The 576,716-nt window shown below is 38.9% G+C and overlaps 3 protein-coding genes and 1 long non-coding RNA gene across 9 annotated transcripts in view; 3 read left to right on the forward strand and 1 right to left on the reverse strand.

Moving 5' to 3' along the window:
• The first annotated feature begins 2,548 nt into the window (after positions 1–2,548).
• E2F3 (E2F transcription factor 3) lies at positions 2,549–44,306 on the forward strand. 3 transcript variants are annotated; one of them, XM_040065816.1, is made up of 7 exons: positions 2,549–2,866; positions 32,865–32,976; positions 35,389–35,608; positions 36,158–36,316; positions 38,759–38,873; positions 41,149–41,287; positions 42,000–44,306. In XM_040065816.1, the coding sequence occupies exons 1-7, from the start codon at positions 2,549–2,551 to the stop codon at positions 42,263–42,265; spliced, it is 1,329 nt and encodes a 442-aa protein (XP_039921750.1). In that variant the 3' UTR covers positions 42,266–44,306. The 3 variants fall into 3 exon arrangements, with proteins under 3 accessions (XP_039921750.1, XP_039921760.1, XP_039921770.1); XM_040065826.1 differs by lacking the exon at positions 2,549–2,866 and adding an exon at positions 3,309–3,388; XM_040065836.1 differs by lacking the exon at positions 2,549–2,866 and adding an exon at positions 3,309–3,388 and having other exon boundaries at positions 41,152–41,287.
• Positions 44,307–48,667: 4,361 nt separating this feature from the next.
• Positions 48,668–445,074, forward strand: CDKAL1 (CDK5 regulatory subunit associated protein 1 like 1). Of its 4 annotated transcripts, none has more exons than XM_040062012.1 (17): positions 48,713–48,742; positions 49,597–49,691; positions 50,438–50,475; positions 52,009–52,272; positions 55,183–55,295; positions 117,926–118,010; positions 169,011–169,107; positions 178,405–178,453; positions 192,986–193,106; positions 223,318–223,421; positions 288,270–288,436; positions 302,962–303,107; positions 330,926–331,106; positions 355,542–355,604; positions 416,264–416,347; positions 420,356–420,520; positions 444,094–445,074. In XM_040062012.1, exons 4-17 carry the CDS (start codon positions 52,040–52,042, stop codon positions 444,298–444,300), a joined length of 1,815 nt encoding a protein of 604 aa, XP_039917946.1. In that variant the 5' UTR covers positions 48,713–48,742; positions 49,597–49,691; positions 50,438–50,475; positions 52,009–52,039; the 3' UTR covers positions 444,301–445,074. The 4 variants fall into 4 exon arrangements, with proteins under 4 accessions (XP_039917965.1, XP_039917940.1, XP_039917946.1 ...); XM_058420098.1 differs by lacking the exon at positions 48,713–48,742 and adding an exon at positions 49,491–49,506 and having other exon boundaries at positions 52,106–52,272; XM_040062031.2 differs by lacking the exon at positions 49,597–49,691 and having other exon boundaries at positions 48,668–48,742; positions 52,106–52,272.
• A 75,697-nt stretch (positions 445,075–520,771) lies between these two features.
• LOC120755719 (uncharacterized) lies at positions 520,772–549,716 on the reverse strand. The gene is made up of 5 exons (XR_005701868.2): positions 543,699–549,716; positions 542,618–542,649; positions 541,384–541,432; positions 531,357–531,448; positions 520,772–521,183 (listed from the first exon to the last, which is right to left on the reverse strand). It is a non-coding gene; the product is annotated as an uncharacterized LOC120755719 (long non-coding RNA).
• A 26,136-nt stretch (positions 549,717–575,852) lies between these two features.
• Positions 575,853–576,716, forward strand: part of SOX4 (SRY-box transcription factor 4) — a 3,969-nt gene continuing 3,105 nt past the window's right edge. Inside the window, exon 1 of the mRNA XM_040085406.2 lies at positions 575,853–576,716. This exon is cut by the window's right edge and continues 3,105 nt beyond it. Within this exon, the coding sequence (XP_039941340.1) occupies positions 575,853–576,716 (864 nt within the window).

Here is a 576,716-nt window from a genome sequence, read left to right on the forward strand (position 1 = left end):
GGGGCTTTAAAGTTTTCAATTAAATCTCAGTTACATCAGTCTACAATTTTGATTAGAATTAGCATTCTCCCCAACAACACTAAGATGCTACAAAGAACAGTTAATTTCTCCATTATTTACCTTAGAAAAGTCCAGTTTAAAATGTCCACTTCTATCCTATTCTAATATTATTAGTTCTTTCACTTCTAACCTGACTTCATTCAGTGTCTGCTCCACATGTACTTTCTGTTTTCTTTCTTCTTTCTCTCAAGGAAGAGTTGTGCTTTAAAAGTTCCATGTTGCTAAGAAAGTGTTAAATCCACCCGGGCCTGCAAGGGTCAAATGCAGACCCGGGCTGCAGGAGACTGAAGGAAATGCAAAGCTGTGCTGATGGAGGAAGTTGGTAGATGTCCTTTTTTCCACCCCTCAGTCTCATCCAGGGCAGCTCAGTTTAAAGTTGTTATTAAGCTGCAGGCTTTCCCTCTCTGCTGCCAGCAGTGATTAGGCTGGGCCATGTTTTGGCCCCTTCTGCCGCAGTCCCAAGCACGTGGCCAGCACTGCCGAGCTGCTGCCGCCCCTCTCCCTGCCAGCAGCAGGAGAAAGGGGCTCAGCCGGCCCAGGCTGCTCCCTGTGCTGGCAGCGGCCCTCAGAGGCCCGGCTGGGCCCAGCCCGGGCACCCAGAGGGGCAGCAGGGCCCGACCCGGGCCAGCCCGCCACCCACGATGTTACCTCACGGCTGATTCCAAATCGAGAGAGGGCGGTCAGCAGCAGATTAGTTTTAAATATCCCCTCCAAAGTCGCATCGACATTTTCCATTGGTCAACTTAGCTGCCAATGTCCCGGCCAGCTTTTTGATAGGTCCCCTCCCCTCAAACCACTGCACGGTCAAGGCAGGGAAAAACATCTCACATTTCTCTATAACCGGAAAACAAAATTGTGCCAACCCATGATACATTCCCAGAATGGAAGATACCCTTATTTAGCATGCAATAGTATGGCACCTTAGCCATCTACTCTGATTGAGTAGGGGTCAGACCAGGGGCACCTTTAGGCAGGGCTGGGATTTCATAGAGCCGCTTGTTCACGTGCCGGCTAGAGATGGAAACGCGGAAAGTTCCCAGGGAAAAGGATTCTTATCTGCCTGACTCAGCAGTGTCAGCCTGGGCACGCTGACTGCTAGAGCACTGGTTGAGGGAAAGGTGTGTCTAGAAATGAAACGTGAGAAAACGGGGTATGGCTGGTGGGTGCTGTGCAGGGTGGGGAATTTAATAAATTAAGGGTCCATGTTGGCAATGCAGCTTAAATTCAGGGGTCAGAGTAGTGCTCGGCCGAATGTTGGACCGAATTATCTTGGAGGTCTTTTCCAAACTTAGCGATTCTACAGGGCACTTAGTAAGTGAAGCCACTACAGGAAATTGGGAAGAGCTAGTGGGCATACTTCCACTGTTTCACCTCTTCGAGATAAGGCAGACCGTAATGGAAGAGAATATTTTGCTAAACGCTCACATATTGCAGAAAAACGTAAGTTAAATGCCTCGGGTGAGCTGATTGGAAAATCTGTAGATGCAGGCGTGTGAAGAACGCGGAAAAGCCGTTCTCCACTTACCGGAGGTGACATCCCGTGCCGGGAGGCCTTTAAGACTCCCTGAGAACTTGCCCGCTAGCGCAGGCCGGTGCCTCGCCGAGCAAACCGGGGCGAGAACTCCGGTGACCCCTTCCGAGCCGCAGAGCTGCCGCGCGGGAACCGGCACCTCCTGGCAGCTCCGGAGCGGGGGCAGCGGCAAGGATCGCGCCCAGGCGGCCGGGCGGGCGAGCGAGCGAGAGCTTTCCGTGGGCTGCGGAGCGGCGCTCGCCGCACGGCGTCCGGGCCGAGGGGAGCCCGACGGTGTCGGAGGCGGTGTCGGAGGTGGTGTCGGAGGCGGTGTCGGAGGCGGTGTCGGGGCAGTGCCCGGGGCGGGCCGGGCGCTCCGTGCGGGAGCAGCTGTCACTGTCAGTGAGCCAGCGAACCGGGATCCCGGCTGCGCGCAGGGGGAATCCCCCAGCCTCGCCCCCACAGCCAATCGCCGCGCCGCATGCAAATAGCGGCCGCGCCCCGGCCAATGGGAAGGCGGACGGGCGGGGAGGCTGCCCCCCTCCGTTGGACGGCGCGGAGGGCCGCGGGGGCCAATGAGGCGGTGAGGCGGGCGGGGCGCGCCCCGCGGGCGGGGACATGCAAATTTCGTTTGAAAAGAGGGCGGGAAATCCGAGTTTCGCGGGAGGCCCTTGGCGCGTAACCCGTCTCCTTTCCCTTCATTCATTGTCAGCAGCCGCCGCTTCCTGGAGCCATTTTCCAGCCGGCCCCACACAGCGGGAGCGGCCCCGCTCCATCCGCCGCATCTGCCCGCCCCGCCGCCTCCGTCCCCCCCCGGCGCCCCGCATCCTGCAGCCGGGGCCCCCCCAGCACCCGCAGCCCCCAGTATTTTGCGCGGGGCCTCGGCATCGAGGAGGAAAGGAGCTGGGAAGGCCGGGGGGGGAGGAGGGACGGGGGGGAGGAGGAGACGCGGCTGCGGGGACAGACCCGGAGGGAAGGATGAGAAGGGGACTCCAGCCTTCGGCCCCGGCAGCGGCGCCGCCGCCCGCGCCGTCCACGGACTCCAGAACAGCCCCCGCCGGCTTCCCGGCCCGCTTTGCCGCCGGCACCTTCATCCAGATCCGCAGCACCGGCGCGGTGGCGGGGGCGCCCTGTGTTGTCTCCTCCTCCGCCGCCGCCGCTTCCCAGGCTCCCGGTGCCTTTGCCCCGGCGGCGGATGGGGGCCAGCCCGCTGGCAGCTCGCTGTACTGCACCCCCCACGGACCCGCCGGCAGGACGGCGCTGCTGCAGCCCGCTCTCGGCGGAGGCCGCCCCCCGGTAATTTTGTGTTTTCCCCCCGTCCCCGCGGGAAGGGTGAAGGGGACGGGGGGGGATCCGCTGCCGGCCGGACCCGGGGGGCGGTGGGGGGAGGGCAGGAAAGGCGGAGGCAGCGCTTTGTTGCAATAAACTTTCCTGCCTCCTTCCCAACCCCCGCTGCCGGGTCTTATTGAAAAGGAGAGGGAAAAAAAAAAAAAGGAGGGGGGGAAATAATAATCCCCCGCCACGTCTCGCCACACGGGTGCAAAGAGCGAGCAGCCGGCGGCGGGGAAGGATCCCGGTTCCCCCGGGGCGGGGGGCCGGGCCGGGCCGTGCCCCGCCGGTGTCTCCGCTTCACCCCCGGAGCCGCCGGTGACGTCTGGCACACGTGCGCGGAGGCCGCGGCTGTGACTGGGAGCCGGGGCGGGCGGGGAGGGGGACGCCGCTTCCTCCTCCTCCTCCTCCTCCCTCTGGCCTGGGACAGCCCGACCGCCGGCCGGCTGCCCCCGGCCCCCGCCGCTCTCCGAAATGCCCCTGCAGCAGGTCAGTGATTCGTGGGGCGGCGGCGAGCACCAACCCTTCTCTGCCCCCGCTTTAGAATTTACGACCCCTCCTTAAAATTTACGCCCCCCCCCCCCCCAAAAAAAAAAAAAATCCGCCTCCCCCACTCGTGGGGTTTTCTTTGTCCTCGCCGGTTTCGGGTGCGCGCTTGGCCCTCGTGGGCTCCGCCGAGTTGGAGAGGGGGGTAGGGCGCGGGGCATCCCCGCCGCGCGGTGGTCGGGGCCGGCGGGAGGGACTCACCTGCCCCCCCGGCTCCACGACCCCCGCCCGGCGGCGTGGGATTGTTAAACTCCCTCCCATCTCTCCTCCTCTCGGCCCGGTGCGCCCCTGCCAGGGCAAAAGCGGGTTTAACACCCCTTCCTCCCGCGCCCTTTTCCTCTTCCCTGCCTCCAGTCGGTGGTGGTGCAGGTATGGGATGGTGCTGTAATTCTGAAATACTTCTGGAAGAGCTTTGGGAGCATCTGGGAGGCCGGCGAGGATGGCATGAGATACCTCTTGTATGGGTTTTTGCAGGTGTTGGTTGCTGAGCTCGTGGTGGAAGTTTCAACACTCATCAAATCCTATCAAAAGCTTTTGTTTTTCAAATTACTATTATTTTTTACTTTTTAAATAAGCATCTTTCCTGTAAAATAGAATTGGGTTTGGGGTTTTTTTTTTTTTTTTATTTTTTTGGTGCTCTTGGTCTTCGTCATATCCTAATGGCACTCAGTGTCAAGCAGGCTACTTCAGGCCACTTGGTAAATATTTTGCTGTCCTATGTGAAGGCTGATTCCTAGAAGGTGGTGGTAAGTGATTTAAAGAGGAGCATATGTTACATGAAGATTCTGGGAGAAAAATTATACAGGCTTTTTTGGCTTTGTGGGAGGGATGTTGATGTCATAGGAACTCCTAACATTTCTCATTAATGGGTCCTGTAAGACCTTCATGTATGATTTTAGTGCTGCTTTTTTTTTTTTTTTTTTTTTGGCTGCTGCTCACCTCTCGAATGGGAGGAAGTCCTGGCCTTAAAAACCTAGGAAGGCTTATTTCCACCTTAAAGGTTTGTAAGTGGGGAAGATGATTTTGGCCCCTGCCTGCAAAAAAGTCCTCACACAACTTGTGAGTTTGTTGTACACCCTGAGCTCTTGTATTAAATGTGGGGAGAGATGTGGGATGGGGGAGGAAGAGTATGGTCAGGCCAGCAGTATCTACAGCCTCTGGCTGGCACCCTCCCAGGGCGATAAGCCATCCATGGCACACACCAGGAAAGGGGCTGTGCATCCTGCTCTGCCCTGACGGCTGTGCTCATGTAAATGCCCTTGTTGGAGCTGTGCTGGCTTCCCGCAGACCCATCTTTTGGGAAGTCCGGCTGAAGCGCCCTAGTGCTCTGCGTTGTCTTTCTGTACCGCAAACCGCTGGGCAGGGCCGCTATCCCGCCCTTTCAGGTCTGCAGCTTCCAGGTAGCATTCCTTCTCAAGTCATGGAGGATCTTCGGGGACTGGGAGGTGAGGGTGGTCTGCCCTTGGCTCCTAGCAGAGCATTTTTGACGAACTAATCTTAGGGACTGGTGAAAGGAGTGAGAAAACGCTGGGTAGCTGAGGCAGTGAGCTCAGGCAAGTAGCACCAATGTAAATTTAGCTCTTGATTATTGAATTTCAAGTAGTGGATGGAGTCTGAGACCCCCATCTGAAAACAAGACCTTGCTATGCAAAAGACTAGAGATAAGTCTAAAATTTGGCCAGCACACCTGCAGCGGTTAGGATTATGAAAATACTCTTGCCTTGCAGATGCAACCCATCCATTGCTTCCAAATATAAACTATGGTATGACTGGAAAAGATTCGGTACAGCAATATAGTCAGGCTGTGCACAGAGGTGCTCAACTACACGAGCAAATGAAAAAAGTTTTTAGGCCCAAGTAAGATGCTTCCCCTTGGGAATTTGATAGTTATTTTATCTGTGGTTATATGTGTGTAACACTGCTGGATAAGCCTTGAAAAGTGGCCTAGTCCACCATAACAACAGGCCTCCCCGGCCCCACACTGAGAATTTGCACACTCTTCCATGTCCCAGGCAAGTGTCTCCATAGTGTCCAAAGCCAGTTCCTTGCTGTGTTGCTGCCTGTCGTGGCAGCTCCTGTGGCTGAGGGTTGCTAACAGGGGCCTTGTACCCTGGAGAGCTCTGGCTCTGGGGAGCTGTGATCCAGCCTGCCTGCCCTTTCAATTTGAGGGGGTTTTGCAGGATTCCTGTGGAGTTAATAGAAAGTGTTACCAATGTATATGAACCCTGCTGTGGCTTAAACACCAACAGTAATGAAGAATTAACCCTTGCAAAACAGCTATCAGCTTGCACCCCTAGGGAGAGCCTGAGCCTCTGGAGACAGGGCCAGTGGTCCTCCATCTTCCTGTGTTCTCCTGCACCCTGCTAGGGGCTGGTGCCTTTTCCCTTCTGGAACCTCAGGCTTCCCAGGATGGAAAATTAACCATGACCTAAATAAATAAAGGTTTTTCTGCTGGGCAAGCAGGTTGAACCAGCTAATGGCAGGCCTGGGAAATGCCGGGGACCATCAAGGGAAAGTGGTGGCCAGGGATATGGCACAGGAGTTGTGACACCATGCTGTTTCAGTGAGTTTGTGAATCAACTTGGATCCTCATGAGAATGCAGGAGAAATTACTGTTTGATGAGGTACCCCAACAGCATTCTCGCTGGTGTTGTCTTCTCACTTGATGTGAGAAAGTCACTACCATTTGCAATACCCTGTACTCAGAAATGGGGCTGCTGTAAAAACAAGCTTCTCACAATGTTTCTAATTCAAATAGTAGAGAATTTCTTACTGTCTTTGGGTTATAAAGATAAGCCTTTAAGAAGAGGGCCATTTTCTTAGCCATGAGAAAATGCTTAAATGGAGACACCACCCACATGTTAAGTCCTTTTTAAAAGGGGCTAAATCCTCTTAACAACAATATCTTTAGAGAACTCCTGTGGCCTTTAGATGACATGAGCTGTGGAGAGGCTAGTTCGGCATACTTCAGAAGGGGGCAGGAGGATTTGCATTTCCAAACTGATTACTTAGTACCTCTCTCATTTTTCTGCTGGTTTAGAAAGTACCTCTTCCTTCCTCCCTGCTTCTCAGGAAGATGCAGCTGGAAAGGGAGAAAAAGGGGATAACACACAGTCTTTCTCCTAGGTGTTATGTAAAGGAGCAAGCCAAATAGGATGTAAATAATGAACAAGGATTTAAGGTGTGGAAGAAGAACATGTAAGTCCCATAAAAGAAGGAGGCAGTTAACTTAGCTTTTCTTTATTTTGCAGCAATGAAAAGGTTTGTATGTGAAGACACAGTTATTTTCCTATTCAGACCTGTTTTCTTTGCCTGATAGTTTCTGCTAATAGAAATGAATGTTAGTATGAGTGTGAGACCTTTGCTTTTTGAATAACATTTAAGGGATTTTCTTTGGTTTGAATGCCTCTCCTCCAGCCACACACTGTTTCTGAGCCCAAGGGGGTACCACATGGTCCTTTGGGTGCAGCCGTCTGAGGTGAGCTCAAAGAAGTATAAAATCTATAAAATCCTGATTGCCCTAACCACACCAACAAACATTTTGTGAAAAGTGGGCATCCTAATAGCACCCTCCAGGAATAAGCTGTAGCTTGCTGGTGGCTTTGCTATCCTCGTGCAGAGTCCACCTGTGCTGGTGTGGCTCCATCTGCACCAGAACTCCTGAGTATGGTAGTCCCACGATGATAAGGGCTTTTGGCAGGGTTCCATGAACAGCTGAGAAGCTCAAAGGCTTTATTGGTGCTGGAAGGAGTAGGCCTGCTTGACCCTCACTGTCTCCTCTATATCATCTCCTTTGCTCTGCCTATGGCCAGACAGGATTCTTCCACTACTACTGTGCCTGGGGAGCATCTGGCTGTGCTGATGGGTTGGTTTTTTTGCTCCTGTAGCAAGGTAAAAGAGCTGGGTGCAAGCACTAGGTCTGGCAGGCATCTTGGGCCCAAGATGGGCTGAGTGAGAAGAAGGAAAGCGAACAGTAACTTGACCATGCGGAGCTGTTAAATTGTCCCATCGAGCCTCCATTTTATGATGTTGGCCTTACTTGTTCTTTCTCTGAATGTATTTTCCTTGTAACACCAGTCTGCTTACCAAAACCCAGGTAAGGGTCACTTGATGGCCTGTTTATTCTTCTGTAGAGGATGTTCCACCTGGTTGAGCAAATACAGGCATTTTGTTTCCCCCCATTTTATGCCAGATATGTTGGTGCTGTTCTGTTAATTTTTACTGTGAGTATGTGCAAGCATTTACAAGGAAAATAGTCTTTGAATTTAGGAACAGCTGTACATTTTGCAAGATGAAGGGATCCCCCACTACTTCTCTGGCTATGACTGTGGCAAGTGTTGCAGGAAAGAACACAGGGAGGGAGGCTTGCACAGGAAAGCCCTTTGTGCATCAAAGGAGCACTTTCTTGGTCAGGGATTACAATGGGTTTTGTAGCTACCAGTGGCCAGTGATTTTTGTGATCTCTATTTGAATCTAGTTGTAGTTCAGATCTTGGGTAGCAACAAATTCTAGCTGTGATTTAGCTATTTTGTATGAAAGGAAAAAAAATTTTCTTTGTTTCTTGCCTTGCTTTTTTTTATTTTTTTTTTTTTTTTTCAGTTTGAACTTGCTGTCTATAGTGTTCTTGGGTGATCCTAGATATTTTGGTAGGGAAAAATTATTTTCTGATATATGTTTCTCTGCACAGTTTATGACAAATTATCTTCTGTCCTCAGATGTCTTCTCCAAGCTGAAGAGTGTCAGACAAGTAATTTCTCCTGAAATGAAAGCCATTAATGTAAAGATAAAGGTGTCATTTTATAAAGGAACCACATGGGTGTGAAAACAAGTGTGTCTGTAATTGTTTTTACTTGTGAAACTTCTGTGGACTGCCAGCTTTGAAAGATATTTGGAACACATGGCAGACTCACTTTGCAGAGACCCTTTCAGACCCAGCGTGTTTCATGAGGTCTGGCCCTGGGGAGGGGAATGGGAGGTGTGGGACAGAGTGAGTAGGCACGGCTGCTATGGGAATAGCTCATTAAGGGATGCAGCTTGCAAAAAGGAAAGTGAAGTAGCACTGTTCCTCCTTGGAGCCCAGTCCTGTGCTGGCCAGTGGGCCTGGTGTGGTTGTGAGAGGGAAATTCAGCCCATCCCTCCTGTTCAGAGCCCCAAGAATGAGATTGGTGCATGTGAAATGAAGATAGTGGCTTTTCTTGGTAGCTTTCAAGTGTGGTATCTTTCAGGCTTCACTTCTGAAGGTGTCTACTTGGCTGATGGCCATGGCTGTGGTGGCAGGGCTGGTCCTGGTGCTGGTGTACAGGGGTGGGAAGATGGCTCAGGCTTTCATCCTGGTTTGTGGAGGAACTAACTGCCTGCTAAGGATGAGTTGGAGACTCTTGACTTTAGTTCCAGTAGGTTTCTTGTTCCAGTGGTGGTAACTAAGATCCAGCCTGGCCCAGTGTGGAGCTTCAGCAGACAGATATCTCTTGGAGTAACTAAATCTCCGGGTTTTATAGTCTCTGCAAATAATCTCATTTACAGCTGGCAGTGATGAGTGTGTATATATGGAGGTAACTCATCCTTGCAAATGACTAAACTGGACTTCAGGCTTTTGTTTTGGCTGACAGAGTTAATCACTTCCTGCATTATTTTTCAAGACCAGGATTGTGTTTGTAGTTCTGGGGAGAAGAAACTCCCATCCATGTTCCCTGGGGGCAGTGGTGTGCAGGAGGGAGGCTGCCAATGCCTCTGGGATGGGGCTGCTGCAGTGCTAGAGGTGCTGCTGGTGAGGTATTTGGATTCTGTTTCAATTTCAGTTCTGTTTGAAGACAGGCTTGGCAAAATTGCCCAATGTATCACATCTTTAAAAAGGAACTATTTAACTGCTGTTTTCCTCAAGTAAGTTGGTCCAAAACCACACTTGGAAGTGCTATGCCTGGCATGGGTGTCTCTTGAAAAGTACTATGCTGTCTGCATGGATGCTGCTGCTGTTTGCGGGATCTAGTGGCATTCATGGAGTTCTTAATGCATTGTGAGCTCAACATGAGCTGTGGTAAATATTTGCATCTGCAAGCCCTGTAAAGGGAGAAGGCAGGAGCTTGACTAGGTGTTGATTAAACCAGAGCTTAATGAAAATGGCCCCTGTTGTGTGGTAAGAGAGTACTACTTCATGGATTGTAGCATCTGAATGCATAGCAAATGTGCTCGTAGCTATTTACAAACTGAACTTCCCTAGGGTTAATGGCATGTGTCATGAGTCTCCTGTCCCACTTATGAATGTGGACAATTGTTGACCTGACCTGTGACTGTGTGGAAATTAACATACTAACCCTGTCACTGATGCATGTGCATACCCTGCAGCTCTCAGGTGTTTTGTGCCCAAGCCCTTTGGCCCAGGACTAAGCTAGGAAGGCAAAGTGGAGCATTAAAGATCACCTTCTCAAAACCATCAGCTGGCATCTCTTCTGTGGGTGTGCTAAGTTACGTGGGCAAATACAGCTTTCTTTTATTCCTGCCTCTAAAGGTAAAACCAGTATCCTGTTTAATTGCTTTCTTTGAGTAGGAGACTTAATTTGATCACCTCCAGCTACTTTCAAGATTCTTCCAACCTCTATGTGGCTGCATTTAGGCCCAGAAGTGTCCAGATGCCTCACTTCAAGGGTCTAGAACCTGATTTTTCAGAAGGTAGGAGGTATTTTCTGTGATGTGCACTTGCAGTATTGCAGATGTTGAGTCCTTGGTATCTAGAGCTTTATATGGACAAATCACTGTTAAAAGCAGAGGGTGCTGTTATTTTGGCTTTCATTTCTTTATTTTTACAATGAAATTTTACGGTCCTGTCACATAGACCTTGTTAGCCACTAGTTGTTTTGCAGAAATTTATGAAAACTTTTAGAAAATACATAAAGAACTATTTTTGGTATAAGTAAATTGTATTGGGAGTCTGGACAACAAGAGATGTTTGCTTAGCCTTGGATCCTTCAGCTCCAGCATTCCTGCCCCCAGTTGTACATCTGTTGGTTATGTATGCATAAATTCTAAAGGTAATTTTCATTAATGAACTTCTTGAAAGACATTCTTGTCTTAACCATGCTATTCTGGTTTGGGGGTTTTTGCTTGCTGTACAGCTGTTGGTTCAAAGGTTGTTGCATATTGCATAACTTAGTGCTAGGAAAGGGGGGGTGGGGGAAGGAACTCTTTGGCAAACTTCCTTCCTTGTTAATTAAGGTGACATTAAAAGTCTCTGTTTTAGGACCCAGTGGTGCACACCATGCACTGCAAGAGTCTAATTCTTATATATCGTGTCTGGCTCATTGGTCCACTCTACTAGTTCTTTCTGAATATAACTTTGTCTTAATTTTGGTTCTGCCCGTTAGTTATAAAATCATACTAAAATTAGAGTGCAGTAACAGATACTTTTTTTTTTTTGCAAGCCACTGAATATGCACTGTAGGATTTTATATTTTTTACACATTTTAAAGTACAGATGTAATTTTAGAGTGAAGTACTTCTCCATGGGATGAGTGTACTATGCTGTCTAAAAACTTAGCTTTCAAATTTGCCTTTCAGAAAATTTGTTTTTCAGAAACAAACTGACATGTAGACTTGTTTGCATCCCTCCTTCCTAGACGTTCAGTTTAGGAGGTGTCATCTGGCAAAATTCAGGTCTGGAAGTAAAAACCTTATCTCTTGGCCTGGCAATTATATTGGTGCAGTCCATTGAGGTTGACAATAGGCTTCTGACTTTTCGGGTGCTACCCAAGTGTAAGCAAATAAGTATGTAAAAAGTACAGAACTAGGCACAGAAAAGGTTTAATCTTGTACCATAGGTGGAATGGTGGTTTGTGTGTCCTACCATGGCTTAGGCTGGGTATTAGGAAAATGGTCTTCACCTAGAGGGTGGTTGGGCCCTGGAACAGACTCCTCAGGGAGGTGGTCACAGCACCAAGCCTGACAGAGTTCAGGAAGCTTTGGGACAATGCTCTCAGGCACACGGTGTGATTATCAGGGCTGTCCTCTGCAGGGCCACGAGTTGGACTCAACTGTCCAACTCAGGTTATTCTATGATTATTAACAGGTAATGGTTCTATACTAAAAGTATCTGGATTTATACTAGATATAAGATGGTTTTTCCAATGAAACTTTGGAACAGGTTGCTCAGACAGGGGGTAGGTACTCATTCCTGGAAACATTCAAGGCTGGGTTGGATGGAGCTCTGGGCAACCTGATCTTAGATGTCAGTGCTCATTGCAGCGGGGTTGGACTAGATGACCTTTAAAGATCTCTTTCAACCCAAGCTATTCCATGATTCTGTAGGAAAATACATGCCCAAAGGAGCAGATCTGAAGGGTTTGCTGCATTCTCTGGGTGCTTCTGTAATGGAAACTGGGCTTTCTTTCACCTTCTGCTTGGGTGTTTTTAACATCTGCTGTTTTTAAAGTAATTTTCCTTCCAGGGACATTAGAAATGGAATTATATGGAATTATAATGTCTTGAGTGATGCTAGTAACCTAATAGTGCCTTCAGTACTTGTTCTCTTGTGCTGCTAATTCTGGAATTAAATGGCAATTACCATATATGTATGCTGGTGCTATTTTGCCTTGCCAGCGTTGTGTTTTTAGACAGCGTTGGTCCCACACATTGACAGTCAGTTTTTTGTCCCCATACAGTAAGCTAGTTCACACTTTGTCTAATGTCTTCACATAGTGGGAATTGATGTTGGTTACAGCTCTCACAGAAGGCTTTTGTGTGGTGATATCTGAAAGCTGTCTTGTTGGAGCTTTTATCAAGGCTATTGCAATGAAGCCATTATCCCTGCCTGTGGAAAACATAGATATTCGCAGAAATTTTTATAGCAATGCTTGGTAAGTGTCATGCTGGGACAGAGCGACAACGCTGCAGCGCTACAGAAATAATACCCGAGGTGGCAGCCGTGCCGTGGTGGGGAGTTATCTGTCCTTGCAGACTTGGGGACAGGGTGGGAAGGGAACCCCACACGGGGCAGACGGAGGGTGGTGATCAGGGCTATCGCAGGCACGAATAATCCTGGCTGCCAGCTCAACGGAATAAAGTTTTACTTTTCATGGTAAGAGTTTTATTGAGTGGCTCCAAGTAACCCAGATCTGAATTGCTGTATAATGCTTCTGCACCTCGTACTTTTTTGGTGGGTTGTTTTTTTTGCTTTCAGCTGCGCCATATCTGTGACCAGAAAGTGTCTCTGGGGAGTTATGTAAAACTGCAAGTTGGCTGAGAGGAAGCTGAAACTTCACAACCTGGTTGTAGTACCATTAAACACAAAATTCTTTAAGCAAGTAAAAAAGACAACTTACTACTTGAGGTGGGTGCAGGGAGGGCTTTAAAAATTATAATAGCATTTTCACTGGCTTCTTTGTCTCGGCAATGGGTATTTCACTGGGTTTATTCTTTCTTTTCCTCAGGAATTAGGGGTTAAAAAAAGCTTTTTTTTCCTCTCTTTTTGTAAAATACAGCATCCTGAAAGCATAAGCAAGTTGCTCATTTTCTTTCTCTGGTTCTTAATCATAAGAGCTGCCTTGATGATTTTTTCCCACCTCAAATTAGCAGTTTATTTATAACATGCTAATGTTCTGCATGCCCGTCGGTATTACTGTTCTGTCATGCTGAGCTGAGAATTATTCTCTCGAAAACTGACACTGCAAAGATGACATAAAAGAACATGAGAAATTGCCTATGATAGAGAAACATTCAGGTGGCTTTTGGTATGACTTTGATTCACGCTTTCTATAAAATCATTTACATTTCCTTCCTGATTTCGATTGCTAGTCACATTCGTGCTGCTTGGTTTTATTTTTGCTTACCAAAAATAAAGAAAAATGCAGACCGGTGGCTTTTGGCATCCTCGTTACCCTTTTGTCCCTGATGGCAAACTTCTCTGTGATCGTCTTCCACACAGTGTCACCAGCTGCATTCTTGGATTACAGGCAGGGGAATGAGGAACTTCAGGGAGTGTTTCCCCCTTCCTGCAGGGTGCCTGTAGGAAGCCTCTTCCAGATCTAGGGGTTGGCAGCATGCTTCCCAGTGGTCCTTGGCTTCAGCTGCTCTGCAGAAAGACGGGAACATTCGAAGCCCACACTGTGAAACGTGGGGTGTCTTGTGCATGGAAAAGCAAAGGGCAAAATAAAAACACATCTCATGAGTTTCTGTACTTGGAGCCATGTGCTTTGTAGGTGTTTACAAGAGAGATGGCAAAGAAAGATGCAAGATCATTTGGCAGCCTCCTGCATCGTTACGACCTGTTCATCTTTAAAGATGCTCTTCATGTTGCTGCTGGTCTTGGTGCACTGAAGTCCTTCCCTATTCTCGTCTTGGTAGCATCATGTTTGCTGAATATGTGGGAAGTGAGTGTAGCAGTAGTGAGCAGGTTGTGTGCAGTTGGCTAGATATTAAACTTAGGTACAGCCTTCTGTGGGCAGAATGAAGTTAGTAGTTACAAAGGAATTTTTTTGGTGGTATTTGTGTTTTAGGGGGGACAGAAACCCCGTTTGCTGTGAAAGGGAATGCGTAGGGAATTCCAGAGACTGGCATATTTCATTTAGCGGAGGAAAAAAAAGAGTGAGAAGAGAAAAGGAGGGAAATTCCCCTTATTAAGAGCCATATGTTCAAGATATTATCCTTAGTAAGATTTATTTGCTTCAGAATTAGGAAAGAGGGTTGCTAGGAAAAGTAAGATGCATTCACTTCTTTTACCTAAAAGAATTTTATAAGGGTGATTGCAGTCTCCCTCCTTTCTTCCTCTTTCCTAGTCCTGGAGAATAATCAATTTTACGATAAGTCAGAGCAAGCAAAAGTGTGATTGTTCACGTCTGCAATGCAGAGACTAAGATGGGCTCCTTTCTCTGAGGCCAAAATCATGCCTTTCTGTTTTGAAGTGAATCAAGAGTTATCATTATGGTTTCAGTAAGAAAAGATCAGAATTTCAGTCTTTTTCTTTTCCCTTAAGATCTGTGCAGTTTTGAGGGTTCTTTTCTACTCTTTTGATCGCCTCAATGCCAGTTTCAAACCACTTCCCTACTTCCTCCAAGGTGGGGAAGCAGCACCAGTTGTACTAGACAGGGATTATATCTGTTCTAAGTACTTCATTTGAAGTGGAGAAATGTGGCTTTCCCAGCTGTTTAAAAAGCTCAGTTGCCTCAGCATGTGAAGAACAGGTCCCAAACTCTGCCAACCAGCAGCAGAGGAGGGGGTAATTGTCTTCAGACCTTGCAGGGAGAAAATTTGAGGCATCTGAGATGCTATAGTATATCTAGCTAAAAATATCAGATACTTGAGCTTGCCTTATTGACTTGTTGGATGGCAATACTTTGTTGAAATGGAAAAAGCCAACAGATCTGGAACTTTGTGTAACAGTGCAATGGTGTAAGAGGGGCAGCCTAAAGATCCCAGCAAAGGTGCTTGCCCACCAGAGCTACCCTGGCTTTCCCACTGAAAGCACAAGTGTGGCATGCCTAGAAGATTAGGAATAGCCTGCCTGCCTGTAATCGTCCTGGAAGGTTTGCTTTCCTCCTGAAAAGCTGATGTCAGATTCTTCGTCCAGATTCAGCCCAGACTCTTTGTTTAGTGTTGATCAAATATGAAAATGTATTTTTTTCGTACTCTGGTGCAGAGTAATTCTGAATACCTTCTACAAGTACTTCACCTCTCCCTGGGAGATGGTGCTTTTTGTCCTCATTGTTGCTCCGATTTGTCTTTGAGTGCCTCTCTGTGACTACACGGGCACGAGCCCCAGCATGGAGCAGGTGCAGTGATCTTCCCAGCCAGAACTTTGAATTTAAAGTGTTGTCTTAATGGGAATTTTTAACTGGCTATGTGCATCTCCTGTAGCGTGATGAAATTACATCAGTATTTTCACTAAGTATTTTTATCTGGAATATCAATTTCAACAAAGTATTATTTTTAAGTTCACTGTTAAGATCTTTAATCTTAGCAGACCAGTGAGGTGATTCAGGTAAAGAACCTTTTAGAGTCACAATATGGAATTTTTTCACCCTAAGGGAAGGTGGCGGTTTGAGCACGTGCCAGTTTGCCTTTCCAGAGCTGTGATACAGCTGAACCACAGTGGAAATCTGGAACCGTAACAACACTGCTTATAGGAAGTTTGACTCCCTGCATTTAACCACAAATGTGGTCAATGTTAGGAGAAGCAGTAGCAGAGGGGAAGAAAGGTGGTAGTATTTGATTAGCTTTTTTCTTCTTGTTTTCTGCTGTAAGGAAAGAGTGATAATATTATTAACTGATGGTTCCAGTTTCTTCCTTGATATACTTTGAGGATACTCTTTTAGGGTAGATAGGATAAGACTTGCTTCCAGCATTTTCAGTTCAATAGTCACATGCTGTTAAGCAGTTGTGCCATTTGGTAAACTGTTGGGTATTTCTGAAGAAAATGATGTGGAGAAGAGGATTAAATACCATGTCAAGGTCCTTCAGGTGGTCACTAGCTTCATGCAGGGATTGAAATGCAAACCAATTCAGTCATGATGGGTTTCTGCAGGAGGTTATTGAGGGATAGATGTCTTCCCATTGGTCAGTGCTGTAGGCCAACATGCTGTATTCATTCAGTGCAGCAGCACGAGAATGGCTGTCCGTCTTGGACACTAAAATATCCTGCTGTTTCCTATCTGCACGTTCTTGGAAATGAAGTGTAATCCTCTCATAGGCAGAGTAGCCTTAATTGCCTCATGGGATAGGAAGGAAAGGATGATTTGGGAACCAGGTCTGTTCTACTAGAAGTGCTTCCTGTGACAGAGGAGATTTCCTGGAACCATCCTGGGAGACCCTTTGGGGATGTGGTTTCACAGCCAACTTGCAGCGACCCAAGTTGGTGCCACCACAAATAGGGTCATGCTGCCCTCCTTCTCTCCCTGCTTTAGCTGCTGCCCTCATACCTCTCTGTGCTTGTCAGACCAGGGACTGCTCCAGCTGAAAGCTAACAAAGGCCGAGTGATTAGTTTTCAGCACAGGAGCTCCCTGGCCCAGCTGTCCACGTGGTTAGCGTGGAGATAGGTGGCAGAGGAGGCTGCCCCTGGCCATGCCCTCTCCCCACACACAGGACACTTGCTTGGAGTGGCAGCAGACCAGGAGCCTTGCTGTGTGTGTGGCCTCAGCACCTCCTAGAAGCCACTGGAGTTGTGTGGAACTAAACCCTAACAGATAACTCCCAAAGAAATAGGCAGCTTTTGTGCTGCTACTCACTGCTTGGGTTACCGAGGGCTTGCAGCTGCCGCAGCCCGGCCAGCAGTGCCCAAGAGCCGGGGGGAACCGCACGCTCTCCCCAACTCCAGTTTTGAAGGGCTTGGAGGCAGTATAGCAGGTTTGTGAGCATGTGGAGGAGTAACTATGGCTGAGAACATCTGCAGTCCACGGAGGGATGCCATATTTACTTTAACTGGGAATCTGCTCAGAGCTGTTTGCACCTTGCCTCGTGTGCTTGTCTTCTAGCCCCTGACCGAGGCTCCCAGGCTACGTGTAATTTAATTACACCTACTGGAGTAGGTGAAGATGTAAATGTAATTTGTGCCTAGAAGTTACGTATGTAGTGAGCTTGCAATACTGGAGGCGTTCTCAGCAATCACTGCTATCAGGGTATACCTCCAGAGGAAAGACTGGCTGTGCTGCTCTGGCAGGTACAGTCTGACAGGTACAGCTCTATACAGGGCTTTAGTGTGACTGATTATTAATAGGTGAAAGTAACAGAGTTGTGGTCTTGCATGAAAGACCACAGAGTCCTTGGAGATGGCAACTGGGATGGCTTTTACAATTAAGAGCTGCAGCAGCCGCCGAGGGTCATGTTGTGTAGCTTGTGAAGGTGGGAAGGGTCACAGGGCTTCTGCTCAGATAGGTGGTAATGAATGCCAGTCACGTGCAGAGTTGGCTGAGGAAGGTTGAGTTTCATAACTGCACTCATAGCAAAGTCTCCTTTCTGCCCCTCAAATGGTGAGGTGGAGGCAGCCTGCCTGGCAGCGAGAGCACCCAGGGCCCTGCTTATTCCTTGCTACAGCAGAATTCTGCCTTTGTGACCAGAATATACTGCTGAATTTCAGCTTTGGCTTAAAAGAAGGTGTATCATTGTTACTGTAAATAAACCTCTACTACAAACTCAACTAGTGCGGAACTAACTCTGGAGACAGCCTATAACTCACAGGGCTGTGAAATAAGAGTTTCACTTTAATCTGTTGTCTGATTTCAAACATAACTATTTTGTTATTGATTACTTGTGAAAAAGATCTGATGTGTTTATCTCGCAATCCTTACACATGCTGCCCACTGCCAGTAGCCTCAGTTTTCCCCTCAGCAGCTGACAAAATTTCCATCTTTCTCCCAACACTTTCTTTAGCACCATTGTGCATTGAAATGCTTGCAGGATAGCAATATGCGAAAGCTGTGTAGCATTCCTGTTTATCTTGGAAGTCAATGTTTTACACAAGGAGAACTGTAACTCTGCCATATTTACTTTCTTGTATTTAATTCAATAAAATGTATTTACCTGAAGTGGACACGAAATTTCCAGTTTTCGGTGGAAAGCATAGGACTAGGCTGCAGAACTCTTTCCAAGCCAGGACAGAGTGCATGAGGGCTCCTTGCCATTGCAAAGCGTGAGAGGAAATTCAGGAGTAAGACAACTCTTGCTGCTGTCATCAGTAGGCGCCTGTTGAAAAGGTAGGAGTTATAGATGTCAAGGCAAGACAACAGGTTTTTGCGTTTTCTTCAATTTTAGACTTCCCAAGACAAACCGGTGACTGGCAAAGCAGGTTTCATCCAAGACTGTCTTTGCTTTAGCTTGGATAAGAACTTGCAGTCTCAGATAGTGAGATATAGTCAAGTTTTCTTACTTCACAGTTTGATTGTAGTTTGGAATTAGGGCTGGGAAAACAATTAGTGTAGAAAATGAGGGTTTCTATGGGAATCTATCACTCTTGAGGATTTTTAGCAATCTAGCAAGCCTGTGGGCTGGCGGGAGCTTCCCACAGCTACCTCAAGTTACCTTACTTTTTCTCCTGCTTCTAAGATAACAAGGCAGTCCTCCTTCCTATCCATATATTGTTGAGAGAGGACATCATCCACAGGCTATTTTTATTCCTATTCCTTTCCATAATTATATGTAGCTTTTATAAATCTGTCTGAATGGAAATCTCTTGTGTACTTTTGAAGGGCTTATTTGATCTAAATTTAAGGGTGTCTCATGTCCAGTTGTGAAACTTGCTATTTTAGTTTGCCCTACCTACAGCTTTTACTAAAACAAGAGGAAAAGGATGAAGAGGAGAGACTGAAAAGTGTGTGTGTGAGAGGAGGGAAAGATGACTCATAAGTGGGATTGCATTTGAAAATTAAAAGGATCAAGGTGTACTGATCATAAGAGAAAAAGTTATGGCTTCTATGAAGAAGGCACAATTAAACCATATAGTCATTTGTCGTCCGAACAGATTAAGGTACGTTTGGGGCAGAATCCATGGGCCTGAATTGAGTACATAGATTTTTTTCTCTCTTCAAAGTTATTTAAAGAAAGGAATTTTTAGTGCAGCCTTTAATAGGTGATATTTTAGTGCTAGATTCCACTGGAAGACTTCCCCAGGATTGCCTACGGATAGTTCTAATAGCTGCATGGTTATGCAGCAGGACAGGTAGCAGAAAGGGAATGAAGGGGAAAGCCGCAGTACAAAATGCCAACTGGACTTTCTCTGAATTTTAGGCTACAATGAGTAAAAATTAAAGCTCATGAATAGAAGCACAAATTTCTGCTTTCAATCCAGGTGTTGTCTCTTCTACCCCTCTGCTGATGTTCTTCTCTTCCAGCCTTGTGCCAACGTCCAAAAACTTCTAGAATACTTGGGATGGCCAATAGTCTTGAAATAAACCTTTCTGTAAGGGTTTTTGTAGTGTGCAGTTATGAGGATGGAGTTCTTCTGTATACAGCACTGCAAAGAGTGCTTGTGGTGCTTCCAAAAGTATTTTCCAGCAGTTTCCCACAGCCAGCTTTTCCTACCTTCACCTGTCTGCTGAAAGCTAGAAGTTAACAGAGATACAGCTGTCTGATGTGTGAATGAGGCTGATAGAAAATATGTTTAATTTTGTAAAGCATTTTGATTAACAAAAATAACTGTCAATATGAAATTGGTTTAAAAAATTGGCTAGGTGGTTGGGAAAGAGTCCTTTTGATTGATTCCAATGAGTATTTGCACTAATCCCAGTACTATGGAGTGCTTTCATCATTATTGCAGAAGTAAACAAAAAACCTGTTACTGATCGTAATTGCCAGTAGAATAGTAAATGATAATGGAGCTCTCACAACTTGCTCTGTAGGCACATTCAGGCACACTGTGTCTTTGACATGGCAAAAGGCAAAGTTGTATGCCGGAGCACAGGGAATGCAAGCCATGCCTTATGAAAGGGGACCTGTATCCTGGAAAGCACTTCTGGGAAGTCTGTAGTGAACAAGCAACTGCACACCAGCTTCCAGCACAACGCTGGGAGGCGATGGCACTGAGGCTTGCATCCTGGCATGTATAAAAAAATCGAACAAGAGTGGGGATACTTTTGTCTCAGTCAGCAGTTTCGGTGTGACTGATACCTAAAATAACATGTGATTTGATACTAATGTTTGTAAGGTAAAGATCTTGAAATTAGAAGATGCTGTTAAACAGGGCAGCATGAATTATTTGAGGTCTGAAGAAAATGCCCTTCAGTGCAACTTAAGCAATATTTTGCTTATGAAATTAATATTGAGGAGTGACTTGACTGATAGGAGATACAGAATTGTAGCTCTGTAAGGTGGTAGTTGATACAGCTGATGGTTACACTACTATCCAGAGGGACTTTGACAGGATTGAGGAAGGGGCTGACAGGAGCCTTATGAAGTTCAGCAGAAGGAAGTGCAAAGTCCTGCCTCTGCAGAGGAATAATTCCAGGGATCAGAACGGGCTGGGACAAACCTGCTGTAAAGCAGCTCTGCAGAGTGAGATGATCTTTCCCTCCCCTCAGCCCTGGTGAGGCACAGCTGACATGCTGGGTCCAGTTCTGGGGTCCGCATTATGAGAGGATGTGGACATGCTGGAGCAGGTCCAGTGAGGGGCTATGAAGGTGGTTAAAGCCTCAGAGCGTCTCATATAGAAGAAGAGGCTGAGAGAGCTGGGACTGTTGAGCCTGGAGGTGTTTAAACACATGATGGGAGGAAGAAAATGGAGCCAGGCTATTCTCAGTGGTGGCCAGTGACAGGATAAAAGGCAGTAGAAATGAAGAAAAACCCTTTAAACAGAAGATTATACAGCAAAGGTGTGCTGGAACAGGTCCCTTAGGTTGTGGAGTTGCATTCGCTGGCCATATTAAGAACCCAACTCAATCCAGCCCTGAGCATCCTGTTGTAGTTGCCTTCTCTTTTAGCAGTGGCAGGTGGACTAGATGACCGCCAGAGGTGCTTTCCCACCTCAGCCACTCCCTGAGATGGTTCTGGTGTTGAAGGACTCTTTAAGTTGTTGAACTTGAGCACGTGGAAAATTTAATATTGAAAGCTTAAACAATGCGAACTCAAAGTGGAAATTAGATTTTGTTAAGGGAGGGGAAAATAATGAGTTTATGCCTTCAAGTTTTGACACAATGACTGTTTTGCTGTAATTTCTCTTTAGAATTATGCTCTGTAATTTCAACTCTGAACGACTCTGAGGTTAGCAAATCCTTCTACTTGCTTTTTGGTGGGAGTAACTGTGTTTATGGTACTTCCTGAGAGGTGCTTGTTCATCTCATTTTCATAACAAAGATTATAAAATTGCATTCTTATCCTTGGCTACAATAGCACAGCAGCTAGGGTCTGTGATATGTAGGAGGTCATATTACAAAGTCAGATTCTTTTCTTTCTTCAAAGTGTAGATTAGAGAGAAAAATACAAATTCACTTCATTTTAAAATTTGAGTCTTCAGTGTGCTACTAATTTTTCTGGAGAAGTCATCTCAAGGTATTTAGTTTAGGAAATACATTGCAAAGAAGACAAAGTAGAAGGGACAGATTGTGTCTGGCGTGGGTCAGTTTTCACATAGGTTCAAGTCCTTGTTTGACTTTATGATTGAAAATTTCTGCTTCACTGAAGCTGGAAGGGATAACTTTTTGAAAATATCCTATATAATCTGAAAGAGCAGCAACTTTAACTTCTTTCTCCCTAGAAATTCATTACCTGTGATTTCCTGGAAAGCCATCTGTTTTGGTTGTTGTCTTGTAAATTAGGCTGTCACATCAGTTGTTTTAGATTGTCCTGTGCATGACAGAATTTTTCTAAATGTGAAAAAGAAAATTATTTAGTCTACCAACACTCATTCACTTCACTTAAGTCCTGTTGCCATCTTGTCTTTTTTTTTTTTTTTTTTTTTTTTTTTTTTTTTTTTTTTTTTAATTCCCTCTCTGTCAATGAGAATAAGTAAAACTTCCTATTTGAAATCAGTTTGTTGTCATTTTACCAGCACTCTCAGGTTGTTCTGCTCCATGGTTTGGCTGATGGATTGATAAAATACTGCCAAGGTAGAATGTGCATCACAGTGAAAGCTCAGTGGATTAGTTGTTCTTTGTGACATTACACAGCATTTAAAACATCACGAACTTGGCTGTCTCTGTGCCATGTCAGCCATGTAAGCTGTCGCCAAACTGACCTGCGCAATAAAAGTAAATGCAGCAGCTGTCTACCTTGATGTGGGGAGGCAGGAAGTCATCAGTTTCTCTGGTTTAGCAACCCAGGTTAGGTAGAATCCACGTCCAGCTTGTAGTCAAAGGAATGTGCTGTGAAGAGAAATCTTCTGATGGCCGTACCAGCTCCAGATCTAGGGTGGAGGCTGTCAGCCATAACTGGGGTCTTTAGGTCCCTGCTATCTGTGATTCTCTCCCTTGCTCTCTTCTTGTAATCTTTTATCTATTTCTGTGACTTTCTGCTAATCTGGAGCCTCCTTTCCGACTGCTTCTAGGAATAGCTGCTTTTGGATATGTAAACTGTGTTTTCCTGTTTCTTGGGCAGTTACTTATTTTTGTTGCTCTGAAGTCTGGTATGTGGAAGAGGTTATTGTATTAACTTCATCAAGGTTATGTAAGGATTTTTTTTTTATGCAATGCTGGTAATTCAATTTTTGAAACTATACTTAATTAACTTGTGAATGATAAATTGATCTCTTATGCAAAGTCAGCATTATAGTTACTTGTAGGTGCAGAAATAACTTATCAGGGTTAATCTGTTTGAACAATGTTGAGACTTCCCTAAAGTGAACTAGTACTCTCACGGTTTATATAATGTACAGAACTATCCTGTATTACAGTAAATGCTTAGGACCCCATGTTATTTCTCGCTGATTTTGTAAATAGAAATCATTGCATCTTGCCTGGGTCTTCTGAATGTTTTTTGTCAACTTTCACAATGACCTTTGAAAACCAGATAATATTTTTATCACCCTAAATGGATTCAAAGTCCTTTTATTACTTTTGGGGAATCCTGCTATATGCTTTTATACCCGGGGGAACTGGGTTAAGAAAGTACTTAAAAATAAAAGGTTTTGCTGCTTCAGATCTGAATTCTCATTACTAATCACATGAATTGAAAAAGTAGATAGATGTAAGACCCATCATACCTCAGGCAGTGAATTAAAAATATGGAGTCAAGATTGGTGTTAACCTTTCTTAAGGAAGGATTCACCTCCTTTGGGGATATGAGTACCCAACTCTAATGCTCATGAGCACCTGAGTATTTAAAACTTTCTACCTCCTAGTTTGTAGCTCTCTGCTGTAGTTTCTGAACTGTTTACATACATATTCTTTTTGTCATTAATTTTTGTTAGAATGTACAAGTTTGTTGGTTCCCTGTGAATCACCTATCAGTGAGTGAAGTGATGCAGTCCCTTGGCACTGCTCTGGTATAACTTGATATGGGTATTTTGTATGGAGTACGGGAAGGTTTGGGGTGACAGTGTGGGACATGGCGAACCGCAGACACGAATAGACATGAGAAGCTTGCGCTCCAGAAACTTCATTTGTGAAATTCCACAGACGTCATCCTTTCTTGTATGTATCCTGTATTCAAGGAAAACAAAGCTCAAGATGCTGTGGCTTAGGCAGGCAGTTTAGTGAGCGAACTTTGTGAAGCAAGCCCAATCTTGCACCATTACAGAGCGCCTACACTGAGATGGCACTCGTGTACCTTTGGAGGTGCTCCTCTTTCTCTTCACTTTTCACTTTGTGTGTATCCAGTCTTTTTAATTACATATTCCTAGAGAGGTTTATTGCTGTATTCTGTGCATTTTTTAAGTGAGGAATAACACTTTTCCTCATTCCTATGTCAATATATGTACTTGGAATGCTGCTGCTAACTTTTAACCTGTTTATCTAATGCTCTGTGGCATTTACTGGAACTTCCTATGCGGAAGTTCATACTATTATATTCTCGAGCTCTCAGTGTCCTTCCTCCCCCAATCTCAGGGCTTGTTTGTTTAACAGACAATTTGGCAGACAAGTGACAGTGTTTGAAAGTTTCTTTTTTAAGTAGCTGCGCTAATTTCTACACATAGAGGGGAAGCCACTCAGTGAATGGCTGAGTGCAATCTTATTTTGAAGTTAATGACTTTTAAAATTAAAAAAAAAATCCTTAAATACAAAAGACAAAAATATCTCTAGGATGTATTTTGAGACTGATTTGCTTTGCAATGATTTTTTTCGGGGGATTGACCGTAAAATGATAGGAAAAATTTCTTTCTCTTGGTCCAATTCAACTTTAGCCTTGCTAGTCAGGAGGCTGAAAGTCTCCTGAAGGGCTGAAACACTGCAAGCAGCTCTGAAACTACATGGAGATGTCGCACTATCATGCACCATGTGAATTGAACTATCACTTCCTTATTTGGTTTACTTTGATCTCAATGGGTAACATAAAAATTAGACCCGCGTTGGTGGAACTGTTACGTAAAAATGCAATACAAAGAAATGGCACCAAGAAGTCTCTTATGTGGCTGGTCTGCTGTCACACCCTGTCCCCTCTCTGTTTGTGTCCCCTCATGTTCCCCACCCCCACCGAGCTGCTTGCCATGAGTTTGCAAGTTCAGCATCAGGCCTGTTCTGCGACAATCTTGTTTTCTTCAAAGGATGTGCGCGGTGAGAAATCACTGATGCGAACCACAACTGAAAATCCCCAAGCTCTGCTCTGGAGGCAGCGCCTTGCTGAGGTGGTGTCTTTGGGAATGGGGGTGGGCAAATGGGCTGGTAGCTTTGACACCAGTTTGTAGGACGAGGCTAGCGTTAGAGCCTGCTAGTGACAGGTCCGGCCTTACCGCCATGGCCCAGGCCATGCCTCCCAGGGAACGGGAGGGAAACGATCCTGCTGCATCCAGACACACCTCCAAAAATCTGTGGTCAGGATTCCACACCCCAGATGCTGGTGTTAGTCTGGCCGCTCTTTTGCGTGCATGTGTTAGCCGTTTGTCATTACGTTTTATGGAAGTTTTGTCTCCGCAGCTCCCACCTCAACCAAGCAGGTGCAGCTCAGCCCCTGGCAGCTGGTGGGATGAGGGGTTGAATGGAGATGTTTCGGGACTGCCCAGAGAGCCGCACACTCCTCACCTTGGGCAGTGTAGCAGTTGAGACGAAAACAGGGTGCAGTTTCCTGAAAACAACTTTTCATATTTCAACATGAAGTGGTAACTGGAGCTTTCAGCCTTAGTACAGTGCGAAGCCATTGCTTCCAGTAAGAAGTAATTGTTTCGTATTTGGTGGAAAAATTGCAATGAGAAAGATCTCAGATGATTCATTTCCGACGCAGCATAGGTGTAATTCTCTTGGTTTGAGGCTTATGCTTTAGCTTAAGTCTTGTACAACCGTTGTAATGTCCTTCCTCTTTTAGTGCAAAGAAAATACTGCAGCAGAGGAGGAAAACAAGATAAGCTGCACGTTTTGCCACTGGCTACTATACTGAGTGCAATTCTGGCAGGGTGTGGGGCTGATCCCATGGGTTCCAGTAGATCTAAGAGCGTTAGGTAGAGCCTAAATGACAAACAGGGTTGTCCACTTACCTTGGTGTCAGAATTTTCTTAGCGTTGGTGACTGTGAGAAAATCTGACCAGAGGGCAGGCCAGGTCACATGAGATATCAGGAGAAAAATCAAAGGTAATTAGTACATTAAGATTATAATCCTGCTTCAGTAAAAATGAGCTGCTGTGCAGATGTAGGGAGAAACCACCATTTTTCATTGCTACATTTCAGTCCTTTCTTGATTTGGTTCACGCCATTGTGTTTCCTTTAAAAGCAGTTTAAAGTGTTCTTCTGTTCAGCCAGGCTGGAGATGAGAGCGTGAAGTGCCTCATTGGGGTGGCATCGATGCGCAGCGCCACTAACACAGAGCGAGCTACCCCTGCTCAAATTGCTGGGCATGCCTGCAAGCTGATGTATTCCTTTCTGTGGGTGCTAGAAATGGCTTTGTGGGATGTTCTGCAGCAATGTCTGGGAGGCACTCGTGGCACTTGCACTGCTTCTTCCTGCACATTCACCTTGAGAAGGGAAAGCTGCCGCTCAGTTCCTCTCTCTTGGGTCCCACTTTCAAACAAGAATGTGCTGCTGAAAGTTGGCCACCCACATTTTAACTTTTTGGAGCTAAATGAAAGTTGTGTGGTTTCATCTTTAAGTGTTTACCGTTCATGGCTTCCTTGACCCTTAGATGCTTCCAAGGGAATCATGAAAATGGAAAATCGATAGAAATAGGATGATTTAATTAGGCCTTGAAAGAAACTTCACCAGAGTAGCATATCAGCCTTCAGCCCCCAGTGTCAAATACCTAATGGGGAGGGGCTGCATATGATCAGAATGTCATTTAATTTGGTAATTGTGACTTGCCTCTTATTGAATTATAAACCAAATTAAGACATATAAAAGGGTTTTTCTTTCAATATTCATCTACATCAAAAACAAAAAATTTGACTGTATTGAATTAACAATTTCAATATAAGAACTATAATTAAAAAACTCAGTCAAAACTGTAATAAGCTGAAAAATAAGGTGATAACTTAGGAAACAGAAATTGCTATAATAGAACTTTTCAGTCCTTTAAACAGTTGCTGTTTTATGAGAAGACAGTTTGGGGCTTTTGTGTTGGATTAGAATGATCAGGATGATTTCTGTAAACTGTTTTCATTTGCTTTAAAAAGACTCTTTAAATTTTACTTGTAATACAAGCTGCTTGTCACTCAACTAATAACCCTGATGAATAAGTAGCTATTATTTCATACTCCTTTTCTGCCTTATGTTGATTTTACAATGTGTTCAGTTTTAAAGGAACTATTTTTTATATATGTTTTTATCTTTATATATCTTTTACCTCAGTCTTACGAACATCTATGAGTAAAACTGAATTTTGAGGTCATGTTTTCATTAAAAGTGCCATTCCTGGTCTTGTTCCTCTGTATGGGAGTGCCCGCTTTTCACAGGGAAGTAATACTTTGGGAAGACTTGAGAGAACTTACAGAACTTTCCTTTTAAGGATGTGCTTTGTTGTCTTTTATGTACAAATAGTTTCCTTCCCAGCTATTTCTTTATTTTCTTATTCTTCCCTTAAACCTTCTCTTAAATGTTTTACACTGTCAGAGTTGACTTACTGAAACTAAGGGTAGTATGGTACAAATTGCTGATGTCTGTGTGTAGACCACTGAGCTAAATATTTCTTCATGGAAGGTGGAAATCCGTCTCCCTATCATGAGTTGGAACTGCAAATTTTATTTCTGTTGAGAAATGAGGCAGTGGGTATGAAATGTGTTGTCAGTAGGAGTTTGAAGGCAAGAGCTCTGGAACTCCTCTTGCATCTTTTTGCTGACCTTGGGTGTTTGTTTGCTTGTGAGCTGACCAGCAGAGCTGAGCCCCTTCCTTACTTGAGAGCTCCTCTGCTTTCCTCTCTCCACCTCTCCCTGTTTTCTGATCTTCCTGAATGTTTGCTGTGCCCTCAGCTGGGTGCAGCCCTCTGGCAGACACTCATGGCTCTCCTCATACCAGGGTTTGTTCATTTGAGTGTGTTCTAAATGCTCAGCCTGTATCCCTTCATTCAATGGAGACTTTTCTTACGTGTGTGAATATTTCCCTGCATTCACCCCAAGGTGTCTTTTTTTCCTTTGCTTCCTCTCGTCTATTCCTTCCTCATCAAGCTCCAGTTTAATTTACCCTTTCATGTAATGTATTTGCTTTCTTCTCTATAGCTCCTGACCTCTTGAACAGCTTTCTCGAGTTCATGCCTCCAGAGCCTCAGCTTTGAAACTGTATTTTTAAGTGGCTGCATAATTTAGAAAATGTAGAAGAAAGCCTGTGCAAAGTGTGTGGGGATTGGTAAAGAACTTATGCTATGGCTTCTTTGCTGCAGTCAAAATTTATCTGTGCTTGTTGGAAAGGCTTGCATCCCCTCCCCGGTAATATCAGCACTGTGGTGACATTACAGAAAAGCTGCCATTTTATCTGTCCCTAGCAATTGTAATATCTTCTAGAGACTACACCAGGCTTAGTCATCATCCCTTGCTGAACTTGCCCATCTTACTCCTAGCTCTGAGACACCCACAGCTGAGCTCTCAGACACATCTCTGACTGGCTGCTTAATTCACTGTCAGTTATCACTTAATACAATTTATTCCTTACCATGCTTGGTTGTTTCCAGTCTTCTTGTTTTTCCAGCCCAGTCGACCATAAAGCGGAGTTTCTTTTTACCTCCTCATCCCATTGTTTTTTGGAATAAGTTTTTATCTTCTATCCCCATCTCAGCAGGCTTTGTCCCAGATTACTTTTATTCTCATTCTGAGGTCAACTTTTGTCCTTTTGTATTTAAATTAGACTGCTGCTCCTGAAATACACCTCCAATGCTTGCTAGGGGAGCAAGGGATGTTGGTAGGTCTCAAGACCTCCCAGGAGATGTGAGGTGAAGAGCCTGGGAGGTCCAAGAGCTGTGACAGGAGTTTGAAGTGGAATTTGGTGCTTCACACTTCCAATGAAAGTGCGCTTCCTTCACTTTTCCAAATGACTTTAAATTTAAGGTTTTGGGATAGTAGAATACGCCCAACTCAGATAATTCTTCTGGCAAGTTTTATATGCTTGCTGAAGCCTAACGGGTGCAGCAATATTTCAGACATAAAATTTTGAGAAGGTAGCACAGATAATGTAATTTTTCTTAGGTCTGTCTCTTGCAAACAGCACAACTAACTTGCGTCCAAGTAATAAAGCTGAGAGACACATCTAGCAGGACAAATTTTAGTGTGCATAATTTGGCAAAGTTATTCTCCATGATTTTATCACTAGAAAGAATTAGAGTGTTTTACTGCTTCTTCCCTCAAACTTAAAAAGATAATTCTCAGAGAAACTAAGACTTTGGTTGGATATGATGCAGTCATCAAAAACTGATGTCTGCCCTACCTGGGCACTGTGTTCTGCTGTCTTGACAAAACTCTGTGCTGGCTCTTACCCAATGCTTACCACTTACTTGTCTGTTACAAGGTAACACTCTGAAATTTTTTCTTTATTTCTGATTGTTGCCAGTTTCTTTCCCCCAAGAACTGCAATTGATTGCTGTGTGACAGTGAAGCTGCTCAAAGATCAATCTGATGCTCCAAGGGGCGTGTGTGGAGTGGGTGCCACACCACTTCTCAGCAGCTCTCAGTGCAGGCTCATCACCCACAAGGGATAACCTGGCAGAAAAATCATTTCTGTTTTGGAGTTAGGACTAAGTTACTGCTGGTGGGGACCTCTTGAATCAGCTTTTTGTGAGGGCTGAGGACATACCCATCAGGTGCTGCCTGCACCAGGAGAGCAGGGATGGGAGGAGGATTGCAGAAGACGTGGTGTCAGCAACCTGATAGACCCAGGTAGCCATGAAATCAAACCAGCCCGTTAAAGGGAATGGGCTATAATTTCCTATTTGCACCTTTTCCACCCCATTTTTCAATTAATTAATACTACACTTGCTCCTTTTCTTCTCTTCTTTAAGCATAAACTGCCTTCAACCTCATCTTGAAAATTTAATCCATGAGACTGAGTATTGTGAAGTGAATTGCATGAGGTCCTGTGTACTTGAAAATACTTAGCTTATCCTATGTGTTTTTAAGCTATTTTCCTCTAGAGACAAGTGTTCTTATGAAAGATCCTTGTGGGTTTGCCTCTGATGTTGACTGTGGTAGCTAGATCTGGGTTTCTTTTTTTTTCACTCCCCACCCCCCAACCGCAAAAAAAAAAAAAAAAAAAAAAAAAAGGATTGAAGTTAAAAGGGCAAACCTACATAGGACTCAAGATGGCACCAGGCTTTAGTGGTCTGCACTGAACAGTGGTCTATAGTTGTATCTATATCAGGGATTGCTTAAAGTATTGGAAGAGAAACTTGAGTTAAAACAGTTGATGCCACAATTTTTACATCTGGACCAAGGGGTTAGGTAGGTATCTGGCTGAGCTTAATGGCATGCTTTCCTGTTACTTTTATGTCTCTTGCTGGAATTTATGAGTTTGTGTCTTACCTGTCTCATAGTTCCATGTATTTTGTGCTCCTTTCACTGTCCCCCTAAAGAATCTGGCTTCTCATTTCTTGCACTCAGATTTCATGTCACTGAGAAATTTTTTATCCCTTTGCTTCCTATCTGGCCCTGTCATTTGGGATGCTCTGTGCTGGTGTCCTTTGGCTTGTTACTTCTTAGGGGGTCCCTATACCAAGTCAGATGGTTGTGCATGCTATCATTGATCAAGCAGTGCGATAAGGACAGATAATGCTGATTTGTATAAATAGTGCAAATAATGAATATAGCGCTGCAGCAAAAATAAGTGACACAGATCAAGATTTTTTAAAAAAGGCTCACTGATTCTGCTGATCACAGATCTTGAGATTTCTGATAAGAAGCCAGATATCGGAAGGCGCTATGAATAATTTTGGAGATGGGAGAGAAACTGTGAGTCACCAAGGATCTCTAGTGCTAACAAAACAGCACTAGAAAATCTTTAGTCTGTAATTAATGAAAGAAGAAATTGAGAGAATACCACTTGAGTCCTACATCTTATCAGTTATGAAATTTGTAAAACAGGAAGGGGAAGCAAGCACTTGCTGAGTGACGTGTAACATCTGGCCTGAAATTAAACATTCCTTAGGGTTTCCTAAAAATGCCTGTCAGTAATCAGGATCTTTTAAACTCCACTAAAATATTTTGCTCTATATATCTCTCAGGTTTCCTGTATGCTTTGTACCCTAAAAACCAGCCGACCTGTAGAGCTCCCTCTGTCATGTGGTATTTTTTTCAGTTGCCCTACACTGTCTGTCGGTGCGCTGTGCTGGTGAGCCTGACAAGAGTGGGTTGTTTGTACCAGCCCCAGTGCATGCAGGCAGGCTTTTGCTGCTCTGTGCAGCCAAAGGATGCTGTCTGTGTTCTCTGATTATTTGAAGTTCACGGGAACAACTTATATAAGTCATTAACCACAAAAGCAGAGGCAAAATACTGTTGTTTGTGTCTTGCAAACAAGTTGAGACAAAAAGTTTTGATGCATAATCCAAACCTAAGTTTCTCTTCGGATGGGGAGAGCTGCAAATCTCTGGATTTTACGTACTAAGCATTGCTTCTCCTTCTCACACCTGGTTTTGAGATTCTCTTTTATCTTTAATTGTATCCCTTTGACCTACTCTTCCCACGCCCTGAATTGTTCCCTTTTCACCCCTCCTTCCTTTGCTCTTAGTGTTCTCAGGGTGGAAAAACACTTACATAAAAAAGTGTGAAATGTATTTCTCCCTGTGGAATGGCTGTAATCTTAATTTAATCCAATTACGTTGGCTAAACATATTAGCTGGATGCTTTTGTTAACACTTGACCTTTCAGAAATCTGTGTCCTTGGATTTACAGAGCTGAAGGGAGCAGAGGTGTTTCATGCCATTAGAAGCTGCCAGCAGTGGTCTGCTTGGAGTGTGGTGCCTTTGTTGGTTAGAAGGATGCAGTTCAGTTTTGCCCTGTTGCCAGTGAATTTTATGCCCCTTCACACAAAATGTGGAGAAGAGTGGTTTGAGTGCTCTGCATGTGCTGATACACCATGGGCTTGTATGAGTTCCATGTGCTTTAACTTGCCTTTTAATATGTTTGAGGTTTGCAAGCAGAGTCCCAACAGAAAGATGTTTGTTAGCTATCCATAAATAAATCCATATAGATTAATTTATTTAGAACCTGTTTTTGGTCACAGACCCTAAGTAAAGTGCATAAGACAAATCCACAATCCAGAAATACCTGTCTATAACTCTACAGCAGAGTGTATTGTTTTGTCTTGGTTCACTGAGGAGCAAGACATTATCCAGCCCTGTGGGGTGAATCTCAAAAAATAAGCAAATTATGTACTCTGAATTACTCTACCTAACTGAATAAACAACATTCTTCAGAAACAGTTATTTGTCTAGACTTGATTAGACATGAAACTTCTTTTTCCTGTGTCTTCCAGGTAATGTGCTTTCTATTGTTAGGATAACAAGTATCCCCCAGATTTAATTTCAGTAACCTGAGTGGCAGGGAAGGGTATAGAATTGTTTCCAAAGATAGTATATTGTGTTTCTGTCTAGGAACAGAATTCATATTGGTGGTGGTTTTCATTGCAGTTTGTCTGTGTGTTGCAAAGCTTAGCGGTTTTATTCACTGTTTTCATTATTCAAGATGTACACAGCTTTCCTTTGAGCTGAAAGCAACATTTAGTTGATTTTCAGGCATGGTCTAGCAATACTTTTGCTCCACCATACTTTTATTTAGGCAGCACATGTGCTAGTTAATGTTAAATAAATGTAGTGGTTGTGCTTCCAATGAGGACAAGTTTTTGAGAGGCAGAGGAGAAGACTTGTCCGATGCTGCTCTTGGTGTCATGATATGTATCTCACTGATGGGAAGTTCACAGTAGTGAAAATTTTTGGTCCCCTTCAAAGCCATCCTCTCAGATAGCAAAGGGAAGAATATAACTTGCACTAGCACTACTTTTGCACAAACTTAGATGGATATAAAGAGTTTTTCAAATGAAATGTACCTTTGTGGGTTCATACATGCGGGTGTCTGAGAGGCTATCTTTGTTTTTCTTAAATGAAATGTTCTCAACTCAAGTAAGGGCTGAAATCTTTCATACCTATTCAAGAAGGTCCAGACTAGACTGAAATATACCATGCAATTGTGACTCAGTTTTTCAAATCTAAAAAAATTTGCTAAATTTTCAAATAAAAACCTCATCAGCTTAGCCTTTGAGTGATATTTAAGTCTGCCGCAGGATTCCAGTAAATATTTGGATTCCATAGTGATGCCTATGGGCTATGAACCTGTACTGATACCTTGCTGTGAAAAGTCCACCGCTCTCTGCCTTTCCTATAGTCCCAACACTGTGTTTGATAAAGTGAAATATACTTCTTAGCAATCCATCAATTAAAAAAAAAAAATCTTTTTTTTAACAGGCAAAACGAAGGCTGGAGCTAGGAGAAAGTGGCCACCAGTATCTTGCAGAAGGACTAAAGACTCCTAAGGGGAAAGGAAGAGCTGCAACAAGAAGTCCAGATAGTCCAAAAAGTAAGGAAACTTGTAACATGCTGTCATCAGTCTGCGTTACCTATCTTAGAGCGTGTTTATTGCTGTCTTCGCCTAGGTGTGTATGCAACAAACTCATCCCCCCAGCTGAACAATGGTCAGCAGGTCTGCAGCATGCAGGAGTGGCTGCAGAGCTGCTGAGAGGCTGCAGAGGCTCCTGGCTGCCAGGTGTGTCCCTCTGCCTGCTGGGGAGCCTTCAGTCTTTCTGTCCAGGGCCTCCCTTCAGCCAAGGACATGATGCTGGGATGCTTAGAGAGGTGGATGCTGAGGAGTGAAGGTAGCGTCATGGGATCGAATGCACAGTTATTAGGCAAGGCTCACCAGGCCAGCCTCCTCCTTTGCTGCTGGAGTTTCAGCAGCTGGCTGCCAGGCTTCTTTCCCTGGGCAGGGATTTGCAAAGAGTGCTAGCTGTGCCTCAGCAGTGCTGCACCATGAATGCTCTATGTGGCAGCTGAGTTGCCTTCAGTCCCTGCAGTGTGACTCTGGGTACTGCCATTGCTGGTTGCTCTAAGTACTATTTTTTGCATATCTGCATTGCCTTGGGCAGTGGACTTCTTGCAACTGAAGTTGGGGGATGCAGCCTTTCTCTCTTGTTTGGGGGGTTTCAGCAGGAGATTTAGGCTGGCAGAGGGAGCCAGATGGGGCAAGGAGAGGACTGGGGCAGCAGTGGTAGTGATGTCAGAGCAAGAAATGCCAAGGGGCCCTTCCTCACCAGTCTGCTGGTTTCTATTGAGGCAGGTAGGAAAACCGAAATTAGTTGAAGATACAGACTTAAAACATAGGAGTTAAACCACCGCAGTTGATTTAATTAAACTAAACTCCATTAAGCTAAATGAAGGCTATTTTAAATTGAAGTGGACTCTTGTAGGAATTCAGTACTATTTGGTGTACAGGATGCTGCTGCAGTATTGATAAGCAAAGAGTTTGGTGCATGATGAGGAGCAGAAGCTATTTCTGATGGGAGTCCAGTCACTTCTTACCGTTATCAGTCTGATCCTCTTACTCTTTTCTAAACCCCAGACAAAACCCAGACAAACCAACCACTTGCTCTAAATCCACAAGGTCATGTTAGTGATGTGAATGAGGTTTGGATGAGATATTTGGAAGAAATTCTTCCCTCACAGAGTGGTGAAGCACTGGAACAGGTTGCCCAGAGAAGCTGTGGATGCCTCATCCCTGAAAGTGTTTCAAGGCCAGGTTGGATGGGGCTCTGAGCAATCTGGTCTAGTGGGAGGTGTCCCTATCCATGGCAGGGAGGGTAGAACTAGATGATCTCTAAGTTCCACTTCCAACCCAAGCCTTTCTATGAATATTCTTCCATTTCCTAGAGCAGGCAAGCCCTAAATCTACCCAAAGAAATACAGCTTCGCTGGTTCTCTTTGCAAAGATGCAACATCTTGGTTTTCATGGAAGAGCCATTGTATTCTTCAAAATATTTCAGGGTAATCTAAAGGTTCACTCATAGGTGGGACTTTCAGTTTTGACTGACTTCTACAGTTTAATGTATGACCTGACTCTTGAAAACATTGAAAAGACCACCAAATCAGCCCGTTTCATCCTACATAATACTGGAAGCAAATGAATGGTTTGAGATGTACCAGCCCAGCAGACTTGTAATAATGGCTGGCTCATTTCCCTTGACAGAAAGGCCTTGAACATTTAGAATTAGAAGTCATTCTGATCCAAGTATTTAAACTCTTAAAAGCCCATCTGTTAAGTATATAGATTTGTGCGTGGAAACCATTAATGGGTCCAAGCCTTTTACTGACTTCTAATTTAGAAGATGTGGGTACTCTCCCCCAGTTTGAGCATTGCTTGGTTATAGAGCAATGATGATTATAAGTTGTATTTTACAGCAATCTCCTCTAATTCACTTGAGTTTTCTCAAGCTGTGGAGTCTGGCACTGATGGAATCTGTCATTGTGTTCACCCACTGAAGTACACCTAAGTCCTGCTTAATTGCATATGAAACACTTACCTCACATGAGGGGAAAATTAAACCCTGATGAAAGCTGGCTATCAGTCTGATGAAGGAGAATCACCGGGGATTTTTTGGGTTTGCTGCCAGGATAAATAGATACTAAAAATGCTATTATGAATTCACATAGTAAAAGCCTAAGCAGTATATTGCTATATGTATCTGTCAGACTACTGGAAATATTTGTATTTTAAAAAACATATATATTTGCTCATGTACCTGTGACTTTTGGAAAAGTACATCTTGAAATACAAATATGTAGTGGTAAGTTGTGTCTTAATGCAGAGGTATGAGAAATTTCTGTAGTAAAAATGAAAGAAGTAAGTGTAATGTATAAAATATCATTTTTGGTTGCTGCTTTCAGAACCAAAATGAGAAAAAACTGATTTAACTTTATTTTTCCTTTTCTTTCCAAGCTCCAAAATCTCCTTCAGAAAAGACTCGGTATGATACATCCCTTGGCCTTCTTACAAAGAAGTTCATTCAGTTGCTGAGCCAATCTCCTGATGGGGTCCTAGATTTGAACAGAGCAGCAGAGGTTCTCAAGGTGCAAAAAAGGAGGATTTACGATATCACCAATGTACTGGAAGGCATCCATCTCATTAAGAAAAAATCCAAAAACAACATTCAGTGGATGTAAGTATTCACTTTCCTTTTCCATCCCTGCTGGCTGATTTCACTATCACAGGGCAGCAGTGTTTTTCTCCTCCCACCTTTCATTCTAGCACTTTGCCCCAAGTAATCATCCAAAATGCCTTCCAACAGGATAAAGTCCTATTTTTCTGTTAAGAAAAGTTTATTAAAAGCATTTGTCAGAGAAAGTAGAAACCAGCATTTTGTTTGGAAACTGGATTAATTAATTCACTTCTGCATGTGGAGTAAGTTTTAGGTATGTGTCTCTACCTACTGCTTTCCTTGGGTTTTTTTAAGCTGTGGTTAAAAACAAGATTTTGGAAATAGAAATATTCAACTCTTACATCTCGGTGACAGTTTCAAAAGGTGTTGTTGGGATAAAAAGGTGCTTTTTCTGGAAAGCATAGTTTACATTGACGCCCTAGGGGTGGGTTTAGGGAGAAAGGACTAAGAACTTGATCTGCAGCTTAAAATCCTGTCTCTCCCCTTTACCATGGTGTAGGGTCAAATTTTCAGAAGCTGACCAGATGTCTTCCTTCTCTGTGCCTGCAGGGGCTGCAGTCTGTCAGAGGACGGTGGGATGCTGGCGCAGCGCCAGGGCCTCACCAAGGAGGTGACCGAACTGACTCAGGAAGAGAAGAAACTGGATGAGCTAATCCAAAGCTGCACCCTGGACCTCAAGCTGCTAACGGAGGACTCAGAGAATCAGAGATATCCTTTTTTCCAGAACCTCAAAGGTGCTCAGCCTCCTTGCTGTGCCCTGTAATACTAGGAGACTTCCTCTATGTGATGTCGTAGAAAGAGAGCATCAGGAGCTTCAAGAAGTTGAAAAGGTTTTTATGTAGTTCGATATAAAAGCTACTTAAGCAGCTTGAACCTGCAATGCTTCTGGAATGTGAAAGGAAAAGATAGAAAAGGTGATAGATGAAGGAGACTGTTAACATTTGTGTTCATATAGAGTAGAACCAAGAACCTCTGCTGATTAATGAGTGACAATATCCAATAGCCCAGCTTTTTTTTCAAGCCTAGAGTAAACTACAGTTTTATGTGTTCAGAAATCATAAAGGCATGAAGAGAAAGTCTGATAAGGTAACAGACCTGTTTAGTCATTACTTTTTTCAATTTATTTCACTTTAAACTGATATGTTTATCAATTACAGGCACAGAGAGGAAAATAAAGTTAGGATTTGGTTTAGTCTGAAACTTGCAACAAAGTTTCAGATTACTTTGGTTAGCGAATCTATAATAAAATATAGATAGAACTTTTATGAGCTCTCAAAATACCTTAGGCTGAATTATTTAATGTAATAGTAATACTAGATTGCATAAGGTTCATATGGCTTATTTTGGCTGTTAATGTGCTTCGTAATTAACCAATAGTCATTTTCCTTAGATTTCCCACCTATTAGCAACAGAAGAAAGCATTTTATTAAATGCTGATGTGAAAACTTATTATTATATGTAACAAGTAGTGTTTAAATAGCATCTAATAAAATGGATTTATTCTCTCTTCTGAAGGACAGGAAATAATTATGTGAGTACCAGTAAAAAGTACTTGAACTGTGTGAGCATTTTCTTTTGACTGGATTCCATAGACATTTGATGTAACCAAAGATCACGAAGTGGCATGGGGATTAGCATCAGCACTGCCTTCAGCTAAGAGCATAATCCATGAAGAGACATAAGCAAGACAAAACTGAACATGACAATTCTTGATTTTTGTAGCACCGAATCCTGTGGGGACGAACTCTGCCTTTGCAAACCTTACTTAACAAGTGATAAAAGCCTTGATAAAAGTCATTTGGGTGAAGATGATGACCTGTCACTTTGTCTCTTGACCTGTTTGATCCAAGATAAATGAAAGATGTATAGGAGCTTGGGCAGTCTGTCTTGCTGTACTGGTCAGTAACAGCATGCATTCACACTACCAAAAAGTATAATAAGTCAGGCTTTTTATTTCTCTGGCATAAACATTATGCTGGGTACCTCACAGATGACAAAACTAAAAAGCTGGAACTGTATGCATGTAACCATGGCCATTTCCCAGTTCTTTTCACAGCCAAAACCACTTTGACACCTCAGTTACATGGATCAGTACCTGAGGCTTCAACATGTAGTAACCCCCAAAACACTGGCATTTTGACAAATACATGTTGAACCGCAAAATATTCATATTTTTTTCTGTGCTTATGCAGAAGTTGACATTCTGCACTCTAGGGGTTTAAAGTAGCTGCTTAAACAGGCTTTAAAATAGTTTTATATGACATAAAATAATATATGAATGTTGCGTAAATGTTTATATGTTTAAATATATTTTTTCTATGTATTATATATTTATGTTTGCAAAGCCCCTCAAGTTTAAACTGTAATTAGGATTTGTGTCAGCTTGGAGAAGACTCCAGGAGACTCTATAGCACCCTCTAGTACCTAAAGGGAGTCTATGGGAGGGCTGGAGACGGAGTTTTTATAAGGACTTGTAGTGACAGAACAAGGGGAAATGGCTTTAAATTGAAAGAAGGTGAGTTTAGATGAAGTATTAGGCAGAAATTCTTCCCTCACAGAGTGGTGAAGCACTGGAACAGGTTGCCCAGAGAAGCTGTGGATGCCTCATCCCTGGAGTTGCTCCAGGCCAGATTGGATGGGGGTCTGAGCATCCTGGTCTAGTGAAAGGTGTCCCTGCCCATGTCAGAGCTGGTTGGAATGAAATGATCTTTTAGGGTCCTTTCCAGTCCAAAGGAATTCAGTGACACTGTGTATGCTCTTCTGTAGCATGCATCTATAAATTCCTACACAGTTTTTCAGTGATTTTCAGCTCTGCGTTTTGATAGCAAGTGCATAAAAAATTTTGCTTCATGGAGTCTGAAAGTAATTTCAAGTTGTTGAACCTTAGCTTATGCAGTTTCCTGCCTGTGGAGGAGGAGAGAAGCACTCAGCACAGAGAACTCCTTTTGTTCACTGAGTAGTGTCCCCAGCTGTTACATCAAAGGGAAGTTCTCACAGGCCTTCGTGGCAATTGAGGTATAGAGAACAGAAAACCTTGGGCTAAGAGCTGTGTTGCATGAGAAAATGGAAAAATAATTCAAAGACTTCTGCCTCTTCAAGTAGTCTGAGTGTATGGTAACCTGGGATGGAAAATTCCTTAACCGTGATTACATTAGCTTATGTGACGTACCAAGATATTCGAAAAATTAGTGGCCTTAAAGACCAAACTGTAATAGTTGTGAAAGCTCCTCCAGAAACAAGACTTGAAGTGCCTGACCCAGTGGAGGTAAGGAGAACCTGGCATTTTCTGCCAGGTTATATGTAATTCTTTTACAGATTCAGCATCTCCTGAGCCTTACTGTAATATGTGCCCAGGTACACGGTCCTATATTCTTACAAATTTTAGGGATGTTTCTCAACAAAAAGAAGGGGAAACTTTTAAAATCAATTTACACAGAGCAATTGTTTTTTGTTCCTTTTCACTCACTTTTAGATTTCTTCAGAGTAATCCACACTATTTTGCTATGCTTTATGTAAAGGAAAACCCTTTCTTCACAATTGAAACTTCCTTGGTTTGTAGCAACGTAAAATCTTTCACAAGAAATTCAGCATTCTTATTTTAGTTAAAAAAAATAATGGATATTTCAACGTCTTAATCATCTTGACAGCTCATATAACTGATATCCTAGTTTATTGTAATGTTTTCATGTAGGAATTATTTTCTAAAGTATTAAAGTTATTGTAGAAACTTATGTTTTAGTCCTAGAACACATTCTTGCCCTTCCTTCTTTCACCACCGTCTTTGCTTCATCGGCACTTTAATTCTCACTTGTGAAGAGAGACCCAAATATGTTGGGCAAATGGGAATAATTGACAGGAACTGGTTTTAGAGATTCAAAAAATGTACCTAATTTTTTCACTCATGCAGCAACTAGAGATGGGGCTAATGCCACAAACACTGCTAATGTTTTGTTCATACCTGTGCATTAATCCTTCATCCCTACACTGGGCCAGTGAGCTCAGCCGTACTTGCTGCCTGTGGGTGGGAACAAACTTTGGATTCCTTGTCACTTTTTTTTTTTCCTAAGATTATTCTTCACTTGCGTAGACCCATTAAGGTTTCCATCCTTCTTTTTTTCTTTGCCTTTGTCCTTACTTTCCCCTTGGAACCTTGTTGCAGGTTTTGGCAGGAAGAATAAACCATTTTGCTGCAAAAGGCTACCTTTTATCAGTATTCATAAATATATACTGTTATTGTTGTTTGCTTCCCTGTTTCTTTCCCCTGGGCATTATGCTTTTATTTTTAATTCAGCAAAATCAGGCAGGCAGGCAGAGATGCACACAGTCAATAAAATTCGTGCTTAGACCTCCCTTATCCTCTATACCAACCTTATTTAATTTTCAGTTTCAGGCAGTAAGGTCCTATTTCTTCCTGTCACATGCAATTACATTTGAGTGGGGTTTTCTTGCATACTTCAGTCGCTCAGTAGTACCTTCCTTCTTCAACTCCTACTCTTCCCATTTCCTTTTTTTTTCTAGTTGTCTGTAGCATTGCCCTAAGTACTCTTCACTGTTTTCTCTTCCCTGGCAAACCCCCTTTCAGTTGCTGTTCTCTGTATTTGTAAATGCTGTCTATTATGTTATGTAACTGTCAGAACCCAAAGTAATAAGAGGAACATTTTGTCAAAGGGCACAAAAGGAAGTGTTTTGAATAAGTCTGCAAAGAGGTACCTAATGCCTATATTTATGCTTTTTAGAAAACTATTGATGCAATGCAGCAGCAGCGATTTTATTTATAACCAGAGTAATTTATGATTTTTCCATCATAACGCAAAGATCAGCTTTACAGGTTTTCTGTGCCTGGGTCATGTCGGTTTATTGCATCACTGTGTGAAAGTTAGGAAAAAATGTAACTTCTTGCAACAAATTAGCAGTTCCTATTCAGAACCACCATCAAAATCACTGCCTTGAGGGGGAGAAGGACTTACATAAGTAGTTTGGGTGAAGAAAATGGCATCTGGTTTGGGTTTTTTTGTTATTTGGAAATGTTGCCTGATAAATAGGTAAACTTACATATAGATACTTGAGTTCAGTTGAGTAGGTGCTGAAGGTTTTTGGGAGAGTGGGAAAGATGTTTTGACATCTTTTTAAAGTGAAAACATTTATACAAATTCATTCAATATTATTGTTATGAATAATAATAAAACCTGTGACTTGCATCCTACAGTTCCATTCCATCAGAATGCTCCAGGCTATTGTGGTTATAAGAAAATGTTCAGAGTTTAATCCTTTATGCCTTCCTCCTTATGATATGACACACAAGAATGGTAGGATTTTGAGATTTGTGCCCTACAGTGGGAAAAGTTTTTATGTTCTAGTCTGAAAGATACATCAGCCAAACCTTTCACATCTTGGAAAAAAAAAGCTTGGTGTTCTTTTCAGCTTCTTTTGATTAGTGACACTGTACACAAACACTCACAACCTAGTAAGAATTTACTCAGTATCATCAAAATTCTGTTGTGTTCTTTGGTGTAACACCATTCTGATGTTTGTTTTGTTAGCAGAGTGCATTGATACATTTATCTAGTACTCAAGGACCTATTGAAGTTTATCTGTGCCCGGAGGAAAACGATGCCCTCAGTCCAATGAAAACCTATAGTCAGGACCACAATGGAAATATTTCCAAAACCCTTTCCAAAGGTAAAATTATTTCTTTGCAGCACTAATGACCTTTCTTCAAGCTCTCATTCAAGGTTTCAGTTTGAACTTTGGATTTCCAGCTATTTTTCTTTGGCTTTATTTTTCTAAGAAGTGAAAAGCTAAGGTATCAGTTTTTCACTATGCATTTCTGGTTTATATAGTCGGAAAGAAGTTTTCCTTTGTATCATTTGTTTAAAGTACGTTTCCTATTTGCATCTCATATGTAATCAAAGTGTATGTAATACTGAAGAAAGAAACAATTTTGTTTCTTTTAAGTTTTCAAATAAGACAGTAGCAGTAAAGATCCATCACAACACAAGAGGCAGAAATCTCTGTGTATGGGTATATGTGAAGCTACATTACTTTACTGATGACATCTGGTACATAGAAAATTCTCAATTTTGACTGTGAACTCCACTGAAAAATGAGCATCTCACTATGTTTGATTTATTTCCCCCCGTGGTTGTTTAAATCTTGTAAGATAACTTTTTAATAGAAAAGTCAGAGATGATAGCAACATGATCATTTTTGAGAAGCCCTTTGTAGCATGTCAAAAACAAGCTAGAAATTATATGGAGGCCATTTTTTTACTATTGAAATTATGCTTTATGAAAGGCCCTTTATGCAGTGGTTACTCTGTTTGATGTGTGTCTGATAGTTCTACCGAGATTAAATGTGGCATCTTTTATTTTTTCTCTCCCTCCTGTCACAGAAGTGGCTTCTGCTAACTCAGGACAAGGTGACTGCTCAGTAAATATGGCAACAATCTCTCCGTTGGCTTCTCCAGCCAACCTTCTACAGCAGACGGAGGACCAAATTCCCTCAAACTTTGAAGGACCATTTGTGAATTTGCTGCCTCCTCTGCTTCAGGAAGATTATTTGCTGAGCCTTGGGGATGAGGAAGGCATCAGTGACCTCTTCGATGCTTATGATTTAGAGAAACTTCCTTCACTGATGGATGAATTTATATACAGCTGATTGTCTTAAGTGCTGTCCATATCTAAACTATATTTTTAATGGAATCAAAAAACCTGCCATGATTCAGAGTTGTCCTCTACTTACCATAAAATAGCATTATTGAATATACTAGGCTCCTGAGCAGCGCTGATATTTTAATTGAATACTCCCTATATAACTATAAGAAACAAGGGAAGGCTTTTCCAGCAGAGCCTTCTCCTTGACCCCAAGCTCCAGTGCCTTGCGAGTCAGCAGGTGCAAGCAGGTGACCGTAGAAGTTTTGTCTTCACACTCCCCCAGTCTCTGCTTACCGTGACAAGTGGGCTTACGGAGAAGGGCTCCATGAACTGCTTTAGTCCTAAATAACAATTTTGTAATAGTATTTCAGGTCGTGCCTTCTGCAGAGAATGCATGTCTTTTGAGTGTCACAACATGGATTGTACATGCAGTGAACGTAAATATGAAGTAATGCGAAAGAGTGGAATGGGATTCTTCAGCTACTTGTGGGAATGTTTAAATTGCTGTCATAATGCTCATTTTGAGCTGTGTATATGTCTCATTATGAGGTCAAATACTTATGTCCTTAAAAGCTTTTAATGAAAAGAAAATACACTGTAAATGTGGTGTATATTGCAGATATTGAAAAGTATAAAGTTCTGCCACTTCTCGTAGTAATTGCAGATTTTTAAAAATGCTTGTGTGTGTGTGTGTGTGTGAAAGTAATTTTTGTTGGTTGTTTTTTTTTTTTTTAAACTAGAACGAAGATGCACAGTTCAATTTTACTGCCCCCAGTGTGCATTAGAACTGGTACAAGAATTTTTGTGGTACTAAGTGGGGCTTCATGTTAAGTGCCTACTAGAGATGCACTGTGGGTTTTTTCCCTCTATGGAAAACACTTTTGCCAAGCTTTGTTTGTTCAATATATCATATTTATCTCAGTGGGTTAGCTTCCTCTGCTTACAGCTTTTTATAATTCTCTTCGCCAGCAAAATGGAACTAATTTTTTTCCAAAGTACATAACTGTAAGTACCACATCAACTGAATTGCATTTATTTTTTGAAGATCTTTGCTAGTATAGTATAGTACCGATATTTATTTTTTTGAACGTCAGAGGAATTCTAAGAAGTCTTAAATAATTTTTTTTCTTGAGTGTAAAATATTTTGCCATGGGCTAAATTAATGTAATGTTGATTAGATGATGCCCGTATAATCTTTTTGTTTGCATTACTGTTGTGCTTATCTGACATACTCAGAAAATTAGTACTATTTGTACTGTAGTAGAATATTATGTATGCAGGTTTTCTGGTACCACTGAGTTGCTGCTATGAAAGCTCACGCACGAAAAGGCAAGAAGTCACAGTACTAATAAGGAAACTGTATGACTGTGTGGGTTTTGGAATATAACAAATGTATAAAGGGCAACACATAAAGAACTGTTAAACAGTGTTAAGTGTGTGTTTATATGTACAAATGTTTGCATAGATCATTCAGCAGTTGTATTTAATTTGATATATGTTCTCAACTCACACTTTAGTTATCTAGCAGTTTTGTACAATAGAATTAATTTCTAAACACTGCCAGAATATTTTCTATCTGGTTTGTAATTTTTTAAGAGTTTTTTTAGATGTGGATCTGTAAATAAAATTGTAGTATTTAAAGTTTTCGTCTTGTGGAAGAGGAAAGTAAAAGCTGTGTGAGCATGAAGTTTTGCAAGACAAAGGGGCACTTTTGCGAGGGAAGAGAAAATGAAGACTAATGTAGACCATCTTTTTTTTTTTTTGTACAAATTAAACACTTGTCCCAATGTGTGTGGGCAAAATACTAATCTAACTTAGCTTTGCATTGTATGCTAGTTAAAAAAAAGAAACAAAACAAACCTCTGTAAAATACTGTAAAAAAAAAAAAAGGAAAAAAAACAGCAAAAAAAGCTTTTATGGTGAGTTTTGTAAATAGATTTATTAAAGGCTGACATGTTCTCTAGCTGTGATCTTACCACTTCAAATGGATGTAATTTGAATAAATTTTGTATGGTAATGAATCAATAAAAAAGAAATTTTTTAAAGACTTTAGATTTGTGTACATCTATTTAAATTTTTGTTATTCCTGGTGCCTGTCAACCTGTTTCAAGAAATCTGTTACTGTTTTCATTATTAGTGCAAACACTCTCATTTGACACCAGATAGTTTCAATCCCATTTTTTTATGATGCCAACACTAAGTTCAGTGGGGTTTTTTAAGCTAGAGTTGAAACAAGAATAAAAGACACATGTCAAGAGACACAGCAGGTGATACAGAGGTTGGGATAATACAAGTTTATTTTTATTTATTCTCTCTCCTCTCATATGGATTAAGAACAGACTTCTTGCAAATTTCATAGAAATGGTGTTATAGTAGGACTAAATCACATAAAGGCTGTTGTTGAAGATCTGCTTAACCTGCCTACTGATAATTCTCCAGAAGTTTCCTAATAGTAGCTTTGAAAACAAGTTGTGTTTTCTTGAGTCACTTCCAACAGCCCCTTGCGCCAGACCTACATTTGCAAACTTTTACTTCTTTCCTGGTATTGGTGCTGCACCTTTTTAGATGGCCATCTATCAACTGCAAAAAAAGGAAAAAAAAAATAAGGATAGTAAAATCACAGTAATATGGTTGGTTGATTAAATGTTGTACCTCTGAGCAAGTCGTTTGTGTCTTCTCAACTTCGTGCACACTAGGAGAAGGCTATTACTTTCTCTGTGCACCTCTACATATGCAAACATCTGCACACAGCAGTACTGAAAGGAAGATTACAAGGGTCCTCTCTATATTATTAATAAATAATAAAGGAGAGCTAGATGGCTGTGTTCTCTGATCTCCCTTTGAAGCTGAAGTGGCAATAAATATCTGCTCTACCTCCCTGGCCTGTTCTCAGTGTCTCTATTCTCCAGTTACCATAAGCACTTTTTTATTTGCCCCTAGAATCAGAATCTGCTACCCCTTACAAGTTTTCATGTCATTTTCCCCTCTCCTTCCTTCTACTTTCTGTATCTGCTTTGCATACTTGGGACATGCTGAAGTGCAGGATAAAAAAAAAAAATTCAACCAGTTGAAATACTTAGTCCTGCTCCTCTGGGCTAACATGGTGTACCTCAACATTATTCAGCATGCAAGTTTTAGTTCCAGGGAGGTTTTATTGGGGCCTGCATGTGCTGCATTCCTTGGCTGCCAGCAGATGGAAAGGGGTTTGGAAAAATCCGTCAGCACGGCCTGAATGATAGGCAACTATTTATTCCTTTACACACAGGATAGGTGTTTTGGAAAAAACAAAACCAAACACACACACACACACAAAAAAACCCAACCACACACACACAAAAAACAAACAAACAAACAAACCACCCCATGCTTTTGAACCTACAGTAAGAACTCATCCACCTACAAATGACAAGAAACAGTCACTATATTCCTTTTGACTTATACCTGAAAGAATAAATTGCACCTTGATCTTGATGCCGACATGAATATTTTTGTTGTAGAAAAAATGAAAGATAATGTGAAGTACTTGCTGTAGCAAGTGAAACAGCTGTATGTTTAAAAGCACCAAATTTAGTATATTTCTGTTTTTCCCCCCTGTGTGAAACATAGTTAATGCACAATGCTACTAGTGTTCCTGCAGCCGACAATTCTCAACACTAAGTGAACCATGAGCCTGGATAGCAAAGTGGAGTGATATTAACCAAAGCATCAACAAGTAGAATTCATCTCCCCATTCTGCTTTTCTTGCTGCAGTAAGATCTGCCTGGATATTACTCTACAGCTAAGCAATGATCAGAAGAATGCTTTGCCTTTTTTATGTATAGGGGTTTCTTTAATCATTATTTTCTTTCTAAAACTTGACAGGAAGAAAGTGTTATATATAACAGAAAAAAATGGGTTGTTACCTGTTCTGAGTCGTGCTGAAAGCTGCTCACAAATGACCAGCCAGAGTCTCTTAAATTTCAGGAGCAGAGGAAAAAAAGATCTAATTTCCTGTATCTCTTTTAGGATTCCTCATTTTTTTCTGAATACCTTCCCACCCATTTCCACCCAGATCTGATGTTAGTTATCAGAGAATAAAGTTGCCTTATAGAAGTTGAGGCCTTACCTCCCTGGCTGTTTTCCTTCCCTACGGATGCTCGTTGAGATGCTCAAAATGTACGCTAAGGGTGTATCTTCTACTAACCAGGACCTGAAATTGAGATTTAGATTTTATTTTCCCAATAGTTTTTGTATTTTTCTAACTACTACTCCTGCAAAACCTATGACTTCAGTTGGTAACCCAGCCTGAGGCTGAAGTCTTTGAGTCTAGCAGCCCTGAAGAGTAGGGAGTAAGGTCTGCAGGCAACTTGGAAAGGATGTAATCTTAAATTCTTCTTTGGAAGCTCAAGGAACTGGAGCATGCATGCTGCCAGCCCAGAGAAGGCCAGCACTAGAAGTTGTACTCCCTGCCACTGTCACACAAAAAGCAGTTTTCCCAGGCAGATAAGGATAAACTTTCTTCCTGTGATCAGGAGGTGGTAGGGAATTTTCTGCTCCCTTCTCCCTGCTGTGTTACCTGCTGTCTGCACGCAGCTTCATTTATTACTATGAATATGTTACGAAGCAATTTAGGTTTGTGAGCTTCCAAAGCACTGGGAGAGTGCCTTCCAATTTGTGGCTACGTCCTAAGACTCAACAGGACTGCTGGCACAAGGGCTGCTTGATACTACAAATTCTTGGCAGCTGGACAAAGTAAAGGCTCTGCCGGATCATGCTGGAACTGATCAGTGTGGCCTATTTATGTCACTAGGTATGGGACTCATGGGTTATTCCTGCCTGGGAGCTGCTCTTGAAGATCACTGACTCCCCTTAATGAGTAGTACTTGTCAGTGTTGGCCATTTGGAGATTTTTGGTTATGTCTTGCAGGCTGTGCTTTCCTCTTTCAGTCAGCTGTAAACCAGCACTTGTGCACCCAGTTGGGTTTAACCAGAACAGAAACTCTGGGCAGCTGGGGAGAGCTGTGAAGGAGTGCAGTGCAGTGCAGTGCTCCCAGAACAGAGAAGATGAGTTCAAGTTCTCTGTGTGAAATACTCTGAACATGGGACGCTGAAAAGAAAGAAGGAAAAGAAATGTTAACCTTATCAGGCAGCAGTTAAAATGCTGACTGGGGATATAGATACAATTACGACTGAGCTAGTAAAGGCTTTTTACTCCACAGGAGGAGGTCTGAAAGAGATCAGCGTGGCCATCCATTTTGAAATATTTTCCTCCATTCTCCCCTGGGCTAAAAATGCCACAAAGGTAACAAATTACACATCACAGAGTGTCTCACTGAGAGCGTCTCTGGAAAGTACTTGTGTGCTTAAACAAAGACCAAACAGGAAGACCAACAGATCTTCAACTGCAACAATGACCCTATCATGAGACATGGGTGATATTAATAGTGCTCAGTCCTGCTCAGAAGGGTTTGTTCTTAAAGACTGATTTAAGTGAAGTGCTTATTTCTTTCTGTCTCAGTTCTCTTCTGTAAATCTCTCCTGTTCCTTTATCCACATTTTCTTTTTTTTTCCCCTCTTTTTTTTTTTCCCTTCCTGTGAATATTGTCAGATAAGCATTATATAAAATAAGCATGAGTTTGTAAGAAAAAGGAGAGGGAGATGATATTTGTAATTAGAAGTTGCCACATTTTTTCTGTGAGTGGGCAGACAGACCTATTATGGAACACACCCAGGGTTTTCATTCACTTTCCCTCCAGTTCCAGGGAGACTATAATCTGCTTTTTAAAGAACAAACTGATTCCAAAGGCTTCTTTTAAGGAGAGAAACCTAATGTTTGAAATGCAACTACAGGAAATGATGACTTCTACATTCCAAAGCTGGCTGCCTCAAAATAGAATACATTAAAGATACAATATAAATAATCATTTTAGGTTAACTGTGTATATTAAAGCCAAAGCAATTATCATATGCTCACTCTCTACAACACTTTGATCACCAAGGACACTGCATGCTTAATCTGCTCAGAGCTTTAGCTTCAGCCATCCAATAACCACACTGGTGTTTTACTAAATAACACTCGGAAGAGTTTGAAGGAAAACAGTGCCAGAAACTTCAGCCATCTGATGCTAAATATTTTGACCAATATAGTTCATAGTATTCAGCAAAGTTGCTACCAGCATTGTATTTTGAGAAAATTAACGATGAAAAATAATAATAAAGAAAGCGCGTTGTGGCCAAAAGAGGATCGAGTAGCTCGGCACCCATTTGGATCAGATACATCGGCACCGCAAGCGCTTTAACTGGATAGGTGTTGCTGGGATTGCTAATTTCCAATTAAAACGGAGGTGGGGCGCCCGGGCTCTGGGAGGCCGCGCTCTGAGTGGCGAAGCGACGGCGCCGCGCCCTCTGCGCTGTTCTGGCCTCCGCCGGCCGCCGTCCTGGCGCCGCTGCGCGCGCGGGGCCTCGGGGCGGGGCGCGATGGCGGAGCCCGGGTGACGCGCGGGTGAGTGTCGGGGTGGCGGTGGGCCCCGGGCCCCTTCTTCTCCCTCCGCTCCCTTCCTTTCCTGCCCCATCCTTCCCTCCCCTGCCTGGCTCTGGCGGTCTGGCCGAGTTCCCCTTCTCCTGCCGCGCGATGTTCCCGTCCCCTGTTGGGCCTGCCCAGGGCTGCGCGTTAACGTCGGGAGGAGGAGACGAACGTCCTGGCGGGAATCTCCGGAGGGGTCGGCGGCCGGGAGGCGGCTCGGAGATGGGGTACCCTCTGCGGGCTGGAGGCCGGGTAGAGGGGCCGAGCCCAGCCGGGCTCTGGGATGTGCGTGGTCCGGGCGGCGGCCCGGCTGCCCCTCGCCCCTGGGCCGTGCTTGTGTTTGTATATGCATTGTTTACGTACTTATGTATATGAGGAGAGACTGCGGGAACCGGGTCTGTTTGGTCTGGAGAGCAGAATACTGAGAGGGAGTCTCATTAATGCGTATAAATATCTCAGAGTCGGGTACTAGACTCTTCAGGTGCCCAGTGACAGGACGAGAAGCAGTGGCCAAAAGCTAAAACGCAGGAAGTTTCACTTTAACAGGAAGAATAACTTTACACTGAGGGTGGCAGAGCACTGGAACAGGCTGCCCAGGGAGGTTGTGGCGTCTTCGTCTCTGGAGACATTTAAAACCCACGTGGACACATTCCCTTGTAACCTGCTCCAGGTGGCCCTGCCTTGGCAGGGCTGGATGATCTCTGGAGGTCCCTTCCCAACGCTAACAATTCCTTCGTTCTGCGGTATGTGCATACACACACACACGTATACCTATACTTCAAACTCGGTCTCACTGTGTATTAACGCTGCACTTTTCTTCTGCTCTGCGTGAGGCTGGGGATAAAATCACGGGGCTTTACCGGAGACACCTGTTGATAAATAGCTGAAAAGGCCGGTCCTCTAACGCCTGGATGGAAGTCCTCCATTGGTACGTGCCAGGAGATTGAGGAGGGCTGACCAAACCAGACTGGCACAAGGGAAGTTTTGTTTGTGACAAGATGTTAAAACAACACCAGTCTTTTATTTGCCTGCTAACTTTTTTTTTTTTTTTTTTAAGAAAAATGTTGAGTTCTGTAGGTGTAGCTTGGCTGTATGAGAAGAATACATTAACTTCTAATTTTGTTATTGCTTCTTATTTGAGTCAATCTACCAGAATAGCTGCAGGAATCCATCTTTCTTTTTTTTTCCTTGTGAAGGAGGTTTCGTGCATGCATATGGAATTAATGCAGGTGTCAAGTAATCTGTTTTAAAATAATTTCACAGTGTTTTAATTAAAAAAGAAATTGTGAATGACTTGAACTAAAATTTACTGTTAATCTTTCTCCCTTCTTTCATTCAAAATTTTAAACTGATTGGAGACAGAATCTGGAGGGTCTGAGATAACTTAAATACATCTGACTTTGAGGAAAAAAAAAAAGCTCTATAGAAGAAGGATAAAAAGGTCAGTGCCCCAGCTCAGGAGACAGGGATGACATGGAAACTCTTCCACCTTGCCAGCCAGCCTGTGTACCGAGTCCACGTGAGGTCAAACTGAGCAAGGAACATGATTCTGCAAAGGGAGGATGAGTGCTTGTTGGACAGTAGCATGAATTCATGGTTTTCTGTCTGCTCATTCATGCCATGTCTTTTTTCCTTTTCCTCCTCCTCCTCACCCCCCGCCCCCCCACCCCCCAGGTTTACTGTCCAAGAGGATTTAGACCTTGCTTGAAAAGGTAGGAACTTTTGTTTGGCTGTATTCTTTCTTCCATGGGTCACTAAAATAAGCTGAGCTTATTTGTTTTTCCAGCTACTCCATTACATTGGATATTTTTCTGTAAGAGAGAAAAAAACAACATATCAAAACTTTTTATTCCCTTCCTGATATCAAATTGATAACTTTACCTATTTACATATTCTCAGTGGTATAAATTAGTTAAGAGATGTCACCTTTCCCTCATGTTTTTTATTTCTATATAAGTCTATATCTAGATTTTTCACAAATGCTTTTATTCACCTTTTGCTGCATAATTGTATAGATCCTGTTGGGTTTTTTTTAATTTAGAAGAATGCTAATTGCCTAAGTAGCTAGGGCAGATGCATCCTCTTTGTGACATAATTCAATTCCTTTTTAAGTTAAATGCAGATGTGTGATGGTTCAGCTTGCATGAAGTTTTATTTTGAAGTATGTTTTGCAAGATTGACTGAAAGACATGCTAGGAATATGCAGAGGTGTTTAACTTCTTATGTTCTTCAATAATTCGTTTGCAGCATCTGGAAGTGTTTTTATGCCAGTAGCAAATCTCTAGTTCCTGAAATCTAATTTTAAAAGAATTAAAGCCTTGGTTTTTTGTTCTTCGTTGTCAGTTAGGGAAGTGTTGTATTTTCCCTGTAAACTGTGAAATACCCTTGTATGATTTCCTTAGTAAACTGTTGGTTTACATAAAACACCTGAGTTTCCTATGGTACTTCAGACTTTTTTCTAAGTAGGAGTTACAGCACAGTGTGGCGTGTAATTAACAAAGTAACTCTTTTTATAGACTTTTCTGGCAAATGGCTTCTTTTTTTTTTTTTTTTTTTTTTGATTCCTGAAAACTAATCTGGATTTTCACATCTGCGGGGAGATACATATGCATGTATATTTAGTTTCTTGTGGAAAATATAATTACATATTAGCAATCTTTTAATATATTATTCTAGTCAGATTATGGTATATTTATTTTTTATTAGTTAGGTCCAGTTGTTTAACATTCTGCACCTGAGAACAAAAATTTTTATTTTACTGTCCCAGTGAATGGACTAATTCAGATGAAAGGCCTGTGGGATCAGGGATTCTAGGAATAGTTTGTTTTCAAAAGGACTGTGAAAACATTTGCATAGTGTCCACACACAAATAAGAGAGCCAGAATGGCCTCTGAAGCAGTCACTTGTATTCTGTGTCTTTCATTCTTCTTCTGTGATGTGGGTGGAAGTACATCCATCATACAACATGAGCTCGCTATTTTATTATGATGCTGACATGATTAAAAATACCTGTATCTTGGATGTGTCATGTCAGAAGAGATGAAGGGGTTTTGAATTAGGAGATGACAAAGTACAGATGATTTATAAATAAGCCCTTAAGAATCTGTACGGTTCGTGACTTTCTCCCTGCCTGCGTTTGAGGTATGGGGGGAAGAGGGCATTCAGGAAATGTTTCTGGTAGTGGGTTGTTTTTATGTGCTCAGTATCCCTCATGTGTGTGATGCATTGCACACGTGCTTTTACAGATTTACTGACTTTATGAGAAATGTGCAGTAGATGCGAGGCCTTGGTGTTGTATTCAAACGCTTTCCTAATGCCAGTCTTCTCCAACGCTTCTTGAAGATGCCTGCTGCCTGTGAGTCAGTGCTTGAGGATATCGAAGACATTGTGTCGGCAGAAGGTTTGAAGCCACATGATCGGCAGTTTGTGAGAGGGAATGTTTTTCCCAAAGTGCGAAAACGCAACTCCCAAAAAAACGTTCAGACAGATGATGAGCCCCCAAGTGACAGGTAAAGTCTTACATCGACCCTGTGTTGGTACTTTTCTTATATCTCCTATGCGCTTGTTAGCTTTCAGAAATAAGGTGAAAGTCTGTGTTATATCTTAATGTAAAATCTGTATACAAGATAAAAAATTAGTAAAATAATCCTTAGAGAATATAAAGAGAATAAATAATAAATCCTAAGCAAATTTCTTTTCCTAGACAGATCTTCTGTAGAAATCAGTTGTCGCTGAGATGTTGATGAATGGAATAATCATGCTGGAAAAATGGGTTCTCTTATACTTTTGTGTGTAAAAGATTTCTGAAAAAATTACCTAAATACAATCTGAGCTCTTCAAAATGCAGTTCTGGAGTAGCCTTTTGACATCTGAAATGAGAAATAGGAAGAAGATCCTGAGAGTTGCAAAAGGTTTGGGGTTGGAAGGTCATCTTTACCAAACCCACTGCATGAGCACTGTCATAAAGAGCCAGTTGGCAGGACTCTGACTAGTTAGTTTTTGAATATCTCCAGGAGAGGGAGATGCTACAGTCGCCCCGAGTAACCTGTGTCAGTTCTTGGTCATTCTTAGAGTGAAAAAGGTGTTTCCTGGTGCTCAGAGGGAACCTCCCATGTTTCAGTTTGTGCCTGTTGCCTCTGGTCCTGTTGCTGGGCACCACTGAAAAAAATCCTGTCTCTGCCTTCTTTGCACTCTCCCTTCAGGTATTTATATACTTCGATGAGATCACCCTGAGCCTTCTCTTCTTCAGGCAGAAGAGTCCCAGCACTTTGAACCGTTTCTGTTATGAGGCATGTGCAGTCCCTTCGTGATCTTTATGGCCCTTTGCTGGACTGTCTCCAGTACCTCCCCGTCTCTCCTGTGGGTGCATCCTGTCAGGACCCAGGGACTTGTGTATGCTCAGTGTGCTGAACTGTTTATTCCCTGACCCAGTCTCCTTTCGTGAAGGGTACATCATCCTTGCTTCAGTCTTTCAACCTGTTTTCTACATCCTGGGATTTGCAAAGGCTGTACTTCTTGTGTGTTACATCCTGCAAGTGACATGGTGAAGCTTCTTTTAAACTTTCTATTTTATTTCAGTGGAAATGGTATGCAATAAGCACAAAATGCATCTTTGCATTTTTCTTACTTGTGTTTTCCACAGGAATGGAATCGGCTTTCTGCTGCAGTGGGGTTGATTTAGAGTATAGGTCAACTCAGTTATTGATTATAGTTTCTACTACAGGTCTGAGATCTGTTTTTTTTCTTTTTTTTTTTTCCCTTTTTCACACATTAGTTTCAATTTGGTGGATACAATTTTCCTAGATGATAAAGATGAAAATAAATTGTGTATGGGAATTTAATTTCCTGCGGAGAAATAAAATTCTGGGTTTTCACTGGCGTTCAAAAGAGATTTTATGAACATAACAATGCGTCTTTATCCACATGCCCCTAAGAGTGCATTGGCCTCAGTCTGCCAGGGACAGACTGTGTGGGCAGCTGAACTGGGGCTCTGTAGGTACTCCACACAAGTACTTTGTGCCCCAAAGCGTTCAGGTACTATATATTCTCTAGCAGGCTGTGTTTTAGTGTTTTGTACCCAAGAAAGCGCATTGAACATGTGTTGTTTAGACAGCAGGAGGTCTAAATACCCTGTGTTTACAGTTAATGATCATTAATGTTCCATCAACAAAATTCTATTTTTAGCTAAGGGAAGTGTCTGTTAAAAAAGAAGCGGGGAGGGGAAGAAAAAGGCTGTAGGCAGGGCGCAGTATTGTGTTCCAGGATGTGTGGTGTTCTTGTACTGGCATCTTTAGCTCATTGGCAGTTATCCCAGGAATTTCAACGAGAGCTTCTTACAGAACTTTTTGTTGATTTTTGGAGCCTTGTATGTGCAAGCTCCACGTTGTTTGTCTGCCGTGCTGCTTCTGTAGCCCGCAAAGGTTGGGATGGGGGCTTTCCGCTGTTGGTGCGGCTTTTGGCCACCAAGTTAATTTATACAGCTGGCTTGTGTGGAGGGAGCTACAGTCAATGCGTGCCGTGATATCAGAGGTTGCAGCTTGTTTGCTGGTGGCCTCATTTCACTGCTGTCACTTGAGGTTACTTGTTACATGACGCAATGACTTGACAACGTTTGGGAGTTTAAGGTTGCGATTTTTTTTTTTTTTTTTTTTTTTGTGTTGTTGTGTTTATGTGTTTTGTTGGGATTTTTGTTGGTACTTTAGCATAACTGAAATGTACTGGATCTGTTGTTATCCTGCAGCTCCTGCATCTTCTCCATGCTAAAACTCTTTTCTCTTTTCTTGCTAGTTGTGGTGGATTGACTCTACCACAAGGGAGAGAACTGGAAAAGTAAAAGTGAGAAAACTTGTGGGTTGAGATGAAGACAGAGAAAGTGAAGGAAGGAGCAGGGAAAAACCCCAAGTGATGCAAAAGCAGCCATTCGCCACCTCCCACAAGCAGACTGGTACCCAACCAGTCTCAGAACAATGGTTATTTTGGAAAGACCAAACCCGCAGCTTTTATTGCTGAACATGATGTCATCTGGAATGAACTATCCTGTTGGACATCTATTCTGTTTGTGTCCCTCCCAACCTGTTGTCTATCTGCAGCCTGCTTGTGGTGGGATGGAGCACAGTGAGAAACAAGCAAGCACTGTTCAATGACAGCTGAAACATCGATGTGTTAACATTGTTGCAGTCTCAAATGCAAGACAGAGCCCTGTATGGGTTTCTGTTACTCTATCCCAGCAAGATCTAATACCTATTATATTAAAATCACATAATTAGTGCTTTTCCTCAGCTGTTTTGGAGTTGTTACTGTTTGTGTTGCTTATTTTATGTTTGAAGAATTACAGTTCCTTTAATCAGTTCAGTGGTGGGCTTAAAGGGGATGCTTGTTCATCATTTAATTTGCATTTCTCATTTGTTTTTACTTGACAGCATTATTCCTGGTGTTCAGAAAATCTGGATTCGTACATGGGGATGCTCTCACAATAATTCGGATGGTGAATACATGGCTGGACAGCTGGCTGCATATGGATACAAAATTACAGGTAGCAGTATGAGTGAGCCCTGTATTCAGTTTTTCCTAGGGTGAATGTTCAGAGCTGTCAAACTGTCATCAAATATTTTCAGTCTTAATTATGCTTTTAAAAATCCTCTTCTGATCCCTTTCTTATCTGAAGGTGAGGAAGTAAAGTGTTTTCCTGGCATTAAGCAGAATGATTACAGGACTAATGCTTTCAGAATGGTTAGATTTTCTTGACAGGGCAGACATCAGATAGACGTCATTTAGTGCCTTTTTTGGACATTTTACTTACTTCACTGAATTGAAAAGCTTTCATAAGAGTGGACAGGAATTACATTAATTTTTGAGTTTTACTGTAATTGGTGAAACCTAAGGGGAAGAGGAAGAGAGGCAGTGTGTTTTCACATTGTGATGTCTGTGTCTGCACTGGAGCAGAGGTGGTTGACATCAGGTGAATGATCTTTTGTTTCAGGAGAGGTGATCAGTAGGATGGAAGTGGGATGATACAGGATTGTACCTTGTAGGTTCCAAAGAGCTGAGAATGCTATTTCTCCTTCCCTTCCAAATACTTCAAAAATCTCCTCATCATCTTGTTCTGCCTCTCCAATCCTAAAAATACCCCAAACTTGTGGTTATGTGACCACATTTAATCTCCTTAATGCAAAATATGCTGACGAAAAAGTTGAAAAGTTGGATTAATACCGTGCTTCAATAGACAAGTATTATCTGAATACTTATGTGTAGCTTTTGACTAGTCAAAACAGAAACTTAAATTTTAATAATTAATTCAAGTTCAGGTGTGTCTTGCACCTAAACTTGTATACTGAAAGACTACAAAGTTTTCTGTCCTGACATTTTTGTAAAAACAATCCTGATTTCACAGGATGGCTGTTTCTTTTCTTGAGCATGTCATGATACTAATAAACAGTTGCATCTCATTTTTCCTTATTGCTGTTGATCTTTCTTACATAGAAATAAGACGCTGAATTATTCAAGTGCTAAACTACTTTAGGGAACCTTGGTGATTATTAAATTAGCAGTACAGCTCTGGAGTACGTGTGCTCTTTCCACAGGCAAATGGAGTGCTGGTCCAAAAAACCTTATTTGTGGCATCTGTTTGTATAAGATTGCAAATATGTTCTCATTATAGCTTTCTTAAATTTAGTTCCTCTTTACCTTAGTTGTTCTAATGCATATTATTCCAGAAGCTACTTTTGACTTGTCAAGATTCAGGTGGCTGTTCTGTGCTCTTGGAATTTTACTGGGAGAGATGTAGGAAAGATGGGAGTGCAGTGGAGGAAGGAACTACGTTAAATTTTTGATACCTTTTTAGAAAATTAATGGTTTATAACATTAGAATAGCAATAAGTCTACATCTAGAATCTGAATCTGAGAACTAAAAGCCTCTTAAAAGTTGCAGTTCCTGGGAGAAGAGTCCCAGAGTAATTTTGGTAGTCATACATGAAATTGACCTCCAGTTTCTAGTAATTATTAAATCTAAGTCTTGGTTTAGTTTATGTTAATGTATGTACATACATTAAATGGAACAAACAAAAAAGCCTCAATGCTGGATGATAGGCAGAAATTATGCAGTGTAGTTTCTTCTTCTTGAAATTAACTAATTCTTGTCAGTCTGTTCTTAAGAAGACATGGTGGTGGTCTTTTTTTTTTTTTTAATTAAGTCATCTGGGAAATTCAGATAGAATGTCAAGTAGGGATGTAATCTTTTTGTCCTATCCAGTGAAGCAGCTACTTAGTAATAGGAACTGTTGCTTAACATGATCCAAATGTCAAACATTTCTTGAAATAAAACTTAATATTATTTATGGTATGCAAAAAATAAGAAGAAAATGTTTTGTAAGAGCTATTTTGTAAATCAGTCCCTGTGTTGCTAGAATTTGCTGGTTTTATGGGGAAAAGATAGAAATTCTCGCTACAAGTATCTGTTGTCACAGTGTCTTGGACAGCTATTACTTAAATAAAAGTTTTTGGATTAATCTATTTCTACATATTCCTAAGCTTTTGAGACAACACTTATTGAAAAGATACTGAAATAAAATTCTGGCTTTAGAAAATTAGATGTGAGCTTTACTTGCAGTTATTGCTCCATTATGAAGGAGTCAAGCACTTTTTCTAGGGTCCTCTGTCTAATTGCAGCATTGGAAAGAAAACATAGAAGGAAGAAAAGCAGGATCAGACAGACTCCTGTTGCTAACTGGAAGTTGTAACAATGCAGCCTGCCTTACAAGTCAACTTATCTAACACTGAGCATCAATATAACGTCCTCCTTGCTTTTCACGTATTTCAAGAATGTTCTTTCTGTACAAGCACCCTTTGTTTCTTCCAGGAGTATCTATCCAAAGGTGAAAACGGGAGCTGTGCTTTTCATGGCCAAGATTGCCTCTGTCTGGGGAGAGAGCAGAGTGTAAATCAGCAATATACAGATACTGCAATAACAGCAATGGTGATTAAAAGTCAGGGTCTGCATCAACTTAAAAGCAGGCAAAGGGAAACCAGCAGAAGAGCTGAACCTACTTTTGTATCTGCTTTTAGAGTGTGAAGGTGGGCAGCATTCTGAACAAATCGTGCATACCATCCTGTGGGAACACAAAGCTCCTTTGTGAGCCTGAGCCACACATAAATGTGTGGACCAGCTGCTATCAGTGTAAGGCTGTACCATGGGTACTCGTTCGTATTTGGAAAACGGTGTAGCTGATGGTGGCTTTACTGGTTCTAAAACTGGTTTTGGTTTCTTGGCAGCATGACTTGCTATATAGTTTAGACATGCCTGCAGACCTGCTGAAGTGCTCCCTGTGAGATACGCCCTGGAGGAAGAAACTCTCATGGTACAGACGAGTAATGCCTGCTGTGAAAAACAGGAAGTGGGCGAGCTGGAAGCTTTCAAATATTGTGAGCAAGATTTTTGTTTGGGAAGGGAGTTCAGTGTGTTTGCCATGTAGCTGTACTTTCTGAAGAATGGAACTGCGCTTGTATAGTCAGACATAGAATGCTTTTGACTTCTGAAGTGGGTAGTTGTATTCACATATGTTGACATCTCTTTTTCTAGTTCTGTGGAATTAATGGGTTTTGACCCAGCTTTGAATGCATTTTGATGGATTAAGACATTTAAGTGTGCTTGTTATTTTGTACTGATTGCTTCTGGCTCAGGACTGTTCAGGTCCAAAGCATTCCCTCCTCAGCCATTTTAAAACATGCTGGAGGCAGGAAAGGCATTGCAGGTAACTTAGAAACATCAGAAAAATGAGCACTAACTTTTTCTTTTATGAAAATGAAGGAAAAACTGTTACTAAACATTCAGTGAGGCTAAAACCAGTCACAGTGTATCTGCACTACACTTTCGTGGATTTTAGAAATAAATGCTAGCACATACTCCTCCTCTAGCATGCGATTCTACAAATAAGAATTGTTTCTGCTAATTCAGTGGGCTTGGCTTTGATGTAGCACTTAGAAACTGGGTTATGTTGCAGGCCTTTAGCTTTACTTGTGCAATTTTAGACCAGTCTAAAATTACTTCAGGCATCCTATTCACTGTCTAAGAAATTTCTTCTGTAAGTGGGTTGGATGGAAAGTTGCTGGGTAGAACTCACTCCATTATTGTGTTTAGTTGACAGGACTTGTCAGTCAGACTTGCCAATTCTTAAAGAATCTTAGTGTTTATAGTCCAAGTTACATGTCTTAAAGCTCTGTAGCTCCCTGTGCAGAGAATTTATGTATTTCTATAAAGCGAATACCAAATAATATTTTGAAATCATCTGGGTTTTTTGTTAAAGAAATCATCTGGGTTTTTTGTCTCTTCTGCCTGTTAATTTTCTAAACGCTTGTCAGTTTTGCTTACCAGTGGATATTTCTGAGTTACCATTAAGACTCTCCATCTGCTTAAACAACACATTTGAGTAGAAGAAAGAAGGAAGAAGATGAGGAAGAAAAAATGATCTCCTTAAGACCTCATATTGAAAAGAAGACAGATGTAAAAGGAAAGAGTCTGCTGTTGAAAAGCAGATGGGGTGCTACAATCTAAAATGGACTTCAGTGTTCAAAGGCATTGTCTCGTGTTCATTGTGTTGCATAAGCCATGCTTGTGTAGACTTTGGCCATCCCCATACAGACACAGCAAAGCATGCTGCAGCATGAGTTTTATTCATCCAAGTGCAAAATAAAGAAAATTACTTCATGGGTTGTGAATCACTTCAGAATCGAGTCCTTTGTTTCAAGTGCTGTTTTAAAAATACTTTTGTAATACAAAATAAAATTTTAATACTAGATTTTATTTTATTGTTTCAAAGTAGAGAACTCTTTAATAGGTTACTGTATTAGCTCTCTGCAGCCTACATAGTGGTTGATGAAGTATTTTGACTAAGATCTCTGCTGGTTTCCAGTGTATGCTTTTAGTTGCTCAGAATCAGCAGTTGGTCTTTCCATTTTTTGCTCTCCACCCTGCTGATAATGCATATCTGTTCCTTCATAAGTATCATGTAAAATGGTAGCGACTACTGTGTAATTTTTGGGGTGGGGCATCCTTATTGTGAGGTATTTTTAATGTTCTTAAGCTACAAGACAGATCGTTAGTAGCTGCTCATTAAGTGCCTTATCAGTCAGAGAATTTGTGTCCTTGTGTTTGGATTTGTACTTTTCAAATGGTTGTGATTGCAGTTCCAATTTAGGAAAAAAAGATGATTTACAATCCTTTTTTTGGGGCAGGGTATGCATGGTGTGTGCCTAAATATGCACAGTACCCCACACTACTTTTCTGTTGATGAGAAGTGTTTCTGTTTTCTCTACAACAGTGCAGTCATGAAACTGTCTCTGAAGCAGCTGTGCAATGGAGAAAAGTGAACAAGAGATGTAAATTCTGGTGTTTGGTACCCTTGCTGAAGAATTCCCCCATTGTCTATCACTTGTAGGGTCACAGCCCTGTATGATTTTTGCGTTGCTTGATAACCTTACCAGCATACCTGTTCTGCCACAGATTTCTCTTTTCAGATTCAAGCTGACTCTTTATCTGAGTGCAAAAGCTTTTGGATGTCGATACTGAGCGAGGCAGTAAAGTAACTTACTTTTGTACCAGTTGTCTTGGGATAATTGCCTTACAGTTCTGGTGATGCAGATTCCTGCTATTAGAAGATTGGATGTTGCTGCTTGTAATAAGTTTGTTTTGTGCGCTGATTCTTAGTGCAGAGGGTTGAAAAGTGTGCTCTGACATGCAGTTAATATGGGAATACTTGGGATTTGGAGGATTTTACAAAGAAAAATCTGAAACATTTATGGTGAGATGATTAGGAGGACGAGGAGAGAGGGTGAAATGGGACATAGTGGGGAAGAAAACAGGTGAGGCTTATGTGATGTAGCAAATGGAGTTGCACAATTGTAGACAATCAAGATTTCACAGTTCTTCAGAAGGAATAGATATTGGCAGTGAATCCAGAAGTGTCCTGTAAGCCAGTGAGTGGGACAGTGAGTCTGGATATTGTTGGGATGGTTTCTTGCAGTGTAGAGTTCATACAGCATCGTTTTGTGAGTCATCTGCAGCACTACTTGTTCCCTGAGTCTCTGTAAACTAACGTATAATTGTGGTTTTGGCAGCTGTGTATTACTGCTCCAGTGTTCCCTGTAAAACTTCCTAACCAGTGTGTGGCTAGACTTCTGTTACTTATCACTTTTGACTTGTAGCACAGTGCAAGATCTATGACCTCTTTGTGGTGAGTTTTTCCTTCCTTGGCTTCCTCAGCATCAACTCTTATTTCTGTTGGGCAGCTTTCTGTTAAGTGGGGAGTCCAGCTTTGAGGATGTTTTCTCCGTTACAGGATAGAACTCAGAGTTCTCCAACTGGGAAATGAGCCCCCTGTTTATGGGGGAACTAGATAAGAACTAGAGTCTGTTTTCTCCTCATAATTGCATCACTGCCATTACCACTTGATAATGCAAGTGTGTACTGTCTTTTCTTTATCCTCTTTAAAATTGTCTGTTAATCTGTGAGTGGCTTTTTTGTTTGTTTTCTTTCAGTGTTTTTATTTCACAATCATAGGGCAGGCAACTGAAAGTTAGGAGCACACTGAAGAACCTAGTAATTCCTATCTGTACACAATCTTTAGAGACCTTAGAGAGCTCACATAGGTAAATTTAAGCATGTGTGACATTTTTAGGGTTAATTCTAGTGATAAAGCATTGGCTGCATGCTCTGGTGGTTGTGCAATGGAGTTTAGTTCTGGCGATACTGAATTTCATGTAATCCAGTAGAATGAATTTGAAAAGGATTGAACCATGAAAGGTAAATTTCAACTCCTGGTGATACCCCTCCTCCTGTGTGGAATATGTCCCTGTAGTAGCTGGTTAAGCAATTAGCAAGTGAAGCATAAATAGCAGTGATGAAATGAGTTTAGCATAAACACCCAGATGATGAGGAGCTTTGTAAGGTGTTCTACAGAGACACTAGTTTTGCATGTCACAGGGTTCTTCATGCTTAAGGAAAATTTACAATAGAGTTATAAAAGATAATGGGAGAACAGACCATTCTTTTAAAAGCCGAAGAGATTTCTTTGACCATGTAGTCTCAGATGTCGGAGCAGGGTTATATTTTGATCAGGAGCACTTGTAGGAGCACTTTAAAAGGACGTGCTTGTTATCCTGGACGACTGGGGAATAGTGGTAGAGGGTTGATGTTCACTGCTGGCTCTTGCTTCAGTTTGACTACAATTTCATTTGCTAGAAAGGATGAAGTTTAGCTGCCAGTGAGGACAGAGTTCTCTGAACTTGCCATGGTTTCAGCTTTTCATTAAGATTCTTTTAATATATCTTGGGAATGCTTTTTCGTCAGTTGCAGTACGGATGCCTCTGTATGTGAATTGCTGTAAGTTCCTCTGGAGAGCAAGGCGAGCATGGGTTAGTTGCTTTTTGGCTTGGTGCTTTTAAGAATTTCAAATGTAGTACAGCTCTAACTGTTCTGTGTCTCCAAATACAGAACGATCATCTGTGTTGTTCTCCTTCTGTTATGCCTGAGGGCATACTATGAGGAAAGACTGCCGTGTGATTATGGAGGCTGGCTGGAGACAGTAGAAATGCACTAAAACAGATAATAGATACAAATTGGTTTTGGTGCTTTTCCTCCTTGATGGGAACAGATAAAGACAAGGGGGGAAAAAAAAGAGAAAAGGACTATCAGACTGAGTGTAATTTTTTTTTTTTTCCCCTTCTTCATAGCTGGGTTTGCTTATGTTCATAGGAGTGATTCTGTGGCTCTAAGGTGTTAAAACAGGTCCTGTCACTGAGTGAACAAGTAATGAAACGTAGCAATTTTTTATCTCTCCTTGATTCCCTTCCCATCCCTGGAGTGTGTCTGCTGCTGTCTTAACTCATCTGTGCTTTTAATTTATGCCTTTTTTTTTTTTTTTTTTTTTTTTTCCTAATGATACAGCTCTTTGTCTCCCTAGGCCCACTTGGCTGTACGAGCGAGTTTGGCCATTACCCTTCTGTTTTCTTTCTAAAAGAATGTTTATACAGTGGTCACACACTCAGAATCGGGATAAAGTAATGTAAGGAATAGTTCGGGCCCTTTTCAGCTGGGGGAGGTTTGAAAGGTCGGAGCCCCGCGCTGCGCGGTGGTGCCGTGCCGGGAGCAGCCGAGAGGGAGCAGCCGTGCCTAAGGAGTGGGCGCGTGCCGGGCTGCGGCGCGCTCCCGGCCGCCGGGAGGGCCCCGGAGCCGCCCCGCTGCCGGGCTCGCGGCCGCTGGGCGGACGGGCCTGCAGCGGGAGGCGCCTTTCGAGTACCGTCACACGCAGTTGAGTAAACCTGCTTTGATTTAAGCTGTTTGCTGGCCGCCTGATCGCATGCTGGTTTAGTTGGCAGCTTTGCTGTTGGTTAGGAGCGTTTCGTATGTTTTGTACTTCTGTTTTGTCCTGGGAGTTACTGCTTTTTAGCTTCAGCCGTGTTTTGTGTTGGACTCAATTTCCCTTTTAGAGAGTTTCTGTTGCGGAGATGAGATTCATGAAGTGTAATTTCCTAAATGCACCTTTTTGAAGAACTGTTCCATTTGAAATCACTTTCTGCTTTATATTTGCTGGTCTGGGTAGGTTGGGTTACTTTTATATACAGACTTCTCTTTGAAACATTATTTGAGGAGTTTGCCTATAAAGATCAACAAATTGTTTTCTTTGAGGAATGATTAAAAATTGTTTAATTTTAATAACCTTATGTACACTGTCTTATCACGTGTATTTCACCAAAACACAAAAAACTGTAAGGACTCCTGAACAAACGCTACTTGTTGAAATGCATAACTGCAGCCTAAATAAAACCGTGAGTGTAAAGGCAGGTGATGTTCTGGTTGCACCAAAGTATTTAATTGTTTGGGTTCCGAGCAGCTTGTTAGGGCCAGCATGTGGTAACTGTTGTCACTGGTGTGGTGCTATCCTAAGTTTCCAAAGTTAGCTTTTTCGTTTGTTCAGGCAAATTCTAAACAATACACATGATGTGATTTAATGTGTGTTTAGAGGGAAAACGCCACCTGCTGTGAATTAACATCCTAAGTTGATTGTGGGTAGGGCCTAGCTAAGGCCTAGCATACTTAGCTTGCGTATTTTGTGTGCTTAACCTAAGGCATGTGGAAGTACTTTTTTTTTTAAATTTGTTCGTGTTGACTACATATAATTTTTTTGAGTTTATCTTCAGGGACCTGAGTTGTATAATTTTCTTGCCTTTTCCATCTAATTATTTTAAGTTTAGTTTTGTAAAATCTTTTATTGTGAATGATGTTTGAAGTAGTGGAGACAAACAAGGTACCAAAGGACAGTCTGTCTGTTGTAGCTCTTGGGACAGTAGAACTGTGCCCTGGGGAGGTCCTTAGGTTAGCAGGGAAGGAACTCTGTGATAGTGAAATGACATTGTGCTGCCATCTGAAGCAAAGCTGGAGCAGACTCCCATGTGACCTGTATCTTCCTCATGGTGCTCATGGAATTCAATCCTGCTCTTTTCTGCCATTGCTGTAGTCCAAAGTCTAATTTGAAATCAAGCAAGTTATGCACAGGCTCATATTATTTCACAGAAACTGAGTAATTATTTGGTCTCAGCAATACTAGATAGATAGCGAGTCCTTTCACTCTGAGAGAAGTGGTAAGGCTGCTCTGCATCTCAGAATGTGCAGAGAAATTACCTTCTTGCATCACAAAACTGTGTGTTAGAATGTTTTATATTGTCATAACCTATTTCTGCTGTTCATAGGAAACTTTGGCCTCGTCCTGTCCAGTTTTTGTGATTTTTTTGTGTTATTTTCAATCACTTGGGGAAAGCGGGATAGCTGTCATGGCCACACAGCACCCATGGGGATTTTAAGTTGACTGAGCTGGTGCAGTCTTTCTAACACTCATGCTTTGCCAGGGCATGATGGGCCTACAGTAATGCATCTCCATCAATCTTGAATTCGCTGCTGTGAATCCTGTAGTTTTGTGTGCTACCAGTTGGAGTTAGCAGATTAAGTGCTGGGGCTGAGGAACCGGCTATTTAAGCAGAAGACATTAGCTTTTGTCTCATCTCAAAACCCTGGCTTTGGAATTTGCTTACAGGAGGAAGCTAAGCAGGAACTTTGTCTTGGATAACTATAAATAGACTTTGAGTTTATTGTGCCAAAACTGAATTGCTGTTGATTTGTACAAGGCACTGGTGTATAGAGAAGTGATTTTTTTGGCTTGCAGTTTAATAGAATACAGAGCACTTGACTGCAGATTTTATTAGGCATTTTGGACCCTCAGCTTTTGTTGGCTAGGTTTAAAGGTAGAAGTGTGCTTGTTTGTAATTGATTCCCTAAGTGATAGTTGACTTTTGAGATGCTGTTGTTTGTTCATAGGTCACCACTTTTCTGCTTGTCTTTATCATGCTTTGAAAAATTATTTTCCCTTTGGAAATGTTAAATTTCCTTTGTGATTGTAAGGATGTAGAGCATCAGATTATGGTAAATTTGAGCATCCAGTAGTTATTTAACTAGAAGTTTGAGTCTTGTAATTGGTAGAGAGGGAAGGAGAATATCGAGTGAATATGGTTTAAGAATCTTACTAGAAAACAAAAAAAATAACAGTAAGACTTTTATAAATTGCTGATGGTTGCAGATATTCTTTGTAACACTAGAGTAGAATAAGAAAAGCACTACCAGAATTTTCTGTTACAGGAGAAAAATTTAATTGTTAAAGGTGGTTTTTTTTTGTCTTAATTGTCATAAAACCCCAAACTCCAGGAAACTTATGAAAGGAAGAAAATTTTCTTCACAAACTCTTTTGCCATGACACTTGTCCTTTTGCTAAAAATGGCTTGTTGGAAAACTTATGTGTTCAGAAATGTCTTTGAGTCTGTTAATGATTTTCCAAATTAAAAAAACACAGCAGAGCAAGAAAGTGTCGTCTTCTGTCGGTGACTGCCAGCTCTTTTGCAGTTGCAGCTTTTCAGTGTTGTCAGTGGTTCCTCTCTTTACTGAGAGAGAATTACATTTAAATGGAGAGGGCTGTGAACTTTGCTCTTTGGTGGTTTGAGGAGGAATTCTCATAGTTTATTAGCGCCTTAGTCTGATGCTGCTCACCTGCTGCAGGCAGTCCTGCAGATTCCCAGGTGCAGGAAGAGGGGTTTAGTTCTGGGGCGTAGACTGATGCAGAGGAGGACTGGGAGAGGAATTTAAAGTGGAACTGTTTTCCCTTACCACCTGCAGGGTGTCAGTTGTAAGTTTTGTGTTCATGACCGACAGAGCCTCCTCTTAGACTGGTGCATTCTGTCAAAGATCATAGGCCAAAAGGTACCTGGTGGGGTGAACTCTCCTTCCCAAGGCTGGGCCATTCAGCAGCTTTTGTTTTAGCTGGGTGTTGTAAACATACAGTAATGGAGACTTCATAACCTCGTCTGGATGATTAACTACCTTTCTGGTTGAAAAGTGTTCCCAAGTGTGTGACCTATACCTTTTAACACTGTTAAGCCTTTAGCTACCTGTATGTTCTTTAGTGGGTATGAAGAACATCTGATTCTTTTCTTCTGCATAGTAACCTCTCACATATTTTAATGTTGTTATGCCTTCTCCCTATAGACATCTTGTGTTTAGGCTAAATAGATCTAATTCCTAAAAGCTTCTCTCATAAGTTGTGTTCTCTAGAGCTCTGACCTTTCTTGTTCCATTCCTCTGGACGTTATCCAGTTTATTTATTTGCATCAATCATCAAGTTCATTAGTGTGTTTATCTAGCATGTCCAATTTTGATAAATGTGGAGGAGGGAGTTTTTTTTGTTGCCTTACTCAAAATACAATTTATGAAACATTCAAATTTAGGTCCCAGCACAGCTGAAATCTTGATCAAACTCTGTTAGAGAATAACTCTGTCATAATTGACTTAATGTTTCTTGTATAAGATGGGAAATACTGAAATACACTTCCATAGAAAAATACTTACAGGAAATAATTTTTGGAATAAAACTGTTGGAGGTGGGGAGGTTGAAGTCTTGGTGCTGGCTTATCTACTGTCCTAGTCAGAATGGCTTGCTTCTCTGCTTCTGTTTTTTAATGTGTCTGAAGTGAATGCTGCTAATTTATAGAGATTCGCAGTGCGTTGTTTTAAGGATTTGCTTTCACAGCTCATTTAGGGCCACCACTTGGTCATAATAACTGTTCTTAGTAATACTAACTCTGAATTGCTAAGCCGAGGATTTTTATTACACTTCTTTTATTTGCTTTTATTTTTCCCCATTGTAGTTTCAAAAATACTCTGGCACCTTTTGGTTTTATTTTTAGTCATTTTAGTGTAAAATAATATTAGTTCCTTGGTTTGATTCAGTGCAAATCTTTTTAAGTGTCTATGCATATGCCTTGAGACATTGAGAAAGAAAGAAGGCAGATCATTACCTGGACTGAGTGAGCAAGAGATGGCTTGTCTTCCATTTAGCACTGAGGCTTCCATGTGCTGTGTTAAAGTACACGCTTGTGAAACTACAGCTTTAGACTTGGAATGCTTTGTTTTAGTGTTTTGTGCCATGATAGATTTCTGCACGTATTTTGAGCAACTTGATCTGGTAAAGAATCCATCTTGATGACATTTGCTGGGGCCTTAAAAGATCCTCCCCCCACACCCAGTATATTAGAAACCTTGAGTTTATTGACCTGCGTAACTTGAGATGTTTCAACTGTATTAGTCCTGACAAGCAGAGAAATATTGGCCACTTAAAATAAATGAAGGTAACATGTCAGACATACGTTAGATCAGAGTTTGATATCAGACTTGCAGTAAGAACTTGACTTACAGGACTACATTACAGTAAGAGTTCTACCATTGCTTACTTAGCTTTTTCAGATAATTTTTAGAAAGATTTTTGCAGAAGTAGTAAGCTATCAAAGATGTTTTTAACACCACCTCATTTTTATGAGGCCAGAGTTTGGTCAGTGGGAAGAGAATTGCAGTGGTTGGCATAGATTCAGTCTGTAAAGCTTCAGCTTTAGGTTTGCCTATAGTATTGTACGGGTCACTTCCCTGGTTTCTTTGTATTTCTTTAAATGAGTGAGGACTTTGCAAACTTATTTATGGAAGTGTCAAACTCTGTCACAGTAGCTGCCTTACTGTGCGTCACTGCTAGATGGCGCTGTGTGACCGCGCTGGCACCGAGATTGGTGCTGAAACCTCTTCTTGAAAACAGCTTAAGTTAACATTTATGTTAAAAATGCCGTTTTGTTGAGTTCTATTTTCAATTTAGTCACTTAATTGATTCCCACTACAAATGATCTCCTGGCTCAGGGCCTTGCTTTGCATTGCTTGAAAAGACTCAAAAGTTCAGAGGGAACCCTAGCAAGCAAGGTAAAATTTTCATTCGTTTCCCACAGAAATTATTAATAATGCAGGAGGAATGCATACATTAGGCTTGTGTAAATATCCTAGAAGATTATTCCAAAAAAATGTAATCCACTGTCCCTTCTGGTATGGTTGCAAAGGAAATGAATCAGTGATTAGTATGAAAATCTGTAGAGATTAGAGGATTTGTATGATTTTTATTAATTGGTCATCATCCATGTATGTTCATGCTAGTTTATGAAGTTTATTTTCTTTATTTTTCAGAATCTTAGCTGGGAAAGTTTAAAATTGTTTTAACTTTTTTCCTAGCGTAAAATTGGACTTTTGGTTTCAAAGTGTGCTATATAATTGTAAGCAAGTAGTTGCTTATTCATGGAAAAGATCACATCCAAATAAAGCTTTCTGGGTGTGGTACTAAGACGCTTGCAACGTGATGCAGCCAGGGTTTTGTGTGTCCAATCAGGATGGCGTGAGGTTTTTTCATAATGATCTGCGTTAGCAAGAGGTTTTCACTGTGTGGGAGGTACAATGTGCTAAGCAGTCCGTTTCCTTTACTGTCGTGCTTAAAAACATTTTAGAAATTTTGGCAAGGCAGATTTTCATGGGTCTCAGGTACGTACACGAGGAAGGTTTGCATCTCTGAAAGATGTGGATTCTTCCAGCAGAAGAAGGAAGTTTGCTTCAGCTGCAGCTTGTTATATCTATCATTAAAAAACCCCCACCAAACTCCAAAGGGTCTGTGAAGTGCAAAAATGGCATTTATATTACCAGACTGCATGTTTTCTGTGTGCATGTATGAATTTTTTTTTCCCATTGTTAAGTGTGTTTTACTTGGTTTTTTTTTTTTGGGACGGGGGAACAGATAAAGGTGGTGAATGCTGTAGTTGTTTCTTACAGTAATGATTACATGGATTTATTTGTTAGAGTATATTTTTCATTTACTTCCTGAGATCTTGTGGGTTGCTGTCCTGGATCACACCTCTACTGGTGTATCAATGATTATTTGGATTGTGTATATACAACATTTCTAGTCTAACTCACCTTCCTGGCACTAATTGAAATAATTTGATAACTATGTACTTGAAGTTCCAGGTGTGCTACCTAGCACATACTAAAGAGCAAATGTGAGATATGGCATAACACTTAGGTTTTTGAAGGAAAAAAAAAAAAAATACCAGAACAACTTCTCTTATAGAAAGATTCTGAGGAAATACTGAGCAGCAAAAGTATTTTGCTTTGCTTTAGCAGCAAAAACCTTATTAGAACCATTTTGTTTTCAGTTTTTGGAGAAAGCTCATTTGTATTGAGGAAGTGGTTTTAGGAATACTGTGTACCATAATGAAATGAAAAGTAGTTTCTAACCTTAGATAACTCAAGACATTGAAGTCATGGTGATCTGGTTTGGTTTGCAATATGTGGTTGGATGGCAGAAGTTAGAAGTTTGTATCTTTAAATGATGGAACACCAAAGAAGATCCGTTGTCTTAGGTGAAAGTTTCCTCAGTTTAGAAAGCACTGCATAACTCCAGGAGATATATCCATAGTTGCTGATCCCTGATCATGATGCAGTGCTTCTCAGGTAGTTCAGTTTCAGTCTAAAATGTGTAAGAATTAGTTTAACATAATTCTCTTTCTTATTTTGCAGGTTTTCACAGCCTTTGGTTTGAAGCAGCAAGGCAGTTTCTAGGATGAATTAACACATAGTTGATTCCAGTTGAGATCTTTCCTACTGTATTTCAGTTAATTTGGTTCTGCAGGAAAATTATTTTATAAGGAAAATAATGTTCTTGTATGAACTGATTTATACATTGTTACTACTTTACAAGAACAACCTGTTGAAGGACCATTATTTATTGTTTTTTTCTAGAGACCAATGCCGAAATTGAGATTCAAGAAGGTAATTGAAGGGGTCTGTGTTTTTCAAACTTATTGTTGGTGGACACACAAAAGAGGAAAATTAATGCAAACATTTTTCTAAATTTTGGTACATATACAAAGGAAAAAAAATTGAAAATCCCTGTAGACTAGGGTTGGGTGTGTTGTTCTAATGAGACCTGAGACACAGAAATGCCTGTTGATCAGCCTGTCACCCCTGCAAAACCTTGTTCTAAGCTTCCATAGCCGTATTTTTATTTTTTTTTTCATTAATACAGTCTAGCTTTTTGTAAAAGCAATTCCACTCCCGTTAACATGTACTTCAGGTATCAGGAACTAAATCAAGAATAACTTTGATGTGTGGAGAGCATGGAACTAGTTAATGTCTTGCTAACATCAAGGATCATGCGACTTGCGAAACAAACTGCGGTATTTGATACTGACTTGTACCCAGTTACTTTAGACACGTTCCAGTATTGGAAACACATGTGCCATCTATGTTGCAAAGCGTATCCTCCAGAAATGGATTCCTAAAGTGAAGGATTTAAAGCTTGATGAATGAGGTGGATTTAAGATGTGTTTTAAATGGAACTACTCGTATGGCTTTCTATATACTAAAACAAGTTTTTTTAACCTCTACAGAGTCTGCTGATTTTTAGCAGTGATTTCTATAGCATTGTTTCACAAATGTTTTCATAGTTACACCTTGAAAATACAATTGTGTCTTTGAGAATTTCAGTTTGGAATAAACAATGAAAAGCAAAAAGCCCCCAAGCAAAAAACTGTTGAAATGGGACTTTCTGTCCTTGTTTAAATGTATGTTTTAGCTGCTACATTAAAGTGATGATAAAAAAAGCACTACCTTGGGAATGCTCAAATATTTATCAAAATAGGTCTTCAAGAATTTGTTTTTACCATACATCCCATAGTTTAGCTTTCTAAGTTGGGTCTGATTAGCCAAGTGAAAATATACTTGCTTTCCTGAAGCACCCCTTGGAGGTAAGGAATTCAAGTGTGTTGGCTTTTTTCCTTTGATTGTATGGGGAGTTCTGGTCCTAACTCAGGCAAGACACTTAAGAGAGATATACAGTTTGAAATTGTATGAATACTTAGTTATAAATGCAGTAAGACCAAGTATTTTGTTTTAACCTTATTTTCTCTCAAATTGCATAAATCCTTTTTGTGTTTAGTCAGCCTTACAGTTCTGCAGAGATTTTGCATGTAGAGGTAAGCATGTGAAATGTGTTAATAAGCTACCATGAAAGTAATGTGGTCAGGCTGACAGTACAATTTCAAGTTCAGTTCAACTTTCAAGTTTTTTGTTTCTTGTTAGATGATATTTTATTATTTGGGAGGGGCTCAAGGTTTTGTATTTCAAGTTCAGAACTTCTACAACATGCTTAGTTAGCCATGAATAGGTTGATAAAAATGATCCTTGTTCTAGTTCTGCTTTGGCAAGTGTAATTGCTGTGCCTTTCTGATGTGCCTTATTTGTGGATCCATACGTCACCATTAAAGCAGAGAAGCAGGCACACAGTTCCTCTACGTGTCCTGTAAACAGCTGCAGGTCTGTCTGTGTGTCTAACAATAGGCAGTATCTGCTTATTGGACTGTCTTGCTACCTGCTCTTAAAATGCTATTTCTGTCTGAAAAGAAACAGATTCAGTCCAGTTCTGTATATATAACTTACATTTATATACACTGAGCACTATCCTACAGGCTAAAAGAAACAAAACAGAGGGTGGAGGAACCACTCGGTTCAATGACACCAGTCTAACATTTTATGATAGAGCTGTGAACGTGTTTGTCTGGTAAACCAGCACTGTGTTTTGCTGAATTCTATCTATGATGTCAAAATTCACACATGATTTCTTTTTGTGTCTGTGGAAAAAATAAGACTATTAAGTTTTTCCTTAATATGATGTGTTAAATATTCTTAGTATGTCCTTGTATGTAAGGGGTTACGTGGTGGTTTTGTTTTGTAAATAAGTAGTCAAACTGAAAAGTGCTGTTTTGTAGTAAAAGTTGAATGCAACATTAGTAGTTAACTATTATATGTAGCTGCTTACACTTGCAGAGACCCATTTCTATGAGTGCTGAAAACTTCACAGGCATCTAATGATGACCAGCTATTGTAGAAGAAGCTTAAGCTTGTGTTGCTGTTGTTTATAATGTTTGAATTTATAGATCTGAAGTGGCACCTGTTATCCAGGTGCCATCCAATATTGTTTGACTGGCACCTACAACTCAAACTTGAATGACTTCCACATAGGAGTCTCATTAAATACAGTAAATTGTGTGGGATACAACATTATTTAAATTTGTCCTTGGCTACAATGTGTATCAATTTGATCTCATTGCGGGTGAAGAGGTGAAGGAGGTGTAAGGGTGGTTTTCAAGAGAGAAGGGATTAGGCCACACTTTGTCTCAATTTGTGGGACATCAGTATGAGTGCAGAAAAACAAGTGGTTTCTGAAAGAAAAAGAGAATACTTTTGGAATTGTCATCATCTTGATGCTCCCTGTGGAAGGTTTAGTCCCTCTATGGGAATGATAATTAAAAAGATTCTGGTTTTACTATCAGTAGTAGAATAGTTTTTCACTTTATCCTTAGTCGCTTTCAAATCTGAAGAAGAAAAAGGGCCTTTTTGTCTTCCAAGTTCGAAGACCGATACCGCTCTTTTCCTGGAAGGCATTTATGATGCAATTATCAGTTACACTTGAGGAACAAACTTTGGTTTACGTGTTCCATTTCTGGTCTTTTTGGTATTTCCCTATCCGGTTAATTTGCTGTGGTTGCCATAAAATTCCAAGTACTTGCATTTAGCCCTATGGTGGTCATACCATCACCTAATTCAGCAGCAGAAGTGAGGTACAAGGATTGAGTGGACTGTGTGTGTTATGTGCGGTTAGTGCTCTATATTGTTTGTAAGAAGCACGGTGACTGAAGAACTTTGAGCGCTGTTAAATGTCAGGATATTTCTGGGCTTCAGGATAGTATATATTGACTACAAACCAAAACCCTCCACCCTGAAAGTGTAACATAAAAATGTTAACTTTTGAAAAAACCCAAACCCCAAACAGGTAGATATTTACTCTAAAACTGTGACTAAATAGTTTTTTTACCAGGTTGAGATTGCCTTGATATTGTTTACACTGTTCTCAAATGTATTGCTTGTCAAGGGCAATAATTTTCTGAAGTGGTCAGAGACAGATATCTAATGGGGAATGAGCTTTGTTTGTCACTTTTTCATTGCTTTGATATCTAAATGTGAGATTATTTTGGAGAAATGTTTTGGTACCTTTCTTAGTATCTTAAATTGCTGCTGAAATCTTTAGTGGACTGCCTTGAAAAATGTGTTGGTAGGTTGAAAAAGTAGGAATTGTTCAGAAAGGTGGTTTATGTGAGTGGCAGTTCAGATTCTGAGGGAAGGTAGTCTAAGTCCTTCAGCTGCAGTGATGTTTCTCTTTGGGAGCTATTCAGAGTAGGTAGCCCATTGTGAACTTTTTAATACAGGTTTTAATTAGAGTGCTGTTCCTACCACCTGCTGAAGTAGAGTTGGAATGTCTGCTGACCTGAAATGAGTGCACGTGTTCAGTACTAATACTGCATGTCTGGATCCAGACAGCAATCTTTCATTTTGACATGCATGTAGTCAAAGTAAATTAATGTTTGAAATCTGAATACTTGAAGTTCAGCCAGAGTGCATTCATAATTATCTTCAGGCAAATTTAAATGGAAATGCATGTGCTATTTTTATTCTTTATTTACAGTATGTACAGGTAAAATTTGTGATAATACTGTGTAAGTGAATTTTGTTAACTTGTTTTTTTTCCTGTTTGTGAACAGTATTTATTAAAAGATTTTAAGACACTTTGGTTACAGCATTCAGGTTGTGCATGGTTCAGTGTGTACTCTGTGGGGTTTTTTAATGTATCTTGAAAAATTTGTTTTCTAGTTGCCTATACACATGCCATTAGTCTTAGAAATTACTATTTTGTTTTGGGAAGGTCTAAATCCTTGTACATTTTGTGGTCACACAACAAACTTCTATCTCAGAAGAAGCATTCTCCAGTGGAACAGCATTGTGGCCTTTCAGAGATTTGATTGTGACCACAGCATCCCCTCCCTTGATATGTGTATTCTTAAACCTCCCAGAAGAAGGTAATTAGTCTAAATGTTGCCATTCATTCTATCCCTGATCACACTACAGCAAAATTATTTTAACTCCTATATTTTAAAGAGAGCTGCAGCTCTGACAACACAAACATTTTGATACTAATTTTTGTTTGATTGTAAGTCAAGTAAAGTTCAAGCACTTAGTACTTCTCAGTCAGCGCAAAACTTTATAATGTTGCAAAACTGAGGTTCATGCATGTGTCTGCAGAAATGACAATTTTTGGCAAGAAAACTCATCAATGTACTGCTGCATCAATTGCTTTTTACAGTAACGTGACAGCGGGAAATCTTTCCAGTGATTCTTTTCTTTTTGTTTGTTAAAAATTTATAAATAACGCTGATGATTACTGGAGGTCATTTTCAAAAACCTATTTGTACGTTATCTATTTTACTTCTTTTGGGACTATAATGAACATAGGTCCAAAGCTGTTACCTATAGAGCAGTGTTCAGCTCTAAGTAGTTCAGAGAATCAGACAGGGTTTTAAAATCTGAAACTTACCAAGAAGATAAATTTGTGAAAATTGGTCAAACAAAACAGACCATCCCATCCCCCCAAAAACACTCCAATTCATTTTGAATTATTAAGAAATATAAAAATGTTTGTGTTAATGTAACTGCATCTGCACACGGATTATCTTTGAGTCTGAAGGAGGTGTTATCCTGATACTGGTTTTTGTTGGTAAGTGTGATCTCAGTAGATTCACAGGAGAAATGTAAATGCTAATGACCTATAATAAGTGAGCTCTGAATGGGAAGTTTTGCTGCTGGCCAATGAAGGTTCTTTCTTCTTCTTTTGAACTCATGATTGATAACTGCTAGCTGAACAAAGAATGAGCAAACAGATTTTTTGGTACTTAATTTTTCTTTCATTAGATAACTTTTTAGCTTGTATTAAAGTTTTACTGTCTAATTATAGATTTTCTTGAGTGTGGAGATTTATTGGTTAAATTTTTGGTTCCAGTCTTTTGTGTGTCCTATTTACAGTGTTTATGGGTTCACCCAATACCTTGCTTCCAGGAAGATTCATCTGCAGTGAGTCTTATGGCAATTTTTCCTGTTTCCTAGTTGACTGTGAATCTGTTTCTAAGCTATCTGCGTGGCAAAAAGAGATTCCTCACTTCTTGTCTTACTGGTCTCTGGAAAGAAAAATACACTGTTTTATGTGCTTTATTTTACAGCAGGAGATGCATATGTGTGATTGTAGAGCCATGTGTTTTTGAGTAATGTTGGTTCCATTGTATTATGCCTTGAAATACTAATTCTTTAGCTGTGTAAGTTTTTGATCTTCAGGTGAAAAGTGACTGCATTTCTAATCTGCTGACTCTTTTATTTGTCAGGAATTTTTCTTAAATTCTTATATTTTGGGGTTTTTTTCTGTTTTTTTTTCCCTGTGTTTCTTGTGTGAGTTAAAAAAGCCAACAAAACCCAGCCAGGGATCTGGCTTTTGGTGTATGTACTTCCATTATGCTATCTCATGTTCTTATATCTGTATCCGCATCTTAAGTTATTATACAGTCTTCTTCTGTGGGATTCTCTTCTAACAAAATATAGGGTACCAGAACCACACACTGAAAACATCAATCAAGGAAAGAGAGCACTGCACATATCAAGAGTAATAATTCTCAACGTTTTAATGATGTCATTTTAGTAGTTAGGTAATTTAAGTCTTCATCTTAATATGACATAAATCAGCAAAAATTACTTTTTCTAAACCCCCTTTTGGCCTACTTCTTCGCTGGTATCCCAATCCCTCGTGTAAAACAAACATTGGATTTCGACAGAAATTTTTCTTCTTTGTTACCACTTTATGAAGAGAGAAGCATGTAAAGTGTGAAATGTTATAAGGAATGCTTTATGACTCTTACTCTTAAATTCAGTACAGCTGTTGAATTTATGCAGATTTTCCTTCTTGTTCCTCTTAAACATTAGATAGTGATCATTGCAAATATGTAACTAATAATGTCTGCCTACAAAATAGTGCAATAATAACTCGGGGTTCTCTTCAGCAAATGTTACTGTGTCTTTTGCTATGGTCTGACAGGCATGACCTACATTTTAAGAAAGCCCTCTGGGTCTGTCTGGTTCATTACTGTCTACTTGCAGATGCTTCTTCATAGTTGGTTAGTTGAGATGCTCTTGCAGACCTCCAGTTTTGTGGGTTTTTTTGCAACATTTTGCTACAGTGGTTTTGCAAATTCATGTTCTCCAGTAGTAAGAGCCTGGCTTGTTCAACAGGATTTATGTGGAACTTAGATTTAAACATCTTTCTCTCTTTTTAGTAGCAATATTGAGAGCATTTTCATTTTTGTGTCAGTGAGCTTCAGGTTGTTCTTTGCTGTTAGATGAAAGTAAATACAAATGAAAAATCCAGTCTCTATTCTAAATTTTGCTTGAGAGCCTGTTTTCAGTAGACTGTTAGAAATGGTTTTGCACATAATTTCAAGGCATTTCCAAACCAGTGGATTTTAACAGTAAAGGAGACTGCCTGGTATTTTCTCCCTTACTAATAGTAGGCTGCTTGTTGTATCTGGCATGACTTATAAAGTTATGTAGTAATGATCTTTAAATTCATTAATGTTGCTTGTGTTTGAAATGCTAATCCAGCCGACTGTATGGTTTGTACAATTATTAATACTCTTTGTGTTGCTTAGTAGTTAAGAGGTTAAGCAGTTCATGGGGGGTGGTGGGGGCGAACAAAAGCAGTTTGCATTTTGTCAATTTTCAACTTCAGATATCAGTAAATCATTGCAGCAGCCTTCCTTATCAGTTGTTTGCACAAAAAAATAAGTGGAATGGGGGAGTGGAGAAAACCTGTTAGAGTTGTGTCTGAGGGGACCATCTGCTGCAGTTCCCAGTGTTGGCAGTGTGATAAGGGATAAGCTGTGTAAACAGAGGTACCACAAAAAAAAGGCAGGCCCAGTTCAGGGAGGCATATTTATGATTTGGATTTGGGTTGATAAGAGCCTTAGAAAGTCAGGGATCTTAGAGTAAAAGTCTGTTAAGCAGAGAAGTGATGTATTTAATCTAAAACTCCAGATGTAGCTTATTAGTATGAGTTTGCTTTTGGACTAACTTCTGTAGCTTTCTTCTGATTTATTGGGACTTCTGTAAACAGAAATTATGAAGGAGTTGCATGGTTAATCCAAATATTAGTACAAAATGCTGACACTTTTGTGTTTTGGAAAAGTTCACTAGTGGTTTGTATTAGTGCTTAATCAGCAAAAATAGATAAAGATTTGAAGAATGACCAGCGATATTAATAAAGTGTTTGATTTTTGGGAAAGAGATAGCCAGGTGGCAGAATAAACATGCCCATATGAACAGTCAGAGGATAAGCTGATGGGTGACTACTCACCTGGCCACAGGTGTCTCTCGTGTATCTCAGTTTGATGTCTACATCTTAGACCTTTGAAAATATGTGATATAGAAAGAGACGGCCTCAGGAAGTAGGGAGGGGATTTCCTGAGCCTCGTGTTAGTCACACAGGGATTGCTTCTTACAGCAGGGTGGGGTGCAGGTGGCTGCCAGTCCACCTGCAGTGTGGACGGTGCTGCATGGATCAAAGAGCCTTAGCTCTGTTTGGACTATGGCATCTGTTACTAAGGCCTCTCTAAGTGGCTAGTTCCAGTTTAAATTTCTGTATTGGGGGTCACTCATGTGTCTGGTTCTATGGGGAGTGGTTTTGCATTAAAAATACAAAAAGTTAAACTTTTCACTTGTCAGTTTTGATCTACTTACCACAGCGTTTAGGGGAAGCATGCACAATTTGGAAATTTTTAGGTTAATGTGAGGCTTCTGCTACTCAGATTCCTTCAGTCATGTGTAAGACCTAGTGGGGATGAACTCTGGGAAAACCACACATAGAATAATGTTCTGAGGAAAGGAGAATATGATGAGCTGCTTACTACTTGTCCAGGACTGTATCCCTTTCCATCACACAAACTCTCCTCTCCGGTAGCTACATTGAGAAGGTAATGATTTTTTTGTCGGTGATGATGTGTGAAAACTGAAAAGGTGCCAATACCTTTGCCTTGCTAACTGCTGGAATGGGATATGCCACATTTGGGGAGACTTAGCTTGAGTGGATGTTGGCCAGTGGGTATGTGGTATTACTCCTTTGGGGTGGAGTAGCTGCTCTGAACTATTACCCTCCGTCAGGAGTTCAAGCCTGGAATTTGAAGTGCAGAGGTTTGGAACAGACTGGAACCTGGAGTCTGTCCCAAACCTTTATGAGAAAGAAGAAAATTTTCAAACCTAGGAGAAGTTTGAGCACGGCTGACCTGCAGGTCCATTTACTTTCTGGCGACTATATAATTTCTGAAGATTTCTATTGCCTATAATTGATCCAGTAACAGCATAAATGTTTTACTTTCCTAACTGTGGGATCTGGCAGCAGGTTTATAATAGCCCTGTTTAAATATACCTGCTGCTTTCTCTGATGAATGCTACCAGACTTTTCTGTGCAGGGTTTGACTGATGTCCCTGCTGCATGTGCAAGTAAGTGGTGCCCAGCTCTGCTAAGGTTTGCATCTGTGGTGTCCAGGGGCGGGACAAAAGGCAATGTGCATGAACTGAAAAACGAAATTCCATTTAAACATCCGAAAAGACTTCTTTTTTTATAGTGATTTTGATCAAATTCTGTAACATGTCTCTTGAGATATAGTCTCCATCCATTAATACATTTAAAGCCCAACTGACCACAGCCCTGAGCAACCTGCTCCAGTTGCTCCTGTGGCTGAGGATGGAGGTTGGACTGGAGGATATCCATAGGTCCCTTTGTGATTCTACAAAATACTGTAAGCTTCAGAAGCTTCTAGATAAGGAAGAAGATGTTGGTGAGGGGAAAAGACTTTTTTTTTCCTTTTTATATGAAGTCTTCTGAGTTGTGAGTCCTTGGTGTTTATATTTTCAATCTGTGGGTCTGCACTTGGGTTACTAGGATATCATGAGGTGTCTTCATCTCTCACGGAGGAGGGAGGCTAGTTTTCTTGTGCTTTTGGGAAGCGAGGGAAGACCAGAAGAATTTTACATGACTTTCCTTTTTCTCATGGAAAGTGTTTTCTAACTTATCTTCAGGTAGTTTTTATGAAGTTGAATTCTGTACTAACCTAGCTGCTACTATCTTTATCACTTTTTAAATGAAACTGCCCAAGTCTCAGTAAGGAGAAATGTGATTCTGCTACCATTTCCTTTGATCAAAGTATGATCAAAACTTTAGAATTGATGTGCTGTTTGGAAGAGTGGCTTTATTTTTTTTTTCCCCTCTCAGTTCAGGCTCAGTTATTGATTATGTGTGAAATACTTTTGAGGGATGAGAAAGAACTCAAAGTGAGCATAAAGTACTTCTTAAAAATAAATGTTCAAGGCTGAATGCAGCACTTTGTCTTTATTAAACCAATTGATGCTTCTTTTATGCTCTTTTTAGTTTGTGAAGGTTTTCTTCTTTTCTTCCTGACAGCCTTTTACCTTCATGCTTTGGAGACCTTCACCTTTTATTGCTAGGGCTTAGTTATACTTTCATTGATTCTCATCTTGGTAGAATATTATACCTCTTAGCAAGAGTTTCATATGTAAGGCTTTTTACACAGAACTTTGACTGAAATTAATGGGACACTTGCTAGGTGGTAGAAGTTTCTGGTTTTTCTTGGATCTTGCAAGAAGAAGATGATGATATTAAGAGCTTGTCTTTTGTTGTAGGGGATGTATAGGAAATAGCTTACTGGTGGTTTATCTCTGTCGAAAGTAAACTTTTATCAGAGGCAGAAAATGTGACCTGGAGAATTTAAGTGGGTGCCTGTTTGTCATCCAAACAAGATAAATTATGTGGGTGTATTTTTACATGTTGCTTAAAATGCCGATTTAATGTATTTTCTTTCTTGTCAGCAAACATTTGGTATGCTACAAATAACCTACTCTCCTTAGGATATATAAAAAAAGTCTAAGTGCTTTAAATTATTGAGATTATGCTTAACTACATGTGCATAATTGTGAATAAATTTGTGGTTTAATTAATGACACTTTAATAATTCTTTTACAATTAGATTGAGCGATAGAAAGCAATTGCAAGCTGAACTAACTGTGGAGTTATTTTGTACATTGTTCTTGTGTCATCTACAGCATATGTTTATTAATACTTTCTTCTGCTATAATTTCATCTGGGCTTACTGCAAACTCCATGCATTACAAAACAAAGGATTCTCTTTCATATAACCATGAGAAAAAATATTTCAACTCTGTCCTTATTTCTGGTCTGCTGCATTAGAAAGATTACCAGAGGAGAACACTGTGGGGCAGATGCAGCATTTTATTTTTCTTTATTCTGATCTGCTGTGGACTTCTAAGTTGTTGTAGTGGTTTTGAAAGTCTGTCTTACCTGCAACAGCATATGTTAGATGCTTGTTTCTTTGTAAACACATCTGTCCTAATGATGTTATATTTTTTTATGTTTTGAAGCCAAATATTGGAAGCTATGTAGATAAAACCTTCACTCAAGCTTCTGCCTGGTTTTTCTTACTTGAAGAAATAAAGTTAACCTTTCCAGGCATTATTTAATGTGCTGGAGACCTTTAAATAGTTTCAACATTGAGTTCAGCTTTCTGTTTGCTCTTTTCCAGTTTCTGCAGTTGTTCTGAGATTTGCTGCTTCAACTAATAAAACTAATTAGAACTTGAAGAGTGTGGTTTTTGCTTTTACAACAGAGTAATTTATTTTCCATTGGAAGTAATTGCCAAATGAGTGGAGTCTGTCAACCTGCTCTATACCTGCAATATTCTGACAATGTAAGCTGTCTAAAAGATGAATTGTGTGTGGGGAAGGACCACATGTCCTCCCCTGGCTTGTGCAGTGGAGATGTAGACTAATAGACAGGAACGCAGACTGATGGAGAAATAATATTTTGGATAGCTTTTCTTTTTCATATTCTTTCCTCTTTCAAATCATCTTTTATTTGTGCCGGCTTTAAAAGTCATTGTATGAAAGATAACACAAAAATGTAATTCATTGGTTTCTTTAATAAGACTAAAGGAGCCTTTATAGACGGAAAAAAATTTAAAAGCAGTAATCATTATCAAAATGAAAAGTTCTCTTGTCTTGAATTGCGATCAGTTTCAAAATTGGTTTTGGTTGCTCGATTACTGTATGCTGACATAAGTAGTGTGTTGAGAGCTTTGGTAAGAGAAGCAACAAAGATGATCAAAAAACAAAAACATGCAGTCAGACACCTTCCTTTGCTGCTGTTCCAAATCGTGGCCACCTGATTTCTGCTGCTGGTGGCTGGGAAGCAGGAGGTGATGGGCACACAGGTCCCTTCCTTGAGGTAACACATCTCTGGTGTCCTGTGCAAGTGGGAGGGGGGTGTGGGCTGCTGGTGGGAGCATTCAGGGGACCAGGAAGCTCACAGCCACTGCCCATTGCTGGGGCTGGGTATCAGCTGTGGGATGTTGCTCCCAGCTGGTGCTGCACTTTGCTGCTCTCCATTCTTACAGGCCACCCATCTGTGTGTCAGACACTGGAAAGCTAGGAAGGATTACTTATTTTTACGCATTGGTCCTGTATCTTCAGCCTTCTTGGAATACAAAGAAAATACCTTGCAATTGCATTTTTGTTCTAGAAAATAGGTCTCTGCTTCTGTATTCTCTGAGACAGATAGATCAGCAGGGCACGTAAGTTCTCATGAGCTTCATAAAAACTCATGGAAGCAGTTTTGCTCTTCATTTTAAGTGTGAAGCAGCTTTTCCTATTTGCTTGTATTTAACTTGGGAATTATAGAAGAGCTGTGGAACACATTGCAGGTAATCTGCAAAACATTTGTCTTTGTGTGTGTGTGTGTATGTGTTTTTTGGTGCATTTTAAATAGCAGTATGGATAACACAATCCTTTATTCACAGTGTACCACAGTGGGAAGTTCCCTAAAATAAAATTTAGCAATGTTTGACTAGACTTTTTTTTTTTTTTTTAATGTGTACAAGAAAAGTTCCTTCTGCAGGATCAGGAGGGTGAGTTTGGTAGCTGCTGTTCGGAGTTGAAAATAGGGGCAGCTCTGTACTGGGGGTCAGTTGTTGGTAGACTGTTTAGAGGGGCTTTGTGGGGAGGAGAGCTACCACCATGTAGGAGGAGAGGCAGCCAGACCCTGTATGTGGGCAGTGCATGTATCTCAATTACAGAACAGAATGAAGCAGTGGGAATGGGAGTGGCTGCCATTAGGGAATTGGGAGAGCAGGACCTGATGTCTGGTTTGTGTAGCTCGGAGTGCCCCAGTGCTCAGTCTCACCGGCTCTTGCACCAGCACAGTTCTGCCAGAGTACAAGAATCTTAAACTGTGAGCTGCATGATGCCAAAAGCTGTAGCTTTGATACTGCTGTTTCAGAATGTACCAATTCTGAAAAAGTGTGGCATAATTAATTTGTTCACATTTTGAATGATACAGGACTTTAACAGCAGTGACAGCATTGTGGTCTGGTTCCTTCATTTCATGCCATATGTCACACTTGTAATTTAATTCTGAAAAGTGCTTGCATAATGATTTAAAAGTGCTTTAAGTACTTGACAGTACATCATCAGTGGGGGAGAAGTCAGTTTGATTCTGTGTGAATTCCCTTCTAGTCCTTTTTACTAGATTATTCAGCACCTTGTTTTTAAGACAGATGACATGCAAGTGTCTTTTGAAAGTCAATTGTATAACTTGAAATTAGAAAGTAGTGCTGAAGTGTTAATGATAGCACCAGACAGAATATTGTGATGCACGACACAGCATGACAGACTTGTGCCTCCTACTCACTCACCTTGCCACAGGGCCTTTGTGGTGTCACAACTCCAAGGTTTAATATCCATCAGACATCCAGTCTCACAACCTATAACCCCTGTAGCCTCTGCTGAACTCCTAAGGCAAACACATTTAAAGCTGAATGAGTTTTTGGGTATTGAACTCTCCTGAGCTTACCAGCCATGCTGGCAAGGCAGAGGTGGTAACAACTGTAATTAAATGTCTTTTCATTAACACCCTAAATGCTAAATAAAGGGCAGAAAAAACCCCAGTATTTTAGCAATCTAATGAGGATTTTTCTTTTGGTCATGAGGCTGTAGATTGCAGGGACCTACTTAACATGTTTTGAAAAATAAGGTATATGTATGTCTTGCACATTTTAATTCTAGCTCTTGAAGACATCTGCTTCAGTTTTTTTTTTTATTTCTTTTGTAGAGTATGAGCTCAGATTTAAAGCAGACAAAGAAAAAGCTACCCAAACTTGCTCTTAGTGGAATCTGTGTTGATAGTCTGGGATTTGAGCTCTTCCTAGGACTGGTAATTTATTTTTAAGAGCTGAACACTGGTTAAGTGAGGAAACCTCAGTTTTAGAGGGTTTACTTTTGTATTTGTGTATAATATATGACAAGTGTATTTTGGAATTGCACATTTCTTATCATTTATGCACCACACCTTAGATTACGCCGCAGGATTTGCTTCTTTTCAGTTAATGAGTTCAGCAGCCCAGTGGGGAGTCTGTCTTTAGGAGTGCCATGCAAAGAATTTAATGTATTTTTTTTATAAATGTATAATAAATTAACTTCCCTATTTCCAAAATGTGATTACTTAGATGATGAAGCAGCATGGGGGCAATTTGCTACTTTGGAGAGTTTATTTTTAGCACATGTTGTCTGAAATTTGTTTTTTGAAGAGCTAAACAATGAATGGCTCTAAAATCAGATGATGATTGTTGTTGCGAAAATTCCATTCTCATAGTTTCCAGTTCTGAAAGCATTTGCTATTTATTTTGTTTGAGTTTTGAACACATTTTCTAATGTTTAATCAAATAAATCTTAATAAATTACTGAAAGTCTGTTTGCTAATGGACTAATGGTTTTGGGTTTTATGTGAAGTAAAATAATAGAGGCTTTCATTGCTAAGTAGGTAATAGTCTCAGAAATTTTGAACGTTAGCTGTAGACAGTTGGAATTTTACTGTGAGATGTTCTCTGTCCAGAATTGGCATAAAGCAGTTTTATTTTTCTATATTAAATCAGTGAAATTCTAAACCAATTACTTTTGTGTATCTTTAAAAAAAAAATCACTTTTTATTCTGTTTTAAAGAGATGTTCTTTGTTTGCTATTATTCACCAGTTCTTTTGTTAGTAGACAGAACTGTTATTTTAAATCTGCAAGATTTCTCCTGGAAGTTCTAAGTGCAACTGAATTTTCCTTGATTTGTTTTCTTTTGGATTGATAAGCCCTGAGGTAACAGTAAAATATGTCTCCTCTTCATAGTTAAGGCATCCAAATACAAAGTAGTAATAACAAGAGGATAGTTGGCCCCCCTGTCTGCCATCTGTGATGGCCAGCTGCTGGATTGCGCTGCTTTGTATTGGAGGAGAGGCACACGCCAGAGTTGCTGTGAGATAAAAAGCTGGCGTTGGGAGCACTGCTCCCCAGGAACATGCAGCCTGCCTTGGGCTACTTCTCTGGGGCAGATATCTCTCAATCCCTTGCATTCAGTTAGATATGTGGTGTTTGCACTGAGCAGCAGAGAGGGGTTGTGTGGCATCCAAACTGGCTGCAATGAGCGGTGGTTTAGCCTTAGTAGCTTATGTGGAAGGCTTCAGCCTGTGGCCATGGGAGGTGGGATGCTGAAAGGATGGAAGTTAGTATGCTAATAGAATCATTCCATAATAGGCCATGTTTCTGGTTCTAGTTCTCTGTTGGTTCAAGACCTGTCACATACAAGGTCACGTTCCTGTTCTGTGTTCAGGATTGGATCGCTGTCCTCAGATCCCCCTATATATTGTTAACTTTGCCACACCCTTAGTCTTTGGATGTTGGCCCTCAGATCATGGGGTCTGTGTTTGTTATTTTCACTATTAAAGTTCTTTGTTTTTCGGGCAACTCCATCATTCCCGTCCCTCTATATCACTGCGCTCCCCCAGCTGGACCGGACTCGGGGTCGCAGCCGTGTGTGGTGGGGTTAGGCTGCCTGAGAATACTGAGGAAACAGCACTTCCTGCTTGTATTCCCTTGGTTCTGTGTTCAGAGGGCCAAGGGGGGTGGCACTCATGTGCCTGTAAAGGCTTTCCTGTGTGTGTTGGCCTGTGCAGACCAGCTTGAATTCTCACCTCTTTGAGCAAAGTGGCCTTCAGGACCGTCCACCTGAGCTGCTGCCTTGCCCAAGGAGAGCCTCTATGTCCCTGCCAGAGCACTGGAATAATCATCCACCAAATGTGGCTTAGATGTCATTACTTCACAAGGTGTGGAGTAAAAAGGAAAGAAGAGAGGGGGAAAAATAATAAATAATCAGATGTGATCCATTGGATTTCTGTGAACACTGAGATTCCCTGCAGAGATTCAGCAAGGAATAGCTGTATGCAGCAATATTACTAAATTTATTCTAGATAAAGTCTCAGGAGACTAAATTTCTAGTTTTGTTTTTTTTGTTTGGTTTTTTTTTTGAAACGACTCTTTGTCTCAATGGATTTTTTTTAAATTTATTCAGGCAGAAGTTGCATGTGCAACACGTTAGGGCTTGCTTTCAAGAAACTTATGGGGAAGCATTGAAAGTTGTTGGTGAGACACAGAGGGAAGAGATGGGGGGAGCAAGCTGAAGCTTTGCTCTGATCAAGAATCTGAAAATCCTTGGTTTTGTGTTGAAAATACCTGTTTTGAAAGATAATGAAAGAAAAAGAGCACAGCTGTCTTGAAAGTTGGGGGTTATTTTTCCTGCTAGTGCCAAAAGGACCAGGATTGCTAAAGCTAACAAGCTAGTTTTTCCTTCTCTTTAAAAAGGATAATAGTAAAAAAAAAAACAAAAAACCAAAAAACCCAACAAAACACCAACCCCCCAAAAAACCCCAAACAAACAAACAAAGAAAAAATCAGTACTCTCAGTATGGTGATTTATCTGTAGTCATTTTAATTTTCAGTTTGATTGAACTATGCCCTTCTCTGTTACGGCACGTGGCTCACTCTTGGTGAGAAATGACCAATTCTTTTGTGTTGCTTTTGTGGTTCTATGAATGCTTTTTTTTCCTTGATTTAAAGCAGTGCCTATGATTGAAGTGCTATGAGCAGTGTTTTCTGAGTTACTGGACAGACACAGCTAATTAAGGGAGCTGTGAAAATAAGGTTTGATGTAGAGAATGATCAGTGAGAAAATGCGCAAAAATGAGAGTTTCAGCTCGTACTAGGTGAGAAACATTGGAAGGGATATGACTTGTTACATTACTGTGTTGCTACTGTTATGACAGGCAGCTAAGCTAAGACCACAAAAAGCTAAATTTTAAAATACAGTGCTTTTGTATGTGCTGTATGCTTAGCTCCTGAAATTCATTACTGCAAGTATCTTCAGGGCCAAAGACTGAGAAATGAATTCATACCTCATAAATTTGGTGAGGTATCATTACCTGTGGGACTAGAAGCAGCTTCTTTCATAACTCACTTGCTCTTAAGTTTCTGACACCTTCTTGTGTGCTCTTCTGCCAGACTGCTAGACTAAGAGACTGGCCAGCGTGTCAGCAGTGAGGAAATTGTTAAGCAAAATGCACTTACCCTATGCTACTATTATTTTGCATCAGCTAACTGTCCAAAGAGTATGTGGAAGATGTAAGGAATATTCAGATAATATTCTTGTAATTTGTGCAGCTTCCAGTGCAGGGAACAAAAAACATGCTTATTTTATGAAATCACTGGGTTTTTACAAACAGCAATCATATTAAGTAAGTGTGAAAATTCTTAAGAAAATTTATTTTCTTCATGAAGAGTAAGTACTTGCACAGTGTCAGAAGGATTTTTGTGACTTTCATAAATGTAGCTGGCATTTGCCTGTCAGGAAGATGTTAAAGCTCTTCATAATATTTAACATTAGCAATCTCTACACAAAGCTTTGTTTCATACTGCACTTCTTTTTCTGTCTTCATTCATCACATGGGTGTTGGACTAAACTTCTTGGCTTTTGTATTCCTAAAACCTGTGACTGCGTGTGAGACAGAGATGTATGTTGCCATTGCCTGATCCCAAAGCCTGCTAGAGAAAGGGATTTACGTATCTCTCTCATGGTATCCTTTGTATCTGTGCCTATAGCTCTTTGAATGAAAGTATTATAAAGTAAAATTTAAAGTAGTATTCTCCTAAGTGCAATCTCTGTTTGGTACAGAAGTGATTTCAAAATGGCACATAGTCTAGTGTAGAGAAATGGAACAGTGCTATCTAGCACAAAACCCCTCATGTTGTGTAGAGTTTCTAAATGTTTTATAGGTTAAGTTCTTAACAGTGGGCTAAAAGCTTAAGCAATAAAAGATGGTGACATCAACTGAGCAGATTCTTCTCTTAAAACTGCTCGGGTGAACGGAGGAAGAAGTGGAGACTTTTCCATGCTTGCTGTTGAGTTTTTGAGTCCTTTGGTTTGCGTCCAAAATACAGATTTACATAAATGGCAAAGGAAAAGTTAACCATTAACTAATTGGTAAAGAAAAATAGCCATTATTCTTAACATGTGAAAATGTGAAGTTTTAGAGTCTGTAAAAGTCTGTCTTAAAGTTGCACAACTGCTTAAGTATAGAGAGAAGTATACTTTGTGGTTAGCAAAGGGTTTTGTTAGAGGTTATGACTTAGAGACTGGGATTCAGAGCATGCTATTATTTTATGACATGAGTTTGAAGTTAAAATTGTGCTTCTTGACTACAGTAAAATAGAAAGCAAGTAGCTTTACATAACTATGCTTAACCTTGAAGCCTTGCTGTCTTATTTTTCAAACCTAGCTGATATTCAAAGCTGCTTCAAAGCAGCAAAGTCCTCCTAAAGATAACATTTAATCTTTGCAAGTGTTGAAGTGGTGACATGTTTTGTGGCTAGCGTTGTTGAAAGACTGTAATGGTTAAGGATTTGCTACTATTCATGTGGTGGCATCAACTTCAACATGTTACTTTATATTACTTTGTCAGAAGCTACTGTTTATGATTAAAATTGTTTAAAGAAAAACAGATTTAATTTTTAGCATTTTTTGTTCTGACTGAAATGTTCCATTGTGTCAAATGTTAGAATTTGGTTGAACAAAAAGGCAAGCTTTCAGGAGACAGAGGAGGAAAATATCTGTTCTTCTTCTATGAAGTGTTAATTTAAGTTTTTAATGTATTTTGGGCCATATTTCAGCTTCAGCAAGCTGCTAGTCCAAAATGACTAGAACACTAAGATTGAAATGAGAGACAGTAAGCTTCATAGTTCCAGTAAGGAATGATGCAGAAAAATTGTATCTTTCTCTAAAATAAAATAGTAACTTGAAACATTTTCACTGACATTTAATGAGAATTTTTTAAACATTTAACATTGATTCATATATAAAAGGGGAAAAAAAAGTTCTATTTGAAAGCCATTAAAGATATAGTTTGTAACACTGTAAGGATCTTTTCCACTTTTTTTGTGAACTGATATTTAATGAAATTTTAAGTGTTTTATTTCCTGTATTTTTTCAAATGGAAGATAGATTTTTCTGTTGACCTCCGTATTGATATGTTTGAAATATGTTACCACTGAATTTCGAAATCAAACAATTTGAAACCTAAATAGATTTCTTCTTTTAAGTAGAGGAAGATTAAGCTTATAGTGCCATGAGGTAAACAATTTGCTGGTGCACACTCGATAGAAATGAATTTAGCAGCTTATCCTGCCAGCCCATCGACAAGGTGGTTCTTGTGCTCAAAAGTCTGCTGGAGTTACTGGGAGTTGGTGTAATGGCATTGGAAACTGAGGTACAGTAATGTGCCTGCAGATTTTCCTGCAGCAAACATTTAAAACACTGCCTTAAACTGTGATGGCACACTGGCTGTTGATGTATAACTTTCCTGCCAATCATCTACTTTTGTATATAAGCTCTTCTTTGTAAATAGCATTGAGGATGAGATGGTACCTTCAATAAATCAGTTATTATGGAAGAGGGCACGTAGTAAGTTTGAAAAGTTTCAAGTGCAGTTTGAGATTGCCTTTTGACGTTAAGTTACAACAGATGTTGGTTTTATTCCAAATCCTTAATAAGAGATACGGGTTATAGTTTCCACTTGGCAAGTCACTAGCCTAAAGGAGAAGGCTTCTATTCGTGCTGTTATAATGGAAACTATTCTCTTTACCTTAGTCTTTCACAAATGCAGCCCATTTAGTGGATAAAAATATCTCCTCATATTCATAGATTTCAGTCTCCTAGCTAGGCTGGTTTGTTGCTGTTTCAGAGGTCTTGGGCAATACAGGCAGCTCTGTGCAATAGTGAGAAAGCCTCCTTTGAAGCTTGACTGATACTTGCTTGTAAAGTAAAAGGAGCTGAAGAGAAGTCTGGTAGTGGGCTTAGTGAGTCACTTGTCCTTCAAGGAGGAGTTCCAACTTAACCTTAACGGCATCACCTGCTGTACTTGGCTAGCAGGAATGGCTCTTGTGCCAGTGTTCGGATTCTGGGCTGCTCACTTTGTGCAAGGAGGCCAGGTTACTGGAATGGTAAGAAGAGCAAGACATATTGTTCCTTTTGGCAAAATAATCATTGACCAGAATAATTTTTAATTCTGTGTGTCTGTTTTTCAGAGGAAAGCCCTCTGAGGGCTAAACTAAGCTTGCTTGATGCATCACCTCAATGCATTACAGTATTGATGGAGATTCAAAGCTATTGCTACGATGTGAATAGAATAGCAGGCAGAGATGTAGATGTTCTTGAAAATTGTTTTGCTTTGTACATCTTACGCCTGTTCCCCAATCAGAAAAGCATTCAGATACAGCCTTCTAACAATAGCACTTGAGCAAAATTTAGTGAAGGCCAGCACAGAAAGCAGGAGAGTTTTGAGCCATTGGTTACAGGACAGCTAAATAGCAGCTTTTATTTCAAACCTTAGAGTCCAGTGCACTTGTGCAGGGCTGATATTAGTTTGAGCCCTGAAACTTCACACTTCTATAGCTGACCCTCGCTTTCATGATCTTTACACCAAGTGACTAAAAGAGGGTCATAATTTTAAGAACAATGATACACTTCCAGCCCACATTATCACTGCATCATGTTGCCTGCACAGCACATTGTGGCAAAACAAAAGTCAGCAATGGCAGATGTGTAATGGAACAAGCCAAACGTGAAGGGAATTTGAAATATGTAAGAAACACTTAATAGAAAATGCATGACTTCAGTATTAATCTGTAAAAACTGGTCTAAATGATTCATATGCAAACTGTTTTGTTTTAAAGTTTTCGTCGCTTCACACATTTTAAGCTTTATTCAGTCTGTTTGGCTTGTTCTATTAGATGTCTGTGACGTGTGCTGACTTGCATATGTTGTCTTAATGACTTTTTAATAACACTGGTCGCCATTTGCATTATTCCTCTGAGGTAGAGGATGAAAATGGGGAACAGCAAGACTAAGGAAAAAATAGTAAATTCCAAGTCTGTAATTCTAATTCAAAATTCTTTTTTCTTTTACTGAAAGCTAGTTAATAAAAGTCCCTAATTTCAAAACTCTGCTTTCTTAATCTTATGGTGATTATTTCTGGTTTGGCCAGACTATATTACTGTATGTTGAGGTTCATTACATTTCCTCTTCAGTATTATTCCAGACTTCTTTTTCAGTATTTGCTAGAGAAGTCTCAGTAACAAATTCATAATTCCCTAAAACAGAAACATCCTTTTCATATTTGTTAACATATGGGGACTCTGGTGCTACTGCCTAATAAAAAACTATAAATAATTTACCTAAAAAAATCATGGCATTTGAGAAAATTAGTTATTATGATATCTCAGTAAATCTGCAGTACTATCTGAAGTCTCCTAATTTCAGGTTCACATGGCATTTTAGGAATATTTTTATTCTTGCACTGTTTTATACTGATTTATTTCTTACTGCACTGGGTACCCAAGTTGCATTGTTTAGAAGGAGGTGGCACTACATGTGCTTCATTTGGAGAAAAATTGTGTTCATTGAAAACAGTCAAACAAATGTCTCTTAATCCAGCATTAGTATGTCCTCATGGAGGAGGCATCCTTGCTGAATGTTTCAGTTTGACCCAACCCGTGCAAACTTGTGTTCATATGCAAACAGTCTGTGTGTTATATAAATATGACCTCCTTTATTGTTTGATGTTTCTCAAAGTGGTTTCTTTTGGAATTTGCCTAATCACTTGACTTGGTATTTTGTATTATCAGGAGTGCGGATGTTGTGGTTATGAAAAATATTACAATGTGCACAAAACACAGAAAGGTAGTGTGACAGGGAGCATTCCCAGGTTAAAATCTTTCATAGGTATTTGCATGCATTTTGAATATTGAATATTCCCGGGTTAAAAACTTTTGCAGGTATTTGCATGGATTTTGCACAGTGAAGAATTCATGTGCTTATTAGCCCCACACTATAGTTGCAGTTAGGAAATTTGCATATGATTTGCTTTTTGTTGAGTGAAATAAGCTTTACAGAGAATTCAGGGCATTAACTCTTTTTATGCATGACCTATTACTGGGTGGAAGGCGCTTGAAAAAAAAAGAAATCTGTTACTACTTAGCATTTTGTAACAAACACAAGGTTTAAAAGGGCAACAAGAGTATGAAGTGTTTCTATCAGTAATACCTTTCAGGGGCACACGCGCGCGCTGGGTGGCACGTTTCCAGATTTAATTGCAAGCGTACCTTACCAAGGACACAAATTTGAAGCTTGTTCTTCATAGAAGATGCAGAAAAATAGATATAGGGGATTGTTTGTGTGTGTGTTTTGTTGTAGTTTTCTTTTTTCCCCCTTAGTTCTTCCATTCATTTGTTGCAGAAGCACTGATTCATTGCCATGTTCATGATTGATAGCATGAGCTCTTGATTTGTTGTGTTCTTGACAGTAAATTGCCATTTGTGTTCAGAATATTTCCTAGTTAATTTTGGCTTCCTTTTGAAGCATAATCAATATTCATTGTTCTTTCAGATCTACAGGCTTGAGCTGATATTACTCAAATCTTTGAAAACTTACGAAAATCCTACACTTTCTCAAACACTGGTGGAAAATAATTGTACTTGAAGCCTGACCCGTCAAGTCATTAACAAATTTTCCTGTGGTGCTCTGTAGTTCCACAGATATGGATGTAAAAATCCTACCTCTGCATGTCAAAATAATCCATGCCATGGGTGTGTGACTAGTTCTTTTTGAGCTTGATTTGCTTTCAGCAAATTCTAAATTGTTGTAACTTTATTACTTCGGTAATATCAAGTATGCTTCCTAAACAGGAACTAATTTGCCTATTAGTGTATTCATGTAGGACAGTCAACTGTTCAAAATATTTTCGTAGGTTCCAGTGCGGGTACCTGCATCTTCCTTGCTTTGGAAAGTGATTTCCCCTCTTTTGGCTGCATGTCTCTTGCTGTAGGCAGCAATACCAGTGTGAGCAGCTGCTGTTGTGTGTCCCTGCCTGTCCAGCTGGGCCTGTGCAGATGTGCTGCATCCCACACTTCACTACCAACAGAGACTCTCCTTTGGCCTGGTGCATTTTTTTTGTCCTAGGTCAAATATCCAGCTAATCTTTATAGTTGTATCATTCCCGTGAAAGCGTGGTATGGGAAAGAGGAAAGCTGCTAGAAGGGAAGCTTTGTAGAGCTGTGCCCCAATTCTGTTCAGTGTGTAAATTAAATGTAAATTGTGGGGGGGGGGGCCAGAACTGGCCTGTCAGTAGAAGAGAGGACCAAAGAACTTCTGTAAGGAATGAAGTGGCTGGTTTTACACAATGATTTGCTGCTGTTGCTGATGGCTGCCTGTTTCTTTAGCTTTACACACTGCACTAGGCAGAACAATAAGCTGTGTTTGAAAGCCTGAGCTTTGCCTGTTTTTTGTCTTTGAATACTTGGAGTTCATAAGACTAAGTTCAAAGAAAATAACTTTTCTTTTTTTCACATGCTCATACTGTTCTTGAAATATTAATTTATTTTCCCTATTTAAGTGATTAACAGGAAAAAATAATAACTTCTTCATTACATTGGTTGATATCAACACTGTGTGAACATCAGAAATTCAAAGCAGATCTGATTATGCAGGAGAAAGTATATTATGTAGTCTATCAGTGTACCTTGAAGAGGAAATGTGTTTTGAGACTTATTACAAAACAGATAAATATGCATTTTCTCCAAGAAATGTTCTTTAACTTTTGTATCTGAAAGTCACTGTTAGTGATTCCAGAAATAATTTTCATATCTGTAGTAAAAATGCTTTTTTTTTTTTTAACTACCGAGATTTAAGAATTGCTTTTATACAGATCGATTGCTGTTTTTAGTGAACGGGTAGCAGTGTTTATGGGCACATGAACAGAGTATGTGTAAAAAGGGCGTTTAAAAATGTTTCATTATCTCGATTGTACTAAAAATAGTAACAGCAGTGAATGAGAAAGCTGACCAAAAATCATCAGAGCCGTATTCATTTCTGTTTCTGCTGATTTTTTCAACTGATTCCTGTTAGTAACTGTGACCAGGCTGCTTTGCTTTGCCATTCTGTGAGCATGGGAGGAGTGCTGCAACCAAAAGAGCTGGGTTCTAGGCACTTGATTGAATTATTTGAGTAGTTTGTGGCAGTTACATTTACACAGTATATTTAAATAGAGACATGTAGAATGGTGTCAGAGGAGATGAAATTTGGTAACAGTAGGATTATGGTAAGCACAAAACTCTGTCTTTTATAGGGAGGGTGTTCTTTGGGCTAGACCTTGGTTTAAATTCCTTCTCCTCAGATGCCTAAACACTTTGTGTTTAAAGCGCTGGACGTCACACCTGTAGTCAGGGAGTGTTTTGGGAGCTGGTTTCTGCTTTGTTTCATGTGCTGTCATCTTGGTGTTTTTGAGCTCATTCTCCAGTGCTGCAAAGTGTCAGCAGAAGGTCATGGATAAAGACCCTGTTCCAATCTGCCTCATATTCTTTCTTGTCTGAATACTGTCCTACAAATCAAAAATCATCATCTGACTTTTTAGAAGGTGTTACTGCTTGTTTTTGTCCTCTGCACTGTGTAAAATTTTACATCTTCTGGAAGAGAAGCTGAGCAGGGTTTTTAAATTTATCACCATGTAGGCCAAACCTGTATCATATATTTTAGCATTACAGATCATCTTTCCTGGAGAGTGAAAAAGAGAAAATTAGTTGTCTCCTGTTACCTGCTGTGGTTGAATGTGGCTTTGTGAGCATTGGAAATAGCTCACTTAAGGGTATCTGTTTTTTTACTGAGGACTCTGGTGCCAGAGAAGGGACAACTTATGTTGCACTTTGTTTAGCTAATGGCCTGCCTGGGATCTGTTTTACGAACAAAGTGGATATCCAGACTGTAGGAAGAGGGTAACAGTACCCTTGAAAGCTGTCTCAGTAGAAGTTACCTCTTTCAGTCAGAGCTCTGTAACTGAGATTACATTTTCTGAGGTGTTTATCATCTGCTTCTTGGGACTAAGTAGCAGTTCCATTTATCACTATAGGTATATGATTGCAACTGTATTTTAATTATAGCTTTTAAGTTTTTTTTTTTTTTTTTTTTTTTTTTTTTACGCTGTAGATATGTAATTGAAAGAATTGTCTAAGTAATGAGCCTGATTTCAAAATGTGTAGCTTCTTAAGTGGATCCTCCCCAGCACTGGTGAGGCTACACTTGGAGTGCTGTGTGGAGTTCTGGACTCTCCAGCAGAGAGATGTGGACATAATGGAGTCAGTCCAGTGAAGGACCGTGAAGATGATTAAGGGACTGGAGCATCTCTGCTATGAGGAGAAGCTGAGAGAGCTGGGATTATTCAACATGGGGAAGAGAAGGCTCGGAGGAATCTCATCAGTGTGTATTAAATACCTTAAGGAAGGGTGCAATGAGACTGGAGCCAGCCTCTCTCCAGTGGTGCCCAGTGACAGGCCAGGAGCCAGTGGGCATGCAGTGACACAGCAAGCTCCTTCTGAGCACCAGGAGACACTTCTTTTACTGTGAAGGTTAACAGGTTGGCCAGGGTGGTGGTGGAATCTCCATCTCCATGCTTGCAGGTATTTAAGAGCCATCTGGATGTTGTCCTGAGCAGTTGGCTGTGGGTGGCCCTTCTGGATCAAAGGATTTGGACCAGATGACCTCCAGAGGTCCTTTTCAAACCCATCTTTTTGTTGATTTTCAGCTATGGGAGAAACTCCTGTGTTGTGTCTTCCATGCATTGCTTCCTTATACAGAACTCAAATTGAAGGATGTGTTTCTGCTGCGTTAAGGTAACAACCTTCACCCTGCCCAAGTATTGTGTGTATTTGTGTACTTTTTCCCACAAAAAAACTACCAGTCAGCGGGGAGGCTCTTAACTACCTGCTGTATTTTTTAATGTATTTTTAGTGTCATAAGCCTATCTTGGGATTTTTGGTAAGGGTCTAAAGCAGGAATGCACTTGTGTATATGATTAATATGGGAAAGAAAGGAAGAAGACTGATGAGTATTTATCTGGTTACTTGAATTTTAGTATTCAATATACTTCTGCTTAAAATCAGTTTTTGTAGTTTACTGTAGAGTTGCTGTGTGTTTATGTGACAAAGTCAGTATATGTGATTTAGAAATCTTTTTATTTAAACCCAAGAATGCATTAATTGTCTTGTGTCCATCAGCTCTTGAGTTTGTTGGGGGCAGAACGGGATTGTTTTAGCATTCAAGAATCAATTTATGTTGTCAGAAGCAATATCCGGTTGAATCGTAGAGTGTTTCGGAGCTTGTGGGTACTTGACTTGTGATATAATCTTCCACGATGTGTTATAAACTAATGTAATGTCAGATATTTGGAAGGCAGGAGATTATATGGAGCAAATACCAACCTGTTTTTGGCATTTGTGAACTGGTTCATTAATTATCAGAACTACTACTCAAAGCTCAGCAACATTCTAGAATCTCATAATACTAATTTCATATGACAGAAAACCATGGGAGAATAGGAATACGGTTTTAACATTGTGTCTGAGAGAATTCATTGTTTTCAGGTAACAGTAGCTAAAGACTGGTTTTAACCTAATTATAGTCTGTAAATTTTTAAAGGCCACCGTATCTTTCTGGGGTGCTTTATGATTTGGTGAATGTCCCACCAGATTGTACTACATCTTTTGTGAGGAGACTTGGTGGCTGTTCCTGTTTTTATTTTCATTCTGAGGTGGTTAATTACCTTTGAAAATGCTAACACAAGATCTGGAATAGAAACCCCTTAAAATCTTTTATAATTTGTACAACATTTATAGGTAAGGCTGATTCTGTTTTATTACATAAGAATTGAGGAGGTAGATGTGTTTTTGCATACACAGACATGAGGTCTGAAATAAAAACAACTGACTTCAAAGGTAGATTAGGGTTGAGAATGGCTGCCCAGTCACATATCCCTGAAAAAAAAAAGACAATGGAATTTATAGTGGAGCCAATGATAAGGGACGATAAAAGGGCTCTTTGGGGGAAGAAGAAAGTTTAGCTTATTTCTGATAAAAGCTGATTTGAAGTTCTCTTGTGGGGAGGCACAGAGGCTTGCTTTTCTGTGGGATGTGTGGTAGCTGATCTGGCTTCCAAAGCTGATGGAATTGTCTCACTTGGGTGAATACAAGGTGTAACATGGTGGCTGGTTTGGCTTTTCAGGTGCGTGCAAGGAAGATATTAGGTAGGCATTGCTGGTCAGTGTCTTCCTGTTAAATGTCTGGAAATACTGCTGTATGCTGGGTAGCTCAGGGTGCTGACGAAATAAAGTTGTAGGCATTATTGGATGAGTCTGCTAGTACTTTGGGTTGCTAAGAGCCCTTAGTTCTTAAAGATTTGTCAGAAACTTGATTTCTTCCTGAGGGAAGTAATTCATACTTTGTCATTTCTCTATGAAATATTCCCTCTAGTAATGTGGTACTTACATTTGTGAAATTTATATGCTTTATATTAGTTTGTGTTAATTTCCTGAGAGGCCTGGTGGGCAACAAATCAGTTTCCCATTTTCTTGTAGACCTTACTATACCCTGAATGGCACCACCATTTTTGTAAATAAACATTTATTTGTCTATCTTTCAGGTCAAATTCACTGCTAGTCTGGTATAATTTAAATGCTACCTTTTTCAATTTTTCATCATTAGTTCTTGATCGCAGTGAGAATACATCTCTTGCAAGACTTCTATAGTTGCCCAAATACTTGTTGTAGCTCTGCAAAGTATTTCGGGTACTGCTTTGTGTTGTGAGGCTGGGGACACTGAACTTGTCATGGCATGTTTGGATGCATTTTGAGCAAAACCAGTTGTCCTGGTTTGGGACAAATGTGGGAGAAAACCCCTGTATAGGGTCCCTCTAAGGAAGCAAAACAAGATCTCTGTCCTGCAGTCTCTCCAAGCCTCCGCCGAACACGCTGTCCGCAGAAGAACGTGGAGGAGTCAGGCAGTTTTCTCAAAACAAACTCCGCGCTTCTCCTTGCTCTTAGAACCAGTCTTAAAGGCACAGGACTCAATATACAGCACAAACAGAACAGACGATTGGGGATACAAGCATCATAAAGTTACCCTAGGACACCAGTGTATTGAAAAACAGAAGATACATGTGTATTCAGACTTTTTTTAATGGACCAGAAAATAATACAAAATGCACTGAAGACAGTATTCTGGCTAATGACTGTCTCTTGTGGTAATAAATGCATAAAAATAAAGGATTAAAAATTAAGGATCATAGAGAATTTTTCTTTTAAATGCAAAGGCATTTCTTTGATGGGATTAAAAAACTTGAGCAAACTTATAGCTCATATTGTACTTTACTTCTAGACTGACATGTGTGATTATTTGCACATATATTGGTTTTTTTTTTTCATGTGTGTGCAATAAATATAATTACTGGCTAGGATTATTTCTGCTAGTAAGATTCCTTTAGTATTTTCATGAATGGTAAAAAAGACACTGGATGTTTACAATTAACAAACAAGGAAACTAAAGCAACTCGAAGACTTCATTACCACATTATTTGCAGTGTATTATTAAAATGAAGTAAAATAACTTCTATGAATAGTGACTTTTTAGAGGAATAATGCTCACTTTTTCAGAGGTGGTGGTGTTAAATATACACCTGCTTGAAACAGGTGTAGTAAGTTTTCCTCTTTGAGGCAGTCATCCTAATAGTGTATATCAAATTTGCTTCTGTAGTACAACAGAGACCTCTTAAATGCTTATGTTGAAACTGAAATCTTCCTGTGAAATCAAGGGTGGAATATATAGAATATCTGCATTTGACAGAGATTTTATGAGTTTGTTTTCTAGCAAATTCTCAGTTCTTCATACTTCTCAGAATACTCCTGTGAGCCAGTGGAACGGGAATGTTTTGTGTGGCTTTTACATTGGCTTTTACTTGCTTTCATAAATGGTTTTAAGCAATTAAATTCTACCACTTAATTATTTATTTCACTAATCATCTGTTTCAAATGGATGGGTCAGTAAACATACCTGTTTATATATGCTACTGGCACTTTTTCCAGTCGTTAATTTTGTATGGGTTTTGTTGTGGAGATGTTGAAAAAATGTACCCTTCAGTGATTTTACTGTGTGCTTCCTAAACATGGTCTTAACCTGAGTCTATTTCCTTCCTAGTCTCAGCAGCCCTGTGAAAATTCAGAAGCTGCTGGTGTCACTTTTCATGTATTTGTGATGCACAGTTATTGCCCCTACTTAATTTAAATCTTCAACCTGAGCTTAATGATGACTGATCTGTACCTTTTTAGTGTGTGCCTTAACATTTTGAATAGTTTAAGCCTTGCAAGAATTTATGGAAATTACACCCTGCTTGAAACAATAGAGATCTTCATTAAATGTCCTCGGTTAGGACTTCAACAAATGCTGAAACAAATCAGGAAGTGTAAGAAAAGTGAGGTAGCTGTTTATTTTATGACACTTAAGTAAGGCTTTACCTTTAATATTAATTTTTATTCTTAAGGGAAAAAAGTTAACTATATATTGATACTGTAAAAAGATAGTGGGGAACAGAAAGATAAGTCACTCGAAGTTTTGAAAAGGGGCTAATCTATTTGTCATGAGTGGTGAATGAATATTGCTTTTGAAATTAAATGTAATTCTGGATCTCAAGTAACCTCAGCAAAAAATGAGGAACTTACAAGAGCCCTAATGGTGTTAGAAGCTGCAAACATTTGATTTTATTTTTTTTTTTTACAGTGTTCAAAAAATACTTTCTTCAATCCATCTGCTGTAGATCGATCTTGTTTCTACTAAAAAACACTGCCTAAGTTGTGAATAATTAATGTCCTTTTGTGCAGGACATTTTTGAAGAAATTACACCTGTTATCTTGATAGTTTGCTTTGATCTGAGGATTTAATTGTGCTTTGTGTGTAAGAGTTCACATTTGTTGGGGATTTTGAACTATGTGTACAGTTTAAAATCAAATACAGCGATTGTAATAATTATTTTGATGTCCCCATACCAATTGTGAACTTAAGTATTACACAGAATGTGACAAAAATACATTACTTAGCATCAGGAGTACCTGTCTGTGCAGGGCTTCTGGATTTGAGTGGATCTGGTGGTTTTACCTGCTGCTTGGGGGTACAGGCAGGGCAGGGTGCAGCGGGCTGGAGAGTCCAGAAGAACTGAAGTCACCCTCTTTGGGGCAGTCTGAGAGCTACAAAGGTTTGAGGCTTATTTCAGGGCTCTTGTGGAGCTTGGACAAAAGTTGTCAAAGTCTGCTGATGTTTTTGGAGCTGAAAGGTGGTTTTTGTACTGCGAGATGATGGGAGTCCTGGCATGGATGGGTTGTTGGGGGTGTGGACACTGAAAACAGCTGGGTTGCGGGTGAGGGGCCTGATAAAGGAGCTTTGGGGTGTGGCAAGTGCAAGAAGCTCTGCAATAAAGTGGATGCTTTGTCGGTTTTACAACTAGAAAGTATTGGCAAAATACATCTGTTCAAAGCCACTTCCAACATTGTGTATTAAGTGCCAGATGATTAATGGAAAATACACTCTGTGTGCTTGCAGGACCCAGTGATGATTAATAGCTGCTAAAAGCTTGTAACAAATAAAGCCTGTAAACAAATAAAGGATGAGGAGAAGGCTGAGGTACTTAATGCATTCTTTTCTTAGTCTTTGACAGTCAGGCCAGTTGATCATAGTGTACCCACCTCCTGAGAGGGAAAATAGGGACAGAGAGCAGAATGAAGCCCCCATAATCCAAGGGGAAATGGTCAGTGACCTGCTATGCCGTGTAGATATAAGTCTGTTGGGTTGGGTGGGATCCATCTGAGGGTATCAAAGGAGCTGTGAGAGGTACGCACCTCTGACCTAGTGACCCCCTTAGAGGGTGAGGGAAAAGCTGTGGATGTTATATTTCTGGACTGCAGTAAAGCCTTGGATACTGTCTGCCATATCATGCTCCTGGAGAAGCTGGCTGCTCATGCTTTAGATGAATGCGCTGTTTGCTGGATTAAAAGCTCTCTGCCCAGAGTGTGGTAGTGAAGGGATCCTGCTGTGGTCACAAGTGCTGTTCCCCAGGGCTAAGTGTTGGGGCCAATCCTGTTAAGTACCTTTATCAGTGATTTAAACAAGTGGATCAAGTTCATCCTCAGTCAGCTTGAGGATCAAGCTGTGCAGAGGTGTCAACCTGCTGGAGGGTAGGAAGGCTCTGGTGAGGCATCTGGACAGGCTGGATCGATGGGCTGAGGCAAGTTGTATGAAGTTCAACAAGCAAAGCGTCAGGTCCCGTACTTCAGTCAAAACAACCCTAGGTAGTGCTACAGGCTGGGGACAGAGTGCCTGGAAAGCTGCACAGCAGAAAAGGACCTGGGGTGCTGGTCAGCAGTGGCTGAACATGAGCCAGTGTGTGCCCTGGTGGCCAAAAAGCCATCGGGTATCCTGGCCTGGATCAGCAGTAGTATTGCCAGCAGGGCAGTGATTGTCCCCATGTACTCGGCACTGGGAAGGCTGTGCCTCAAGTCGTGTGTCCAGTTTTGTGTTCCTCACCACAAGAAAGACATTGAGGTGCTGTAAGGTGTCCAGAGAAGGGGAATGAAGCTGGGGAAGGGTCTGGAGCATAAGTCTGATGGAGTGGCTGAATGAGCTGGGGGTGTTTAGCCTGGAGAAAAGGAGGATCAGAAGGGACCTTTGCAATCTCTACAGCTGCCTGAAAAGAGAGTGTAGGGAGCTGGGGGGTCAGTCTCTTCTCCCATGCAAGCAGCAACAGGACTAGACAAAATGGTCTCAAGTTGCACCAGGGGAGGGTTGGGTTAGGTTAGATAGGTAGGAAAAAATTCTTCACAGAAAGGGCTGTAAAGCACAGGACCAGGCTGCCCAGGGAAGTGATTGAGAAGTGATGGAGGCACTTGAAAGGCTGGTAGGTGTGGCATTAAGGGACATGGTTTAGTGATGGACTCGGCAGTACTAAGACCTCTAAGATCTTAGAGGTCTTTTCCAATCTGAATAATCTTATGAAAGGGCTGTGGCATTTGTTTTCCAAATATATTAATGTAAGTTTGATATTTTCCTTTTTTTTTTTTTTTTTTCTTTTTCTTTCTCTTTTTTTAAAATCCAGACTTGGTGGAAACAACAAACAAACTTTACTATTTTTTTAATTTTTTTTTTTTAAATTTTTTTATTTTGTGATAAAATGTCTGTCATTTTTAACAAGCAAATTGGCAGATTGTATCCAGGATGTAACAAATACTTTGCTTTCAAACGTGAAAAAATACAGTTGGAAATTGTCCTGGAGTGGTAGCGTTTTTAGTGTTTTTATTTCCTGATTTTTTCTATCAGTCTGTATACTGCCTTTGTTCCCTCTCCACTACAGTTGCCTCTTCACCACGACCATTACACGTAAAAACCCTCTCTCCCCCTCATAGCATCATTTTTAACTGTGCAGGTCAGTGCTAATGCTGTTTGGTTTGTGAAATAAATTATTAAAAATGACTGTTAACATCTCTTGATGGAAGATTGTGCTTGACACTTTCAAGCTACCATTAGACCACTTCTTTTTATGTGAGTATTAGCCAATTGTCCATACACTGCATGTAGCTCACAGCTGGCCCCTGTGATTCCTCATCCAGGAGAGGAGAAATGTTCTTTTAACATTTTCTCTGTATCTGTTGGAAAGCATCACAGTATTTCCTGGAGTCAGATGGAATGTGACAGTAACTGAGGAGGATTTTCACATGACAGTATTCTTATGAATCTGATTTAAATCAAACTAAAGGATGTTGTATTCTTATCTCTGGCATTTGGAAGACATTTAATTTTAATTTTTGTGTGCATCAAGCATATACCTTTTGTTCTCTACACTTAACCTTTAAAAGAATGTACTGCCTTTTTCTTTTCCACAGTTACAAGCAGTTGCTGTAAAGTACTTGTTACTTTATGGCAATTATTGATTTTTAGTAAGGGAGGGCCCTTGGAGCAGTAGGCAAGGTGCTGTGTACTGTCTTATGTACTAAACATTAAAGTAACTTAGCTCTATAGAGCTTAAGTATATGGAGCTTGAATTCAATCTAAATTGCAGCCTTGTTGGCTGAATACCTATTTTGACAGAACTTTAAAGGGTTTCTAGCAGTGAGCTGGTGAGACTGAGGAAGAAGACAACCTGAAAAATGTGAATTTAGCGTAGTTGTCTCAGGGTATCTTTATTTTCCTGGTTTTAGAACAATAGTAAATACTTTTATCAGAGTTCAGTTTTAGTTGGAAGACCTTAGAGCGGGATCTTTACTAAAGTGCAAAGGGTTAAGCACTTTGTGGCAGCTAAGTTCTGTACTTTATAAAGGTTGGATGTGTGGATGAACCCGAAATGGAGATGAAGTGATTTCAAAGACAGGAAGCCATCTGCTCTGCCTGTTCTTGTGGGAGACCTTGATGATTCCATGTTGTCTATTGCTGGGACTCTGCTGTGTGAGCCATGCTGTGTTCATAGGCTGGAATACCGGCTGTATTTCCACTTAGATCCTACCCAGCTGTGCTGATGACCCTAAAGCTGAGCTAATACTTGCGTTCCTCTGTTTTGCTGGATGAATCCTGACAGGGTGGCGCTCACAAATAACTTTTTTAAAACCTTCCTTACTTGAAGGGGTCTGTTAATGCACTTAGAGGTGGCACTGTTTTTCAGGGCTAGGGTTTCAAGGCCAGTTACAAACCAATACCATTGGCTATAGATCAGTAATTTTATGGACTGAAGGTAGGTAGTCTAGGCTTTCCATGTAGTCATAGGCCTCCTGGTACTTTCTGTTCTTCTGTTGCTGCTGTACCACTTCCCTTTCATCTAGCAACTTCTGAATAATTACTGTTGGACTTTTCTCTTCTAAAATGTTTAAAAGACTAAAGGTGAAGGACAAGAAACACCTAATGTCTTTTCCTGCTGGAAGTGAGCATAATCCTTTAGCCAAGAGAGTTTATGACCATAAGCATTCTTACTTCTGCAAAGTATATATTAAATAAAAAGTAGTTTCCTTTTGTTTTTTTGACTTTTCTTTTAAGCTTTGTCACTAGAGTTCACCAAAAGCTTTCAAAAAAATAATGTCAGTATCAAGCACATGGGCAGATAATGTGCCAGAGTGGGATGGGTTATGTGATTTGTAGGAACTTGTAACATTCATCTTTGAAGGCAAGGAAAAGGTGAAGTTCTAAGGTACAAATATGCAAAGAAAGACAGTGAGAATGGGAGACACCAGATTAAACTTCAGGCACTGACAAAGAAAAAATAGAAGTTTGCATAACGATCCCTCTCACATAAGAAAATATAAATTAAATTGTGGATAACTACAGGCCTTGAAGTCTTAAAGGTAAGGAAGTGAAGTATCTTCAATTTTTGGAAAGGAGAAGGGTCAAAATGGCTTCTTCAATACCTTGAGCTTTGAATGAAATGAAGGTTTTCTGTTGTTACTCTTTACCTTGCCTTCAAAGTAGGAAAGACAGAAGTAAATCCAGCTAAAGGAAGATACTCCCAGTGTGGAGCCTGGGGTAGGAAGAAGATAACCCCAAAAAATTTGGCTCCTTCTGTCACTGACCTGTGGAGCTCTTCCAGCGAATCTTCTGCCTTTTCCTTGAACTTTTCCTGTGCACTCTAAAAGTGCAGCTATCCCTGCTGTAGTACACCAACATAATTCCTTGTGACAGTCCTTGAAATCTTGAGATGTGGCTTCCAAATACGAAGAGAAAACAGATCTTCACCCAGCTTCTCTTGTTTGTCAAAATGTTCTTTTTATTTTTGGGAGCTGCTGTTACATCAAATAATATATGTCTCAAACTAATGCTTGAATTGGTTTGTGCTGGATGAAATTGAACTGCTCTGAGGCCATAAAGCTATGTTTCTCTATGCAGAGCTGGCATGTTTTAACTTCTGGCACTTGTAAGTGCTGCTGAAAATTTCAAAATTGGCTTGTCTTACTGCATGCAGCCTTATTAGTACTGCAAGAATATTTTCTGTTGCTTTTCTTGGTACAAATGATAGTAATCTAACAAAACTGTCTCTAACAAGGATATCAAACCTGCAGTCAAGATTGACAGGAGACGCAGTAGAGAAATAATGTGTGAGGCTATAATGGGTATCTCATTATTGGTGGAGACCTCTTCAACCTCTTTCAGACATGGCTCTGTAGCAGCTGCATGGGCTGGTGTGTCTGCTCTGCATGAGTCAGGGCATGGAGAAAGGGCAGGAGGGCCTGGGATACACCTTTGCACACCTGCCTATGCTGTCTTTGCTTTTTTTTCCCAGCGCATTTTTACTCCTCTGCCATGAATGGACTTCCTTGCTATTTTGGTTCAGTGGACATAGAAGTAGATCTGCTGTTTTATCCTAAATGTTTCCAGATGAAGCTTATTCCAAACTTGGTGGGGTTTTTTGAAGAAGCTTGCACTGCTGATTGCTGTGCTGCAGTTCCTGGTTGTGTGTGTAAAGAGTGAGCTTTAATTTCTGCTGTGCTTAGTCTGGAGCTTTTCCAAGCACTAAATTTTGCTGAGAGTCTGAACTGGGGATGATGGTTGGGAATTAGCCACAGCAGAGGCTTATCTGGCTGCTGGGTATGGTACCTTAAGCCCATATCTCCTGCTTTTCAGAAAACTGATAAAGTAGAAAATAGATGAGGTGTGAAGGTGGTTCTGAAAAAGTCAATGAGTAGCCGGAAGCTACAATTTAATAAGTGTTTAGACATACTTGGCTCAAAGAGCTTATAATTTTAACTCTTTTAAAAGTGGTAGATAAAACCTAAATCCATATTCCCTGTGGCATTAGGTATCACGGGAAATAAGTGGAAGCAAGGCATTTGAAATCAATAAATGGCTTCTAGGTACAACTTAATGCAGACAGAATTTAGAGAAAAAAGGCTGTGAAACAGATACAGGAATAAAAAAATTAAGGTTTATTTTGCCAAGTATAGCAAAGTTCTAATCCTGGCTGTTGTGAAAATGAATGGAGATTACAAAGTTGAGGAGATGTGGAAGTTCAGTGCCATGGGCTGACTTGTACAGAATTAGATATACTGAAAAAGTAAGAAATCTGTGGAGTAAAGCTGCTCTCTTTATGCCTTAAATGAATAATGTTAATTACCTAAGATCCATTTTGTATTACACTGGAAGTGAAGCAAAGATTTTTTTTTTCCCATTTCCTTGGGAATTGTATTGTGTTTGAGAATCTTCTACTTCACTGCTTTGAGTTTCCTGTTGTTGGATTTACTTGTGGCTTATAGGGAGGCTCCTTTGGGTAGGAAATTCGAGTAATGGAAGTGCATTTTATAACAGCCCTTGGTTTCTCTTTTCTGTCCCTAGCCCAACAGGTTGTACTTCGGTGTATTATGGGACTGAATAATCTTCAATTTACATTTTCTTTGGTCTGTCCTCTATGATGAGGAAGAGCCATTGTCATGGTATGGCAAAGTTTAGTTTTTAGTTAGGGAGGAATGTCGAGTGTTTTTTTTCCCTGTCAGGACCTGAGATTTGCTTTAGAAAGTGCAGGGACCTATCAGAAGGCTAGCTTGGGATATTGGCATCTGTTTTGACCACCGAGAATGTCAAATGAGACTTTGGGAAGTACTCATATAAACCCTGATTCCCTGCAGGTCGCTCTCTTGCTTTTGGGTCAGTCACCAGGTAACATGGTGGGTGGCAGAGGAGAGCCCGGCTCAGGCCCCGTTGTTCTTGGGCGGCCGAGCCAGGCCCGACCGGGCCTCCGGGAGCTGCTGCCCACAAGGGGAGCGGTCCGAGCCGGCTGAGCCCCCTTTCCCCCGGCTGAGCCCCCCTTTCCCCCGGCTGAGCCCCCTTTCCCCTGGCTCAGCCCCTTTCCCCCGGCTGAGCCCCTTTCCCCCTGGCTCAGCCCCCTTTCCCCCGGCTGAGCCCCCTTTCCCCCGGCTGAGGCCCCTTTCCCCCGGCTGAGGCCCCTTTCCCCCGGCTGAGGCCCCTTTCCCCCGGCTGAGGCCCCTTTCCCCCGGCTGAGCCCCCTTTCCCCCCGGCTGAGCCCCCTTTCCCCCGGCTGAGCCCCCTTTCCCCCGGCTGAGCCCCCTTTCCCCCGGCTCAGCCCCTTTCCCCCGGCTCAGCCCCCTTTCCCCCGGCTCAGCCCCTTTCCCCCGGCTGAGCCCCCTTTCCCCCGGCTCAGCCCCCTTTCCCCCGGCTCAGCCCCTTTCCCCCGGCTCAGCCCCCTTTCCCCCGGCTCAGCCCCCTTTCCCCTGGCTGATCCCCTTTCCCCCAGCTCAGCCCCTTTCCCCCGGCTCAGCCCCCTTTCCCCCGGCTCAGCCCCCTTTCCCCCGGCTCAGCCCCCTTTCCCCCGGCTGAGCCCCCTTTCCCCCGGCTGAGCCCCCTTTCCCCCGGCTCAGCCCCTTTCCCCCGGCTGCCAGCGGGACAGAGGGGTGCCTGCTGCTCGGCAGTGCTGGCCACGTGCCTGGGGCCACGGCAAAGGGAACCAAGCCATGGCCTGGCTTAATAGCCACTGGCAGCAGAGAAAGAAAGCCTGCAGCTCTGTAACAACTCTGAGTTGAGCCACCCTAAATGAGACCAAGGGGTGGAAAGGAGGACATCTACCAGCCTCCCTCATCAGCACAGCTTTGCATCTCTGCAGCCTGGGGCAGAGAGCACATGGCCACTGCAGGCCTGGGCAGATTTAACCCTTTCCTGGCAACATGAAGCTTCCAAGGCCTAACCCTTCCCTGAGAGAGAGAGAAGAAAGAGACAGAGTGGACACAGGAAAGACATTGCATGAAGTCAGTAGATCAGAAGTGAAAGAACTGATAATGTTATTGAACAGAGGGATCGAGGAAGTGGACATTTTTAACTGGACTTCTCTGGAGTGAACTATGGAGTAATGGACTGTTCTTTGTAACATCTTAATGTTGTTTGAGGGAATGCTGGTTCTAATCAAAATTGGGGACTGATATAATTGAGATTTAAGTGAGAATCTTAAAGCCCACTTGCTCCTGGGTTAAAAGGACATCTCAGTCTTTGAGACAAAGGTGATTTTAGAGGGAAAGTGATTTGAAACCCTCGGCTCCTGGGATAAAATGAGGTCTTTATTTCTTTTGGGATAGAGAAAATTTTAGAGCTAAAGGAAGAGAATCCTTGTTTTGTACTAGAAGAAGCATTCTTAAACAGTACCCTAAATACACTGAGGCCCAAGAATAGCCAGGGGAAAGGCTGCTAATGGGTGGAACAGCACAATCTGCAGAAATTCTGGGTCGTTGCAGATTTGAGACATTGGGAGCCACTAGACTGTTGTAGTCTTGTGGCGAATGTCTCCATGGTACTCTAGAGAGACTCCTCTCCCAAAGTGATGGAGGATTATGTTTAAATGGTGAAACTGACTGAAAATCACAGGTCTCTCTATGTTGTTTTGTAAGAAAGTTAACACTTTGAAGGAGGAGGAAAGAGTGTTCTGGAGTTTCATTCTGTTTTGGTTTAGGTTTTTTTTCCCAACTTTCTTTTTTTCCCATTCTCTTAGTGTGTGTTAATAAAACCATTTGTTTTTAAGCTTGAGCCTGCTTTGCTTTTTCTCCTAATCTTTCTCCCACAAAAAGAGAATAAACCCTAATACCACTATACTAAATTTGGCAACCAAAATGTAGCGAACATGAAACCACTACATTAATTGGTGTTTCTACCCAGTTAATATTGAATTAAAATCATTACAGTCATTAATGTTTCATTAATTCTGTAGATAGAAGTGTTTATATAAGTGAGATTTGTCAGAGTGTTCCACCTCAAGGAGATTAAAATTATATTCCTGTGGCAGGTTCCAGTCAGTCCTTCATGATTCTGAACTACTTATTGCTGTTTACAGCAAATACATATGGAATCATATGATGCATATTGGAAAACATAGACTTTTCATTTTTCATTTACCCATGTCTTTGCTATCATCATATGAAATACCTGCTTATGCTTGACTGCAGTGGGTTTTTTTGTACCTTAAACATCACAATATGTGATATTTTCAAATCAGTAGTTTAGATGACATTTCTGACTTGCATTTTGTACCTTGCCAGTCTCAATATCAGCAGTTTCATTTAAATTTCAGCCATTTTTTAGAAACTCCGATCTGCAAAAGAACTGAATCCTCTTTAATAATTTTTACCAGGTAAGTCTAATTCTGAGACTACCGATAAAGCAAGTGGAGATTTCTGAAGTGTATCAGAAATGAGAATGCAGTTGTTTTTCAGTGAGCCCTGTGAAACCTGGAGATTCTTTTGGAGCTCACCCATCAGCTGCCATCCTTCTAAAGCCATAGTTAGACTTCAATAGATGCTCTGAAATAGTTGGTAACATTTGCAAGAGCTATGCTTGAGCACACATGGGGAGTTAGAGCTATTGTAATCTGTTTGGGTTCGTTTTTTTTGAGGGGGAGAGAGGGATTTTTAATTTTTTTTTTTTAACCTTATCCCATAGAAAGGGGTCAATTTGATTTGCTGTTCACTGTTTTCTGTTGATTTGCTGTGCAACCCAAATAGTGAAAGGTTAGGTTTTGTGATTGCCTTTAAACTTGTCAAAGATTTCTTGGATATCACCTATCTAAAGGATGTAGACTAAAATAGTTTGTGCATATAAATCTAGGCTTTGTTTTCAGAGACGGGCCTGAAGGCAGGGACAACTTGGCTAGGATCTTGGCTTGTTTGCATAGACATCCTGTGTGGCTCAGTCAAGTCAGGGAAACTCTGAAATGACTTGTCTGCATTTACAAGATGAAAATGAACTGGTGTAGGGAAGGGTGCATATTTAATATGTGGCTGTTGAAGGTAAATCAGTTAGTATTTGCAGCATGCTTTGAAACTTCAGTTGCACAGTGTTGTGCAAGATGTTTTGTTCGTGGTTGGCTTTGGATTTTGAGTGACTAAGACAGGAGCAATCAGTCTGTATTTGCTCATTTGAATAACTCGTGTTTTGCGTATGAAGCTGTATGTAGGGACAGAAAAGCACCGAGTCGTACTGTGTGTGCTATTTCTAGAATATCAAGCAGGCTTAAGACTCAGAGGTGGAGGAGTTTCTGGGATTTTTCCAAATTCTGTCAACAAAACAAATTCTACCCCTATTAATCATCAGAACGAGTTGGACTTATTTGTGTATTGTTGTAGCATAGCCTGGCTGAAACAGGCTACTTGACCTTGTTCCTAATGTAATGGGACTTTTCCCAAGAGACTGATAAATCACTCATCACTACTTTGCATATTGAAATTATTTACACTGATCATTAAATCTTCAGTGAAGTGAAAGGAGCAGTTGACTCTTGGAATGCCTCAAGATTTTGCCTGTGCTCAAGAGCAGGGTGAAATGCCCACCTTAGAGCACCGTGCTATGACACCTGCATCTGCTGCTGCCCAGACAAATTTGGGTACCTTAACATGAGGTGTTACTGTCATGAGCAGCCATTGGCAGTGCTTAGGCTTTCTGCCAACACACCTCTTAGCTAGCAGTGAGGTGTGTTATCCTCTCTTGTTTTAAGGTCTTGTTTTGTTCAAGAAATAATTGCATGACCCTCTTTTTTCAAAGTAGTGAAGTCTTTATTTTGAAGGAATGAGATAAAAATTCAGCTTAAATTTTCCACCTTTGGAATGTAATACCATGTGCAGAGTGAACTTTGACTATTTTACATCAAAAAAGAGCCATGAGAAAAGAGAAACCCATTAAGGTCCTGTCATGTTGGAATAAGCTTCTTTAGAACATGGCCATGGTTGTATACTTGTAAGAGGGGTACCTTTCCTTTAAAATGTCTGTCTGGGAGCTGTTTGACAAGACAACTGGAACATTTATCAGGAATGTAGACTAAAATGCAGGAGATTATGGCACGGAAGACTGTACCCAGAGTTGAACTGAAGTGTGTATTTTTTCCCTGATCAACAAAGACAGCAAGCAGGTGAGATGTAGAAATGATCAGTCCCTTACTTGATTGGAACAAGTAAGAGTCATTCAGTGGCTATGGGCTTGGGAAAGTTCTCATTCATATGGGGGAATTATTGAAATATCTTACAGGTACTGCAGTTTTAGAGTGTTAAAGTTCAAAAGGAAACCTGCTGCTTTTCAAAAGAAACACTTCTAGGTTTAGCCTTTTTAAACATAAATAATTTTGCAACTTCAGGTTACCCTCAGGTGCCTTGATGCATGGAAAATCTAGTGAATTAGGCTAAAATGAACAAAATACCAAAGTAATTTGTCAATTCATGTTGTCTGTACTGGGTGCAGAGGCAGAAAAACCAGCTGGACCTTGCAGAAGGAATGAAAATACAAGTTGCAACCTAATTGGATTTTTTACATTGTTAAAAGATAAGTTAAATTATGTTTAAAGTATGTACTTTAAAGTACGTTTCACTCTCCTGTTCTTTACTTTGTGGAGCTTAGGTGTTGCTAAGGGGGTGGATGGGCTGAAGCCTCCCTACCCAGCTCTGTGTCTGGGTGCTGCAGTGCAGGCCCTGGGCTGCAGCAAGCAGTGTAGCTGGGGTATCCTGCTCTTCTGACACAAGTGAGTAGAAAGTGGGAGAAAAAGGTGGCTTACTCTAAGGATCATCTCAGACCCAGACTGTAACCTGTGTGGTGTCTAGAGCAGAGATGAAAAGTACTTAGAGAATGGATTACTCACTTCAAAATCCCAATATAAATAAGACTAAGTTCTACTGATGACTGCAGAGTAGAAGTGGTAAGTAAAGTTTATCATTGTCAATATTTTGAAGCTAAATTTATTCTGTGTTGTCTGGTGTTCAGTACCCCAATGCCAGGCCTGAAGTACTCTGTTGATGGGCATGCTCTGAAATACAGATTGTTTTGTCTGCACTATTAATAAATGCATTCATGTTAGTTCAGGTGTTTGCCTATTGTAATTTTTCAAGTTCCAGTTTCATGTTCTCAGTGATCTCAAGGTCAGTGTTCTGATGGCCTTGGTAAATTTCAGCAAACTAAATATATTTTGAAGGAGTTTGTTGTTGGGGAGGAGTGGTAAGGCAAAGTTCCAGATTACAAACAGATTGAATGGGCATCAGCTGATAGCTTATTAGTTTGTCCCAGTAACTGCACGATACCCTCTAAACAGCTGAAAAGAGGTGTATATGCTTCTTTTTTTTGGCAATGGGTTTTCCAAGGAGACTGGAAATAAACCAATATTCTTTTAGAAAACTTTTAGTTCTGAAAGTAGGCATGAGTACATAAAATTGAATTATTTGCCTTTTATACTGAAATGAGGAGAAGCAATGATTTAACATGTCATAATTTTGCATCCAGTAGTGCATTACTGGGTTTTAACTGGATAGATCTTGTGTTTTTAAGCATGCTCAGTTCCTATTTATTTGATGTGTTCAGTGGAAAAGTCCCTGTGCACCTTTGTTTTGGTCCTGGACAGTGAGAAATATCCTTTGATAGCAGACACAGCTTCCTGATGTGGAAGGCTTTATAAAACCAGTTTATAGTCCAGCAGTAGCTGCTGTTGAGATGTCTGCATGCTCAAGAAAATATGCCAAAAATACTCAATTTCTTAAAAAACAGAAAACCTAAGAAAGCTTACTTGCACTGTTAGCTCAATAATGAAAATGTTAATGGAGAATAAAAATAGCAAATTTGCATATTTGTAGTTTAAATCATGGCAAGAGGCATGATGGGAGATTTTTTTTTTCATTAATGTCTGCATTACCTGATTTGATAAGCAGCCTGGCTTTCCTTTTGCAACTTTAGATAACATATATGCAGGGTGAACAAAATAGTTGTGTTTTCACTAGTTGTGAATGAAGTATTTGGTTATGTCCAGAATATCTCAGAAATTTAATGAGAAAAGAGAAGGCATGTTGCAATCAAGCTGATCCTTTTATATTTTACATCCTGATACTGTTGATAAGACATGAGTGGGATTGTTTTGAAAGACATTTGCAATCTGCAAAGTTGGTATTTTCAGCATGCCTTTGAGTGTTTCGTATCATTGGCAAATGCATGGTACATTTTCAGAGGTGGGAACTGATAATGTGTCCCTGAGATTTCAAACAAGTACCATCTGGAAACTGATGATAACTTGTGATTTTGATTTGTAGTTGCTGTCAGGGGAGCAGACACAAGGAAAAGAGCTTGTTAGCTTAGGATCTTTTCTGTAGGACAGGTTACATAAAAGTTGATACTTACACTATATCTGATACAATATTGAGATCTAGCAAATGGTAGCTCTGTATTTTGTGTGCCAAGGAAATAAATAAACCCCAAACTTTTTCTTGTCATTCTCAACCTTGTTGAGCTTTTTTCTTCTGCCAAGCAAGGCCTATTGTATGTAAACAAATAACCAAACTCCATGTCCCCAGAGGAAGATGTACCTTTCTCCTGCACTGATGATTCACAGCATTTCTGAAGTAGTATGTATGAGGAGATTCTTTCCCAATACTTGTTGAGGTCTCTGAATGCGCAGTGGTCCAAGAAATCATTAGATTAACTGGCACCTAATTCCAGTAACCTGATTTGAGTTAGTAACACAGTGGGTTTCTGTGACACGGGGATGTTGAAAGAAAAGAATTGGTTTGGCAACCTTGTTCCAGTCAAGATCCTCCATGACTTCTGTCACTGACTGTGAGGTGTCCTCATGCTTTGATATTTGTGTCTTTTGGGGGCAGATAATTCCCATGGAATACAGTTGTGGGCACACATTCCAAATACTTTGGATGTTACTGGATCTGGCTCTAGAGCATGAAATGGCAACCAGGGTATCAAGGGAGGGAGCAGGGTTGTTTTGGAAGAATGCACAGGACAAAGTGTTTAATGGGGAGGTCCATAAATGGGAACAGAGGCTAGAATACAGCACCTGGAAACAGAGAAACTGGAGGTGTATTTGTTGTGTAAGAGAGTTAGAAGTAAGAAAATCAGAAAAAGTGAGAAGGAAGACTCGCAGAGTGATTAGGAACGGGATAAGGACAGCTGGAGGGAAAGGCCTTGGAAAAGCTTTCAGTGATTACAGAAAAGCTCTGCTTTCAGACTGAATTTCTCAGATTGATGTACAGTATTTAAAAGTATGTCATACTAGTTATGAGTCATGTTTTTTGAGCAAAATGTGCTGAGCAAATCTGGTAGTGGTTTCAGTGCAGAGATAGGAGTAATGTGCTGAAGAAAATAAAGAAAGGCTGTTCTTTTAGGGCTTCAGTAACTGTGTTTCTTCTAATGTTTTTTGCTTTGTGAGTGTTTTGATATTTAAGGAGATGTAGTTTGGGGGGAGGTTGGAAGAAAACAAAGTTTTGGAAAAAGAATTGAAAGAAAAAAGACTAAAAGCTAAGAGACCAGGCAAACCCCCAAGTCAGTTGTTTATTTTCAGCTGATAGTATTACTACAGTCTTCTTAAGAAATTCTGCTGATTTATGATTTCTGTAATGATAACAAACCTGACACTGCTAGTTAGAAAAGAATTGTAAATATTATTATCCTCTGTAGGTATACTGATGTTTCAGACTCTTGCCATTTTATCATCTTAGTATTGCATAATGCAGCCAATTCATGTTTTCCAGAGTTTCCCAATTAACTTAAGTGTTCAGAAGTTTCCATGACCTTTAGGTTCCTTTGTACTCTATGTTGTTTTTCAGAGAGTATGACAGACTTTGTGGTTTACTTCCAGTGTAGCCTTTTTTTAATGGAAAAGATGTCACAATGCAAAAAGACCATGGTTTTGAGTTGTGTTTTTGAGCACTTAATACAAGGCTGATTTGACATATCCTTTCTTTTTTCCTAAAAATGTCTTAACACAGAGGAAATTTAACACAGAGTTTAAATAGCTCATAAAAAAGTCAGCAGCAAAATAGCACAATTTTAAAAGTATCATTAGGTTGAATATATGGCAAAAATAAGTTGAAGAAGATTCCCTTAGAGAAGATTGTTGCAGGGTGTATGCACCTATATGATATTCACTACCCTAATTGATGTTCACTGTACTTACGGTTCTTGCTTCAGTTTTGCCCGTCAGTCTCTATGACTTGCTGGAAAACCTTCTGTGGAGTTTAGATTGTCCTATTCACTCACATCTGTGTGAGCTCCCAAACACAGGCAAACAACATCTCTGTTTTTCCCTGAGAAGTTTGAGGTTTCTCAAAAACCCTATGGAACTGTACAAGGTGGCAGATGGAGACCTTCCAAGGAAGGGTGCAGCGCCACAGTCATGTGGTGCTTCCCACCTAGGCCTGAATGCTTCATCTGTCTGCCTGGAGTATAAACAGGGAATCCTCAGGGCTGAATGCCCCTGGCCTTCAGGGCATTGATTTGGAAGCCTGAGCTTATTTGTCAGAGCTATTTGGCTCTTTATTTGCAGACAGCACTGAACAGTATCACCTGCTCATGACAGAACACTTACAGATGTGTCTGTATACACACACACACACACATATATCCCTATATATATAGGTAGCCAGTTTCTTTAGTCTCTGTGCCCCGAATAATGAATTGTTACCACGGTGTTGCTTAATATTTAGCAATTATGAAGCCAGAAGATGTTTATACATGCCAAGACCAGTCTGCTGTTTTGGTCCATGTTTGTTTCCACACATCCATCAAGGCCTTGCAAAGCAAAATGTGACCGCTGACAAGTTATTCCCACAATGTTGCAAATATTCAGATCTTCCTGCAACCTGATACAAAAAGGCTCTATTGGCAATTTTTTTCTTTTTAAATTAAATTTTCTTGAGAAAATGCAGTAGACTGTGGTGAGTTTACACCAGTGCATGCAATTATTTTAAGTATCAATAGGGCAGTAAAGTACTAAGAAAATTCAGCTATTATTTTGAAGAGTTGCGATATGGACTCTTACTTAATGAATGAATATAACTCCTAAGTTTGTGCCTATCTGTTTATATAAATGCATAATCAAAACTTGTATGTACCTATTTTCATATGAGAATCATGAGAATTAATTAGGAAAAAAAAAAAAGGCAGAAATAGAACAACTAAATGTGATAAAATAATACTATTGCTGTAAAAGGAGGACAAACCTCAGCTACTTTTATTTTCCTTAAATGATTTTTAGATGTGTACATGAATGAGAGTCCTTTTCCCAAAACTGCTCAGGAGATTTTATTCTGTAAAAGTCTTTGATTTTCATCTTCTGTTCTGCAGAGGCTGAAACCTGTTAAGGAATGAATTTACATGTATTTGGGAGACTTTTTTATATGTTTAAAATATATAAAGTGTTGCAGTTGTCCCTCAGTCAAGGAGTCAATATACTAATAGCCTGGAAACCAAACTTCTGTATGAAATTAGTTCTGTTGGCTTAGTATGTAAGGGTTTTCTAAACTTAAATATGTTACTTTTTCCAAGGCTGTTTTGAAGAGAGGGTTTTGATTTTGGCTTTAGAGGAGAAGCATTGCTTCAGGTGTTGTCTCTTCCTGCACACCTGGAAACCACAGTGCAAGGAGGAACTGAAGGCAAGCCCAGAACTGGTTTTCTCTGGCTCAAGGCATCTCTCCTCTGAATAGACATCTCTTGAAGGCGTTGTGCTTTGCAGTGGTGAATGAGTGCTACTGTAGCTTTTGTCTGTTAAATGTAATATCTCACTTGAATATTGGCCTCTTGCTATTTTGTGTGTGTGTGTGTCCAGACCTCATTCTCAGCTGGATGTGTGGCTGAATTTATAAACATTTTATGCTGCTGAAAAGAATAAGAAATACAAGGTTTTGTCAGTGTGACTGGAAAACTACTTTTAAAATGTGTTTGTTTTCATACTTGGTACATCTGACTAGGCCAAGAGGTCGCTTTTTCTGATATTGAAACTCTGTTTCTTTGCTTTTCTGTACATAATTCCTAATAATTTTTTTTTACCTTTGATTATCTTTCTAATAGTAAATGAGTCTGTTCATTAGTCTAAAAACATAGTTTTCATGCAACCTGGGTTGGAGGAGGGGTTCTTTGTCTTGCTCCATTTTTATTTTGACTTCTCTGTTGGATAAAAAACTGAGTACTCTTTCCTAACCTGACAGGGACAGATATTTGTTTTGCTTAAAGTAGCTAAAGATCTGAATGTTGTTTTGATGACTGCTCTGTGGCCTTTCTCTGTTGTGAAAGGAAGTTGTGTTTTAGCCAAATTAATAGTGTAGTCTTGGTCAACAATGATTAGAACCCCCCTGAATGTTTTCTCTTCTTTAGCATTATTTGTATGTTATGTATTATTTTCAATTTACCTGCTTCATAGGTTAAGTGACCAGTAGTTAATTGTAAATGATGATTTCTTTGAAGAAAATTTCAATGAGACAGAAAGCTTTTTCAATTTGAGCATTTCATCCTAAGTATGTGAGCATGGAGGAGAAGGATATTCATGCCTATATGGGTACATTCACAATAAGTACATATGTAAATATGCCTAAGTCTTGGCAGGCTTTCTCCTGCTTTACAAGGATGTCGGCTTGAGTACGGCATCCTAAAAATTACGTTTTACCTGTATTCATTGCTCATTGGCCTATGTTATTTAAAGATACATCAGTCAATACTGCAATGCTCAATGTACTGAATAGTAGTGAGTGACATGAATTTTCTTATCCAAACTGATACAAGCTATTCTAATGAATGCTAAAGCACTAAACTATTTGAGATAGATTATCTTTATTCTTTTGTTTGAAAAGAAAGCTCTAACTTCATAAGGATAATCACTATGGTAGTAATTCTGTACTATTGGCCATGTTTTACAGGATTAGAGTTTATATATGTGCTTCTGCAGATAATTCTGGGATTCAGTTCTGTTAATGAATTTAGATATCAATAGGCTCTGAACGTATAGAAAGATTTGGACCCTGAAAAAAATAGTATCCTTATCTGAATGGAGGCAGATATTGGTTGCATGAATATCTTTTGTCTGAAAATTGCTGAGCTATAATTACACCATAACCAAGATATAATCAAAACTAAAAATATGTGTGTTCCTTTCCAAATCAGCTACACTGACTTTTCTCTTTAGGAGAGGTTCCCATCTTATAAATTGTGATTTGTATTTTTGTAATATTAATTTTCAGTGGAACTGAAACAGGGATTTTGTTTCCTTAGTGAAACCTGCTTTTGTGTACCCCTTAATTTTGCTTTTGTCTAGGCAAGATCTTTCCTGGAGTATGCATTTCTGGGAGTTATGACCATTCTTTTTAGCTTTGTTTTCCATGATGTGCAACCTAATGGCACCTCAGCTGGTAAATGAGATAACGGTTCATTCCCTATTGGCAAAAAAAAAAAATTAAAACGAAATTACAATGGATATGCTCATTTGCCTCTTTTTTTTTTTTTTATTTTTTTTTCTAAAACACAAAACAAAGAACAACAACAAAAAACCCTTCCAAGAGTGTAATTGAGTATAAAATAATCTTGTAAATAGCCAACTTATTATTAATGGCTCAGTTTGGTATTTTTTTTTCTATATAAGTTAGGAGTTGACAGGTTAAATAATTCTTAACACAGGTTTGTTTCTTTCTGTTTTGTAGACAACTCTGCTGAAGCAGATTTATGGTTGCTGAATAGTTGTACAGTAAAAAATCCTGCTGAGGATCACTTCAGAAACTCAATCAAGTAAGTTGTTTCCTTACAAAGATACTTAACTATCAATGACTATTGCTTGTCTTAAAGCTTTGTGTTTTCAATCTAGAATTAATTTTGTGTTTTAGAGCAATAAATGTTCTGAGTTTGAGTGTTACAATGGTGAATTCTCTAGAGTGGAATTGTAAGGTAGAGTGGATTTTTTTTTTTAGGCAGCATAACTTGCAAGTGATTATCACTACATTTACTTAGGAGAACTGCTGACCCATTTAGATAGGGACTTTTATATCACTTTTGAAGACAATGTTGTAATATTCTTCTGAAGAGCTGACTGTGCTTTTGGTTGGTTTGTTTTTTTTTTTGTTTTTTTTTTAAATATGTGAATTGTTTGGTTGTTTTGTTTTTATCTGCTTAAATATGACCGAACAGGGACCTTCTTTTCAGTGGTGTGAGCAATGGCCATAAATTAAATTACAAGAAGTACCTTAACATGAGAAAGAACTTGTTTATGTTGAAGACGTCAGAGCACTGTAACAGGCTGCCCATGGGGTCGTGGAGTCTCCCTCTCTGGAGACTTTCCAAACCCAGCTGGACATGTCCCTGTGTCACCTGGTCTGGGTTACGCTGCCTTGGCAGGGGGGTTGGACAAGATGATGTCCAGAAGTCCCTTCCAACCATACCAGTTCTGTAATTATTTGAAAAAGCTATCAGGTATAAACTTAAAACCAGCTATTTCACTATACATTTTCTTGAAAGATTAGCTGATTAGCTTATAATAGAAGTCTTGTGAAGAATGTGTTTTATTACTCAGTACCATTCCATTCATGTCAAACAAAATCACATGGTAGTGGCTTTTGTCTCCAGTTTCTGCAGAAGTGTAGTTGTGATGAGAGTAACTAGAAAACCTGTACAATATAAAGAAATACTGTGGTGTGTGTCTTGTAGATTTTTTCTTTTGTAAATAAGTTTGGCAATTTGTGTGGTCATTTATTTAGTGTGGTGCACTGGGGATGGACTGGCTGTTGAAATCCATTTTGGTTTGAAAGACGTAGATCTTGGGGAGGGAGGGAGGAGACATCAGCTGGATATAAGCTACCTGCTTGAAATGCTGGGGTTACTAGCAGATTCTCAGGACTGTAACCTGGAACAGAAGCTACTTGCTTGCTGTAGGTGGCACAGCCGAAATTTCCTCCACCTCTGAGAGTACTTTGCTTCCTGGCTGCTGGTGTTGCACTTGGTGATCAGAATGGCTTACGCCCTTTTTTCTTCGTTGCCAAAAAAAAGAAAAAAAAAAGGCGAACTATTCCCAGAATACTTCCAGCAGTTAGTGTGTGTTGGCCAACAGAACTGATGACAAGATAGTTTCCAGTTCAGTTGTGGCCATCCTTCTATTTTACTAATCCTGTGCCAGAAATGATGTGGTATGGTGTGTCCCCTAGCCAGCAGAATAGAGCTGGTTAAGAAAGAGGGTCTAACTGAAAGCAAATGACCAAAAATATTTCTTTGAAGAACATGTTTCTGTTGCTGCTCTGTTCATGAACCTGATGTTACTTGTACCCTTTTTATTATTTTATTCTTTATTTATTCTTTTTTATCCTTGTATCTCTTCATGCTTGTTCTTTTCCTGTAGCATGCATCATTCATTCTCTAATCTCAGATCCTGGCAGTTCCCAGCCATGAGGAATGACAACTTCTGTATTTGTTTCTGAGTTTTCATAAGATACATTAAACACAGGGCAAACACATCTCTCTAAAGATCACAACTTCTCCCAAATAGTTCTTAATTTCTTACATCAAAACCCCAATGCATGAAGTTTGGGTGATATAAAATGAACTGCCATTATATCCTGTCACAGCAGCTTGTTGGTAACTATGGAGATCTTTGTTTTTTTCAATTGAGTAACAAAATAAACATGTACTATGTTTGTGTTGTCAAAGCAAACATGCTTGGAGTAGAAAAATTAATACTCAGTCCTGTAAAATTCTTCTTTTAAAAAAATAAAATCAGTCTGAAAGTGTTACATAGTATTATGCATGTTCTGTGAGAAAAGTATTTATTATTCTCTGCCCACTGCAACAATTCCTACATTGCTTGCATTATATGACTTTAAAATGCACGAATTCACATCAGTGGTAGTGTGTTCGCACTGACGGTTGAATAATGACTGTGAAAAGCCGATCCCTCACTAATACTATGAGCCAAAGGATGTGCCAGAACCCAACAAGTCCTGTAGGTTCAACCATTTTTTGGTCTGATTTTCTTCTAAAAAAGGAACAAAACCACTCTCAGACACTCTGAACTTTTGCAGTTGTGTATACAGCTGATATAAAATGACTGACAGTATAATCTTTATGCTAGTTTTTTTTTTTTTTTTTTTTTTTTTTTTTTTTTTTCCTACAGCTCTTAGGGATAGTGTCCTGTTTTTCAGTATCAATAGAATTGAACTTGCTGAACCAGGCTAATGGTATGGAAGGCAAAGAGTTATTTAAAGATGTTAGCTTATTGGATGGGAATTGAGAGAGTTTCCTGGGCAAATTTTATTCTCAGTTGGTTAATCTTAAAATAAGATTAAAGTAGAGTTGGGCAATAGTAAAGAATTCCCACTATACTTACATGGGTGGAGTTTAAAAACATAATTATTAAGGCTTGTATTTTGATTACTGATTGATTTACCTCTTGTGCTTTAGTAGAGCAGTTGCTGGGCATTCCAGGAAATTAGCAGCTTTTGGAAAGTTCTGTTTTTTGAAGTTGACTTTATTTTGCCTTAGAATTTAAAATGAAATGTTACTTAAAAATTAATCTAGGTATTTAAAAGTCAGTCACATCCTTTTTTTGCTGATAATTTTTCAGTATGATATATTTGCTTTGGACCTGATCATCTGTCAGTGTGACCAACTTGGATGAGTTAAATATATATGTATAAATGTGCTTTTAAAACAGTATAAATAATAAAAAATAAGTAAAATATCATTAAAATTCTTCCAGAGAGAAGTCGGGCAATGTTGGGTGGGTTTTTTGGTGGTTTGTTTATGTGCCTCTGCTTATTGTGCGTGTTCTGTTGTTGTTTGTGGTGTGTGTGTGTTTTTTGGTTTTTTTTTCTCTCACTTGCAGAAGATAATCAGGTAACATTTTGTGCTATCATTTATTTTACTCAAAAGTAGCTTTCTTAAAACTTAGCTGTTAGTAATAGCAAGAATAAACATTCAAGAAGTAAATTACTAACCTTAACTTGTTTAAACCACAGTAAATCTAGTAAGACTGTTTGATGAAGAGTGTGTGCTGGAGGAGCTCACTTCCTTTAAAATAAAGTTTTTTTGCTCTTCACTTTCATGCTCCATTAATTTCTGTGTGCTCTGATACTCTTTTCTTGATTCTTAATCTCAGATATGTAACCCAGTTTTCCTGATGACGTCTGAAGATTCAGAGACTCTTGAGTGTTTCTAGCTAGCATCCCTTGCTTGATTCTTTCCTGAATATAAGCTGGTATGAGTTACTCATGTGTTCAGGGACATTGGCTTTTTCTTTAAGGAGTTCTGCTGGTTGAAGTATTATGGATAGGAATTTAGTGTCTGTCTTATCAAAGCAGCCAAAATGATGTTGTCTGGGAGGAAAAATGTGGTTATGCTGTTGATGTGTTCATGGCTTGCCTCATGGTATAAAATAAGTCTGAAATAATAAATAATCATCTTTGTTACTATGTATAATTAACATGTAGCATTAGCACACATTCTCTGATGTATTTGTTGCTGCATTCACTTTAAGGCATGCTCCATTGTGAGTTCAGCCCTTTTTTTTCTGATAGCTATGAGTTGCGACAGAGATGTGAGGGCTTTTAGCACTGAAGTAGCACCGTGTGGCTTCCACTTCTGTCCTTGCTTCAGTTTTGACCAATTCATGAATAAACACTGTGTGTGGGATCTCACTTTCATGCTAAAAGGAGCATCAAAAACTATAGAATTTGTGGAAATGTTAGTTTAAGAGGACCGTGATTGTAGACCATGCAAGTTGTTTAAAGCTCTTGGTGGATTAAATTGAAGATTAAAGGAATGACTGCCTTTGGATGCTACAGGATTTCTGTTAACCAAATGCAATTGTGTTGATGTTAAGTACAGAAGGAGGTTATTCTTTAACAAATGCGAAAGCTTGTTCAGCGATAAGAATAATTTTCTGCTACTTGAAATCTTTGCACATAAAAATAACCCTGGAAGAAGGTTTGGGTTTTTTTTCAGCATTTAAGAATGCAATTTATATTACATATTTTCATTTTGCAAGTTGAGCAAAATGAAAAATTGCACACTATGCGGGGTTATCACTTTCTTTAATGCAGCATTAATCCTTTTGCTGTTTGTAATACATTTCCAGTGTAGAAGTAGACTGTGATTTAAAGTTGTTTATACCCTTCATGCAATAAAATCTAAGCTGTGATGTACTTCCAGGAGAGGAAACATAAGTATTTCAAAACTCTTTATTTTATACATCCTATTAGCATAAGAAGATCATTTCCACCAGGTGTAAGTTTCTGAGTTGAGTGTCATAGCCTGGGTGTTGCATTTTACAGAAAGAGCGTGTTGCTATGACTTTCAGTGTTTGTGTCAGAGTATTTAAGCTTAACAGGGCAGTACTGAGAATTGTTCATAGGGGTACTGCTGTTTTCTGCTTGGATTGAAGGCATCTGAGGAAGGCCTGAATTTGCTGAAGTAAAAATGCCTGCAAAACAAACTTCATTGTGTGGGAGGAAGTTTGACACTGGATTTCTTTTTCCCCTAAGACTGTTGCCAATTGTTGCCTCCTTGCTCTAAACTAGTCTAGATAATGTTGGTGAAAACCTTGCCTTTTGCCAGGATGAAAGCCTCACACACTTACAGGCTGATGAAGTGCTTGTATTCAAGATTTATGCCTTACGCACTGTGTGCGGAACTCCTTCCCCAGAGAATAGGAGTTACTTGGTTTTGAGTGGAGGCTGTAAGTCAAGAAGCTAGAATTTAAAATCACAATTATTTTTTAATAACAACCTGAGGAGCTTAGGTAACTGCTGAAGTTGCTTCATCAGAACCTTGATTGGAGTAGATTTAGGCACAACATTTACGTGTTTACAGATGTAGGAGATCTGTTAAGATCTCAGCAATCACACACCATTAACCAAAATTAATTTAAAAATTAGTTTTGGAGCTGATTCTGTTTTGTAAAGAAATAATATATATTTTTAGGAAGTGCTCTAATCTTTTATGTAGTATGTACAAATTAATTAGTTTAAAACACTGAATTTCTCTTATGTTCACTAGATTTTTTTTTTAAATTTTTTTTTTTTTTTTTTTTTTAGCTTCTGGGTTTTCTTGGCAAAAATTTCCAGAAGGGTTTTCTACTTTAACATTTGAGAGGGGTTTTTTTTTGGTACAGCTATGTCCATCCATATTACAAAACAATGATTTTTTTAAAATGTTCATTCTACTAGTTAACGTTTCTCAGCTTAAGCAATACCAACTTCACAGTTATATATTTGGGCAAGCTTTACCAAGGAGCACAGCTGACTCCAAATGCTCTATGGCTTCCAAATGCTGCAGAAGGATTTTATAGGCTTTGAACAAAAATGTTCTTAAACTGAAGTCTTTATTTAAAACCTTACCAATCTAGTAAGTATTTCTTTCTTCTTTTTACACTTATTGTATATTGTCATCCATGCTTTTAGAGTCTTAAGCTGATGGAAGACATAGATGTTGGTGAAGAATTCTGTGATTTAAATGATGTTTGTTAGTGGCAGGTTTTTTTAGCTGCATTGAGTGTGTTATTTTTCTTGCACTCATCTCTGCTGTAAAAAAGAATGTTAAAAGCTGGTTGACGTGATGCTATAAAACGCAGAGAAAAAGCACACCATATAGAACTGAGTGCTTTCCATTGCGTGGTATTTGGAAGATAAAAGGATTATGGACTGCTTGTGATTGTATGTGTTACATGGCCACGTTTTGCAGAGATTTGCAAAAGCCTGGATTATAAACTTGTGTGTATTTTAGTTTAAAATTTTAAAAGGTTTAACAGCAGTGCAAGAACAGAACCTGTTAAAATCTAAATGTGAAAATCTAGGAATCTTTTCTATTCTGATAGGAACACATTTGTGACTGCTTTAAGTACTACATGATATTGATGCTTTGAGATATTAGTGCACTGCTGATTAAGCCTCAGATGGTTTAGTGGGATAATTAGCTTTTAGATACTCCATATGTCTTGAACCAGATCATTAGGGACAAATGTACATTTGATCACAATTTTTGAGAAGAAAATATGACCAGGACATGAGAGGCCAGCTCTCCTTCATGACTTCGTCTATATGTATTTTAACTCTTTGATGAGGCACAGGTCCCCAGTTATTTAGACTCCAGGAGCACTGGTGCTTACAGGCAGTGTTTACGGACATTGAAAATCAGTTAAGTTCTTTGCTGAACATTTAAGATACGCTTTACTTTGCAAACAGATGCGATCAACTATTATACCTCAGTGATATGGGTAAACAAGGAAGACTTCTGATTTACAAAAGTATAGCTCTCCTGGTAGATGATGGAGTAATGCTTTCACCTTTCTCCTTCTCAAGCAAATTGAGGACTCAGGTATCATAGAACTATAGAATATCCAGAGCTGAAATGGACCCATAAGAATCATCAAGTCCTGGCCCTGCACAGGACATGCCAAGTGTCACACCATGTGCTTGAGAGCTTTGTCCAAATGTTTCTTGAACTCTGCCAGGCTTGGTGCTGTGACCACTTTTCTGGGGAGCCTGTGCCAGTGCCCAACCACCCTCTGGGTGAAGAACCTTTTATGAAGGTTTACTATCCATCCTAACCTTTCCTGACACAGCTTCCTGCCATTGCCTTGGGTCCTGTCCCTTGGTCTTTTATCAGTATTTAGAACAGGAACTTGCAGGTATGTATAACCATCTGAAACCTGTTTTAAGAAAACGAGCAACACTGAAAAGGATATCCAATTCTCTTTGGGCTGCATTGCTGATGTTATCTTTAGTTGAAAACCAAAACAGTTCTTTCCCCATCTCTTAGACTTGGTCAAAATGCATAATTTTAGGAAACCTCTCCAGAGTTAATAAAATTAACAAAAGTAAGTATTGGGCTTTTCTAGTGTTTCTCATGCTGTTCTGCCACATGCTTGCCTTGGGAATGGGGTGTTCTCTTGGGCCCTTAGTGCTGGTGACCCCCCCTTTGCTCAGACCAAGGACAGATGTAGTAGAAGTGGTCAAGAAGATGGAGGCACTATTTTGGGCCAGAAGTTTCAGGTTTGTTTTGTTACTTAATCAAGGGCTTTAAAGAAGAGGCTTTTTGAGGGATTTGAGACATTTGAGCAAAACTCTGCTTAGTTTCTTATTATAGGCATGTGCATAAAAAACATGTTGCAATCTATTTGAAATGTCTTGCCTCTTTTAACAGGATGGGGACAATGATTTCTCATGACCAAGTTTCTTCCTTGATTTAACTCACACTTCAGATTAGCACCTTAACCTCTAGTTTGTCCTTAGTGGATTGGAGGGTTTTCTGTTCACTGTTTGAAAAACAGGCTGCTAAATAAAGACTTTAAAGTCTAGTTTGGGTTGTGGTGTACAAAAGAATAAAATTCACCACTGTGTACATGAATTTACGGAATGTGAATGGAATCAGAATATTAACAGTTTGTAAGTCAGCATGCCTTCAGGTCAAAATGCGCCTATGGAGTTTGCCAAAGCAAAGAACTGGTGACAGTTCCTGAGGAGCTTGTGATTCAAACAGTGGTGAGATAGCAGACAACTGCTGGACACAGCAGCAGTCTGAGACACTGTAGTGTGTTTTCTTATTACTTCAGACAGTAGGCTGTGTATATTTTCTTGTCCTTGGAACAATATTTATGACTTATCTAGGCAGGCTGTGCCCAGTAGTGGACTACTGAAGCTGAACTTTGTGTTGTGATTAATTTGGGATGTGCAGTTGGAGTTCTTGCTGCTTCTGCCATGTGACATTCACCTCCCATCTGTTGTAGAATTTCTTGTTTCTTTCTCTTACTGAGAGGTAACCAAACTACTTGCTCCAGGCCTAAAAAGTGCAGGAGATACTAAGAGATTTTAGATTTGCCTCAAATGAGCAATAGCATTACTGAGAGAGGATGTAATATTAATTGATGCCCATTGAAATAACGTGGCACAGGATGAGGATAGAGTTCTGCATGGTTTGGTTTGCCTGCATACAGAAAGTACAGTCATAAGAGGTGAAAAAGAATGGACTGTTTTATTGGTTTTGTTTGTTTTCCTTTTTCCCCTTGCTCTTTTGAGGTTTTAACTAGTAGACCAGAATATATGAAATATGGTAGAATGGTGGAAGGGTGATTCAGTAATACAAACTGTTAGCTGTTTTTTGGATGGGTTATATGGGCTTTACAGAATCAGTGTTTCACATATTATGTGTTTCCCTGTCTTAACAGATGTTTTGTTTTACCATCTCAGACAGATGAATTGAGCAGAAAAGGTTAATGCTTTGAGAGTAGAAGCAGGTTGTTGGTAGCTTTGACTGTTCATCTAATTAGCTGCATGTTGGCTGCTGTCCTAGCAGGCCTGACTTTTCCTAGGGAGGGAGCATAGGAAAACATGCAGAAACTTGATGTAGCAGGACTAATGCAAAAATCAACAAGGTCTAAACTTGTCCTTAGCGACAAGTACGATTTTGTTTGGTTTTGATTCAAAAGATTATCTACTAATACTTTATGGGTGTTTGTCCTAAAACAGAGAATGCTTGCTTGTTCAGGTGAGCTTGAGTGTCAAAAGCATTTTCTCTCATACTTCTGAAACCATTTTTCTTGTGGTTGTTAGATGCTAACCCACAAAGAGCAGAAATAGTGTTGGCGATTTTTCTCTTTTGTCTGTATTCAATAAAGCTCTTGTTTTTTACACTGAGTTCCATTGTAATTCCTGTCTCTCCTTAACATGCATCTGCAAAGATTGGTGGTATACTGAGGTTTTATTGTGGCTTATCTAGTCAAGGCAAGTTGGAATACTACCAGTGTAGTATACCGTTTTCACATTTGGCATTGTACACCTCAGTTGCTGACTTGACCCTTGGTACATCACTCTTGGGAGAGACATGAGCATAGACAACTGTTCCTTTTGAATTTAACTTTTTATCCAGATTTTTTTCTCTACTTGTCAAAATTTCTTTTTAGCTTTCAATGAAAAAAAAGGCAGACACACAGGCCAACACCAAGACACAGTTGACTACAGAATTGTTTCATTCCAAGTATGTGTTTGAATTTGAAACTTTCCAAAGAGATAATGTCTGGTAACTACTTTTAACAGGATAAATAATCAACTTTTTTCATGTATTGGTTTTACAACTCCAAGCACAATGGAAATTGATGCTTGTTAGTGCCTCCAGCTACCAACATAACACAAATACTCACCAAGAAACTTTATATGTGTTTACTCCAAGTAGGAAAAAACCTGTTTTGCCCGAGTCCATTATATTTTATTAGCTTAACCTCAAGGGAAACTCAGTAGTGAAGAGCCAGAGGCTCTTTTTTTACAAAAGTACAATGTTAAATAAAATTGTCTAAAATACAGCAAAACTCATTATAGAAGCAATCTGTGATTACCTCAATCCAATTGGGTAGCACAGTTTTTTTTTTTTTCCTAAATACTTCATATACCTCCAGTTTTTATTTTGTCTCTCCCTGTGCTTTTTAAATCTAGCTAATTTCCATAATAAATGTCTAGTTTGTATGCTTTTCCTTATACTAGTCATTAAATAGGAACGTTTACTTTGTGGAGCTGTCAAATTGATACCTGCAACTCCAAAAAATTAAGATGAATAAAAAATGTTATTTAGAGATGGAAAAGATGTAGCAATGGATGTATCCTAAATACAATGGAGAATTTTCTTTCACATTCTTTCAGAAAAGAGTATCACATTAAATTAGAATCCTGAATTCAGATTATCAAACTTCTTATGCAAGGAAAGCTGCAGGAAATGGGATTTTTACTTCAAGTTGCTCTTAGCTTTATATACTGCCTTTTTAATATATAATATCTGAACTTGAAATTGTTCTTTCAGATTATTTCTTCTTTTCATATTGTTTTTCTTGCTACTAGTTGGAGCTCTCTTGTTTAGCCAGCACTGGACACATTTGCTAGCTGAGTTATATCAACTGTGCTGGACTGAACCAGCAAAGACATTTAAGCTGTTCAAAGGGCAAGACCAAAAATGGAAGGATTTTTGAAATGGACGAACTTTTACCCGAGAAATGGAAGCTGTGGTTCTTTTGTTTTTATACATATGAAATTTATGTGGCCTCCTTTGGTCCTGTAGCTTGTAATTACATTTATAACCTGTGAATTTAACTGTTTATGCATACATGGCTGTAACACACATATACTCAAGCATTATAGAAAACAGGTCAAATGTGTTTTTGCACAGGCTTTGTTTTGACCTTCCCTCTATGGCTCAGCAGAGTTGCTTCTAATTTAGTCCTGAACTAATATAAATTCAATGTATGGTAAACCTGGAGCTTCAGGATGTGGTAACTTTGTAGGGTTCACTATTGCAGAATCACAGAATAGTCTGGGTTGGAAGGGACCTTTAAAGGTTACCTCACCTGACCTCCTGCAATGAACAGGAACGTCTTAAACTAGATCAGAATCCTGTCCAGCCTGGCCTTTAATGTTTCCAGGGATGGATCATCCACCACCTCTCTAGACAACCTCTTTAGTTTAAAACCATTACCGTGGGTCCTATTGCAGCAGGTACTATTACTATCCCTGTCTTTCCTATAAGCTCTCGTTACGTACCGAAAGTCCTCCTTGGAGCCACCTTCTCTCCAGGCTGAACAAGCCCAACTCTCTCAGCCTTTCCTCATAGGAGGGGTGCTCCATCCCTCTGATCATCTTTGTTGCCTCCTCTGAACTTGCTCCAACAGGTCCATGTCCTTCCTGTGCTGGGACCCCAGAGCTGATGCAGCACTGCAGGTGGGGTCTCAGCAGAGCAGAGGGGCAGAATCCCCTCCCTGGCCCTGCTGTCCACACTGCTTTGGATGCAGCCCAGGATACAACTGGCTTTCTGGGCTGCAAGAGCGCACTGATGGCTGAACTTCAGTATTTCATCCTGCAGCACCCCTAAATCCCTCTTGGCTTCCTCCCTTGAGGAAAGGGATTATTTGCTTCGTATTTGAAATACATTGGTTTTCAGTGTTAATGGCATAATGCGATGTTAAAATATCTCTTGAGCAACATGTTTTTTAAGTCAACAGTTCACAGTTTTTACATCAAGCAGTGCATGCTCTTGGTTTTGTGGTTTCCATTTGTATTTCACAAAATACACCAGTTAAGCATGCTTGTTGCAAAATTTTTAAGTTAAGCCGTTGTGAAATGCTACTTAACATATTATAATTATTGTAGGAAGGACATTTAATGAGAATAAGCCAGATATTGCGCACTCTGTTGTTGTGATTCTTTACTGGCGCTGTGGTTGAGATACAGTGAGCTGATCTTGAATTTCTTGTGACTATTGCTCAGAAACCACATGCTAAGATGACGTTGTCATGTTCTAAGAAAATAGTCAGGGAGTATGTTTGGATTGAGGAGAATGGGCTGTAACTGACTTCCTTTAACATCCTAAATGATATTGCTTACATAACAAGGTTCCCAGCCAGGAATCACTGCTTGGTGCAATATTTCCATGCAAAGGGAACACAGAATTGCCCCATTTCTTTCTCTTTCCCCTGCTCCCTGCTGGAGCTGTTGTGGTGATGCAGCTGCTACCAGCTTTACCACGTGCCAAAGATGTGGCTTTGCTTTGTGGCCTCATGGGCAGATGGCAGGTAGCAGGATGGGGAGAGAGGGAGCAGCTTTATTTTGTCTTCCCAAAATATGCTTCAAGTAGCTTTAGTTGTCACGATGCTACATGTTCCTTTGCCAGATTTGTCTTTCCTGACAGGGACATGCGCCTGTTTGCAACCTTGGTGCTCTTTTGTTAGCTTTTGCCTACTGTCCTGAGGATTTGAGGTGTGAAATAGGGTTAGAAAATCATTAAATCACTGTTTGAGGTTTTTCTTTTTTTACTTCTTCAGTGCTGATTTGTAATGTTTTTCTTCTATGTTTCTAATTTTGATATGTTTTTAATAGGAAGAGGCAAACCTTTTCAGTATGAATATTTTTCTTTACTTTGGCTTGAATGATAATGAGAAGCTTGCAGTATGTTTTAACAAGGTTATGCTTTTCTCAGTATTGAGATCTGAAGTGTGTAATTAGAGGTTTTGTTACTGACCCACAGTAAATTTGGATTGTGTTGTTGTTGTTTTTCCTTTGGTTGGCTTTATTTTTTATTTTAAGGACAGTTACCTATTGCAATGATGTGGACACACTGAAGCATTAGCCCCAACCATCATTTATTCAACTGCATGGGGATTCAGTTTGCATTTCTGAGGAAAAATATATGTTGCTATGTGAATGCATGCAAAAGGTGAGCATGGCTAGTAGCTATTACAAGCTGATTTGTTAGAGTTGTGGCATATGTCTCTATGTGTTTGCTTTTAAGAGACAGAGAAGACTCTGAATTGGAACCTGAAATGCAAGTTGAGTCTATTTGCAGAACCTCTTATTAGATAAGTGATTTCACTTCATCTTTGACTAATAGACTGGATCCCACATAGGAATTAATGGCACAGTGATGTCAGTAATAGTGCAACAAATCCTGATGAAAGATCTTGGGAAAGTGTTCATATTTTGGAAAAACTGTTTCGTAGCTGTATACAAACAAGTAGGGCTGTTTTCCAGGATATCCCTGTGCGGGGGGCGGGGAGGGGCGGGGAAGTTGTATTATTAGCTGGGGTTGGTGAACTTGAGTTCCACCAGCAGTAAAAATTATTTTGCTTGTATTTGTGTATCTCAGTTAACTGTCCAAGAACTTTGAGACAGGTGTGGAAATAGAACAGTCATCTTCAGTTAGGACAGCTCTCTATGCCCTCAGATGAACAGCTCTGCTTCTGGACCTCTCCTTACTGAGCCTACAAGGCCACTGCCCTCTGTCATCCTGTATAACCTGTCCTTAAGATTGAAAGGAGACCTGAGAACGTAGGTAGTTCAAAGGCAGCTGTGCCTTTGTCAGTACCTTAACATTGTTTCTGATACTTTGTCTCCTAGGAATCCCAAGGCTTTACAAAATGAACCCAGGTATCTGGAAGGCTTAGGTTAAATCTAGGTTGTAAGGAGTTTGTGTCATACATGGAGAACAAAAAAATACGCAAAAATATCATGGGACTATAGCTTTCTCTAGTGTGTTTAAATAAACTGCTTTAATTAAATTCCTGAACCTGTCTAAATATTTCTTTAAAATTAACTTAAGCCAAAAATGTTTGTTTATAGTTTTTGATCTCTGAAATACTTATGTTGAATTATTTTGTGCAGGGATATTAGCATCCATGAAGGTTGAGAAGTTAAATAAGTACAACTGGAACATACAAGTATGTAGGATCAGTAATTCCTAAGGTCTCTCGTCTGTTTTCCTTATCAGAGTTGATTGTGTTCTGAGCAGTCCCTCATAGCCAGAACAGTGGCTAACTCAATCCCTCTTCACTGTTGTAGGTTATCCAACTTTCTTGTTACTATTGTGTGTGCAAAAAATAATAGTTCTTCATGTAATTTAAGTAGGTGTTATTTGTTGCTGTACTGTCTCTGCACATAAGTGCGGGCTGGTTGTGCTGAATTGTGCATTCATAATGTCCATTGTTGTCTGCAGAGAAATACAGTGTTATAGGGTGAAGAACCCAGAAAAACCCCAAACCCAAATAAACTAGAACCAGCAAACCAACCACTCCCATCTTAGAATGAATCACAAATGGCCTGGGTTGGAAGGGACCTTCAAGATCACCTAGTTCCAATCCTCAGGTTTTTCTGTACTTGTAGTACTGCAATTAGAATAAACACTGCTACATCAAGCACTGCAAGCATAGCACTTAAAAAGTGGTTTACTATGGAATTTAAAAAAAAAAAAAGTCTGTGTGTGTGTATATATATATATATATATATATATATCTGTAAAAGTTCCTGGTTATGTGCTAGCTTTATATCACCTAAGGATATTGTTATATGTCTCTTTGGGAGCAAAATATTACTTTTTTCTCAAAAGTAGTATCATTGAGAAGGATTAAGGCATTACATTCTTAAGCAGAGTGGTTGTGTCTGGCTTCTACTTCCTTATAGATGCAGAGCAAGCTTTATTCTGGGGAAGTTATGTGACTGACTCTAAGGAGTTACTATTAAAGAGACCAAGGACCTTCCCACTGCACCTTCCAGACTTACCTGTTGGCCTTGCCAAAGGAGATATTGTGATGGTAAGAGACACAGCAGTAGGAAACATGGGTAGCTTTGTCAGCAGTTACAATTAGCATTTTGTTATGGCAATTTCCAGAGAAGTCATGTGTGAAACAAAAATTGCAGGTCAAATTCATACTCAAAATATTTTCCCATACACAGATACATGATTTTTGTTATTAGGGGTTACTGCCTTGGGAGCCATTATGAAATCTGCATCCTTGTTTAACTCTCTATTGAAAATATATTCAGAATATGAAGGGGAAGGAATACTTACAAGGTGTATACAAAACTCCACTAGGAAGCACTACACCTATGCCCTAATGTTGAATTGAAGTTATTATTCTGTATTGATCTAATGTTTGATGTTAATGAAACTTCCTGGCACTGAGCTGTTCCATCCTGTTTGCTCACTTATGCAAAGGAATCCCACATAGCTTACAGATGTTACTTCATAAAGACTGGAAGCAAGACTGAAAAATCCCCATTCAGTCACTTCTAGAGAGGCCTGGTATGTTTGATACAGCTTTATTTTCTGACATACAGCGATCTCAGGGTAAATTGCTGATGTACTTAACAACTCCATTTCTGGTCTCAAGGTAGAATTTCCTCAAAAGATGCAGACTTAACAAACCTGCTCCTTAACTCATAAGTTCCTGTGACTGTAATTCAGAAACATAGACAAAATTAGCCTTAAACTGTCCTGTTAAATTAAAAGCAGAATATTTTTGTTGCTTTGTGGAAGGTGAAGCAGGCACCCTGGTTCATCAGTGTTTATCTCATGCCAAGGTGATGGAAGTCAGGTGATTCCAGGAAGATATTTACTTGAAAAATGTCCAGTCTCCATTGTCTGCAGTGTTCTTTACTGACACATTTTATGTAAATGGCAACCGTGAAATGTGTTTTAACAGAGATACTAAGGAGATTGTGATAGTTTCTTCTATGGTTCCAATTATTTAGGAAAGTTTTTGATTTACTTACTAATCTCATGTCATTTGCTCTGTCATGTTAGTAATTGCACAGGGTTTTTTTGTTTGTTTGTTTGTTTGTTTTTTAATGTATGGTGGGCTTAGAGAAGGACGGCTTTTGCTTTACGTGGAATATGGTCAATCTGTCAACTTCTATGCATTCTTTGAGGATAAGTTTCTTCAAACATGATGGATATCAGAATAAGAACTGGGTTTTACTTTAGATGTATTGGTAAAAGATATTTTTTTTGTGTATGTATGTGTTTATGTGACCATAAATGCTTCTAGTTGTGAGCAGATGATTTTCCTTGTAACTCTTCCCATAAAATGCATTAAGGCAGACTTTTACTAGATCTTTATTATGAAAATTATCTAATATCTAAATATCTAACAGTTTTTTAAAAATCAAGTATGGACAAATATTTTAATAGAAGTGTTTCTTTTCTCTTTGTATTTCGTGTCTTCTGTTACTTCATAGGGGAGGTATGCTAACATAAAACTCAGCAGGTAAAAATACAGAAAAACAAGGGAGTAAATTTGAAATAGGAGTGTGAATGGCTGCTTTGTTAGACACAGATTGACTTAGGGAGAGAGAAAAAACCCAAACCAAAGTAACTGTGTTTTACTGTGGTACCACCCTTTTGCCTGGAGTCTGTTGAGCTGAAAATTACCCTGCCCCTGGCTCAACGAAAACATTTCTGATGGTTTAAGACCTGTTACTGCACCTTCATCAGACTTAGCAGAGAAAAAATCTGTAGTCAATTTTCTTCCATTCTTTCAAGCAGTTCTTTAGGCTTCTATAAAACACATTAAAGGGCATGAAAGTCTATAAAGTGAAGGACTGAGGTCAGTCTGTAGGTGTCATAACTAGAAATCTGTTTTATAATTTCAGACCTAAAGCCTTGGTCAGTAGCTATCTCTGCAGCCTTCAGTCTGTATTGATGACAATTCCTTTTTCTCACAGCTGCAGCTGTACAGCTATAAAGTATATTACTGAATTTCCAGAATCAAGCACTCAGTAATGAAGATCAGTATGAAGAACAGCTATGCAACCTTGTTTTTGTATCTCGTGACAGTTCTTACTTGGTGATTGCTTGCTGCTGTTTTCTAAAGGTTCCTTCCATTTTCAGTGCTGTGATGCAACTTTCATGGCACATTCTCAGGTGCTATTTACTGGTATCTAATTCTTTTAAAACTTGAAAACTCTTGCAGAGGGCATGATTTTTAATGTTCTTGTGTTTTTTCCTTATTTTCCATCCCTGTAATATGTAAGTGCTTTACACAAATGGTTTAATTTATTTTCACACTATTCTCTGTGGTCAGAGCTTCACGGTATTCCTTGTTTCTTAGTGTTTGGCAACTTAGCAAGTGGGAATAGGGTCAAATGTATTCCCAAGCTTAGTCATCTGATATGTGACTCCCACAGGTTTCATGCTGTTGAACCCTAAGCTGTAGCTGTGACCTTCCATGCTTGATGCCTCTTGGTGAAAGCTGCTTGTGCAAGTCAGGCTCCACTCAGGGTAGTGTTCTAAAAAGAATATAGGTACAATTTGCAAGTATAAATGAATTTTGGAGCAGGAATACCCTTCAAAACTGGGTTGTGGGTGGGTTTCTGGTTTTGTTGTTGTTTTTATTTTGGGGTGTGTGGGTTTTTTTGAGGATAATCAGGGCTCTTCACTAAGACACCATGTTTTCTCCTTCTGGAGGCCACTCAATCATGTTTGCCAGTACTGTTAAAAAGATCTCAGAAAGTACAGTTGCCCTCATTACACAAACAGTGTAAATCGATCTTATCCAGCAGTGTTATGAGATGGGAGTCTGGGGGAAATTTACGAGCCCGTGTAAATAATTGTGTTACAGAGGCACCAGGAGGAAGTATTAATGTGTGGGAACAGCCTCATTCTGGCATTTTTACATTTTGAGTCTTTGGCTTTGCAACCCAAATAGTGTGTTTTGCCCATAGTTCTGTGTGCATTGCTTTGTCAGTCAGAGAAAAACACAACAGCAATTTGTTACATAATGCTGCGCTCCATGCATCACTGGAATGTCTTTTCCAGGCTGCCAAGCTGGCTGCTGTTCCCCCCAATACCGCTCCATGGTTCATCTCTGTGCTGCATTGGTGCTATGCAGTTCAGCTATTGCTTGAACAGTTTGGAATCCCTGGAAGCAGAGGCAGCAGAGGCTCACTGCTTGCTGACTGGGCGGTTGGGATGCAGCCTGCTGAATCCTGCAGTTGTGTTTGGAGGGAAAGCTGTCCTACCTGGCTGTACTCGGTGCAGTCAGCCTCTGCTGTCCTAGTCTTCAGTCTTAGTTTTGAAAGAGAACCGTGATTTCACAGTTCTGAGAATTAGGATTTCATGCTGGAGTTTCCGGAACTAATTAGATACTTTAGAAATTACAGTCTGCTGGAGAGGAGGGAATTTGAGGTGAAAAATAAGGTATTGGTGAGCTGTTTGTAAGGAATCTGAAAAATACAGCACTAGTACTTGATTTGAGTTTGGTAATCCTAAAATTGTTTTTAAATGACCTCTAATAGAATAATTATATTTTTACAAGGAAGAAGGCCAAGAGGTGCAGAGATGTCAGAGCCTCTCTGGCCTCTCCTGCTCTGCATCCACACCCCAGTGACCTGTGGACCCAAAGGTTTGACAGGTGGTGGAGGGAGATGGTGGGGGTTGTATGTGTTCTTGCAGATGGGGTGTAGTTAACAGATGCACTTTGTTTACCAAATGTTAATGGTTTCTTGAGGAAATAACTCTGTGCCTTCTGGGGCAGTTTCATAACTGAGTGGAATAGTTAAAGCTCTACAAATGGCATTTTAAAATGGTGTTTCATTATACCTTATGTATAGGCTGGCCAACTGATATTGCTCAGGAACAGCTATAGCCACAGTTGCTTGAAGTGTGTCTGTAAAGCTAGTTTTTTTGGTTCTTAAAGATTATAAAATGATTAAAGAATGTGCAATGGATTCTGGGTGTTCCTTGAACTTTTACGACTATCACATTATTTTTTAAGGATGAAATTGAGCAACACCCCCAGTCATTCATCACTGCCACTTTGCAAATGGAGATGATGGTAATGGCTTAGCTTTAATCAGAAAAAATAACTACTGCTTGATACACTTACCTCAGTAGTTGTAAGGACAACATTTAATATGTTTTGGGCATTTTCTGCCTCAGTTGCGTGTCGACTGTGGAAGGCTCACTGAGCTTGAACAATGAAAGAAAAATCTGTCTCATCTTTCACAAGTTAAAGTTTAAACAGTGGAGGTTAACTATCTACAGACCAGGAGAAACAAAGGCCTTTTTTTAGCTTTGCACCTGTCAAATGCTGGAAATAATTGCTGTTCTAAAGCAAGAAACCCTAAACACAAGCTGTACAGCAGCTGCCAAGCCCAGATGTGTGGGTATATGCAGGTGTATACCTGGACTAAGCGGGTTGCGGAAGCAAAGCTTTTGGTACGCAGAATTGAGAAGTGTTTTGTTGTGTGGAAACCATGGGATACAGGTGTGGTGTTTGCACAGGAGAGAAGAGCCCAAGTAGTCAGGAAGGGAGTTTGCACTCAGGTGGGAGGTAGGGAAAGCCTGGCTGTAACTTGAGTTGAGCATGGCTCAAAGCGTTTTTCCAAGCATCTTGTAACAGGCAAGAAGCCTCTCCCCTCATGGACTCTCCCTCAGTTGTGTCTTCAACTTGGAGGTGTAGCCACTCTCCATGCTCATGAGCCACATTAGGAAACCTTTTCTCCACTCCCATGCAACAGGATTGAGAGAATTACACCCTAACACTTCTTTGCATGCATGAATTGTTGCCCTTGTTTTGCTGAAATTAATGATCCATGTGGCTCTTCTATTACTAGAAATCCATTACTGAGCACTTCAAAATCTGGAGGGGATAAAAATGGTGCAGACACTGGAATTTGAATGCTGCTCATGATTTAACTCAACCCTAATTGATGAGGTTTTTAAAGATAGTAAGGCACTTTTTTTGTGATTTCCAGATGTTTCTGTGTCATTGGAGTAACCCATTAGTACCAAGAGAAAATCTAAAACTTAAAATGGTGAGACCGGTAATAATTTACAGGTGATGGGATGAAAGCTAAATTACCTCCAGGATTCCTTAGTCAAGGCATGTGTTTGTGGCAGCTTTAGCTTTATCCTAATAAATTTTGATAGTAAGTTACTTGCGTAACTCATTTCCTTGCTCAGTATAGGTAATTCGATGATGCTTGTACCTTTCATTGTTTAGGGAAACAAAAAAGGGAAATTGTCTGATAAATCTGTTGTACTTGCTTATTCTAAACAAGACAGTAGTAACCTGCATCAAGGTTTAGCATGGAAATAAGCTGTTAGCCCTCGTTCCTCCATAGGGCTTGTTTTCTTTTTTCCTTTCCTATGTAAAATTGCAGTACTTTAGGCAGCAATGAAACATGATTTATTTATGTAGTCTGAGAACACCTGGATCCCTAAAGTGAGGGGGGCCAGTAAATATTGGCTCTCCATGTGGAGTTTCTTGCTGTGTCTTATAAAGCCTGACTTCTAGGATGGACAAAACCAAAGAAACTGGGTTTCAACTTTTGTCACAGGAGGTGAGAAAAAGGGGCAGCTGTGCTCTCTAAAGGGTTTTTAGCTGCAACTGACCCAGCTATATGTTATTTGGGAACAAGACAAATGTTCAAGCTTGTGAAATTACAAGTATTCTGGTGCCTGGCTGTAGCTTTGTTTGATAGGCTTCTTGGGGCATCTTGCATGGAATAGTTGATCTCTGAAGCTAGCATGAGTTTTAGGGATGAGGACCCTGAGATCTTGACACGTAGTATCTCGAGAAAGGAGACTGTATTTATGTACTTAATTGCATTTTGCATAATCAGCATCTAACAAATATTAATGTAATTAATCTGCTATGTGCGGAAGGGAAGTATGATGAGTTTTGTTTTAAGAGAATGAAGGCATTAGAAGAACTGACAAGGTTCCCATAGGAGGCTGGTAGCAGAGGTAGGAACTCAAATTGGTTTACTAGAGTCCCACTGCAATTCATTATGCAATAACATTAAGGTTTTTCTGCTCTTGTGTATGCCAGAGCTTTCAGCCAAATCCAGTCATGTTTTTAAAACTGAATTGTATTGTTTACTCTTATTTTAAAAGAAAAACAAAAAACACATGAGACATTTCTTTGTCTTTGCTAACCTGTATTGAAGAATCTTGAATTTGCGTCATGCTAACAAAAAGCCAGTGTCTTTTTACCGCAGGTAAAAGGCTTGCTTGCCTAGAGTTTGTTTTTGTGCTAATCTTGCGTGTCTTGTTAAACTTGGAGTTGAAGAGATAAAAAAGCTCTAGGTACACTTACAGAGGAGCACAGAAGCTTGTGCTCCTGCTGTTCTGTGCAGCCACGTGCCTCTGTTTCTTCATGCTGTTTTAAGTCAGATCACTGGCTTTTCTTCACCTGTAGGATGGGGATGCTGTGTTTCAATATGTTCATGCAATTCAAGGATGCTGCAGTGCTGCTCTGCATTGCTGCTGTTGCTCAGTGCCTCAATGCAATGAAGCGAGGTGTCAAGTCCCAGTATTCCTCATCTCATTATTCTTGGTTGACTTTTACTGTTGTGTTAAAAAACTCAAAGGTGGGCCAAAACTGTGCCCCTTTACCAAAGATTTAGTATTTCAGTACCAAGTTTATCTGGGTCTAGGACCATACTTTTACCCAGTAGATACAGGTGAGGCTTTTTTCTCTCCACATTCCTTTTCTTTGGATTGTGTGGCCTGTGTGCACCATTTTTGTGTCAGAGTAGTAAGAAGCAGCCTTGCCTGTACACTGGCAATTTCACTGCACCAAGTCAAAATTTTTTGGTATACAGATAAAAAATAGCAGTTGATTATTGATTTTGAATTTATGATATTAAACACTTCATGTTTGGCTGTTTTCTACTTGTTTTTCACACAGAGAATTTATCATGATAGTCAACTAGTTTTAATCTCTCATACCTGTAACAGTGTAGGACCTTCCAACTCTGTGTGTGTAGACAAAGATATACCTTGTACTGCTAAATGTATTTGGTTTGCTCATGTTTTACTTAACAGTGACAGCCTGGACACACTAAATGATTCTTGGAAGGTGCATGCTCATAGTGCATGTATCAATGGGGTTTCTTGGATGTTCATCCTGCTCAGTGCTCTTTTCATTGATGTGGATGATGGGATGAAGCTCATCCTTACCAGGTCTGTGGATGACACCAAAGGGAGGAGAGTGATGGCACAGCAGCCTGTGGTTAGGTGGGACCTCAACAAGCAGGAGGAATGGTCAAACAGAGCCTCTTAAGGTTCAGTGAAGACACGTGTGCCTTGATTAGAACTGCCTCCACATGACAGTGTGGGCTAGGAGCAGCTTCATCCGTGGGATGTGTTTGTTGTTGATTTGAGGTTTTTTTTTTGGGGGGGGGGTGGGGGGTGGTTTGTGTGTGTTTTGGTTTTGTTTGGTTTTGTTGTTTTTTTAAAGAAAATTAAACTTGTGGACACTAGGCTGAGTCAGCTCTATGCCCTTGTAATGCTAAAGGCCAAGGTCTTGGCTGCATCAGCAAGAACGTAGCCAGCAAACTGGTGAAAGGGATTACTCTTGTTTACCACTTGGGAGAATGGAGCTGGAAAACTGCTCAGCACAGGACTTGTGAAGATAAAATGGGTATCAATGGCATGGAGATAAGATCTCATTGCTGTTTTCAACTGCCTGATTCGTAGCTACAGAGAAAGTAGAACCTGAATTTTCTCAGAGGAGCCCTGTGATAGGACTGGAAGCAGTGCTCTTACTGGAAGACCTTTGTATAGTAATGGGAACAACAGGAGTAATGATTTTATTGTAATTCTAACTGGTTACAAAGAAAAAAAATGTTCATGGCAAGAAGGGAATAAAGTAGAAGGAACAGTTTGCCTGGAGAGGCTCGTGTCCTCCTTTGGGAGTCTCTATTCTGAGACCATAGAATGGGACCATCTCTATCAGGCGGGTCATCCTGTTTGACTGAGCACACAGCTTTGGGAGGGATGTTCCTGGAGTGTTGATCTATCACATCAGATATGCTCAGAGCTCAGCTGGGCAATTTTGGGTTTCATTACTGAACTCTGGAATTACCCCTGTTTTAAGCAGGTGTCAGAACTAGATGGGAAGCTAAAGGGGACTCTAGAGATCCCATCTAACCATAGTTTTTCTATGGTCCTATACGGCTCTGTTGTTGATTAAGGTTTTAAAAGACAACTTTCTATATCATTATATTAACCTGTCTTATGCAAGGCACAAGTAACAGAACCTTGATTTTTGAGGCCAGAAGACTGTGCCAGTTTAGCTCAGGAGTGTGTGTATGTGTAAGTCATTTCAAGTGATTTTTTTTTTTTTTTTTGGAAAGAGCTTAATTAACTGTGAACGGGGTGGGGGTGTTTTCACAACAACATTAGTGTCAAAGAGCAGAGCCAAAAAGAGCTGCAAAACAATATTCTTACAAATAAAAATTCTCTCAGTGACAGACTAGTTGTTTGCTTACGCAGCTAGTCTGGAGTACTGCTGTTCCCTTGTTTTTGTTCAAAAGTCCAGATATTTGTGAATACAGTCGTTATGCTTTTACTAAGAAAAGAGGGTAGCAAGATAGGAGCATATACACTTTCAAATGGGCTCATTATTGAGTAAGGCCAGAGTACCATGCTTGTAATGCTGGCTAGGAGTCAAGACCGAAAAATGTAAAAGAGTAAACAAGATAACTGTTAACTGTTAACAGACATTGTCTTCTTAAAAGTGCAGTGTCTAGAATGAAATTGCTTAATCCTTAAAGCAGGAATTTCAGAGAATAATCTTTCAATTTACTGATTTAGGATTTCTGCACCTTGAATGTGTAGTTCTTGCCATCCTGATTTTGAGAGGAGGTAGTGGCAGGTCCAGAGGAGGGCAGTTGGACTAGATGACATTGGACATTGCAGGTCCCTTCCAACTGAGCTATTCTAAAATACTCAATACATCTTTAACTTCTTGTAAACTTGTTTCTGCCTCTGTGGCTAGGGAATTTGTTTCCTGAAATGTTAGCAGAAATGAATCCTCATAGCCCATGAAGTTGGTGCATTTTATGATAGCCATTTGCTTCTCTTTTCTGAGTCAAGGATTGTGGCATCCTGTCTTTCGTCTCAAGGGAAGATGCTGTGTGCTGGGAATATTGGTGTTGAATCCTTTATTATGGATTAATGTCTGACTAGGGACTTACACAAGAACAGCTTAGATTTTTGTCTGTTCCTTTGCCATTTTTTGGTGCTTAAAAATATGTTTTAAACAGAGAAAGTTGTTGTATCCAGCCCACAAGGACAGGTGGCTGATCTGAACTGATATGCACTTGATGATTTAAAAGTCCTGTGAGTCTTGACCTGAGGCTCAAAACTGAAAGGTAGGCTCCCATCTCCATTTCCTTGTAAGCACCATCAGCCTGCAGCTTTGGAGTGAGCAGGTACGTAATTAGCTACACATACACCTCTCTGAGAGATGCAGAGATACGAGTCACTTGACAAGAGTAGAGAGCATGTAAGATGGACTCTTGCTTTTTTTCTGTCTGGACTAATGCTGTTAAAAGTAGGACCATATTTCCCACTTACCCTCTCCATATCTTAGCACATGACAATGCTTTGGTGTAGTGTCCCTGGGCCTTTGTATCACTTATTAAAATATATCTGCAGTGTACAGTTAAAAATGACTCTTCAGTATCAAAGAAGGATATTTGCATGCACCTCAAACTACAATCTAGACAATCAGTTTTAAGCCCTGTGTCATGTAAGCAAGCATCCTCCTGCTTTTTGTCAAACTAATGCCTGTCTGGCCTAACAGCTGCAGGTGATAAAAGGCAGCGTTGGGCCGAAGCTGCACAGGTGTGCAAACACAATGTTTGCTTACTCTGTTTGCTGCAATCTGAATCCTTCACTACTCAAAGTATTTGTTTTCCTTGGAAAACTACATTGTAGTGTAGCATGTATAACACCACATTAAATACCATATAATAGGTAGGCTGGCTGGTCACTGGGAGCAAAAGGACTGAATTTTTTGGCCAGGGAAACTATCTAGCTAATGAACTGCAAAACCACCCCACTTCAATATAGGACTGAAAAAAACTACATGGAATAAACACTAATGCATATGCAGTTTCCACTGGAATTTTGTCTTGTTTTCATACTTTGACTAGTGACCCTGGGGAAGAATGACCCTTGATATGGCTTAATAAGTGCAAGAATTACATCATTGGCCCCCTGCAGCAAAGGTTTAATAAATGCTGTATATATATTTTTAAGCACTCAAACCAGTGAGGAATTGAAGAATATAATCTGGTTTAGTAGGCTGATTTGTTATTCTAACAGTATTCATGTATTATACACTTCTATTTATTAAATATCAAGGAGATTATGCAAGTGTTTTTAATTCTCCTGAGCTGATGCCTCCTCAACTGAGAATGGGTGACTACTACAGTAAGCAGAATGGAATTTAATAGTATTGCAAGAGGAAAGCCACAGACTGAAGACATCAAAACTAATGCAAAATATGAGTAGCAATGTTCTTTTTCACATGACATGTAGTTGTGTGTAATTTTAGTGCTTCTGCATGTAGCATAAGTTTCATTCAGTCTCAGCCTACTAAATTTATTTTTGGAAAAAAAGCACCAACAAACCCCTAATGTATTTTTAGTGGTGTAAAAAGTGATTTTCTATCCTTTAGCCCTTTCTCCTAGGCTATAAACTTTTAGTTCATAACCTTTTCACTTCTGCAAGTAGTAGTGTCCTTTATTTAAAAATAAATTAGTAAATAAATAAATGAGATCAAGAAAACAAAATCCCAGAGCAGGCAGTACTGAGGGTTGAAATTATTTTTAGGCATATCTTACTTCTGTCACATCAGTTTAGCAGTGTTATATCACTAAAAATACTACAAACATATGATTAACCTTTGCCAAATAAATGCAAATGGTATTTCAGATTTCAAGATAATGCCAGCATGAGACTGGCAGATGTTTTTCCCATGTCTGAGAAATCCTGGAGGGAGAAGGGGGCATGTGAAGTGTAGTAGTGCCTAGAGGGGTGGCTTCTGTGCTGTCCCCATCCCCCTTGAATGACTAGAGAGGGAGTATTACAGTATGCATTTCAGGTACAAACTTACTGGAATTAAGTTACCAGTGAGAAATTATTTGAATTAATAGAGTATTCAGTGCTGCTTATGTTCTCCCGTTCTGTTTAATCAGACTGACATAATTTAACATCGGAATGTTTTTCTTCACTTCAGGTGAACTAAGTAACCTTCCTTTATGTTGCACAGCAAAGTGTGGAAGGCAGTAAATTCCTTTCCTATTTAAGGCTGAAAGTAGCTGCTCACAACTTCTTTGGATGCAGGCAGATAAGACAATGAGCAAGTCAAAACAGTTGGGAAATAATACCTTTTAACATGAGAAATAATGCATTTTAATGTGAGAGTCACAGGCTGCACTTTGTGGCTTTTCTCTAGGACCAGTGTTGCCCAAGTTTCTTGTCTGAGATGGCAAGCACTGGGTTTTCTTCGGCACCCAGTGTGGGCTCCTGCTGCGGTGTCACCTGAGCAGCAGGCTGGGAGGCTCCCACAGCCCTGGCTGCTTCCAGGGGGCCCCTGGTGCAGGTGAGCAGCTGCTCCAGCTCCCCGGGTGAGTTGCTGCTGTTACATAAAGAAGTAACTGAAAGATGGGCTGACGGGCAATAGTCCCGTGTCCGTTTGTCATAAAATGTTTGAGCCATCTGTTGCTAGAAAAACTACCCCAGTCTACCACCTGGTGTTTCACTGAGCCTCGGGATTTAGCCCAGATAAGCACTGGTTTACGTAATAAATATTGAAAGGGAAAAAAATGGAGAAAGGACGGGGGAAAGATGCCATAGTTGTTCTCTGTTTTATTGAGTGCTGAATGAGACCATTTGGATCATTGTCTCCTGCCATGGTTCGTGTGTCATTAAAACCCATTTTCTTTTGATTTTGAAAATTGAGGATGAAGAATAACATTAAACAGATACAACACTACACAGGGATTGGTATAAAGTTCTGAGCAGCATGTGATTTAATTTGGAGTTGTGAATGGCCACCTGCTGTACTTCTGTTCTTGTGGCAATCTGGCAAGTGGCTGCACTATTTTGGTGCTCTTATTTGTCGAGCATGTTAGGATTCATCCAGGAGAGCTGCAGACTGACTGGGCTGGCACAGGCTGGGGGACTGCTTGCCCTCTGGCCCCTTGAATGCAAACAGAACCCCAAACTGCTAAAGTTGCTTTCAGTGATCACAAAATGCATCACTGTGTTTCTGTCGCATACAGGTAAATTATAACTTCATCATAGGTTAACTTATTTCCTTTTGCTAATCATTAAAGTAAAAAGGACTGCACTACTCTCAGGTAATACAATTCCCAGTGCTGTCGCAACACCTGCTGCTTATGCCCTCATGGAAGCAGGGAGGTTCCAGTTCACCAGGGAGGTGCTGGAGTAGTTTGCTTCTTTTGGGAGTGGGCTCAGCTCAAGGCAAGACACAGCTCTTGACAGGAGGTTTGTTGTTTTTTGTTTAGTCAGGGTATTGCTTTTGTTTCTTTGGTTTTTGGTTTGTTAATTTCTTTTTTTCAACTTGAGTATTTATGACCTGTCCTTCAGAGAAAGCACGTAACACCGTTCACCATCAAACCATTTGGATAAAAACCCCCAGCCTAGATTTGGCAGCTGTGGTCTGGTGGTGTAACCCTCAGTTTCCTCTCATTTGATTCTTTCACAGGGATGTTTTGGTGCTCCCAGTAATTTGGGAAATGAACATGGTAATTATTTATATACTAATAGGTGTGTAATTTTTTTACCATAACATTCTGGTGATGTTTTAAGTTTGTATACTGATTAGGAAGCCAAAGGACTAGAATCACCTGTTTCTGTAATTTGTTGAAAACTTAACCATAAAGCACTGCATGTATATTTGGAGATTTTTTTGTTTGTTATGTTCAAATTTATATAAGAATGGAAAAAGTACGTACTGCAAAATAAGCTCTAAAGGAAAAGCATAGACACCTGAAATCTTATAAATGCAATAACACAATTAGTTTCTACCTACTGTTTTTGTTTTGAAATAATTGGCAGTATTTTGTATCCTGTACTTAGATCCTGATAATTTTAAGTGAGTTGTCTTCATGTACTTGTTTCTTTAGACTACAGAAACAATGTAATGTGGTTTTTGGTTATGAAGGCTAGTATTCTTTTCCGAGGAAGTGCAGTCAGAAACAATGAAGAAGACAGTACAATACATATTCTTGTAGCTATTTGAAAACTTTGCATTTGCCTGTTGTGATTTTTAAAGGAGCATTATTGGCAGATATCTGTAATTTTAATATCAGCAGAAAGCTAGTGTATTGTGCTTTTTTGTTTGTTTGTTTGTTTTTGTTTTTGTTTTCCCCTAGTTTTGGGGGCTTGGTTTGTTTTTTCGTGGGGTTTTCTTTGTTGTTTTTTAAAAGTTCTTGCTTACAGAGACCCGAATTAAATGCTTACAAAAACCCAAATTAAACAATCATGTGTTGAGTAACTATCACAAATGCATTCCTGTGTCAGCTTGTTAACTGACGAACGCTGGCCTCTTGTATTCTTGCTTCCAACATTATTTGACACATCCTGGAAGCTGCTTTACTTGAGTCAGTTCTGTCTGCACCAAACCAGTAGGCATTTAAATAGCTTTCAGCTCTCATGTGGATACGGATTATATAAACAAACAATGTTTTAGGCTTGGACTGGATGTCAAGGCATTTCATAAATTGCCTTGTTTAGAAGTATCACATTTGTTAGCTAGATCAGATCTTGTCCCTTTCCTGTGTTCCTGCTGTGAACCCCACTTTGTAGCTTTGGGAAGCTTCAGTGCTGGCAGTGTTACAGCTATTTCTCTGGTAGAAATACTGTACCTTGAATCACAACAGCTTATCAGCTGCTAACTCAGTCACTCTGTAGGGCCATTCTTCAGAACATAAGGTAGTGTAGCCAGTGGTACCTCAGCTTGTTTTAAAGGAAATCGACTTGCAAACTGGAAGGAATCAGCTGCAGCAAAATCCTGATTGAATTATCCTCAAAATAATTCAGCATATGTGGAGTGTATTGATGGTATGTCTGGGGGGCTGCTTCCAGTACTTGCTGCAGACCCTTCAAAGCTACATCACCTTGTTTCTTCTAGCCAGTCAGATAGCATGGCCTCTGCAGCCTCTCTGCTTTGAAGGACAAGGAGTTTCACAATAGGAACTTGAGTTCCAAAGGCAGCTAAACATTGTTGTGGAAATAAATACCAGCTGAACTTCCTTTCTCGTAGCCTGAAAACATCAGGTTTCCTTCAAGAGAAAATGTTCAAACAAGAAAAAAAATTGTGTGGTAGTGGTTCTGTTTTGTTTTTGTAAACCATGAGTATGGTTAGTTACAGCAGAAGTATAGTAGGGGCAACATTTTAAGATGTGGGCAGCTAACATTTCTGTTGACAGAAAAAGTGATAATTTTCTTGAAGTACTTGTTGAAAAAAACACCCCTGTGTACCAACCATTATTTTGTTGGTAACACAAAAATTGCTAACAATTTTATAACAAAAAGGCCCATACCACAGTTCTCTAGTGCTGAACTGTAACTCTAGTTTAAAAATGTCATGCTGATTATTTTGAGGAAAAAGAAACAATTCTGAAAATTCTTCCTTTTGATTGATACTGACATCTTGGAAATGCTTGTTTGCAGTTAAATCCGCAGTCTTCACTGTAGCAGTGTATGTATGAAGTCTGGATGCTTGATATGTGCTCGTTGTCTGTCAGGACAGTTTGCCATGGAGAGCCCATTGCCAATTTATCTAAAATACATGGACTAGCACAGGAAATGTGGCTGGGCTCAGCTAAACTGTTTTGATGTGTAAACACTGTGAATAAGCTCCATGGGGTTGTTGCCAAGCATGGGCTTGGGAAGGGGTGCATACCTGTCTGATTTTTGGGTGCATCCTTGAATTATTTCTCAGGTGGTTGTGAACTCTTCGTCTCAGAAGCAGTGGGTTGAGCCCGAGGTCTGACCTTGGGGTTATAAGTTTGCCACCTGGCTGGAGCCAGACAATTAACAACTCCTCATTTGGCCTCTTATGCATTTTTTGGTATTTTTTCTGGAAAAGAGCATGTCCCTGACACGGTCTTATTTCCTAAGATTTCTTTGATTTAACCTTGTAAAGTTAAATCAGTCATGCGAGGTAGGTAAAATGAAGTCCGAGTTACTCAAACTCACTCTCTTGTAATCACAAAAGGTTTTGTTTGTCCCTCTTGCCATATCAGAAATGGCATATTGAAGGAGATGGGTTTACTCGTCACTTTGAACGTGTGCCAGTCGTCTTTCTGAGATGCAGGCTTTGTGCAACACTTGGGCAGTGAAAGTCTGAATGTGGTTCATTCTGTGTTAGGCAGTTTTTTGGCTCCACTGGCTCCGATGTTGTAACACACTTAAAGGGAAAGCTTTGTCCACTGAACTGGAAAAAGTAGCAGCCAGTCTGTCTCTTGTTTCACACCAGTCGAGGCTGGCTGAATTTTTGACAACAAGATGATGGTCTGGATTTTGGAACATGGTTTTGGTTTTGCTGCTTGAGTGACTTTGAACAAGTCGGTCTTTACTTTTCAGGGTTGTAAAATTGTGATAAAGGATATCCACCTTATGGATATGGGGTTAGAAAAATGGTTCTTGACAGAGAAAGTAGTTCTGATCCTCAGATGAAAGCTGATACATAAAATGCAAAGCAGCACCATTCTGAGCTGTTGGTGGTTGTGTGGTTTTTTTTTTTTTTTTTTTTTTTTGTTTTTGTTTTTGTTTTTGTTTTTTTTTGTTTGTTTGTTTTTTGTTTGTTTGTTTGTTTTTAATAACAAGATTATTCTAGTATGCAATGGGATAGTCAGCTCTAGCATATCATGACATGCTGAAATATCTGTCTGCTATGTATGGTTACCAAGCAAGCTTCCATGAATTCATAGTGATGTTAAAGTTGAGCCTTTTGGTAGGAGTCTTAGTGAGCCAGAGGGCTACCAGGTTATTCCTAGATATTACATCTTTTTAAGGGATGTTTCAAGAGATATTTATTTATAACAGGGAATGAATTAACTCTTACTGTGATGCGACTAACTATTTTGCAAACAGTGAAATTCATTAGACTTAACAGCCTGCTGTAGGTAGAGCAAATTTTCTTCATAAGGTGGGCTTTATAGGCACTGATTTGATTATATTTGCACTTCCCTCTGGCATGGTTTCTAGCAGATTTATCTTTTTTTATTATCATGCCAGAAAACAGCCTTTGAAATATGCAATTTTATGTAAGCGTAGAAGTTTCCCCATCTGTCCCACTGTTCAAACTGGAATTTTTTTACTTCCAAAATAAAGTGTTCATAGCTTCCATTAGTATAGCTGTATTCTCGAATGCTGAACTATCAAACCAGGCAGAGAAAGTAAGGATTATTGTATCAAAATTAGCTATATGTGTTCTCTGTGTGTGTGTGGGTAGATCTGGTGAAAATTTCAGCTCCCAGAAGAGTGCCCACAACAAAGATGGAGCAGGACTACTTACAAGAGCATGTCATGGGCTCAGGACAAGGGGAAAAATGGCCTCAAACTGAAATAGAGTAAGTTTGGATTAGGAAGTAATTCTCGACTGTGAGGGTGGTGAAGCACTGGAACAGGTTGCCCAGAGAAGCTGTGGATGCCCCATCCCTGGAAGTGTTCAAGGCCAGGTTGGATGGGGCTTTCAGCAACCTGGGCTCACGGGAGGTGTCCCTGCCCATGGCAGAGGGGTTGAGATCATTAAGAACCCTAACCATTCTATGGTTCTATGATTTACATTGCAAACAATTATATCAATTTAAAATAAGTATGGTTATTGTGCTTTTTTTCCTCACTAATACTTCTAACATTTTGCAGGACTTCTAGCTAGAACTTCAGACAAACTTACAGATAAGAGCAGATTCCTTTTGAACTGATTTTAAGGTTTCGGCTTGGCTGTTCCTGCTTAATGCAAATGCATCCAAAAATGACCCATCCCTGCATAGCTGGACCTGTGAGCCGACCAGTGATCTGTTGGTCACCCTTCCATTTTGCAAGCCAGAATTGCTTTTGGTCAAGAAATGCATTCTTTCTTGTTCCACCTAGGTCCCCTCTTCATCTCATCTGTGTTGCTTGGTGTATTTTATCATAATAACTCATTCAACTGATCACTGGGAAGGAAAGATAAAGGCCGTGCTTTCTAGAAGTAATCTGAAAGATCACTTTTTCTGTCAATCTGCCTTCTCCTCTAATGATCACCAACAAACGAGCAATACAGTTCCCTAGAGGCTGACTTTTCAAACCTGTATGACCAAATTTAAGCGCTTAAAATTCCCCTTTAGGCGCAGGTTTTCACGTTGATGAAATGTAGAGAACTTGTTATTCTGAGTCTCTCATTCTGAGAACTCCATCCACTCCGAGGTGGGGGCTTACTTAAGTGCAGCTTATTACATAGCAGTCTAAATGAATGCGTGAGATACAGCCTTCATCAGAGGATGACTGCCCTGCTCTCCAGGAAATATTGTTACACTACTTGTTGCATTTTTCACTTATTTTACACATAATGTAAATGTCACATAAGCTAAATGTCACAGTGGTAGTAAATCCACAATAATCCAATTATTTACCTGTAGTGTTTTAATATGTCTGTAGGTGATTTTTTGTACTACTGTTGAAATATGTTGTTTCCCCAAATATTTTACTTCAGGTGAAGACTTGTGATATTTCTGCCTTTTTTTTTTTTTTTTTTTATTTTTTTATTTAAAAAAAACAAAACAAAAACAAAAAACAAACCAAAAAACCAAAAAACTGCTTGTTGTGGATTTTGGTGTTAGGCTAAAAGCTTATGATGGTACTCTGCAAAGGTGGAAAGCATCTTCAAGCTCTTTTGGGAGAGCATTTAGAAACTCAGCCTGTACAACATTGTAATTGAGTTACCTTGAGTCATTCCAGATTGTCAGCCTGGAGGGAATGGATTCCAGTAGCACTTGTGAAACTTGAAAGCAGGATGACAGTTCTCATTAGGCATTGGTAAATCACTGAACATTTCCTGTAATATACTGAATCCCTTGTATCTTGTCTTCTTGACTATCCTTCTTTGTATCCCTGCTGCTCTACCCATCCCTGTATAACCTGCTCTTTGTACCTGGCACACTGACAGCAAGAGTGTTTGATGAGCCTTCTAGCTATGCCAAGCAATTCATAATTGAGAGTGAAATGGCGAGCTTCCGGGAAAAGTATCTGAGCTAGTCTTCAAAGTGTTCTTTGGAAATGCTCATGCAATCTCTTCTGTTGGTAATGGGGAACATAGAGGGGAGACAACCCCGAATGAGTGATTTTAAACGCTCATGTCTTTTTAAATATGGAGTTTTGATGAAAAATGGTTGAATGAGAGGTCTTCTCTGAATTAAGCTTTCATTTAATCTAGTAGACTCTTACTTTTTGCTCAGCAGTTACCTCATCTTTGTTGAAATCAGCATAACAAATAACTTTGGAGTATAAAATGGGATACTTGAGATGGTCTTTCACCCAACTGCCAGCGCATGTTTCTGTGTGCTGAAATGATGTATTTTGTATTGATGTTTTGTATTCTGTCAGTAATCCTTGATTAATTTAGAGCAATAATTTTCTTGGATGGAAGTTTGAGGTTTCTTTCCCTCTACTCTTCCTTCATTGTAAAAGTGGATGAAATGTTTCAAGAGTTGGAATGGAGATCAGGTGTGTTAACAGAGAATGCTGTTGATACAGGATTCACAGTAAAGACTTCAGGTATAATAATTCTTCTTTTGCTGTCCTTTCAGCCCACTTCAGTCTTTGTGTAGATATGTGCCACCATAAGAAGTGGGTAATAACTAACCAGATAGGTATGAAGAGTATTAAATTAATATTTAAAAGAGCACTTGAAGATTTAAGTGAAAGATACTGTGTATTAGACACTCTGTATTACCACTGGAAAAGGAGTATTTTAATGGTCCTAGTGTTTGTCCACTCTTCCATTTTTTTATGATGTTGAGGTTATAAAATACACTGTTGCAGAAGGTCCTTGGTAGCTGTGCTACCAGATAGTTTCTGTACAGAATTACAAAGCTCTTCATTCGTGCTGTTTGCTTACTGAGGGTTTTTTGTCAGTTCCAAGATCTTATTTTTTAATGGGAAGGAGATCATGTGAGAACCAACACAAGTCAAATAAATAGGGTGCCCTCAGTTAGTGCAAGAGGAGTTCAAGGTCTCTTTAATTTGTCTAATAAAGTGAAGATAATAAATCTTAAGTATGTTTAACAACATATTAAACATGCAAGTACAAACTGACATGACCTTTTGTTTTACCAGGTGAGGTTGATCTCAGAATTTTTTCCCTGAGGCTCCCTCTTGTATCCAGTATTGTTGAGAGAGTGTCTAAGGGATGGTGGTTTTGTTTTCATGTAAGATTTTACAAATTACTCTTCTGCTTCACATGATAGCTTTATTCTTGGTTTATCTGTCATCTGATAAAAGGGTTCCTAAATTCACTGTGAGTTTCAAATGTAAACACTGCCAGGTCTGAGCTGGAAAGCAACATTCCAGTTGCTGTCCACCCCTGTAGCCAAGGTATGAGATTGCCCACCTTCATCTTGCTACTTTAAATTGCCAAATTTTTTAACATGGACAGTCCACCTTGCTGTGAGACAAGGAATTCTGACTTGAGTTAGGTGAACTATTCAGCTGAGACCTCATCAGTCAGAGACCACAGATGGCTTCACCTTTTGAGAGAGACCTCGGTTCTAAACCAAATTGACATAAAATAGTTTCTACAACAGTACAATCTTAATGTATCCCAGGTCTTAGGAAAAAAAGAACACAAATGTTGAGATTTTGCATTCAGAATAATAAAAATATTGCTTGCTGGTTGTTTACAAGATCTTTCCGGCAAACTGGAAATTCTTAATTCAGCTTCTGCATTTGTGTTGTGGTATTACTCAGGTACTTGGCATACTGTATTTTTTTTTAGAATTGGATAATAATGTTCACATGAAGAAGTTATTTTCCCCCCTCACTTTATCACTGTTTACACTGACAAAAGTATGTGTGCACGTAATAAATACTGCAAAAGGAAGATTTCTTTTGTCTGGCATCTTTTGTACAGGGAAGATGCAGAGACACCATCTGTAAGGGCATTCCTACAAGACATGGGGGAATGGCTTCGAACTGAGAGTGGATTTAGATCAGACATTAAGAAGAAATTCTTTACTGTGAGGGTGGTGAGGCGCTGGCACAGGTTGCCCAGAGAAGCTGTGGATGCCCCATCCCTGGAAGTGTTCAAGGCCAGGCTGGATGGGACTTTAAGCAACCTGGGCTAGTGGAAGGTGTCCCTGCGCATGACAGGGGTTTGGAACTAGATGTTCTTCAAGCTTCCTTCCAACCCAAGCCATTCCATAACTAAAATTTTAGTTATGTCATGAATTGTTCTTTGGTGTAGTAATATCCTCATGTTTTACTAGAATTCTCAGAATTCAGTTTAATTCTTATTTAGTGAGCAATACTTGTGACTGAATGTCAGTTGTTTTGGTACTTGGGGGCTTTTGTTTTGCTAATGATGTCTTCTAATGGCATAGTTCAAGATCAGATGTTGACCTTTCATAACTATATATCAAAATCATCTGGTATCTGTCACAAGTCTACAGCCTATTCAGCACTTTAATTTTATTGTAAATACTGCTTTGCTAGAAATAAGACCAAATTTTCCAGAGGCTCACATGTGCAAGAGTTAGATTTCTTTGTTTTGTGTCAACTGGCTTTGTAGCTTTTATTTCTCCTGGTTGAGAAAAGTTCATTCTGTCCAAAATGCTTTTGAAAGTAATGGTGTCTGAGATCCTGCATCAGTAACCACAGGCTTCTGAGAGGAATAAAATGAGCTTAAAATGATCAGACAGTTGATGGTTGGTAATTGCCCTCCTTTAGGAGAGGCTTGTTGATTATGTAGAATATGGAGTAATAAATGTGTTAACCATTCAAGTATGTTAAATTCTTAATCAAAACTGTGGTTTGGGATAACAGATGTAACAAAAAGATGAACTTTTTCTATTAGGGCTTACTTACCCATGATAATTTCAAGTGTCGTGTGGTTTTTGTTACAGCAGGTAATTAGAAACTGCTGCTCTGCTGCTTCTCTTTGCTGCAGGTGGTGCTTAAAAATACTTGATACCATGCAGTGGTGTTGGTATTTCTTCTCAAATAATTTACTGTCTTTGGAATATTTTCCAAGCAGCATTTCTTGGATATGTATTGGAAGAAGTTCGGAGGATTTAACCAGTCAGCTTCTCAGGCACATAATTTTTAAGGCAAAAATCAGATTTTTCTTGAAAGCAAATGACTTGTTATATAGTGGAAAACAGCTACGTGACTATCAGTCTATAATTCTGTTAGTTTTGTTATTTACCAAGAGTACTTTTCTTTTTTTTAAACCTTGGACAAACAAGGTTCCTGAAGAGAGAGGTTTTTTTCTGTCCCCAAGTAAAACTATGATGATGGGAATTTCTGAAATTCATACTATAGACCCATACAATTTTACTTTGAGGTTGTTGTTTTACTGAATTTCCTAAGATCTTCACTGTTTTCACCCTGTTATCATAGCTAACTGGGTGATTTTCAATAAAACTGGGAAGCTCTCTTTCCCTCCTGCTACCACTTCCAAGGAGTCCTTGACAATAATAACTTGTATGTCACCCTTCCAGGAAGTCTGTTTGTAAGCAAAGATGTGTCTTGCTCCCCCGCGATGATTAGCTTTTACTGGGAATGCGAACAAACTGGTTTTGCTATTTTTATACGCAACAGATGGGTAACTTCTTCGGGAGCGAGATTTGCTTGACAAATAGAAGTTCAGTGTTACAAGGTATCTTCCAGCGCAGCTATTTGTCCCTCTGACCTGTTTGGACTATTCATCTGGTTCCTGAACTGAATAGTGGTTTTCAGAAAACTTAAAACATCACATTTAATTATGCCTGTATTTTTACCACAAACACTTTTCTACCTAGAAGAAGGTGATAGCTATATTTGAACTGTGTCAGGTGAAGATGAAATCATAAATGGATTTCAAATGGATGGATTGAGAAGGATTAGGGATTTTACGAAGTTGATTATCTTTAGTGGGATTATCTCAGTGAATAATGTGTTTGTCATTTGGAAAGAAATAAAGATGGCAGTAAAACAGTCAGAGAAGAAAAATTTAGACTACAGTGAGATGTATGTGAGAACTGTTCCTTAGGTAGTCCACAATTCTGTAATCAAGAAGAGTAAGGAATGTGGAATAGAGGTCTTATTGGGTGACGTTAAGGCAGCTTTTTTAGATACTCACAAGAAAGTGGAAAAAAGTTACAAGATGAAGGGTAAAAAACATAGAATTTTGGCAGAGACACTAATGTTTTTAAGGGAATATATATGGTGGAGAGCTCTAGGAATAAGTGAAAGGCTATGTGCATTAGAGCTAAGAAGAGAGAGCCTACCAATTTTGAAGTGGCATTAAAGGATGTATATTTATTATATATCTTTAGTATTTCTTGTACAAATTTATACAAAGCATGTAAGTACTACCTTTTAAAAATGCCATTGGCTGTGGTAATAATTGATGGATGTGAAATTGAATAAGTGTCACAATGCTGAGAAAGTTCCATTAGACCAGGGCCATGCTAATATTGGAATAATAATAAAAGAAACAATAACAACAGGAAGGCAAGATGCTCCACACTGTTGATGTACTCATAAGCTCTTTTTGTCCTAGAGAGATCTGTAAGCTAAGCAAAAGATAGGAGAACATTATTTATAGACCATAGAGAAAACTATTGTTGATAACCATGGAAGAAGCATCTGATGTTGCTTGGGCTTGCACAGGACTGCCAGTCTCGTATTTGTGCTCTTTCTGGGATATTGGCTGATGATCATGGGGCAAGTGGAGTGCTGCATTTATAGAAGGAAGGGTGTGTGCAGCTGAAGAGTCTGAGAAGAACAGGAGAGAAAAGCCTGGTTTTCCAACAGCTCCCAAGAACTTTCTGTGGTAAAACTAGGAATTGAAGTGTGTGTTTTATAACACACGCTTGGATAAATTCTGGAAGATGATAGCTGGATAGACACTGACTGTAGTGTAGTAGACTATAACCTCAGCAGTGGTTTCTCTAAATTAGCATTCTTTGACTTCTTTTTGTAGTAACAGTCAGCAAATACGGTTTTCAGGAAAACATTGAAAACATTGGCACCTTGAACTGTTCCTTTCAATTTATGCATCCATTTTATTATGTCCAGTTTTGCAATAAATAAATAAATAAATATATAGGGCAGTATTAAATGAAGTAAATGTGTTGCAGATTCTCTAATACCAGGATGCAGAATACCAAGAGGGAGAATGGTTGGTAACATATTAATTAAACTGTATGTAAGTTGAAAATATGGAGAGTATCATTGTCCATTCTGATATCAAAAGTCAAGTGCCCATTTTTTGAATACAGAACATGAAATTAAGGAGTTGGCTTGTTAAAACTTTGGACTTTTGAGAGTTATGAGCAAACTTTCAGAGCTTGAGCAGTCCTGTTGAATGTTGTAACTCATTGTGCACACCACACGTGCTCTGGTTTTGTGCCTTAAAATTGATAAAGCCAATGTATGAATATTTAAAAATATTTATCTGTGCTTTCTCCTGGGTTACTTTTTAAAGCAGAAGTTGTTAGAGGCATGGTTTGAGAGAAGTTTGCTGCAGCAAATAATTCTTGGTGTCTGCGTTTTCTAATTCGGTATCTCTATTATTGACAGTGTGATTTTCTGGTACTGATGACATTTCGAACTGGATGATTACACAGTTTATCCATCTCAGTGTTATTTAAAATCAACTTTTTCCATAGAGCAGGATAAATATAGTCATACTATATCTCTTTCAGCTAACCTTGCTTTATTTGAAGGGTCTTTTCTGGGCCTGCCTAATTCCCATCAGAGGGAAGACACTCTTGCATGGAACATCTGGTAGCTTTTTCAGAAAGTGGCAAATATTGGCAGAAATAAATTGATATATATTGTGAATGGAGGCGGAAAGTAAGAGCAATTTTTGGCACGCTCATGGGAGTAGGGAGGGAGAATGTAGCTGTAACAACATTTTAAGGAGAGTGCATGGGGAATGAGTGTAGGCTCTCAAGTCTTCTGAAAGTCATCAGAGTGGATCTGGCCTTCACTTGACCCATGATCAGGACACAAAACAGGGTAGAAGCTTTAATTTGAGGAAAAGAACAAAACAAAAGACAAGTGAGCAGTTCAGCACTGTTTAACTCTATGTAGAGGGCATTATTAAACCAGGTTAGGAGCCTAAGATATTTGCTTCTTGCTGTTTTACATTGTTAAATCTAAGAAACCATAAAAAAATCAGGTTCAGCTGCTGTTATAATAGCAATGTAGAACTTACCTTTTTACTTCTGTAATTCTGTAGTGTATTTTGATGTACAAGTGTGCTGTAAGCTCATGTGTCCTGTCCCTCACTCAAGAATTAAGCTGCCTTCTGCTGATACAGGCAGGCCTATATCTTTCACATATGGCCTTTTCTATCATCTTAAATAAGGTTAACACACACTTCACTCCCCTGAGTTCTAGGGAAACCTGGAGTGTGTTGTCTGATCCAAGAGATGTGAAAAGTCGATGAATGGGGCACAGACTTTAAAAAGTGTTTCAGGGAGTGCAGTGCTCAATTTCCTAATCTGAGTTTTATTCAAAAGTTCTGCCTTCCTCTGGCACCTGTTTTGAAGATGAACTTCTGCTTGCTGACAGGTGAAGGTCTTGTGTGCAGACTATTCAGAAAAAAAGGCTCAAGTGCCTATTTAATACTTGGAATCTTTGTATAGAGGCTGTGGTAGAAAAAAAAATCATTATGTTTATTAATGAAGTAGTATTTCAAAGAAAAAATACTATACGCTTAGTGCCATCAGAGTCTGAAAAATATCCTTGAGTTGCTAGAAAAATTTGGAAGAAAGACATGAGAAATCTTTTAGAGCAAATTTCAAAGGCATAAGTTGTGCAGTTAGCATTTCTTCCACCCTCTCAAATTCTGCAGTGTTTGGGAGCCCTAGAACAGAATTTCTTTGAAATTGCTGGTGGGAGCAGAGGGATTTCTTTTCTGGAGTTTCAGAACAGGATGACAATTTCCAGTGAGATTCAGTAGAATTTTGAGCTAAGTGAGCTTGATGCAGAGTCCTGCATTATTTAGTATCATTTCCTGGTGTGAGATGTCTTGAAGTCTTCAGAGGTGCATGTTGTGTAAAAAATAGAAATTAATTAAAAATATGAAGTGGTTGCATAGGAAATGTTGCTTAAGCAATTCACATTTCTTGGAGGTATTTAAAGGTTGATATAATCATTGTTATGAACAGTTTATATGTTACAGAGAAAGTTGAATGTTACAACTTTAATATGAATTTACTGTGTGTCTGAAGTCCAGGGAAGGAGCTTTAATGAGGAGGGCCTTTTCCAGTAGAGCTTTAATACAAAGATGAATCCATTGCACAAGGACAGTCTGTGAGCCCCACAAACATGCAGCTGGAGTCTGCCTGCATTTCCCATTCTCAGCTGTGGGTGATCATGCATCAGACACAAGACCAAGGAAAAGGCTAGAGATGGTTGCAGAAGCTTTGTAAAGCACCTAGCTCATTTTGCCTAGGACTTGCAAAGTAACCTTTAAAAATTACTCATTACTCTTCTGATCGATTATTAGCTCTGAAGTGATCAATAACACACTGTATTGAGGCCTTTGTCCTGACCTTCCTGATTACTGGGATGGGTGACAAAGCTGTGAAATCCTGGTGAAGTGTTAGATGTGATTTACTGTGCTCAGAGAGTTACTGCTGCTGGTTATATACTGTATACGTAGTGCTGTGCAGGGTTAGAGTCTGTTTATTCTTCAAAAATAGAATATTCCATCTACTTGCAGGTCAAGGAGCACTGTAAAGATGGTGGTATGAATCTGATAGAATTAAATTTTGTGGAAAATTTAGAGAAGGGGGAAAAAGGAAACCGAGCTTTGAGAATAAAGTAGCTGTTGTCACATGCAAATATTTATGTTCACTCACACACAGGGAATGACGCAGATTATGCTGAGTTGGAAGAGACCCATAAGGATCATCAAATCCAGCTCCCAGCCCTGCACAGCACCATCCCCAAGAATCACACCATGTGTCCAAGAATATTGTCCAAATGCTCCTTGAACTCTTTCAGGCTTGGTGCTGTATTCAATCCACATTGGATTGCTGTCTGTTAGAAATTAAAAGTTTTGTTTCTAGAATTCTTGCAGTGTTCTGACCTTTTGGATATGCATGTGACATAAAACTTACATGAACCCATACATTTATTACTATACCTATAAAATGCCTGGTGGTGTATTAATCTTCCAGAAGATCATCTATTGTGAAAACTACTAGAATGATATCTTGGTTATTTTAGGAAACATTCTTAGGCAAGCTAATATGCTTAGAGAAATTATCCCTTCAGCTCTGACAGAAGTTACAATTTTTAGCTCTCTAAATAATACATTTTGAACTAGATTGAGATGTCTAAACTGGTGGTTTCTCAGAGATATTTCTAGGACTTGTCTTTTTCTCTTCTTCCTCTCAGCAACCACCCAGGAAATGTTTTCCCAGCCACAGACATCAAAAAGCCTAAACCAGAATGGAAGGAGACATGCTGCATAAATTGTAAGCAAGGAGCAGATGTAGCTACTCTGATCAGTCCCACCTCACAGTGGGAGTCCACTAAACCCATCTTACGCTGCTTGGTGCACTTTTGAGCTTCCACCTTTCTAACAGCATCTTCTCCCCTTAAGCATCAGTGACAACAACTGAGTGGAGATTTTTTCCCAGCTATATAGGAAAAGTAAAGTGCAGTTGTCATTCCAGTCACCCTTGATATTGTAGTTAAAAATGCCTGAATAAAAAGAGACAAAACATTTTTTTTCAGAAGCAGGATTACACTTTTGAATCTATATATGTAACCACAGACTCAAAGCTTCAGTCTCTGAAGGAAATAAAATAGTAATATCTCTTCCATTTGTATTGTAGTGTGTGGTGCAAAGCCCTTCTAAAGCATAAAGTTAAAACAGTGTAGAAGTCTGTTGCTTTCAGGGATTGTGATTAATTTCTGTGAGTACAGAAACCACTAAGATGTTTTAGCAATACGAAAACCATACAAATAAATTGTGTGTCAAAATGTAGTCCATGGAGAATTGTTTGGATCTTTACCGTTCTTTCAGGTGTGCTGTGAAACAATGAGAAGTTAGAGATATCAGTGAAGTTGACACCTCTTCAAAATTTACTGAGATAAGGCTGGTGGCTAAGTGGCCTGTTGCAAAGCATGTGGGATGTATGGTGAAGACCCAGAAACATGAACCAACTCTCATGAGTCATTCTCAGTTGTGAATAAGTAAAACATGCAGGATATTGAGAGGAGGCATTATTGCTCTTTACTTGGTGGGACTTCCCCTGGATTGCTGTGTCTTGAGTGTAGCAGAGGCAGCTGAGGGGTATAAGAAGACTGGAGCAGGTCCATTGGAGAACTGCTAAAATGATCAGGCTGTCATGAGTCAGGCATGTAGGAGGCTAGTGGATAATTTCTGTTGCTGTTAGGTGCTGTGATCAGTTCTTATCTATTTTGATTAGGAAGAGCTCGCTGGGCTTTATTGGAAGAATTTAAGGCAAACAAAAATCCAAAGGTTAATCAAAATGTGATACAGTGCAGTTTGGTCAGAATGAAGGTTCCAGTGTTGAGGAGTGAAATCTCTCAAATCTCTCTTAAGTTTTCTGCTCTGTTCTTTGTTGCCTTTTTTTTTTCCCCTGTTTTATCATACTGTATTATAGTCCTTATCTGTTTCATAATTCCTCACAAAAACTAGCCAGGTGGGGCCGCTTGTGTAGCATTTCTGTGAGGGAAAAAGAACATGCAGCTTACTGTTCTGAAAAATTAGTTCATTGAATTTTGTTTCATTTTCTTTGTTGGGTAACTTCTGACAGTCTTCTGTGCACATAAGATGAAAACTACATTTAGTGGCTCCCAAGAAGTTATTTTTGTTTCTTTCATGTAGTAGTTATAGCCACCTGATTTTGTGGGGGGGGGGGGTGGGGAAAGCCTGGATGTTCAGAATTTTGGCTGCTTTTTAGGTCTGTGGTTTTCTTCCTCAGCTGCCCTGGAGGAGTCCAAGAAAAAATGAGTTGGCTGTTAGTTTCTTTGTTATCTTCGATTTTTTTATCAGAATATTTCATGTCAGACACACCTATGGAATTGTGCAGAGGTTTTGTTCTGATGACTTGGTAAAACACTGTTGGTATCATGTACTGCTTGCTCTGTGTGTTTAGTCTATGTAAATTCTGCTTTATTTTTCTGGATTTTCACCATCCTTACCCTATGAAAGAAGATTCCTGTTGTGTTACACTTTGCAAAAGAATCTGGAGAAATACTCATAACAGCTTCTAGAACAAATCTTTAAAAAATTCTGTTAGTGAGAAGCATGCTATACCTCTGGGCAGCAGGGGGGAATGGATTATTTAATTTTCATTCAACACTAATTTCATTTTTTAGTCATTGTATCAGCAGGGTTTTCTATTACAACCACTGGCCATGCATACATGTAACTTGAAGCTTGCCTGTCCTTTGAACCTGAGAGGCAGTGTAGTATTTCACACATTAATTACAATCATTATTCTGTGCCCTAAACCGCACTTCTTTTTTAAGAGATGAATAGAACTAAGAGGGGGGGTAAGATTGGGAAGGTGAAATAGAATAAATTGTCAGTTAACTAACTATAAAGGAGAGATATGCTATAAATACTATGATAGAATATTCTCATTCCTACAGGAATATATGTTAAAAGAACAGAGGAATAGCATAAAAATAGTGTGGTTGATATTAAAGTTCACTATTATGATTTTGATTTTCATTTCTTTAATCTGTCAGAAGTTTAGTGTCACTTTCCAAGTGAATTTATATGATTACCTTTCACTGTTTTTGAGACACGTGTACCTTTTAACATGTAGATACGCAAAAATAAATTCATAACAGGATTAAGTTTTCTCATTTGAAGGGGGAGCATGAAGTCTTCCTTTTTTGAAACAGTAGAAGGAAGTGAAAAGAATTGCACTTAAAGGAGGAAAGAAATGTCAGAAGGCTAAGAGAAAGGACAGAATTAATGCTAGAGCTTTGGAGCTTTTCCTGCTTCTGAAAACTCTCACCATTGTTGCTTAGATTCTTGCTGAAGAAAGGCTAGCATGCAACTGGAGATGTAGAAAGATAGTGAAATATTTTTATAGCCCTACTACAACTTGTCATCTGTGTGCTAAAGGACATGAAGATTCAAGGATGTTCAGAAACTGCTGATTTTTTTTAAAGGCAATTCCAGATTTTGCCACCTGCAGCAGTTCCCTGGTGACCTGGCTTCCAGCAGCCTCTGCTTTTGCAAGACTGAGTGGGCAGAACTTCAGTGTATCTGGTACTCTGTGCCTCAGAGAAGTTGAGGACACACGTGCTGTCAGCAGAGAGCTGAAGATGAGTGCAGAAAGCAGGGAGGAAGAAAAGGAGCTGAGGGGCATAGTAGTGTATCCTACCAACAATGTGCTTGAAACCGAAGCACGTAAACCCCAGATTCGTAGAGTAGCAAAGGCAAATACTTGACTGTTTCATCTCAAGAATGGTGGGAGCCTAAACACTTGGAAAATACTGCAGAAAGAAATTTTCTCACAACGTCCTAGCGAATACCCTCTACAAAGCATGGATGTCACCTGTGTCAGGCAGTGAAGGTTTGTCAGTGTCTAACAAGTCCTGGCAGACTGTGCTGTTCACTTGACAAGAGCTGGGGAAGGTTTGAACCAGCGAGTGGGTGTCTTTGCACCCCCTGAGCAGATTGCCAGGCCCCAGTCTGCTCAACAGGCTTGGGACGACAAATGCTATTTCTAGTATTTTCTGTTACATGACAAGGTCCCTCAGTCTTTTCAATAAACAGAAAAAGGGGAAAAAAAAACCCACAACACCCCCCCCTCCACCCCCCCCAAAAACCACAAACACACCCACACCACCACCACCAAAATAAAAAAAAAAACCACACAAAAACACCCCAAAACCAACAAACCAACAACTTTGCAATTACAAGAAAAAGAAAAAAAAATATATATATCTGTTTTTTAACCAATAAGTAAAAATCTGTCTGCCAGCAGCCAAGATGAAACTTTTTAAGGAGCAGATTGTCATTAATTACACTTTCCTTTTAGGAACAGTTGTAAGGCTGGTAACTTCTAATTATGGGTTTTGCAGATTTGCTTTAAAGTTATGGTATATTGATTTTTAAAAATCTGTTTTCTTAATCATCTGAAGGGCCAGGAACTGGCATGTAACCATTTTTGCCTAGCCTGACCAAAAGATATTCTGGAAGTTTCTCTCTCATGTTGATCAACACAGCCTTGCTTGGGGCTACAAAAATTACTAGCCAGGGCCAAGGTGAGATTGGGGATTTGTTCCTTCATCCCATTCTCCTTCTGAATACATTCTGGTCTGATTTTTCAGTTTGATGAAGTCTTTGAACTATTAATTTGAAAGCCTTTGCGGGAATCAAAAAAACATCATTACCACTAAAATGCTATATTTGTGTGAGTAATGACTAGCCAGGGATAGCTGTTGCATCTTTAATTGCTGCCTATAAAGTCACATTTACAGAAAATTTGAGTAAAACTCAGGCACCGATTTGACTGGGTCTAGAGTTTCAATTCAGATTGCCTTTTGCAGATGAAGCTGCAGTCACTTCACTTGCATTCCAGGTAGTTGGGTGAAAACAAGTTTCCGTTCATTTCAGAAACTTGGGGAGTCATTTGGTACATAGCATGTGAGTCTTGGGGTTATTCTCAGAGCTGACATTTCACTGGCTATAAAAGACTCTCTTAGGGAAGGGTATTTTAATGCTTTTATTTATTAATTTGTGCTTGGAGCATGTCTTTACAACCTCAGTTTGGAGTTTGATGGAGCAAGCATTTTTATCTTTTTGAAATATTTTTAGAGAAGACATGCTTGCTTTTGTCAGGAGGAGGACATGCCACTTATTTTTGTGCTGGAATGTTTGCATGTTACCTGATGGTATTTGCCACAGGAAATGCAATTTGACAAGTTTGGCAGATGCAGCCTGGTTGTGAGACCAGTGACTTGCTAGAGACTGGTCCTCCAAAAGCAGTTCAGTGAACTCCAATAATCAGCATAAGCATCCTCAAATGAACTTTGCATCTTCCCATGCCTCCCGCATAAATTAGGATATTTCTTTGGAGGCTATGGAAGTGCACAAGGAAGCTGACACTAAGCAGACTCTTGAGTAGTTCTGCTCTGATTAATAATGTTGACAGGCTTTCATTAGGTTTTCCACAAGCCCTTGTCTATGGGGCTGTCCCTGACTTTGAAAGCAGAACACTTACAAGTTTCTAATATCCTTTTTACTCCTTACTCACCCACTCTCTGCTCAGCATATTGTGACCTCAAAGGTTTCATGAGACTTGTTAAGCTCACCAGAGATAAAACAAGGAGTTCCCGTGTCCTTCTCTTTTTTTGTTTCCTTCCCAAGAGCTTTCGTTTTCCCTGTGTTTTGGTTCTGCTGCATTCCTAACTGAGCTAATTTAATGGAACAAAATGGTTAACCAACCCCCCCCCCCCAATAAATTTCTCCTATATTGGTGAGTTAAATGGGGCTGTGGAGCAGAGGGGGAGTGATACCAGATGGCCAGAAGTGAGAAAGAGGGGGCGTTGAAGCTGGAGAAAGGTAAGAGCAACAACAGCAGACAAAGTGGATGGGAAGCGAGCCTTTGGGTACTAATGAGATATTATGTTAGCTTGAAGCGTGTAAAGCCATGGTTCAATTTACTATTTGTAATTTTTCAAACAGAAAATAGCTGTGATTTTGTGGATTTTCAGGAATGTATTCCAAATGCTATATAGGCGCCATCTTTTCATTCCATGGATGTTGTGCTCTCTTTAAAACTTGTGGCTTTCAGCTGATTAGTTCAGCAGATGACAGAGTTGGAAGATCTTTCACATATCTGCATCTTCAGCCAAATAGTGTTTCTTTTTCCCCAGAGACATCACAACACCATGTCTACAGCCTGGGAAGCAGTATCTCCTGAATTTTACTTTTTACAGCCATTGGCAGCCTGATCTCATCATATACCAGCTGATACTGTATTTAGCTAGAGCTGCTGTAGCAGAACATTTTCATGTATACTAACATTTCTTTGGGCACTTCAAGGCACAGAGCTCCCATTTGTTTATGGCTTCACACCTTTCTAAAACACCTGATAGGGACTGTTGTGGATTTTGTGTAATAGGAGACGATGAGAATGGTATGAATAGACTACAATGATGCACTGCACAATTCAGCTTAAGTATACACATCTTATGGGGAAATTGGCACATTTGTTCAGGTACAACAATGAGGAGGTGAGTGCTGCATTTGGTGGAATAGCTCATGGATGGTCAGTTGTCATCTGCCTAGTAGGATTCGGGTTGAAATAATTACTTTTTCATGTCAGATAACAAAGTTCCTTCTTTTGTACTTTAGCTGTAGAAATAGTTCTTATTGTATGAACATTTTGCAAGTGCTATTGATTAAAAGCTGAAGAAGCTCACTGTAAAGCACCTTCCCCCTTAATTTCTTGCTTTTGTTTAAAAATTCCTCTCTTGCTTCTTCTCTTACTTGTATTTGACTGTTACTTGGTCCTGCTTCAGGCAACCTGCTCATTGTTTATACACGTCTTCATTATTTAATTCCACCAACAACAGGTTTTGGAGGAAAAAATGTGGGGTTTGCAGGAAAAATGCTTGGTTTCACAGATCTGGTACTAGAGCAGTCTGTTACAAATTGCATGTTTCATGCTGACAAGTCTGTAGTTTATCAGCTTTCCTCCCTGCAGACCAGACTGCTTTTTATTTCAGAGGCCTGTTAAGCCTTCCTGTGCAGCTGGGATCCCTTGGTGGGGCGTAGTGGTGGCTCCCTGAAAGCCAGGAGTTCCTTAAGAGTTCACAGCTTACAAAAATCCAGTGGGCAGCTCTGCTTATGGAAAGGGAAATGAGCAGGCAAGCAGTGGTGATCTGGCTTCTCTTGTCTCAAGCAAAGAGCAAGTCAGCAATTACTTTCAATATCACAGTTTGTCTTCTGTTGAATGTGGCCCATCCTCTCTGCTTTCACTTTTTTGTTGCCTTCCTTAGATTTGAACCACAGGAAAATGTCCTTTACTTTCTTCTTTTGGTGGTTCCACCCGAGTATCTGTGTGAGTCATGAAAAAGTAGAACAGCTTCCTGTGCTGGCTGCCATGGTATCCAACAGTGTTGCTATACACACAGCGCTGATAAAGCAGATGCTTATGGGGAGCTTTTTTGGAGGCTGGAAGGTGCTTCTTTGTCTTTGTTGTATTACTGACTAAATTTTCTTGGAGCTTAAACAAAAAAAAAAATTGGAGGAACCGTGCAAGAAATTATATAGAATTGTAAGAAAAGGTTTGGGAAAGTTCCTAACATAAATAAAAGTGCACATGAGCAAGGCAGAAATTCTCCAGTTACATTCTCAAATTTGCTTTTTAAAGGCAGAATACATGGAACATATTTCATTATCTCTGCAACAGAGTGTAAGTCTTGTGATCTTGTATGAGTCCTCTGCTGTATGCAGCACTTCATGCCCCCGTTGTTTCCAATGTGTTTTTTGTTCCTCACCCATTTGTTTCAGTAGGAAGTAGCTTGAATAATTCCTTTCTAAAAAAAAAAAAAAAAAAAAAAAAAAAAAAAAAAAAAATGCTCTAATTAAATTCCTATTCAGATGTATATCTTACAAGTAACTTTTAGTAAAGAGTAGTTCTAGAAGATGTTTCATGAGTCAATTAAATTGAAAGTTCAAGGTAAAGTTCAGGTAACTTAATAATATAAAGGGTTCTAAAAGAGAAGATGTATTTATTCATGCCACCTACTAGATTCCATGAGGTATTATTCTCCTTACTATTCATGTTTTTGAAGAATAAAGGCTCTTCTAGTACAGTTCTCATGCTAACTAGATTTCTGAAGAATAATTTTTGCAGTCTTTTGTTAATATGAGTAGGGCTCATTAAACAATATTAAAAGGAGGTGACAATATAGTGCTGCAATGCATATTTTATTAAGTGGTTTCTTGAAAACAAGTCAAAAAAACCCCTTACAATGGCTTTTCATTTATGGTGGGTTTTATGTATTGTGTGGTATATTATGAAGGTGATGAAAATTGGCTAAAATTTAGTTCTGGCATTTCCACTTAATTGCATTTTAAAGAAAAAAAATCTCAGTGTACAAAATTCTTTACTCTGTAGAGACCTGTACAACTTCTTAAAAGTGAAATGAAGACAATGCTTATTATGAGGAATATTCATTTTAAATTTTTCTCCCCTAGCTCTAGTTATAGTCCCAGAAGATATGGCAAAATGTTAAAGCTGTGAAATAACATTAAAATGCCATTTAATGTGTCAAGGGAAACTTTGTTTATTTTTTTTTCTCAGATAAAAAGATGTGAATAAAAGCTTTTTCTTCTGTAGTGCTCACAGGTTTTCAAGTAGATGGAGCGGGCTGTTGCTTGCAGCAGATTATACCAGATGCCTGGTTGCCTAGGGATGTGTGCTTTGTTTGCTGGAGACAGGGTTTATTGTCTTGCCTCCAGGCATTAGGTTGAGTCTGTTAGATTATATAAGAAGTGATTTTTATCCTTTGAGTTAGTGGAGTGTCACATGGTGCTGTGTGACATTTTTAAGTAATGCATGAACTATGATTTTTAGTTTCTTATTTTTTCTTGGCTGTGTAGTAGGTAGCCTCTCTTGAAATTTTGCAAAACCCTTAAATACCACTGTAAGAAAAGAGGGATTGCAGGTTTTGGAGACATGTTTCTATGTTCTGTGCCTAAGAAATATACTAAATTAGCATTTTATCATAGTTCTGTACACACAGAAATATTATCAAGGAAGAGATTAAAAGATTTACGTTTATATTATACACTTAGTGTGCAAGTAGAGGACCAACAAGGTTCTGTATGATGAATGTCTGAACATTTCCTGAAAGTCCCACAAAAAAAAAATATTTTATAGACATTTGCTGCATTTATATTGGATATGAAGTAACAGTCATAATCTATTTTCTTGTTATTTCTCACTTGAGCTTGTTTCCTTCCTTTAAAATGCCTCGTTTTAATGCAGCAGCCAACTCAACGTATTTGGCAAAATGGCCTGTGATCACCTTTATTATTACAATTTGTGTGTTATTATGAGCTTTCATTTAAGCTGTAAATTGTAAGTAGATTTGTCTGTATTACAAGTGTGAGGTGAAAATTCTGAGCAGGGAAACTGTCTGTGGTACTACTCTGGGTTGGTTTGGGGTTTTTTGTTAAAATTGTCCTTGCTGGAGATCGACAGATGCTCATTGGGCATCCATGTGCTTGTTGAACATCACTTCCTTTAGTGCGTTCATCTTGGAGACAGCTCAAGCAAGCTGAAGAGTATAAAATTGTCTAAGTACCTGTATATTGTGGATATTTTTCCTGAAAAGTGTTGTGACATGTCTTAGCCTATTCCAACATAACACTACATAAACACTACATCAATTCATACATTGCTGGAGAAAAGATTCCAGGTTCCAGTTTGACAGAAGCTTTCCAGGAGGTCGTGATACAACATGCAACTATAAAAGATCATTCTTGGAGCAACCTATAATATGTTAGACCCAGCAAATCTCCTAAAATTATTGAGCACTTCCCTTCTTTCATGTTTGGCACATTGTAATGCAGTTGTTGTGTTGGGTTAATGTACTAATGGATGATCTACAAAGTTTAATGAACATTGGCAGGTTTTTCATCTCACTGTGTTGCGTGCAGCCACTCGTTCTGCGCAGGCCTTCCATTAGTTCTGAGACTTGGTGCTGGCTTGATACTCACTGTTCAAAGTGAGTAAAAATGTTACTAATTAAATGAACAGTGTTAACCATTTAATCTTACTGTTTTGATTTCCTGCTTGATGCTAAGGTAGCATTAAAGCTAAGGAATTATGTAAGGTAATATCCAGACAAATGTTTTTCTGCCAGAGGCAAGTACTTAAATCTTCAAAGTGCTCAATGGGCTTTAATACTTCAACATTTTAAAGTAACTGCATGTTTCAAGGTAAATAAATGTTTTAAGTAAAGATCAGAAGAGTAATGTAACTGGTCAGTTCTGACTGGTACTACATAAATGTGTCTGTCCTGAGCTAGGGGTTCCTGCCTGCATCCTGTCCTCTGTCCCTTGCATTCTGTGTAACTTCTTGTATTGAGGTTAATTACTCTGTCCCATCTTTCTTGACCAGTTTCTCTTCTACTGTTTTGGCAAATAAAGTTAAGTGGACTTCATTAGGGCTTTCAAGGTTGTGTTTCTGTCCAAGATAAGAAGTGGTCATGGTCTCTGTACATACTCCCCAAACAGAACCAGGTGTGCTGTAACTTCATATGGGGTTCTTTTTGGTGTGTTGTTTTGTCTGGTTTTTGAGGTTCAAACACACACAAGTTGCTTCTGATTTGGCGAGGTTTTCATTGTGATTGCTTTCTGTTGTCACATGCAAGATATGATATTGTTGAAGTTGAAAATGATAATTAAAAAAAAAAAATATTGACACACTGTTTGTCCTTCTTTAGGAAAGCCCAAGAAGGGAAGAAGAAAGTTGTTCTAGCAGGCTGTGTACCACAAGCCCAACCTCGGCAGGAGTACCTGAAAGGCTTGAGTATTATAGGGGTATGTATGTTTAGATATCAAAGGTTTTCATAAATGTTTTCAATAGGTCAGTGTCAATATCTAGACTCTGTTGCCTTTGTCTTGGAAAAAACAGCAGAGAAGCTTTCTGCCATGTCCCCCTTTTGTTCATATTTTTTGCATTATACAACACTAAAAGCTTCCTTCTGTCAAGGGTGATTTGATTTGGCTGTGGCATGAGGGGAGAAAGAAAAGGATGCTGTTGCTGGAGCTGATTTCTGGTGCTCTTTGAAGCCTGAAAATTTACAGGTTTGATCTAGGATGAAGGCATCAGTTACCATATTCTTAAAAACATCACTGTTTATTTGCTCTAAGGCAAGTCTAAAGACCTTTGTTAAAATCAGTAGAGGAAGTGTAGGGGACTAGAGTGTATGAATTACCCAAACACAGCTGAGGGTTTGGTGGTTGTTTTTTTACTTCACGCTATTAAGCAGAATGGAAAATGTTAATGATTTTTTTGTTTGTAAATTTGAGGCAGTCTGAAGAGTTAAATCCACTTGTGACTGACTTGTTAAAAGTTACCAAGCTTTACCTTGAAAATGAAACCACAGAGCCTTGACTTGAGTAATGAAGTGCTTTCAGTATTCTTTGGGATGTGGTACTACTGTATAAATGAATCACCTCTGGAAAAGAAAAAAAGTAAAATGAGTAAATGGATTTCCTCTTTGCTCAGAGGCCACATAGTTATTGATCCATAATTGGTTGTTATAACAAGTATAATAATACCTACACATATGTAGACAGGGGGCAAAAAAAATGAGCAAGTCACTATCCTTTGACCAAGACTGTAATTTGATGTTTCAGTTTTGAGGAATTTAACATATTAAAATTGGGAAGTTTGATTTTTTTTTTTTCAACATTTTCCCCCCCTATTTAAAAAAAAAATTCTTTTAGTTTATGTATAGTTTCTGAAAATTAACCTCTTCTCATCATCTTCATTTCAGTGCTTAGAATCAATGTTTAATGAAAAATATTAATAGTTTTGAATTTTTTACAGAAATATTTCTTTCAGGAGATGAATTAGGTGTTGATGCAGTGTTCCCAAGTACTTTGTAACTGGACCTGAAAATACTGAGATGTAGTCCCTGCAATAAGGGCACTGTGCTCTAGTTGTCATTGCTATGGTAAAATTTACTGTGCTTTAAATAAGAGATCCCTCAGCTCAGAAAGGTCTTAAACTTGAGGCAAAGCTATTAACAAAAAGCTAAGAGCACATATTGTCCATGTTTTCTGTTTGTATGTTTAAGATTTTCTTCCCATTTTACAAAGAATGTGTGTGAGAGGGTGACTGTATTTGAAGGACAAGACTTGTTATCTTACTATTGCAAAATATTTTTGAAAGGCAGTTTTTGCAGAATTGAGAAATAGAAAATGTTCTGTTGGCAATAGGATATTGATTTTACTTAAAATTTTAATCATTAAGGGTACAGTTTTGGAAAACTTTCTCTAATACCAGGCTGTTCTTGTCTTCAACTTGGCTGAGAGACACAGTTGATTTATTGTTGCTTATATAATTTCTGCTATTTTCTCCCCCCCTCCGCCTCTTTTTCAATATTTATTTAAAAGGACCGTGTTGTCTGAGGATGTGTTTATTTACCAGCCATTATAACTCCCTTGGAGTGGTTTTCTAAAGGCAGTGTGTCAGAGGCTCTTCTGCTCCTCTTGTTAGGATGGAGGAGGAAGTTGTGTTATAACTACCAGAGAAATTCTAGTATATCAGAGCTTGTTTTGATCTGCATTTGAAAAATACAGGACTGAACTTCCACTGTTCTTTATTTATTGCCTGATTTGGGAAGAAGGAAAGGAAGGACAACTTCATATCCTTCTTACCATTTGTGACGTTACTGTGCTTTTGTGTTCCTTTAAAGTAATTGCTACTTTATAAACATCATGTGGGTTGAGGCGTTTCCACAGGCTGCGTGTAAGGCAAACCATAATGTCACATGGCAAGGTGAAGGAGCTCTTTTCTGGAACAGGAAGATTCTTGGCAGTAATAAACCTGCCAAGGGTGTAAAGTATGAGGCACATAATGATGCATTACAGAGGTTCACAGCCAGTTACCCTCAGGTGGTTTCCAAAACTTGCTCCTTTGTGTTTGTGGTGTACTCACTTCAAACTCAAGTGCATGTACAGTGCCCAAAGAAACATCAGCTCTCCTATGTAGGGTCATCCTTCACTTCTCATTTTTAGTTGCCAAAAAGTAGCATGTGTGACTGTGCCGATTGTTTTGAGAGGATTATAGGGGAAGGAGAAGGAGGCACAAGGGGGAATGAAAGATTTAGCTGGCAGGTTATGTTGTGGGACTCCTGAATGGATGTAGGTAATTGTAGTGTTTCCTCACTTCCTGAGCTGCATACAAGAACATGCAAACCCCTTGTTCCCAGTGATAGTTCAGCCACTGGAAAGGGATATTTTATTTCATTCACATTTTCTGGAGTTTTAAGGTGCTTGATCTCCAAATGATGCTATGTGTTGGAACCCCTGGTCAGGTTGCTGAGGGTTTATAGCTTGTGGGAGTCTTTGCAAGGCCCATGTATCTGTACTTTGAAATCATCAGACTTTAAGTATGGGGCCTAATCCACATATGTATTCCATTAAAGGCATAGAAGAGCTCTGCAGGTGCGTGAATCCTGAATAAGAACTCCAGTTCTCCTTCCTTCTCTGTCTTTCCCAGTGTAACATCTAGCATCAGAAACCTCTCGCCTTCTGCCATACACCCATCACCAGGGGAAGAGTTTCAGCCTATTTTTTCATCTGCAGAAACACACACAACCGATCCAGTGTTGCTGCTCTAGATGGCTGTAACCCCCCCTCTTCCTGCTGCTCCCTGAGTCAGAAGGTGCAGGACCTGTGCATGGTAGGGTACTGCAGGCTCTTTGGCCAAGGTGAGCCTGAAGCCACTGCTTCCAGGAGAAATATATAGCCATGAAAAGCCCTCTGCTAAGGCTCTTTGCATTCTCCTGACTTCCAACTAACCCTTTCCCCTGGCTGTTCTACTGTGTAAGGCAAGCTTTAGGTAATTGTCTTTTCATATCCAGTTTGAAACTGTGGAATGTGATTAGTGGGAGTGCTGAATACTCCCAGCAGCAGCACGTAACACTAGGAGCACTGCTATAAAATAGGTGGTGCAGCATAAAAATGATAAGTGCATTGCAAAAACCAGGCACTTTATTTCTCAAGCTCTACATCTGTAATTGTATACACTTTTAAGTTTAATGTACCTTATTCCTTCATTTGTAAAATGCTCCAGTGAGTGGAGCTTTAGCAGTGCCATTGTAAAGGGAAATCACTGGAACTGCACCAAGATGCCAAGTGTCCCTACATCCCTACTGCATTGGCCTCATAAGTGAGGAAGGTATGTTGTATGGTATTTTGGTGGTTCAGTTAATAAAAGTTTCAATGATGTCTGCAAAACAGCGATAGTGATACTTGCCTACCTTGCAGTGTTTATAGGGCCAGACTTCATTCAAGATTGAGAGCCTGTTTCTGCGCTTAAAACAGAGCCTTGCATAAATGCAAATATCCAATATGTACTTCATGAAAATCAAATTTGATCCAATTTTACTCTGAATTATTTGAATTAGCAGAACTTCTTGGGAAGCATGCTAAAAACCTGGGAACAGGTGGACACTGTTCTTCTGTAACTTATGGCTAAGAATTATTTCATGTAAGTCTTAGCTGGTTGGCGTTGGCTTTTGAATTCTCATGTTGATATTCAGATAGGACACTTAAACCTGGAAAGACAGAAATGAGTGTCAGTTAAATTCCTGCTTTTAAACTGAAAATTGGATGTGCAAATAAAAAATGTTCATTTCTACAGCAGTGATGTACTATAAATCAAAGGGTGTAGCAATTAATTTAGATAAGAATTACCCTTCAGCTGTGTTAGTGTTTAGCAATGAAAATCAGTTGTGCTTCTCTGGGATAGTCGCCTTCCCCTTAAAGTATGTGTAGATCTTCCTCTCAGAATACATTCCCAACCCAGAGTAATGCCCATTACCATGGTCAGTATTGTCAGCAAAGGTTTTAAACAGAGATGTTATCCCTCTGAAGCCAGGGTGGCTAGTCACATGCCTTTTGAAGTTATGTATTAAGCCCTAGATTTATCTTGCCTGAGTGCTGTAATTTGAGAGTCTGTTTTTCTCAGCTCTTTTTATGGTCAATGAAGATAATTATCTCTAAAATAATTTAGATTTTTAGAAGACCTGAAGTGCCTTTTGAAGCCATGTATTTCCCTTTTACTGGCTTTAGAGAGGGGATAGGCTGAGTAGTCTTCTAAATCCAGAATTTGGCAGAGATCCCTAAACAAGGTTAGATGAAACTAAGAGTGGTGGAGTTAAAATCTTCAGGATTATAAATAGCATGTTCTAATTACCTAATTTAGATTATTTTACCTATGTTATGACCATTTTGTTTCTTAACAATGTCAATGAGAATCAATGTGTAGGGTTTTTCCTAGATGAGAAAAAAGATTGTTTTATTTCATGTATAGATATAAATATGTATGCTCACTCCCAGGGTGTTCATATTGGATCTTAGGAAAATTTTCTTTATGTAAATGGTGGTCATGCATTGGACCAGACTACTCAAGGAAATGGTTGAGTCACCATCCCTGGAGTTAATTAAAAGTCATGTAGATGTGGTGCTCAGGGATATGGTTTAGTGGGGGGCTTGGCAGTGCCGGGTTGTTATAGATACAAATGATTGCTGAGCTGTACTTATGCCTAGCTCTGATCCCACCAGGAAGGAGCAAAGATTTTTCCTGGCCTTTGTTTCAACTCAGCCTTCATGCTTTGAAAAAACTCTTTATCCGTGTGTTTTCATCAGTTTCCTACTTTGGCTATTCTTACGTGGGTTCATGAGCCTTGCCTGTGTTCTTGTCCCATACCAATCTCAGCCCAGATTTCTGCATCAGCCCTCTCTTGTGGCGGTTGGGTGGGTTTTTTTCTGGATTTTTTTTCTGTTTTTGGGTTGGGGTTTTTTTTTGCATAGTTCTACTCAGCTGTCAACTCCATTCTATCTGTAGCTCTTGTTCTGTTCACATCCTAATGGAGAACCACTTGAAGTGGACATTAATTTCAAAATGCACTTAACTATGCTGCAAACAAAGTTCCACAATATCTATGGAGCCAAGTGGGGTGCACTAACCACACCCAGCAGTGATGTCCTGCTGTCCTGGGGGGGTTGTCTTTTTTGAGACACACTGCAAAGAAATGTTGAGGAATGGTGTAATTTCTCTTCACACACCACTAGGATGTCTCTGTGCTTTATGGACTTCTTGATGCCTGATGGAGACATTATTGGAGCTCTGCTCTGAAGGTTTACATGTGTCTTTGATACCACTCCAGAGCAGAATTATTCATAAGGTTAGTGAGATGTGAGGAAAAGAATCCAGCAAACCTTTATATACACAAGAAAATGTCATTACTACTACTATGACTTATTATTTTTTTGCTTTTTCATTCCCTCCCCCCCCCCCCCTTTTTTTTTTTTTCTCTTTTTTTCTCCAAATAAGAATCTTCTAAACCTTTCCCTCTTCTCACTTCAGATTCACCTCACGTTTTCAAAGACACTTTTATCTTCATAAATGCAGACTGGAAGCATTCCACATTTTCTTCTTGAGCACTTGGCGCTTTAGCCAAATAATTTCCAATAATTTCAAAAGAAAAATATTTAATGTTGGAATAACATGTAAGGCAGAACAAATATCCATTTCTAGGTGCAGATCTCATTATCTTTCACACCTATAATTTTAATTACTTACATGAGCCATCTTCTTCACAGACACGTTGAGAATAATTTAATTTATCCAATGAAATGAAGATGCAATATAATGGTTTGTGGGTTTTTTCTATTTTTATTCAACAGGGGATTTGGAGCAATGCAATAATTCCCCACATAAACAGTGCAGAAAGTAATTGGTGGCTCAGGTTACGAACCACCCAGATTTCTCACATTTTAAATTATTAAAATGGTTATGAACTTAAGCAGTCTAGGACTGAGACATATAGCAGTAGTGTTTTAGGCAATATAACACAGACTTTACACTTCTATTTTCAAGTGGAATTTTTCTATTTATTTTTTAAACATTTAGTAGAAAGTATATGTTTGTACGTGAAGTATCTTGGGTCATAATTTTTAAAACTATATCCAAAATGGACAGAAATATGTAAATATGCTTATGTGCTTTCTTTACAAGGTGATTGCTAGATATGTCAGTATGTCTGTTGTAGTGGTTTCACATTCGCCAAATTCTGGTTGCCAAATTTAGTGTTTTTTCTTTTTCTCCGGGAGAGAGATTAGGAGAAAAGCAAAGCAGGCTCAAGCTTAAAAATGAACAAATAGTTTTATTAACACACACTAAAAGAATGGAAAAAGAAAGTTGGGAAAAAAACCCCAAACGTAAAACAAAACAGAATGAAACTCCAAAAACACTATTCCCTCCCCTTACAAACTATTAACTTTCCTACGAAACAACATAAAGAGACAAAACCTGTAATTTTCAGTCAGTTTCACCATTTAGAAATAATCTTTCATCAAATCTTTAGGAGAAGAGTCTCTCTTAGAGTCACAGATCCCACTGACAACTTAGAACAGTTCTCTTGTAGGTTTTAAACTGTCACAGAAACAACCACCTGGAGAAACCTGCCTTTGTGACCCCTCCCATTAGCAGGTTCCCAAGCTGCTTATGGGTCATGGGTTTAGACTTTTGCATTTTTAAAGGCAAAGGATTCTTCATCTCAAGGTACAGAGATATCTTCTCACTTCTTCACTGATGCAGAGAGCTTCTCATCTCTATCTCTGTTCAAGCATCTTATAGGATTACTTAGTCCATCACAAATACCTTTGCTCAAATCCACACGCAAATCCAAACAATCATCTCCCCAAATGCATATCTTTCCTATGATTTAAAGGGATAATCTAATTATAAAGTTCATTTCTATGGCTCAATAAGGATGGAATGACAAGCTCCTCAACCCCCTGTCCCAATAGTCTTTTCACTCTCGCTCCACTGACTTCATGCTCTTTCTTCTTTATGTTCACTCTGTCCCTTTTTTTCTCTCTATAAGGGAGGGGTTAGGCTTTGGAAGCTTTATTTTGCCAGGAAAGTGTTAAATCTGACCAGAGTCTTCTCTCAGCTCATGGTGTTAAGATTTTCAAGGCCTCGCGTGTGGGGGGACAGGGGGGACAGGGCAGGGGGAAGAAGGGGGAAAGAAATCACGCAGAAACATCAGAGATCAGAGCACCTGGGCAATCCTGAATCCAAAAAAACCCAGGCAGGATCATAAATGCCTTTTTGGCCCACCCCTTGGTGTAAATCGGGGCGGCCTCGGCCTGAACGGGGCCCATAGCTCTTATCAGGGGCCTGGCTGCCCCCCCTCGGCACAGCCCGGCCAGGGCCGCTCCTCTGGGCCCAGGGCAGCCCAGCCCCAATGGCCCGGCCAGGGCGGCGGGGCCCGGCCGACCCCTGGCTGCCGTACGATGTTACCTTTCTCTCTCTGACCAAAGGGAAAAGAAGCTGACCTGCAGGAAATCAAGGGTTTTTTATATGTATACTCCCGAAGTCGCAACTGACAGTTTTAGCGGTCAAACTAGATGCCAACATTCTAACTAACCTGATAGATCCCTGTCTTTTCTAAAGCAGTTCACAGGTCCTGACCTGGAAATACATTCCACATTTCTCCATAAGTAGAAACAAAACCGTGCCAACCCATGACAGTCTGTTACGTGAATGTTTGTGATTCAGAAAATTATTTAAACATACTTCTTTTTCAATAAAATTAATAAAATACAGATATTAGTAATACTATAACTTATTTTCTAGAAATCATAACTGTTACACTGTATTCAAAAATCTGGAATGGTGGACATCCCTATTTTAAAAGGCTGTATTTCAAAAGGTTTTTTTTTAAAAAAAAAAGAAAGGCAAAAGACTTTTACATGGACTTGATCCGACACCCAGACAAGGAAAGGAACTGACTCCCGCTGACTTCAGCTGGGAATTTAAAATAGACTCCCGACTATAGGTGAGCTTTTTTTAAACTTTTGTTAGATTGGAAAAATGAATGTGAAGTAGACAAGATTGTGCAGGAAATTAGAAACTCGGTGGTTTAAGGCACAGAGCCTTAATGGCTTTGATACAAGGGATGCAAGTTCCAGGCTCCTTGTTGCAGACCAGGTTCTTCTCTTGAAGCCTTTGCAACTTGTGCTTTTCTGCTTGTTTTGGGAACAAGCTGGAGAAGAAACTCCAAGGAAAATATTGCTAAAATCACACTAAATCTTGTTCATTTAATGTACATCTTAGAGAAGCAGTGTTTAAAAAGGAATATTATGGAAAAGTTACAAACTAACCCTAAGTGTGAGAAGTTGGCTTTCCTGCACTGTATGTAAATATCTATAGTAGAATTACACAGAATAGGTGGCTTGGATGAAAGCTCTGGAAAGAATCTCCGCTTCTAGAATTTCCAAGTGTTTAATTTTGCAGTGTTAATATTGATTCCTTCTATTTTATATACCAAAATCTCTACAGTGTGTGGGCCACTGACTTTAAATAAAGACTAATATGTCTATTAAGAAATAATTGAACTATTTATCTTATTGGTGAATTTTGGTGAAAATATAACAAACATAAATTTGTTGGTTTTGTTGCAGACGTTATATAATGGTCATTAAATATTCTTCTGTGTTGTAAAAGCATGAGGGCTTTTCTCTCCATTTCCAAATACAGCCTGCATTAAGTTCAGAAGAATGTCTTGTTCTCTTAAACTTCACAACAGTATTTTTTAATTTCTTCCTATGTTCCAGTGTCTTTCCCCTCCAGTACCTCGTTAAGTTTCTCCCCTGTATTCTGCCCTGACAATATCCTCAGGTTTTTGTTGTGTTCTCTACCATCCACTGTTTTGCTGTGGAGACTGGGGTGAGGGAGCACTTTGGCTGTTTGGGCCACACAGATGCTGAGTGCCTGGTTCACCTTTGCCTGTTACAGACCATGAACAGCACTTAAGGCCTGAACTCTTTTCTAACTATTGGGTGATTTTTCCAAACTTATGGAAGCTTGCCATATTTGAGGACAAAATTTGGTTTAAATTGGGTGGTGAATTTTAAAGTTACTTTTGGCAGATTGACCAAGAGCCACAGAAAATAAAAACTAGCTAAAAACATAGCCTGAAATTCTTCACTCCCTCTTAATCCAGAAGAGGACACTCTTGAAAGACTAGTTAATATGAAAGTATGTCCAGTTGTTGACTACTTAGGTATTTACCTTCTGACTTTTTTTAGGTTCAGCAGATAGATCGTGTAGTAGAAGTTGTGGAGGAAACTATTAAAGGTAAGCATCACACTTGAACTAATTGCAGCTAGTCTGAAACATGTAAGCATTACCAGAAGTGCTGCTGGTGTGTTCTTTTTCAACCTAACACGTGTTTTGTGCTCTAACTGAATGCTTGGGCAGTGCTATACTTTGTCATGTATGCTTTGTGTAAGTGATAATTTCAGAGGTGTTTTCTATCAGGAGCTCTGTGGGCTGTTGATTTCATAGCTAAATGATCAAGAGGAGACTTAAAGAAATCATTTCATCAGTGTAGGTTGGTGTAGAGTACTGTATGAAGCTCCTGTGCTATCTTGAGTGTTACTCCTCTGCTTCCTTTTGTTTATTTCTCTGGTGTTTTCTTCTTTTCCCATGTTTTGGCTTACTTCCCTTAACTCTTCTCAGCAGGACAGATAAATTATCTTCTGGTTTAATGTTCTTTCATAGCTGTGTTCCTTGTTCTCTCTGGCTTTGTTCGTGTGTGTACTCTTAGTACTTTGCAGTGAAGGAGGGAAAAAACCCAGCATTGTTTCTGCTGCCTGACCAGTAAATATTTGCTGTTAAATAAATATCTTTGTCTGGGTCTTTCTGGGTTACCTAAGTTTGTCTCCATTACTTATCAGGCCATAAAAATTACTGTTCCATGAAGCTTTAAATTATAAGGTTTAGTTTAATTGGCTGTCCTTTCAATATAAACAAGTGTCTAGTCCACAAGACATTGTCAGTAATTTTAATGCTGGAATATGATTTTTTTTTTTTTGAACTACAGCATGAAAGTTTAAAGCAGTGAAAATTTTTAAAAGGAAAAAAAGCTTCTATCACGAAATTGTGTAATGTGGTGTAAGGCTTCTAGAGCTTGTGGTTTGAAGGCTTTAAGATTTCATGTTGCTCTGAATGCTTTCAGGAGTGAAACCTGTACTTTTATGTACTCCCAACCAAAATTTTTCCCAGATTGTCCTTAGCTTATGGCATCTGTTTTTGGGGGGTACAGCCTACTTTACCATATAAACAAAGAAGAAATACATTCAGTACATATTTTTTATTTAATAAGCCAAACAGTTTTCCCAGAAACATCATGGTGTCCATGACAATATGTTGGAGATGACGATGCTTGATGATTTTTACGACGGTATTTCAGATCCCTATCTGCTTCTTCCTGAATTTTATTTGTTCTTAAGGGACTAAGATGATAACCTGGGTCAGCATGCCCTCCCTTTACAAAAATGGGCTTTGTAATATTTATACTGACTCCAGATACTCCTGCTTTTTTGATAACATAATTACTCAGATTGTGGTGACTGAATGTTATATGACTAGAAAGAGTACAAGTAATCTAGTAGCAGATGTTAAAATAATGATTTTCACTGAATGGATTTTTAGATTTTATTTTAAACATTGATATAATGCTGGAAAATAATGTTCATAGAAATGTTAATGAACATTTACACTTTAAAAAAATTTAATAAACATTAAGCTTCAAAAAGTGTGAATTTTTGGAAAGATTTTTGTTTCTTTCTAGCTTATTTAAAATGATTTGAATTAGGAGGAGAAAGTGAGCTGCTGAATTCCGTACACCGTGCCAATTCCATCAGGGATTTCCCGAAAGATAATGTAATGCAGGATTTTTAAAGTTGTATTGGAAAAAAAAATGAACAAAAAACAGCTCTCCATTTTGAGAGAGACATTGACATACTGGAGAGAGTCAAATAGAGATGGTTAAGAGACTGTGACTGGATCATTTCTCCTCACAGGAGAGTCTGAGAAGGCTCAGGGAGGGTGATCACATCAAAGTATATAAATACGTGAAGAGAGGGTGCAACGAGAAGTGACTCTTTTCAGTGGTGCCCGAAGACAGAACCAGAGGCAATGGGCACAGAAAAGCGCAGGAAGTTCCCTCTGAACACCATGAAGCACATTTTGATTGAGGATGACCAAGCACTGGCTCAGGTTACTGAGGGAGTTGGTAGAGACTCTGTCCCTGGCTGTATTCAAATACGGTGGACATGGTCCCGGGGAATTGGCTCTCAGTGGCTGTCCTTGAGTGTGAGGGTTGGACAGAGTGGTCTCCAGAGGTCCTTTCCAACTGTAACCCATCTGTGACAATAAAAGTACAATTGGAAGAAGAATCAAGTTGGCAGAGATCATAGCATATGATAATGGCTTACTTCTGTAAAAGCCAGCCATAAAAAAAAGAAAATTTACTTATATTTCTTTCATTTACTTAAAGAAGCTGCATTATTTTATGTATTTTGGAATAACCTACTAATGGAGAAGAATCTGAAGCTCTTTGTGTGTTTTATGAATAGTCTAACTGAACTTCCATTATCCAAGTGAATTAAAATACTGTAGATAACAGGACTGTTGATTAGAATATTTTATTATATAAAATAGATACATGGTAGAAGATTAAATTAGTATAAGATCAAATGAAGTATAGCCCTTTGTTTTTGTGAGTCTACATTATTGGTAACAACTTCTGAAGCTGCTAATGCTTTCAGGAGATGGAGGTGTTGTGGGACAGGGAGTTAAATATGAATTCTGAATTCAGAGCCAGCTTACACAAAGTGACTTTTAGGTTGGATATCTGTCGTAGCTGAACGACACAATTTTTTTTCACCTTTTTTTCTAAAGAAAAGCTAAAGGTTGCATGTAGTGTGGTTGTGTATATATTGAAAGCTTAAAAATATTATATATTGAACATTTTAAAAATGTTTGACTGAATATGTGGAACTTCATAGTCTGCGCTCTGTAGGACAGCTCTGTAGATTGGTCAGCCTGACTGAGTTGTCTGGATTTTCTGTCCAAATTCCAAGGTGGAAACAGGTTACCCTGATGCTAGTTTTAAGTCTAAAAGTCTAGCTTTCTCTGACTTGCCATTTCTTAAGTGGTACCTTAGTTTTTTCTTGGATGCTTGAATTTTGTAGTACATAGTTTACAGAAAGGGGAAGTTTGTAGAAAGAATTTTTTTTCCTTACCATTTTTTTTCCCTAAGAGTAATCTTTTCAATTTTTCATGAAAATGGCTTCCTTGTTGGATTTGGTTGAAAGCTTGCTGTACTCCCAAAGAAAATTGATTTCTTGGAATTCTTTAGAACTCTTTGTATGAAATATGACGGGGTTTCTTCTAGAATTTTTTTTCTCAATCAAAGGTCAGGAAGACCTTTTCAGAACAATTCCATTCTGCTGGATCAAGAGATGGTAGTTTCAAGGAATATATCTTTGTGGTGGTCTTTACCACATAATGTGTGAAGATAGTGTAATTGTTAGTTCCCAGCCTTCCATTGAGATAATTCTCATAAACACTTTTTATGTGACTTAATCTTTTTATTCTGCTTCATCAGAAAATGGAAAATAAGGATGTGCACATTTGTTGTTGCACTGACAGCTAAAAGAGAGAGACTTTTAAGAGGCTCAGATTTCTCATTTTAATGCCATCTTAACTTTTATCACAAGTGTTGAATTGAATCTTTGAAATTTCCTAATTAGCAGGTAAATTAGCAGGTAAATTGTCACTTCCAGAAGCAATCTTCAGTAGCAGTGCAGTATTTGTATGCAGGTCATATCTAATTAATATTTATACTTTGTCCCAAGATATATTTTAACTAGAGACATCTTCATATACTTTTCATATGATATAGTAATTTATAATCTGAAACCTCTATACTGCCTGTGAGAAACTAGACAAAATAATTCATTCACAGTCTCAGCAATGAGTCTCTCAAAGTGAAGGCCACCGTTGTGTAGCCACTGTGTCTCTCAGTGTTTCTGATAAACAAAATAGTTTTGTCATGCAGGGTTCTGATTTAACAGTTTAGTAAACCTTGCTTCATCTGCACATCACCCAAATTTTCAGTCTGGATTACAGCAATTTTTACAACATTAAGGTACCATTTCCACTCATGCTTAGTTTTCCAGTAAGGTGTTATGATAACATAGAATGTTAGGAAAGTATTGGTAAGGAGTTGTGGTGTCTGTGAGCTAGGTGAAAACAGATTTATAACTGATGTGTGTTCCATCTATTAGTAAAATTTCTATATAGAATATAAAAGTTATTTGGGATGATCAGTTTCTATAGTATGCTTCAATAAGATGAAGATTTGTTTTTGGTGGGAACTGCAGAATGTCTTTATGGTGACTGCTCAAGTCAGCATTTTATGAATCACTCTAAAATCTGTCTTTAAAAAAAGCCTTTGTGTGTATACAAGCTTGGCTATGAACAGTTTACACTGGGAAAGAGAATACATTTGTTCTGTATTTTTAAGGAGAAATGTTAACTGCTTAATGGAGAAATTCCTCTTTTCTGGCTTTGAATTTAGGTCTTCAAGGATTTAGGTCTTCTCCCCTTCCTTTCTAGATATGCTCTCAAATCCTATGTTATTAAGCATTTGTTGGGGTGGGAGGCGGGGGACCAGAGTATTTCTGTACAGTCTGCTTTTAGCTTAGGCCTTAGGGAGATGAGGGACATAGGTTGAATTGAGTTCAGTCCATATTGTGTCTGTCTAATGCTTTCACAAAACATAGTTTTACAATGGGTCATTAGACCTGATTATAAAAAACAACCAAAGGAAATTACTTCAGGGTTGAGCTCCTTATACTTAACATAACCTTTCTCAGTTTCAGTCACGTTGACCTGTCTGGTGAAGTTACCCATCCATTCCCAGTTTAAACATTGACCATTATTTGCTAAACTGTTTAATTGTACACATGTGGTTAGCAGTTATGGATTTGTGATAGTTGCAGTGTCTGTTTGAAAATGAGGTAAACTGTAGAATTTATACTGGATTGTCCACTTGAGAGTGAGTGTGTTTATGTGTACATATATATATATATGTACATATATGAATGCCAGAATGTTAAATAGTATTTGTATGTTCTGCTTGATTTCACTATAATCTGCTGGTAATGGTAGATAAAATAGTCTCTCTTGAACTTCTGTGATTGTGGGAAGAGTAGCTTTGACTTAAGAAGCTGATGACAGGCCAAATGAAGAATAAAAATTGGCGGAGTCAGGAGTTCCTATTTGAGGAAAAGTATCTTTTGGCTCCCAGTCGGGAAACTGTGCCAACGTACAGCTTAAGGAGGGTCAGAGGGAGGGTGCTGGCCTCATCAAGTCCCTGTTTCTGTTTCTATTCCCTTTGAAAGGACATAGAAAGGGGGGGGTGAGGGGGGCAGTTTTGGGTGGGTTGCTTTATTTATTTCACTGTATGGTGGGTTGACCTTGTCTGGCTGCCAGACCCGCACCCAGCTGCTTTCTTGCTCCCATTCCTCATGAGGGCAGTGGAGAAAAGAAGATGGGATAACTCTTGGGTCATGGTAAGGACAGGAAGATGACTTACTAGTTACCATCATGGGGAAAACAGACTTGACTTGGGGGAAATTAATTTAATTTATTGCCAATTAAAAATAGAATAGAGTGGTGAGTTACCTTCCTTCCAGCTACCTTCCCCCACCCCTCTTCTTCCCATGCTCAGCTTCAGTCTCTCATCCCAGACTTCTCCATCTCCTCCCCCTGAGTGGTGCAGAGAGATGGGGAGTGGAGGCTGTGGTCAGCCCAATACAGCTGTGCTGATTCTGCTTCTCCACACTGTCCTCCTGCTCCAACCTGGGGCATTCCTGTGGGCTCTGGGGATCCAAGAACTGCTCCAGCACGGGTCCTCTGCATGGGTGCAGTCCTTCAGGCACAGTCTGCTCTGGTGTAGGTCCCCCAGAGACTTTGTGCAGTCCCTGCCAGCACCCCTGCTCTAGGCTCCTGCTCTGATGCAGGCTGCAGGGGATCTTCTGCTTCGCTCTGCTCCTGCTCCTGCTCCTCCTGCTCCTCCTCCTCCTCTTCCTCCTGCTCCTCCTCCTCTTCCTCCTCCTCCTCCTCCTCCCAGAGGCCCCTGCAGCTCCATCCACACACTCTGGGAGCAGTGCCACATCCCTAATGCTTTTTCTAGGAGGGAGAATTGTCTTTTAAACTGAGATTGTGGAAAAGTAAAGGCACTAACTGGAAAAACTGTGTTCGAGGCAGGTTGGATAAGGCCTTGAGCAGCCTGGTCTAGTACCTGCCCATGGCACAGGAGTTGGGACTGAATGATCTTTAAGGTCCTTTCCAACCCCTTAACTAAGAATTCTGTGATTCTATGAACACAGCCAGAGGCTGTGTTTGACAGACTTAAGAAAGTTGGGTGGGATTGAAATCATATTTTCAGTGGGTAATACCCAGAATACAGTGAGTCAGTAGCTTGTGGTCATGACTGGTGAAGATTCACCCATCGCTCATTTGTATGTATCAATCACTGTGGTTAATGGCATAATGTGGTTCATGTCACCTGCCTCTGTTTTGTGTGCCCTTGATTGGACATTTTGGAGATCCTCCTATTTAAACAAAATGAATTTTTTTTTGTTGCCATCAAAGCATTGTGGGTAGAAAGAGTGTCGTTACTCAAACAAGTAGCATTTTTTCTTTTCTTTCTGTTATTTAAGAACTACTTTGACAACAAGCTTTGGCTTATAAAGAACCTGGCTGGAAGGTGTCCCACAGTATGGTTTTTAAATGAAGTTTTTTTCATGCAGCCTGATGCTTCAGTGAGAGCACCAGGTTGCATTTTGATTGCCCTTTTGTGACTGCTTACTGAAAGTGTGATGTACTGAAGGGTACTGATGAGTTCCAAATAGTAACACCATGATCTGTGCCATTATCAGTTCAGAGAGTTTAACTTTGTAGACTGTAATTGAAATAAAAATGTAGAGCATGATAAGGAATATGTAGTAATTGTGGAGGAACTGTTTCTGCAAAGGCAGATTTTAATTGCTTTTGTAAAACATCATTAGTGATGTGGCTCAACATTAAAATCGTCCCTGCTGGGGCAAAAGATTTCTTTACCATCAACTGATTTTTGCTCTTAAAAGAAAGTTTATTGCTGTTTTTGCTGTGTCTGTTCAAATGCTTTTGGGCATGCAGGGACTATTACATGTGTGAGATAATCCAGGACTTTAGACAGGTTTTGTAATTATTTTTCTCAGTGTAGATATTTCACTGATTCAGTTTATAAATTTGATAGAACTGACTATACTTGTCACAGTGTCCACTGTGCGCGTGGAAGTGCTGGCCCACAGGCTAGCTCAGTCCCACACCGCGGCACATGCGCTTTAGGTCAGAGTCGCTAGTTCAACTAGCTCCCTCCTCCCTGTGGGATCTTGGTTCCCCACACCCTGCGACGGACTTGATGGTAGTCACGACCACGGTGACAGAGAAGGGCGACTCTCTGAGCAGGGTTAACAGGGTTTTATTGAGGGGGAGACCAAATGGGAGCTCCACACCTGACCACTGCTGCTCAGGAGAGCCTCCGAACAATGGTTGTGCAGTAACTTTTAAGGGGGGAGGACCAAGAGGTGGTAACAACAGATTAACCAACCAGGCTAGCTCAGGGTGGAACTAGGGGTGTGAACATTCAACAGGAGAACCACTCCACAGTGGGGGAAAGGGGATTCCCTGGGCACCAGCCTATCACTTGACACCCTCCCTGGAACTTTCCATAATCTGAGGAAGGGTCCCAAAGTGACAGACAGGGTGCCCAAGGAGAGAGAGAGGGGATTGACAGCAATATATAACAAGCATAAGGGGTAAGAACCATTGGGAAGAACTGGGGTACAGAGAATGAACCATTTTTCAAAACTTCTTATAAAAATCTGTAAATTAATTCTATAAAACACTTAAAACCTAATAGAATAATTTTTGCACCACCACATATACTTATAACTGTCACTGTTAGGACTTTATTTTGTAAGTAGCTCACAGAAACTGAATGGGAGATAAATAGTGCCACAGAGGAAGAAAACAAATAATTGGGGGGAAACAGATTGAAAATCTCAGTAGCACAATTGTGAGCGCTCATTGTTAAATGAGCCTGTGATGTGCACGGAAAAGGTGCCTTTTCTTCCAGACCCGTATGTGCTCTTTTCCACGCCTTGAGTGAATGACTGTCTTACAGCATCCCTGTTTTTCTAGCCTATTCACATTGATTAGACTCACCTGGATAGACAATCCTCGTGGCTGGTAAATGTAAAGAGTATCTCATGATTTTGCATGCAGTGGGAAGTTCAGCTCAGCGTTTCACTCTAAGGCTAAATTCATTCTGTTCAGCCTGCATACCCCAAAACAGGCAAGTTACTTGTGCTGCTGCAGCTGGCTCTGACAATCCTGCTTTCAGCACTTCCCTGCCTCATAATGTAGCCTGTTTTATCTGATTCAAAATATCGTTTCCCTTGGAAGTTTCTCTCCAGGATCTCCTGAGGTTTTGAGCAGAATCTATGATCCTAATCAAATGCGTTTCTTCACAGAGAGGTGAGGACAGAGGGTCAGGGGAGCTCTTCCTGTAGTCAATTCTTAGTATTGTCCTTCTGAGCTATGGAATTGTCGCTGGCATTTTGAGCTCACAGAAGATTTAATGTTCAGGCACTTTTTCAGAAAGACAGTAACATTGCATGATCTCAGAATAAGTAGGGTGAAACTATTGAATCCTGGAAAAAAAGCAATAGTGCCTTAATAGGGCATTTCAAGTGCTTTTGCTGTGAGAGAGGAAAGGACTATGGATGTGTCAGAAATGTTCTTGAATGCTTATATTCTGAATTTAACGTGGTGAAATTTTTACATGGACAATAATTCCTTGTTAATAGTTATCTCTCTTTTTGTATGACTTCTTATACAGTACAGTTTTAGTGCTTACAGATATTGTTATGATTGAGTCATACACTGGAGACATACTGAGAATAAAGTGGTATTGCATGTTTAAGGGAGAGAAAGTGGTGTGTGAATTTAGCAATATGGGACACCTGAAGACCTTTTCTACTGAATACCTTGTTTTTGAAATTACATTAAATGAATTTTACAAAGCTCCTGTCTTCACCCGTGTGACACTCACATTCCAGAGTCTTCCAAAGCAGTATTATTGCACTAATTCCAAGTGCAACATTTAGTAGTTCTCTGTATTTCAAGCTAGTTACAAACATACTATATGCTTAGTAATGCCTGCACATTTCTATGGAGCTTTTTGATTTGGTATAGGGTGGAAAGTAATCTTTTTATGAAAGAGTTTTGAATGCAGAGACTGGGTCAAACATACTACTTGCTATCAGCATCCTAATGGGACTGGATGCCTGGCCCAAGGCATGGTGCCAGGACACACAAGGAAAGATAGAAACTCTGACATCATTAGTCTGAATTATTCCCCTTTCCTGCCTACACCAGATGAAGGAGTTTAACTGTTACAGAACATTCCCATCTTCACTGATCTAGAAGAGGAATAATTTATATTAATTACTTGGTCAGGAAGAGAGCATATACCTTTCAGTTAGGTTTGGCTTTCCTTTGTTCCCTGAATTTACTTAAGACAGGAAATGCCACTGATGACATTCTGGGGTGCCAATGTGCTGCTGGCCCCCTGGGATTGGTTTGGGTGGGAGCATCCACACAGCAGAATCCTAAACCAATTAGTGTCCTTGTTTTTGCACTTGCGTGTGTCTGACAGCATGTGATTGCTCTGGGGAGCTTGGGAATTCCTTTGAAATCAGTCATGTCTGCTGTGGGACAGCATGTTTGTGCTGCAGGGCAGGGAGAAAAGATGGAAGAGGAGCTTATGGTCTGCCCTTGCTTGATATTCTTTCAGTCTATTACTGCTTTTGGTTCTTCTTTACACTTCTTCCTTTAATTTTTCTTTGAAGAAATGTATTACTTTGTTTTCCCTTCATACGCTTTTACCTTCCTTTCCTTAGCTACACCGCTCCTATGTGCTATTTTTTCCAGTGCTAACCTTGAGGAAAGGAAACTCTCTATTCATTAAGAACCAAACAGTGGTGGAAGGAAATGTGTGCAAGAGTACATGAAATAGTACTTAATCGTGTTCCCTAAAGATGCTGGAGAAGATCAGACAGGTTGGTGAGAGACATCTGAGAAGTGCAGAACAGTGCATTGGCAGCTGTGCTGTGAGGAAAAAAGTGTCTTTCAGGAAATGGTGAATAACCTCTAAGCATAATGATGTAACTGGGAAAGGGAAAGAGTGGGTAACAGAAAACAGAAAACAATAGAAATTGTTGCTGCCAAGGCTGGGGTTTCCTGCATCTTTGAAGATTTTCTGTAAAATAGTGGGTTTGAGCTGCTTGAGATATCTACACTGAACTTGGAAGCTAATAGCTAAGAAGTCTGTGTCTGGCTGGGAGCTGTGTTTCAGAGTCTCACTATATAGCTCCAGTGGGGTGTGCAGGCATGGGGAGGGACCCTCAGTGGGTGCCCTCTTCCATTTTTCAAGCAGATACAATTTCCCAGCAGTTCTTGAGGGGTGCCAGCCTATGGACAGAGTGAACCTGACTATTATAATGTAGATCTACCAGTATCTGATATGATGCTGATAGCCAGGTTTAGTTTACTAAAATTTACTAAGCCAGGCTACTCCCCCCTAGTTAACAATAATTTTTTTTTCCTTGCAATAAACTAGGAAAGTACCAGTCCCATTTAAATCTGTTTGCTCCAGTAGCATTAGCATGCTTCTGTGGTTCTAGGTCACAGGGATCTAAGGGTAGCCTGAGGGTCACAGGACATTTCATGCTATAATACTATGACAAAGAAATTCCATTACCTATTCCCTTCATATATTTGTATTTCAAGCCTTCTACATCAATCCTGAAGCACATACATTTATGATTAAAGGTATATGTACATGCAATTAAAACTGTGCTACTTCCTTGTGTCCTTTTTAACAAGTGAAAATAAATACCTTTAAAATATTTTAATTTTCCATCCTGAATTATCATAGTAGACACATTTAAATGCCCTCTTTTAGACTAACAATAGGATTTAATATCCTGATTAATTCATTCCAACCTCATCCTTCTTGCAGATAAGCCAAGTAATGTGAATTGCATCTACTGACTTCTATGTAAAAATGGGTTTAATATTAAACAGTTCTGAAAACTAGAGAGCTCTGATTCATTTTAAATTGTTCCTAGCTTGATTTCATTTGCACTTGCCGTGAGTGATTCTGCTCTGCAAGTGTCCTTGCTGGACTTGGTTAGTATTTCTGTTATCTTGCAATCTGTATTAATTATCTACTAATTAGTGAAAACCTGCTCTGAAGCATGACCTAAACCACTAATTAACTTTTTCAGGTTTTGTTTTGTTTTTTCTTATTGGAAGTTTATCTACTACTAGACTATGTGGAAGTAGAAAAGTTATTTTTATAGCAGAAGCAGTTAATAGGCCTAGATCGTTTAGGCTTTCCTGTCTAACCTGACTAGATCTGTTTGTCTTTCAGCTGTGTTTCAAAGATTGCATTACAGAATGAGCCCTCAAAAAAGGAGAGGCATTTGTTTGATATTTGAGATGGAGCACTTGTCATTATGGTAGTAGACTTGTAATTAACTCAGTTTTCAAAAACGTTGTGCAAAACTTAAAAAAAAAGAAAAACAAACCAAAACCCAAAAACAAACATGAAAAGAAAGACTCCTTTTAGGTTTGGGACCTGCTTTGCTTAGGTAAGTTATGCAGCCTGTAAAGTCAGAGAGTAGGTAACTTAATCAGATAAAATGCTTTAGAAGTAAAACTTAATTGCAGTGTTTTGTTCCATTCTAAGCTTTGATAGGAGGTTATGAATGAGATTTAAAGTCACTACTTTTTCTGTTAAACTTGCTGTTGGTTTGGGTTTAATAGTCCTGGTTAGACAATCTGAAAAAAAGTTATTTAGCCTTTTCCTAGTTGAAGATTGCAAAGTATTTATTTTTAAGTTTTCTTGAAATAAGTAGGAAGAAAAAAAAGATTTACAGCATGTGAAAAAGTATGATTCAGTGTTTATCAAGTTATGTTTTATTAATAGTAACAATTCTGTAAACAGATGCTTTAGTGGTTACTTAAAATGAAACAAAATAGTCCTTGTATGGAGTAGGGGAAAAAGGATTTAAGGTCATGAATACTGTAATTGAGGGGGTTTTCTTCTTAAGAAAAACAATTAACTGTGCCTGCCACACAAGTCACTGTAGTCAGAGTAGTCAGATGTGCATATGCTGCTTGCTTGCTGGAAGCATTAAACTCTCTGTTAAAAACTAGAGGCAATTTTTAGCCTCTGGTGTCTGGACTGAAAAGTACAGGGATGTTGTTATTCTTGAGTACCCCAGAGGTCTTACAAGCCTCATATTAATTCAAAACTCAGTGTCATTCAGGAGGAATATGGGAAGTGTATTTTATGTGAGAATAAGTTGCAGTATTTGCCAGGCCACAGATTTCCTGAGCTCAGGGTTGGGGTGGGTGTTAGCATTCAGTGGAGCATGTGGGAGATGGTTACAGAGCTGGGGTTTCTTTCCTGAATAAAGGAAGTCTCTGACGATAGAAGAACCTCAGTCTTGTTCTCCCTCTAAGTTATATTCTATCTGGAGAATGGCCCAATCTTGTGGGGTGTTTTTGGGGGTGGTTGCCTGTTTCAGTAATGCTCTTAGTATGAGAAAGGGAGAGCATGAGCTAAGTTCCTGTTAGAGAGCAGTAACTCACGCGGCTTCTCATTGTGAGGGTCCGTGTTCTGTGGAGATGAGGCCTCCCTGATTCTGCACTCTTGAGACAGTTCCTGGGGAGGGGGGCAAGTTGATTTTGTGGTTTGTTGTTTTAATTTTGATTTTTAAACTTAAGGATGGCGGTTTCTGATTCTAAGTGTGTGAATTTTAAAGTTTGGGTAACTTGTTGTTAAGCCTGATTGTTTTAAGACAACTGTGAATTGTTCCACTGTATTTTCAGCCGTAAATCCAAATACACCTTTAATATGGCAATGTGGCTAAATATTTAAAAAATGGATAAACTGGTTTATTCCAAATAAACCACAGTATTAAGAAATACAAAAAGGAATGTTCTGTTTCTGGTTTAAGGGACTCACTTTTGTTATACAGGTAAATAACGTGGTGCCATGCTTGCAGCTTCTCAATGAAGCATTAGATTAGGAAATAACTGGTGGTATTGTGAGACATGGGTATTGCTGTTATTCTTAGAAAAAGGTTGAAGTGAGTAATTTAGCAAATGCTAGCAGCACAAGCACCATATTACTAAATTCACCGCAGGATATAATGAAATTTTTGTCAAATGCAATTGCAGAAGTAATGCCTTTTGTTTCCTGTCGACATTATGATGCCTTCTATCACTATTAAACATTATGTCTCCTATTGGTATTAACCTTTATGCTATCGGGTCAGTCCTGCTCACTTGTTCATTAGATCACTTTTTTGGTTTAGAATTTTTATGTATCTTTAAAAAACTTGAGGAAGTTACTGCATTTTTTTTCCAGGCTGTTGTTGCCATATCAAGGAAATAAATTAAGAGCATGAATGCCCACATTATTCAAAAATTAGTTTTGACTCCTCAGAACAGGCGGTGAAGAAAGGCTTTGACTGATGAAGGAATTAATTTTGTGATTAGTTGTTGGTAACATAAGTTAGGAGTTTTAGTGTAACACAGCTTTTAATTGATTTGAATTGGTCGCAGGCTTTTCTGTGCTGAATGTAGCTCAACTTGTACTTTATAGTTTCATGCATTCCTCTTGCCTCCCTCCTATTTTTGTTTTTTCTTTCCTGAAATATTTGGCAGATTGAAGCTGTAGAGTTTACTATCAGGGAGCTTTCCAAGTTCAACAGACACATGCTTTCTCTCATACCAATTTGAGTTGCTGTTTTCCCGCTCAATTCAGGTATCTACCATTAGCTTTCCCTTGCTGTCTCTCACCTGCCTATTCTAGGCTTTGTGGTGTAAATAAGACAAGTCTTACACTTACAGCTTGGTAACACTTAAGACTACCTCATGCAATAATACACACCATTGTTTTGATTCCTTACTGTTAGTTATTGCTTCAAAATATCAGTGAACCCTGTCATTTTTGCTCTTTAAATATAGGACTTGCGGTATGACTGATGTTGTAGACAGTTGGTAAATTTATTTGTAGTTTACTCTCTGAATATTAATGGCTTCAGGAGGGTAGTCGTGAGTCAGTTTTCTGACCTGCTGTTGCCCTGGTGTGGGAGGAATATGTGCGAATCTTGGTAGTCAGCTTAGCCATGGATGTGTGAGTATATGCTTCACATCACTTTCACACTTACACAGTCAGGTAACCTTGAAATGTGTTGGTTCTCTATATAATAAGCTAAAAAAGTATTTAGTTGTTTATTACCTACTAATTTAGGTTTGAATTAAATTTTTGGGAACAATCTTTTGATCCTGCCGTACAACTCATTTAAATATAACTGATATGTTGTTATTTGCTAGAGAATCTGAAAATGAGACTGCTTAGATAATTTTAATCATATAAAACCGAAAATGCAAGTGTGAAAAGATAATTGGATGAAATAATTTGCTCATTTTAAGATGATTTATTTTACCTGTCAGTGTCTCTTTTTAAATGCACCAGCTGGTGGAAGTCTATTATTACATCTCATTCTCATTTTCAGTCTTTGAAATATAAACACTACTTCCGAGGAAGAGCAAAACAAAACAACTGTGATGAGACTTGTTCTTTATAATGACTGCATTTTTTTGTTGTTGTTTAATTTGAAGGTCATTCTGTGAGACTGCTGGGTCAGAAAAAGGATAATGGAAAACGTTTGGGTGGAGCACGACTGGATTTGCCAAAGATTAGGAAGAATCCATTGATAGAAATAATTTCCATCAATACAGGGTAAGATTATTCCAAACTTACAAAACATTCAGTACTGCAGAGAAATTAATTTTATTTCTTCTGCGGGTTTAGTGTACTATTCCTAAGCTACACAGAAGAAGTCATCCTGCCTTCTTTTAAGTAGTTTATGGTGTTAAATTACATTCATTTTGGAAAAGAAATCCTTACTTATTTGGTTATGAGAAGAAAAGAGCATTGGTAGGATTTTTTTCCCTCCATGGTTTTTTTTTTGATTTCTGAGATGGTAGTTCCAGAATATTGTTAGTATCTTATTATGATCTGTAAACATCTTTAAGATCTGTCTGATGTGATTGTTAGGCTAGATGTATTAATGGCTAAATTAGATATAGTTACTTCTGTCTTGCTCCTCTAACCTGTTTGTAAAGAGTCATCATGTATATATATTTCATTCTTATATTCGTTTGCACGAGCTACTCTCTCCTGTCAATAAGCTCCGGATGCCCATTTCCCCAAAGACTACAAGCATTTTTCTGTTCTGTACTCCTACTTTTAGTAATTCTATTTTAATCTTCCTTCCCTTGCTGCTTTCCTTCTATCAACGCCAGTTGGTATCCTTCCATTTTGTCAATTGATTAAAAACAAGAGACAAAGCAGCAACAACAAAAATCACACAAGCCCTCTTCTGATTTTCCCATCTTCTCCAACTTATGTAGCAATTTCCCTGGTGGTTAAATTTAAATGCATTGCTCTGGGCATCCCAGGTAGGTGTGAAGTTACTGCCTAGAATGAAAAAAAATAAGTGGTGTATCTCTCAGTTCTGAGTTTGGATAAGCACGTTCATAAACACTTCACAGAGGAGTTTTGATACTCTCTTCTTTCTTTCTTCATTGTCTTTTAGTAATGTGGCCTTCAAAATTGTTGTGAAACCTAGTGTGCTCTTTGGGTCAGAGTATCAGTTCAAGGCTTAGTGTGGTTATTTTTTCTTCCTCTGATTTCTCATAAATATATGGGTGACATTTTGTCATATTGCTGAATTGTAATACAGTTTTAAACTACATTTTTGTTCATGGATTTTGAAGTCTGGATATAAGATATTCAGTGCAGTTGTTTCAAGTGTTCTAAATTCTTCATTTTCCTTCTAGTGAACATCTTGTTTATGCCCATCTAAATCCTTTTCATGATTAAAACCATTTTTTTTACATTTGGCTGTGTCGGACTTTCAGATAGTAAAAATTTTCCTTTTCCATTAATATTTATCACAGTGTAATGTTATAATATCTTTCTAGTTGTAATTGTTGTCAAGGTTTTAAGCTAATTGAACTATGGTCTTGTTCATGTCTTTTGATATACAGTAATGGATTTAAGATAAGAAAATTAGAAATACTATTATTTCAAATATCAGATTATTACTAGTTTAATTACAGAGGTTAATACAAAGGTACTGTAGAGTATGTACACTTAGCATTAAGTGACTGATGAAGGTAGCCACCATTTGAAACTTTTGTTTAATATATTTTGAACAGATGTATTTTTTAGTGGGTTTTGAAAAAACAATTGCTTCCCAAATCGATCAAGCTGCAGAGTGCTAACATGTCCTAAGAAGTTACTCTCAGAAACCCTTTCCTTTAGAACCTGATAGTTTACAAACAAAAATAACATTGTGTAGTAGTTCTTGCTGTTAACAGGTCAATTAAATACCTATTTCCTACCATAAGAAAATACTAAAAAATATTGGAAACCACAGAAACATATCTATTTCATGGAGGAGAATATGAGTTGATAAGGTCAAAGCATTCTTAAAGCCTCAAACAAACAAGTTAGTTGTATAAGACACGTAAATTAACTACTATCTCAATCTATGTCATATTGCCTGCTTTCCTCTCCAGAAATACAGATTCTTGGGTTTTCCTGTCTTTCTCTTTCCCTTCTCAGCCTCTCCAGCTGTGTATCATAGGTGACTTTTTTGCATATTGGTCTGGGTTTGAAAAACAAATCATAGCTTTAAAAGGCAGCAGTGCTCAGCAGTTTCTGAAAATATAAAAATGTTATGAACGAAGAACAAGACAACACAATGTATTAGTCACTGTGATTGACTGTGCTTATTTTATCAGCTTTGCCTTAGTAGTCTGGTTATGTCAGTTTTTAGTACCAACACCACACTGGACCTCAGTTTTTCTGTGTAGAGACTGGAGAAAACTTTGAAGACTCTATTTTGGTACAGTGCTCTTTATTTAGAGATGAGTTTGGAACAGACTAGGTAGTCTTAAAATAGTGAAAAAATCCTTTTTAAAAATAGTGATTTCCTCTTTTGCAATGTTTTTTGTCTGATACAGTTAAGCAATAGCACTTGGGAGCAGCATGAGCAGGGCTTCTCCATGAGGGAGGCCATGAAGGGCTGTGAGGGTGCCGCCAGCATAGGCAGTGCCCACACCATCAGGACACCTGGTGCCATGGGGCCTGAGCAGTGCTGCAAAGCTGGGGGCTGGTAGTAGAACCCATGAGCAGTCTCAGACATGGAAAATTCCATAATCACAGAATGTGCTGCATTGGAAGGGACCCACAAGGATCACAGAGTCCAACTGTTAGCCCTGCACAGGACGGCCCCAAGAGTCACACCATGTGCCTAGGTGATGAAATGATCAACCCACAGCCTGGGTCTGTCTGGGCCCTCCAGTGTGAATCAAAAGGATATGAGATGGTGACAGGCCTGGGGAGAAGAGTACGAATAACACAGGTCTGACGAGAGGAGTGCAGGACTGGAGGCTGGCATGGTGCTTTAAGCTTAAGCCAGGTCTGGGAGCAGAAGCCTGAGCTTCACTGGGGCTCCTGGTGCAGAGAGGTCTGTGGAGGCAGCACCTGAGGCTGGGCAGGTCAGCGAGGGCCTGGGGGTGCGCACGGGGCTGTGACAGGTGGTGCTGAATTACGATTTCCAGCTGGGGTTTTAATGAAACCTTGGCCTGTTCTGTAATTCTGTGGGGGAAGAAAAGGCTTATTGGAGCATGTATATTCCCTCCTCCCCAAAGCACTGGAGTCTTCGATGGCTCACGTTAACCCCCTTCCCTCTCCAGTAGGATGAATTTCTTTATGTACATGGACATCTGCCAGCTGAAATTATTTTTCTGAGGGTTCAGAAGGACCACTTAATTTTTGAGAGTCTCCAGAAATGACAATTGTTAAGACGTCTCTCATACCCATATATCTGTGTCTTAGTTTCTTAACACAAGATGGTGTCAAATTTGGTAATTTTGACTTGAGACTTCTTTTATTGATTCCCTCTTCTCTCAGAAATAGAGGAAAAATATTCCTGACCCAAAGACTTCTGTCATGGTATAGTAGCTATGAACTTTCTCTATACTTGTCCAAGCACAAATGCATGCCTGCATATGCACACGTACCCGTGTTTGTTTTACCCCGACTGCTGCTGTACATGAATGTCCTCAGCATAAATCATATGTCCTACCAAGGGACAGACATGTTGTGTCTCCACTAGACTGTGCAGTCTGGAATAATAATAGTAATTAAAAATAAGTTAAAACTGAACCCCACTAGATCTGGAGTATCTGTGAAGATCAGTTGCTACTTTGGTCAGTTGTGAGCCAGCTCAGAGGTTTTACCCAGCGGTGTGTTTGTCCCTAAAAAGTTGTTGCTCTGCCTTTACAGGGACCTGTGTCTTGTGCAGTGTTTGGCACTTTTTAATTTAGTTTTTGGGGTTTTTTAAAGTAATGGACAGTCTTTTTCCTACTAATTTTGATTGTCCTGAGGGTTGTTGTTTTCTCATTGAGAAATCCAACCTATTTGTTAGATTTACTGTGACAGTTGGTGGTTTATGTCAACAGACTGTGACTCTAGAGAAAAACTCTCATCCTAGGAGTGACATGTTTCAGAATTTCCAAGTATGTTTGTAGAGACTAATAGTGAGTTACCGGAATGGAGGCACAAGAGATTTACCACACTTCTCTGACACACAAAGATGTGCTAGTGACTCTTCATTTTTCCATGTGCAGGCACATAAGAAGCCCTTACCATCCCAGTATCCCATACAAGCTGTAGATTGGCCTCTGTAATTTTGTCATAAGAAATAAGTGAGCTTCCCTCCTGTATTGTTTGCTTTTTCTGTTATTGTTTAGAAAACACCTTGCAATATTTTTCAAATCAATTTTTTTTTTTCTATAAAATAGGCAGTTAAATACCAGGAGTGGTCACAATGCCCAGATAGCTGTCTTAATCTTAGCATATTAGTAGACCCGAACCTAGAAAAAGTTATTTGTTTCTGTACTCTAGAATTATTTTCTGCTTTAAATCAAGGGCATTTGGTTAAATCTCTTCCACTTTTATTTATGTCATAAGTATATATTGTACAGCTCATCATCTTACTGGAACAAGCCAGGTAATAGTAGTAGAAAAGCATGTTAAATGCTGTTTGGAGAAAAGGCATACATTTTTAAACTAATCTCCTAGTGTGATTATTCTGTTAGTTTGAAGTAAGAAAGAGAAATGTCCTCAAATTCATTTTGTATTACAGCTTCATTTAGGTCTAGGGAAAAATCTTTTTCTCCTTGTGGTCTCATCTTTGTTAGTGCCAGTTTCATAACCCATGTAGCCACCTAGACAGCTCTGTTTAATGGGATCTGAACCTTGTTTTTCCACATTAATTAATCCTGTATCTGTTTTATAGCTTGGACTGTTACTTTGTTGGACAGCTTGGACTGTGTCTTTGTTGTTGGTATGAGTTGAACTCGCTTATTACCACTCACATACATTCAAATATGACTTTATTTGTTCTCTTTCTGGATGTCTGGGGAAGCATGAGAAGAGTGTAATATAACCTGAATATGAATCCACACTAGAATGTACTGGTGGGCAGATTTGCACATAGGTCTGCTGAGGTGCTTTTTGTATTCTGATTGAAGTTTCTACCTCTCCTAATGGAGCAAGCAAGTTACTACACTGCTCATGTGACTGTCTAGAGAAAAATTAAAATACACTGAACAGGGAATTCAAAACCAGAAGGAACATAGCAATGTACATGCATGTATCAGACTAGCTTATTCTTGCAGTGCTGCAGCATCTTAAAGAAGACCAACATGTTAATTTACCTCAAAAAGATTTTCAGATCTGCTTTTGTGCCTTAAGTGCTAATTAAAGCATAACACATCAAGCTTAGTACTCTGTGTTGATGAGCTGCAACTGTTTTCCTCATTGATCAGCCCTTGCTAGCAACGTTTGAGAGTGAGCATACGCAGTAGTGCTTAGAAGCATGATGCATCCTGCTAGTTTTGTAGGGGTTCTTTAAATCACGTTATCTAGTGGTAGTCGTTCAAATTGTTTCCAACCTGGCAAAGGGTCCGAATCTAGCAAAATAAAAAAAGAAAGTAGTTTAACATAGAGAACTCAGTTTGTTTCATGAATCAGGTGACCAAAAATTCAGCATTGAAAAGAAGCTAAAGAGTTACTATTGCCAATCTTGATTTTCCCAAGCAGGAATATTTCCCTGGTTAGGTATTGTGAAAGCTTAAAATTCTATTTCTTCATAATTTTCTGTTGTAAGCAGATTTTTCAATTTTGTATACTGGAGAGTATGAGAATTGAATTTTCTCCAAGAGCAGCATTTTAATTTACATGAGATCACGTATTAATTTTTCACTATATTTAATTTCAGCATTTGCTTAGGTTTGAATATATAAAATACTCTGGAATTGTATGTCCATGAAAGTGTAGGTAATTTGGGTTTGGGGTTTTTTTTTTGTTTTTTTTTTTTCCAGTTGTGCCAAAAAAAAGACTAGGTCATAAATGCAATGCTTTAAACTCTCTATTTTTTAATGTGTTTATGTGAAATATTTTATTAACTTTTGTCAGATTTAAACTTCACAGCATTAGCTGGTTTTCTCCTTCCTTCTGATGTTTATTGACTAGGTATCTGTGACTTGTTAGGTTGTGGAAAAACAGGTAAAATAACTCTGATAAGAGGTCTGGAAAGTTTTTGGTGGTATGCATATATTCATTTTGCTACAGGTAGTCTTCATTGAATCAACACCTATTTCAGGCTGCTTTTGGCATTAAGAGGAGATAATAGTCCATCTCTTTGCTGCACTTGGGTGAGGTGTCTGAAGAAAAGAAATACCAGTAGGCTTCCCCAGCCAGCAGTATGTAATGAGGGCAGTGACATAATCCCAATAATGAGGAGAATGTCAACAGAGATTGAAAAGAGAAGCACAGGGCTCTGTTTGCCTGCTCTGATGGAGGGACAATTTCTGCTTCTGATTTGATTCCAGTACACTGACAGATGCGTAGAGGCCAGTCGGAACAGTATTTATTCATTTGCCAGCATAAGACAGTCCACTGAGAGATACTGAAGTCCTTGGGAACACTTCAGGATGTTACTGTGGGTTTTTGTCAGTGAAATATGCATCTAATTATGCCTGAATATGGTCTCGCCAGTCTAAAGAGTGATTTAAAATCAATATTTAACAAAGTAGTACAGACATCTACTAGCATCCAGTAGAATATTTTTCTAATTACAGTAACAAATTGCTTTTTGTTAAACAAAAAGAGGCCTTAACTGTGACTGTTAAACCCCTGAGCTCTTGCAGTGACCTGTGTTGCCAGTGCAGATTTTTGGCTAGTTGAACTGTCTGAGATAGATTTCTACCTTTTTGTGGCATTCAGCAAACATCACCTACACCTGTGGGCTCACCTTTGAAAATGGCTTGTCTGTTCACATCACCTCTGATTTCTTGTAACAGGGATGAATTTTCTGGAGTCACCATATTGAAACCATATCAAAATATCTTTGATTTCTTGAATAAGGATGTTGTGGCTGAAGTGTGAGAGGATGTGAAGCCAGTGCCTTTCTGTGCTGAAATTTGTGGGTTATTTCAGTAATAATCGTATCAGTTTAGCAGAACAGCTATTTCTTCGGCTTTCTGTGTTTACTCTTGTGAACTGAAATCTATTCTTTAGTACTAAGTTATATCTAGATAAAAATATATATAGAGAAAATAGAGATGGAAAATGAAAATCTTTCTGCTATCTGAAAAATTGGATCACCTACTGTTTGACAGTGATAGACTTGTTTTTTTGGCAATTACTTGTATTTTTTTGTCTATCCAGCTATGACACAATGTTTTCAAGTTGCCCTCTAAAATATTGCTCTCCCCATTTTGAATGAGTAGTGAGTCTGAATTACAAATCTGCTCACATTTTGCAAAAATCTTTGACTGAGTACTTACAAGGATGAATTCCACATCTTCAATTTACCTGATTTAGCTTGTTTATTAATAGCATACACATTTTCCATATTTTAATGTTTTATATTTGAAGGTACTCATGCAAGTGATGCTGAAGTCAAAAGAAGATTTTGATTTTTAGAATGAAAAATGAAATTATATTTTGATTTTCATTCATTATTATGCTTGGAGAGACCAAATAGTATTTCTTTGGATTACAATAATACAGTTGGTATATAATTACATATTACATGGACACATATTATATTTACTTCTAGTGGAGTTCAAGGTAAACACTTAAAGTGACCTCCCTGGGAAATAGGAAGCTCTATAGAATTACTTTGGCCCTACCTTACCTTATAATATTTAAATAGGCACTTTTCATAACTGTTTAGCTCAAACACTGATGACTTGCTATAGCCTATCATGTCACCCTCGGAAACAGGCAAACATGTAACATAGTTGTGTGTATCTAAGCATTTTAATGATAAAATTTAAAAAGCTAGTAGTCCAAAATTTGCAGAAACCACGTTGCTGTAACTGTGGGAAAAGGAAAACTTGTTACAACAGAAAGTCTTAACAATCTCCTTTTTTGCCCAAGGTCTCTTTCCACTGCATCTTACTGGAACTCACATCTAAGGTCATTATTTCTTAATTAGATATTTAAATAGCATGTTGATGACACTTTCTGAAAGATTTCTCTCTTTTTATTACTAATTTATTGCAATTACTACAATTACATTTGTAGAAGGAATATAAAATTATATGTAATAGTCTGCTACAAAAATCTCTAGGTGCTTCATGGTTGCAATTTCACTGAAAACTTGGGAAAATTGTATTGTTTATCATAAAGAGGTGATCTATCAGTGTGGCTTGCATTCTGATCTTACCAGCTGTTGTGCTTGTCGTCATTTCTGTTCTGTGTGTCTGTCTTGTTCCTGTGTCCCCAGTGCTGAGAATGTCCCTGCTCACCTGTGCTTCCTCATGCAGAAGAGTGGTGTTTTACAAGGTAGTTTCCTTCAGCAGCTTAAGCAGACAGGTCATTTAAGAAAGCAGGAAAGAAAGGAAGTGGATTGGGCCAGGAGAGGACTGTTTCCTCCCTCCTTGAACAGCTTGGTTTTTGGCTTCTGCAGCTCATTTTGGGGGGTAGACTTGTACCTCCTTCAGTGCCAAAATCTCCATCTTCTGGTGCAACTTACGGGGGTTAATTGTTAATGGAAATCAACAGCTGAAGGCAGGAGGAGGAGGTTCCCCTTTCACTCTCTCGGTGGAGGTAGTTGTGGTCCTACTCATTGCACAGAAATATCAGGCCTGGTCATCTTTGTGGGATTGTCTGGAGTTTAGTATGATAAATTCCTTGCTGCTGCTGGGAAGGTGGAAGGTGTTGGTATCTTTAATTTCTCCTCCTGTTGCCCATGGTATTTCTGCCATTTGTGTTGATCTGTATTATGCAAAATTGTTTCGATGAATAGTGAATATGATGTAGATGTTTTGCAGATCTCTCTAGGGTAAATGTCTGCCACCATGCTAACCCGGAAAGGATGATGGTCTTGAATTCAAGATAATCCCTCACAAAAAGGAAGATGTTTATACACAAAAAAATTTGTTGCATACATGTATTAAATGTGTACTTAGCATATAAACTTTTCACTAAGTATTTGCCTGTAAGAAATAATTTTTTCTCTTATGCTATAAGACTGTTTTTCAGCTTTGTACATACCTTCATGATTTCTGCCACCATTACTCTCTTTACGATACTACCTCTTTCTCGTTTTTAGTCTTCATTGCTTGAACTCACTTCTTTGAATTTCAGTTCTATTGCTGGGATTTCAAGTACGGCACTTGTGAAATGCTTTAGCTGTAGGATCTGAACTTCTCTGATGTCATGCTATCTTTTTCAATGACAAAGTAATCCTGAACTGGGCTTCCTTACTTTCCCTGTATGGATTAGAGCATGATCCTCTGCTAAGAGTAATTTTGAGAGAAAAAATAATGCAGAGTTCAAAGAGTCTTTAAATCAAATACCTGCAGTTGTGATATCATTTGTGGTATGACCCAAAATCTTGTATTCCTTTCTCATCTTATATTTTTCGTTGCTCTTGTTTAATGTTGTTAAAATGGTTCTAGGAGAAGCATGTATTCAGTGAACAGCATGCATCTCGTCCTTTCCAAGAAATGCTCGGCCAGTCTTTCATTAAGTTTGCTGACATATGACGCCTAAGCGTTATTCTGGTAAATAGTTGTTTCTTTGGCTTTATTCTGCTATTCAGAATGATATACACTGGAAATTTCATACTATATTCTAAGTCTGTCTGTATAGGAATGTAATGGAACACATATTTTTAATTTCTCTGTTGTTATGTTGGTGGATTTTGTGCCTGTTGCTCCAGTGGTGCTATTTGATGATGTCAAAGTAAACTGACATCTAAATCTGCATTGTCTACTTGCCTCTTCTCATAATTCTTTCATATGCAGTTCTCATGCTCTGAGTTTTTTCAGTGAAGTCAGGAAGTACATGTTGGTAAAGTTCTTTGCTATAGGCAAAAATAATTATGACATTGTTTGTACACACTGAGCACTACTGGCGTGGAAATCTTTGTGTTCAGTGTTTTGTGTTCACGCTACTTTGTGAGCTCTCAGTTTTTGAAAAATGCTGGTTGAGTACATGTAAATTCTACAGCTATTTTTTCTGGGTCATGAAAACTTCCATCTTTCAAGTCTGCTGAATTACTTCTGCATTGAGTTAGAATAAAATAGTTTTGATTGTTTCCATTTTTGCCCATTTGCCTCCCTTAGGTTATTTCTTTCCAGCCTCACAAATTTGAACTTTTTCTGCATAGTGCCACCCTGAGTTAAAAATTGGCATCAGACCGTACCCTTACAGATTTTGATATCATTCCTTTTGCTCTTGTACGTCTCATCTTGAGAAAATTTGCTATTTCAGAGTTCATTTACAAGACTTGGTAAGACTCATAAAACTTGCCAGAAATCACCATGCAATTCTCTAAACTCTAGTATACCACACAACTTGAAAGTCAGTGGGAACAACAGCGGTAATCCTAGGCTCCAACTGCGTCATCTCGTTAAAACTTTGGGCAGCTCCAGGCATATTTGTGCTCCTCCGTCACTAGGTGGCTTCCCACACTGTGCAGCCCTGTGACTCTGTTAACCCAAGAGAAAGATCACCAGAATTTAACACCATCCCCAGTTTTCAACTTAAACTACTTGGGGGAAAAGCTAAGAGTGGGGAACCAAGCTTGATTTTGCTTTGTGTAACTATGATGTGTAGTTTCCTGCACTTTTATCTCATTCCCTTTAGTGCCACATTCCCGATTATTTTGAAGGCTGATTCAGATGAGACAGCTTTAACATCCTGGAACCTGATTACAGGTTAGCACAAGAGTTTCGTAAGGCGATTTCCTGCCTGCCTCTCTGGCAGATGCTTACTTGCAGAAGTGGTTTTGGACCACACAACAAGCTGCATTTTGTAGTCTGTCTGAGAAGAGATCATTGAGAAGTTGTTTGCAATTTCATATATCCGTAATTCTGACATCAGAACTCTCTCTGAGGTTGGGTATATATTCCTCCCTGCTGAGCAGAGCGTTCATCTGCATCCATTCTCTTAACACCCACATACATATTTTCTTAGGGAAATCTGGAAAAAATACTTTTTTTTAAAGAGAAACACTTTATTAATTTCTCAGATTACATTAAAGACTGAGAAATAAGCTCCTGTGTCAAACTTAAAATTGATATTGTCTTGCCTTTAGTCCCAACTTTTCACATAAAAAAACCCCAAACTAGAAAAACAAGACAAGCCCTAGAGAATCCATTGTTTTCCAAAATTACTGTCTTGCTGAATGTTACGTATGAGAAATGCCTGGGCTTTTATGTACTCATAGTTCTGGGTGGTTTAGTGGCCTGTTTTTTAAAGTGTTATACAACCTAAGTGTTTAAAGCTAGGTGCTCATGCCTTCACTGCTCATCAGCAGAACCAGGTAACTTTTAGTTGCCTAATAATACAACCAACTTATTTTGCTGGCATCAATATGATGTCTTGTCACCAAAAAAAAAAAAATTTGTCAAAGGGTCTGACTAAAGTGTCTCTTGTGCTCTTTCAGGTCAGGGTGGAATATTTTTTGGAGATCTGAGATGGAAATGTGTTAAGGGAGGTATAAAAACAAGGACCAGATTTGGGAAACGTCTTCTGCTTGAATTTGTTCTTAGACTTTACTTAGAGGGAGTTTTATTGGAAAAAGAGTTTTCCATGAACAAGATGTATGGGCTTCAAAAAAAATACATATATTTTGTATTACCTATCAAGTATGCAAGGCATGTGTTTATGATAATCTCATTTACATATATGAATTTGTAAGATTTGAAAAGTAGGGAGGAACTGGGCATTTAAACTGTGATCATCAATATGAAACATAGGAGCAAAATCACTGAAGAAAAGGAACCTTTAAAAAAAATCCTGGCAAATACTTAATGGAAAGTTGAATATTAAGACCATGCTTGGAAGATAATAGATGGCATTAAAGCCAATGTAACATGTTCTGAGATTATTAATATTATTTTGAATGTTTTGTGTGGGATAGTATCTTTCTTTATATGGCTTATTTATAAGGGGAAAAAAAAAGCTCTTTAATTCTGATATTTATGCTAAAGTTCAAATAAGCTGTGAGTTTTTAACCTGTTAGCTTATAAGACTTCTATTTTTTAGGTAATTTACATTATCTCTGTTATTTCTTTATCTGTTGATGTTATTGAAGAGTCTCAAAAATTGGATATTTTCTGTATTATTCTTCTGTACTGTCATTCTTGAAAAGATCAAATTCCCAATTGCAAAAACAAGTTACATTGAATTGAGTAATAGTTTTATTTGTGCTTCAGATACTAAAAAAAATATAAGATGCTTAGAGCAGATTTCTGTGTTCCTCCTCCTTTTGTTTTACTACAAGATGCATATTAGAAGAGTTAGTGTTTATACCAAGAATAAATAAGTTTAAAAGAGGCACTTGGAGGGTCCCCTGTCACCAGCTGTGCAATTTTAGGCAATACATGGTAAATTTTTGTGGACGCACAAAAATTTTTTCCGACAAGAGTCTTAACAAAAACCTGTTGAAATATTTGCTTTAAATTTTCTTTTGACTAGTTGTGTTAGGTTTTTTCCCACTGTACCAAGATGAGTCTTATCTGATAAATCACATGTGTTTTTTCACTAAACGTCTACTAGTACAAATGAGATTGAATTCCTGAGGTTGAGGTCCCTTCAGGATCATCTATTTCTGGGCAAGTTGCTGCTTTAGAAACTGAGGGTACTCAGCAGATCACAAAAAATGCTGAGATACTTCTGGACTCCTTTGCTGCAGAGCTCTTTGCAACAGTACTGTGCTAATTTGGGGGGACTTGCAAAGTCAGGGCGCACAAAAGCTAATTACTTTCTCAACTGTATACCTATTATGGGAGGGTGTGGAAAACCATTCTGTTTTGGGTTTTTACCTAAAAGACGTTTGAGGTTTTTTTCCAAGTAGAGAAATACAAATGCAGAAGTGAAGATTTGTGAAGTGCCTAGAGTTGGTTCCACCTCAACTATTAATAGTTGTGTTTGGGATTAACTGAACTGGGTAATTCCTTGACTAGAGATCTTCACACGCTCCTTCTCTTTTTACAGAGATCACCCATTAGTTCCCTTGTTCAAGTGGTCATCCTTGTTTTTCTTAAGTCCAGACTCAATTGAGAGGAAGAAAAAAAGGTGGTAAAAAAAAATCTTAGATACATATTTAGACTATAACAAAAGGTAGTTTCATAACTTCTTTCTACACGCTAGTTCTGCTGAGGAGTGTGGAGCGAGGCTTGTACAAGCGTTTGGTATTCCCTTCTGCTCTGATGTATGGCAAGATGTACAGGAGACTTCAGTCAAGTGCTCATCGACTACTGAGTCTAGAAAATTAGGCTCAGATGTTTCTCTCTGTTCCTATGAAGTGTGTTGGTAGATAAAACTCCCCAAAGTAACAGTTTACATCAGTATGTCAGGTGTCCAGTGGAGCTCCTGACTTGTGTTTGCACAAACCATCTTTCCAGACATGAAAGGTCTATATGGAATGAGCCTAAATTTGACAGTTATAGTTAGCAGTGTAGCATTAAGTCATGTATATCATCATGTGAAGGAGACAGGTCTTTAGACCTCTGTTTAATCTGTTCTTTTTCCTTTGGCTTATTTACATCTTCAGGGACTTGTCTTGTATAGCAAGAATGTGAATCCAAAAGAAATAGTCCTGGCATGATGAAAGTAGGACTTTGTGTGTGATTCTTGTTAGTGTCCTTTCTTGCAGACACAATTGCAAGTCTGAAAGCTGCTGCTTTCCTGTTTGCATATCATTCCCAGGGAGTCAAGAAACCAGAGTGCCTGTTGGGATTGTCAGTGTTACTTAAAACAGGCTTTACCCCCTGCAAATGGAGTTTAGTTGTCTGACTTTTTTGAAGCAGTGAGAAATTTCCTCTGATATTGCCATATTTGGTTTTGACTTCAGGATAAGGACTGATTGCTCTTGGAGGGTTGGTGGTAAATGAAAATTCAGTTTTTAAATTTTTTGCCTCTTTTGATGAATAATTGTAGTGATTAATTCCTCTTTTCAGAATTATTGTTGGTTGCCCATTTTTAGGAGGATTCTTAGTCTACATCAGGAGTGGTTAGGGACTCTTAAGTCTTGAATACATTAAATGAAAGTAAAGGAAGATGCCTAAAATTATGTTTTGTGCTACTAGGAACGTGGTTAACAGTTTTGTTTCTGAAAGCTTTGCTTAGTATCACCACTGACACCATCATATATATTTACGTAAAACAAAAAACTAGGTTTAGGCCTAAAATATGAAACTCTGTGCCATACATTTCCTTACCTTCAGTTTTAAAATGGGCAAACCACAATTTTAAGGCTTCTTTTCACAAAAATAAGTACTTGATAAGTATGAGCCAGCAAATGTGGCCAGCAGCTTCCCAGGCTGCACTGAGCAGAGCATCTCCAGAGGTGAAGGGAGATGATCCTTTTGCTTTGCTCAGCCCTGGTCAAGGCTGGAGCTCTCTGATAAGAGAGAGATAAGGAGAGACTTGAGTAGGCCCGGTGGAAGGGCTGTGAAGGTGAGCTTTTCAGTGTGTGCGTGTATGTGCCTAACAGGGCTAGGCTGTTCTCAGTACTCTCCAGGGACAGAACAAGAGGTAGGGGGCACAAATTGAAATATAAGAGATTTTATTTAAATGTAAGAAAAAACTTCTTTTAGAGTGGAGCTGAAGGGCTTGCACTAGATGATCTCCAGAGGTCCTTTCCCACCTCAACCACTCTGTGATTCTGGGTTCTTTTAAATAAACGTAAACAGCAACAGAAAAACTCATGAGGATTTAAATACAAACATTATGGATAATAATGGACTTGCCTAATGCTGGTGGAAACCCTTACTCCAGAGGTAAATGTTGTGGTTTCACACTTTATAAAGTAATACCCTAAAGTAAGGGTTTCTTGTCCCATGCAGAATGCATCCTCATTTCTTGACTTAAAAGAATTTCCTGTGCAATCCTGTAGGCCTGGTCAGCCTCAGGAAAGAGGAACTCTTATTTCCAAATTCCTTGCCTGTTAGGCAGAGTGAAATATTCCCAGTGGAAATATACACCCCAAGCTTCTGTCTCTGTAACTTAACATGTTGAATTTCATCAACTTGATTTACAATAAGACCTGAATGCTTTTTAAAGAAAAAAAAAAAAATAATTTTTCCTTCAAAACATATGTTTTTTATTTTTCTATGTAGAATCTTGGTTTTAGGGTTTATTTTCAACACGCTGCATGAGATGTGAGGTTCTGCTTTTGCTTTTTTTTTATTTTTATTTTTTTAAATTTTTTTGTTTTGTTTTGGTTTTGTTTTGTTTTTTTTAGGAGTTTTGTTGACGTCTGTGTGGACTTTTTGAAAAGGAGCTATTAAAGCAAAGGTCAAGTACAAAATTGTCACTCATCACATGCTTATCTAGCTTATTTTTAAACTAATACACAAGTGTCTAAGTATCACATGGTCTTTCTTGCATTGCAGACTGGTGCCAGTCCTGGTGTCTTTTTTTTTTTAAAAGAGATAAATGTCTAGTGGTTTTTTTTGTTTGTTTGCAGTGACTATAGTTTGTGAGTCATATATGTCATATCATGTTGCTTTGCTTCTGAAGTTTAATCGCTTTGCAGAAGGTAGAAAGAGTCTCCACATTTTAACTTGGTATTAGGCTGAAAACTGCAGCTGGGGGATGTTTACTGAAGGGTTTGTTTTCACATTCCTCTGTTCTAACAGTTTGGTTTAGATCATTTCTTAAAGAGCTTAAAGAGGAACTCCCCTTATTATTGGTGCAGATGGGATTTTTTCTGCAAGTTATGTTTTTTAGCTGATTTTCTAAAATTAATTTTTCCTTTCCAAAACTACCTATCAGTTACTTTTTAAATTTTTAAGTATGGTTAAAATAGTGTAGTGATTTATAACTAGTTAAATACATACTGGAAATTTCCTCTTTTGCTTTAGGTATACTATAATTCTTCAGTAAAATAAAATGCAATAACTTTTGAGATACTGTTTTTAATTTACCATTTAGGAATAGTCTAAAAGACAGTTTTGTGCAATAGAGAGAAGATATTAGTAGAGGTTTAACTATTTATGTAGGTATCAACATCTTTAAGAAAGCTCAGCTTGTCTGTTCACCAAGCGCACTGTAAGCATGCAAATAACCTTTGATTCCGACTGAAGGGTTAGAAGTGATGTCTTCTCTAGGCTTGGCCATTTTGCTTGAACACAAGGAGTATGATAATGTTGTGCTTGGCTTGGGTCTGCAGTTTGTAGGTTTGCAGGGTGTCTTGCTATATCTTCAGCTGGTCTCAAAAGTGTTTCCTAGAAATGTTAAAATCCTAATCCAGCAGTTTTTTTGGTGGGAACAGGGAATGTATTCCAAGTTTAGAGGTTTATGTATGTGAAAGCACCAAAGAAGCTTGTACAAGCTTGTTTGTTATAGCTCCTTTCTCCTGTAAATGTTTCACTCACACACTCAGTATACAACTCCTGCATCTGTGCTGCAAGTCAGGCTGCTGCAGACGCTTTTAAAGCAGCTAATATGTAACACAGTCATTCTTTGTGGTTCAGACAGTTGTTGAACGTACTGCAGAGACTATAATAGGAATTGTCATCCTTAAACTAGACCCTCTTCATGTGCTGCTGGTTCATTCCAGCAGCTTATGTATTTTTGAGTGTTGTTTCCTTGAGTGTAGTGTTAAAGTCAAGTATAAGAGTGAAGGCATATCTCTTAATGAAACAAAAGTCAGTTAAACAAAACAGTTACAATCACAGAATGGTTTGGGTTGGAAGGGACCTTAAGGATCATCTCGATCCAACCCTCCTGCCATCCTCAGGGACACCTTCCACTAGACCAGGTTGCTCAAAGGCCCGTCCAACCTGGCCTCAAACACTTCAGGGTGTGGGGCATCTAGGACTTCCCTGGGAGCCTGTTTGAGTCCACCACCACCCTCACAGTGAAGAATTTTATCCTCTTATCTAATATAAAACCTACTTTCTTTCAGTTTGATTCATGTATATTGTTTTAAATGACACTTACTGCTAGTTAGGTCTCAAATGTAATATTGCTCTACCTATATCCACTTAAAACTCTGGTTTCTGCTGGCCTCCTACTCTTCCTTCTTTAGGAGTTTAGCATTTATGATGTGCCTTATGTATATGTGGAATATTTTATGAATGTTGTTGAATATTGTATGCGTAATTATTTTCTTATGCAAACAGTATGTGAGGGAAAGTAAAGTTCTCTTTCGAAGTGAAATTATGAGAGTAATACCCTAAATACTCAATAAATACAGTGGCTTTTTATTTTTAGTCTAGGGGAGCTGAATGTCTTTATTTTCCAAAGGGATGCTCTGGGAAGCAAAGCTTAGAGACCTATCTCCATCAAATCTGTGAGACTGGAAAGATTGAATCTACAGTTTGCATAAACTTCCTTAGACATGAGCACACACAACAGCTTACTGCACATCTGCTCATTGGGGGGCTTTTCTTTGTTGTTTATGCAATACATCCAGGTCCATTCACCCACCCTCTCTCCTACCCATCCTTTTCTTTTACATGTTGTAAAAGATGTGTTTGCAGAAGAGAGCTTAGGATTTTAGAATTCAAGTTGAGTGAATCAGAATTTGTGAATTCAGAAGTTAAAATATGGCCGTATGTATCTCACAACAAAACGGATACATTTAACATTTTGTTTTACTTTTGGTAAGACTTGTTTACATTTTGGGTTGATTTGAACATTTCAAAGGAATGTGGAGAGGCACAAATATACTCCTCCATTCAGGGAACTAAATTATGGGCATACATCTGCTCACACTCATACGTGTGGACACAAACATAAACCAGGAGCGGCAAAAGTCCTAGGTCTGTAGGATGGAATAGCTTCCAGGGTCTCAAAGAGATGAGATCGGTTGTGCTGCATTTTGTTCCAGTACTTGATGGTTGTTGTGGTAAAATACTTCCTTTGGTCTAATGGTATTTTCCTGTTTTATGACTCATGTCTATTGCTTCTAATCCTGAAACCTTGAACCTCCGACAACAGCCTGGCTGTGCCTTTATTGTGTGCTCCCATCATCTGTTTGTAGACAGCAGTAGGAGTCCTCATCCCCACAAGGAACAAGCCGGTTTTCTTCACAGGGTTCCTGTTAGCCCATTTCTCCAGGCTACTGATGTCCCTCTGAATAGCAAACCCACCTTCCCGCATATGAAGTAATCCTCCCCCCTTCCACTTTTAGATTTGCTGCAGATATATTACATCCCTTCACCTATATTGCTAATAAAGTTGAGAGATTGGAGTGTCCCCAGCATCAGTCAGTTCCTGAAGAACACCAATACTAACCAGCCACCAGTTAAACTTTATACTGCTCACCACATTCCAATAGTCCAGCCCATTTTTAATCCACTCTCTTGAACCATTATTCAATCCATATCACAGAAGTTTGACTTTACATGTTCTGGAGGAGCTTTGCAAGTCAGAAATGACAAAACCCCCCCCCCCCAAACCAAAAAACCAAACCAAACAAACAAAAACCCCAAAAAACCCCCAAGACATACAACATCCCCCGTCTTCCCCAACCTGCAGGGTCAGTCACCACCTCTGTAGAAAGCAAGGTCCGTTCATGTCTTTCTTCTGACAACGCAGCCTCTCAAGGAAAATGTCTATTTAACCCATGTCTATAAAAGCCCATAAACATCTTGTGGTACGATGTCATCAACCATATTTGTGAAAGCATTCCTGCAGGGAAGTAACTGGTTTGTGTTCCCTGCTGCATTGGCTTGTTGGGTCTGTTCAACAGCCCACAGGCACATCCTGCAAAACCCCCCAGTATCCAAAATGCTGGATCTTTTAAAGAACTTGGTTGAAGCTGAAAAAATAGTTCAAGTCAGCCATTGCAAAGATAATGTTATAGCCAGATGGAGATGTGGAAATACGAAAAAAACTTCCATTTGAGTATTGACTAAGGCCTGTAAACAACTGAATTGCTGAGCTACTTTGTGTTTTGTCTGTCCATTCCTTTTTATTGTTAAGTCTTGCTTTGGATGACTAGGGCTGCCTCTTGTGTATTTTCCAGCCTGTAATGTCTGGAAGGCTGTTTAGATCCTGAATCCCCAAGAGGTACTGTGGCCTGTTTTTAATACTCTGATTTATGCATTAAGTGCTTCAGTAACAGTCTTTCTGATTTTCTTTTAAATGACTGACCATAGCTATCTGAGTTGCAATGGAGGTGACAAGGCAAAAAAACAAACAAACAAACAAAAAAGTCATCTTAAGTCTAAAGCCAGGTGTCCATCTTAGTGCTTTACAGAAAAAAAAAAAAAAAAAAAAAAAAAAAAAAAAAGGCTAGCAAATTATGGTTTCTATTGAACTGGAAAAGTTTCAGGCTCACCACAGACTTGAGTAGGTAAAAAGGAAATCAAAGCATACGAACAATGGCCAACTAGCTTGGAAGAATGTCAAACCATTCCAGTCACTGGGGCATGAGGATACTGCAGTAGAGTTGCAAGCATGCAGGTCACCAAATGCAAGAGAAGAGGAACAAGTTAAGAAAATAGCAGGGAAAAAAACACCATAAAGTAGAATAAAAGATGTGAGGAATCATCAGAATTGGAGAATTTTAGAGAAGTAAAACAGATGGATAAGTTTATGATCATTAGTAATGGAAAACTACAGTTTCATGTTTTTCTGCACTGTCACTACTTTTAAATTCTGCAAAACATAGTTAAATACATTCAAACAATAGCATTACAAAATAATGAAAATAAAATAATTCATAACTGTTTGTTAAATAAGAAAGTTTTGTCCATGGTGTGACGGACTCAGCTCTGTAACTGTGCAAAAAGGGGATTAATTTGCTTCTGAAAATCCCTTTGGACACTCTTAAAGGCAAACATAAGGGCCCTGGTTTAAATTTCTGTTTTTAAAAGAAATCAATCCATGCATCTTATAAGAAAAACTGTTTAAATCAGTCCATTAAATTGCTTGGGAAATCTGAGATTTAGGACTGGGCAATTAGTGTTTAAATGTGTGGCCTTTTTTCATTTTACATTGACAAAGAAATACATAGGGAAGGATATGTATTTGAAGCATGTATGTATCTACTGCTGCATAGACACTTTATTTCCCAGCAAGACTAACAATTTTATTTCAAGACAGAAATGACATTCAGGAGCAACAGCACAGTATTAATTGCTTAGGATCCTTGTCTACGTTGGAGTTTCTAGCAGTCCTACTGCTACCACAACCGGTAGGACATTTTGGGGTGGAAAGCTTTGTGTGGATGCAATCATTGGGAAGGGATTCTTTCTAGTGATGCTGGAAAGATAGGCCGGAAATAAAACACTATAGACCAATGTCTATAGAGCAGGTATTTGTTTATTGCATCGCTGGTGGTCAGAGGGATATCTCCACCTAACTCACGCACTTTTGTCAAGTGCTGTGGTATATTTATACACTAAGTATTGCTCAGTATCGCTATGTCACTACAACATCATCGCATATGTGCCAGAACAGACTTACACCGTATGATCTCATGGTTATTAGGGAGTTCTTTTGCACTGCGCTTGTGTCTCTCCAATTCAGGGGTCGTTGGGGGTCTTTGATGAAGTCTTCCAAGGTCTTCTTTGCATCTGGCCTTTTCAATTTTGTCTTCAGAACACGCACAATTATGGTGTTCCTTGGTCTGTCTGGTCTTAACTGGTCTAGATTCTTTATTTTGTGACCAATTGGCTTACTGTTTTCTCATTAGTACTATACGTATCTCTCTCTAAAGCTATCCACCTGGTGAGTTTTTTATTTTTTCTTGTCTATTCAGCATTAAGCAACTAGTTAAATATATACTAGCCATTACATTGTATAAAAAGATATTTATATCAGGTTATATAGGCATAAAAGGCTATGATTCAGATTATATTGATACCAGGTTATATAGATATATCAGGTTATATTGATATCTTGTAACTCGAGCTATATAAGCACCTTGTAACTTTGACTTAAATTATATAGGCATCACTAGATTATAAGCGGTGAGTTTGTTTTTATTGTGCAGTTATTTCCATTATTTTACCCAGACAATTCAGATCCACTTTCCCACAGACGTTTTACAAATACTTTTTTGGAAACTGATCTGATGGCAATCTCAGATAAAGTCTAAATTAAGCCTGGTAGTTTTAGTGCTGCTGAAATGTAACTTTTTTTTACACCAGGATGTTTTGACCAGTACATAAACAATACTTTTTATCCCAAGAATCTGTATGTTACAGAATTAACTGCAGCCTAATGTTTCCTGTGAGATTTCACCACTGTAAAAGGGTCTGTCCAAAAAGCCATTCTGGAAGTAAAAGCAATAACTCTTATCACAGGCAGTGGTCTAGTTTTCAACCATGTTTTCTGTAGAGGTGATTCAGGAGCTGCTAACGTTGTGAAGATGCATGGTAAATGAAGTGGATTGGTTATAGAAGGACACTTGACTCCCTTTAGCCTTCTTCCAGACATAGAAATCTGCTGAAATTCTCCGTTCCTGAAACAGAACTTCAAATGTGCTCATTATACACAGCCCTGTCCCTAAAAAAAATCACAATTTTAATTTAAATAGTAGTATTTAATTAAAAACTTTGAAAGCTCTATTTTTAAAAGCTTTTGAAATTGTTCATTACTAACCCAGTTGTGTTTTGCAGCATATTCTGTGTAAATTTTGTTAAGTCATCTGCCCCCAGTAGAATATTTTAAATACAATTATATTATTTCTTGCTTTAAATACTAAGGCAGTTGTCAAGGTTACAGCCCTCTGTAACTTTATGAATTAAAGCAAGTCTCCAAGAATCCTGTCCTCAAGAGTTCATTTTCCAGCCACTGCTGTTCATTAAGATGGATCTGAGAGTAACAGTTCCTTATGCATGGTGATAAATTGATGTTGGGTTGTTCTGCCATAGCATCTCTGGGAATAGCTGTGAGCAGATTTCTGAGAAATTATCTTTTTTATCTGAGATTTTTCTGCCATAGCTCTTCATTTCTACCCCCTTCATTACCACTATTTGACTGAAACCAGGAGTCATCATCTTCTAAATATTGGTGCTGTTTATGAAATGCTGAAAGAATTAGTGGCTTGTAATTACAAAGCCATGGCATTTTCTGCTCAGTGCAACCACAGAAGCTCATTTGTCTACCTGTGCTGTTTTAGCTGAGTTGCTTTCCTGATATTAGTGCCTGTCTTGATCTGCCCCCAAAGCTGAGTTCTACGTAGCCACGCAGCTATTTGGAAGTACTTCTAAAATAACTTATGTCTCTGTGAATCATAGGGCTTTAGTTTGAATTATAGAGAAAAAAAAAATTGCAGCTTCCAGTAAGCATTGGGTTAGGATGGGGAACACAGATATGTGCACCTTAGAAATGGGATGTTTTATCTTGTACTATCAATTTAGAATGCCTTAATATATTAATTCAGTTACAAAACTGTGTGACCAGAGTAATTAATCAAGAAGTTCTTTCGACAAACATTGAAAAGTGCCATTGATGCACTTGATGTTAAATCATTGGCCTTGAAGTGAGCAAGGTGAATGTAGATGATATAACTACACAGCTGTGACCTTTGAATCAACTGCACTTCACTGTAGGAATTCAGTTTCGGAAAATGCAAATATTTAAAGTGTGAAATGAAATCATATTGTGGCTTATCAAACTAATGGAGCTGCCTTCTCTCCAAATTCCTTTTGATTAATAACAAGTGAGACATTACCAAGTAAAACACTGGCTTCAAAGATCTTTAGAAGAACAAGATTTAATGCACTTTCTTGCTGTTTTGCTGATCCTGACATGAGTAACAGAATTAAAAAACAGCATCTCATGGTTGTATCCTCCTTTGAGAAAAATGTGTGCAGTGTCCTCCCGTGTATTGTATAGTATTGCTTGAAGGGTCATGCCATTTTCTGCTAAAACTCTTTTGAGAGACTTTTTAAGCTGGAATTGCACTTTCAGAGAACTTTTATCACAGCATATCTCTAAAATACTTGGCTACAAAGATAAGTTCAGACAAGACCGCTTCTTATCATATGAAAAATGTTGTAACCTCAAGTGCATGTGTGTAGGTACCTATGGCTGGTGTCCAAGCTCAGTCCAAACAAGCTGGGATACCAGAAACAGTATTTCTGTAATAATGTGGTTCGCTGCTTAGACTAATTAGCCTTTATGAGAAATTGCTTGACGCTGCTTCAAAAGTATTTTAAGTCCTGAATACTTCTAGAGTGAAAACAACCTCCCATGCACCAAATATTTGTCAGGAAATTATATTCCCTGTCATTGTTGGTTGAAAAGCTTTATTGTAAGATATTCAAACTTCAAGCAATAAGAACAATTTCCTGAAAACAAGTCAGGCATATTAAGCATGCTTTTTTTTTTTTTTTTTTTTTAAATATTCCTGTGAACAACTTTGGATTTTTGTTTCTTTTTTTCCCTGATCCATTACAGGTATACTTGAGGGAATTTAGATATTTTGGAAATAAGACGGTAGACTTCATAGAGTAGAATGCTAAGAAGTTTTACTGGCATTTAATTCTATAATATAGTATATTTAACTATAAGTATAGAGTAAGTGTTGTTAGGTTTTCAAACCATGGTATTCTAAGCAGAAAAACATTTGTTGAATTCTAGTAGCTTTTGATGAATAACTTGTGATTAGTATCTACCTTTTCACTCACTGGGAGTAGGTATTTTGGATATTTCTTTTGCTCAGTCAAGCCTGCAAAGGGAGTTTTCTCTGTAGTCACACTGCAGAGCATTTTTGTCAAAATTATATTTGATAGAAACTGTAAAAGTATCTTATAAAAGCATAAATCTTCTCTAACCTGTATTTTGAAGCAAGCAAATGGTGTTTCCCTTTCAGGAAAGCCATAGTTTTAATACAAAATATTTTTGGCCTGGAGCTATTGAGACCACCTGAGGAAGTGTGGTGATAGGTGCGGAGAAATGGTGGAAATGGTGTGGGAGACAGTGATGAGCAATCTTTCCATGTTTGTACTGATGTAATGTGCTAGGGGTGTCAGTGGAACTGCAATACTAGCAGATTTTTTTTCTTTTTAAGGGTGAACTTCATAAAATCTGGAATATGTATAGCTAGTCAGATATCGTAAAGGCAAATACTAGTTTTTAGTCTGAATTGTGATTAATGATTTAATGCAAATTTCCAATTTGGAAACCACCTTGGGAACAAGCAGGAGTTTACTGGATTATTGCAAATATTAGGGGAACACTTCCCCAAGACTAACCACCCGCAGAGTAGCAGAGGTCTTCTATCGTATGACATCATTGCAGCATTCAACTCTCCCATCTTGCTCACAGATGTATGGTCTTGATCAGTCACATTCGATTTGAGTGACATGTGCACTAATGGCTCATCACACGCTGTAATTGAGCTGTTTTCTGATCCTTGAATGAAAGACATTTTATACTCTTCATATCTGAGGGTGGAATCTTGTCTTGACTAAACTTAGTGACATAAGTTCCATTAAGAGGAACCAGGATTTTGTCCCTTATGTCTGCACTCTCATGCCTGTCTGCTGCTGAAATCCTCTGATTAGTCCCACTGAAGGAAAGCCTTTATTGTCTGCCGTGTCATAAGCATTCTGCCTCATAATTAGTTCCATCTGTAAGGGGGAACCTTTCATGTTAAATGTGTGTTTTGAAAATGAAGAGTCTGGTTAGTATAATGCACAACATGACCACATACTAGCTAAACATTGTGAAGACCACTGTTACCTGTGTCTACAAGAAAATTTTAGGCACTTTACCAAAATGTTGATGATGCTCAATTTGGTAACATGTTTGAAAGGTTTTTTAATTAGCCACATGGTAGTAATTTATCTGTGGATAATATTTTATCTTGCTGTGAATAGTTCTGTGTATTGGGCACATAGCTGATTAATGGTTAATAATTCAAAGCAAAAGGTTAATAATTCAAAGTACCTTAATCAGTTTAGTATGTTGGAAAACCAGGACTCAGTGTTTTTTGTTCTGGAATCACTGTAAAATTTAGCCAAAACATATTGGAAATTACAAACACAATTATCATTAATTGTTGTTTTTTTATAGATGTCTGTGATTTCTTTGTGGAAAAAAAAAAAAAAAAGCTTTGACCTTCATTAATACAAACTAACATTTACAAACCAGCTATAAATGCTTGAAGAAGGCTCCCAGTTTAACACAAAGCAAATACTCTTTTGCGACTACTGGCTTCTTGGCTGTTTAGTCCTATGTATTTGAGCTACAGCTGTGGTAAAGGCTGGTTTTTAAGGCTGGGTTTAGGCGATCCACTTGGTAGATTTTCAGAGTTCCGAAAAGCCTTTTCCCACTTGATTGTCTATGGTCTGAGTATGTGGCAGCATGGCCATATGAGTAATTTGTTGTGCTGGAAACTTGGAGTGGAGGCTGGTTTACTAGGGAAGAAACCACTACAGATCCTTTATTATACTTACGGTTTGGTTTAAATTTCTATTTTCAAGAATTGGTACTTCTTATGTCTGTGAAAAGTGGTTAGTTCAGCATTTTTACAAGTAGTTTAAATCTGCATCTTTTTGTTGGTCAGCTGTAGCCCAGAAGATTATTTCCTTTTCCAAGTTGGTATTAACAAATATGGTACAAAGAGGATATAGAAGTTTTGTCTCCTTTGGTTTGCTTTCTAAAACTGATCCTTTCTTTATGTTGCATCTAAGTCTGTCTCTTTCTGGTTTTGTTATAAAATCTCTTTAAGTACAAAAAAAAGTGAAAAACTAAATTATTTAGACATGCCCAATACTTCTTTTTTATAGTAGGAATAAGTTAATTACCAAGGCAAAACTTGGAAAAAAGTCTGCCTCCAAGTTCCAGCTTTCAGCTCCTACACCAAAATAAATCAACAAACCCCATGAAATTGTACTTAAAGACCATAGTAATAATTGTCCTGGAAACAATACCACATAATACTGTGAATATTTGGAAAATATCTTCCTCTTCTGTATTTGTGCTTTTTTCTTCACATTTCCATGCTCTCTTTGTGATGGAGTTTACTGAAGTACCGTAGAAGAGGTGCTGTTACTGCATTTTTCAGGTAGCGCAGTCTTGTAGGACAGGAGCATTGGTTGAAGATGTGAAAATTGTGCTCTAGGTTTGGATTAATAATTTCAGTATTTGGCACTGTTGCACAGTTCTTAACACTCCTAGTGTTTACTATTTTTGCTGTAAAGCTTTTCAAATACTGCTACCCAAATACAGAGCAAAATACATAGTAAGAAATGTATATAATTTATGCCTAAATTGTAAGAAGAAAGAGGTAACATTGTGTATCTACATGCATGTAGATGCACTATACATGATAAAGTAATGAAAAAATTCTATGTATAGAGCATAAATTATCCTTTTTACTGTACATCAGCACCAGTTTAGATTTTAGATCTAGTACACGGGAGTAAGTTTAGAAGATTTTAAAAAAAACCTTACTAATATTACAGTTTTTATCAATCTTCGGATTAATTGACACACCTGAAGGTCTGCAAAGAGCATTGTTTTCATTTAAGGTTACAGTTCAAGGCAGCAAAAAAATTGTGATAAAGTTTTTGTTGGAACTCTTAGGGCAGAATTTGCAAATTTAATGGAATTATAAAAGCTGTTGCTGGATTTTTTTTTTTTTTCCTCTCTTTCTCAAATCTGAGCCTAAATTTGAGTCCAAAAAATTTACTTTATCCCAGGAGATAAAAATATTGATGAATCCCTTTGTAACTGATGGCTGACAGAATTCTCTTCTGCGAGTGAAAAAGCCAGTGTTAAAGCAACCTGCTGTTGAAGTGGCAGGATTGTTGTAGTAAAATATTTTCTTGACCTGAGAAGTTTGACAAAATGGCTGATAATTTTATTTTCTTGGAGAAAACAAAAGTTAGTATAGTGCAAAGGTTAGTGTATAATATCATACCTTTTGTGTTTTGGTTCCAAAAGGGCAGACATATTTGTTCTGAAACTGATTTTGTGTTTCCTTGACTATCTGTAATATTTTTTCTCTGTGTAGCTGTGTGGAAAAAGGCTGGTTTAACTGAATGAACGATGTAGAGAGACAGGAGTGTGACAGTGGCATGTCAGCATGGGAGCCTGCTTTAAAATGAAGTGCTGGGTTGAATGGAGAGTTGTACTTTAAAAAAAAAACTAACAAAAAGAAAATCCAGAAAAGTCAAAACAGGAAGGAGACATGCTTTATATAAGGACAGCATGGAGACAAAGAAGTCTTTTGAGGAAAAGCTGTTCATGGCAAACGTTAGATGACACTGAGTTAGAAGAAAAACATTTTCATTTAGTGCATATGTTACACAGACAAAGTATAAACCGATTATCTGCTTACACTTTCTTGGTTTCAAGTATTACCTTTAACACATGGTTCAGATCCTGTGCAGAAGAAAGGCGAGATACATCTGATGAATAAATTGTGTTTGGGTGACAATGAATCACCTATTTGGAACAGGTTGTAAAGATTCAGATGTAGGGATTTTTTTATGTTGTTTTTAATTGCCAGTTGAATATTTTACTGGCAACCTTTCTCATATATATATTTTAATTAATAGAGCAGTCTGATTGCTGCTGTTAAGCAATATATTTTAGTTTTCTGATCTGAAGTGGATGCTAAAATCTGATGTTTTGGTCTTCTAGGCACAACAAATTATATACATATTCAGTCTAGCAGAGAGAATCACAACCTACCTAGATGTTCTCTTGCAGAACTTAAGACTGTGTTGAATGGAGAAGGTCTCAGGGCTGAAGGAATGTGCAGTGGCAGGAGGGCACCTGAGCAAATGTTCTGGGCAGTGTTCTGCCCTTCCTGATCCTCTGCTTATGCAAATTAAACAGAACTGACATGTGAGAAGAGTCTTTGTGAGATAAAACCTTTGGCGTTGTCAAAGCAGTAATCACCTAGTCATGGAGATGACAGACATCATGATACAAGACAAGATATATCCAAGTAGTAAACACAGTCTTGTAGATGGTGACTTCATCAGCTATCTCCATTGCTATCTTTGCCTTTTCAGTATTTTTTTGAAAGTTGTGCGGTATTAGTTCCAGCTGTGCTGTAGTTGGAACATTTGCTTATTCTAGTACCCAAATGTTTTCTTGTCCTGTTTAATATCTTTATTGATGGTCTGAATGAGAGGATCAAGAGCATCCTCAGTAAGTGCAGACGACACTAAAGTTGGGCTGGGGTGTAGATCTGTTGCAGGGTAGGATGGGTCTGCAGAGGGAGCTGAACAGGCTGGGTTGATGGGTCAAGGTCTGTTGCTGTGTATTATTTGGTTTCATATTGTATGTCATTTTTATATTGGGTTTTATAATGCTTTGTTCTATACCCCCTGTTCCCCTGGAAAATGTACTATCCCAAAGTTTGTCCCTGCCCATCTCCCACATTGTTCCCTTTCTGGAATGTAATCCAACCCTGTTCCACTCCCACCTTCTCCCTGACTGGGTATTGTCTTGTCCCCGCGTTTAGCCCCTTCCCTGGGTATAAGACAAAGCGACGTGTGGTCCGGCCTCTTGGCTCAGGGAGTGGGACAGGGCTGCTGGGGCAGGACCACAGAAGAAAGACTGAATAAAGCCCTGGTTTCACCCTTGGATCAAGTGCAGACCTTCCTTTGCTATCGACGGGGTCTCACTCTCTCTGCTAAGGGAAAGGTTCTCAGCCACTCCTGGGTTTTTGGACCCTGAGGAAATCCTTCCAACTGCAGTTTGTCTCTCGAGCTAGCTGGGACGAGAACGGAACCAGAGAGCTCCAAGAGAGCTGCAAGCTCCAAGAGAGACAAGCTGCAAAGGTCAACCATATGAATTTCAGAAAGGCAAAATGCAAGGTCCTACACTTGGATCACAACAACCTGCATTGCTGCAGGCTGGGAGAAGACTGGACAGAACAGTGTGGTGGAAAGCATTTGGGGATGCTGGTTCACAGTGGCTGAAAATGAGCCAGTGTGTGTGCCCAGGTGGCCAGGGAGGCCGATGGCATCCTGGCCTGTGTCAGCATAGTGTAGCCAGCAGGACAAGGGCAGTGACTGTCCCCCTGTACTCAACACTGGGGAGGCTGAGTGTGCCCTGAATCCTGTGTTCAGTTGTGGGCCTCTCGCTTAGAGAAGGTCATTGAGGGGCTGTAGGGTGTCGAGAGGAGGGCAGTGGAGCTGGTGAAGGGTCTGGAGCACAAGTCTAATGAGAAGCAGCTGTGGGAGCTGTGAGTGTTTAGCTTGGAGAAAAAGAGGTTCAGGGATGACTTTATCACCCTCTGCAGCTGCCTGAAAGGAGGCTGTAGCCAGGTGGGAGTTGGTCTCTTCTCCCAGACAACCAGCAAGAGAGCAAGAGAAAATGGCCTAAAGCTGTGCCAGGGGAAGTTTAACATGGACATCAGGAAGAACTTCTTTACTTAAAGTCTGGCTAGGCATTGAAACAGGCTGCCCTGGAAAGTGGTAGAGTCACCATTCTCGGAAGTGTTCAAGAAATGAACGTCACACTTAGTGCTTATTTGACAAGGTGGTGATTGGTCCAGCATTGGACTTGATGACCTTGGAGGTCTTTTCCAGCTTTAAAAATTCTATGATCTTATGAAACTGGGGCCTTTTTATTATGAAAATGGTCAGAATTTATGGTATTCTAGTAAGCGTGAACAATAGAAATATTTATAATGAGTTTTTTGGGGTCTGTAGGGTTTTTAGAGCTTAGGTTTAAATGCTTTAATCTATAAAAAGCTAGATCAATATCAGCCTTAAAAATGGGAGAAGGGAAAGAAGGCTCAACAAGCTTACAATGAGAGGTAGTTTTTGTTTTGGTCTTTCCATCCTTATACTCTGAATTAGTCTGCCTTTAGTATATTGTCAGGTAAACTGAAAACAAGAACATTATTCCTTCATTTTCTTGTAGAAGTTTTCATTAATTCCCCAATCTTTTGTGCCAAATTGTCTTGCTAGTTGCTGATTCTGTTGGTGATTATTTGTTCTATTTATTCAAGCCAAAGGAAAGTAGGAAAAACTAATTGAAATGTCTTTTCAAGAATACACACTTTTAAAAATCTACTTTCAGCCTTTCAGGGATTTTTTCTTGTATTTTTGTGTTCTGATTGGTTTTTTTATGTAATAGACGGATCAGAAACCTGGAAATTCATCTTCAGTAATGAACAATTATTAACCCTATTACACCTTTCTAAAAAACTCTCACTCTTAGGTTTCGTATGTGGTTCCCACTGATTGTTTTTTCAACCTTTCATATAGATGTGAAAGACATTTTAAGAAGTTAGGACAGCAAAACCTTTTTCAAATGATTCCATTGATTTTAAAGTGGAATACTACTATTTTCTGGTCGTAGATATAAAAACTCGTTTTTCTGGATGTACTTTAAAAATACAGCTGTGCGTATAAAGGCTTTCCTGGCTAGAAACTGAGTATTTTCATCTTCTGAACAGGTGTCTCAATGCATGTACCTACTGTAAAACTAAGCATGCCAGAGGAGATCTAGCAAGTTATCCTATTGAAGAACTGGTGGACAGAGCCAAACAGTCTTTTCAAGGTAAGGAGTTTTATCCCTACAATAAAAGTCAGCCACTGAAGCGTTTCTGGGCTTACCTTCACACGTAATGATTGGGGTACAATATGACTCTGTTGTTATCAGTAGTCATAGCTGTGTTTCATGGTGCCTTTGTGATAGAAAGACTACTTTTGTTATGGTGTGCACCACTATTTACAAAATGTAGGCCTTAAGGAGTGTTCTATTTTGATTTTAAGATTGTTCAAGTGATGTTTTATGCATTCATCTTTTCAGATTTTAAGTTCAGGAAGATATTTGTAATGTCACATGGATTCAATCAAATATTAAGTTTTTCCTGCAGTGCACTATCTGGGGCCAGTATCTGCCTAAAGCTCTTGTATGTCTGGTAGTTATGATAGCTTTCTTTTATATTAGTATTTGTTCTTTATATCTAAATTTTATCTGTGTTTCAAAAATACAGATTTCCAAAATATGCCAGTATTCATTGTTAAGACACAGGTGGTGTTTGTTCTGTTTGTGTACCATTTTGAAGGATCAAAATGTACATTAAAAATACTGAGGTAATTCTGGTGTAGCAGCTCCTTCCATCTTTGTATGAAATATTTTGAATCAAAAGCAATAAATGTAACATTTGATGTCATGTCCTCTGTGGATATATAGACAGTACATCCATTAGGCTTCACTTTTCATTCCAAGAGTTGAAACTCTTCTAGTAAGAAATCTCCAATGATTAAAAGTATTTTTAAATCTATCCATGTTTCGGGGTCTATAATGAACCTTATTTAAGCCAGTGATGAACTTTTGTCTATCCCTATCAGTAGTACACAAGGAAGAGCCTATTTCCTAATCAAAGCCCATGTTCACAAATTCTGTGTTCTACACTTTGCACACAGAAGGTTCTCACTTAAGGTTGCAAATGCCCTTTTCTTTCACCTTTGTTAAGGGCCAAGCACCTTGTCTTGGTTTTGAAAGACAGTTGTCTGCCAGGGAAAGCTAGAGCCTCCCTTGGAATGGAGAATGTAAACCCCCTTCCCTCCAAATTATTATAATTTTGCAATTAGGGGCTCTCAGGCAAAGATATGGGAAATAGGAGTAACAGTTCTTTGCTAGGAATATTAAAAATAAAAAGGAAAATACAAGTGTAAAAACAAAACACCAAAACCCCCTCCCTGCAAAAAAACAGCCAACCAAACAAAAAAACAAGCAAGGAAGCAAACAAAAATCCTGGAAAATCCCTGACAGGATATGACCTGGCACCCTGTTGGTCAGGGCGTTGGAAGCAGTCCAAATAAGTCCTCCTGGAGTGACAGATGTGGTTCTGTGGAGTAGAGATAGTCCTGTAGAAAATCCAGTGGTGGCAAGATGGGTCCAGTCTTCCTCTGGGAATCCAGTGGGAAACCAGGAGACCTTGTGTCCTTCAGTCCCAGTTTTTATCTAGCTGGGAACAGTTGGCTCCTCCCCCACTGTGTGGAGCATTTCACGACAGGATGATGTAATGTGTCATGTTGTTGGTGGGCCCTAATGGCCCATTATCAGAAGATGTCCCCCTGGAGGATGGAGGGGTGGTGAAAGAGATTAAGAAACACTGCCCCACCTGGTTTTAATGGCTGAGCCATTATCAGAAGGCATCCTCCTCCTTCCCCCCCTGGAGGGGCAAGAGAAGGACAAAACATCTCCCCCCCCCAAAAAAACCAAACAAAAAACCAGCCTTCAACAGATGAAATAGAATACATATTTCTAGGTTACATAATCCAATAGGCACCTCTCTTCTTCTGTGAAGCTCATCTGTGATTGCCACTAAATTTCTCCTATTTCTTAGGTGTGTTGAGTTAATGCTGGCATTGCTGTGGATTGGATTGTCTTTGCATACTTGTTATTTTGGTGGAGAAGCAGTTCAGGAAACATGTTTCAGAAAGCTAGAAGTTTTCAGTAATATAAGACAGGTGGTTTTGAAATTGGCAAGTAGCTACTGAATGGGAGAAAAACAGCCATTTATAAGTAGCATAAGAATTGTTACTCAGCACTGTATAGCTGTTCTACAGAAAATTTGGACTATGCTTCAAGGAAGTATGATAAAGAGAATATGGGTAATAAGTCAGGATTATTACCTTGCTTAAGTTAACCATCTTATTTAGATTTATGGGATGTATGGAAAGAAAAAAACTAGACTTGTCTGTTGTAGGAGAAGGGAATACAGGTGACCTCACCCCTGAGAAGTAACAGCTTTGCTAATTAACCAATACAGCCTCACCCCTGATGAGTAACAGCTATATCCAGTAAAGATCAGTGTGATAAAAGGGAGTAGGTTAGCTGGTGAGGAGGATGATGAAGAAGGCTGCTTTTGGGGAGAGAGAATTACTGCTGTGAGGTCAGTCTGGGTCTGCAGTTAGCGCCTGTTGTTGGAATCTGCAGCCATAGTCTAGCTTGGTGAAAGGCTGCAGTCAGAGTCTTCAGACTGATACATGCAGTCATAGTTTAGCAGGAAATAACCAGCAATCAGAGGCTGCAAGGGAAACCTACAGCAGGAGCTTGCTGCCGGAGTCAGTGAATAGTTGGAGTCAGGATGGCTGAGCTGTAAAGAGGAATAAACCAGGACCCTTTTCATGCTGTGATAAACAAGAAGTCTGTGTCTTAGCTCACTTCTACTCTCTCACGAGAGGGCTGCCGCAACAGTCTGTCTTGTTATAATTGTACTTACATCAATTTTCACATATTAGTATAAAGATGTATTTATTTGGCATAACAGGAAAGAAAACTCAAGTTTTGTTTGTCTTTGCAGAAAATGAATGTGAAATTTTGGAAAGTATTTTGTATTTAAGTATTGTACATTTGGATTGAAAAATCAGTAATTCAATTCATCTGTTGTACTGTGGCCTTTATTATAAATATCAACTCTTTCAAAATAATTTAATTTCTAATGGAAAAAGTTGCCCTTAAGCTATTGTTTTGAAATTTCTTGGAGAAATGCTATGACGTTTCTCACAGCAGGCATCTCAAGAGAGTTCTATTCTTGTTTGGTCTTACACTACTACCTCTGTTAGAGGACTGTGCTGGGCATAAAGAAAGAAGCAAGTATTTATTGTAAAATGTCTTTGCCTTCAGCTTTCATATACTTAGAAATAGATGAAATAGTCAGATACTTAGTTTGCAGTGCATGGAGAATTTATTACTGCCAGCTTGCTGAGCTGTGGGCTGCAGAAACTTCATCAATCCAGTGAAAGGCTTTAGCAATTCAAAGCTATTATTCAATTTCTTGCTGAGTTACTGAGCCACAATCTCTTCAACAATCACTTTTGTTTTTGCAGATGTATTGCTGAAGCTCTAGTTAAAAACACTCAGAGTCCAGATGTGCCGTGAAAAGTCGTTCCACTTTTAAAACTGATTAAAAAGAGATGTCTGAACTTGCCATGATTTAAAAAATATCAGCCTAATTCTTGTGCTTTTCCAACCTCTGAAATAAGTGGTTTTTCTTTTTTAGAATTATTTTAATATCTTGAGTTTAATATAACGTGCACAAAAACTGTCATAGATTTCTAGCACGTGCAGCATATTTTCATAATGCCTTGGACTAAGTGTTAAGGTGTACTGAAATTAAGGGGGATTTCATAGTTTGTTTCCTCTCTGACCTCTGTAATAGTTTTGAAGTCACAAGCTACATGAACTTAAATATTTCACAAAATAATCTATCTCAAGTTGAAAGTGGTTGAATAGTTTCATTTTTTAGCTTTAGACTTCAACTGTTATTAAGTAGTTTATTTTTTTTTTTTTTTACATGGGCAGCCATGTCAAATCAGAATATATAGCATCTGTAAGAAAGCTAGTAAAAGAAAAAGCATTGTGAAGTACAGTAAAGTGGTCTTTGAGTGTAGAACAAATGTCTACTGTAAGGTTGTTTATGCAGAGTTTTTCTGCAGCTGATTGTACAGCGCTTTCTTTGTGTCATCAATTTATTAGTAAGTCTTTTTTCAAAACGTGCTGAGTCATGTTCAGTGCTCTATTTTAGAGGATTGCATTTACAGTTATGAGAGAGTTCTTTCTTTCCTGCCCGAAGCAACTTTATGTATAACAATGTGGTTTTGCTTAATATATGAAGTGGAAGGCTCTAGGAGCTACGATTGGTTGAACAGTGTTCCAGGGAGACTCGAAAGTTAAACAAGCCTGAGTTTTGAATGTTGTGTGGAGTGGTGTCCTGGGATGGCTTTGGCTAAATCGAGGGACTTGAAATTTATTTTTTTTCTTTGAAGTGGGACTTTCATTATCATGAAAACGCTACATATTGTGGGAGACTTTCTGAGCAAAGACAATATTTTATATTGCAAGCGATTTTGGCTCATTCAGCAAACTAAGTTAAAAATATAAATATTTTAATGGAGTTCAGTATTATTTCATTCTAGTTTAGAATGAAAATCTTCTCTATGTACCACTGCAAAACTATACTTCTTAAGCATTGCATGTCTGTTGCAGACAGCAGGGAATATACTGCTATTAAAATATACACTGTATAAGTAACTACTACATTAGCTTACTTTATGGTAGCAGTTAAGTTGCTCAGATGAAAGTCTATCTTGTTGGAAACACTGTTCCTCAAACTGTGAAATTATTGCTTCTGTATGGATAATTGTAGTGGCAAAACATCACTTATTTTTCTTCTATTATTAGCATGATGGTTCACTGGCATGCATGGTGTTGAGTTCTGAATAGCATTTCTGTTAGGAAATCTTGGACTACATGTAATATTACAAAGCAGGGGTGTACCAAAACTAAGATTCTGAATCTTGAGTTTTATTAATTGTCCTTAGCAATTACCCCTAATCTGGTAGACTTTAGAGTGTTGTGAGTTTAAAGGAGATTAGTGTTAAATATTCTTCTCTCCACAAGTTTGCCATGAACAGGTGTTTATGGGTGATGATAAGGATTGATTTGATATAATGTGACTGGTTTCCAGAGTTTTTCAGATGACTGTGAGCTTTGCTGAGGATCTCTGATTTTAGTGGTTCTGATGAAGTACTGTCCAGACATTCTGCCTATTCCTAGTAGCTGTTTTGCTCCTGCACAGCTACCAGTAAATTCTCTGTATGATTTCAGGGCAGCTGGCAGTCATGAAAGGACAGATGTGAAGTATTGGCAATGTTTTCGTTTCCCATTGATGAGCAGAAGCAGTACCAAACCAGGCTGCTTGGGCCACGCTCTCAGTAGTGGGTTCGGTGTCTGAACATGCTGACAGAGAATGGGTGCCCAGTTATCCAGATGGAACCTGGGCTGTGTACTCAGGGTTCTTCCAGAGCTGAAACTAACACTGTAAAGAAAGCGGTTATATCTGCAGATTTGATGAAGAGAGATGGAAGAAGGAGGAGAATGGTGACTGTTTATCTATGGCAAATCTTTTCTGTCAGCCTTTTTACTGACTTGTAGGAGATGTAGAGTTTATTCTAATATTGTTCCTGAAGTATAATTTGAAATTGCGTTCCAGGGAGCTTGGGCTGTATTTGAGATGCTTTGATAAAAAAACCTCTTTGTTTTGATGTGCTTTTTGGGTAAAGCTGTAGAGCTAGGGATTTTTTCATTGTTGTTCTTAAGTTTATTAAAATTCTTTCTGTATCTTTTTTGTGTCTTATGAATGTTTCAAGTTTTTTTACTGATGACTTTGCTAATGCACAGAATACTTAGGCCAAGATAAATATTTTTGTATCAGCCTGTCATTTCATAGTTAGATGGGATAGCATAATGAATTAGTTTTTATTGTCCACATGTTCTTTTTAATTTTTTTTTTAAAAAATAGTTATGATCCATCAGTAGTAAGTAGAAACAGCATCTCCAAGGATGTGAGAACTACTGTGTTAACATATATAAACACATATAACAAATGTCATATGGTAAAAAGATTATTTAAGAGATAAAAATGTCTTTTCAGTAGTAAATTGCAACATTGGCCATATTTTCAAGCTTCTTTTGAGTGAGCAAATTAATTTCGTGAACTCTCTCTCTGGCTCTGAAGGAAATTCTCTGTTGTGTTCTTGGTATGCTTTTTTACACAGTCAAATTGTCCACTCTGTTATTGTTATTTCTGTAGGTCCTGTAGCATAAAATACTTCTTTGCATTATTTAAAATTTTACTTCAGAAATATAGTCTAATTACATTAAATTATTGGTGACTAGGTTATTTTCCTCAGGGCTCTCTCCAGCTTTTTGAGAAGGAAAGGGGGAGAGAGGAGTACTGATCCATTTTCTATGGCATCTAGTCTCAGGACACATGGGAATGGCTCAAAGATGCATCCCTCAGGAAAGGTTTGGACTTCACATGAGGAAATGTTTCTTTACTGAGAGGGCATTCAAACCCTGGAAGAGGGTTCCTACGGTGGTGGTCAATGCCATGAACTGGTCAGTGTTGAAGAGGCATTTGGACTACACCCTTATAAACATGTTTTAAATAAATTCCTCCATTAATTTTATTATGACAATTAAGTAGTGAAAGTGTATCTGTGTGGGTTTTATGCTAATCCTTTTTTTAATTAAAAATTGCAGCATTTAATAATATAAATTTTCTCTGCATGTTTTTTCCTTTGCTTTGCATGTTTTTACTTGGCCTTTTGCAGTTAGCATTGAAGTCTCCTTCTGAGATGGCCAGATGTGAGCTGACTTTGAGCCAAAAGCCATGTAGCCATTCTTGTGCATTTTTAGTGTGTGCAGTCAGTCCACTGCTGTCAGAATACTTCAAACCTATTGCACATGCTGGGTGATAGACTCATGCGGAATAAATTCAGTGTTTCCAAGATCTGTTGCCAAAGGCTGATTACTCTGCAGTGCACTTGCAGTATGTTTGATGTTGTCATCAAAATATTAAACATACTGATCATCTCTATGCCCTCTGGCCGCAAAGGATTCTGGGATTCACAACATGCCACTGTTTTTCACAGAAACACTAAGAATCAGCAGAAGGCTCGTATTTAGTTTAATATGTTGTTAATATTTTCATTCGGGGTGTAGAACATGTCATCTTCTAATTTTATAGTTGCCAGGAACTTTCAGTAATATAATCTTGCTTCCATTTCCTTATAAGTCTGTCAAACTTTAATTGATATGTCTCGTTAAGACCATCAAATTATTTGCAAGAATTATGTTTGGGAAAACACATTGTTCCTGACAAGTTTAGAAACTAGAAAATCTTACTAAAAATTGTGGAGGTCTTCATGCCTTAGAGTGGAAGATCAGATACCTTGCCCCAGGTCACTTTTTGTTTGTTTGTTTGTTAAATTTTATTCTTGGTTCAAATGGGTTTTGTGGAGACTCACTTTATTTTGCCCATCAGATTTTGAAGGCATGCTCCATATCTCAGCTTGGTTTTATGCATTATGTTGTTTTCCCTTGCTGCCAAATCTACTGTGATACTAGGCATCAGAAGTGAGGAAGGGAAACCTATTTCTTGTTTGATCCATGCATCAGTGCCTTCCTTCACTGATCATATAGGATTTAGTCCTGTCAAACAGCCTTGTAGAGCAATCATGCCATAACAGTTTGCCAAAAAATCATGCCCATGCCTCAGTTAAGACACAGATGAATCACAACAGCTTTTGCAAGTATGCTGCATAACATACAGAACTGTAATGGGGCTGTTTACTTTACAGAAAAAACACTTTGTCACTCATTGCCTTTTGTGTAATTGTTATTTTATTGTGTAAGTATTGTGTTACCTGTTAAAAAAAAGGTGGCCCCAAAGAGCTTGTAATATGGCAGTGTGAACAACTGAAGCAGAATAATACATGATTTTCTTCAGGATAATAAGTGGTTGATCACTATATTTACTATCATAGCATTGTCTCAGGTCTTGTATGGGATGACTGAGGAAAGTCTGTTGTTTGAAGAAGTCTGGAGGCAAGATAATGTGGTAACAAGGAGTGGTCATTCATTTAACGAGGAACTGTCACCCTGGAATTGGCAAAAAATCATGCTTGCATAAAGATTTTCATCAGAAGTCAAAGTCTCCATGTGCTGCCTTGTGTTTCTGAAAGTAGTATTTTCTCCTCTATGGGGATTATTATAAGCTTGAATAGGTTTAAATGGATTCCTTGTATGCCTTAAAATGTTGTTCATAGCATGGTTGTCTGTTTCAAAACACAAAGCATATTAGTGTTCTAACATGAAATAAGAGGCATATATTTTGAAAATCTGGACAACTACTGCTTTAGGATGCTGTCTATGTTGCCAGAGGTAGATAGGTATTGTCCAGAAGTTAACTTGCCAGATAAATTGAAGCTGTTGCCAAAATGTCTGTTAGCATGACCAGATAGCCTTTTTGTCTCTATCAAACCTATTATAGTAATGCTCCCTTTTTACAGTCTTTTTGACTTTGCATTGGTTGCTGTAGCTTACAGTGTTGGAAATAAGGATAATAAATTGAATACATGAATGCTTACTTTGCATGACTTAGAACCCTAGAGACAATAAGACTCCACTAATCTCTTAACTTTGGCAGTTTCAAGAAGCAGAAAAGTCTATCTAACAAAGGTTGTATTTTTTTCTTCAGCAGAAAGAAAACCCCAGTTTTTGGTCACATTTGCTCTATGTAATTCAGCCTTCTCATTCCTTTTTATTTTCCTACTCAACTATTTGCATTTGTGCTGTTAAAGTCTTTGAATGAAAGCCAGCCTCTTTAATTTTGCATAGTTATGAAAAAAGGTGCGTTTTATTTATGTTTGAAATAAAAATTAAATAGAAAAGAGCCAAAGCAGAGATGTATGCAATTCAAATTACTACTTGATCTTCAGCCTTAGGTTGTAGTTTCAGCTATACTTTCAGTAACCACTACAAGTAGAAGGAGCATTTCGTGGCCATCTCTTCCCTCTTTCTCCTCCTCCATCCATCCTCCCCATTCTCCCTGTTGCCTCCTTTTTTTTTTTTTTTCATCCATTCTTCAGGCCACCTGATTTTTTTGGCTGGGAGAATGTTCCTCATGTGAATCAGGCTGGGGGACTGATCTGGGGTAAAACTGTGTTTTTAGGAACCTCACATGGTGACATTAGTAAGTGATAAAAGTTGAATCATCCCAGATGCTGACGTTATAGTGATACCACTATTCTGCAGTGTCCTAATGGAACCTGCCTTTGGAGCAAAGGACTGGAGGGATGTCTGGGAAATTCAATGTAGTAATCTGCCTGAGCTTCTCTGTCTCATTAAAGAGCTGCTCTTTACTAGGCCAGTTTAGCTGGCTTTTGGGGTGAAAAATGGTCGTACAAAACTTCTGGTAATAGAGGACACACTGGGGTATCTTCTCTCATCTTCCAAGGACAGGAGATACCTATTCCAGCTTAACTGGGGAAGGGGAAATGAGCAGGTTGAAACACACTCTTGTCTTCATGGTTTTTAACGGGATGTTTGCCTCATTTGTGGTTTCTTCAAAAGAGCTCATCAATCTGATGTTTGCTTGAAATTTTTTTGTTTCTTTTTTTGGAAAATTTGTTTGTATTATACAAGATTAGTATGTATTATATTCTTCCTATGTTTATTTAGTGGAACAGCAGCAGAAAAAAGCTGGATAGCTTTACTTGCTTGTTAATTTTATTTATAAATTTATTTTTGCTAAGTTTGCATTATTTGAAGTGGAGTGTAAAAGACAAGGTTCAGCAATGCCAAACCCCGTAGTTAACTCTTTACCAGGCAGCTTATGTTGTTTTTCTGTGTATTTAGTCTTGAATTTAAAAAGAGTTAGAATTGAAGCATGATGTAGCTTTTAAATAAATATGATTTTCAGAAGGGAAAGGTTTTTATCACTAATTTTGTTTGAAAGTGGAAGTTTGGTTTATATGGCTTCTTAACCATGGAGATATTGGAATTTCTTCATTCCTTGTAAATGTTTGTTTAGCTATAGGAACTTGTACTTATTTGATAATACATATTTTATTCATGTATTCACTGCTGGTTTTGTAAAACCTGCATTAGAAATATTTCCAAAAATGTTACAAGAGTATTCTCAGGGTCAGCTTTGCATATTATGCTGCAATCAGCTGGCTGAAGTTTTCTATAGCTCCTGTGAAAATATCATGAGCAATTTCTATTGTTGAACAGATTTGGTGACCAGAATCCAAATCATTAATTTAACAAATTCAATGCACAATGTTGTACCATGCACCTACCAAGTTGAGGTCGTCTTTAATGTGTCCAACAGAAATTTATCAGAATGCAGCAATGACTCCTTTTATCATCTGGTAAGTAGTTTCCCGCTGGACAGCTTGGCCTTGTGTAGGAACAAGCCTTGACTGTTCTGTGCCACTGAAACCTCCTACTCACGAGATTACTCAAGATGATATCTTCCACTATCTTATTTTTCTTTGCTGTGGGGATGTGAAGGAGAGATTTTTTTTTTCTGAGAATAGGTGTTGTGACAGAACTAGGATCTCTTGGCATAAAGTTTGCCCACCTTCTTTCTGTGTTTTTGTTTATGGGCTAAATGAGTCATGCATGCCCTTCTAGTGCAAGGTAGCCAACATGCTGACTACTTCTTTAAATGAACAGCAGTGCTGGATATCTCAACCCACATCAGCTTCCAAGGCATTAAATGAAGCTAGCAAAGGCCAGGTTCAGAACAAATTGCAGTGAGATTCTTAATCTTGTAGTGCAGGTAAAGCTGAAGAACATCCTAGCATGGGACATAGTTGGAAGTTTGAGCATTTGGAAGAAATAGGACAGAGCCATGGAAAGAAGAATCCATTTTCTTTAAATAATAACAAATCTTATGTTGAGTGTTACAATTTTCTGGTTATTCATCAAATCATTTATGCTGCCTCTGTTTATGCTCTCAACTAAGCATCCTGTGGGAGAAGACTTGGCTAAGCTGACTAAAGGTCTTGTGGCTATTCTTAAATTGTATTCCAGCAAGTCAGTCATTTCCCCCATTGTACTTTATATGAAGTGTGCCTTATGCTTCTAGTATTGCTCTCAATCACCTTTTGTAATGAGGGCTCACCTTCCATGTGGGAGTTGGGTTTTGTGGTGATCCTCTTGGCATGTTGTGCAATACCACTGTGACTCAAGACCATGCCATCTCCGTATTGAATGCTAATATAAGGTAGCAACTTTCAAGATTAATTTAATAGGAAACTAAGAGCTGTTTTTTTATATGAGATAAAGGTCTTTCTTTCAGACCTTTAAAAGTGTTATGTGACTAAATGATAAAGGTGCAATTTACAGAAGCAAGAGACTTCAACATCAAGCAACTCAACTCACAGCATATCTCAAGTGTTAAGTGTAAGTTATAAAAAGAAATTGTCTAATCTTTCCTACTGTAGTCAATGAAGTCATAGAGTAAAATTCTGGGAGCTGATGAGCCCAGTTGTGACAGGGAGAGAATGCTGAGAGAGTACTAAATGTATCTTATAAAAAAGAAATTTGCCGGCTTGGTCCCAGAGATTAGATGAATCTCTCTCATGGTTAACAGTTGTCCCTGCTTTTTTCTAAACTTCCCTCGAGTGCCTCCTTCTATGCTAAGATAAAAGGCAATGTGTTAAAATATTTTGATGCCAGCTTTAGACATAATGCTACAGTGATTGTGATTGTTCATGACGTAACAGGACAGGACTAGGTAGAAGAAAACACTGCTTGTGTGCAGCCTTGTCATTATTCATACCATGCAATACTGATTGAGCAACATTCTTTTAAACAAAATTTATTCAGCAGCTTTAGCAGCTTTCTGAAGGAAGAGAGTTATATTGTATTTGGATGCATTAGGGACATTTTTCATTAGACAAGACATGGCTGCAGTTTTTCTTGTCTTAAAACCCCCTCAAGTGCAAGTGTCTGCATTCAAAAACTGATGTTCTTATTACATGCTACAGAAGTGACAATTTAGGTGCATTTTGCACTGGTACATTTTAGGGAGCTCTGTGGCCTCTCTAGTCTAAATCCAAAGTAAATAGACCTTAAAACACACATAAGTTTTGTACGATTTGGTAAGCTCAGCTATTAGGAAGATGGCTTTTATGCACAGTTTGGTTGTATGTGGAAATAAATTAGGAGCAATCATGATGAATGACACAAATTTCTTTTTTCTACAATATTGCTCCATGAAAATAAAAGCTATGATTTGTACAGATATGTGGGACTCCTGATGTGCACACCAGGGTGTCTTGATAGCTTTAATACATATGTTTTTAATGCTGTTTACATTGTGCAAAAGTACTGAAATCTGAAATTCAAATATTGCATGTCAGCTAGGTGTAAGAGCTGTCAGTGAGAATACTTGAGAACCTCTAGGAAGGCACCTGTGAGAACATGTTGTTTCTGGACAAATTGCATCTGCTTTAATTTAGGATAACTGTATTTGTGACCTGTTCATGGTTTGTTTTCATATATGGGCCCAATGCCCTTAAGAAAAAAAAAAAAGAAAAATAACGCTCTTGTTCTAGCTTATTTGTAAACCAGGTCAGATACCCTTGATTAGCTCTCAGCTGGAGCATAATTTAAATCCTGACAGATTGAACCTAAACAGCAGGCCTTTTTCAGATCAGCCAAAAGATTGGGGGAGAAAAATAAAAGCTATTTTCAGTTCACAAGCAGTACAACAGTGCTGAATAAATGTGCAACTGTTAATGAATAGCTATTTCAAATATTTACAAGAGGCAAAAGAAAAGAAGATTGGCATCCAAGGCAGCTGTGCCCGCAGAGAGTTATTAAAAATAAACGTGATAAATGATGTTCAAGTGCTCGTAGAGCTGTCAAATATCAGAGGTACTCAAAGTGGAAAGTGTTTATACTCTATGGCCATGCTGCTATGCGTTCTGGACAGGGATATTTTTTCCAAACATTTTTGCAAAACTGATTTAGCAGATCAAAAGGGGAGAGAGGATCTATTGCAAAACACTCCAGAACCTTTAAATTTTTGCTACATTAAAATACACAAATGCTTATTTGCTCTGTAGGTGAGAAGTGAAATTCTTTTATACACTGAATTATTTCCACACAGAACCTATTTCTTTAGTCTTGATTTGTAATAAAAGAATGTTATGAGAATTTATGCTTGTAACAAAATCCATTACTTATTTTTATGACTCTTTCAGTCTTCTGTATTAGTGGATGATAATGATGAGGGTATGTGAGTGTTGCCCTGATTTTGAACACAACTTGAAAAAGTGTATATACGTAGTAAACGATGAACTTCACGTGCTTTTGTACACAGAGACTTTTTCTCAGGTAGTGTAGAAGGTATTTTTATATCAATTTTTAGTTCTGAGTTTAATGTATGTCAGTTGACTGGAAACTTTTTAGCAGAGGCATTTTAGTTTTTTACTTCACTGTGAAAATAGTTTATCAGGAGCTGTCAGGCTGGTGACAAAAACTTGATGCCATGTATGCTGGAGATACATCAAGTGCAAAGGACATGAAAAGCATGTCATTACTTAGAGGATACTCTAGTACAAATCACATTTTTTGTGCATGGATATTGCTTTCTTTCCTCTTGTAATTTATTTTTCCCTTTTCAAAAATTAATTACAAAAAGTAATGGCAAAATACTAATCCATCTTGTGTTAGAAATAAATTCTGATCCTGTGTTTGAGAGTAAGCAAATATGGAGTACATGGAACTAACTTATCTGTACTGGAACACTGTAGCAGGCCCATGTGTTACAGTGACATGGATCGCTATCTTGCATGTGCATAAACTCCTGTCCTTTAGCACTGAAATTCACTGTGGAATGAATATTGTCTCACCTGTATGAATCCATTGTGGAGAACAGGCAAAATGGTGTCAGTTTTATATTTGGTGTCTAGAGCTTTGGAAGTGTTTGTTAGATTAAGTGTCTGCTATTGTCACAATGAAGAGGAAGAAGAAATTTGAAAACATCTCATTCCACATCTCATTCCTTAACCTGAAGACATTTTCATTGTAATGAAAATGGCTTCACGTTTTCCTCAGAAATAAGTTTTAGAAAAACCTACTTGATCTACTTCTTATCAAACAGTGGTAAGCAATGCAATGATAGTGGAAAAAAATGGGACTTGCCTAAGCATGGAAGCTTTCCTCTTTTTTCAGGTTTTATCCTTCCATGCAATAGCAGATGTAATATACAGTTTTAACATACCCCTGCATGACAGCAGAATTTCCTAAAACAATCAAAGGAAACAGCCAACTCTGGATCAGTTTCCTTCATAAGGAGGCATCGTAGATCATTGGCCATTGATTTGAAGGTTAACACAGTGTTAGATATTGAAATGATTGCAGCTGTCATGGCTCAGCTTCCTTTCAGTCACCTATAGTTAAGCATGTCTGTTGCCTGATCTCCTAAATGGATCTCCTGCTAGTTAAGCTACTTTTATTGTTTCAAGCCTATAATGCTGTGCTCCATGGAGGGCAACCATGTGTCACTTTAGGACACTAATGTGTAAGTATCTCATGTGAAATTTTGTGGTTGTACCATTTAAAGCAGACCTGAGAAATGTGTGAGACGTTTCTTGTAAATTTTAAAGGTGAAATCTCAGTTGTCTTTGTCCCCTTTGAAAAGCCTATGTGGTTTGAGTAAGCAGTTCTCATCTACCTAAATAATACTGACCTGCTAGGAGCATGAAGTGATATTTGGGAGTAGAACAAGGTGTTCTCTCTTAACTAGATTTTTTTGAAGGTTTGCTTTGCATAATCTAGACTTCTGTATGTGGTAAAACCTCAAAAATTTCCAAATTACATAAGGAGAGGAATAGGTAATGGTTAAGGAAATGAAGCTGTTTGAAGGATTTGATAGACATGTATATCAAAATAAAATTTGTTGTATATAGATAAAACATATATATAATTTTTAATCTGTATGAATACTCTACAAGGCAGGAAAATCCAGTTTATCCCGGCGCCTTTTTTTTTCCAATACCTTTTGGCTGCACAGTAGGAATCCTATTCATTACAGAGTAGGCCTTTTCATTGCCTTTGGATAAACAGTAAGCTGACGTACTTTTTGAACAAGAGTTGAATATTAGTAGTAGCACGTTTTAAAAAAAATAATAATTTTTAACCTTCAGAGTCTTACTGAAAGAAAGTGACGGATACTCATGAAAGAAAGTGACGGATACTCATAGCAGTCATTTAACAGAGGTCTGTCTAATGCAAGTACTATGTAATACTTGTCAAATAGTAAAGATTACCTTTACGTATTTAAACTAAAATTTGTGTGGGCTGCATTATTGATACAAGCTAATGTTGTATTAGTATGTGACTCTCCCTCAGCTGTGCTCAATATTGTTATTTAAACACAGATAACATGAACAGAATTTTGTTAGACCACATTTTATCGTAGCAAAGCTTAATATATGGAGCTTCTAGTTGTTGGGGAACATAAAAGAGGAAGGGTTAATAAAAAGTTCAGGGAAGTTCAGTTTCATTACCAGTAGTGAAGACATTTTTGCTCAGAAACTCTGGGGTTTTTAAAGACCTTGTGGTTAATCCATGGAGGTATATTTCATAGATTTCTCTGCAAATACATGTCCTTGCAGACTGCTTCAATAATTACTGGCAATAAATGTAAATACCAAGTGCATTCAAACCCTGTAAGGGTGTAGCAGACTTATTTTTTATTCTTTAGTACTTTCCAGTTTTTGTACACAGAGTAATTATTCTGTCTTCTGTACAGGAAGCTTCGTATCATTCTTGGGTGTAGAAAGGAGAGAGATTCAAATGGTGTGTCTGGACAAAATTTACAACATCATGGGAGTGACTTATTTGGGCATGTCTGCTGCAGCTCCCTGTACCATACCCCCTACTGAAAACAGCAAACATCTAGGGTAGTGTGTCATATCTGACATGGGCAGATCCAGCTGACTTCAGTAAAACTACCCAGAGCACTTGTGTAAAAGTAATTATTGTTGCCCTGCACCAGATTTTCTGCTGTGACGAATACTCTATATTATTTTTATCACTGTTTCTTTTTCCTTCTTTGTGAATATGCTAGTAGCTGCATCTGGCTATATTTTTCCCAGGCTGAAGCAGTGAGACAGAATAGTGGTGTTGCAGAAAACCCTTAGTATCCTGAGCAGAGGCAGAGAAGGAAATAAAACTAGCATTAATTTCTCTTCTGCTGTCCTTTCCAAAATCGGAGGAGTAGTAGCTGGATGGCCTTGAAGATGCAGGGAGGTGAAACTTCAGCTACTCAGCTTCCACTGATGGGCGGAAAGTTTTTTGCAAACAGAAGGATAGAAACTTCATTGGAGGTTTAATCAGCCAGATACCATGAGAGTTTCAATAAGGAGGCGTAAGCAAGTGGATTTTTTCCCTAATGCTTTGTTAGAACACAATATGAAGTTCTTTTCTGAAGAAGGAGAAATAAAACATAATATATTAAGTATGTTTGGTCCTTTACGTATTCCAAGTAGTAAAGGTGTCATAAAACAAATAACATTTTTAAATTTCTAGTCCACTGTGGCAAAATATCTCTTCACAGCAAATAATAAAATTAAACTTCTCTAAGGATATTAAAGTCCTTTTCATGCTTGGTTATTGCAAACTGTAGTATCGTCCACTGTAATTAAATTTTTAAAGTACCTAAGTCGGTATTACGGTGTTAAGACATGGATAATATTAAAGGTTACAGGAATTTTATTTAGATGTAAGAAAGTTAGAGCTGTGAAGATTTTTTTTTTTTGCCAGCCCTGTCCTCACTGCAAATCTTGCTTTATAAAACTCTATGCTCCACTCTTGCATATGTTTTAATGCATTTTTAAAAAATATTTAATTATTTTAATTTGCATATTGGGCTTACATAGTCTCCTTAAGTTAATTGTTTCATTTCTCCAGCTGTTCCTAAATAGCCTTTGTGCTGATCAAGCACTTACTTCAGTATGTCCTTGATAAAATTAATGAAAGCATCTGTAGAAGCCGCAACAGCAGCTGCAGTGCCTTATGGAAGCCAACTTCTGCTTAACATTCTGATAAAATAAATAGTTTTGTACTTGTGCTGGATACTAATGCTGGCTGGCTTATTTACAGCATAAAAAAAGTTGCACCTGCCACAGCTAGACCAAGCACTGAGACTCACTGATTACATGTTCTTGTTAGTGTCATTGTTATTGGTAAAATGGGAGTGATGTCATCCTTATCAAACCCTACTGGCACCCTACAGAGTGACAAATAATTTGCCCACTGCTGTTTATCAGCATGGGCCTTGTTTTAGAAGTGACGAGAGTGCTGAATTTTCACAGTTGAATGCTGTACAACTGCAGAGGTGTATGAAAATGAAATGGATTGATACTTGTAATCAGTGCACATAGTGATGGTTAAGGTGTAATGAAACATAAGTGCACATTTAGGGTAATTATATGTCTACCAGGTGGGGCTCTGGGGCTTTGCTTGTGTAGAAACCACTTGAGGTGGCAGATATGCAGGGAGAAATACTGCAGCACCATCTGCTTTTTTTCTCATTTCCTCATTAATTCTTCTATCCCCCAAGCCTGGGCTGCGCGGACTTGGAGCAGCCCTTAATCTGTTCAGTATCACATCCCCTTCTAGTTGGGTATAGACCCAAACACTGGAGTGGATGTGATGCAAAACAGCAGCTCTTTTGAGTAGAGTATTAATACAGCCTTCTGGAGCTTGCTGAGACGTGTTGCATTCTTCTTAAACCTTCTCTCAAAATGGCTTGTAGGAGAATGTTCTCTTGTTATATTTTGTCAGTAGCTAATACTTGAAGGCATTGTGCATGTATGGGTTGTCTGTACCAAAATGTATGTGTCTTAAATGGGTGATGAGAAATACTAAGAATTCCTCCATACAGGCATCTGTGTGTTCTGTTCATTGGAGTAGAAGTCTGTAAGCCTTACATTACTTGCATTGCTCTTAAGTAAGTAATTGGAATAAATGGTTGTTAGTTGAAAACACTACAAGTGTCTTTTGCCCCTTGGAATCACTGTGCAGACTAAGAAATGAGAACTGCCATTCATTTGTGGTAATTACTAAGGGAAATGGGGATATGTATTTGCAAATTTAAAAAGGGGAAAGGAGCCTGATGCCTTCGAAGGCACCGTTCACATGTGAACACCAAGTGTTCCAAAAGTGGTAGATATGCCACAGGTGCAGTTTGGCTGCAGTCTCAGATAGTTAAGGTTTAATGTATCTCAGATGCTGTGTATTCATCTACACTTGGTAACTGATTTGTACTTTTACTTGTCTGAGAGTGTGCAGTGTTTTCAAAGCAGTTACTAGGCTGAGGGGCATAGTCAGACTGTATTATTGTGAAATGTTTTGTACTTGATACAGCTTTTCTGTTTTAATGCATCTTTTATACATCTTTGACATTTTGATTAATCTCACTTTCCCTCGCTGAATATAGGTCATTATATAATTCTGTGCTGTTTGTTCTCTAATAAAAAAAAGAATATTGCTGGATCTGACTTTAAAAAAATTTTATTAGTGTGCCCTAGGGTCAGGCTCATATTTGATGTAACTGCAGGGAAGTCAGTGGAGTAATACCTTGGATGAGTTTCACCCAGCTTTTGCTAAAGCATCCAGCCTTTAACTGGAGCATGACCTTTTACAGTACTAAAAAAAAATAAAAATAATTGTCTTTCTAGATATAAAAACAATTCCATATGTCTGAGGTAACTCCTGATAGCTATTTAGCTTAAGTAAGCAAACAAACCCAGATTTTGGACCTTCATGCTGATCTGTGCAAGCTAATGCTGATTTATGAGGTAAATACAAAAAAAAAAAAAAAAGCCCATACAAACAACAAAACAAGACAAAGAAAAAACTCAACAAAGCATTTCTTAAACCCATTACTCTAGTGAGAGAAACTATGGAAATTTTAAATATAGATATGTATAGAAGCAGAATGATAATCTATGCTGCAGATACAGAGAACATAAAAGTTTAATCACTGTAAACTTTGAATAAAAAGAAGTATTTGTGGATGGCAGAGACATTCAAATTTATCAGCTTTACAGAAGCCAGTCACTTCTGTACATTACTAAGCCCTTTATGTCACTTCTGGGAACCCCTGCAGAATGAAAGCATGAGTGATCCATTTTTTTAGAATTAACTTGGTGGCAGTCCTTTATCAGAGGAATGCATCAACATCTCATGGCCTGGTGGATAAATTACTTCTGCAGCTTGTGACCTGAGAGGCTGTACAGCTCTTGGATGTGCAGCTCTTAGTATACTTAAAATAGTTCTTTTGATTAGAGTACCGGAGTATTGTGTTTATCCCATTGATCTTACTAAGATAGAACATTTTGTAACACTCAAGGGAAACAAGGAAGGTTCAGGGATTTTTTTTTTTTGTTCTGCTACCAAACATATTATTTTCTTCTCTCTCTCTTCAGGGTATGGGGTCCACAATGATTCTTTTGATCTTCTCTAACATCAACTGCAAGACAGATACCCTGTTTACATGAATTAATCTTTTTAAACAGCCATTGAAGTTTGTGATACTTCAATGTACAGGTGTCTGCCACATATGCTTGCAGAAACTCTGGAGTCCATTTACCCACTTACCTTGTCTACATTGTTGTGCTGTTGACGATCATAACCTCAGAGACCAAGAACAATGTTGGCTTTTTAACTGTCCCCATAAGCTAATCTCAGAATTTAATTTTAATGCCTCACATGGACTTGGTGTTCAGTTAGCTTTTCCTTCTTTCTTCTACCTGTGTCATACATTATGAGAAAGGCATAAGTGTATTCAGTTTGGGGACTTCAAGCAAGAAGTATTTGATTTGGGGGTTGGGGGTGAGATTTTAAATCAGCATTTAAAATGTAAAAGGTTTTGACTTGTTTTGTATTTTGAGGTGGTGTTTTTTTTTTTTTTTAAAAAAAAAAAAAGCTTGGCTGGTGAAGTGCTTACCTCTAGGCAAGAAATATCTAAAGTGTTTTTGTCCTAAATTATGTATGGGAAGTTCTGTTTTGGACAGAGAGGGGGGAAAATAGCAGCCTGCTTTTTTCAGACAAGTCCTTAGTTTGCAAGATTTTAGTATATGTATTGTTTGTCGTTTAAATGCAGTTTCTACCTCAATCCTTTTTGTCATTCTTACCTAGACAGACACATCTCTCCCTTGAGAAAAAGGGCTTATTTTGTCCTTGAAGGCATAAGCCTCTGGAACTGTTTCTGTTGGCCTTGGTTTGTGATATGAGGTGGCAACCGTCAGTAGCAATGGCATTTCCAAGTTAAATGGAAGTACCAGCTCTTGAACTCTGGGGATCTCTCTTCTCCTTCTCCATTCTCCAAAGTATACATGCTGTGTTTTTTAAAGATCGAGATGAAGCCTTTAGTTCTATAGCAGCTGATGAAAGAGCCAAGAAAAACAAGGAAACAAACAAACTGAAACAAAGCATGGCTTCAAAACATAGTTGATTCTGGCAAACTTCTAGATTGGACTATAGTGGCTTTAACTCATATTATTTGTATTCTTAGGACGAAAATAGCTGTTACATTGAAGACTTTCAGCATAAGAAAGTTAACTTTTATACAACATGAGAAAGGAGAGTTATTCTTGCCTATAATATGTTGGGTCATCATGAGTAAAATATCCATTATTGTGCAGCTTCTGTGACTAACAGCGCAGTTGCTATAAATACGTGGTGCCGTTATTGAAAAACTTAAAATAAATTTATTTATAATTGTTTGGCAATATATTTAGTTTTTTCTGTCTTCAGTAGAGTAATTATTTGAGAAGTGCAAAGAAAGCTCATGAAATGATCAGAATAAGAAGTGAAACCATTGCCACCCACTAATGCAGAGAAAAAAGAACTGCAAAGATTATGTTAAATGTGAAACTCTTGATTTTGAGTTGGACACAAAACCCTGATGAACTGTTGGTGTGTGCTGTCCTTTAAGCCTGCTCTGAGCATCAGCAAATGGTGAGAGAAGTTAAGATGCCAAGTTAGTGGGAGGAAAGGTATGTATGGGAGCAAGGAGGGGAATGGACAATGCTACATGCATCATGAAGATAGAACATGCTGTGTTTATCCAGCCCTTGAGTTATGTGTTGGCATAACCTTGTACTCACCATTTTTATTCTGGAATTCCGTTTGATATTTTGGCAAGAAAGAAGGGTAGATGTTATTTATGCCTGCCTGGTTTTTTGGATCTTGGCAATATGAAAAGTGCTTATTTCACAATAAAACACACAATAAACTCTTTTAATTAAGAATTACTGGTTTTATATAGATTTGCATTTGCTGGATATATTTCTGTAATGGAACAAGTAAAAGCCCTGTGCCTGAATAGATGGCAAAATATGATTCTGTCTTCTCCTTATACTTCTTTTGAATAAGCATTTTCAAATTCTTCTGTTGGCTTTCTGTTTTCCTGATAACCTTAAGCTGACACCTGTCACGATGTCAAAGCTGACTCCTATACTTTAGAGTAACTGTTAATTTTTAAAAATTATACTAGCAATCAATTTTAATAATAGGTTTTAATTCACAACTCTCAAATTATAATATTTAAAGGTGTATGGGACTCTTAGCATGCCATAATTGCTTGTGTGTTAGATGAAATTAATTTAATTCTGAACATGTTCCATGTAAATGTAATGTATTTAGTTGAGATGGATTAGTTAGTACATGAAGTATGGAGAAGGAGCATTTTTAAACCAGAAGAGGGCAGCAATGATATAAAAAAATATTTTTGGCTCAATTACCTTCCTTTTTCTTTTTTGCCAGTAAGTCACATGCATGTGCTCTGCTAATTTCTTGGACACACTATAAGATTAAAGCAGCTTGAAAAAAAAGTCTGTTAATGCCATTGCAGTGGTTATTATTTCAGTTTTATTTCTTTGAACAGCTTCATCCTGCCAAAAGGTATTAACTTGAAGAGTACATTTAGAGGACCTGCTGACTTCTGTTCTCTAACAGATATTTCTAATATGAAATTTTAATTTATCATGTTTCTGTGGTGATTTCTGATTTTACTGTGTCTGCCCTTAGATGATTTAGAATAAAATCTTTCATTTTCTACATGTTGCAATCATATTAATTTTAGGGAATGTCGATTTAATTGCTGCATGCTTTTTGATCTATGTGTTATAAGCAGTAAGATATGCTGGCCAAATATGTTGTGTGGTACTTTCACAACTTTACTGTAATCAGAATGTGACTGTATTGCAGAAGTGTATCAGAGTATATAAAACAGTATTAGGTGTCCGTGTGTAGAGTGGGGCCACATTAAATGTGAGGTACTTCCTAGGTATGAAGGACTAAAGTTTACTTCATTATTTCTGATGATACCTTGGTTGTAGGAAAAAAATTTTGCCTTCTTTTTGGAGTATGATCTAAGAGGTAGTGTAAGGAGAGAGGAATAGTTTCGATTTGTGTTCCATACATACAGGAAAGTAGGTCTGTTGAGGAAGGTGATGTACTACATATTCTAATTATAGAGCAGAGCTACTCCTCATTGCTCAAAGGTGCTGATACAGTTTTGTGACTGAGGGTGAAGAAATAGACAAACGAGTCTGCATTGCTTATTTTGGTGCTGAGAGAACATCTAAAGAATAAATGGAGCTATATTTTGTGGCATTAGCAATGTGTGGGTACTAATAGTTATGGAAAGCACATCTTGTGGACAATTATTGATAGTTGGAAATGTAAGGTTTGAACTTCCTTTTTTTCCCAGAGCTCATCCAGATGGGAAAGAATAACAAAAAACTCTTCAAGGGTCCACACTGTAATCTGAGAGAAGAAACTCAAATGTTCACATGCTACAAAAGAACTGGAATTCACAGAGAGTGTTGCTTCACTGTCAGGGGAAAAAATAGCATTTCATTTGTATTAGCTGCTTCTGTTCTGGTTTTAGAAGCTGACTCATTGTCTGAACACACTAGAGGGCTTCTCCTAATACGTTAATTTTAAAACTAGTCTGTGTGGTGATTAGTATCCTTAATAGTTTCCTGAGTGTGGCACACATTGCATGCTAACTTGACATCATTAAATTGTACTGTGCCTCCAGGTTGCTGTTGGGTATGCCCACTGGAAAAAGAAGTACAAACTTACTCTTCCATTGTTTTGGTACATGAAATTATCTAAGCTGCTTCCTGGCTAGACTGTCTTAGTCCTGTGTCAGCCTTGACTAAGACATGATGAAGAGGAAATTTAGAAATCAAGAAATCTTTGAAGATGTTATGATGACATTGTTTAAGAATACCTGACCTGTGTTACTTGCCACAGTCATTCTTGTGATTACTTCTGGGGAATTTCTGGTTCCAGATTTCTTATGCAGACAAGGCTGTAGATGGCAGAAATATGTGCTAGTATGGCACAAAAACTCCTCCCAGTGAGCAGTCCTCCCCTCAGGTACACACTAAAGATGGAAGAATTTAATATTAACCATAATGTATGCCCAGTAAGACAACCTGGGCACTAGTACAAGGAACTATTGAGTGGCTGAAGTCTTATATATTACTACATGCCGAAGGCATGAATTCTTTTTAAAAGACTTATCCATAAGTATGTCTTGCAGCTTTTAATTAAATCCTGGAAAATAGCTGCAAGTCTTAAATGTTTCCACTGTTCTCTGAATCCTGCTCTTCCACTTTTAAGTTGTGGTTTGTTTGTTTTTTTTTTTTTTTATTTTTTTTATTTTCAGCACAGAGATGCAATTTGAATTTTCTTGCCATTAAATGAATGTGTAAAGGAAAGATAATGTTGGTAGACTTCATCTGATGCTGTGGATTTCAGTCTTAAAGTTGCATTTATTTGACTTCATTGTGTAATTGAGCTTGTTTGGATTGATGTGCATAAGTCTGTATCTTGCAGAGTTCTTCAGGCTTTTTGTCTAACTGACAGAAAATGGCACAAGAAAGCAGTGAAAGTTATTTACTGTGGTTTCATTTTTAAAAATGCCATAGTTTGTTCCAAGAGAATTGATTCCTGGCTTCTCTTAGTATGCTGTGCACTTAAGTTACCTACCCAAGATGTATAGGAATTAAGACCTAAAACCTAGTCTTCATTGACTATAAAGGTAAATTGCATTCTTATTTAGACATCTAAATGAGACACTTAAAATCAATGTGAATCCATCTGTTTTCCCCAAAGTATTCAGAAGATTGCCTTGCAGAATTTATAGATGAAAATAAACATGACACTACCTTCATAGCATCTTGCTAGACTTCAAATAACACCTGAGGTGATGTCATATTTTCCTATATGGAAGCCGGGATAATTTTATTTCCTAGTATCACTGCGGGGTTGAGGCTGAAGGCACCTCTGGATATTCTCTGGTCCCCACCTCCTGCTCAGGCAGGGTCTGATTTTTGAAGGTCTTTCCGTGAAGGGATCTTTTCATCATCAACTGGTTTAATCTAAGGGGTGCTGTAGCTTTTTACGTGCAGCGCAGGTAAAGAGTGCATGTTAACTTGTGCAGTCAGAAGAGATATACCTCCCATACTTCTGGCCAATTTACTACTAGGAATGTATAAATTACAGTTAATTTGATATTATAAAGTGAGAGGAGTTTCTTTATACTGTATCATAAGGAAAGAATCTACATTACTACTATGTAAATGCATAAATGTAAACCAAATTTACACAATCTGATTTTTAGAAACTTCCTTTTTTCTAATTGGATTACTGATTGCAATAATTCAGGTTTAATTGCAAGATTATTTTGGATTTCTTTTCAAGTATTGTATTTCTTGTTTTCATAGTTTCCATATGAAATATTGCTGGACACTTGGAGCATCTTTTCCTGTTTTCACTGCAGTAATGGCTAAATTTAAATTTAAAGTACTCTGTGACAATGATATTCTTGTCCTGTCAGTTGCTTTTGGTTACTTAGCCATTCAGAATTGTTCATGTAATTGTTGGAACCACACTGCAATGGATATACATAATATAAGTGCTGAACCTTATATTAAATGCTTCAAAAAGTTGGCTTGCTGATTTTGTATTATTACTGATTACACTGTTTGGACTAAGGTACGTGCTTGAACAAGGTAAATTTCATATCTTTAACACCATGATGTAGAAGCTCTCTCCTTGGGATCTTAGTGGTTTTGTATAAGGTTTGATTCTTCTAGCAGTAAAAGTCTTTCCATGTGTTTAAGTGGGGTTTATTTACTTTTTAGTGATTTTGTTTCCAATGTTTTTTCTCTTTTTTCTTTTAATAGCATCTAGAGGTTTTTTTGGATTTTTTTGTCCCTCTGGGTGTATTAGTTACAGAGTGATGTACTTGTGTCATTTGTGCCAGGGACTAGTTGAAATGGGTGCGGTTTTTAATTAATAGATCTGGGAATTTGGTCAAATGCACTGTGGTGTCGGCTGGGTTTACCATCTCTCCTTACCACTTTGAACAAATGTTTTTCAGATAATGTGTGCTGCTCAACCTCCAGGTATAAGCAGTTACTGCTCCCTCTTCTTTGTAGAACTCATAGTGTTAAGGGCAAATGCCTGACTTTTTTGATTTAAACCCATCAGCTTTTTTCTTTGTTTCTCTTTTTTTTTTTCCCCTCTCGTGATGGAAGTAAGAGATACTAGGTCAGAGGACCTTGGGTTCTCTTTCTTAATCTGGAGATACTTGCTCTGTGATTCCGCTGTAGAAAAACAGAGGGCTTTGTTCAGTTACCTACCCCAAAAAAATGCCTCATGGACTTTTAGGCAAACAAAATCGGTCAGAGCTGTATGTGAAATAATTTTAGTTCATTAAATGACATTCATGAAAACAGCATCCCATGGAGCTGTATCAAAGTAGCACCTGTGGCCATCATGTCTGGTTTGGATTTTTGTTGTTGGTTTTGGTTTTTTGTTTTCTTTTCTCCTCTCCTTTCTATGTTGCCTTTGTCCTGCACCTTTGTAGTGTTTAGGCCTGGTCGTTAATGTCTCAGTTTTGACACGTCCTCCACATTTCTGGTTTACCTGTGAAAGAGGAAGACAATCTTTCAGCTCTGTTCAGCAAGGACTCTTGCCTGTGGCTGGCTGGAAAATGTTTAAAAGGATTGTTGGCTGTAACATACCCTTGCCAGTAATACTTCATGTAGCAAGAACTGCATGTGACAGACAGTGCATTACAGGGGCACCAAAATGAGCACAACACATTGATGATTACACAGCTGGCTTGGAACGAGGAGTGGTGACATCTCCAGCCCTCTGTCTGTTGCACCTAAATTATTATTATTATTTTTCCTTGAGAACTTGTTCCAAAAATTGTGCTCACTGTGCAATTTGGGCATAGTAAAGCGAAAAACCTTCTGTGGTTTTTAAGATCAAGCCAAAGGAAATGTTTGAGCACCAGCAGCTGGCTTTTCCTTCCCACAAGCCAGAGTGGTGATTCTCTGAGCGTGTTTTGGAGGAGGCACTCAGAGGGCTATGATGGGCCGCTAGCTCCCGCGTGCTGATGTCTGGTGAGGAGCAGCCTCCTTCAGCTGTGTTACGGGCTCTTCCCCAGCCGCCCCAGTGAGCCAAGGGCAGGGTGGTGGGCCATGCTCCCTAGGAGCTGCTGCCAGGAACCTGGGAGGTGCTGGGTGCTGCCTGCTGGCCTGGGCAGGGGTGGAGGCAGGCAGGTGCTGCAGGCCTCTGTGGCCCTTTTGTCCCGCACCTGCCGCACATCAGGTAAGTATAAACAGCTGTCGGATGTGAACCGGGATTATCTGGTAGGTGACCCTGGCCCAAATATCTGCTTTTTTTGCACCCCCCACCCCATGTGCAGCTTGGTTTTATTGGCTGTTTTGAACTACAGTTCACAGAGCATTGAGGCAGTGGGGGAGAAGGGGCTGGCAGCACCCGCTTGGGCTGGGAATATTGCCTCTGAGGCACACGCCAGGACTTGGAGCTGGAGCTCGCGTGCTCTGCAGGGTTGCCAGGCACTGTGCTCGCCCTCAGATAGCTGGAAGTTGCACCACCACGTTTAAGTTTTCAGATAAGCAGACAGCCGGTTGTTTAACTTAGAAAACATTAACTTCTTTGTGTGGCTTGTGGCAGTGTAGCAATAGGTGGAAGGGGAAAGAGAATAGAAAAGAAAGCAATACTGCTTTATTGTTTCTATAAAGGACTGTGATTGCTTTGTTATCAATACTGAACGATGAAAAGAGACTCTCTCGCTGTTACCCTTCCCTTATGAAACAGAAGTACATTAATGTTAACACTTACAGTGGAAAAATATATCGCTGCACTATGTGTACTAAGCATAGGAAATACCACTGTAGGTCAGTACCGTGGCATAGTAAATGTTTACTTTTGAAAGGCATCCACTTCTTACAAGTTCTTTCTTAACGCATAGTTGTGTAAAAATGTTTGTATATTAATAGTACTGTTTAGGAAACAGTCAAATGTAGACAGCTGATAAACTGCAGGAGAATTCATTATGTTTCAGCATTATGAACTTTATGATTTTAATTTCTTTGTCATTGGGACTTCGTAGTTGTTGTATGTTGAAATATGGTTGAAACTTAGTGAAAATTTGATTTGGTAGCACAGTATCTATTTAATTGCTCAACAAGTTGGAGAAGAGTGCTGTAGTTACTCTCAAACTTGATAGTGTCATTTGTAGGCCTATTTAGAAATAGAACTGAAATATCAGTATTGAGTAAAAATGATTTAGGACATTGGATGAATTCACATAGATAAAAGAAGCAGCTGTTCTTACCTTGAATTTTAGTCTAGGGGACAGTCATGGTGGAGAAAGTCCCTACAGGACCTAAAAAACCCCAAAAAACAAACAAACAAGAAAGGGAGGAAAAAGGGAATTAAACTTCCCATTTGGGGTTGTCAGTCTAAGTGAAAAAGGAAGGAGGTTCAGCTGATATTTTAAGCTGGTTCAGCTTAAAATTGATTTTTATTAGCATAAAGGCAGGTGTGTGCCTTGATAGGGTGCACTATCCGAGAGAAATAAAAAAGAGGCCAATGCCAAAAAGCTACATATAATAAACAGATTCTAAGGTAGTAAAAATTGCTTCTTAGGAAATTCATTAAACAGCTTTTAAAAGCAAAACAAAGCAAAAATCCATTATTGGATATTCCCAAGAAGTATCAGAATAGCAGTTGCAGGCTGATGTCTCTCCTGAAGTGTGAATTTAGTATGACAAGAGGCAGACTATTTCTGGCCTGATCATGCCTTTCTCTCTTTACTCGCAAGGGCCATCTAGAAATAGACAGGATAGTTCAGTCTCTTGACCTGTTCAGTTCTTAGTCATTGACTAGAACTACTGGCCCAGTGCTAGATCATTTAATCAACACTTTTAGATGTACTTCAGATCCCTTTAACATTGAGGCTTTGGTCACAGGTTCTAAATGCCTTATTTAGAAGTCCTCAAGTTCTGGTACTCAGAAGAAAGTGAAACTTTATTAAAGGGCAGTAGTTGTGCGGAGTACTGTCCTGTAACCTTTTGGTCTGTTTCTGTGTAAAAGAAAAGTGTGCTAATAAGTGCAGCTCTTGAGAAAATAACTTAAGCTTTTGTTTCAGAATTTCTGCTTAAGGGATATCTGTTTTACTTAACACAGTTAAATGATCCAGTTTTTGTTTGGTTTACATTTGCAAGGAAGGACCTTAATTTTCCTGACACTTATTTATGAAGAAATGCACTTTGACTCTGTCTGGGTTTATTGGTTCCTCAAAATGAATTGAACCAAAATGTTCTGTAACAATGGATGTTTCACATATTCAGAGTATATAAACAAGCAATTGTCTGGCAATATAAGGTAGCAGAAGCATCTAAAATGAAAGTCAAGTTGTTTTATTACACCTCATTTTGTTTACATTATTGGCATTAAAGTTTGAAAATTAAAATGCATTTTAGGCAACTCCCTGTGCCATGTAAATTGACAGGTTTTATTGTGACTGGGCTTGTGACTTGTTCATAATTTTTTGTGATCGCTTGTGTCCTGTTGCTTTAAAAGAACCGTACATTGAAATGTAGACGTGTAATACATTCAAGCACTTGCAGGTGCAATAAATACATGTGATGCCAAAAGCAAGTAACTTGTATATTTGAGAGGAAGACAGTTGCTTTCAAATACAGTAGTAAGACTGATTATAGTGCCATGTGCTTACTTGAATTGTTTCTTTTCACGCATCTGCTCCCTTACTGAAAATGTATTTTTGAACACCTGCAGAGCACAACCATTTCCCACTTCCTTCCCACATAATGGAGTTGTATTTGCTAATGGTTTAGAATCCAGCACACCCCCAGGGAGAAGGGGAAGGCACGTTTTGTTTTTTATCACAGTGAGCTCTGCTGTGTCAAGGAGCCTACTGTGGTAATCTCCCTGTGCAAATGCTAAAACTCATTGCATGGTGTTTGTTAGGGGTAGCTTGCACGGCTTAGCATCTAAAACAATCCATTTGTAGGTGCCAATTTATTTTATCCAAACTTTAAAATTTATTAAAGCTACCCAAGGATCGTGCACGCTGTCTATCATAAACCACAGGGAATTGTTTGAACGTATGCTGGAGTATCCATATGTCCTAAAACCTGAAGAAGTAAATAAGCTCTGTGGTAGAAAGTATAGCTGACTCTACAGTTGAATTTTGTAACTGCTGGAAAATGTATGGAAAAGCAACTCTTTTCCTATATGTCTTAGCAGATATGTAGGTGGGTTTTACTGCTCATAGAGTAGTATGGATAGCTGGTGTTGGTCAGGTGGCAGAAAATTTGGGTTGTAGCATGCTGGCATTTAAATTATTGGTGGTTCAGGGTGCTACAGAGCTATTAGCATAGGTTTTGATGGTTTGTTGTTTTGTTTTTCTTGTTCACTATCCTTGAACCTTAAATTTAATAGTGTGGTTTCACTGGAAGTTGTTTGGGGTTGTTTTCTGTTGGTCTTGACAGGCTATCCTGTTGTTATGTCCTCAGGTTGTCATATGACAAGGTGTTTATTAATACTGTTTACTGGCAACTAATGGTTTTGAACAAGAGAACATAGAAGCAAGTGTGTAGGACTTCTGTTGGTCATCTGTTTTGTATCATAGAGTAGGCTTTGTAATGGCTAATAGTTTTTCAGTGTACTAGTTCAAATCTTTAGAGACAATCTGTCCTTACCTGCATTTTAGTTTTAAAGGTTTAATTGTGTCCTTTGGGCTGCTGTTACAAGTCCTTGTCAGGCCCATGCTCGCATGGTTGAAAACAAACAAAAGACCTTACATATCTTTGGGTACACCAAAACCCCTAAACCTGTCAATGCAAACATACAAATGTAATTTTAATAGAAACAGCAATTAAAATTTACAGCCACTTTTCAGGAACCTAGCTCTATTACTTTTTGAAATTTAAAAAGCTTCAGTATAAACCACTCAGTTCTGCATGTTCCTCTTAGGAGTGTCTGACTCCAGTGTATTTATTAGAGTAAATCATAATTGTATCATTATTACCTTGAAATATTTAATTGTACCTAACATAAGACCTAATAAGAAAACAAAAAGCACACTATATGTAATATATAGCTCTTTCCTTTTTTCAGGATTTTAAACTTCATGAAATTCATGTTAGGCTTTAATATTAAATTTATTGATTTAACATTTCTGTTTCCATAAGAAGGGCTTTTCACAGCTATAACTGAGGTGTTGATCTACACATTACTATCTTTGTGTTGGTTCTTTATAAATATGTTAGCTTTGCATGTGTGAGAAATGTTAGAGCTTCACTACAGCATATGCAGATACAGGATTCAGACTGTCCTGTTGCAGATGAACCTAAATTGAATTAACTTGACTCTGCCTTGGACTGACTTCTCACAAATGAAAATTACATCTTTCGAAGTAACTGGTATTTGTCCAAGTCCTGGCAGGACACATACACTTTTGACTGTATGTACATTTATACTGCATAGATAGATGAGTTTCTTTGCGTTTTATTGATTCTGCTTTCTGAATTTTAATTAGTAATTTCTATAGGAGGTATATATTGATGATTTGTAAACTCTTAGACTTGGAAATAATGTAGCATTTAGTACATCCAGCATTCCCTCCTGGATCAAAGTGGTAGAATCTTTGGTTTGGGGAAGCAACTAGTATTTTGGTAAGAACATCTGCTGCTATTTTTTGGCAATAAACTGCTCAGAAAGGTCTCTGACTGCTTATTGCAGGATTTTTTTTTCATATGTATTAGGTTCTTCTTAGTAGGCAAGAGTTTCACAAGCCCACCTCTTTCTTTTAATTTTTCTGTGCAGTTTTCTAGAACTTTTTCAGCTGTACATAATGCATGGTAGTTGAACTGCTGTCCAGCTTGTTATTGCACTTTAAATGTGCAATTTTCACAAGCATTTTCATTCTAAATTTTCCTCTTCAGGTAGATTTTCTGAGTAGCAAAAGAAGGGATTATGCTGGGGTCCAGTGAGTCTGCTGAGGATTCTTTGGCTCAGGAGTACATCTACTGCCCCTTCTGAATTCTACTGGGTTTTTTAAGTTTGAAGAACTTAATCAGGAGCTTATGAGATTGTACTGCTGGCTGTAGATCTCTCTGAGTAGTTTTGAGGGCTTCTCCTTCAAGCATAAAGGACTTACTAAAATTTGTCTATTTTTTTTTCTTTTTCTGTACTTTTCTGTTTCCATCTACGTAAAATGTCTTATGTGGAGCTGATAATTATCTACCTACCTAGAATCAAAAATACTTGATGGATAATATATAAGGCTTCTTCACACAGATCTGCTGAGCTGTTAGATTTTCTGAAACAAACTTTTCTATAGTCCTTCCATATTTGCATTTGTAAACTGTATCGGTTTTATCTCATTCAGTAAGAACGTTCTTTAACACTAGATACTGACATGCTACTTTTAATATTGTTTCTGCCACTCATGTTGTTCATAATTCCTTTAATTGTTGAACAATATATCCTATTGCTGTGTTGGGTTTGCAGTTTCAAAGGACTCTGTAAAAAACAAACAAACAAACAAAAAAAACATGGTGAGGCAAATATTTTGATTGTATAGGGGATTTCTTTCTCCTTGCTGAACCTGAGCATTTGCCCTCAGCCTTGTGGGCCTGTGTTTTCTCCATCAGAATGGAAGAGAAAATCAATAAAATTAGATGTTCTTGTCCGTATTCACTATCATTTGAGCTTTAAACTAGCAGTTTGTATCTTGGTTTGGATAGGCAAGGAAAAAATATGTCATTGGATCTGTAACTACACCAACATTTTTAGTTACCTTTCAGGCCTCTGTTATTTACTTACACCATTTATACACTTTCAGTGAAATCAGCCTAGCTCTGTGTGTCTAGTAACAAGCAAATATTTAAGTATGTGACCTGCAAAGGCATTTAGGTTGCTATTTACATGCAATTGCTTTTTAATTTCATTGAAGATTATGTGATTGAATGCATTTATAGATCAGTTATTGCACAGGAATGACAGGCTTTTTAAATAGTCACACAATAAAAGTCTTTTCCATATAGAAAAAAAATATTTATGCTAATATCAATTCTTGTCAAAATATTGTTTCAAAATGCATTTAATACCAGTATATTTAGACTTCAATGGCCATATATTTCAAGTAGTGAAATTTTATTCAATATTGAATCATTAACCCTTTCCTGTTTTACTTAACTTGGATTTTTATTTTCCAAAGCTTGGAACAGGAAAGAAACTTTCATCATTAAACTGTTTCATTTATCTTTTTGTATAACAAGAAATACTTATGTATATCTGTCTGAATCCCAGTATTAGGAAAATGAACTTTTGTAAATTCAAGAGTTAATTCCATTTCTCAATTTGTTTTTCTGAGACGGGGAGTGTCTTATGAGGTGCTGTAAATACTTGACAGGCAATAGTAGAGCTAACAGAAATTTTTGAAAAGTGGCTTCTACATGAACTCACTTTTTACTCTTCTGGTCTATTACCCAGTTACTTCAATGCCTTCAATATGATACAGATATAGAGACAATAATTGGATTTCTAGCTCTTTCTCAATATTCAGATATTACATAGACTTACACACTGAAGTTTGGTCTCCCTTTTCACTGTAGGCGTACAAAGATTCAGAACCAGTTTTCTTAGATTTGACTTCTTGCTCTAAAATTCTGCTAATCACCTAATTTGTGTGAAAACCTTCAGGGAAAGCCTTGACTTTTGTTAAGAGATTCAGCCTTTGCCCATCACTCCCAGGCCCTGTGCATCTGACTTGTATTTCTGATCAGTTGTTTTTAAAGGTCAGTTGTGTATTTCAGAAGTGAGTGCTGACATTCCAGGTGTCTCCTCAACAAAGTTGTCCCTCTTTAGAAGACTGTAGCCAGCTTCTTACTAAAATGTAGCAGTTGTATTCTCATGCTGCTACGAAATTGCTTTGTTATATTCTGCTTTTCAGCTTAGAAAAAAAAAAAAAACTTTCAGGAGAAATCTGTTTTCTGTGTAGACCATAGAGACTTATTTAAATTATATATTGAAAGAATGTGTGTTTTATTTTTTTTTTCCTGAGTGAAATGGTCACTTAATCCCAGAAGACTTTTTTTCTTGGGAAGTAATTAATTACCAAAGGCAAAATCTTAAAATAGAAGCTCTTTTGAAATCTTAATTATAGTGTTGATTCTATTCTATTTACAGGCTTCTGGACATGACAAAATGAAGTCTATAGGTTTTTTAGACACTGAAAATTAGATGTATAATTAGTCTATTAGTGTCATTATTAGTTCCTTTTTCTTATTGATCAACAATAAAAGCAGAATCTTCTTCTTTCAAATGAAATTATGATTATAATATTTCTGATCCAGCATTTTTAATGTTAATTTTTCAGTGTCACTGGAAAGAAATATTTTCATTGGAGATTATTTTCTGGACTGGACTGGAAAGTGTGGCTTTGTGCTTTATTTTTTTATAGGGTGGAGAAGTTTCCCTAGTCTGTTTCTGAAAGAGGAAAAAAAAAAAAAAAAAAAAAAAAAAAAAAAAAAAAAAAAAAAAAAAGATCAAAGTGAAATGCTCTGACATTTTTCCTGAGAAAAGACCACCTTACACTTTGATAGGTTGTATGTTTTTCACTTGCTTGATGATTGATTCTTCTGTGGTACACTGACATGTGTCTTGAGAGCATGAAAGTGAGGGGAGGATGGTGATAACATTAGATATCATTTAAAAGACCTGTGTGATCATTTCAATGCATTTTATTTTTCTCTCCATTGTTTATCGTATTTTTCTGAAGCCAGGAAAGCTCTTGTGTTCCACTTGGTGAATCTTTTTCCCGAATGTTTCTCAGTGATTTGAAACAATTTGTGCAGTTCGTTACTCATCTATCACTCTAAAGGATTTAGTTTTTGCTACAGCAGTGGTTTCTGCTCCATGCTGCCATGATTCCACAAGGAATCTATTTTAAGTGTCTCTTCCATGTAAGAAACTATTTGTATGTGTTAGGAACAGTAAATTATTTTAATATAATCAAGTTAAGTAAAAAGAGAAGTTGGATAAAGGTTTCAAAACCATCTGTAATGACTTCACATCTTAGACCATTAATAGTTAAAAAGTGGAAGTACCAGAATGACTATTGAAATGTTACCCTGTGTCCTTGGAAACTATGGCTTCATGCTTTTGGAGTTCAAAAAACATGAGATGTTGTTGGCAATATTCTCCATATAAAAATAGTGATGAAAAAAAACAACTGCTACAAGGACACAACCACAAAACCGTCCAGATAAAGATACATGAAATGTAGCAAATTTGAGAGTTACATGCACTCTTTGCTGGTGTTATTTTTGGTAGGAGCAGGTTTTCAGTGCTAGCTGAGATTTATGTTTTGCGTTTCTCCTCCTGTGCATGTGCCCTTATATTCTGTCAGCAAACAGGTTGACATCCTTCAGAAATTTGAGGGCTGGTGTTGGCTCATTCACATCTCTTCTTCATGCCGTGTCAGTAAAACCTTCACATTCTGTTGTCGATCATGGGAACATGGGAGCGCTGGCAATTCTGGTTTGTAAATCCCAGTGATGCACATTCATCAGCAGACAACTGTAGTAATACCGATGTGTGGAAGGAAATACTTCAGAGACCATTAATGTTTGCAGTATGGACTGTCTGTTTTTGTAATCCCGGTAGTTCCCTCTCTCAGAAAACTGGTGGGTTTTCATGGGTATGGCTGAAGGAATGGCCAGAGGAAAAGAGGGAGAGAAATTCTGAAGAACACTCAGTAGGGACAGAGAGGGAAGGAAAGTTGACAAATTCAATTTAATTGTGTTGGTTTAGCTCTAGTAAAAGAAGGAGATGAAAATAGTTGAAACTTAAAACTCTGTTTTGCTTTAGAGCAAGGCAAGAAAAATCTCGTTACTACAATTGCATTTAAGTAGAAAATGAAACCACCAGAGGGAGATGCAGGGTAAAAGCAAGGTCACTTATCTAAGTGAATGGTAAGTTGAAAACAAGAATTAAAAAGGGTTGGGGGATGGGAGACTGCCCAGAACTAGTTTAAAAAGTTTCAGGGAGAAACGAACAAGTTATTCATTGGCAACTTTTATTAATACAGTATTTTATTATTTTTCTGAAGTTCATTTGTTTCAATTGCTTTTATTGTGATTATCACCAAATCTCTTGGGAAATTTATACTATTAGCATCACTTTCTTTTTCAAAATACATCATTTTAAGGTACTGAGTATTGTGAATTTATAGGCCTGTTGAGGATCTCTACTGTTCCACAAATCAGATAAAATACTTCTGTTCTGGATGTTGACCTGGTGGGAAAAGATGGACTTTGATTCGTAAGTCAGCAAATTTTCATACACACCTGATATTATTCAGGCAAGAATAGTTTTCAGAATATATGTTTTTCCAGTTGCTCTGATGTAAATATTCTCAACATTTTGGATGCTACAGCAAATGCTTTTGTCTTTGGTATTTGCTGTATTGGACTCTCTTAGTCTTCATCATCACTTTTAATTTTCATCAGTGTTGGTGTTTTTACATAAATAAGCATGTATTTGAGATTTGTTGACTTTTTTTTTTTGAGTTCTTGGCTTCTTGGAAGACAGCTGCACCATCTTCAGCATAGCATTACCCAGCCTGGTGTTCTCTGTCCTCTGATTCAGCACTGATTTTTCTTTTTCAATTTTCTTAGAAAGGGGAGAATTGAGGCTTTACAGTCTATAACATCATGTTTGTAAATTCCTTGGACTGGCAGGATCATGTAAGCATGCATTCATCGTATCTGCTCAATTATGTGCCTGTCCCTTTGATAGAAATAGTGTCCAGATATTTTATTCTAATTTGGCATAAACGTAACTGTAACTTAGCACTTAAGCATTGCTTTTTCTGTAAATTGTTGTCTACAGTTACTCCTTATTTAAAACAGGAATTATTGAGCACCCCTTCTTTAACTGGCCTGTGCTGCCAGCCATGAGGGTGCCAAAATTTGTGACACTGCTGTCAGTCTTCATCTCCCTCAAGGCAAAGAATTCTACTGGCACCAGAAGAAACCTAGTTTTCAGATTATACATTTGGGAGCATTGTTTGGGGTTTCTGATAATTTTTTCAAGTGATACAATGACTTAATTCTCCAAAATTATGTTTTTACATTTCACTTGCAAAGTAGGAAAAGTTAATAAGCATTTTGGGAATTTAACATTATAAAAGCCCTCATAGTTTGATTGCTTCTGGCACTTAAAGTTATTAACTGTTTTACAAATACCTCGAAAAGGAAATAACATATAAGTGATATTCCTTGACATTAAAAACTTGTGTGTTTTTTGAGTGCCAGTGCATTGGTAGTTGTAGCTAGATGCTTAGTTATTAGGTCTTACAGGAAACTCATTCCAAATGAAAGTAGTTAAATGGTTTTGTTGGACCAGATCATTAGGTTTAAATGAGAGAGAAGCAAGACTCTTCTTCCAAAAAGAAGACACAAAGCAGAAAAAAAAGTTAACAAGGTAATGAAATAAGGAGTTGTATCTGTTGCAAAATTAATGAGTTTTCTGCGTTTTCTTGTCAGCAATGCAAATTAAGCCACTGCTATCTAATGTTTTAATCTGTTCTTGAAAGCAGTAATTTCCTAGTTCATGGACTTCTTTAAATATTTTGAATTAATTGTAGTGAAGATGATAAAGAGCAGTTGCCCTTATAAGTAGGAGCATCTCTATAGATCTTAATTTTTATGATCTGCTTGATGGGTCTGAACAACCGGAGAACATTTTTACTCCAGAGTCAACAGTAAATTCAGATTTAGTGCTCTGAGCACTAGGAAACACCAGATTCATGACCTCTGTTACTCTGTGACTTTTGCATTCCTCCTACTCTGCCTCCTCTCAGATTTTCTGCATGGTCAGGGTTACTGCGGATTTTTATTCCCCTTCTTCCAAACGTTACAATGTTTCCCTCCCTCTCTTTTCTGTTTTATTTGTGTTCTTTTGGTTTGGTGTGGTTGTGGGGTTTTTTGTTTTGTTTTGTTTGTTTGGCTTTTTTGGTTTTTTTTGGGTTTTTTTTGACCAGCAACCCCTCAATATATGCTTGTGACTAAAACTGAGAAAACCAGACGTTTCCCATCATTTCATATTGCTCTGTATTTTATTAGAATCTAATGCTGCTTCAGGCCGAACTGAAACTTGTTAAGGGATTTGAAGTGCTATCTTGATTATCATCTTGGGTCCTGTCACACATTCTTCTGTCTCCCAGAAACTGCTTTCTGTTAAAGATACATGTCGTCACACATCTGTGTATGTGCTTGTAGGTTATATATAGTAATGGCTGGTAAGAGAATCAGGAATCATTTTCAGAGGGTGTATAATAGGATTGTTTTTGTTTGTTTGGTTTTGTGTCCTTGAATGAAGAATTATTAGAAACCTTATTTAGTGGATGATCTACCTAGATTCCAAGACTCTGGTGTTTGCGTATGGTACAGAAAATATATTTGGTATGATAATTTCAGTGAGTCAGCTATTTTAGAAGTAAGTGTATCCAGAGAGAGAAAGAAAGAGTAAATGTTTGTGATTTTTTTTGAGAAAAATAAATGTAATGAGATTTAGAACTATATAAAGTATAATGTTATAATTAGTTACAGTTTAAAGGATTTAGATCTTGACAGTTGGATTGGAAAGACTTGACTTGGGCAATGGGTCAATTTGATCTGTAACTTTGCTTTTAAGTAAAATTTGGTCAAATTTAGTTTTGAGTTTTAAAAATGAGAAAAGGAGCCTCTTCTGATACTGTAGGTATCAGGAGGAATAATACAAAAGCAGGAATAATCAAAAAATACAACTGATAGAACAATTTGTTTGCCTAAAATTAATGTGCTTTAAAATTAATTTCATTTATTTCAAAAGACATAAAAGGTTACTATAAAAATTAGGACTTGTAACTACAATGGTTTACTACTTTATGTATGTTTCTATTGGTGCTTTCACAGAATTATGAGGTTCTGGATTTGAGAAATCTGCAGAACTACTAATGTATATACATGCCATATAAACAGATTTATAGGGGGGTGTGTGTGTATACATAGAAGTAATGTTAGGACTGGTTTCTTCAATGAATCCCTCTCATACACAAATAATGTTAGGGTTGTTTTCCTCAGTGAATTCCTGTATTTGTGTTATATATGGAGTTGAGCCTTATGTAGATACATGTCTCCATGCAGGATTGAGCATTATTTTCATACTTGTCCTGGATTGTTATTTTTTTCTTTTCTACCAAGAGCAAGATATTTTCTAGAAAAGAGCTGTTTTTCTTACAGAAGCAATACTCACTTCTTATTTACTGATAAAGCAATGCTGTAGGTTTGAGTGGAAAAGTACATTGTGATGTTATGTACCAGAGATGTATTTCAAAATATTTAAGAGGTGTAATTTTGAGTTGCAAACATACAAATATTTTTAGTATTTATGCTTGTATAATTAGATGCTTCAGCTATTATAAGGAGTGGATGTGGTGGGGTAAAAACAAATTTGTATCTTCTCCTGTATGTATATATGTGTATATGTATCTGTATGTAAATATCAAATGCAGGCACACAGAGCAGGCAGCATACATTGCTAAGCTCCTTGTGAATGTTAAAATTTGCGAATTTTGTAAATTGCATACAACTGCTTTTCCAGAAAGTGCAAATGTGTGAAAAAACTGCCAGGATGTGCTTTGTTGACAGATTTGCTAATGCAGTTGTCTCAGTGATTTGATTGAGGCTGTATGTCAGGCAAATGCAAAGCATTTGCTGTGGGTTTAGTGTCATATGATGTCTAGTGTTTTTCAAAATTGTGTCGTTTAATTATTCAACCTTTTAAGCCCCAACTTAAAATCTTGGACAGAGCTTTGTCTTCTCAGCTTTGTCATTGTAGGGCTTTGAAGAGGCTGAGGAGGAAGGCTTTTTCTGCTTTGCAAAGAAGCGATGCAGGAGGAAAAAAAAAAAAGAAAATATTCTGTCTATGTCTTCTCTCCAGCTGACAGGCAAGTGTCTGTTGTGTGCCTGTGCACACATGAGATTAGGGACGTGCTCTGTATTAAGGCTGTTGTGCAAGGCTTGCTATATCTTTAATAAGGGTGTCATGAAATTTGCCTTCACGTTCCTTTCTGATTCATTTAGTTGAAGAGCAGAAGGAAAGTGTGTGGCTCTGCCTATGGTTTCTCTACCATTGTTTACTGTGTATTATATCTTGTAATCCGTCAGCCAGTTTTAATTTCACAAGCTACTCATTGTGTTTAAACAGTGCATTTCTTATATTAAATATTTATGGAAGTCTTTGGGAAGAATACATTAAAATGGCAGATGGAGGTCGTTTCAAGCATTCTCTTGATTGAAGGCTGGGGACCCCTGTGAATTTGAAGTCTGCTTTCAAAGAAAGTTCACAATGTCTGATTATAACCCAGGCAGGCAAGAATTCCACCAATTCCCTCTACTGTGATTTCAAAAAGCAATGGCTGCCTATAATCTTCATGCTTCAGCACCTTTCGTTTTGAAATCATTTGCAAGTGCACTGAAGAATGGTGAACAAAAGCATTTACAGTTGTATTGCTTATTAATAATTCAACAGACCTGCAACTTTTGCACATTAAGATTACTCATTGATTTTTAACTACCAAAGCTACGAGGAAAATCTGGCTTTTGATGAGAGAGCTGAGGTGTGCATTTTCAGACTTGCACCAATAACTGGGGATGTTTATGGGTCAAGTGTGAAAGGAGCCCAGCAGAGGGGCTGATGTTATGTCAGGCAGGTGAGGTGTCCCATGTCCTCAAAGGTTGCAGCTGAGGTTTGCTACTCCTCAGCCAGCCGAACTTGCAGCTTCGCATTGCTGCTTCTCTAAAAGATGCCATGAGCGTCCCTGCTTGTGTGCAAGGGCTGATTTTGCTTTTTTTCTTGCTAGAAGATTTTACTCCAACACCTTTTCCTTTGCTCCAGTGGAAATATTTTCAATACCTATATGAGAAAGCTGGTGTGTTTTCTAGAAATAAAAATATAGTATAGGAGATGCAGTCTTTTATACATACTTGAATTAATAAGACTAAAGGCATATCCTGGAACTGCCTTTTTTAATAACTTTACATTAAAAAAAAAAAAATAAACATTTAAGAAAGCACACAGTAAGGTAGCATCTCATAGACAATTTTTAATGTTTTTGTTCTTCATTAAGCATATGCAAATGTGACATGAAATGGATGGTATCTCAAGAAATAATGTGAAAGAGAAATTACAGAAATGCTGGCATAAAGAGACAAAAAGGGTCCACTAGGATATATTAATAATATTTTTTTAAAAAAAATCAAAAAGCACAGCAACCCCAAAACAAAACAAACCCTCATTAGAGAAAGCATTGCTTCTATCAAGCTTCAGGGTAGTAGCCATGTAGGAAAGTTTCTTTGAGAAAAGTATAATAACTAATGTGTTAGCCGCTAGAGGAACCTACCTTTTGCTCTTGTTATTTGCTAGAATAACTCTAGTGCTTTCTCAGTGTAAATTATATTAATTTTTGTTAATTGACTTTTTGACATTTGCCACATAAACCATATTTACGCTTTTGCTAGTCATAAATTCTGAAAAGTTCAATTGTGAAAAAAATCAGTTTTGTCATTGCACATTACTTTATAAAAATGTTTGCAATGTGTAATAGTTATTTATTTCATGTTGGGAATATTGTACCCATCAATTTGATGGAAGGATGAAGTTCTTCCTGCAAAGAGTCAGTTGTCAGAGCAAACAACAAGTAACCACAGCAGAAGTCACTATATCCACAATGCAGGCGAATGAATTGACCCTTCTGGGTTCTGTGTAGACAAATCAGACATTCTTACTACGTCTGCAACTACAAATTTGGTTTCATTTTTTGTAATTATTCTCTGTCCATCTGAATCATTATGGCAGCTGTGTACTCTGTGCAGGTTGAGTGACTTAATCATATCTCTTGACCTTGACTAATACTGACCCCAAGGAAGACATGCTAATGATAGAAGATGTTGCCAATAACAGGGAAGTTTTGGAGTCAGTTTTACTCCATCAGCAGGTCTTACATCTTAAGATTTTATTCAAATTCAGAAATTTCATGCATTTATCTGAGAAGTTATGTGTATATTTAGGTTAACAATTTTGCCTGTCAACTATTTTTTGAATTGATGTGAGTGTACTGCATTTTTGTTGTTGTTTTTCCTTTTACTTAACTTGTGGTTTTTCTTTGAATTTCTTTTAAACAATATATGGGATGTTTTCAAGCTTTCTGAACACGTGGATAATAAAGTTAGGTATGAATTCACATCTAAGAAAATAAGTTCCATAGAAAATTGAGGGAGAAATTTCTTATGCATGAAATTTAAACTGTAATTCTAGCATTGTTTGGCCATGTTGCTATAATATATTCATTCACTGTAAAAACTAGAAGCTGTGTAAATAAGTGAGTGGCAGTTGCCCCAGGCAGAAAATTTTACTGATTCAATGAGATAAAAGTAATTAAGAAACATGTAGACTGATGGGTAATTAAATCCATGGGAAGCGTTTTGTAACTAATTACTACATTCTAATCACAGATTGCTTTCTATTTGTCAAGGTAAGTGTATATAATTACACAGTTCCATTTTCTTTCATCTAAAATCATCTTCACTTGGATGAGTATTTTTCAAGCAAGCCCAGACCTCTTCATTTTTGGCAGTTGTTTTCCATGGAATAAAAGAGAGTGGTGGTCATCTTATTGCCTGGATGCAGGTGGCACAGTTATTTGCGCTTAGCACTGATGCTCTCTGCCATGCTTGCATCACATCCTGCTCTGTGACACCTCATTCTCATTGCTCTTGGTGTTCCTACTCTGGTCAGATGCCTAGTGACATTCTGGTACACATCACTAGACTGAATTGAAACTCCGGCATTTAGGCATCTGAATTGCATGTCATTGTCTCTGCTTTTCAAGTGCAAATGTTTTAATACTTCAAATAAAAATGTTTCCGTCTGTTAAGAAGAGCAATTTGGTTTAGATAAAGCTTTGTAAGTAAGTGCTTATGCAGAACTCAGCTGCCTATTTTCCTAATGTGGCATTTCAGTTTCTCTTTCAGTTGGTTTATGTTTTCAGCTTGACAAGGTGTTTGAGGAAAATATAACTCCATATCTGTACTTGATTTTGCCTTAGAATATGGGATTCCCCTGTATGTCTCACCAAAGCCCACATTTCCCTTGAATTTAGACCAAAGCCTGGAATAGAGAGGATGTAAAAATTGTATCAATCTTTGGAATCTCTGTTCAGTATGCTGTCTTTTATTATAAAATCATGGCTTCATCTGTAGTCAGTTATTTTGGCATTTTCTCCTGCCTTGTTTACACCGTGACAGGTGACTGAGGTAGGTATCATGAGGAAGTGTTGCTCTGTTGTGTCATGGAACTGCCAAGAATACTCAGTAAGCTTGTTCTGGTTTTATCCAGTGGTAGTCAGTACTGGATGATTTGGGAACAGTGAAAGAAGTGAGGCAGCTTGAGGTGAGGCTCAACTTAAGCCTTGCATGGCCTCCCAGCACCATGGCCCTCCCATGTCAGAGATTACAGTCTGAAAATCATGTTTAATAGTCTCTTCATAAATTTTCTTGTGGACTCTTAGAGTTCCAGTGTCTGCAGCAGCCCATCGCAATGAGTTTCATACTTTCTGTTTTCAATAGTCACCTTTTTTTTTTACTTAAAGCTTTTACCCAAGACACACATTGGTTCTATTAAGTTATGGAATCTGAAATACTGAAAGTAAGTGCATCATTATTTTCCTGATGATCTTCTTGGCAAGGTCATGTGTGGTTCTTCTGAGAGACCCAGACGACCGTCAATGGCAAAAGGCACAGAGCCTGCTCTCTCGCCGGGGGGATATCACGGCTTTATTCTGGGGTCCTGCCCCCACTGGCCAGAGCTCTTACTTAGCTCCTTTCCCGTCCCCGCCGGTGCCAGAGAACCCCCAGCCCCGCCCATCCCAGGGCTTTTTCCCTGGGAGGCAGGGCCTAGAGGCAGGGACAAGCCACTACCCAATCAGGGATAAGGTGGGAGAGGAACAGAGTTGGGTTACATTCCTATGTGGGGGATGGGTGTGGCTGAGCAGGGACAAACCATGTGATACAGTTTCCACGAGGGACAGGGGATACAATAGAAAAACATTGCAAACCCCAATATAAAAATGAAACACAATGTAAACGCAATTAATGCACTACAACAGTCATGGTTTTGTAGATCTTTGTTGTATTCTCCTTTACCTCTGTCATTCTCAAACTGAGTTGTGGATTACTTGATCTATTTTATTGTGTCTGCTTTATTACAGTCATCTTTATGATAACTTCTGTGATGAAATGCCATGATAGAATTCAGAATTTTGAAATACCAAGGGAGTGTGATAAGGCATAGCATTAGCTTCCTGTTAGTTTTGTATTGTCTTTTTATTCAGTGTTTACATTCTGCCAACTTTTTTTTGATTGTTGTTAATTAATTAGATAATGTATTAAAAAAAATCTAGAGAAAAAAATTATCTTCCTTATTCATGCTGTACTACATAATTTTGAGCCCATTTTTCAGGGTTTCATTTAATTTTTTTTGGTGGTGTATTATTTTGTGTTTATCTGCGCAGGCTTTCATTGGCTGTGTTATTATTATTACCCCTTCGTTCATTATAATCTCTGCAAGCTGTTACAACAAATTTAGTTTTGACTTCCTGTTCATCATTTTATGTCATCAGAAATTTTTTTGTGTGTTCCTATTCACAATATTTTCAGGTTGTTTGCCTCTTGACCACACCAGTCCTCATACAAATATGGTAATTTCTGTCTATTGTAAAAGCTGGCAAATTATTTCTAACAGTTGCCTCCTATCTGTAGTAAGGCAATCCACAAGAGGCATCAGTCCTTCTATCCTGGGAGATATTACTTTCTCTGCAAGTTATTGGTGAAGGACATTTGAGAGCTGTTTGGAAATCCATATGCAGTTTTGTCTATATGTTAACAATTATGGAAAAAGTGTAATAAACATATGAATTCACATATGCATAAGGATTAATATTGGCATAAATACAAGTTGCCCTTAATGTGGCAGGGAGTTCCATTAAGAATTTAGAAAGAATGGTACCAGAATAAAATGTTATACTCACCTTCATATAACATGCAGTTTGGAGCTCAAAGGTATTTAATCTCTTATGCTTTAAATTCTTCATAGTACTTTTAATACTTAATTTTAAATGTTTAGTTTAAATACTTAATAGATGCATTCTTTATGCAAAATGTTTTTGCAGCATGTCAATTATTAAAACAAGCCACAGTGAAACTTGGCAGGCCTTGCTTTCTTGCATCAGGAATGGAGAAGTTAAGTATCACTTATGTGCTTTTGTATAGTGCAGGTCTGATTTGATTTGCACCATCCTAGGCTTGAACTTGGAATTGTAGCTATTACAAAGCTTTTTCTAGATTCACGTTATCAAATTTGTATGTATAATAACAAACACTTTGCAGCACCTGTGACAGCTGAAATTTTGGAGCCTGTAAGTTGTGCACAGTAACTGTTTCTGTAGAAGTTGAAAAGTTACTGAGCTGGTCTTGAGAAATGACAAGTTAATTTGAGGGGAAAGAAGCCCAAATATGAACAGGCGAATGGGTGAAGTTTTACTTTCAAAGCTAACAGAAGCTTGCAAGAGCTCCCAGAGATGCTTCAGTCTCCTCTCTTGGCCCTTTGTGCTGGCTCCTGTACCGCCATCTCCCCTAGGATGGATCATGCACTGGATGGCTGCTCTGCCAACATCTGGAGAGCTAGACTGGACTGCAATAGCCTTATGGGAATGCAGACAGATTAGGTTTAGTCATTGTTAGGCAATTAATTTCTCTCTCCTTTCACTGCAGGATGGAAGAGAAGAGAAATAGGTGGCTGGAGAGAAGTTGTGACTATTTAAGATGCCATGCCATTCTTCTTTGTTTTGTTTTCATTATTTTTTACCCCTGGATACATTTTTTCATTCTTTCTAAGCAGCAGTTTACATTGGTCAGTGTCAAGACTGTCCACTGTCAAATGTTTTTCTTTCCAAATACTTTTTCTGATTACATTGCTTATGTTACTGAGGAGCCATACAGGAGGCCATGTAATAAAGCTCTTTCTCAGCAGAGAACTTAGCAATTAAAAAAGAAGGATGGGGGGTTGGGTGGCGGAAGCTTGTCTCCTCAGCTTGCTGTTTGATTTTGTGCAAAGCTAAGTAGGGGGCATCAACCTGCAGCATACGGGAGTGTGAGACCACTGTAGATCCAATAGAGATCCTTTTAAGATTCTTGTAGGATGTGACCCTTAGAAGAAAAACTAGGGCTTGAAAGAAGCAGAACAGATTTGGCAAGGCAAGTAGACTTGGTTGTCAAGCAGTCTGCAAAGAAGTGCTCATGTTTGATGAAGAAGTGTCTACTGAGACTTTTAGTCTGTAGCAGTGCTGAAACTGATGTGTCAATTTCAGTCTATAGAGGTGGCTTAGAAGGGAGGAGGGAAGGAAAAATGGTTTCCTGAAATAAATGCTTCAGACAAGTGTGACTTCTGAGAGCTAACATGTATATGCTTTTCACTTCCAGTATCCAAACTGATATTGGTGATATAAGAGCATGGTTCCTAGAAAACATGCATTGAGTCGATGTTTATAGAGTACCTGGCACTGGTTAGAGCCATATGTATTCCTGCCATCTTAGAACTAATTATGGTAAGAAGAAAACTTATCTACTAACTTTTTAGTTATAGAAAGATAAATGAGATGAAGGGCACTCTTTCAAAAAGCACTTTTTTTTCTTATTCCTAACATGCATTAATTATTTGAAATAAAATCTCATCTCCATTGGGTGACATAGCCATGAAGTGTTTTCAGTTTAAAAGAGAGCTGATTAAGTGCTTTTTGTAGGATAAGATGAATTTTATTTACTGAGATAATTCAAGCGTGAACAAATAGTGCTAACATTACAGAGTGTGATATCATTTCTTTTAAAGAACCATTTTCAAATAAATTAAATTAAATACGACCAGACTACAGGCACAAGCTGCAGCATAAGCATACAATCTAGCTTGAAATAAGCCACTTTTCTGTTTTTCTCCTAGTAGTTTAAGTTCAGCCCATCATATTATTTTTGGAGGTTCTCTAGTAGATTTGTTTTCCTTCAAATAAGTGTCTGGAATAGCTGCTGCAAGCTAGGTCATTTGGATGTGTCCAGACAAAAACAGTAATGCAGGATGTATGCACTGCTTTGTACTATTCCTTTAAATTAGCATTTTGTTTAGAACTTCATACAGGCAGCAAATTGGTGATATATAAGCCATCAAAGACCTTTCAGGTTTCTAGTCTCCTATAAATTGGATTGTATTCAAGTTAATCTGAGACAAAATGCATTATAGCCTTTACATGGAGTCGTCCAGTCCTTCATGTTTCATAAATCTGAGGACAAAAAATTAATCAAGTCCTTGCAACTACAGTGAAGTTGTTTATATTTTCTCCCACTGACTTAAACAATGTTAATTTCCTCATGCTGACTCCGGTGAACTCACAGAGAAATAACAGTGTTTTGATTTATATTACAGAAATTTTTTTTAATTAATAAGGTTGGAATGCTTTGGATTAGAAACTAGTGAATGGCCCTGAAGATCAGATGCTTAGGTGAACTACCTCTTTCCTATGGAACAGATAGGCAGATGCTGATAATTTGAGGTGAACTCCCCAGAATGTCAGTAGAGTTCCTTTAGTGTAGAAATAACCTCAGCTGTTCTTTCAATGTATTTATTCTCTGGATAGATGAGTTCAATCCTTACAAACCATGTAAATTTACTGTTCTGTAGTGATGTTTCTTTGGAAACTTTGTGCTTTGCTTTATTTTTGCAATGCTGGTATGTTGAACTGTGTTTTTTAGGATATGTCTTTATTAGGAAACATAACTTTGAACAAAAGCGAAGATCCTTTTGTTTCTCCTTATGGTTCAAGGTGGGCTAAATAACAAGACACTTGTCTTAGTTCTTTTTCTGACAGATATTTAGGTGGTCCTGTATCTTCCTATTAAATAATTGGAACTGCAAAAAATTCTTTACTGGCAGTCTGCACCTTGGCTAATTGGAGCTGAGGATGTCACTAGTGAGATCCAAGGACCTCCTGCTGCTCGTTTCCCAAGTTACAAATCAGAATTAGCTGCTGACAGCCAGCCAAATAACTTCAGCAAATACTTAGGACAATGGGCACTGAAAGGCACCAAGTCTGTGAAGTAAGTCAGTGGTTTATAGACACTGAAGCATTCCTGAGGATCTCTTAAGCTGAGCCACATGGTGCTCAGCTAGGAAGTTGATTGATGGTTTTACAAAGAAAAAAATGTTTATGAAAGAATGCTTTTCTTACAGATTATCCTGCATTAATATATATCTGATGTGCCTGGCAATGTTTCAGCAATTGGATGTTTGCCAAGCCTTGACACTTCTGCAAGACACAATGGAGTTTGTCTAGCAGCACAGAGCTTTTTGTTTTATGATCCTGTTTTTAATGAGCAGACACTTTCATAAGAATTATCCTCCTCTAAATCAGTAACACTTGTACGTTGTGATCCTTACACGTTAAATTGTTTATCTGGGCTAAAGTGGAGTCCATTTTGCAAATTTTTGCATCTTATCCAGGATTTCTCTCTTACTATGTCATTCTGTTTCAGTGGTTGGATTAAACAAAAAAGATAGCAGAAGGTCTCATGTGAAGTTGAAGAAGAATTATAGACTGCATACAAAATTTTCTAGCAAGGTTCACTGTTCATATATCCCAAAAATATGCTCAGAGGTGTTTAAATGCCTTTGTAAAGACCAGTGCTCAAGAATAGCAATGGGAGCTGGGAGACTGAATGTATTTGTAGATCTGTCTTTAATAATTTCACAGAACTAGACAAAAGTTTGGTATTAAATGTCTATATTGGACTTATTTACAAGTGAATTTCTTTTGTGTAATTTGTGCTGTTAAATTTTTGTATTTTGTGTGCTGTTTTATAGAGGGAGGAAAAAAGGCGTCGATGTGCAGTGGGAAGAATTATTAAATCCTTCCTCTCGATCTGGGAAGGCAGCAGAGCTTAGTAATTCTGAAACTGCAGCACAAAAATTGGTCAGGCTACGGTTCCCTTATGTTAAATTTATAATTAAGGCCTGGAACAAATAAATAAATTATTTTACTTTGAAATTTACTTACATCTAGCCTCCCTAATGTCACTAGTGAATGTTTTTTTTAAGCCAAAATGATTTTGTATGATTCAAAATGATTGAAAAGATATGTATGCTTTCTTTTATGAGAGAAGCTTTAACAAACCATCATTGAGGCTGAATTATTTCTCATTACTAGCAGAAAGTGGTTCATTTAAATTGCATTTAAGGTCATTGACAGGGCAGGTTGAAGAAGAGGAGAGAGAGGAGATATGCATTGTGGTTAAATGCATTGGAACAGACCTGCAAAATAAAATAGAGACTGTCAGATAGTCTCAATATTTGTTCTGTCATGCATAGAAACATACACAGAGAGAATATGCAGAGAAACTATTGCTCCAGTGGCTTGCATTCAAGCATATGGTTTGATGAATTGCTTGGAGCCCTGGTGATAAAGAATATTAACAACCTGAAGACAGCAAATCATTAAACTGCCCCATACTATTGATTATTGTCACATACTATTCTTTAGGTTTAAGTAGAAGTAAACTAATGTATTTGCACAAGTAATTATAATTACAAGTTGCAAATTCTCATGAATCTGTACTTTTATTTATGCAGTGGTTTTGATATATTTTTGAAGACCAGTTTTTTTATCATGTAATACAGCCTGTTTTCTAAAGTTTGGTGCCCTGTGATGATGATAGACTTCTGCACCAGTAAGAACCCCACTTTTTTCATTGTGTGATATTCCAGGCTGTTGGCTATACCCAAATAAACTAAGAGGCAGTTGTGGCTGCTTTCCCTTGTAGTAGGACACATGCTTGGGGAATGCTTCTCTGGCTGGTTACTGTTGCTCATTAAACTTCTGGGAGCTTACTGTTGGTGAGAACTCTATTTTTTTGCCAAGCTTCATAGAAATTGGTCAATGAATTCATAAGTCACTGGAATAGAATGATACATGCACAACATGATCATGGAAGCTGTAGTGGTTTCACATTCACTGAATTCTGGTCTTAGTACTCTATTTCTTTGGGAGAGAGGTTAGGAGAAAAACAAAGCAGGCTCAACCTTAAAAATGAACAAAGAGTTTTATTAACACACATTAAAAGAACAGAAAAAGGAAGATGGGGAAAAAAACCTAAAACAAAACAGAATGAAACTCCAAAAACACTATTCCCTCTCTTTACAAACTGTTAACTTTCCTACAAAACAACATAAAGAGACAAAACTTGTAATTTTCAGTCAGTTTCACCATCTGACAATAGTCTTTCATCAATACTTTAAGAGTCTCTCTTAGAGTCATGGATCCCACTGACAACCTAGAACAGTTCTCTTTTACAAAAACAGCCGCCCAGAGAAACCTGCCTTTGTGCCTTCTCCCATTAGCAGTTTCCCAAGCTGCTTATGGGTCATGGGTCTTAGACTTTTTCATATTGAGGTGTCAGCTGTTAAAGATGAATAACTAAAGCAAAGGGTTCTTCATCTCAAGGTACAGTGATATTTTCTGACTTCTTCACTGGTGCAGAGAGCTTCTCATCTCTATCTCTGTTCAAGCATCTTATGAGATTAATATTACTTAGTCCATCACAAACCCTTTGCTCAAATCCACACACAAATCTAAACAATCATCTCCCCAAACGCATATCTTTCCCATGATTTAAAGGAATAATCTAAATATAGAGTTCATTTCCATGGCTCAAATAAGAATGCAACAACCAACTCTCCAACCTTCTGTCCCAATAGTCTTTTTATCTTGCTCTACTGACTTCATGCTGTTTCTTTATGTTCACTCTGTCCCTTTTCTCTCTCAGAGAAGGGCTAAGCTCTGAAAGCTTCATGTTGCCAGGAAAGGGTTAAATCTGCTCAGTCTTTGTCTCTCCCAAGGTAGCTGGTGGTGTTGGATGTTCAAGGCCTCGCTGGTGAGGGAGGAAGCACTCACACAGAAACATCAGAGACCAGAGCACCCAGGCAGTCTGGAATTACAAAAAAACCAGGCAGTATCATAAATGCCTTTTTGGCCCACCCCTTGGTGTAAATTGGGGCGGCCTTAGACTAAATGGTGCCCATAGCTCTTACCAGGGGCCCAGCAGAGATCTCTCCCTGCTCCCGGGAAGTTTAGAGGAAGTAGCTGTTGCAAAACAGCAACCTCTCCTTCTCCCCCTGCCCCCCGGGAGCTGATGGAATCCGGCCAGGCCTCAGGCCAGCTCCCCCCCAAAAAGGGGGGAAGCAGCAGGCCCAGCTCAATGTTACCTGTCTCTCTCTGGCCAAAGGAAAGAAGGAAAAGGCCCACCTACAGGAAATCAAGGGGTTTTATACGGTACTTCCCAAAGTCATAGGCAACAATTTTCAGTCAAAAACAGATGCCAATGTTCCAACCAACCCTCTGATATGTCCCTGTCCTTTCTAAAGCAATTCCCAGGTCCTGACCCAGAAAACCATTCTACATTCCTCTATGACTAAAAAACCAAACTGTACTAACACATGACAGAAGCCTTGTTTTCTTAGGTATCCTGATTAAAGCTGTGTTTCTTAAATACAAGCTTAAGGAATCTGAGTCCACGTTGGAGACGTGAATAGGGGGATTCATTTAACAGTGTTGGGATCTACTAACTCAATCCTTAGTAAAAGAGAAGTTGCTTTTAAAAAATAGAAACTGAATGTTGTTCATTCTTTTTTATTCCTAAAACCCACTTTGATTTAAACTAATATTTCATAAGTAAGAGTGGCATCAAAACTCCTGTTTGAATAGTAGCTGTAAACCTAAACAAATGAAAGAAAATTTCAAAATAATCCCAAGATGACTGGATATTTTGTTCAGCTGAAGGAAAGGAATGCATTTCTTTTGAAAAAAAAATTTTTAAGAGGTTTTAGTTTATTTTTCTCTGCCAAGCTGTAGTTAAGACTCTGGTGTCATTGAATAGAGCCAGTTTTGCTTGTTTCTCTAATTTGTGTTTGTGTTCATGGGTTCACACTCAGTCTTAAAGGCTTCTTTCCCATGGCTGAGTCTCAAACAGTATCTGGGATACTACACGTGTGTCTAGAGTTTCTCTGTAGGTTTCAGGGAAGTGTTTTCATCCTATGCAACACTTTAGGGTTTGTGCTTATATGTTTCACTGTATTCTGTGATCTGTATTCAGGATTTATGGCATCCTTTTAATTTTTCTTTGAGGCAAGGTTGAAATAGGTAATTGCTCTCTTTATTTTACTAGAGGATGGAGAAGGAGTCTTTCTGAAAATATGGTAAACTTACAAAGCCACTTTATTCCCATGTCTATTAAGCAGTTATTTCTGTTCATACAAAAACAGGTAAAGGTATATAACACAATGTAAGTTGCAGCCAGATTGTTGTTAATGTTGCATATGGACAAAAAGATGTCTTATGCTACAAATTAAGCGTTTACTATAAGCTCTTTATTAGATTATTTGGATATTATAGCACATGACCCAAGGCTAAAGTTCATGTTCTTAAAAAGAAAATATTGACAATCAAGATATGCTCTTCAAGAAAAGACATTTCTCCCATTTCTGAAACAGACTAAAACCAGACCTTTCATTAGATTTCTTCTTTTTTCTAGCATTGCTAAAGCTTGTGGCATATATAGAAGTGACAAATGGTATATGAACATGCAGCAATTTTCTTCTGCTGGAGGGCAGAGTATTTTATAGTATACATTTTAAATTTTTTGGTTGTACTTTGGGTTGGATATTTGATGACTTTGTAGGATATTGTCTGTATTTTATTTCTTTATCCAACTTAGTGATACACATTTTGCATTTTTAGTAAAACTGCTCTGCAAAATATCCCATCTGTCATTATCAGAAAACATAAACATATGCAAAAAAAGTGCTCCTTTATCTGTTGGATCATATTTCTTTTAGAAAAAATGAGAAACATTTTGGAATAGCATTTGTGTTTGATTTGTGTTTCCTCTAGAACATTTGGGTTGGATTTATTTTCAGGGCACATAGGATTCTGAAAGAAAATTATTCTTTAAGTTCCTCTAAAAATAATGTAATTGTGGAATTCCGAAGCTTGATTGCAACCCTATGATTACATGGATTAGTCATCAATATGCTGTAGTAATATTGCTCTAAGTGTTGAAAGGCTGAATATTTTACATTTTAATACAACTTCTTACACATGTCCATGGTAACTGACAGAGCTGGTGCTGCCTGGAAGAGTCTGTCTTCAACCTAATTTTCCATTGAAACTTTTGGTATGCAGTGGTCATGGGCAAGAGCACCATCTCAGACAAACTCCAGCACCTGCCCTGTAACGCCTGGGATGTTCTGCATGTTCCTCTCACAGGGGTGTGTCCCTGTAGCTGTCTGTGAGCCCCTCAGCCAGGCTTTGGAGCTTGGCCTTTGCTCCATGCTCCACTCTTTTCTAAATCAAATACACATCCTCTCTGTAGTCACCTATAAGCTGGTTCTTCCGCAGGACCCTGGCAGGGTCGGATGAGTCTTCTAAAACAGAACTCTCCAGTAAATGGTGGGAAGTACTCCTGATGGAAAAGCCATCTTGGGAAATAAGACAACAAAAGGACAAGGAGCAGCAGCATGATTTCTTCAACTATTACAACTACTATGCAGAACAGTATTTGAAATGCTGTTACCTGGTTTGAAGGGAAATGTGATCTCCTAGTGTTAGGGATAACTCATTAAAGGCTTTGAGACAAGTGTGTTATTTTTTTCATCAAGATTTCCATAGTGATGGGTTTCTAACAGTTAATGCAGGTGAGCAGCTGTTCTAAGATTTGTAAAGTTTAATACCTTTATATTTTTTCTCCTCAAGATTCATTGCTAGGTTGTGTCTTTTAGAGCTGAACATAGGCTCTAAAGGTCTTAGTAATAAGCCTAAGGAATACATTTCAGAAAATTTTAAATGAAGACAAAGGTAAAGTTGTGTAACACTTGTAAACTTCTGTTGCCAAGTGTTTAAAGAAAAAGTATTTAACAAATGGATGGTCTTAGATTATTTCAGTTATACGTTTTAAGGGTTTCTTTTGTAGTGTTGTCTGTTTGGTGGGGTTTTCTAATAGATGGAGTAATAAACTTTTTCTGAGTGACTAGGATCTTGTTTGAATTCTACTCTTTAAAACACTAAATAATTTCACTCTCAATATTCTTTTGTTGAAGATTCATGGATTGAAGCTCATCTCTATTTTGATTTAATTCATGTTCCTATGGTGACATATAATAAGTTCATCAAAAGGTAAGTTATTGTTTAGATTGAGACCTTTATGAGCGTTAATCTGTTTGAGAAAAATACATTAATATCCTTCAAAACCTTTGAATGATTTCTCTTTGACCTCCCTGTGGACATCTCCAACACATTTTAATTGCATTCTGCTGATGTTATATTTTGGCAGTCTGTCATTGAATACTTAAAATAAATTTAGATTAAGGTGGCTACACACCAAAAAGGCTTTGAGTACTCTCTGAGAATTCAGTGGGTATAATTAAAGAACTTCATGATTTACAACTGGGGAAGGTATACTCGTGTAATGCAGTTCTTCTTTTTTGTTCAAACCGACCCATTTAGAGTTGCAGAGACAATACCCTTCATTTGAGAAAATATTTTAAGTGATAGCGAACATTAAAAGAGAGGTTTGACAGAAATCAGGGGATTACAATGTCATTTCTATCTGCAGACTTTCTAATTTGTAATGCGTATTTTCCTGGCAATTATTTTTCTCATTCAAAAAACAAAACAGAAAACAAAAAACAGAAAAGGATACACTTACCTTAATTTTGCTGCTTAATCACTCGCTAAGTGGTTGTTTTAGCTTATAGCCAGGAGCAGCCAGCTTGGCTTATGTGTAATGAATGAATGGTATTATCTATGCTGCTGAGAGAAGGTAACTTTAGGCAAGGACTGTTATCCCAGAAATGGTATTTACCCCTCTGTTTTGCTGGCATATGGAACTGGAATCCCGTAAGTGCATTCCATGTTTAGCTGACAACCTTGCCCTTGAACATGCTGACTCTTTTCCCTGCTTTCTTGTCTTCTAGGATGCATCAGTTTGACAGATTCTTGAGCTGTTTTCACATTTTATACAAAGAATACTTGTAGTTAAAATCGGTCTTTTCCCTAGGATGTGGTATTTCCACATAAAATGACTGTGATATATTGGGGAATTGATGAAAAAAAAGGCAAAACAAGCCTTTCTTTGTTAAAGTATTTCTGTATTCTGTATTGCTATTTGAGGTTTACAGTATTATATCTTGGCTCATATCTTAGTGTGAAACAAAGCATTTAACACCTTTTTATTTGTCCCTTATTAGAGTGCTCTGTTCTGAGTTCCAGGGTTCTTTTGTGATTAGAACATGAAATGTTTAAAAAGATGTCTCCCCTAATCGTGGCATATGTCACAGAAAAAAGATTATTTTTTTCATTTTTGTTAGCTTTTCAACCAAGGAAAGACATAAATGATCTCCTTTCTTTGATTACGTTTCTGAAATTTCAATGTTTTACTGTAACCCAACTTATTTCAACTAATTTTCAACTAATTTTTAAAATATCATCTGTAAATACCCAGAATGTGTTTTCTTTCTCCTCTTCCTGATCATCTATTTAAAAAAGTAAAAATAATAATAATAATAAAAAAATAATTAAATAGGACTATAGGATTCAGCTCTTGAAAATCTAAGAAGTTTGAGCAGAAGAATGCTCTGTGGAGGAGGAAGTTCCATGTCAAATACTTCCAGAACACCCTGGTAGCTTGTGTGCAAGCTCCTGTTGTAGAAGTTTTGAGTCATTCTCTTTCTATAGAAGTTTATATGATGGTAAACTCAGATTCAGAAAGTTATTTAGCTTGGCTACAAACATTTTTAATGATTGAAACTTGGTATGCCATGCTACTTCCCAAGAATTAATCAGTTTCCGTGAAAACATGTTGTTTAAATTAATCCAGACTCATTAGCACTACAGAGATGGATACTCAGTAAAAAGCCTCCATTAATTAGCACTGCATCCTGTAGTATGCTTACAGCTTGTGACCATTTCCTTGAATTTCTGGAGTGTGTGACCCTTTGCATCTGATATTCATCTACAGCAGAACGATAGCCCATGTTTTGGGTTTAAAACAGCGAGCGTATGTTATAATGAGTGGCACATTACTCTCTCTTTCCCAATGAATTTCAAAGTCATAAACAAGATTTCTTGTACACCTCATTTTGAATTCAGAGCTCAATACAGGTTTTTCATTTGTGTTTTGACAATAGGCATAGCAATAATAAATTTTGTTTCTTTGGTTTCTAAGTTTATGGAAATTTTACTCTTTGTCTTTTCAGTAGCTAAAGAAGATTTGTGCAGGGTGCTGGACTGATCCTTCTCAGGGAGGGTTGAATATTCTCTACCTGCTTGTAGTACCAGGACAACATGAGCATATCAATATTTCACAAAGTGCTTTTGTGAGGCATAGAGTGGAGAGCAATAATTCCATGGTTCAGGAACCTGCATTTCTATATGCTACGTACAGGGGTGCAGAACAATTCTAAACTCATAGCTTGTCTGTGTTTTCTGAAATTGCTTTCCTTTGTATTTAAGTCTCTTTTTGCAAATCTGTTCCCAGTCCTTTACGCTTTATTTTCTTGTTGTATTGCCTGTCATTGAAATTGCTCCTTGAATAATGTTATTGGTTCTGCAAAGAACTAATATCAGGCAACTATGTCCCTGATCATTAATACACATAAGACTTTTACTCTATTAACTCAGACAGTAATGTCTACTTTCTCTGAAAACCTATGGAATTCTTGTAGGATGCCTCTATGTGCAATGGCAAATTTTAGTTTTATCTCTTTTTAGCTGGCAAATATAATGATTAAGTGGGTTTGGTTTTTTTTGGGTTTTTTTTTTTTTTTCATTCTTTCATTTGTGCAAGAGTTAACCTTCAAAACAGGCCATTATTTACATAACACACACCCCTGAAAGTAGGAGGGTCACAGGCAGATGACCAATAGAAAAAGCAAAGACCTCTCCTAAAGAATTCCTCAGCCTGAAAAATAGTACCAACTCATGGAATTTATGCACTTTTCCCTCCATTTTTAAAAAAATCTTTTCCTCCCCTTTCTCTTCAAACTGGCTACAAACCCCAATTTATCATCATGATGTATGGTATCATTAATCCTCCTTGAAAGCAAGATGCATAATGCTGTAGTGTTGGTGCTGAGCAAACTCAGTGGCCTGACTGTCTTCACACCGCTTTGAGTCTCTCTTGTTCTAGCAGAATGAAACTGGGCTCGTAATAAGATTAGCTATCATGCTGTTTGCAGCAGCAAGTGACCTATTATCCTGTTCTCTTTCCTTCCCCTCCTTCCTCTCCCCTCTGCTAATGCACTGCAGCTACAAAATGAGTGAGACAGGACTGTGGTTTATGCTCTAGCAGTGAGCTGTTAGGAACAGAGGGCCCTATAGGGGTAGAATGACCTCTTTTGTAAGCAAGGACAAGAGTTTGCTTTGTGGGAGAGAGAAACCTTTTATGCTTTCTTCAGTATTTAATGATTAGTTGGCTCTATCTGGTGCATGCTTTTTATTGGGAACTCTCAGACTTTTTTTTAATGCCACAGGAAGAAGGAATAATTTAAATGAAGCTTTTAGTGCTGTTACAAGCTTTCTTATTCCTTGTTTCAAAAAACTCCTTCTATAAAAATACTTTGCTTATCAATATAATAGAAGAAGTGAGTAATATAAACTATAATACAAATTGTGGAACTGCTAACCCCTGTGACAGTCACAGGTAGTGAACTTCCTTTGAAAATGCCTTGATGGCAAAGCATTTTCTACAGAAGGAGCAGTTCTGCTCTTGAGACTTCTATGTGATGGATTTAGATAAATAAGCAAATTCAGTGAACCCATATTCTAAATGGTTTAATCAGTTTCATGTCTCATATGTATGACTTTGGAAAAGTAAAATTTGGAATAAATGCGTTTGCAGCTTCCACTTTCTAAACCACAGAAGATAAAATGGAAAGCCTCTGTAAGGGATATGGCTATTAGGTTCTTCTATCAGACTTCACATCTAAATATAAAGCAGATGGCAGAGGATCATTACCTCAAACTTACTTTGGTGTTACTAGGGAGTAGATGGGTAGCTGGGCCAGAACTTTTCATTTCAGTATGGAGTTGTTCTTGTAAAATCTCCGAAGTAACCCTAAAAATTGGTGTGAAAGGTGGTAGTAGAAGTATGTGCTTATGTTGTGGTACTGGAGAGGATGGGGAAGATTTTTAATTTGTGCAAAACCACAGTGCTTTGTTATTCTAACTTAAAAGTAATTAGGAAAAGTTCTTGTTCCTAATGCGTGGTTGTTTTTTTTTTGTTTTTTTTTTTTTTTTTTACTGTTGTTCAGCTCTGATTAGATTTTGTAAATTATATAAAATAACACAAAAATATGAATGCACTTGGGGGAAAAATGTATAAAAGACAGATTTAAAAAGAAATTATTGGCACACTGTTACTGAAGTAGTACCAAGCTGTTTCCTGAACTACTTTGTATTGTGCTTGATAAGGTATTTCTTCAGCTCTTTTCCATCAAAGTTCATTTAAGCTCTGATTGCAACTTTACTATGTGAGAGACAGTATGTTTTATTTTTTGTAAATATAACTTAAGCTAACCAAAGTATGTTTCATAGTTTTGAAAAAACAGTTGCTGGAAGAGTTAAGGGGGCTCAAGGTACAATTAGTTTTTCTCTTTTGCAGTTTGTGAATATAGCTCAAACTTTTTTGCATTAGTTTGCAGGATCAGGAATTTGTTGTAAGTACCTATGTCACGTCTGTAGTAAATGATCCTTTAAATAAAGTTCCCGTTATGGCTGCAGAGGGTCTGAGAATTTCATACCATGAATATATACTAATGTATAGCATTTTACAGAAATGCATGAGAACTTTAATTGTTTGTTAAACATTGACTGAAGTTATGTTGGCAAGGAGAAAGAAAAAATGTCTTTAATTCCATTATGAAGCGTGGTAGACAACACAGCCAAACAGAATCTTCCAAAGTGATACTGTTCAGTGTTCTACTTTTAAAATATGTTATCCCTACATAGATAGAATGATCTCAGTCAGTATAACTTGGTCTGTATGTCATTCATATTAGTTTCGAAACATTTGTTCAAAAATATGTACACCATAAAAGTTACTGTGTTCATTTCCTAAGCACTCTAATATATGTGTCATCCTGTGGGTAGTAGAAACCACAACTGCTTTAAAGGCTTGTACTGAACTAAGCACTTTCAATACACAGCTCTAGTTTTTGTAACTGCAGACTGACATCCAGAAGTAATAGAAATAATCCTGCTGTGAGAGGCATCCAAGTGTGCTGAGAGTGCTGGCTGATGTCATGATGAGACTGTTCTCCCCCATCATTCAAAGGGCATGAAAACCAGGGGAGATTCTTGATGGCTGGAAGAGGGGAGAATGTCACCCTGCCCTCCAGAAAAAGCAAGAAGGGGAGAACTGAGGAACTACAGGGCAGTTGAACCTTACTTATGGGGCAGATACTTGTAGAAGCCATGTCTTGGCAGGACAGGAGGGGCAAGAGAGTGTTTTGGAGTATTTGGCATGGGATTACCAACAGCAAACCATGTGATGGGCCTGAGTGACTTTTCAGATGGGATGTCTGGCTTTATGGAGGATAGGAAAGCTGTGGAGTTGAGGTGTTTTGGGGTGGGTTGGTTTGGGGTTTTTTGGGGGGATACAATATTGTTTTTCTGCTTTGGGGTAGAGTTGGATTTTCTGTTTTCTTTTGGGGTCTTGTGTTTTATTTAGGTGCAGTTTGTTTGATTTTGTTTACCTTAAATTTGTCTATGACTTCAGCGTAGTTCCTAATGTTCTTAGAGTGGTGAGGTATAGACTGGATTACTGGACTGTGAGAAGGTAAAGGAATTTATTGGATTGTCAGGTTCCCAGAGTGGCAATCCATAGTATAAGGTCTAGCTGGCAGTTACTAAGGGTATTTTGAAGCCAGTATTCCGTGTCTTTCATAACAGGGTGGAATCTGGGAGATGATACCCAAATTAGGGGAGTACTTGACTGGCTGGAGGGTACAGCTAATATTGCAAGGAACCTCAATTGCCTGGAGAAATAGACTTACTGTAACTTCATGAAGTTCAACAAAGGCAGGTAAAATGTCCCAAATCTAGGATGAAATAACACCATGTTGCATTATGGATGTGGAGAGCTGGCTGTCTGGGAAGCAGCTTTGCAGCCTTTGGAGTTCCTCTGGGAGAGCTGGTGCACATGAGTCAGCAGTGGAACCCCTCTGCAATTGCCAGCTGTGCCCCAGCTGATGTTGGAGAGTCCAGCCACAGGCCCCAGGGAGTCACTGGTGCCTTGGACTTGGCAATCATGAGACACCACAGTGCGAGTGCTCTGTCCATCTTTGGGTGCCTCAGGACAAGGCTGACACATTGCAGCAATCCAGCAGAGGGACATTGAAATGATCAGGATGGAGCACATAATAGTCAAGAAACGGATTTGTGAAAAGAGCTAAGAGGAGTTATTATTGCTGTTTATGACTGCCTAATGTGATGGTACAGAGAGGACAGAGGTAGACTGTCTTGAAGTCAGATAGGTCTTGCAGAGGTAGGATGATAGTAGCAAGCTGGACAAGTTGGAACACAGCAAATTGCAATTAGGTGCAAGTAAAAATATTTTACCCTTAGGGTGGTCAAATAACGGAACAGATTACCCAAAGTGGCTGTGGTATTGCTGTCCTTAAAAATATTCAGAACAGAACGGCAACTAGTAGGTCACCCCACATTCATGATGTTGTTCAGATTTTGTTCTCCTGTTTGTGGCAAGCATTAAGAAAATGGGAGTGGACAACCATCTTCTACATCCTTAAGACTGTCCAGAAGGGTAAAAAAATAGGTTTTTTTTTAAAAAGGAAATACTTCTGAGCATTAATAAGGAACCTCTAGAAATTCAGGCTGTGAGACAGTTTGTACGCAGTGCATTGTGAGCAGAACTGCATCTGTATTTGTCTGTATGATACAGTGCTGAACCATAAGTTGACCTCCACTTTTCAAAATACAGAAAAAGCATTGATCCTTTAGGTTATAGCCTGACAGCTTGCCTCTTTCATCAGCCCTTGTCTTTTTTACTTCAATCTACTTGTGTCATGTACTTGCCAGATATCCTGCATTCTCTAATTGTGACAGTTTGGTGTGAGTTACTGTCTGAATGACTAGGGTTTGTACAGGATTGTGTCCAGCTCCATTCTTGCTATCTTCCAGATGCCTTATATATATACAGATGAAATAAGGATAAGAGTTTCTTGGTCAACTGGAAATGAATCCTTCTAAATCCTCCTTAGCATTAGTGAGTTGCTCCCAGTTTGATTTTCTCTTTCAGGGAAAGTCCCTGCAATGGGATCCTTCAGAGCTAATCCATATGGTTGAAATGTCTTAAGAGGACACTTGGGTGATGGTGAATCAATGCTTGCAGAATACTTCAGAATTACAGGAGGAAACTGATTCCTCCAAATCTCATTTTCTGTTTAAACTTGCATTAAATCCAGGTTGGTACAGTGATCTGCTACATGTGCAGTTCTTCACAATTTCCCAGTTAAGTCACTGATTCAGCAAAGTAATCTAGCACATAGACTGCATCAAGTATGTAGAGGTTCCTGTAAAATCCATGCTAAATAAATAATGAGAAACTCTAATAATTGAATAGAAAACAAAGAAGACTAAGCTCATTCTGAACAATGAATTTGGTGTTTTCTAAGCGTTTATCTTTGGCCATGATTTTTTTTTGTTGTTTTTCAATAATTCTGAAGTTGTGATCAGGAATGGTCAGACTGACTGTCCTCAAGTCTGCAAGATACAAACATTTGTGTAAGGCCTCCACTTGGCAGATGGTCTTTCAGATTTCTGTGATGCATTGGGAGAGGTATTTCTGTGGTCTGTGCAGCACTGCAGGCTGCCATAAGAATTCACTGTTGGAGAAGGAATCACAGGGAGGTCAGGCAGTTATTGATAAGCATATGTGGGCTACTGAGAAGGTCAGAGTCAGGGGCCTCCCACTGAGGCAGCCTGCTGAGAATTGTGCTGTTGGAAAAGCCACTCCTGTTCACATTAAAAAATCTGCCAGGAGAGAGGAGAACAAGAAGGGGAGGAGAAGGAAAAAAACGGGGATTTGGGAATTGAATTTTTTTTGTACAAAGTCAGTTATCAAGTACGAGAATTTTACTGGAATTGGTTGTCCAGTATTTTAACATCTTCAGATCTTTTTGTAGATTGAAATAAGTTCATTTTTCTGACAAAGTACCCTTCCCTTCAGTTCAAAGGATGCTTGGTACTGCTGAAAGTGGTGTTTACGATACTGGTGTGAAAAGAAAGCAAAATAAAAATGCTAGAGGTTTTTTAAATTAAATTTATAATTTCAAGTGATCTCTAAACCAGAAATGCACAAATTTTGTGAAAATGATAGATGTAAGATTTCTTATCCCCTTTATGACAAGGATTGTTTACACCACAAAAATGAAGTTAAAACCCATGTCAGATAATCTGTAATGAGTATTCTTTATATTTGAGACATGTGAGAAGGCATAGGGTCAGAACTTTCTTCATTTGCTTGGAACCTATTTTTTTTCCAACATTTTTCATTCTCAGTAATCGCCAGTTACAGCAGAGCAGAGATCAGAGGCCAACTGTTAAGGTTTCTCTTTTGTGCTGGATAGTGATGGCAGAGTGAGAAATAAACCACGAGCTGTGACCAAAGGCAGACTTGTAATTACTTGGATATAATGATAATTGGCCTTAATACTGTAACAAATGCTCTGAGTTTGCACATCTGAAGTCTGCCGTTTGGATCAATTTTCTTGTTTACAAAAATCAGCTTGCCTTTATTAGTGCCAAAATTGCCCAGTAACAGGGTGGTGAGTGATCAAATGAGGTTCACTGCAAAAGAAAGGAAAAAAAAAAAATTCTGTACGTGATTAGGCAGTGGATTTAAATAGGTTCTTGTGGAGGGCTGTAGTTTGGAGGGAAATTGGGTGGAGTTAAAATAGGAAGTGTTTACTGACTTCATTAATACTGTTTGATAGGTCTATTGTTTTCTCCTCCTACCTGGTTTAAGTTTAGGCTCCTAAACTGAGGATGCAAAGGACTTAAAAAAACAGCCTGAAATCAGTTGCCACGAAACCTCTGTCACACGCAGTTATGTACAAAGTTGATTTATCCTAATGATCCTACTTGTAAATATTTATCACTCACAGTAGCTTTCAGTATTTGAAGATCCATTTTGTCAACCTGAAATTGGGACTTGAGCTTTTTCCCAAAATACAGGTGTTCTTCTCCCTCCCTACCTCCCCTAATAATAAGATGACATCCTTGGATCTCTCAGCATGAATTATTTCCATTGCTTGTTGCTCAACACCCTGATCAGAGAGAGATGAGACAGTTATTCCTGTTGTTGCTGATTTAGTATTACAGCTGCTTCCTCTTCTTGTGATTTAATTTGAAGTTTCAGCCCACCAGGGGGCTAATGGTCCCCACCTATGCAGCTTGAAAAGCTCACTGTTGTTTTCCATTATTATTTCCATTCCTAGCCAGTGTTTTATTATTTTTTTCCTCAGTGTTCATCTGGTAACTCTTGAGGCAGTATTCCGTTAGCCATTTTCATGGAAAAAAGAAAAAGGAAATCCAACCCAAACCACGTGCAACTCTTTAGATTGAAAGCTTGCAAATGAGAATTACTCTGCTACAGTAGAAACTTGGCAAATCAATCAGTTTTGTAGTGTTCTTATGACTCTTGGAGACTCATGTAAAGAAACCCAAACTAAACAAAACAGGACCTTATCAATCATTTAGATTCCTTACACTTGTCTTCTTTTTAACATACAGCATATAAATTCACTTCTTTTTTTTCATGTGTTCCAGGAAAATGTAGGGCAGGCAGCAAACCCAAGAGTATGTTTCACGGTGGGTACTGCCTGTGGTGAGATGAATTCCAGAAACATTAGCAAGTGCAGTGAAATCCACTGTGTGATTGTGTCTTGCAGGCAGATTCTGCACAGAGAGCTCAGTTTGAGTGTGACTACAAACTTGTGACTACAAATGGTCAACCAGAGAGCACTTAGTACTTCAGGAATGCTTTACACCAGACTTCTCTCAAGGTCCAAACTGTACATCTCCCTCACCAACCTATTCTTGAAGCAAAACTTAAGAAGTAATAAGTTTTCCAGTTAACCTATAATTTTTTAAGCATTTTTCATTCTAAGTAATTAATTACCTTGAAAACATTTTTGTGCCAACAGGATTAACTCTGATACTCAGCATGGCTTGCTCTCTGCCGTTATTGTTACAGTTTAAGAGTAGCAGTCTTGAATTTACATTTTGTAAAACATTTGGCTTTATAGGTTTATGGCATTTATGTGATTAAAAACAGTATATGGGCTTCAGTTTTCCTCATTTGAGTATAAATTTGTAACATAAACTTTTATGTTTTACTATAGTCTCTCTGCTGGCCCAAAGAGTGCTTTGATGAATTATGCACCTTCTAGTGTTTGATTATTCCTTTTACCAGTTCATGATTGGCTTTAGAAGTTTAGCTCTTCACTGAGTTAATGTTATCTTATCTCACTGTGAATCATAGGTGTTTTCTTCACAGACACCCTGGTTTTGATGGCTTATTTCTTGCCTTGGGGTGGTAAGGAAGGGGGTAGAGGGATTGCATTGCTAAAAGGATGAAAGCAGGGCAGGCTGGCAGAAGTGGCTATGTGAAACATCAGTGCTTTCAACTATTATTTAAGGGTGGAGTAATCTTTCCCCTCTTTGAGAAGGAGGATATTATTACCAAATATCAGTGTTCAAGGTTGCTATTTACAATATAAATCAAATGCACTACTTCCTAAGGCTCTGATTGATGGAAAATGAAGCATTAACTGCCAGGAAACGTGTTTTCCTGTATTATCACTCAGTCATGCAGTGGCCACTAACCTTTTACTACAACCTTAATATTGCATTGCTAATTGTATAATTTAAAGAATACAAGGTTTTAATAGTTACTTCAGGAGGAATGTTAATCACAGTGCTTTACGACTGATTTTGCTCACTGGAAGCTTACCGTTTAATAAGCTAGCTACTGTAATAACCATTAGTGCAGACTCTGCTTGGGTGATGTCTCTTGCAGTGTTTAATGAATTAGGCTCAAAAAATAAAACAGAGTGCTAAACTTTCTGACTTGCTGTAGAGGCAGCAGAGAATTAGTCATTGGCTGTGAATGTTAATCACTCCACAGCAATGATAATTTACAGCATTATTGTAGCACTCTTGTGCTCATAAAATGAACTTAGTAACCCACTGCAACCCATGGGATAAGCCTTCCTTCTCTTTCCCTCCCCTTTGCAATTGAATATCCAGTCTGGCTGCATAATAGCCATGTGAAATACTGCATTTAAAAGAGTGAGCAGCTGTATGATAAAATAAACAGCTCTAAAACAGATTTGTTAATTATCTCTTTCTTTTATTCACAGAGGGTGTTTGTGAGATATGGCTGACCAGTGAAGACACAGGGGCTTATGGCAGAGACATTGGCACAGACCTCCCCACGCTTCTGTGGAAGCTGGTTGAAGTTATTCCTGAGGGAGCTATGCTGAGGCTTGGCATGACAAACCCTCCCTATATTTTAGAGCATCTGGAGGTAAGGAAGAAAAGGAATCATTTATATGCCAACATGGACATTCATTGAGTGAATCAGCATGGAACCATGTGTGAAGTGTCTTTCATTTTAAGCAGTAGCTTAAAAATATAATAGACTTAAAATACATTTACAAAATTAGACTAACAGTGTTAAACCATTTTCCTGACACAGCAAGTTACTGAGATAATAAGATACTCAAGTAATTTTGGAATTACAATATTACTGAGATCTCTGACATGTGGGACTTTATTGTAGTGATGTTCATTTGTGTGTATGTCTAGTGTTTCCAAGAACTGAAGGAAATCTCATTTGCAAGTGATGGACTATGGGATTGGACTTTTTTTCCTGCTGTAGCTCAGACAAATATTTCCAGAAACACTATATGGTGGTCTCACTCAGTGATGCATTCATTATCATATTTTTAGCATGTTTAGGGTTTCCGTGGTAAGAAATAGAAATGTAAGTGTATATCTGTGTTTGAAATAAATGTAAAAAAGCAGTTCAATGAAATTAGAAGTATGTAAGTGTGAATTTGAAAGCCTATTCATACAGAGGAGGAAGTGAGAGTTTCTTCTGAAATGTAGGTTGGTTTTGATGTATTCTGTGACCAAAAGAATTTATTGAAATTCCTAGGAACATAGAATGAACATAACTATAAAGAGGAGGAAAAAAGAGGAAAAGATATAGTTGAAAGTAAATTTTGTAGCCATGTAATGTGTAATACCCAGATAAGTAGCTAATATCCATGCTGCTTTACCAAAGATAATATAACATTAATAGTTGCACTTGTGTCTTCTTAAGATGTCAAGGACAGTATTTTCTCATCTGAGTGCTGTAGCTGCACCTTTGCCTATTGTTGAAGCACGCGGGCTAGAGGAATCTCATCTTGGAAGGAATAAGCAGGTTTTCACCTCACCAGCTAAAGAATTTGAGCTGCAGAAAGTTGCAAGAAACTTCCTGGGATGTTATTTTCTACTTTGGTTTAGCACATGCTTCACTAAGAGAGAGTTTTAATCCAGCACACTGGCCAGGAGCCTTTAGGAAGTGGTGTGGTTGTGTTTTTGAGAACTTTGCATTGTGTCTGGGACTCTCATATCTGCCACAAGCTTTTCTTCTTTTTTTTATTTTCACATTTTTCAGCATCTTGTACAAAAGCAAATCAAGCTTTTAGCAATTTTCACAGTTAGTTCCTTTGCTTTCATTTTTAATTCACATTATTAAAAAGTGTTTTGGCATAGACTACTGCTTTTGTCATTGCTGGTCATTGTATGAGTGCTCTCAAAGCTTTAAAAAAATAGAAAAATCAGATGCTGTAGATAACAAACTGTTCTGTCAACATAAAGGGCACTCTTGAAATAATCTAAGAAAAGTGGAAAGAATGTTGCTTTCCTTCAATCATAGTAGGTGTGAGCATGTCACAAATCTGTAAATTCATGATATCTAGTCTTCCTGTTTCTAAATTTTTCAGAATGTGCTGTAGGTAGAACTTATTTTTTTACCTGACTCTTATTTAGGAAGAGTACTCCTGTCTTTTTGGAAATGGACTTTTTAGGTATCATGGCAAAAGGAGAGGAAGCCTACTCTGGAAGCCTACTAAGAATGTGTGTCTTAAATGTTGCTGTGCAGAACATGTTTGTGTGCACCAGCCTTTTTGTGCAGTAGCAACATCTGCTGTTGCTAATCTTCAGTGCTCTATACAATTTCCAGTTTATATGATTTTTCTAAGTATCATTTAATCACATTTATTTCTGTGTTTCATGTGTGACCAAGAATTTCTGATCTTGAAATTTGGTGACATAATTTTGCTGATTTGTCAAACTAAATTAGTGATTTTTTTTTTTTTTTTTTTTTTTTTTTTTTTTTTTTTTTTTTTTTTTTTTTTTTGCTTTCTGCATTTCTATCTAATCTCCTGTTCAAAGCTTACCAGACTTTTCTCTGCAGGATTACTCGGGAATGTAAGCAGTCTACTGCATAAATTTTCATCAAACAAAATAAACTTTTTATGGGCAACATGCTTTTAACTTTCTGGTTGCGGAAAGAGTAAAACTGTAATTTGTTTAAAAAACCAAAATTAAGTGAGAAGCTGATTAACCCTCATGTCAGTTGGTTAGGATAAAATCCAGATGTAGATCTGTTATCTACTAAGAAAGGTATGAAGATGTGTTATTTGTTGCAAACGTATTTTATTAATTGTTTTAAAAGGTGCTGCATTTTATTAATTTATGTTGTTAGAAGTCCTCTATCTAATTATGATGTTTGGCTTTCTTTGAAAAAGAATTTACCTGGGCAAATGAATTAATCGTGTGTCACTTTTTGTAACCAATGCAAAGGACAAAGTCATTCCAATCATGTATCTATTTTAAAAATCAGTCATTTTCGGCAGTTGCATACAATTGTACATATGCAACTGCTCAGCAGTTTGCTTCACTTTTGAAATGATATGTGGCATAGAGCAACAGGAGTCATCTAAACATAGAAATTAATTTTGAGATCTGGACAGAACTTCTCTAGAGACTCAGCCTAAAAGCAGTATTTTTGACTCGTTTACTTTTCTTCCGTATTTATTTGAGCTTACCTGCAGGTGAGAGTGTTTCATCTGCCTCAGTGCCTAGAAATCAGTTTTCTTAGTCTCCACTAAGAATTGGTAGCTAACAGCTCTGCTGTTCCACTGATGGAGGCCAGCACAAGGAGAGGAGGTGGAGGAGGAGGGAGAGGAACACAACTTCCCTTGGGTCAGGAGTGGTGGTATTAGAGCAGAGGAGGGCGCAAAGGAAAGCTGTGAGAGTTTATAATGGACATTAAGGCTCTTATGCTGGAAGGCTTGGTAGGTCTGGGGGCCTGGGCTGTGGCCATTCAGACCCCTGTTTGTTTAAGGTAAGGAGTCAGTTTAAGTTTTCATATGATTTAAAATAGCATAACCAGTTCCTTCAGGTAGTGCTGTCAGATAAATGCCATTCTGTACTCGAAGATGTTTGTCATTTCAGAGTATACTGTAATCTGATGGAAATCCTTACTTCTGCTTGAGTTGTGTGGTCTGACAATTTAGTACTTCAGGTTTTTATTCAGTAAATATGGTGGTATTAGTGCCTTGTGTTGCATGAATAGTCTTGGGATGAGAAGCAGTGTTTTCAAATTATAAATTTTGCATTCACTTGGGCCTTCTTGTCTAAAAAGAAAGATGTATTTGGGACCATGCAATGTTATAGTCATGCAAAATATTAAACACTTTTTGGCATGCTGTCATTACAAAGAGAGCCTTTATCATAATTATTCAGGGTATAATCTAAGGACTAGATTTTTTTTATCTACTGTTTTCTTTAGCCACAGATGATGTCTGTGCTTATATTAGTGCGTAGTATGAAGTATTAAGAGCAGATAAGAAAAACCCAGGATTTGGTAGTGAAGCTACTCAATTTAAATTTATCTGCATTTTGGAGTCTTTACTTCCAAATAAATGTAATTCTCTTAATCAAACTTTCCCACTACCTGTGATCCCAAGCTGTTTCAAAGACATACCATTAGGCTGAATCCCTCTGTTCCCACCCAGGTCTTGGAGTACATTCACGGTGAGCTTGGAGTATGGCTACTGCTCCAATTTCCTTGGAAGCTAATTTAGTTTGTCCACTACGCAGTTCACCCCAGACTGAACAAGGGAGCATGGGGAACTGCGCTTAAAAATTTCACTGCTGCTTTCAGTGGGCACATCAAAGCGAACACAGCAAATCCTGGCAGGACTTCTCCAGACTTCCTTGTTGTGACAGCAGAGAGGATTATTTGGTGTGTTTAAAGAAACTGAAGGACTGGAGACTCCAACTCTTGGTCATGGTACTAAGACTGAGAAATAAGTTGGAGTTTGGTTTACCTGCAGGAGACATCCTCAGTTTTCCTCTCAGAGAAAATCTGGCCAAACAATGGAGGTAATATTGCATTTTCCAAAGCGCTCTCAGTCTTAGCAGTCTTTTTGGATGGATACACCATGAAGCATATAGCTTGCTTATTTCAAAGTTGGTCTCAAACTGAGATTTTAAGATATGCCCTTGGCCAGTGTCAGTCCTATCTTAAAATGTTGATATAACATGACATTGAGGAAAACTTGGGATTTTATCCATATGGAAAAAAAAATCTTAATAAACAGATATGGACTATGGCCAGGGAAAGATAATTTGTCCCAGAATTTTTTTGGTTTGTTTTGTTTTATATAATGTGAAGGAGAAGGTTGGTGTTAGAGTCCATTATATAGTCCTAGAAAAACCTGCAAGGAGTGTACATGTGTGTGGTTACCCTGTGTGTGCTTGCCCATATGTCTTTGCACAGAGCTACTGCTCTAATTACACGCACTGCCAGATGTCAAAGATTCTATCACCCCATGGTCTCAACATATAGCAAAAATACATAAGGAATACACCCTGCTTTAGAGGCAACCTCCAGGCTTTTCTTCCCGAGTCATGTTATGAAGCTACTCCCTAGTGCTCTGGTGAGATAGTGGTTAACATCCACTTTCTGTGGCTGATGGAGAGGGAGGGTTAGGAAAAATCCGTCATAGCAATGGTAGTAGATAAACAATGAATGGGAATTAGTCTGAACAGTAAAAAAATAAAGCAAATGTATAGCAGCTTGAAATTGATGTTCATGGCATAGTGTTAGATACTAATTTTGCCTTGACTATATTTCACTTTTCCTTAGGTTTAAACTTAATTTTCTTTTTGAGTATCTGGGGCTCTGTCTAAATCACAAGGGACTCTATATCATCCAGACTGTAAAAGGGCAGGAACTCACATCTCAGCCTTAGCTCGCCTCCTTTGTGGATTTAACATAATCCCAGAGTTGTCTGGGATTTTAGTACAGCACTTTCTGTGAGTGATGGGATGCTTCCAAATCTGTATAAAGGAGGCAGTTCACACCTGCCATTCCCGTAAGTGCTTAATTTCACATGACTAGATGAGTAGTCATCTTTGTCACCTGTCAAAATGAGTCTGTCTCAAACCATACTATATGCCATCTGTGGGCTGTATCTCTGTTATTAATTCAGGACATTTGAGTGATACACCAGCCATTGAGATGGAGTCTGCATGGCAGCAGAGTCTTTAAATGCAGAAGGTGTGCCAAGTGTACCACGAGTTGCAGTAGTATTTCTTTGCTCTTTTGCTTTGATTTTTCGTGTCAGTTCAGTGTTTATGTTCCCTAACCTCATTGAAGCTGATACCCTACAGATGGCTCCCTCAAATGTGCCCTGACACAGCACATAGGAAATTATTACAGTATTACAGTAAAATTACTTATTCACTTTTCTTTTTTCTCTGTTGTCCCTTTTTTCCTCTGAGTGCACCAAGTGTTTTTGATCATTGTGCATAAGCTCAAGTTTTGCATAACCTAGAGTGTAAGTTGATTTGAATTGTGTTTAAAAAGGGAATAATATGCACACGTTCCTCAATGGCAAATAAAAGGGCAGCATAATTTCAAGAATTAAAAAGACTTTAGGGCGTGTATTTGCTTTGTTTCTAGTATTATTTTTGTCATTTTCATAGACTGCTGCTTTTGAAAGTGCCAATTAAAATCTGTTGATTTGACCAGAAAAAATGGAAACTGCAGCATACATTTAAATAAATGAATAGCTAAGCCCCTGACTTCTTTATTACTCTCAGTTTTGTAGTGTTTTGTACTCGGTGGACCATGCAACTTTTTCTTGCTGTAATTACAAAGTTGTCTCTATGCAAACTGCGTCTGTTTTGCTAGCAGTATGACTGAAAGGAACCTCAGATACTAAAGGGAGGAGGATGGAAAAATTGCCTCTGTCCTGGAAAAAGAAAAAAGAAAAAAGAAAAAAAAAAAAAAAAAAAAAAAAAGTTGAAGGGATGTTTACTGTTTCCTTTGGTTTTATGTTAAATGCCTATTTGTCCTGTAGAAGCTGTATGTGCACCTTTGCTTACTCTGTGTATTCCTGCTTTTTTTTTTTTTTTTTTTTTAGTACTAAAATGGTCTGTCTCTCCTGTTCTTCCTCTCAGAGCATTCTTTGTCTCCAGTATAGCACATTTCCTTGAAATTACTCCTTAAGATGTGGTGTCATGGGAACATGAGCTCACCGCAGAGTCAATGTATTTTTTTATATTACGGAGTTGGGAAATGGATGAATCTCTGCTGTGCTTTGGGATACATTTTGTTACACCACTTTCTCTAATCTAGAATTTTAACATCTCGGACACAGCAGATCCTACCATTTGTAAATGCTTGGTGACATGTTCATTTCCAGCTGGTAGAATATGGTTTGGTTTAATAAATGTCAAAATAAGAACCCATTTTACTTTTCCTGAAGTATGTATTTATGCTGTATTTTTGAGTTTTGGGTTTTCTCAAAAACCTTTACAAGTTAAGAACTTTGAACAATAAAGCTTTCCTTGCAGACAACATGGAAGGGAATATTTGTGCTGTTGGGAATGAAGCTCATGTTCTTTATAACACAAGTAGAAAAAATGCTTTGAGGTACATTAAAAACTGGCTTTATTTATGCAAAATTCAGTTTTCCATCAAGACAGTATTTTATGCATGCATCTAGTGCTCTTCTATATTTAATAATCTGTGAATAAAAATCGGTATTGCAAAAAGGGGTTAACATTAAGTAGCACGCTGCTTGACCAGTTAAATCTATGCACATTAGCTGTACCTTAATTATGATTTGCTCATATGAATGTTGCTCTTGCTTGTTAGACTGCCTGAGAAGAATGCAGACAGCTCCACACTCTATCTTGTGCTAAGTGTCAGGCTGTCAATTACAATACTGTTTCATCCATCTCATGGAGCTGGAGCTTACTTCTGGTGAATTACTGGCAGAAGATAAAAATCTCCGTTAATTGAGCAATATGTTCAAAGAATGGGAAATGCATACATGGGATGGTGCATTTGTGCTAAATAAAAGTAGGATTTTTATCAGTTGCCATGCACTTCAAGGCATTGAGGTAGAAGCTATTGTCAAACATAGAGCTTGCATAACAAACAGTGCCATCTTCTTTTAATATTTCTGCCTTCATTGTTAAACAAATAACATCTCACTTTCCTAATTATTTATATTATAATAAGTAAAGTTCTACCAACTACTCTCCATGCTGTTTCAGAAGCTTCTATTTAGTTTAGATGCATAAACCCTTTTGTTTTCTTTGATAGATGAGCTGTCACATTTCCTTTGCTTTGCAGCATCATCTACATAATCTTCAGTAAGACTGCTTGCTTTGTTAGGCTTTGGCATTTGGCATTTGTTTAAAAAAAAAGGTTGATTTTCTTGAGGTGAAGATTTTCTTTAAAAATGAGAAAAAGAAAATACATTGTGTTCTAGAAACTTTAATAAAACTGCACAGTAATATTTGCTTTGGGTTGTTATACCCCTATTAATTGAGGAAAAGATGTACAATCTCATTCTTTGAATTCCGTTGGCTTAGCTCTGTTATATGTGAAAGGGTTACTGAAGAATATAAATTCTATGATATAAATCTCATTGTTATGGTTTGGAATATTTTTATTCTGTCTTACTGTGAAATTTAGGTCAACTCACAAAAGAAAGTGATAGTGTTTGCCTAAAGGTTTAAGTTTTGATTAAAAACTTCCACTATTTTCCTTCCACTGGAACCTGCTAAAGCAGTTGCTATTTTAGATATCGTACTTGCTTGTTTGAAATGAAGGGCAACAATAGAGAGCCTTCCTGTCACTACTCTGTCTTGGTACAGATGAACTCTGGAGGGGTGTGCAATTCATTCTATGTCTTCCTTCTGAGCAGAAACAGTCAATTCTTTGCCATCCTATGGGATTCTCGTTTTTGAGCTGGAGAACAAATTCTTAGTATGGGTGAAACTAGCAATTCATTTCACTCATTCAGCTTTCTGAAGACAAAAAGGTAGTGTGACAAGCCTACTTGCCTATTGTGTGTGCCTCTCTTTGCTTTAATTAATTTTCATGGTTTTATTAGCATAAACTATGATTGAGACAGAGAGTTATTTAAAGTAGCAGTGTGCTGTTACAATAAATCACCTTTTTAGGTGCCTTCCTAATATGTGTTTTTAATACATATTGAAAAAAAGGTGTATTCATTTACTTCAGGAAAAATCATTTCATTTGAGGAGTGCTTAATGATGAGAAATTAGAGAGGACCATAGAGATTTTTTTTTTTTTTAGTGTATTTTTTTGCATGTCAGAATTAATAATTTCACAAGGAATTAGTATTAGCTCTTTGGTTGGCTGGTTTTAAGTCATTAAACCATTGTTCTAACCATTAATGAAATGTGCACTTTACTTTCAAGTGAATCAGTTTTTGGAACTGGACAAGCAGTATTCTGAAGCTCCACAAAGGACCTTTAGCATTGTAACAACGGCTGCAGCAGCAACAATAACAGTTCTCAACTTTGAAAGCACTGACCATTTTCCTGCATGGTGCACAGAAATTACTGTGGTATTAATGCCAAAGGTGTCAGTGAATCAGCTGTATTTTGATGACATGGAGACTCAGATGTACTTGGACTCATGGTGCATCGCAGGCTGAGTAATAAGCAATCCACCTAATGGAGATGCTAATGCTTAACATTTTACCCACAGTTTACTGTGAAGGCAGTCCTGCTTTAATATTGGAAGCAAATTGTGATAGGGATGCCAGCTTGCTTATCGTGAAGAGTTTCAGGAACCAAGGTTTAAGATATCTGTACTGCGAGTTACTGGTTTTGTCAGAAAATGTGAATAGATGGTACTGTGCAAGAAGTTTCTTTTTATTCTTATATACAATGAATATAAGAATAAAATGTACCATGTATAATCTTAGAACCATATCCACCTGTTAACAGAATAGCAGAATTCTTGATATTTTTGTGTTTACAAATCAGGTACCTAGTGTATTTGGTGCCATTTTCCTTTGTGCACTGACTCATGGGAAGAGTCATGTAACAAACTTCACCTGAAATTTTGTACTGTGAAATACAGTTACTGTATTGTGATATTATCTGAATATCACTTATTGTGCAGGAACTCGACTAAGCTTGTGCTCTTGTTTAATAAAGGAAGATGTGGCAATCTCTTGAAGGCATGTTAGGTGGTTTTGGTATGGCATGGTTTGGTTTTTTTAAGAGATTAGGCTTAATACATATTAAGCTGTGAGGGAGGAAAAAGTTGCTTAGTGAGCTGTAGTTTGTCTGTTTTCTGAGGCTGGAAGCATTAGAGAGATCCCACACCTAGGAGCACAGCTGGGAACAGCTAGGGCTGAGCATATGGCTCTCACGGCTAGCTTTCCTATCAGCAAATCGCAGCTTGCCGTCTGGTTTCCATCCACTTCGAAGGGTGGCCTGAGCTAATACCAGTTTTCTGTTCGGTAATGGAGAAGGCATTTTTCCCATATGACAAAACAGATTTTTGCCCACCATCTGGCAACCCAAAGATTTGATTTTAAGGTTCAAATTACATTGGCTAGAATTGCACGGGTTTCTAACTGCTCAAGTGTGACCTGCTTTTATCCTAATGACAGGATGAAGACCTGAGCATGTCATGACATATTACATGGGGTAGGGGTTGCCACTAAGCTTGCCCATTGTGTGGCTTCAGTAGATCTTCCCCAGTTCATACACAGGTGAGGGAGAGGCACTGCCTTCCAACCAGTGTCCTCAGGGACGTCTCATGTGTTCTTAGTTTTTTGCAGCCCCATTACTCACAAGGGGTGGGAAGTGAGGGGAGAGTTCCCTATTCATTCATTGTAAAACTTCTACGGGATTTCCAGACTGGATCGTAACTGTGTCATCATTCCTGTGCCTGCATCATAAGATCACATCTGTTCCTGAGCAGCACTGCAGCAGAGGAATTTATAAAATGGGCCACAGCCACTTGATTTTCATCCAGACTGCTGGTGGTGGCACCACTCCGTTTCTGAAAGACACCAGTCAGCAGACACCCCTCGTGACATATCCCAAACTAATATCAGCCACAAAGAGATGAAGTTTTGAGGGAGTTCCATTTTGTCATATTTCCATATGGTCAAGGGTTTCTTTGGGCTTTACTGCTGGCAGAAGACAAAATCCTTTTGCTTGCAAGCAAGCTATTCACATTGTCATGACTCAAACATGAGACAGAATTCAAATACTTGGATTTTTGCCTGCTTTAGGTAAGGGGAAAGAATCACTGTCTGAACAGCTTGCAGGTACTGACATAAAAATGCACAGATATTGATGTGTAGTGTCTCTGCATTTTTCTATGGTTGCACATGGTTTCATCGCAAACAGGAGGTGTGATTTTCTGGTTAGATGGTTAAATTTGTGTATTGTAATTGCTAGGATAAAATACACTGACTAGATAGAAATCTTTCTGGTAATGTGCCTTGTGTTCTAATGTACTCCAGCTACTAAAGAAAAAAAAAAAAATCATATGTGAACAGTATCCTAAATGATGTTTCACATACCTTGTTATTTTCTAAATGTAGATGAGGCCTATTTTTGTAGAGCCAGTTTAAAACAAATTGTGTTCCTTTTTGACCTCTCTGTTCCTACATGAAATTTCATTTTTGTGTAGTGCATCCCTTCATTCATGGACACATTATCAGATTCCTGGAAATATTGAGAAAAGGCAATCAGCCATTTCAGTTGTGATGAAAAACAGAAAGTTTCTTTCACAGTGATATAGTTTCAATACATTGTTCATTTATGGTTTCCAGATGGAAATAAAAGTCTAGATTGTTTTTTCTAACTGAAAAATGTAATTATACCTAGTAATGCAAAGTACTTTAGAAAAAAATAAATACAGGAAACAGATGTTAAGCTTAGAATGTTGACACCCTGTGAAGTACAAATATGAATTAGCTTATGATGTCTTCAAATACTCTTTGGGATATTAACTAATAGTTTTATTCAGTGATGAAATCTGGTATTCTGTGTGCAATCCATAGTATGGGAAAATCTGTCAGCATTGACTAAGTATGACTGTTCAGTGTAGAGTAATTGTAATTTAATCAAACCTATGTGGTAAAGAACTTCAGTATTATTTTTGTGATAGGAAGGATAAAAGATAAGACTGGAACAGTCTTACATTAAAGCTACAGGTTAGAATGTGATATTTCTATCTGAACAGTGCAAAGTTTGGAAGATTTATCCGGCTTTCTCATGCAATCATGCAAAACTGTTGTTTAATTCATTATTCTGAACTGCTCACTCAGAGTTTCTGGTTATAAAAGGTAAATTTAAAGTACCAGCAGTACTTAAAAGTGAATAACAATGGAACAGTGGGTCATCAGGTATTTCTGTCTTGCATTTGGTTTGTGTTAATAATTTGTGTTCTGTTAAATTCACAAAGTTAATTGTTACAATCCTCAAGTACCTGCTGGGAAATCAGTTTATCAGTAGGACCTTTGATTCAAAGTACATGCAGTGCATTTTGTGTAGCTTTAGATAGAGAAAGCAAGCAAAGAAAGGAGCTCACAGTATGAAAAACTGTTTGCAACCTCCTCATCTCTAGGAGGGACTTTTACTGTCCAGAACATCCCTGAAACCCATGACCACTGCAGCTAAACGGTGTTAGTGTTCCCAGGTAGACTGTGTGTGGATTGTATGTGAATTTGGTACACATGACAAGTGATTTACTTTCTAAATAATGCCAGTTCTTTTGATATAGAGTATCTTTCTGTACCAAAATGACACAGTGGAATAGTTAATAATGTTTTTGAGCTTACAGCTGTAGCTTTTACTGTGTGCAGGGACCTGTAGTGATAGTTGAAAAGTTCAGTTAGTGCCAGGCATTTTGTGTCCCATTAGTACAGAACAAAGGGTAATTACTTTAAATGGCAACATTTGTGTTCTTAATCTTGAAAGTTATCGACAACAGTGATTGCAGAAAACGTTTTCTTTCTTTTACATGGGGGATAACTGGTAGAAGCAGTTCTGATTAGTCTTGTTTAACACTACTGTTGGACACCAGCGGTTTACTTCCTCTCAAAGACAGTCAAAAGCTCCCTCTTGGTCACATCCCCCTGAAAGAGACCAACTGTGAGACCAGCAGGGTTCTGCATGTTACTGTCAGATCAGCAGCTAGTGCCTTTGGGGTTGGGTGCTTTGGTTTCGGTGAATCCTCTGGGAAGGAAAACACTTTCGAGATTGTAGAATTTGGCTTTCATTCTTCATACTTAACTGCAAAATTTTCATTTTTTAAGGTGAATATGAGAAATAAAACCAATATTTTCATATACTAGAGTGTTTCCACACTTGTGACTTTAAAAATGAAAATTTTTTGGTAAATCAAGATATGGTTTTTAAAAATCTAATATTTCTATCACAAACAAACAGGCACAGTGAATCTGTTTGGTTTTTTGTTCTATGAGATGATTCTCAGCCTTACAAAAGCTGGAATAAAACAACACTTTCATATCTAGAAATTCTAGTAAATTACTTATTACTTTCAAAAATAGTTCACAAACTGATCTCATATTGAGAGTCAGGTATTCAGAAGATGTAAAATTTGAGAGGAGTGGCAAAGAATGCTTTATTCTATGTCATAGAGCGAGTTATTTTTAAGAACTTGGCAGATTTAGAAACATGTTATGAAACATGACTTTTATTGGTTCCTTATATCCTATATCTGTTTTTGGAGATTGAATGAAGTACTTGAAACCAAGAGATAAGCAGAATAATAGGCTTGTGATCCACAGCTTAAGTCTCAGCTCATATTTCCCATATTTTAGAAGCATATTTGATTACTGATAAAGAGAAATATCACAGATGACTATGAGGATGCTTCATATAAATTACATTTTCAAGATTTTCTAAAGCTTTAAAAAAAAGGTTTCCCAATTTTAGGTACTTGTTCTGTGCAATTTAATTTTTGAAAATATATTCTAGCTGAACAGGTACAATTATTAAGGGCACAGATAAATATCATTGCATTTGAATTGGACACAAAATTTTTGTGGATGCATGGTAGCCTTTTCTTCACTCTTTTTTCATGAAACCAGCTACCTCCAGCTTCCACTGACAGCCAGGTTCACTGCACACAGCCTCTCTGTGTATCAAATCGTGTGCAATTCTGTGTATCAAACTGAGTTTACATACCAGAGATGGAGTATCTGTTGCCTTGAGTAATGTAACCACTTCTCTTAGACATTTCTGTAAATAGGATCTTAGACACAAACTTTCAAAACTGCTTCCAGAAGTGATTTGATAGCGTTTGGGTTTTATACACATATGTTTGTCAGATGAAAAGTGAGTATTGAGAGAGGATTTCTTTTTCTTGTTCTAAAAATCAGTGCTTTTTAAAGCTGAGTTCCTGCAGGTGAAAAGGCTTGAGGATGTCTGCCTTCTCTAAGAACAATCTAGGCCATCCTTGTAGAAATACAGAGAGAAAATCTAGATGCGTGACATATATTGCTGATTATTGGTCTGGAAAGAATTTGTAAATAGTTTCATCTTAAAGATGAAGTATGGTCAGACAGAGTATCTGTGCAATGGAAGAAAACAGGAGAAATGGCCTGAGTGAGCCTGATTCAAGCATGCAGAATGCACTGGCAGAAGAGCAGCAGTGCTCAGGCCCCGGCCATTTCTGGATGCCCACAGCACAGGGAGAAGGACCTGGTTGTTCATGGAATATGGTCCTTTATCCAAGTTCACTTTTTTGTTGCAAGACAAAAAAGTTTAACAAGCAGTGTGGTACCATATTGCATGCAGTCTAGATGCTGGTTGGTTTCAACTTTTAAAAATACTTAAACTTTGTTGCTTGGCTGTATGTCCTTAATTGGTTAAATAATAAAAATGAGAGAAATTGGGCCACCATATTCTATTTTCTGTCCCACATTCCATCACCTTGCCAAAGCCTCTGTTGGGGCTTTGGTTTGGCTTTCATTAGGAGGTTTGGTTTTGCATTTTGCTATTACCTTTACTTTTTTTTTTTTCCCTCTGACCTTTTGCATTTGTACAAAATGTATAACATCCCATGTCTCTTTCCAAGCTGTCACTCCACTTTTAAGCTGCCCCCTGATTAATTCATTTTATAGCCAAGCACCTTTAATTTCTGACCTTTTCTCTGAAGTAACATGGGGAACATTTCAGACCAGAATTGGAGCAGGTTTGCAAGTGACATGGTAGACCTTAATTAGCAACTGGCCAACTTTAGGGATGCTCCAGTTATAGACATTCTCTTTTTGGTATCTAAGGAGTTACTTCACTCCCACAAGAAGGCAACTAGCCCTTGCCATCTTCTGAAAACAGCCACTGTCTGAAATCACCAATTTTCACAATTCTTTGCCTCTAAAATTTTCTTTTAATTGTGTCATCAATACTAAAGAGGGAATGTGATCCCTATCTCAAAAGAAATCTGATTTCATCACTTTCTTCTTATTTTCTCTTAGAACAAATTTGCTTTCAGGTATTTTCACCTGTCCCTACTGTTTCAAACTGGGCTGCAGCAATTCAGTGTGGTTTGGGTTTTAGAAGTGTTACTACTGTTACTTAGCCCATATATTAATTTAAATGTGTTTTCTGTATTATTTTCATAATGCTTTAAAGCTTATTTTTTCTTTTAATAACTTTTAGGAAATGGCCAAGATTCTCAATCATCCAAGAGTATATGCTTTTCTGCACATACCAGTCCAGTCAGCCTCTGACAGTGTACTTATGGACATGAAAAGAGAATACTGTGTGGCAGACTTCAAACAAGTAGTGGATTTCCTTAGAGAAAAGTAAGTCTACTAATAATTGAGAAAATGACAGTGTTGGGTTTGTTGCAATGTCAAGAACATGTGGCTGAAAACACAATTATTTGCAACTTCATAATTATGGTGTGAAAAAAATGAGGTTCTTTAAGCTTTCAAAGTCTGAATTTTCTGTGAGCCCCTTGATGTGGTTGGCCCCTATGTTCAAGCTTTTATAAGCATCTTAAACCTCTGCATGGCATGCTTTTAATTTGTCAATATATTCATAATATTTTTCAAATAATGCATTCTTAAATTATTTTTATACATAAACTTTTATATATGGATTGCTTAAAGTTGGAGTTACTGAAGTTGTCTTTAATGTGCTTTTGAGCATTGCACACTTTTTGTACTAGAGATGATCCAGCTCCAGCGAATGTAAATGGGTTGGTTTTGTGTTTGTTCTAATAAGTATTTTATGTCCTATATCTTATGTAAATTTACGTCAATATAATAATCCTCTGATCTTGCTTATGGGATTCACGAGTTCTAGATTAATTTCAAAATTATTTCCCTTGACAGAGCTAATTGTGAGAAATAAAAAGATGTCTTGTTAATATATTTACTTATGCTGACACCAAGATGAAAGTTACATCTACCTGCAAAGCTTTTGTAACTACAGTAATTTCATATCCAAGGAAGTGTTTTCTTTTAAAAAGTTAATAGTGACATATTTTGAAGGACATTTCTGCACTGAGTGTCCAAAAAATATGAGTCTGGAGAATCATTTCTGACATCTTGTTTGACTACTTTCTCTCTTTCTGCTTCCTTTGTTGGTGTGCTTGTTCAATGACTTAAGGGGTCTGGCATTGTACCTTTGACACGTACCATGTATTAAAATACTGGTACATCAAACCAATCAAATTTTCATAATCAGTTTCTTATGATAATTGAAAAATTCAGAAGTCCAGCTATGTAAAACATGTCATCTAATAGCTGCATGGGAATTATAATATGTAAGAAAGAAAGCCAACTGTGACACAATAGAATCTGTTTTGCAAACTGAATGTGTCATCTAGGACAACTGATGGAAATGGGGCTGCTTGTCTTCATACAGGTTGATTTGCATTAATTATCCACCACAAACAATGCCCATGAATTCTTGGCACTAAATTTCATGTGACTATGGATCAGTGTTAGTTTTTAATTAACACATGTATTGTATTCCCACGTATCTTAAGTGGAACTGTATCAGTTTATGTCTTAGTTGACTTGAAGTTGATTCATTATTCTCTTCACTAGTTCTAGCATTGGCAGCTCTTATCATAACAGCAGCTGGATTTTCGATAACCTGGTATAGCTGGCACATGTTGGGGCATATGGGGATTTATTAAATCATTCAGCTCTAGCACACAGAAAAGAGTGAATTACTTAATACCCAAATTTAAAACAGCTGGTCACTGAGCATACAGTAATGTATGTCATACAGTTTTTTCAAGGGCTTTTTTGTAGTGAACTTAACAAGGAAGAAAACTGGTTTGATGTCTTGATTTTAAAGAATAATAAACTTTTTTTTATCCTGCTTATTAAGAAAATACCAAATTTTCTAGTAGTTCCTGTTAGAAAATAGTCTCCAGATATTAAGATGGAAAAATCTTTGTACCATATGGCAGCAAGATAAAGAAGCTATGCAAGGCAAAGAAAATGTTTTGGATATTTGAACATGTGCTCATCTGTAAAATGCACAGCTTTTTCTTTGCACTTAAGAGTATAGAGTCTACTTTTGTAGACTTTACTCTTGTGACAGCAGCCAGCTATTACATTCCTACATAGATATTCCCAGAAAGATCTCAGCACAAAATATGCCAGAACTTAACATGGCTGCAGACAACTTCAGACCCTAGAGCCAGAACAGCTAAAATTAAATACGTGTTTAAACTACTTTAATAGCCAAAAGGGATTATTTCTATCTCCCATTTATCAAAAAGGTAAAATAAACCAAAAATAGAACCCACTACATCTCCTTTCTCTCTTGCTGGCGCTTTAAAGTAATCTAGGAGCTTCCTACACATGTACAAGGACTTGTCAGTAGATTCCAAATGTCACCTTTGTCTCTAGAATGTGACATCTGCTCCAATAATAGCTTCACCAAAAGTTTTATACAAAAAATAATTATATAGGCTGACCTGCTGAAGAAGTAAAGCTGCTCATCAAGGAATGCTAATGGTTATCAGTTTAGTGTTTAATAACTTGCATTCAAACATCTGAGCACATAAAATTAAGTCCAGCAAGTAAAAATGGAAGGAAAAAGAAAAAGAAACAGCCATGTAATATTTGTTCTGGAATCCCAAAGATATACCAAGTGATTTATGAATCTTTTTCTCAATCAGGCCAACAAAACGCTCTGGGGCTTTTTTCTCCAAGAAAAAAAAAAAATCCTTCTCCTTCCTCTGGAGAGCCATGAGTGACTGCACACCTATCTTCTTCAGAGTGGGATTTTATTTATATCCTGCTGAGCACAGAATACCTTATAGAGAAGTTAGAGTACTCCAGACAGAGTACTCCCTATGTTGAAACTCACTTTTTTAAAATAATGGAACATTCTTAGAAATGTCTTATTTTTCCTCTTTTTGAAGACTCTCTGCAGGCATGAGCAATAGAAATGAACTTTAAAAATTAGTATTGATGTTGTAGTGCTGGCTTTTGATACACAACTCTTTGTATTTCAGAACCACTCTCCCCAACCATGTGCCAACATTTTTGGTTTATTATGATCAATAGGAAAATGCATAGAATATAAAGCAAGAAAGGCAGATCCATTAGACTGTGAAAAACTTAAATACAGAAGGCTTCTTTTGTACTTTTTTTTAGATTTTCTTTTTATTGTATTTTGCACTCTTTTGCACTGAAATTTCAATAAGTTTGACTATTCAGGAAAAAACTGTTGTGCAGTTGATACATCCATCTACATATATCTGGAGATCTTATATATAGATATAGAGATACAGGTCTATTTCCTGAGAATTTATTTGTAAACTATTCTAGAGTGCAATAGCATAAAGTGATGATGTATTGATTAATGTAGAGGGTGTGCACAGTCTGTAGGGACTAAGTAAGGACTAGTGCCCTGCTCTGTGGTTTCTGGAGACTAATACAGTAGTCTGCAGGCATTATTCACAAGACTGATTCATGCATGTGGTATTAGTTTCAATCTGTTTGCAACTAAATACTGGACTTGTAGAAATTGCTGTGAAGTAAATTTTATCCAGAGACCAATTTAATCTTATATCAGAAAGTCTTATTTTTGGTGTCATTATGTCAAAATGTGAGTTGTTTTTCAAGTGATCTCGACTTTCAAGATTCAGCATAGATTATATTTCTGAAAGGTGATGTTTGTGGTTGCAAAAAGAGCAAGACAGCTTTAATTATGTTGAAGTTCTGAAACTTAATCCCCTGAAATTTACTTTTGATGATAAAAGCAAACAATTGAAATATATTTTAGTTAAAGAAACCTGAGATCTGAATGTCATTCTGTAATTGCTTGAATAATCAGCAATGTGAATATATACCCATTAAAAAGTTCTTAGATTGGTAATGTGTTTTCCAAATGTAATTTGCTTTTGTTGCCCAGACTATATTTGCTCACCTTTTTGGTTTGTGAAGTGATTCTGATGTTCATTAAAGTTTATAATTATGTCTCCTATAACTGCTGCTTGATAAGAGACTTGGAAACCCAAAATCCAGACAAGTAGAAAAGTAGGGAAATTTAGAGCTAGACTGAAATACTGCACTTTTCTGTTTTGGAGAGCAGCATAATGCTGAGGAAAAGCTGGGCTTGCCTCCCAGTTTGTTTCTGTTTGTGTTCTGAGATAGGAGCATAGTAATAACTGTGGGTGGCTGCTGCTGTTCTTTTGAGACTGTCTCATAATTCAGACTGGAAACATCAGAGCTTTCCAATATCATCAGAAAGCCGGCAAACTTGGTCTGCCAGCTGACAAGCCACAGCTCTGTCAAGCAGAAAGTTCTGGGGTTTCTTTTCAATGGTTTTCTCATTAAAATCAGACTGACTCAAAAGCCTCTCTTCATTACTTTTAGTTGTAATTAAACCTTGATTTTTCATCATATGTAGATACATGCAGTTGGAAAAAGGCAGTAGAGGATCTAAAGCAGTAAATGTGTGCAGTGGAAAATAAATCACAAACTTGGAAAGAAATTATTCACTCAAGTGCAAACCAAAGACCTAATTGCCCTACAGTTACAGATAACTGCCTGATGTCCCAGAAAACTAGAGATACTGTCGAAATTGAGAGTAGGTGTTACAGTCCTTTTGGGACAGCTGGCCTCAGTGAGGATCCCTGCTTCCCTGTTGCTTTACCAGGAGTTAATCTGACACATAGTAGCTTCAGCAACTCCCTAGGCCACTCTTAATTATGTTTTTAAGGGTTTAGGGTGGGCTGTCTTGTCTTGTGTTTCTTTTGATCTGCCTTGACTTTGTCTTTTTTGTTGCAGTGGCAGCCAGGCTGCATCTGCTTGGGCCTTACTCAGGCTGCTTCAGAGTGGAAAAGCATAACTAGGAGCAAAGTGGACCCTGGTGTTGTCTTCTTCTAGTCATAGTAGTTTTTACAGCGATAGTTGAGTGTCTGAATGGAACTTTTTACAGTGCACTTTCTCAATGTAACTTTGTCTGGTATGTTTCCGTATGGCTGCTCTTGCCTTTCTGAGCAATTTCGCAAGCTATATTTTTTTTTTTCCAGGTTCCAGTCTTCTATTCTTTGTTTTTATTCTTTGGCATCATAACACCTACCATGAGGACTTGTGTTAACAGTCAACTGGTTATCATGGTCTCCTGTATTTGTTGTGGGAGTGTCTTCCCATTCACAAGTCTTTGGCTTAAAAAATGTAGCCACTTTTGACTGAAATAATGAACAGGGAAGAAACATCTTCCCAAAAGTTTGTTTCCAAATACTATTATTTGAGTGATCAAGGAAATTCCAAACACTATAAATAACTTGTAACTGTAAGTAATTCTGTTCTGAAAGATGTCTGTTTAGTAAGCTCCTGACTATTGCTAAGTTCTCATTGGAAGATAAAAAGCTAAATGAGTCATCATCAAATTTCTAGCTGTTTCAGACAACCTGCAGATAGTTTAAAACTATCCCAAAGCCTTGTGGCAGTAGTAGTGTCTTCTTCACATTATCATGACATTTACTGAAAGTAGAATTGGAAGGCCATGAAAAGAGTAATTTTAAAATAACCAATTACTATTTTTATATACCTTTTTCTACTCACTTTCAAAATGCAGGTCATTATGAAGTAGACTATATCAAATCCCTCACTTTTTTACAATGTGAATGTGTTTCTTTCTCAAAATGCACTTCTGCTTCTCAGAGAGAGATGTTTATTAAGCTCATTTTGCAGACGTGCAAATCGTGTCCCTAACAAACCTTGACAAGTCTTTCATATTTGGGCTTTTTTTAATGGGTTTTAGCACATCTGTTCTGTCAGTCTGACTACTGCAAATGCAAATGTTGTCTGTTTAAAATCCTTATGACATTCTCTGCTAAGAAATTGCTGAGTGTATTTGGTACTTATCTGTAATTTCATACCTCAGTCTCTAGACTCTCCTCTCTGCTCTGTCTTTTGTCTGCTCTTGGGAGTCTGAAATAATCACTTTACCAAACATGTCTCCATTTTTTCCTTATGCTTTAGATTGAATGCCTTTAAAAGGTATTGAATTAACACCAAAAACTAGAACGTGGGTTTTTTTCATCACACAGCACAGAAGTACATTCAAGTTTGTGTCTAGAGTTGACCCTCATGCTTCATGTAGCTTTTGATGGACAAGCTCCTTTTTATCACTGGATTAGTTCTCTTGAGTTGTCTTGAAATTTAAATTTGGACCTTGCTAAGTTTATAACTCTTCCTGCCCTGCATTTGATTCACAAGGTCTTGGAAAGAGGTGTAAGTAGGTGAGAGGTTTCAAAGGTGCTGAACACTTGCAGAGCCATTAATTTCATTAGGATATTTTGAACATCAGCGTTCATCAATCTATGTTTCAAAAGTATGTTTTTCTTTAGAACTGCCTGTGGAGAGACAAGCCTTAGTTATTTCAGGTTAGCTGTCTTTTTTTTTTTTTTTTTTAATGTAACATGACTTCAACCAAGCTTAATGTTGTTTTAGGATGGCAGTCTCTCCATTTTGGCCTGTACAGCACTTTGCTCTTTTCTCAACTAATGCTACTAAACCCTTACTTTTTAGCAAGGAGATACATTTTTCCTGGAGAGGTAATGGAAGGCAGGAAGGCAATATCTGTACCTTCTTAATCTTTGTCTTCACTGTTCTACACATTATAAATTCAGGTTTCAGTTAGTTCATGGAGAGACCCCTTTACTGCCATGGTTCACATGATTAGATCTTTTGCCACTGTATAAATTACTAACCACCATTTGCTAGCCATAGTCTTTCATGTCAAATACATCAAAAATATTGGAGTTTTCTGGGCTGTTCGCTCTCAGTTATCCCCTTATTTGTGCATCTTGTCAGTTCATGTGTGAGGATGTACACCATACAAATACAGAAGTCCCAAGCGAATCATGTGAGGTGATGTTAACAAAATAATTCCAAATTTCCAGACTACTTTGAAGATTAGTTGACACTAAATGTAACTTCAATTCAACCTATCTATTTTGGGGGAAGAATACTATATAGGAAGCTATGATTTCAAAAATTCTATGCCCTGTAATTTTTTATATGAAGTCTCTTTGGATTCTGGAGCAGTTAGGGTCTGCATACTGACCTGTGTAAGCAGGATGTGCATGCTTATGGCTACTCCCGTTTTACAACATTTTATTCTAAATAATACACCCGGTTTTCTGGAGATAAGAGAATGATTATGAGAGGGTTAGTTTGGGGGTTTTTTCTCCTGATCCTCAGGTTACTATTCAGCTCCCATAGTAAGAACTGGAGGGTGAAGTCTGGGAAATAAAGTGTCCAGGATGAGCACAGCTTGCTGAGTGCTGACTTTGTGGGCAAAGTTCAAATCCTTTGAGGTTACAAAACTGTGATGCTCTGCTTTGGCCAGAATTTGGAGGAATCATTTTTTTGAATGGTTGCTGGAAGGAAAAGGTATGTGCCCTTATTAAATGTAAAAGCAATTTCATCTGGTTATTATACTTGGCTTACAAGCTGGCTTACTCTTTTTACTAAATATAAGTAGTAAAGTTGCTTACTCTCTGTATGCAGTTATGATTAGGCTCTTCTTTTTCTGGGCAGCCTCATTGGCAATTTTTTTCTGTAAAATCCTAATGTGGGAGTATTCGTAGGTGATAGAGTAGAAATTAGTAAAGTACATCCAATTCAGTTTCTTTAGTGTAGCAAGGTAGTGTCTTTTTTTCCTTTTTTTCTTTTCTCCCTGAAGGCATGTGAATGTGTTCTTCGGAAGTAATGATATAAAATCTTTAGTAAGGATATAAGGAAGGAATGCAGTAGTGGAAATAAATCTTAGAGCATTTAATATTTATGAGTTTAAATTCTTGCTCGTACTTATTTGGATACTATATTTCTCTAGTGTTTTAATGCAAAAAAATGAAAATCACTTCGGGTTTTTTTCTGAATATTTATTTTCATTGTGCTTCACTCTCTTGAAACACAACTTAGAACCTGGGGAGGGAAGTCTAATTTGTTTTTAAAACAGTATCAATTTCTTAATAGCAGATTGACTTGGCATGTAATTCTCAGTTTTAATTCGCTCCTGAGCTTTTAAGCATATCCAAACATATATTAAGATGTAGAATTATTTGTGATAGTAAATTTGTACAGATATAAGATGTGTGCACACCTTATAGTGCTCAGATGTGCATCAGAAAATTCTGATGATGGTATTAAATTTCCATATTCAGTACATTTAAGAAAAGTATTTGTTCATTTCAGTGCATAATTTTTTCAGATTTTTGCCATAATACTAGGTAATGAATTCATTTTGGAAGGCATGTTATTCTGATCGTGTAGGACAATGTGGCCCAAAGGAGTTTTTCATGGAGGCAGTAGCTGGCCGGCTGATAAGTGCTGATTGAATCTACATTTGTTGAACTTTCAGGAAAAATAAGTTGAAAAGAATGAGGAAATAAAAGAGGCAATATTTCTATAACTAATTAGTATCTTTAATGGTTATTGTTTGAAACATAAACTGCTTAAATGAAGAAAACTAGGAAATGGAAATATGCAAAGCCTTTTATACCCCTTTAAAAGTGTAGCTATCCAATTAAAACATAGTTACCTTCAAGAGGCATGATAATTCTTCTACCTAGAGGTTTTTGCTGTACCTCCGTTTGGGGTTAGTGGTACAGATTACTTTGGTTAAGCTCAATTTTGTGTTCATGTGCATCTTATGTTGGCCTGTATATTGTATTCAGGAGTTGACGATTCACCTCTTTTTAATAAGAATGAAATTTGTAGTTGTAAACTTTGTATTACATGGCAAAATAATCACAGACCTGAAATCTTAAAAGGTTTGTGCATAAGATTAGTGACTATAACAGATGAAGGTTTATTTTCCACAGCTGAACCACTTATCTCATGCACTTACAATTATTTTTGTCTTTTTATTTTGCTTCTCATCATTATGTGGAACTGTAATTTTGTTTAGTAGGAGTAATTGACAAAGTACAGCTGTTAAATTGATTCACAACAGGAAAACAATATCAAAAATATGGTTATAGGTAAAGACACAAGAAGCAATGTAAATTCTTCTCAATCCACCTACTGGAAAATTGTAATTCAGATGCAAGTTCAAGCTGGAAAATGTTAGTATGTCCAAATACTTTTCCCATAGGAGAAGAGAAAGCTAGAGTGGCTGACTATAAGCCACTTTGTCTTGGATCTGGAGAAAATATTTATTGGTAAAACCCAGAGGCCATAGAAGTGAATTGTCTTATGGTTTGCTGTGTCAGATACCTCCCTGGTTGGCCTCTGGAGGAGCTGTGGCCCTCAGCAGGAGAAGCAGCTCTGAGATCAGAACACAGTTCCATACAGACTTGCAGTCAGCTCTGGGGTAATACCTTTTGAACATTAAAAACCCCAACAGATTTGAATCAGTCTTCTACTAAAGCTTTGTATTACAGAAAAATACTGACCTCTCTGAGCTATTTATCTCCCTTGAAGGATTTTTGTTGAGACAAACTTCAACGTAAGCCTCCAAGTTACTACAGAAGTGGTACATGCATTTGAAAAATGGGTTGTATGGTTGATCGTAGAGCTGCTGCTGAATACCTGTGTGTCCATGTCCTACAGTTATTTTTAGCCACTGTGCTTGTTGAAGGAAAATCTACTGTCCCAGACTCTGCAGAGTGGGGGAGGCAGACGGATAGACTGTAGGGTTCAGGTTTGAACAATAGACTGGAATGATTTTTTCACTGCAGTGAGACAGCCGCTCCCCTGCTGCTGACTTAAGGTTTGGGGAGTACCTGACTCATTTTCTCAATCCTAGAAATGACCAAGGCAGACAGCTGAACTCCCAGCTGTGACCAGGGAAGTATTTTTTCCTTCTAGAATACTCCACCCCTGCAGCCTCCCTTACTACCACAACCTTGCTACACAAACCCAATACACCTTTCTGTGTGAGAAAAGAGTCCTTATTGACATTTATTATAACTTAGTGAACAGAACAGTTAGTGCTTTCCCAGAGTATTTCAGAGTGATGTACAAAAATAATGTCCTAGTTGTCTGGTTTCTGTCTTCAAAAATGTTAAAATTTTGTATAAAAGATGGGATATAATTTTGTTAAGATTTACATTCCTGCTTTATTTCTTAAATATGTCGTTAACGGCAGTAAGTCATAACATGCTTTTCTACCTTAGATCATTTAGTTATATTTTCTACAGAATGCAAATTTGTGTGGTATTTTGAGAGTTTTCATCATTAAAAGAATAGCAGAAGATGAAGTCTGTCTCTTAATGTATGTTTTCACAAAATACAGCTTTTACTTGATAGCATTTAAGTGAAGTACAGTAATTATGACATTAAGTGATGACATAATATCTCTGTGTTTTCATTAATAATACAAATAAACATTTTTTTCTTAAGGCAAATGTTCAAATAATTCTTAAGAACAAAAAAATGTTTTGTTGATTGAACCAAATGTGCCTTCAAACAGTGATTATGTTTATATAATGACAGTGACTGGGAATTTTTAATTCTCTTTTTGTAGTGTAGCATTTCTAGGGGATATACTCCCATCCCATGCACAGAGTTTACAGAGAAATTAATTGTTCCTTCCATTCGGCTTCTGGAGCATCCTGAAGTTACCTTTGAGCATCCTCCTTTCACTTTTTAACTCTTATCACAAAAGCTTGTGTTTCACATTCAGTTTAAATCCTCTTTTAATACTCTTGATGAATTCTGGGTATTAATTTATCCTTTCATTATAAAGTTCTGTCCTGAGGTTTTTCCTCTGATCTGCTAGTTTTTTTGGGTTTTTTTTCCTTTGAAACAAGAATGTATTTAATGACCTGATATCAATGTGACTTTTCCAACTTTCCTATTTGCCCAAATGTAGGTTGGTTGGTTTGTTTGTTTGTTGGATTTTTTTAAATTTTCTGATGGACTTCCTTCATAAATAAATAAAGTTACTTTTTGAGGGGAAAAAACACATTGCATCTAAATGCCTTATCTTGCTGATAATTGAGCCCGGGGAAACTTGCAATGGCATCTTCCAAGTATTTACTTCCTAAATTCAGTGTGTTGTTTTGTCAAGGAATTCACCCACAGTGCAAGTTCTCAATTACACCAGTAGCACCTATATTGCCTCCACAGAAAGTCAGATTTGAAGGCTTGGTGAGGCACAACCGTGAGTGCGTGTTCTCCTTGTGCAACTTTCTGCCAAGTTCTGAAACCTGAAGCAGGCACAAAGAAATGTTTTTGCTGTGGAAAATGGTGCCTTTGCAAGACTGATAGATGCTCATAGCCCAGGGTTATATTCAGATGCCATGGTTGCATGTTGTAGGCTGCCTCAGTTAATGCAAAGCTACCTTTATCAGAAAATAAGTTCATTCTGGAATTACTAGCTGTGATTCTGGAGCACAGGATTTTAAAATCTTGCATCTTTTTATTTACTTTTGCACATATACAGTGCATTTTAGGCCTTTCATTATCTTTTGGGAGTTCACTACCATCCTTGTCTGTGAAGGTAGCATGCATTTTAGTTGGGAGGAAAAAAGGGATTTGAGCTTTCATCATTGATTCTGCTTTTGCTCCTGTTTTCCATAAAGGCAAGGTAGTCCATGTAGTATTTCTGAAGTCCTTTTCCAAGGTGACGTCCAACATTAAGTTATTTTAGGAAAGTCAATGTTCCTTGCTTTTCTCCTTAAGTCTCCTGCTTTCCTTTACAGCTACTTATTTTCTACCCTGCCTGCATTTTACCTTCTGCATGTTAGGGAAGAACCCTGAAGAGCAATCCCTGAAGATCTTGTATCTGGTGATGAAGAGTTCAGGCTCTTACAGTAGATGAGAGGAATGTTATAGAGTTTGAATAGGGTTCATCTGCTGCTTCTTTAGTGGCTCCCTCAGTTAAACCTCACACAACTGTGCTCTGCATCATACCTTTGTATTTTTTATATGGGAAGTGGACATTTGAAATCACTTACGTGTTTGCTAAGTGGTACCGTGCCTAGCAAGAAGCTGCATTTGCCATAGCTCTCCTTCAGTCTTGGTTCATTTAGAGACACAATATGCCTTTTTTCAGGTTTTCCATACTCTTGGATTATTTGCAGTGACTGCAAGAGCCCATCTGAAGAAGAGAAATTATTTACTTGCCTGTTAACAGATTTTATGTTGAGATACGCTGGTGTCTGCTAAGGAAGGCAGGAACATCCCTTGGAATGGAGAATGTAAACCCCCTCCCTCTGAATTATTATAATTTTGAAATTAAGGGGCTCTCAGGCAAAGATATGGGAATATGAATAACAGTTCTTTATTAGGAAAATTAAAATAAAAATTTAATAGTAAAAAAAAAAAAAAAAACCCCAACAAACAAAACAAACCAAGAGAAAGAAAACACTGACTGTCAGAACACCACCTGACATCCTGTTGGTCAGGGTCGTGGGTGCAGTCCCATCAAGTCCTCCTGGAGTGACAGGTGTGGTTCTGTTGAAGCAGAGATGTTCCTGTGGAAGGGGTGTAACAGTTTTCCTCTGAAGGTCCATTGGTGGTGAGATGGCTCCAGTCTTCCTCTGGAATCCAGTGGAAAACAGGGTGCCTTGGTGTTCTGACTCTCAGATTTTTATCCAGGTAGGGATGCTTGGCTTCTTCCCCTGTGTGGAGCATCTCCCAATGGGATGATGTAATTGTATCAGTCACGTAGTGAGACTCAATGGCCCATTAACAGAAGATAGCCCCCTGCAGGGAGGATGGATCATGGAAGAGATAGAGAACACTGCCCCACCTGGTTTTAACAGATGGTAATAGAATACATACTTTTGGTTACATCTTGCATTGTGGTTACATCTTGCATTGCAACCTAAGACAGCTGTCTGCACGTTTACCTTCCCATTTACCTGTGTTCCTTGGTTAGGTCTAATCAGTGGACTCTGAGGAGATCTGAGCCACTCCTGTTACTACATGAACTTCTGGCTGAAAGATGTGGGCCTGAAGAATGTTTCTTTGGATAGTGCTGACATAAAACACATCATAGTTCAGTGCTTGCATACACCACCATGTGATTACATGTAGGTAACTCATCTTCTCGAAAGTGGTCTATAGGTAGATAACTGCTTTTTACCTTCTCCTTTTAATATTTCTTCCCTGATGTTTTTTGTTAATGGTAGGCCAGCTTCCAAAGAATTTTTTTTTATTGTTCCTGTTTTTAAGATTGAGTTTTTTCTTAAAGGGAGAAATACTAACATTTAAACCTATTAGGCTGAAAAGTGGGGTTTCTTCTAGAAGCAAGAAGAAAAATACAAATGTCCTAGAAAGTGAGAACTGTAAAATGTAATGAATTTTTCAAATGTTGCTTTTTCTGATAAGGTACAACTCTATAAAAACCTTTAGTGAGATGCTTAGATACTGTGTCTTCTACTCAGCTGATAAGAAAACCCAACCTACTGAAATTTCTGAAACTTCAATGCTAGTACTGAAACGGAAGAAAACGAGGTTTGGTGAATTATAAAGACTTGCAATAGATCACAGAGGATGAAATATTTTTCATTAATGGACTCAAAGGTTAAATCAATAAATAATTTCTGGAGTTATTCCATGTTTCTCTACCTACTTAAAACATGTCTGAAATTCCCACCCACATGGAAGAATCATTTCCAGAACACTGTTACATAGATGGTAGTTTTGCATCAGTTGCTCAATATTCTCTCCACAATAAATGAGTTTAAATTGTTTGAGATGAAGCCTGTTTTCGTCCTTAATGATCCTAATTGCCACTTCCTTCAGACCTCCTTTTATACTGTGCCTTCTGTTTTTCTCAAGGTTGAAAAGCCAGTGTGTGTTAGGCCCAAAATGTTATACCCAGACATTGGATTTCAGCTTGGGAATTTAGTTTTTTGCACTAGCCTTGTGGATCTTGCTGCCTAAGAATTCTGTGTATTTTGTGCTGGTGTTGCAGAGCCAAAAGGGCACTGTTGTGCCTGACAGGCATTTGACAGGCTTTCCAGGTTCTTTAACTGATGTCTGAAGTCCATTGTGGAACATAATGTGAGTTGATAAAATTGATTTCAGTGATATGGTCTGAATGCACACACTGCTGTTTTCACTGAATTATTTAGGTTCCGTTTTTGTATTCTACTCCCTCTGTATCATACTTTGGGTATTATATAAAATTATGCATTAAGTTTAAGTAGGCTTTAACAGAAGGAGTTAATGGTAACTGTTAAATTCAAATTTGTGTTCAGCTTGCAAAATTGAGTACTGATAACCACCTTATTCCATTTGAGATATTTTTAAATTCTCTCTGTATTGATTTGATTTAATTCTGCAGTTTTAGCCTGCTCTAGAAATTTGTTGGCTTTTGGGGTCTTTTCCCCTGTAAATTGTAATATGATTCTCTGATGAGAATGTTGGGAATCTCAGGAAAAGCCTTTTTTTTCCCCTTAATCTCTGTCAGTCTTGCTATCAAGATACTCTCTGTTTCTATACTAATCTCTTTAGTGACAAAATTTTTCAGTTTTTTCTTTATCAGAACTATTAGATTTAATATTCCTGTCTGAGGACATCACTGATGTCCTTTCATAAGGATACTTTTGAAGGTTGTCAGTTCTCTTCCATCTCCTTAAGAATTGCTTTTTTGACTTTCACCAACTCTTTGGGGACTTCGTGAAGTTTATAATTTTCTTTGATACAAGACTGATGCTAGTTCTTGAGCAGTTGCCTTGCTCTATCCTGATTCTTATTTTATTTTCAATAGTAACTGTCCTGCCTAATTTACTAATTGTGGGATCCTCAGAGACACTGTTTGGGTACTGAGACTTCATGTGCCAGGCCTTTCTGTCTGACCATGTCAAGATAGAAGAAAATCTGTTTCCCTTAATCTTAATTAATCTTAACCTTCAGATATTACTCCTGTGCTTTGAATCAGGTTGCTAAATCCAACTGGTACTGATCCTGTCTCTTACCTAATTACATATATTCATATTTGAGAAAGAAGTTACTCATCTTAGTTACACCTTTATTCATCTCCTACTACTATTAATTTTACCTGAAATGTTATTCTCTAAATACGATTTTCATACATTACCTATCCAATGTTAATGGTTCAATGATGCCAAAGAGCTTTAGTTGCCATAATTGGAATGCTGTCATATCTTTGAATTCTTCATAAAACATACTTCTAATTTTGTCTTTGATGATTTTTCGGTGATAACAGCATACTTTATATTTTGTGCTAGTTCTCTTTAAACTTTCAGTCACTGGCAGGTCATATCAGGTAACTGCGCACGATATCAAGTTGCCTTAATTATTTCTCCACAGTATGAGTTTGTTAACCTCTTTTCATACCAACATGCATTATTCCTTTTATATTTGTCTGATTTTTTTTTAATTTCCCACCTAATAACCCTACCCTTTAGGCAGCAAAGCTACTGTCTGAATGGCTTAGGACCTGTGGCTGTGTACAGTCTGTCAGAGCCCTTAAAAAAAAAAAGAACCCCCAACTAATACACATTTAACAGTCCTTCATTTTATTTAAAGCTTTTGACTGTGATAATATACACTAATAATGATATGGTCAGGTGTCCTAATTGTCATTATTAAGCTATCTGCAACTTTGTGTCACACTGAAAATGAAGTAGTTCGCTGAACTGAACTGAGAGAAATGGGTAAGAGCTTCCCTGAGGCAACAGTGTCCATTGATTTTGTATTGTTTTAACTTTGTCATTGGCAAGCTAACAGTCTACATTCAAAATACCATCTTTACTTTTCCTGATTTTTCTTCTGATGTCCCCTGTGTGTTCCTTGGTGTGCATGTATGAAGCTGAATATCCTTCAAAACTTTTGAAGGAATGCATGCATTAATTACTTCCATTGATCCCAGTATTCTTAACTGGAACTGTCTTTTACAAGTAAATGTTCTTAAATTACTGGTAATCGTAGACAAAGGAAGCTGCTACCAAAATGTTACAAATGTGAAGTCTGTAAGAACCTGGCTGGTTGAGGCCATCCTTCTGAGAGGCTAACTACGACATTTTAGAGATGCTTTCCTGGTAATTTTGCTTTTTCTGCCCAGTGTCCTCAAGCTATGTAGCAAACTAAGCCCATTTCTCCACTTGGAAGAGAAGCCACAGTATTTTGCTTTAAATTATAAATTATTAACTGATACATAAAATAGTATTTTATTTTTATGAACCTATCCTGTATAATCTCTTGTATTCTGAAGTCAGCTGCTGTTTGGGTATACCTGAGAACAAATCAGATACTTCTCACAGCCATTCTGCTGCCTTCCAGTTAGCCAAGTGAGCTGTTCTTGCTCATAAAGATGGATATTATTTCTGGTGTGATTTCTTTAAATTCAGGTTGTTATCAGAGCATGTCATGAATGGGATGAGACAGTGATCTGCAGACAGTGGTTGTTTACTATCACTCCAGTGATGCCCATTACCTTAACAGTCATGCCTTGTTCTTTATGAGCATTGTTTCAACTATATTATTACATGAATGAATGAATAATTCTTTATACATGCCCTTTGAAATATTTACTTCATAATTTCTTTAAATTTATTCTTGCAAGGTAAATTCTCTGTTTCCCAGTGATTCAAGTTATATTGCATGATGCTGACTGAAGTATGATTATATTGAAATACAATTAACTTTATCTTGTCACACTTTAATTAGTAAAGCACACTGGATTTCTTTGAAGTTAAGCTCATGGATTTTGGCTTAATAAGAAAATACCATTGCTTGTGAGTCTGAAGGCAGACTCTGAAAATATAATTCAGCAGCTATATAGATGGTATGTTCTGAGTACATCGCAGTCCTTGTGTCACACTTTGGTCTGAAGCGTTAAGACCATAAGGCCACATTTACCAGTGGTACATGTAATAAAAATTAAAAACTTTGAAGTTACATGATAGCAGCTTTCAATCTGTGTGGAGTGTGGTGGTTCTTTTGAGAGACCCAGATGACCATCGAAGGCAAAAGGCACAGAGCCTGCTCTCTCGCCGGGGGGATATCACGGCTTTATTCTGGGGTCCTGTCCCCACTGGCCAGAGCTCTTACTTAGCTCCTTTTCCGTCCCTGCCGGTGCCAGAGAGAGTGAGGCCCCGGCCAGCCAGGGGCTTTTTCCCCAGGGGGAAGGGCCTAGAGGCAGGGATAAGCCACTACCCAATCAGGGATAAGGTGGGAATGGAACAGAGTTGGGTTACATTCCAGTGTGAGGGATGGACGCAGCCAAGCAGGGACAAACCATGTGACACAGTTTCCAAGGGGAACAGAGGATACAATAGAAAAACATTACACACCCTAATATAAAAATGAAACACAATATAAACCAAATTAATGCGCTACAACAGTGGAGTATGGAGGATGTTATTGGAAATTTCAGCCAAATACTACACTTTGAGAAATTTATTGTTATTATTCAAATTTGCTTTTTTGCGCTGCTGATAGGAGTAGTAGCTCCCTATGCTGCCTCTTTCCTGTACAGACAATGGTCTTTAAGGGGGAAAAAACAACAACAACAACAAGTTTAGAGAGGTGACAGTAAAAGGTTTTGACCAGCCAGATACTTGATATATCAGAGATACTGACTCTGAAAAATTTGCATTTAAGAATGTATAGGAATGTACATCAAAAACTGTCTGGTCTAAAACTGCAGCATTTTTTAGTTAGAGTACATGAACTGTGTTTTAAATGCCTCTGGCTAACATTCAGGAAAACTGCTTATGGCTGCTAAAGATGCTAAAGCTTGCCCCAGATGACCTGCCTGCTGCTCTGTTGAAACTGTGACTCTCAGGTTTAATTATAACAACACCTTCAGTAAGTACTATGTTGATAGGGATGTAGCAAATAAGCTGCTGTGTTTTGGGTGATCAGCTGGTGTTGTAAAAGTTGTGTTTCATTAGGTACTTTGAAAATGGAATTGAGGTTATGTTAAATTTAGTGCACATCATGCCTATGTTTTTTTTACTGCTGTTTCCTTCACAGTGTTGATCCTTTCCATGTTGATGTCTGCAACTGGAAAACTTTTCGTGTGATGATTTCTCACAAAGTTGTAAGACAAAAAAAAGATCTAGTCAATTTGTTTGTAGAGGTTGTGATGTGAAAGAATCGTGTCTCTTTTAAATCTATCAGCTATTTGGAGGGAACTCTTTCACACTGTGCAGGGGGGCGGTTTTTTGGATTTTTTTTTGAAAAACTTTGTTTATTTTAATGTGTGTCTTGCCATTCGCTACTCTCTCTCTGTGCTGCAAAAGTTACTAGTATAAATGATCTTGATCCAACACCTTGGAATAAAACATCTATTCCCTTGGCAGTTTTATTTTCTCATTTTTTATTGATCAATTTTTGGTTCTGCTTCAGACAGAAATCTTATATTCTCTGTTAAAGTCTTGTGACTTGTCATAGTACTACTTCCCCTTTGACAACATCTTCTGTTCTCCTTTACCACCACCACATTGCTGACTTAGGCATGTCTTTGAAATGTGCTTGGCCTTCTTTTTGTTTTCCTTCTAGCTTATTTATTTTCTAAAACTTATTTTTCTTTTGTCCCTTACCTTATATAAGGTCCATTACTTTTTGCTATATGCTTAATAGAAAACAACCCAAACCTGAAAAAAAAAATAAATACTTAAAGCAGATCAATTATCTAAATTCTAGAACTGTTTTAAGAGATTTTTATCTCTTGTGCCTGTATTGTTACATGCTGTTACATGCTTCTCAAAAATGAGCAATGTTACTGTGAAGACTAACAGAGATTATCAGAGGTATGACAGATCTTCACAAAAAAGGAAATTAAGGACTCATCACTCTGGAAAAGTGCTAGTCGAGAAGGACTAGAATAGAGGTTCTGAGAAGGTGAACAGAGTTGTTTCTGGTCTCTCCCAGCATAACAATTAGAGAGCATCAAATGACATTTGCAAATGGAAGGCTCACCAGAGATTTTTTTTTTTTTTTTTCTTGAAGTGGTTTTGATATGGAGGGGGTTTAGATTCAAGGAAAGACTTGTTGACAAGTTAATGGAGAAGAATCCATCAGAAGCTACTGGTTATAGAAACATCTTTCTAACAAAACCCAGCTGGAAGGACAAAGGCATTCTGGGGTGGCACAACATCTGAAATACTTCTCTGGGCTACTTCTTGATGCCTGTTGCTAGGACTAGATTGCTGGCTAGATGAACCTCTGGACCAGTGTGTCTTATCTTCAAGATCCCTGAAACGTTGCAGGACTGTAGATTATAGACAGATGAAAAGACATGTTCAGAAATACTTATTTTTTTAATTAGCATTTGTTAATGGAGCCCTGCTTGCAATTTTTTCATTTGGTTTCGTCATGCCAAAAAGGCATGTTAATAATTTTGTTTTATATGCCTGATTTCTGTGTCAGTGAAGACTGTCTCTGAAACAGACGTGGATGGATCCTCAGAGCCCAAAACGTTTAGTATTGGTGATAAGCATTGTGTCAGACTGAGAAAAAGTATATCATATTCTCTGCTACTCATGGCTGAGATCCTATTATTTCTGACCATGCCTGACAGCTCTAATGTTAAACAGTGAAGGGTCATAGAAAATTAGTGTAATTTCAATGGCTGCTTTAGTGCAGCAAACATTAAGTCAGTTCCCAAGAACAGTTCCCTGGTGCAACCCCTAATAAATTCAAACTTTATTTTTAGGGATGACCTTTAGTAATACGAGTCTTGATCCACTGAGAGGCTGTTCACTTTTGATGCATCTCCAAATCCCTTTTTTATGCATTTTAAATCAACACATGCTTATTCTGAATTTATGTGTGTGGGTAGACGGAGAGATGTAATTTAAACACATCTGTTCAAATATGCGTTTCAGATCAACTTGGTGCCGGTTCTCATAATACGGCTGAGTTTTTGATGGGTATTATATCCCTAAAGTACACAGCAGATGGTATTTATTAGAGATTGAATGGAAATGAAGTTTAAGGATGTTGAGCTTTTTGTCTTAAGTCACTCATTTTTTAATCATAAAACAATAATGATCTGAAGTTATAAATCTGTAACGAAGTTCTATAAAATGTTTATTGTTTATGGGGAGAGTAGAACACCTTATAGTTGAATAAAGTTGGTCCAAGCCTTGACTGTTTGGTTTGGGGTTTGGCTTGATTTTGGGGGGGGATTGTTTTTTGTTTTTTTTAAGGAAAATTGATGATGGGAAGTATTATAATGCTTCTCCTAAACCGTTTGGGCTGCATCTAGTAGAAACTCTGACAATCTTCACGATAATTGTTTGAAGAGAGTAAAACCATGTGTACTCTCTCATCCTCAGGCAGTGAGCCATGCTAATTAGGAGATATACTTTTTATCTAGGTCATTGTTCCCTGGTAACAGAGTCCTCCATACCTATACCTTCCAAAGCTGAGTTCTGGAAATCAGGTCTGCTTGCTGCCTCCAGGTGTCATTCAGCCCACTTTCTGAAAGAGCTCTTCTGGGGCCAGGAGGTGGGTTGGGAAAAGAACAGTCATTAAAAAATACCTTTTCTCACTCTCAGTTAAACTCTGAGAGCTGTTGGATTGTGCTTCTTAATCACAGATATTATTCTACAGCCTGTTTAAGGTGACTTACATCAAAACCACTAACAACTCCGAGTTCAAACCCAACATACTAAGCTGCATTTGCAAATCCATTGGACACTGCTGGAGATCACAAAGCTCAGGTGTGATGTGTTCCCTGTGGGAATCACCACCAGGAGCGCCTCGAGTGCTCTGTAATGTGTGGAATGTAAAAAGCAGGATACGTCCCCTGACTCTGTAGCTGTCTTACTGTGTAGTTTCTGCTACCTTTGAAATTTGAAGTGTTTCACTATGAAGTACCTCCAAATTAACTGGTAGGATTTAATGGCCTTGCTAACTTTTCTCCCAGGTGTATATACCTTCCTTCAGGGAAATTTGCAAGAATACTCTGAAAATGAGGGTTTCTCTCTGGACCTGTCTGGCTTTCATCTGTCTATTTTATTATTTTTTTAATCAAAGCAAGCATATAAACAATATAGCATTACAATTTATTTTTCTGGTTTATTGTGTCTTGGCCATCAATTCAGAGAGATATGATCCAAGCTGTGAAAATAAGTTTTTTTAAAAAAATTAAAATTTTGCTTTTTATACATATAAACAAAATATGACTTGCTTAAACATCTGCTAGTATTCATTGTCTCAATACTTGAGTAAAAGCAAGTTGACTTATAAATGAAGCCATTAAATACTTTTACATGCAGTATCAAAATAGTTACGTTTTTTGCTTTAATTCATCTGAACTGAGGTGAAGAACTGATTTCCTTCAGACAACCTGGAAATGTGTTAAACAGTAATAGAGAACCCTTTGAAATATTTGTAATAAGATAATTTCTTATATCCTATATAATTCCTGTATAAATTTTCTTTTATATGTATAAAAATTTCTTTTTATATATTTATATTTTCTTTTATATATATATATATATATATATATAGCTGCATTTTAATAAGGTGTCTTACCAAAGTACAGTTTATATCTGGCCATAAGGCTCAGTATGTTATCATTTAAGAGACTTTACACAGAAGTGTTTAGGACATGCCTATTGTCATTTAACTATGGTACTTTCCAGTTCTACTCCATGTGTAAATCAGTTCAGCAATTGATATGAGGGTTCAAAAGAGCTTGTTTTTCTAATACAGAGGCTCTGAAGTCACACAACCTGGACTACTTTTAAACACATATGGCAAGATTACTAAGAAAACATTTTCAATGGATATCCATTTATGAAATGCCTGTTATCCATTGTGTAATTTAGGGTAAATCATAAATGGGAAAGGACGGAGTACCCCCTGCTTTAGAAATTATGTTCAGATTTAGTCTCCCAGCTCCAGACACTTAGGAGTATATTGTCCTGTGCTGCATTCATGGTCCATGGAGAGAGAGAGAGAAGTGCTGGAGGATTTCAGAACAGGGAAACGGCTGAATTTCTTTCTCAAAGTGTGGAGATTTTTCCGTGGCTTAATCCTCAGGTTAATCTCCATATAGCCCAGAGAGAAGCGGGATGAATTTTTCTGTTGCTCCTAGGCAGTGCTTCCAGCTGAGCAATCTGTTTCTCTTGTGCTACCTCCAAGTGGTGTGACTCCTCAGTGAGCAATTTAAGTTGAAGTCAGAAATCCCACAGGACTAGGCCTCATGGAGAAAAGAGAAAGAGGGGGTGAAAAGGGCTTCTGGAAGACTGTGTGTGGTCAGGGGGAAGATGCAAAACACATCTTTCAGCTCCAACACAAAACGGCGCCTTGAGATGCCTGTTAGGGTCTGTAAATACACTTGAAAGACCTGACTCAGATACCTTCAATTATTTAATCCATTAATTCCATTTCATGTTCTCTGCATGGGCTGATACTGCAAAAGCATTAAAAAATATACTGCAGAAGCATATAAAATAATGTATGATGCTGAAACAACATTTCAGAGTAGACTGGTTTTATTTTCATAAAAATTCCATTTTTTTCCCTAGTATTTTTTTTTCAAAGCAAATTTCTAATTTATGAATCAAGAAGTTTCCATGTCATCACATTTTTTGTTTTGACTTTAATTACTATGAATTACAGAGGGAATTCTCATACCTTTCTATAAGGCTATATAGTGTTTTCTTTTTATTCATATTGCTATTGATTCTAATGCAGTATTTTGTTGGATTGTAAGGACTGGAGGTAGCTGGTCTTGCATAAGAACAAGTTGGTGGCTTTAAATAATTTCTGGATATAAGTTTTAGTTGAAATAGAAGTGGGAAGAATATGTGATAATGCAAAAGAATTTCAAGTGGTCATGTGAGTAGCTGAAGGTGATAGTTTTAACTCCTTAACATAATTACTTCCCTGAGTGTAGCTTTGGTTTGTAATGGTTATTGCCAAAGGAAATGTTTTCTGTAGCTAAAACCACATTAAATGATCCATGGAACAAGTGAATCCTAGAACTTTCACAATTTTGCTGCTACTTTTCTTAGAAATATTGCTCTGTGAAAATGGGGGTGGGCTGGGTTGGGGGGTGATTTTACTGTTTTATTTTTGGCAGATTTTATCCCTTCTATCTCTTTCCTAAGTCACTTGTCCATGACTTGACTTCTAGGCATCAGTCAGTTCCTTGGATCTGACTTTTTTCTCTGACCCCAGAGGCTGACCTGGTTCCTCTTTAGGCAGAGGGTATGATGTTGCTTTTCTTCTGTATTTTGTCAAACACATCCTGTTCTTCCTTTCTGTGAGGTTTGGTCACCTGTGGTGCCAGCACTTGTTCATGAGTGTGGTGGTCCTTACAGCATCACACTATAAGAGATGTGACTTCACTGTAAGATGAAGTAGTTGCTTCTTTTTGGGTGGTCAGAATTGCCCAGGACCATGGGGTTCACATTGCTGGTCTAGTTCAGAATGGCAGAACATCAGTCTGCTTGAGTCGATGGAAGGGATTTATGTATATAGAGGGACATAGGGGAGAGAATATTCAGGAACCCTAAGTATTAAGGCTGTTTTATCTTATACATGGCATTAATTATTCCTCTGATCCATCTTTTTCCGAAAATCCAGTTTTATTGTAAAACGTCCCAACAGAGAGTCAACATGTTGTAGAGCTTCTCTCTTACACCCTAAAAGACATTTGTGGAAACTGAATAATTAGACTAACTGTAAATGTGTTCATATAATAAATGTTACAGGAGATGTTCAGTGTTTTTTTCTTTGCTTCAGAATAGATAAGCAGCATTTGGTGTAAAAAAATACTGGCTGATGCACAAGAACTTGTTTTTATGTGATTTTGGATCATATTTCATAGGTGGAGCAATTCTTAAACATCATCTGAATATAAGTAATAAAGAATTTTTGTGCTGCGTTCTTTCAGGCTGTCAGAAAAAAGGTCACTTTAATTTTCAAGTGTGTGTGTTTTATATTTTTCCATAATTATCTTTTCCCCCTCTTTTTTTCATTAAGAAATTGTGTTTCACATGTGGAACTAATGGTACATATTTTTGTCCAACACTAGTTTGAAAAGTCTTTAAGAGCTTGGTTTTTTTCATTTTGGATTTATTTTGAGTGAAATCTCATGCTTTTCTCCCCTTTTTAAACTGCTTGTTAAACAATATAATCAGCAGTGATATAAAAATGCATATAAAAATGTCATATTTTAGGCAGTTACACTGGATTGAACTGTAATTAATTGCTGTTGCTGAATACACCATGGTCCTTATTCTCTTTTTGTACCCAGACTTTTCTTTATGTGTAATAATTCCACCCAGGAAGAAATCTAATTACTAAGATAATTAACACCTTATCAGCAAATGGAGTTCAGACATTTGTAGAGTTTATGAATTTTTAAAATATGTAATTTCCTTTTAACTGAGTGACAACTGGTGTTATGGAGAAAAAGAGCATATTTTATTGTATCTAGCTTGATTGGACCTTATAATTCATGTTGCTATAGAAACAACCAGGCCTTTATAAAGGATGGTGTTACTACTATCACTGGTAATAAATGCTTTGACTGTTGCAAATAGTGTCATTAAAATGGATAAAATAACTTCATTATAATGGTTTTGTCAAATGTAATGAGTGTTCTGTTCATGTTCTGAGAAATGGCAGCTGATGTTAGGTGACATTGGTTTATAAAGTAATGTACTCTTTCTTGCATGAGCTTACTACTGCTGCACAAGGTATTTGTGGTATGAACAAAATCATGTTGCAGGATGCGGTGCTGCTCTCTTCACTCACTCCTCAAAGATGAACAATTTTATTGTTACTTGATATCAAGCAGAAGTTCATGTCTTGATGTTTGTCAGTCTTAAGAAAGCAATGGTAACTGAGGGTGCTGAGCCATCAGCTCTGGGGATTTCTGCTGTTCTGCACAATATCCAGCTTGTGTTTCCCACTTAGGGTTGCTGGATCAAGCCCTTGAAAATGTTCCATTTTATACTGGTTTTGATTTGTCATTCAAATGCCATCTTTTAACCTCAGCTGAGATGATGGAGTTTGAATTCAAAAAGGAATTGATAGAACTTGGTTTCTTTGGTGGGGATTTTTCTGAAGGAAGAGGCAGATGATTCTAATAACTGATAAATTCTGATAAATTCCTGTGCTGCTACCTATATGTCCAGACACATGTTAAAAGGAGGGTAAGACATTCAATTTAATATAAGCTCATTGCCAATACTTGAAGAAAAAAAAAACCAAACTAATTTAGGGGAAAAAAATCACAAAGTATATTTACTGCCAGATACAGTTTGTCTGAAGGCTGTTGTGGTGAATATAAGCAATGGTCTAATATTGCACCTAATCAAATTAATAAGAACAGTATTCTCTGCTTTTCCTTTTCCAGTAGAAATCATTGTTTCACGAAGTTTTAATTCAGGAATTTTTTCTTTCAATTATTCAAAATCAGGTTTCTTCACTCACTATAACCACTGCATTTTTTTTTTTCCCCTGTGGTGTTGTAGTGCCTAATAAGGAACTATAGCTTTCTTTGGCTATTTGAATGCTTTATAAATGTAATTTGGATTCCGTGCACTGACATTCACAGTTCTGCATTGTCTTAACTGGATGAGGGGAAGAGAAGCCTTCCATCCATTTTTTGGGTTATAGACAGTCTCGGAGACCCCTTCTAAACCTCAAGTGTGAATTTTGCTTGTGACAGTAGTCTTTTTATGCCATTCACCTCTAAAACAATCTCAGCTGTTCCCTTGCCTGTAGCCTACATAAGAGGTGAAGAATTATTTAGGTAGAAAGGGACCTCTGGAAGACATCTCATCTATTCCCCCGACTTGAAACAGGGTGTAGGGGTTTTAGTGTTAGTATTTTTGTGGGAGGGAGAGATTAGGAGAAAAATAAACAAAGCAGGCTTAAGCTTAAAAATGAACAAAAAATGGTTTTATTAACACACACTAAAAGAACAGGAAAAAAAAATCTAAAACAGAATGAAACTTTAAAATGCTTCTTTGTTCTTACAAACTATTAACTTTCTTATTAAACAACATAGAAGGACACAACTTTGGATTTTCAGTCAGTTTCACTACTTAGACATAACTACACATTATTTTAGGAGAAGAGTCCTTCTAAGATCTTTTATGAAGATGTTTGCTTACACACACATCCGCTGTCGCCCGGAGTTTTCGCAGACTGTGATGTTCTATCTGCAGAGCTTCTCAGTGTATCTGGGGTATTATTTACGAATACGTCTTCTGATCTAAAATTATCTTTGTCTCAAAAGGCTGAGACCTCCTTTTCGACCCAGGAGCGGGGGTTTCAAAGTTCCCAAATAAATTTCTATTACACCAGTCCTTAATTGTGATTAGAATAGCATTCAACCTAAAATAATACTAAAAATGCTGCAAAGAACAGTTCATTTCTTCATAACTTGCCTTAGAAAAGTCCGGTTAAAAATGTCTACTTCTTCAATCCTATTCCAATATTATTAGTTCTTTCACTTCTCATCTAACTGACTTCATGCAGTGTCTGTTCTATGCACTTTCTGTTTTCTTCTTTCTTCTTTCTCTTAAGTAAGAATTGTGCTTTAAAAGCTCTGTATTGCTAAGAAAGAGTTTTGTTTTTTTTTTTTCCAGGGCTTGCAAAGCCACGTGCACACGCTGAGCTGGTAAAAGAAACCAGCAAGTGTCTCTTTTTCCACCCCTTGGTCTCATTTAAGGCAGTCCAGCTCAGAGTTGTTACGGAGCCGCAGGCTTGCTTTCTCCGCTGCCAGCGGTGATTAAGCTGGGCCATGTTTTGGCCCCTTCTGCCGTGGTCTGAGCATGTGGCCCCACACTGCCAAGCTGCAGCTGCCTCTCCCCCCTGCCAGCAAACAAGGGAAAGGGGCTCAGCTGGCCCAGGCCTTCCCCGTGCAGGCAGCGGCCCCCAGACCCCGGCCCGGCCCGGCCCACCTTGTTACTTCATGGCAATCACCGAAGCAAGAGAGTGGGCAGTCAGCTGCAGATAAATTTTAAATGTTCCTTCCCAAGTCGCACTGACACTTCTCATTGGTCAACTTAGCTGTCAATATCCCAGCCTGCTTTCTAATAGGTCCTTGTCCTCCTCCCTCCAACCTACACCACAGTTAGGGCAGGGAAACAACATTTTACATTTCTCTCTATCTAGAAAACAAAATTGTGCTAACCCATAATACAGGGCCAGTTCCAAGTTAGATGCCACCAGTATTTGTATAGAGTTCTTACTTTTCTCCGTAAGTCATGTTTTCTTGAGTTTATAGTTGTTACTGGCAGTGTGGGGTGAACTCTGTGTCGTGGAAACAGTCTCGTCTGCATCAGGTGGGAGCACTGAGCACTGTGTGTTTCTGCCCCTCTCCAGAGGATCTTATCATTATTCCCAAAGCTCAGTCAGGGTGCAAGCCTTGAGAGCTGCTCTAGTATCTACTGGGGAAAGCATTCTTGGCATGTTCTCACCATGTCCAAGACTGACAGTGGCAGAATTTCAGCTGAAGTCCCCTAACTTAGCCCTCTTCTGTGCATCCTTCTGTGTCTGTGGGCTGTCTCGATCAGCTGTGCTGCCTTAACCTGATGTGTGTAAGGGTTCTTCATATTCAGTCCAAGGGGAACAGTTAGGGAATGGTGACCTTGCTTAAATAACAAAAGAACTTACTGCTTGTGCATTTGTGAACTTAAGTATTTTTGCTTTCCTTTTAAAGGAAGGCATAGGCTTATGGTTTAGAATGCTGATTTTTAAATTAACTCATGACTAAAGATGTAAAGATGGCTCCTTAGCCCATTTTCTTCAAATTTACTACGTGATGTGATATGCCAGTTCCCTCTTTCAGATGCCCTGTTCTACTTCGAGAGTAGCATTATAAAACATTAAATAGTTGACATTTTCTAGTGACTGAGTCTCAAAAGGTCCACATTTTGTGGATTAAACAATCAGAATTCAAGAAAAAGCAAAGTCTGCTGATTACCTCTTAATTTTGATTGAAGGAAGAGTTGATCCAGATGTTTTTACTCTTCTATCACAATCCTAATCCAGTATTTGCTACGATATCTTCTATTACTTGTGCTCTCGACTGAGCACCAGATGCATTTCTCATTACCAAGCAGTGGTGTGAAAATCTTTTTTTTTTTAACCTGAAGATCCTTGTAGGTCTCAATTTCTGTAGATAAAATTGAAGGTTATATGTCTATGTATACTAGCTTTTAAGGGTGCAAGACTTCTACATCTCCTCAGTTAAGTGTTTCTTTCTACTTCCTTTACAGAGTGCCTGGAATAACAATTGCTACAGACATCATTTGTGGTTTTCCAGGAGAGACAGATGAAGATTTTCAAGAAACTATGAAACTTGTAGAACTGTACAGGTTTCCGAGCTTGTTTATTAATCAGTTCTACCCACGTCCAGGAACCCCAGCTGCAAAAATGCCTCAAGTTCCGGCTGCAGTGGTAAGATCCATTTTCAGATGCCTTTGATACATAAAGCATGTACACGAAAATGTACATTTTCTGCAGAACTGTGCCACATTCCAATGAAGGATTTTTTCAGTCCAGTAAGGGAAATTATGCTAGCTAGACAACTGAATATGTTTTCATCTATAAATGACTGTTCAGATTGTGAGGAAGGGTAATGGAGTGTTTATGCAGAAGATCTTGCCTGCCTTCTATCAAGTTTGGGGTGAATGACTACCAAGGGTAGTATCTGATTGATTACACATAGTAACTTTTTTAATTTTAAGACTTCTGTGACAGCATTCTCAAGCTTATTTTGAATAATTATGTGAAGTATTAATAACAGTAATAGGCTCTGATTTGTCAGATATTAAATTTACAGGTCACTTCTGCTTGAGACTCTCCATATGCACTGCTCATTTACTTCCTTCAGCCTGCAGGTTAAAGGCCATTAAAAAAATTGCATCTAATCTTTCATTTTTAGTTCCTCCCTCCCTCCATGCTTTCTAACTTCCAACATTCTCATCTTTCTCATTCCAGCATGTTTTTATATAGAAGGTACATGTACTGTATTTTGATTGATATAAATAGCTATTTATAAGCAATAATAATAGCAATCATATCAGAAGGCATGTTTGATTTATTTTAAAAAAATTGAATTTGTTATTTTTGTAATCTGAATCTCAAACCAGGAAAGTATACAAGATTGATGCCTGTAGTAATTCAGCTCATTATTGTATCATTTTTATGGTCATAAATAACATTTATATTTCTTTTCAATGTGAGAATGAAAGTCAGCCAGCAATGTAAATCAATTTAAATAAAAGCTTACTTCTTTCAATTTATGTATCCTGGTACAACAACACGAAGTCAAAACAATATATTGGGACTTGTGGATACATCCCTTTGCTTATATGTCTGAAAGCTAAACAAAGTATCTCTGTTTACTCTCCATATATACCGTGAATTCCACAGGCTGTGTCAGCTGCTGGAGACATAAAATGAGAAATAAAATTATATCTGGTTTCTTCAGTTTATTGTTTAGTGTAGTGCAGCTTGAGCAATGACTGTTCATTTATTAGAGACTATCTCATAACAGGAAACAAAGTTTTCGTACATAAATAAATACCTGCTATTGAAGTAGTCTCCTTAGTGTAGCCAACTCACATGGTTGCATTATTTGTCTTAGTCTTGAATGCTCTTTAGATGCTTTGATAAATGAAAAAAAGTTCAGAAATGTAATTTTTGGAAGGTTGGAAGTTTAAAACTCAAACCATTGATTTGTGTTTGAGATTTGTAATCCTATGCACTAGTTCTTAAACATTCTATTTTCACAGGAGGTGCAGAGATCTTAAGTTAATTTACCCAGTTTTGTTTAACTGGGTGCTTATGGGAAGACAATCTGTGAAGAGATAAATTATTAAAAGAACATTTGCTGTTCTGTAGTTAGAAGTATTACTTGGAAAGTGGTAATTGTCAATTTAACCCAGTTTTACATTATTTCTTCTTATTTGTAACACCAGTACTTATTGCTTTCAGTGAATTAGAACCTTCAAAGAAGATGGGGCCTCTAATCCAGGGTTGATGAAAATCTGTAATTAATAGATTTTGTTTCTTTTTTTTTTTTTTTCCCTGTAGTCCTTCAAAAATCCTGTGTTATGAGATCCTCTGTTCTTTTATCTCTTAGTAGAAATGGAGAGCAACTAGTCAAACAGAGCAGGAAGAGCTTGTGCTAATCTCCTGTATTTAGTATTCACATTACTTCTAGACAGCTGCTGATGGTCTTTCCTGCATTACCAGAAATGGACAGGCATTCAATTTCTCATTCCTTGCTTAGAGTAACTTAATGTTTCTCTGCTAGGAAAAGGAAGTAGCACACAACCATCCACATTATGCACTCTGACCCTTTCATCCTTTAATGAAATATTATCCACGTTAATGAATTCATTTTATTGCATTGGGTAAGAAATAGCACATGTACTGCCATACAGTTGGTCTGTGCAAGTGTCTCAGCGTGCATTGGATCACCAGTCTGAACTTATGAGCTTGGTGTTTCTACAGGATGTTGATTATAGTATGCTCTGTAATGGATCTGTTGGTAGCATTTCTTTATGGGAAAAGATTTTTGTCTATACTGTTTAAAAACAGGTACTGCATCAGTGAGCAAGTTATCTGACAACTGTTCTTCTTCTTCTTTGTTATTTTTTTCTTAAGACTGAATGTATTTGCTATGTTATTTCAGTTTTTAAATACTTCTGAAATGGGCTAATCCATTGCTAGTTGCAAACTGCTCCACTTTAGTGAGTTCCTCTTCAGCAACTCTGGTTCAAGATGGCTTTGGTGGTTCTGCCCAAGTATCACAGCTGCAATAATAACATACTCGTCATGTCAGTTCCTTTTAGATTAGCTTTTTTTAGAAGACCCTACTGCTTCTAGACACAATCTGTAAAGTATGATGCACGGTAATATTTTGTACTTTTATATTTTTAGTGGGTCGTTTTGATGGTGATAAATATAATTGCCTTTTGGGAGAAAATCCTCATTTGAGCTTATCTTAATAGAAAAAACAATCGGTAGGTCAACATGGAATCATCCCTTCACATAGATAATTTATCACTGAAAGCCTTACAGGCACCGATATTTTGCTAAAAGGCCAGATGACACTAATCCAGATGGACAGTTCTGCCACCATAAATTTAGAAAAGACAGCTAAGGCTGCAGGCCTTTCTTATTTCTCCTGAAGAAAAAATGTCCATGGAGAATCAGACATCTGTCTAAATGGTTTCATCATCTCATAACCATCAATTAGATTATGCTTACTGTAAATACTCTCTCCAGTTTAGAGAAAAGTTAAAACAAACCTAGGCATGATTTTTTTCTTTTTTTAAACAAGCGGTTACAGTAAAGCTGAGTCATATGCATGGCAAATAAGCCAAGATGTTGTCCAAAACTTAAATGCTACCCAATTTTTTTTTCTTTCCTTTGCCTCCATTTTATCAATTTTCTGGTACATGCACTGTTTCAGAGATGAGTCTGGATGCTTCTTATGTCCAGTGGGTAGAAAATTCTCATTCTGAAGTGTGTTATCAATTTTCTGGTACATGCACTGTTTCAGAGATGAGTCTGGATGCTTCTTATGTCCAGTGGGTAGAAAATTCTCATTCTGAAGTGTGTTAACTATGAAATGCTACTTTGTGTATTGTTATTGCTGCTATTATTGTTGTTATCTATCTGAATTTCTCCATTTCCTTGCTGTGTTTGCTTGTAAGAGTGATAGTGCAGACAACTGCATAACCTAAATTACAGATTCTAGTTAAACTAATAATAACAATGTAAGACGACTCAGATGTGTCTGGTAGGGAACTCATATTTACCTGTATTGCAAAGGACCAGAATAATTCTAAGTGTGAAAGTTACTTTTTTTTTCTAAAATCAAGAGCATGTAATACCTTACATTTTTTATTTCTCTGGTCTTTATTTTTTCAAGGCATCTATTACTCATGCGGGGACTCACAAGATTCTTTTCTTTGTCCTCGTGATTTGGTCCATCACAATTTCTGAAACATTAGGGGAGATTATCATCTCGGGATCAACTTGGCTTCTGTCACTTGGAAATTAGATGAGGAAATAGCCATTTTGAAAATAAGGATCATAACAAGGTACAATTAGGTTCATCTCTACTGAGAATAGGAGATGGTAGCTGTTTTGGGAGCAGTAATGTGACTGCATTTTCATGATTACACTGCTATCAACTGCAGTGTGGATCCTAATTTTTCTCTATATATTTTCAACAGTGTAAGAAATTCAGTTTCAATTATATATTCACTTTCTCTTTCTTTCTCTTTATATGACCAGATAATTACATTGCTTCAAGCTAGAAAATTTTGTCAGTCAACTATTTAACATTTCCTTTAATTCTTCTGAAGTGTCTCATTAATTTTTCCTCTCTGTATTCGTTGAATTAAGCACTATGCTTACTATACTGATGTGAATAACCAATTTACAAACTTCATAACTGTCCCAGTTTGGGCTGGAATAGAGTTAATTTTCTTCCTAGTAGCTGGTATGGTGCTGTGTTTTGGATTTAATATGAGAATCATGTTGATACCACTACGTGATATTTGTAGTTGTTGTTAAATAGTGTTTATAGCAAGGCAAGGACTTCTCAGCTTCTCATGCCCTGCCAGCAAGAAGGCTGGAGGGGCACAAGAAGCTGGGAGGCTGCACAGCTGGGGCAGTTGCCCCAAGCTGGCCAAAGGGATATTCCATACCATGTGGCAGCATGCTGAGTATACAGAGCTGGCCAGAGGCAGCTGCTACAGCTGTTCAGTCACCCTGAAGAGTTAGAAAACTAGCACACTGTTAGTATGCTCACCATTATTAGGAGAAATAAATATCAGTGATCAGTCCCTGTATCCCACTCCCTTTAATCAAACCATCACTTAGATTTGTTCCCGTATTTCCCAATTACAGGAGCAGTACATTATGTACTAAGAGATGTTTTCTTTACATAAGGATAGCATATTACAATGTATACCTCAGTGCTGTCTGCTAGACAGGTTGTATTTGATCATCTCTGTGGCAACAGAAATTTTGTGGCCTTTATTCTGTAATGGCTACTTATTTTTCTTAGACTGCTTTACTTCTGCTTTCCTCTAGGAGGTCTCCAAGAAGTATCATGACACCCTTTCATAACTGCAGATTCACCATATCTCTCCTTGATTAGAATTCTGGAAGGCACTAGAAATAGGCATTCTTGAGTGCCAATAGATACAGTGTGATGTTTACTTCCTCCTTTGCTGGATGGCTAGATACAGGTTTTGTAGTTCTGAATGTCTGCACACAAACAGCTGTATGTTCTGTGAAAACTCACATGCTCTTACCTATTAAAAATCCATGATTAGACTAATGTTGCCAAGTTGTCCCAGCCTCACTGAAAAATAACCACTTCTGCATCAGGCAGTATTAGCTGTCCTCTCCTTCAGCATTTTTTAACTTCCAGCAGCTGGACAGCAAATGGAATAGCATTGCTTGTGCAAGGGACCCCTTTAGCCATGTTCAGAGCTCTAAAGGAAAGGTGTACAAGTGGACCTTGTAGGTGTCCCATCAAAGAAAAGGCTGGTAAGCTACCTGCTAAGCAGACAGTGAGGAAGGGTGAGAATTGAGGACCACTCTTGCCTTTGAGCATGTGTTTCAGACTTTGTGGATAGTGATGGGGCACAAGGTGCCTGGGGAGGCCAAGATCAGAGCTAAAGCGAGGAAAGAATTTATCTGCTGTCCAGTATGGATTTAGAAATAGCTTGATAAGGTTTCATATACTCTGTGATACATGACAGAACAATGGCACTGATAAGCACTTGAAGATTGAGAGTGCAGCTTCAGGTGGACTTGATTAGTTAATGTGATTTAAATGCCCCGAAGGGAAGGTACCTTCTCGTTTCTAATTCTCACAGACATAGCTGAATCAGTAACACTTCTTGCGTCAGATTAGTGGTGGCCAATCCAAAGATCATGCAATGAGATTATGTAGGAATATTCTAAAATTAAAGAGGAATGTTGCAGAGATCATAAGGTGGGAGAAAAGGAAAGAAAAGTAAGTAGAAAAAGAAAGAATGCCACTTATTCAGCACACTGTTATGCCAGTCTATCATCACTGACTTTGAGCTCCCCTGTTAAGTGCTGTGACTAAATGGCATTACATGCTCCAGGAATTGGATGCAGCTATGATAACTGCTTTTGGTGTATCAAAGTTTTTTGGCCCCTGACACACATATCCCCTGCCCAGCACAGAGGTTAGCAATAATACATAGTATAACATGCAGAATGTTATTCCTGTGTAAGAGAATCCAAGACTGATTAATGTCTGAGTTTGACTGCTGAACCTCTGTGCTACAGTTTGTTTTTCAGCACTCCACTTTTATTTGCTGTTTGCTGTTCTGCTAGAATAAAGACCTGAGTGAAGATTTTCATGCTAACTTTGGGACCAGGGAGTTAAAATGTGAAGGCTGGAGAGGAATGTGAACCACAAAGAAAAAAATGCTACATAATTCTTCGTATCTTTCGCTGAACTATTGTACTATTCCAAGTTAACATTTTCTAGCAAGTTGCTTTCTAGTAGTTTTATTTGCATCATGTTCCCTTATGATTTTGATGAGAACAGCATGTGAGGTACTGCAGAAAACCTTACAAAACATAGATAGCTATGAATTCTCTCATCTACAAATCCAGTTAGTCTTCAATGAGTTTTGTTTTGCTTAGTGTGTCTGTTGGTTAGTGCCATATCAATGTTGGTTCCTTTTGTTACCTTCTAGATGCTTAGAAATAGTTTTGCATTATTTTCTCCCCGTTTTTTTTTTCAGGAACTATATAGACTGGTTGACCCATGAAAGCCTGGTTCCTCCTTTCCTCTGTTTTAAAGATGCCAAAAATTTTGACTACGTTTATGCTGTATCTTTAAGTCTACCCCAGTGCTCACCTTTCAGCCTGTAGCCAGAAACTGTGTGTTTTTGCAATGAATTCAAAGGAATGTAATTACCTGTGAATAGGTGTTTTGTGGTTAGACAGAACTACTAACAGAATTTTTCAAATGTTTAAAGACCTTTTTATTTTGGAGCTAGAATCAGCTCAAGCTCAAACCACTTTAATTGACCAGGTGCTGAAATGAAAATCTGTTTTTGTTATGGGAGATAGTTGAGCTGGTAGGTTTTAAAATAGGTCAAACCCTTTTTGAGAGCTATAAATGATCTGCCTGTGGAGCTGCTGAAAATTCAGTTCAGAGATGAATCCTGGGAATGAGTTAAGTTGCATGGTAACAGCTGGACAGTGCCGAGTCAGACCCCTGAGTAAGGGGTATTATGAAAGTGTTTTTATTCCAGCCTGGAACTATGGTTCTTAAAGCTTACACTGGTGTAGAATACAAGTTTTGTGCTTTCAAGGAGCACAACTGTGTTTCTTGAGAAAACAAGTCAAAATTCAAAGCTAGGTTAGAAATATGCTTAGGAAACCAGCTTAGTTGGTGTCCTACTTTTCTAAATTTGGGGTTTTTTTCCTTACGTCAGAAAGTGGTTGGAATGAAAATTACCAGCAGCTTCCTCATAAATTTTTTACAAATTGAAGTTGAAAATTAGAGCATCTTAAAGTAAAGTACACCTGTGGGTTCAATCTAGGCCATGTTGTTAAGAAAAAGAATTGGAAAATAAAATATGGAGAATTTTGAACACCACATACTCCTGTGCTGAATAAAAGGAAAGGAAGATACTCTCGGAGATAAGATAGAATAGCCTTTGCTTTTAGAGAGAAAACAGTTTTATCTCTAATCTACTGTTATTCTCTGCCCTGTTCATTGGCTCATAATGAAGTGGAAGAAGCCTTAACTGTACCTTTTTGTAATTTTTGCTTGAATTACCTATAGATAACTTAAGTAATACTGACAAAAAAATCTGTTTTATTAATTTGGATTTTTAATTTACTTTATAAGCTAGACTGCTCAGAACTAAAGAGTGCCAGAAGGTGAAGTAGTTAATAATAACTTACTCCCTCAACCTGCATATAGGCCTCAGAACAGAAAATTTTTAAAATTCTGGACTTCTTCAAATACAAATGTGATTTAGATATCATAGTTTGTGACTTAACACAGACAGAAAATTAATTTGTATCATGGAGGCAATGTAATGTTTATGATGGCCCATACGAAATGCTTTGGAATGAAAGGACACTGCAGTATCCTGAGGTGGGTTCTTGGTGACCCTTTCTTGAACTTTATCTGTCTTTGATGATCCAAGAACTCTCCCTCAAAGCCATCGCAGTCAATCAGGTCAGTGAGTGCTTTGGAACTTGTATATTCCAATGTTTTCATTGCTGCTCCTGCACCTCTGGTCATTGGGTGTCCTGGTTTGGGACAAATTTGGGAGAAAACCCCTGTATAGGATCCCTCTAAGGAAGCAAACCCACGTGGCCCCTCCCTCCAACCGGTCCGGGAAAAAAAACCCAAAACCCTCTTTGGAGAAAAGTGGAAAAAACTATTTTACTAAACAAATGAAGTGCATACAAGTATAAAGAATGAATAGTATGAAACAATAAAACCTCTCCTTCTGAAGTGAGATGGCAAATTGAGAAAGTCCTTGCCGTGGGTGTAGCTCGGCTCTCTCTCTCAGTGCCTCTCCTCAGTCCCAGTCCCTCCGGCGCTGCTGGAAAATGCCGAGGTCCAGGCCCCGGTGGGCCGCAGGTGCAGCCCCCAGTGCTCCCCTGGGTTTTCAGTCCAGAGCAGGTTTAAACAGTTCCAAGAAAAAGAAAAAAAAACAGTCCAGGGAAATTCTCTGCCCTAGCTAGCTGAAACGAACTAAAAGCAAAGAAAAAAAATCTGTCCTGCAGTCTCTCCAAGCCTCCGCCGAACACGCTGTCCGCAGAAGAATGTGGAGGAGTCGGGCAGTTTTCTCAAAACAAACTCCGCGCTTCTCCTTGCTCTTAGAACCAGTCTTAAAGGCACAGGACTCAATATACAGCACAAACAGAACAGACGATTGGGAATACAGGCATCATAAAGTTACCCTAGGACATTCCACCCCTTGTATCCCCATATTGTCAATTTACTAAAACTAATATATATTCCAGCTCTACACACACATACATCTATATAAAAACAATATGCAATATACAGCTACATACAGTGGCAGTATCATTCAGCACACAGTGATAATTACACACGGTTCTCACCCAACAATCAAATCTCCCTGGGGTACACATCGTGTGGTTCCATCTTTCTGCATTACCCACCATGTGCAGCCTGGTCCCTGAGCAAAGACAATCCCACGGATGGGATCCTCTGTACTTGAAGCAGAATTGATCCAAACTGTCTTCCCTAACAAACCTCTTACATGTACTACTGGGACTTTCTCTCCATCTACTGTATGTAGGGACTCAGATTGGGCAGGGCCTGCTCTGTTGGTGGAACCTCGGGTGTTAACTAACCAGGTGGCCTTTGCTAGATGCTGCTCCCAGTTTTTGAATGAGCTCCCACCCAGTGCTTTCAGGGTGGTTTTTAGCAGTCCATTATATCTTTCTATTTTCCCTGAAGCTGGTGCATGATAGGGGATATGGTACACTCACTCAATGCCATGTTCCTTTAGCCCAGTTGTTGATGAGGCTGTTCTTGAAATGAGTTCCATTGTCTGACTCAATTCTCTCGGGGGTACTATGCCTCCAAAGAACTTGTTTTTCAAGGCCTAGAATGGTGTTACGGGCCGTAGCGTGAGGCACAGGGTAGGTCTCCAGCCATCCTGTGGTGGCCTCTACCATTGTGAGCACATAGCGCTTGCCTTGGCGGGTTTGGGGAAGGGTGATGTAGTCAATCTGCCAGGCTTCCCCGTACTTATACTTGGACCATCGCCCGCCATACCATAGCGGCTTCACCCGCTTGGCCTGCTTGATGGCAGCACACGTCTCACAGTCATGGATAACCTGAGAAATACTGTCCATGGTTAGATCCACCCCTCGGTCTCGGGCCCACTTATAGGTGGCATCTCTGCCCTGATGGCCTGAGGCATCATGGGCCCATCGAGCTAGAACAACTCTCCTTGTGTTGCCAATCTAAGTCTATCTTTGACACCTCTATCTTGGCAGCCTGATCTACCTGCTCGTTGTTTTGGTGCTCCTCATTAGCCCGACTCTTGGGGACATGGGCATCTACATGACGGACTTTGACAGGTAGCTTCTCTACCCGAGTGGCAATGTCCTTCCACTCATCTGCAGCCCAGATTGGTTTTCCCCTACGCTGCCAGTTGGCCTTTTTCCACTTCTCCAGCCATCCCCACAGAGCATTGGCTACCATCCACGAATCAGTGTAGAGGTAGAGCTTTGGCCATTTCTCTCTTTCAGCAATGTCCAGGGCCAGTTGAACAGCTTTAAGCTCAGCGAGTTGGCTTGACCCACCTTCTCCTTCAGTGGCTTGTGCAACCTGTCTTGTGGGACTCCATACAGCTGCTTTCCACTTTTGTTTCATCCCAATGATGCGGCAGGAACCGTCAGTGAAAAGAGCATAGCGTGTTTCTTCTGCTGGCAGTTGGTTGTATGGTGGAGCTTCTTCAGCACGTGTCACTTGTTCCTGCTCCTCTTCATCCATGAGACCAAAGTTTTCACCCTCCGGCCAGTTTGTAATTATCTCCAAAATCCCAGGGCGATTTGGGTTTCCAATGCGGGCGCGCTGAGTGATGAGGGCAATCCATTTGCTCCATGTGGCATTGGTGGCATGGTGGGTAGAGGGAACTTCTGCTTTGAACATCCATCCCAACACTGGTAGTCGAGGTGCCAGCAGGAGTTGTGTTTCAGTCCCTACTACTTCTGAGGCAGCTTGAACTCCTTCATAGGCAGCCAAGATTTCCTTCTCTGTTGGAGTGTAGTTGGCTTCAGACCCTCTGTAGCTTCGGCTCCAGAATCCCAGTGGTCGGCCTCGAGTCTCCCCAGGCACCTTCTGCCAAAGGCTCCAGGACAGGCCATTGTTCCCGGCTGCTGAGTAGAGCACGTTCTTCACATCTGGTCCCGTCCTGACTGGGCCAAGGGCCACTGCATGAGCGATCTCCTGCTTGATCTGGGCAAAGGCTTGTTGCTGTTCAGGGCCCCAGTAGAAATCATTCTTCTTGCGGGTGACCAGGTAGAGAGGGCTCACAATCTGTCTGTACTCAGGAATGTGCATCCTCCAGAAACCTATGGCGCCTAGGAAAGCTTGTGTTTCCTTTTTGTTAGTTGGTGGGCACATTGCTGTGATCTTGTTGATGACTTCAGTGGGAATCTGACGCTTTCCATCGTGCTACTTTACTCCCAGAAACTGGATCTCTCGAGCAGGTCCCTTAACTTTGCTCTTCTTGATAGCAAAGCCAGCCTTCAGGAGAATCTGGATGATCTTCTCTCCTTTCTCAAACACTTCCATTGCTGTGTTTTCCCACACAATGATATCATCGATGTACTGTAGATGTTCCGGAGCCTCACCCTTTTCCAGTGCAGCCTGGATCAGTCCATGGCAGATGGTGGGGCTGTGTTTCCACCCCTGGGGCAGTCGGTTCCAGGTGTACTGCACGCCCCTCCAGGTGAAAGCAAACTGAGGCCTGCATTCTGCAGCCAGAGGAATGGAGAAAAATGCATTAGCAATGTCAATTGTGGCGTACCACTTTGCTGCCTTGGACTCCAGCTCGTACTGGAGTTCCAGCATGTCCGGCACAGCAGCGCTCAATGGTGGAGTCCACTTCGTTCAAGGCACGGATAGTCCACAGTCAATCTCCATTCTCCGTCAGACTTGCACACAGGCCAAATGGGGCTGTTGAAGGGTGAGTGGGTTTTGCTGACCACCCCTTGGCTCTCCAGCTCACGGATCATCTTGTGGATGGGGATCACAGCATCTCGAGTTGTTCTGTACTGTCGGCGATGCACTATTGAAGTGGCAATTGGCACTTGTTGCTCTTCCACCCTCAGAAGACCTACAGCAGATGGGTTCTCTGATAGTCCAGGCAAGGTATTCAACTGCTTAACACCCTCTGTCTCTACAGCTGCTATCCCGAATGCCCACCTAAATCCCTTTGGGTCTTTGAAATACCCATTTCGGAGGAAGTCTATGCCCAAAATGCATGGAGCTTCTGGGCCAGTCACAATAGGGTGTCTCTTCCACTCATTTCCAGTCAGGCTCACATCAGCCTCCACCAAAGTAAAATCTTGTGAACCCCCTGTCACCCCAGCAATGGAAACAGATTCTTCCCCCACATGTCTTGATGGAAGTAATGTGCACTGTGCACCAGTGTCAACTAAGGCCTCAGTATTTTGTGGTTCTGATGTGCCAGGCCAACGAATCCACACAGTCTAAAAAACACGGTTTTCCCTAGCCTCTACCTGGCTAGAGGCAGGGCCCCCTCTAAGCCTGATTATCCTTATTTCCCTGGGTAACCGGTAGCTGCTTCCTTCTTGCTGGAACTTCTCTCTCACAGTCTTGCCATCCAACAATTCATGCAGCCGTTGCGTCATAGCATCAGTAGATTCTCCATCCCATCTTTTCATGTTTTCTCCACAATCACGCAGGAAGGACCAACAGCTTAGCCCGTGGGATGCCTTTTCCCTCTCTATCTAGGGAACGTTTGCGTGTGGTGCCAGAGCCCCTAACTTGTACTTGCAGAGATCTGGAGAATGTCCTGCTTGAGTTCTTTTGTGATTCTCCTCTATCTGGTCTGCTAATCCCCGCACCTGTGTTTCCAGAGCTGCAATTCTTGCATGTGTTGGACCATGCACAGCATCTGCATATGTTCGTAGCTTCTTCGCCATATCAAGCACGGTCTCCTCTGTCTCATCCCGCTTCATTATTGCTAAAGCAGAGGAGTATTCTTGTGGCCCAAGCGTACAAGTTTTCGCCACATCACAGGTTGTACATGGTACCAAGTCGGGGGTTCCGAGTGTTTATGTCATCTGAGAAGACAAATCTCCACCACTGCCATTTCTCTCTCAAGCGCTGGATCCCTTGTTCAATGGTTTTCCACTGGGTTTGCTGCATATAGAGATCGTCGGCACAGAGATATCTTTGTGCCACACTTCCCAGGACCCGTTCCCAGAGACTGCAAGGACTAGCCTCCCTCATCATTTCTTGGTCAATAACTGGATCATGTGACAGGGATCCCAGATGTCTTCGCTTCAGTGCCATCCAGTATTGTAGGCCTCGCCTGCAGCATCCCAAAGACGGACTAACCAACTAATTATAGATTCATCAGGTCGTCGAGTATAATCCTTTCTTAGGCCACGAAGGTCCTTCAGGGAAAAGGACTCAATAGTATCTCCTGCTCTTGCAGCAGTTGTCGGGGCTCCTGCTCTTGCAGCAGTTGGTTGGGCTCCTGATGTTGTTAGCAGCTGGTTGGGCTCCTGATCGTGTGCTAGTTGGCTGGACTCCCGATCTTGTGCCAGTGATTTGGCTTCCGATTTTGTATCAGTTGGTTCGGCTTCTGACTGTGTATCATCAGTTGCTTTCAGCTTCTTGATTGTGTGTCAGTGGTTTTGACTCCTGACTGGGTGTCAGGAGGCATTGAGGATCCTTCACCGGAATCATCGTCTACTGGTCGATCGGTTTTGTCCGTGTGCTTCTTTCCCTTCTTTACTGCAGCAACTGCCGGTGTCTTAGCCTCACTGTCTGGTTTAGCTGCAGCCTGAATAGCTGTGGGGTTGGCTGCAGCCTGAGTGACTGATTTATTTCCCTGCTCCCTTGCTTCTGTCTGCTGCCCTACAGTGTTTAGCAGTGTGTGACTCATTCTAGAAAAGCTATAAACCATATAGAGGAAGGTCACCAGGTGAAATACCAATACCAGGAAGGTGGTGTCTTTAACATTCAGGAGACGCTGAACCTTCTCCAAAAGTGATGTAACTGACTCAAAAGAGAAGAAGGAAAGAAGAGGCTGAAGAGCCTCATCCCCTACTCCTCCTCTAACAAACTGGGTGCAATTGTTGATAAATCCCCAAAACATGCTGCTGGAAACTAGGACGCAGGGGTAGGACGAAAAACCATAAACCGAACATACCCAGAACAAACTCCAGTATCTTTATAAGCTTCTTGTAAACCATAATCACCGAACCCAGCAAAATAAGCTATTCTAATTTGTGCATCCCTAATGTAAAAGCTGTATGTTAGGGACAATATTGGAGCTATTCTGGGTAAGAAAAACAAACCTAGGGACCAGAAAGGTATTAAAACCTCAAAAAAGCCTAGGGAACAGAAATGCAGAAAAGACTCCATTCTAAGAGACATTAGGAATTCAAGAAGCAACATGGCCACTGATTGTTTAATCCCCACCCAAAGGACAACCAAAAAATGCAGTTAATAATAATCAATACAAGTTTTTTCCACTCTCTCGTGCCCCGCAGTGGGCGCCAGTTAGAAATATGTCCTGGTTTGGGACAAATTTGGGAGAAAAACCCCTGTATAGGATCCCTCTAAGGAAGCAAACCCACGTGGCCCCTCCCTCCAACCGGTCCGGAAAAAAAAACCCAAAACCCTCTTTGGAGAAAAGTGGAAAAAAACTATTTTACTAAACAAATGAAGTGCATACAAGTATAAAGAATGAATAGTATGAAACAATAAAACCTCTCCTTCTGAAGTGAGATGGCAAATTGAGAAAGTCCTTGCCGTGGGTGTAGCTCGGCTCTCTCTCAGTGCCTCTCCTCAGTCCCAGTCCCTCCGGCGCTGCTGGAAAATGCCGAGGTCCAGGCCCGGTGGGCCGCAGGTGCAGCCCCCAGTGCTCCCCTGGGTTTTCAGTCCAGAGCAGGTTTAAACAGTTCCAAGAAAAAGGAAAAAAAACAGTCCAGGGAAATTCTCTGTCCTAGCTAGCTGAAACGAACTAAAAGCAAAGGAAAAAAATCTGTCCTGCAGTCTCTCCAAGCCTCCGCCGAACACGCTGTCCGCAGAAGAATGTGGAGGAGTCAGGCAGTTTTCTCAAAACAAAACTCCGCGCTTCTCCTTGCTCTTAGAACCAGTCTTAAAGGCACAGGACTCAATATACAGCACAAACCGAACAGACGATTGGGGATACAGGCATCATAAAGTTACCCTAGGACATTGGGCTAACAATCTGGGAACTGGAATCTGAAAACTTGTAAGTAGGGTGGAGGACTGAATAACAGATGAAGATTAAAACAGTGAGAGTAGTTTTTGTGTGTCTAATGAATTTGTATATTTTAGGTACACCTGTGGTCTCTCTTATACAGCAGCACTTCTCCTCACTGTACCACGCTGTACTCTCTCCAGCACTTCTCTTTCTGTTCTTCTTGGAAGGCTGGAAAGCTTGGTACTTTCAAGGCTGCTTGTGTGTGGTAACAGCACACAGATACCTCACCAGATGATAAAAGGAAAAGAGAGTGCCCTGCAGACAGGTTGTCCTGGGCTTGTGTACTGTTTCTGGATTTAACATATCCAGAGATACAGATATATAGATACTTTTAAATTATCTTTCATTACTAAGATGTAGTTTGCAGTTCATTCTGGTTTATATTACTGTGTAACTGGGTGCAATAACTATATATATTCAAAACCAGTCTATGGCAAATCACTTTATTTCTGATTTAGTGTCAATCTGATTTGAAATATCAGGGCTGATATCCCAGGGCAAGATTCACCTAGATATTTTGTTCTACAAATTGTTTTTGACCTAAGCCGTCTTCCTAATCAGTTATAGTGGCATCCTTAGGAAATACCCACCTCATATAGACTGTGAAATGTCTACATGGATTTCAGATACGAAAATCTATCAAAAAGTGAGACAGAGCATTTTACAAACTATACCAAATTTATGTACCCTCAAAGAGGCTTTTTCTGAAATTAAGAATTGCTTTGTAAAAATCTTCAGAATAAACTCTGCATCACTTATAGAGCCACAGAATTGTAGACTATCCTGAGTTGAAAGCTTATTGAGTCCAACTCCTGGCCCTGTGAAAGACATTGCAAAGAAACACACCTATTGCCTGAGAGCATTGTCCAAATGCATCTTGAACTTTGTCAGACTCGGTGCTGTGACCACTTCCCTGGGGAGCTCTTCCCGGTGCCCAGCCACCCTCTGGGTGAGGAACCTTTTCCTGATATCAAATCTAAACTTCCCCTGACTCAGTGTCATTCCCTAGTGCCCTGTCACTGGTCACCACAGAGCAGAGATCCGTGCCTGTCCCTCCTCTTCCCCTCACAAGAAGTCACAGACTGCAGTGAGGTCTCCCCTCAGTCTCCTACAGGCTGAACAGACCAGGCTGACTTCAGCAGCTCCTCATACAGCCTCTCCTCAAGGGCCTTCACCATCCTCATGGCCCTCCTTTGGACACTTTCTAACAGTTTAATTCCTTTTTTTTATATTGTGGCACACAAAACTGCCCCCAGCACTCGAGGTGAGGCTGCCCCAGTACAGAGCAGTACAGTACAGTACAGAGTCCCCTCTCTTGCCTGGCTGGCCATGCTGTGCCTGACGGCCCCCAAGACAGGGTTGGCCCTTCTGGCTGCCAGGGCACTGCTGATTCACATTCACCTTGCCATTGTCCAGGACCCCATGTCCATTTCTGTGGCACTGCTTTCCAGCATCTCATTCCCAAGTCTGTCCATACATCCAGGTTTGCCCCATCCCAGGTACAGAATCCAGCACTTTGCCCTTGTTAAATTTCAAATGATTGGTGATTGCCTGTCTCTCTAATAAAAAGTGACAGGAATAACGAGCATTAATCATAAGATAAATTAAAATTTCTCCAATTTACCAGAAGGAATAAAATTCAGCAATGTTTGTAAAATACATGAGTTTGAAGTGTCTGTATTACATAGCTAATATATGGGAGATAAGAAGGAGTAGACTGCAATGCACATGATTTAATTGGAAATGTATCCTTCAACAAATTATTTTCAGATAGGTTGACAGATGTTCTTATGAAGATCCTATGCTGTTTTTGGAAAATGTCTGTAATTTTCCATAAATCAGAATCTCTACATAAAATGTAAAATAGAATAAACTGTAATAATGTGTTGCTATAATCCTGATGACAATATTCCTTTAATGTTAACAATAATTTTTTAGTATTAATGATCAGTAAAGCTGTGTGAAGTTTTATATATTTTGCTCTTTTAGACAATAAACCCATTGCATGGAGTAATAGAACCATGCTCTGTTTTTTTAAAAAGAGTCATTGTGTGTAAAAAAAAAAAGTATGCAAAAAATAAATTATGAATCTATAATTCTGTTGTTAATTGGAGTTGGGAAAAAAGTCCACTATCCTGTAACATTGAGGTGAACTGCTGAACAACACGCTATACACTAAATTATATTTTCCATGTATGGATCAAAAATTATTAGAAAGTTGTTTCTTAAATATCTGTGTGGGTCAGTAGTTTAACCAGAACAGTGAGTCTGTTGTAACATATTAATTCAGGTAGGTTAGGTCAAAATGACTAGCTGCTCCCCAAATTAGTTTGTATGCTTCATTATAGATGGGATCAGAAAGACAGGAATAATGTCAGTAGAGGTGAGTTACTGATAGGAAGCAGAAAACTTGTCAGGCCTGTATTGTCATTTCTGTTCTTTCAGACCTTACAGGGTATGGATGCAAGTGCAAAATTAACACCAGGTATGATTTTATCAAGAAATCTGGCTGGGGCACAATGGTATTTTTCAGAATCATTTCTAAGATGGAGATGCATTGAATAACTGAGGTCAAAGAGAATGGTTCACTGGTTTCTGATCACTTTTTTAAAAGCTGTTTTGCAGACCAAAAAGCAATCTGCAAGCTTTGATAACATGGTGGTTCCAGTGGCTTGGCTCATATCTCTGTTGTGGTTATAGGTATATCGATTTAAGACTTTACGGATTGAATCTCCAAGCAAGGCTTTTAAATGTACCCTGGTTGGAGTAGTTGCTATCTCCCTCTCTGGTGTTTTGCCAAGTAATTCTGTGGAAATTAAAGTTATTCCAGCGGGTGTCTTTGGGTGGGGTGCTACCTGCTTCATTCTAATTTATAAGAGTTCTAAATTTGAAAGTACCCAAAGTCTTTGTAGTTTTGAGATTACAGATGTTACATAAGGGAAAAGAAAGACAGCTCTTTTTACTGATCAGAAAATGGATGCTACTGAAGTCAGGGAATGCCATAACACAAAACCTGTTAGAAAGTGCTATTTCAGAAAAGAAAGATCCAATCTCATGGTTTTGCGAGTATCTGTTGCTCTAGGGCCTCTGTGCTTTCAGTTATACTCTGTATATTTCACAGAGGAAAACTGAAAATACTTGCAAAGCTGCTTCATTTTTCTCCCAAACTGTTTCAAAATTGTAGTTAATGTTTTCCTTGACTTACTAAGTTTAATATTACTTCAAATTAAGTAATTCATTCGATACTACCTACAGAAGAAGGTAATGTGGTTTTCCAGACTTGTTCGAAAGAAAACCTGAATACTGCTATTGGTTGTTAGCATGCTCAAGGATGGGACTGGGATGCTTTATACACCCTAAATTAAGTGAGGTTCCTGTGGCAATTTTTTTTTTTTTTAATTCTGGTCAGCAGTATGTAAAAGAGAAATTGAGGAGATGATTGGTGAGGGAACAGAACTGAAATAAGGACATTAATCTGATTGCCTTGACACATGTTGTTATTGACTGAACTCATGAATGAAGAGTATTTGAACAGAAACATGTTCTTCTTACTGAAGGCAGCCCTGTATATTGGAATGATTTTAAATCATGGTGTAGTGGTTTCATGTTGACCAAATTCTGTTTGACAAATTTAGTGTAGTGGTCTTAGTGTTTTCTCTGTGCTGGCTTGAAGGCAAAACCAGCGAGAGGCTCCAAGACAGAAAAAACAATTTAATAGGAGAGAAAAAAAGAGGGAAAAATAAAATAAAATAAAACACATGCAATAGTACAAAAGATCACTGACAGAGTCAGAATACAACCTGACACTGTGGTGGTAGCAGCCCAGTTGAAGTGGTCTTGTTGAAGCAGTGTTCCTGCAGAAAGGTCTGGTAGCTCTTGTCCTCTGGGAATCCAATGGGTAAGGCTGCCTGTGCTGTCCCAAATCCCAGATTATATCCAGGTGGGAATGCTTGGCTCCCTCCCCCTGGGCAGAGCATCTTACAATGGGCTGATATCATTTTATCAGTCTTGTAATGGGTCCTTGATTGCCCATTAAACAGAGATAGCTCCTGGAGGGAGTTATCTATGAGTCATGCAGCAGGGCACTGATGGGCCATTAACAGAAGATAGTCTGGAGGCAGGGGGCAAGGGAAACACTGCCCAACCTAGCTTCAACAGCTCATGTAGATGGTGATAGAATACATACTTTGGGCACATCTTACATTGTAACCTAAGGACATTCTCTTTTTGAGTGAGATGATCAGGAGAAGCAAAGTAGGCTTAAGCTTAAAAATAAACAGTTTTGCTAATACACACTAAAAGAATGGAAAAGTTGAAAAAGAACCAAAATGAAACTTCAAAACACTCTTTACTTACTTTCTTTTCTTAACTTTCTTACAAACAACATAGAGAGACACAACCTGTGATTTTCAGTCAGTTTCACCATTTAAGCATAATCTTTCATCACTTTGGGAGAGGAGTCTTTCTAGTGTCCTATGGAGACACTCAACTCAGGACAAAAAAAGTCTTGTGGCTCTCAATGTCACAAATCTGCAACTGCCTGGAGTTTTTTGCAGATTGTGCTGTTCCACCCATTAGCAGCCTTTCCCCTGGCTACTCATGGGCCTCTCAGTGTATTTAGGGTACTGTTTAAGAATGCTTCTTCTAGCATAAACAAGGTATTCTCTTCTTTTATCTCTAAAATCATCTCTGTCTCAAAAGAAATAGAGACCTCCTTTTACCCCAGGAGTGAGGGGCTTTAAGATTCACGCTTAAATCTCAACCATAACAGTGCCCAATTTTGATTAGAACCAGCATTCCCTCGAACAACATTAAGATGTTACAAGAAACAGTCTATTTCTCCATAGTTTACACCATAGAAGTCCGGTAAAAAATGTCCACATCCTCAATCCCTCTTTCTAATAATTTTTATCAGTTCTTTCACTCTTGCTCCACTGACTTCACGCGGTGTCTTTTCTATATCCACTGTCTCATTCTTTTCTCTTTCAGGGAAGGTTTTGGCCTTGGAAGCTTCATGTTGCCAGGAAAGGGTTAAATCTGCCATGTGCCTTCCACCCAGGGCAGCAGTTTCTCTCCCCCGCTGCATCTCAGATCGGCTGGGTTTCTTCTCCTCCACTCTCTCTTTCTCTGTCTGGAATCATCAACGGAGGAGGGGGGGGAGCTCTGCCCATCCCTCGGTGACAATCGGAGCGGCCTCGGCCTAACCAGGCCCATGGCTGTTAGCAGGGGCCTGGTAGAGATCCCTCCCTGCTCCGGGGCTCCGGGGAAGTTTTCAAAGTAGTTGAAGTTAAGCTGCAGCCTCTCCTCGCCCTCCGCCCTCCGGGAGCCGATGGAGCTCAGCCAGGCCTCGGGGCTCCCCCACGAAGGGAGGACTGGGGGGGAGCAGCAGGCCCCACTCGATGTTACCTGTTCAGCTGGCCAGGAGGAAAAGGGACTGACTTGAACCAAATCAGGATTTATATGGGTACTTCCCAAAGTCGCATTCGGCATTCTCAGTGGTCAAAGCAGATGCCAATATCCCAGACTGGCTTCTGATAGGTCCCTGTCCTTTCTAAAACAATCCCACGGTCCTCACAGGGTAATACCCCACATTCCTCCCTAACTAAAAAACCAAACTGTTCCAACCCATGACACATGGGAGCAAGAAAACCAAGGCAAGAGAACTTTGCTGGCAATATATTTATGCTGAGACTTTCAGTGGAACTGCTGGAATCTGCAGATCTGTCACAGTATTAGGCTGGAGTTATTAAGAACTTTGAAGGTGAAAACAGGATTTATAAAACTGCAAGTCAAATCTAAAGGAAGGCAGTAATACCTTCATACTGGGGGTAATTTTGTCCCTTTTATTCCTTGATGAAAATCTGAGAATATTCCCTTTAAGTAGCTTCTAAGTTATTTGTAATATAAATACCTCTGAGATACTGTAGTTCTCCTTCACAATAAATATTGTAGACCTACGACACCATGCTTGAGAAGAAAACAAACAAGTTTTGGGCTACATTAAAATTATCTGAAAGGTAATTATCACTTGAATATGAAAAGAGGATCATGAGGTAAGTGCGATATACGTGTGTGAGCCTACATTATTTAGCATTTGTTATAACTATTCCATTTGTAAAATTATTTTTCTTAAGTATATCGTGATTATAAAAAAATTTTATTAGGATACCCCTACTTGTACCCTATTTTCACACCATTATTTGGAAAAAAGAAGAAGAAAATTCTAAGGTAGTCAGCAAAAAAAATCTATGCTGGTCCATTTGTGCCGAAAATATTTTGAAACAGTTTTAGATTCCTTCTCTACTACAGGGGTTCATTGGTTTTTTTGTTGTTGGTTGATTTTTTATATTCTGTTCTTCTTTATCTGTATTTCATGATTAAAAGTAGAATAGTAATCGACAGTATAGTCCACGTAAAGCAGTAGAAAAAGTTTTATTATTGCTAAAAATCAATACATGAGAAAAGAGTAAAAACACCAAGGTCATTCACTCAGCTTTATTGGTGTATAGTTCCAGACTTGTCAAAGGAACCTTTATTGTTACTATACCTTAAACATATAATATGTATATACATATGACCCATATCACTTTAATAAATCCCTGTAATCAAAAATCTGAGGCCCAGCAAAATGAGAGAGAGAAAGGAAATAAATAGAGCAAAGTGTGTGTTAGTTGCATTGCGTATCTGTTTGCAGGATGGGGGAAATAATGAAATTGTGGTAATGTCTTGTTTCCTCTCTACTAACATTGTCTGTGTGTTCTGTCCTAAGAAATGTCATTAGTTGATGTTGGTTTCTGGTTCTTATTTTTACAAATATCTTGGACACTATCTGTCTTTTCAGAAGTTAATTGCTTAGGTGTATTTTAGTAACAACCTTGAAATAACTCACCTAGAAAAAGTATTGATTTATTTAAGGAAAACCTTCTATCCTGGCATACTTCTGTACAAGCAAATACGGTTTTACAGTATTTAACTCAGTCCTGCAGCAGCATTTTAATTCATTCTTCATTGGATGTTCACATACTTTTCCTGCTAAGGATATAAAAAGTGTCTCCTTTTGTCTCCTATATAATGTGGTATTTTTACAACTTTTTAAAACAGAAAACTGAAAATGTGCTTTTACAGTCATATGCATATATATTTTTTAGTGGCTCATGTCAGTATAGGATCCGAATTTCTGTCTTTATCTACTGCATCTCCCTGAACTTGTTTCTTTAAGTGCTGCAAACTAAGGACCGTCTATCACTCTATGGCAAGCCTGAGGGAAGTACAGGAATAAGTTATGAGTCTGATGTTGCCATCAGACTCTTGGAAAGTCTTTTCATGCTAATTTGGAAAGAAAATAGATTTTTTTTTTTCCAGAAAGAATTAGAATATATCCTCTGTAGGTCTGTGAGCATGAAAGCAATAGCGCTGCTGCATGTGGAACAATATGATAAGATAGTACATTTGCCTAAGTTCAGATAGGGTTTTTGAGTGGCTTTTTACGATGTGATTTTGGCAGCATTATTGGTACAGAACAAAGGACTGGAGAATCAGAACACTGAAGAGAAAGAGTGGGGAAGACAACTTTTTATATTGATCCAATGGTACTTGATAGGGATATTGGACTAAGCTGAGGGAACATAAATAGGGGTATGAAGCTATGTTAAGGGAAGAAATTCTGAGTAGATGTGTGTAAATAGATAGTTTAGGGATTGAAATAGTCCACTGGAGGTGATAAAGGAGAAAGAGCTTTTGGATTTCTTATTTTCCACGGTAACATCCAGACATGGAGAAGCCTACTTTACCGTCTGCTCTGTACTGCACAGAGGTGAGCTGCAAACTATGCTGCTAATTTTATTTCAAAAACTTATTATTCATACCATGTGACTCATGCCAGCTGTAGGAGATGAAGGGATTATTATAGGAGCAGTATGAATTCCTTGTCCTGTGTCTGTGTTTTGAAATAATACATATTTCTGGTTTTTAGAGATCTGAGTTAAACTGTACTTTCTGTTGTAGAAAGACAGAAGTTATCACTAAGCAACCTTAACTCTCTGTGCTTATGACATTTTTACCTCTGCATATTCAGATTCTATACAAAACAGTCGAATGTTGTTTAGATTTAGCTCAGCTAAGCATGTGGGGCATCCTGGGAGTTTTGGGGCATTTCTTCATCTGCATCTTGAGAAGTTTCGTTTCATGTTTTTCTCTGTTAGGAATTCCCAGCATTTCCCCAGTCAGGAGAGTTTTTGTTTTGTACAAAAAATAAAACTTCTGTGGAAAGGTAGGAAAAGAAACCATAATTTTATATAATAACAAAAAGTTGAGGACTGTGTCAGTGTGTTGTGTAAGGGAAGCCATCTTCACTCTTCATCTAACTGTGTAACCAGCATTTTGGTCTGAAGGTGAAAGATGGATGGTTTCCTGTCATACCATTTTATTGAGTGTTATTAAAGTAATTGCAGTCAAAGTGAATACAAGAGAAATAGTCATCAGTGACAATGAGCAAGACTTGGAATTTTTATGGATTTTGAAAGGTTTTCTTCCTAGAAAGATTAGTGGGATTTTGTGCTTTTGTTTTCTTCTTGCATGATGCTACATTAAATTAGTTTTTTTCAAGCAATCTTTTTAGTAATCATTTTCATAACTCTTTTTAATTTGTTATCACATTTCTCCAAATAATTTTTATAGTATTTTAAGTACTTTGACTGTCTATAGCTGTACTACCAGAAAAGAAGTCACTGTAAGTTGCTTAACATTACAGTGAAAATAAAAACTACGTAAAGAAAGAAAATACATAGTTCATGTTGCATGATCAAAAATTACTACATTGCCCTATAGTTTCCAGAAGTTAAAATAAATGCTGCAGTCACACAGCTGTCTATTTAGTTCCCAGCATTCTAGTATCATAAACAGATCTTTCCAGCTTAGCTGGAAAACTACTTTCACAGAAACAATGGCTAAATAAGACACTGGTACAGACCACAAGCACGGAGTTCTTGCAGTTGTCTCCCCTTTACACATTTTCCAACATTCAAAGCTTTGCCTTCCCCAGCTATGAGATAAGTAAACATTGATTTTGACATAATAAAACTTTGAACCAATTTGTGACTCATCCCTGCATTAATAGACAAAGAGTGTTTTTCTCCTCTCCCTGCCCACCTTCCATGGGATACAGCTGAGAAATTCTATTTAACATCAGCTGAAATCACTGAAAGTTCTTTGACTAAATTCAGTAGGAGCTGGATCAAGCAAGTTTTGTCTTTGAACTGTGCTCTGAACAGAAGGAATTATTTTTTCCTTTACCTTGGCATTAAATGATATATCACCTATTAATTTTCCAGAATCAAGGCAATGAGTATTAGCATCAAAAGAAATCGACAGATAATAAATGATTCTTCTTCAAACTGACTACCTTTACACCTAACCTCCTATAAGGCAATACTGCATGTACATGCTAGAATAGCAGACAAGTCTTTGCAAGACTGTAGCCTGATCTTTCAGTTTTGTTATCTGTATTCTAAAATATTATTTATGATATATTGTGCAAAAATTAATCCTAATCTGAATTGTTTACACATTCCACTGATGTTCCACATGTTAGTGTTTATTATTTATTAAGGATATTTTCCTTAATCTGATTAATATATATGTTAATTATTTCCTGTAATATTTAATACCCTTAATCTGCATACATTGCTCTTCATACCTACAGTTTCATTAATAAAGTGGTGAGAAAATGTGTTTGCACCTGCGTACAGCTTTTTTAATCAGTAGCTTCTCTCTTTCTCCCATAGCTTTTCTAATATGGCTTATTATTCCTTTACAGAAAAAACAGAGAACGAAGGATCTATCCCAGCTGTTTCATTCATACAATCCATATGATCATAAGGTAAGAAAAAAAAATTCTGTTTGTTGTTAAGAAAAATTCCAAACATTTGTGGTAACTCTATTTCTTGTTTAATGCAAAATTGAGATGTGATAAAATCGAAAGCGCTGAGCATGTTACTTAAATTCCTGCTGTCACATGTTTCTTTGTTTCTTTAAGCCAAGCTTGAAAAGGTGCATTTTCTGATTTGTGGAACCAATGACTCGCATTAGCCTCATAGAAGTATAATTGATAGACTGGCACAAAATCCTGCAAAGTGGCCACATGTGGTATTGGATTCCCCTCTTTTTTTCCTCTCTGTTTAGGAACTGTGTTACCCTAGAGTATGTTGCTTAGCCTGTTGTGTCAATTAGGCCTTGAGATACATGATACTAATGAATTATCTATTGATCACAAAAGCATCATTCAGAGAGGCTGCTGTGTGGACAGCCTGGTGGTTGTGTGGGAGAAGAAATAGAAACACACATCATCATTATAACTTGGTCCTTGTTTGTAGCGTCTGGGGAAAAAAAGAAGGTCCTTTCTAATTGCAATGTGAAAGAAAGAAAACTTAAAGTTGTTACAAAAAGATTTTGTAGAACCAAGAGACAGCGATCACAGTATTTCTGTGCTATGGCTGTGTCATGGGGTTCTTCTAGCTGTTACGCAAAAGAGAGCATTAAGCAGCAGAATGAAGGGAAGTTAAGTCGGTTTTAAACACTATTTTCATAGTGTTCCTCCTATCTTTGATGCCTCTGTGGGCATATTCTTTTAACAAGTGCACAAAACCCTTTGAAAACCTGTCAGCAGTATGAGATATCTGTCTTTGCCGCTTCTGAGAAGTGTGAGTGATTTTGCAAGTATCCATTAAAACAAAGATTTGAAACATTTCTGTTGTTATTTAGACATTTCAAAGGAAAGTTCTGAACTCTGTCTCTTCTTTTCCTGGCCATATGTCAAATACATTGGAAAAAAGAGCTTGGTTTTATATCTGGGAGAAGAGGGTGGCAGAAGTTATCTATCTAATGTGCATCTATCTCTGTATGAACACATGCACATATATGCAATATATGTGTGATTACACATATGTCAATGAGAAATACAGTGTGTAAATCAATGGATTAAATTTATCAGGCAGGTTGTTGCTGTGAGAGTTCTGTAGTTACCAGTCACTTCAAAATTTAGTTTAAAATAACATTGAAAAACAGCAGTTATATTCTATAACTTTAATAATTATACCAAATTTCAAGTTAAATTCATCTCTGCTTAGTACTTTTTTTATAAATAGTCTCACATTATTTACAAAGATTGGTAAAGCAGATATTAATTAATTTCATGCCTGTGAAAATGACATTAATAGAGAAATATTAAGAATTAAGAAAACCAGTGTGTTAAGATTTTGAATGAGATTGTTGCTTTTTTGAATTGAGGCATTTTAGGGTAAATGTAATAGTAAGTCAATTAAGATCTAATAAGGAGATGCACCTGATGAACGAGAAACTTGGATATTCCTCTCTATGTCTTAATTCTCCTGTACAAAACACTTTTTATTCATAGTACAAGGAAATTCCAGTATTCTTTTATTAGCTCTTATAATGGAACTTGGCCATTTGTAACTCCTGCTGTCTTCCTGCTCATATCCTTTGTGGCATTATATCAAAGTACTCTCAAATGACTTTGGCTGCAGTTGTGAGGACTTCTGCACTCTTTACAAATTAGTCATCAGGCAATGTGGAATTGACTATAAATGCTTAAATATATTCGCTTTTGATCTTTGTTTAGGACCTTTAATATATTATTCAAAGTAACACAATTGTTTGATGGGTGATTTTTGTACCTCCACTCCTTTGTTGTTTCCAAGCCCATTCTGTGTATATATCTCAGAGTACAAATGCAGGGGAAAGGACAAGTGAAAGTTTTTATTAAAGTTATGGCCTTTCCTTATTTTCCATTTGACAGTGAAGGTTTTCTTTCTCCTAACTACTTCCTATTTGTAGGCTGCAACAAACTTACTGCAGATTTCTTGCTCTGTGCTTTTAATTTCCACCTCAGCTTCCAATTTCGCAAGTGCTGCAGCCTAAGGGAGGGCTTTTAATTTTTGTATTAAATCTAACATTAGTTGGGAATACAGTTATTTCTAGTGGAGGTGTGTCTTGGCTTTGCTCTAGATCTGTTTTGTCTGATTTGGTCAAAGGATTTGAGGGCAGGGCAGGGGCACGTGTTGATTGGTATTCTGTAGATTTTTTTCAGGAAGTGTAAAAAGGAGATTTCATTATGGCTTTGTGAAAGTGTTGGTGATGCAGGATCATGGCATGAGTGGTTGGAATTAGTGGCTTCCAGGATTATTACTTTGTGGGTTTTGTTTTTTTTTTTTTTTTTTTTTTTTTGTCTGAGAACCTTTCAAAAATAGGTAGACAAAAAACTTAATGGTAAGTTGTTATGTAGTAGTTAAAACAGATGTGAAAATCTCATGAACTATAGGGGTTGAAACAGGACTTGCTACAAAGATTTGATAGTACTTTATCTTTTTATGATGGAATTTCTCATAGAAAGGAGAAAAATCAGTCCGAAAATCAGGAAGTGTTCATTCTTCTATGGTCATGTTTCACTCACTAAACCATGAAGTGATGTTTTGATGAAGTAGCTATACTTACCTTACTAGACTTGTTACTATTTATGCATGGCCAGGATTCCAGTAGCTCTTAGAAACAGTAACTGTTCCCCTGAAAATGTTATCTCAATATATATTTGCCCATCTAGTATAAATTAGAGCATCCTGAAAGACGTTTAAATCTTTGTGGTTCCTCATTCCCAGATGAAAACCCAGCGCTATAGAGGTGGAAACAAGGATTTACTTTCCCTTCCACTTCCAGATGTTGAGTCTTATCTCTTATCAACAGAGGCCTTAATTCAGCAGCAGAGGAGGCAGAGCTTTCAAATTCCTCCTGCAGAAGGGATGGAAAAGCAGGAGATACTTTGCTAATATCGGGGGAGAATTAGCTGAGCTCCGGTATTCTTTAATGCCTAAACAAATATAAATTAACATCTAGTTGCCCTTCTCATTGTTCAGATGAAACCGTTCAACAGCCAACCTCAAAAATTGCCCATTGGTTATAAACTTACCATATCCAGGCAGATTTGATCCTGCTGTCTTTAACCTAGTGTTACTATAGTGCTTTACAGAGCCTCTGACTACAGAACCTGTGGGTCTTTCAGATACTGTGCCACAGACAAAGCTCATTTTAGCCTCCGTCTTGAATGCCTAGCAAATACATTGAATTCTTGATGTCATACACATACAAAGAACTCCCTTTTCTCAGTTTTTTTCTTTTGTTGTTGCTAAAATAAGTATCTTCTAAAATCCATTATTCTCAAAACTAAATAATTACTTAGGAAATGCTGAGCAATATCTTGTTCCAGTTGAATGATTGCCATTTGTTCAGATTTACTTCAGTTAGCATGTGTACAAATACATAGCAGTCTGTCTGTAAATTAAGCCATTCCTTGTACTGAAAGACTTGCTTTTTCATGTTTATGTAGAGTAGAAATATATATAGTCTTTCTTGAGAGTCAAGTTCTCATTGCTGTGTAACTTTTCTCTAGTTAGCAATAGCACAGCTAACCTCCAGTTTTAAATACAGTTAATCTTTTTCTGGGACCATCAGAAAAAGATGATAAAATTGACATCCTCATAAAGCTGTGCCAACAACAGCTTTAGTGTTTTAAAATCTAAGAGAAGATAATTGAGGAGCTATATTCTGGCCAGTTTTCTACGAGCTCATTTAATGAAAGATTATGTTTGCACACAAGTAATTCCGGCTGAACGTTTTTTGTGTGTACACTGTGAGTTTTCACTTTTCACGCAGTAAGAATTTTATTCTGTTTGCAATAGATGTTTAGCTCAGAAATAATCGAATTGGAGCTCTCTCCTAAATGACCCTTGCTCCTTAAAATTTGCAACTCAGTTTTTTTTAAAGCTGTTGAAGTAGTTGTTTACCTGGTGAAATCAACAGGTTTTATAAGCTTAATAGGAGTTTCAGGATTCAGTGTGCACCTAATGGCCAAATTTAGAAGTGCAGAGCCCTAGTTTCTTTTCTTCTTTTTGTAAGATGAGTTTAAGTATTCAGTTCAGCCCTGGAGTGGTTTAAAACTATAATCCTCAATTTTTGCTCTGCAAAAGAATGTTTTTACATATTGTAAGCACAGTATACAGAATTACTCCACATTTTGTTGCTTTGCCTCGTTGCGGGGGTACTCAGGGATACCTTAAGGCATGTCCATACATGCCTCTGGCAGCACAGGGCTGTTACAGTGGGAAATCCCCTGAGAGTTGTGCTTAAAACTCAGCTCCCTCTTTGTTTCTGCCTTTTGCAGTCTGAATCTCTTGTTGTACAATAGGGCATGATCTATGAAAAGATAAAATCATGTCTTATAGCTTTAGAGATTTATTTTAGCATATACTGTGTTCAGCCCAGTAAGAAATAAAGTCAACATTCATGTGATTTGAAAAGAGTTTTTTGAGATATTTTCTCCCAAACTGAAGGTGTACTCAGGATTAAAAAAATTAGTTGCTATTCCAAAATGTGCTGTGATTGATGCAATTTTGCTAAAATAATTGTAAAAACTTTAAGCCTCATCCTTCTAATGTTTTTTATTAGTGTGTTCTGGAAATGTTAAAGCACTCAAAAGAGCAAAATCCCCTAAACAATGCCTGTGTGTTTGGCAAGATATATGGACCATTGTATTAAAAAACACAATTAAGTGACTTTTTTGTTGTTGTTCTTGTTGTTTTTTGTTTTGGTTTGGTTTTCTGTTTGTTTGGGGGGGGTTTTGTGGGTTTCTTGTTGTTGTTGTTGGTTTGGTTTGGTTGTTTTGGTTTTTTTTTCATTGGTTCTTAGCCTCATAAGCAATTTTGGGAAGGAGAGGGTTATGTCTTCTTGTCTGATAAGGGTACGTATGTGCATAACTCTCCCATGGAACATTAAATAACAAGATTATGTAAGACTATTCTTAAGGTACTAATGGCTGCTGCCACTTAGAAACCTATGGTGTTTTCAAGAAATTATTTCGATAGTACACAAACCCTATTTTTAATGGAAAATAAATAATCTAGTGTCAGTTTCCTTCAACAGAGCTTTCTTCTGCTGAATTCTTTAGCTCTCCTGGACAGTTGACACTTTGTGTCAGAATTTTTTTGAAAATTAAGCTACCACACATTGTAAGAGGCTGCAGGTAAGGAGAGGGTGAAACTATTTTCACAGTGAAACAGGTGGGATGTGTTTAGGCACTGCCTTAAGAGGCATATGTGTTTGCTCTAATTGGTTTTCATTGACAATAACACAGTATGTTAACCATAGCAACGCCCAAGACTCTGGCATTGTCTAGGAATCATCATGGGCATGTGTGTGAAACAAAATATTGGAAAGCAAGTGTAAGGTGAAGGGTGAGGGTTTGAAGTCAGCTAGCATCTGATTAAAAATAACCTGTTAAGTCCTGCATTCCTTCCACCTCTCTGCTGTTCTGGTGGCTTCTGGGAACAATAGGCAGAGGGATGGAGGGTGTGATGGTGGCACTGAGAACCAGCAAAAATGTCTTCACCAAGATGAGGACTCTTTAGTTCAACAGCAGAAACAGGGGGAGATGGGAAGTCAGTCACTTAAGTTGGGGCCAGTTTTCCTACTGATAAGCTGCTTTCTTTCATTTTTCTCCTATGTTCAGGGACACCTTCACAAAGAAGCCAAATTGAGCAAAAGAAATTTTGATCTCTATTGAAAGAAACCGCTCTAAACCTAAAATGCCTGATGTTGGCTAACTTTATAATGGCAGACATCACCACATTACTCTTGTAATTAGGTCCTGAAACTAATTTTTTGAAGACGTGTCTGCACTGTGGGACAATGTGTTTCATAAGAGGACATGTAAATTGACATGTTGGATACTTGTAGAGTTGGAAACATTGCTATGAGAGTAGCTGGTAAAGGACTAAAATGTAGTTGTAGCACTAAACATGTGGCAGGTGAGATTAACATCTTTCTGTGTTCATAGTTACAGATCTCTCAGACTTTGACATCTTATGTTTGCTGCTGTCATCTTTAAAAGCTACTGGCATTAGGAAGTGGTTTGTTTTACGTGTGAGGCATGGCAGTAGCCTGTTTAAGTAAGCCAAGTTTTGATGATTTTTGGAGACTGGAAATGGGAGATTACAGAACTGCTGAAAACCACAAGCAATTCTTATTATTTTTCATCAGGATGGTAATTTTTCTCAGTTCTTAACTGTGTTTTGTAAGATGTATGGTGGAAGTACGGTGAATGTGTAGCTTTTACTTTTGAGCCAGAAAAAAGAAAGCAGTTTTGCGGTACTCTGTCAGCCTTCAGATTTTTTTTGGTAATTACTTGGGTATGTGATGCTGGAAAATAACAAAAATCCCTTTAACCTGACTTCCATTTATTCCAAGAACAGCATTGTGCTAAATTGTAAGGCAACTGTGAGGTTGCAATGCCTGTGATATAAGCCATGATCTGAATTTTCTAAAGGAGGTGCTCAGAACCTCCTGTTTTGTAAGATGAAAAGGTTTTTTAGGTTATTGCTGAAAAGGGCCAGAGCCTTTTGCTATTCTCCTGCCTTGAAATAGATTTTGGGGTTTAATTTAATATCTCAGATGTCAGATATGACCACTTTTTTATGGAAATACTCTTATTGTAACCTACATCCATTCTTTTCTATTCTCTTCTCTCATGTTCAGAGCTGCTTTTTGGAGCAGGTTGCATAAAGCTGTTTTGTGCTTTTGATAGGATGTGAGGCTTCAAAGAAGACCACTTAAAGAGAAAAGCAATTTCTATTTGGAAGAGCTGTTCAGTGGCCTTGTGCTAATGGCACACTTGAGCATTACTTGATGATAGTGAAGACAACCTAATTGCCTCCTGCTTATTCTTGACTTAACTCTAAGCTATGTTGAAGTTTGTGCCATCTGTAACATAGAGCGAGCTAATACAGAGATGGTTTAGAAAGGGCTGTTCATATACCAGGAATTGTTTCAGGGTTTGTAGAGAATAGGCAAAGAAACAAGGCAAACACTGCAACAAAAGGGCTTACTTCTCCATTGTATGTGCTGTAGAAAAATATTTTTTTTTTCTGTCTTAATTCTGTAGCTGAAGTTATTAAAGAGTTGCAATTAAAGAGTTGCAGTCTTATTTGAAGTGCATATTACATCCAGAAGATCAAAAAACAAAGAACCCAATTCCTGAATTTGTTGCTCTGCAACCAATGCTTTCTTGGTTAGTTTTGTTTTAGACAAAACCTGGAGTATATACAGACAACTATATATATGATTAATATATATGATTAATATTTTGGTCAAAACCATATTTAATGCTAGTAACTTTTGCTTTTGCAAATTTTTTTTTTGTAATTGGACATTTAAAGCATCTAACCTTGTCTGATGCTAAATGAATTGTTTGTGATTGTTACCTCTACTCCAGAAGGGAGGCTTTTCCTGTTTTAGGATAGAGAGATATTTTTTATATCTCTTTGAAATGACCTTTCAAAAATTGTTTAGTAATAGTCTGGTAAATCATGTTTGCATCTATGCACAAAGGTGTACGTGTGCTGTGTGTCGATGTATGTGCTTAGATGTTGAACAGGGTTTCTCAGGTACCAATGTATTATTGAAATACCTTAATTTGTGATCTTGAGAACAGTTTTAATAAATGAACTCATGAAATCCAAATATATCCATCACCCCATGTAAAAACATTTCCTAAACAGCTATGAAAATAGTGGTTATTTACTTCAGGGTTTCTCCGTGGTGCAGTATGCAACTGCTACCTGGTGTAGTAGATTGCCTGAAATAAGGATATTCTACCTCCAAAAAGATATTGCAACATAAAATGAGAGACAAGTTTTATAGTGGCATTAAATACGTGCCATATGAACTCAAGTGAAGCAGATTCTTTGATGCATATTAATCCTCTTGTTATTTTCTGGAGAAAGACATTACTTTTTGCTACATGTCTTGTATCATTTATGTACCTTGTCCATCATTGATTGATCTGATACTGAGACAAAAACACACACAAAAAAGGTGTTTTAGGTTTTTTCAAATTAGTTGCTGAAAACCTTGACATCACAAAAAGTAAACAGGCTTGACCCTGTTACAGTTTTCTAAAGAGTCCTTAAATCTTGTGTTAGTATCAAAATCACATCAAAATGTGATGGAGTGTATAACTAGCATGGGCATTTAAAATTCAGGTATCTTTCCTTCTCTGTTCCTTAACACTACATTTGGCCTCTGTCTCTCTGGCTTTGCAGTTTGTAGTGGATTGGATTTTCTAGTTGTCTCTAACTTTTTTCCATTTCCAACCCCTCCTTCTTTAATCTGTTGCCATTTCTCCCCTCAAAAATTAAAAAGGTTTTTCCTTCATGTAGTCTACTTTGTTTTTTTCTGTTTCTTTCTAGCTAACTATTCTTTCTTTAATATCTCCTTCAAGTATTAACATTACATTCTCATTCTATTTTGTTCACCTGCTCTTCTGTTTTTCTTGATTTTTTCCTCTTTTTGGAGCCCCTTAGTATTGAGCTGTATTTTGTCATGGCATTAAAGTACCTGTGAGAGGGGAAGGTGTCAGTGCATCAAGTGTAGCTGTGCATGAGCACAGTGTTGTGGAAACGCATCCACAGAGGTGGTAGAAAAGTTTCTCATTATTTAAATTTTGCTATTTATGTAAATATTCATATGACCAAGCCCTTGGTCTTGCCTGATTTTACCTAAGTGCTTGCTAAGAGACCCAAGTTTTGGGAATTTCACTAATAGATTTGGTAACTGTCTTTATGTTCTGATCCCCATCATCTCACTGGAAAACTGTGTACAGTAATTAATTTGACATAGTATTTAAAATTTTAGGTGTTAATCAAGTAGGCATCAGTACTTTTACTACTGGAATATCTAATCGTCTGGTACCCCAAATCTTGGGTAAGATTTTTGCTCTCTTTCATGGGAGTGAGGATATTCCGTTTATTTTTTTTTTGCTTTGTTATTCCAGTTTAAAATAGTGTTTTATTGACCCTTTGACATAAAGTTGTGAAGGAGGTGTGGAGTTTTTGACTTTTTGTTTGATAATAAGGTATAATCTTCTGCACAAACTTGCATTATATGCACATACACACGTGCATGAAACCCCACAATTAACAAAACCTTTGATTTGAGATTGATTCCAAGTATCATCCAGAAACAGTCTGGTATATTTTGCACAAGTCATACAAGGATAAGATCACATTTTTCTTCATTTCAAATAAGTCAGTGCTGGCTGCTTATTCTGTCTTCTGCTGTCATTTGAACTCTTGGAACTAGAAACGCTCCATTAGTTTTTATTTTGTTATAATTTCCTCTCTGCACTGTATTCCACTTAAAAGCATGAAGAGTTATCATACAGTTGAAAAGACAAGTCTCAGTAAAGTGGCCATGTAAAACAATGGATATAATTTGGGCATTAGATTACTCTACACAGGAAACTAGTTCTCCTGCTGTCTTTTCATGCAGTGCAGTTTGGCCACTGTCAGTGTGAGCTCAAGAGCTCTGCATTGAAGGGCAGCTGGAGGAGGAGTCTCGGAATCTGCCAGCAAACCATGTGGATTTCCCATGCATAATCTAGGTGATTGTCTTCGCTGTGTGTGAAAGATAGGATTCTCTGCAAATGGTGGTTTTGCACTCAGTGTACACTGCGTTGGAGGGAACCTCTCATGATCTTAGAGGAGAGAGTGGTTGTATGTAGATGTAATTAGATGAGCCTCCTGTGGCTTCTACCAATTGCTCTTCCTTTTTGAGAATTGTGGGATGAGTGCTGTATGATGTCGGCTTTCTGATGACACTGTATGCATGTTTACAGCAAAATTGCCAACATCCTGTTACATATCCCAGATACTAACATTTACTACTTGTGTGAATTACAGTAGGCTTGAAAGACTTTCAAACCTTGGGCAAGGATGGAGACTCCGAGTCATTAGACTTTGAGTTCAGCCTGCCATGTGGACATGCCATGGAGGTTTGGATCCCAGTTTGGGGTGAAAGAAGCATCTTAAACACGATTCCATTTCAGCTGTACTTGAGCTTCAGTGTATCAGAAGGAAGGCGTGGTGCTATCAGTAGGAAGAGAGGTACAAATCTGAATTTTATTATAAGTGCACCTTAATGAAGCCTTTTTCATTCCTTTAATATGACATATTAATTTTTTTCATAGAATTTTTTTCTTTGTATTGTGGTATTTTAAGAACATGTGAGACTTCTCATCCAAAAAACTGTATCCAAAGAGGGATAAAAGAAACTATACATCTTTCCATGCATTTTTTGAGGGAAAGGCTCCAGTATGAGAGGCTTATATGGTACCATCTTTTCTAGAATTTTCTTATAAGTTAAAATTTTGATGAGATTCCAATATCCAAAAAAACATCTTTCCAAGACACTGTAGATTCTTCCTGTGATTCTAGGTACTACCTATCTTTGATTTGCATTATGTGAAGTATAAGGTGGTTGTGGAGCTAATGATGAATTTAAAGCTTGGTATCTCATGATCATCAGAATGAAAATGGGGGGGGATATATCTCCTTAAAGGAACAAAAGCATTACAGTTTCTTCGTGATATGTGTGTAATACCACTGAAAGCAAATAAGAAGTCGATCTTAAAAGATGACAATTTACCTTATATAAATGCTGCTCTGTCATATTAAATTTTTCTTCCACCCACTTCTCATGCAATCGTGACAGTCATACCTAGTCTCCAAGCCTTATAGAAAAAGAGATGGATATGCAGGTAATTTATGCAGGTCTTTAAAACAGAATGTGAGATTTATTTTTTTACGAAATATATTTCTGTGAAAGTTGATATATTTGATATATTCTCTTAAATAACACATGTAGGAGGAGTGCTGTGAAAAACACTTCATGCTGCAATAAAAAGCAGTCATGCTAACAGTTCCTTTATTTCTTGCTGTCTTGCTGGTTCCAGGTAAAAACACTTACGTGTTATTACTGCTGCTTGTTTTTGCATCTCCTTTAATATTGATAGCATTGTTTGTGAAGTTTGGGTATGGTGTGGTATGCTGAATTATGTTTCTTCATGCCTTTTATTTTTACAGGCTGATTTTTTAAGTACTAGGCCTGCTTGGTACAGAACCTTACAAGATGTAAGCCATCACCGTTTTCCATTGCAAACCTCAACCTTTCTTTTCTGTATAACATTTGCAGAAAATGTGTAATATAAAGCTAAAAACATGAACCATTTGTAAGTCCTGTGTGGGAACAGATATTAAATACCAATTCACGTGTCAGACAGACAGTGGCAGCTGCTTTGTTTATGTATGGCATGATCCCATATTAAATCAAATGGCAAGTGCACCGTTTGACATGTACTGTCATCAGTGCAAACATTATTAAACTCATTAAAGGCATTGCTTTTAATTTTTTATTTAAAGTACTTACATTTGGCTTGCAGAGCCTTTCCCAGTCGGAGCCTACAGCAGCAAGTAATAATTCTACTTTTTTTTTTTTTGCCTAACAAAGCCTGCTGTGTTTGTGTCTGTTCCTTAGGGGCAGTGCCACGATGTTTATGGCTTCCCCTGCACATCGTGCGTTAGGATCTGTGACCAGAAATTCCATTTGAGAGCACATCGCTTGGGATAGCACACAGTGGTCTTTTCATTTTGATTGATGGCTCTGGGTTTGCACCATCTGGCTTCTGATAGGCTGCATTAATCATATTCAGAATGATGAAAATTTAGACAGGATTTTTTTAATGATGTATGTTGAAAAGTGCATGATTGTATGTGTTTGTGTATTTGATTCTTTTAAGTTCTAATCATACAAAAGAGTGCAACAAGCCCCTCATGCAGATTGAGTTACATAAGTCTGTAAATAAATTTTTACTTCTGAATGCCCATATTTCAATTTTACTTCTAGTTTTAACTTTATTTTGCTTTCTATCATCTGTTTATAGTCACTGCCTTATGGAGGGATTTTTTACTATGATGTTTGGTTAAGAACAATGGACTTGTCTAAAGCATTTGAATTGCATCTCAGGTGTTTCAAGTGAATCTTCAAATTTCTTTCTGCTGCTTTTTTTATACGCTGCATTTCCTTGTTTCTTTATAAAAGAAGTTGTCCTTGTTCCTTTATAAACATAGCATGACATCCAAGAATCAAAGAATATTCTGATTTGGAAGGGACCCACAAGGACCATAGAGTACAGCTCTTAAGTGAATGACCTGTACGGGGATTGAACCTGCACCCTTGGTGTTATTAGCACCATGCTCTGGAACAGAATATCATCGGATTTTAAATTCTATATGTGCAGAACATCTTAAAATTTTCATATTGAAATTCACATCTTAAGGGAAAAAATAGTAACCTGAATTATAGATGCAATATATAAAAGTCAGTAATTGGCCGTATCTGAAAGCTTCTGAGAGAGTTTGACAACAGCATATTTAGGGTATTATGTTGTTGGATTAGCAAAATTGAATCTCCCAATATGGAACTAAGCAGCCAACATGCAGTTGTTCAGTGCTCCAGGTTTTATTTGGTTTTCTAATTTATAAATAAAGCAATTATCTATACACCTTCTCGTTAGGTTGTTTTCATTCTGTCATAGTTTACAATTCACCTTAATGGGAAAATTTGGCCTGTGTTATTTACTCTGTGACATTGAAGCAATGAGCTTAGTTGTTAGCTTTCAGAAGCTGCTTCATCTCCACCTTTTAAAGTTTCAAAGACCACAGGATGAGAAGCAGCCCTGAATTCCCTTGCACCTATGGATCTAACACTCCATGAAATGGTGAATGGACAGCAATGCTTTATACTCTTAATAAGAAATCAAGTGAGCGCAGTTGTTCTGTCCTCAAATCCAATATTTGCTGGTCTCACTAGCGTGGCTTTCTGAGGTGTTCCTCTCTTCCTCTCCTGTTGAATACTGTGGGAGTATCACAGCCACCAAGTTTTCATTGACATCTATGAATTGAATTATTGTGGGGGGTTCCGTTTCACGTTTTAATTTTTTAGTCCTATTTTCTCTCACTTTTCCTCATGTAGTCTCATTCTCAGAGCTTGCAGGTACTCTGGTATCTTATATGTATATACACAAACACACCTGTGCTTTCCATGTGAAAATAATACCTTAAGAGACTGAGATATGGAAGAATTCCATGTATAACATAGCAGGAAGGTGGAGCACCATTCATCCATAACACTAGCTAAAGCAAAATTTCCTGTTCTAATTTTATTTATGCCTGGCTTGATAATGTCTCTCTGTAGAGTAGACGAGGTTTCTTTTGAGGTATCTGGCATGAATTCTTTTAATTTAAAACTGTTCTTAGGGTTCAAGCTAATGGCATGTTAGAATGTTGTTTGACATACTATAGTAAGAAATAGTTTTTGAGGAATATTTTAGAAAATTCAATCACTGTATTTAATAAAGGTATAAAGTTTTCTAAGGTCTAGCACTATGCAGGTCCTGTCTCACATTTGCTCATTTCCAGTTTTATACAAAACTCTACTTTTTCTATTGTCCCCCTCTAACACGTTCTTGTATTCTTGTACATTTATTTTTAAAACAAGTCCTGTCTGTTTTTTTATGGTCTCACAGCTTTTTAGAATACACATATCAGGTTAAGAGAACCATAATTCACCATTAATCTGTGTTAACTTAAGTATGGATGCTGAAAATTAGGATAAAGAAAACCTACTTAATTATTATTACAAAAGCGTCATCTTCATTTGCTTGACAAGGATGATGTTAAAAAAAATCTTCATGGCCACACTTCTGACCAAACTGTGCCCAGTGTTGAATTACAATTCTCTAATAAATCAGCAACTGATCTTGAGTAATTTTGCTGTGGCCTCACAGATACAGAATTGCCACCTTATTTTGCCTGAATCATTGTAATTTAAGTTCACCTCAGAGACATTATGGGAGTTAAAAAGTTGAAGTCTTGCCAACAGGCATAGTCAGTATCTTCTCCTAAGCTGTTCATAAAAGCCTGTATCCTCAAGCTTAGGAGAAGCCTTCAGTATGCATGCTCCTCCCTGGTGTTCTCATTACCCAGCCTCCAGCTTGGAATAACAGCATCACCGTTCAGGCTTGTAGAAGCTGGAGCCACCCAACACACTGTTGATAACAAAGGTCTGCAGTGCAAAAGACGGTTGCTCATAGCAGCATTCTGAAAAGGATCCTCTTAGCTTTGTCAGATATGAGCAAGATGTTCTGTGTTACAGAATACGTGATCTATGTTACACTTCAAAACATGGAGAGAAAGGTAAAATAAATATGCCAATCTCTTCCTGAGATGGAAAAAACCTTGATATTGGCATTCAAAGATTGGGATGTAGTGTCAAAGGGTGAGATCAGGGCCTGCAGGATGGTTGATAAAAATCCCTAACAAGTGAAACATTTTTATGGTAGATCTCCTTTCATCTCCTTCCAAGTTTCTATATGACACCTTAGGACAGCAGCCCACAACAACTTGTGTCATACAGATTACTGGTGGTTTTGACTTTCAGTAAGCAGTTCAATATTCAGAAACATTGTATTACCATATTTTCTGAAATGCAAGGCCTGCCTTTTCAGCTCCAGTCAATCTTATCTTAGTCCATCCAGGTTTAATGAATTAGCTTCCTGAAGTCAGTGCAGTCAATTAATTCTGTAGGCCCTCTGTGTTGCTGTAGTGATGCTGCCTGTGGCCACTGTGTTTTTTGCTTCAGTTTCAATAGGAAGGATGGAGGAATTGAAATTTTGGGTTGTATTTTTGTTATGTTCTTTCTTAGTTTTATCATCACTCCCTGTATTGAAGGAAATGTAAGGAGTAAATAAATACTCTATAATCTGTTCAGTTTTACCTGCTTCTATATGAATATTCCATTCTTTATGAAGCTTTCCAGTAACACATCAGCAAATTAGATGACCTTTAATGAACTTCTTTCCAGGAGTATTTAATATACTGATATCTGATTTTGCTCTTGCTCTGATTATTAACAATTTTGTATCAGAAGCTAATGTAAAATTATTTTAGGATGTTTGAATTTGGGAATCAGATACCCTTGATATTTATTTTTTAAATTTCTGTATGTTTGTATTTAAAAATCCACAGCATTTGAATGAATTTGATATAATAATAAAGTATACATGCAAAGATTTTCTAAATTATTACAAAGGATTCTCTGTTCCTTGAAACTACATACAGGCTTTTTGATGCTTTTAAACCAACTCCTTTATAAATACTGTCTTTGAGAAGTTCCTTTTCTTGGGATGTGCATAGTTTTAAGGGGGGAGGAAGCTCTGTATGGATTGGATTCTGAGGGTATGTAGCATAGGAGAAATGGTTGGCAGCTGTGCACACTGTGCAAGCTCAGCGTGTCTGGTAAGAAATTGGGTCTGTAGGTCAAAACATTTTGTGGAAGTATACAAGGCGAAACTACTTAGTGTAAAACCTTTGTAATGCCTCATATCTAAATCAAAGTAATGCAGTTATTCATATTGAAATAGGATAATGTAATTGCCAAGAAAGCTATTTTGTCTTTATTGGTAGATAATATGCGACTGTATCACATACATATATGTCATTTCTGTGGAGAATGCTCTCCAAATTATCTTTAGAAAGAGCTCTGTAGGGCCTTGGTTTATTTTTTTCCTTTACCTGATTCTGAGAACATAATTTCAAAAAAAAAAAAAAAAAAAAAAAAAAAAAGCCATTGAGAAGAGAAAGTTAATTTTCAATATTTGTGTGTGTGTTGTTGTGGCAGTTGTGATTTTTGAGGAGCAGTCTCCTCTCCCACAGTCTTTCAAAATCCCAGTTCCACTGAAATACTTCAAATGAGGTATCAGCACATTTTATTCTGGAAAGTAAGATAGCTTTTGATTCTAAGCTAAAACCTATAAATCATCCAGAATTAAAAATTGCTAGCAGCTTATTTGTGGGAGGCAAAAGGAATTTGCATCTCATAGGAAAAATAACAGGCATGTGAGGATGTATGAGTGTATGGAGAAGACTTGGCTGACATGTATTTGTGTGTCTACGTCAAATACCAGTCCAAAGTTATTGTTCTGCTGTATTTCCTCAGCAGTGAACAACAAAGTGACAACTGCTGTAGTACTAAGGCACCATCTGTCCTGTGAACCCTGCCATTCTGTTCTTGCCTGAATATGATAAATTTTACCTTATTTTCCCAAGAAAATAAAAAGAGTATTTAATCTACAGTTCAAAAGCTGGATCAGTTCCAAGTGAGGCCCTGTTAGGAGTGATATCCCTTGTCTCTGGGGGTGTAAATTTGGGCTTACACCTAACTGTGTGTATATAAATATTTCAGATTTATTGCTGCTTGTGCGGTGCTATGCCACAAATACAAGTCTGTATATAAACACGCTATATAGCAACAAATCTTTTTAATAATCACAGTATTTTGTATCCACAATAATTATTTTACATCTGAAGACTTTAAAGGTATTCTAATGATCAGGGAACAGGGGGAGGGATTAAAGTGGATTTCTGTTTGGTTTTGTATTTTAAATGCTTTGATTGTGGTATGTTGTGAGCAGTGTCTTTTAGGTATTTTTTTAATTTTAATTTCAGCATGGTGAGGTTTGAAATTACTGGATAATTTTTCGAATGCAGCCTTCCCTTTTTCTTTCATATAAACGAGATTCATTTAGGGTGGATTTTTTTCCCAGAGTTCCTAGTGAAATAATGTTTATGTGACTGTCTTACTGCTGCTTTTTCCACTTTGAAACATTTTTGTCATCTTCAGTTTTGTTAAGGTGTAACTATACTCATGGTCTCATCCTGTGAATTATTATGCTGCACCACTTGCACAGTTAAATACATTGGACAGCAGCAGAAGTACCTGAAAGCCAGCTGGCTCTGTGCACAGCTTTGTCCTATGAGGGGCCTAATGAATAGGCACTTAAAAATTGTAACCAAAGGTCTACACATGTCTGCAGAAACTTGAAGCACCTGCTTAATTTTTTAATTTTAAGTGTTTTTATAAAATCTGCATAAATCATAATCTTTCTGTCAGAGATACAGGATCTCCAGCATTAATTAAAAATTACACTGTGCCTTGAGAAAAGGTGACCTCATGTAAAAGACTAAATTATTTTCAAACACTCTATTTTAAGAAAGTGATATCCACATTGCAAGCATTTGCAGTGAACATGCATAATGAGAGCAGTGTGTGAAGCCATGAATCCCAATTGCTTGGATTTATGTACCAAATGACAGCAAACTGTATCTTAAAAACTGAACATAGGCTAGCTTACAGAATTAGAAGGTGGGGCCATAATTATCTACATGACTTTTACTGGTTACTTAAAATTCTTTTCTGGAAATTTTGTGAGTACATTTTCATCCTCAAAATGTCTGTTTGGTATTATTGTTTTTCTTACACAAGTGAAAGAAATCCATCATTGTTTCTGTAAATATAAAAATATTGTAAGAATTTAATACAGGAAATGGTGAAGGAGTAGATTGTTTTGGAGGATAAGAAGATGTCTTCTCAGATGTGATTTTCTTGCTCTGCATGCCCACTTGTGCTGTTCACAGTGGAGCAGGGAGGGTGAGAGAGAGGTGGAGATGGTGCAAGGCTCTTTCTGGATATCCATAAGAAGGTCTGACAGTGATCAGCTGCTAGCTGATAGCTGCTTTTATAGAATAGAATTAAAGGAGGGATAATGAGTAAATCTTTTGTCCCTTCAGATGATGAGAACCCCACATGCATGCACCATGGGGCAGAGCTCAGCTGTTTTTTTCACAGCATGCTGCACACATCCTGACCATGGAAAAGTTTCCCTCTGGGGTCCAGAAAAAATTGCTCCTTGAATACAATTGGATCTCCTGTTCTAAAAAACCACGAAAGGGTATTGCTTTCTTTTACTGTTTTTTCTTTAAAGTATTCTGTAGAGTAGAACTTGTGCCTATGTATGTTACATGCTCTCTCTGCTCTCAATGAAATATTCCAGGTACAAGAAACCTAGAAAAAAGTGCTAATGATGGAAGGAAAAATGTTGCAAATACAGTCAGTTAAACATTTATTAAAAAAAAAAATATATATGTGTATAGTCAATGGCCCCTTTCCTCAAAAAGTGATGGGAATGAGGAAATGCCCTTGTAAATGGTGTGCCTCATATAAAGACTGTTTATGAATACCAAGGTGAATGTGCCTTCAAATATACCTCAAGAGACTTATATATGAGAAAAACAGCAAGTAAAGAAACAAATGCTTAAGGAAAGAAAAAACAGTCCTACCAGACTCACTGTCTGCTTCACTTGGAGGAAAGACATAAATATTGTTTGCCATATAACAGTGAAAAATGTGTGATGAATGTAGCAACTGTAAAACCTTCATTGTTCCTTCAGCTAAAATAAACAGAATGTGTAATTAGTTGGCCGCTTCTCCTTAATCCTGAATCCCAAGGAGGTTTGACTCACCATCTACCTGTTTTTTTACAGTCATATTTCAGTTGTTTCAAATCATCTCCATGTTTGCGTGCACAAAACCTTTCAAAGCAGAAGAGAACAGCTGACACTGCCCTGACATGCTGCTCTTAGTTAAAGGGGAGCTTCCTGCCTGTATTTCTTTGACTTAAAGCCATAGCAGTGATTTTCAAATGTTTTATACTTTTTTTTTCATAGCCTTCAACTTTGTACATATGGTTTTATAGATAAATCTCAGTACTAATTTTATTTTGTGGGTTTGAGTTTTTTTGTGTGGGCCTTTTGTTTTGTTTTGTTTTTAATTTATTCTTGCTTGATGAGGCAGTTAATCTAAAGTTAAATTTGTATCTTCTGAAGTAAAATTCACTTCCAGTTAGCTGTAGTACACAAGGTTAAAATGTTTTGGTTTTATATTTGCAAGGTCAAATTAAATATAAAGTCTTTTTGTGGTTGCACAGTAAATTATTGATTTTATTTCTGTGTCAGAAAGAGAGAAAGTTTGGATTAGAATTAATATAAACTAAAATCTTGCTTTAACTGGAAGAACTCTTGAATGAGATAATGCCTTTACAGCTATTGCTCGGGGTTTTTGTCTTTTTAGATAAAAATTCATGAAAATCCATTTTCCTCTTCTATACCTTCTTGTCCAAGTTTATCTGTTGTATGTTTTAGTAAGTAGTTGGACATCTGCTGCCTTAGAAAAGCCCAAGGTAGCTCACTGGCCTTTCATAGAACTCATGCAGAGAATATTTGAACACATTGTTTTCACAAAGGCAGAGTCATGGAAGAGGAAGTTCACTGAAGTCATCTATCAAATGTCAAATATGGAGGTCAAAGCAATAGTTCTGAGTTTGGTCACAGTTGTCTGAAAACCTCAGCTAAATGCCACTGTGGAGTTGCAGATCAGTGTAGAAAACATGCGCAGTAGTCGCACAATTTCCCTTCATTTCTGCAAGTAGAGAATCTTGGATGGCGAATAGGGGAAGCTCAGTCAAAGCCAGTGAAGTTCATGTCTGTAGAACTTGTGCCATTTTGAAAGACTCTCTGAGTAAAGATAACTTCAGAGTTTGTAGGAACAGTCTGTATGCAGAGATAATGTCCTTTATTAGACAAATTGCTACAGTTAAAAAGTTTTCAGGCTGTTGGAAGCTCTTCTGTTTCTCCCAGCTGTATCAGCTGATATTAATTTATTTTTAAAAAGATAGTTTTACCCTGTGAAGTTCTCTGGTTTTGTATCCTTGGGACATTAGGGCTACACCACCACTATTTTAAAATCAACAAAAGGATAGGTTATTTCCTTTTTTTTTTTTTTTTTTTTCCTTTGGGCTTTGTTCTTTGTTTTCTGAGTCATCTTGAATTTTCCTTAGCTACCGTATAGCTTAGGATGACAGAACTGAATTTTCAGGGAATAAGGAGGGCTCTCTAATTCCTATCTTGCTATTTCTTTATGAAGCACCTAATTACAATAAACACTGTCAACTTCAGAATGTTTTGTAGCTTTTTTTTTTTCCTTTCCATTGCTTTTTGTAGTAGTGCAAGCAAGAACTACTGCACTTGTGCCTGATGAGGTGGAAGAGAGCGGTACAGAACTTGTGCAAGACTGACGTTGGGCAGTGTGGGTCAGGCAGTTCAGAAGGTGGTATAACCAGAGGGAAACATTTAGAAGTAAGTGGAAACAGAAGTGTTAACCAAAGGAAGCATGATAATTTGGTATTAAAAGGAATATTTGGATTATGTTTATTTGGTTAGTACTGTGATTTATAGAAGTAACTAGTGCTTTTTTCCTGACTGGAAGCAACTCCATCTCTTGTCATACACAACATCTCCTGCGATCAAGTACAATTAAGCTGGGCTCCGATTTGCATATTTGAAGTTGTATGAGCTTATTCAAGCCAACAAAAAGAGGTCTGTCTTGCTAGGCTAGACCATTATTTGAGCTAATCTGCCTGCTTGTGTACAGTAATGTTTTGCATACGGTTCTAAGAGATATGTGCAGCTGGGTGGCATAGTTCTGAATTATTGGAATGATTCATGGCACTGGTTTCCATGCAGTCACCTTTTTCCTTTTTTAATAAATGAATACAGCCTCAACTCAGTAGAAATCCAGGCTTTCTTTGCACTGCAGCACAAGTATTGTTTGTTCTTTATAGCAAAGATCAAAGGATTTTTTCTTTTGTAAATAGCTGCAGGAACCACAGATCATAATTCATTGGAATTGCCCCCCCCCAATCCCTATTAAATCTTAGAACTATACTATTGTGGAGTATTTATTGTTTTACTATGGAATCTAGATGTCACTGGCCACAGTTACATTGACTCAGTATGGCCTTTTGTATATGATTGCATTTAATTAAAACACACACATTAGATCAGATGCTCCTTTAAATGGAAAAAACCTCATAATATGGGCAAGGAAGCCTCCCTATGTTTCTGTGCAGGGCACTTTCCTCCCAGTAAAATGCTTGAAATGAGAAGGAGTGGTATAAATACACAGGTGGTATTCTAAAAGCTAAGAGGTACTAAAAATGCTTCCTTTGGTTTTAGCAGCCTCCTTCCAGACTTTTGTAAAAATGTCTGCTTCCCCCATGGAGTGGGGTTTGTCTGTGCCAAGGAAGAATCCCAACACTACTGTGCTGACAGCAGCCTTGTCATGGTGTCTGTTGAAGTAATAGGTGCAGGTGGTTGGAATATAATGTAAATAATCTTTATTTGTCATTCCTGGATGCCTCCTGCAGCCAGGCATTTCTCTCCCCTTTACCATGCACATACAGCACATGTTCTTTAAATCCCTGTGGGCCCTCTAATTTCTCTGTTGCAGGTAAGGAAGGAAAAAATTAGGTCTTCCTTAGGATAAATTTCATGTTTTGAATTCAGTTTCCAAGTAATTGCTTGTCAACTCCTCTCATATTTTATTTCTCATATAACCTCTTTATCTTCTGCCATTTTGTGCCAAAAGAGACATTTCTTCTGTCCAAACTCACCCTATTTTATTGTCAGAAGTTATGCTTAAGGAAGGAATAAGAGAAATGCTTTTCCTCCCGCAGGTTATTCCCATGCTTTAGTGCCAATAATACCCTCCTACACTCCTGTTTTATGTGAAATTATTGTGTTGGCATTGGGTCAGAGAAGAAAGAAACTTTCAAATGGGGAGTGGGTGGTAGCGGATGCAGTTTTTAAATAGTCTTCCCCCAGTTTGGAAATGGTACTAGCACATGCATTGGAGGATATGTACAGGGCTAGAAAACAGGTCTGTTATTTAAATAATATTGAAAAATATGGGAACAGCTTGGCTTGATTTATCTTTTCTTTTTCTTTGGAGTGGAAACCACATGTTTTATCTTAGGTGTGTTCTCTTACATTTGCCAACTTCTGAAGCTGTAAAGGTGAATGTCTTAGGGTGATTATTTAGGACAATCAATGCTTTACTTTGGTTTCAAAAGAGACTTAAGTAGATCACATGTGAAATGTTTAAAAGGGGTTAGAGGAGGAACCTGGCCTTGATTATGTATTAGAGATGTACATGCTTTCCCCCTTGTTTTCACAAACAATACACAGAATTTGATAATGCTAACATAGTTCAATCTTTTGGTGGCCTGCACTCCTTGTAGGAGAGCAATGCGAATGAGAATCCTACAATTCCACCTGCTGGAGGCTGAGTCTTCCCTTACGATTCCTGTCTCTTTCATCTGCCTCACCTTGAAAACTTCCTCTTATCCTGCTGGAGTAGAGGATAAGAGAGAAGAGGAAGAAAGAAGTCAGGCAGTGGAAAAAAAGCCAGAATACTAAACAAAATCCTGTACCAGAAGATTGCTTTCAAAAATGTACTGCTGGGCTTCAAGGAGTCTGCAACCTCACTTGTGTCTCTCCGGCATTGGTCTCTCCAGAAAGACTTGAGCAAGTTTGTTACCATCCTTGCTGCTTTGCTTCCTATATTAAGTCTGTATTTGTTGCTGTCTGCATCCGTCTAAAAAAGAAAGGGGGCTTACATTTTTTATCCATCCAGTTCTTGCAAGGCCCAAGAATGAAGCAAATTCATCAGTTATTCTTCCCTGTTAATTTGGTCAGGGTTTTTCTACTAACAGTAAAAAAATGAGTTGAATTCTGTCGAGCTATCAGGACTTGGGTTCAGGTGTATCTAGGGCATTGTGTGTTTGATTAAAATGGTAGTAGTAATACCCTACATAGTGGGATTTTGAATGAAGGTGGTTAGTGATGGTATGGTGGTGGGATGCTATTAGTGTCCTTCGACTCATGTTTCTTACAAGTCATACTGGCTTAGAGTTCAGACAGCCATTGGTTACTCAGTGCTGTTCTGCTGCCTGGGATGACATGAGAGCTGAGTTGGGTTTACGCGTTCTTTATCTTAAGGTCTTGCCCTGACAACAGAAAGTTATCATCCTAAGGTCTGAACTCAGTCCTTCCATGTTCTTTGTCAATAGATGTCAACATGCAGCGGTAGATATATCAAGTGCAAGGGACTGGAACAATTATATCATAAAAATAATTTTTCTAAATAAAAAGGATTGATCAAATTGGTAAGAGAGGTGGTGCTGGAAGTGTCAAAGTCAAGCTTCCGCACTGCATTTAGGTTCTGGAGAAGTGAATTTATTAAGATAGTCACATCTTGTTTCATTTTTATCATATACTTTCAGGAATTATTTTGATGGTCAGCAGTACTGAACTGCTGTAAAGAAAAAGCCAAAGAACTATTGTTGTTTTGTAACTTTTGGCCAAATGCTGTATAACTCTTATGCCTGGACAAGCTGCATTTTTAGCTTCATGAAATCATGATTTTTTTCTGAGGTGAAGAATACTGTTGCTTGTTTGTTTGTTTTTACTTGCAACATCAACAGGGACAGTTGTTTAATAGGTGAAATTTGCAAGTCATAATAACATGCCTTTTACCATTGTTGTCTTTTGATTGCTAATTTTGTTGTCTGTGTAATATGGGGCTGACAGTACAGCCAGCAGGAACTCTCAATTAGCCTTGAGGTCAGGCATCTAGATTAAAAATCTTGAGACATTCCTGTATTGTTTCACCCCAATCTTAATAGGGTGCTCCTTTCTCATCTGTGTTTAGTACCTTGTTTCTTCTAGGGGACATGTAAAGTTAATTTTATTTTACAGCACTATTAAATTTGGTTCATTATGCCCCTAGAAGACTTAATTCTTTGGGGTGCAGAGTATCATTTTATTAAGCTGTGTGCTTGGAAGTTGATTTTGTTGCTATATAAACCAGTGAGAACTAGCCTTTCTATTGCTGTATGATGGATAAAGCTTCTATATGAGCAAATTTTAAAACTGTAGAGGTGGCTAATAGACATCTTAAGGACTGTGTTTAGTTTATTAAATGCATGTAAAATAATTTTTCTCACATCTCCATTCTGATATGTCTCAGTAAGTTTGAGTCTCCTAAGGTAGGCTTCTGCATTGAAGATTCTGCTTGCCCACCTGCTGGATAAAGTAGCTTTGGACTTTGTTTAGGATGTCCATGCTTTTTTTTCCCCCATTACCATGATACTCATAGCATATGATTCTGTGTTTATGACCGTGTATTTTCAGTATTTTTGGCAAACCTAGAACATAACAACACTGTGTGGGTTTGGGATTTTTTTTTTTTTAATTTTTTTTTTTTTTTTTTAAGATCTGAGAAAATATGACCTCTTTCTTTAAAAAAGATTGATTTTTTTTTTTTTAAACCTAATACCAGAGTTTAAACAGGGCATTTCAGCTGCTCATTGAGTGAACTAATTGTGGGGTGAATGAAGACTGCACAGCAGATCTACTGTCATGGTTTGTCTGCCCTTTGAAAAAGAAGTATTTCTAGAATGCATCAGAAACCAGCAGGTATCTGTGAACATCACTGTACAGCTTTGTAGCTCTCTCTAGTTCATTATTGCCATATTCACACATGGAGAAAGTGCAGCACTGAACTTGAAATTATGTTCTGAAGGGGAAAACACTAAAGGAATTTCTCTGACACATGAAGACTTGGACAAAACCCCCCACATTCCAACACAGGATTTCAGCAAGATTTAAAGGAACTACACTGAGGGGATGAGTCCTTGTTTTGTATATAGAAATGTGTTCTAATCACATCTTCCAGAGGGTTTTCTCCCATTATTCTAATTCTTTGTGTTAATGGCTGAAATACTACATGATTTACCCATGTGTGCTCTCTCACTTGTTGGCACCTTTTTGATACAGTTTTTAGTTTAGGTGGGGTTTTTTATTTGCTTGTTTTATTTTGGTTTTGTTTTCTGTTTGTTGTTGTTGTTTGTTTGTTTTGGGGTTTTGTTTGTTTGTTTGTTTGTTTGTTTTTGTAAAGGGTAAAAAGAATTCATCTACTCTCAGGAAATACCTGAATAGCCAGTGTTCCAAAATAACTTATTTTATGAGAGTTACAGGAGGAATTAAAGATGTTATATATGGAGTTGATTTGATATGATTCAAAGTCTAGAAGAATCAGAATGTTGCTAGTACCATTATTTTCATTAAACGTTTCTCATATTTTTAAGAAAATCTGTTCAATTAATTTATTCTTCTCGTGTAAGGTCATCTAGGCAGGTCTGTTAAATTTAATAGCTGTTTCATGATTAAGGGAGTGTAGGAAGTTCTTAATTGAAGAACAGATAAAAAGCAAACTAATTAACTCCAAATGTGTTTCTTTAGCAGTATCCAAACAGCCATTTCCAAGATGAACTCAGGTTACTCTTCTTTTGAGGTTTTAATCATATTTTTAGATTGCATTTTTACACCATCTCTGCTACAAAAATGACTGTAATTTCTTTCACAGTTGGAAGCATCAGTTAATAAATGTTTTTGATTTTAATCTAGAGAGGTGTTTGAATTGAGGGGGAAAATATTCTTAAACTAATTGGGTTAATTTGCAGCAGATTGAGGGAGAGTGCAGTGGAAACTGTTTACTCCTATTCCTACCTGGTTTTCTTCCAACTATTAGCTTGTTCTTTTTTATTTAAATACTGTCCCAAATAAAGCCCTAGCCCTCTGATCATCTGTAAATTGCCACATGTATTGGGAAACCACTGGTAGTGGATCCATGCTCTCTCACTCTATTTGCAAAATACTTAGCAGTTTGAACCACAGAATCACAGAATGGTTTGGCTTTCGGGGCTGCCAGTGCACATTGCTGGATTATGTTGAACTTCTCATCCAACAGCATGCCCAAATCCTTCTCAGCAGGGCTGCTCTCCATCTCTTCATCTCCCAATTTGTGTCTATATCAGGGGCTGTGCCAACCCAGGTGCATTGCACTTGATTTTCTTAAACCTTATGAGCTTCTCATGGGCCCACTTCTCAAGATTGTCCAGGTCCCAGTAGTTTCTATAGTAGATCTAGGGTTTGTGGAAAAAGGGGAAAGAGAGAAAAAAAGTCTTTGTAAATTGTTTGCAATGGTAAATTTTAATCCCAGAGCCTGTTTTTATGTTGCTGGTCAAAGGACTCTTTCATGTAACAATAATTATTGTAAAATATGGATAATTTGGAATGTTATCAGTTATATCTAGTACATTTTTAATGTATATGTGTATTTATTTTACTCTTGCTTGAATGACAACTGCTCTGTTCTTTATAGTTGAAGCAATAAAGTTTGATTAATGAAGAAAAACAAGCCAAGACCATCTGCCAAAGCCTATTTTTTGTGCTCATAAATAAAAGAATTTGGTGTCCATTAGGTGACTCAGCTACTGTGAAGCCACTCAATTGCATTTCACAATGATAATTTTATTCGTAGCTGTTTCTCAGAACAGTATTTCTCTTTTTTAATCCTGCAGAACATTTAAGTGTTATCTTAAACCTGTGCAAAACAGTATACAAAGCCCACGCTAAGAGTCAGACCTTAAGGATAATAGTTTTTTTTTTCATATTTGGGCCTCCTTTGTACCACATGCAGAGAGATTTGACTCTTAAATACTTCCATTCACATGGCTGCTAAGAGATGCCTTGTGGGTCCTTGATAGTCCATAGGCACCACTTGGAAATGCTGGATCAAACTGAAAATAAAGGAGGAGAGTACTAACATCTGTACCATCTGTAATATGAATTTTAAGGCCCTGAGAAGTGTTTACATTCCTTCATCCTTTCTGATCGGTGGCAAAGATGAGGCTTTTAAGAAGCAGTAAAGCATGTAAAGATCCTTGGGTATAAGTTCTGAGTCTGTGTTTTGGTGTTCCTAAAGCTTTGGTTGAGGAGGATGTTGGGATTTGATGAATGAAAGATACATACTTATATCTGTCTTCTGTAATGGCTCTTCATTTTTAAGACTACTTCTTGATTCTTTAAGTAGCTGTGTAGGTGACTCTTTTCTCCAGCTGGCAAGGTAAGCTCCCTGGCTCTGTCTGAAGAAGCAGCTGGCTCCAGGAAGGCAGTATCTCTTGTGACTACATCTACAGCCTCAATTTTCTTATTGCTACCAAGATCACAGTTATCAAGTTTCCATATACTGATTTTACCATTAAAGTTGCTTTGCTTCAATGGCAGTGGCATATTTTGTTGCCTCAGCTGTAAGCCTGCTTCCTCTTTTTCTGTAGTAAAATTGTGTCATGTCAGAGCACTGAGGTGGAATTTAGAGTATTTGCCAGTGATTTTCCAGGATGGCCAGCATGGCTGCTGTGCTGCAAAAGAATCTACTGGTTCAAAAGCATTTGTGTTAATTGCATAAATGTGAGACATGTTAATTAATGCAGTGTTAATGGTGAAAAATCAAGTCTTCAAAAGAAGACATTCCAGAAGTATAGATTTTCTTGCCATAAAATGGAGACTATATTGTGTATATTCTAATAATGTACAAGATGTAAATCACATAAGGATGAATTTAAAAATATCTGAAGTTGAAAACAACTGTGTTAATTTTTCTTGTAATATGTGTGTGTACATACCCTGGGAACATCAGAGCTTCATAGAGAACAGTGACCATAGGAATATTTTTGCAGATTTATGTGCTGGACAAAATAGGATTATCATTCCAGTTATGCCTCTGAAGCTTCTCATTGGTCTCAAACGATGATTTGCATTATTTTCATTCTGTATTTTTTGTTTCACTTCTGTACATTACAAAAGTGAATCTCAGGTGTGTGAGGTTATTTGGAAAAACTGGTCCACATGTTGAGGTGCTTTTACATTCATTAATATATTCAGTTTATAAAATGAACCAGCAAGCCCAAATCTGTATAATGCCGGTTGGTGTAAAACTGTGACTGTGTGAGGGGTGCAGAAGGGTAACTTTCGGTTCCTGAGTTACTCACTTTCCAGTAGGTGCACAGTTCCCCAAACCTACTTAAAGGTGAGCATGTTTCTCTAATGAAAAAATGAAGTAGGTTATACTGGCCAGTTAGTGTTTTCAGGAATTCTTTGTGAATCTTGCAAGTTCCCTGAGTGTCTTTCTGTCACCAGATTTCTGTCCTTTGAAGAGATACAAGTTAATCTTTTAGAGGCCATATTTAAGAGTAAATCTGCAAGTTTGGAATAAGGATGATGAGTTAAATCTTTTCAGGAATATCACAGATAGTAAATAGGGATATTAATCACAGGCTTACAGATTAGTCACAGCAGTTACAAACTTCTTAACTCCACTTTCCTGAAGATCAGAAAAAAAAACCAAACAAAAAACTAGACCCAGCACTTTAAAACTCTGCTGTTGACATCATAAATTTCTATTGAAGGAATGCACTGACATTTGTTAGTGTCACATACTCCATCCATCATAGTCCTAAAAAAAAAAAGCTGTGTCTCCATATCCACACATCTCAGTTATTGATTTGTCAGTGACACAATGAGCACAGTGATGTCTTGTCACCTTTACTCCCCTCCATTTTGTATATGGCTATTTTAAAAATTATTTTTTTAAATACTATTGAATGTCTTGTAGGTATGGGATTAAGGGAAAATTTTCTAAATTTTACTGGTGATGGCTTTGTGTTTGTTTGTTTTAGAGTGGTTTTTTTTTTTCCAAGCTTGTTTCAGGCCAGTGCTTCTGTCATTTAAAGAATGAGCATGTGACTGACAGGATACTATTTGGAAAGTGATGTGCAGTCTCAGAGTAATATGACATTTTATGAGCAGCTTGACTGTTTTCATTACCTGGATTTATACTTTTATTTCTGTGCACTAAGGAATAAGTGAGCAAGGCAGCTGTGGGAAATAGAAAAGCTGTCAGGATGAAGTTGATAGGACAGACTTGAAATCAAGCCATTGTGTCTAATAGGACATTATGGCTGTTATCTTTAATCCTGTAAATATAAAAACCTGATCAAGCAGTTTGATCATTAGATTGGTATTAGGTGCCTACAACTTTGAAAACCTTGTGTGATTTCAGCAAGGAGGTAAATGATGATGTAAATTAAATTGAGCACATGCATAAGCAATTAAAACATAGTAAGTAGTTCCTGGTGATTTATTTTAATGTTAATGGGGAAGAACACACTACTGCATTAACATAGCATTAAAAAGCTAGGACAGGAAAGCTGCTTGTGGAAGAAATACAATGTTTGAGACACCAAGTGCTTGTTTGGTTGTGTTTTTTAAATTAGCAAATACCATAACATTGGTATAAATTGCAATGTTTTATCAGCAACAAGAATCTTCTGATAAGTAAAAACTAGATTTAAAATAAATATTATCATTTCAATTGCAGCAAGGCCAATCAGTGGTCACAGGATGTCCTTGTTAACACAGAGAGTATAAAAATCTCCTCCAGTGCTTTGAAAACTCTGGTAATATTTTTGGTTAAAGTCTGCACAAACAGACATTTTAGTGGAATATTAAGGGAAGTTAAAAAATGGAAGTTAAAAATACAAAGGAAAGCCTTGTGCTTACCAAAAAGCATCATTTTCTGTACTTTTAATTCTAAACAAAAACAAACCCAACTAAAATACAGTATTCTGTGCTGGAAGTGAGTATTATTTGTTTACAACTTAAGGAGAAAGGCATCATATGAAGTTATTTCCATCTCCCTATGCTATTGTGGCAAAAAAAAAAAAAAAAAAAAAGGTGCAGAAAGGGTAAGCAGACAAAAAGTTTTTTGAATAATGGTACTGACAGGATATCTGCCTCTAGCAGGTAACGATGGGAGGAAATTTTTGTTTGCTTTGCTATGCTTAACTCTCCCATCTTATCATACAGCTATACCAGGTGCTTATAGTACAGAAATTGGGTGAATACTCTCTTTGAGTGAAAATGAAATAAAATTAAATTTTAATTGCTCGTGAGCTGTTTTTATAGTGGGGTTACAGCCATTACAGTTTTTTTCAGAGACATCAAAGAGCAGTGCAAACCTCTTAGCAAGATATGTCTTCCATTCTCATTTAAGTCTATTATGGAACACTTCAGGTGCCAGCATAGCTAATGTCTCACTGGATGTGGAAAAAAACCCATCATGATCCTAGAAAATATGATATATGTAAAGCTGGCAGGTTAATCAAAGTTATCACAAAAACAGATACAAATTACAATACAAGCAATTATAAAAACTAGCTACCGATGTAGTGAAAGAGAAATGGTTAAAGTAAGGGTCTTGCCAGCATGTGTATGATATTGATAGGGGTCGTAGCTGGGCAAGCATTCATATCCTGTATGTGTGATGTGATGACATTTCTCTGTTCAGATCTTGGTATATCACAAACAATCTTGAATGTGGTATCCGATCATTTTACAGGATTTCTTATGCTTTGGAGGACAGAATGTTGTTATTTCAGTCAGAATTTGAAGGGAAAAGGTAGAACATATTGAAGTACTGATATCTAATTAGCAGATAAACATCTCACCTCTGTAGCTGCCTGTAGAGGAAAGACCTGATTGACAGCAGTTATTAACACCTTCATGACTTGAACATGAGTGCTTGGAGGAGAGCTTGTATTTTTCCCTGATGTGTCATTTGGTCCACTTTCACCCAGATTGTGCCTTGTTACATCTTCTAGTAGAGCAACTCCCACATTAAGTTCTGTTCATTATTTCAGTTGGGTTTTTGTGTGTGTGTGTGGGGGGGTGTTTGTTTGTTTGTTTTTTGTTGTTTTTTTTAAATGATGGTTCCCTAGAAGAGAAGAAAGAAAATTATGATTTTGGGAGAAAGAAGAAAACAGGTAATATGGTTAGGGGTGTACAAAGGGCTTTTGGAGTGGCAGAGCTTTTAGCAAAGAATGGATGCAAAAATATCAGCAAGTGAAGGTAAAAGCAGATAACGTGATTTATAGTAAGAAGGAGTAATAGAAATAATATTCTTAAATGAAGGTATGGAATAATACCAGGAGAGCTTGTAGGAGAAAAAACCAAATACAAGGAATTTCTCTTATGTACAATGAATTTGGCCAAGAGAAACATGCCTTTTCTCTTTTGCTTCTCCAGTACATCTATGTAGACATCATATATAAACACAAACATACATTTCTTACTAAAACTATGTCACGAGTTGTCATGCATTAAATTACTTGCTCGGAAACAGTCAGGTTGCACAACTTTGCGGCTGCTTCTTATTAAAACTTGTTTCTTCAGGGCTGGTCAATCTTTCAGTCTAACAAGCACATGGACATTGTAAAGGTTCCAAATACCAGACTCTTTATGTAATTAGTATACAAGCCCAGGCAGAGTAATAAATGGCTGCCTCTATTTCACAGCTTCATTTCTTCTACCACTCTTGGGTGAAGAATAACATTATTAATGAACTCAGAGTTTCTTGCCCTATGTATGCATTGCTCTTCCTCTCATGGAGTATGTCATTATCTTGTCCATTTTTTACCTGTTTGTTGCTTTTGTCTGTGTTTGATCCTACAGATAGATTATACACCTTTGCCAAGGAAGTATGACCCGTTATTCCCCTTCCTTGCATAAACTTCATTTGTTTCTTTCAGTTTGCATGCATTCCTTCTTAGTCTTTTTGGGTGTCTTTGAGGTGTAAGATCCAGCTGTAGCATGTATGCTTTTTTCTCCTTTTAAGCATAGTCCAATACCCCTTCTTTGTCTTCAGGCAAGCTTGGCTGGCCAGTTTTTCCAACTTCTTACTGTTTCACCAAGCTTCCACTTGAATGAGTAGCCTTCAAGGTTTAGTGAATCTCCATTTTATGAGAGATGTGTAAAAAGAGCCCTGACACGTGCCTGACTCTAGTGTTCGCTAGTGCAGCAAGTTCATCGCCTGTACTTGGTTTTGTACTTTGTACAAGGTCTGATTTCCTGAATCAGCAAGACAAACTTCATGCTTGTCTGACAGCTTTTACTCCTACTCCCTTGTATATTTAAATTGCATTTACACAATCTCATGTTATTATATGTGTTGCAAAGCATGCACAGTGCTCACTTAACAATGAATTATTTCCGTTAAGTTTTTATCATCCTCCTTCTGCATGTGGCCTCTTTCCTATTTCTAATTGGCATCAGCCATCTCTGCATTCACAGATTTTTCAAAAGGACTTGTGAAGTACTAAAAAAGCACTGCTCTAACATCAGGGATTTTAAGTACAGGGAACTGATAACCAAACCTTACAGAAGTGCCTTAGCTCAGTGCCTCAGAGCAGACACCTCTCTTAGAGGTATATAAAGCCTGCTTTTTTGCAGCATTTATTTGCATATGTATGAAGTAGTATTTTATAAATTAAAGAGGATGAAAAGAAGTTCAGTCACAAATGAGTTCTTTAAAAGTAAGTTCATAAATGGTATTTATTTCCTTACAAAAATAAAAGTGAGTCACAAGGGCATTTGACAGGGAATCAGTCATTCAGATGGAAGAAAACATTTGACTGCTGAGTAGGCAGAAAATGAGATGGTGTTTTTATTCATCTGTTAAACTTTGGTGATATCTAAATAAGGTCTTTAATACTTAGCAAATTAAAATCTTAATAGCACTTGGCGTCATTTACCTCTGCTGCTGTCTTGACCTAGGGAAGAGAAAATCCTCAGCAGAAAATCCTAAATAACGCTGTCATTCTGATTCAACCCTGAAGTAGTATTCATGGTGTGAATTAGGTAACTTTTGGGTATTTGATTTTGGCTCCCTTGTACAATTAAGCACATTTAGGTAACCAAATGGTCTCTGAGAGCCATGTGTTTTATGAAGTGGTAAAATAACATTTCCTTCAAACTGTTTATATCCAGCTGTTCTTTGTATTAAAAAAAAAATCACTGGAAAAGCTGTTTAAGAATATTTGTCACTTAAGAAAGCTCTAATGTATTTCTTAATTCTGAAGTTTGAATATACTATATAAATTTTGCAGGTTGGCATTGGACCATTCAAGTAAAATATTAAGTGTCGGGGGGGGGGGGGGGGGGGGGCGGTGCGGTAGCCCTGTTTCATATCTCTATCTATTTTTAATATATATACTGCCTGCATATATGTATATAGGAAGGGTTTTTGTTCATTTTTCAACTATTTGTAAAAAGTGCAGGGAAAAATTAAAAAAAAAAATTAAATGGTTAACCATTTTGCAAAATCACACCAAAACTTTATTTGCAAGCAGTTACTGAAAGGGAAATGTAGGAATGTATATGTTTCATATAGAAAGCAGACCTTGTTCTTCTCCTTCAATGATACGTAGGAAGAGACATAGCCTTAGCAAGAATATTAATCTTATGAGTAATTTCCCCATCCCTGGAAATTTGGAACTTAGGTGATGAAAGAAACATCTCTAGAAAATGATTCTTCTTGTGTTGACAACACCTCAAGATGTTCCTGACAAATGAAGTGTAAAATTTATTTTCAAATACCATTTTTCTCAGAGTGCTCTGAAATATTTTATTTCCCTTAGGATACTGGTTTTGACCTTAAAGCAAGTGCTGAAATTTGAAAATTCTGGCAAGCCTCTTTGGCAAAGAGTGAATTACAAGGGGGTTTTTCTTCAGAGAGAGCTGGGACTAAGAGTTGTGTGTTATTAGTAATTATGAATACATGTTGGAAAACATATTGCCAATTAATTTAATATATTGTCCTGTCAATTAAGTTTAATGTTTATTGCCAAATATTTAGTAATCAGAAAGCTAGGAGTCTATGTATTCAAGATGCAGTTGTGAATTCTGATTTTACCAATTTCCAACTTTCTAAACGTAGGCAAGTGTTTAACTAGTATGACCTCTAATGAAAGCCAATATACTAATGACAGTGTTCTGCAAACAGAGCTGTTTCTTGTGACTGTGTTGCTGGGTGTTTATAATGTGGAAGAGAGATTTTAAATTGTCGTTTACCTGGTCCTGCAAAACTTCTTGCAAGGATTTGATGTGTTCCAAGCCTGGCCACTTAGGCAACTGCTGGTGCCGGTTGTATTTTGCTGAATTCGTTAAAGTGATTGTGGTTTGTCTCCTTTTTTGTCTTGCTTTATGGGAATATAAGTTTAAACATTTTATATGCTTCTTTAGAGGACGGGTGTGATAACATTGGTTTGCACTGCATGATTTTCATTTTCTCTTAGAATATATGAAGAGCCTTTGAGATTAAATTCACACTGTGGTGTGAGCAGTATTATTAAAATCAGGATGTTAAACGAGAAGGAAATTGTCTTTAATTTCTGTATGACAAGAGAAAATTCAAACATCAGTAAACATTCTAGATATCAAGTGCAGTACACAAAGGCCAGTCCAAGTATTTAATAGATGATCCTTGCCTATTGGGTATTTATTTGCAGGAGTGTATACAATCAAATTAGACTTGCAAAAAAAAAAAATCTTTTTTCAGCTCTCAAATTACCTGTGGTGCTCATTATTTTTTCCAGTGTGATGTAAATCTGGGGCTCACAATTCTGTCATTTGGATTTCAGAGAGGCAGTTTCCATGCATGTTTACCCACAGCTCCCCTGCATGTGCAATATCATTAAGTAGCTGCTTAGAAAGGATGGACTGGACCCAACAGGCTGGGTTAACAACTTGTTATTTAGGGAAAGTACTCCAGCAGAGTGGTTTTCTTTTGAGTCTGCCAATGTGCCAATAATGGGGGCCAGTTTCCAGACAAACATAACTCTGCTCATATAGTCTTTCGTGAGCATAGAGATGCTGAACTGACAAAATGATGTATGAAACTGGGGCTTTGCACAGATTTAAAAACATGTGCAGCAGTTAGAAAGCTACTTTTGTAAATCTGATTGCTGGAGAATGGAGATCGAAAAGACGTTTTCCTGTGGGCTTGCTGTGGGTTTTTATTGGGCTTTAATTTTTTGTTCTGTTTTGTAGTGGCAATGCAACAATGGTAAAATAAAATTACTAAAGATTGATTAGAAGCATTGATTGTTTGAGTCTGCAGAGTGTATGACCTGCACATGAATCCTCTTAAAAGCTGATGCCTGGAAAAAGCGCTTAAAAAAATAAAATAAAAGAGAGCATGTGGATTATTTCTTCTGCATTCACAGAAGGGTTCTTTTTTCTTGGTTTCTCACAACCACACTCTATTCAGTGAAGTAATTGCTCTCCCCTTATCTCACATCCCAAGCTAAGTTCAGCGTCTGGAAAAGCTTAAGAACTCAATGCATCAAATTATCCTGCTCAAACTGTTGTTTATTGCAGGCCATTTTGTCCTGTCATCTCCATGACAGAACGTCAAAGCTTTTCTTTCTGTTGCCTTCAGCTCCCAGCATCTGCAGTGAACCGATATTCTGCCCCTGCATTACAGGGGAAGGGGGAGACCATCAAACAGGCATCATTGAGGCAGCAAAGCCAGAGAGATGCAGTGCAGGGAACCTCTGGGGCTGCATGGCAGGGATGCCTTCCCTTCTCAGGCACTCACACACTGACTAGGTTTCTCAAACCTTCCGGCTTCTCACATGGTGGGTGATTCCTGGCCATCTTTTCTCATTTACTAGAATGTTCTGAAGTGTAATGACGTGAAACTTTATGGCATTTCTAGGTGTGGGCCATTATTATTTCCTCTATCTCCACAGGTTTACATAGTGGTTTCCCCTGGATGGTAAAAACTTTTTTGCACGCGTGCACAAAACTACAGAGAGCCTTGGCAAATGTTTGTGAGACGTGGAGGTGGGGAATCCTGTCACAGGATTCTCAGTTCTAAAGTGTTCTGTTTTACTGTAGTGGCTCTTCTACCTTCTTCATTTTTTCTGGTGATTTTAATTATTATGTCTATGCAGTCATACAAGTCCTACTTCAAGCTGAGACCCAGCAGTGGGAATCCAGTGCTGCAGTTTTTCTACTGTTGCAGCTTTAATGTGTTGAAATATATTCTGTGTATATTCCTTTTAAAAAATACTGCAATTTACATTTCTACAGAATTTGTCTGTATGCACATGCCCCTTTTTAACAGTATAATCCTCTTAGTTTTAAGGTCTTCTACTATAGAAGTGTCCTGACACATGAAAACATAAATACCTTCAAGCATCTTCTAAGATCGTATGTTTGTCACTAAACCATCTTCTTCAGACATGAACCATGTCTTCAGACATTTTGACTCATTCAGACTCTGATTTATCCTCCTTCCACTGGCCCTGTAGGAAGCTTGCTTCCCAAATGCTGGCTCTTCAAAGCACTACTGTGCCTACAGCAAGTGTTAAAATGCTCTGCATCCCCCACAACATGTCTGTGGGTTTTGTGTGTGAAATACTGTGATATGTGGAGTCTCAGATAGGACATAACACGTGACTTCTTGTAGCAGATGGATCTTCCCCACTCCCAGTCCCTTGATGTGGAGGGAATTCTAGAGAGACAGTGCTGATGCTGTGCCAGCCCTGCCCAGAAGCAGCCAAAACACAGGAGTGTTATCAGCACCTTTCCAGTTGTCAATGCAAAGCACAGCTCATTGAGGGCTGCTAAGGGAAAAATGAACTCTGGCTCAGCCAGACCCAATACCCTTCTCCAGATTTCAATAACCTGTGGCTTCAGGGATTTACCAAGATATTCTTGGGTTTGCAAAGGGGAACAGCATGGCTGAATTTGAAGTTTCAAAATATACTGCTCAGACCATTACAGCCATATTCCTTGTTGACAAGTCTTTGGTAATTTTTGTCATAAAATTTTTGTCTTAAAAATAACTAAGAGCTGAATGAGTTTGTTCTTCAGAAGAGATTGATTTAGAAATGTGAAGTGTTGATCTCATTATCGTTGATAAAGGGAGTCTTTCTAAGAGTGATATCTATAACACGCCCTACAGTGTGGCAGTCATCTACTTAGAATAGGAAAGTAACATTTATGTAGAAAGTGGAATGGAAAAAATTACCTTAAAATTTGTCTGACAGTATACACTATGACTATAGAGTCTGATTCGCAAAGATATTGAGCTTATGTGTTCAGCAAAGAAAATAAAAGGTTTCAGTTTCAATTTGCCTCTTCATTTGCAGCATAATGAAGTTGGGCTTCAGGTTGGAGATCCGATTTCAGAGTTTAACATTGGAGGCTCTCTTATCACAATCTGACTGGATATTCCATTAGTATAGCGGTTTCAGAGCTGCCAAAGATTTGTGTTCTTCTGTTCGCCATTTGTACAACTTAGACATCATCAGTACGGGAAGTACATTATAGAAAATAATTCAACAAATGTAATGTTTTGTTTATTAATTCTAGGACTCTGTAAACTTATCTAAATGGAGGTGAGAACACTTGAGGAAGACTGCATTTCACAGTTAAATGTTTATCACTCTAAAAATAGTTAAGTAAATTTGACATATACTAATAATTCCTTTTTTCTACATTCATTTAAATTAATCTTTGTGCTCTTGTACTGAAAATTTGAAGAGTATCAAATAACACCTGACCAAAAAAAAAGTAGAAGTGGTAACTTTTGATATTCAGAATTATCTGATATTGTGAATAAGGATTTCATTGTTTGTATCTGAGCAGAGAATCCCAAGCTATAAATTGTTTACTACCAAGGTAAGATTTGCTTTTGCTGCTTTTTATCTATTAAGGATCCTTAGTAAGGAAGTAAATTAAAAAAGTTAGTCAAAGTATAGCGTACTAGTAGCACAGAAAATAAACCAGCAATAAACCAAACAGAAAATAAACAATATCATTCATGAAATGTCATGTAAAGAATACCAGGACCTGGTGTCCCACAGCATATGCTCTATTCCTTTAATTGAAAAAATTAAATTTCTACCTAAATCCACTTTGTCACTGATTGTTGCCTCATGTGGGAAGAGCGCAGCCAACACATCAGATGCTATGTTTATGAATGATGGGTCTTTTTGCAGATGTTCAGTTTGCTGGCTCTTAACTCCTTGGTTGTGTTTATTGCAAGGAGGAGAAATACCTGGGGGACAAGAAGTCCACTAACATGTGTACAGGCTTTTTGTAAAAATCCAGTGTTGGAAGAAGGAACTTGTGTTTCACACACGCTGTTGAGTCTGATGTAGCAACTCTGTTCTTGTGTTAAGGTGACTGAATTTGCACAGCATGCAGTGGGGGGAGAAGGACCCTGAGTAAAGCTCAGCACAGAAAATCCTGATGCAGTTGTTCTCCTTTCTTGAAGCTTTTGATCCTTAAAGGATAATGTGCTTTTACTGGCTTTTTTGTTTGGTTTCTTAGGATAGGTTTTGTTTTCTATCACTGGAGATTGCATATGGTATGTGAATTACCTTGAAGAGAGATTGATCTTCCAGGACTATATGATAAATAAATGGTGATGATGGAAGAATTACGCATTCAGGGTGGGATTTAGAGTGCGTGTCTGTGTGTGCATTTTTTTTGTGTGTGTCTGTGTATATTCAATGTATTTTTTGTGTATGTCTGTGTATATAGCAAATTCAAATTATGAATGATCAGTGGTACACACATACATACATGTCAATTCAGAGAAAAATGTAGCTGAAAAGAAAAATATTTTGCATTTGTAAAAATGGCTGATTATAAATCTGACATTTGAAAAATGCAAATCTGATACTACTTTCTATGCATCTTAATTAGGTTGTGTAATATATCACCTAGGACTTCACTAAATCAGTAAGAACTGCATTTGTTGTCATCATGCAGCAAAAGGTGGAGGAAGGGAGAACATTTCTTAACTTCAGGTTAAAGGAATGTATCCTTTCATTTAAAAGCAAAACCAAATATGAAACACCTTTTTTGGTACTTGAACACAAAAATGCAGATGTCTACCCTGACTTCAAAGCATCCAATAGGAAAAACAGGAATTTGCAGTGATTAATTTATGATCTTTTTCTTGAAATACTTTTGATGGAGTCTTGCTTCACTCTTCATTTCATCAGACTTCTTCAGGTCCTGGCAGTCATGCTTTTTTGGTTAGGTAGGTTGCAATCAAAACAAGTAGTAGGCATTTCCTATAGGATGATGAAGGGCAACCTAATGATTATTAATAAAACTCTGTGATATATTGAGCAGTTCTGAAAGGTAGCCTGATAAATAGCATCTGGCCGACAAGGGAAAGCCCAAATTATTGTGTGTGGTTTATGCCAGTATGTCAGTTTTCCACATGCTGAGTGGTAGTTTGGAAAGGGAAAATAGCAATTCACATATATATGTAAAAATCTGAATCTAATCCAGGATATCATATTACTATGCACAGCCACATGCTCTGTATGTTAACTATTAGTAGTGAGCAATTTCTATCAATATTATCTCTGAAGAATCCAGTTGCTAACTCCAGCAAATTAATTTGTTGTGAGGATGACTGTACAGCTTTGTTGAAAGTATCTATTAGTATTAATTGAAAATACCTATTCCAGCAGTGTCAATATGCTTGGCATGATTCTCTAATAAAAAAATTTCTCTTCATTTCAGTTGCTGTATTTCTGAAATCTGAGCTTGAGGAGGTGCATACAGATCTTAATTCTTTGGGAGAATGACAGAGGTTCATCAAACTTTGATCTCCAAGGTTTCAAGCCGTTTGAAACCAGCTGCTGCTGAGTTCTATTAAAGGCAGAGGGGCTGGATCAATCCAGCAAAATACATGTTGACTTGAAAGAGAGGTTATCAGCTTTGCTTAGATTTAAGGTTAAAGATGAGGGTGAACTGTGAACTCAGACTGACAGGGACATGTCTAGTTTAGACGCAAATTGACCTGAAATGCGAGGGTACGAACAAAGAATTGTATAAGATTTATTTTGGGTTTATTGCTGAGGCTAAATGATCTTTGCTTTCAGATAGACTCCCTGAAGTTATATGTTGGTTTGATCATGCAGAAATGTAATTAAGAGAGAAATCAAGCACTGCTAAGATTTGGGGGTGTTTTTTGATACCATGTCTCTTTCTACTTCAAAGTTTCATTTTTCCAGTGCCTTCAAAGTAAGTGGATTTTTTAGTACAATTTGCATATTCTAAAAATATTTCTAGTCACTGTAGTCTAAAAGGACTATTTTAAAAGGCAGGAAATAACTTCATTGCTTATTCTAAAAAGGCTTGTTAGCCTTTGTTAGGACACAGGTTTTGAGTAGTGAGACTCAGAAGTTGTTCAGTATTTCAGGATAGCAAACCACTGTACAATTCTGTTGGGCACATTCACTACAGAGCAAGCGTCCTTGGGTGCAGAGATTGCCTGTGCTTAGCACACCTATGGAGTCAAAAGCCTGGAAAGTTGTATCTGGGCTGACTTAAATTTTAGATATTTATTCTCAGCTTAGGCACAGCCTCCCCATCTGTAAAATGAAATGAATGGCAGTGTAGTATTGGTGCTAGTGCTAATGCTTTTTTAGATATTTGAAGTGCAAGCCAGGCACAAGTTCCAAAATATTCCTTTATTTATTTGTCATCTGGGCTAGAGAACAGTTTGTGAGTGCCAAGTTGGCAAGAGTAAACACAGGCAATTGTAGCTTAAGTAACTTTCCAAGAGTGGCTGCAGTCTTTTGCCAGCTAAAGATTGCTGTTAGTTACTCCCCAAGGTATACAAATGTATATCTCGGGGATACAGCTGGGTTGTCAGCTGGGACAGAGTATTTGTGCTGAAGGTGACTCTTGCAAATGTTTCCAATAAGGTTTCAGTGAATTCAAACTTAATTCTAGCTGCTAGAGAGCTTAAACCTCTTGTTATCTGAGAGCTGGCTGATGTCAGAGAGGAAGATAATATTGACTGGATCTTCACTTTGCCCCCAAAATCTAGAAAGTGGACTTTTGCAGCTGCCAATGAGAAATTTAGCATTAGAAATACCAGAATATGTACTTCCTCCACTACTTCTCATTATTCTTTGTGTGGCTGAATGAATATATGATCTGAAAGTTGGAATAGTTTGGTTGATTGGCATCTTATAAAGCTCCTAGCGACCAACAGTACATTCATAACACATTGGAGAATATGAACCAGTACTGCCTGAAAAACTCCATGTGTAATGCAAGCACAGAACTGACCTCATTTGTGATGATTTCTGTGAAAGATCCAGTTAAAAGAGAAGCACTGTCTTAAAGGGTCAGTCAGTAAAGATGAGCACATGCTGATTTCCCATCTCATTGCTGCTTTATCCTTGCCAAAGTTCTTTCTATATTTAAACTGGAAAAATATAATTATTTATTTAGCTTATTATTTTGACATAATTAGCACAGGGGTGGTATTGACAGTTCCCACTCCACATAAATTGTGAAGATAATCGAGGGATGTGAAAATATGTTGGTGTTAAGCATCCATTCCTCATCTAAATGGATTTCTGAGAAATGTACTCAGTTTATTTGATTCTTTTTATCATAAACTCTATCAGTCAAGTTAAGGGGGTAAAAATTAGTGCTAGGTAAAACAGTCTTGGCGATTTTTCTTTAGGACAGAATTCCGAGGCCTTTTCCTGATCACTTGTACTTAAGTGATGTTATAGAGGTTAGATAACAAACTGCAAAATTCACTTCACTATTACACAAATCCAAATGGGGAGGAAACAACTGTGTCTAGTTTTCCTTAATTATGAAAAAGTTACTTTAATTAAAAAAAAAAAGAAAGAAAAAAAACCAAGCAAGCTCCTAATACAAGTGGAAATAATGGTAGACAAGCTTTAGCTGCTGCGCAACATTTGAAGTTGATGAGATAGAGGAGAGAAAAAGATTTTCCTTTAAAGTATGACCATGTAATTTCAAGATAAAACTCTGTTCTTTCTGAAGAGCATTGATGCTACCTGACATTCAAAAGCAATACATGTTGCAGCAGGAACATACTTTAAAGGATAACCAAAGCAGTAGAAATTTTTAGAAAAATGTCAAATACATGCTGGGAAATACTTATATTTTTAAAATCCCATTCATATTCAAACTAAACGAGACTAAAAAAAGCTATATATTGAAAAGAATTCTATTTATGTGATGTATCATGCAATAATAAAGGTTCATGTGGCACAGGACTTTTTTTTCTAATATTTTGATTGGTGTGATTTTGACTGACCCATACACTAAGGTTCCTTGTCAAGTGGTTTTGTCCTACCATATCTTCCAAAGGTGCTGCACAGCCTCATTTGTCTTTGTCAGCCTTGTGATTTTGCCTCTTTACTTGCCAGCTCCAGATTTCCAATGTCGATTGTTTTTCTCAGAATTCCAAAATCTTTCTATAATTTAATTTCTGGAAGGGAAAGCCTTAACCCAGGTCCAGTGACCACAAAACAAAACATTGCTCACATCTGATTGGGCATTTGTCTGTGCATTTTGCTCTTTTCAATATTGGCAAAACCAGCCTTAGAAACCAGCAGCAATTTCTAGTTTAGTGTAGATTTAATTTAGTAAAACTTTCAAAAACAAAAGGGGAATGAGATGGTACTTATGGTTTTGAGAGTAAAAAAATACAACTCTCTATTTCCAAGGCCCTGAAGGAATTATTTAGGCTCAATGGTTTAGTAGCACACTCAGGATATAAATACTATGTGTATTTATTCTAATATAATGTAAGTCTATGTTATTTTCCACTACTGTGTCATTTTACAATTCATGTCCAGTGTTCTGTCCTCCCAGCAATCTTTTTCAGCATTGTTGCTTTCCAAGTTTCCCAGAGAGCGTCTGTGTTTCAGATTACGTATTTCCAAATAGGTTAGTAGACATTTTCAGAATGAGAATCTTATTTTTCTCTACATAGTTCAATTTGTTTTCTCTTACCAGGGTTTGTGTATCCCCTCCATTTTAATCTCCACCATGGATTTCAAGTCTGTATTACTTACTCCCTTTTCCAGATCATGTATGAATATATTAAATAAAGATGGATGTGTAACTGATAGCTGAAGTTTTCCATCTGATGCTTCCAACAAACTGAGATATTGCAGCTTGTCTCTTAGAAACAATTCCCATTTCATTACCAGATGTGACAATATTTTTGTCCCAAATATATATATGCAAAATCTTATTTTGGTATTTAATCTGTTATCTAATGGTAATTTATGCTATACTGCATAAAGTTATTTACCAAGGAGTATTTATTGTACTTATGATTTTTCTCTTATCCCCTAAATTTTGACAAATTTTAAAATAAAGCAAACAGCAAAACAACAACAAATAAACCCACCATACCCCTTCTTCCCACATCCCAGTCTTTAATCAAAAGAAAACAATTGGCTGTTAAGCTTTCTTTTTTCAAATTGAGCATGGTCATTTTTGTAAGGCATGAGTTCTGATAGTCTGAATTCCACCTGGTCTGTGTGGTCCATGTTATCTCTTAAGTAGCTGCTTATGATGATCTCCCGTCTGAAGATCCACCTGCCAAGATACAGACAATCCCTTGAGGACTGCTGAACTGGGTTTTCAATGACCTTTGGGTCTCTTTCAGCTGTTCTATGAGAAAAGCTTTGCTTCGAGGAAACTGTTTGGTAGGAACGGTTTACTTTTCTTGTGAAAATTTCTACCAAGCTTTCTCCTCTCTTCCAAGATGTTTTAGGACCTGATAGTTTTTTTTAGGTGGATTATTAGGTAGAAAATCAAGTACTGTTCATCTTCTAATATGCTAAGCACTCCATGATTGTGACTGGATATTTCCATTTTGTAATTTTTTTTAATTTTAAAAAGTCTAGCTGAGGAGGCATGAAAGGCATCACCTGGGCATTGAGATGCTAAGAAAATATTAATCTGTTTTTGATCCCAGTACTCTAGAGGCAATATCTATTAACAGGAAGCTATGGGCACAATACTTAGAGTGAATTTATTTTGCTAGCCTTTAGACAGAGGAGAACTTTCATACAAATGTCTTCTAAATTCCTTCTTGTCTCATACTAGCACTTTCTAGTTGGAAGAGTTTTTACAATTTTTTTTCCCCCAGCAGTTTATGTCCTGTTTGAGTGTGCAGTGCAGATTGGCCAAGGGAAGGGCATTTATGTTGCATTATCTGTGGAGACTGTAATCTCTCTTAGGCTCAGTAGCCTTGTGACTTTGCAGCACATGCTTCAAGAGGACTGACTGTTGTAGTCCTGGCCTGTTCTTGTGTGCAGCTATGAAGGGTGTCTGTAACAACATGTATTCTGTCTTCCATTGTATGAATTTCATTTACCTAGGACTTTTCTAAACAACTGCTTCAAGGATATAAATAGCAAACATCAGATTGAAGCAAAGTCAGTGAGGGATTCCTTTTTGTCAGTCACTCCAAGCAAACCCAGAGATAATTTCTGAGTTCTGAACTGAGCTCTTGGCCAATGACTCATTTTTGTTCTCTTACTCTGAAGAGTCAAATTTACAACCCAAATGAGTACACCTACAGATATTATTATCTTTAAAAATCTGTACCAGGCTTGCTGACTACAGCTTAAGTCTCTTCAGAGTGAATAGTTATGCATAATCTTTTTAAATTACCAAAATTATTAATTACTTTGAAAGATTTCTTCTAGCAAAAAGTAGATAGCTTCTGTGCCATATGACTCTACTTGCAATAATCAGCTCCCAGAGGTCAATTAAATGCTTCAGGCTTTAGTCAGCAAGCAGACACCCATCACTGCTGCATGTACTTAGATGGAATGGAAGTTATTGCTTAATTATTCCATTTAAGACTGGATGGAAAAGGGGTCATTACAGGTTTAAAGCTTTACTTTCGATTTATGTGGCTTAGAATTATACTTACAAAGACAAGAGCTTTTCTCTTTGCATAAATTAATTTAAAATCATAGACTTTTGAGTGCTCTTCTGAAAGTAAATGGGATTCTGATTAATTTTAGTTCTGCAATTGCAGGACTTAGTAATGAACTAAGTGTAGACTGAAATCATGACAGTTGAAGAGATTTTCTAAAATAAGTGTAAAAATGTCTGATGGATCTGCTGTACATGTGTTTTTTTGTTTTTTTTTTTTCTATGATGCAATCAAATTTTAGGTTTCCAGCCTATATAGTGAATTCTGTGCAGTGCCTCCCTCAGCCTTCTGTGGCATGTGTTCAAGAGGTGAAACCCATTACTCTAAAAGCTTAAAGTTGTCAGTGGAATTCTAGGAAAGCAGGGAAATATGTGGTATTACATTTTGTAAAAAAGCAGTCTGTCTACTTTTAAGAGTTGCATTTTTGTGTCTGATTTATTGCATTGCATCCATATGTACAGCTTATGTGCAGCTCTGGTACACTTGTACTGAGGAATCCCTCCATCCTTCAAATAATTAAATAATTGTATACAATGTTCTTCTGTTTTTAAACAAATTCCTTTTGATTAAACTGATGAGTATTTCTTACATAATCCAAATATCAGGTGTATGCAATGCAAAGTACTGATAGATACAACAGTCTTCCTAATTTTAGTATTTCATAGTGAGAATTTTGTCCTCACTATCCATTTTCTCTTGTGTGCCCTACATCTTTACAACAATTATGGTCTTTAAAGAAAATAATTCTCAGAAAGGCTGCATCAGTCTGTCATAAAATTTATTTAAATTATGGGGCTTTGCTATGCATTCACTGAAATTCTCTTTGGAGTACATTGAAGTTCTGGATAGAGTTTGCCTTTCTATCTGTTTTTCTTTTCAAATTGTTTGTTTAAACCGATCATTTATTTTTAACTGCCTCAAGCAAATGCGCAAGAAATAGAAATCAGTTTCAAACCAGGAGTGCAGTAAAAACAAGTAGGTGCTGCTTTGATCTTGATTCAGTCTGGTTCTGTGAAAACATTGACTGTTGTTACTTGTGATAGTCTTATCCCATCTTACCTAAATGACAAAAATGTTATTCAAACTTAAGGGGCTAATGTAAAATCAGTTTTACTATGTGGTCTGGTATTTCAGTAACACATACGAACAATAATACAGTATTTTCAGAATATCATGTGAGAATTAATGACTTCCAGCATGTGAATGCTCAGCTGGAGCAGTCAGAAATGCAAACACTGTCAACTGTAACTAGGAACTGTTGAAGGCCACGCAGTGTCACCTGGCCAGCTACAAACTTCAGGTCTCCAGCTTGCACTCGAGACTGGCTTTGTGTGTCTATAATTTTACACTGTTGCTCTTGGATGTAAAATTGCCCTGTTTCAATGAGCTGCAGCAGCATTTCAGTGTGCTTTGTACAAGGAGGAGAAAGTGCAGTTTGTGTAAAGAGCAACCTGTGGAAGAAGGGGGAGTAAATCAACTAAATGGAAGTTTACAAAGATCAGAGATGTGTTTTCTTTAAAAATATAATGCCATGGGATTAAAACCAGAAAGTACCTATATTCAACAAAGCTAAAAGGGTTATCTGTTAAGGACAAAGCAAAACAATAAAAATAGACAGCTCCATGATATGACCCAACTTGGCTTGCTTAAATCAGACCACCCAACCACACCATTCTCCTGGAACAGTATCTTGTATACAAAGCATACATATTTACTGTTAACCTCTCAGTGACTTTAGATAACATTTCTGGACACATGTATTGTATATTGTAACCCAGTTGCCAATATGAACACCTTAAGATATTTTCTCGAATAATATTGTGGCCACCCAGTGAGCGGCCAGCTCTTATCTATAAAGCCAGTTTGAAGAGCGGTGGCAGCTCTGTGGTAGATATTAGCTGACACCTTTAAACTAAATCTTTTGCTTCACTGATCATCAGTCTCTGTGTTAAACAAGCCAAAAACAAGCAGATAAAGGAGAGATTTGAGATTACTGTAAAAACTGCAACGATAAAAGGATTTGCCAGTTCAGAGTCATTTGCCATTTGCTGAGGATTCAGTGTAACCACAAACTGATGTTTGCTTTACCGTTATTTCTCTTTATTTTCAGCCAATGTCCTGTGCACCATTCCATGCATAGCAGAATAATAATTTTCTTTCTAATGCCCAAGGCAGCTGGTGTGTCTTGAGTAAGAAGATTACATTTGCAATGGGAAGACAAGTATCTAAACACATTAAATTAATCTCTCAGTCCTCCTATAATTGAAGGACCTGGTTGTTGAAATTTTGCTGTCTGCTGGAGAATTTCAAAACCGTGGCAGGGCTGGAGTCAGACTTTGATGGCCTCACAGTTATATGGTTATCCTTCATGCAAGTCACAGTGTTACAGAGGGCTCAGGTGGCAGGAACAGAAAAAAAAAAAATCCTTATTACTGTATCTGCCAATCATATTCGTGCTGGCTTCCTCCTAAGAGGAGACTACAGCATTTCATACTGAAACAGAAACTATATTTTAAAACATCTCCTTAGCTGTTTTCTTCTCACTTTACAAGTTGAATGTATTATTACTGCTACAGGCAAAAGGGTAAATTTCCTAGTACAGGCAAAAGCATTGTATGGCTATAAGCCCTCCTGACAGTCATTCATAAATAATTAGATCTCTGTGCTTCTGAACTACTTTGTGTTTTTTCTATCCTTTACCCCATTTTTAAGCAATGTAAAATAATATAAAAATTAAGACAACTGTGGCCAGTGTATTTAAAGTCTATCTGTAGGAATAGAAAGACTACCAATGCCCTGGACTGAGTTTCCTTTTCCAGTCTAAAACCTCAGCAAGGTATTTATCTAGATGTTCCTTCTGAATGGTGAATTTCTTACTCTGTGGATAGCAGAGAACAAACAAAGAAAATTTATGAAACAAGAAGCCCAAGGACAACTGTGCGGGTTTTTTTCCCAGGATGCCTGAGGATTAGACTGTGTTTTGTCAATTATTTTTTTCTATGCAGTTCTGTTCAAAGAATTACTGAATGATGAAGTGTTAAAATGCTGCAAAACTGTTAAACAATTTAAAGTGAAAATAAATAGCGGTTTCCCACATTTGCCTGACTTCCTTGTCTTTGGATTTTCTGTTCATACCTATCATGAGATTTCTTTAATAGTTTCCTGAAAGATCTCTCTTCTAGGAAAGATAGGTGTTTCCTTCACATTGTGTGCCATATTTTTGATCTTGCTGCTAAAATTATAGAATGAATTTATATAAAATCAAAACGGTCAAAATGAAACAAGAACAGGTATATTCTAATGCTAAAATAAAACCACACCTACACAAGACTAATTCTTTGAATAGTGTAAAAATTAACAAAATAACAAACACCCAAACACAAGAAGGAAGGCTATAAAATGGAAAAGAACTCTCTTTGAATAACAGCTTGCCCCTGTTTTACAGATGGGAAAACTGGGGCGCATAGAGAGCGTAATTGATTTCCCTAGTGTCACCCTATAAATCATTGATGTGACAAGGCCTAAAGCTGATTCTTTCTGAGAGCTGTGCAGCAAACTCTTTGCCTGACTCTCTTCAATAAACAGATTCTGAAAGCATGTTCTCTTCCATGCAATAATTTATACTTGATGCATGAGAAGCCTGAAGTATGAGCAGATAATGCTATTTGATCTGTGTTTTGCAAAAAGCCCTTCCAGATACTCTGTTCTACTTGATCTGCTTCCTTCATAAACAGATTTTCTGTTGCCGACTTCTTTCCTCATTCAATCTCCTTTCTCTTTGTGTAAGTGAAATGGCATATCCTCTCTCCCAGGTTCTGCATTTATTTCATGCTCTCTTGAGTTTGGATCATATAACTCATCTCAACCTCTCTGAGAGGCTAACCTCTTCTTCACTGAAGCTGGGTCATGAATAATTTCCTAGAAAGTGAGGCATTACCTCTTCTTCAACCCTGGAGCAGAGGGAATATCATCTGTGCGCAATTATTACCAGTAGACCTGTGAGTTAGGCCCTTTCTTAGCAATCAACTCTATATGAGAGAAAAATTGTTGCATGACTTACGAAGACCCCTCATCTTCCTTGCATCTCTATGAAGTCCTTCTTTTCTTTTAATCAGTCCCTTTTGTTAATGTCATTCATAAATACTGGACTTTGGCTTCTCTCACGTGAGGATTGCTGGGTACTAGCAGTCATGAGCCTTTCTATTTCCTGCCTTGCCATCTGGCCTTCATAAAAGGAAAAAATCTGGGACAAACCTAGAATGAATTCTTGTTTTAGGAGCCTTTTTATTTTGCCTTTAGAAGGACCATCAGGTCACTTGTGGCACACATTCTGGCTTATCTCAATTGCAGCTTAAAGAAATTTATTTGGAAAAATGTTTGGAAAATTTGTTACATAGTTAGAATTTTTGTGACAGATGTTGAAAGATGTATTTTCAAAGCTTCAAATACAAATGTGACCAGTTATCTCATACTACCTGAAGAAAGTCTGTCCTTGATTATACAGAACAAATGAAAGGGCAAATATTTCCTTATCAGAAGCACTCTTCAGAGTTTAACAGTATTCCTTAAAAAATATAATAAAAGCTCTACTTTCTCTACGGGCATTCAAGCATGATGGAATAGCAAAATCCGCTATATAAAATGGCAGGGCTTTTTTGGCAGACATGTCTGTAAGTTGTTTTAATTTATGATCTTGAAAACGAAAAAGCAATGTAAGGGCATGCCTGACTTCATGTTAATGATGAAGCTGCTGATATTCTCAATTAATGTTGATTTGAAGGTTGAGTGGAGTTTCTCTTTGTTGGGACAGAAATTGCCCTTTCATTCTGTAAAACCAGTGCAATGCCTCTGGGTTGCTGAGTTCTGTTGCCACCATTTGTAGTTTTCCATCACCAATCCCATCTTTACTGTAATACCTGTCAAGTTTCTAGAGCCTGAGAAACCTGTGTGACCCTAAGGTGTTTGTATAGTTTTTGACATATGAGCTAGGAAAAGTAATAGGATGAAAGTGCAAATATGTTGAGAGTCACTCAGATGCAGGCGATACTGGCAAAAATGTTACGTTAGCTAGAACTGATCAAAGTAACTAGTTAATGTGAAGAAGATACGACTGTATTTTTAGTGTGGTGAGTTGTGTTGCAATTTCTACCACATTCTTTAAGAGAAAGGAACAGTCCTAATTTTTTTTTTTTAACAAGGAACCTTCCTATTTTTGGACAGCTGGCTTCATTCTCATTCCTTTCTCATTATAGTATGCTATAATAATACTCCAGACACCATGCCGGCACTCTTGACAATATTATTTTGCTTGTGCAATATGAAACTTCCATCAGCGCAGATCTCTTCACCAGTACAGCTGAGGAACCCAGCTACAGCTACTGTGCCAGGCAACTTTGTCTTCATAATTTCACAAAACAGTGTAAAATGTAAATATCATTCTTTTCTGTTGTCTTACATACCTCTTTTATGTGATCACCTCACAGAAAGTAGATTATTCTTGCTGCTTCTGACATAGAAGTAAGACACAAATGATGCAAGGCTGGTTATATATAATGCAGAAATCTTCCTGGAGAATTCATAGTTGGCTGATAAAGTGTAAGAGGGTCTAAAAAGACTAGGCCTGGCTGGCTCATTTTGTGCCCCATCTCAGTTGTTTAAAAGGCAATTTCAAGTTAATTACTGGCCTTTTGCCTTTGGAATCTGGCAGCTTATGGTTTTGTTGCCTTTAATGATGTACAATAGAGGGAGAGGAATAAGATGGAAGGAGAGTAGATCTTAAAAGTGGAAAACAGTAAGCTTCATTTTTTTCATGGGGGCTCCTGTTTTCCTCCTCCATGTTTGGATCATCTTGACATGGAGGAAATGGAAACAATAGTTTGCGTTTCTTCTTGCATACATGAGGTAGGTTCATAGAGTCCCTTCAGGAGCAGAACAAATTGCAGGTAAAATAAAAAGAACATTTGTCTTCGGCCAGACATGGTAGAAAATTGTAATAAAACTACGTGTTGGGAAAATCAGTAAGATGTAGGCATGAGGAAAGAAGCCAGGAGAAGTCTTGCTGCTCTTGAGTTCTTAGTTGACACTTCTGAGGAGTGGGAACATTGTTTAGTCGTACTCTTTCATACCAGTCAAGTATGGGGAAAACAGTACTCTGAAAGGTGGAAACGCAGAAGAAGAAAAAGGGCAAGACAGACAATAAAATGCTGCAGTCCTTACCTAATTGGTCAGTCCTTACTACTGACCTCCTGACATGATCCAAGATAAAGCGAAGGCAATGGCAAAAACAAATGTGTGAACTTTTCTCTACATAATTTTGATACCTTGGTAAGTCACACTTTGAGAACATTATAATATACTATTTACAGCAACTGTGGGAATACAACAGTGATTTCTGCCTTGTGTGCTACATTCATTAATGCATTTCTTTTAATGAATGGTGATTTGTTTCCTGTGCCTCTGATTTTCTGTTGCATTTTTACTGTGATTAATGGGAGATTACTTACAAAAGGGAAGGAACATAAAATAGAAATTTGAAGTATTTTTTCCTTGGAGAATTGTTGTATTTACATGGCACATTTCTATTTGCATTTGTGGGCCTTTTTCACAGAGGCATAAGAAGATCCTTTATTCTTGAGGCCCTGTTTCACAGCTGTCATCCTCCTTTGTGGATGGTTTGCAAAAATCAAAAAGATAGGCAGGGCGACTCCTTCCTTGAGTGTTCAAGACTGCTGAACAATCTGTAAATCTCCCTCTGAATCCCCATTTTCATGTACACTTGAATCAGCCCTTTTGCCATAACCACAGAGAAGGTTAAAAAGTTCAGTCACACAATTGCTGATCATTCTTTTTCCTAGTTCTCTCCTGTTAGCAAAGACTTTCTGCAGTAAGAAGTTTCAGGCCTGTCTAGGTATTGTATTGTTTAGTGTGTATGTCCAAACCATTTTATTGGCTTAATTGATAAAATAGCCACTACATGTGCTGTGGAATTGGAAACCTGCTAGGTGAGAGCACAAGAGTCTGATTAGTGATGTGATATGCACAGAGCTGCAGACAAAATATTTTACATCAGCTGTATTTATTTTTTTTTTTAAATTTATAATGTGGCCGTAACACCTGAGTTAGAAATTCTAGCATGTTTCTTGTTGACCTAGCTCAATAATTGATTTCCCTTGCAATTAAATTGTACAGCTGGTTCTTTCTGCCGTATTAAAATCCAAATACAGCAAAGGGCGTTGCTGCTTAATTTGAAGGATTGTAGAAACTTGTAGTGTCTTCCAATTTTTAAGTACTTCTTACTGTCTGAGCTATGTAAGCGCTTTTTTAAAGAGAAGATGGCACACTGTGGAGTGGGTTGAGGAGAATTTACTGAAGAGTCAAGCCTTTAATCTGACATATTTTTTCTGATGTCACGCAAAAGGTAACGTGCTGAGTGTACACAACAGCACCCAGATGAGGTTCCTGTGTAACTTTATGCTTAGCCTTGAGATCTGAGTGAGTTATGGAGAAGACATTAGAAAGGTATTTAGTCCATAGTAGTAATTTATTTCTTTTTGTTTTAGAACAGAAGTTATTTATCTTACAGTTTTCTTGAACTGATTTCTTTTTGTTTCTTTGAATGGATAATAAAGAATTGGTCAGAATTATCATTCTAGTATGCTAATGCAGTGGTGTTTCTTTTGCTTACCTTTTTTAGATGCAAATAATTGGCATACAGTTTAAAAATAGTAAAATGCATGCCAACTAGTTTGACAGTAGTTGCTATTCAATTCTAAACAACATAGAGTCACACTACATTTATCATTGTTTAATGACTCATTCGCTTTGGTCCCTCTCTGAGCCCTTGATGTTATTTGTCATTCAGCATTATGCCACTAAAAGTGTCAGCAGTTCTAGGGTCTCACCTTGCCTTAGACTGAAGAAACCCCCTGAAGTGTGTAATTTTTGATCATAGAGTGTCTACCTTCAAAACAAAAGAAAATAATATCATTATCCTATCCTCATTAACATTATCAGGTTCTGATGATGTTCAGATGCTTTTTTTTAGTAGCCTGTGATTCATGTTGGCAGGAGTAGTTATTATATTCTTTTGAAAAGAATGCTGATACATATTTATACCCTTTTTAAACTCTCAGTTAGTGCCACCATTTTGTATTCTAAGTTAATTAACTCACAATGGTATGCTACACATTTTGTGTGTTGTTAAATGTGTTAATGGAGGTTTTAGTAGATTTTGGAGGAGAGTTGGGTTTGGCTTTGCATACAGGGTTGTTTTGAAGAACCTTTGTTTTTTCTGCTTTATCCCATCTGCTCTCCCTTTGTTCTCAGATGAGGTGAACAGAGAACACTGGCCTGAGTTGTAGGATGAGCAGAAAAATTGTAGTGATATTTTGGAGAGAAGTCATACCTTTTTTTGCAATCTTTTTTTGGTGTATTTGTTTGAAAAATATCAGACTACAGATGCATTCTAAGAGCACCCAGTCTTACTTTGGGGATCCCAGCATCATGTCAGGGGAGACAGTACTGACTGTTGATTTGTATCAGTGCTGTGTTCACTGTCATCTGTGTTCTCAAATGCAGTATTTTCATCTATTCCTAAATTTTTCCTGCTTTGTTTTGTCTGTGAGGAAGCAACCTGTGGTTCAGCCTGCGATTTATTGAAGTGGCGCTTACGTTGGGGCCTTTTATTATTGCTGGCAGTTCTCTCCCACAGCTGCTGGTGCTGAACACAGCCTTGCATCGGTCTGTGCTGCATCAGCACCCTCCTGACAGAGCCACTGCTGAGCACTTCTATTTCCGTGGTGTAGACAAGACTTCAGTCTGACTAAACAGTTTGGTATTGTGAGTTCCTAAAGCAATTCCTGCAGAAGTTATTTGATAGGGTATTTACCAAGCTGATTTATAAATTCTCACATAACTGATACTTGCCTGGGTTTATGCAGCTGTTATGAGAGATCACCGAAACAGGAATTACATATTGTTGCCTTAGCAACTACCACTTCATATTGTGCTTAAATCACTTGGAAATACAAAGCGTATCTTAAGGAACTGCTTCCAGCAAAAACACCCAATCTAAATAATTCTGAATAATTTCACAGAAGAAGCATAAGGATGGCCTTTCCTAAAAAAGACCATAATTCTTTTAAGCTTAGTTGCCTCATTTCACTACAGGCTTAGCTTGTTATTAGGAAAAAAGCACAAGAAAATTTAAAGGATCCAAGTATTTGTTTACTCATGCCACCCTAATCCATCTCATTGCCAAATTGTCTGGAAGTTGAAAATGAAAATATTGTCCTAAAGGCCATCTTCCATTGTATAAAATCAGCATTGATAGTATGCTTTCCTATGCTCTTATTTTAAATGTCAAGTTTTCTTAAGGGTAGACTCTTTGTCTACTTTTTTTCTTTTATTTGTGAAATATTAAGGGTATGAAAGGAAGACCTTAAACATATTTTACCTTCTCAGGTGTTTCTTGTTTCTATTTTGGGATGATCTTTTTATTTAGTCTTTTTCTGTAGATATTTGCAACAGTTTTATGGGGTTTGTTAGATCATTTGAAAAGGAGAAGGAGGGAGAGGCTTTTGCCAGTATTACATAAAGGCAGTTGCTTGACTGCTCAGGCTACTTGATAGTCTCAAATTCCACTTTTGCACAGAGTATTTTATACTGCTGTAGCAACTTCCCCAACTCTGTGGTCAGTCCGCTGTGTAACAGTTGGAACTGGATTTTGCACGAGTGGAAACAATATTTCAGAGAGCTCAACAAAGCAGCGTCTTAGCAACGATGTGCCGGATCCAGAAAAAAAGCCAGTTTCTGACACCTCATCCTTTTTCTGCTTAAGCTGAGGTTTACAACAGAAAGGTCCAATGAGGGAGACTGCTTTCAGGGGTAATACGTAATCTCCCATTTCAGAAAACTTATTTCCTTTTTTTAATATTGTACACAGTCAATGAAATTTAGAAATGCAGTATGACAGAGTTGTCAACATACTACTTCTATTACCCCTTTTCTAGGCAATGAAAAGGAAAGACGAGCAAAATGCAAGCTTACAGAATTTAAAAGGAATCAGATATTTTGAGGACCAGTTGTCATTTTTAGGTCACCGCTCACATGTCTGAATATAATTTTCATCTAAGCTGTATGGCAGAGTTTGTATGTGCTGGGAGAAGCTACATTTTCCCAGCAGGAGACCAAATCAAAATGAAGCAGTCAGATGCAGGTGCACAGTAATAGAAAGGATCTATTTACCCTGAAGCATGAGCAGTGGGCCAAGAAAGCAGAAGCAGTCTACTTCTATCTCTCACCTCCTTCTCTCCCTTCCTTTTCCCTCCCCTATAACTATGCCAACAAATTCATAAGGGGACCAAAGAGAAGGTGTTCGCTTGTTGTTAATGAGCTGCAGTGCCTGCTGCCGAAGGTCTAAAGCACTTTTTTGTTATGCTGATTGAGTACTATTAGAGCTGGCTGTCTTTTAATTTATACCTAATCCTTCCTTCCAGCTTGCACAGCCTCAAGCCAGCCTGAAAAATGGTTGAAAGATTTTTTTTCTCTGGGCATCTGTTGCCTGTGTCCATTCTGAATTTTGAATGGTGCTGTGGAAAGAGCAATGTGGCTGAAGCAAGTGTGCCTAAAGCAAAATTTTAAAAGCTATTTGCCTATGTATTATTTCATAAGTCGTATTTTTTATGCAGTCTCTTTTTTTTTTTTTTTTTTTTTTTTTTTTTTTTTTTTTTTTTTTAAATCTGCAGCTTTGTTTAAAGAAGGGCAGTTCAGTAATGATGATTTAACAAAGTCAGCTGTATTGGTTGATGGTGAAATGAGACACCTTGCTGAGCATTGTCTGCTTTTCACTTGGGTTTCCAGAGTTCATTAGTTAAGAGCTGATTACTTTCTTGAATGTGAAGACAACACATACAAGATACATACCTGCAGTTTCCAAGGCTGAAAAAAACCTGAGCAATATAAGTACAGAAAAAACACTGAGAATTTTAGTTTTGTTGCTGATTAGTGGCATTGTAGGACTGAGACAGCATTGTCTAGGTTTGGGAGGAAGAAGTAGGAATACACAAAATCCGTGTGGTGAATTCAGCTGCTTAGTCTGCAGCACTGGAGTGCTCATGTTCTGTTTCTTTCCTCAGGTAAAATGGGCCAGACGTTATAAAGATTAATCAGACTGATTATTCTATGATGTAAAAGATGTGGAACTCTAAATATTTATGTCATTCTGTTGCGTAGTTCTGTGCAGGGTTATGCTCTGAACATAGAATAATAAAAAAGAGGGATTTACCCATCTGGAATTGGACAGCCTTTGTAACATGAGCATTAGTGAAGTGGCAGCTGTCTGTGCTGTGTGCTAGAAAAGTATATTTATCCCAGCATAAAAATTGTCATGCTCAGGAGCTGAACTATTTTAATATTACTGCTTTCCAGTATCCTTATTTAAATCCCTAACAACTTTGTCAAAAAGCTCCAAGTCCATGCTTTGTCTCCACAATTACTTCATAAAGAGAGGGATGTATACATCCTAAATTTTGGAGGAGCAGTGCTGCACAGCAAAACAAAGCAGTACAAAGGAGATTTTGAAAAAGAGATGTGTTCTAGTATCATCAAAACAGGACCATGTCATAAGTTTCTAGAAACTCTGTCTCTTTTACAGGGAGGTAGTGGCACACTTTGACTTCTTTGTCAGGTGGAGAAAACATCTACAATATATAAACAAAATACTTAGAGAATGCTTAATTATAATTTTAAAGAAATTTGTCTTATTTTAAAGATGGATTCACTTGATTTATAAAAAGTAGGTCTAGGAGTTCATTTCTACTTTAGAGTGAAGCATACATAGTCTGCATAATTACTTAAATTTATTCAAAATAATTAGACTGCAACCGAAAAATCAGGAGAGACATAAACCAGAACTGATGTAGAATAAACACTATCTACATTGTGTTTGCTTAAACTTTGTTGTACTTAATACAGGTCAAATATGCATGTTTACCAGAAATATTCTATGCATCAGAATAATCTGCTAGAACATTCACGCAAAAATTGTGTTGGTGTGTATTTTTCATTGCTTGCTTTATGATGTGTTTAAATAACAAATACAGGAAAGCCAATTTTTATGTGGCTTCCAAGCCTTGTACTAAGTATGTTCCATAATGATTTGGGTCAGACTCCAAGCCAGCCTCCTTCAGAAGAAATGGAGACATGCTTACCAATTCCACTATGAATTGAACTTAGCCTGGAGAAGGCTTTGGCTTCTGTCTCTAAATCAATGGAGGTTCTGCATGGGCAGTGTGCTTTCTTTTGTGGGAGAAGTATAGAAATACAGCAGTTATTAATTTATATCTTTTTAGCCAATCAAAGACTCTTAAAAGCAAAGCTGATAAAATACAGGTAAAAGAGCAACAAGGAAGCATTGAGAAAAATCTTGTGCCACATGCTCTGGCTGTAGTAATCAACAAATCCAAACTGTGCTATCATAGTCTTCATTGATGAAAAGAAAATTAGGGAGGTATACATTACCTGGGTGTAATCACAGCAGGCACTACTGTTGATATTACGTAGCAATAGTCTATCAAAGCACATAAACAGGGACAGTCCTTGGCACCCAAACTGTTGCAGAGTTTAAAAATCAGTCTTGTGTTTTATGTGATTCAGTCAGTTTTGGTTTAAAAAAGAAACTTAATTTGACTGCAGCCAAGAAGGATTTTGGATATTTCTTGCTGTTCATTTGTTTTATAAAATCAGCCAGCTGGAAAAACTGCTTTTCATGGTTTCCGGTAAAGGAAAAACTGAGTTAAAGAATTATCATGTCAGAATTTCCTGTAGGATAAATGAAAATGAAATAAAAGTTCCTAAATGATTTGATTATTAACGCTGAGATTTACAAACTTCCTGGTAACTGTTGCAGTGCAGGAAGTGATCGGACCAGCAGCGATTGTTGCGTTGTTTTTGGTGAAAGCAAATTGCCCTTATGTAAATTATGTGACCAGTCCACTTTGGCATGGGGGAAGTTTCTGGGCAAGATTTTTTGCTATTATTCATAAAAATACTTTCATAATGTTATCCATAAAGTAAAAAATAATGCTTCTGTAGGAAACCTTTCCAAATTGAGATGCCAGGGCTGAGCTGCCTCAGTTCCAGATGCTTTGGCAGAATTGTAGTTCCCTGAGAGTTGGAACTCATGTGTACCTATGGAAGCAGATGAAAGAACAGGAATAAAAATAAGATACTGAACTACTTTTGCTGCTACATGCCTGAAAAAAAAATCATCAAAGTTATTATAATTATGGCTGTTATTAGATATCATGTCTGGTTTCTGCATATTTAAATTCTGAGAGAGGTGAAACTTAGGCACTTAGAGATCCCAGGGGAATAATTGCAGAAATGATGACATATTCCACTACTTGAACAAATTTCAATACCAAAGCTGTGTTCTGCGTACTTACATTTCTTCTTAATTATACTTGGATGCAGGATAGATAGTAATTTTCTGTCTTACAAATGCATGTAGCCAATTAGTCTTGTAGATCATGAATACGCAATGGCCTAACTCATTAAATTGAATTTTCCTTCTCTGTTGTTATGGCAAAAGAGTCTTCAAATAGCTGAGTATTGTATCTCTCTGGGAGCTCAGCCTTGGTCAAGGCTACAGATCCATAACTTCAGCAAGTGGACAATTACCAAGTTTACTTTTCGTTCCTTACCATGTGCCATGCTAATCCTGTGTGTGTGTGTGTCTGTCTGTATGCATGTACTGTAAATTGGTATGGGCTGTTTCGCTCCTCTGAACTTCGGGTCCTCAATTTAAATGCCACCGTTCTGATGCTATGTGATGAATTGTCTTCCTAATTTCCTCCCATTCCCAAGAAATTGTGAGCCCAGAAGCTCTCTCCCTGACCTACTGACACATGCAGACCTGACCTCTTTTGGCTTCTGGAAGCAAAGCTGAGAAAAACTGGCAACATGTCTCTGAAGAAACCACAGCTTATATCAAATGATCTAACACAGGTGTTCTTTTCTTCTTCCATCTGAGTTTTTTTAATTTTTTTTTCTGCATAATATGCTTACCATTCTGTCATCTCAGAGTACGAAGATAAGACATGTAGCCTAGTCTGCCCCACAGGCAGGGCTCATAGCCCTGATGAAGGCAGACTGTTATGACCAGAGAGATCCAGGGAACCACAAAACAACTGAGAAATGAGTTACAGACCCAATATTTCTCTGAGCCGGTTTTGCTAAGTTTCGGTGTCAGTAAATAATAAATAGGGTGTGAGGACATGACTTGGTGGTTGTCCTTCATGCTTTTCAGTGGTAGCATGTTTGCCCAAGGGTGAATGTTGCTTATCTAACACTCTGTCCTCCTCTTTTTCATAATATTGCAGGACATGTGAGACTTGAGCGCTTCAATGCTACAGCGGATCTTGAGTTGTGATTTTTAAAAGCTGTGCTCTTGAATATTATAGAAGTAACAAAACCTCTCAGTTTAGGGGAAATGTTTTCTGTAATCTTATTACTAGATTAGTTCTCTCAAGTGCCTTATTGACATGTTTTGCAAAACTCCTCTGGGAATTTAAATTTAATGACCGTTTTCTTGAAAACAGTAATAAAAAAACCCACTGCACTGTTGGTTGCACTGCATTTTTACTAAAATTTGAGCATGTTTTATCTGTTGTTATTTGTAGTTTCAGAGTTCCAAGAGAATGGAAATTCTAAATGTGCTATAAACAAGTCCTAAACACCTCTTTAAAGTATGCAAAAATATACATATTTTACTTGTTTACTTTTCATATTTTATTTAACATACATTTCTGCTATTAGGATTCTGTTACTGGGTCTGGAACTTGGGGATTTTGCCCCTTCTGCTGTGTACCCCACAACTTGTGGTTCTGGGGAGTGAAGTCTATCTGCCTTTGGGGAAATGAGCTGGGTGCTCACTGCCTCTCTTGCTTTCCAGCGCTTACTTTGGGAATGTTCCAGATAAATGCATGAGGAATGGAAGGCAAGAGTTACTCTGTGAAGTCTTTCTTTTTAGCAAATGGAGAATTAGATATGTATTTCTTGTGTATACATGTGTGTACATATATATACTGTAATGCTGATGTGATATTGCTGTTCCTATTTCTTAAAGTTCTATTTTCCACCATTCACTGTAAGAGAAAAATCCTAACCTTATCTTTTAATGCTTGTACCTTAAAGAATCAAAACATTATTTTCCACTCTTGCAGAGTTCATATGGAACTTATGATGGAGGTCTTAAAACTTGTGTGTAACAGCTGCCACTAGGATGTGGTGGGAATCTTTCAGGGAGAGGGGAGGGGAATGTAACTTTGCTCATAGATACTAAAACTTTGGAGTAAAATGTGAAAACTTTTTGAGTCTCAGAATAGTAATAAAAGCAGTGAGTAAATTTAACTTGCTAGACAGTTGTAATTTGCAGAATGCATTTGTCAAATAGTTTGGAAATAATCCAGAGCACATTTAGACAGAAAAAGTAGAGATGGACTCAGACTAAAAATGTGAGCTAAATGTCCTTCCAGGTTTGCAGAAATTAAGCTATACAGTTCATCATAAACTCAGTAATGGACAAGACCAGAGGTATTATTTGGGGGATTTTGAACTTTGGGGAAAGTTAGATTTTGTTCCATATCTGTTTGGTCCCTAAATGCAACTGATTTGTTTTGGCGTCTTCCATTTAATTTTAAAATTGGGTTTTCCTTTGAACTGTGTTTGTGCATTTGGAAGTCGTGAAGTTTAATTGAATCATAAGTCTTTCTAGACCAGTGTTTGTTTTGCCTTTATGTTGGGTCTGTGAGTTGTTAAAAACTCTTCTTCTTGAGTCTTTGTAATATGCAGTGTTGGCTCCACTGTCATGGAAATTGGTGTGATATTATGAGTACTGCGAAATGGGATCACCAAGAGGGGATAAGAAGATGCCCCACTTGTTATTACTTGTTATTGTAAATAACAAGTGTGGCTTTTAAAGAAAAGACACCCTTTTGGTGATCCATGGCAGATTTTTTCATTAGGTGGATGAAGATGTAATGGACTTTATTCATGTCTGACATTTTTATTTGCTATCATGTTAATAAGTAAAAATCAGTTTACAGTTTCTGAACTGGATTTTCATGTTAGGCCATTACAGCCCCTCAGTTCTATCTCTCATTTCTGACTTTTAACTCTGTCAGTTTTAGGCTCTTATAAGTAGGGTTTTCTCTACTCCACTTTCTTGCTGATACAGTTTCCTCAGAGAATTAGATTATTTCTGCAGTTCTCTTCTCAATATAATTAATTGGGTTTCTGAATCATCTCTCATCTTCTATTTTCCAGGTTGGCGAGAGACAAAGAGTTCTGGTAACAGAAGAATCCTTTGACTCCAATTACTACGTTGCTCACAATCCTTTCTATGAACAGGTACAGTTAAATAAACGAAATAACATCTTTTTGTTTTATCTTTGGTTTCTGATAATCTCAGCAACACAGTGTGTCAGGAAAAAAAATCTAGTAAAGAAATAAAAAGCATTTTCCAGGAAACATGTGCCCATCAAGACCTTTTTATGAGACATTTTGTTGTGTTATTTTGTTGTAAATATAATTTACCTGAAATAATGTTAAGAAATACACAGTGGATGTTTGAGTATTCATGGTTTAAGAAGCTGTTAATTATTGCAGTAATTTTAATTTCTGTGTCCCCAAAGCATTGATAGCTGAATAGCTGAATCATGACAATTTGCATACATCTTTCTGAAACGTGTTTCAGGCAATGCAGTTTGAGAAAAAAAAAAAAAAAAATCTAACCGTAGAAGGCTGAGAAACTTTTTTAGATTAACACTTCAGCATGATATGTTGTGTTTCATAGAATCATACAATGGTTTGGGCTGGAAGGGGCCCTACTGGACACCCCTCTTTAACTGCAGCACAGGATACAATTGGCTTTTCTATTTCAAGTGCACATTTCCAGCTCATGTCCAGCCTCTCATACACCAGCACCCCCAAGTCCTCGGCAGGAAAGTTCTCACTATCCATGAGTTCTTCTCTCAGTCTGCACTTATATCTGGGATTGCCCCAACCCAGCTGCAGCACCTTGCACTTGGACTTTTTGAACCTCCTGTTTTTGTGTACGTTCCCCTAATTGTCAGGCTTGTGTAGGTCCCCCTAAATGGCATTCCTTCCTTCTAGTTTTTGTCATTTCCTTCTGCATACTTCCTGTAGATAAATTCTTGCCACACAAAAACAATATATTTGAGCTGGGGAGGACATACACGCATCAATTTCACAGATTAGTTATTTTTGCTCAAAAGGCGATGACTTGCTTAAGACCAATAAAATTGACTTTCCAGGATCATCATAATTTTAGTCTCCATTTTCTTGCACTAAGCTATCTACAGTTTGCTTTTGCTGCCATTAGGTATTCAGTTTTCTGAATCTGGAGAGACTATAGATGTTGGCTGTGCTTTCTTCTGGTTTTGGGTTATATTACAGAGTTTATTTATTTATTTTTCCTTAGTAGTAAGTAACATTGCTATTCATGAAATATCTGTTTCCGTTAGATATCTGGGTGACTATTTTTTCCTTATTTTCTCCTTTTTTTATTGTTTGATAAATCTCTTTTTTTTTTGTTAGAAATCCAACTTCTTTCTAAGTCTTATGTATCGATGCTCTTTGATTTTGTACCTTATCAGACAGAGTTGAGGAACAAAGTCTTCCACATAGAGATTCTTGGGGCTTTTTTTGTTCAATGCTTGTTTTATGGAAGCTTAATTAATTAAATGAAAAGCAATATGTACAGGAAACAAAGTGTTGATCTTTTTGTGTTGTGTTTGTACAGCACCTAACAGAGCTCATGATAAGGACTGGTAAAGAATTCACGAAATGCAAATAGTCACATAGGGGCTCATTTTACATTCTATTAGGGAAGAAATGCTTTCCATTAAGAAAATGCAAATCTTTTCCCTAAAATCTTATGTGTGGCATGTTCCATAAGGATGGTATCCTACTGCTCACCCAGGTAAGCACAAGAATCCATGCTAGTAACTAGAATTAATAACAGTAAATTGAATGTACAGTACATTGAAAACCATTCTGAAGTCTAAATATCATATTATATATTATTTAAGCTGAAGCTCAGAGTCCTGGTGTAGTGTTCTGTTAACTCAAGTAGCTACCAAATATTTTCTGTCTTCGCTGAGCTCATCTGTACTAAAAGAATTTTCTATTAAACCCACACTGATAGAGTTGCACTGGCAGACTTAATGGTAGAGTTGCAGGTGACGCTTGTAGAAGTTTGGGTTTACATTGAACAGAGTAGTCTAAAGTGACCAAAGATTGCTTTGCCAAATCCACAGCCAAGGTGAGTTTCTGCTGGTATAACTTAGTTTCTTAGAAATGTCGTTGAGGGCTTTTTCTTAACAAATACTTATATCAAAAAATGTCTGAGTGTGTGCCAAACCAGGATGTTCAGTTGTTTACGCTATCTCCTAGTTATTTTCACTTCTTTCTTTTTCTGAAGTTGGGTGTATATTTAGTTACTTCCCTTTTGCATGAGGTGATAGAAGTTTTACAGAGGTCAGGAGCCCAGTGATATACTCAGCTACATAGTTTCCCCTTGATTTAAATTTGCCCAAGATGAATTTGATGGGAAGAACTGTGATCCAGGCACATTGTAACACACTCTGAGCATTAGGGTCTTGGCTTTGTGTTTGCTTAGTCTTGGCTTGCCTGTCTCTGAAAGTCAAAGATGTCTCCTTTACTTGGAAGATGCTTAGGAAGCTGAGCAAAATCCTAGAATCTCGAAATGTTTACAGGCATAAACACCTTGAGCCTTCAGGGAGGAAGGTAAACCAGTGGTGGTGATTTCCTCCAGGTGGGACAATCAACAGTTGTGATAGGTGAAAATGAAGAAGCAGTGTTCGGCAAAAAAATGGTCTCCAAATGTGGGTGGCTCAGATTTTTTTCTCTGTAGGTCTTCTGCACTTGTAGCCCTAAAAATTAAGCCATTTTAAGGCATTTCAATATCAGCATCAAAGAATCAAGATACAAAGATGTGATCATTGTCTTTGAAAAGCTCTACTCAGCCCTGTAGAGGCACATCTGGAGTGCTGTGTCCTGTTCTGAGCTCCTCAGTACAAGAGAGACGTGAAGTTCCTGGAGCAGGTCCAGTGTAGGGCAGCAAAGATGATCAAGGGACTGGAGCATCTCTGTTACGAGGGCAGACTGAGGGAGCTGGGCCTGTTCAGCCTCAAGAAGAGGTGACTGAGAGGGGATCTCATCAGTGTCCATAAGCACCTGAAGGAAGGCTGTCAAAGGCTCTTCCTCAGTGGTTCCAAGCAATAGGACAAGAGGCAATGGGCAGAAACTGATGCACAGGAAATTCTCTCTGAACATGAGGAAGAACTTCTTTACTGTGTGGATTACCAAGCACTGGGACAGATTGCCCAGAGAGGGTATGGAATCTCCCTCACTGGAAAAATTCCAGAACTGTCTGGGTGCAATCGTGTGCTCTACAATGGCCCTGCTTGAACAGGGAGATAGAATCAGATGACCCCTCTGAGGTACCTTCCAACCTGACCCATCCTGGGATTCTGTGTGTGGATGATCTTCAAGTACATGTTATTGAATAAGTCCCCGTGATTCAATTTTGCATTGTAAACAGTGTAAAAAATGTAATTTTATCAGGAAATCAGACCACTTTTCTTTTTCAACTGCTTACCTACTTTAGAGACATTTTAAGTCCATTTAAGTCCAGCAAAAAATGTTGCTCCTGTATTTTGGGCTCTTTCTTTTTTTAAATGCATGACCTAGGAACATCTATGTTATGTGCTGTCTTTTGTGAAGTGGAACTGTCTGATACCATGGCTGTGCAAATTCAGGAAAGAGTGGCATTTGTTGCTGACCCAAGAAATAGTCGTCTATTTTTACAGGCATTCATTGTCAATCATGCATCTCAGCTGCAAAGGATCTGCAGAATCAAAATAAAAGCTCGTGCAAAGAGAAACAAGGGTATACTTTCTTGTCCTGAAGCCTTTACAGACTCAGAATTTTTTTTTTAAGTGTCTTGAGACAGATGAAAATGGGAAGCTTTACAGCAGTCTGTTGGAACTGTGAAGTACAAATGCCCTTGGGAACTATTTGGGTGTGGATTCAAAAGCTGCAATTCAGGCCCAACTTTCTCATCAATTGAGAAACGTGACTTAAGGAATCAGTTGGAGTTGAAAAGAGCTGAGCTGACACTGCAAAGCTCTTGTAGAATGCAGGCTGGCGATCCTACTGGTCAAGTGTGCCAGGGGCTGTAGTGTACGCTGGAGACTAAAATGTTTAAGTTTTAGGATTTTCTCTGATGTTTGTCAAAAATCTGTTTTGTGAGTGGATACTAGAGACTCTAATTTTCCTATTTAGTAACTACGTCTTTATTTTATTTGAAAGGTACTTGTGCCAAAGGATCCTCTGTTAATGGGTAAGATGGTAGAAGTGAATATTTATGAAGCTGGGAAACATTTTATGAAGGGGCAGCCAGTATCAGATGCCAGAGTTCACACTGCATCCATCAGCAGACCGTTAGCAAAAGGAGAAGTTTCTGGTTTAACAGTGGTGAGTAAAAGAGATTTTCTGCTTTACTACATTGGCAAATGCACAGCTGTTCAAGCAAAATGATTCCATGCTATCTATCTGTTATCATTTTATAGTTCCCATTTATATATGCACGAAGCTTTAATCTTTTCTGACAGATTGAAATCTGAATTCAAAATATGTTTTTGCTGATGCCTGTAGCTTTACTTTGCTGACTATAAAGGCAATAATACATTTGTTTCTTGTTTCTAGATTCAAGATGGGGGAACAACTTACTAGAATTGAAAAGATTAAACACCAGTAGTTATATAATTCAATGTATTTCAGTTCTGTGGAAGGATGAATCCATTTACTTTTATTTACAAAGCTGTTTTAAAAAAAAATATGTATTGATTACATATCGGTTAAAGCAGGTCTAAACACTATTCAGAGATTCAAAATTAATTGATGGGTAGAGGTGCGGAATATTTACAATATATTTTGGAAAAAGGTCAACATCTGATTTAGTCATGAAAAGAAAATGAAACTCTTTTAAAAAGAGATCTGATTCTTATTTTACAGCTCAGTAGATATGGCTGTTAGCCAAGTATTCTCATACATTTCATGGAGCTCTAGTTGTAAAAACTGATGGAGTGTGAAATGAAAATGTGTATCACATTTCTAAGCATCATTTGATGTCCTTTCTCCAGCACTGTTGTTAGGATCTCCAAAAAATATGTAGCACATGGGAGAAGGATAATTGGCAGTTTATCAGCCACCTTTCTGCTTTTACAGTAAATTGCTGATAAGTATTAAAGTATATGCATGTCCTTGTTTATAAGTAGTAACATTTAAAATACATCATTAAGGCACACCTGAGGTGACCAGTGTTAGGCTAAGCTCCTTGCTCTCTTTGAATAACCCTGGCTATGGAAACATAGAGCAGCAATAATGCACTCCCTGTAACGCACCTACTGTAATGTGTTCAGCAGATCATGACACTTAGGCACAAACACATTACTAGGCTCTCCATTAATATTGTCTGTGTGTATGTATATATTGTCCTGATAAGGGTCTGTAAGAGATAAAAAACAGCCAAAACCTTCAAATTGTGTGGTTGGACAATACGGCTATTTAAACACAGCTGATTTTTTCATCAGAATGTGGGGGTTTTTTTTAAAATAATCTGCTGGAACAGAACCAAGACTGTCATTAAATTGAGTGTGTGCTGCCAGAAGCTTGTAGATGGGGACAAGCAAGCAGACTCTTGACTGATTTTTTTAATGTTAAAATGGGAGATAAAATTATTAACATCAAGGATGATTTCCATAAGGACTCATTGAGTTATATAGATTTTGTCCTGCCCTTTGGATGGCACAAACAAGTATCTGGAATCTGCCCGTAAATGGCTGCAGCAAGCAAATGTTAAGGAAAATTGCTTTTTATGACTTTCGTGGTTACCAGTGCTCCTTCAAGAGAGTATCTTATATATGATTGGTATACTGGAAATGTTAAGAACTTTTATTTAAAGGAAAAAAAATCAGTATTTCAGTAAATGGAACATCTTTGGTACATAGAAGCTGCAGTTGAAAGCTTTTAATCACCGTTGGCCAATGTATAATACATAGAACATGAACTGAAATTCCTAGTGGGAAGTTCATCCTGAAAATTCATACATATAAATAGAAACTCAGGAACTTTCTTTAAGTTTCCAGAAGAAAATGTCAGTTTGCCACAAAAATTACCTTGGATTTCTGGCTGGCTGCAAGGTGCAATTTGGGTTGCTCTGTTTGGTTGGACTGCTGAGAAACACTTCCTGCTGCGTGTGCTCAGGACATATAGTTCAAATCAAAGATGCTTTGAGCAAGGTAAAAGGGGCAACATATGAGAGTCATGTGAGCCTTTTGTAGCTTGTTACGTGCATGGATGGCAGGTTGGGGAAAGACGAAGGAGGCAGCTCAGGGTAGATGAATTCAGATACTCACTCAAAAGTAGCAAAGTATATTGGATCTTTAACAAGATCCCAAGTGTCTCCACTAGGTTTTCTGCAGCTTGCAGAGCTAAAATCGTGGATAGATTTTCCACTGTGCACACATACGAGCAAGAATTAAGGTCTGCTCACTATTAATGGTGTTTTCATTAACTTTCATAGCACACAGTAAAAGGTGTTTCAAAATCCATCACAGCTGTACTTCTCTCTAATGAGGAATGTTTACAGAAAGAGTGAAGGCTTTTGACACTGTAGTTTTTAAGGAAATTAATCAGTTGAGAGCACCATCATGTGAGGATATCAAAGCAAGTCATAAACTCATCCTGAGCAAGAAGGTACTTCTAGAGATGCTGTGGAGAAGTACCTCAGAAGAATCAGAGCTTATCTTCAGTTGTGTGCTCTTTCTCATCTGATACATAACCCTCAATAATTTTTTCTGATGAATTCAGAGCAAGCACCACAAGCAACATGTGTGTTTGAAAGAACAGTTGTAGGCCTTTTTACCTTTTTGGCTGCATGATTCTGGCAGCAAATTGGTCCAAAGAAATAAAAGAAGTAGGTCGCCAACTGGAGTCAACAGATTTGACTGAAAAAGAGGGAATGCAAAATGCAAAAACACAAAGGAAAATTTAGAGACTCCATAAAATATTCACACATTGTATGCCTGTGACAAGTATGGAGGCAAATATATATAGAATTAATTCAGAGTATTTCTAGCATTTCATGCTTTTTCAGTGGATGAAGAACACAGCTAATACATATATCGATTAATGTATTAATGTTGTAGAATGTCTTACAGTTACTGTACTCTTTAAGGAAAAAAAACTGTAACCAAGTAGATGGGCTTAGAACAAGGTCTTGACATTCAATAATGTTCTCTGTGGCAGAATTTGGGACAGGAAGGACAGAAGAGTCTTGGAGTCAGCAACTCAGGTTAAAAAGCTGTCAAAGCAATCAGACTTAGTGATTGTAGTGGACATACTAAGTAGTAAAATGCACAAGTATTTGCCAGGGTTTTTTTTTAAATTTTTTTACTTCAGCATGAATTTTCTTATAAAAGCCACTCAAAAGAGACTCATGTCTCCAAATGGCAAAATTTTACAGTAGGGCCATTTGGGGCGGCAAACACATTTGGAAATTTCAGTTGACAGATCTGACTTATTTGGGTTTAAAATGTGCAGTTGCTGATTGAATAATAGAACCATGTTTAGAAGATACACTGCAGAGGATATATAGGTGAAAGTTGAAGTCAATAAAGCATGAACACGTGTAAAGACACCTTTGGATTTGGTCTTAGTAAATGTAAGATAGGATGCATGTGAACTGGACATTGAAAAGTAGTGACATTCAGAAAAAACAAACCTGTCATGAGTTACTGACTGCAATTACAAATATCAGTGACTGTTTCAAAGCTTTGATCAAGATTTAGTTCTGTTAAGTTTCACAAGAGCAAAAAGAAGATGTTAATTCTGTAGATGTTACTTCCTTTCATTGCGTTAGGCTTGAAGTTGACAAACCATTAAGACTACACTTCAACATTTTGAGATTCAGAAAAGCAATTTTCTATGTTCTTACTCTGTTAACTTGTCTTTGAAGATTCGGAGGTGGGTTTGCAATGCATATAGTGTTGAGTATATTATATTTGGATAATATTTTTGAAAAGTCAGCAGTGTGTGTCAACAGTCTGAATGTAATCTAATTTGAAAAAAAAAATCCAAACAGTTTTAATTTGGCCATATTTAGGGATCTTGACTATTTCTCAGCATCCTAAAGTAAAATATCTAATAAATGTATCCTGTTTACAGACAAATACTTGCCCAAAACGAATCATTGAAAAAAAGTAAGAATCTGCAAGAATATGATCTCTTGTTAGAACCAGAAATAGAGTATGTTATGCTTCTGTACTCCAAAAATAATTCTGGTTGTTTACATATGTTCTGTGACTAGAGGAAAAAAATACTGCAAGATGAGAAATATATGAAGAAAAGACCAAAGGACTGAGGGATAAAAATAAAAGGCTGGCTACCTGCCAGAGTTGCAATGCATTGCCAGAATCAAAGCCCCATAAGTCTAAGGGCCTTTGGTGGGAAATTTTAATCAGCTGGAAAATTAAGACAAGAGAAAAAAAAAATAATTTTAACAGTCTGTTTAATCCCCAGTCGTGATTATTTTATGTTCATAGTTCATGTTTCTATAATGCATCTATGATTGACTTTCTTTTCAAACAAATACAGGCACATCTTTCAGTTGTCTGTTTTCCATTGGTTTCTGTGATGATATTCTCCAGGTCTAACACTTTCTCTGTGAATGGCATCTGCTGGGAGCCACCATTTGCAATGTCTCCTTTGTGAGTCCAGGGTCTTGGTGTACATCTCTGTTGCTCTGATGCCTTGGAAATAACCACAGTTGGCCTGTTAAGCTAATAACTATTCAAGTCATTGGGCTCTTCGGAGGAAATGATGAGTGATTTTCAATTAGCAACCAATTATCTGGTCTTCCTGCTTGTTCCTGTTTTCTCCCCCAACCTCCCTGCGTCTTAACTGCTGTAGGTTATTATGACATTGTGCTTCTGGATACTAGTGAAGAAGCTTTATGTTACTGGAGCAAAAGATGACCTTTAAGCATCACCCAGCCTTTTTTCTGATGTTAAGAAACAGGAAAGATGCATATATCAAACACTTCTTTATAGCCTGCCAGAAAGGAAATTCAACAAAGCATAGCTTAAAGGAAATTCTCTGATCTCAGGTAGAAAGGGTGCTTCACTTGCAGGCAAAGTAAAATGGAGAAGGGGGAAGAAAATATCTTCTGCTGGAACAGAAATAAAAGAATTCATGTCAGAATTAAGATCTCTGTATTGGAAACTTCCTTCAAGGACTTGGAAGGAAATGTGGAAGATGTGAGTTAATTAATAAGCACAGTTTCTGCATGTGCTGGAGTTTCAAAGTGGTGGAAAATTTAGTTCCTTAACAGGAACTAGAGATTAGAGATTTAGGGCAAAAAGAGAATGAGGAAGCAAATTTTAGATCAAAAAATGGCATGGAGGTGTGAGTAGAGGAATCTTTCATAAAATTACAGAAACTGTAGAAAGTATGAGAAATGCTAATGAAGGGTTGGAATTTCCAAAGAAGAAGGATAAACTAATCTAGACTATACCTTTTACTTCTCTCAGAAAGCTACTTTGCAAAGGGATCTTTGTATCACAAAGTCCAATAAAGGGTAATTTGAGAAATGTGGGGAAGTTCCTATTAAAGAAAAACATACTGGCAAAAAAAGGAATATTTTCTATGTAAAATCATTTTCAAGTAATGCTCTATGAAAATACGATGCACTACTTGGTGCTCTTGCATTCTTAGGAACGTATCTTTTGTTAGCTCAATTGAACCCTCTCCCACTTTGACACCTTTTTTGTGACACCAAGCTGAGTGGTGCAGTTGTTGCACCTGAAGGATGGAATGCCATCCAGAGGGACTTGGACCAGCTTGAGCACTGGCCCCATGGGATCATGATGTTTAACAAGACCAAGTGCAAGGTGCTGCAGGGCAATCCCTGGTGTGAACACAGGCTGAGGAATCAACAGATGGAGAGCTGCCCTGGTGAGAAGACTTCGGTGTGCTGGTGGCTGAGAGACTAGACTTGATCCAGCAATGAGCTCTCACGGCCCAGAAAGCCAAATGTGTCCTGGTGTCCTAGGGTAACTTTATGATGCTTGTATCCCCAATCGTCTGTTCTGTTTGTGCTATATATTGAGTTCTGTGCCTTTAAGACTGGTTCTAAGAGCAAGGAGAAGTGCAGAGTTTGTTTGGAGAAAACTGCCTGACTCCTCCACGTTCTTCTCCAGATGGGGTGTTTGGCGGAGGCTTGGACAGACTGCAGGACAGAGGATTTTTTTTTTTTTCTTTCAGTTACTTTCAGCTCACTAGGGCAGAGAAGTTCCCTGGACTGTTTTTTTTTCCTTTTATTCTTGGGACTGTTTAAACCTGCTCTGGACAGAAAACCCAGGGGAGCACTGGGAGCTTGCAGCCCACTGGGGCCTGGACCTCAGCATTTTCCAGCAGCGCTGGAGGGACTGGGACTTATGAGAGACTGAGAGAGAGCTGAGCTACATCCACGGCAAGAACTTTCTCAATTTGCCATCTCACTCCAGAACAAGAGGTTTTATTGTTTCATATTATTCATTCTTTATACTTGTATGTACTTTGTTTGTTAAGTAAAATAGTTTTTTCCACTTTTCTCCAAAAAAGTTTTTTCACTGGACTGGTTGGAAGGAAGGGCCATTTGGGTTTGCTTCCCAGAGGGATCCTATTCAGGGGTTTTCTCCCAAATTTTTCCCTAAACCAGGACACCTGGGCTGCATCCAAAGCAGTGTGGGCAGCAGGGAGAGGGAGGGGATTCTGCCCCTCTGATCTGATGAGGCCCCAACTGCAGTGCTGCATCCTTCATGTCCCCAGAACAGGAGGGACATGGACCTGTTGGAGGAAGTGCAGAGGAAGCCACCAAGATGATCAGAGGGATGGAGCAACTCTCCTGTGAGGAAAGGCTGGGAGGATTGGGTTTGTTCAGCCTGGAAAGAAGGAAACTTTCGGTTAACTTAATTGTGTCCTTTCCCTATCTGAAGGGAATCTGCAACAAAGATGGAGATGTACTTTTTACATGAGCAGGTAGTGACAGGACAAGGGAGAATGTATTCAGACTAAAAGAGAGTAGGTTTAGAATCGATATTCAGAAAAAAATCTGTACTGTGAGGGAATGAGGCACTGGAACAGGTTGCCCAGAGAAGCTGTGGATGTCCCATCTCTAGAGGTGTTCAAGGCCAGATTGGGTGGAGTTTTGAGCAACCTGGTTTAGTGGAAGGTGTCCCTGCCCATGGCAGGGGAATTGGGAACAGATGATTTTAAGGTCCCTTCAAACTGATGCCTTGGGGCACTAGGGATGTTTTCTAGATGCTTCACTGTCCCTTCGTGGTCTCTAGAAACTGGTACCCTGGGAAGGCTGACCTGAAATAGAGACTGGACAGAGCTAGTAAATATGTAGGTATTTATTCAAAGGCCTCTAGGATACACCTTGGGCAGGACAAGAGCCTGACTAGGGCTACACCCAAGGTGGACTAGGAATGGTCACAAAATGGCTGACTGGTCATGAGGTCTTACATTTTTATAAGTTTTGGTCCATTTACATATTGGGGTTTAATTGTCCAATTACAGCTTCAGGTTGTGAGGTTCCATCCTTCTTGTTTCTCTTTTCAGTCCACCGTTGTTTATGCTTTTGGGCCTGAAAGTTGTCCTTGGTCTTCAGCAGGAAAAGGATTTGTTTTGTCTACCTACCCTGCAAAGAGAGCTTAGTGGCGCTTAATATGAGGCTCAGAGCTACGCCCCTAGGCAGCACAGAATCTGGAAAACATGAAACCTAAAACTTAAGGCATCACAACACAAACCATTCTATGATTCAATGATTCTCTGAAAGAACTGATTGTAGGGCAAAGCATACAAGTACTTAGTGCTTTTTGCATGTATTAATTGTTTAATGTGTTACTTGTATTACGTGCTGGTTGTAAATAGAGGTCATAAGAGATGGTGTAAAATCCTTAATTAATCTTTTTTTCTTATGTTTTCTTCAGTTATTTCATGAAGGTCATATAAAGTTAATGGTAGTAAGAGATATATTTCCTTTTGAAGAGCAGAGCTCAATGCCACCTATGGATATGTTTTTAAAAGGACTTAAAATGTCTCATTTTTTCCTGAAAGTTTATCATGTCCTGTTTCTTAGATGCTGATTTTCATGATCTACACATTACCTGCATGATGTGTTGGCTTTGTTTATTTAGGAAACTGAGTCAACTTGAATTTTTCTTCTGCTTGAATGCCTTTTTCTCGTCTTAAAATTTGAGTCTTTCTTACAGGCAGAGTAAATTTTTCTTGCTGGGTTTAGATAAACACGGGCTCGAATCTCATGTAGTGGTGGGGGAATTTTAATCAATGCTGATCTTTAGGAACATACTTAGCTAATGTCTGTGACAAAGGCTTGAGATGTAAGTCAGCCACCTTAGGTCATGGGCATGGGCTGGGTGACTTCCTTGTTTCCAGCTTTATCTGCTATAATTCAGTGAACATTTTATTTTCGCCATTTGATGATTCACAAATTGGAACAGAAGGTAGTGCAAGTGTGTTGATCCAACACATTTCTCTGCCTTACTTAGAGGCCTAAAATACACAGAGGTGATATAAGATAGCAAACCCAAGAGCCAGCCTAAGACTTTCACCAAATAGTTTTATCCTGATGTCTTTAGTTTAATGGCATGTTGTCTTTCTGCCCATCCCTCTGGCAGGGCTGAATTTCAACTACAGTGATCAAAACTCAGCTGAAACAACACATATAACGTAGACCCTTTTCAAACAAATGCTCACCACAGTCTTATTTCAGGTGAAAAGATCTGAACTTTAATTTTTTACTTTTCATTTCCTCAACAGACAGTATTATTTTGCTGAATGTCACTGTTCAATCACTTAAATTACATAATTATGTAAATCGTGTGCAGTTCATGCAATAAATGGAAATAGTAATGGCTGGGAGGATTCAACTCAGTCATTTTCTGGAGAGTAAGCAAAGGTTAAACAGAAGTGTTCTACCCCTTACTCCAGAAGTAAAACTAAGTGCTGATATAGTTCTGCTATTTTTGTGTATTATTTCTAGTACTCAACCTGCTGATGCTGCACTGCAAGATCAGTGAGTGGGTTCTGCTCACTGTTGACATAGGGAAATATGTAGCCATGGTAATTTTAACTACTTGATGCTACCTGTAATATTTAAAAATATTTTAAAATATTTTTTCTTTTCCATCAGATCTCTAACAAACAGACTCCTCAGGAAAAATTAAATAGCATTTGGTTTTAATAATCCTTTATTTGTTTAATATACCAGTGTTCAGTAAGTTTTAGCTGTCTTTCAGGAGAAAAATATAGCAGCCACAACTTTTCTCAATTTTTATGTTGTTTTGTAAGTCATCTACATCTAATCCACAAAAATCATCCTAGGTTTGTATTTTATACCTCTCCAGTAGACTTTAATGCAAAGATAGGTGAAGGATATTCAGCCCACGTGTACATTTTATCTCTGCCTGCAGTATCTAGTCATCCCTTTTCTTTTTATTAGTACTCCTTAGATCACCAAAAAGCACACTTAGTATCTCTCTCTCCATTCCTTCCCTGTCTCTCCTTTCCATATGAGCAAATACACAGTCAGAGGCATTAGATGTTTATATCTTGAGTGAATGTTATTTCTATCTGTTCCTCCTTTGTTGAAGCTGTAATTAAAATAGTCTTTCTACTTGAATACTTGAAAGGGGCAGTACAAAAAAGGCACATGTAGCTCATGATACAGCTTTCCCCATCACCAGTGAAAGGTCAGCAGGAGGTTTGAATTCACACGTACAGATTTCTGGAATGTTGAACATCCGCCTCTTAAAAATGTATTTGTTGCCAAAACCATTGAAGTGAGATGATTCATTACCTTTGAGATTGTTTTGAAGGGCAATAAAAATTACAGTCATGAGATTAAGCTATTTTTTAACTACAAACTCTTTTAAAAGTGTAGCTCATCTAAAAAAACCAAAACTACCAAACCATGTTAAAGGTAATCTGCTGTGTTCTGTATCCTTTAATATTGTTACATGTTCAAAATCTGTATTAGATTAATGGATTTCTAATAGTCTAATAATCATCCTTTGTGTTCTTGCTTATTCCCTTTATGATAATGAGAATTGCTATGGTATACATAAACTTTGCAAGCAACTTTTTTTTTCCTGACAAATCTATCGAAAAAGCATTGAACTGCTTTGCAATATTAGGATTAATTATGAGTTACAGTAGGATAACCAGATACATCTTTAATCATAATTTCCCAGTCAGAATTTTATAATATTTGGACATAGTGATTTATGTTTGTACTTTTAATATACTTATAAGAGAATTACTAGAGATTAGAGATTTTTGTTTTTAATTTTGTAGTGTCAAGGGTAATAAAATAAGGAAAAAGTGTAAGAAAAAGAGGAAAAGGCTTTTCAGTTGGAGAATGAAACAAATTTTTTAAGGTTTCATCACTACTGAATTATAGTTGGGGAAGACGTCTTCATATAAAAATTCAAAGGCACATTTGCAGGGGCTGTGTCTTTTACTGAATTACATTGCAGTTGAGCAGTAAGTTCTATTTTATGGCTACATTGGAGAAAAGGTATCTTAAAATATTCATATACCATGCTTCAGTGAAGTGGATGTGAAATTCACAGCCTTAAATTTAGTCCACAAAGGATATACTCCTAACTACCCTAGAATATCCAAAGAACTGACTGTGACTGTTGAACACATTGGAATGACTGTGACACAAAGACAGTCCACAGAATGTTATAGCATCCAAGCAAGCTTAGAAACTGGTGCTTATTCAAAGGTCACGTACAGTAACTTTGTGTTTGTGCAGGCTGTATTCCATATCAAGTTTAACATTCCCTCAAGATCCTTTATCATGCCATTAGCTATTAGAGTGTATTGTTTCAGTTTTACTGGACCAAAGAACAATAGAAATAAACCTTTGCCCTCCTACTACAATCCCTCCCACTAAGATACTTTTTAAAGTAGTCTTCTCAAACTACAGGGGTAATAATCACTGTAAAAATTTGCATTCTCCCTTTAAGGAACTTGGATCAGTGTGTATAAATTTTCATGGGACCTGACTCCTAAACTGAGCTTTCGGGTCAGTCCTTATTTTTAGCAAGTTCTGAAGCAAGCTGTGAGCTTTACCAAAGACCATTAAGTAAAAGATTACTTAAGATTACAAAAATTACTGCTTATTTGTTAAAGTACTTTGTTAAAGACACCTTTACTTGTGGTTGATGTACAGTACACTCTTCTTGATAACCTTCCTCTGATTACTTCCCATTGTGTATTTAAATTACTTGAAGAGTACCTCACCTACAATTTACTGTTTCAGACCTTGGAACCCTTCTTGAAAATGCAGAAAGATTTTCCACTGATTTATTCTAATGCCAGTCATTCTAGCCAGAAATTACAACTGGATCTGTTTTAATTGTCTCATCCAGCACTGGGAAGAAGGAATTCTGGATTGAAAGATCTACTCAGGTTAGCATGAAAGGTTATGGTGGTGGTGTGGTAGGGTTAGTGTAGATAGCCCAAATCCCATCCGTTCCCGCTAAGGTAAAATTGGTGCTACATCTGTTTGCAGGGTCCTTTAAGTGTTAAGCCTTTCTTTTTCATCACAACATATTCCAAAGCGTGTTCATCATTTTCTCGGGGAGTTGACTCAAAGCAGATTTGCAGTGTGGCATCAGAAACAGTTCATGTTTTGTGGTTCCAAAAGAGTCAGAGGGCTTCAAGCACAGCTTTTCTCTGCTTGAAACTCAAGCCCATGGGATGTTAAAATTCCAGCATGATTACTTTCACTTCTTTTCCTTGAGTCAGGACCACAACTCAGATTTGGTGGAATAATAAAATCTTGATCTAGGGCATATTTCTTCCATTCTAGATATAAAAAACTGGAATTATGATGAGGAAAATATATGTACTGCAGTGTTGCTTCAACTTTTAATCACTAAGGTAACAAGCACTGGCATGAAGTAATTTTAAATTAGGATACAGTAGTGTAAAGTCAAAACCAAAGTTATTCTACACATTCATTAATGCCACCATGGTGTTAAAGAAATAATATGGATTTTTCTCATTCTTTATTGTAGAAAAGGGCTGACAAATCATTTATAAATTAAAAGCATACATTTTTAAAGTTTATAAATACTTTTTCTGGTGATGCTAATAACACAGAATAATTAAGGACCCGAAGGCAGACTATTTTCGATCTAGATAGCTCATTAGCCCATAAGAAAATAGTTAATCCCAAGTTTCTAGCTCAGCTTAAGTCAGCAAATGAGTGTTGATTTTACTGTGCTATCAATATCTTCTTCATGACAGTTTTTATTTTGCCTTTTTACTTGGCCTTACAAGTAGAAACACTGTTCTGTGAGACTTGGCCTGTAAAGAAGCTCTCTCTGCACGTGTGTGAGCATGTTGTATTTATTCCAGGGCAGAAATGGCCAGCCTCTGGTGTGGGACAACCTAAAGAGTTGACCTGGCTCATTTGGTGTTATCCAATACCCTCTTTTCCAAGGGCTGCCAGGTCAGTGTCATGTAAGTGGCAGCATATGTGATGTGTGGAGCAGCAAAGCTCGTAGCTATTAATTACATGATGCATTTCTGTCTGGCCGGGTGATTGTCAAGGCACGGCAGTCTAGGCCCACGTGACCCCTCAAAAAGGTTTGACCACCCAAGTACTACAACCCGAGATGGATGTGTGACTGATAAATAGTGAAAGGAATGAAACCTGACTGGCTTAGGGAACCAGATGTCAAATGCAAAACAAAAAGAAACAGCCTCATGGAAATTACTATTATTTTTCTTTCGTCCCAGTATAATCAGGGAGTATTTGACACAATATTATGTAAGAAAATTATTCACGAAATATCTTGGCTTTCAAATTCATGGATTCTTCATTCATTCATACATACATACATACGTATGTATGTATGTATGTATGTATGTTTACTGTGGCAGAATTTGAACAAATGCTCCATTTTGGATTGGAGTGGCTTGGAAATGTTTGTGAAAGTACTTTTGATGGAACAAAAATGTGTAGGCAGTTCACTCAGGCTCTTTTTGTCAAAAAAATCACATAGTTGCAGAAACTACCTATGCATAATACTGACCAGATGGATTTCTGGTCCTGAGGAAAGAGTCCTGTTATCAGGACTAGAGGATTTTTTTTTTAACTCTCGTCCTTGTTTTGACATGACTTCACATGTGATTGTTAAGTCATTTCAGTCAGTGTGACTGTGATTTATCTTCTCCGTATGGAAACTATTTTGCAATTCTCACATACAAAATTTCTGATAAGTGCAGATAACATAATTATCATACAAAAAGGACAGCTGTGAATATCCATTTCTGACACAGATATTTTTTTCAAAATACAAGATCTGTCATTTGATGAAATGATGAAAGTAGTGCTTAGAATGACAGGAATTCTTTTCCTTTTTCAGCTCATGTGTCTCTTGTCCAAAGAAATGTTAGTTCATTATTTTTTCAGTGACGAGTGCTTAAGATTCTGTAGTATAATCAGATTTTGTCACAGAGCCACAGGGGAAAGCCAGATGTGCGGCTCTTAAGAGCTGGAAAAGAATGAATTATACTTCGGGGAGTATCTTGTGTGATAAAAGAAAACTGTTGTAGTGCTGTTAAGCTTTAGAATGGAGACATGAAACATTTTAAAATCCAAACCCATCAATTTGTTAAAGACTACATTAAGCCCCACAGTTGTCATCCTGTGGGCTTGCTTTTCTCACCCCTGTAGACACCTGGTATATGTTTGCCACTTTCAGCTCATCCTCTGTTTTATTTATCTCACTTTTTTGTAACTTCTCCTGGTTTGTATAACTGCCACATGTGATTTGGAGTTTCAGTACAGGTTGGTCAGCGGAGTGGGGTCATGAAATAGATCATTGCAGCTGTGGTCTGGCCTTTCCCTCAGCAGGAGCACTGATTTAGATTTGCTTGAGGGTTTGTTTCGGTTTTTTTTTTACCAGCCCTTGGTGTTCTCCCGATATTGAAGTGAGTAGGTTCAAAAGTTACTGGGAAATGCAGAGACATTGAAATTATTTGGAGGACACCACTTGCCCAGAAATCAATTGCTGTTAACACTTGTATTCACCTAGAGACAAAAGCAACAGCAAAACATGAATGAAAGCTGTATTAAAATATTATGGGCTGTATTCTCGCAGACCAGTAGCCTTTTCTAAATAAAGGAGTGTTTACCAGTCCTCATTTCCATGTAAATGCCAGCTATACTATGTTTCAGTCTTTTATTAGGTGCTTATGCAGTATTTTCACACGTCGATTTGCAAATTTTTTTTGCACAGAGCTGGGATTATTCCTTTAATATCAAAATCTTTTAGGCTGGAAAAGACCTTACAGATCACCAAGTCCATTCACTAACTAACCCAGCACTGCCAAGTCCACCACTAAATCATGGTCCCAAGTGCCACATCCACACATCTTCTAAATACCTGCTGGGACAATGACTCAGCCACTTCCCTGGACAGCCTGTTCCAATGCTTGACAAACTTTCAGGTAGAAAAAAATTTCCTAGTGTCCAATTTAATAAGCTACTCGTAAATATTTTTCCTCTTCATTGTTTGTCATGTAATATTAGTGTTGTTACATGCCTTTTAAACCTATTTCAAGGGAGTTACTTACTTCTTTCTAACCTTTCCTGTAACCCCCATAACTAAATTTCTGAGTGCTTCAGAAAGAGTTATAAGTTTATGTTTACATTATCCTCCTGAAATGCAGCTTTTGTCCTCCCCTTTCACAGATAAAGATGGGGCAGATGTTTAAAGTGTCTGCTAGAAGGTTAGTCTGGAGAACAAATTTGATGGTGGCTAGTTAATGATGCTTGGAAATAGTTACTTAAAAATTATTAAAATTTTGTAGCATGTATTCAAGCAAGATTCAGTGTTGACTTTTCAGCATTTAAGACAACTTCAGGGGACGATATGTCAAAGAAAAAGAGGAAATTAGTCTTTTTTACTTCATGGTCAATTCCAGAAGAACTATATTTCTCCTCATGAACTAATCCTCGGAATTATCAGATACAACCTGATAGAGCACGCTGTGTAACACCCATGTGGGAGAAGACTGAGGTCCAGTGGGTACAAATGGTCAGTATTTGAGCATGACAGCATGCAAGTCACTGCTCAGGCACTCTAGTCCTGTACAACTGCAGAAGGTCAGACCACCCTCTGAATGATACGAAGTCTCTCCTGAGGGTAGATATTCGTTCCAGCCTGCAGATTGGTTACTTAGTGCTCTTTGATGTCTTAGACAGAGCGCCAAGGTGCTATCATGATTATCTAGCATAAAATACACTGCAAGCCAAGAAAGGTTTTTCTCATATAATCTTTCTTGGGGGGAAGGGCTGACGAATCATTTGTGGTGACTGGGGATAGAGAGGTTGTGTTAGAGCAGTTAGGCTTGCTAATCACAGAAAGTAACCATTGTTTGATGTTTCCATGAGAGAGCCCTCCATTAACAGCAGCTGAACTTGGCTGAGTGTGAAATTAAAAAGGAGACACAGATTTCCAGACACTCCCTCAGGTGCTCAAAAGTATACTAACTGGCACTGTGGGAGACCTCCTAAAGCAACGAAGGATACTTAAAGGAAAGAGGCCATGGCAATGTGAAAAGAAAACCTTTGTATTATCACCGAACCCACAAAGTTGGTCAAGATCAGTCACACTGTATTAACAGTTAAATTTTAGGTTTACATGAAATGCTTCTTTTTGCCAAGGTCTGCTTCCAGCTGCACTTGGTGAGCATTCTGCACTCCCAGGAACTGGAGGTGTTTAATCCTAGGCAGAAAAGCCTGTGAAAATAAATGTAAAAGAAATTGTCAGGAGACTGCATAGGCATTAGCTAGCTTAAAGAAAATTATTTTAAAACTTAAAATCGACAGACAAAAGGTTTTACAGGCTATGTTGGCTTCTGGTGGCAGCTGGAATCTGAGACGGGAATTGCAGAGACCTGATTGCTGACTTGCACTGTGGCACTGGAGACACTTCAATCTTCTTTATTTTTTTCTCTCCCTGTAAAATGAGAGAGGCATATAGGTCCCATAGATACCTACTGAAATGAAATCTGAAGCTCTGGAACCTAGTATCATTGCAAAGTATTTAAAATGCTCTTTTTAAACCATATTTATTATCTACAACATTGAAGTGTAAGAAGGGCTGTATCCTTTGTCTCTAAGGTTGTTGTATTATAAAAGTCTCTGTGGAACATCCTATTTTAATGCTTGGTTCTGTAGGAACAAATGAAAACACCGTAAATTCAGGATTATGACTTATTCTAGGATTAAGGGGAAGGCTTTAGCCAAGAATATGTACATATATCAGTTTATTCTACTTTGCTCTGTGTGAAAGATCTTTGAAATCTTTCCTGATTTTGAGCGACAATGTCCCTTGAGTAAAAGCAGTATTACTCATTTCACTGTTGGTATGTGAATATCATGTCATTATAGTGGTGGTTCTTGTGACGTGAATATATATTTTCAGATCTAGCTATTCATTTTACTGGGGTACTCTTTCTGATGGAAACCTTTTGTGTCTTTGCCTGTAGCTACCATTGACCTCCCCATAACTGTCACTGTTGTTTCAAGATTTAAAAGGGAAGCAAAAAGATGATGGTCTCTGAAAGCTTGTGCTGTAAAAAGAAGTGTATCGTTTTTCATTTAATATTCTTATTTGTAGAGCAGTCTTTGAACATTCACCTGCTGGCTTTCTTTCATCATCCAACAAAATAAACTGGGAAAATTGTTGTATTATAAACACAACTTAAAATTCTTATGGAAAAAAAAAAAAATCTCAGTGATCTTTTAAAGAAGGAGCGAGCTGGAATACTATGGAATGGTATCTAATAAGACAGGCCAGGGTACGCACACTGAAAAATTATATCTAGTGTTACCACAAGTTAATGTACATCCTGTGATTCACTGTAGTGTATTTTCCTAAAGCCATGAAGCCTGTGCTGGTGAACTCTAGGAAGCAGATTTGTCTGTTAGCCAGCTAATTACCAGATAAGTGCCCAGGGCAAGTACCTGCCAACTCCTTCATAAAACTGTCCTATGCACAGGGAGATAAATAGTGACAGAACCCCATCCTGAATTTGTCCACATTGTGCTGCTATGTTCATTCTTCATTTCAAGTCATTGCTTGGGTGAGTGATTTTTGAATCGCAAACTTTTTCTATTTAGAAAACGTCTCGGTTCTGTTGTGGTTGCAGGTGCTGGCTGGAATGCTGGCTGTCGTGTCCTTTGATTCCGTCATAGTGATTGACACCCCACACACCTTATTCCAAAAAAATAAAGCTCAGAATCCAGGCATCACACTGCTTTTTAAAGATGTCATGTCTGACCTTGAATGACAGGTTATTTTGACAGTGCATTGTTTGTGTAGTGGAACGATACTGAGTCACAAAGTTTTATAGCAGCACAAAATACAAATAAGTAAAAAAAGATTCAAGTCCTGGCTGGAAACATTTATAGGTAAATATAAAGAAACAGGCTAAAACAAGTGGTATTATGAAAAACAGCACAAGACTGTGTTTTAAACATTTTGAAGGTGGTTTTTGGCTTGTGTTTTCTCAGTTGGTTGTTTCTCTTGTTTTTGTTTCTTTTGTTAGTTGAGCTTTTTGTTTGTTCCCTTCCTCCTCAAAGTGTACTTCACAAAGGAAGTTATTTAATACATCCCAGTTGCTCAGTCTTCTGTCTAGCAGTCTTCTGTCTGAGTGCTTTTTTGAGTTTTGAGGGCTGGGTTGATTAAAGGAATAATCTGAAAGACTGGGGGAGGAAAAAGCAGTAGGTAGGCAAGGACCTACTCTTAAGTAAGAACGTGGCAGAGAGCAGGGAGATGTCTGCCAATAAAAACACAAATGCAGCCATACAGTAATGGTGGGAATTTACAGAGAGAAAATTAATTCACTTTATAATCAGAATATTAAAATTTGAGTTTAATGTTAATGTAAGAGGAGGAAGTTCCAGATGTGCATCTGTATGACATGACATTACAAATTTGTGTTCCTAGTGGCATCTCTGCCTTTGTTTGAGTGGCTGCATGGTCAGATGATGCAAGAGAGAAATGAGGAGAAGTAGAAGGAAAAGAGAATGGACATGAGGGATTATTGTAGTAGTAAACAAGGTAAAAGTTGAGTAGTGAGCGAAGTTGTTTTTTCTATGCTGATCAAAGGAATCAGACAGATCATGCAAGTGTTAACTGGAAAGAACACAAATTTTGCTGACTTGCTGTGCAGGTCAGGGAAGGCCCTAGTTAAAGATGGTCTCCATAAAAGATGATAGCTAGAAGGAACTGTCAGATTTAATACAGACGAGCTTAAGATCAATCATTCTCTATGACCTCCCATTTTTACCTGTATAGTTGTATTTGACTGTGGCCCAGCTTCTAGGAGTATTTCTGACCTGCTTTGACTGGGTCATTTGTGGTGATCTTGATGTTAATTAGGAGCTGGGAACTGTAATGCGTTCAGATTTGTATCATGGAGCTGATCAGGCTGAGGCACCAGGCTTGTTCAGGGCTGGAGAAAGGGTGGTGGCTTCAGGAGACCCCGGCAGAGACCTCCCAGTGCCTGCACAGAGCTTCCGGACAAGACTGAGCCAAGTGCCTCCTGTTGGCACGTGTGGGAGGATGAGACGCTGAGCCTAAGCTGAAATAAGAGGTTCAGATGGATGTGAAGAGAAGCATTTTCCCCACAAGTGGGCTCCAGCAGGGGAGGTTGTGGTCTCCGTCACTGGGTGTTTTCAAAGTCCAAAAAGAGGACTTTTTTTTTTTTTTTTTTTTTTTTTCCCCTTACAAAAGGACCTGGCTGCTTTATTTTTTTTTCCTTTTCCCCCCTCAGGGTTTCTCAGTTTTTAAAATGGGTAAATAAACTCTCTGCATTGGGAATCAGCCTAGGATTCCTAGGAACGATGTACAGCTGATAACATCTGACACAAGCATGCTTGTAGAAAGCATTTTCTTTTAACAGCATCATACTGGCCATTCATTGGAATACGTGATGGCAGGGATGCATCTTGTAGGAATTACCATGTTAATTTCATTAGGGAAAATTTTTTTCCTTGTCATTTATTTTGTAATTTAAGATCAGTATTCCACATTTGCAGAATGCTGGTAGAATTTTTAAAGTAATAAATCAAAGGAGTTTCCTTAATACCTACAAAACTAAATGTGTCTTCCAGAACCATTCAATAAAACTCAATTTACATATTTTTGGATGTGTAATCTATGTCACCTTCAGTAACTGTTTGTTTTTTTAAATCTGAAAAATGCCTTTAAAGTGTAATAGCCCAGAGTTTCAAATAGTGCAGCAGGATATGTAATGCATATTTTAACATGTTTTCTTTAAATTTGTCACACAGACTTGTTGTGCATGATTATATAAAAGTCCATATTTTTAAAGCCAGTAGTACGAGTGTGTGATGTACTTGGTTGGGCTAAAAAATTCAGAAGTCTAATTTATCTTGAGATATGCTCAGTCAAGTAGTTTTTCACAGCAGTTAGCTAACACTTCAAGCTCTAACAGTGCCCCTGAGCCATAAAAGAAATTTGCATGTAAGAAATGTTTTGAATCTGTTAAAATCTCAGCTCAGAGCTAAAGAGTTTCTCTTATGTCTTTGTTGACTAACATGAAGTGAGATCTTACAAAAAGCTAGGCTGTGATCGACAGATGCCAAATCTTAGGGTTTGATGTGATTATATATTTCTTTCATGCACAGTGGTTTAATCTGGGACTGGAGTTTCAGAAAGACAGCAATCAATAGGTCTGTGCAAGAGTACACAAAATATATTACTCCTGGCAGTCGTCAAGGCAGAATTATTCAAAAAATAATCTGAAATGCATTTGATCATACACTAGAAGTTTTAATAATTTATATTATACCTTATTAGCAAAGTCTTGTGTTTACTTTTTGACTGCCAAAACAAGATGAAAGGCTGCCTCCATGGAAATACAAGATGCTTAGCTCAAAGTCTCTGTCTTTGCATTTCAGTTAGGTAATTTCCCTTCCTCTCCTCATTTTGATTAATAGTATATAGTTTTAAATCTTAGAGTACCTTTTCCTTCATTGTGGTCCTATTTAGTGAGAGCTATGCTTAACAAATCTACCTAGGAGTTTGTGGCCTATCAAGACTGAAACTAAATACATATTTTTGAAACTTCTTTACCTTAGGGCTTTCTCCAAGCATTTTTTTGTCAAAAGAAACTTTGAATTTCATTCTAAATTCCACTGAAATGAATCATTATGGTAATCTTTCTAACTCTTGCAGCTACAAAAGTGTGATTTCCGAGCTTAGCTTAAGGAACGCTTGCACTCTGACTAGTGATTGTATGTGGTAAATATCATTGCTATATCAGTTCAGAATATTAGAGAACTTACCTAAAGATTTCCTTGGAAAGCTAATGCACTGTAAATATCATATCTAGAAACAGAGATACAAATAAGGACTGTTCAGAATTAATTCTTCTATTAAGTGAGAGCATGGAGAATGGACCAGTGTAAATGCTGGTTCAAAAAATGAGATCTTTACCTCCACCAAGGTTTTTTTATACCAAAGCTGGATGGAATAATATATACAGTATTTTTCACTAACACAGCTGTTTATATGATATTTGTGTGCCTGGAAGAACTGCTTCTATTCTTGACAGGCCCTTTACTGTTGTCCAGACTGTGGCAAGGGCCACTCAGCCCTTACTCAGGAGGGAGAGGGTGCAGTGACACGGTCCCTTTAGCTGAGTTCACTTTGCACTGGTGAATTTGTGCCATGTCTCACTGAGGTGCACGACAGACTCTGAGGAAGAGGCATCCACCTGCAGGTGTCTCTGACTGATTATCCTGGGTTTAAAAGCTCTGTATGAATCTAAGGATGGGGACAAAAAGACTGTTATTTTCTACCACAGCCTTTCAGTCACAGGGAGCCAGATGTACCTTTTTTTTTTTTTTTTTTTTTTTTTCCCCCCCTTCACAAATGCATATTCTGTGATGATAATGAGGGAAATTTTCATAGAAGCCTGTGGTATTACTCACGTGTCAGGCAGAATTTTGGGCCAAACTAGAGAGTGCTTAGAAAACATGGATCAGATGAATACACTCCTTACTTTCCTTGAAAGGGAGTATTTGGCAGAATCACCTGAAGAGGTGTACATGATCAAACAGAAACACAGCATGTTTAAGTGGTGAGCTGTGATGTAGGTCATTAAGAGTCACTTCAGTTTGCAAACTGAGATATTTTTGTCTTTCTACCGAAAGAAAACAAAAAATGGGTTTAGTGCATCAGTATTTTCATCTCATTTATTGGAAATATGATGAAGTAAGGGAAAAACAGATTTCACAGCTGTACACTCTGACTTAGATGAAATGCTATTGGAACAACTCACCAGCAGTGCTCACCACCACTGAAACATTGTAAACTTTGCCATCTCTTATGCCATTCTGTCCTACTAGCAGTATGCAGCACTACCTAATGCATATGCAGTGCATGTTGCAGTAGAGGTGTAAGAAAACAGTATGGTAAAAAAAAAAAAAAAAAAAAAAAGGCAGCATAGGCTATGCATGATCAAAATTATACCAGCAAGATGAGACTTTCTGGTTTTGTGTTGGAAAACAGAAAAACTGTATAACATAAATGAAATGCCAGTGAAACCACTACTGTAAACTATGTTACAGAAACATGACTGAATGCATGAAACACTGATGTGCTTAACTGTTAGTGAAGGGGAAAATTTAAAAGAAGTCTCTCAAAACATTTTACAACTTGTAATTTGTGTTTGGGGCGTTTTGCTGGCTGTCCCTATTCGTCCTGAGATATATAGATAGGAACTGAAGCTGAGCATGAAGAGGAGCATTGAGGAGAAGGTCTAACATCATTTATGAAGTACTGTCCCTTTTTATCTGGTCGTGTACAAATAAGATAAATAATCATGACTTCTATCATATAGTGTAGAAACATTTAATTAGGAGTCAATAAGCTGATTGTAGTCAGGCAAATTTTAAGTCATGAATCAGTGAAAAATAAATATCAGAACAAATAAGACTTTAGTTGTACTGGTATTTTTACAGCCTTATCCATTCCTTTAAACCACTTTAGCCCTTGTGTTAATGTACCAACAATAGATGTAAAAACAGGTCATTACCATAAATTAAGCACCTTACATTAGTAGAGATTTGTGAGACTTGCAAAAGAAAAGAAAGTCTTTATAAATGTGAAAAAATAATAAATTTCAAAATAATTTTGACTCATTTGTAAAAATCCTTAATACTGTACATTTTCCAGTTTAATCTTCAGGCAAAGGTTAATCAGCTTTGATTTGGGAGGGCAAAATAGCGGTGGCCAAGTACTAAAATTTCAGATGCCTTAGCAATTGATTGTAATTAATAACTTAACAATAGTTTTTGATTAAGTTAACATGTTTTGCACAATATAGACTGAAGTTCTGGAGTGGTGCTGTTACTGTGCCTCACACTGTGGAGAACTACCACCCCAGTGTGCTCACCTGTTTCCTTTCCTGTTTACCCAGTTTATGTTCTTCTAGGTGCAGCATGTGTGAGAAGTCATCCTCATTTCATAGCTCACTTGACCAGTAACCCTTTGCCTGTGTGAACTGGGATCTAAGTCAGCAATAACTCCATGGTTAGAATAGCACTTACTCCAGGCTGTCATTTGCCCCTTTGATGCTTATGTACCTAAGCAGTAGTAATCATTATTTTCCTTCTACAATTACTATAATGGAACTGACTGCTGAAATGGAAAACAGGAGGCAGTTACAGAAGGTTTGAATTGTGCTGTCACACTTTCATGGGCAGGCACCTTCCTTGGAACTTTGATATTTCTTTGAGTTTGCCCAGAAATATGTTTGGTAAAAGAGCGGACATCTGGTCTGTATTTTCATGTGGCCCTGTTTCAGCTTCTTGGAAATACAAGATTATCCAGATAGGTACTTTCTGGGTCCCTGATTTGTTTTATACAAAATGTGAAAGGGAAAAAAACCAAAATGGTTTAATCAAAAACCTTTTTTAACTGGAAAATTTCAAACCAATTAAAAATCCAGCTGAAGTCAATTCCCAAGAGATTATTCAAATAGAGGAAGGAAAACAGAAATTTTCAACAGAAATATTGAATATTATGATACAGCATCATTACACCTTTGTATAATTACACCTTTACCACTTACATCTCTTGCAAATGTCATCAGGGTTTCACTGGATGTTTTTCTTTTAGAGTATCTACGGTGCTGAATTGAACAAGAGTGTGAGAGAAAAAAGCCTTTTATTCTTTTCACTTGGATTTTCTGCTGAAATAGTGATGCAACATCTGTAACTTGTGCTGCAGTTAAAAGACATCATATTCTTGGGGCTCTTGGTGCTTGCAGTCAGGTTGGGAATGGTAATGGCAGGCACAGCAGGGAACTGGGATTCAATATGCTGAATGAGAAGGTGAGTGTTTTAGCACAGCTGCCTCCTGAGGGTCAGGGAAAAGCCCGTTGGGAGGATTTTCAAGCACCACTGAGCTGGCACACCAGGAGTCAATGATTGACTTTAGAAGATCCCTGCTGTGCAAAGGATTGAGTGTTGTGGTCCCCTTTATCATCGGTTAGACATTTCTTTTGGAGAAGCCAAAAATCAGAAAGCAGTGAGATAGCAGCAAAACAAATCAAAAAAATAACCATCAAACAGCTGTCTTTGATGACAGTGAGGTCTGGAGATGTGTTTCTGTTGCTAACAGCTGCATTGATTTGGCAGTTAATTTCATTAGAAATACTAATTGTGTATGGTATTTATAAGATTCCTGAACAAAAGACTGATGACCTGATGATGATGCAGTGCAGGTTGAATTGTTGGTCTTGAAAAGGACATTAATTTGAACCTCAATATAAAGAGGAGATTGTATTTAGTATGTACAATCAGAAAGACATAACATGGTTTCAGTCCTAATGTGTGCATTTCTTCACAGGAGTTCAGACGCTCACCACAGAATGGCACAAACTGGAAAGCACAGCCTTCTGCTGAGATCCCAGTGAAAACACGGCTCAGCTCCTGGATGGCTTTGCAGCTCCCATGGCAACAAGAGGGAGGTGGACTGAAGATCCTGTCTGTCAGCCTGGCTCTACTGGCAGTTCTTGTTATGTTTTACTACGGAGGAATGAAAACAGAACTGTGAACTGAATGGGGCTTTTATAAAAACAGTGAAACTTCTGTTCAAAATCTTCAAAGGAAACACTTTTACCAACTTTTTTTTTTTTTTTAAGAGAAAAAAAAGCTAATATAAATTGGGCAATAATTTGTACTCACTCTTTGCCTTTCCTGTCATTCAAAGGAGAGAATGTTAATGAGCTGTGGGAAGGCCTATTTTGCCAAAACCTGAGATCTGTGGTTGGTAGAACAGTTTGTTGCATCTTTCCTTTTCTTTATTTCCTTTTTGAAATTATGCAATGTTTGCATTCATACTCTTTTCGTAATTGCTGTATCAGGTAAAATTGCATTAAGTTTCTAAGGAGTCTTTCCATTCAGTGATATTGGTCATCTTTTATGGGTAGGATATTTAAAGCTTTCCTAAAGATTTTGCTTGATGCAGTATGATCGTTTGGTATCTGTCTTTTTACATTAGAATAAACATTGCAAGGCCATTAAAGTTTATTATTTTTTTGCTATTTATTTTGCTGTTTTGTCTGAGAGAATTTTTGCCTGCCATCTTGCATCTCTCAACTTCCCAATGAGTTAATAGCCTTTGTTAATAGAAGTAGAATTATTTTTTACATAGAAATAGTTCTAAAGGTGTTGGGTTTTTATAATTGAATGAGAAGATGTTGTTCTGGTGATAGAGTTCTGTTAAAAGATAGATTTAATACAGTCTGTAGATTTAATACAATGGTTAGAGAACTACTTGGGAATCTCAGCTGTGTGTTGGCTAAATAAAACAATTATTACTCTGTTAGTGGGGAGGTTGCATTTTACACAATGAAAATTTCAAATTACTTTCTTCAAGCCTTTTTTGTCACGACAAGATCTCCGCACATCCTGAGAGTATGCTGGTCAGTCAGGGACTGGGCTGTTCTTCCAGCACCTGACCGCATCATACTGTTGGTTTGTTCATGCCTTGTTGGTTTGTTCATACTTTTCTGAATCTTCATCCAAACTTCCACTTGCAAATACTGTTTAAAATCATAATACAGGCACTGTTGAGGGGTTTTTTAATGTTTGTGTCATATCCAGATGGAGCTGAGCTGTCTTACGTGGCTGTTGTGGTTTGACCCCAGCAGGCAGCTAAGACGCTCACTCACCCCCCGCCCCCAGTGGAGTGGGGGCAAGAATCAAAAGGGTAGAAGTGATAAAACTTAGGGATTGAGATAAAGGCACTTAAATAGCTAAAGCAAGCAAAGCAAACCAAGGAAATAAATCATTCATTACTTTGACAGGCAGGTGTTCAGCCATTCCCAGAAATGCAGAAGAGGCCTTGACTCTGTGCGAGCCCTGCTCAGCAGCCGCAAATCCAAAACATAGCCCCATACCAGTTGCAGTGAAGAAAATTAACTCTATCCCAGCCCAAACCAGTACATTGTCTCTACAGTGCAGAGGAATAATCCACTAATAAGAGTGCTTTATACTTTAGAAATTGTGGATTCATAATAGTTACAGACAATTAAGCAGGAAGTTCCACCATGATGCTTTCAGCACAGCCTGTAAATTATAACAACAGATGTAACTGTCTTCAGGAAATAAGGTGTGTGATGACTCAAATACTATATTTCTTATAGCAGCCACTGAAGGTCATAAGCCAAGACTCAAAACTGATGAGTTAAAAAAAACCAACAACAAAACCAAACACACACACACACAAAAAATGCTCTTAATTTGCTTCTGTTTCTTGGGGTGCTTTTTTTCTCAGGCTTTTCTGTACAACAAGGAATATATAACAATCAGTAATTTACTTTTTTTAACAAGTCTGAGAAATTCTCAAAAAACCCCCACCAACATGACTCTGGAAGTTGAAATTTTCAGGCAGGTACCGCAGATTGCAAGATTCTCAGGAAAACTGTGTATTGGCAAAATCATTATATCCAAGCCAAATTTTCTCATGTGGTGGGAATAATCTATGCAGATATGTTGTGTGCCTCTAGCATTATCTCTGTCAGCCACTCTAGCTTATCTAATCGAGGCAATTACAGACTCATTGCATCAGCTATTACAGAGATTTACTAAGCTTGTGATTTAGATTCTGTGCACCGTTGACTTTAATGGGACCAGCTTATTTTCTTAGAAATAGTGCAATATACTGAAAGAGGCCAAAGAGGACTGTAAATGACATTGCCTGCAGTATATCCTTAAACTGAGTTTCAATCTGATAAGTAGGAAGTGTTGCGTATTTTATTGTTTTCCTTTAGATTTTGAGACAGGTTTTTGACACTTTGTTGTAGAGCAGCATTGGTTTTGTCACTGTGGTCTGTTTATGTACAGCTAAAAGTTCCAAAGCCACTGAGCCGAGCAAATCAGTTCTGGTCAAACAGCTCACCTGGACCAAGCCTGGACTGCCTGGGGCTGCTGGTGCAGCTTGGGAAACCGCAGTAAGTGTGGAGTGAACTCTACAAGTACATCCTCCTCGTGGAACGAGTTGACCTGAACACAGCTGATGTGTGATTTTTGATCCTGTTTGGCTCCCTGAGTGCCTAAGTGCCCTGCCAGGTGGCATTTTTAATTTTTACGTTAACCATATGTTTGAGACCTACTTCCAAGTATTCCCACTTTGCAAGTCATCAGGGTGGGTGAGAAATCTGCTGCACTCCAGCTTAACAAGGTCATTGCAGGAAAAGTTACCTCATAGTTAGTTGATCCCACTTTCACACATGCTGAACACACTCATCACTAGAGAATGTGTCTGCTAATAAGCAATCTACGTTCAATGACCTTTTGTCAGAGCAAAAAAAGAATATAATTTCCATTGGATACCAAGAAAGTCTCAACTATTTTTCTTAAGTGTTTGTGGTAGCTCTGAGTTCTCTTTGGCTGTTTTCAATGAGGAATCTTGTAAAGCACAGAACCCTGAGTAGCAAAGACATCTTAAATCTCTTGTGAACAACATTAAGTACACACATTTTCTTTTCTACTTGTGCATTGTATGCTGGAGGACTTTGTCATTTAGTCTTTCCATTGTAGCTTTCTAGTAATAGTATACTTGTTTAGAAAAGGAGTATGACATGGAAGAAGTGTTTTTTGTAAACCTTGTTCTATAAAGCAAGAGAAATAAGAAAAAATAAGGTGCTTTTTGAGGAGATTCACCTCTATTACCTAATTCCTTGCACATCTCTGAACAACTGACAGCTACTGTTAATCTAGTTTCACTCCACAGTTCAACTTCCCACATGGAAAGCTGGAGTGATTTTTGAATAACTGTAAGTAATATCAGAAGTGGCAGCAACTGGCAACTCCGACACTGAGCTTGGCTGTGGCCATTACCCAGAATCCTCCCACTCTTCTTGAGAAGCAATTACAATTTCACAGGTTGGAATTAAAATTCCCTGCAGTATGCAGGAGAGTAACTGAAACTGTCAAAGTGATTTCAAGCTGCTAATCTCCCCCTACTCCAAGAGTGAAAATAGAGCCCCTCTTACCCAGGCACAGATCTGACAACTTAAAAACTCCAGCCTTCCACTGCATTTAAATACATATGGAGAGTGGCTTGATCTGCTCACGGAGGATATCTGTAAAGATGTTATGTCTATGAACATTTGTGTGTTATTAACAAGTCTATCTTTTTTAACTTTAGACGTGTGTAACTTCAGGGACTAAGACGAATATAAAAAAACTCTTATGCAAGAGCTCTGACAATTTGGAGGAATAAGTAGACGTGCCTGTTTGTGTGAGGCTTATTAAAAACCTTTATTTATGTCTTCTCAAACGTGTATTTTTTGCTATAAAAATTGCTTGCAACTTTCCCAGATTTTATTTTCACAGTTTTATATCCCACATTATATTTTGTGTGCACTGTGGTTGATTGTATAGATAGAAACAAAGAGCATTTAGAAATGAAAAAGCAGAGGAAAAAATTGAGGGGCTGTAAAACCAGGGTGCAAAATGAAAAATATTTGTGCAAAAGCTGAAAAGCTAGTTTGGTAGAGGAGACATGGACCACAGAGTTAGGAATTGGCTGCAAAATACCATTTGACTTGTTCACAGGCAGGGTTCATCCACTGGATAATTAAAATCAGAGTCATTATTGGAAAGTGTTTGTGCAAATATCATTAAATGTCTTTTAGTTCCATGTTTGATACATGCATGCTCTTAACATTCAAGTGAATGGTTTTTCCTTTTAATGAAGGTTCTTCAGTTGCTGGGAGATGAATTATAAACAGTCTATTTTCATTTTAAAGAAGCCCAATAGGAAAAAGAAAAAAAAGAAAAAAAAAAAAAAATCATTGCAACGCTGATATCCCAGAGTCTCCACTTGGAAAGTTGTGGTTATGGACTTGGGTCCAGTCATGTCCCATGAACTGAGAATGAGTAATATTTGCATATCCTTTCAGCAATCTTTATTTTGTTAGAAAATATTTAGCAATTATAGCCATTCTTCTTAAAAAGTGGTCTTAACATGATGTTTTATAGAGGACAATCTGCCCAGCATGGTTTGCTTAATGCTGGTTGTAGGTAATGGGCTGAATTTCCACATTGGTGACCAGAGTGTGATGCAGGTTTGTGCCTACAACTTGCATGCTTTAAATGTCCCATCTGTCTTTGAGTGCCAAAACAGAATAGTTGTGCTTAAGTGAGCATAAAATGTTGTGTCTACTCTCTTCCTGGGTGGTATTTATGGGGAGTGGTGTACAAATGTTAGTTGGCAATGGATTACAGATTACAGGAGAAGCTTGGAGATAATAAAACACACCCCAAAAGGGCCATGATTATTTGGCACATAGTAAGAGTTGGGGATCTGAGAGAAATTAATGTGATGAAATCATGACGATGGGAAATTTGACTTCTCGTGGTTAGGCTATCATTACAGTATAATCTGAAAAATAAAACTTTAATGGTGCTTGGAAGGCTTTGCTGCACAGACAGCCTTCCCAAGTGCTCATAACCTGGGTTCCTGTGCTATGTTGGAGCAGTCTGTCCCACCACACTGGTACCACAGCCAGAGAAAGGCTGCCCAGCTCACCCGGCCTCTGGCTGTGAGCTGGGCACACGCAGTTTCAGGGAGGAGGACATCCCAACCCTGTCCCCTCACCCTGCTTGTCAGTGCTTTACATTTCTTGCTGCTTGGTAGAGGTAAACTGGCTGGCTAAGAAACTTGCTCAGTCCAGTGGCATGCAGTAAATAATGTATGCTCCTTGGTGGTTGCAAGTTTCAGCTTTTTCTTTGGGTTTTAAGTACCTCCATTCCACTGTGAACCTGCATTCTCTCTTACCCTTTCTTCCAGCTGCTTCATCCAAGCTATCAGCACCTCATTGTATTTTATGGGAGATGACATGTCTTCAGAAAGGTAAGTATTAGTCTCGGTAAGGTGGCTTCTTCCCTGAAAATAAGAATGCTGCTTCTCCAGTGGAGCTCATTTGCCAGGGGTATCAGTGCTAGGAATCCATTGTGTTTCAGTGTCTGTCCTTCAGCTCTGTGGTGTCTGTCTGCCATAGCCTTTGGGTTATGTCAGAAACTCCTGTTTGCTAGTAAGCAGGATTAAAAGGCCTCTTCTGCTATGTTGTATTAATTTTGAACTTGCAAACCCCAGAAATGCTGTAATTCAGAGTGAGAGAACACATCATTGATGTCAGCTGAAGATGTTAAATTTGATGTCCACTAGTGGCTTTATGAGCTATAAAAGTCAATATCTAGAAATCACCAACTACAAAAAGTCTATACAAGGGATTACAAAGAGCTATGTGTGACATGGCCTGCAGAGTGTTAGTATGAGACTGCAGGAGGAAACAAGAGAGCAAGTAACCAAGTCAGCTGTGCAGATAACCAGTGGCAGAGAGAAAGATGTTCACACTCAAGAGACAGCTTAGTCTCCAAGTATTAGGGTAATATTAAGGAAATTTAGAAAAGACAGATAGCAGCTTGGACATGCTGCAGCAGCATTAATTTGCTCTTGTCCTGCTTGGATTGTTTAGTAGGTGAAAAGGGCAATCTGAATGACATTCTCCAGCAGAAGGATAAAACAGAGCCCTAACAGCAGATAGAGGCTTTGCATCTCTGAGAAAGAAGATTATTTAGGAAAAATCTGAACCTCCTGCACTTCCATAGCTCCTTCCTGTGCAGCTCAGAAGAGATACCTTGTTTTGATTTGGTTTTATTTGGCATTTTTTTCTGGAAACACATATTCAGGTTCCTGAATTTTTTTTATTTTATCTGACTGAAATAATACTGGGGAAAAAAAAAATCACTTACGCTTCTGGTTTTAAGATGAGACTTGTTTGCATTTTTTTTTGCGTACCCTGTGAGCCTGCATCAACCAGCATCTTACTTGTAGGAGAGGTAGGATTAATTTTTATATTGATTTGAACCTAAACTGGAAGTTTTCAGTTGGTTTGTGAAGCTATCTTGATAGCTACCAGGGCTATCAAGAAAATTAAGCCTAGCTGGCAACCAATTTTATATAATTACTGTCACTATCTACAGATTTGCCAGTACTACATGCTAAAAATTGTTGACGTTAACTAATCTAAATCCACTGATAAATTCTCAGTTTCTACCAATTTATAGTGTCATTAAAGTTAGACACACAGCTTATTTGATAGCCTTGCCCCAGCATATATCTGCTGTAAGAATTATTGCGGCAGGACAGTATTATACATTGCTTTCACCACGTCCTCCACAACATCTGCAGTGCAAGAAGAAAAAAAAAATGATAAGCAGCAGATAAGAGGGAGTTCTTAGACTTTTTAAAGAAATGACTGTCTCGAGCCTCAAACCAAATACTCATAAAAGGATATGGTAAATTGTAGGTTCTGAGTTCAGAAAATTCCAGTATAAGTTTTCATGCCATGATGGAGGACCTCTTTTCTTCCTTGACTGTGTAGCAGCAGTTGTCTACCACTATAGAGGTAGATGAGCCTTATATATTTTATATATATATACATTGTATGTAAAACAGCAGCAGAGCTTCCAGGACCAGCCCTTTGTCACCTTTGTTTTTCCATAATCTTTGAAAGCCATTTACTTACCAGGTGTCCTGCAGGACCCTTGTATTTCTGATATCCTTTAATGAGCTTGGAAGCTCTTGTGAGTGCATTCTGCAGAGATCCAGGATTACAGCTCCGGCTCTCTGAATCACAGCAGGCAGAATGAGCTATTCAGGCCTTTCACTTCAAAGTTATTGTCATAAGAGGGTTCAACAGTATATTTCCTGTTCTTGCTGCAGACACTGCTGCAAAAGTTGAGTCATCAGCATATAAATACTTTCTTGGCCCCAGAATATCTGAATTTTTTTCTGTGTTGATTGGCTGCCCATTTCATTTCTCTTTCCACACTTACTGACTCATCTAAGAATAATGAAATTGGGTTGCTGCCAATCATACTTCATATTGCTTCAATGTAGGAATGCTAAGGCAACTCATAAATACTATCTTATCTGCCAGGAAGTCCATGAAACCGAATTTCAAGTCATTCCCATTCACAGCAGTAGCTTGAGCAAAAGACCTGGAATAGTTTTGGGAATAAAGTCTGGTCCTGTGGAAAGTCTTGTGCTGTGCTCTCTTATCATGTGCTTGTGAGCAAAAAAACTAAAGTCTGCTTTGTGGACAGAACAGGTTTTATTTTGTTTTCTTGAAATGTTTATCAATCTGTCCAAATTCACTTGACAGGTAGAATTGACAAGGTCTCCTTGCTTTAAAAAAATGACAGTTCACTAACTAGTCTGATTTTCTAATTGTCAGAGTTCAGTCATCTAGACATGCTATTCGTCTTTCAGGCTGTAAGAACAAGCTGGTATGATGGCCAAAGAAAGCATAAAACTTCTCTTTTCTTAGACACTTCATAGGTGGTTGGAAAGCAAAAGTTTTGGCCTTATGGAAGAGGAATGCTATAGACAGTTCTTTCCATACCTTATAATTGTCAATATGGGACAAGTTTTAAATAATACAAAGAACTAAGCAAAGGAAGAATTTTAAATAAATGACTCTATTCTGGTGTGCCATATGGTTTTTAATTAAACTACAGTTTAAGAGTTATATCCATGAAAAGTCCAATTATGGTATTTTGCTCACTTTTGCTCACTTTTCTCTCTCTCTCTCTCTCTCTCTCTTTATTTTTCTTCTTCTTTTTTTTTTTTTTTTTTTTTTTTTTTTTTTTTTTTTTTTTAGTGTTATGTTTCCCCCTAGTTCTTGGCAAATTAAACATTTTCATTTCAAAATAGAATGGCTGTAACTCACATGGAACTCTTACAAAAACAAATTTTGAGTCTCAATAATTCCTATAGGCTGAAGCTAATTTCCCATAAAGGAGGATCAATGTGGCAGCCTCAGGAAGTGAGTACAGTGGCCCAAAGAGACTTAAAACTAAGGATGCTGCCTTTCTGTCCCACATCCTTCTATTGACAGCTCTTCATTGCACCAGCAGTGCTGCCATGAGACTGCCTGAAGGGAAGTTTGGTGGCTCATCTGACTGAAACAGTGTTTTGGTGGGGTTCATTTTGGGATTGCTCATGTTGCTGCGAGCATCTTTGCAAGTCAAGGGCTGATTTACATCACTTTGGACTGCCAGAGAGGATTTTGTGAGTCTTATCAGCTGAAGTGCCTCTTGCGGGTAGAGCTTTGGAAAGGTCCTTACTCCACCACTTTATTTCCATTCCCGAGTTGCAGAGGCATGCCGTTGACACGCAAATACGTCACTGAAAACACATCACTATTGTGCAAGCACTGTGGAGCAGAACCATAAACTTGCTGTTTGAAGACCTCCACACAGCTCTGAAGATGTAAGGTAAGGTGTGCTCGGGAATTGCAGAGCCAAGGTCATGGCCCACAGAGCAAGCAGGATGTTGCTAAACTATAGGGTTTGCTGCAGTGATCTTTTCTGATCGGCTCAGGATTAGTAGAACATAAAGGACATACAAAGTTGCTGTCAACCTGTCCTCTCCTTTAGGTCAGTAACTCCTTTTTGATATATAAAGGTACATACCTAATAAAACTTTTTTTTTTTTTTTTTTTTTTTTTTTTTTTTTTTTTTTTTTTTTTTTTTTTTTAATGAGAGTTCAATTTACTGGTGGGCTCCAGGAAGTGCTGTTCATGTGGGTAGAACATGCTTCATCTTTCATGACTCCCAATCTGTCTCTTTTGTTAACCATAGAAATCAGATTAAAAAACAGCTGGCATGAGAGTGGGTGGTTTTGGTTGTTTATGGTTTTGGGGATTCTTTTCTCTTGTTGCTTACTTTCCTTATGAACAGGCTGCTAAATCTCTATTTGTTAAGGAAGTTCAAAGGAGGAAAGAAGTAAGTTCTGCGTCATTTCAGTCTGCCTTCGTGCTTAGATCTGGTCAGAGCCAGCCAAACTGGGCAGTCAGCAATGTGAGCAAACATAAAGCAGATATCTAGAAAAGGACTGGGAGCTTTAAAGTCACATTAAGGGTTTGTTATAAACTTCTGCTTTGAAGACTTGCAATACGACACATGAAAAAAGTGTTAACTTCCATTAAAGGCTCTCATGAGATTTGTTACCAAATGTTAGCAAAAATTCAACAGAACAAGGGGTATAATCCAGAAGTTCCTATCATGCATTTGATGAAAACATCTTTAGATAGCCTAATTAGTGTAAAGGAGGAAACACTGTACTTGCACCAGACTGATACTAGAAGCAAATTCGGGTTTTGCCAGCATGTAGGAAAACAATGACTTTTAGTGAGAGTTTCCTGGAAATAAGTGAGAACAGAAATGGTCTTTGCTTGACAGTCTGTCCAGTGCTCCCAAAGCATGTGGAAAGCAAATGACTAGATGTTTACATTTGAAACACCAGGAAAAACCAGCAGTTTATAATCAGTATTCTTAATGGAGTACTGTGGGCATCCTGCTACTTCTAACAACACTTCTTTTCTTGCAAGTCTTTCCCCTGGATTGGCTTGCATTTACTAAAGAGTATATACACTACTTGTATATGTATTCTGATATACTTTTGTATTTTTCCTGTTCATCGTATAGCCAGTGGCTTCAGAAAAGTTGTGTGAGCTTAGAAAGAGGAAAGTAAGGTTTAAGCAGCAGCACCGTGTCTTTTTCTGAAGGCTCTGAAATTCAGTCATTTGAAACAAATGCCCTGTTTGGGGCCAGCTGGGGGAGAGAGCTGTCTCCCCTGCCCAGGCCTGCTTGCAAGACAAATGGCTCCATTGTTCCTGTGGTGTGCAAATATCACCGGTCCTGGGAAGTCAGGACTGCACACACACTGAGTGGGTGCTTAAAGGACTTGGATGAAATACACATAGAAGATTTCCAAGATAAGAAGTCAGTAATGGTAAGACTTGTGTACTCTCTAACTGTGTTTTGGTGGTACAGTAAAAACACAGAGCACTGAGTTGTGTAAACGTACTCATTCTGGTGGATCAAAATATGTCAAGCTGCTTTGTACCAGTAGGCTTGGTGCCAGATAAGGTATCATTTTTGCCTCCACAGCCAGCCTAAAAACCTGAGGCTGCCATAAACCTTCTGTCTTTCACAGAAATGCACTTATGTTCCTGTGCTCGCCGCTCTCCGCGTGTGTTGTGGGTGAGCTGGAGTTACGCAGGTGTGGAGGTGCAGGCTGGGGAACAGCACATGTCCGAGGCTGGGCTGGGGTGAAGCTGGGCTCTGGAGGCTTTCCAGAGGACTGTACAACTCTGCAGGAGTCTGGGTCTAGGGTGAGGCTGAAGGTAAGCTATGGAGGAGCATATGGATTTTTAATTTCAGTGCTATAAAGATGATTTTTATTTCCATTTTAAAAAGAGGAGTTGTCACAAGCATAAGGACCTATGTAGCAGCCAGCAGGCTGATATTATGAAAAGGCACAGCAGTGCTGCTGAGCTGGTGATCTCTGCTTTGGCTGTTGCTGGTGATATTCTGCATTAGGCTAAAACAGTTCCTCACAGAAGATCAATGGTTATGGAATTTTGGCAGACTTCTAAGTTACTTACGTTCCAAACAGAAAATGAAGACTTCCTGATGTGTTTTACATCACTCCCTGTTGCTCTGACCACATACTTTGTGGTACAGATTTGTGCTGTCCTTGAATTACACAGGTGGCTTCTGCTGTGTAATGTCCTTCATAATTAGCTGTTCTAGAACGGGGGCAAAACCATGCTAAGAAGTTTGGCATCTTAAAATGCCATATAATCACCTAAGATTTTGGAAGGACAGACTCCACCCCTCACCCCCCACCCTTAGCCTTAGGAGGAGAAATAACTTCTCTCTGTTGTCCTGCGTCTTTTGCAGTGGAAATTCCCTCTTCAGTTGTGTCTACTAGAAATGGCACTTTACCAATATCTGGGACCATTATTGACTTTTATATTGCAGACAATGAAAAATCACTCACAGACTACATTGTTATGGTGGTTGTTTGGTATCTACGTAAAACACAGTTGGATGAGTTCTAGTGTCAGTGTCTGCACTCAGCCTGAGACTCTGCAGAAAGCAGTTGTGTGGTAGGGGATCATTGTCAGAATGAGACAATCCCGATGACAGGACTGAGTGAGCTCTTTTAATTCCACTGCAGCAAAGTGGTTTTGAGGACCTGCTTCCCCCTTATTTGGAAATAGAATTTATCTGACTCAAGGATTCCTACATTGACTGCAATCCTGGAGTAGAGAGGCAGCACCAAAACTCTATGCAGAGTTAATTTTTTTTAAATCCTAATTTATCTATATTTTCAGATACATCTGCTGATCTCATATTTCTTTAGCCCACCAGAAAGGGCATATTTTTATAATTCCTCTTTGCAGATATGCATTTGAGTATGCATTGAGAATTCTTTCTAATGCATGTTGTGGGTGAAAGATTAAATCTTTCTCTCCCTATAGTTTCATCACTGCTGTTGTTTTTATTTATAAAGTCACTGCAGACAGATTTTTTTTTTTTTTTTCCCCTAAAGTGGGTTTTCTGGCCTTTTCTTAAGGGCTTGGAGGAAAGGGAAAAACAATTGATGTAAGAGAATGATTTTCATTCCAGTAATGTTGATTCTTTTGGCTCATAAGAAGAGCTTATTTCTTTGTTTACTTGGAAAGAATGAATATCAACACATAAATAATCAGCTGGGAACTACATTTCCAGGAGGAAGAATTTTCCTAGTCACTTTTCTGTTAATTCAAAGCAGTATCTTTTAAATTTGATGTAACTCACAGCCTTATGATGATCACATTACTTTCCCTTAGGAGTAAACACGGGCAAAAGTGTCTGCTTAGCTTCCAAACTAGAGGAGTGTTGTTGTCTCAGGTACTCAAATTCCTATAGAAAAAACTTTCCATAGCTCTTGTAGCTGTACACACCGAATGTACCAGTGTACCTGGGGAGTTCCACGCCAACTTTTGCAAGGTACCACAAACTCTTCTTCAGAAAGACATGGAAAAACAATTTACTGAACAAGCCTCCCCAAAGTGCTTTCTTTCAGACAGTCTTTCACCTAGCTCAAGTACACAGGCCTGATGTGCTATAGCTGGAAGAAACTAACCACATAGTGTAATTTCTGAACTGTTTTTGCCCTCCTTTTCACTCTTGGAAAGATATGTGACCTAACAAAACAACAGGGTTGACCCTTTCTTCAAACCCCATTGCAGTGCAGTACTGAAACCTCCTTCTGGAAAATCCTCCTGGGCTAATACACTGCAATCACGCTTTTCAGAATTGCAAAATCTAATGTATTTAACTTGTTAACAGCATCCCACAGAATCTGAGGTCCCAGGGACAATCACTGTCCTTCACAGCTCAGGATTTTGTAATACTCAACAGCAGTAAGAGATTTGTCCAGGAGGAAGGCCAGGGCCACTGGTCATGGACATCATCTGCAGCATTATCTCTTTCAGCAATATAACTTTGTTTTTAATGTTATATTGGGAAGTGTGTCCACATTATGCATAAGTCCTCAAATGCTTTTATCAAGTACCTCAGATGTTCCAGATTGCAAGAATGTTTTTGGGCTATGTACTTCTATTGGCTTGTTTCTTTATCATGGATTCATAATGCTGGAAATAGATAGAGAAGCAGATTCATCTTCCTCAAACGGCTTGATGTGAGAAAATGATGCTTCTAGATTATGCTATTATAAAAGGTTGCTGTGACCTGGAGATGTACTACTTAGCTTATCATTTTCCAAATTAAAAAGAATTAGCTGCCAGCAACAGAAACTTACTTTCTGCTTGCTTTTAAAGCATTTTGCAGAATGCAATGCTGCTGGGTGTCAACAGACTTTGGATGCTACACAGGAACATTTAAATAAATACAAGTAACAAGCCATCACATTGGCTTCCAGATATTTACAGTAATAGTGCCAAAATCCCTCCTTCAGACATTGGGCTTCTATAACCTAATGAAGCAGGAGGTGCCAAGAATTTAGTATCTTAGAGGATAAGAAGCTGGAGACAGAAGCTGCAAAGGAACCAAGCCTTACAAGTGTACCTTGAATGCACTTGGGGCATTTAGGGGGGAGGTAGAGTTTTTATCTGTGCAGAATACCTGAACAGAATTGCTAAGTTTTGAGTCAGTAGAGTGCTACCAGCTTTACAGCTGAGGAAGGTATTTTCTACCCCAGAACTGCATGTGATTTAAAAAAAAAAAAAAAAAAAAAAAATCTCAGTAGATCCTCCTGTGTTGTGTTTTTATAATGGGAAAGTATTGTTGGTCCTTTCTAGTGGTATTTGAAATTGGCCAGTCTCTTGTTCAGCTGTGTTCTGGACATAGTTCAGGACAAACATCCTTGGGGATGATTAGGCTAAAGAGAGTTTTTGTAAGGTGTATAGTTGTCTGAGTTACCAGTAAACCTACTGTTCAATGCTAGCATGAAATCTCACTGCCAGAACTGTGCTGGAATGTCCCATTTTTAATTACTATTTAATTATAATAAAAATAAAAATCTGGCCTTAGACTTAATCTTGCTTAGTGGGGTAGCAGAGGTTGAGGCCTGTGCAGGGAGAATCGGTGTAATACTTTTCCCCCCATTGTTTTGAACTTTGTGTTCATTTGCATGTGACATTACAAAGAATGAACACAAAATACTGCCAAGTCACGGCTGTAACAAATCTGCACCTCCTTGCACATAAGGTGGTCAGAAGTCAAGCTTGGGAATATTTACTCCCTGCAACTTGTCAGTAGTTTGGCAAAAATACCACTACACATCCTTATCCAGAATAATGTTAGGGCCTCATTCATGTTTAGCTGAAGCTACTTTGGAAAGGGAAATACCTTGTGACATTCTTCAGTGGCCTCTATGGACAAATAAATAAAAGATTTAATGGAGCCTTCACAGCAGGGTATTGGCAACTGAGAAGGACCCTGAGGACTGAGTTGTATAAATGAGGCAGAATTGGGATATTTTCAGAGCTCCATAAAGGATGAGGAAGAGGTCTTTCATCCACCCAGATTCCTGGGGCTCTGAGGGAAAAACCCCTGCACCACGTTTAGCAGAGGGAACAGCCCTTTCTCATGAGTGTTTCAACGCTCTGTGCGTGCATCTTACAGTCCGGCCTTGTTCCATCAAATACATTCTTCTGAATTGGACACTGGATGGTAACGGCTTTTATTGTGCCAGCACGTAATTAATTATGATAAATGTGCAAATTATCTATTGTCTCAATAGGCTCTGTAGAGGCAAAAGGGTGCATGTGACTAAAAATATTCTGATTAAAGGTCTGCAGTAGTAACAAGCACTGCAGCACTATTCCACACTAAGTCACTGAGAGCTGTGCTGTCAATTACCTGTGGATTAAGGACCAATGTGATTTGAGCTACATCCCTTATGACCTGAGTGGAAAGCCCCAAAGGGTTTTGTGGCACTGCCTCTTACAAATACTCCATGACAGATCTGTTTTCAATTCTTATTCTTTCTCTTTTTTTTCCTTTTTTTTTTTTAAATTTTAATTTTTTTGAAAGAAAGTCAGACTTCAAAGTGACAGCCTAACTTGTTATTAATATGCCTTACATTATATATCCTATGACTTTTTTTCCTTGTCCCATCCATTAGCCTTCACTGTAGTTTCTGCACCTGGATGCTGGAGGGAAGGAGGTGGGGCAGGATGAGAGGGAAACAGATGATGCATGCCAGAAGCAAAAGTAATTGTGGTGGTAAGAAGTTTTAAAATTTGGAGAAAAAATCCTTTCCCTCACAGTTTTCCAGCCTCTTTTGGCTTTCTTGTTAGCCTTTCAGAGTTATTTGTATGTGGGCATTGTTTTTTTGTGTGGGTTTTTTGTGTGGTTTTTTTTGTTTGTTTGTTTTTTGGGGTTTGTGGGGGTTTTTTGTTTGTTTTTGTTGGTTTGTTGTTGTTGTTGTTGGGTTTTTTGGTTTTTTTTGGTTTTTTGTTTTGGTTGGGTTTTTTTTTTTGGTGGTGGTGGTTGTTGTTGTCGTTGTTGTTGTGTGTGTGTGTGTGTGTGTGTGTGTGTGTGTGTGCGCGCGCGTGTGTGTGTGCGCATATTAAGCACATCATTATAAGTAAAGAGGATGGTTCTTCACTTCTGCCCATCAAGGAGAACTCAGAACCACCCTGTCAACATAAATAAACTATTAGACTATCCACAACTGACATCTCTGAGGTCATCTTCCATAGCCAGAATAAATTTCTCTTCAGCAGTACAGATGGATACTAGGAAAGCCAGCAGATGCATTGTAGCTAATCAGAAAGAGACTCAGCAGGGTAACTAAAATCTCTGCTAGAATTCATATCCCTTCATGGAGTTTAATTAAAGAGCTTTGTGTGCATCCTTTTGTTTTATCTGTTGCCAGTGTTTTGTCTCCTATTGTGGCAGTTCCTTCAAATAACCATCAATTTGCTGTGATAATCTACTGAGGAGAATGAGCAGCACTGTTTAATTATATAAAAATGATAGTGACCTTTGGCTGTCAAAGAGTTAAGGAGCTGCTGCCGGCCACTGGAATACAAAAGTGCTGGTGCCAAAGGGGCCCCTGGAAGTCTGTGGCCCTTCAGACTTCATTGCTGAGCAGCAGTAACTGGCTTGAGCAAGCAGCAGGCCAGCAGAGCTTCCTTTGAGGAGAGATAACTGAATTATTGAGCAGCCTCCTAACAGCAGGATGCAGAACAGGCATGGACAGATTTCTGTTTCACACCCCGGCAAAAATACAAGGCAATTCAAAGAAAGATCTCTTGTCCTACATAAGCACAATGCCTTTGGCATTTCTGCCTCATCCTCATGGCAGAAATTGGAGTTTGGGCATATCCAGGTGTCATTTGGTGCCATTCTGCTGCAGGAGGTAGCAGGAGAACTTGGGGGAATGGGGTTCTGGCTGCTGGGGAAACATGAGCCAAGGTGCAGATAACTGCAGATAACAAAAGTGCTTGTGTTCTACCCAAGAGTAGTAAGTAACTCTCCTAATAGGTAAAAAATTTCTGTTCTCAGACCTTTTATCCAATCCCTTTTTTTTTTTTTTTTTTTCACCAAGAGTTGGACAAAATCTTGTGCAACCTCTATATTTGGCATCCAAACTATTTACTCACAGAAGCTGTAGTTTTCCCCTTTCTGTTTTCTCTAACTGGGAACATGCTGCAGTAAGCATGGGATGAGGAACTTTGTAAAACAGGAACGGCACTGGATCCGAGGAGGAGAAATTGCTGGAAGCCCTATTTCTTAAAGCAAAGAACCAAGAATTCAGCTTCATATTATGTGACTGACTTACATGTGCTTGGCATCCAGATTAATCACAGCACTAATGAACTCCCGAGCTGTAGAGTGCCTGCAGGGGCCTCCAAACCAAGTCTCCAGGCATGGAGCTACTTAGCTGGAACACATGGGGTGGAGCTGGCGACAACACGCCCAGAACCAGGGGTGTCTCTGAAGGCAGAGAGATGTGACAGGGCCTGCCTTCCTCCTCTCAGCCCATGGCCTGGCCACCCTGCTGCGGGAAGCCAAGGACTCCAGCATAGTGGAGGCACAGGGGCATGGCCTGTGACAGAGGAATGTTGTTACAAGCATGACATGAACAGAACTGTGATGGTGCCACTTCGGACTGACACTCCTGTGCCACTAAACCATGGAAAGAGGGGAACACTTGGAGGAGCACAGTGGTTTTGTTGGTTGTATGTAAGGAACACAGGCAAGGGAAGTGTTAGTGCGAAGTTGGTAAGAGATGCAGCTTTGTCCTTAATGCAGCGTTCATCCGACAAGACACTGTCCTGCGTTTTGGTATGTTTGCAGCAGAAAAGGAGTGCTGGGAAAGATACGGTTTTAAACAGCAGTGTTAAGGTAAGTTTACATTAGGAGCATTTTACAGGTGTGGGACTACAATTGCATTATAGAGGTAAAGCATTTTTATTGTTGCTCACAGTCTTTTAGACACTGGCCCCTTGGACCAGGTAATTTGCTTGGGATTTTGTAAATTTCTCACGAGAGCAAGTGAGCACAGGTGCCATCCTCCTTCCTCCTTTGCCTACCTCCCACACCTCTCCTCTGTGTTATGAAACTGTGTTTTCATGCTGTCCATAACAGGGTCATTGACCCGCTTTCCTTTCTGGCCCCTCCAGATGCCACTGTCTCTGCTCTTATATTTCATGATACCCTCCACCCCTCCTTCTTTGATTCCTGTGCGCACTGAAACCCAGACGACGCACAGAACTCCTTTGGCTCTGTTATGTTCCAGTGGAAAGCCACAGCAAAGCCTGTATGACCAAGGCACTGTCTTTTTTTGCATGAAGAGTGCCATGCACCGTCCTCATTAGGAAAGATGTGAATCCGAATCACCTCCTTCTCTTTTAAACTCACTCTTTTTGACATCCCTTTCATTTATATCTCAGTCTCTTAACTTCATTCTGCATGCCATCTATGCAATAGATCCTTTTCTCTCTGTCCAGACGACTACAACTTCGCTGTTATAATTTCAGCTCTTGTTATCTTATGGATCAATCACTGTACTCATCCTGTCATAAATGTGACAGATGTACCGTACCAATCCCCAGTGCTCCTGCAAAGATAACTTTCCCAACGCTAAAGTTTAACCATGTTGTCTGTTCTCTGTGCTTTCCCACTGCCTTGCTCTTGAGACTTAAGCTACTTGTTATTACTTCAAGGCTAATCACGACCTGTCTTCTCCCTACCTATAATCACCTCCTCAGTGTTGAAGAGTTAGCTTCCACCTCTATTAACACACAGTCCTTGTCTTCTTTGAGCACTCATTCCATTTATAAATGTCTTCCATACTCAGAAGGAGCATCCTATGAAGCTCTGCAAAGCAGCTTCTTTTGGTTTTTATCATCTATTCTTCCTTTCCACATTGCCTATTAAGAGACTTTCTGGCTGGTTAACATTTCCTTATTTTGCTCTGTTCCCTGGCCATTCTGTCCTCCCATTTTATGCACAGGCCATGAATGCTCTGGGATTGGGACTGTCACATTGTTCTGCCCAGGTACAGCACACATTATAGCAGAAGGGGAATGTGGTCTGTGGAAAGGGCTTGTACAACACTTTGGCAGTAAATCCTTACGCAGCAGGAGTGCAAGTTCTACAACTGCAATAACACAGTAAAGTTGTCACTCTCCCCCTGGTGAAATTAGCAATCCAGAAAAGCGGATTTGCTGCTATCTTTTAGATCCACACTTGGCTCGTCCACAGTCAGAAGAGGTTCCATCTCTTTCTGCTCCTACCTGGCTGATGGAAAGCACGGTGCAAGCACGCCTTCGTCTCTTGCAACACAGACTCATCAGCTTATCTCAAACTGCTTTTTGGTGGCTCAGACTGGCAGGGCTGGGTGTGCACTGCTGCAGGTTGGGGGGCACATGTGGGCCCACTGGGGTGCCTTTGGGGCAGTAAATCCTAGCAGTGGGTTGGTGACTAACATCTGGGGTGTGGGAGAGGAGGAGCAGCTGGAATGTCTTCAGCCCTCACAGCTGCGTGCAGGGTAAGTGTGTATCTACAGCACCACTGTACTTGCTGGCACTTCACAGAAGCCTGTCCTTTCTTTTTACAGAGACTCAGGAAAACATTGTTGGCTTTCTTTAGGAACTGAAATCCTTCATTATCCGTGGAGTTTGACTAGTGTCGCATTGAAATGAACTTCAAAGCAAATTCGCATCGAAACTGCTAGAGACTTCATGTTTGCTTGGTTTTGATACAAAACATGAAAACCACCTCAGGCTAGCTGGCAGTGCTTGTGAGGAGCAAATCTTTTGGTGAAACAAGAGAGGGCTTCCAGTTACTAATGAAATCCTCCCCTCCCCACCCCCAATCCAGTGGGCATTTACATGGTTTCTTGTGAACATTTCATGCAGCTTTGAAAATCAAATGCTTCCTTACAGGAAATGTTTTTTCTCTGTTGTGCATCTCTTGTGGCCAGCTGCCAAGAGATCCTGATCTGACACCCAGCTGTGCTTCTATGACTGGCTTTTGTGACCGTAGAAAATCTTTTTTTTTTTTTTTTTCCCCCCTCTTCTGCCTTCTCCATTTTCTTCTCTTTTAAATATGTATAAACAAGTTGGAAATAAGAGCCTGTATGTTCTTTGCAGTCATACTGGACAGAAATGTGATTGCAAAAAGGTTTGGGTCTTGCAATTTTAAAAGGCCTCTGAGAAATAAAATCGATAAACTTTTTGTTAGTCTGACAAAAATCTGGTTTTCTTCCCATGGTAAGAACCATGCTATATTTCAATATAAGTTAAAAGTAAGTGACAAAAGGCTCATCCTATATTGAGTTTTGTTACACAGGTGAGGAGATAAATCTCATGCAATGAAAGCAGAAGAAAATCAGTTTCCTTTTCTGGAAAACACATTTTACTGGTGTGTACCCTTCTATAAGGTTTTTAGGCAATTCTGAAGTAACAAGGCTGCACAAGCAATCCATGTTAGCTTCATTTTGGCTTTAATAATGAGGTAATTACTAATGAGGTAATTTCAGATGGGCAGATGTGTGAAAATCCTGAAGGACACCCTGCTTTACACTTATGCAGCTGTAAAGAGTTGCAGTTATAAATACCAAAAAAACAGAGAGGAAGGGGACATGGGGAACAGGAGCAGGCCTGGCAAAAAAAGCCAGCCAAATGGTCCTTCATTTACATTCTTAAAGCAAGGCCAAGTCAAACTAACAAATAGAAGGACATTATGAAATAATGTCCAACAGGAACACTTCATGGCCTGCCATGCTAAAGTGGTTGTAGAGCCTGTCCTTGGCCAGTCTTGTGTACACGTGGTGTCCCAAGTGGAGCATCCCTGTACAGAGGACACATGGGCTCAGCAGTGGAGGCTTTGGGTGGTGTTCAGGTACATACAAGGAGAAATCCATTTGGCCCTCATGGAGGGCACCTTAAAAAACAGGAATTTGGCTGACATGTAGAACAAATGCCCTTTTTGGCCTGGGAAACAGATGCAGCCCTGAATATACAAGAAACACAATGCTCTGCTTTCAAGGATAACTTGGATATGATGATATCTTTCTTAAGAGAATCACATGAAAATAGCATTAAAAATAAATATTTTTTTCCCTTTGATTTGTCATTATCATTATTTGGAATATTTGAGATTTGTGCTTCCAGTTTTTCCTCATCTCTGGCAGTAGATTTGATGTATGTTTCTCTTCTTGTTAGTGAAAGCTGAGGTTTTCTCCGACTGTGAAACTGGGTTAAGCATTTCCTGCTTTAGCTGGCCTGGAACAGTAATTTGTGGTTCAATTTCAGATTTCTGAAAATAAAGTTTAAAAAGTTTCCCTTTTTTGATGAAGATTTATTTTCTTTATTTTTTTCCTACCCATTCTTCACTGTAGTCAGTAAGATGTTCCAAATGGCACCGTGAGTATGACTTCCCCATGCCTTTTTATGATCATCGGAGAAAAATAAAAGACCTTTCTTAGCAGGCTGATGATATTGGAGCCTTCAAAATGTATTCGCACAGCCTGCCTCTTTGTGCTCAGGAGGACTGTTGAATAGTCCTTCTGAAAGGCACAGCATCTGCCACAGGTGTGGAACAATTATGCGCCAGCACCCAGTTATTGTGTGGACTGTGGAACAAATTTGTGAGGGGGATGTCCTGCTTGCAACAGGGCAATTTTCTAAATCAAGGAAAAAACCCGTCTCAACCTCAGAACAGTGTGTTCATTGACCTCTAATTCAGTCAGGCTCCCAGCTGAAGAACCTACCAACTATAACTGCTCCTTTCTGTTAGGAGTTAATTTTTCCTTTTACCATATCTTCTCAACTACTGGAACTTAGTTAAAGTAAATAGAAGTAGGAAGAAATATTAGTGTTTCAGAAAGGACTCTATAGAAAATTCAGAAAGTCTTTTAAAGACAAAAAGAAGGAGGTACTCTGTGCACTGAGAAGTTGCATTCCCCATTTGGGAAGGCTGCTATGGAAACCTCAATAAGCAGTTTAGAGATGTCATTGATTAGTCTGGTGGTGAATGGTCATTTTTAATGCCCTGTATTGTCACATCAGGGCACATCAACTGCAAGACTGGCAGGCTCTTCACTTCCTCCGTTCAGTCTGCATTGGTTAGGTAGCAAACATGTTTGCAACACTCATCATTTTATTCAATAAAAATGTGGTACTTCATGGTGGTCAGGGAAGCTTGGGCTGGCTTTGCCACTGCAGTTCTGTTGGGTTTTATGCTGGGGCTCTTTGGGTTTTATCTCTAATTCCCAGAAAACTCTATAAAATTTGTTTTAACAAGGTGAGTGAGCTTTCTAAACAGCAAATCAGATATCACCAATTCCTTGAATCTCAGCACTGTGGGTGTTTTTATGGGGACAGAAGTGCCTCAGCCTGTGGAAGGAGCTTGGGAATTCGCATAGCTGGGGTCAGAGAAGTGAATTCTTTGACAGTCAAGGAGGACTTAAAGGTGTGCTACAGGAGTTTTGTAGTTGTTCCCTTCTGTAATTGCATCATATTTCCTTGTGAGCTTGCATCATTTGAGAATCTTTACCAAACCCCAGTACCTATCACCTCAGTGTACGAGGATCTCAGCTCGCATTTTCTTGAAGCACATTTCTGTGCCTTATGGTTGCCAAGAAATATTTGGAAACACTGCTGAAATGTCTACACAGGAGTTCTTTCCTTTCTTTTAAAGTGAATTATCAAAAAACAGAAAAAGAAAAAGAAAAAGAAAAAGAAAAAGAAAAAGAAAAAGAAAAAGAAAAAGAAAAAGAAAAAGAAAAAGAAAAAGAAAAAAAAGAAAAAACATTAAACCACAACATAATTGCTTTTTACATTTATACATTTAATAAAATCTTATGATTTTAGAGAGACTGACTCATGATGCTTGAATGAAAGGAGCTGGTAATCCTGCTAGAAGAAGTGTTAAATCCCTTCAAGATATACCCTGCTCATCAGCTTTATTTCACAAAGAACAATGGGGCAGGCAATATGCTTATAACCAAAAAATTAAGCTCATGCAAAGTTGTCATTAGATGCTCAAAGGATCTCAGGGAGATCCTCTCCCTGAAATAATTTTGGCCTGAGAGTGATTATGTTAATAGCCACTCATATGTCACCTTCCAAGATCCAGGAAAAAAATACCTTTGAGCATCTCTCTTAAGATGAAACTATACTATTGGAAGGTCTTCCCTTCCCTTGTGCTGCAACATATTAATTGGAAGAGTGATAGCATTTAAAATGTGTTGTTCGAATGACACAGCCCATGCCCACTTGGTTTGGATATTTTTTCCCCCTTCCAAAAATCTCAAGGAAATGCAGAGATATTTTATACTAAATATTGGCCCTCTGTGTATGTCTTATCACTTGCACTTCTCCCCCTTCCCACCAAGCACAAAAAAATCTTTTCTTTGTGGTTTATGCATGGTGTTGTGTTGTTTTCTCTTGCTATTTTTCTAGTTCTACCTTTACAAGATACATTTATGCCTCTGGGGCAGAGTAGTGGAGAAAGATGTTTAAAATTAGGTGCAAAATTATAAAATGCTGATAAATATTTATGTAATGTGTACTTAAAGTCACTCAAAATCAAGAAATTATGTTACCAAATCACGAGCCAGCAGTGGTGTTTCATGATACTAGAGCCCCATTGGAAAAAAACACACTCTGGATTTGGATTTTCTGTCAAAACCTTACTTGTTTCTAGATCCCACCATCCTTTGGATGGAACATAAAATAACCATTTTAACAATAACGTAAAATAAACACTGTTGGGTGATATTGGGACATTTCCAGCTAAGTCTGTTTGGCCAATAGGAGAGGTTTATTATGAGATACAGAAAAGCTGGGATGTGTAGTACAAGGAAGGGGCTTCCTGCTGTGAAAGCTGTATTGCACCTTAGAGGCTTGTACAGTGCCCTCAACTAATAAACTGAAGGCTACTTCTTCCAAATGAGCTCTAGGCAGCATAAATGGGTAAAAAGTGTAAAAATTGCAAATATATTTCAACTTATATTAATGAAAAATTAAATGGTTTAGAAGCTGGGTCACTGGTAAATCCAAAATGCCATGGAAACATCACCAGCATTCATAGAAACTATGAGATCATAGGCAAGGTCTTTAAAAACAACAGTGACTGGTTCTGTGAATTTCTTGACTTCTGCACTTAATATTTTTAATCTGAAATTACCAATAAAAATATCTGTTGCCCTGGCAGATACCTGGCCGAGGCTCCTGACGTGGTGGGTAAAGCAAATGTTCTATTATCTGCTGCAGAGGCAAAGCTGTGCCGTATTTTTTCATAGGTATTTAAGGCAAGAGGGACCATTACAGCCATGTAGTTTGACCTTCTACATAACACATACCAGAGAATTTAACTCAGTGATTGCTACCCTCCAGCTATATTTCAAAAGTGGAGAGAGACTTATTCCCTTTTTTTTTTTTTTTTTTTTTTCCCCCTTTTGATCCCTCAGTGTGCTCAACTGACCCAATCTGGCTCTTTTTTAAAATCAAGAGACTGTAGTTTGAATTTATGGTGGTGATTTTTTTTTTTCCAGAATATGTACATAAATAACATTCATGTATATATAGAGAGATATAGATATATAAAATACACGTGTGTGTGCAGATACACATTTAAAATGTTTTGCATTGGTAGTAGTAGTTGGCACCACCATAGGGATGACCTCAGATTTGTAAGGGTACATAAAGTCATAGGAAACTTGGGAAAGGATGGCAGAAGGTAGCATGACCTTCACATGCAGCTCATCATGGGCCTCTCTGGTGAAGTGTTTATCCTTGATGTCAAGATGGCACAGGGAGGGTTTAGAGGCCTGCAGAGAGAAACAACTTGCCTCACCCTGAAGAAATTGCCAAAAATGTGATGCAGGACAGAGACTTCTCAGTCGGGGCTCATTTTAAAAAGGCAGAAAGAGGCCAGGCACTCAGCTGTTTGCAGGGATGTTGAAAACCGCTTCCCTGCGCCTAATGTGGGAAAAGGCTGGGTAGGAACGCGCATGCTGAGGAGCAAGTGTGGAGCTTGCTTTGCTACCCACTGCATCTGTGCTGGATTGGAGCTGCGAGGCTTTTATCTTCCACTTCAAAAAGTTTTCAGTGAAAGCTCCAGTGATATTATTATTACTTTACCTTATGTGGGCTAAAAGTAATGTTTGAAAGAGCCTGAAATCACTTCACACACTCTAAGGAGTGTGGTAAACATGGTGGGACACTGTCAGACCTTCAGCAATGTGGTGTTTACTGCCAGTGAAGACCCTTGGCCACCCTCAGAGAAACAATATCTGTTAAGTGGTCCATTAAGTGCTGTAGTCCGATTAATGAGGCAGACTTATTTATTGTCATTGGAACTTGACCTGGAAGCTTATTTTAAAGGAAAATGATGGGAAGTTATCACACTTTGGATAGGTACATACTAAAGAAATAAGGCCATATAAAAATGAATTTTTATTGCTATGGCTACCCTCTCTTTCACAATTCCCATAATAGCCATGACCAGTCTGAATGACCTCCCAGTGGGTCTTTTTATTGATACTACCCAGCAGGAGTTTCAGTCTGATAAGTAGGTCAGGATTCAGTTGGTCTGGTTCCCATTTGAATGCATGACAAAACAGGAGGATTTCAGCTTCACTGTCAAAAAAGGTTCTTCTCTTTTATGTTCAGGTTATCTAATATCTAGAGGGCAGGTGCAGGGGTTAAAAAAAAATAAAAAAATCACAGTGTGGAGAAGGATATTAAAGAAAAGAAACTAGCAAAATTTAATCCTCTTAGTGATACCCAACTAATGACTCCATAATCTGTACTCTGCCATTTCCTATCTACCACAAAGTTGTCCTGCTGCAGACAGTTCTGAATGTCCTAAAAAGATTTTGTAACTGCCTTTAATTTCTGCAGTGATCTCCCAGTTATCACCATAACACTATCTTTTTGGAGTGGAAGAAAGGGTGTGTTGATGCATTCTGCCCTCCTCCACAAAAATGCAGAAGGTCCAGGAGGCAAAACCGAACTTGCTCTGACAATTCCTGCTTCTCCCTTTTCTCCACGTGCCTTGTCCTGGGAAGGGAGCTCATGCAAATTTCCCAGTGCCCCTCTGGCACTGGGAAAGGAAATTTAATCTAATTTACTAATTCACCCATAGGCTTATGATGAATAGAAAATGAAGAGGTGTGTCATCTTGTCCAGAGAAGTTGCAAGTGATGAGCTGAAACCAACAAATATATTACAGAGAAGATAAAACCAAATTCTCATTGGTGAATTATTAGTTCACTGTTCATTATGATGTCTAGTTTCAATCCTAATGAGGTGGAACTTGAGATAATTACTTTGAACTACAGGATTCTGTTTCCCACAACAAAAGCTTATAGTATGGTATCATCTCATCAAGCCTTTCCCTTTTTCTCAAAAGTTACTAGTTTTCTTTTAAAGGGGATGTTTGTCTTTTCTCATTTAATGAAAATATCATCTTGACTGCAGATATCTGTACCTATCAGGATTTATCTAAGGGTAACCACCATCTACAGACAGTTCCTACTCAGTCTGGGGGAGAAGAATCTCAAAAAAAGAATGTTAAAAAGATATTTACCAGGGAAATCTGGTGCAAAGTTGGTGCCATTTGTATATTGTCTGGTGCAAAAAAATGAAGTGGACTGGTGTTATTGGAACATTTTTTGAGTCAGGTGTTTCACACGGCATGGACCTGTATTATGTAACTTGCACAAAGTGGTTTGAAGCACAAGGAGGTTGCAGGTTCAGTTAATTGGCAACATCACTAGTACGTGGGCGCCTCAGGTCCCTCTCGCATCCCACCCCTGCTGACCATTTTTTTCAGCCCAGAATCCAGGTGCATTTGTGAACTTATGGGTGAAAGAGTTCCTGGATTTTATTGCTTTGTCCCATGGTATTAGGGTATGTTTCTTTCACTCAGCAGTTCCTCAATTACAGCAGGGTTTAAATCCTTTTCCCAAAAAGGATGCAATGTACTTGTCACTTTGTTCAGGAACCTAGGATTGCTGCATTTGCCATAATTCGGTAAGGAAAGGGGATGAAGGAAGCTGCCTTCAGGCCAATAAAAACAGAAGGATTTTTATGTGGGTTCCAGTCTCAAGGACGCAGCAATATGTTATAGATAGAGAACGAGACAAGTAGTTTGGTACCTGCTTATCTTCCTTTCCACAGATATCACAGACTTTGGATGAGGCGTTAATTTTTATCTGACCACAGCTTCTTAGCTAAAAATCAGATTGATACAATACAAATCTTTAGGGATGTCAAAGGGCCAAATATATTCTTGTTTTCAGAGTCTAAGATTGAAGGAATTCCAGAAGAGCGTGTTTATAGCAATCAAGTGAGGTTCATTGAGGGAATGGGAGGGTGTGTTGAAATGTTGTGAAACTAAGGAAAATGGAGGAAAAGAAGCTAACTGGATTAGTAGTCAGGATGGAAACAAAAGGAACTATCAAGCACTATAATACAGTCTTGTGCACTTTAAAATGTGGAGGAAAATATGAAGGCACATATTTTTTCCACTCATTAGTATCTCACACCAGTAATGGCGTTAGTACAGAACAGTGGCTTTGTACTTTGAAGTCCTTGATTTTCTACACAGAGACACAGGCAGGGAATGGACCAACTCCATAACGAAACCATAGGAAATGACACTCCAGATCAGACTTTCTAGCTTGCCTCCACATCATGTCTTGGCCTTTTAGCCAAAATCTAGTGTAATATCTGTTCTTGTCAACTTAATGCCAGACCTGTCTTTACTTTGAGGTCTCAATATTGCATGGGTGTGAGGAGCAGAAGGTCAGCTTGGAGCTTTCTCAGTGCCTGGACATAGCAATGCAGTGCACCCAGGATTAGGGTGACGGGAATAGCAAACACAGAGACAGAAGGATGCAAGCAAGGTGAGTATGCAGCAATATTTCTAAACAGTATTTTCCCAGGCTCCAGTGACTCATGGTTCAAGGACTGTCTGGGCCAATACAAGTATTTGTGTAAACTCTTTTCCAGGAACTTTCCAGACTTTCCTGAGGCAGGTAAATTTTAATATTCCACAGCAAGGAGAGTGCAGTAACAGTCTCAACAGTGTGTAAAGAAGCATCCTTTTCTCTCAGCTTTGGACCCCCTACCTGCCTTTACCCCTTATGCTCTCAAAGTTTGTGGGTTTTTTTGGAGACATAGAATAACCCTTCTCTCATTCACCTTCTTTGTCAGCATAGGGTTTAGAACTGTGTCACATCTCTTTAAAAACTTGTAAATTATGGTTACAATACGAATACAGTTAATTTAGTTTAATGGCAGGCTGTGTAAGAAAAAAGCTAGCAGGAAGTTAAAACAATGATACATCCTTCAACAGACATTTCAGTGTGATTAAGAGACAATACAGGAGCTATTAACTGCCAGGCTGCAATGAAGTTAAACAGCTTGTTTTGTTTTTACTGGAAAGCAGAAGGACTACAAAGAATTTAAAATGTTGTTCAGATCAGGGCAAAGGAGTTGCTAAGATGCTATTTCCTCATGTAAAAACCTTACTGAAAGGTCTGAGAAGCTTGAAGCTCCTAAACTCTTTTCATGGGGAATAGGTAGGACAGTTGTGTAGAGAGCTCTAAAACCCTTTTCTTTGAAGTTCGTTCACTTACAATTCAGGCAGCCAATACTGTGGTACTTGCTCTTTGTTAGAAGAACAGAGGGAAGAAACAGAAGTGGTGAACGCTGTCAGACCCGCATGGATAAACCCTGTTGACATCTTTGACATTGAAACCCATGCCAGAACCTAAGCAGAGAAGAACTTGAAAGTTCCCAGGACAACTGGGGAAGAATCAGGTTTTGTCAGTTAAGGAGAAGCAGTGAGGACACTGTGGAGGGCATGGGTGTTTGGGAAGCCCTCCAGGCATTGTTTTCATTTTTATGTATTTTTAATGGATTCAGGTTTTTGCCTCCAGGATAGATACAATTTAGGGCGCTCGTAGAAGTGTGCAGTATCTTTCAGAAACCCCAGCCTATGTTTCTTTAGACTTTAATACCTTGGTATTTTTTTATTAAATGAATTTTTGGGGGTTGTCTGAATACTTTGGCCATTTTGAATAAACTTATGCTTCCGCAATCCTGATGTTTTATGCATAAATGCTGTTTTCTCTTTTAGCCACAGGTTTTAGAGCAAGAAGTGCTTGCTAGCTGCAGGTACTTTTCAACACTTGTTGTCTCCTAACATTATCTCCTAAATAATCTTCAGACTGGCTCAGTGTTGAATACGCAGATGTTTAACCATGAATCCCAAAGGTTGTGTTCCTGGCCGTAGAAATGTCATGTATCTATTAGAGCAGGAAATTCAAGCTCCACTTCCTGGGTTTCCTACTGACTTGATTACAGGTCTTTTGCTGAAAACACTGAAACTACTGGGGTACTTTTAGCCTTCATGGAACAAGTACATGAATTTCTTACAACCATGTGGTACATTGTGCTGTTTGGAAACCCAGTAAAATTCATCAAGTAAAGAAATTTGTAAATGACACCTTCAGTTGTAAGGCTGGTGCTTGAAAATTTCTCAGTAGAAAAATATTATCATTTTATCTAGGTTGTTCACCACCAAAGGAATTGAGTCCATGAACTATTTCTTCACATTTCTTCTAACAAAATATTACTGCTGTGGAAAAGTCATGATCTGTGGAGAAATAAATGTCCAGCTTTCGCTGTGCTCTCAAGTGGTGTACCAATGGTTTCGGTTTCCTCTTCCCCTGCTTTGAGCCTTGTGAGGACATTACAGAGAGAGTTGTGGAATCATCTAGCTTTGGATATTCAGGCCTGGAGTTCCGAGTTTTAATGTCTTCAGGGCCAAATGGACCCACAGCATCCATAGGTGGCAGAAGCCACAGATACCTTGTGGGGTGACTGGCCCAGTTTCCTTTGCTGCCTGTTGACGACAAAGTACCCGTCACCCTCTTCTGTTACACAGCCTCATCCCCTCAAAATTGGATCCCAGCCAGTGTATTTGCCCCACACAAATAAGGGGACCATAAGCACATACTCCCATCTACCTCTTACACCCCTGCAATCTGCCATGGTAACATCCCTTCACTAATGTTTTTATTTGTACAGAAGCACAGATTAAACCCATGTTCACTTTGTGTCAAAAGGTACTTGCAGATGCTTGATAAAAGTCTGTAGCCATGGTACCGCTCTCCCTATTTTGTAACTACTTGCATGTAAGATGCTTGCATGTGATCATTGCACATTTGGATTAGAGATTATGGGGATTATTAGCCAATGCTCCTGGCAGCAGCTAAGGAATACAGGCTTGGGAGCCTTGGCTGAGCACTTGTTGCTAAACCTGCACTTCCTTCCTCATCCAGCTTCCAGTTCAGCTCCCAAGAGTATTTCTGATCTGGGCAACAGACTATTGGCTCAAATGTTTGCCTTTTACTCTTGGTTGAATTTCCGAGTGTTTCCAAGCTGGGGTATGCTGGCTGCTCATGGAGCCCAAGTGTGTTCAAAATGATGCCCAGCTGGGAAAGAGATCTGTGCTCCCTTCCCACTGGTGGTCCCTGCTGCTGCAGGAACTGTCACTGGGAAAAAATTCATGGGTTTGTGCCTTTTGTCTCTTAGGGGCAGAGCCATCTCCTGTAAAGCCTTGCTTTGGCCATTTTCCAACTGGGAGAGGTTAGAAAACAGTCTGGCAGCAGCTTCCACAGGTCTTTCATGTCTGACAGACTGGACCAGGTGGGCTGTTCCACTCAGGAGTTCGTGTGTTTTGCCAGCCAACTTCTTTTCTGTGCTTAATGACTTTTACAGCACATTCTGGGTAGCTCCAGTTAATCTCATACTTTCATCCTCCTGTGATCTCATTCAGTTTCCTGGAGAATGAAGTGTGAAGGTGCAGTTGGCTTTTTCTGTACACTAAACCGCAGGCTGCCAGTGCTGGGAAGGGGTGCATGTGGTAGTGATCCAGCTTATGCCTAATTTTTGAGGTGGCTGGCAAGGTACCTGTCCTTGTAAAGATCAGTCCTCCATTGGAGAAATCCTGATAGCATTGATATTTCAGTACAGATTCGTTGTAAATTATAACCTCTGGTCTGTATATGTGAAAACACTCAGTTACAGGGTGAATTCACGCAGGACTTTTGTTTTTAGAAAAGAATGTGGAAAACTATGCAAATATTCCTAGAGAATAAACTGGCAAATATTATATTTATGTAAAGAGGATATAGAATACACAGATGGTTGGTTTAGTGCCTACCAATGTACTGACATATGCAGGGAGCTGCTTCATGTACGTATGTGTAGCAGTAACTGAATATTAAAATTGAACCATCATGTAGCACTCGCTATGTTTTCCCACGTTTTAAAAAATCTGGTCTGCTTTATTTAGGCTATGTATTTCTATTCTTTTTGGAACGTCTGCACAATATTTATTGAATTCATAAGTCAAAATATTAAATAATTTTTCATAAATTGAAGAGCATTAACCATTTTTTTTGTCTCATCTTCTTTGCAAGTAATAGAAAATTCACAATTTGAATAATAAATTTGAGAGTGAAAAGCATTTTGCAAAAGAAATTCATAAAGATGTCTGGTTCAGAGAGGACGCATCGGATGCATAAGTCCTTAATATGCTGTAATAATTGCAAACTCCTTTTAATAAAATTTATTAATGGGATTATCAGATGCTTCTTAGGATAATCACATGGAACATTTATTAAACTAAAGACTATAAACTCTCTCTAGGTTAAACTCATCTAGGGACTGGAATCATTATTTGGACCATCTTTGAAAGTTCTGCTGTTTATTCAATAGTCTAAAATGGGCTTTATGCGCTGTAGGATTTCATTATGCAAATACCCATTTAAGATTTCTGTGGATCACAATTAAAAACATAGCTGGAGAAAATATGCTATTTTTACATGCCTGGTAGATATGCTCCAAAGGGAAGTATCTCCACTAATTTAAATTATTTTAGTTCCAAACTAACTTAAGAAAATTACACTTACACTATGGTTTATTACTTTCCCTCTCTGGTTTTATTTCCAAGCCTAAGAGTTAAGATCAACCACTGAATCAGGATGGAGAATGAGACCTGCTTTCTCCATTCCATGTCATTGCGAGGGCATGTTAGGGCATGTTCTGAGGAGAACTTTACTTGCCAGCATCCTCAGTAGGGTTATGTCTTCAAATGCACCTCTTTCTGTAAATTCAAAATAGCCAAATTTCATAAGAGATTTTTATAAAAGTAAGCTGCCAAGCATGAAGTGTCAGTAAATTATTTCTTAGAATCCTTAGCTTGCAGCAAGGGTTAATTCTGCGAGTGTTAACAAATACTTGCCTTCATTTTGCCTTTTGTCCCCAGCTGCAGATGTTTAATTTACCTGGAGTATGATTTAATCAGAGGAGGGCTTCCCTCGTCCCCTGTTTTTTATGGAGGCTGAGTGTACAGAGTCTCCTCTGGCACTGACAATAAAAGGCTTAAAGCAGAAGCATTTTTTGACACATATGAGGTGCAAATAAAGTCTGTAAGAGTCTCTTCAGGACAGTAATATATAAAATCTTCACCCCACAGAGTTATCATTCTGGTGTTAAGCTGCAAATGAAGTGAAAAATCTTCTGTGATAACGAGATGTAATACTGAAGCTTTGTGCCCCATTTTTTGTGACTTACAGGAAATTATTAATAGTATAAAATGGAGACTATTTTCTTCTCTTTCATGGCAGTGGTATGAATTTTTTTTTAATAGAGATTATGGTTATTGCATTAAACTTGCCCATGGTCTTGCCTAAAAGCGCTAGCAGCAATATCACAGGTGATGTGTTGTTTTGGGCTCTTTATCTGAAGATCCCGCAACAACATAAGATGAAATCACCCTGTGCTGAAAGCTAATCACATATTTTCTATCTCCTCCCCTAATGTTGCCAGATTGCATTAATCATAAATGTCAATGAAGTCTCCAGATGACTTCCTGACTTTTGACAAAAGGCCTTCATCTCAGCCTCTTAAATTCCAAGGTCAAGGGGAATGTAACATTCAGAATAATTATTAGCATTATTTTACCTTGACATTTCAGCCCTGCTTTCAGTTTAGCATTCCAAACAGGCAGTGAAGACAAATGTTGTCTTTCAATTCACTGGAGGGAATTGCCCCAATTAAACCTGACTGTAAGGATATCTAAAGCCCTGTATTAATGTGCTGTCCCGTTTTTTTAGCAAGAAATACTTCATTAAGGAGAGAAACTTTCATTAAAAACAGTCAAGATTTGCTGTCAGAAGAACAAGCAATTTTTGAATTACACTTTTTTCCCCCAGGCTAGGATAATAATCAGAGCTTCTCATTTTCAGAGGAGTAAGTGGTTGAGCTGCCCTAAAGATTCTTTAGCCTTTTGTTTCAGCTAAAAGGTCAAAGTTATAATTTTGTCTTATCATAAACTGTAAGTGGTACCTTGTCAAAACCTTGTTATTTGTCCAGGATCTTGTGCCCATCCTTTGTACATACCTCCATTTACTTTATATTTTAATGTCCTGTCAGGTACTAGGGACAGAACACATTTTTTGTGGGGTTTTTTCCCAACAAGGAAAAATGTTTCCACCAAAGCATGAATGAAAAGAAGACACAAACCACTGCACCACACACACACACCCCCGCAGCTATTTGACCTTGATTGGGTGGAGAGCTGGCAGTCTGGTTCAGTCAAACAATTTTACTTACTCACTTCCTGCAAACTTTTGATGACCCTTGAGATTCTGGAAGTCTGTGTCGATAATGAGGTAAATAACTGTATAAACATTGTTCACTGTAATTTGGTCAGAAAGCAGGTGCATACAGACAAACCACAGACACACTGGTTACTCTTCAGACCATGGGCTTTTTTGGTACCTTATGGAGAATAAATCGATGAGCACAATTTATTTTAATATTGATATGCCTGTTAATTTCATGGCAAAGTTTTGCTGTAGAGAAGAAATGGAGCCACACTGCAAAAGGATATACAAGACTGCATAAGTTTAGCTCTCTGTGCTTTTTAGCCGCTTTTCCTACTTTTCCATGCCTTTCTGTGAAACCTTGAAGATAAAATTTTTTTGCATGTTTTGGGCTGTAATTCATGGCTACTCTCCAGCTGATAGCAAATTGCTATTTGCATCTGTTATGGTTGTGTGCCCAGTGTGTGATTTTACACAACTGCTGCGGCCCATACTGTTTCAGTGGAAGAGAATTTTATTGACTTTTACTAAAATTTGACTTTGGGACTTCACCTAACTGGAAAGTAAATTGATTGATGCTGACACTCCTTTTCTTCTAACCTCTAGCTCCAAGCAGATTCATACTAGAAATGTTTTTGTCTCCAGCACAAGAACACTCTTTCTCTTATTCTTTCTTTATTTTAAATTAGAAATCTTGCATAAGTGTCAGATGAATGTATATAGTACACTGCATAACTGTAGAACAATCTGCAATGTTTATTCCCCCAGACTTTTCGGCAAATTTGGCATTTCCTTCTCACTTAAATGTTGTCAGTTTTGACAAGGCTTCTTAGTTAAACATCAAATTGTACACAAATATCAGAATGCTTTCTGTGAAGAGTTGGTTGAGGAATGCACCTCTGTAACGTACCAAGGAAGTCCACAGGAGTCTTGAGTCCATTTCCATTCTCCATTTCCTTCCCTGTTTCCTCCTATTAGATATTTACAAAGAATAGATGACTAATCTTCAGTGAGTTTATGGCCAGCAGTTCCTGACCTGTTCCTAGTTAGCTTTCAGTGGCTTAAGCAGCGCTGTGATTAATTGTGCTGATAAGAGAAGTGGAAGCTTCTTTCCTTCTGCCTGCCATACTTGAAAAAAACACTGAATCCAAAGATTTAGCAGGAGTAAAGAACTGATATTAAACCCCACGGAAATGATCTTGTGCTGTCACAGCTAAGGATCTGGCCCATTTTGTGAAAGAGAATTAAGTTTTTTCATTTCATTACATAGGTGTTGCAGTAAAGCACATACATTCCATGCATATACACAATGTAAGGATATAAAAGAAGCTGTTGCTGTTCTTTTACATCGTAATTTTTATTTAGTACTATGTGATGTTGAATGAGGGTATGAAAAGCATGCCACTGAACATGTGTATTTTCCCTTCTTTGTCTCCCCTTTCCCAACATTTATAATGTACTTTTAATTTTGTGACAAGGTTTTCCCAGATATCTGAATGTCTCATTACTGCTAATTTACCAAATGCCACCCTGCAGAGTGAGAAAAAGAGATTCAGATGATCTCTCTGTAACCAAGCAAAAAAAGGTTTTCTAGATCCCCTGTCTTCCAGCTACTTTGTATTCCATTTTGGGGGCTGCCTTCTGGAGTTTCCTCTGTATTCCTTTAGGATTACCTGACCCCGTAAAATCACTCTTCCTTGCACTAGCATTTACTTCTGTGTCTCCAGCAAGCATGAGATTGGTGGTTTTTAGGGCTGAGAATGCAAAACTATCATTTTCTAGAGAGCTCTTTTATTTTGTACAAGCAGCACAAAAATTCTTTCCTCACAATGCACTGCAGCCCACAAATTCACCTTTTCAGGAGACCACACTCTGGTGCCATTTCTAACTTAATCAGTCCCTTGTACAGTCCCACTTCTAAGCCCTTGGAACCTAAAGCCTGGGAGATAATTATTTCCATCTCTGAAGAGAGGTCTTTCAAAATCCCTTCGCATCTTGTGGGTTAAGTGTTTAATGTTTCAGCTAGAGATTGCTAAGTGCGGGAACAGAAACTGAATGGAATGCATTCTGTTTGGTGCCCATCCATTTAAATGAATTTTCCTTTTGGCCCTAAAGTTCCTATTTTTTAATATATAAAAAAAAAATATTTGGAGTTTGCAGTGAAGAGGAACTAGAGATTATTTTTCCCCCCTTTCAACTAGAATAAGCACAGAAGGAGTGTCTGGCTGATAATGAATCTGCAGCAGCACAACACCAAGGCCTTTATTGTCTGTGTTTTTCATTAAGTGATGTATGTCTTCCCAGTAATACAGAATTGCTAACAAAGGAGTGTTGTCAAGTGTGGAGGAGAAAATTGATTCAAATCCATTTTTGGAGTCAGATTAATTTTCTTGAAACATTAAAAATAAAAAATTACTTCATGCTGACAAGAAGTCCTAAAAAATCGGTCTGTTGAGGTAATTTATATGTGTGTACACACACAGACAGGTATTCTGGTCTGGCTTTTAGTTTGAGACAGTTATAAAAGTGATTGAAAACAAAGGGAGTTGTTTGGGAGCACTGCTTCAGTGAATCAAAACTATTAGGGATTTTACTGTTGTGAAAACAGGATTTATTTAATAGGCCTCTCCAAAGTGTTTTTCCCCCTCTACCTCCAAGCCAGAGTGGACACTGGCATGTGAGATGATTGCAGGCTGTGAATTTTCAAAGAGGTTCAAAGTAACAAGACCACCCCAGTTGCTGTGTGCTAATGCCGCTGCTGCCCTTCGAAAGAATTCTGTAAGTGTTTGAATTGCAGTGGCAGCACAGTAATTGAGGAGACTTGTTCAGGAAACAACTTATGAATGTTTCCTTACCCGAGAGCTCTTTGGTCAAGAACATGAAAGCAAATGTATCTTAAAGAAACCTAGTAAAAACCTTAATGTAACAGAATTGATTTTCTGATTTGTGCCTTTTTTTTTTCCCTTCCTTTTTCTTCTATTTTAATGCATTTTCTAAAAAATTACAGTATTCCACCCATTGCTTAAGAAATTTAAAAAACCCCAATTGAGCAATTAAACAGGTTTCCAACAGCTTCAGTTACAAAGCCATTGGGCTGCACGGAGAATATGCTGGTAACAAAAAACTGATATAATTTAATGAGGTGTAACTGAGTAATTTGGGGCATCCAGCAGGTTTTTTTTCTCCTATAAAGGGCTACATCAGAAGGCCTCTTTAATAAGTATCCTGTGATTGGCTTTTGGAGTTGTCCTCACGGAGCAGTTTTGAAATGCATTGTGGTGATGCTGATCTATGGGCTCTGAACTCCCACTTTTCACTCACATAATTAATTAGAGAAAAGAACAGAGCCAGAGGATAAGTGACTCTAAGGTCTCATATTTCTTTTCACATTGTAGTACTTACTAACAACTTGAATAGGGAGAAGACCTTGCTTGTAATTGTAACATTCATTATTTTTTAACGTGAGGAAAAATCTTTTGTCCTTTACATTCATATGCTCGTAAGTTACGGGTAGTGAGTTGCTTTAGATTTGGATTCTTCTGTTAGGAAGGTTGTGTCCATCCTCTGTTGCAGAGGTGGTCATAAGTTTCCTGAACTCATGTGCCATTTCAATAGCACTGTTTTGAGAGCACTTAGTGTTGCATGCTTTGAGACACTGCTTATGTACTCTGTGGGTCTGAAAACATCTGTGGTGTGGTTATTAGAAGGGACAGTAACGGCCACTAAACCGAAACGACTAAAAAAAGAGATAATTTTTGCCCTTTTATTTTTCAAATACTAAATTGAAATGCATTGATCCATGTAATAGCCATTTCTCTGGTGTGAGCTGCCACCAGACCTGTTTTTTTCTTGTCAGTGCAATGTGAATCCATAGTGTCCTGGCTTTGATCAAACCTTTCCTGCTTTTGGAGGGCCAGATGTCTGGAAGAGTCCTTCCCAGAAAGCAAGTCCCCTTGATCAAATGCACTCAGATCTTCCTCAGAAAGAAAAAGACCTTTCCCAGAAAAATGCCCTCATCCACAGCCCTCCCAGACCAGCTGCTGGGCTTGTCAGCTTTCCTCATCCACTTAGCAAGAGCGAGGCAGCAAGTAGGGAATTGCTGCCTTAGGGAAGTGTGAAATACAGATTTAAATGTATGGTGCCTAGTGCTGGCTGCTCATATATATTATAGTGTGTGTGTATGTGTGCATGTGAGGATGAGCAAGGAGTGTATTGGAAGCTCCCTGTGTCCCATATTTTTAACCCCTGCCAGAGGGTGTCATTGGAATCACTGCAGTGAGCAAAGATGGCACTCCCAAAACATCAAAAGCTTTTGAAACACACATCAGGCCAAATAGCAGGTAGCTAATGGGAGGGCTCTCCACAAAACACTAGTCTTCAGTCCTAGTCTGTTTGATCAGTTTGCTACCAAAATATGTTCCACTTCCAAAATGTGCCCAGTAGTTTGAATCAGTATGGTACTTGGGTACCATAATTTCATTACTAATATTTGGCATGCTTATTTCTAAAATTTACACTGTTGGCTTTCAACAATTAAAATTACTTTTTTTTTACTGCTGCGTTTCAACCTCATTGCCTTCCAAGCCGTGACTATTTTATAAATGATTCTTACTAGTGTTTTATAGAGAAGGTCCATAAGTAACATTTCTCATCGTATTCATTAATAACTGCAAAAAGGAATCTGTTTCTTTACCTTAATGACTGTACCTTAAAAGAAATACATAATCAATGCCCAGTTGCTTCAATATTTATGCTGAAACAATATCTTGTGACTGACACTCCTTTTAGAGAAGTGTAGTTTAAAATCCAATAACTTGGAAGTGTTGCAGGATGAAAGGAGATCTGGTACTTTTGACAGTGTACTCAAAACACCACCTAGTATAAACCAATGATGGTTAGAGTGGCTGTGTCTCTTTACCTGTGAGCAGTTGCTTTTAAAAACCATTGTATTTCAATCAGATAGTAAAACAATAAAGATCTAGATCTGCTTGCGTACATAGTCCATTATGAAAACTGTGCTGGAAAAGTTGCTTGGAGGTTAGCTTAATGATGTCTGCTTCCTTGTTTGATTTTGAGAGTTTTTTCAGGTGTAGATGTTCAAGTAATGTAGAGACACAAATGCAGTAAGAAGTACTGCAGTCAGGCTGTTAAAATTATATACACACAGGATAGCTAGGAAATAAGTTTTGCATGGGCAGCTACTCAAAATGTTTTGCCAGTCCTTCTTAGGCACCTATGGGAAGAAAAAAAATAAATAAAAAGCTGACAGGAAAACAAAAGACTGGCATTGCTCGCTCTAATAGTTGAAAGCCTGGGGTAGGAGCCAGAGGACTGAAATAGAAACAGGCAACATAACAGTCTTTTTTGGTGAATAAAATAAAGCCTCTGTTAGAGTTCCTAACTCAGTCCTAAATATAATAATAGCAGGTGAACTAGCAAGCAGTGGAGAGAAAGAAGAAGAAAATGAACTGCATTTTTATTTGTAAGCTCTATCAGAGAACTGATTCATTGACTAAAACTGGTTCAACCAGGAGGATGCTTGAGCCTTCAGGAATTGGATGCCTTTACAGGCATCTGTTTAAGGGAAACCCACACCTTTCATTTAAAGAAATGCCAATCTACCTTAATAGGCCAAGTTGTCTTATCCAGAAAACTTTGATCAAAAACTTTGGTGGTTTTTCAAAGCTGATCGTAACCACTGTGGGTAAAAAGCCAAAGTGAAAATTATGTGAAGGTTTTTCATACCTCCTGCTTTCCTTTTAGTTGGAAAAGCCAGAGGAGGGACTTTCTCATTTCCCATGTCGTTGTTTCCCCATTTCTCATCATATTTGGAGTCCTTGGTGAAAAGGAGGTTGTGATTCATGATTGTGAAACCTTTCTCTTGTTCAGAGAGCAATGTGACCTAAGCAAAAGGCTGATCTATGCTAAGAAATAGGTGATAATATAATTCCTTCTGTGTTTTTCCACCACTAGCACAAACTTGGGCTTAGCAGTGAGAAGTACTGAGGCTGTAGTCTACTACAAATGCCTTCATCTCATCTGTGCCTAATGGGAGTAAATGATGCTTAGCATCTCACAGGACTTGCCTTCATACCCTGGTTTAAAGGAGGGATTAAGTAGGTTACAGGAGGTCTTTCTGCTGCCTTTTTCATAAAGGTCATATTTTTCCATTCTCTGTTTCAGAAACAAATTAATTTGGGAAAATTCAGGAGTGGTAATAGAGAGGGACAAAACTTTACCCCATCAGGGCTCCTCCCTGTAATGTCAAGGAAAGCACAGTTGGTATGTGAAATCAGTCAGTTCAAGGGGGAGTTTAAATGCTCTCCACTCATCCGAAACTGTCTCGGAAAGGTTTATGAAACTCCAGAAAGGCAGTTGTAAGATTGTAGTGGGTGGGAAGACCCAAGAAACTGGGTGGAGTGGTGAGAAAATTTTAAGAATAGCTGGCAATTAATCTTAGCTCCTGGGACTTAGGGACTTTCCAATGCTGGCAGGTCTCAGTATGTGTGTTGTTATTCAGGCTGCATGCCAAGAATATTTAATGCTGACTGCTGAGTGTGTTGGAGAAAAGTCATTGTGCAGACACTGTCACTCAAAGGAAATGCGCCACACCATAATCATTGGTTCAGCAGTCATTTTGCAGACAATAAATGCTGACATTTGGATACCAAATGGAACAAATAGCAAAAAAAGGTGAGTGGGCGGGGAAACCTTTGACTTTTTGCTAGTTAAGACCATTAAATCTGTTAGTATATATTGTCTGTACGTGGGTCCTGAAATGCTGTTGCAGTTTTGATGACAGTGCTGTGAGAGGGTGTTAGGGCACACAGGGAAAAGCTGATAGTTGAAATAACAATGGCCCTTTGTGGTGAAACCCCCACCAAGTGTCACTTTCCTGAAAAAAATGTACAACATAAAGCAGTAAAACCAGAGAAGAATTAATAATGGGTGACAGAAAAGAGAAAAAAAAAATAGGTTTGGATATAATATAAATACGTGAGTTGCTCTGCAGATTTCAACTGAGCCTGGACTTCAGACCTTATTTTGTGTAATATGCTACCTGTCAGTTGTGACAGGCTGGGATGTGCCCTTCCCACTGCGATATGTCAGTGAGTGCTTATGGATTGAGCCTGTTTGGAGAGCTGGGCTGAGTGGGGACTCTGACTGAGCAAATGAAGATATGGGGGTCTCTTGCTGAACTGAGCCAAGCAGACACACAGGGCTGTGGGAAAGGTGCGAACATGGCCAGGCTGTTGCCCCACACATGTCCATGTGAGGAACTTCCAAGGCACCCCATCAGCACCAGGGCCACCCACACTGTGCACTGCATGGGGTGACATTAAGCAGCAATGCTGGCACTCCCTGGAACCTTGCCTGCACCCGCCACATCCCGCCTGTCACCCTCCAGCCCTGCCAGCGTGCTGAGGCAGCTCCAGGAAAAGGGGAGAAGCAGGAGACAGGCAGAAAGACAAACACTGCAGAGAGCAGCAGCCTCTCAGTGGTTGCTGCAGGGCCAGTTGGCTGCCTTATCTTTGAGACTTGACTTGATAACCCCGGCGCCAGCGCCGGTCTCTTGCAGATTATCAGCCAGTCACTGCCTCAGATGTGCAGGACAGGATCACTGCCACACTTTGTCACGGTCCTTGAGGGAATACATGTAGTGGTCCAGGACACTTTGAGAATGGCCTCAATTATTAATAGCCATTATGATTTTTTCCTATCAGACTCCAAAGTCTTGCTGATCATCATGGATTATTTATTCCCGGTAGTGCCGATTGCACCAGTTCTGTATCATCAGCCCTTCAGTGCCTACCTTTCTGGCTGGCATCTTTTTTCTTATGCAATACCCCCAGTTAGACCACAGGTGTAGTGGTCTGTCTGATTAACACATGTATTCTCTGTTCTCCACATTGTAGATGCAGCCATAGTCTTGTGACTTCAGAAGGTTCAGCCATGTCCTTAGATGTGTTTTGGTAAAGGACAAGTAAAGGATGCCCGGGGCTCAGCTTTGTTCGTGCCTCAAGGTTGTGTCCCATGGAGGTCGCAGGGGTATTTTGCACACAATCCTTTTGGATGGTCTCATCCTTCTCCTCATCCAACTGGTGGTGTTCCCCCTCCTGCTGCTTTTCAGGGATAGCTTGATGGATGTCCATCATCATCATGGCTTCCTTCCCAAAGATGACGTGAGCCACCTTGTTCAGAAAGCAGGATCACCTCCAGCTTGGCAAATTACTATTCTTGGTCTTGGTGAAAGCTATCCTTTTTTTATCCATCATTGCAATGCAGCTTGTATGCATTCTTTTGATAGCCTTTACCTCACAAAGAGCTCTTATTTCTGCCTGGAATGTACTGCCCAACTGGAACTGGTAGGGTATTTTTCAGACAGACAGATACACAGGTGTGGCCATTGCAGGCTGTCCCTCTGATACAGCAGTCCTGTGCACACTGCATGGCTGTGACAGTGCCGGCCTTAACCCAGTCTTCAGCATTCACCACACAGAGCTGACTCACAGCAGGCCCTGTGGGAGGCAGTCTCAAATGTGACTTGTCTGGAATACATACCAGCTACATGGAACTTTTGTGGAGGTTTTGCAGGGCATGGGACACTCCTGAGGCTTATCGATGGAGCAATGAAGGCCCCTTCGCATCTTTGTCACTGCAGGCAGATGGCATTGGTCTCCTGGATGCCAGCAGAGCACTCTGCAGAAGCAGCTGAGGAAACCATTTCTAGTAAGAAAAATTACATGGGAAAAGCTTAGGCTAAATAAAGGAGCAAGAAGCATATTAAGAAAAGATTGGAACAAATGGTCAGTGTACAAAACCTCCAAAATGAGATCTAGATACCGAAATGAGCAGACAAAGGGAATGAGCACCAAGGACACGTTCACAGGCACTAAGAGCAGTAAGCATCCAAGTAAGTTTGTTGTCCACCATTCTAATTGTCTTCTGCGTAAATACGAAGGAAAAAAAAAAGTATTTCCTATTTTACCCCATGGAATTACACTGCAGAGAAAACCAAGCATAACCATGCTGGGCTGGGGAGAAAACTCCTGGTCTAGAGACCTCGACTGAGGGAAGTGAGTCTGCAAGGGGTTGAGAGTGCACTTAATGGGTAATGTTAAACAGTCTAAAGGCTTAGTGTCTTCAAAAAGGCAATTCCCTTGCTGTATTCCTTTGTTTCTGCAATGAGCAGGGAGTTACACTAGCGGGAAGGGTCCCAGCATTTGAAGGTCTTTTTGTCTTCAGAAGTTTTTTTTAGCCCCAGGAGCAGGAAATCAGAGTCTGAGGCTGGGGAAGCAGGACCCCTGCTTTAGGTGGCGGTCTGCTACAGGAAGAGCCAAACCTGCTGTGCAGAACTGAACTCTCTTCACCATCACTAAAACTCTCAGAGCAGGTTCCCATAGGAACAGTGGAGATGTAGGCACCCCCAGGTGCCAAGCACTCTGAGGTTTAGGTTTACTCCTGGAGGGGTGGAGGCTTTTCTTTTAAGCCAAGACTTGAAGCAGGTCATGTAAGTTGGAGAGAAGAAGAGTTCCAGAAGAAAGCTGAACACCATGAGTTGAATACAGTAATAAGAAAATTTTTAATGTTGAAGTCTTATTGTTGGTTTCACTGTGTTTACACATGGCCAATTTGTAACACTGTTTTCTTTGCTTGTGAGATATAGATAGCCCCAACACTCACTGCCACAAAAACAGATAAAATAATTTATAGAGAATGTGTGTGCATGTTGCATTCAAAAAATAACCTGTGGGCTTTGTGGTAAATAAAATGTTAACTCAATGCTTGTATAAAATTGGCATCTGGTGTCATCAGCAAGATGAGATTATAGACAGTGATGAGACAGTGATGTTGCTAATGCTATTGACACGCGGGAAGAAGAAGCAGGAATTCTTCTCTTCTGTGTCATCAAAGTCTAAGCACATGGTTAAAGCCAGAGAAGAGTGTGTCTGACAAGGAAGAGCACAAGAGAATGCTGTTTTTCTGTAATATTTTTATGTTGCATTTTTCCCATTTATTTCCCTACAAAGAGGTTGGTTTGTTTAGCCTTGAGGCTGAAATGGGCTGTAATTTCCAAGGACAGTAAATTTTGTGTGTGTGGTACAAGCAATAGTATTTTCCAAAAAATATCCTTTCCAAGCTTGTGAGTACAAGAATTCAGATATGCTAATTTGGGATGTGTGGGGATAGGGTAAGTGTAATCAATATTCAAAATTCAGTCAGAGTAAATATGGCATTACCTTCCAACCCTTATGAGAAAACCCTGGCATTTTGTACACATAAGTACAGGCAGCCCTACTATCAGAAGAGATTCCTCAAGTGCAGGCAGAGAGTAGGACTCAGCCTGAGGTTTAGGTATCTTTTAAATGAACCATTGTTTCTCAGTGTGTTACACTCCTCCCCCCCCAGGATATCTTCTGCTTTAAGGACTTTGCTGCCTAGCAGTGAAGGAGGAGAGAGTAGCATTGCTGAGGACAGGAGGTTAAGGAGTAACCTGATTAGGGAAGAAGCCAAACTAAACAAAGTTATAGAAATATCCCTGAAAATAGTATAACTTACCATTTTCCTCTGCCAGTGGCTGACACACCACATTCTTTAAAACCACAGTGAACCATTCCCAAAAAAGGAAGTGTAACCTCTGTTTTCTACACTTCTGTCCTTCCCCTCATCTGGGGAAAACCTTGCCTTGCTGTATTTCTCATGACACATTTGACTGGAGGGTTTCTTCACAGAGTTTCTGCTGGGGGCTGTTTGTTTTATCTTGCATTTTGCAGCAGATAACAGACCTGTATGCTGCATAGATTAGAGCTGGCAAATTTTGCCACTGACTTCTTTAGGCACAGATAAAATGCCTTAAGTCTCCCACTCATATCTATACTTAAAGCAAAATTTTAAAATGTCTGTTAATGGGAGCCCTGAGTGATCTCTGCCTTTTCTTTTGCTTCTCAGCTGGCCACGTGTGCTTGCTAATGAGACCTGGGAATATTAAAAGTGGAATTCGGAGCAGAGCAAAGGCCAGCCTAATAAATCTGCTCTTAGTTCAGGCTCTGTGGTGATGTGGCTACACCCTGGGGGGAGAAAGGGCAGAACCTGGGCATCGGGCCGCAGGGACAGAAAAGGAAGTCAGCTGTGGGCAGGCAGAGAGGCAAAATCTCAGTTGCTAAGGGATGGAGGCAAAACACAGCCTCTGAAGGGTGCTGGGGGCAGGAGAGTGTGCAAAAAACAGGCTGTAGCAATTTCATTTCACGTGGCTGTACTGCAATGAGAGGATGAGTGGTTTTGACATAAAAGGTTCTCTAGACCTAAGAGTAGAAACTGAGAATATTTTTATATGTAGATATATGTAAAATTATAAAAGGTTAATGCCTTAATTTGGAAGCCTCTTCCTGGAAGACAAAGCAATCCATTTTTATCCTACTGTGGCCAAGATTTTATGCTGACCAAGCTCTGACTTCAAAGCTGACCCTTCTCTGAACAGGGGACTGTGCCTGCTGACCCTGGGAGGTACCCTACAAACCTAAATATTCTGTAATTCAGTGATTCTGAGAACTGAAGGTGAAATCTCTGCTTCATTACCCCAGCAAAGCTGGAAGCTTACCCTAAAACTGTGTTGATTGCAGTAAGTCATGGCCAACAGAGGAAAATCAATTTAAATGTGAAAAGTTCTGTATGTTCCAGGTTTGAATTTGATGGATGCCAGCTACAGTAGGTTGCTTCCCATGTTAGAGCCACTGACTCCTGTGAAACAGACAGATGATACCCACTTCCCACTGGACAGAGGTCCTCACCGAGCAGCACCCATTTAGAAATTGGTTGGTAACTCAGAAGCAGAGGTGAGAATTTGAGTTCTCGTAGTGGCCTCAGTACTTGCTCATGTCTCTCTCTCCCATGTGCAAGCACAAAGAATGTTTTTGAGAGTAGGATTATGGCTGTGAGGCGTTTCATGTGCCTCCAGGCCAGGCAGGGAGCAGGCTGGAGCTGTGTCTGGCACATGAAGAGGGAGGTTTTGTTTCAAGAACTGTATGTCTGGTGCTGTTGTGAGCATCAAGTCCATACAAGTGTGAGAGAAGAAAGCTGTTGGAAGAGAGTAGCTGCTCTCCAGAAGGGCCACTGGCTTGGACTGGAAACCCTATCAAAGACAGAACATACAAAGCTGTAGATGATTAAAGCTATGGAGCAGCTCTAAACCTATGATGAATTAGGCAATTGGTGGATGCCAGAATCTCTGCAAGTTTACTTGCAAATGCTAAATTTCACTATTACTCTCTCATGAAGTGACTGTGTTTTTTTAATTGTGCCTTCTTTAAAGAGGATCATGAGTTGTAGCAGTGCAGAAAAAAAAAAAAAAAAAAAAAGTTTCCCTGAAGTTATTTAATTCCAATTATTTCTCCTCAATCGCACTCAGAAGAGACTTTGTAGAGGGAGGACTACCCAAACTCTGGAAAACAGATCTTAACAGCTGAACCTCTTCACTTTGTGAAAGATTAGAAAGAGATGAAACCTCAGACTTTTGACTGAAGTTGGCCAAAGTAAATACAAGTGAAATCTTTAGGGGTTATGATGAAACTGAAAGTAGCAAACAAGTAAGGCCATCAAATATATTCAAATCAGAGGTTGCACAGGATATTTGCCTTGTCTATGATTGATTTGATTAAGCCAGACCATCGTCTTTTTTGGGCAAAAAAGGTCCTTTATTTCATCAGCAGTCCTGACATCAGTGGGATTTTTTGTATAAGAAATCATCCTTTAATGTGAGTGAAAGTATTACAGTCTAGTCCTATGTTTGGATGTTATATCCCCATTTATATTTCTTGTCCATTTAGATTTGGAACTCCCTGGGAAAGAATGACCCAGGAAAGAAGTACAATTGGTTGTGATTCCCAACAGTCATAATGTCACTTATACTAAAGAGCTTAAGTGTCAAAAGGAAATATCTTTACCTCTATAAGAATCTCCATTTTTATGTAATTTCCTTTGAATTTAGACAAAATGGCTACTTTCCCATGGAATATTTTATTCACGCCCAAACTGTTACTTCCCATTTGGCCAATTCTACTCTAAAGAGGCTTTCTGAACACAAAGTCAGACAAGGGAGCAGCACAATTTTTTTTTTTTTTCCCAGTAAAGTTGTAGTCAGTAATAAATACCCAGGGTTTGGGTATGTCTTTGTGTTGTTATATACCCACCACTTTACTGTGCAGTTCTATAACTCAACAAAATTTCCTGCAGTATTTGTTTCCCATCACTATTTACATTTCTGATGCATTCTTTCTAAAGGAGGGATTAATGCTTTTGCTGAGGACTATGAATTTCTTCACAGAATTGATTTGGGTTGTCTCATCTAGGCCAACCCCCTGCAATGAGCAGGGACGTCTTCAGCTAGATCAGATTGCTCAGAGTCTTGTCCAACCTGTTCTTGGGGGACATCCACAGCTTCTCTGGGAAATCTTTTCCAGTGTTTTACACTTATTCATAATTTTTTTTTTTTTCCTTAACTTAGATCTACTCTAAATCTACCCTCTTACACTTTAAAACCATTCATCTTTGGCCTAGAGTAACAGACCCCACTAAAAAAAATTGTCCCCATCTTCCTTTTAAGTCCACTTTAAGTATTGAAATACCACAAAAAGGTCTCCCCAGAACCTTCTCTTTTCCAAGCTGAATAACCCCAGTGTTTACTCATAGCAGTAGTGCTCCATCCATGTGATCATTTCTGGGGTCCTCCTGTACCTGCTCTAACAGGTCCATGTTCTTCCTGTGCTGGGGACCCCAGAGCTGGATGCAGCACTCTGAGTGGGGTGTCATCAGAGTGGAGTATTGAGGGACAAGCCCCCCGCTCACCCTGCTGGCTGGTCTACTTTTGATGCAGCCCAGGACACAACTGGCTTTCTGGACTGCAAGAGCACATTGCCAGCTCATGTCCAACCTTTCATTTACCAGCAATCCCAAGCCCTCCTCAGGAATGCTCTCAATCTGCTCTCCACCGAGCCTGATTTATGCTTGGGACTGCCCCAGCTCAGATGCAGGACCTTGCACTTGGCCTTGTTTAACCACATGAGCTTCTCTCATTGAATTGCAGCACCTACAGCTATTCCCATCCTCCTTGTACATTTGTGTTCCCTTTGTTGGGAATGTGTGCTTGAGCTATGATCACCTCACTGCATGCTGGCTATTATGAAGCTGCTGCTGACTGGATTTCTAAGAAATGCCATCAGAAGTATCTCTCCCTATCTTATTTTTCATTTTTATAAGCAGTACACATTGGAACAGGAAAATAAAGTGTGTTCTTTATACCATTCAAATTTCTGCTTGGAAAGAATACACGGCAGCTCCAGGCTTAATGCACTAAATAATCTTGTTTCATAAACATGCAGCTATTTTGCCGAAACAAACTGCTTCATCAAAATGTTGAAAAACGTACTGTACCACTGGGACAGTTCTACCATAAACAGCTTTATTCCCCTCTGTTCTGTTATTTTGTTTTAGGAAAATTTAAAAAAAAAAAAAAAAAAAAAAAGGGAACAATATAATCACTATTGTTTTTATTACTCAAATATTTGCTCTGGAGCCTGGAGAAGAGACATAGTTATTATACATTAAGTAATGATATCTTTAAAGGAAGCAGTCTCAAAACTGTGCTACATTAACCCTTCTGCAGCACCTAGCACCTCATTCTTCTTTGGCTGTTGACAAACAAGGCCAATTAACATCAGCAAGATAATTAACTACAGCTCCAGGTAGTATTTGCATCTGGTCTATTGCTATCTCTTCTCCTTTTCTCCCTGCAGCTTGAAGGTGCTAATTTTAACACCTACAAAGTATGGAGTTTAGATTTGGTTGAAAGGAGAACATGACTGGTTTTTTTGTTTGTTTTGTTTTGTTTTTTCTTCTTATTAAAACATTAGGTGAATAATTATAATAGTGAAATTATTTCAACCTTCTGCCAGACATTTTATGTTTCCCCCAAATAATTTGCACATTCTGGGATGCTTTTTAAAAATTTCCTATATTCCATATGGCAAATAATTATTTTTCAATGTCATGTATTTAGAGTGAGAACACTTTGTGGATGGACTTAACCGGTGGTCCAAAACCAGGGTAATCATGTTTGTTGCCAGGGAAAGAAGAATATTTTTCCTGGAGGCACAACAGTCATTTTACTAAATGATTGTACCAGCTGGAAACGAATTATTGCCTTTATTTTAAACTGCCATTCTTAAGTCTAATGCTTTCATTTCAATGGGAAACAAATTTTAAGGAAGATTACAGCTCACCTGTTCTTGTAGTTTTTACTGGGGTGTGCTAAATTCATATAATTATCCATGATAGTGTTATTTGCCTTGGTTTTATGAGGCTGTTCTTAACCTGCAAATCAATAGTTGATCCTACTGTTCTTTCCCTTCTGTCTGATACCTCAGCTCATTTTGGAGTGAAGAACATATGCAGAAGGTGGGCTGTGTTTCTAATAATTAGTTTTCTTAAACATGTTATAAACAGCCTTGCCAAGAAAATATCACTGTAGTGTTTTGAGCCCAGCTGGCAATGTATTGGAGCCTGGGGAGGGGAGGATAGAACAGCAAAGCCATGTTCATCTTTGGAGTCTCTCACCCAAACTTACCTAGGGTGAATTTAGCTCTCCCTGTGCTATAGAAAATGTTTTTGCCTGAGATTATCTGGAAGGAAACTGAGGCACTTCTTGTGGGCACCTTGCATGGTGAATGTGCACATTTATTTTCCCCTCTTAATGAAATTCATATCAAATATCATTTCAGTTTATCAAGGAGTTCTTGAGGTTGAGAGGAACTGCACAGCTCAGCTCTCTGGCTCAATTTCTTGGGTGTGTGGGCACCCAGAAAAAGAACAGGCTGATGAACAGCAAAGCTTGAATAAAAGCTCCCTAGGCCTTCCTTTCCCAGCTTTCCAAGCCAGAAATAGATAAGATATGTCTAAGAGCAATAGCAGTAGGGGTGCAGCAAGGGTCTGCGTTTTGGCAGCAAGTCGGATTTCACGGTCTCTAGATCAAAAATGCTTCAGCCACGTAATGCAGAGTGCTGACACAGTATGAACTCATACTAGCATTTCAAATCTCTTCCAAAATGTTGAGGGATTAGGATTTTGACCACTTATCTTACTATCAGCTCAAGTTGTTGTCTCTCTAACTGTAGCAACCATAAAATCCATATGCCTTGGCTAGTCAAATGGAAATATGATCCTGGGCCCATTCCTGAACTGAGTTAAATTTGTATTGCTGAATTATATCTGTCAGGCACTGCACCGGCTGTGCAGTACCAGTGTGGCTGTTCCCCTCCCTTCTCCCAGAAGGGAATGCAGCAAGGCTGGAGTGGCGTTCTTTCGCACTTTTCCAAATATTGCTGAACTGTTTTGGCTGGACCACTCAAATATATTTAGTTTTGTGAAACATGGAAAAGATCAGTACAGTTACATGTATTTGAAAAGTGCCAGGCAATCCTGTCAGCCTCGGGTCTTCTACAGCAAGTCAGACCCAGAACACACATTGCATTTCAGGTAACCATGATTAGCAGATGGGTGGTACAGCACCTGGCTTATTTTAAAAATTTCATGCCAATTAAACTCTGTCATACACGGAGCTTCTTCAAATTAAATATGAGGTTTTGGTAGGAAAAAAAATAATGTTCTTTTAAGACATTTAGACTTGGATTTTTTTGGAAGAAATCAAATTACAGGCCTCTTCACCTCTTTGTGACATTTCCTTGATAGAAGCTTGGTGTAGAGAATGCTAATGTCCCCAGTAAAAGCTTAGCTTTCATATCTGATGTGCTATATGTGCAAGATAATTTCTGTAGCATTGTGCTATAGTCTCTTGACAGCCTCTGCAAAATGAGTGGATGTTGCCCTTTTCCTACTCAGTAAGGTAATTCAGAAAATGTTGCCAGGATGCAGCCACCTACCTCAAACTATTGCTAGAGGCACTTTAGCAGCAATGCCCATTTGTGCAGTAAAAGCTCTGTGATTAATTTAATACACATGAAGCACTGCCTTCCCTAGGGAAAGCAAGAATAGGATCAGAGAAGATAACCAGAGAGTTTGAAGGAGGACAAACAGGTATTGTCTGTGCCATGTTGCCTCCCACTTTGCATCTTAGTCTGGAGGATACATTATTTTCTTCTTTGACATCCCGGTCTTTTGCTTCAGGAAGGTTTTTTTCTTAATAAAGTCTGAGTCCTGATGCATGAGCTAAAAGCCATCTGTGTGGGTTTTTTTTTCTTTTTTTCCTTTTTGGGTGTTATTGTTACAACTGACTCTGCAGTCCATGGCTATGAAAAGGTTGAACAAGAAAATAAAAAAGCACAAAATACCCTTTGGGAAAGTAACATACAGTCAATCACCTCAAGGTCATATAAAGTACGATGGGCTTGTGCACTGGTGCAGGTTGAACAGATTTGATTCATTAATCAGAACTCATACAGTGTTTGCAAAAAATAATTTACATTAGCAGAGCTATGTTGCTTAGGAATTTGACATTAACCTCTCTGTTTAGTTATATTGAGTTTTAGAGTCAGAAAATAAGACTTTGCTTGTTCAGTAACAATGTTCAGTCTCTTTTATTAGCAGAGCAAACCTTTTATCACATTATGTAGGAAAATATTTTATTTTTAGCAATTAAATAAATACCAAATTATTGTGCTGTGGTTTGGTAGAGGTCAATGCCAGATTCTGAAAGGTGCTGTGCTCTGAGGGAGTTCTCATGAACACTAGTGGGGGGAACGAGAAAGAAAATTTCAAGCATTAGTACAATATATATTTTTTTAAACTCTATTTTTCTCAGAGGGGAGATGCGGAGGAGTGGGAAAAGAGAGCGGTCAGGATAGTGTGGATGTGTTGGGGAGAGGAATTCATTAAATGCTGGATGAAAATGGAAAAGCGAAGGCAAGAAAGAGTTGGATTGATATGTATTTAAAGGAAATTAGGTGGATTAAATTTTTCTCTAGCAAGATAAATTCAAAAATATTGATCATGATCTAATAGTTGCATGTTGAGGGTGCTCATCCCTGCAAATCATAGAATGGACTAGGTTTAAGGTGACCAAATCCAATAGTTAACCCAGCACTCCCAAGCTCACCACTAAACCTCGGTCCTTGAGCACCACATCTACACATCTTTTAAATACCTGCAGGGATGGTCCAGTGCGTGACCACCCTTTCTGTGAATGCATTTTTACTAATCCCTCCCCTCCCAACACCTTTTGTTTCATTGAATCATGCCACCTTGCGGCCCCCTCTGGCTGGGGTCAGCAGTGACTGACGGGCTGGGTGTATCGCTCTACAAAAATCAGCAGCAGTCCTCCAAATGGGGTGGTGGGCCTGCAGGAGGACACTCAGTGCTGCAAATCTGCTACTCCCAACACTCCACTCAGGCACCTGCATCTGCCAGTGTTCCTGCACATGTGCAAGTAGCACCTCACAGGGTGAGCTTTGTGGTTTGTTAGCTCAGTGCACGGTATAATGTGGCTTTGATCTGTGAAGCATCCATAAATGTTGTTACAACCTGCATGGCTGGTCCACTCTTTCTGATGCTAGGTACCTGTCCTCTGGGGAAATCCTGGTGAAATCAATGGCTTGACAAAGCTATTGCTCAGTTTAACGAAGATGGCAAAAGCATCTCCTCCTACACTTCATTCTTAATTGAAGACATGTTCCACAGCAGGAGTGACTGGTTTGTGTCCATTGTGATCACTCCTCCTGTTTTTTCCATAGTTGGATTAAAAATACAGATTGTTTAGAATAGCGGAATCGAAATGGATTGTTTTTCCACTGTCCTCCTCCTGAGGCCTCCTTTCTCCACCATTTTGGGGACATTCAGCCAGTCATGCTGGAGAGAGGTGAGCTTGGGGAAGTTCTCGGTAGAAAGGAGACAATTTGTGTTCCCCATGTGGGTCTTACGAGGAATTGCAAAAGTGGTGACTAACAGAAAGAGCATGAATTCCTCTTTGCTTACAGCAGCTAAGTCCTTCCCCTTGTTCTAGGGCAACTTTTGGGTCAAGATCTGTCTACTCCACAGTTCTCATGTGCATGTGCTAGGCTGGGCTCTCTGACCAGGGCTGGAGTCCTGCTGGTTTTTCAGGAAAGCCACAGCACACAGGTGTAAGTGTTCTGTCGTGGCATGGGAAAAGGGCTGTGGCACTGTCCTTCTCCATGTTCTCACTTCTCGGCAAGGAAGGGACCTGTCTAGAATTAAACAGCTTGGTTCTACCATCCCACAGGGATGATTGTTTTGGCGCTCAGGAATTGTAATTGGCCTCAGGAATTATGTTGCTGAAAGAACCTTCTCTCAAGAGAGTTGGTCCAAAATGGGTAGGACAGCAGTGTCCCTTCTGCGGAGCACTGTAAAACAGAGCTGCACACAGCCACTGACACACCTTGCTGTCTGCTCAGTCAAGGAGTCCCACAATAAAACAAGGACTTGCTCCCCCTCTAATTCTGCTAATTTCTGTTGCTTCTATTCCCCATTTTCATCTGTCCATCTTGTCACTGTCCTCCCGTTTTCCATTTTCCCGAATAAACACACTCTTTCAAATGGGGATAGACCTTCTGCTCTTTGACCCAGCTGGTTTTCAGTAAGTTTTGTAGCTAAAAATTCCTACCTACTTGTCTAGTACTTCTGGGTTCACCTCCTCACAAATGGTATCAGCCAGTGAAAGCAATACTTCCTTTCTCTAATTGTAGCAGTTCTGTTGCCCCGGCAGGACCCATTTTTACTGAAAGGGATAATAATATCTTGCTTTTCCTGCTACTGCTCTGCATCTTTCCAGTACTGCAGACAATTTCACTGAAAGTTTAACCAACATCTCCTCCTCTGTTTGCTGTGTCAGGTCAGGGTGCCTCCAGTAATTTCAGTGTAGCTTTGGCATTTTTCCAGCATTAGTTGCCTCTGCACTTCGGGATTCAGCCTATGCACCTTGTTGACCTCTGAAGCTACTGATTTCTGTAGCTGGCACGCATTCAAGTTGCTGATGGAAAAATCTGCTTTACCCTATCACTAAAAAATGTTTGGTCCTTCTGTAAACTTCATATTTAATTTTGGGGCTAACTTCAGGAAAATGTTGTAAACAGTGCTTGTTTATTAATAACATCTTGTTTATTATTTGCTATCCAGATACTTAATAAAAAGTAAATGCCAAAATATTTTCTTTAGAAATTATAAACTTAAGCACAAATCTGTACATCCAGTGGCAGAGTTCGGTGAGATTTTTACTGAACCTTCTGATTTCCATCCTTTTCCACATCAGAAAGATGCATTCCTCACATCTGGGGGGATAATTAGGGGCACCTGGAAAGGTTTGTGCAAAAGGGCATTCACCCTTCCACCCACCCTGCTCTAAATGGAAGCGGAGATACTTCTCCAGGCGGTACTGACTACGTAGAAATGTGCTTCTTTGGAAGCACAGTTCTTTGGGAACACTTTGGGAGTCCTTTGTTGCCAAACTTCCAATTGTTCTTGTGTTCTAATCTTTTCTTGCTTATTTTATCTGCCAATGACTGCTGTTTCTCATGCTTGGAAAATATAATTAAAGACACCTGTACATCACAGACGGTATAGAATCATTTCCATCATTCTTAACATATTATGGATTGTTGATGAATTCTCAGCAGTGATTTGGCTCAGGAAAAGCAAAGTGTGTCAGATTTCACCGGCCCTCTCATTTGCACCAAGTCTGCCTCACAGTGTTCTGCTAAAAGGGGCCTTGAATCAAGAACATTTGTTTGCTGCCACTACTGCCTACTGTCATGTCCTAAGATCTAACATGGACATATTTGTTAATCGTGATCAGGCAGGCTGCATTTGGAACACTTTGTACACTTAGGCCACCATATAATGGGGGAAAAATTAATCTATGGCTGTATCTTTCTCTGGGGCAGTTTTGTTTTTCTTGGTTGTCTGGGGTTTGTGGGTTTTTAGGAGTTTTTGATTATGTGGTTCTGTGGGGTGGCTTCAATGACTGTGGTTACAGAAGTCTGAGAAAAAATGGGCAGCTGCTGATCTTGCAGTTGTATGTTTGTCTGTGTACCTGTAGGTTGAAGGGCACTATTATTTCTTGAAATATTCCCATCAGCTGAAACACAGAGTTTGCTTTTATGAGAACTGCAAAAATGGAATCTAAATGTTTATTTTAGTCTTTAAAAAAATACTTATGGCTGCCAAACAAAGCTATAAATTTTATTTTGTCTAAACCAAAAGAAAGGTTCAATCTTCCCAACATGAGACATTATGCGTTTTAATTCTCTTCTGAGACTTGAAGGCTCATTCCACTTGTTTAATTCCTCCCTCTGGAGCTTGTTATCCATCAGTTTAATAGGTTGATATAAACTGCTGTTTCCAGATCCTGGTCTTTACTATTTTTCTTTTTTAATTAATTAAATATTGGGGTTTTATCCCATTTTTTCCCCATACTCTATCCATCTTTCCCATAGAAATTAGGCTTTTTTGACCAAGAAGTTGTCTTAATAAATTTGACTCAAATAAAGTCTGATTACTGTTACAAATATTAGTGTGTTTGTGTGGAATGAGGAGTGAGATAGACTTTTATTTCCTATCAATTACCTCATGTCTTGCACACGGGTTTTTTCATCTTCTTTATCATCAGGTGCGTCTTGCAGGTTCAGATGGACAGGCTGTTCCTATTGTAGCTGTGCCAGCTTCCCTGCTAAATATTTGGCAGCAAAAGGTGTAAAACCCTTACCATGAACAGTCAAAAACAAGACCTAAAAGCAAATTCCCCTAGTGACCAGATCTTATATTTTCTCCCCATCCTGCTGCTTCTGTCTCATCATGAAACCTAAGTTCCTAAGAAAAAATAATTTTAACTGTAGAAGTAGATTTTCATTGTAGAGAAAATGGTATTTTTTTAAGTTATCCTGCCTTGTAATGTGCCTCGTTTACAAGAGTGCTTACTCTAATTTGATATTGTCAAGTCCTGAATGTGTAACTTGTAAATCAGAAAAAAAGAAGTCAGGCTTTAGTCTCTACACAGCCAACCTCACATTTGTGTACCTGCCCTGCCTGGTGCAGCTCTGTCCTTCCAGGTCTTTGCTTTGTTGCTGTAGAGACAGAGCCTTGTCTTCTAAAAGCTGATAATATATATTTTTTTTTTTTAATTGAGATGACAGAATGTTTACAGACATCCACACAGACACACCGAATTTACTCTTTTCTCCCCATGAATCTCTGCTCATTCTCCAGCAACTGCTGCTCTTTTCCTTGCTCTTAATTCACATCCAAATATCCAAATATCTGACTTCCAGGTGTCATCCTTTTTTTTTTTTTTTTGCTTTTGGCAATACTTTTGGAATCTCTGCTTTCAAAAGGTCAACACTGGAAAGTTTTTGTTCCAGTGGCATAAAACCTCCTTCCATCCACACTGAAAATCACGTTGCTTTCCAAGAGCTCCACATGCATCCAAGTAAAAAGGTGAGGACTGCATGCATCATGTACCTTTCAAAAATCAACAATATAGGCTATTAAAATAAGTCTTAACACCCTGATCTTTAAGAGATTATTTCCTACTGAACTGATTGGAAATCTGGAGAGAGTAACTTTGCTTGGTGTCCCACACAGTTTTGCAGACAAAGCCCTCAGAGAAACCTGCTGCACTTGGGGAGTTCAGCAGAGCAGTGGACACCACAGACACAGGAGAATTGTTTGTGCTGTACGTGCCCAGGTATTTGCAGAATGACGTTCAGCTCAGGAAATTTTCTGTTTTCATTTTCACTGAGAGCTTTGCTTTCACGTTGTTGTCACAAGGAGGATCCCGTTTCAGCAAGGAGACTGGCAGTGATGAGCCACTGACATCAGTGTTGTGTGATACTGGTGGAGCCTGGGAGGGACTCCTGCATTGTATAGCCCTTTGGGAAATAAATACCTCAGTAGCACTGCTTCAGACTTCAGATCCTGTGTCTATGATGTGTATCTTTGTACTGGAAGTGCTGATTTTTTTTTTTTTTTCGCTGGTTAATTTGGTTTTAAAATAAACCATTTTCTGGTATGAGGAAATAGAATACAACATGTATTCAATATTTTTGGCCCAAATTAGCTGGAATTGTTTTGTGATACTTCTGGCTACACAAAACCCAAACCCACAAACAAACAAAAACAACAACAAAAAGGTACTGCTTTTGTAAAATCCAACCTTTTTCTTTTCTCTTTTAAATAAAGTCTAGCCAGCTAATAAAATCCAAACTGTGTGGCTATGCAAATCTACTCCAAATAAGTATGTCTCCCCTTATTTCTAAAATCAGGTGTATATGGGAGTTTCTATTTCTAGGATTCATTTTAAAAATAAATGGGATTCTCTAAAAAAATATTTTGCCTATGTTGCAATGCTGGCATTCCCTAATTTTTGTGAACTGCCTATTCTACGGGCAAATTATATGATATGGACCACTTAAATGAATTGGGAATATCTCTGTAATCTCTACAGGTTTACATGAAGCCTGGTGAGAAACAGTATTGCCAAAATCTAACAAAAATATATTTAGACAAGTTGCCTCACACTGGCTATCCTAGGATACAGGATTGTTGGATTCCTGATATCTAAAAGGATTGTTTACTCTTGGCTTCTCCTCATGCTGTACAAGAAAACTGGAACTATAAATCATACCTTGCAAAACTTGGGTCAGGCTTCGATGCCTCAGACTTGGCAAGTTTGTCTTACTATGAAGCAGCTGTTTCATATATTAAAGTAAATACAGTAAATAGTAAAAATTAAGTTTTTGAAAATAAAAGGAGGGAAAGAGGGTAAAAAGAGAGACTGACGATGGAGGTTTTTCCAGTACACATAGCTCTGAAAGGGCATTGGATTCCCTGGGGTGTCATAATAATGCCTGTTTTTTTCAACAGACTGCATAAGATCACTATTTGAATCAAAGCAGTCTGATGAGGAGAAGCACAGGTTCCCCTCATTTTGAGGGACTGTGGTGTACATGTTGTGCTCCATACACCTTGTCTTTGGCTTGTATGGTTTCAGGGCAGCAGGGCACACTAGCTCATATTTGTTTGATTTGGAACTAAGAATGCTTTAGCAACTCACAGGGAGTGGGTCCAGACATAACAAAGGTCTTGTACTTGCCAGCTCTGCTCTCCCCAGAGCCTGGTCCCAGATCTCACATGGCCAATTCCTCCAATGGAAATAAGCTAAGCCTTCTTTGAATCCAGCATTTTCTTCCTGCAGTTGTTTGCTTCCAAAAATACTGCTTATGAGACGTGTAAACTGGAGGGAATTACAATAGCAAGATGGGAAATCCATATAGTTAGTGGAGCTGTGGTTGACTGGTTTGTCTTCTTGATTTACAGCATAGTGATATTCAAACTGTCATCCACATTTAAGTCATATTTAAATGGAAGTGACTCCAAACTGGCATGTAAAATTCAATTAAAACACCGCATCAGCTCCTCTATTTGCATTCTGAGGATTGCAAGCAAAAGAGCCATTGATGCTTCATCTTAATACAGAATAATGAAATTTCTTGGGTCAGTTTCCTGGTAGATGATAAACAACAAAAATACAGAAGTAAGAAGCCTCATTTTAAAATGCAGATGCTGTATTCAGCAGAAAATTAAGTTAATCAATGAACTAACTTGACAATTTAAATTCTGAGTAGAGGCTATGCACTGGGCGGATTTAATGCAGTTTGAAAGACAGATTAAATTATTAATAACACAACCAGGCTGAACATCTCTATCCATTCATTCATACTGAAGGAGTGGGGTGACTTACTCCTAAATATGTAACAATAGTTACAGTAAGTGGCTTATGTAGGAAGACTAAGTTCATTCATTTGTGTCACTTTTGTGTATAGAAACTTGTTTGAGGAATCTAAGCAGGAGAAACACCTGTAAATTGGTGCTGTGGCTGCGGCTTGGTGTTGGTGTTGGTCCTAGTGACCTTAGATAACACAAGGCAAGCATAGAGTCTGTGTAGGCTCTGTCTGCTGCACGTCTTACATCTGGTGGTGGGTTTTTTTTTTTATAGTGACATACAGATGTGGGAGACCATGGCCACAGAGTGATGGTCCTTCATAAAGACATTGTACAAAATATCAGTGTAGGGCCACAGAGTGATGGTCCTTCATAAAGACATTGTACAAAATATCAGTGTAGAAAACCTGATTCCACTGGAGTGGTAGAGAGCAGAAAGAAGGGAGATCCTAAGTTAAGTGGATGTGGTTCCTTGAGGTATTTGGCTTCATATAATGAGCCAGATCCTAAGCAGAGAACAGCATATTTAAAATTGCCTTGAAGAGACAATGTGGTCCCATTTTCTTCTTTATGCTTTTTACTTTGTTCTGTTCTTCTAACCATATCTACCTGAGTAGCCTTTTACTGGGACAATAATTCTATATATTTATTTTATTGCTGATAATTAATCTCTCTGATTACCTTACTCCATTTTTTCTGCTGCATTGAGATTGTCATCCAGCTTCTGTTCTCCGCTTGAGTTTCCTTCCTCAGTTTCTCCTTTCCCCATCTTGCATGCCTGTATCTTGTTTGTTATATACTATCCTGACTGCTGTGATATTTTGGAGTCCAATACCTTGGAAATATATACAGATTGATGGTTGAAAAAAAATTATATGAGTAGGCCAAAGAATCTGGTAAGAGACAAGAGACAAAGTTCAATTGAAAGGACATCCTGATGGATCATATATAGCACTGAATATTTGCTCTTATATCTAAATACAACTGTATTTTCTTCCACTATCACTGATCTTTATATAATCTTGTTCTTCTGACCTTCACACTATATGAAGTTTTCATATAGTTTCAAGTTCACAGACATCAAGAAAATACAAGTCCAGTTTTTCCAAGCTTCTCAGTTTCTTACATCATCATACAGGAAGCTGCATTGGTCATAATTCTCAAGGACCCTGCAAAGCTGAAATCACTATATCTCATCACACCACTATGAAAACAGGTCCATCCTGTTGGCTTTTTCCAGGTAAAAACTGTATAAAGCTTGGCTTTGGCTCTTACAGTGCTTTCAGCCTGTCAGTGACCATATTACTTTCCTTCCATGCACAAAATAGTTTGTGCCTCTTTAGGTGCAGAGGTCATTTTGCACACTGGGTGTAGCTCCTAAAATGAGCCAGAGAGGAGGGGATATGAGCATGGGGGAACAGCTTCAGGAACTGTAAAGGAACCACTCCCAGCTAGTTAAAAAATTATTTCCATGTGAGCTAATACAATTCCAAAATATCTTACTGGAAACAGAGTTCAGTATTATCTAGCTGCATCTGGAAATGTTCTTAGAGTAAAATTTTTATAACATGGCTATTCTAGAAGCAAAGTGGAAGCCCTGTTAACTTTCAGTCTAGCTCCCTGAATGCACTCACAGCTTTCAGGGTACTTTCCCAGCTCTACTAGCACCTGAATTACATGAACAAGGATTTAGATCCAGTTGAACAAACCTTGTAGTTTTTAATGAGTTTTCTGAGTGGTCGCAGTGAACATGTTTCCTGCATGGATAGTTTATGTTTACGTGTGTTATGTGCATGAGTTGTGCTAAATGTGTATTACAGAGAGCATCAGAGTATTGAATACCCACCCTCTTCATATAAAAGCCTTTCTCAGGTTGCTTATGATTTCATTTATGTATTTCAAGCAATACAGCTTGAGCTAGCACTGAAGAGGTTATGAACACCTGATGAACAGGGCAAAGAAGCTGCTGTATCTTTGCTAAAGTGGGGGGGTGTGCATGTGTGTACACATTTTGTTCAGCACAGCCACTGCTTAGTGGAGGGAGCTGAGCACAATCAGCTTTCACTGACATCGCTATCACCACCACAAAAATTGTTTAAGACCATGCAACTTCTCCATTCTAAAACTCAATTTTCTTATATAGCAATGTCTGAAAGGAAGAAGCATGTCAATGTCAGGTGGAAAAGCATGGGAGGTTTTTTTGGTTGTTTGAAATACTCTTAATTTTAGAAATATAAGGCAAGTTAGAACCTGGCTTTTTTTTTTTTTTTTTTTTTTTTTTTTTTTTTTTTTTTTTTTTACTTTCCTGAAGGAGCTGCAGAAGATCTGAGTGAGATTTATTCTCAGCATAGTTACCCTTATTCAATCGAGTTCAGACATGTACCTTTTTCTCCAAGTCCCTTCATTCAGTCCCTCTGCAGGTCTCCACATACTGTGGAATTTTCCAGTGCAGACAGGGCTGTTGTTTTGAATGTAAAATAGTCTGGGAAAAACACACCCCATTTTCAGTGGCTTCTCTCCATGATGAATAAATCTATAGAGGGGAACAGGCTTGTGCTTTTCCTTTCCTTGCTTTTCTGAAGCATTAAATACAACCTTCAGTGCCAACAGGCAGCCCCTGTACTCTGGGTGAGTGAGATGCTTAGAAAAACAGGCTTTAGGAGATATCCTTTAGTAAATATCTGCCAATTTTATTTTCTAAATAACGGAAGATAATTTTTATTGCTCTTCTTTTACAACTCTAGCCAATGAATCTTCCCGAGAACAGTTTATGTACTAAACAGCTCATTTACACACCTAGAGACTGTTAGAGCAGACAACTACCAAACTTGGTGTTTCCAGAAACTTCGTAGGTCATTCTGTAGAAATAACAAAGCAAATACAACCTGAAGCCGAAGTGAGATGGATCATTTTGAACAGGTGTTAGGCTGAAGTACTGGGTGATCGACCTATAAAGTGAGTCAAAGCCACTACTGCATCTGAAGTTGTGCCTTTGTGCACTTGGGCCTAAAGTAATTTCAAGCCTTTAAATGAAATAATTGACCCACTGACCATAAAACACATCGGGAAATTTATTCTGTGACAAGTGTGTACTTTCCAAACATATCAGTAAACCTTGCACCATTAATAAACTGGCTTTGGTGGAATGATTGGTTAGAAAATGTGGACAAACTCATTTGGAAAGCACGGGGAAGAGAGAAACATGCTGCAAGTGTTTATGTTATTTTCCTTTCTATGTATAATTTGAAGGAATTTGTAAAAAAAAAATTGCAGCATATTGTCCTGCCTCCCTTCTCCTCAATATTAGAGCAGAAGATTGGGTTTTGCCAACCAGTAGCCAGCTGTAATTCTGTAATTTTCTCTAATGCTCTTCCATGGCTGGTGCAGGGCTGGCTAGCAGCAGGAAGCAGTCATCTCCCAGATGCTCCTAAGAGAGAATTACATGAATCATGAAGCTAACAAATTTGGGGGCAAGATCACTCTGCTAGCAGTTTCTGGCATTTCTACCAGATTTCTGAATGGGTCAGGCTGATGGGAGTCTTTAAAAGCAAACAAACAAATAAAGAAACCCAAACCCAACCAAAAACAACAAAAGGCACCAAACAAACTCCTCACAAATGTTATGAGAGGAGGGAATCCATGGGCTGTGATAAACACAGGGGAACACACCACAGTTTGTATAAGCAATGAAAATATATAAAAAAGCCCCAACAATAAAACCTTGGTATGTACCATGACACATTTTTTCACAGCTCTGTCAATACCATCTTTTTGTGATCTGCTGTTGGGGGTTAGGTTTTTTCCTTTTTGTGTTAAAGAATTTTTCCCCATGAGTTACTGAGAAACAAAGTGCTGGTGCTTAGATGGTGCTTGACCCACAGAAAAGAAGTGGCCGGGAGGGAGAAGATCACACAAAGTTTGGGGGAGGGAAAAGGACATGGGTGGGGGAGCTGAGGGTTCTTCCTGGCTCTCGGCATCAGAGAGGACGGTCAGGCTGCTGTTTGCTGCAGGAGAAGTCCACGGTCAACAGGAAGTCCAGTCCTGGGGGATTACCATCATCTGCTCGGGTGCCTAGGAATTTGGAGCTCCTCGCCTGCTCTGCTGGAGCTGGGCCAGCCCTGTCCAGCCATCACAGCTTCTGCAGCACTGCTCACTTTCCCGGGACACCCCCCTGCCTGCTGGGGACCCTCGCTGTTCCATCCACCAGCCCGGGAGTTTCCACCGTTCCAGCTTGGTGCTCTCGGGGTCCCAAGGGATCAGACTGCCCCGGGCTTTGTGAAACAAAGCCCCTCGAGGTTCCTGGTTCTGTTTATTATTAATGCTGTAGCTGTTGTTTTTTTGCCTTGTTATACTTACTAGTAAAGAACTGTTATTCCTTTCCCCATAGCTCTGCCTGAAAAGCCTCTTTAATCTTCTAAATTATAATAACTCGGAGGGAAGGGATTGGAATTCCCCATTCCTAGAGAGGTCCCGCCACTCCCTAACAGATACCTGTCTTCCAGACCAAGACATCTGCAAATGCAGGTAATGAGGGTGTGTAAATACACCTTTACATTATTTCCTTGTGGATCATTTACTTAAAGTGCCTGTGGAGCGGATGTTCTGCAGGCTTCTGGGCTTGTTTTGGTGTAATGGTTTTTGGGTTTGGTTTGGTTTGCATGGATTTTAAAGAGAAGAGGTTACATTAAGAAAAGAGCATATGTATGTGTGTGTGTGTATATATATGTGTGTGTGTGTGTGTGTATATATATTTGGGGGAAATGGACGAGTGTGGATCTGTGTGACAGCAGACTCTTTACTGGAACTGAAATAGCCCCATCTGCACAAGCAGGTCGTTCACTAGAAGGTGTGAGCAATAGTGAGGACAGAGGTTTTTCAGGCTGCTGATGGCAGGTTCAACACATCCAGTGTTCCTGTCAATGTCAGTATTTTTCAGCCTGAGGGAAAATGCAGCCTGATGCAAACTGCATTAGTGTTGCGGCACTCAAATGGGAAGTATTTTTATAATCAGTCTATTTCATGAAATGAAAGGAGAAGACCCACTGTGACATGCTGAGATATATGTTGTTAATTGCTCGTCATAACAATTTTGTTTCTTCAGTAAGATCTCCCTTTTCCCTTACCTCCTCTCTCTATTAAATGATTTTGTCAATATGGAAAAAGCAACCCTGAGGAATCTATAATTTAATGAAAAATTGCTGTTGCCATGGCATAGAGTTCAGATGTTTATATTGAAATAATTTCTCAGTCTTCATTTGCATCCCCTGACTCTCTAAACAGCTATATCAGCTGTTAAGATTCAAACAATTAAAAATGCACAATTATTAAGGAGAAATTAAAAGAAGTAATCAGCTTAACACAATTTCAACTCAAAAAAGCCTTCCCAGGCAGCTCACAGGAAAAGCATATTTGTATGCTGTTAACATCCCAAATTGGCTTAAGTTAAAATACACCGGGGCAAGATTAAACCAAGGCAAAGACAGCGGAAAAAGAACCAGTGTTTTCTTTTCACTGTGAACAATATGAAATTTCATCAGCTTTTGTTGTTAGGATGTCATATGAAAATACTATGCTGAAGCCTACTGTGCAGGCTGTTACAGTTTCCTAAATGAGACTCTGCTATAGATTTCCTGGCATTTACTGAATTCCTCTGTTTATTTGACTGAAATATTTGTACCTGGGTTGTTCTTGTTCCACCTTCAGTGATGAGAGAATTTTTGCTCTTCCTGTTTTTTTGTTTGTTTGTTTTGGTTTTTTTTTGTTTGTTTGTTGTTTTGTTGTTGTTGTTGTTGGTTTGGTTTGGTTGGTTGGTTTTGTTTTATCTTTTAATTCCTTGGTTTTGTTACTGGATGTAATAAAGTTATTCAATCCTGATGAACTGATAGCAACTGGGTTGAACTTAACACAAAGAAAGGCAGATGATACCTACACCTTCTTTGCTATTCCTAAGACACCTATTGCCATAGTTAGAAGCCTCTGCTGTTATCATCTTGGATGTCTACAGGGTAGATGCTGAAAATTGCACTGCAGCTCACGAGATGATTTTGTGGCACATGGAGTGGTGCAATCTGTTGTACAATCACCAAGAGCATTGGCCAGCTTGTATGCTCCAGGTTAAAAAGCCTAAAACCATAAAAGTTTGGCTCCTGTCCCTTTAGATATCCTGAGCCAAACTTTGGGAAAGTACAGCTGAGAAGTAAGAGCTTGTGTTTCCATTTTATTTTCCGTCCCTTAAGATTTTAGCTCAGATTACCAAGACACAGGCTTTTCTGGGACACTCAGCTTCAAAGCTCAAAGTCCTGGAGGCTCTCTACTCTACCTTGTGTGCTTCCTTTGGTGCCCTGCTCTCCAGTATGCCAGAGTTATTTTTTTCTTTTCCTCCCTCTTCCCTTCCCTTTCGAGAATATCCATTTCACTGTATGTTTGACCCTCAGTCATTTTCACATCTGTGGTTGAAATTCACCTCTAGAAGAAAGTTCAAACAGCACCTTGGGCACTTCCAGACACTCCTAGACTTTGAGAAGTGAGTCATGCTTGTGCTTTGTGGTCTGGGACTGTCCTGAATGACATCACTGACCTTGGTTTGATGATTTCACTCCTGCGTGGGCAAACCTCAAACCACTGCTTTGAAAATGAAGCTTATTTTGCTCAGAAGGAGGCTCTTCACCTTTGTGGCATTCCACGTAGTGTCCCTACATCTGGGTTAACATGGAAGTCCTAATGGTTTTTTAGCTTGGTGAGGTAAAAGGCAATGATGGTCCAAGAGTAGTTTACTTTTTTCAGACTTCCCACTCATATTCCCCAGTTCATCTCCAAGCCAGCTGATATATAGATGGTTCTTTTACCAGCTATTTAAGAGATAACTTCATGGTGCAAGGTATGGTCTCTTTCCCAGTCCAGATGATTCGTCAAGAAGGTCTGTTTGCTTACTTGATACAAGATTATTTTTAGCCTTCAGCAGTCTGGAAAGCTGAGGTTGTTTGCCTGGAGGATTGGTTGTTATTTGCTTTTTTCCCTAGCCTACTGCATGAGTGGGGCAGAGGAGGAGGAAAAGGTTCTGGTGAAAGTCTTCTAATCTCTAGCGCCTGAGGAATAGTTAGTTTTGGAATTCTAACCTCATATATCCATCTTAGGGTTGATGAAGGGATAGAGAATAATTGTGGATGAGTTATTTCTTAAATTTATCTAGCATAGCCAGTCCATCTCTGAACTTCAAGATTCATGTGCGTGTTCCTAAAGTGTCTAAAAAAATTACTATTTTTGTTTTGTATTCCCAAGTGATTGAGTCACTGAATATTAATAATCAAATTACTAGTGATTGATGCGGTCAAGAAAAATGAAGCTCCCAACAAATTCTCAGCACCCACCTGGAGATACTCCTTTTCATTTTTATATGGAACACATCCCAAACTTTTAACTCACCTTGTAAATCAGTTGTAATTTCTTGGGCACATCAGTGCACAGTGGCAGCTCTTTCTATTTTGCCAAGCTGGCTCAGTATCATGCTGTGACCAAGACAGGTTCTTCATCTGTCATTTAAGAAAAATATTTTTACTGCTTTTAGCTTCAAAGCAGAGGTAGTTGAATAAAATATTTATTAGGGCTTGGTGACGTACTGTCAAAATGTGTAATGAACTCTCAAGACATGGATGATGTTTATTAAGAATCTTCTCAATATTTTGCTCTCATAAGAAATTTGTTCACTAAACATGCTCCTGTTTAAATGTTGAAGCTTATATAATACCCTAGGCAGAGTCCAAAGGCTGACCAATAATGGTTGTATGACATAGATTTTTCTTGGAGTCCTTGATTTCCTGTTTGGTCCAACAGAAGCATAGATGAATTTTGGATTTCCTATATACATAGGGAATCATAGGACTCACTATGTATATAAACAGCTACAATTAATAAGTATGGGCATGCTTCATATATATTATATAGAAACATATCAGAGATGAGCATGAGCTTGGATTTTTGGTGCTAGTTAGAGGAATGAGACTTTCCTAGTGAATTAATTCCTTGATGAAAGAAGTCTTTTTGTAGAAAGTAGTTTAAGTGGGATTATTGCTGTCCTTTGAAACACTGATGAAATCTTCACAGGAATTAGGTGACAACATTTGTTAGTAAGAACACCCAAGTTGTGTCCAAGATCTAAACTGACTTTTGATCCCTCAGAATTATCTCCTGAGAACCCTTCTTGATTGTCTCTGCAAAACCAGATTTAACATTATATGTTCTGCCTTCAAAGTCCTTCCTACCGTGTGCTCAGCAAATAAATAAAATGCTTTTAGATAGGTAAATATTACCCTTTCATAAGAACAAGAAAAAAAAAATATGTTGTTGTGAGCGTCTGACCATTCTTTAGTCTTTTTTTCCATTTCTCAGTGAAGCACACAAAACCATGTAAATCTCAAGTACTCATGGGAGGGAAGAAAGAGGGATAGGCCATCACTTCTATTTTTTTGGATCAAGGAGCAACACTCAGAGACACTGAACAGAAAGAAGCTCCCATTGTGCACAGGCTACGCAGACATGAAAGAAGCAGCCTGTTGTTTCAATATTACTGTCATAAACGTGTATGTATTTGATAAGTCCATAGTATACTGATGCAAAGTTGTCTCCCAGTAGCCTCCCAGGAGGTGAGTATGTTTGCATCTCTTGTTCACAGTGATGGAACTTAGAGCTGTTGCCTCACCAAGCAGAGGAACATGAGGGTGCGTTTAGATTTGTTTGGGAAGCTGAATCCATTGTGGCTTCCTCCTGTTTGCCTAGTATCAGCTCTTGCTGACAGTATTCTGCAAGGGAATTTCCCTTAGGAAGAAAGGTTTTATTGGACAAGTGCTTCTCTGAAGGATGTGTAAAGGAAAATAGCACTGGTAATGTCAGGCAGGAAAAAGTAACTGTAAGAGCTCCAGCAGGCCTCTCTAAATATTAGCACATGTTCTATGATACAGGGAATGAGAAAAATATGTAGTGAATATAGAAGAACACATTTTATATGTTTTTGTTATCCACAAAGCCAATACTGTATTTGAACAAAAGGCCTCTCATCTAATGTCAATTTTATATTCCTATCTTTTATAAGGGGGCATGAAATTTCATAGTTCTATAATGCAGAAATATGATAATTAGCTGCTTAAATAGTTAAATAACAAAAAGCTGTTGATAGCATGGTCTGCCAAGTCCAAATACTATATGAAAAGTAGCAGAAAATATGCAGGAACTGTGTAATTATGCAATTTGTTAAGCCTTTATATTTCTGATATATCATCCTGCATTTGTGTGTGTGTGTGTATATATATGTATATATATATATTTGCAAATGAAATCCAACTTTCATCATTTCATGCTTCAATTGCTAATTGTAATGTAGGATCCACTACATGAATAAGCATCTACAGTAAATAGAAGCGGGCTATAGCTCAAGAGTAAGCTTTTCGCATATCTGCATCTCACTTCTAAGTGGACATAATCCCATTTTTCCTTATTCTCTCCCCAAAGTCTTATTTTCCATGTTACAGACAGTTCCAGCTGTCAGCCCAGCAGCCATTCTTAACTCATATACCTTGGGTTTGAAAAGGAGGGCCATATTCTATCATAGCTAGTGAGCCATGAAAGATCAGATCTCCTGCTTGTTTGACTGATAGAGACAAGCAATAAGAAGAGAAATCTCTCTCTCATCTCCTATCTCTGCTCAATTCAAAACCTTTAGAATCCACCTACTTCCCTGAGCTCTCTATTGCCTTTTCTCTGTGCTTCCTCTGAGAGGTTGTTCCCTTTGCTGTCCTTAATGATATGTTTGTTTATTAAAGTCTATTTAAAATACTGTTTGCAATATGGGAGTGTTATATACACTTTTTTTTTTTTTTTTTTTTTTTTTTTTTTCCTTTCACCAAGTTGTCTCTCATTTCCTTGCTGACCTTTTAATGTAATGAGCCTGGAGATTTTTTGTCTTGTTTTCAGTGGGGAAGCTCCAGTACTCCTGGAAATAGAGACACCTGTGTTAATCAGTACGTCACTGAACAATTATCAGCACATCCAGATTACTGGACTGCTGTGGAGCATTTAGACGGACTTGTACCTTCATAAACAAAAATACAGCTGCTTCAGCTGAACAATCCAATGCAGAGGGAACACTAGAGTGTGCTTTCTATTTTATTAATATTTCTCAGTTCAGGCCCTCAGAAAACCTCTGACCAGTATTAATGTGAAGATGTCTCTGTCCAGGATAACATCATTATTAGAATCAAAGGAAGCAGAAAAAAAAAAGAAAAAGAAAGAAAGAAAGAAAAGAAAAAAAAAAAATTCTTACCGACATAAAGTGAAGTGTCTTACCGACACTTTTTATTTCCCCAGCTTAAAGAACCTCTGGAAGAGTAACCCAAGATAGGACTTGGCAACTGCTTATTGTGCTCTCTGCCAAATAATGTGTAGAGATCTAGCAAATCTAGTTATTAAATGAGCTAAGCAGGAAGAGCCTGTTTGAAACTGCACAGAAATATGAGCACTCTGCTCAGCAGAGGACCAAAGATGCACAGATTATGAACTGCAGTCACTGAGGCCTCGTGTTACCTAAGATCAGAGTCAAGAGCAGGAGAGAAGCAGGAGAGGGAAAATGAGTGTTGTTGAGGCTTGTGTGCTGCTCTTGGCACTCCATCTACTCTTGTTATTGTTACTTTCCTTGGCTTTTAGCTGATAAATAAAATATGGAGTAGTGTCTAGAAACACAGACAGAAGACAGTCCATCTAGTGCTGCCTAATTGCTTGGTGCTGCAGTTGCTGCTATCTTTTTGGAATTAAAATGGGAACCAGGCATTTTACGGACTGGGACTAGCCATAATGGTTTACAGTAAAAGACCATGAATACGGTGGTTGAGAGAGGTATCAAGGCTTTATTCCTAGGCAGATCCTGGGAATGGCATTTAGGCTGTCCGTAGAGTCTGGTCTGTAGCGGAACTGAACTGGCACCAGTTGCTAGAGCAGATTGCGTAAGCGCCCCAAAAGGGATGGCAGAGAATAGCTTTCCAACTCCCAAGAGCAGAGGGATCCTACTCAGGGAAGCTGTCTGAGCTGCCAGGGAAGTTTTTCTTCCATGTAAATGGTCTGAAAAGTATCTTTATTTTCCCCTTTACAATCAAAAGCAAAAGCTGGCTTTTGAAAGACAATTGTAAAAGTAGCAGAGCTTCAGGCTTCTGAGGCTTGATTTTCCAAAATTTTAAAGGTGACTCACAAAAGCTAGTATTCTGCAAAGAGACACTGTGCAATTTTTGCCTTGCATCTTACTAAAAGGTGACTGCTGACTCAATATGGAGGACAATACACTTGCTTTTTTAAGGGGGAAGGTGCAACTTAATTTAATTCTGTAGCTGTATGGTCTCTCTTCTTCAGAATTGGGGAGGAAGTGCTGCTTCTTCCAACTGAAATCCTGTATAGGTGTGATGGAGAGAAATCTTACCAGCAGCAGTGTGGCTGTGCTTCCCTAGGTAGCTTCTCTACCCTCCCAAGAGGATATTCATTTTGTGTCAGTGTACTTGGGAAAAGGGGTGAGCCCTGACTCACTGACTGAATTGTGCTGTGCCTTGAAGAAAACAGGGGAGAGCAGCAGCTTGCAGGGTTTCTGGGGCAGTAGACCAGGAGAGGTCTCCCGTATCTTTTTTCAGCCTGCTTTGGCTTTCCTTTCTTGGCTGGTGAAGGAGGGCCTCCATGTGCTTGGGGCTTTACTCCGAGCTCAGGGGCTGGGTTTGCGAATGGCTTACGAATGTTAGCCAAAAATATTCGTCTGTGCATGTGTATGTGGAGGCGTGGGGGAGGGAGCGTTGCTCCCTTGTGCAGTCGCACAGAACAAGCCACAATCTGGCGTGCTTTTGGTTATTAATAGCTAGAATATGGAAGTAGGGCAAATATCCATCCTGATTTATCCTGACCTGAATAATCCGTATAGTCTTCAGGCCATAGACTAGCGATTCTGTCTCTAGCTGTCACATTCCTGAATTTTAGGAAGTGATATCTGTGACCATTTTGTGCCATGATGATCAATGCCACATGAAAGAGAGAAGCCTGCAGGCAGGCGTTTGAGCTGTGTGAGCGCTGCTTGATTAGGGAGGCGCTGGGGTGGGGATCCTGCTCGCTGTCACTCCTGCTCCCTGTCACTCCATGCTGTCTGAGACTGTGACACAAGATCCCAAGGGAGAGGTTACCCTGGCCTGGGGCTGCTCTGCTGGGGAGGGGGGAGTGAGAATGATGCTCTGAGAGGCAGGTCACAGGCGGAGGAGAGGAGTCACAGAGCCGTGAAACAGCACTGAAGGAGGCAGGAGATGTTAGATTCAGGAGTGGGAATGGGGAGTGAAAGAGGCAGAGATATGCAAAACCTGGTATCCCTGTGGTTAACCATTTCTAGGCATTTATCAGGGCATTTGATTACTAGAAGATGGGCTTTTTCTCTCCTTTTTGTTTCTTAAAACCATGAACGTGATTGAATCATATTCATTGAATCCCATATTTTTATTCTCCTCTCAGCCTGCAATATGTTGTTCTTCACACATATTGAAATAACGGCAACTTTTTTGGCCAAATCTGTAGATTTCCTATTGTGGCCAATGAACATTTCGAGCATATGAAGAGAGACAAGCAAAAGGACATTAGTTGTGACAAATCCAACAAAAAGATTCCTGGGACACAAATCAGAAGTCCTCATTTGGTCAAGTTTCCCCATGAACTGACATGATTCTTGAGTGAAGCATGCAAGCTGAAAGAATAGGGTGTGCATTTGCATTCTGTTATTGTTCTGGGCGTTATTCTGACAACAATTTTCTTTTTCTGGATGGGCACACAAAAAAAGCAAAAAATGTTATTGCTGATTACATTTTAGAAACTACAGGCATTGTTGGAATGTAGGCTTATTTATTAAGGGTAGAATGAATATAAAGGGAAACAAGTTCTCGCCCAGAAGTATTTAAAGACTGATACTAAATCAAAACACGATGAAATAAACAAGACTATCATGAAACAAAGATGGTCATGCTAACAGTGTCATGCTAACTTAAGCCAGCTAATGAACAAATTGATAGCTTCAAATCACCTAACGTTTTGCATGTGTTGTGGCATGTTTATGTTCTTCTTTAACGCAGTTAATAAAAATAAAATAAACAATAAATAAATTAATAAAAAAATTAAAACCACACACACACAAAAACAAACAAACAAACAAACACAAAACCAAAAAACCCCAACAAAACACCCACACACACAAAAAAACCCCACCACACTTGGTTTTAACAATCTGATTTCTGGGGGTGCAGCGTTATACCCAGAACAAATCAGTCCATTTGTCAACACTGTTTCAGGGCTAGGAGCTTAAATGCCAGCATGACACCTCCCAGCCTTCCATGCTGCAGCTAGACAGCCACGGTGACACGTTCCTCCCTTCCCACAAGGCACAGCCCGTGAGGATGCACTGCAGCTCCCCCGGCTCTTCCCTGCAGATTTCACACTCTTTCCCCAGCAAATGTGAGTCTCCATGTCCTTTCACGTACGGGAGGCTCTCAGGCAGAATGGCAGGCAGGGGATGCTGCCGTCTTCCCAGCACCCAGCCTTTGTCTGGGAGCAAAGGGCACTTACGGCAGCACTCCCTTTCCTCTCGCAGCCCGGAAAACCACAGGGCCCCGCGTCCTGACCCAGCCAGGGAGGCTGAAATTCCCACAGGCAGGGAAGATAGAGCAGGCCGCGATTTTCCTGTTCGTTTTTGAAACGCAGGTGCTGGCTATCGGGGTGTCTGTGGTGTGTCCCATGGGAAGCATGAACCGGGGACTGGGGCTCTGCGGCTTGGGCTCGCGTTTGCGAGCCCGGCTTGTCAGCGGCAAGCTATTCTTGTTGGATTTCCAAGTAAACATCAGACAGATCCTTACCCCTTTGAGCTGTCATAGTCTGCCAAGAAAACTGTCTGAACTTTGAAATTTCCCTTTTATTTTCCGCCTTCCTGACCCTGCCTCTGCCGCCGACAGCAGGTCCCTCTTGTCAGGGGAATGTCCTCCAGGCACAACACAGGGAAATGGAGGAGGGGAAATTTCACCTCCAGAAATCCTGTTTGGCGAGACAAGGATGTCTGGGCCTGCGAGAGGGACGGCGCAGGCAGCTCGGAGCAGCCAGGGCTCAGGGATGAGCCCCTCCCTGAGCCCGCACAAGCTCCCTTCTGCGGGAGCGGGGGCAGGGCAGCCGCGTGTGCATGGCAACAGCGGCTCGGGTGACAGGCGACAGCTCATTAAGCTGTCACGGCGCCATGGCAACTGCGTGCATGGCGGCCGCGTCTACAGCAAACACGCAGCCCTTGATCGGGTTCGCTCTCATTACACCGGCGGAGTTCAGCTGAGCCGGGGCTCCTCGGGCGCTGGGGACTTGGCCGCTTGAAGAATACCCCCTGACTCTCCTTCCTTCTACAGGAACACTTTTATCGGGTCTCGTTTTGCCGTGCCCAGTTCCTCTCCAGGGCTAATGCAGAGGGTCAGCTTCGCCATCCTCTGAAGCGGCGTGCGGGCAGCAGCCTTGGCTTTGCTTGCCTTCTCTCCCCTGGCTCCCTTAGTGAGGCTCTGGGAGGCCCTACTCGGCACCTGAATACACAGTCTGTGAGAAGGGATGGGCTTTGAAGGGCTCCTGGTGCATGATCCATACCCTCCATGGGCTTCCATGGACCCCATGACTGAGATAATAACACTTTAAAAATGCAGAAGTATCTTATCCTTCTGCTTGTTCTCCCTTTTGGATGTGACATAAATTTCATAAAGCTAACAGTCTGACGTCTGGAATAGAGAGCATTAGCCACACTCCAGAACAGAACATCTTTTTGCTTTGAAAAACGAGCACCTCTGGAAATCGTGTTTGAAGACAGTTCTGTATTATGCTTGAAGTTCTGCATGCAAAGTATTTATTAATTACAAAATGTAGTTGTACAGTTTTGGTCCTTGGAAGTGGTGAGGACTTCTGGCCCTTAGGGATCTCTTTGGTGAACAAATGATCCAGCTCTTCTGCATCAATGAGGTTTCTTCCATTGACTTTATACATTTTGGCTAATGTCCAATCTGACCTCCCTCAGCTTCTGTCTCTGTGTTTGGACAGTTAGATCATATTTGGCAGCTAGTAATATTTTTTTGAATCTTTTATACTAAAATGGATCTCAGTGTTCAGCAGGTTATCAAAACACAAGCTTGCCTTGCTGGAAAGAAAGCATTGCTGTTTGCTTTTCAAAGCCCAGTCTAGTATTTCTTCTCACGTTGTGGAACAGCACTGTAAATGGCGCAAGGGAACAGAGGCATGGTTCATTTACATCCTGACAGTGAGCAGGTCTGTAAATACAGATGTTTTAGGAAAGAATCTTTGTGATGGATCCGTTTGACATAGGCTTACCAAATGTTGCCGGGCATTGCATCTTTGATATGCCATGCAGGTTAAATCCTTAATAAAAGAATTATTCCTGCCTTTCTGATCCCATTTATAATGAAGCATACAAAATAATTTGAGGAGTAGCTAGTCTTTTTGACCTTTTTCTTGAAATTCGTAAAACTTACAACTTTTTCCCTAAAGAAACACTTTCCTCTCTTTCTTCAGCCCACTTTGTCCAGATATGTGTGGTCTCTGTGCCACAGGATTCTCCTATTCATAGAGGAATTCCTACTGGTTCCAGCTTCAGTTCAGGTAATGCCCATGTCCCATCCTTGCCCTTTCCCTTAGAAGATGACTGAGAGTCGAAGTCAGTCTGCAATGGAAGGTCTGTAAACAGTTGTTAGAGCTGCAGTTTCCAGCTTCAGTGGTGTTTGTCAGAGTAGGAGCCAGCCAGCCTAAAGGGTGTGCTGAGCTGAACACGTCCCAGTCACCTGTCGTAGCATACAGTGTGTACCATGCTGACAGTCATTTGTTTTTAGTGTAGGTAATCGCTGGCATGTTAAGTGAGATTCATAGATGCTGATTACATTTACTGCATAAATTACTTCATTATTAAAATCAGGTCATTTGAGCCCCAAAACCATTAACATGCAAACTATTAGCATAATTTCATAAGCTAATAAATCAAGCACAGGAAAAGAATTAAGCAGTTCCTAGTGATAAGTGTTTCTTCAGAGATTAAGAAACACAATTTTCTTATGCATATATTAACATTTTAAAAGTAAATTCATGCAAAAGCAATTTTTCTGCATATATAAAACTTATGTTTAATAATCTTGATGCTCAGCCTCCAGAGCTGCTTCAAAATTCATGTTTTTTTCCTCAAATCACTGTACAGGAATTCAATGTTGAACCAGTCAGCCCGTTTCTGTATACCCTACCTGTAAAACACTTTATGCCTTTATTAAACAGTCAAAACTAAGAAATAAAACAAGCCAAGATACAATTTAAAAAGAAAAATAGCTTGAGTTCATTTTACATAATGAACTGTTCATCAAAGGTAAATTTTGTATTCTTAATATTAAGCAGTACCAATGAAATTGTAATTATCTGCATAATTGCAATTGAGAACTGTGGTTGTCATCTTACAAAAATGGTGCATTAAAATTGATTTAACTCTCATTTCTTACACAATATTATATAATATTGGCCAGAATAATGCAAAGATAGACTCTTCTACTGACATTACTGACTGGTTTTAAAATAACACAGTAACACAACTGTTGCAGGAAAACAAAGAAAATTCCAATGTAAATGAAACTGTAATAAGCAACAGATGACAATGCCTAAGTATTTTACTATATTGCAAGATGTCCATGATTTATTTATGTTTAGCTGGTTTTGTTTTCCAGGTCCTAACCTACTGTTTTGGTTTGTTTAGTTTATTTATTTTTTGGTATGAGGCACCAAATGTATTTGCTCCAGGGAATAAGAGAATATGTTTTCAGAATGGTGCTCACCATACTGGTTATCTCGGGTCTCTTGGTTGCTGCAGCAATACCACAGCCTCCCACTTTTCTCTCCCACATGTGAAAAGACAGAGAGCTTTAAGCAATGCTTATGCTTGCTGCTGTTTAATGACTCTCTTGACTAAGACAGCACCACACTGAGAACTGCTTCTCTGGGGAGGGTTGGCTGGTCCTGTCCCTCTCCCTGCACCAGCCCACCCAGGGGCCAGCTGAGGACCATGGCTGGTGGTAGAGAGGAGGTGACAGCAAGCGGCATGTGGACAAGGACACCCTTTGTCATGGGAGCTGGTTGCTGCCTCAGATTTGCTGTCATTTGGAGCCACAGCCTCAGCCCTGGGAGTGAAGGAACGTTGGCCTGAGCTCACCCACAGGCAGCTGAGGAAGTGGGACAGTCAGTGTTCAGCCTGTGCAGGACAGGTGGCAAAACAGGGGACACGGTAGGGTCACTCTTGTTACAGAGGTGTAGCTCATGTGGTAGATGAATTAGACCTGTGGCTCAGAAGGCAAAGTATTAATTACCTAAATAAGGAAACAGCACTGTTGATGTGAAACTTTCCATGTCTGTTGTCCTCACGGTTCTGGTTCTGTGTCCCTTCCTCGCCCTTTTGCCCATCAGAAAGTACATGGATGCTGTAAATCTCTCAAAATATTAGCATTCTCCTTACCATCCCCCTGCTGCAGGATTCAGTGCCTCATTCCTCAGTTATGGTCTCTTTTACATTCTTCATTTCAAAACAGATATTGAACTACTGCTGCTCCTGGCAGGTCTTCAGTTTGTTTGGAGGCTGTGTGTGCTATTGTATATGCATAAATCATTTCTATCTGTTCAGGATTCTACTGGGCTGTGTTTCAGATATGTATTTGGAGGAGTCTATCAAAACTCTATTCCAGGTCATAAACTCATTTTTCAGTGGTTGTGTAATTAATTGCACAGCAGAGATGATGTATCTAGCACAGGGCAGGTGACAACACCCATGTGAAATGAGAATTTTCTAATCAAAATGTGAGTAATCCCAGTAAAATGGTTATGGAGTATTTGGCAGTGTTGCTTTCCATGTTGCTGAAGCTGAATATTTAAAAGGAGATTTGATATCTCATCTGGACAAATTGGCATGATTTGGGCATTTTTACAACTCAACAGCCCCCTTTGAAGTGACTGCAAATGCAAAACATGGCTTGATTGCTTTGTTCATGTATAGTAGAATCCCGTTGAAGTCAAAGAGAGATTACTCACCTGAATAAAATTTCTGGGTCAGGTTCCACATTTGCATGAATGAATATGTGTAAAAACAAGAAACTGAATTTCCAGGATTCTGTAAAGATTTTACTCAGGTAACACTGCTATCTTTCCTTTTAAAATGCTAACGAGTCTTCTTAATGTAGAACACCCAACGTGAAGTACATCACTTAGCCAGACAGTGTCCTAATTTTCAGCAGTGTGTGAAGGAGGAGATTCCTCCAGGCAGTGTTTAGTGCGCCTACCCAAACTTCTGCTCTCACTGCCTCTCAGAGGACTGTGTTCCTCTCCACATGCTGGGGGGGAAACCTCAGAAAAAGTTTAGCTGGCAAAAAAAAGCATTTCTGCCCAGGTTCATTGAATGTTCTCCCAAGAGAACAACAGAAAAAATAATTTGAACCACAGCACTTACATTACATTATTGTTTGTTAGATTTTTTCCACTGTCGTTCATATGGCCATCCTTTCACCCTATTTATCTCTTTCTCTGTAAACTTATCCCCCCTGACAATGAGGTATTTTCAGCTTGGATGTAATTTCTAGCATAAACTGCTTTCTGATGCACCTGTTTATCAAGGCTTACTAAGCAACGGAAAAGGATATTTTAAAAATCAGTCTTTGCATGACAGCTTATTCATTACATTAAAAGCTTATTTATTCACTAATTTGACCACTTCTGAACTACTACTAGCATATCATGTGAACTTTCTGGCTTGTGAAGGAAGAAAATGGAGACAAATGAGCTATGTTTTCTGTGCCTGGCAATCACAGTGCACACTGGTAGCAGGAGGCTAAACAAAAGTTCAAATCCATCTCTAATGGATTCCTTTAATACAAAAAAACTGCTTTACCTGTAATTGTGTGAGGGCTGCACTGTACACACAGAGGTCAGAGCCAGGAAGGTCAGGAAAAGTTGTGCTGCGGCACTGGGTTTCACTGGACTGTTTTCTTCCTGCGTGTCTGCAGTGGCTGCTGTGCTGCCATGTACCCGTGTAACCCATCCCAGGAAACATGGACATTTCTCAAACACCCCTATCAGAAGGGAAGCAGACTGTCATCCTACTCCATACTCCCATACTCCCTATTGTGCCTGCAATTGTATGGCAAGGAATATTCTCCAGTGTTTTGGGAAGACTGCTACGCAGTCAACACTCCTGCTCTGGAGTATGAGGTTTTTCCTCCTTCTTTTCCATGAATCCAAAATACTTATTGAAATCTTGAGAAGTTTTTCTTCCAGGGAAATTATATTGCCACAAAGATCTTCCCCTGAACAAGAATGGCTGCTGCTAGGGTGCTTTTGGTGTTTGTTTGTTTGTTTGTTTTGTTTTGTTTTGTTTGTTGTTTTGTTGTTTTGTTTTTTGGTTTTTTTTGTTTGGGTCAGTGGGTTTTTTAAGATCTCTGTCTATAAGAATGCTGCTTTATTTTCTTTCAGCACAGAAAATTCTGGTGGGGAGGGATGCTGTGTAAGAAGTAGTGCTATACTGCTCCTGTAAAATGATCAAAAGTAGGCTCATTCTTCGCAACTAAAAATACTATTTCCCTCTTTTTAAAATTGTCATTCTCTCAGTTATCCACCACATACAGAATTTTAATTAGAAGTAAGTAACTTTGGATGGTTGAGGTGGACATGGGACCATCCATGAGAGGTTTCTACAGGAGAGGAGGCTCGAAGTCCATTGGGACCTCAATGAAAACCTCTGTGGCCATTTCACTAAGTTGCTTTCTTACCAAATCCATTCATTATTAAACTAGTTACCCAGCTCAATCATCAGTCCATTTCTGAATCAGCAGATATTTCTTTAAGAACAAAACAGATGTATAGTACCTGCCACTTAAATAAATAGATCCACAAACACCAAAATACAGGAAAGTGTTTGCTGAGCACCAAAGCTTTTGTGTCAGAAAAGAGTTCAAGAGAATTAGGATAGACATAGTATTCCTGCTTTCTTGCAGAGACTGTGGAGTTTGTGTAAGTGGGTGCTGAGGGTCTCCAATGTGATATGAATGGCCTTGGATTATCAAAATCTGATTCCCATGTGTTATTGTTGACTCCATTTCATTTTTGGGAGTATATAAACTGCATGAACCATTCAAGAAGAAGAACCAGTTCACTCAAATTCAAACTCACCTGTTTCTTAGTTACACATCAGCAGTCATACAGTTTCATACATAACTTTAAATGGGTCAATAAACTATATTTTTATGAGTGTATTTGATTTTTTTGGTGGTAAGATGTCTTAAATCTCAAGATACCTAAAAAATTAATAGACTAAGGACACAGTGGGTTTTGTAAGGTTAATTTTGTTTAAATAGAATTCAGGTGCTTTCTTGACACCTTAAGAATTTCTGTAGAATTTTATGCAAAACAATGGGATTGAATATTCTGAAGATATAATAATCTGCTTGTGCTATATTTACTGTTCTGTGAGCCACTCACTGGAAGTGGTGAAAACCCCTTTTTGAATATATTGCAGATGATCTGTGGTTCCAGGTTCTTCCTTGAGAAAAATTTAAATTCTTAATCAAATTGAAAGATTTTAAGAGAAACTGCAGAGGACAAAGAAAACTGCTCCACCAAGGCCAGAAATTGAGCCCACAGGAATTATCTGAATGGTTGTAACATATCTCCAATGAAAACTTGAGGTGTGGATTATTCTTCATTTTTATATGGTGCATGTTATCTCACCTTTGTTTACCAATCCATCATGGACACTGTAGAGGACAATTATGTATATCAGTGTATGTTTAGAATATTCTGGAAATATGATTTGCTTTCAAAAATGAGCCTCCAAAACTTACATGAAAATCTATCCATGGCCTGTATTTCAAATAAACAGATCCTTTGCTCTTAACACTCTACCAGTGTTTACAAATTGACTGATGCTTGCAATTAGCTCATTTGATAGCACGTTGTCCCCTTGTTTCAGCTGGCTCTCTGAGCACTGGGGACTCATTTTTAAAGCAGGACACTTCCCACTTCCTGCTCACTTTCCCAATACCCTTGGAATATTCCAGGAGTGTCATTCAGAGTGTGAAGACAGTCGACTCTTGACACTGTGGCTTGGCTGGGGGCTGACTGACCCCGGTCACTGAAGTGTTTCAGTGTGCTAAGGCATCAGGAATCTGATCCAGCAGAGAGAGGCTTTGTGGTATTTTTGGTGGGCAGCCATGCAGAAATCTCTCAGTGGTGAGTGTCAAAAGTTGTGCCAGGGTAAAGGGGGGGGGTCAGCTCTACCAGCAGGAGGAGGGAGCTGGCATGTCACCTGAAGGGGAAACATGGAACTGCAACCTGTACAGGTAGCTACTGTGTGGTTTTCCACACCCAGATGAGATATGTACTGCTGGTGATACGAACTTCATGCTGCCTGTTGAGAAACCTGTTTATCAGCATGGGGTATCGGCTTTAAAAGATTTGATGCCTGAATGAAGATGTAAGGTGTGCAGTATCATATCAGAAAAAGTCTTATCTTGCACAACAGGTAAATATTACTGCCACAGAGGACTGCATTTTAGAAAATCTGAAGAGAGGATAGAGTAACAAGCTTTCTGCCATTGACATATGTATGTAGTTTTACACTTTTGATTACACAGATTTTGCTGAAGTGAGCCAACATCAGCTAAGTTTTTTTGCTGGTATGACATGTCCTTTCCTTCTCCTCAAGTCTTGTGTATGGAGAACTGCAGCACCGAACATGCAACCTTTACTTCCAGGCAATGCTAAATAAAGTCAGCCAAGGAAGTTAAGGTGAATCAAGTGAATTTGGGATATGAATCCAACTTCCATAAATTAAAATGCACTAAAAGGCTTCTGTTTGGTTTAGTTCCTTCAGGTGTAGTGCAACTGTAGGCTTGCTCAAGGATCAAGCTCACTTCTTGTGATTGTTTGCTCTTAGAATTAATGAACTTTAGAAAAACCCCAGGAGTGAGATAAAAAAGTTGAAATGTGTGTCTATTCTAATTGAACGCTGAAAGGAAGATAATTACTTACCTAGGTATGGTTTGAAAGAATACAACATTGCTTAAATAAAGTCTTCCCTATTTCATGAAACTCCTAACAACAACAGATAAAAGATATCTTGGAAGCTGTATTCAGTGTGAAAACCATGGATAAATCAGGGCAGATATTCCTGAAGTGATTCCAAAGTAAACATCTATATTTACGTATTTTATTAATGTTTTACTAATATCTCTTAATATGTTATCCTTGAGAAAAGATGGCTTAGGTGGGATCTTATCCATGTATATAAATACAGGATGGTGCAAAGAAGACAAAACTATTCCTTTCTCACAGGTATCCAGGGAAGGGTAGGAGGCAAATGAGCACAAATCAAAACAAAGAGAATTCCATTTAGACAGAGGAAGAAAATATTGTCCTGTGAGGGTAATCAAACACTGAATCAGCGAGCAGTGAAGTCTGTGTCTTTGGAGATAGTTCAAGATGCAACTGGATATAACCCCGAGCAACCCGCTACCTTTTGGACCCTGCTTTGAGCGGGGTTGGACCTGAAGATCTCCAGAGGTCCCTTCCCACCTTAGCCTTCTGTGTTTCTATGTAGACAAGATGCTGTTAGGAATCTTCTAGTGAAGAAATATGAGCAAAATTTCAATCTCTGGAATTTCTTCTGACATCGTCTTATTTACAGAATTCAATGTCTTAAGATGAGTTTTTAATTATTGAATTATTCTTTCTGTAATGCAGGGGAGAAGATGATTCAAATGTAAATGGTCCTTTTGAGTATTTAAATGAGAAATTAAAATGCCTGCTTTTTTCTTTTTTTTTTTTTTTTTTTTTTTTTTTTTTTTTTTTTTTTGGTAGAATTCATGTTGTCAATGATCTGGACATTGATTTTATCTCTTCTCCACAAGAAATATTACCTTCAGATCTTCACTGATTTTTCATTTGGGTGATTTATGACATATTCCTTTTGACAATATGCACGCTCATCTTCTTTTTCTCCCCCCTTGCTAGTTCCAAGATAGTGTAATATGATAGAAATGGAGTGGAACCACAAATGACTTAGGAAATTTCAGTAGTCTTAGTATTTTGCCCAAACTGGCTTGTTTGACATCTCTGTTCCAATGTTCTGACTTTGATCTCTTGCTAAGTAATCCAGCTGTTCAAACACCAGTTAAAGAGAAGCTGTGTCCACTTAATGGAAGCATGCAAAGGTCTATAACACTGGAAAGAAGTGGAACTTCCCCTAATTTAGTCTACTGTCTATATTTATCACTGTTCATTTGCTGTGTGCCTTCCCTCCCACCCCAGCTGCCACCTCACAGATGGCATTCCCAGCAAAAGAAACTGTTCAGATTCAGTACACTGTCATCTGGAAATGTCAGCAGATGACAGGGAGAGGGGAGGAGGAAGAGAAGGGCTAGCTCCACATTTTTTCAGGACAAAACTTGACCTCAAATTCTACTCAGTCACCACAGAGTTCTGGGGATTACCAGGGTGGGGGGAGGGAGGGCAAAGAGGGAGCAAGAAAGAGTTTGATATGGTGCATATAATGACCTTTGTTATGTTCTGAGGCTTGCTGGATAGATATTTCCATACTGTGCAGTTATTTACTTCTAACTCTATAACAGCTTTAATTTATTAAAGGGCTAAAAAAAAAAAAAAAAAAAAAAAAAAAAAAAAAAAGAGAGAGAGAGAGAGATTTTTTTTGCCCTAGAAACCAAGTGAAAACAATGAGGAAGAAGGAGGCATCCCTGCAAAGTTGACACTATTAAGCCCAGGCACAAAGTGGAACGTTTGCAGTGCCTATGAACAGATGTCTAATGACAAGAAAATAAACCAATAATGCTTAAGCAATGATTTATTTCTGGTTTAGTTTTTTAGTGCTTTTTATTCAGCCCTTTCATATTAGTAATTTCTACATGCTTCTGGTGTTGTATGCTGGCCCAAGTGTTACTGACAAAAACATGGTGGGCCTGGAACTTGATACTAGGAAAGAGAAGGGGCAAGTTTTTATATTTAAGGATAATGTAGCTACGGGTGTCCAATATTTGTCTTCAGAAATTTCAGATATCACTAACTGTGCCAAATTTTCATTCTGAAGGCTGAAGTCTCGAAAACTTGTGTGCCTCAGGGTAAAAAAGTTTCATTTTGTTGAACATGGCTAAGGGAAAAGGTTGCTGGGTTTGGCATCTTAAAAACATTCTTGCAGCTGTTTCTCTGGGGAGCTGTGGTACCTTCCTGTGTTGCAACAAGGGTTCAATATTCAGTATATTTTAACAGCAGGAGGGGTTTTGGCTGCCTTGTGGAAATTCATTCAAAATTGCAGTAAGGGTACAGGCTTCTGGGAAATAGCCACTCACAAACACACAGAAGATGCTGCCCAGCTGCAGTGGGGTTGCTGAGGCACCCGGCCTGAGAGCAGAGGCAGATGTCCTTTTCAGTGACTCAAACCAGAGCACTCTAAGCAGGTATTGGCCCATCTGCTCCCATATCTCTGATGTCAAGGCTGATTATCTGAACACTCAAGCTCTGTTATAGTGAAAATTCAGGGAAGGAGTGCCATTCACTGACAATGACATCTTAACAGCCCCCAGCTGCTCATTCCCAGTCTATGCCCTCCTTTAGCTCTTGTAAAATTGTTTATGGGGCCAAGAACCTGGATCCTGCCCTGCCACACTCCCAAAAGAGATCTGATTATTTTTAGCCTGAACTGACTCTCACACCTGGTTCAGTGCAGGGATGACTGTGGTTAGATTTGATAGAGGACAGCTAACTGTTTGTGCCCTGCCATCAGGGAGATGGTCTTTTCCTGCATTTTCCTCTTGCTTGTTAAGTGCAGATGTCATAAGGAGGCCCAACTGTGTTTGTACATGTTCTGCAGTCAGGAGAGAAAGGGGAGCAGCTGAGGGCTGGCATTGCGCCCTGCCGAAGGCAGGCAGCTGCAGCTGGTAATCCCCTGGACTGCCACTGCAGGGCTTGATAAGGCTGCTCTGGCAGAGCACATCAGACTCTGCTTGCTTTCCTACCACCCTAAAAGGTAACCAGGCCTTAATAAGGCTTAAGTGTAAAGTCGAAATCTCTGCTGGTGCAGTGAGCACTTCATTATGCCCAAGAAATGTAGCAACATGTCTATTTTGCACCACCAGCACAATTCATTGAGCAGGAGGAAAATTTTCTCAAAGTGGTTGGGTTCCCGAAACTGGAAACAGAAAACACAGGACTATGGGACTAGCTAATCAATCAGCTTTCTAATCAACATTCAAAGATCTCCCATTCTCACTTAACAAGTCACTGAGAAGCACAGGTCTCTGTTTGTAACCGGTAGCTGAACTTGAAATGGATTTTTTGAAAGCAGTGTAAAGGTTCTTCACAGTCTTTGTGCACTGTGGGGAGTTTCTATGTGGAAACAAATTTGTAGCACTGGTGCTGGAGCTGCTTTTCACATGCAGTCCATGGATTCAGGAGGTCTGTGAGCTTTTTACAAGAGATCTGTGCTAATTTACTTATTTACCTAAAGCTGTGCCCTTTCACCAGGAAGAAAAAGAAAACGAGGAGTCTGCTGACAGCTATGACTGACAGACACTGATTTGGTGAAGTATTCATTTGCGGTATAAATGACTGTGTGCTAATTTTCTAGGCAGGCTAGCATGTCTGTCCATAATGGGTTTACTCATCTCCTGGGTTCTCAAGGTGGTTTCTCTGTGACCTGAATTCTTGGGATGCAAATAAAATCCTCAGTGAATTTAGGTAGTGCAGGCAACAAACCTTGTGAGCAGGAGAGCAGTCTGTGGATTAGGTGAGTATATAGGGTTTGAATATGCATATAAAGTAAGAAAAAAATAAAAAAGAATTGTAAAAACAAACAAATAAACATCCCAGGAAACCAAGCTCCAATTCTTTCTCCTGTCTAATTAAATTTTACAACCTCCCTTTTTAAACAGCATATGGGACACAGATTTCCTAGTCAGCTGGGGATCAGTTAGATACGTGTCTGCGTGTTATTCAAGTTCCAGCTGATTAAGCCTTTGCATATACCAGAAGTTTCCTGTGATATTTGTACAGACTATCATGGACAGCAAAGCTAGATTGGAGCTTTTTTTTGACAAAATGAGTTTCATCCAAAAATGCGTCCATTTGTCTTAGCCAAAACTTTGTCAGAAATAGGTCAAATCAGATTTCAAGGCCATGAAAAATCAGTTTTTATGAAACAAGATTTTGACACATCAAATTAAATATTTTGTTTCTCTGTAAAATGCCTCTTAGTTATAAGACATAAGTACAGTTGAAATGTTTTGAAGATCACCTGAATGAAATATTTCTATTAACATTTTTGACATTATTCTTAATTAATAAAATTTGTCAAGTTTTTGATTGTTTTGTCACAGTTTAAGAAAGACAGCTTTCCACAACTTTGGAAAGAGTCCAAATCCAGTCCTAGTTCAGCCCATTATATGGTAGGGATCAGAAAGCAAAAGTCAGTGGAAGAGAATGAAGGAGAACACATAAGTGTACTCTGAAAAAAAGGGCATGAGGTATTCTTGTTCTACTTGCCCTTCACATCTGCTCCCTAGCCTTTAATCATTCATTAGCTTCTTTAGTTCTGGTACAATTCTTATCAGGTATCTATTCCTACAAGTGAAGCATAATAGTAATGAATAATGAGGATACATTATTTTAGCAACTGTTCCTGATTCTGTTTAATGACTGGATACAAAATGGCTTCTCTTCCTTCTAACATGGCTATTTAATTTAGATGTACTATAGATAACTGCTTACAGAAGTCATTCCTTAAAACAACAGGAAACTTTTGCATGCTTACATATCTCATACAATAATGGAATACCTTTTGTATTTTTTTCAAGGTTATATAGAAAGCAACCTAGTATGTTAACTACGGGTCATTAGGGAATTGCATTACAACAGAAAAAAATCTATCTCTGTGTATGTGATGAAATTAAAAAAAACCAAAAAACAACTGGTTAACTTCAAGTTACGGTGTTTACTAAATTACTGCAGTTCTGCTTCAGTGGTTGAAAATGCAAAAAAAAATTTCGCATTTTTGTTCAAAGCGAAGTGTTTCCTATGAATTATTTATTATTTAAATTACTTGATACAGTTATTTGATCTAGAAACTGGCTCTGTACCATTGCTTCTCTTTTCTTTTTCCCTTTTGGTAGAGGTTGGTGCATGGGAAGCTGAGTAAATGGTCAATTGACAATCTTGTGTGCAATGAGCTCACTGAAAACTGTGATTTGTGAGGCTGGATTTCCAATTTTGCTGTGTCAGCCAACATGGACTGTTCAGGGCATGTTCTCAGCTGTGACTTGTTACAGATCTGCACAAGTGGGTGAATCCTGAGCAGTTCATACTGTGTGAGAATTTCTTTCACAGAACAAATATGAAAGAACATTTTATATTTAATCATTTTCCAGCTCAGGTTGAGATAGATCCTCCAAGTAGCCTAGTATTCTGGCTCCAAAAGTGATGAAAAGTGGTCAAAACCAGAGGGTGATTACTAAAGATCATTATAAAATAACAATCATGTAGTGATAGCTACCTGTCTTATATTCTGAACTTCTAGCAATCTGACTTCCAAAGTCAGAAGTCGAGTCCTTCTATTTGACAAGTTCCGATGAATGTTTGTCCAGGAGATCTTAAACTCATGTCAAATTCTGTAAACCAGAGCCTTTTGTAGCAAGGAGGTTCAAAGTTACCACCATGCTGTATGGAGAAATACTCTTGGTTTCCTTTGCTTTCAAAGAGGTAATGATTTGATGCATCCTTGTTCACTGCGTCCCATGCTACAAAAAACTTCCATTCCCTATTAGACCTGTCTTTGGCACTCATGATTTTAGAGAGTTCACCTCTTTGTCTTCTCTTTGCCATGCACACTAATCCTAGTTTTTGTTATCCTTTGAAATGGTTACAACTTAGTTATCTATTTCTTCTGTTTTCTCTTTCTTAGAAACAAACTGATACATAATTTTCAGTGATCTCTGAAATGTATGCCATATAAAGGGCTTACAACAAGGGAGCTTCCTTGAGTTTATGGCAGACGGGAAGGCAAAGAATTCCTGCAGCTCACTGGCACGAGACCTTCTCTCTCCTGTGTGCTCCTTTATATCTTAGCAATCTACTGCAGCATTCTTTGGCAGGTGTCTTGCTTGCTACAGCAAAGTATTAACTACAAGTTTTTGATGCCTGTCAATGTCTTTTTCAGCATATGGTCGCTTTATGGTTTATGTCTCATTTTCACCCTAAACTTTGTGAGGGATGTAATCTTTGGTAATAAACTACCTCTGTAACCACAGGAGCTTTTTCTGAAGCGCTTACCCTGAGACCTGGAGCTGCTGGGAGGTATCTTCCTCTAGAGCTTGTCACTTTTGATACATCTTTGACAAGCTTACACTTTCTTCTTCTTAACCTCAAGTGCTACCATAGTAGGTTTGTGGTGTTTTTTTTTTTTTTTTTTTTTTTTTTTTTTTTTTTTTTTTTGGCGGGGTGGGGAGGGTGTTACTGCTCATGCATGCATAATAAGTCTAATTTCATTACAGTTATTGTTAACATAGTTCTTCGATACAGAAGGATTCAAATGACAGGTCAGATGTCTTTCATGGCCTGCTTCGTGTGCTGTGGCTGTGGATTCTTTTTTCCCCAATTACTTTTCCTTTCATTGAAGTTGATGTGACTGTCTACCTTTTCCAATTTGTTTTGAATGAAGTTTAAAAATGGAAGATGTTTCTTTTTCTCTCAATGCATTGCCTTTATTTATTGGCTGAATTGCATCGTTGGAAATACCTGTATTTGTAAGGCAAGAGGAAGGTGTTGAAGTTGTCCCACACAAGGAGCAGCTGGTGAGTGCCAGTAACTCAACCCGCGGGGCCGAGCCTGGCGTTTCTTGGCGATGTCGCGGCACCGCCCTGGCGTTGTGCTGCCTGGGGTGCTCAGCCACCCACTCCAGGGCCTGGAGCAGGAGTGTAGGAACACTGCCCTTCCAGAGAGGCCAGGGTTTACAGTTTCCCTCCGACCAAGGTCTCTGGGCCAAGTTCCACCCCAAACACCTTTGTGGAACAGCATTAATAATAACACAGAGACATATGGGCAGCGGGCAGACTGGTGCATGAGGCATGCTCACTGCAAAAACCAAATTCGGGGAAGTAGTCTGAGAGAGTGCTACCAAAAAGTATTTGTCATTTTAAAGTATGTTTCCCAAGTGCTTTTGCATTTGACTGATGGATTTACCTTACCTGGAATGTACCCTGAAAGGCTCTGGCAGTTCAGGACGCAAGAAAACTTCAAATAAGTAGTTGTAGCTGTATCTGCAGTGATGAAAACTAACCTGAAGGAGAGGAAAAAGTATTGAATGATTTTATGCTTCTGGAGGAAATTAAAACTTGAAAATATACCTTTTTAATTTTTTTTTCCCCCCCAAGAATCACTGGAGATGCCAGGGGAAATGTACTTAAATGAAAACTTGTATCCCAGCTACAATTGCGCTATCATTAGCGTGATTGTTGGGCTGGGCCCTGCTAACAAAATGCACCATCTATTTTGCTATTAACTTTTACATCAAGATGTTACAAAAGCAGTAGGTAAGCAGGACACAGGAACTATCTTCATTCTCTTTGGGATGTGCCCTACACTGGCAAATACAAGTAGAGGGCTGTAAAGGAGCCAGTAAGGTTTAGAGAGGGCCCAGTTCTGTTTCAGGTTGTGCAAGGTTGCACTGTCACAAGCATCATTATTCTGAGAGCATTTAAGACAGTAGTATAATTACAGTAATGTACAAATAAATGAAATTCATGTTTTAAGAGACTGTTGTCTTCCCTTGTCTTTGAAACCTTCAGGTGATCCAAGCAAATTTTTGCAGGATAATATTTTTTTTTTCTCCCCTTACAAGTTTTTAGTGCTGAGCTGTCCTGAAACGTGCAGAAATAATCCTCTGCCAAGATGTGGGATCCAATATGCCTGTAACCACCCTGGCTTCAGGTTACCTGTAAACTGAGAAAGACGTTCTTAAATGTTCTTAAACTTGATTAGAACACTCATTATGTTCCAGTAAAAATTAAAACTTGCGGTCAAAAATGGATCTGGAGAGAGAACATTCCCTATGCACAGGCTGATCCAGATATTCTCAATGTGGAAAGCGTAGGTCTTGTCTAGGTCAAGAGCTTTAGGTGACCACTTTGTGTCTCAGAAATGCCAGTGTTTCTGCCTGGCCATCCCTCTTCACTTGCTAGGGACTGGATCTTAGTCACCAAGCTGATCCTTGTCTGCTTCAAGAGATGAGGACCAAAGGCATGAGTGGGAGCCCAGACTTCTGAGGTATTTTGCGCCTTTAGCTCCTGCTGACATCGGACTAAAATGCACTTTTACATCTCCTCCAGTGTCTTCTTTAGGCCTTTGAAAGCAGTTCTTGAGCAGCATAGTGCAGAGCGCCTGCCAGAGTCCATAGGCAGTGAGTGACTGAAGCTGAATGTGGTAGTCTGAAGCAGCTTTATTGCAACATTGTGGTGAGACCATCCAAGCTGAGGTCTTTTTATAAAGTGCAGCATTGTTTGCCAGACCGATGTTAACATGCATGCTTTAAATGATGGCACAAGCAGAACTTCGGCTCAAAATGGAGATATTAAAGATACCAAAATATTATCTTTCCTCTTGCCAATGAGAACAGCTGGCAGGAAGGGTTTGCTGAATAAAAACTTTGGCCAGCATACAAAGGTTATCATTTTCACAGACTTTCCTTCTGAAGTACAGAATTAACAAAACATGCCATTTTTTTATTTCAAAATTGGAGGGTTTGTGTCTTTCATCTGGTCAAATTTAGCTTAAGAGTGGAAATAATATCAAAGTTACATGCACCATAGGGAGACTGTTAATGTGGTAACAAAGGGCATTTGGCCAGTTAAAATAATAAAAGACTATACAGCTTTCCCTGTGATGGCTGAAACCCAATTAGTACTTTCCAAGCAGAGCCACAATATTCTTTTCCAATTTATGCGGTTTGGCACGATTCAGAGTGAGTAAACTTACTTTTCTACAAGGGAAAAATATAATTAAGAGAAAAAACAAGGTCATGCAGTATTATGCTTCGAGTAAGCAATAACACACCATGGGGTGTACATTAGTCAATATTCATACACCCTGGACAGGCTGAGACAAAGCAATGGCTCAGCATACAAAAAGATACATATATTATCTTAAACCTATGTGCAAAAGTAAAATGCAAATGGATGTTTTATTTCCTTACTAGACTATTTTAAGGGAATATATATGTTCAATGTTCATGTGTGTAACACTAATAAATGTTACTTTAAAAATACCTTTTCGGTTAACATTTTATACTTTTTATGAACTTGCTGTTTACATTTTGCCAGGGTGTCTGTTTTATTGGGGCTTTTTTTTTGGCTATTAAAGCCAAAATGGTTTGAAATTTTTCCTTTTTTTTATCATTAACTGATTAAGTTTGTTAAAAGGACTTTCAACCTGGATGGTCACACTGGAAGCCTCTAAGTCTATTCTTACTTTACAGTAATCCACCTTCTAGGATTCTGCAAGTGACACAAAGCCTGCAAAGACTCAACAAAGTTGAGGATAAAGTCACAGAACTGGAAAAAAAAGAAAGAGCAGCTTCAAATTTGGAAGTGAATTTGCAGGGGCTTTGTGAGGGTAATTTTTGGTGTTTTGGGGGGGAGTTAATAGTGCTTTTTAAATGAACAAACTGTTTAGCTGAAGCTCAGATAGAGAGGGGAACACGCAAAAAGAAAGCTTGATGACCCAGTGTATGTAATACTGTGGTAGCAAAATGGGAACAGCCCCGTGAGACGTCTGCTCAATTTTTGCTACTGACACTGCTCATGGGAAAGGCCTGTGATATGCCAGGAGGAAGATGAAAAAGAAGAAAAAGTAAAACTTCAAAAACCATGGAACCACTCCCATCACCTGAAGCTTAGACCACACACCTGAAAGGGAGTAACCCAGATCCAGCTCGGGTGCACAGTGTGAGCAGCCTTATTTCCCTTTCCACTCCACCATTTTGCACATCTCGTCTATAAAGTGCTTGTAAGGGAGGAATTATTTATTTCCAGTTTCTTTAATAAATATGGTAACCTGTATTAAAGAAACAGGAAATAAATAATCAATTTATTTAAAGAAATAACCTATGATAATATAAACCCTCATGAGTTGCAGCATCTCACCATTGCTGCTATTTGGCTCCCAGTAGGTACAGTTTCACTTCTCAGCTCCCCTGGGGAATGCCTGCTTTGCTAAGGTTCCAAAGAGCCTCCTAAACCAGCCCTGCCTATTGCAGTTCTGTGTGTGAAGAAGTGGGGAGTGTGTGGGCAGTGAAACTGGGAGCACATTTGTGACTCAAGTGTTTGATTTCAGTAGTCTCACAGGCTGTGCCCAATACAGATGCTGCCTTCTCTGAGAGCACAAGTCAACAACTACTTGCACACAGCACTCCAGTCAGCTACACAAAATACACACTTGATTTGAAGGTTTCACTTGAAAGACAGAAAAATCCTCCTCATCTATAGAGTTTCCTTCAGCATTAAACTACTCTGAAGCAGGATGAAGGTGCCAAAGCCCTAATAGTGTAGATCTATATCACTGCAGACTATATCATTTTAAGTCACTCCCATCGCAGACTGAAGGGGAAGCTGGAGTCAGTGCTGGAGTGAGGCACAGGGCTCTGTCCCATCAGCTGCCGTGTGCCTGCATTAGCCTACATGGCTCAGCAGCATCCACAGCTCCTAATTCCCAGAGTGGATTTTGGTCCACTTTTTATCTTGAATTAACATGGCACTCCTTGCAATGTGAAATTGAAACTTATCATATCCTTCTTGTCATATCCTTCCAATTTATTTCACCAGTTACCTTACCATCTCCATACTAAATAATCTTCTTTCAGGAAACAACAGATCTATTTCACCCTGAATCAGAGTTCCAAGAAATCTAATAGCAAGGAAGCTAACACAAGTAATAAAGAGAAAACAACTGAGGGGGAAAAAAAAATCCCTGTTTTACACAGAAAATATTTTATGGATGCTTCTCCATTTAAGTGCCAAACAGTCTTAACTTGCTGATGAGGCCAGCTTCTCACAGAAGCATAAATTTTCTCAGCTTGGAAATGCTGGAAATTTTCTCAGCTTTCAAAATGGCACCAGATGATACTGCACAAGAGGAGAAATTCTTATTTTGTATTAAGTGAGTATTTCACATGTAAGTAACTGCTGAAGGGGGATTCTCTGCTCTTCCCCGCCCCGCAACCTATCTTAAATCACTTAACAAATATTTTTCTATATAGAATCTGTATTAATAACAAAATCACACTGAGCAAAAGAACATCTTGTCAAACAAGTATGCCATGTTTACCTGCAAAACCCACTGTACTTGTATGCAGAAATTGTGTTTTATTTTTCTTGTATGTTCTTGTAATGCTTTCATCACTCCTATGGTCCTGTCTATCCTCCAGCAGTATATGAAGCAATGTGACTGGTATCTGTCATGTGTAATTTAATTCTTTCTTAAGTAGCCCAAAACCTCTATGAGATTAAAATCAGTAGGGTAGTGTTATCCTCTGCTATGTTTTACTTTCTGTGATGCTTCACTTTGCAAATCCCTTTCCTTTATCAACACAAAAAGTGTTTCATTGTCTAAACAGGAAAGACTAATAACAAACCTTTGTCCCAGTTTGAGAAATAATTTTCCTAATTACAACTAGCAAAAAAGAAAGAGGTATATTAAGGGAAAGAACTGTTTTAAAATTAATCTTGTCAAGCTAATATGATCGCTTGGTTGTAGTCTGCTGCAGTGAAGGCCTGCAGGTTTCTGATGTCTCAAATATTTCTAAAAAGACAGTGAATTATGGGTAAAGAAAATAAATTCTTATGTCAGAAATATCAATTAATTTACTTTTTGAAGCCACTATTTGCATATAATAGAATCTTAGAATGGTTTTGGTTGGAAGGAACCTTAAAGATCATCTAGTTTCAAACCCCCTGCCAAGTGCAGAAACACCTTTCACTGGACCAGGTGGTTCAAAGCTTCCTCCAGCCTAGACTTGAACACTTTCAGGGCAGGGGCATCCACAGCTTCTTTGGGCAACCTGTTCCAGTGCCCCACCACCCTCACAGTCAAGAAGTTTTTCTTCATACCTAATCTAAACCCACTCTCTTTCAGTTTGAAGCCATTCCCCGTTGTCCTTTCACTACATGCCCTTGTGAAATGTTCCTCTTCACCTTTTTTTCAGGCTCCCTCCAGGTACTGGAAGGCCACAATTAGGTTACCCCGAGGCCTTCTCTTATCCAGGCTGAACAATCCCAGTTCTCTCAGCCTTTCCTCACTGGAGACATTCTCCAGATCTCTGATCATCCTGTTGGCCCTCATCTGGACTTGCTCCAACAGCCTGATGTCCTTCCTGTGCTGGGGACCCCAGAGCTGCCCCGCTGTGCACTCCAGACACTCCTCTGCTTTGCACAGCAGTGATTATTCCACAGCTATCAGCTCCACAGGGGTACCCCAAACAAAATAAAATGTATTCAACATTACTTACAATGCATCAAAAAGTTAACGTGTTCACTTTACCACTTCAACATCAAAGAAGGTATTATGAAGCAATAGTCAAAGGGGGCACACTAAGTAAAAGTACTTTTAATAACTTAATAAAATAATCTTGAGAAGGTAAAGATTCCCTTCCCAATAAGCAGATTCCCTTCCCATCAAATTTAAAACTGACAAAAAAGATTTTTCAGGAGTTCTCTAAAGCTGCATACCCTCGCAGATAACTCTTTTAAATAAATTTTCTCATCCAGCACTCTTATGCAAAATTTACAAAAAAGCTATCACATGACTTTAAAATAGTCTTTCTCCCTCTAAAAAAATCCTGCAAGAATATAGTTTATTTTTCTAATAAAGGGCAAAACTGCTAAGTATGGGAATTTACTACCCTTCTGTTATCTATAATTGCACAGCTAAAGGTATTTTATAGATTGTTGGCTTCCAGATCAAAATGAGGAAATGTCTGTCATTTGCTTTAGGATTCAAAGTTTCTAAATTCCAAACTATTTGAATTTGCAGTCCAAGATCATCAACATGCTTGTGAAAATGTCCATGCCTGTTAAAACTTAAGAGTTATATTGTCTTCATTCCAGAATTTATGGTCCTTAAATGGATCCTTTATAACCAGGCAGTAGCAAAGCTTTTTTTTTTTTTTACCCTGGAAGTATTTGATATAATAATCCTAATTATTTTGAAATATGACATTTAAGCAGCTGTGAGTATACAAGGCCAAAAAAGAATGCCCTAAGGTGTGCAGTGTATCACACTCAAACATACATGTTCTATCATATTACACTGTAGCATTTGTGAAAACTCCTCATTCCTTAATATGTCGCGCCTGGTGCTCTTAGTGTGCTGACTGCTTTTCTTTGGTCTCACGACATTATTCCTTTTTATTTTTCTATTATCTTTGGCATCAACTTATCCCAAACATGTGTTACCCTTGGGTAAAGCACATTAAAAATACACACTGCTAAACTCACTCTTGAAATGCATGGTGTTGGCAGTGGAGAGGTGCACTCAAGGATTAATTAAAAAATCTGCTGTAAACCAGGAGTGTATCTGTTGTAAATAACACAGGAGATAGACCTATGCATGCAGATTAGCTGACTGCAGGCTTACTAAGTTGCCAGTGGGATACAATCATGAAAAAGCAGATGCCTCCCGAGCATGAGGCTGACAAACTATTTCTCATTAGACAAAAGTGAAAAACCTATGCCATTGCTTAAAGCACCTGAGAGATCTCACCCAGATGTTTTTCATCACAAACCTGGAAGGTGAAACAGGTGAAACCAGAGTGAAGTCTTTTTAAGAGCAAGGCTCAAAGGTTTTTGCTTGTTTAGTCTAGTAGAAACAAAAACTGATACAGGAAATAATTATTCTCTAAAAATACAATAGGGTGGTAAACAGTCGGCAAGGAAAAGAACTATTTACCCTAGCAGACAATGTTGGCACAAGAACAAATGGGTGTAATTTGGCCATGAATAAATTTAGGCTGGAAGCTAGAGAGATTCTGGCCATAAAAGTGCTGAGGTTCTAGAGTAGTTTTTCAATACAAGTTGTGGGGACAAAAAAATAGCTCAAGCTATTTAATGATGAGGATTGCTGAGTTAATGGAAAATGCCACAAGCATAGTTCTCCTGGTAAGTAAAAACTGCATTTTGATCATCCAAGAGATTGTTTGCCTATCTCCAGAAAGTGTGAGGTTAAAAAAAAAAGGCAACAAAAATTGAAATTAAACTTGATTTATGTATGCAATGTTAAAAATAGTCCTTAAGCAAGTGCCATCCATATGTAAAAGGCCTCTGTAATTTTATTTGTGCTTTGCAATAGGAGAAAAAATTTAGCTTGATGAATAGGTATTGCATTGTACTTAATGGCTGGAAGTCAATTCTTTTTAATGTGAAGATGCAATTTGTCACATTCTAATTTTCCTGGGTTTATAATGTATTTTTCTACTACTTTTATTTTGCCTTGTTTTCTTTAAAGGTGTAGACAACAGTACTATTGCTAAACAACAATGAGAGAGAGATGGAAAATAACATCTGCCTGTTTATTTATACCAGTTGAGCCACATTTGGCCCCCGAGTACCTTGGATGAGCATTTGCTGTTAATGTAAATCAGTACTAAGGAAAAAAGTCACTGATGGTCACCATGGAAAGATGGAATCTGAATATCAGAAAGAAAGAAACGAGCAAAAACCAATCATATTTGAGTTAGAAGAATGACTTAAAGTTCACAAAGGGTCTCCAAAGAAAACAAGGAATATGTTATGAAGCTAATTTCCACTAACACAGAAAGAATTTGCTGAGATTGCAGTTGGGGGTTTAGTCTAGAGACCCAACATGAAGACGCTTGTTAAGGTTTTCTTGTGCAGCTTCTGATGCCTGATATAGTCTCACTATTAATAGCTAATAAATACGGTTCACCCAACATTGTAGTGGCTCTTGAATATCAGATCTGTGGTATACCACTATGCCAACTAAAGACCTACAGTTATTTAAAAACTAATCTGTGTTCTCCCATCAGCAAAGCCAAACAGCAGAAAAAAAGCCAAAACATTGTAAAGGCAAAATAGTGGTATTTCCCTATCAGTGTGAAAGTATAAATAAGTGAGATAACCCTATTGAAAATAAAGTTAAATGACTGCATATGCATAAAGTTGTGTTAAAAGTTCTTATTTGCAAGTGTATGTGTGCACATATGTATGTAATTATAAATGTAATTTTATCAAAAATTATTTACGATTTATGTTCTCTGTAAGACCACTTGCAAAAGATCTATTATGGAAGAAACTCTATTATCAACTGCATAGCTGTTAGTTTATTGTGAAATGTCAAAACACAGCTCAATATTCAGTTCAATTTAATTCACCTTTGTATGAAAATGTTTTTTCTCTCTCTCTCTCTTTTTTTTTTTTTAAACCTGGTCTTACCCGTATTTACTATCTACAGTGTTCAGTAGCTTTAGTTGTTTACATCTAACTGAAGCTATGAGCCTGAAGACCTAGTAAACTTTTGGGAGGACACCACACCTTGTCTGTTAAACAGAGCAATGTGTTTCCCCTCTGTGAAGTCTGGTCTGCCCACCCCAATAGCAGCCAGCCAGCAGGTGGGACTTGGTAAAGTTTTACTGTGGCTTGTAAATGAACAGCCGCTGATTTAGCTTTTGAAAGTGAAACTGCAGTTTCCAAGGAGGAGAAACAAAGAGAAGTGACTGTAAGTGCCGGGTTATTGTGTGTTTCTGGAGGCTGTAAACAATGGAAACGCAACTACAATATGGGATGAAATTTAACACATTTGGTGTGATCAGAGGTCAGTAGAGGTCAGTTAGATAAAAGCAAAGGTGTCTCTCTCCATTAAGTTTTACACCTTTGCTGGTGGTGAAGAGGTCATGAGCAAACCCTAAACCATTGGTAAGAATTCAAAAGATAATTTGGTTTATACTAGGTAGCACATCCTGCCAAAGCGGATTCTTAAAATGCAATGAAGAAGACCAGATTTTAGTCCTGTCCCTTCTAACTTCTGATTCATGTCTCAATCCTGCACCTCCCAACCCACTGCTAGCAGTCTCTGTTACTGCAGTTACATTCAACCTCAATTTATGATCTTCAGGTTTTACTTGAGATTCATGTCTCTGCTGTGATGCAATGGGACAGGCAAGATCCAAAATTCTGCTTTGAGTAGTTTTCCAGTTCTGAAAGGATTCATGATTTAACTAGCAAACTGAGCTTCAAAGAATGAAATTGTTAGAAAGGCTCTAGTGGTCATCAACATGGGAAATGTCATGAAATAGAGGCAGTAACCCACTGTTTCTGATTAATCTTTATTTTGGACTCGTTTGAATTTCTGTCTCTGGCATCTGGATGTGCTGATTTTTGAAGTAAGTTTTCTGAACAGACTACATTCTAATCTAGCAGGAGAATTTAATATTTGGGAAGCTATTAAACACAGTTTCAATACCCTTGGTGGTGTCTATTAATTATCAGAAAACTGAATAAACCAGTTTTGGCGTAGGGAAGAATATTAAATAAAAGTACTTTGCAAATGGCAATAAATCTTAAAAGGGGGGAGTGGAAAGAGTAAATATGCTTTGAAGAAACTTGGTGACAGGCTTCTAAAATAATTTACTTCTAAAATAACTAGATACTTACCCATCATCAATGAAAATTGCATTCTTAATTGTGCAAAAGCCACCTTGTCTCTTCATATAACTTCACCTCACTCATTTAAATCATTTTCTGATGCAGATACAGCAAGATTGACTAAACCTCGATTGTGAAGGAGTTCAAATAAACTCGCAGCCCTGATGCAGGTTAATGACCACATTTTTAAAAAACAAACTGAAAACTCAGTCCAGCTTTATACTTAGAATAATTTAAAAAAACCCCAACAAATGAATATAATGGGAATATTCACAAACACTTTTGGTATAAATTGCATGTCTGTCTAAACCAAGAAGTTTCCGTTCCCATACTTCTGATATTCCAGGACACACTTGTTTATTTTCTAGATTTTCTTATTTCAAATCTGTCTCTTAGAATTCAGCATTCTGCCTGTGGGTAGGGGAAACCAGCAATTTATTGTGAATTGTTTGAATGAAAATACAGAAAATTCCCTGTTACCATGGTAGGTTGTTACATGAGCATGAAAATATATGTTTGCATTGTATTTAAGTGAGCACTGATAAATATACAGAATATTGGCTACCTCACGTCTAGAAGTCACTCCAACCCAGGCCTGATAAGTTCTTAAAAACCTGCAGAAGGCACACGAGAAGACACAGTTTACAAAACTGGTGCTGGCAGAGGAAAAGCTTTTCAAGTCTTACACACAAATTACTTTCTGCTACATGTAAGTTTATGAATGCTGCTAGAATGATTGGTTAAGTGTGTTATTATTGTTATTTCTAACATCTAATCAGGTCCTAAAAGCAGGTATTCTTTGGAGAGAGTGGGAGTCACAATTTCTTTTAAATGCAAATATCAATTCAAGTGCATTTCATTTTTGATAAAAATAGGAAAGAGGCTTGCAATAAGGTTATTCAAAAACTGGGTTACTCTTATAATATGAATCTTTCAGCTATAATTTATAGCTTTATTTGTTGTATGTTTTCTAAAAAATATCTTCTCTATCTGAAAATGGCACATTGTTTTCTCAAATATTTTGTGATTATTCTTCCTTCAGATAAAAATCGACTCCAAAGTATGGACTTTTTGTTTTCCCTTCATGCAGTGCCTTGCACAATAAAATTGTTTTTCTTGACAGGTATTGTGGTTAAATACATAGTAATGCAAATATTTTCCACTGTGCTGTTATGAATGCACAGAAATTGTGGAAGAAAGTGGACTACTTATCTACAAATAATATAAAATATCTGGGTAGAAATGTGTACCTGCCAAGAATCCCTAGGCTGCTGTTATAGTGGAAGATGAAAGGATCTCTCCAAATTTGAAACAGAAGAGAGGTTGTGAATTTTTCAGTACTACATTAAAACAGCATTTAAATGATTTATAAATAAACAAACAAACAAAAAATCGTTAGGTATTCAGTCATTTTTGCACATTATTATACCCCTTGTTTAATTTTTTGCTCTGAACATTCCCAAAGTACCACTGAAACTTAAAATTCTTTGGCATAGCCAGAACTTTTGTATATTAGCTAGTGATCAAAATTCTCCCAAGTTATGTATGTATATATGTGCATGTGTGTGTATATATATATATATAAAAATATATAAAACACAGACTTAAGATGTTCTTATTCTTCCTAAAGAGCATGAACTCTGTGCTCAAGACAAACTCTCAACAAGCAGCAATTCCACCTTTTTTTCCTCATTTCCTGAAGAGCCTGCTCCTAATTTACCACACATAGCACTAATGATGAGTGCACTACTTTCCATCAGGATTTCCCCCAACTGTAACTGATTCATTATGCAACTCACATTTGTGAAGGCAATTATTTTCATGAAATCCCCTGTAAGGTGAAAGAATTGTGTTTAGAGGTACTTATTTACAAAAATAAAATAAAGACTCAAATATTATGGTTACAAGTATTGTCTAAATTGAGGCAAACAATCAGAAGCACCAGAAAATTACTTTTTTGGGGTTTTTTTTCTGCAATGAAATCCATCCTGCACATACTCCATGGACTCCAGATTCTGCTCTGTGAGCCCAGCAAGTCACACACACTCTGAGACATTCAGAAGATTAGGCACATGCCCTTAAATTTTTTTAATTACTTAGCATCAAGTTCTGTGAGAGAGGAAAGGGTGCGCTCCAACTTCTAGATATAATGAAACAACCAGAATACAAAAAAACCACAAACTGCGAGAAATTCACAACCATATCAAGCCCATCAGCTTGCAAAGACAGGCATCCCCTCATGAAAAGGTGGTGAGTTTTGTACAGACAAGCTTTGAGGAGAATCGTATCTTTAGACAAAAGGAGTTGCAACAATTCATGCTTACTTGTATGCATGCTATGTCACTCAAAGGAAAAGCAAAAATATCATTACCAAAAAGGCCAGTTCAAATGGGATGTAGCTGCTCAAGCCAAAACTGAAATATACGGTCACTTTACAGACATCATGTGCAGTGGCATAGGCAGCTGCATTTACATGCACATTAAAAGGCCTTTAAGTTGTATCTAAACAGTAATGCTAGCACTGTGTATAAGTGTATGAGTAAACATTGGTGTAGTCTCTCGGGCTATGGAGCCTTTTTCCACAGTCTCAGTATTGACTGATGACAGTTTTCAGCACATGATTCTCGTGCTGGGTATAAATTTGACAAGTTTGCAGAAGAGCTGCCTCTGAAAACATAGAAATTAAAGATGTTCCTACTCCTCTTTAATTACTAAATAATGGTATTTTCCCACTTTTGCTTTGTAAGGGAGTCAGAAGTATTTCATATCAATGCCCCTCTGCACACCTGCCTCTCCCCCAGCCCCACCAGCAAGGACATTGCCTTTAGGAGCACAAGATGTGCGATCTCATCCTTTGGCTATCTCACTTACACTTCTTACCTGCAGGTCAGAAGGGTAGCGGTTGTTGTGACTGCTGTGCTGCTGGAGGTGGGGTTTGAATGAACTTAGGCCGAAGAAACAGAAACAGGTGAGTACAACATAAGGCTTTTCTACTGAGCATTTCACTGCCTGTAACTACATATAAGTTAGCTGTACATTAATTTCTGCACTATCTCTGTGAAATATTGAGTATAAGTGAACAGTACAGTGGCAACACCATAATCTATCCATTAAAATTTTTTTCCATTTCAACAATGTTTCCAAATTTAGCATTTACCACAACTGCTAATTTGTTGTGCATGCTTCACTATGCATGACCATCTACAAATGAAGTATAGCATTGCAAATATTCTTTCTTGGTAAACTTTGAGGCAAGACCTGTAGCAGAAATAATGGCAAATGTAGTTAGAAAAGAAAAACAAACAAAAACAAAAACAAAAACACTTATGCTTTTGGGCAAAACATTGGCCATATTTTGAATTCCCACTCATTTTTAACTAGGGTTTTTTTTAAGAACAAGTTGTAACATAATAAGAAGTTTAACCTGACCTGAAAAACTCACAGGAAGTATCTCTGTTGGCATGAGACCTGGGAAACCCATTGCCTCTTCTGTAATTCCCACTTAGGATTTCATTTCCCTCTTTTGGTGGGTCAGAAATAGTTTGATTTTCAGAACTTCTGGTTATGTTACACAGCTAAAAGCACAGAGCAGGTGAAAATTTATAGTCCATAAAGAAACTGAACCGATACTGTGAAATGCAGTGCAAATACTTTTAAAGCCAAAGGTGGTTTTTGATCCTATCTATATAATATAAAGTGACATGGCAAAATTCTTTACTTCTATCACATCCTGGAGTTGTGGCATCAAAGAGAAAGGGAGGTGCTCAGGTATTTTAATTGTGTCAGTGAACCGCTTGGATTTTCTTCTCTTTAACTCTGAATTTCCTGTCAAAATGATTGGTTTGGAAATGCTGCTGTTTTAATTTCAAGTTACATTTGCTTTACTTTCTTCCTAATGTTTTTCTTTGGGAATAATGGTGTGAAATTCATAGCAGCCAGAGTGCAGGGGAATCTAGCAATTCTTCATCACAATCATTAATAATGTATTTCTCTACATTCTTAAGGGATCATATTTCCATAGGCAGTTGCAATTAATTCAAAGCAACAGTACAGTGAAAAAAAACAAAACGCAATGAAACCCACAACAGACCCTCCTACCCTAAGGGCTCTTGTCCAAATAGATACAACCATTACAGATCAGACCTTGTGTGTTTTATAGCAGATGATAATGCAGAATTGACAAGCAAGTGAGCACAAATATTATCAACAGAAGTACAGATGAGAAGGTCCCTTCAGTTGTCGAATAAACATATCCTGATATGTTGATTTCAGAGCATGTTTAGCTCAGGTCTTGTGTCCTGGTGAAGAGAAAGGATCTTCTATTGAGCATTGTGTCAACTGTACACAACTTGTATAATCAAGGAGAAAAAAACCCTAACAAAATAGGAGCAACTTTCACAAAAAGGATGTAATAGAAGGAAATTAATGGATCTATCTTTTATGTTGATGGTACAGGGAGACTGGTTGTTAAATTCTGTGGTAATAGAATGGGCTTCAATACGTTTTTCATGTGTGTGGTTTCATCATGGTTGTTGCCTAGCTGCAGAGAAGGGTCCACCAAATGCATGGGAGTAATTTTACTGAAGTGGATATCTGTGTTTAGTTGGAAACTCATGTTTAAGAGGGTTTTTTCCTTCCTTTAACATTGCAGATTGAGTTAGTTACAGCCAAGTGTAAAACAGTGAAAAACAGGCATAAAACCCAGACTAATATATTTTTGATATGATATATGTTAACTGTTGAATCCCTATTGCTGAAATTAGTGGCCTTATGTTAGAAATTTCATGTTGCAGTCTGCCATTTGTTTTGACACATACAATTATAAATCCTGAACACTTCAGCTGTAGCTACTGATTGGCCATAGCCGTATCAGAAAATACATGGATGATGTGACTTGACTGCATTTTAATACTTTCTGTGAAGTAATATTGCTAATATTCTCTTCACAATCCTGTGTCTGAAAAGGTTTAAAGGCTTTTTTTCCCCATTTGCATGTGCAGCGTAGCTTGTTGACAGACTGCAATCCTGCTGCCTTTGAAACACACATCACCCCAAAAGGTGGAGTTCATTTCACAAGGTTTTCAAACTTTTCCAGAGTACTTTTAGCAGAGTCTCACGGCTACTCTTGCCTCCTGAGTGTGCTGTCCTAACAGCATCTGGCATCTCCTGCAGGGGCTCACACTGGCAAACAGCATTAGGCCTGACCAGCACTGCATGTTTAGGAATGTGAGGCCAGTAGGGAGCAGTGGGAGAAAGCCAGTGGCATGTTTAAAGTTCAGTAACAGAAACATAAAGACAGAGAACTCCAGCACGGTTCCACAGAAGGATTTGGATTGGGCCCTTATGTGAAGCCACCAACAGCTTGTGAACTCTCCCTTAGCTCTGCTCTGCACTTAGTGAGGGCACCTTGCACCCCTTGGCCAGCTGCTTTCTATAAGACTGATAAAAAATTATCATTGTAAATTCTTTGTGGAATCCAGTTGGTTAACAGACCATGATTTCAGTGCAGCATATGATACTGGAGGAGTGTGGCAGTAATAGTAATACTGTAAATGCTGCCAGGTACTTGTATGGTATTTTGCAAAACATCCACATTTCTGTTTGCATGGTCTTTGCACTATAGTAGTTATATCAGTATATGTTATATTTCTGTACATAAAACCATAAAATGCTCTTTATAAAGTAGTTAAACCACAGTGACTACTTCTCTTCAGCAAAGTTCTAAATGTCTAAATGTCTTTTATTACCACAGTAATATAATGTGTTACACTTTTACCAGAGTTTCAGTATTTGCTCTCAGCTTTTTAAGTTTTTAATACTACATGAAAACAAAGAATATAAATATAGCACTAAATAGGCTAATTATTTCCAGATAGTAACTTGAGAGTATGTTGTCTAAGAACAGCATTTTGGAAAATGACATTACTGAATCATTTAAAATTTGAGACTTTTGTATAATCATATTTTGTGCCCTTTCAAGTTCCTTTTTTATCACAGTTCAAGCTGTAAAACCTTTTGCCTCTTCTACCTCTAGAGAACACTCTCCACTAATATACAGACTAAATTGTGTTTGGAAATGAAAAAATATATAAAAACCAAAGGTTTCAAGACCATTAGTATTTAGGTAGAATAGGCACTTATTTAACAAAAGCAATGAGCAGGATATGAATGCGAACAAAATCTGTAAATTGTTTTTGCATAACATTTCTAGAAGTGTATTTTCAATAAAAATCCATATTTTAGGTATGTTTTCTTGCCCAGTTTTAATGTGAACAAATACTAAAACATTTAATTAGATGTCATGAGATCATGCTCTATTATATAACTATGTGCTGTAAACATGCATTTCCCTCAACCGAAATACAACACAGCCATAGAAATAAGAAGAAAACTGCTTACCTTCCTCCCTTAGAAAATATTCCCTGAAGGCAGAGTAAATCTGATTATAAAATGAAGAACAAGGCTGAAATGTACAACTCACACACATACAAACAGCACATACAATCGCCTCCATGAGGAATGCCTGTTTCTAGCCTTCTGTACATGTTTATCATTTTTTCACATTCTAGTTATGCTACAAGGACTCAAACTACACTTAAAATGCTATTCTGCAGCATAGCTATAGGCACCAACATATCGCATAAATGGTACTTACTGTTCCAGAAGTCACCTATCATTCTATAGGAAATTTACACCTCCAAAAGAGGGATGTGTTACAACTGAGCAGATTGCGGCAAAACACAGCGCCGGCTTGTCAGAGAAAGTTGTTACTTTCAGAGATCAGCACATATTCATTCACAGAGCACAGTAGCTTTACATTTATGTATGTGCATGCGTACCTACGCACACACGCAGACAGACACACAGAAGGAGTCACAGCGTGTCTCTCACAACTGCATGCTAATTGCTGAATAAGGGGAAAATCTTGTTAGTATTACACGCCATCGTTTTTCTTGACCATGGGTTTTGCATACATTTTTCATGTAGTACGACCAAGACTGGTGATGCTACAAAGCATTTCTAACTCAGGAGTAATTATTCACATAAGGAACTGAACTCATTTTGGCTTCCCCAGTGAGAGCGCTGCAACTGCAGCAGCAGTGCAGGGTCCCTGTGCTGGCACTCACTTGCTGCAGTCTTTGTGCATCAGTATACATTATAAACTAATTAGTAACACAAAGACATCTGATACCAAAGAACTAAAGAAAATCACAGCGAATCAATCAGATCCTACAGCAGGCATGTAGATTGGCTGTAAAAACATTTAACAGCAGGTAGATTTTTTTTTTCTTTTCCTGTGCTGTCAAAGTTAAAGGTACCAAAAGGAAGCACACACTAAGACATTTTTTGTTCCACTGTGATATTGATCCAATGCCAGACGTAGTGAAACACAATGGGCACACAGTCAGCCTTGGTAAATTAGGTAGATTAGAGATCATTTGATGGTATTCTATTGTTGCTATTGTAATCACAGTAATTTTCACTGGTAATGGTGCTTCGTGATGAAGTGCGGTTCTCACAGGATAATTGTGAAAGGTATCGAAAGATTCAGGGTGTAGCATCTGGTTTTAAAAGCTCTTCAGATTCAAATTGGCATTTTACTTTATCTTGAAAATTTATTAGAGATTCAGATCATGCTGGTTTAAATGGAAAGGTGAAAGCAGGGTAATTTCAATCTATGAATTATTCAGATTCAGACTGGTGAAATTGCCATCCATGAACTGATTCTCTGACAGTCTCTTTTGCAGAGCCTCCATTACGCTTGTCATTTTTATTTCTTTATCTACAATCTTTCCCTCAGTTACTGAGCTTGTCCCTTAGGGCTGTGCTTCACAAACCAAGTATTTAAAATTGGCAATAGCCTAAATGTGTTGCTGTCTTGATTTGCAGTCTCCACATGCTGTCTTTTCCAAATGATTAAAAGCCACATTCACGATAGTGTCTGTTAGGCTCTTCGATTAGATGAATTAAATTTAAAAAAAAAAAAAAAAAAAAAGCCAGCAAAGAGAAGAGACCAGGGTGTCATATCGAAGAAGAGCTATGTTCCTGTAACAGTCCAGCAAAGAAAGTGGTGCTTTGTGCTTGTTCCTTTGTTGTCAGTGTAACCCATTCTAGTTGCATAGCATCACGCAGAAAGAAACAACTGTTAAAGCAGGCTGACTTCATGCCCCGGTTTCCAGCAGGAGCAGATAAGGGCTGCGTTATAGACAGACTAATCCACACAAATGTACAACCAGACACCGACCGCAATTAACAGCTTCTTACAGGCAAGAAAAACAGAAGTAGCAGTAGTAGTAATTGTAGTTGTAGTATTTGTAGTATTAGAAGAAGAAGCAACTGGATACCCGAAAGGGTTTCGTTCTCTCAGACTCCAGCTGATACAGATTGCAATCCCAGAGACTCTCCACTTGATGGCTGGTTGTGTCATTGCTAGTCGACTGCTGCCCTGTATCCAGAAGGACTGGGACTGATTTAGGTCAGAGGGTCTGGTTTCTTGTTTGAGCTTTGCCCTAACTGATGTAAGAAATTGCGGCAATCTGTATTACCAGTCTATCTGACCCTGGGATGCTGGCACAGCTTCGGCCATGGAATACCTGCAAAAGGCCCCGGTCGGACACGCAGTGACAAGCGCCATCTCCTTTGTCCTATTGCTGCAGGTACATCACCGTAGCATAAAGGAAAAAACCCTCTTTGTACGCAAAGTGGGAAATCAGGCGTTCTTCCTCAGAGGCAATTTGGGTACAGAGCTCCGAGCAGTCCCTGCTCAGCTGAAAATGCTGCCAGGCAGAAGCCAACACATCCATGCTGTGTCTGTTCCTACGCTAACACCAGGAATATTCCCCTCATATGAAAAAGATAAGAATAAAAAAAATCTATGCTGCTTTGTGCCTGGTTCTATGCGTCTGCTTTGCCGCACTGCGACTAGAAAACTGCAGCAGTAAGAGCTCTGGCAGTTGCGATAATGTAGAAAGCAGCAGCTCTGTGACACAGCAGTCAGCTGACTCGCAGTGTTATCATTCAATGTCCTCTATAGAATAAGGCCAGTTTCTAAGGTAGCACCAGGAGGATGACCTTGCATACAGAAACTGGGTTAGGAGTGGCAAGACGTGTACACCTGCAAGTGATTTTTGTGGTGTAGCATTATCATCAGGAATGTGTCAGTCTAATGGTCTCTTTTCCCTCTCTTCTCTCCTCCTTTGCCAAACAGAACTGTTGAGCAGTTTTTGCTTTTATCATGAAACCGTCAATATGATCATGTACAGCCGATGGCAACTATCATCATCAATAACAGTGTTTGCATAAGCTGTTTTAAAAATATTTCTTTTAAACCACATTTCCACAAGAAATTGTAGGTTTTTATTAACTTGCCCCTCTCCGCAACTATGGCTGTGCTCCAGGAGAGAGAAAGTTATCAGGTGAACACCCCTGAAATGCAAATCCTAATTGACAAGAGTGTGTCTCTGAGTTCTTTGAGGAATCTGACTGCCTAGACTGGTTTTCACGGTTCTCTGTAGCTCCCAACTAAATTCACTGGGAACAGCTTGTTGTTCCTGCCTCTAGGAAATCGGAGGGGAGAACTTTAAACTTATAGTTGGAAAATATGGAAACTTAATAAATTTCTGAGTCAACGGGAGTCAAGTGCCCCACCGCTACCTGGGGCTTTGAAAGGTCCCATGGGGAGCATCAGGCAAGCTCTTGAAAACCTTCAGCATGTGTATGCCTACTTAAATTATACCTGAAGCTAGAGCATTTTGTCAGAAATAGCCATAAATCAACTTGCCAGTCACTTACTGAATTATATATTATATATTATATATTATATATTATATATTATATATTATATATTATATATTATATATTATATATTATATATTATATATTATATATTATATATTATATTACATTGGTTTATCCTTGGCCAAGAACAGATCATCTTCCACTTATCTCAGTGGATGTGTTGTATGTGCTCAGGCCAGAGCTAAATTGGCTCTCACAGCTACTACTGTAGACTGTGCAATTTCAGTGAGACACTTAAGTTTATTTTAAAGTACACAGAAAGTCTTACCCTGGAGTTTAGCAACAGCCAAGTCAGGAGCAACCATTATGCACCAAGCTGGTATTTCCTGTGACTTCCGTACTCACACTAAATTAGCATAAGCATTAAAATGGACATAATACAGAAATCTGTTAGAACACAGCAGTTTGCACCAAAACCCAAACAAGCTGTAATAAAGCCATAAAATTGGTAAAAGTCCTGCTGTATCTTTAAAGTGCAATTCTCTTGGACAACACAAAGAGCAGAGCACCCATGCAAAAACTGTTGTCCATTGCTGGATTGCTTCAGGGGGAGGGATGTCTGATCTCATGTGCAGACGGTTAATGGATGAGTAATGCAGCCACAGTCCTGTCCCTTCCTTAATAATTTTTTATTAAATGCCCTGAAGGCCACTATTCCTGCAATTAGCAAAATCAGCACAGACGTCAAGTGGGGAAATGCCTTGCGCTCTGCCCCCTGCCTTTACAACCCCCAGACCTTGCTCTTCAATTACAGGCTGTGCCTCCTCAGTCCCATACATTTGATGTTCAAGACTATCTTTTTACTTGCTCTTCTGGGATCTCCTATAGAAGCCTAGGAAAGTAGCATGAAGTCTGCCCAAACTCCTGGAAGCGAAGGATGCCAGTTTTCCTGCCAAACAGGATTTGCTAAGCGACTAGCGTTGTCTTGACTGTGCTAATGAAGGCTCTTTTTCTGCTGGGCTCTGCACAGCCCCACTTTCTAGCTTCGAGAGAAGCTGGATGGCTGTCCCTCCAACGGAGGGCCTTTCAAGCCTCAGCTCTTCCTAAGTGAAGGATGGTCTGTAGATGGCAGAATTTAAGTTTCCGCCAACTATTACAGCCTTTGTAGAAGGAAGGGCAGGAGGGAGTACTTCTCTGCTCCAGCCACCAGCTCCATGGGGCCAGCAACAGCTGTAACAATCATAAATCTGACTTTTCCACCATTATTTTTTTCCCCTGTAATTGTGTTGTCACTTTGGGGATAGGTAGAGGCATTTTATTCCCCCAAAGCCCTATAGGCTGAAATGTGCCTTTGCAGGCTCTATGAGGGAAGAGTGAGGAAAACCACCAGTGCCTGGGGAGTCAGTGATGTGTGAAATGCAGGATGGGACATATCCACTGAGAACAGTTCAGAAGCCTTTTTAAAGCCCACATCAGGGTTTGTTTCTGAGACTTTCACTTTAGTTTTCTGGTGTTGATGATGGCCAATGCAATTTCCTGCAATGTGTGCGGAGCTCCATTTCTAGTCATTAACACACACATTTCCTCCCATGAACAAGATCCTAATTTGGTTTTCTTGAAGGCTGTTGTAGAAGGTTCAAAGTTGAGTGTTTTGATTAGTTCTTGGCTATGTATCCATGTGTTTGCACTGTGTTATGCTGAATGACATTGCATTGCATTTTGGGAAAGCAATCACACTTGGACAAATTTGGGAAAAGAGATTGAAATTTTTACCTCATTTACCACTTAAGCACTTCAGGAACAGAACAGATTTAAATTTTGCCTCTTTTCTCCCTTTTTCTTTTTCACTGAAATGAAAATTGCATCCAAACCCATAAACTGGATGCCAAGTTTCAACAGAACACAATTAGAAACAGCTTAAATATTAAACTGAAAGCTGAGGGGCCAATGACATTTAAGGGACGCTGTCTCCCAGGCTCTCAACCATAGCATTTCTGACAGAATGCTGTGTTAATAAACTTTTAAGGCATCACCAAATATATGCCCCATAGGATCCTACGAAAATTACAAATTCAGAATATTTTGGAAGTCTTTTGGATGCTGCATTCCCCCTTGTAAACACATGCAACATTATATCCATTCAGCAGATATTATTTTAAATTCTCAGGGTATCGGCAAAGTAATAAGGCTGGCTTATGTTCTATACTTTTTCTACATTTCTTATATTGCTTATAATTTTTAGTTAATGCATACAATTAAATGCTATTTTTTCACCAAAAAATATTTATTTGAAATGGACCTTTTCAGTTTTTTGTTTTGGTTTGGTTTTGTTTTTGTTTACTTGTCAGATTTAAGTAAATCTGATTGTCTTGATTTTGATGATACTATTGTGTAAGCAAGTAACAGGGAATACATTAACTTACAGGTTCTTCGCGTCCATTGTTTGTTGACATATTTTTTGTCATTACTTCCAGGTGTACAAATCTGGGGCCTTCAGGCATTTTAAATGATAGGCACATACTGTATAAAATCTTCCCAACAGCTGGTTCTCTTAGGATATTTCAGTGAAGTACCATATTGACCCCTGCCCCCTCTTCTCTGTATCTTCAATAAACTTAATTTGAGTCTGCTGGGGGAAAAGAAACTCCAAAACCCTTACTTTTCTTCCACAGAATTTGCCAAGGAACTGACTTTTCTAAAAAATGGAAAAGGCTTTCAGAACTAGTCCCTAAATACACTTTAAAAATGGCTTTATCAAATGGGACTCAAATTTGAGACACAGAATTAAACTTTTACAAGCTGCCCTCAGAAAACTAACTAAGGGGCTAATTAAAAATATAACTCCTGTCACGGAAGTGAAAGAGAATCCTGTGTATTTCCCAATCCTGCTTCTGCAAATCCTTCCTGCTGAAACAGCTGAATCAGAACAAATTGCTTGTGTGTGAGTTATTTCAGCCATATGGTGAAAGAAAAAAAAGGAGCCGTGTGCCTCCTCAGCTATGTAGTAAATAGGAACTACCTCCACATGGGTTTATACAGTTATAGCTAATGTGGAGACTTAAATTTGAAATCAGGGAAATTAAGTGAATTTGTGGGTCCTTCTCTGGGACTTGTGGCTTATAACATGTTAAAAAAATGATATTCAACCAGGTACAGGTGTGTATATGTGTGTGTGTGTGTGTATGTATATATATATATATTTTTTAATTTCTGGTATGAATAACCTTTTCTCATGCATGGGATTAAAATACAAACAAGACTGTGTGAAAAATAGAACAAAATGGTGATATGCAAACCCCACTAACAATGACATGGAAATTTTTTGATCCAAATTGTGAGAGGATCACTGCACAAGGTTGGTGAATAGAATGTGACAGGAATGTTGGTACAGGACAGGCACAAAAGAGGCTTCTTGTTGTCCGTGACACATCTTTGGTGTCAGTCATTAATGATCTCCTTGACATGTTGGGTATATAGCTCGAAATGTATCAACACTATTTTTTTTCTATCATTACTGTTGGAAGTCAGTTTAAAGTTCCCATGATAAAAAACAGGGCTTGTGCAAAGGGGTGGTTGTGTGTCTTGAGGAAGATTACAATTACATGTTTGACCTTATTTGGATGTGGCATTTGATAAATCTGGGATAAATAATCATGGAATAATCTATGAGATTATCCATTTGGGGGCCTCTGTTTTTTCAGCTTTTGTTTGTGCTTCACTTGGTAGTTCTGTTTGTCAAGAAAGACTGCAGTAGTGCCAGAGATGAATGAGGAAACAATCCTGGAGAGAAATAAAAAGTGAAAAATATGGCATAAATAGGGGGAACCTCTATAAAAGGACAGAACTGAGTGAGTGCACTGAATGTATTGGCCGAATGCAGCAGTCTGCAGATAAAGTCATTAATCTGCGACAGCCCACCCAGAAACTTGAAATTCTCCACAAACTTTCAGGAACCTAATCCTCTAATAAAAAAAATCACACCTATATCCAGATCCCCTGTAAGCTGTCACTACTTACATAGTTGTGTATTTTTTGTGTTTGATAAGTAATGATTTTATTTAAAATTCTCATGCTCTTAATAGGTGCAGTTTTAATGACCACTATTACTTGCAAAATTAGAAAATAAATGAATATGTTGGGTTAAATTATTAAAATACACACAGCTAAAAATAAAAATTGAAATTAAAAATTACAAATAGAAACAAACATGCAGGGAAGTCCTAAAATGAATGCAATCAGTTCCAGATTTAAAGCAGCCTCCCCACAGACACCCTCCCCCCTTTCCACTACTGGGTGGTCACGGACTCATGGCAGTTACTAAGGGTTTTCTTTAGAGTCATTCCAGACTTCTATTTTCACTCATTTAAAATTGGGAAGAAACAGAGGTATTGACTTAATTTTCTACACATTCTGCACTAGGTTTCAAAATTAAGGAAGCAGCCCCCTGAAATGGTGGCTGAGTGTTCCTAATCAGTGGAGCAGCAGGAGTCTGGAGGAGGCTTCTGGTATGGAGAAGTTGGGTTAAAAACCACGAGAAGTTATTATCCCTCGGGATGGCTCTTACTAGGTTTATAAAGGGCAGACTAATGATAGGCAAGGGCTGGGCTCCCAGGCATGAGCAAGGGATGCAGCCCACTAACAGCTGAGTGATACAGCACAACATTTGATGCTGAGCACCTGGTCCTGGCCCTGTATGAACTTGTGGGGCTTACTTGGTACTTTACAGCTGAAAGATGTGCTTCGGAAGAACCCTCTTGATCCAAGCTGATGTGGTAGTACAGCCACAGACAGAAACTCTGCTCCCATCCTATGGTCAGCCATAACACTGGATTATTTCAATGGAACACAGACTCGGGAACTGCCATTCTGACCTCTACTCCCTCACCAGCCTTCATCTGCTCTGTGTCCTCAGTCAGGCCCTGTGTGACACAAAAGTGCTTAATACCATATCAAATACTGGAAGGATATCAGAACCTGGGGTTTTATGTAAAATTAAAAAAAAGTGTAGGAATATTTAGATAATACTATGTGGGTTGGTGTAATGTAATTAATTAATCAATTAACACAGTTACTTTTTTTTTCCCCTGTTCCCCTTTAGTTATTAAATAAGCACTTTAAAGGGTATTGCATTTCTACTTGTTTTAACTGGCATATTTCTTGCTTTTCCCTTTATCACAGCACAACTTTGACAACCATTTGCCATTTAACTCTGGCTCTGTGATGCAGCTGTGACTCGGTCTGACCTCCCCTACTAGAGGGGCAAGAGCTCAGCTGTTTGTCCCACCCATCCAGGTGTATTGATTTGGCAAGTCCCAGCTTGAAGTTCTCCTTACATGTGTGCAGTGCAAAGGTCAGGTCTAAATACCCTGCCTTTCAGAGTGTTAAAAGAAGCACCTAGCTGTTGAGGTAGCAAGGAGTTAATCCACATCTCCTCCAAGGAAAAAACGCCAAGGGTCAAGAGAAAATGTCCCGAGAGCCGGACTTGGCTGCAGGCAAACCTCTGAAAGCTTCCTGCACAGTCGTCCTCTCGGGACACAGGGCTCCCCATACCCTGGATGTCAGCTTAGCTTTCCTAAAAACTAAAATACATATTTTTAATGAGCCTTAGCAAGATTTCCCTGCAAATATTCTTACTGACATTCTAGAGTAAGTAGGGCAATAAATCACAGTGTAATGAATGTAAAGGTTTCATGTTGGTCTGCTGGGATCTGTGGAGCTGTGACAATGCAGCCACTTAGTTAGAATTAACCAGATCACTGGTCTATTCACCGGCTTAATGGAAACCATTTTACATGCAGATTTGTTACTTTTTCTTCTGTTGAACTGTAAAAACACTTACATTTGTGTACTGCTTTTATACTACACATGGTGTAGCTCACTCTTCCAAAGCTGTGATGTTGCTTGTACAATAAAGTATTATTACTCAGAATGAATAATATTATTAAAACTTGTTTTGATGCTTCTGAAGGCAACCACTGTGTTTTAGTTACATAAGCTCCTGTATAAAGGAATAAAACCTTCTCTTGTACAAGAGCACCCAAAGGTAACTTCTGGAAGACGATCTTCCATGCATTTACATTGATTTTTGACAGGCTCATCTCAAGCACAGTTCATGGGTAAGACAGATGGGCACACCTGCAAACAGGTTCAGACTTGAGCACCTGGAACACTGGAGGCTCCTGTGCAGATGAAGACCCTACACAATGACCTCTTTTTCATTCTTCACCTGGAAACTTTCCTCCTTTTTAGGCAGGGGCAAACCACACTCACATCCCCACATTTCATACTAAGACACAAATGCAGGCAAACAAACTCACTGCTGTGCATGTAGGACAAGCAAATGTATCCAGAGGCATGTATCTGTGGAAATACCACCCTCAACTTACCCACTTTATCATGATTTATTTTTCATCAACATTCCTCTTTTCAGAAGCAGAAAACTGTGCCTGATGAACTCTCACCCACTCAGAGGAACTCTAAAGCAATTATATTAAGCACATGGCAAGCACACATCACGTAGCAGACATGCACTTACATCCACAGCTCATTCACCAGCCATGTGAGAGTGCTTCACAGTCACTCACAGTTTACAGACATTTTCACTTTACATTTTCAGTTTTGCTCTATTTAATGTGTCTGTAGTTTTATATAGCTCCTGAAAATTAGTCATTCCTCCTTCTATCTGCAAATCAAATATAGCTTGATCAAAAATAAAACAGAAATTAAATCTCTTTCAGGGGAAATAAAAATGTGCCATTCTGTTTTGAAATTTATAAAGAATAGTGGTTATATTTTCCCATTGACTTTACAGGGCCAGGATTTGATGTGCAGTACTTCCTTTGCTCTGCAGTCTGAGGATGGGAATCATGTTTCTGTATGTCTTTGACTTAACACAAAATGCAGTATATCTCTGATCTTATCTGGAACTATAAAGTGCTTACTGCTACAAAGTAATTAATAATTTAAAAAAAAAAATCAGCAAATGAAGCTCAACCAGTTCTTCTAGTTGAGCTTTAGATGCAATTAACATTTACCTCAAATTTATCCCCTCATTCCTTTCTGGCATAGTTTAAAAACTGAACTAAATAGCTTCAAAAGTAACAGAAACCTTATTTTAAGCACATGCTTAAAATTACTTAAAACTCTTTCCTGTAAAGAGGTTTCTCTGATCCCTGTTAACCGTTTTTCTGAAAGTTCACTCAGGTGAATGGTTTTTGTTTGTTTTCCTGTTTGATCTTCTTGTTTCCGTGGTCTGTAAGCAAGTTTTGGGCTGGTGAGTTGCTGTATGGTTGGTATTTATTTGGTTATAAGTTAAAGCAATCAAATGTGTTGAGTTAGAGACTGAAAGTATAGGTTTGTAATACAGTGTGCATCTATAACAGCATAAACAAAGTTGTGTGTATTTGCCATATCATTAAATTAGTCATAATGCATTTAAAAATATTATACTAATGCTTCTGAAAGATAGAATAAAATTAGTCTTAATAAGTTTAAAATTAAGTGAATCCAATACTTATGAATGAACAGCTCTTTTCCTACTGTGAAATACTGGCTCAATTTTTTCATTGTTGCAATACTTAAAAGTGCTTAGGCTGAAATGTTTCACAACACACATCTATCTCAGGCTGGCATTTTACTGAGAAGTTGTAGTTGAGTCCATTTTGATATTGTGACCAAGAAAGAACATGTCCTCATTAGGAGCACCACCACATTTTACAATCAGCTCTCTTGAGAAGCTGCTTTGTTGAAGCACGGGCTGAAAACCTGAGCCCAAAGAACTGCATCACCATGAAACACTATGACAAAATAATGAATGTTTGAAATATTAAAGCTCACATGTTTGGGGTTTAGGGTCTAGTATTCAGTGTTTTGGAAAATTAGAGCTGCCCACAGCTTCTCCTTGTTCCATCTCCAGAGTGACTGATGGTACTCCATCATCTTGCATTTCTGGTAATGTGGCTGTTCAATGCACATGTCATTCCAAGGAAACATTATATAGTCTGAGGCTACAGCATTTCCCTGTACTTTTTGACCATTGAAGGCTGCTGCAATCCCAAGAGATTGCAGAATAATGTTATACTACTTGACAAGAGAAAATCTATTTTCGTATATAATAAAAAATGTATATATTAAGTAAATACAAAAAGTGTTTTTACAGAATGCCAAGATTAAAGTTAAAATGCAAGAGATGCATTAATAATATATCCTACAGACTGCTGAGGCAATATTTTAAATTATTTTTAAAATTATATTTTAAATAGTCCTGCTCTCACCACATAATCTCATCGTACAGAACCTTGTATTTAATAGTTACTTCTCAAGTTGCTCATAGCTGTTTTATAGCCATTAAAACTTTTGATAACCCTATTCTTAGCTTAACTCTTTTAGATCTGCTTATCCTATTTGCTGTTTATTTTAAGAAAGTAGAAGTCAAATCCCCTCTCTGCCCCTAGACAGCCAAATTAAAGAAGCCAATCTTTTTTAGCCTCCATCAGATATCTCTGCTCCCTTGGGGACTACTCTCTATGAAGTAATCTGAATTAATCTCTTCTAAAAATGAATGACTAGTGTCCCAGGTTTCTCACTGGTATCTTACCAGTGCTGTGTATAACAGTATTGATGTGTTGCAAAACTTCCACTGAAAAAAATGAGATTGATCTTAGAATCCTTATAATTTATGAAATTATTAAATTTGTGGCTTTCTGTGGCTTGCTGTGCCTGCTGTGACAGACCTGCATATGCAGAATGCTCCAATCTGCCTTTATCATTTATAAGCACTGAACAATTATCCCACAGTAATAATGATTGCTGGTAACATCTACCAGCTTGGACTCACACTTTGCATTTTTGTAGCCCTTTTCTCCTGCCCCATTCATATGGTAACCCAGTTCTTCTTGTAAGTTATCGCAGTCCTGCTCTCAAATAGCAGTGCCTCTTTGAGTTATATGAAAATTTCCTTAATGTGCTTCCAAATCATTAATGAAAATACTAAATGAAAACAATGTCAGGACCAATCCTTTTTGACTTCACGATGAGTTTCCCTCCAGCTCAAATTTTCCCTTTTCAGCAGCCCCTAGAACTGATCTCCCTGCTCCCACGCCTCACTAACATCACAAATAAAATTTCCTCATCTTCTCCAGTTAAATTAATTATATCCTGTGCATCACTGTATCAAATACTTTACTGACCTCTAAACCCTTCTTTTTGTTTTCCTAGGGATTTTTTTATTTTATCTAATGCAGCCTTTGAGTTACTCAGCCAGAAGAGCCCTTTTCTAGAGCCAAGACAGTGTTCATTCCATCTACCATCTGTACATTATACTGCCTGGACTGATGAGAATCAAAGACATTTCTTTTTATCACCTTGATCTAATTTTGTTCTAAAACTCAATTATTACTGGGAGCACCAAAAGTTCCAGTGGTATCATCTGTCCCTTCTGTGTCTCATGCATTTAGACTTGTGTCAAAACTGAAGATTGTTTCCTGGCTCCAGTGGACAATCCCATCTTTCCCTGCCTGAGTTTATATCCAACAGAGGACTTTGGCTAACAATATGAAGTCTCAAGTCTGGAGCACAAACAGAAGGGTGCTTGCTGTGGGATACCAGTGAGGTTTGTTAGAGTTTTGAAACACCACTGAGAGCCACATTTTCTCCTACACGCTGCTGTGGTGACAAATGGTGCTGCACAGTCCAGGGGAAACTGCCTCTCTCAAGCAGGTTTGCTGTGAATGGAGAGGGAAGTTCCTGCATCCTTCAAATAACAGCACTCACTTCCCTTAGCTGAGGCTAATGCTTAAATTTATGCCCACTTGCTGCAGAGGCAGCATCTGAGACTGGTAACAGTCTTTTTAAGGCTTGAAATCAAGGTGTAACTTAATAAATTTAGGAAGAAAGAAAACATTTCTTACTTCCTCTCATAAATCTTTCCCCTAAGCCAAGAGACAGAAGATTACTTCTAAAATCTAAAATCCTGTACTTCAAAAGTATAATAAAAAATTATATTCTGTGAGGATAAGAAAAGAGTCAGTTGTGTTTTCTTGCTCTGAAATCTGACAGGACATCATTTTGTTACCATATTGTGAGTTACATATGCTCACCTGTAGACTATCAGGAATAATGACTACTTGGGTGACTCAAGTGCCAGTATTAAAATAATTATGTGTTTTGTTATTAAAAAGCAAAACTAATCCAATAACATTTCAAGTTCTAAACTGGCAAATTTCCAGACAGCCCTCAGATTGACTTGAGAAGTCATCTTGGGAGTGGAGCACTCCCTCCCTAATCTACCTGCAGGGAGAAAGGCTCAACCCTAGCCGGGTAAAGTAATGCATGTTCTGAAGTGATGAACTCCAACGCAAAAACAACTCGATGTACCTACAATCAAGGGGCAAAAGCCAAAAGTTTCATGGCACAGGAGAGCCAGGTCAGTTAAGGGTTGTTGCTGCCGCTGCAATTCTGTGTGGGCCTTGAGGACTGACTGCATGATATTAGGAGTCAGACCATGCTCCGCACTACAAAAGGTAAACACCAAATAAAACACTCCCTCAGAGAACACATCAGATCAGGCAATCATATGGAGTCTCACATCAGGAAACTGCCCACATTCAGTTAGTAAAAGAATAGACAGACACAAAGAAGGTGATGATCACTTCAGCACCTGGTGGTTTGTACTGCACTTGGGACTGTCACAGGGAGGCAGAGAGCAGCACTTGTCTCCAACATGGCACCCATTTCAGCTGTGCACTCACCTGTGTTCCTAAAGAAAATTATATGAACCCTGCACTTCCTAAGATTAAAATTTCCTTCAGTGGATTACTTTTTACTTCAGTGGATTACACAGGGCTGCAGTCAAAAATAGTAATATAATAAGGAAGTATGTAGAATCCTGATACCCAGACACCTTTGATGACATGTGAGCCACAGTATTTCCTTGGCAAACAGCCAAAAATCTCTTTGCTTTGGGAGAAAAAAACAAAAAACATGAAAGCATGACCCAAGTGTTAAAGCTGCTGAGATGCATGCCTTGGTCAGCAAGCAGATGTCATGAGAATTGGGAGACTCCAACATCTTGCCTCAGAGAAGAGGTAGATCTCCATGAGGACCAGCCTGGCTGGGGTGGTAGTGCTCCTGCACTTTAGCTTTTGGTTTCCCTTGAGTGCAAGGCTGATGGGAGCCTCTGATGCCCTGAGTGTCTTTACAGGGTGTCCAGCTCCGTGGACTGACCTGGGCAGAGAACAGCACTTGCCTAACCATCCTCCTGGCACAGCATCAAAATGGGGCACTGCTCCTATGCTTTTTCCTTTGATTTGCTCGGCAGTAAAACACTGAAATCACATTGACAGCCAGTGGAGATAAGGATGGGCCAGAGATAAAGAAAGCATATTATAGTCCTTGTTGCTGGTAAGAGCAGGTCTCAGTCTTAGAAAAAAGTGAAAAAAGAGAACATTCAAGCCCCACAGTGTTGATGTGAGGCCACGTGCACCCCTGTCCCCACCCCACAGTAAATACAGGCAGTGAACTCAGCATGATGTCCATAGCATCCCAGCAGCTGGATGTGCATACACATGTTGGTATCTTCTGCTTTAGACTGGGACTAACATGTGACCAAGCATAAGCAGTCAACTATTCAAATAGTCAATCTGGGAAATTTAAGTACAGATTTGACAACTAAATCAGGTAATGCAGTAACTTTGCCTTCCAACAACAACAGGTCTTTTTAAGCTGGAATCTTAAAAATTGCTATTATGGCCCTATTTCCTTAACTGTAAATTCATGCATTTTTACAATCTGTTATTCAATCAAGATGGTTCTGTCTCCAAACCCAGTGACAGAGTAACTGATGTAGATATATCTGGAGAGATTTTAGCTTTAGCTGAAGAAGTCTTCCCACCTACAGTAATGTGATGAGCAATAAGGAGGATGAACACTAGAGCCTTCAAAGACATGCCAGTGGTGAAAAAAGGTCAGTTTGTGTAAAACCTTTGCATGCATCCAATCACTATTTATCTCAAATTAAAAAATGCTTTAAACTCTTCATCTTAGATGCTCAATCTGTGAAAAAACTGCCTTTTAAAAGAATCTATGAAAAATAGGCTTTTTTAGCAAAGTTCTTATTTTTAGTGTTTTATACATCCATGCAAATATAATGCCAGGATTAAGAATCAGAGCAATAAAAATGTGTTAAAAAGTGAAAACATAATTCAGAATAAAAAGTGAAAGGGAATTCCAATCCACCTCAAAACAATGTATGCAGAGATGGGGGCTAATCTGAATATTATTCCCTACATTATTTCTTCAGGGCCATTAAATTCAGACATTTAACTGGTTTTAATTAATATGCATATATATTGTGCTCTATGCCAATGCTCTATGCCAGCCATTGCTGGTTGTGCATTTTAAAATCATCATAGGGATCAAAATCCAAAATTCTTTTCTCTTTGCCTTTTTTTTTTTTTTTTTTTTTTTTTTTTTTTTTTTTTTTTTTTTTTTTTAACTCATTCACATGTGCAACTTCATTACCTCCAAGAACACTTACTTACATACATGGAAATGTGTTAAGAGTTGTGCTCTTTACTATCAAAACTCCTTTTGTTGGGAAGCAGATTTGAAGATAAATTGAAGAAAAACATATATAGGTATCAAGGAATTATTTATTTTATTACTCTTTATCTAACACAAAATGATCTTGATATAAGTGAAGGCAAAAACCCTAAAATAACACAACCAAGACTGTCACACATTACAAAAACTGGAAAAATCTCATTAATAAGGATCATATAAATTTATTTTAAACAGTATCTTTATTTTTGTACCAGAATATGGAAAGCTTACTAGGTTATATGGTTTATTTGGTTGGTTCACTGCTGTCTATATGTCTACACATCCTGGTGTCCACGGTGTGACCCATGGAGCTAAGAAGAGAATTTAATACTTATATGTTTTTATGACCAGTATTTAAAATTCAGCTTATAAAGATTGTTTTTGATTATTTGGAAAGGCTGACAGTGAATCCATCACATGACTTGATGGAACTAAATAGGCAAAAATGAGACCTCGTCAATAACAGATCAGTCTTAAAAAAAGAAGAAAAAAAAAGCTTTAAAAACCCCTCTGTTTTCCTGTAGATTAGAAGCCCAGAGAGCACACTACTTTAGAGTTTCTATATCCTTAGAAAAGGGAATGGATAAAATGAAAACAAATTGGGTTCTCTGAAAGACATCATCATTTTCTTCCTGAGTAGCACTAACTAAATAACAAAAAAGCCACACACACAAAAATTAAATGTAAATTCAACATCTAGGACAGTTTACAAATCACTTCTGTGGCCCCAAAGCAGGATTAAAGGAAATAAATATACTTCATGGTTGGTAACCTATTAACTGACACCAACTGTTGCAGCTGCAAATAAAACAAATTCGTGATAAGATTAGATATGTTGTTTGCACCTGGCCATCTGTAAATTGCTGCTTACCATAAGAATCACATGCTTTCTACTAGTCACTGTGATAAATGCAGAGTAACTGTTGTTAGTGGGGTGGTTTTTTTCCTTTGGTAAATAATAGATGAAATAATAAGGAAAAATTGGCATATAGTGGATTTGTTTTTCTATAGTTTGCGCAAAGTTTGCCCTGGTGCTCCCCTGATTTTAAAGAGAGAAGGAGAAAATCAAGTAAATGAGACTGTATCTCACCAGTGTGGACAGAATAAGTCATCTGAATGTGTTTGTGATGGAGAGAGGAAATAGTACTCTGTAGTGAAATCGCCTTCAGGACTGCCTTGCAAGACATCTTGCGGTTTTGAACAGTACAGGTTAACCTACCAACAGCTTGAGAGAGTCACAGACAGCTCCTGAGTAACAGATAATGGTGTTGATGAAGATGGTTATCCCTTATTTTCTGGCTAGAAAAGCCATATAGAAGGAGGAAGCTCATTGCATAGGTGGTGTTTGGGTGCTGCCTTGCCTACTCATGAATGGGTGTCAAAATGCTAATCAGAAGAGTGTGGCTATGAAGAGAAACAATGGGGCTGTTGCAGAGACCAAGGCATGCAAAGCTTCTGTCAGCCCCCAGAAGGCAGCAGTCATCCCCTCCAGAGCTGCTGTCTCCCTCCACACATCAGTGTTGGGGTTGGCATCTCCACAGGGAGGGCAGTGATGCCTTGGGAAGGCTGACCTATAACGGAGACTGGACAGAGCTAGAGATTAAAGTAGATATTTATTGAAAGGCCTTTAGGGTACACCTTGGGCAGGACAAGAGCCTGACCAGGGCTACACCCAAGGTGGACTAAAAATGGTCACAAAATGGCTGACTGGTCACAAGGTCTTACACTTCTATAAGTTTTGTTCCATTTGCATATTGGGGTTTAATTGTCCAGTTACAGCTTCAGGTTGTGAGGGCTCATCCTTCCTGTTTCTCTCTTCAGTCCACTGTTGTTTGTGCTTTTGGGACTGAAAGTTGTCCTTGGTCTTCAGCAGGAAAAGGATTTGTTTTGTCTATCTACTCTGTGAAGAGAGCTTAGTGGCGCTTAATATGAGGCTCAGAGCTACGCCCCTAGGCAGCACAGAATCTGGAAAACATGAAACCTAAAACTTCAGGCATCAACAAGAGACCTGGGCGGGCCCAGGGAGCACACCCAGGGCTGGGAAACACACAGCCAGCACCTGCTCCTCTCCTGCCGGGCAGTGCCAGGAGCTCAGGAGGGCCTGGTCACCCTTCCCGGGGGCAGGACCACTGCCCAAACCAGCAGGAAGTTTTCCTGCTTTGTCATGGGAAGATGCTGTCTGAGAGAGGCATCTTGAAGGATTACTGGCCCTGAGCAGACTAGCCAAATGTGCAACCAGACCTAGCAGTCACAAGTCAATTTAAAGAACCAAAAGCCAGAATGATAAATAAGGAATGATTAATGATTAATGGGTGCCCTGAATACAAAATCTTTTTTTACTCCAGATAGGTACCATCCTCTACTCTATTAACTAAACCCTAAAAAATTGCTCAACCATACTGCTGAAAATGTACCTGTGCTATAATTTGTCTTTGTTTCAAATGACAGTATCAGCTATACAAGTCTCTCATTTAAGTAATGGCATATCACAGCAGCCAGCACGCATATAACAGCCCTCATTAAACAACAAATTCCAGTACTCCTGTCACTGTCTCTGCTTAATATGGCACTGTTGCCCTGTGTTCCAAAAGAGGAACAATTGCAGGGAAAAAAAAAGAAGTACAATCAAATGTCTGAGTTGAAGTCTTACCATGGCTGTGAGATGTGTCAGATGAGTGTCAGATATCTTTTCACAGCTGGATTTGCTTAGAACTCAGTGAACAATCCAAAGAGCAGTCAGACACCACTTCTGCTCCCCTAGTTTGCAGTGATTTTGGCATTACATGCTGAGCTTTTCTGAGAAGCAGCTACAAGCCTGTTTAACACGAGGATGTACAGCAGCACGCATTTTCAAACCTCAGTTACTGAATATAGATATGAAGCATATAAGATTACAAAATACATCAGCATATATCCATGTAAGAACAGCAGAACTTCTTCCATTTATAGCAGTAAAGATGGTAATATATTTTTAGGATAAGGAAAAAGGAAAAACAAAAATAGATTACTTGAGAAAGTTTAAGTGATGTATGATTTTTATCTTCATCAGTAGGTGGCCAATTTTTCTGCTTACTTGCTGTATGTGATTCTGAAGATGAAATCAATAAACCACCCATAGGTAAATTTTTGCAAAGCTGGAGAGAATGAGAGCTGTGCTCTGGGTGAATGCTGTTTAAATTTCCTTTATGTGATTAGTAATAAATTAGTGCAGAAGCGGTACTAGAAGCTGAGAACAGGGAAACAAAGTTCAAGGCACAAGAAACTCTGGGCTGGTAAAATTATGCAAAGGAGCCAAAAGCTTGCTGATGCTTGCTTGGTGAAGCCTTCCCCCAGGATGGAGTGGGGAGAAGATTTATGCAAAGGGGAGCAGCAGGACAAGAGCCAGGCAGCACCGTAGCCCATTCCCAGATGCTGTGTAAATACTTCGGAGAACTGGAGCCACCCTGGAATCACTGCCGATAGGATGCATTAAACAAGAGTGAGAAACTAAAAAGCTATTATTGTTTCTGGTGCCTGAGATGCCTCATTTACAGCTAGCTTAGGTATTTTTACACCAGACCACAGACTGCAGGGTATATCTACCCTAAAAAGCAAGTGTCTCCAGTGTGTATTTCTATAGGAACTTGATGCTTTCAGTCTTTTTTAGCTCTGTAGAATAAATATTAGGATCTTTTTTCCCCAGTGGTCTCCCTATTTTTTTCTACCAGCGATATTTTTCTCCCCCTTGACAAGGTCATACACAGAAGTCTTGAGCACAGTGGCTGTGCATATGCAAGTGCTTGTTTTAGCAACACGTTGTGGTGCCTCAGAGCTGTTCCTTGACAGCGGCACACCTCCTGAATGAGCCTTACTTATGCATCAGGTACAAGCCACATGAGATGCAGCCTTGTATCCTGGTTACTTCCACGCCCTGTGCAACATCTACACTGTTTCCACGTAACACCCCTGCCACCCGGGCAGAGGCTTTCTCTGGTGCTTTATGTCACAGGGGTGAGGGCCTGAGGAAAGCAGTAACATCTGCACTGAGACAAAGTATGTGCCTCGACCCCTGCTCTGGCCCTGGGGCAGCTGTGGGCAGCTACATGTTATTCCAGCCCTGGAAAGGTCTGTGTGTGGGGATGCTGCAGCATCACCCACCAGCACCATCACCTTCCACCTCAGAGCCTCCACAAAACCAGGAGGAGTGCAGGAAGGAGTAGACCTCAAACTCCTGGTGAAAGCAGGTTTGATGAAATCTAAGCACTGTTGGTGTAAAAGTTGACTTCCTGTATTATCTGGGAGATACTTGTGTTGTAAGGCCATTATAAAACATTTTACTTGGCATATAATCGTGTAATCTACCAATAATTCTGAGCAGAATACTAATTTGTGGAAGCCACCCCCATCCTGAACTGCCCATCATCCAGACATTAAAATAAGGATCTTAAAAAGAAACAAAAAATTAAATTAAATTACAGTTAGAACAGATTATTTGGATGTGCACAGTCTTCCTGAATACAGTGATATTTTCTAACTTATCAACAAGATTTACACCTCCAATTTCAAATGCAGTCACAAAAAACCAACAAGTTTAGTGGGTAATCTTTCTGTGGAAGAGCTTTAATTAGCAGAAATGTAATATTTGTCACATTTTTCAGCTGGTACATTTATAATCCAAAAATTAACTATACACTAGCATACTCTTATGCATTTTAAATAATGTAGTAATTTTATAAAGCAAAATTCAACAGTTCAGGGTTTTTTTAGTAATTTCTGATACTTAGGTAAGACACCAGACTTTGCTATTGGTGGAAACACAGGAGCTCATGATTAAAATTTAGAAATAATACATAGAAAATGCCTGATCCTCACAGTGTATAATATTCCAGTTTCCTAAGGTTCCATACAGACAATTTATTTCTCGCAGCAACTAATTCAAACTTAAATGCAAACTCCATAGAGTAATGCAAATTCAGACATCGTGCCTCACTTGAGCACACCTGCACATTGAGATAACTCCTGTATACATTTCTTGAGTGTGGCAACTAGATCAGGATTACATAGGGCAGTGTAGAATTCCACCACCTTCTTCTGACATTCTGTTCAAAAAGGTACAATTCTTAGAGAAAACAAGGTTTTGAAAAAATAATTACATTTTGAAATAAATGTTCATGTTTAATATCAAAGTAATAAACTTATTCTGCACAAACAGCCTAAGCAAGATAGTCTCAGAGATAATAGAAAAGACCCTGGCAAGTACAGAATGGTATCATTTGAGCAATCTATTCAGAAAAGATTAAAAAACAAAATCTACTTACTAGTTGTCACATCAGCACCATCATTAAGAACAATTATATGGAAGGAACCAGGATGAAAGCCAGACTTCTATTTGTCCAGAGCACAAAAGGGGAAAAAATTACCTTTTTCTCTCATTCATTTTACATTGAAATGTAATTTGCCCCTTCCCACCAGAACCTGATCTTACTTTTTTGATCCGTGCATCAGAAACATCAAATCAGAACAATTAAAATCTGTTTGACAGGAATTAATCCATTAATGTATGAAGACTATGGACCTGAATGGAGGGTGATGGATTTTTTGAGTACAAAATCTATTTTATGATAAAAAGTACTAAGCACTCTCTAAGGCTGGAAATGATAGACCACTCTTTGTCCATTTCTGACAGAATATCTTATACATGGATAACCCAAACTGCGTCCAGGTCGCCAGAGGAATTTTTTTTACTTACGGTTGGATCCTGTGGATAAGCACTTGTTAATAACCCACAGCTTGCAAAAGAAAGAAAGAAGCATTTTCACAACTAAATAGTATGCAAGATATTTTTCTCTTTTTTTTCCCCCTTTAGTTTAATTATTTTAAATATATCACTCAAGAAATGACCTGACAAAAAAACAAGTCAGAAACATTTACATGTAAGTGATAAATATCTGAATTATTATTTACCCTTTTTCCTGTGTGCACAGGAAATACCTTATGCTTCCTTTTCAGGAGGACTAAGTACAAGCAACATTTTTCTTAATACAAGAAGACGTTCATACACCGAATTTAATAGCACGCAACATCCCCCTTGAAGATCTTCGAAAACAACCCACACTTAATTCAATGCACAGTAGTTTTGGAGCTCCGTCTTATCAATGATGCTAAAATCCGGGTGACATCATGACATTGTGGAAGTGGGCACAAATATTACTTCATTCTTGGTACTATGTGGGCTTCTGCTGAACTGCCAGCTTGCAGCTGTTTGCTCTTTCGTAGAGATGGCAGGAAAAGATGAGCTGAACGTTACACGGGTGGTGGTGATAAGGTTGTAGAAGGCAGGGGAAAGTGAGGGCAAGCAGGAAGAAGAACACAGATGGCTGGGAGGGAACTTAAGGGGCAAAGGAGAGGAACACGTTCAAAAAGTGCAGTGGTCCAATGAAGTGGGGCCCTCCCCCCCGATCCTCCTGCAGGGAGGAAGGATGGGCCCTGTCAGAGAGCTGGCTGCAGGCACCGCCAGCCGCTGCTCCCCTCCGCTGGCTCTCCTCTTAGGCTCCCCTTCCCGGGGTGGCCTTCACGCAGCTGCAGCTCATGCATATGCAATCTGCTGCTACATATGCAGCAGACCGGTAATTCCTCTTCAACCTTGTGTCTTTTCACTTTGCAGAAAAGGCTTGCCAAAATGTCTTTGAAAATGAACTAAAAGCTCTTCTTATATGAAGCTGTTAAAAACAAAAGTTTACTAAATCGTACAGGATTGAATAAGGGGTGCAACTCTCCTTTTAAGTAAATGCAAACAATGTGTTTTCCAAGTTTCTTTTTTATTATTATTTTTAACAGAGCTTTTCGAAATTGTGTTACTCTTAGGGAACAAATTTAAACTTAAAAAGTCACCAAAGTGCTTAAAGGATAGAAAGCATTATCATATTTTCTTACTAAAATCACCGGAGAGCTGTTCCTGCCCTCCCAAACCAAACATCTACATATAAGTGATAAATATCCGTATTATTATAAATATGCATATGCAAATGGTTCCTACCTACTTATTTCATTAAATGAGCTAGAAATGTGTCGGCATTTCATAACAGGAGCACTGGGTGTGCAGGCTTGTATTCAAGTAAAATGCAAGTGAATATACAATCTGGAAGGAAACGATACCATACAACTTTAGGCAACAGATTTTCACTCCTAAGTAAATAATATCCTCCATAAAACACTTCCCAGTAATAAAAGTTCTTTTCCACAAAGCTATCGGAGAGAGTTCAAAGTGTTTATGAATCACGTTACATAAAGGTACACTGTGAATTGAAGTGATGCAATTGTACAATGGAGTTTTCTTCTTGCAAAAAGGACGAAGAAGGAGGGCCCACTTTCATGTCTCAGTTTACACCTCTGATCCTTAAGCACGTTCTTCTTTGATCTTTGATGAATATCTGTTATCATCATGTTATTTTAAAAGTAGTGGCGCTTTTTGTTGTTGTTGTTGTTTCTTTTCTTTTTTTCTTTTCCCTAATTGCAAGTATTTAGTCTATTTTCTTTGGATCAAACTAGGCAATAGAAATATGGTGGGAATGTGTTCTTCAGAAGCATACCTCTGCTCTGGCCTTGTCATTTGCAGTTCAAGAAGGCTAAAATAACCCAAATACAACTATTTCAAATGCAGCACAGAATGTCAGGAAAAATACGTGTTACAGAGATGAATTTTGGTCGCAGAGAGGAAAACACTCAGAACTAACAGAGGGGTTTCTCAAAGATAAATAAGATGCCACCTTTTCCATCCTGTGGATGCCTATCACGGGGACACGGGAAGCAACATGTCCGTGAATCGCCTTTCATTCATTCATTCATTCATTCATTCCCCACAGCGTGTCCCCCAAGGGTCGCTGGACGACCCTCGGATGCCACCGCTCAGGACGCGCCCGGGTCAGAGTCCTGCTCCTCCGGGCATGTAAACGCGACCCACGCGGGTTCAGTCCCGCGGGTCCGCCGCCACCTGGCGCTGCCCTGTCCCGCGGCGTGGGCCGCGGAGAGACGCGTCCGGCGGGCGCATCATCCCTGCGGAGCACCCACCGCGCGGCTCCGCGCATCCCCGCCGGCCGGGGGCTGCGCGGGGCCGCCTGCTGGGGTCACAGCGCGGAACTGACGCGCGTGGTAATGAAGCCGAGCTGGCCGGGCCGCGGCCGCTGCAGAGCGGGGAGGCTGCAGGGGGTAAGAGGCGGTCGCAGCAGCTGCGGGGGCTCCCGGCTGAGCAGCGCCAGGGCCGGGAAGCGCTCCGCGCCGGCAGGGGCACGCAGGAACACGCTCACGGGAAGGAAGCTCTGCTCCCGAGAGCTCAGACGGAGTAGGCTGCAAAGCATTTCCCACAGCCTACGGAGCTGTGGAAAAGATCAGCGGCAAGGGCTGCAATTAAAGGAGCCTGTGCACTGGTAATCCTCAGTTTAAAACAGTGGAGAGGAGGGGGGGGCGGAGGAGAGCGGTGCTAAATCTCCGTGTCCTTTAGACGTTTTAACCTTTGGGCACTGCGTGCTGATTCACACACAGAACCTGCAATCAATCATAGAATCACATTTTGGATCGAAGGGGACCTTAAATATTACCTAGTTCCAACCCCCCTGCCATGGGCAGGGGTACCACCCACTAGATCATGTTGCCTAGGGCCCCATCCAACCCCGTCTTGAACACTTCCAGGGATAGGAAGGTTGGAATCAATGCTTGCGGTGCCCAGTCCTGCAGTAGATTTGTCCGGAGTATTGTTCCTGAACAATCTCTCTTGTTCCATGCGGAAGGCAAGCTGCAAGTCCCGGTGTGTGAGAAGGGCGTTCTCAGTGCCCTTAAACCCCGCAACGGGTTTTGGCATCACTCGCACGCTGTTCCGGCGGCGTACAGCTGACTGCGTGGGCACTGCCGCTCTTTAATGCAAACCCGCCGAATTTCAGTCAGAAACTTGCAGCGTTATGCTGCTCCGTAAAACCACAGGGGAAAAAAATAATTAAAAAATAATAATCGCGGGTTTGCTAGCTCCGCGTTTTCCCACGTCTGGTAGAAGAGGCTCAGCGCTGCCACCTCGCGTCCCGCGCCGCATCCCCGGCCTCATCGAGCCTGCGGGGAACAGAACGGAGTTTCAAGATTTTTTAAGTTGTAAATCGCAGAGAAACCTTGCCAATACTCTTAAAACTTCATTTTTAGACGGAAACTGAGTGCTCGCGCTTTATGCCTAGGCTTAAAAATTTGGGGAGCTGGAAGGTACTTTCAGTCTGCCGCTGGAGGATTAGGGGTGGAAGCAATTAACTTTGAGGAAACAGCAAAGAAATTGTAGTAAAATGCTTTTTATAGAGTTTCACATCGTGTTCTTACACTTGATTTATTAAGCAGCCCTGAATTTCACTTTTGTAGAGTTTTTGTTCAGGAAATAATACTCTTCTGTCCATCCCACATACACACTTTTTGTACCAAGATTAAATTGATGTGGCTGCTTTGATGAGGAAGACACTTTAACTCCTCACCTGGAGATGAATTTTTTTCATGGTGGTCAAGACCTTGCAGAACTTAACACAACCAAATGAAAAGCTTCTTAAGCTTTTTCTTTCTGTGTTTGCATATCAGTTTGGGGTTTGCTTGTTTTGCTTTAATTTGTGTCTGGAAACATGAGAATATTTTACTTGCTTTGTAGTTTAAACAATTTGATATTTACATGTAAAATATGACAGTTGGGGGTTGAAATCCTGCTGGATACCGTGCTGACAGGTGGAGCAGCCAGAAGCTACTGACTGCTCCCAGTCCCAGTTTTTCATGCTGCTGCACGTGAATACCAAGAGTGTAAGCAAAAGCCAGTGCTTATTCCTGACACCAAACTCACTGTGAGCCTCCATTTCTGTAGATGTCGGTGGTATAGGGTAGAACAGATTTGATCTTAGCTTTGGGGTTGCAGGGGGAAAACACAGCGTGATTTACTACTTAAAAAGCGTAAAGGTGAGAAACTCCACTGATGTCACTGGATGTTTTCAACCTAGAGGAAAGCAGTATTTTATCCAGTCTTGACCAGAGGCTGTATGAGGAACCAATGTAATATTTTTGCAAGCAAAGCTATAATTTAATTTGTATCTTTGTAAACAGTCTCAGTAATGTAGGTGGCCTGCCCAGGGAGGTACTGAGAATTCAGGATTTTTCTCAGCATTTCACAGCAGTGTTCTTTGAGTCCAGTGTGAGAGCTTAATATTCAAAGCCTGTTCTCAATCCAGCTAGAAACTCTGCTAAAGGATCCTACCATAAATTTTCTTGCAAACATGTGCAATGTATTTTTAGACCTCTATCTTAGACATTTTAGCTGTATCCAACCATTATTTTGCTTCTGATTTAAAAGGTGTTTTTAACTGGGTGTTGTGTAGAACAAAAAATTTCACAGCTGCTTTGCCTAATAGCTTCTCTGGTCCCTGGCCTGATGAACGATGTGAGGAATCTATGGGAAGTAGCACTGCCATTGTTTTTACGGTCTTACTGCCCCCTTTCCATGAATATTGGAGGGGGAGTTGATGCCATGAGGCCTTCAGGAGTGCTGCCTAGCGCCTGACCCCGCTGCCCTGCTTTTCCTCATTACTGATCATGGCAGGGCAGAGGGAGGGACACATGAGATCAAACAGCAATCCCCGAAAGGCACCTTACACCCTAGGAAGAACCCCGGACAGGGGGGCCCCTGCTCGGCGGGGCGGACTGCCAGAGGCACGGCAGCACCTCCTCCCCAGGGCCGGTACCTGCCTGCCGGCTGCGCACCGCTTCTTCTTCCCGCGGCCCCTCCCGATCTCTGGGGACCCGGCGGGGCCGGGCCGGGACCCCCAGCCGCACCCTCTCCCCAGGATCGGGCGTAGCGGTGGGACGGCGGCATGCGGGAGCGGCAGGTAGCGAAACGCAGGGGAGGGGTCGGAGGGTAAAAATGCGACAAGGGCAACACGTCTTCCTCGCTTCGCGCCGGGGAATTTGGGATGGGCAGCAGCGGTTACTCGGCGCCGTGACCGGCGCGGGCCCCGGCGCTCGGCGGGAGGTGCCCGCCGCCTGTCCCGTCCCACCCCCTGCGCCGCTCCGCTCCAGCTCCGTGGCGGAGGGGGCGTGACGGCCGCGCCTAGCGGGCGCTTCTCCAAGGCTGGCGACCCCTCCGTGACACTTCGCGTGTGGGCGTGGGGACGGTCACGGGGCGCTCTCCGGCATCCCCCGGGCAGCGCTGCCCGCCGGGCGTGCGGCGGCTCCGGGGCGGCAGGAACACCCTCCCGGCCCTTTGTGCGGGCAGGTGTTCCCGCTCGCCACGGCGCGCGGAGGCGGGACGCCTCGATTCCACACCCCCCCCCCCCCCCCTTCTTTCTTTAAGTATTTGTATTATGATGATTTTTGCTGATTTCCTGATTTTTTTCTTTTTTTTTTCCCCCGGCAGGGAGGAGGGGAGGAAGGAACGCTGCTGGGGGGCGGGGGGCAGGGGGGTCGCGGGCACGTGCGCGGCGAGGCGCGGGGCGGCGCGCGGAGCTGCCCTCCTGCCCCTTTTAAAAAGTTCGCCCCGCCGCCGGGAATGAGGTCAGCGCGGGCGCTTCCCATTGCACGCGGCCATTATTACCGCTCCGCGCCGGCCGCCAATCCCGGGGAGGCGGGCGGGGCTTGGCACGCGGAGGGCGTTGGATACAGCGCGCGATTGGCCGCGGGGCGGGCTGCGAAAGGATAAAGCGGCGCGGGGCGGGCGCGGGGTCCGCTCTCAGCTGCGGCCGGCGGAGCGCGGCGTGCGGGGGGCGCGGGGCAGCGCCCGGCGGGCGGGCGAGCGCGGGGGGCGGCGGCGGCTCCGCGGGGCTCCGCGCGCGCGGAGCAGCAGCAGCAGCACCGCCGTCGGCGGAGGAGGAGGAGGACGGGGCTGGGCGCCCGGCTCGCCGCTCTTCCTGCCGGGGACGTACACACTCGTTCATGCACGAGGGCTTTTTTATTTTCCTTTTTTTACGGCGATTTTTTCAATTATTACTGTTTTTGCCTTCTCTTTTTTTTTTCTTTGTTTTTCTTTTTTTTTTTTTTTTTTCCCTCTTATCCCGAGGGGTTTCCTTGTCGCTGGGTACCTCGCAACTGCCAAATCCAACCTGCACAAACTCCTGGCCGCCGACCCCGCCGCCACCACGGGTCCTGGAGCCGGGATTTTCGGGGCTTCGGGGGCGCGCCACCTCCCCCCTCCCCCGCGGCCGCGCACGCTGGCCGTGCCCAACGCTGAGAGACTTTCGGCGGCCGGAGTGCCGCTCTCCTGAAACGCCGCGGGCAGGCGGAACCCACTTATGAACTGGACCAGCTGCTTCGGGGAGGGGGGAAACCCGATGTGGTGAGGAAAAAAAGCAGACCGAACCCCCACCTCAAAAAAAAAAACCAACAAAACTAAACAAACAACCCAAAAAAGCCCAAAACACCACAAGAAAAAAAAAAAAAAGGCAAACTTGGACGGGCGTCTCACCGCGCTGCTTTTGCAGAAACTCTTGTCTGACCGCGGGCGGCCCCAGCGCTCCTTCTGCTGCCGCCGCCGCTGCCTCGAGGGGGAGAGGACCGCGCCGCCGGGGACGAGGCGCCGGTGTGGAAGTACAAGTGGTGCGGGGAGCGGGGGCGCGGCCGCGGGGGGCTGCGCCGTCCCGGTGCCGCTGTGAGAAGTTGCGCGCCCTGCCCCGCGCCGGAGCGGCGCTGAGCCCCGGCGAGCACCCCGCCGCCGCCGCCGCGATGGTGCAGCAGACCAACACGGCGGAGAACACGGAGGCGCTGCTGGCCGCCGAGACCTCCGACTCCGGGGCCGGCATCGAGCTGGGCATCGCCTCCTCCCCCACGCCGGGCTCCACCGCCTCCACGGGGGGTAAGGCGGATGACCCGAGTTGGTGCAAGACGCCCAGCGGGCACATAAAGCGGCCCATGAATGCCTTCATGGTATGGTCACAGATCGAGCGGCGAAAGATCATGGAGCAGTCCCCCGACATGCACAACGCCGAGATCTCCAAGCGCCTGGGCAAGCGCTGGAAGCTGCTCAAGGACAGCGACAAGATCCCCTTCATCCGGGAGGCGGAGCGGCTGCGCCTCAAGCACATGGCGGACTACCCTGACTACAAGTACCGGCCCAGGAAGAAGGTGAAGTCGGGCAACAGCTCCGCCAAGCCCGGCGACAAGGCGGACAAGGGCGGCGGGGGCGGCGCCGGCGGGGGCAGCGCGGGCGGCGGCTCCGGCGGCCCCGCGGCCCCCGCCAAGCCCGCCCCGAAGAAGGGCGGTGGCGGCGGCTCCAAGCCCTCCCCCGCGGGCAGCGGCGGCGCGGGCGCGGGCGGCAAGCCCCACGGCAAGGCGGCGGGGGGCAAGGCCGCCCCGTTCCCCGGAGAGCCGTCGGCCGCGCTGCTGCCGCCCGAGCACCAGGCGCTCTACAAGCCCCGGGGAGCGGCGGGCGCGCCCTCGGGACCCGGCAAGCCGCTGGCCGAGAAGAAGCTGAAGCGTGTCTACATCTTCGGGAGCGGGCAGGCGGCGGCCGCCTCCGCCTCTCCCGGCGGCGCCGTGCCCGGCAGCCCCACGCTGAGCACCTCGGCGGAGGCCGGCGACCCCTTGAGC

Source organism: Hirundo rustica, chromosome 1 (genome assembly GCF_015227805.2).
Source record: "Hirundo rustica isolate bHirRus1 chromosome 1, bHirRus1.pri.v3, whole genome shotgun sequence".
Classification (NCBI taxonomy): domain Eukaryota; kingdom Metazoa; phylum Chordata; class Aves; order Passeriformes; family Hirundinidae; genus Hirundo; species Hirundo rustica.

Bases quoted from the DNA above. Each gene is read 5' to 3' on its own strand.
- E2F3 (XM_040065816.1), top strand. From the start codon at position 2,549: ATGAGAAGGGGACTCCAGCCTTCGGCCCCGGCAGCGGCGCCGCCGCCC. The intron at 2,867-32,864 runs GTAATTTTGTGT...TTTTTTTAACAG, and splicing joins TCGGCGGAGGCCGCCCCCCG to GCAAAACGAAGGCTGGAGCT. The intron at 38,874-41,148 runs GTAAGGAGAACC...TTGTTTTGTTAG, and splicing joins AAGTGCCTGACCCAGTGGAG to CAGAGTGCATTGATACATTT.
- CDKAL1 (XM_040062006.1), top strand. From the start codon at position 52,040: ATGCGAGGCCTTGGTGTTGTATTCAAACGCTTTCCTAATGCCAGTCTT. The intron at 193,107-223,317 runs GTAAGATTATTC...TCTTCTGAACAG, and splicing joins ATAATTTCCATCAATACAGG to GTGTCTCAATGCATGTACCT. The intron at 223,422-288,269 runs GTAAGGAGTTTT...TTTTATTCACAG, and splicing joins AGCCAAACAGTCTTTTCAAG to AGGGTGTTTGTGAGATATGG.